Genomic DNA, 576,716 nt, shown 5'->3' with positions numbered 1-576,716 from the left:
CTGGGTGGTGGGTAGGTACAGCGCACCCTTGTAGAAAAGCAGCCCTCTGCGTTCTGCAAAGTCTTTTGCCTGCTCCCTCCCCCCTCTCAGTTCTCTGAAGATGCGGTTGGCAAATTCATCCGCTGCCGTCAGTGCTGTGAGTTCTGCCTCGCTCACCACAGCTGCTCCGCAGGACCATGCCGACGGGGGAAAAATGTGCCGTGGGGCTGGTGGCGCCTCCTCCTCCATGTACTCTGGCTTGCGGGAGAGGGCATCCGCCCTGACATTCTGCTCCCCCGGGATGTAGTGGATGGAGAAGTTGAAGTTCGAGAAGAACTCTGCCCACCGTATCTGCCGCTGGTTGAGCACCCTGGCAGTTCTCCAGAACTCCAGGTTCTTGTGGTCTGTGCACACCTGGATGGGGTGCTTCGCGCCCACCAGGAAGTGTCGCCAGTGCTGGAACGCAGCGTAGATCGCAAGAAGTTCCCTATCAAACACTGTGTAGTTGCGTTCAGGCTGTGTCAGCTTCCTGGAGAAGAAGGCACAGGGTCTCCACTCCCTGTTGGCGTCCAGTTGCAACAAAATTGCGCCCACAGCTTTTTCAGAAGCATCTGTCTCAATGCGTAGGGGCGCGTCCTGCACCACATGGAACAGGTTTTGGTCTGAGGCGAACACTCTCTTGAGGCTTTCGAACGCTGCTTGCGCCTCTGGTGTCCACTTGAACTTCTGCTTGCCTCTCAGGCAGTCCGTGATGGGAGCCGTAACGCGAGAGAAGTTCTTGATGAACTTCCTGTAGAAGTTAGCGAAGCCTAGTAGGCGTTGGGCATCTTTGCGCGTCCTGGGGCTGTGCCAGTCCAGGATGGCCTGCACCTTGTCCTTGTCCATCGCCAGCCCCTTGTCTGACAGCTTGTAGCCCAGGAAGTCCACCTCTTTGGTGTGAAACTTGCACTTCTCCAGCTTCACATACAGGTGGTTCTCCTTCAGGCGTTGCAACACCTCTCTGACATCTTTCACATGCTGCACTGGGTCATTCGAGTAGATAAGGATGTCATCTAGGAAGACCAAGCATTTCCTGAAGAGGAGGGACCCCAGGACGTGGTGCATGAAGGCCTGGAAGCATGCTGAGCCCCCTTGCAAACCGAAGGGCATCACCAGATATTCAAAAGAGCCCAGAGGCGTGAACATCGTGGTCTTCCACTCATCTCCTTCCCGGATCCTGATCAAGTTGTACGCCCCCCTTAGGTCCAGCTTGGTGAAAATCTTGCCCCTGCGTGCCGCTGTCAGGAGATCATCCACTCTGGGCATGGGGAAAGCCACGGGCTCTGTCACCGAATTCAGCCGTCTAAAGTCCACCACAAGACGGCGCTGTTGCGTGTCTTTCTTGTCCACCCAGAAGACCGGGCTGCCCCCTGCTGCCTTGCTTTCCCTTATGAACCCCCGCTTGAGGTTCTTGTCGATGAAAGCGCGCAGATCCTCCAGCTCCTGGTCTGACATGGCGTACAGCTTGGCTGGGGGTATCGTCGCCCCTGGCACCAGGTTGATCTGGCAGTCAAAAGGCCTGTGCGGGGGTAGGTGGTCGGACTCCGCTTCGCTGAAGACCTCCTGCAGGTCCCAGTACTGCTTGGGTATTGCCTCACCCCCTTTGATATGCATGGTGGCCACCGTGGCTATCGGAGGCCCCTCCCCTGGTTGGTGCTGCATGCAATGTTCCAGACAAAAGTCTGACCCAAACGTGATGCACCTCTGGTGCCAACTGATGGAGGGGTCGTGGCGCGCCAGCCAGCTCATGCCCAAGACGATGGGGGGGTCTGAGATGGTGGTGACGTTGAACGCCAGTGTCTCTGAGTGCCTTCCCACCGTCATTCTCATGGGGGGGGTTTGATGTGTGATGGCCCCTCCCAGCAGCTCCCTGCCGTCAATGGTTGCTACGTGCAGAGGAAAATCCAACTGCAAAAGCTGGATTTGGTGCTCTTCTGCAAAGCTTCTCGAGAAGAAGTTGGCGGACGCCCCACTGTCAATTAAGGCGAGGACCGTCAGGGGATAGCCATTTGGGAGCGTTAGCGTCACTTCTAGAACCACTCCTGCTCTGGGAGGGGTGGGCTGGCTCTGCACCTCTCTGTGCGGGTGGGCGGGCTGGGGCTGTTGTCTGCTGACTGTGCCTGGCTGCTGCCCCTTGTCTCCTGCAGCCAGGCTTTCCCGTTTCCCTGCTGTGGTGCTGCGTCAGTGGGGGAGGGCACCACCGTTCCCGCCTTTCCTTGCCACTCCCTGCGATGTGGGCAGTCTCTGACGAGATGCTGGGGTGAGTTGCAGAGAAAGCAATTCCCGCCCCTTCCCTCCTTGCGTCTTGGCGCCGCTGGGGTTTGAAAAGCCCGCGCGCGCGCGCTATCAATCTGCATGGGCTCCTGGTCCTGGCTGGCTCCAGGCGTGGCCTGAAAGGGTTGTTGAGGGAGTGGCTTCTCCTGCGACCGTGGGAACCAAGCCCGCTTTGCGCGCGTCGCTTGCTTGTCGTTCCACCGGGATTCCTGCCTCACCCCCACCGCCAGAGCTGCTTTGCTCAGCTGATCCATAGTACTGGGCTTTGGACCTCTCGAGAGTTCATCCTTCACCTCCTCGCTCAAACCCAAGTAAAACGCAGCTTGCATGGGAGGCGAATCCAAAACCCACCCCAGTCTGTGCACCAGCATGGTGAATTTCGCCCAATATGCGCGAACTGTCATATTTCCTTGGCGTAAATTATGCAGTTCCTCCTTAGTCTGGTCCAAATGACTATCGGACGAATACATCGTCCTCAAACCTTCTAGAAATTGTTGGACATTTTTCATGCAAGGATTCTTGGTTGCGATTAATGGTCTTAGCCACTCCCTGGCTGCTCCGGTGAGATGTTCCACAATAAACGCTACTCTGTGCTCATCATCGGGGAACTCATTCTGGTGCAGCTCAAGAGCATACACGATCTCAGTCTCAAAGCCCTGAAACTCCTTCGGGTCTCCATTGAACTTGCTTACAAGGGTCCCTGCTCTCCTTCCTGGCAGCACTTGGACTTGGGGAGCCCCTCCCGCCTTGTTTTTCTCTGCATCCAGCTTGTTTTGGAGGTCTACCGCCACCGCCCTTAAATGCTGCTCTTTTTCCTGGAGCTCTCTCACCTGTTCCGCAAGTTGTAGCCGGTCGTCCTGGATCTTCTTAGTCTCCTCTTTAGCTGCCTTCAATTCTCCCTGCGCCTGCAGCGACAGCTGTTGCAGTTCTAGCTGGGCTTGCTCAGCGATCTGCCGCCACTTCTCCGCCTCGGACACGCTCATCCCGGCAACTCCGAAGTAGCCCAAAAATGATTAGGAGGTTGCTGTCACAGTGGCCGGAGTGGACTACTTCAGAGTAACGACGCTACGCAGCTCTGCATTTTATTCTTTTATTGGTGCTGCGTATTTACAGTGCTCAAGTCATTGCTATTTACACGGAGCGATGTTGTCAGTCGGTTTCAGAACCTCCTAATGGCTTTTGGCGCGTCTTTCTCCAACACAAAAGCTTTGGCAGACCCATCCTCTTGCCCCTCCTCTTCCTGCGTAATTCTGGAGTTGGAGGGATGGGTCTTCCCCCCTTGCTTGCCCCTTCCTGTCCCACCTGGGACCCTGGCTCCTCTACCTTGCCTGAGCCTCGGACACGACTTCCTGCTTCCCCACTGGAATCGGAACTCTCCCTGCTTTCCCCTTTGCTCGGGGACGGGCTTGAACTCAGGAGGGGAGGGACTTCGCGATATCCCCTGTCCCTCACAGTTGCTTACTCTTGAGTAGTTATGCATGTGAACTCCAGAAATAAGCACCTTTGTAAAATGAGTCAAATTGAAGCAGAACACATTGTTGGAGTGTCAGAATGCATAGATAGAAGGCAAATAAGCGATCCATGGCTTTATTTCGCTTAGTTGCTTACTCTTGAGTAGAACTGCATATTCACTCCAGAAATAAGCACCTTTGTAAAATGAGTCAAATTGAAGCAGAACACATTGTTGGAGTGTCAGAATGCATAGATAGAAGGCAAATAAGCGTTCCATGGCTTTATTTCGCTTGGTTGCTTACTCTTGAGTAGAACTGCATGTTCACTCCAGGAATAAGCACCTTTGTAAAATGAGTCAAATTGAAGCAGAACACATTGTTGGAGTGTCAGAATGCATAGACAGAAGGCAAAAAGGCGTTCCATGGCTTTATTTCGCTTAGTTGCTTACTCTTGAGTAGAACTGCATGTTCACTCCAGGAATAAGCACATTTGTAAAATGAGTCAAATTGAAGCAGAACACATTGTTGGAGTGTCAGAATGCATAGATAGAGGCAAATAAGCGTTCCATGGCTTTATTTCGCTTAGTTGCTTACTCTTGAGTAGAACTGCATGTTCACTCCAGGAATAAGCACCTTTGTAAAATGAGTCCAATTGAAGCAGAACACATTGTTGGAGTGTCAGAATGCATAGATAGAAGGCAAAAAGGCGTTCCATGGCTTTATTTCGCTTAGTTGCTTACTCTTGAGTAGAACTGCATGTTCACACCAGGAATAAGCACCTTTGTAAAATGAGTCAAATTGAAGCAGAAGACATTGTTGGAGTGTCAGAATGCATAGATAGAAGGCAAATAAGCGTTCCATGGCTTTAATTCGCTTAGTTGCTTACTCTTGAGTAGAACTGCATATTCACTCCAGGAATAAGCACCTTTGTAAAATGAGTCAAATTGAAGCAGAACACATTGTTGGAGTGTCAGAATGCATAGATAGAAGGCAAATAAGCGTTCCATGGCTTTATTTCGCTTAGTTGCTTACTCTTGAGTAGAACTGCATATTCACTCCAGGAATAAGCACCTTTGTAAAATGAGTCAAATTGAAGCAGAACACATTGTTGGAGTGTCAGAATGCATAGATAGAAGACAAGGAAGCGTTGTATAGGTTTATCTTGCTTAGTTGCTTACTATTGAGTAGATATGCATGGGAACTCCAGAAATAAGCACGTTTGTAAAATGAGCCAAATTGAAGCAAAACACATTGTTGGAGTGTCAGAATGCATAGATAGAAGACAAAGAAGCGTTCTATAGGTTTATTTCGCTTAGTTGCTTACACTTGATTATAACTGCATCGATAGAAGACAAATAAGCGTTCTATGGGTTTATTTCGCTTATTTGCTTACTCTTGAGTAGAACTGCATGTGCACTCCAGAAATAAGCACCTTTGTAAAATGAGCCAAATTGAAGCAAAACACATTGTTGGAGTGTCAGAATGCATAGATAGAAGACAACTAAGCGTTCTATAGGTTTATTTCCCTTAGTTGCTTACTTTTGAGTAGATATGCATGTGAACTCCAGAAATAAGCACCTTTGTAAAATGAGCCAAATTGAAGCAGAACACATTGTTGGAGTGTCAGAATGCATAGATAGAAGACAAGTATGCGTTGTATAGGTTTATCTCGCTTAGTTGCTTACTATTGAGTAGATATGCATGTGAACTCCAGAAATAAGCACCTTTGTAAAATGAGCCAAATTGAAGCAAAACACATTGTTGGAGTGTCAGAATGCATAGATAGAAGACAAAGAAGCATTCTATGGGTTTATTTCGCTTAGTTGCTTACTCTTGAGTAGAACTGCATCGATAGAAGACAAATAAGTGTTCTATGGGTTTATTTCGCTTATTTGCTTACTCTTGAGTAGAACTGCATGTGCACTCCAGAAATAAGCACCTTTGTAAAATGAGCCAAATTGAAGCAGAACACATTGTTGGAGTGTCAGAATGCATAGATAGAAGACAAGTAAGCGTTGTATAGGTTTATCTCGCTTAGTTGCTTACTCTTGAGTAGTTATGCATGTGAACTCCAGAAATAAGCACCTTTGTAAAATGAGTCAAATTGAAGCAGAACACATTGTTGGAGTGTCAGAATGCATAGATAGAAGGCAAATAAGCGATCCATGGCTTTATTTCGCTTAGTTGCTTACTCTTGAGTAGAACTGCATATTCACTCCAGAAATAAGCACCTTTGTAAAATGAGTCAAATTGAAGCAGAACACATTGTTGGAGTGTCAGAATGCATAGATAGAAGGCAAATAAGCGTTCCATGGCTTTATTTCGCTTGGTTGCTTACTCTTGAGTAGAACTGCATGTTCACTCCAGGAATAAGCACCTTTGTAAAATGAGTCAAATTGAAGCAGAACACATTGTTGGAGTGTCAGAATGCATAGACAGAAGGCAAAAAGGCGTTCCATGGCTTTATTTCGCTTAGTTGCTTACTCTTGAGTAGAACTGCATGTTCACTCCAGGAATAAGCACATTTGTAAAATGAGTCAAATTGAAGCAGAACACATTGTTGGAGTGTCAGAATGCATAGATAGAGGCAAATAAGCGTTCCATGGCTTTATTTCGCTTAGTTGCTTACTCTTGAGTAGAACTGCATGTTCACTCCAGGAATAAGCACCTTTGTAAAATGAGTCCAATTGAAGCAGAACACATTGTTGGAGTGTCAGAATGCATAGATAGAAGGCAAAAAGGCGTTCCATGGCTTTATTTCGCTTAGTTGCTTACTCTTGAGTAGAACTGCATGTTCACACCAGGAATAAGCACCTTTGTAAAATGAGTCAAATTGAAGCAGAAGACATTGTTGGAGTGTCAGAATGCATAGATAGAAGGCAAATAAGCGTTCCATGGCTTTAATTCGCTTACTTGCTTACTCTTGAGTAGAACTGCATATTCACTCCAGGAATAAGCACCTTTGTAAAATGAGTCAAATTGAAGCAGAACACATTGTTGGAGTGTCAGAATGCATAGATAGAAGGCAAATAAGCGTTCCATGGCTTTATTTCGCTTAGTTGCTTACTCTTGAGTAGAACTGCATATTCACTCCAGGAATAAGCACCTTTGTAAAATGAGTCAAATTGAAGCAGAACACATTGTTGGAGTGTCAGAATGCATAGATAGAAGGCAAATAAGCGTTCCATGGCTTTATTTCGCTTAGTTGCTTACTCTTGAGTAGAACTGCATGTTCACTCCAGGAATAAGCACCTTTGTAAAATGAGTCAAATTGAAGCAGAACACATTGTTGGAGTGTCAGAATGCATAGATAGAAGGCAAAAAGGCGTTCCATGGCTTTATTTCGCTTAGTTGCTTACTCTTGAGTAGAACTGCATGTTCACTCCAGGAATAAGCACATTTGTAAAATGAGTCAAATTGAAGCAGAACACATTGTTGGAGTGTCAGAATGCATAGATAGAGGCAAATAAGCGTTCCATGGCTTTATTTCGCTTAGTTGCTTACTCTTGAGTAGAACTGCATGTTCACTCCAGGAATAAGCACCTTTGTAAAATGAGTCAAATTGAAGCAGAACACATTGTTGGAGTGTCAGAATGCATAGATAGAAGACAAGGAAGCGTTGTATAGGTTTATCTTGCTTAGTTGCTTACTATTGAGTAGATATGCATGGGAACTCCAGAAATAAGCACGTTTGTAAAATGAGCCAAATTGAAGCAAAACACATTGTTGGAGTGTCAGAATGCATAGATAGAAGACAAAGAAGCGTTCTATAGGTTTATTTCGCTTAGTTGCTTACACTTGATTATAACTGCATCGATAGAAGACAAATAAGCGTTCTATGGGTTTATTTCGCTTATTTGCTTACTCTTGAGTAGAACTGCATGTGCACTCCAGAAATAAGCACCTTTGTAAAATGAGTCAAATTGAAGCAGAACACATTGTTAGAGTGTCAGAATGCATAGATAGAAGGCAAATAAGCGTTCCATGGCTTTATTTCGCTTAGTTGCTTACTCTTGAGTAGAACTGCATATTCACTCCAGGAATAAGCACCTTTGTAAAATGAGTCAAATTGAAGCAGAACACATTGTTGGAGTGTCAGAATGCATAGATAGAAGGCAAATAAGCGTTCCATGGCTTTATTTCGCTTAGTTGCTTACTCTTGAGTAGAACTGCATGTTCACTCCAGGAATAAGCACCTTTGTAGAATGAGTCAAATTGAAGCAAAACACATTGTTGGAGTGTCAGAATGCATAGATAGAAGGCAAATAAGCGTTCCATGGCTTTATTTCGCTTGGTTGCTTACTCTTTAGTAGAACTGCATGTTCACTCCAGGAATAAGCAACTTTGCAAAATGAGTCAAATTGAAGCAGAACACATTGTTGGAGTGTCAGAATGCATAGATAGAAGGCAAAAAGGCGTTCCATGGCTTTATTTCGCTTAGTTGCTTACTCTTGAGTAGAACTGCATGTTCAGTCCAGGAATAAGCACCTTTGTAAAATGAGTCAAATTGAAGCAGAACACATTGTTGGAGTGTCAGAATGCATAGATAGAAGGCAAATAAGCGTTCCATGGCTTTATTTCGCTTAGTTGCTTACTCTTGAGTAGAACTGCATATTCACTCCAGGAATAAGCACCTTTGTAAAATGAGTCCAATTGAAGCAGAACACATTGTTGGAGTGTCAGAATGCATAGATAGAAGGCAAAAAAGCGTTCCATGGCTTTATTTCGCTTAGTTGCTTACTCTTGAGTAGAACTGCATGTTCACACCAGGAATAAGCACCTTTGTAAAATGAGTCAAATTGAAGCAGAAGACATTGTTGGAGTGTCAGAATGCATAGATAGAAGGCAAATAAGCGTTCCATGGCTTTAATTCGCTTAGTTGCTTACTCTTGAGTAGAACTGCATATTCACTCCAGGAATAAGCACCTTTGTAAAATGAGTCAAATTGAAGCAGAACACATTGTTGGAGTGTCAGAATGCATAGATAGAAGGCAAATAAGCGTTCCATGGCTTTATTTCGCTTAGTTGCTTACTCTTGAGTAGAACTGCATATTCACTCCAGGAATAAGCACCTTTGTAAAATGAGTCAAATTGAAGCAGAACACATTGTTGGAGTGTCAGAATGCATAGATAGAAGGCAAATAAGCGTTCCATGGCTTTATTTCGCTTAGTTGCTTACTCTTGAGTAGAACTGCATGTTCACTCCAGGAATAAGCACCTTTGTAAAATGAGTCAAATTGAAGCAGAACACATTGTTGGAGTGTCAGAATGCATAGATAGAAGGCAAAAAGGCTTTCCATGGCTTTATTTCGCTTAGTTGCTTACTCTTGAGTAGAACTGCATGTTCACTCCAGGAATAAGCACATTTGTAAAATGAGTCAAATTGAAGCAGAACACATTGTTGGAGTGTCAGAATGCATAGATAGAGGCAAATAAGCGTTCCATGGCTTTATTTCGCTTAGTTGCTTACTCTTGAGTAGAACTGCATGTTCACTCCAGGAATAAGCACCTTTGTAAAATGAGTCAAATTGAAGCAGAAGACATTGTTGGAGTGTCAGAATGCATAGATAGAAGGCAAATAAGCGATCCATGGCTTTATTTCGCTTAGTTGCTTACTCTTGAGTAGAACTGCATATTCACTCCAGGAATAAGCACCTTTGTAAAATGAGTCAAATTGAAGCAGAACACATTGTTGGAGTGTCAGAATGCATAGATAGAAGGCAAATAAGCGTTCCATGGCTTTATTTCGCTTAGTTGCTTACTCTTGAGTAGAACTGCATATTCACTCCAGGAATAAGCACCTTTGTAAAATGAGTCAAATTGAAGCAGAACACATTGTTGGAGTGTCAGAATGCATAGATAGAAGGCAAATAAGCGTTCCATGGCTTTATTTCGCTTAGTAGCTTACTCTTGAGTAGAACTGCATGTTCACTCCAGGAATAAGCACCTTTGTAAAATGAGTCAAATTGAAGCAGAACACATTGTTGGAGTGTCAGAATGCATAGATAGAAGACAAGGAAGCGTTGTATAGGTTTATCTTGCTTAGTTGCTTACTATTGAGTAGATATGCATGGGAACTCCAGAAATAAGCACGTTTGTAAAATGAGCCAAATTGAAGCAAAACACATTGTTGGAGTGTCAGAATGCATAGATAGAAGACAAAGAAGCGTTCTATAGGTTTATTTCGCTTAGTTGCTTACACTTGATTATAACTGCATCGATAGAAGACAAATAAGCGTTCTATGGGTTTATTTCGCTTATTTGCTTACTCTTGAGTAGAACTGCATGTGCACTCCAGAAATAAGCACCTTTGTAAAATGAGCCAAATTGAAGCAAAACACATTGTTGGAGTGTCAGAATGCATAGATAGAAGACAACTAAGCGTTCTATAGGTTTATTTCCCTTAGTTGCTTACTTTTGAGTAGATATGCATGTGAACTCCAGAAATAAGCACCTTTGTAAAATGAGCCAAATTGAAGCAGAACACATTGTTGGAGTGTCAGAATGCATAGATAGAAGACAAGTATGCGTTGTATAGGTTTATCTCGCTTAGTTGCTTACTATTGAGTAGATATGCATGTGAACTCCAGAAATAAGCACCTTTGTAAAATGAGCCAAATTGAAGCAAAACACATTGTTGGAGTGTCAGAATGCATAGATAGAAGACAAAGAAGCATTCTATGGGTTTATTTTGCTTAGTTGCTTACTCTTGAGTAGAACTGCATCGATAGAAGACAAATAAGTGTTCTATGGGTTTATTTCGCTTATTTGCTTACTCTTGAGTAGAACTGCATGTGCACTCCAGAAATAAGCACCTTTGTAAAATGAGCCAAATTGAAGCAGAACACATTGTTGGAGTGTCAGAATGCATAGATAGAAGACAAGTAAGCGTTGTATAGGTTTATCTCGCTTAGTTGCTTACTATTGAGTAGTTATGCATGTGAACTCCAGAAATAAGCACCTTTGTAAAATGAGTCAAATTGAAGCAGAAAACATTGTTGGAGTGTCAGAATGCATAGATAGAAGGCAAATAAGCGATCCATGGCTTTATTTCGCTTAGTTGCTTACTCTTGAGTAGAACTGCATATTCACTCCAGGAATAAGCACCTTTGTAAAATGAGTCAAATTGAAGCAGAACACATTGTTGGAGTGTCAGAATGCATAGATAGAAGGCAAATAGGCGTTCTATAGGTTTATTTCCCTTAGTTGCTTACTTTTGAGTAGATATGCATGTGCACTCCAGAAATAAGCACCTTTGTAAAATGAGCCAAATTGAAGCAAAACACATTGTTGGAGTGTCAGAATGCATAGATAGAAGAGAAATAAGCGTTCTATGGCTTTATTTCGCTTAGTTGCTTACTCTTGAGTAGAACTGCATGTGAACTCCAGAAATAAGCAGCTTTGTAAAATGAGCTAAATTGAAGCACAACATATTGGTGGAGTGTCAGAATGCATAGATAGAAGACAAGTAAGCGTTCTATAGGTTTATTTCGCTTAGTTGCTTACTCTTGAGTAAAACTGCATGTTCACTCTAGAAATAAGCACCTTTGTAAAATGAGCCAAATTGAAGCAGAAGACATTGTTGGAGTGTCAGAATGCATAGATAGAAGGCAAATAAGCGATCCATGGCTTTATTTCGCTTAGTTGCTTACTCTTGAGTAGAACTGCATATTCACTCCAGGAATAAGCACCTTTGTAAAATGAGTCAAATTGAAGCAGAACACATTGTTGGAGTGTCAGAATGCATAGATAGAAGGCAAATAAGCGTTCCATGGCTTTATTTCGCTTAGTTGCTTACTCTTGAGTAGAACTGCATATTCACTCCAGGAATAAGCACCTTTGTAAAATGAGTCAAATTGAAGCAGAACACATTGTTGGAGTGTCAGAATGCATAGATAGAAGGCAAATAAGCGTTCCATGGCTTTATTTCGCTTAGTAGCTTACTCTTGAGTAGAACTGCATGTTCACTCCAGGAATAAGCACCTTTGTAAAATGAGTCAAATTGAAGCAGAACACATTGTTGGAGTGTCAGAATGCATAGATAGAAGACAAGGAAGCGTTGTATAGGTTTATCTTGCTTAGTTGCTTACTATTGAGTAGATATGCATGGGAACTCCAGAAATAAGCACGTTTGTAAAATGAGCCAAATTGAAGCAAAACACATTGTTGGAGTGTCAGAATGCATAGATAGAAGACAAAGAAGCGTTCTATAGGTTTATTTCGCTTAGTTGCTTACACTTGATTATAACTGCATCGATAGAAGACAAATAAGCGTTCTATGGGTTTATTTCGCTTATTTGCTTACTCTTGAGTAGAACTGCATGTGCACTCCAGAAATAAGCACCTTTGTAAAATGAGCCAAATTGAAGCAAAACACATTGTTGGAGTGTCAGAATGCATAGATAGAAGACAACTAAGCGTTCTATAGGTTTATTTCCCTTAGTTGCTTACTTTTGAGTAGATATGCATGTGAACTCCAGAAATAAGCACCTTTGTAAAATGAGCCAAATTGAAGCAGAACACATTGTTGGAGTGTCAGAATGCATAGATAGAAGACAAGTATGCGTTGTATAGGTTTATCTCGCTTAGTTGCTTACTATTGAGTAGATATGCATGTGAACTCCAGAAATAAGCACCTTTGTAAAATGAGCCAAATTGAAGCAAAACACATTGTTGGAGTGTCAGAATGCATAGATAGAAGACAAAGAAGCATTCTATGGGTTTATTTCGCTTAGTTGCTTACTCTTGAGTAGAACTGCATCGATAGAAGACAAATAAGTGTTCTATGGGTTTATTTCGCTTATTTGCTTACTCTTGAGTAGAATTGAATGTGCACTCCAGAAATAAGCACCTTTGTAAAATGAGCCAAATTGAAGCAGAACACATTGTTGGAGTGTCAGAATGCATAGATAGAAGACAAGTAAGCGTTGTATAGGTTTATCTCGCTTAGTTGCTTACTCTTGAGTAGTTATGCATGTGAACTCCAGAAATAAGCACCTTTGTAAAATGAGTCAAATTGAAGCAGAACACATTGTTGGAGTGTCAGAATGCATAGATAGAAGGCAAATAAGCGATCCATGGCTTTATTTCGCTTAGTTGCTTACTCTTGAGTAGAACTGCATATTCACTCCAGAAATAAGCACCTTTGTAAAATGAGTCAAATTGAAGCAGAACACATTGTTGGAGTGTCAGAATGCATAGATAGAAGGCAAATAAGCGTTCCATGGCTTTATTTCGCTTGGTTGCTTACTCTTGAGTAGAACTGCATGTTCACTCCAGGAATAAGCACCTTTGTAAAATGAGTCAAATTGAAGCAGAACACATTGTTGGAGTGTCAGAATGCATAGACAGAAGGCAAAAAGGCGTTCCATGGCTTTATTTCGCTTAGTTGCTTACTCTTGAGTAGAACTGCATGTTCACTCCAGGAATAAGCACATTTGTAAAATGAGTCAAATTGAAGCAGAACACATTGTTGGAGTGTCAGAATGCATAGATAGAGGCAAATAAGCGTTCCATGGCTTTATTTCGCTTAGTTGCTTACTCTTGAGTAGAACTGCATGTTCACTCCAGGAATAAGCACCTTTGTAAAATGAGTCAAATTGAAGCAGAAGACATTGTTGGAGTGTCAGAATGCATAGATAGAAGGCAAATAAGCGATCCGTGGCTTTATTTCGCTTAGTTGGTTACTCTTGAGTAGAACTGCATGTTCACTCCAGGAATAAGCAACTTTGTAAAATGAGTCAAATTGAAGCAGAACACATTGTTGGAGTGTCAGAATGCATAGATAGAAGGCAAAAAGGCGTTCCATGGCTTTATTTCGCTTAGTTGCTTACTCTTGAGTAGAACTGCATGTTCAGTCCAGGAATAAGCACCTTTGTAAAATGAGTCAAATTGAAGCAGAACACATTGTTAGAGTGTCAGAATGCATAGATAGAAGGCAAATAAGCGTTCCATGGCTTTATTTCGCTTAGTTGCTTACTCTTGAGTAGAACTGCATATTCACTCCAGGAATAAGCACCTGTGTAAAATGAGTCAAATTGAAGCAGAACACATTGTTGGAGTGTCAGAATGCATAGATAGAAGGCAAATAAGCGTTCCATGGCTTTATTTCGCTTAGTTGCTTACTCTTGAGTAGAACTGCATATTCACTCCAGGAATAAGCACCTTTGTAAAATGAGTCAAATTGAAGCAGAACACATTGTTAGAGTGTCAGAATGCATAGATAGAAGGCAAATAAGCGTTCCATGGCTTTATTTCGCTTAGTTGCTTACTCTTGAGTAGAACTGCATATTCACTCCAGGAATAAGCCCCTTTGTAAAATGAGTCAAATTGAAGCAGAACACATTGTTGGAGTGTCAGAATGCATAGATAGAAGGCAAATAAGCGTTCCATGGCTTTATTTCGCTTAGTTGCTTACTCTTGAGTAGAACTGCATGTTCACTCCAGGAATAAGCACCTTTGTAGAATGAGTCAAATTGAAGCAAAACACATTGTTGGAGTGTCAGAATGCATAGATAGAAGGCAAATAAGCGTTCCATGGCTTTATTTCGCTTGGTTGCTTACTCTTTAGTAGAACTGCATGTTCACTCCAGGAATAAGCAACTTTGTAAAATGAGTCAAATTGAAGCAGAACACATTGTTGGAGTGTCAGAATGCATAGATAGAAGGCAAAAAGGCGTTCCATGGCTTTATTTCGCTTAGTTGCTTACTCTTGAGTAGAACTGCATGTTCAGTCCAGGAATAAGCACCTTTGTAAAATGAGTCAAATTGAAGCAGAACACATTGTTGGAGTGTCAGAATGCATAGATAGAAGGCAAATAAGCGTTCCATGGCTTTATTTCGCTTAGTTGCTTACTCTTGAGTAGAACTGCATATTCACTCCAGGAATAAGCACCTTTGTAAAATGAGTCCAATTGAAGCAGAACACATTGTTGGAGTGTCAGAATGCAAAAGGCGTTCCATGGCTTTATTTCGCTTAGTTGCTTACTCTTGAGTAGAACTGCATGTTCACACCAGGAATAAGCACCTTTGTAAAATGAGTCAAATAATGAGGCAAATATTGCAGAACACATTGTTGGAGTGTCAGAATGCATAGATAGAAGGCAAATAAGCGTTCCATGGCTTTATTTCGCTTAGTTGCTTACTCTTGAGTAGAACTGCATGTTCACTCCAGGAATAAGCACCTTTGTAAAATGAGTCAAATTGAAGCAGAACACATTGTTGGAGTGTCAGAATGCATAGATAGAAGGCAAAAAGGCGTTCCATGGCTTTATTTCGCTTAGTTGCTTACTCTTGAGTAGAACTGCATATTCACTCCAGGAATAAGCACCTTTGTAAAATGAGTCAAATTGAAGCAGAACACATTGTTGGAGTGTCAGAATGCATAGATAGAAGGCAAATAAGCGTTCCATGGCTTTATTTCGCTTAGTTGCTTACTCTTGAGTAGAACTGCATGTTCACTCCAGGAATAAGCACATTTGTAAAATGAGTCAAATTGAAGCAGAACACATTGTTGGAGTGTCAGAATGCATAGATAGAGGCAAATAAGCGTTCCATGGCTTTATTTCGCTTAGTTGCTTACTCTTGAGTAGAACTGCATGTTCACTCCAGGAATAAGCACCTTTGTAAAATGAGTCAAATTGAAGCAGAAGACATTGTTGGAATGTCAGAATGCATAGATAGAAGGCAAATAAGCGATCCATGGCTTTATTTCGCTTAGTTGCTTACTCTTGAGTAGAACTGCATATTCACTCCAGGAATAAGCACCTTTGTAAAATGAGTCAAATTGAAGCAGAACACATTGTTGGAGTGTCAGAATGCATAGATAGAAGGCAAATAAGCGTTCCATGGCTTTATTTCGCTTAGTTGCTTACTCTTGAGTAGAACTGCATATTCACTCCAGGAATAAGCACCTTTGTAAAATGAGTCAAATTGAAGCAGAACACATTGTTGGAGTGTCAGAATGCATAGACAGAAGGCAAAAAGGCGTTCCATGGCTTTATTTCGCTTAGTTGCTTACTCTTGAGTAGAACTGCATGTTCACTCCAGGAATAAGCACATTTGTAAAATGAGTCAAATTGAAGCAGAACACATTGTTGGAGTGTCAGAATGCATAGATAGAGGCAAATAAGCGTTCCATGGCTTTATTTCGCTTAGTTGCTTACTCTTGAGTAGAACTGCATGTTCACTCCAGGAATAAGCACCTTTGTAAAATGAGTCAAATTGAAGCAGAAGACATTGTTGGAGTGTCAGAATGCATAGATAGAAGGCAAATAAGCGATCCATGGCTTTATTTCGCTTAGTTGCTTACTCTTGAGTAGAACTGCATGTTCACTCCAGGAATAAGCAACTTTGTAAAATGAGTCAAATTGAAGCAGAACACATTGTTGGAGTGTCAGAATGCATAGATAGAAGGCAAAAAGGCGTTCCATGGCTTTATTTCGCTTAGTTGCTTACTCTTGAGTAGAACTGCATGTTCAGTCCAGGAATAAGCACCTTTGTAAAATGAGTCAAATTGAAGCAGAACACATTGTTAGAGTGTCAGAATGCATAGATAGAAGGCAAATAAGCGTTCCATGGCTTTATTTCGCTTAGTTGCTTACTCTTGAGTAGAACTGCATATTCACTCCAGGAATAAGCACCTGTGTAAAATGAGTCAAATTGAAGCAGAACACATTGTTGGAGTGTCAGAATGCATAGATAGAAGGCAAATAAGCGATCCATGGCTTTATTTCGCTTAGTTGCTTACTCTTGAGTAGAACTGCATATTCACTCCAGAAATAAGCACCTTTGTAAAATGAGTCAAATTGAAGCAGAACACATTGTTGGAGTGTCAGAATGCATAGATAGAAGGCAAATAAGCGTTCCATGGCTTTATTTCGCTTGGTTGCTTACTCTTGAGTAGAACTGCATGTTCACTCCAGGAATAAGCACCTTTGTAAAATGAGTCAAATTGAAGCAGAACACATTGTTGGAGTGTCAGAATGCATAGACAGAAGGCAAAAAGGCGTTCCATGGCTTTATTTCGCTTAGTTGCTTACTCTTGAGTAGAACTGCATGTTCACTCCAGGAATAAGCACATTTGTAAAATGAGTCAAATTGAAGCAGAACACATTGTTGGAGTGTCAGAATGCATAGATAGAGGCAAATAAGCGTTCCATGGCTTTATTTCGCTTAGTTGCTTACTCTTGAGTAGAACTGCATGTTCACTCCAGGAATAAGCACCTTTGTAAAATGAGTCAAATTGAAGCAGAACACATTGTTGGAGTGTCAGAATGCATAGATAGAAGGCAAATAAGCGATCCATGGCTTTATTTCGCTTAGTTGCTTACTCTTGAGTAGAACTGCATATTCACTCCAGAAATAAGCACCTTTGTAAAATGAGTCAAATTGAAGCAGAACACATTGTTGGAGTGTCAGAATGCATAGATAGAAGGCAAATAAGCGTTCCATGGCTTTATTTCGCTTGGTTGCTTACTCTTGAGTAGAACTGCATGTTCACTCCAGGAATAAGCACCTTTGTAAAATGAGTCAAATTGAAGCAGAACACATTGTTGGAGTGTCAGAATGCATAGACAGAAGGCAAAAAGGCGTTCCATGGCTTTATTTCGCTTAGTTGCTTACTCTTGAGTAGAACTGCATGTTCACTCCAGGAATAAGCACATTTGTAAAATGAGTCAAATTGAAGCAGAACACATTGTTGGAGTGTCAGAATGCATAGATAGAGGCAAATAAGCGTTCCATGGCTTTATTTCGCTTAGTTGCTTACTCTTGAGTAGAACTGCATGTTCACTCCAGGAATAAGCACCTTTGTAAAATGAGTCAAATTGAAGCAGAAGACATTGTTGGAGTGTCAGAATGCATAGATAGAAGGCAAATAAGCGATCCATGGCTTTATTTCGCTTAGTTGCTTACTCTTGAGTAGAACTGCATGTTCACTCCAGGAATAAGCAACTTTGTAAAATGAGTCAAATTGAAGCAGAACACATTGTTGGAGTGTCAGAATGCATAGATAGAAGGCAAAAAGGCGTTCCATGGCTTTATTTCGCTTAGTTGCTTACTCTTGAGTAGAACTGCATGTTCACTCCAGGAATAAGCACATTTGTAAAATGAGTCAAATTGAAGCAGAACACATTGTTAGAGTGTCAGAATGCATAGATAGAAGGCAAATAAGCGTTCCATGGCTTTATTTCGCTTAGTTGCTTACTCTTGAGTAGAACTGCATATTCACTCCAGGAATAAGCACCTGTGTAAAATGAGTCAAATTGAAGCAGAACACATTGTTGGAGTGTCAGAATGCATAGATAGAAGGCAAATAAGCGTTCCATGGCTTTATTTCGCTTAGTTGCTTACTCTTGAGTAGAACTGCATATTCACTCCAGGAATAAGCACCTTTGTAAAATGAGTCAAATTGAAGCAGAACACATTGTTAGAGTGTCAGAATGCATAGATAGAAGGCAAATAAGCGTTCCATGGCTTTATTTCGCTTAGTTGCTTACTCTTGAGTAGAACTGCATGTTCACTCCAGGAATAAGCACCTTTGTAGAATGAGTCAAATTGAAGCAAAACACATTGTTGGAGTGTCAGAATGCATAGATAGAAGGCAAATAAGCGTTCCATGGCTTTATTTCGCTTGGTTGCTTACTCTTTAGTAGAACTGCATGTTCACTCCAGTAATAAGCAACTTTGTAAAATGAGTCAAATTGAAGCAGAACACATTGTTGGAGTGTCAGAATGCATAGATAGAAGGCAAAAAGGCGTTCCATGGCTTTATTTCGCTTAGTTGCTTACTCTTGAGTAGAACTGCATGTTCAGTCCAGGAATAAGCACCTTTGTAAAATGAGTCAAATTGAAGCAGAACACATTGTTGGAGTGTCAGAATGCATAGATAGAAGGCAAATAAGCGTTCCATGGCTTTATTTCGCTTAGTTGCTTACTCTTGAGTAGAACTGCATATTCACTCCAGGAATAAGCACCTTTGTAAAATGAGTCCAATTGAAGCAGAACACATTGTTGGAGTGTCAGAATGCATAGATAGAAGGCAAAAAGGCGTTCCATGGCTTTATTTCGCTTAGTTGCTTACTCTTGAGTAGAACTGCATGTTCACACCAGGAATAAGCACCTTTGTAAAATGAGTCAAATTGAAGCAGAAGACATTGTTGGAGTGTCAGAATGCATAGATAGAAGGCAAATAAGCGTTCCATGGCTTTAATTCGCTTAGTTGCTTACTCTTGAGTAGAACTGCATATTCACTCCAGGAATAAGCACCTTTGTAAAATGAGTCAAATTGAAGCAGAACACATTGTTGGAGTGTCAGAATGCATAGATAGAAGGCAAATAAGCGTTCCATGGCTTTATTTCGCTTAGTTGCTTACTCTTGAGTAGAACTGCATATTCACTCCAGGAATAAGCACCTTTGTAAAATGAGTCAAATTGAAGCAGAACACATTGTTGGAGTGTCAGAATGCATAGATAGAAGGCAAATAAGCGTTCCATGGCTTTATTTCGCTTAGTTGCTTACTCTTGAGTAGAACTGCATGTTCACTCCAGGAATAAGCACCTTTGTAAAATGAGTCAAATTGAAGCAGAACACATTGTTGGAGTGTCAGAATGCATAGATAGAAGGCAAAAAGGCGTTCCATGGCTTTATTTCGCTTAGTTGCTTACTCTTGAGTAGAACTGCATGTTCACTCCAGGAATAAGCACATTTGTAAAATGAGTCAAATTGAAGCAGAACACATTGTTGGAGTGTCAGAATGCATAGATAGAGGCAAATAAGCGTTCCATGGCTTTATTTCGCTTAGTTGCTTACTCTTGAGTAGAACTGCATGTTCACTCCAGGAATAAGCACCTTTGTAAAATGAGTCAAATTGAAGCAGAAGACATTGTTGGAGTGTCAGAATGCATAGATAGAAGGCAAATAAGCGATCCATGGCTTTATTTCGCTTAGTTGCTTACTCTTGAGTAGAACTGCATATTCACTCCAGGAATAAGCACCTTTGTAAAATGAGTCAAATTGAAGCAGAACACATTGTTGGAGTGTCAGAATGCATAGATAGAAGGCAAATAAGCGTTCCATGGCTTTATTTCGCTTAGTTGCTTACTCTTGAGTAGAACTGCATATTCACTCCAGGAATAAGCACCTTTGTAAAATGAGTCAAATTGAAGCAGAACACATTGTTGGAGTGTCAGAATGCATAGATAGAAGGCAAATAAGCGTTCCATGGCTTTATTTCGCTTAGTAGCTTACTCTTGAGTAGAACTGCATGTTCACTCCAGGAATAAGCACCTTTGTAAAATGAGTCAAATTGAAGCAGAACACATTGTTGGAGTGTCAGAATGCATAGATAGAAGACAAGGAAGCGTTGTATAGGTTTATCTTGCTTAGTTGCTTACTATTGAGTAGATATGCATGGGAACTCCAGAAATAAGCACGTTTGTAAAATGAGCCAAATTGAAGCAAAACACATTGTTGGAGTGTCAGAATGCATAGATAGAAGACAAAGAAGCGTTCTATAGGTTTATTTCGCTTAGTTGCTTACACTTGATTATAACTGCATCGATAGAAGACAAATAAGCGTTCTATGGGTTTATTTCGCTTATTTGCTTACTCTTGAGTAGAACTGCATGTGCACTCCAGAAATAAGCACCTTTGTAAAATGAGCCAAATTGAAGCAAAACACATTGTTGGAGTGTCAGAATGCATAGATAGAAGACAACTAAGCGTTCTATAGGTTTATTTCCCTTAGTTGCTTACTTTTGAGTAGATATGCATGTGAACTCCAGAAATAAGCACCTTTGTAAAATGAGCCAAATTGAAGCAGAACACATTGTTGGAGTGTCAGAATGCATAGATAGAAGACAAGTATGCGTTGTATAGGTTTATCTCGCTTAGTTGCTTACTATTGAGTAGATATGCATGTGAACTCCAGAAATAAGCACCTTTGTAAAATGAGCCAAATTGAAGCAAAACACATTGTTGGAGTGTCAGAATGCATAGATAGAAGACAAAGAAGCATTCTATGGGTTTATTTCGCTTAGTTGCTTACTCTTGAGTAGAACTGCATCGATAGAAGACAAATAAGTGTTCTATGGGTTTATTTCGCTTATTTGCTTACTCTTGAGTAGAACTGCATGTGCACTCCAGAAATAAGCACCTTTGTAAAATGAGCCAAATTGAAGCAGAACACATTGTTGGAGTGTCAGAATGCATAGATAGAAGACAAGTAAGCGTTGTATAGGTTTATCTCGCTTAGTTGCTTACTATTGAGTAGTTATGCATGTGAACTCCAGAAATAAGCACCTTTGTAAAATGAGTCAAATTGAAGCAGAACACATTGTTGGAGTGTCAGAATGCATAGATAGAAGGCAAATAAGCGATCCATGGCTTTATTTCGCTTAGTTGCTTACTCTTGAGTAGAACTGCATATTCACTCCAGGAATAAGCACCTTTGTAAAATGAGTCAAATTGAAGCAGAACACATTGTTGGAGTGTCAGAATGCATAGATAGAAGGCAAATAGGCGTTCTATAGGTTTATTTCCCTTAGTTGCTTACTTTTGAGTAGATATGCATGTGCACTCCAGAAATAAGCACCTTTGTAAAATGAGCCAAATTGAAGCAAAACACATTGTTGGAGTGTCAGAATGCATAGATAGAAGAGAAATAAGCGTTCTATAGGTTTATTTCGCTTAGTTGCTTACTCTTGAGTAGAACTGCATGTGAACTCCAGAAATAAGCACCTTTGTAAAATGAGCTAAATTGAAGCACAACATATTGGTGGAGTGTCAGAATGCATAGATAGAAGACAAGTAAGCGTTCTATAGGTTTATTTCGCTTAGTTGCTTACTCTTGAGTAAAACTGCATGTTCACTCTAGAAATAAGCACCTTTGTAAAATGAGCCAAATTGAAACAAAACAAATTGTTGGAGTGTCAGAATGCATAGATAGAAGACAAGTAAGCGTTCTATAGGTTTATTTCGCTTAGTTGCTTACTTTTGAGTAGATATGCATGTGAACTCCAGAAATAAGCACCTTTGTAAAATGAGCCAAATTGAAGCAGAACACATTGTTGGAGTGTCAGAATGTATAGATAGAAGACAAGTAAGCGTTGTATAGGTTTATCTCGCTTAGTTGCTTACTATTGAGTAGTTATGCATGTGAACTCCAGAAATAAGCACCTTTGTAAAATGAGTCAAATTGAAGCAGAACACATTGTTGGAGTGTCAGAATGCATAGATAGAAGGCAAATAAGCGATCCATGGCTTTATTTCGCTTAGTTGCTTACTCTTGAGTAGAACTGCATATTCACTCCAGGAATAAGCACCTTTGTAAAATGAGTCAAATTGAAGCAGAACACATTGTTGGAGTGTCAGAATGCATAGATAGAAGGCAAATAAGCGTTCCATGGCTTTATTTCGCTTAGTTGCTTACTCTTGAGTAGAACTGCATATTCACTCCAGGAATAAGCACCTTTGTAAAATGAGTCAAATTGAAGCAGAACACATTGTTGGAGTGTCAGAATGCATAGATAGAAGGCAAATAAGCGTTCCATGGCTTTATTTCGCTTAGTAGCTTACTCTTGAGTAGAACTGCATGTTCACTCCAGGAATAAGCACCTTTGTAAAATGAGTCAAATTGAAGCAGAACACATTGTTGGAGTGTCAGAATGCATAGATAGAAGACAAGGAAGCGTTGTATAGGTTTATCTTGCTTAGTTGCTTACTATTGAGTAGATATGCATGGGAACTCCAGAAATAAGCACGTTTGTAAAATGAGCCAAATTGAAGCAAAACACATTGTTGGAGTGTCAGAATGCATAGATAGAAGACAAAGAAGCGTTCTATAGGTTTATTTCGCTTAGTTGCTTACACTTGATTATAACTGCATCGATAGAAGACAAATAAGCGTTCTATGGGTTTATTTCGCTTATTTGCTTACTCTTGAGTAGAACTGCATGTGCACTCCAGAAATAAGCACCTTTGTAAAATGAGCCAAATTGAAGCAAAACACATTGTTGGAGTGTCAGAATGCATAGATAGAAGACAACTAAGCGTTCTATAGGTTTATTTCCCTTAGTTGCTTACTTTTGAGTAGATATGCATGTGAACTCCAGAAATAAGCACCTTTGTAAAATGAGCCAAATTGAAGCAGAACACATTGTTGGAGTGTCAGAATGCATAGATAGAAGACAAGTATGCGTTGTATAGGTTTATCTCGCTTAGTTGCTTACTATTGAGTAGATATGCATGTGAACTCCAGAAATAAGCACCTTTGTAAAATGAGCCAAATTGAAGCAAAACACATTGTTGGAGTGTCAGAATGCATAGATAGAAGACAAAGAAGCATTCTATGGGTTTATTTCGCTTAGTTGCTTACTCTTGAGTAGAACTGCATCGATAGAAGACAAATAAGTGTTCTATGGGTTTATTTCGCTTATTTGCTTACTCTTGAGTAGAACTGCATGTGCACTCCAGAAATAAGCACCTTTGTAAAATGAGCCAAATTGAAGCAGAACACATTGTTGGAGTGTCAGAATGCATAGATAGAAGACAAGTAAGCGTTGTATAGGTTTATCTCGCTTAGTTGCTTACTATTGAGTAGTTATGCATGTGAACTCCAGAAATAAGCACCTTTGTAAAATGAGTCAAATTGAAGCAGAACACATTGTTGGAGTGTCAGAATGCATAGATAGAAGGCAAATAAGCGATCCATGGCTTTATTTCGCTTAGTTGCTTACTCTTGAGTAGAACTGCATATTCACTCCAGGAATAAGCACCTTTGTAAAATGAGTCAAATTGAAGCAGAACACATTGTTGGAGTGTCAGAATGCATAGATAGAAGGCAAATAGGCGTTCTATAGGTTTATTTCCCTTAGTTGCTTACTTTTGAGTAGATATGCATGTGCACTCCAGAAATAAGCACCTTTGTAAAATGAGCCAAATTGAAGCAAAACACATTGTTGGAGTGTCAGAATGCATAGATAGAAGAGAAATAAGCGTTCTATAGGTTTATTTCGCTTAGTTGCTTACTCTTGAGTAGAACTGCATGTGAACTCCAGAAATAAGCACCTTTGTAAAATGAGCTAAATTGAAGCACAACATATTGGTGGAGTGTCAGAATGCATAGATAGAAGACAAGTAAGCGTTCTATAGGTTTATTTCGCTTAGTTGCTTACTCTTGAGTAAAACTGCATGTTCACTCTAGAAATAAGCACCTTTGTAAAATGAGCCAAATTGAAACAAAACAAATTGTTGGAGTGTCAGAATGCATAGATAGAAGACAAGTAAGCGTTCTATAGGTTTATTTCGCTTAGTTGCTTACTTTTGAGTAGATATGCATGTGAACTCCAGAAATAAGCACCTTTGTAAAATGAGCCAAATTGAAGCAGAACACATTGTTGGAGTGTCAGAATGTATAGATAGAAGACAAGTAAGCGTTGTATAGGTTTATCTCGCTTAGTTGCTTACTATTGAGTAGTTATGCATGTGAACTCCAGAAATAAGCACCTTTGTAAAATGAGTCAAATTGAAGCAGAACACATTGTTGGAGTGTCAGAATGCATAGATAGAAGGCAAATAAGCGATCCATGGCTTTATTTCGCTTAGTTGCTTACTCTTGAGTAGAACTGCATATTCACTCCAGGAATAAGCACCTTTGTAAAATGAGTCAAATTGAAGCAGAACACATTGTTGGAGTGTCAGAATGCATAGATAGAAGGCAAATAAGCGTTCCATGGCTTTATTTCGCTTAGTTGCTTACTCTTGAGTAGAACTGCATATTCACTCCAGGAATAAGCACCTTTGTAAAATGAGTCAAATTGAAGCAGAGCACATTGTTGGAGTGTCAGAATGCATAGATAGAAGACAAGGAAGCGTTGTATAGGTTTATCTCGCTTAGTTGCTTACTATTGAGTAGATATGCATGTGAACTCCAGAAATAAGCACGTTTGTAAAATGAGCCAAATTGAAGCAAAACACATTGTTGGAGTGTCAGAATGCATAGATAGAAGACAAAGAAGCGTTCTATAGGTTTATTTCGCTTAGTTGCTTACACTTGATTATAACTGCATCGATAGAAGACAAATAAGCGTTCTATGGGTTTATTTCGCTTATTTGCTTACTCTTGAGTAGAACTGCATGTGCACTCCAGAAATAAGCACCTTTGTAAAATGAGCCAAATTGAAGCAAAACACATTGTTGGAGTGTCAGAATGCATAGATAGAAGACAACTAAGCGTTCTATAGGTTTATTTCCCTTAGTTGCTTACTTTTGAGTAGATATGCATGTGAACTCCAGAAATAAGCACCTTTGTAAAATGAGCCAAATTGAAGCAGAACACATTGTTGGAGTGTCAGAATGCATAGATAGAAGACAAGTATGCGTTGTATAGGTTTATCTCGCCTAGTTGCTTACTATTGAGTAGATATGCATGTGAACTCCAGAAATAAGCACCTTTGTAAAATGAGCCAAATTGAAGCAAAACACATTGTTGGAGTGTCAGAATGCATAGATAGAAGACAAAGAAGCATTCTATGGGTTTATTTCGCTTAGTTGCTTACTCTTGAGTAGAACTGCATCGATAGAAGACAAATAAGTGTTCTATGGGTTTATTTCGCTTATTTGCTTACTCTTGAGTAGAACTGCATGTGCACTCCAGAAATAAGCACCTTTGTAAAATGAGCCAAATTGAAGCAGAACACATTGTTGGAGTGTCAGAATGCATAGATAGAAGGCAATTAAGCGTTCCATGGCTTTATTTCGCTTAGTTGCTTACTCTTGAGTAGAACTGCATATTCACTCCAGGAATAAGCACCTTTGTAAAATGAGTCAAATTGAAGCAGAACACATTGTTGGAGTGTCAGAATGCATAGATAGAAGGCAAATAAGCGATCCATGGCTTTATTTCGCTTAGTTGCTTACTCTTGAGTAGAACTGCATATTCACTCCAGGAATAAGCACCTTTGTAAAATGAGTCAAATTGAAGCAGAACACATTGTTGGAGTGTCAGAATGCATAGATAGAAGGCAAATAGGCGTTCTATAGGTTTATTTCCCTTAGTTGCTTACTTTTGAGTAGATATGCATGTGCACTCCAGAAATAAGCACCTTTGTAAAATGAGCCAAATTGAAGCAGAACACATTGTTGGAGTGTCAGAATGCATAGATAGAAGAGAAATAAGCGTTCTATAGGTTTATTTCGCTTAGTTGCTTACTCTTGAGTAGAACTGCATGTGAACTCCAGAAATAAGCAGCTTTGTAAAATGAGCTAAATTGAAGCACAACATATTGGTGGAGTGTCAGAATGCATAGATAGAAGACAAGTAAGCGTTCTATAGGTTTATTTCGCTTAGTTGCTTACTCTTGAGTAAAACTGCATGTTCACTCCAGAAATAAGCACCTTTGTAAAATGAGCCAAATTGAAACAAAACAAATTGTTGGAGTGTCAGAATGCATAGATAGAAGACAAGTAAGCGTTCTATAGGTTTATTTCGCTTAGTTGCTTACTTTTGAGTAGATATGCATGTGAACTCCAGAAATAAGCACCTTTGTAAAATGAGCCAAATTGAAGCAGAACACATTGTTGGAGTGTCAGAATGTATAGATAGAAGACAAGTAAGCGTTGTATAGGTTTATCTCGCTTAGTTGCTTACTATTGAGTAGATATGCATGTGAACTCCACAAATAAGCACCTTTGTAAAATGAGCCAAATTGAAGCAAAACACACTGTTGGAGTGTCAGAATGCATAGATAGAAGACAAGTAAGCGTTGTATAGGTTTTTTTTGCTTAGTTGCTTACTCTTGAGTAGATATGCATGTGAACTCCAGAAATAAGCACCTTTGTAAAATGAGCCAAATTGAAGCAAAACACATTGTTGGAGTGTCAGAATGCATAGAAAGAAGGCAAATAAGCATTCTATGGGTTTATTTCGCTTAGTTGCTGACTCTTGAGTAGAAATGCATGTGCACTCCAGAAATAAGCACCTTTGTAAAATGAGCCAAATTGAAGCAAAACACATTGTTGGAGTGTCAGAATGCATAGATAGAATACAAATAAGCGTTCTATAGGTTTATTTTGCTTAGTTGCTTACTCTTGAGTAGAACTGCATGTGAACTCCAGAAATAAGCACCTTTGTAAAATGAGCCAAATTGAAGCAAAACATATTGGTGGAGTGTCAGAATGCATAGATAGAAGACAAGTAAGCGTTCTATATGTTTATTTCGCTTAGTTGCTTACTCTTGAGTAAAACTGCATGTTCACTCCAGAAATAAGCACTTTTGTAAAATGAGCCAAATTGAAGCAAAACATATTGGTGGAGTGTCAGAATGCATAGATAGAAGACAAATAAGCGTTCTATAGGTTTATTTCGCTAAGTCGCTTACTCTTGAGTAGAACTGCATGTTCACTCCAGAAATAAGCACCTTTGTAAAATGAGCCAAATTGAAGCAAAACACATTGTTGGAGTGACAGAATGCAAAGATAGAAGACAAATAAGCGTTTTATACGTTTATGTCGCTTAGTTGCTTACTCTTGAGTAGATATGGATATGAACTCAAGAAATAAGCACCTTTGTAAAATGAGCCAAATTGAAGCAAAACACATTGTTGGAGTGTCAGAATGCATAGATAGAAGACAAATAAGCGTTCTATAGGTTTATTTCGCTTAGTTGCTTAATCTTGAGTAGAACTGTTGAAGTTTTTGTGATAAACTGCAGCTTTAAAGTAGACAATTAGTGAGTTAGCCAGAAGCTAAGTTAAACAAGGGAGTTTTTGCCTGGAGACAGGGAAGTATGTTGATAGGCTGCTGATTGGTTTAAACTCACCCTATAGGGAGACAGAGAAGCATGGTGACAGGCTACTGATTGGTTTAATGTCCCCCTATAGGCAGCTTGGCACTAGCAGTTCTATGCTGAGGTAAAATGGAGCTGTTTAGAGAAGGAGTTTGTGAGGAGAGTTCTGATAGTCTGTGTATATAGTAACTTGTACAAAGCAGCTTATAATAAAAGCTACTGTTCATCAAGTTCTGTTTCCTGAGTCCTGGATTACACCACCACACTATTGCGCTGCCTGCTAAATTCTCTGCTACACTTCAATAGGTTATGGGCCCAGGCTGTGGTTTCCAGGTTAGTGGTGTGCCAGTCAAGTCGTGGATGCAGGGGTTGTGAAGTCTCCCAGATTCCTAGCAAAGGAGATGGTGAGGACGTGCCTGAGGTGATCAGTTGTAGAGTGTCGTGGTATTGATGCCAAGAGCTGATTGGTGGCAGACCCAAGTCTAGAGGACGACTGGACACAGACAATAGACACAGACATGCAGCATCCAGCTGCATTATCATTTGAGCGTCTGAACAATCATAACTATTTGTTGTGGTCCCAGAGGATTCAAGCTACGCTGCAGAGAGAAGGTCTTTGGAATGCTGTGTCTAAACCTCCTTCAAAGCCTGATGCTGATCATTTGGAGCGGGATGAGAGGGCAAGAGCTACTATTGTGTTGGCCATAGATGATATGCAGCTACCCCATGTGCGTGAGTGCAGTTCTGCAAAAGCTGTGTGGGTTGCTCTCCGGAATCTCCATGTGCGGGAGACGGCAGGTTCAAAGCTGTCTATACGTAAATCTCTATACAAATCGCTGCTTCAGCCGGGAGTGTCAATGCAGGACCATCTCCACGAACTGCAGATGAAGTTTGTGGCTCTTCTGGAGAGGGGTTGTAATTTACCAGAGGAAGGGAAAGTCTGCATTATTTTAAGTTCACTTCCTGACAGTTGGGACAATCTTCTTCTATCGCTGGAGTCAATGCGAGAACGGGATTTGACACTGGACTACGTCACTGGCAGGTTGCTTGAGGAGTGGCAGAAGCGGGTGTGCAGACAGTCGAAAACTTCTAGTGTTTTGACAGGGAGTCGGTCTGTCAAAAACGCCAGCAGTTCTGAAGTGAAGCTGGTGTCTCAGCGTTCTTCAGAAGCTGTCAGCGAGGAGTCTGCATTTGCTGTGCGTCGCTGCTATAGATGTGGATCTTCAAAACATCTGCATAAAGTGTGTCCAGAAGTGGCAGGTTCCGAGGATCAGAGAAGTCGTCAGCAGAAGAAACGCGGCAAGTCAAAGCAGACAGTGCAGTACGTCGCCACAGTGGTCAAGTGTCCAGAAGATGAAAAAAGCATCGAGTGGGTGGTCGATTCTGGCAGTTCAAGGCATCTGGTTACATCAGAGGCTTTGTTTTCCAAGAAGCTGCCTAATCCACGCAAGCAGGTCGTGCTTGCAGATGGGAGAAAGTCTGAAGTGAAGTCTGCTGGATCTGTCTTTGTCCCAAGTCTGCGCACACAGTTGGACAATGTTCTGTGTGTACCTTCATTGCAAAGCAATCTAATGCCTATATCATGTCTAATGCAGTCTGGTTTTTGTGTGCAGTTTAATGACAATTGCTGTGAGATACAGAAAGACGGTAAGAAGGGCTTACCAGAGGGTGGTGTGTTTGTGCTAAAAGACAATGACAGAGTTGAGGATTCTGTCCTAGCTAGTGGTGTTTTACAGCAGAATTGTAAAAACAAGGCGTTACACCAGCATTGTTTACATTTATGGCACCGACGCCTAGGTCATTCTAATTGGCGAAGTGTAATTAAAATGCCAAAGCTGAGTGATGGCTGTGAGCTGCAAAGTTGTGACAAGTTTTTAGACTGCAATGTGTGCAAGCAGGTTAAGTGTCACAGAGGTCCGTATCCTAGCAGCCAAAGAGTAAGTGAAAAGCCATTTCAGCTGGTACATGCCGATGTATGCGGTCCTTTCAAGCCTAGCAGGGGTAATTCTTGCTATGCACTGGCAATTATTGACGATGCTACCAGATTTTGCTGGGTTTATATGTGTCACAGTGGCCGGAGTGGACTACTTCAGAGTAACGACGCTACGCAGCTCTTCATTTTATTCTTTTATTGGTGCTGCGTATTTACAGTGCTCAAGTCATTGCTATTTACACGGAGCGATGTTGTCAGTCGGTTTCAGAACCTCCTAATGGCTTTTGGCGCGTCTTTCTCCAACACAAAAGCTTTGGCAGACCCATCCTCTTGCCCCTCCTCTTCCTGCGTAATTCTGGAGTTGGGGGGATGGGTCTTCCCCCCTTACTTGCCCCTTCCTGTCCCACCTGGGACCCTGGCTCCTCTACCTTGCCTGAGCCTCGGACACGACTTCCTGCTTCCCCACTGGAATCGGAACTCTCCCTGCTTTCCCCTTTGCTCGGGGACGGGCTTGAACTCAGGAGGGGAGGGACTTCGCGATATCCCCTGTCCCTCACATCCACCCCCCTCCCAAGCTCTCCTTCACCCCTCCCCAGGCCCCCCCCATGTGTCGGTGACGACTGGAAGCCTAAAAACTCGGTGCTCTCCGAGCCCGTTGGTGTGAACACCTCCCCCCAGTCCTGCGAGCCCCCCCCTTCCGCCTGGGAGGACGGGAATCCCAAAAAGTCCGTGGCGTCAGAGCTGGTGGGGGTAAAAATGTTTTGCCAATCTGCTCCTTCCTCTGACTGGGTGGATCTTGGCGACACCCATACCTCATCCTCTGGTTCCTCAAACTCCGCTTCCCAGCGCCATGGTGAGCTGTTCTCCCGTGCCTCCTCCTCCTCCCCCTCCCTTTCCATGTGCCAGGGCTTGGGTCTGTGGGGAAAGAGGGCGTGAAATTCTTCCACCAAGAATTCCTCCTGTATCTGAGTGGCGGGAACCCATTCATTCTGGGACGGTGGAGCATCCTCCCATGCCATGAGGTACTCCAGGCCCCCCACCCCCCACCTTGAATCCAGGATGGCCGTGGCCTCATTGAGTTGCTCCCTGCTTTCCCTCTCCCCCCCTCCCTCGGGGGTTTGTTCGCTGTCTCTGAGCCTGCTGCTTTCCCTGTACGGCGACAGCAGCGATCTATGAAACACTGGATGCACCCTCATGTCCTCTGGCAGTGCCAGCCTGTATGCCACCGGGTTGACCTGTTGCGTGACCGTGAAGGGGCCCAGCCATTTGGGTGCCAGCTTTTTGCACCTCCCTCTGGTGGGAAGGCCCTCCGAGGACAACCACACCTTGTCCCCCACCCTGATGACCTCCCCTTGTCGCCTGTGGCGATCTGCCCCCTTTTTGTACGCTTCCTTGGCCCTCTCCAAGTGTTCTCTGAGCTGCTGGTGCACCGTCTCCAGTTCCTCTGCCCAATCCTCAGCCTGTGGGCCCTCCTCCTCCTCCTCCCTCTCCCTCTCTGGGAAAGATCTGAGGTCGCGCCCGTAATTGGCCTTAAAGGGCGACACCCCTGTGGAGACGTGCACTGCATTGTTGTAGGCAAATTCTGCTAGTGGCAAGCGATCCACCCAGTCCGTTTGCCGCTGGCTGACGTAGCATCTCAGGTACTGCTGCAGAATGGCGTTGACCCTCTCCGCTTGTCCGTTGGTCTGCGGGTGTCTAGCCGTCGACAAGCTGACCTCCACCTGCAGGAGGTTCATGAGCCGCCGCCAGAACCTGGAAACAAATTGGCGGCCACGATCCGAAATAACCCTTAAAGGTAATCCATGCAGTCTGAAAATGTGATCAACAAACAGTTTGGCTGTCTCTTCTGCCGAGACTGCCCTGGCACACGGTATAAAGTGACACATTTTGGACATGAGGTCCACCACCACCAACACTGCAGTCTTACCCCTGGACGAAGGCAGATCTGTGATGAAGTCCATGGACACCACTTCCCACGGCCTGTGTGGTGTGGCTAAGGGCTCCAGCAACCCTGGTGGCGCTGCTCTGACCACCTTCGCCCGCTGGCAGGTGGTACAGCCCCTTACATAGTCTCGAACATCTTCCCTCACCCCTGGCCACCAGAAGTGTCTCATGACTAGGTGAGTGGTCTTGTCCCTTCCAAAATGCCCCGCTGTAGGGTTGTCGTGCATCTGCTTGAGGACCGTACGTCGAAGCTGGGTGGTGGGTAGGTACAGCGCACCCTTGTAGAAAAGCAGCCCTCTGCGTTCTGCAAAGTCTTTTGCCTGCTCCCTCCCCCCTCTCAGTTCTCTGAAGATGCGGTTGGCAAATTCATCCGCTGCCGTCAGTGCTGTGAGTTCTGCCTCGCTCACCACTGCTGCTCCGCAGGACCATGCCGACGGGGGGAAAATGTGCCTTGGGGCTGGTGGCGCCTCCTCCTCCATGTACTCTGGCTTGCGGGAGAGGGCATCCGCCCTGACATTCTGCTCTCCTGGGATGTAGTGTATGGAGAAGTTGAAGTTCGAGAAGAACTCCGCCCACCGTATCTGCCGCTGGTTGAGCACCCTGGCAGTTCTCCAGAACTCCAGGTTCTTGTGGTCTGTGCACACCTGGATGGGGGGCTTGGCGCCCACCAGGAAGTGTCTCCAGTGCTGGAACGCCGCGTGGATCGCAAGAAGTTCCCGATCAAAAACTGTGTAGTTTCGCTCGGGCTGGGTCAACTTCCTGGAGAAGAAGGCACAGGGTCTCCACTCTCTGTTGGCGTCCAGTTGCAACAAAATGGCGCCCACAGCCTTATCAGAAGCATCTGTTTCAATGCGTAGGGGCGCGTCCTGAACCACGTGGAACAGGTTCTGGTCTGAGGCGAACACCCTCTTGAGGCTTTCGAACGCTGCTTGCGCCTCTGGTGTCCACCTGAACTTCTGCTTGCCTCTCAGGCAGTCAGTGATGGGAGCCGTAACTCGAGAGAAGTTCTTGATGAACTTCCTGTAGAAGTTGGCAAAGCCTAGTAGGCGTTGGGCATCTTTGCGCGTCCTGGGGCTGTGCCAGTCCAGGATGGTCTGCACCTTGTCCTTGTCCATTGCCAGCCCCTTGTCTGACAGCTTGTAGCCCAGGAAGTCCACCTCCTTGGTGTGAAACTTGCACTTCTCCAGCTTCACATACAGGTGGTTCTCCTTCAGGCGCTGTAACACCTCCCTGACGTCCTTCACGTGCTGCACTGGGTCGTTGGAGTAAATAAGGATGTCATCCAGAAAGACCAAGCATTTCCTGAAGAGTAGGGACCCCAGGACGTGGTGCATGAAGGCCTGGAAGCATGCTGAGCCCCCTTGCAACCCGAAGGGCATCACCAGATATTCAAAAGAGCCCAGAGGCGTGAACATCGTGGTTTTCCACTCATCGCCTTCCCGGATCCTGATCAAGTTGTACGCCCCCCTCAGGTCTAGCTTGGTGAAAATCTTGCCTCTGCGTGCCGCTGTCAGGAGATCATCCACTCTGGGCATGGGGAAAGCCACTGGCTCTGTCACCGAATTCAGCCGTCTAAAATCCACCACAAGACGGCGCTGTTGCGTGTCTTTCTTGTCCACCCAGAAGACCGGGCTGCCCCCTGCTGCCTTGCTTTCTCTGATGAACCCCCGCTTGAGGTTCTTGTCGATAAAAGCGCGCAGATCCTCCAGTTCCTGGTCTGACATGGCGTACAGCTTGGCTGGGGGTATAGTTGCCCCAGGCACCAGGTTGATCTGGCAGTCAAAAGGCCTGTGTGGGGGCAGGTGGTCGGACTCCGCTTCACTGAAGACCTCCTGCAGGTCCCAGTATGGTTTGGGTATCGCCTCACCCCCTTTGACGTGCATGGTGGCCACCGTGGCTATCGGAGGCCCCTCCCCTGGTTGGTGCTGCATGCAATGTTCCAGGCAAAAGTCCGATCCAAAAGTGATGCATCTCTGATGCCAACTTATGGAGGGGTCGTGGCGCGCCAGCCAGCTCATGCCCAAAACGATTGGGGGGTCTGAGATGGTGGTGACGTTGAATGCCAGTGTCTCTGAGTGCCTTCCAACCGTCATTCTCATGGGGGGGGTTTGATGAGTGATGGCCCCTCCCAGCAGCTCTCTGCCGTCAATGGTTGCCACGTGCAGAGGAAAATCCAGCTGCAGAAGCTGGATCTGGTGCTCTTCTGCAAAGTTTCTCGAGAAGAAGTTGGCTGAGGCACCACTGTCAATTAGGGCGAGGACCGTCAATGGATAGCCATTTGGGAGCGTGAGCGTCACTTCTAGAACCACTCCTGCTCTGGGAGGGGTGGGCTGGCTCTGCTCCTCTCTGTGCGGGTGGGTGGGCTGGGGCTGTTGTCTGCTGACTGTGCCTGGCTGCCGCCCCTTGTCTCCTGCAGCCAGGCTTTCCCGTTTCCCTGCTGTGGTGCTGCGTCAGTGGGGGAGGGCACAACCGTTCCCGCCCTTCCTTGCCACTCCCTGCGATGTGGGCAGTCTCTGACGAGATGCTGGGGGGAGTTGCAGAGAAAGCAATTCCCACCCCTTCCCTCCTTGCGTCTTGGCGCCGCTGGGGTTTGAAAAGCCCGCGCGCGCGCGCTATCAATCTGCATGGGTTCCTGGTCCTGACTGGCCCCAGGCGTGGCTTGAAAGGGTTGTTGAGGGAGTGGCTTCTCCTGCGACCGTGGGAACCAAGCCCGCTTTGCGCGCGTTGCTTGCTTGTCGCTCCATCTGGATTCCTGCCTCACCCCCACCGCCAGAGCCGCTTTGCTCAGTTGATCCATATTACTGGGCTTTGGACCTCTCGAGAGCTCATCATCAGGGAACTCATCGTGGTGCAGCTCAAGAGCATACACAATCTCAGTCTCAAAGCCCTGAAACTCCTTCGGGTCTCCATTGAACTTGCTTACTAGGGTCCCGGCTCTCCTTCCTGGCAGCACTTGGACTTGGGGTGCCCCTCCCGCCTTGTTTTTCTCTGCATCCAGCTTGTTTTGGAGGTCTACCGCCACCGCCCTTAAATGCTGCTCTTTTTCCTGGAGCTCTCTCACCTGTTCCGCAAGTTGTAGCCGGTCGTCCTGGACCTTCTTAGTCTCCTCTTTAGCTGCCTTCAATTCTCCCTGCGCCTGCAGCGACAGCTGTTGCAGTTCTAGCTGGGCTTGCTCAGCGATCTGCCGCCACTTCTCCGCCTCTGACACGCTCATCCCGGCAACTCCAAAGTAGCCCAAAAATGATTAGGAGGTTGCTGTCACAGTGGCCGGAGTGGACTACTTCAGAGTAACGACGCTACGCAGCTCTTCATTTTATTCTTTTATTGGTGCTGCGTATTTACAGTGCTCAAGTCATTGCTATTTACACGGAGCGATGTTGTCAGTCGGTTTCAGAACCTCCTAATGGCTTTTGGCGCGTCTTTCTCCAACACAAAAGCTTTGGCAGACCCATCCTCTTGCCCCTCCTCTTCCTGCGTAATTCTGGAGTTGGGGGGATGGGTCTTCCCCCCTTACTTGCCCCTTCCTGTCCCACCTGGGACCCTGGCTCCTCTACCTTGCCTGAGCCTCGGACACGACTTCCTGCTTCCCCACTGGAATCGGAACTCTCCCTGCTTTCCCCTTTGCTCGGGGACGGGCTTGAACTCAGGAGGGGAGGGACTTCGCGATATCCCCTGTCCCTCACAATATGTTAAAGCACAAGGGGGAAGTTTTTTCTAAGTTTAAAAGCTGGGTTGCCTATGTAGAAAGGCAGTTCTCTTGCAAAGTCCAGAAACTTCAGTCTGATCGCGGAGGGGAGTTTTTGTCTAATGCGTTTCAGTCTTGGTTGGCAAGACGTGGAATTGGACATAGAAAAACTAATCCTCATTCTCCGGAAGAGAACGGGATTGCTGAGAGGAAGAATAGAGCGTTGCAAGAAATGATGCAATCTATGCTAGCAGATTCTGGTTTATCTTTTGGTTATTGGGGAGAAGCCATTCTGAATGCGTGTTATATTCAAAATCACTTATTTCATAGTTCAATAAGAACTACACCCTATTTCAAGTTGTTTGGGAAGAAGCCCAAAGTGGATCATTTGCGTGTGTTTGGGGTACAAGCTTGGGTACATGTGCCAAAGGCACAACGCAGAAAAGGGGATGCCAAGGCACAACAACTTATTTTTGTTGGTTATCAAGATCAAGGAAAAGGGTGGCGGTTTGCAGTTGGTAACAACGGGATAATAGTATCACGTAATGCAAATTTTTGTGAGCACTCTGGTTGGGAGAAAATCCATGCAAACACAGAGGTTTGGTTGCAATGTTCCAAGAGATTTCCTGGCAATAAAGAGCAGTCAGAAATTGTCAGCTCTGAGGGGGATGATGAAAAGCATGAAATGTTTCCAAACTCTGAAGCCAGACAGTTTTCGTCTACTTCAAAAGGTGTTTCTTCTGAAAGGGAGCAAGTGTCTGAGGGGGATGACAGTGCAGAGAAAAGTGATTTAACTCCCAGAAGGTCAGAGAGGAGAAACAAAGGAGTTCCATCAGACCGTTATTCACCAGGTGTATCTCATGTTTGCCATGTAGCTGTAGAGCCACAAAGCTATAATGAGGTGTTTAAGTTACCAGAAGAACAGGTTTTGTGCTGGAAAGAAGCAATGCAAGAAGAAATGAATTCTCTGCAAGAGCACGAGGTGTTTACTTCTATGCCTCTACCCAAGGGTGCCAAGGTGGTAGGCAGTAGATGGGTCTATAAACTGAAGCCGAATACGCTGCGTTAAGTGAGTTGTGTAATGAGATTGTGTTTTATAAACAGTTTTTGCTGGATTTGGGTTTTGAAAATGTTTGTCCTGTTAAAGTGTTTGTAGACAATCAAGCATGTCTAACTCTGAGTGGGACTGAACAGTTCAAAAGCAAAAGTAAACATATTCATTTGAAATACCAAAACGTAGGGTTCAATGTACAAAATAATACCATTGTGTGTGAATATGTGCAAAGTTCTGAAAATGTTGCTGACATCATGACAAAGCCGTTATCATTTGTAAATTGGAATATGCTTTGTCAGAGCATGGGTTTGGAGATCAAAGTTGGAGATAATACTTTGTCTATGCTCAAAGACTAATTGCACTTTTGTAAGCTGTGAGGGGGTGTTGAAGTTTTTGTGATAAACTGCAGCTTTAAAGTAGACAATTAGTGAGTTAGCCAGAAGCTAAGTTAAACAAGGGAGTTTTTGCCTGGAGACAGGGAAGTATGTTGACAGGCTGCTGATTGGTTTAAACTCCCCCTATAGGGAGACAGAGAAGCATGGTGACAGGCTGCTGATTGGTTTAATGTCCCCCTATAGGCAGCTTGGCACTAGCAGTTCTATGCTGAGGTAAAATGGAGCTGTTTAGAGGAGTTTGTGAGGAGAGTTCTGAGAGTCTGTGTATGTAGTAACTTGTACAAAGCAGCTTATAATAAAAGCTACTGTTCATCAAGTTCTGTTTCCTGAGTCCTGGATTACACCACCACACTATTGCGCTGCCTGCTAAATTCTCTGCTACACTCCTACCCAAGCACAAGCTCAGGAGATGGAGAATCACCCACCAGCCACTATTGACCTACCTACAGTTGCTGATGAAAGTGCCTCACGATATGATCTGCCCATTGCTCAAGAACACAGCAGTCAGTTCTTGGAGGAGCATAAAGGGGATATAACATCAACAGAATGTGGGGAAAAAGACCAATTGATTGATACACAGAGGAATATAGAGGATCCCTGTGTATTCGAGATTATTGATGAGGGTTGTTCCCAAAGTGGGATGGTCTTTTCTAAGGAGACTATAACCAACCCGGGAAATGCTGTAACGTTAAAGACTATGAAAGAGGTTTTAACACTTTGTGGGCTGAAGAATTTTGAGACGACAACTGAGAGGATGCAAACCAGTTCACTTTTACAACTATTACAGCCTGAATGGAAGGAGGAAGAGAGTGTGGTACATCCTGTGGTTGTATCTAGCATCCTGGAGCTGCAACGCTATAGGCCAGAGACTAAAAGGCAAGCTGGTGGCCTGGTGCAAAGGGCACAGCAAGGTTCGACATCAGGGGTTGTATACCTGATTATGAACGGGAATCCCGAGTGTGGCAAAGGAGCAGCTCGAATATGCAAACATGCTCCTCATTCGTCATCTTGTGGTCCTGCTGAGGCTGACTATGTTCCAGCTAGGATTCGGAAACAGCGAGAGGCCCACAGGAAGATGATTGCCCGAAAGCGAAAGCGGCTTGAGATTTGCTTGCGCTGGACTGTTGTACATAGAGGCAGGTACCAGTACCAGAGTACAAACTGCAACAGTTAAGTGAACATGGCAGTGCAAGCGGATGCTTTTCGAGGGGAACAGGATTGTCCCGCAAGCATCCAAAGACTGTGTCCAGTGTAAATACAAAAAATGGAGAAGGAGAACTTTTTGTAAAATCTCCTATGAAGGAATCATTACCATCTGAAACTGTCTGCAGAGTCGTCAGTGCGAGGCAGGAGAACTACTCATCGCATGGCCAGTGCAGCGCAATGAAGGAAAAGCGACGCAGCAGGAGGAGGAAAAAGGAGCGTAGTGAAGTACAGCAAGGTATTTCCAATGCAGAGTCAGCAAAAGTAAAACAACAGAGTTCAACGAGACTTTTCTCTACTTCACTTGATGTAACTTATTCACTCAATCGTTATTGACATTTGGGAAAAGGATTTTTCTTAGATGTCATAGGAAGTAATGTTGATAGCAAATGTTTGTATTGACTGTTTTTGTATATTGACAATATGTATTGTTGTAATTTTTCAGTGTTATGTAAAACATATTAGAGGGGTGTGTACAAGAAGGAACCCTGATACATTGCACCGGCACTACTGAACAGGAGTAAGTAAGTGCCTATGCAATTTCTCGGAGGTAGGGAGATATGTGGCGAATTTGAAACTGTTATGTTATGTTTTTGTTTCACAACCAACCTATCAAAGGGTTAACCCAGACTCCTGGTTAACTGGCAGCAACATTCCATGGGAGGTGTGGCCTGCATGGGGTTTAATGGAAAGGGGAACAGTTATGTCAGTTGGCGGTTGGGGGTTTTTCTGTGTGGGAGCTTGGGTGGTTGTGGAGAAGGTAGAATTTAGAGTAGATGAAGTAGTGGATAGGTATTCTGTTATTTGATTACCAAGAACGTTATCTGTGAAATTAAGTTTGTACCAATGTTACCAGAAAGCAACCATTAAGATTCAAGCCAATAAATAACCATCTTTAAAGTGTCACATTAGTAATCGTCTATTTTATTTTCCAGCTAAGGTACCCAGGAACCCAGGTGGTGGGGAACTCTTTTAAACTGTCAAAACTGCCTTTTAGAGGAGAAAGGTTAGTTTGTGGCTGAGAGTGCACCAAGAAAGGGGGGGGGCTAAAGGAGGAGACAGGTTCTGAGTGATAATAAAGTTACCTCAGGAAGGAGGTTAGCTTTACAGTAAGGGAGGTTCTAGTGAAGGGAAACCCTTATCTGAGCGCACATAGGAACAGTCTTATTTATAGCCCCAAGTCTATATAGGTACCTGGTCACGTTTAGGCTGGAAGATGACTCTCTTTTATTTTTGAAAACCCACAAGTGCTAGAGGGTTTAAAGAAAGGCTAGAGGGATAAGTGGGAGGTTTTATTTACCTCAGAAAACCTTTGTAAAATGAGCAAAATTGAAGCAAAACAGTTAGTATTGTCCATTTATGAACTACGTAGTTTTAAAAAATCTTTGCCAAGCCAAATACAGCAACCATTTAGAAGACAATCAATCTATTCAAAATGGCTGAAACAATGTGCTTTGTGAGCTCACATTCCCCTTTGGCAGTCAGTGCCTCTCATACCAGAGCTGCAGTAGTAGGAAAAGGGTTCATGGAGCATCTGCTTTGCATGCAGAATGTCCCAGGTTCAGTCCTGGCATCTCCAAGCAGAGCTGGGGAAGAAGAGCTCTGGGCCAGAACCCTGCAGAGCTGCCATCAAGTCAGTGTAGATGATGCTTAGCTAGATGGACTAACAGCCTGGTAGCCCCTTATGGTCCTAATTAAAGATTTTATGGAGGAAAATGATTGACAAAAAGAAAAACAAATACCTGAAATGGTTTGTTAGTTACTAAATCATTTATCACTACATTTTAAGGCAAACGTTCTCTCATGGTTCTGTAAAACAGTGGTAGGAAGTGCTTGAACTGGTTGTTGTTTAGCCGACTCTTCATGACCCCATGGACCAGCGCACGACAGGCACTCCTGTCTTCCACTGCCACCCGCAGTTTGGTCAAACTCATGTTAGTAGTTTCGAGAACACTGTCCAGCCATCTCATGGGCGTAGGCAGGGGGGCAGGAGAGGGCAGCTGCCCCCCCCTAGAAGCAAAAAAATTAATGTATTTTACAGACCATAACCAGCACTTTTCCCCTCCAAAAACTGAAGTGGAAAGGGCTTTGCTTTAGCAAGAGCAGCTAAGTCTCCGCTTGCTGGGGGGGGGGGGACACAGCAGTAACAAAAACACATCAAATAAATAAAGCAAAGTGGCTACCAGTAGTTAAGCAGTTAAGACAATGGAGCATATATCCCCAGGCAAGATTCGATAGCTGACCATTTCACCCTATTGTTCTTAAGTGGCAGTTGTTAATGAGCATTCAGGAGCATTAAGAGTTCTATTGGCGATTTAATGAGGGTGCAGACTCAGAGGATTCAATTTGAATAAGGTGGCTCTGCAAGGCTAAAAAGAAGTGAATAAGAAAGGGGGGGCTGTAGCTTTGACAGACACAGTGATGTTTATAAAAAGCATTGGTGTTCTAGTCTGCCCCTCCTCCTGCATCTGTATACTGTAAATCAGGGGTGGCCACCTCCCAAGAGACTCTGATCTACTCAGAGTTTAAAACTGGGGGTGATCTACCCCCTTTCGGGGGGTTCAGGTCAAAGCTATTGAGTTTTTTTTAAAGGAAGGGAAGCCCTGTTTTTTGGGGTTTAGGTCAAACTTGTTGAGCTTCTTTTAGGAGGGAGGCCCATTTTTGTTTAGGGCTTCAGGTCATAGTTCAACTTGTTTGAGGGAGGAGGAAAATTTTGGGTGAGCTTTTTTTAGGGGTGCCAGTGACCTACCAGTGATCTACCACAGACATCCAGTGATCTACTGGTAGATCACAATCTACCTGTTGGACGTGCCTGCTGTAAATCAAGCAGAGCGAAAGCTGCTTACAAGGCTCCTGTACATGCAGAGTTCCAGCATCACAGCGTCACCCAGAGGCACCCACAAATATGAGTTATCCCTCTCTCTATTTCTTCCTTCCCTCCCTCTTCCATCCTTAATAAAATACGGGGGGGGGCAGATAAGCCCCACATAGAAAGCCCATCAACATGGGGGGATGACTCTTTCAAATACGGTATTTACCAGTAATGGGGGGGGGGAGAGGCACCTAGGCCTCTAGGAGTTGGCTGCTATGCCTAGGAGTAGGACAATTCAAGAAAGCAGAACGATGCATATGGTATGGTAATATATCAATAGAATCATAGAATTGTAGTCGGAAGGGACCACAAGGGTCATCTAGTTCAACCCGCTGCAAGGCAGGATTTTTTTCCTAAGGTGGGGCTTGAACCATGGTTGAAATATTATGCTGATATGCAGCAACGCCTCGGAGCCGTCGTGGCTGCGGCCATGCCTTGCCTCGCCCTCGCCCGCCCTGCCACCCCCTCTCGCCTGCCCGAACCTCCCGTCCTCTTGCTGCAGAGTTCCAGCATCACACCGTCATCCAGAGACACCCACAAATATGAGTTATCTCTCTCTCATTTCTTCCTTCCTTCCCTCCATCTTCCATCCTTAATAAAATAGGGGGGGGCAGATAAGCCCCACATAGAAAGCCCATCAACATGGGGGGGATGACTCTTTCAAATACGGTATTTACCAGTAATTGGGGGGGGGGGCACCTAGGCCTCTAGGAGTTAGATGCTATGCCTAGGAGTAGGACAATTCAAGAAAGCAGATTGATGCATATGCTATGGTAATATATCAATAGAATCATAGAATTGTAGTCGGAAGGGACCACAAGGGTCATCTAGTCCAACCCCCTGCAATGCAGGATTTTTTCCCTAAGGTGGGGCTTGAACCATGGTTGAAATATTATGCTGATATGCAGCAACGCCTCGGAGCCGTCGTGGCTGCGGCCATGTCTTGCCTCGCCCTCGCCCGCCCTGCCACCCCCTCTCGCCTGCCTGACCCTCCCGTCCTCTCCAGCCAAGCAGGGTAGCCGCCAACGCTACCAGCCCCAGAAGCACAAGGTGGCCGCTGCTGCCACCGCCACGATGTCATCAGGCCCGTTGGCCCTTTAGCCCCGCCCACTTTGTGGCCCCTCCCCTTCTGTGCCTTGGCCCCGCCCCTGAACGACCATGGCTTGCCCCCCCCTAGTTTTGATCCTGGCTACGCCCCTGAGCCATCTTGTCCTCTGTCGTCCCCTTCTTCTTGTGCCCTGTCAGGAGTAAGCATGGACAAATGGTACCAAATAGTATGGGAAACAGCCCTACTAGAAAATTAACCAATAAACTGAAACTGACACGGGGACAAATAGAAGATACTTTCCCCCGGTATGGCTCCCCTTTATCACATACACAGCCCAACAAGACAACGACGAGAATCCACCAACAGCATACGAATCAATATGGCTAACCTGATTAAAAAACACCCACCACCCCACTCACACACAAAAACAAAGTTCACCACAGCCTATCACAAACAAGCCACCACACCAGGGCTAACTGGCCAAGTTAGTACTGCTAAGGCCAGCAAGGAGACCAGGGAAGAATTTAAATGTGGGGACCCAGAAGGGTTTCTTCATAGAAAAGGGGAAGGGAAAAAGGAATGGAGGATTACGTAGGCTAAATTGAAGGCCAGGCAGAAAAACTCTAAAAGATTTCTCTGCTTTTCTCCTTTTTTTCCTTGGGTGGTGTTTTAAGCGGTCACCCTAGGGGGAAACAGGTTCCCCCCCCCTTAGAGGAAATGGACTGATCGGAACCAGCCTGTGACATCAGCTCAGAATCCCAACCTCACTTGGCAGTTGAGACCCACTCAGAATCCCAACCTCACTTGGCAGTTGAGACCCAGCCTTGGCTCAACAGCCCTTGGGTGTCTTAGCTGTGAAAGAATAGGAAAAACTGGTGCCTAATTTGATTGAAAAAATCACGACAAATTAGACAGCGAGAAAGCGGGAGTTACAATCAGGAAAGTCTGAAAATTAATGGCTGGGAAAATGGTGAGCGGACCAAGAGGCGGCCCCCCGGAGGAGGAAGACGAAAGGAAGGAGGAAACCCCGAGACCATGTTGTCCTGAATGTCTGCCGGAAAATGAAGAGAAAGAGCAGCCTGGCACCCAAGCGCCACCCCACAATAATTCACCTGGGGAGGGGCTGTGGCCCCCATCTGGCGACAGCAAAGAAGAAAACCAGGAGCCCAGAGGGGATGAGTTCCGGAAAAAGGAAGAGGGGCCTCTACAAGAGGAGGCAGCCATCCCCCCAGAAGAAAGCCAAGGGCTGCCCCACAATAATTCGGATGCTGCGGAGGGGCTGTGGCCCCCATCCGGCGAAAGGAAAGAACAGCACCTGTGGCCCAGAGTGATTGTGGTCCTCCCTGCTGACACCACTAAGCCAGAGCGCCCGGAAAGTTCCGCAACAGATCATGAGGCTTACTACCTGGGCGATGATGAGGAGGAGGAAACGCCCCTGAGTGACTCAGGTGCCTCCACGAGCAACTTCCTCTGCTATGGGACAGACCATGAGCGCCCCCGCTACCAGCCCCCCGAGGACAGAGAGAGTGGGGACCCCCGATCGGGCAGGAAGGTCCCCCCCACAAAGGGGCACAGGCCTCCGTCGCCTCTGCCAGCGACCAATGTGGGCCGAAAGTGTCCCCAAAAGAAGAAGAATCAGGGCGGCCTGGAGAAGGAGAAGGTGGCAGGAGGGGAGCTGAAGTCCCAGCTGCAGGACCTGCGCTCCCTGCCCAGCAGGATGGAGGCTGCTGGAGACTCGAACCTCCTGAAGAGCAGAAGTGCCCTTCTTGACGACCTGGGACCCTGCAGCAGCAGCCCTCCGCCGCCGCCTCTGCTGGCCTGGGATTGTAAAAAAAAGACAAAACATGTCAGATGGTCAGATGAGGAGGGCCAGAGTTCTCTGACCCAATACCCAGAGGAGGCGGCTAAGGAGGAGGAAGAGGGCCGGTCTCCACAAGAGGAGCCTGGCATCCTCCCAGAAGATAACAGCAGCAGCCAAGGGCCGCCGCCCCCCAATAATTCACCTGCTGCGGAGAGGCTGTGGCCCCCGCCTGGCGACAATGCAGAAGAACACCTGGAGCCCGGAGGGAACGAGGCCCGTGTGGAAAAGCACCATCGGAAGACCCCCTCGTGCCTCAGCCTCCGTTCCCTTGTCTCCTGGGTCCGGAAGGCCTTCAAAAGAGCAGCGCCGCCACCACGGGAACCCAGTACCGGCGGCAGCGGGGCGCCAGCCAGGAGGAGGCCGCTCGGCACGCGGGTGAGGCGCTGGATGCGCCAACACAGCGGCTGCCTGCGCCCAGCCCCAGAGGCAGTTTGAGGAGGCGGAGAAGAACGGAGCCTTGAAGATGCTCAAGCGCCGCGCGCACTGGCCCCAATTTCCCGCCTTCGCCCAATCGGAGGAGGCGGCTCCTGGCGGGGGCTAATCAGCACAGAGGAGGTGGAGGAGGAGGAGGAGACGAGCAGGAGAAGGGTGTTGCTTCGGTGCGGAGGCTTCGGAATCGCTCGGTCGTTGAGGTAAAGTCTCTCCCTCCCTCCCTCCCTCCCACCCCCTCTCTCCCCCCTCCCTCCCTCTCTCCCTCCCACCCCCCTCTCCCCCCTCCCTCCCTCCCTCCCCCCTCTCTCCCTCCCTCCCCCTCCCTCCCCCCTCTCTCTTCCCCCCCTCTCTTGCTGGTTCCCGGAGAGGCTCGTGGGCTCCTTGTGTTATGAGTTCCTCGTGTTATGAGGGAGAAAGACTTACGGTAATTTATCCCCTTTCTGCATGCTGTGACATGTCTATCCTGTCGCCTCTTCTTGGCCTTTCCCCCCTAAACTAAAAGGCTCCATATGCTGAAACCTTTCCTCTTGGGAAGTTTCTCCATTCCATCTTTTTGGGGGAAGTTTCCTCTTTTGAACTCAAATGTTCCTATGTTGGATTTTCTCGGCAAGGGGCCACTTACACGTTTATTTAATGTAATAGTACTAGGGTCACTCCTTCCATTCAGTCCAACAACACATCTCATACTTGGTCTTGGGTGCCACTTAAGATTAAGTCCAGGGTTGCCATCCCTCTGGTCGGTCCAAGGTCACAGTCATTTAGGGTTTCTATATGTTACCATTTTGCCAAGGCTGGAATGTGTATGTGTGTGAGGGTAGTTGATATCACCCATTAATGCAGCATTGATGCATGAGCATTTTGATCAGGGGGCAATAGCATGTCCTCAGAACTAGATGATTTTTTGTATGATTGTAAAATACTTTTTATTAAGAAGTATTACTTGGTTCTTATCACCAGGTTGAGGAATACGATCACATGGCAGCTGCATTCTTGTGCCTGGAAACCAGCCCCTTCAATGCAAAGCAAGAGTTGGACAGGATCTTTTGAGCTTTGGGGGTTCTTAAAAGCAGGGTGGTGTCAGACACCCTCCTTTGAGTCCTTTATGGGTGGAGTGAGCAGCTGGGTTGGTGGCAAGAACAAGCAATAGCCCGTCAAACTTTTTGGACCCCCTTTTCTAGCCCACCATATGATTGTTTGTACCATTTATTGAGGGTGCCCCACAGCTGAGAGCAGCCTAGCAAAATAGGGAGCATGTAACTGAAATGCCTTGCAAATTATTTCAGGAGTCTTAGTCATACTCCCTAGCTAGTAAAATTGTACCGATGTTCATTTCTGCTTTCTTGTCCATTTTCAACTCTTTCAGCCTGTAATGAACAACGATAAACACTGCTTTGAATGTTACGGATATGACATCATCATTGATGACAAGCTAAAGCCGTGGCTTATTGAGGTAAGCAGAGTTATCTTGATGATGCGTGCAGGTTTCCTCTCTTTGGCAACTAAAGGATTCCCCTTCTTGGGACTACAGAAAAATGGGTAGCAAAGTAACATTGAATGGGAAAATATTTGCTTTTGAGTAATAATCCTAAAAAGGTGTCTTATAAAGAATCCAGGCCATTGGTCCATCTAGTCTGGCACTGTCTGCTGTAGCTGTTGCTCTCCAAGGCCTTCAGCGTAGATATTTCCCAGCGCTGTTTCTGCAGATCCCTTCTAATCCGAGATCCCAGGAATCTGCCCCTCAGCTCTGCCCCTGGGGCTGACAGAGAAGCCTTGCTGCCTCCCTGTATGGGGCATCGTGGAGGTGGAGCCACTGAGCTAATAAATGATATTTATTAGTTGAATTATCAAGTTTACACTCAGATACTAGTCAAAAGGCAGCCCTAAAGCATCTACTTGCAGAGGTTCAGACAATTGCTTTATCTATGATTAATACTTACAAAATCTCATAATGTCCAAGGGCTTCTTTGGGGGGAGATTTATTCCATTTACAGTCTGGAATTTCCCCGTTAGGGACCGCAATGTTAAGTGTGTCATTAATAAGATTGTATTTGAGGATACGATCATTGGCAGTACTGGAAGTAAGAAATGGAGAAGCGTTGACCTGCGAAGTGTACACAGGAAGGAGAAAAATAGAGAGTTCACATCCACCAATTCTTTCACAAACAGAAATGCGATTAATGAAATTATCAACAGCAGCTCAGGGTCATTCCATATCAAGTTGCCCAATTTCTGATGACTTTTTTTTACCTCATATCGGCCAATTTTCTTAGAATTTTGAACACATGCTGAATGATCAGAACCAAGTTTAAATCTAAAATATTACTTTTTTTATCTCATCGAGTTTTTGAGTTATGGTATGGGGGTTTGAAATTTTAAAAAAATGATATTTATGAGTTGAATTGTCCCATAGGTTATCTAACCTTTAGTTTAAACAACTATAGTCTTATCTTGGGGAAGTTTATCCCTGACTGCTAAGTAATTTTCAATTCTTTTCAGAGCTTATGGCTCCTGTTTAGTTTTGATTCTAAGGAAACCTCAGCCCCTTAACCTTTTCCTTCTGAGGAAACAGCGATTTTCCAGTGAAAGGAATCACTTAGCCGGCACCTGGTCAAGGTTTACTTTATGTAGAGGTTATTTTGAGATATTCAGGGCCGGCCCTACGGCCAGGCTGGGTGGCGCAGGTGGCCATGGCGCCGGGCCACCAGAGGGGGTGGCACGCAGCTGCGCCGGGCCGCTCCGCCGCTCCGCCGCGCCCTCGGCAGCCGCGCTGGGCGCTGAGCCTGCCCACCCATTGCGCAGCAGCGCCTTTGGCAGCCGCGCTGCACTGCGCCCGCCCGCCTTGCTGTGAAACGGGGCGGGGGGGGCGCCGGAGGGATCCGTCGCACCACAGCGCCAGAGGTGCTTAAGACGGCCCTGGAGATATTTATGTCTTTTCTATATCAAAGTTTCTTTTGGGAATTTTAAACCTAAACCTTAAATCAGTTGAGTTTTAGTTTTATTCACCTTATCAATATCTCGTTTCAGGGATTTATCACGGCATAGTTTTGTTTTTGCGCTGACAAAACAAAAAAGAGCAAGGCATTCGCCAGACCAGTCGCCGCCGAGGAGACGTCATGACTCGTTGGACCAATCACTACCCAGGAGGGCCCGTTGTGAGTCACCAGATTAGTCCCCGCCCGGGAGGGGCCGCCGGGGGTCACCAGATCCATCACCTAAAAGGCATCATTCTGACACAGGCAAAAATAATACCAGAAGCTCGCATGGAGGCCAACAGGAACACTACGCTGACAAGCTCTCAACCCATCAGAGTTGGCAAGCTATCTCTGACCTGTCAGCACCCCAGAAGATACCGGCCCGTTGCTGTCTCAGAAACGGCAGTTGTCCACGGGGGGTCTAGGAAAGCAAAGCAACGCCAGAGACTCTGAAGCCAATAAACGGTCCCATTCATCAGTACCTTCACCAAGGAAGCACCAGAGACATGATTCTGAATCCGACTCCGATTCTCCCCCACCCAGGAGGAGTACGAAAACCTCCTCAGATTTGGACCTTTCCCCACCACAGGCCTCTTGCAGTACACACTCACAGCGCGCGAGCGTGTGGCTGGAGGGGGTCAGTCGGTTGAGGGTCTCCTTGAGGGGGTCAGGACTTGGGAGTGGGGAGGAAGGGGTTAATTGGGGAGGGTTCCCCCCAGGGGGCAGCAGGGGTGCTTGGACTTTGGAGGGGGCACCGTGCACTAGGAAGGAAGGGGTTAAGTTGTGGGGGTGTTTCCTTACAGAGGGGGCAATTTGGGGAGAGGAGAGGTCGGGGCTTGGACGGAGTAGCCAGGGTTTAATGGTGGGGGGCGTGGGGATGAAGGGGTTAAGCGGGGGGAGGGAAGCAGGAAGGGGCTAAGTTGGGGTGCCTTGAAGGAGGGCGGAGCATGGAGAGAGGGAGGGTTTGGGAGGATAGGGCGGAGGTAATGGGGGTCCCTTGGGTGGGGTGGGGAGGCAGGGAGGGGTTGGTTGTGGGGGGCCGGCACTTTTCAGGGATGGGGAGTGGAGGGCGCGCGTGAGGTGTGTCTGTGGTGTCCTTGCAGATGCAATGCATTGCCAAGTGGGCGGTTAATTCCGTACAACTTTGGGGGTGCAGTTCTGGGGCAGGGGGTGGGGGGTGGGCGCCATCACTTCCTTCCTGGGCCCCTGACTTTGAGGTCTGCAGCTGCCAGGCTCCTCACGAAGCACAAGGCGGCCGCCGCGAGCCCGCGGGCCCTGTAGCCCCGCCCACATTCCCACTTCATGGCCCCTCCCCTCTTGCTTTGGTCCCGCCCCCAAACGACCTTGTCTTGGTTGCCCCCCCTCCCAGTACGCTCCTGGGTCCACCTATCAAGACTGTTCCAGACTGTGGTTTTGGAAGGGCTTGGAGGCAGCTTGCCGCATCCAGGCAGAAGGCGAGGCTGATGGAATTCCTGCAGTATATATAGACTGGACAAGAAGGAGGAGGGAGAGAGAGAGAGAGCCACTTATGGTGCAGAAGCCCCAAGTCCTTTTTGGATGGAAACCTCAGGAAATCCACTGCTGGAAGGAAGAAACTGGTCTCTTCCATATGAACCTCATGGAGCAGTTGAGGATGCTGCAGCTGATCATAAGCTGTATGTGAAATCTCAGGTGCTTTTTCTGGGTAAGGGGCAGCGAGAGACAAGGATAAGGAGAAGTCCCATCATTGAAGAATGTTCCTTCTGCTCCTTGGAAGGGTTTGTCTGTTTTCTTGTAGCTGCTGGCCATGGTTGAAACCACTGGCTGGTTTGTGGCTCTGAACATCCTGGTGTAAATAAGCACAGCATCTTGGGTTTTATGTCTCGCACGCACTTCTGGACTGTGCAGCTTTTGCCTGGGCAGGGAGAATGCTTTCCCATAGCCTTTTCCTAAAAGGACCAGCTGGAAATCCGCACTGCAGTATTTGAGAATAAACTTGCCTCCAACAGCAGCTAAAGGAGCTACCGGTAGTTGGGAAATCAACCTGCAAGTTCTGAAACCTTTTTGCATTTCCCCTGAAGCATCTGCTGGTGTCACCGAAGGAGTCTCTTCTGTTCCTGCAAAACATAGGGAAAATAAATGCAAAGACTTTTTTGATAGGAGATGGGATTCTTTACAGCTAAAATTTCTACTACCCTTTGTATTTTTGATGTGCAGTTTGTAAATAACAACTTCCTTTTCCTTTTGTAAAGTTCTGTTACCACCATGTTTGTACCAGGGAGGAAGAAAAATACACATTTTTGGAATTTTTAATTCCTAATTATTTTGTATCACTTTTTTAAAAAAATGAGTTATGTAACTTTAAAATTTAAAGTAAATCCATCACGTGCCATATCAAATTAAAGCCTATGAAGTTCTGAAGGGATTGGTATTTTTAGTTTGGAAATATCTCATTTCTGGGCTGACCTTTTAAGATTTTTGTTTTGTCTGGCAAGGCCACAATTGTCAGTTTTTTTAAATTTCAAACTCCCATAACTCAAAAACAGGATGAGATAAAAAAAGTAATATTTTAGATTTAACTTGGTTCTGACCATTCAGCAAGTGTTCAAAATTCTAAGAAAATTGGCCAATATGAGGTAAAAAGGCCATCAGAAATTGGGCAACTTAATATGGAATGACCCTGAGCTGCTGTTGATAATTTCATTAATCGCATTTCTGTTTGTGGAAGAATTGGTGGATGTGAACTCTCTATTTTTCTCCTTCCTGTGTACACTTTGTAGGTCAACGCTTCTCCATCTCTTACTTCCAGTACTGCCAATAATCATATCCTCAAATACAATCTTATTAATGAGATTGAATTGCCAAGTGGGCGGTTAATTCCGTACAACTTTGGGGGTGCAGTTCTGGAGCAGGGGGGGTGGGGGTGGGGGGCCGCCATCACTTCCTTCCTGGGCCCCTGACTTTGAGGTCTGCAAAATGGAAGATGAATTTGGCAGTATTATTAAAAAATCTATGGAATGTAAAAAAGATAGACAAATAAGGGCCCTCATGCTTTCGGCGGGGGGGGGGGGCAAAGCTGGCTTTGTGTCAGCTGAGCTACTGAGGAAGGGGCAGATTGAGGTCAGGAATCAGCAAAGCAGCAGCAAACATTTGGAAGCTGAATCGTGGCATGCTGAAATGGTTTTCCGGGACAAGTCGGGCCGCAAGAGGGACCTGAAGCAGGAATTGCTGGAACAGCACAAGAAAGCAGAGGAGAAATCCAAGCGAGATGAGCAGTATGCCAAATGGGGAAAGCGCCTCACACAGAGCCAGCAGCAGCAGCAGAATGTGGAAGATGCAGCGAAAGAAATGCATTGACGACCAGGACTTGGACAAGATGCTGCGAGAGCAGGAGCATCATGGCCGATTTCCTTAAGAAGAAGAAGAAGGCCAAGGAGAAGAAAGATACAAAAAACCCCCCAAGATGTAGTGGACCAGCACCCCCACTTAATAGGTTCAACATCTGGCCTGGGTATCGCTGGGATGGAGTGGACAGGTCCAACGGCTTTGAGCAGAAGCGCTTTGCTAGGATCTCAAGTAAGAAGGCAGTTCAGGAGCTGGCATACAAGTGGAGTGTTGAGGACATGTGATTTTCCATCCTGAGATGCGATGGAACCTTCTCACAGTGCTGGAGATGGAAGGCTCTCCTCTGCAACAGGGTTAAAGGGGTCCACCTATCAAGACTGTTCCAGGGGTTTTTGGAAGGGCTTGGAGGCAGCTTGCCGCATCCAGGCAGAAGGCGAGGCTGATGGAATTCCTGCAGTATATATAGACTGGACAAGGAGGAGGGAGAGAGAGCCACCTATGGTGCAGAAGCCCCAAGTCCTTTTCGGATGGAAACCTCAGGAAATCCACTGCTGGAAGGAAGAAACTGGTCTCTTCCATATGAACCTCATGGAGCAGTTGAGGATGCTGAAGCTGATCATAAGCTGTATGTGAAATCTCAGGTGCTTTTACTGGGTAAGGGGCAGCGAGAGACAAGGTTAAGGAGAAGTCCCTTCATTGAAGAATGTTCCTTCTGCTCCTTGGAAGGGCTTGTCTCTTTTCTTGTAGCTGCTGGCCATGGTTGAAACCACTGGCTGGTTTGTGGCTCTGAACATCCTGGTGTAAATAAGCACAGCATCTTGGGTTTTCTGTCTTGCACGCACTTCTGGACCGTGCAGCTTTTGCCTGGGCAGGGAGAATGCTTTCCCATAGCCTTTTCCTAAAAGGACCAGCTGGAAATCCACACTGCAGTATTTGAGAATAAACTTGCCTCCAACAGCAGCTCAAGGAGCTACCGGTAGTTGGGAAATCAACCTGCAAGTTCTGAAACCGTTTTGCATTTCCCCTGAAGCATCTGCTGGTGTCACTGAAGGAGTCTCTTCTGTTCCTGCAAAACATAGGGAAAATAAATGCAAAGACTTTTTCATAGGAGATGGGATTCTTTGTAGCTAAAATTTCTACTACCCTTTGTATTTTTGATGTGCAGTTTGTAAATAACAACTTCCTTTTCCTTTTGTAACGTTCTGTTGCCACCATGTTTGTACCAGGGAGGAAGAAATATTTGGTCTTGAAAAAAAGAAATGTGATATAATACACATTTTTGGAATTTTTAATTCCTAATAATTTTGTATCACTTTTAAAAAATTTTTAGTTATGTAACTAATAATTTTGTATCACTTTTAGTTATGTAACTTTAAATTTAAAGTAAATCCATCACGTGCCATATCAAATTGAACCTATGAAGTTCTGAAGAGATTGGTATTTTTAGTTTGCAAATATCTCAATTCTGGGCTGAGCTTTTAAGATTTTTGTTTCGTCTGGCAAGGCCACAATTGTCAGGGTTTTTTTTTAATTTCAAACCCCCATAACTCAAAAACTCGATGAGATAAAAAAGTAATATTTTAGATTTAAACCTGGTTCAAAATTCTAAGAAAATTGGGCAATATGAGGTGAAAAAGTCATCAGAAATTTCTGTTTGTGGAAGTATTGGTGGATGTGAACTCTCTATTTTTCTCCTTCCTGTGTACACTTCGTAGGTCAACACTTCTCCATCTCTTACTTCCAGTACTGCCAATGATCGTATCCTCAAATACAATCTTATTAATGACACACTTAACACTGCGGTCCCTAACGGGGAAATTCCATACTGTAAATGGAATAAATCTCCCCCCAAAGAAACCCTTGGACATTATGAGATTTTGTAAGTATTAATCATAGATAAAGCAATAGATAAAGCAGGGCTGCCTTTTGACTAGTATCTGAGATGTTAACGCAGCAGGAACTCAGATGGCATATTATTACTTATTTCTTTTATGAATGACTTCTTAGAACGCATTTCTGAGCAATTTCAAACCATGACAAATGCATAATGCATAAAAGCATAATGGTTCACAAGGTCTGTAAACTTAGAGATTGGTATTTTTAGTTTGGAAATATCCCAATTCTGGGCTGAGCTTTTAAGATTTTTGTTTCGTCTGGCAAGGCCACAATTGTCAGGTTTTTTTAATTTCAAATTCCCATAACTCAAAAACGGGATGATTTAAACCTGCTTCTGATCATTTAACAAGTGTTCAAAATTCTAAGAAAATTGGCTGATTTGAGGTAAAAATTGGGCAACTTGATATGGAATGACCCTGAGCTGCTGTTGATAATTTCATTAATCGTATTTCTGTTTGTGGAAGAATTGGTGGATGTGAACTCTCTATTTTTCTCCTCCCTATGTACACTTTATAGGTCAACGCTTCTCCATCTCTTACTTCCAGTACTGCTAATGATCATATCCTCAAATACAATCTTATTAATGACACACTTAACATTGCGGTCCCTAACGGGGAAATTCCAGACTGTAAGTGGAATAAATCTCCCCCCAAAGAAGCCTTTGGACATTATGAGATTTTGTAAGTATTAATCATAGATAAAGCAATTGTCTCAACCTCTGCAGGTAGATGCTTTAGGGATGCCTTTTGAAGGTAAACGGCATTTTGTGCGCTGCTCTAGTTCTCCAGAAGCGGCTTAGTCCTGCTGGCCACATGACCCAAAAGCTGCCTGCAGACAAATGCCAGTTCCCTCAGCCTATAGAGCGAGATAAGTGGGCAACCCCAGAGTCTTCTGCAACTGGACCTAACGGTCAGGGGTACCTTTACCTTTATATATAAAATAACTTCCCCACACAGGTTTTCTGCATGCAGAAGAACCTTCACATGCTTTCAAAATGCATGGGTGTGGGCGAAGGGGGTTGTTGGTTGGTTGGTTTTTGGTTCTCATTTTCATCATTTATTTTTGTGTTGTGAACCATCCTGATATTGTGGGCGGCGGAATAATAATAATAATAATAATAGGCGGATAATTGGCAAGCCTTCAATTCCTCCATCTACAGCCTGTAGTAGTAAAGTCTCGGAAGAGCAGTGGCACCACTTTGTTCTGATCATTGTTTAGCCCACCTGTGAATCCCATGGGACAATAATGACTTTCTCTTTGCCTTTAGATATGATGAAGAGATGGCGCAAAGTGAAGTGTCAGATCGTGATATGAGAAGTCGCTCTGGGCAGTCCATTGGATTGAAGGGAACTCGAGCCAGAGACACTGGAAAATCAGGGCCCCTTACATGGAAGTAGCTGCAGAATGAACTGTAGTCTGGCGGTTCCTGAAATTCAGGGATGTGGTTTTTGTCGGAGGTTTGCTTGAAATGGATGCTCAGATTTTGGATGACCTCCTTCCTGTTCGCAAAACGCTCTTATGGGGGAGGTATTGTTGCGCAAAGAGGACAGAATATTGATAAAGAAAAGACAACAATTTAACTTCCTAACGAAAGCATTAAACGCCAAATCCATAATTCCTATTGGAATATCCGGTTGAGCTATCCTTTTACTTTAAAGGCAAACGAAGGAAATTTGAGACATTTGAAGAAGCGGACATTTTTTGGAGAAAATATGGGAAGAGGCTGGGGAAATATTGGAAGGAGATAAGAATGGAATCAGATCGGAAGAAAGGAAAGATCAAGAGTTGTCAGAGTCGGAAAGAGAAGGAGAAGAAGATGAACAACAGGAGACAGAAGGATGAAGGACGGCTGCGTATAGACTGCTGAACTATTAATCTTTTTATTTACAGCTGTCTGAAGAGTAATGTAAAGGTTGAATATTATTGTATTTTATTTAAACAGGGAAATACATATCAAGTTAAAGGAGGTCCCGTAATTAGAAAAAGAAGAAAATGGAAGATGAATTTGGCAGTATGATTTTAAAATCTATGGAATGTAAAAAAGTTAGACAAATAAGGGTGATAATTAGAATGTGTAAGAAGGAAATAATATGCAAAGGAAATTAACAGAGAGAAAAAGATAATACAGATTATGTGATTGGAAGTCTAGTGTGGGTGGTGGTGGGGTATGGTGTTGTTTGTGGATTGTATAATTTGTTTAATGTTTTTTAACTTTATAAATATCCTTTTTGTGAGTATGAATGACTGTATGTAAGATGATGTGTGTAAATTATGTATTTAATTTAAAAAATGCTCTTATGGGGGAGGTAATGTTGCACAAAGGGGACAGAATATTTTTCTGTACGGCAGTGACAAGTACATTGAAGGACTGGACAAAATTGGTTTATTAGCATGTACATAAACAGTTATTAATCAGTTCATTGCCGGTTTACTGCAGGACTGTCATGCTGCATGTTGTATGAAATAGTTGTATTAATATATACTATGCGTTAATATAATTGGAAATGAGGTTTTTAAATAAATTGCTGTGTCTTGCAAACAACTGGTTGCTTTCTCACATGTTGCTACCATAGGGGTCCCCAATACTTTTTGGTTCAGGGGCACTTGTTTTGTTTTGGACTACAAAATCCCCATTTCATAGAACTAAACCTGGTGATGCTCAGAATTGCTAAACAAGGAAAACACCAACAACTAAAATACAGCACTCAAGGCAGGAAACACGTCCTATAAAACAGGTAACACTCCCCCAACAACCCCCCGCCCGCAAAAAAGCCCTCTCAAACTGTCATTTCAATCAATCAGCAGAGGCTGGAAACCTTGGTGGGTGCCAACAGGATGATGTGCCCCCAGGTGCCACATTGGACAAAATATGCATCTTGAAATTCATATTTTGTAGGGAGAAAAACTGTCTTTTTTTCTTAATATTTTATAGAATTGTATGAGTATACTACCGAAAGCACACACTTTTTTTTTTTGTGCAAAATACACTAAAAGACCAAATCAGTCTGGTTTATGTTCGAAATGCCTGTTTTCAAACTACATGTTTGCACTTCTAAATGCTGCTTATAGAATGGATGGGGGAACCTAAAAAGCATTTTGTACCGGGAGTATTGCGACAGGCCTGTTGTCATGACTAAATATAGCAGAGACCGATCTATAAGCTGTGTGCTGATACAGCGATGCATTTCTGCACAATTCTGGGCACCGCAGTTCAAGAAGGATACTGACAAGCTGGAACGTGTCCAGAGGAGGGCAACCAAAATGGTCAAAGGCCTGGAAACAATGCCTCATGAGGAACGGCTTAGGGAGCTGGGTATGTTTAGCCTGGAGAAGAGAAGGTTAAGGGGTGATATGATAGCCATGTTCAAATATATAAAAGGATGTCATATAGAAGAGGGTGAAAGGTTGTTTTCTGCTGCTCCAGAGAAGCAGACATGGAGCAATGGATTCAAGCTACAAGAAAGAAGATTCCACCTAAACATTAGGAAGAACTTCCTGACAGTAAGAGCTGTTCAACAGTGGAATTTGCTGCCAAGGAGTGTGGTGGAGTCTCCTTCTTTGGAGGTCTTTAAGCGGAGGCTTGACAGCCATCTGTCAGGAATGCTTTGATGGTGTTTCCTGCTTGGCAGGGGGTTGGACTGGATGGCCCTTGTGGTCTCTTCCAACTCTATGATTCTATGATGTAACAGCTATTATTGGTAGAAACGACGTCAGTGTTGAGTTTCAAGTATCCTTTGCCAATTAAATAGAATCTGGAAAGCACACTAAGAAACTGGTGCATTGCAGTGGCTTTGTCAGATAACATCACAAATTGGTACATCAACATTTCAATCAATCAGCAGAGGCTGGAAACCTTGGTGGGTGCCGACAGGGTGATGTGCCCCCAGGTGCCACATTGGACAAAGTATGCATCTTGAAATTCATATGCTGCCCCAATTACAGCTGACTTTGTGTCAGCATCTCCAAATCCTCACTCCCCGTGGCGTAGTAAGGTCATGTGGTAGGGAATGCAAAAGAATGGACTGCTGGGGGGGGGGAAGAAGTCCGTGTCGCCAACCTGCACCAAAAGTGCCACCCCTGGGGAGGGGAACGGGTGCCCCCCGGCTCTAGCGCCCCCTTGCTTCGCTGCAATTTGGGGCAGCAGTGCGGAGTGTAGGAGGGTGGGTTGCTGGGGGGGGGAGGGAGGGGGCCCCTGCAGCACTGGGCCGCACCGGGGGTGTTGTTTTGAGGAGGGGGTGGGCAGCTCTTCGGCGCTTGCCTGCGGCCGTGGCTGTGATCCCAGGACCTCCCGGGGACAGGGTGTGCTTCCCACCAGGCGCTTTGTCACCCCCCTCTGTGATGGCACGTGGGGCGGCCCTCTTTGCTCTGCCCCTGCTTACTCCACCTTTGTGCACACTGCCTGTCAAACAATAGCATGAACCAAGGGTCGACAAACAACAATTAACAGGGATTTGCCTCTTCCGATTTACCACTTACCTGTTTTAATCCCTCGTCTGACGTCTCTTGTTTTCATTGTTATGTATGGAATTTAAAAGGTATAAATGTAAGAATTTCCTTTTGTTCTGGGTTCTCCTCCTCTGCCTGTTTGTTACGTGAGTGGGAACCCTGTTGCCAACAGTATTTACAGTATTTTGTAATAAAGGCCTGGCTTATAGCCACTTTGCTTTTCATCAAATAAATAAATGCATAAAATAAATGAATACTGTAAAATGAATGAATGAATGAATAAATGCATTAAATCAGGCATCCCCAAACTTCGGCCCTCCAGATGTTTTGGACTACAATTCCCATCATCCCTGACCACTGGTCCTGTTAGCTAGGGATCATGGGAGTTGTAGGTCAAAACATCTGGAGGGCCGCAGTTTGGGGATGCCTGCATTAAATCCTTTGTTGCTCAAACATACCTGATACTTGCAAAAAGAGGAAGTCTTCACACAGAGAAATAAAGTCCACACATGGAAATGAGGAACTGAGAAAGGGAAGGCTCCAAAATATGATACATATGTACTTTTAAAATTTTGCCTTAGGAAACTTTTCACTTCTTTTAAAGCAAGCAATGTCTATGTCTGGTTTAACATCTTTTTTATACTTAATACACAGCAGCTAAAGGATTATTTTAAAGAATATTTTGACCACGGTACACTATGGTGTGACATTTTCTTGGGAGTAAGTCACAACAAATGCAGCAGGACTTCTGAGTAAGAATGCAAAGGACTGGGCGCTCATTAGAAAACTACATCAGCAACAAGGTGAAAAATAAAGATTTGCATCAGGATCTGCTGCCCCTGTGGACCTTGCCACCTGAAGTAGGCCGGCCCTGTCAGTAATAGTAGGCTCAGGACCGCAATACCTCAAGGACTGCCTCTCCCCCATATGAACCAATCCAGACCCTGCAACCATCATGAGACCCTTCTTCGTGTGCCCTTCTTCGACGTGAGGTCTGGACGGTGGCACCATGAAAATGGGCCTTTTGTGTGGTGGCTCCCCATCTGTGAGATGCTCTCTCCAGGGAGGCTCACCTGGCCCCTTCACTACATAACTAGGAGCCAGATGAAAACATTTCTCTATAACCTGGCCTGGGGCTCATTAACATTCTATGGTCTTTGAAATGTGTTTGTGGGAGGTTCTTGGTTTGTTTATGCATTATGTGTACCCATTTTGTATTTTTATGTTATGAACTGCCAGATCTTTGGATGAAGATACATAATAAGAATAAAAAGAATAATTAATAGTAACTGACACTTGTCACTTACAAAGGGGATGTGATTGCATTTTGCCTCTGATCTCTGAATTCAGCCCATCCAGATGCCTTTCTGTCAAGGCAAGGATTTAAATCCTGAATTATTTTGAGAGTCTGGACTCCGTTTCTGCTGTGGGGTTTTTTTTTTGTGTGTGTGTGTATGGAATTATCGTTTGTTAAACATTTTTAGCGATTCCTATGATGATATAATAATAATAATAATAATAATAATAATAATAATAATAATAATAATGGTTATAACCCGCCCATCTGGCTGGGTTTCCCCAGCCACCATAGCTGCCAAGTTTTCCCTTTTATCGCGAGGAAGCCTATTCAGCATAAGGGAATTTCCCTTAAAAAAAGGGAGAACTTGGCAGCTATGCCAGCCACTCTAGGCGGCTTCCAACAAGGGATTAAAAATACGTTGAAACACCCGTCATTAAAAACTTCGCTAAACAGGGCTGGGCATTGAAAACCTTGGGCGCTTCCCGTAAAAACTGTGCTTTTCCAAGCGGGGAGGGGCAGAAATACAGCTGGCTCTGGGGGCGGGGCAGACGCTGCTAAGTCACGCCCCCAGGCTCGCGGTCTCCCCAGAAGCCCCGCCTTCCCTCCTTGCTGCTGCAATCCGAATTCCCCTCATCCTGCGCGTGGGCGATTCAACGCGGAAGCCAGCGTTGATCGACAGTTCACGGAGAAAATGGTTAAGCGGAGCGGGGCGGGCCAACGGCGAAGCGCCGGACTGGTCGCAATTTTTCGCGTTCGTCCAATCGGAGGCGGCGCCCTGGCGGCGGCCAATCAGCGCTGGCGGGCTGGCGGGCGCCGTCGGAGGAGGCGGGCAGGAGAAGGGAGTTGCTTCGGTGCGGAGGCTCCGGAATTGCTCGGTCTTTGCGGTGCGGAGCGGACGCGGCGCGACGGGCAGGACGGAGGGCTGGGCAGTTGGGCGTCGCCTGCCTCTCTCTCTCTGGTACCCGGAGAGGCTCGTGGGCTCCGCGCAGCGCTCGCCAAGGTGAGGACGGACCGGCCCCCCGCCCGTTTCGCCGGTGCCAACGGTAGGGCCGGCCCGCCCGGGAGGCCAGTTGAGGCGAGCGCCTCAGGCGGCAGAAGGCCTTCGCTCGCCCTTTCTTTCCTGGCGGGGAGAGGGAGACGTCGCGGGGTGGTTCCCTTCAGGTGCCGGAAGACCTGGGGCGAGGCTCCGGGTCCCCCTTCGGTGGGGTGTGGGGACGCGGGAGTCGCTCTGATGAGGAAGACGTGTGTGCGTCTGGGGGACGGGAGGGGCGCCTCCGTGGTGCCTCTTTGCTGGCTGTCATCGCTGCAGCTGTTTCACGTGCGCCGCCGTGGAGTTTGGAGGAGACCAGGAGGGGCCCCATGAATTTATCCCCCGGCATCCGAGGGGTCCTGGGTTTGCCGCGCTCCCCGTTCCTCACCGGCCACACGGAGCCCTGCCTCTGCTGAGCCAGTTTTGTGGGCTGCCGGCGAGGATGACACCGGGTAGCTCTTGCGGTTGGAAAAGGCTCCGAGGCAGCCTGAAGGAGAGAGCCATGGGCTCAAGGTCATCACCTGGAGAGCCCCTTTTGGGAGAGGCTGTGGGGATGAAATGCAGGCCTTCCTGGTCCAGGTCCAGTGCTGCCTACTTAGGTATTCGCTGTGCCCGAATTACTTTATTCCTCCTAACCCCTAGGGATAGCCAGCAGGAGTCCGGGTACCAGAGGCATGTGTGTATTGGGCGCACATCACAACACGCGAGGCTCCATTTGAAAGGATGGGCAAATTGTTATATGGATTGTGGGGATTGAAACTAGGGAGCATATTTTAAAAAAATCTGGCCAGATCAGTCAAAGAATGGTTATAAACAATTGTTCAGTTTGGGCTGATAAAATTTCTTATGTGCCGTGTGATGTGATGGCTTCAGGATGCGATAGTGTGACCTCCATTCAAGTCTCTAGTAGTGGTGAGCTCAGTGTCCTGCCCCACATGGTGGAGATGGTGGCCACCTTCCAGTGAGCTCCATTTTCTCATTGCTGGTGGTATAGCGCCTCTGAACCTGAAGCATCCATCCTCTTTCAGTAGCTTATCTCCCCCGTATATATATTTATTGCATCTTGTTTTTAGTCGGGTACAATGGAGTGATACTCTTTGGTGAGGTTTTTTCTCTCTCTTGGATCTCAGTAGTCTGCTAGGCAAAGCTGCAGGCAAATGACTGGCATTTCTGGCTTTGGGGTAGTATGCTGGTTGTCTTAGAATTAGCAGCTACTGAATCCAACATAAACACCCATCAATGGCAGCCTGGGTTCTAGCAGCAGTAGCTTGCTTATTCCTTTATTTAATGATGGGACTGTTAACAGTCCCTGGGGTGTTCTCGTGTCATGTTTACCTCTGAAACTGGAGTTCTGTGCAACTGAGCTGGCCATAGCTTCTGCTTTGTTAAATAAAACTTACAGTATCTTCTTCCATCCCAATGGACAGAGTTTTGTGGTATCTTAAAGACTAATAATATATCATATGGCCAACAAGACATGATACACAATAACTCCTGATCATAGATCTGTTAGCATGGTACTATCTCCCCACCCCACAATGGAACAAATAGCAGCTGGGCGAAGAGGGAATGATTATTTTAACTGCAGAAATCTTTTGCGGTGTGTGTCTTTTTGCAGCGTTCAGAGGAGGAAGGTAGATTTTAATGTGAATGACTAAGTCATGGAAAGGGAATTGTATGGAATAATCTGAGCTATGGCAAAGGGAACAAGTGGTAAAAAGACAGACATCTGATGAGCAAAGCAGTGGGCAGGAATAGTTGCATGTTATGTTGGTTCTGGCGAACCTGGTGAGTTCTGTGTTTACTATTGAATGTCTTTCTGTAAATCCTGTTCTTATTCAAGTGTAGCTGAGATGAGTGAAATTGAATTCTAGTTGTACTGCAGGACAATTTAGAGGACAAGATTAAAGTCTAAAGGTGATGATAGTAATAAAGTATTCTTGATCCTGGGATAGATTACTTTCTTGTTAATACTTCTGTATCTTTTCCCTCTTCACATAGCTCTGCATTGAGATTTCATATTGAAATAAGCAGTTCCTTCTGAGTAGTAGTGGAAATACAGTGGTATGACTTTTAGACATGTTCTGCCACAGCAACCTCTTGCCAGAAGGAATATGGTCATGTGCTCTGCAGTGGTGCGATGGGTAGTGTTGGACTAGGATCTAGGAGACCAGGATTCAAATCTTGTTTAGTCATGAAGCTCACTGAATGGCCTTGGACCAGTTGCTGTCTCTTGGCCTAAACTATCTCACAGAATGGTTAAGATAAAATGGAGAAAAATAAAGACAGAGATAGAGATCAGCATTGACCTGAGGCTCACAATAGACTGAAAGGTGGGCTATAAATCCAAAAATAAAATAGTTGGCTTTCAAAAACAGTGCTAGTTAGTGTGTTAGGATCTGTGATGTGCTTTCCTCTGCTAGGGTACTGAGTGAGATGCTGTCTTTTCTTTTTCAGATCAGATTCATTTATTCAAATACCCAGTCATATGATATTCAGCTTTTCTGGTGGCCGTTCTGATTGAAATTATAGGCTGGCTAATGTTATTCTAACCTTGGCTATATATTTTGTTTAGTTCTTCCATAATTACCCCCACCCCTAATTGATAAGTGCCTTTCAGGAGCTGCAACAAAACAAGCTTAAGAGTTGAGAAATGTTCCCACCAATCTTATTTCCTTAATGCACTTTCCTTAAGTGCACCAGACAATTCATTTGGGAAACATGTATGTTTGAAACTTGAGACTTGCTCCCATCTTCATGCGGATGTTTGTTGAAATGTTCACTTTTAAATGTATGCCTTACTTTTGGGTCCACTGAAGTCTGCAAATCAGTTCATATAGTAAAACTACATACAATATTATAAAACAGAACATCAACTTCAATTTTAAAAATGAGAACAAGAATGCTGAGAACCATTTTTTAATTTGGATACCTGGTAGAAGAGATCAGTCTCTAGCCTACTAACTTTTCTAAGAGTCTACTTTAATTAGTAGAATGAGCTTGGCATACATTTCTTAGGAATACTATAAAGGCTGCCACTATCAAAAAAGCTTTATTTCAATAAAGAAATGCAAGGTTGAGTTGTAGTCTCAATATTTTCTATTTATAGAAGGCTTTGGGGATCAGAATTGTTCATTAAATATGCTACATTTCTTAGCTCTTGCACTTTAAATTTTCTAGCCTGGAGCTATTTGCTGCAAATTGGCCTGGTGTAGCCTTGAGGCCCTTTTGCGAAGCCAATTTGCTCTCATTAAAATGAAATCTAGTTTCTCAGCATTCTCAAGATCCTGGCCCTTGTAGTTTAAGAGAAGCCTGAGTTGAATAAGTTATACTTGAATAAGTTACTGTACCTGTTACAACCTACAGTAGTTTAGCGTGTTCCTGTAATTAGTAGATTTAAGTCTTATACAGGTGAAACTAGAAAAATTAGAAGATTGTCAAAAAGTCATTTATTTCAGTAATTCAACTTAAAAGGTGAAACCAATATAGGAGATAGACTCATGACATACAAAGTGAGATATGTCAAGCCTTTATTTGTTGTAATTGTGATGATTATGGCGTACAGCTGAAGAAAACCCCAAATTCACAATATCAGAAAATTAGAATCTTAAATGAAATCAATAATACAAGGGTTGCAAATAGAACAAAATTGGACCTCTGAAAAGTAGAAGCATGCAAATGTACTCAATACTTGGTTTGGGCCTCTTTTGCAGCAATTACTGCCTCAATGCGGCGTGGCATGGATGCTATCAGCCTGTGGCATTGCTGAGGTGTTTTGTAAGACCAGGATGCTTCAATAGCGACCTTCAGCTCTTCTGCATTGCTCAGTCTCATGTCTCTCATCTTTCTCTTGGCAATGTCCCATAGATTTTCTATGGGGTTCAGGTCAACTGAGTTCGCTGGCCAATCAAGCACAGTAATCCCATGGGCATTGAACCAGGTTTTGGTACTTTTGGCAGTGTGGGCAGGTGCCAAGTCCTGCTGGAATATGAAGTCAGCATCCCCATAAAGCCTGACTGCGGAAGGAAGCATTAAGTGCTCCAAAATCTCCTGGTAGACGGCTGCGTTGACCCTGGACTTAATGAAGCACAGTGGACCAACACCAGCAGATGACATGGCTCCCCAAATCAACACAGACACTGGGAAATTCGCACTGGACTTCAAGCATCTGGCATTGTGTGCCTCTCCATTTTTCCTCCAGACTCTGGGTCCTGGGTTTCCAAATGAGATGCAAAAGTTGCTCTCATCAGAAAAGAGGACTTGGGACCACTGAGCAACAGACCAGTTCTTTTTTTATTTAGCCCGGGTAAGACACTTCTGACGTTGTTTCTTTTTCAGGAGTGGCTTGACAAGAGGAATACGACATTTGAAGCCCATCTCCAGGATCCGTCTGTGTGTGGTGTTTCTTGATGCACTAACTCCAGCCTCAGTCCACTCCTTGTGAAAGTCCCCAACACCTTTGAATGGTCTGACAATCCTCTGCAGGCTGTGGTCATCCCTGCTGCTTTTCCCTTCCACATAATTTTCCATTAATGTGCTTTGATACAGCATTTTGGGAACATCTTAACTTCTTTTGCAATTACCTTTTGAGGCTTTCCCTCCTTATGGAGGGTCTCAATGATGGCTTTCTGCACAACTGTCTGGTCAGCAGCCTTTCCCATGATTGTGATTCCTACTGAAGCAGACTGAGAGACCATTTAAAGGCTCAGGAACCCTTTGCAGGTGTTACGGATTGAGTAGGTAAGCACTATTCTATTTTTCTGAGATTGTGAATTTGGGGTTTTCTTCAGCTGTACGCCATAATCATCACAATTACAACAAATAAAGGCTTGACATATCTCGCTTTGCATGTCATGAGTCTATCACCTATATTGGTTTCACCTTTTAAGTTGAATTACTGAAATAAATGAACTTTTTGATGATATTCTAATTTTTCTAGTTTCACCTGTATTTTATAGTGGGAATTATCACTCGCAGTAAAAACCTAGGTCATGACATTTTATATTTTTATTTATGTTCTAAGTACTTGCTTCCATTTCAGATCTTGCGAAAAGCGGTAGGATAATTGTGTGGTGGTAGACTTTCTGGATAGAGGCTTTGATCCTAAGATCAGCTAATTTAGAGAGGTTTGTGGAAGGACAGTTTCGACATGTGTGTCCCAAATAGTCTGTCCAGAGGATCAGAAGGGGGCTCCAGAACAATGTGAGATGGTGTGCAGGGGTGGGGGTAGGAAACACTTCTATGGATTTCTTTAACTTACTTTAGGATCCATGATCTGGCTGATCTCTGTCCACCATGATGTCTTAAACTCCTCCTAATATTTTTTTTTCATGAGGACACCCCCATCCAGAGATGATTTTCAGGGGGTGTAGGTGACTTCAGAGGTCAGGAGGGGACAGGAAGCTTTTCTTTCTTCATCATCTTACTGTTCCCTTAGTATTCAACAAGCCATATTAATTACTTTGCAATAATGTATGTTGCAAAAACCCAGTCTTGAACTTTATCCCAACTTTTTAATTTTTATTTCTTCATCCAGAATGAATGAATTATCTTAGAAATCTTAGAAAACTGCATAACATAGCTGAAGTTTTCAGAGCAGTGAATATGGAGGACTGCAATAAATACCTGGATCTTACCAAGAGATAATACTTTGCAATCCTTCTGGCTTTTCTGCTAATCACAAACACTGGCTTATTAATTCAGACAACACATTAAACCAAAACAAGCAGCCTTCTGTAACAGGTGCTTGACCTAATGTCCAAATGGACAGTGTCTGTTGGTATGGCATCTGCAATACAGGCCTGACCCTTGAGACTATGAAAATGTCTATATCATTATCTATATACAGTGGTACCTCGGTTTGCGACCACAATCCGTTCCACAGAGATGGTTGCTCGCCGAAGGCATGCTTCTGCGCGTGCGTGAAGCGCCGATAGAGCGCTTCTGCACATCCGATGCCGCGGAACCCGGATGTAAACACTTCTGGGTCTGTGGTGGTTGCTCGCCGAAGCGGTTGCTCGCCGAGGTAGGCGTAAACCGAGGTTTGACTGTACAGTGTTATGCTGATCTAAATGAGACAGCTTTTAGTCTTAAAGGGAGCTTCCTAGTTCTGAGGAGTTGCCACGAAAGGGGAACAAACTCTTGTCATACAGAAATGTGTATACTTGTTGTGCGTGCAGATTATGTAATATGCCAAATTGTTACTCTTGCAGGGTGTTTCACAAGTGTCAGTTCTTACTGAGTTTAAATTCAGTTTGCCAGTCAGTTTTTTTGTGACTCACTCTACCTATCCAGATATGTAGTTGACATCCATTATGACAGCACTCTTTAATACTATAGCTTGGGAAGGCTTTCTTTTTGCCACTTAGATTGTGATTTAGACTGATTTATTGCATCGTACTCTGCGTGTAATATGAAAATCACTGCTCTTGAGTCCTTTTTTCCGAAAATAGCATATATTTGGGGTAATAGTATGAGTGAATTCATATTGCCTATGCCTCTTGCAAGTTGACTTAAGGCAAACATTTTATGAAAAGTTTTGGTGTACCCCTCAAAAGAAAAAGCAGACAAAGTCTAATGAATTTAAAAGTACTAATAAAGTTTGTATAAAATCTATTATCCCGGTAGTTTGTTTAGGTAGCATTAGACAAGGTACAAGTTTGTCATCTGAAAAATGTCTAGGGAAATATATTAATCCCTGTGGAAGTACTGTATAGTTTGTAGTTCAACTGGAAATACAGGTTAGTTGTTCATAAACTTTGATAATGACACAAAGTCCATGTCTTTAAAGGTTAATCAACCAAGGAACTTAATTTCATCACTATTTCAGAACTGTGACAAGTGTTGTATTCCCATAGAAACCACAATAATCAGCATCAAGAGCTACATCTCATTAGTACGTTCTATTCTGCGATAGCAATGCATAGCATGCTTTTCTTCTGAAAAGGCATACCGTACAACCTGGTAACATGTCAGGAAAGAATTATGGATTGAAACAGTGGAATGATCCCCATGTCTTCTTACTCAAAAGCGGCACAGATTACATTGTGTGTGGTTTAACTGGCATTTACCTGATTTACCACCAAGCTTTAAGGCTATCAGTTATTTATTTGACTTAATGGTTATTGCATAGCTATTATGCAAATTAAGCTTGCGGTAATTTAAACTATCTAGTTTTTGAAACACCTGGAGAAAACATGGATGTTACTAGTGGCCAACATAAAAACTCATTATGCTAAGTAAACTTTCTAAAGTGGAAAGTAAACAGGGAATAAGATGAAGGCAGAAGTATAAAGGTACTGTGTGGTTTTTTTGGCATTAATATGACATTTTTTAAAATCTGGAAAAACAAGTGGTATCTGCAGTGCAGTGTGGTTTGGTTCAATGTTCCAACCATACTGTTCTATCCCCCATCCTCTGTTTTATTTTTCTCCATCAGCATTCTGTGCTTAGTGCACAATGAACAGTTTTGGGTTGGTTGCCCCTTAAGGGCAATATCCATGATTCCACATGTGAGCAGATAAGACAGAATTTCCTCTCCCCCACCCCAGGTTCCCTGAAATTTGCTTTGCAGAGTCTCCAACTCTCAGGGAGGAAAAAAGAAATGGGAAATACTGTTAGGTGAGTGAAAGGCAGGCTGACACTTTTGCAATTTTTAATCCCATTTATATTTCACCTTTCCTCCAAGGAGCTCAAGGTGGCATACGCAGTTTCTCCCACTTTCACATTTTTTTCTTTGCAACTACACTGTGAAGTAGGAACCGCTGAGAGGCAGTAACTGGCCCAAGGTCAATCAGTCAGCTGCATGGCTGTGTGGGGCTATGGACTCTATTCTCCCAGAACTCTAACCACTACACCAATTCTTAAACATGAAACCCACAGTACTGTACTGCAAATAATTCTGGACAGGGCTATATTTAAACTATAATGGTCGATTCTTCTTATATATTCCCGAGAATACAGTTCTTGGTTTAAAATAAAGCACCCATACTCTGACCCAGGAAATAGCAGTAAGATCATGTTACAGGCTGCTTCTAAATAGTTTTGCCCTCAGAATTTCTTCACAAAATAGTGTGGAAAGAATATGTTGGGAAAATTAAGCTCTGTTTCCTGTTAGGCTGCATGCCACATATTCTTATCCCCTTTGGTAGGTTTTAGGGCAGATGAAAAACCTGCTTCCCTTATCTCAGACTTGCAGAACTACCTCATAGAATGAAATAACCAAAGCCCCAAACATTAAGATGAATGCCTGTAAGTGCAGAGATTTCTAGCAAAAGAGAGAGATAAAGAAGAAATGCAATTGGCATGTGAAAGCCAATTGCTATCTAGTGTTCTACTTTGCAGAAGGTGTCGTTCTACTTTTAGGCACCTGGTTGTGGATAGGTAATGGTAGTATCAGTTCAGATGCGAGCTGTGCAGACTCTGGTTTAGGGTATCAGCAGAGGAAGTAGTACTGTGAACAGTTTATATTAAAGAGCCGTGTTCTTATATTGAATACAATGCCACAATATATTGGGATGCCTTTCTAGCTTAGATAAGGTATAGACTGTAGAATTCAAAGTAGCACTAGTGAGATTTGACCTATCAGTGCAGCCTTTCTGCTTGCCAGATGGAACGCTCTTCCTTCTACCCATCTGTGTGCTGTTCTGGCCCCCGAGAGTCATCTAGTCCGACCCCTTGTGATGCAGGAATCTAGATCATACTCTGCAGAGGCCATCCAAACTCTGCTTAAAAAACTACCATGGAAGGAGAGCCCCATTGCGCTAGCAGGACTTATTGGACTGGCTCCTGTTAGTGCAAATATTTAGTAGACTCTGGGCCGGAATCTGTATCTTTCTGTAACTAAGCCAATTGAAATAATCACATATTCTTCCCCTGCCTCCATGTACCTCCATTTCTCCCCTTCCTCTGTTGCCCTGTGGGGCCCTTCCAACTCTACAATTCTATGATTCTGTGATAACCAGCACCAGGTGATTAGGGGAGCTGGGAGAACACAGAAATATTAAACAATAATCCTGAATTGATTGATTATATAATAAACTAATTCAGACAAAGTACAGGGGGAAATACTTTTTGAAAACTAGGTATCTCTTCCTTTCAGACTAAGATGGTTATTAATGTGCCCCGAGGGAGACCACCTTAGCTTGAATATTGGGAGCTAGATGGTTGGCAGCTCCCCAGGATGCGAGTCTCCTCTCTTCTCACCTAGCCCAACCTCATGCAATGTAGGAATCTCAACTAGATCATCCATGGCAGATGGCCATCCAACCTCTGCTTAAAAACCTCCAAGAAATGAGTGTCCACCACCTTGTACATAAAGATGGATGGATTTATTTTTTTAAGAGCAAAAGGTGATAATGGTGAGGGATGCTAACCTCTCTGCAGATTGTCTTCCTGGGACTCAGCTATACATCTGCAAATAAAATGTTTTAAGTGTGTTTTAAGTGTAATATGCAACGTGACACTAGATGGCGAAAATTCAACATTTTTTTTAAAGCATTTTCAGAATTTTTAAAATATGTGTGTATTTTCCACTCTGGACACTTTAAATTTCAGCCAGCTCTGCGGTAAACTCATCTAACAAGAGAAATGTGTTTCTTTGTTTGTTTGTGTGTGTGTATGCAGGGGTGCAAAGAGGATTCAGCTCTCTCTTTGATCAGATTCCTCGCCCACTCAGTCTAATTAAGAGCACTGTCTTACTTGAAAACAAAATTCTGCATCCTCAATGTATTACTAAAACTGAACATATTGTGGCATTCCAGTTAATGTATTTTTAAATAAACCACCATAAGGCATTCTGTGATTGTCTTCCTTTGCTTGTCTAGTATGGTATTGCAGTTTTCACTGGGGCTTTAAAACTTCCCTTTTTGTTGCAAGTGGGGTTGCTGTTTATGAATAACAGATAGACTAACAGTACAGGATATCCCATGTAAATCTGTCCATTCATTAAGACCATCTTCTTAGGCCCTTCGGGGGGGGGTAGGCAGGTGTTCAGGGCTTAGGCTTCTTCGCTGGTACTGTCCCACTAAGGGAATACCCTCCTAAGAAGCACTTCTTTGATGCTGCTGACTCATTCTTCAGGCTACAACAAATCGGTTTTCATTGATTGGTTTTAAACCTTGTATTCATTAATTTATGTTTCTGTTCGTTTTATTATTTGTTGGTTGCTTGGATGTTGGCAAATGAAAAGGAAAGAATAATTTAGCACAATTGTTTCTGGATCTTGGTATTTGAGGGGTGGGCAGGATAGCCTTTTTATGGAATATAGTCTGTATCTAGTGAATATATGTATGGGTTCAGTATTATTTAGTAGCTGCTTGAAATCCTTCAAGCTGCAGGGGAAAAAAATGCCTGCATAATGTTGGTGTAACCTTGAGCTCCTGCAGACTTTTTTTTTAAGGCATTATCTTGTGATCTTCATCAAAGTACTGTATGTAATTATAAAGATGATGACGTAAAAGAAACTCCTTCATTGTTAGTCTTCATGTGTGTGCGTTTGAACAAGAAAAATAGTATCAATTGGTGCTGTTGATCGTAATATATTTTTTAAAGATTAACCATTCTATGTGGAAAAGTAGAATTCATTAATATCTAGGGAATAAGGAGGTATCTCATCACCTTGTCTTATGTTGACTGAAAATTGGATTTATAATTTGTAAGACTAGCTGTTGTTAAACTGTTTGTGAGTTGCCTAGGAGGTAGTGGCTGGGAAATGAAATAAAAATTAGGTACAATTCCTTTCACTATATGTGCACATAATAGGTATAACATAAGATCTGCTGAATAATTCTTTGTCTAACGGATTATATTTTTTGTTTCTTAGTTTCAGTTATTTTCATTGCTTGGGAGAGGCAAGTTAGTGCAGAAACTGCAGTATATAAGCATTGAAAAACAAACAAACAACCTTTTGGCTGGTGGGGGAAGAGATCTGCAGTATGAAAGAATGACCTTATCTTGAGCTACAAGGAGTTTAGCTGCCAACAGGAAATGATGAAATGTGCCGTGAGAATTCTGTTTTCAGAACACTGCAGGTATTACAGTTCTGTTAGGAGAAGACAGGCACAGGGTTCATAGATCTACATGATTATGCAAGCATGTGAAATTGGGAAGAATGTGAAATGTTTAAGGTATTTGTAAGAAGATAGATGGTATTGCAAACTTAGTTTAAAATTATTGGCCTAACAGAAACCTCACATATAGGATAATAGATCAAATGCTAAATATGAATTAGTGTTGGTGTGACTGCAAGCACTTTCGTCTAAAATAGAAGGTCAGGTATTAGTTCTTTGTGGATTTAGTTAATTGCAAGTACATTATATTTGTTTTTAATGGGATACAGTATTGCCTGTCTCTGGTGTTACCGTTTCATTACCTGTGTTTCTTAATTTGTTGTTATCAATATCATGTTTGGCATAAGGGGCATTTTTTTATCCAGCTAAGGTAGCCTAGGCTTTTCCAGAATAGTTATGTCCCCATCAAAGATAGAACTGCTGTATAATGTCAAGTTACTTAAGGCTTCCTAGTTTCTCAAAGCAACATATATAGTGAGTCACAATTATTTCAAAATGTTTTCTTTCCTTCACTTTAGAAATTCAAGTGATATTCTGATTTGCCACTATTAAAAGAAAAACGTAGTAACAGGAATTGAGGGCCAAAGAAGTTTTGTAAACTTTTCAAACTTTAATACCTAGTTATCTGGACCAGCTAAATAGGTGTTTGTTTTTTTGAAATTTATGATGCTGGTATCTTCTGTTTATAGTTTAGTGTTTTTGTGGATTAGGTTTTGTTAAGCTAGTATGGATTTTTGGGGGGTGGGGTGGGGTGGGGAGGCATTGAACAAATTTTAATGAAATTAAAAGTTAACATTTGGAAAGGGCTTCTTAAGGTTACCAAAAGTATATATGAGTTTCAGTATTGCATTAAATTGGGAAGCAAGGGATATTGATGAATAGTAGATGGAAAAGTAGTGTTATTGTTGTTAGGGAAAACTCCGGGTGCAAGACTGCTCTGCCACCCGGCTCATCGGGCACGAGCCCTTGGTCCACTGCGGAATGAAAAGGAAGGAGTCCAGCCACCAAATAGCAAAATAGCAAAGTTTACTACTGCGCAGCAGGTTCAAGCCAAGACTGAACACCAGGAGTTGGGTGACAAGAACTTTTAAAACGTCCCACCTCAATCCCATAATACAGTTCGAAAGCATCATCACCACATCACTGTTACATAGCTAAAACATCAGAAAAGGGGAGGTCAACACAGCATTAACATTTTGGTAATTTCTGCCCTCACTCTTCCCCTCAGGTGGGCAGGGTTTGCGACATCGCGCGAGGCTTACCTGGAACCGATGCCACCCACCTGCTCGGGTTGGCCTATGACCTGCCACCTGGCCAGGTAGGGCAAAGGACGCCTGGCCCGGGGTGTGTGTGTGTGGAGATCAAAGAAAGTAGGCCGTGCAGTGGTCTGTATCACGGCGGTGGCGTGTGTGTGGGGGGCCTGCGGGCGCATCCACGGCCGTCGCTTGGCGGGGGGGGCACTCTGCTTGGCCCATAAGGACCTTAGGCGCCTGGGAGGAGGCCGCACAGCGGCCTGTATTACAGCGGTGGCGAGTGGGGGGGGCTGCGGACCATCCACGGCCGCCGCTTGGTGGGGTGAGTGTGCTCCGCTTAAGCCATTAAGGGCCGTAGGCGCCCTGGATGAGGCTGTGCAGCGGCCTGTATCGCAGCGGCGGTGCGTGGGGGGGGCGGGGCCCATCCTTGTCCACCACTTGTCCGGGGGGGGGGGGGTTGGACGCTCTGCTGGGCCATTAAGGGCTGTGGGCGCCCGGGAGGTAAACAAGATTAATATAAGATAATGACTGAGGGTACCGATAAGCGTTATGGTAATTACCAGGAGGAAATCCTTGAGTACTTACAAGGGAGGAACAATAAGATGCAGGTTTGCATAGTCTATCACCTGGGTGAGTCCGGAGGGATGCAAATGGTTGGTGATATTCTAAATGGGTTTAGGATTTTCCAGGAACATTTCAGCTAGCCATTCCAACACAGAGACTGAAAACAGCCTCTACCAACCTAGTTTATCCCATGATACCTGAAACAAAAAGTTTCCACCCACCCACTTAAGACACCAAGGAAGTTGCTGTTCATATTTCCTGCAGAAGGAAGCTCTATTTGAAGTGCTTATCAGGAAGGCCCTATCTCTTGAACCTACCAGGCTAGCTTCCCTTCCTAGTTAGCAAACAAGAAGCACTGATCTTGATGTTCTAATAGGTTCATATGGGGTGTAGGTGGTCCTTTTAAGTGGCTTGACCCCAAACGTTAATGGCTTTGAAGTTCATTGCAAGTGCTTTGAATTGAGTCTGGAAGCAAATAGGTAACCAGTGCAGCTGAACCGGAATGGTGTAACATAGTCTGAGCCTTTTTCTCTCTCTCAACACCCAAGCAGCTGTATTCTGTACCAGCTGAAACTTTTGGACAATGCAAATTGCATTGAAATTGGATGCCACAAGGGCAGGAGTCACTGTAAGAAAACAGCTTTATCTAGATAGGGTCACAGCTATCTAGATAATTGGAGAATTGACTTGAGCCAGTAAATGGTGCTCCTATTCATTGTCACACCACCTGTGATTTCACCGATCATATCTTATTCAGGAGGACATCAAGCTGTGGACTTGGTCTTCCTGATGTGGTCAACTAGTAATGAACAGTTGGCCAGAAATAAAAAGTTCCAAACTTAAGCTCTGATGACATTGTGTGGAGTTTTGCTTGGCATGCAGTGCTGTGCTTGCGAAGGAACCCTGTTCATACACTGGTTGCACAACAAGACATTGCAGACTGGCCAGGACCCAAAGAGTTTTTAGGTGTGTCCAGCTGAATTTTTTTACTTTGAGCACAGGGCACTGAAAGCAGAGGCTGCTTTTTCAAACTCATTAATTTCACAAGAGACGAATAGTGTGGCAGCTTGGAGGATGGGTTCCTATTTGAGAAAGACATGCTCAAAGCACCTCTGGGCATTTAGAACTAGTTGCATTGCTGTTTGGATCTGGGCCATAATGTGTAATTTTTTGCATATTTTAATGATACTACATCTTAAGGAAACTGGTATTTTTCATGGCAGTTTATGTTGGATGCTAATTCCCTGTGATGCTTTCCAGAATATTGAGTGAGTAATTAAAGAAATGGATTGTAAGACATGGGTGTGGAACCTGTTGTCTTTCCAGATCCAGATGGCGACCGTTTCAGGCACATCCAATTGACGTGCCATCACTGACGCAGGGGAACTTTTGGACCTGGAGGAAGGCGTAACGGGCAGCGCCAATGCTCGTGGGCCGGGAAAGGAACCCCTGTGTGAAATGGTTGCCGCCTGTTCCGGTGTACTACAACTCATATTATCCCAAACCACTGACCATGCTGGCTGGAACTAATGGGGGCTGGGAGTCCCATTGAGAACCGGAGGGTCACAGGTTTCCCACACTTGCTGTCAGATCATGCCTTAAATGGGGTGGTGGTGGTATTTTGTGAAGCAGTTTTTGTACCTAATGCGCTGCATCCTAAATTGTATTCCTGAGCTCCACTACTGTGTTCTGCCCCTGAGAATTTCCACTAGAAATATGCTAGCTTGCCTCCACAAATGTATTTGTATGTCATGAGGAACTTACTGTAAGTATTTTGTTTGGGTCTAAGATGGTGGCGCTGTGGGTTAAACCACAGAGTCTAGGGCTTGCCGATCAGAAGGTTGGCGGTTCGAATCCCTGCGGCGGGGTGAGCTCCCGTTGCTCGGTCCCAGCTCCTGCCAACCTAGCAGTTCGAAAGCATGTCAAAGTGCAAGTAGATAAATAGGAACCGCTACAGCGGGAAGGTAAATGGCGTTTTCGTGTGCTGCTGTGGTTCGCCAGAAGCGGCTTAGTCATGCTGGCCACATGACCCGGAAGCTGTACGCCGGCTTCCTCTGCCAATAAAACGAGATGAGCGCCGCAACCCCAGAGTCATCCATGACTGGACCTAATGGTCAGGGGTCCCTTTACATTTACCTTTAAGATGGTAGGCTTGGGTAGATCTGCTCATGGTTCAGGTAGAAAGATGACTGCCCAGGAGGAGTCATTGAAGGATGCTTCAAGGCTTAAATTGTTCTTAGAAAGTTGCTTCTGATCTGATGGTATTGTCTTAGAAACAGTTTTAGGAGGGGGAAGTGGTGAGGAAGCAGTTTTGGGACAAGGAAGTGGTGCAGATTCTGCCTTTAAATGTAATCAATAGAAAGAAGTCAGTTTTTCAAACTGAATTTTGTCAAAGTGAAAGCATTGTCCTCTAGTGTGAAGTGTCTGTTGTAATCAACTTTGGATGTTACTTAAAACACTTTAGAACATAGATGTGTGTATCAAAGTTCAGTTTAAGTTCAGCTAATCTGCCTGGATCTTAAAACATCACATTAGCATGGGAGACTATTATGTAATAGGGTCATGCAATCAGCCAGGCAGGGAAATGTTTTCCTGTAAAATAATTCTTCATTACTTAATCCTAAAACCCTTGCAGTCAGGTTTTGAGTATTGGAGCATTACAACTATGTTCAAACATGAGCTAAAGCAGGCACAGGCAACCTTGGCTCTCCAGATGTTTTGGAACTACAACTCCCATGATCCCTGACCACTGGCCCTGTTAGCTAGGGATCATGGGAGTTGTAGTTCCAAAACATCTGGAGAGCCAAGGTTGCCTATGCCTGAGCTAAAGCATGTTTGGTCACGGTCATTGTGGTTAAAAATCATGACTTGCAGGCAACTTGCTGGTAAGTTTTTAATAGCCTTAACTGAAGCTAGGCTTCTTGATCCAAGTATCTGATCAGTTTTATTCTATCCAGTTAGTAAAGTGATGCCTTTTTGAAGCTATTGAAATTTTGTTTGTGTGGGTATTGCATTTCCTAGAAACCAATGCTGTCATTATTTATCAAATAATCATTGAAGAGACTGATAATGCACTGGAAATGCCAATTAATTTATTTCCACATCATCAAATCATGGTTTGCAGTGCTTTGACACCACATTTTCTCAGCCAAACTTACACCTGTAGTACTATTTCCAGGTAACGTGTTTGGCATCTTGCTAATACTTTTGAGGTATATTATATTTACAAGCCAATCCTATGTGTGTTTGAGCTGAAGCAGTTCTTTGTAAATATGCATATAATTGCAACATTATTTTCCCAGTCTGATTTCTAGTAACTTCAGTATCTTTTAAACTTATGGAAAATATTATTATTTCACTTTTAACAGTTGTAATGGCGTCACTGTGGTATTGTGGCGTGGCTGTCTTTGGGTGTGTAAGTTGGTAACTAATATAGATTAGGACATTCTGTGTGTAACCCCCTGATCCTATACAGATAATTTCCTAAAGTTCTTAGAAATATCTGGCTGATCATTAGGAGATAGTCATTAAGGCAACCATTATTAGAAGCCCCCTCAGAATGATGCTGTGTCATGATATGGTGGCATTCCAAGGAGAAAAATGTGGCTGTTGAGATTGAGATGAGCACCACCATTGCCAAAGTAAGTCGCCCCCTCTTCAAAAAAACCTCACATGTTTGTCCCTCCTGTTTGTTTCTCCCCCCAATTCTGAGCCAATGTTTCCCTGAGCTTTGCATGTGTTCCATGTGGGGCATTGCCATAGCACAGGGGACTGGCTGCCCTCATAATGTTCTGCCGCTCTCCTGCTCTCTCTTCCCAAAGATGCCCTTGGCTTCCAACCTTGATGGTTTCAGTTTCCAGCGTGAGCTCAACGGTTTCAGTGTTTTGGGTGAGACTTGGAAGGCTAGCAGCTTAAAGGGAGGCTAGGTGATTTAAAAACTTGAATGTTCCTTGAAGCAGTCCAAAAGAATCAATAGCTGTCCATTGTTCAAAATACTTTTCTTCTCCAAAGTTGGCGGTATAGCATATAGATGAAGAAGAAAATGCAACTTTGTGGTGGTTGTTTTTACAGTCATGTGGTTTACAAATTATAAATTACCGGTATGTGACATAAATAAGAATGGTAGGTTTAAATCTGTTGTCAAGCCTTTTGAGCACCTGGTGATGTAAGTTAATTATTTTTAGTATTCTAAGAATGAGTGAGATGTACTTTCCCTTTAAGATACTGAATTCATGTCCACTTGTTTTTTATACAGCTTTGTTTTGTGAAACTGAGTCTAAATGTGCCACAGCTCCCACATTTTAAAAAAGCAGTCTGGACTATTAAGGATGAAACACAATCAAGTTATGCTTCTCTGCTGCTGTAGAGATAAATGCCAGATCAGTTGCTCTTGTGCTGAGTGGGGGAAGGCAAAGTCAATTTCTTTAATCAGATATGTTGAGGTACTGGCTGTTCTTCTAATCATTGTATTGTAGAAGACTGGGGTGAGTCATCGCTAGCGTAATGTTGGTATTTTAGTATCTAGTTTATTTTTTAAAAGTCCTGTGTGAGTAGAGATTTTTTCTGGTGTAGTCGTTGCTATGACTTCATAATATTTCCCCAAATATGCCTGTTCTTACTTTCTCACCATGTAGCATCAATGCTGTGTACAAACCTTAAAATTAATATTAGCATAACTTGATGTGTCATGAGAAAATGCTTTATTCAAAAAATATTGTGACTTGTCTGATTGGAAAGAGTGTGTGTCTTCATTGCTGTATTAACCACTCCCAGTTTCCCTTGCCATGTAAACATTACAAAGTCATAGGCTGAATTCGGAAAGGTAAATATTTCCATAAGGTGGGTCTTCAAAGCCAATTTATTAAAAACCAAAGGGCATTATATAAGTTTGAAAACTTTGGAGGTTTAAATGGTTTCCTCATCACAAATTAAAATTTAGGACAGTAGAAATTTAAATAGAGTCAAGGCTGCTATGGGTAAGCTCTTTGCTGTCTATCTCTCAGCTTTCTAGAGTTGCCTGGCTAAAATTTGAAAATGTTGGTGGTAGCAGTGTAATCCTTAGCTAGAACTCAGCATGGAGGTTTGCCTATGTTTTGGTCTGTATGAATAGCAGTTTTCATGAGATGCACCTTGTTCTGCACTTGATATCTAGGTGTACTTTTGTAATTGAAAACCATAAAAACACTTTCCTGTATGCATTGAACAAATCTTTTAGGCAATTTGGTTCAAGTCTGTTCTGTGTGAACTCAAATTTAAGGGGTTTTGCTAAGCATTTTGCTTCCAAAAATGGCATGCATTGATTATTATCTGGGTGGTGGTGGGATGGTCAACAAAGAATGCTTGGCAGCAAAAAATGATTTCTGCAAGTAGCTGGAATATAGTCAACCTGAGCACATGAGGAAAGGAGGGGACAAGAAATCCTTAATGATGCCATTTAGAATTAGAAAACAACCTTGTCTATTTTCTAGGGAGCCTAAGTTAACTGCTGTAATGTAACCTTACTGGTACTTTGGCAACTGGGTGTTTGTATTCTGACTGTATAAGCTCAAAGACCTGCTTGCCCCTAGACCTGTTGGCTTTGCCTGGAGACTGGATGTAAAACATGTGACTTTGACTTTGTTTACACATAACGCTAAACCAGTGATGGCGAACCTATGACACGCGTGTGAGACGTGACACGCAGAGCCCTCACTGCTGGCACGTGCCCCATCGGCCCATTCGGCTGTTGTTGTTGTCCCCCCCCCCCATTTGTTCTCCCGCTTGTCTCCGTTGTCTCTGCTGTTAAAACCCAGATCCTTTTGTTGTTGTTGCTGCTGCTGCTGCTGCTGCTGGTAGCCAGAGATTGTTTTTTAACCTGGTTTTTTTGGCGCTTTGGCAGACTATGTTAGTTCCAGAAAAGGTATTATTCGTCATTCATTTCTGTTCTCCCCCCCAAAAGCAAAGCAACTTTTGCACCCCCCCAAAAAACCCTCCAAAACTTTGGTCAGCAGCTCCCCCCAAAAGCTCAACAACTCTGGGCACTTTGTGATACATAAGGGGTTTTTGTTTTGTTTTGTTTTGTTTTGGTAAAATAATTCATTTTTGGTTTATTAACAATTATACATTTTTGTTATTTAAACTATAAATATTGTGAAATTATGGTTTTTTTTCTCGAAGTGACACACCACCCGAGTTATGCTTGGTTTTTTTGGCGAATTTTGACACACCAAGCTCAAAAGGTTGCCCATCACTGCGCTAAACCAAACTGTGGCTTAATGTGAACATGCTTGCTTTCTGGGAGGAGATTACACCCACTCTGCTTCACTCTCGTCCTTTTTTGGTCAGTTCAGCATGGCACTAAGCCTGGGTTTGGCTTATCATCCATGGGTGAGCTGTCTGCTCCTTAACCACCTTCTGCAGAGAAGGTTTGTTACTGGGTACAGACTGTGGTTAAGGAGAAAGAGCTTTACCACCAGATGATACGTAAATCCAAACATTGACTTAGCTGCAGAGGAGAAAAGTGGATGAGTGAGCTCCTTTCTTGGAGCCAGCCTCTTTGTACAGTCCTGGTAAAAGTCATAGTTTGACTTACCGTAACATGTGAACCAAGCCATTAACTTGATATTTCTCCTGAGTATTTTACTCTTCTGACAGTTCAATCCTGCCAGATATGTCTCTGTATCTATATAGTATAGTACAGTGGAACCTCGGTTTATGAACACCTCGGTTTATGAATTTTCGGTTTATGAACGCCGCGGACCCATCTGGAACGGATTAATTCACTTTCCATTAGTTTTAATGGGAAAGTTCGCTTCAGTTTATGAACGCTTCAGTTTATGAACAGACTTCCGGAACCAATTACACCCGTATTTCAGTTTATGAACGCTTCAGTTTAAGTACTCTGCGGACCCGCCTGGAACGGATTAATCCACTTTCCATTACTTTCAATGGGAAAGTTCGCTTCAGTTTATGAACGGTTACTCCGCGGACCGTCTGGAACGGATTAATCCACTTTCCATTACTTTCAATGGGAAAGTTCGCTTCAGTTTATGAACGCTTCAGTTTATGAACAGACTTCCGGAACCAATTGTGTTCATAAACCGAGGTACCACTGTATAGTATAGTATAGTATAGTATAGTATAGTATAGTATAGTATAGTATAGTATAGTATAGTATAGTATAGTATCTATATAGCATAGTATCTATATAGTATAGTATCTATATAGTATAGTATAGTATAGTATAGTATAGTATAGTATAGTATAGTATAGTATAATATAGTATAGTATATAAAACATAAAACAGATACAGTATGGCTCTCTCGACATGACAAACTTACAGTCATTCTTTAAAAATGTACAAGTTCAATTATTTGTTCAGCTGATCTTTGTATTTCCTCTCTACAGACTTTGAAGAACTGATATTTACAAGACTCCGGATTGCACTGGGTGTGTAGAGATGTCTGACTCGTATTATGATTCTGTTGGAGAAGAGGTTCCTAGTGACAGCTTCTGGGAGGTAATTAAGAAAAAAAACGAAACAATATGTTTTTTAAAAGTACAGGTTGCACTATAAGAAATCCCAAAATCTGTATTAGAGCAACATTTTTATTAGACCAAGCAAAATACCATAAAAGAGTGTGCTGGCTTTTGGCTTCTCCAGAACTTGTCATCAGGCTGGATGGTAAATGTGTTATGTGCCCTGAGTGCTCGTGTTCGGGAGGTGGGGGAACAGCATTTTCTGGATGGGGTTGCACTCCCTTGAAATGAGCAGCCCACAGGTTGGGCTTTGGTCCTGGATCCAGCATTCTCACTGGAGGCTCTGGTTGCCTCAGTGGCCAAGAGTGTCATTTTCCAGCTCCAGCTGGTTCACCAGCTATGGCCTCCTTTGGACAGAAATGATTCTGTGCTCCCTGCTCTGGTAACTTCCAGGTTGGATTATTCCAGTGCCCTCTATGTGGGGCTGTCACTGAACTCAGAAACTTCAATTGGCCCAAAATGCAACTGCTGATGTTGCATTTAGATTGCATATAAACTCTGTTTTAAAACAGCTGTATTGGTTGTCTCTCTTTTATCAGGGTTTCAATTAATTGGTTTAAGGAATTATTGGATTAAATACTATACAAAATGTGTAAATGGATTAAATCATATACTAGTCTTTTTTCCGCCTGTGTTTTGTCAGTTCAGTATTGACTTTAATTTTATACTTTACATAAAAAATATTATTTATTGCTTATTATTGTCCACTACCCTTCACTCTAAGGTCCTAGGATGGGTTATAACATTAAAACACATTATTAAAAACACATGAGCCTACAATTTTTATCTGCCTTGGTTAAAAAAATACCCCAAACCCCCCACTTGGAGTTGCTGGCAAGCTGTGCTGCTCTCACAAGTTGTGTAAGCCTTGGCCTGTAGAGCCTTCGGTTTCAGAAATCTAAGGTCAGGTCTCTATTCATTCGGAGAAGTTGTTGACTTAATTCAGGGGTCAGCAACCTTTTTCAGCCGTGGGCCGGTGGTGGGCCGGACTATATTTTTTTGGGGGGAAATGAACGAATTCCTATGCCCCACAAATAACCCAGAGATGCATTTTAAATAAAAGGACACATTCTACTCATGTAAAAACACCAGGCAGGACCCACAAATAACCCAGAGAAGCATTTTAAATAAAAGGACACATTCTATTTGTGTAAAAACACGCTGATTCCAGGACCGTCTGTGGGCCGGGTTGAGAAGGCGATTGGGCCGCATCCGTCCCATGGGCCTGCGGTTGCCTACCCCTGACTTAATTCTTTACTGTGAAATATTTGGGAAAGATACCTGTTTCAATTAAGCTGACTAGTGCTGTTCCACTTGTTCATTAATCATCAGAAGTTTGGGTTGAGTGGTAAAGTTGTCAAGTTGTCAGGTTATTCTGGATAATGAAATCTCTCTGAACTGGGTATCTGACCAACAGAATGGCAATTTAGGTTTGATAAGTAACTGAAACGGATTTACATTGGAGGAGAAACCTCTAACTTCCTGCATACACTGGTGGTGACAAATCTGAAAAGAGATATTGGAGTCATTATAGATCGCACAATGAGAACAGTAACTTGCTATGTGACACCTGTGAGGGATAATTAGGAAAGAGAAAAGGGGAAATAAATTGCCAGTATTGTAATGCTGTTATACACTTTGATTATATGACCATTTTTTGAATACTTCTATGACCACATTTGGATTACCACATGGGGTGAGGCAGGGATGAAGTATCCAATGTACTGTTCTCAGAAAGGCTATTGTGAAGCTAGGTAACTTGCAAAAAAGGGCAACCAAAAGTATCAAAACCAAAAGCCTCCACAACATTTAGAATTTAGGTGATGCAGAGGAAATGATGGAGATTTATAGAGTTATACTTCATGTGGAAAATTCAATAGATAAAACTGCATTATTAAGGGAGTGGATGGCGCTGTGATCTAAACCACTGAGCATCTTGGGTTTGCCAATCGGAAGGTCAGCAGTTCAAATCTGCCCGATGGGTTGAGCTCCCATTGCCCTGTCCCAGCTCCTGCCAACCTAACAGTTCGAAAGCACACCAGCACAAGTAGATAAATAGGTACCGCTGCGGTGGGAAGGTAAATGGTGTTTCCATGTGCTCTGGCACTTGTCATGGTGTCCCGCTGCGCCAGAAGTGGTTTAGTCATGCTGAAGCGAGATGAGTGCCACACCCCATAGTTGCCTTTGACTGGACTTAACTGTCCAGGGGTCATTTACCTTACCTTTACCTTTTTTGCCCCGGTGAGCAACCTGGCCTCTGAGTTCTGCACCAGCTGGAGTTTCCAAACTGTCTTCAGAGGCAGCCCCACTTATAACACATTACAGTAATCCAGCTAATGTTGGGGAAGGTAACAAGTAGAGCTTGTGATGTTCTGCACTTGGTCACAATAGCCATTGGCTGGAAGTGAAAAGAGTTCCGCTGCTCATTCCACGTACCAAATGAACTTCAGAATCTATCCTTGGGATTGCTTTTCAGACTGAGATTTCTAGAAATCATTTTGATATGACATAAATTGTCTGCTATTTTAAAGAGAGGGCCTACTGAATGTGTGTAAGCCCTTGGTCCATGTCAAAGTAGCTTTCTGCATGCTGGTTATAACACAAGTAGAGACTGATACCAGATGTAGTCTACAAAATAACTAAATGGGGGAGACCTTTATTTTTTAAGCTTTTGTGGGAAGAAACTTACCTGGTGGAAAGCTGAATTTTTCTCTTTTCTCCATCAGCTGCATTTATAGATATGCTAGCAAAATTTCAAGATTCCGTTTGCTCCTAACTATAAAAAATGCCGCTGTTAAAACTTAATCTCCAGCTTTCATGTTCTGCTACTAGGGATAAAAATGTGAAGGTTTTGAAATATTGCTACATTAGATTTGCACATTTCATTTTCTGCTTAAGTGAACTGTCGCAAAGAGGTATTTGCCTCTGCGTATGCTACGCACGGGAAACCAACTGATAACATCTTCCTGCTTAGTAAAAACAAAGTATGGTTAATTTTTTGGATCTTCTTTGTAAACAGTGCTTTGTTCAAATTTTGCTTGCCGGATTGCAAAGATTTAAAACTATAAAATGCTCTCGGAGGCTATTTTCCACTAGAAGCATTTGACCTGAAAACAAATGACACATTCTTTTATCTTTAGCAGCCAAGCAGAATAAATTTCCCAGTAGGTCCCGTCCCCCCGCAGCCTCAGTTATATTTGCATAGTATCATCATGGCCCATTGTTTCTTTTTTTACACTAGATTCCTGTTTTGCAGATAGAACTCAGACTCTATTCAGTCATCACGACAGATCGTGGTGCTGGCAAAACAGAACCAGAAAGTTCAAAACTATGGTGAATTATGGTTTGCAAACCATTTGTGGTTTGCTGTGATGTCCAAATTGGCAAACCATATTTACACCTGTTGTTCTGCCTCCAGAAAATAATTTGCTATGACCCAAGTGCTGAGAGGATGGAATACAAAAGCAGATGTACTGGTCTGGACCATACATTGCCTGTTATTTGCATTGCAAGCTTATCCTACTGCTTTCTGGCTTGTCTAAATTGAGCCTTAGGTTCTGCTTGTGTGGGCACAACCATTTGTCTTGAGAATTTGTCAATAACTTTGCTATTGTAGGAATTATGCAGCTTTTAAATATCAGAGGCATGTCTTTATATAAAAACTTTTTGAAAGTTACTAAAGTGTGCTCATGATTGCATTTTTATCTCTGACTTGCATTTACCGTACTTTTCCATGTACCGTATAAGATGAGGTTTTTTCTTCTTCTCAAAATTAAAGTTAAAAATTGAGGGGGGGGGTTCGTCTTACACATGTGTAGTGCAGAGGGGGGACGGGTGATTGGTTGCAGCTGTGAGCAGGATCTTGCGATTGGGTGAGTGAATGGTGTCTGCTGCAAGGGCTGCTTTGTCAATTGGGTGGGTTTTTGCGGTTATTTGTGGATGTGTAGAGGGCTGTTTTGGATTGCCTGCCATTGCTTGCGATTGTTAGCATTTCAGTTGGGTGAGTGATTTTCGGCATCATCCCCCTCAATTAGCAACTGGGCATCCCCCCCCCTGGCAAAAAAAGAACTCTTGTCAATCCTCCCCCCCAAAAACCTCAACAACTTTGGGCAATCTCCCCCCAAAAAGCTTGACAACTCTCTGCCATCTCCCCCCCTTTTAAAATCAGGGACAGTGATCTACTCACAGAATGAAAAACTGGCAGTGATCTACCCCTCTTGAAATCGTGCGCGGATAAAGGATTATCTTCTTCCTCCCCTCCCCCCCACACTCCAAGGCCATACAAGTTAATTTCCTGTGAAGTTCCCATGAAACCCTGCCTGCAGTTGAAGTTCAATCCAGTAACCACCTTCACGGTTTATATAGGCAGCTTCCATTGCACTTTCCACTTAAATGTGGCTTACATAAAGATGCCACAGGTCACCAGTGAATCTTAGCAATACAATATAAGATTTAGTAGATACAGAGTAAATAGCATTAGGGATTTGACTGCTGTGTGCGTGAGGATAGTGCTAAAAGCAGATTGTTTACAAAAGGGTTTCCCCTTCTGAAAGCATCAGGTGATACTGTTCCGTATAAGCTGTGCCAGTTGCAAACGTCACTTATGATGTTCTCCATATTAAGTGGAAATACTTGCAGGTGTTTTGCCAGAAGGGAATGCACAACAAGGATATAGTGTCTGTCTTGAGGTTCGCAAGACAACAGCTTCATTTGTAAGTGAGAATATTTGGCAGATGTATTTGTACGCTAAGAGGACTTCAAATTTCACTCCTGTAGGGCGTCTCCTGTGATTCGTGGCTGCTTCTCCTATTCTACGTGGCATTGCGAATGCAGAAACTGCAAGGGCTCAGAATACCTTTTAGTAGCAGTGATAGTCTTAAGCTTCACTTTCCTTCCCCTTTGAGGGTTGCCAACTGTATGAATTTCTTTGCAAGGAACACTATGTCAAACCATGTCTTAGTGCAAACTAGCAAATGTGCACGTTTGCTCCTACAGTCATTTTGCTGCTGTGCTATGTTAAGCCACAAGCCCGGGTTTGGACGACACACTAAGCCGAACCATAGCAGCGTGCCTAAGGGCAGTTTTTACCCTTTTCTGTGGCTTTAGAGGCAGGTCTGCATGGCGGGTGGGTGGGGAAGTAATTGGATGGGGTGAGAGACCCTAAGGGGGTTGTTGCCGTGGCTTTCAAATCTCGCAGAATGAAGCTGTGATCTCCCCAGAGTTTTGTCATTTGGTAGCTACAATGAACTGGTTGACCGGGTGGACTCTGGGGAAGTGGTGCAGCAGGCTGGAGGCTCTCAGGAAGCTGCAATAACCTCCCCCAAAGTAGTCCTGTTTGGCTCCTAGGTGACTGGCAGAGTTAGAAACAAGCAATACTCTCACTCCCCGATCAGTCCTCACAGTTCTGCTGCCCACCCCATATACCCTTGGAGCTGATGCCTGTGCTCTTGCATGAGGAAAGGACAGTGGACCAACCTTTATTCAGGACAGGGTAATAATAAATAAATAAATAAATAAATAAATAAATAAATAAATAAATAAATCATTATTTATACCCCGCCCATCTGGCTGGGTTTCCCCAGCCACTCTGGGCGGCTTCCAACAGAAGTATTAAAATACAATAATTTATTAAAACATTAAAAGCTTCCTTAAACAGGGCTGCCTTCAGATGTCCTCTAAAAGTCTGGTAGTTGTTTTTCTCTTTGACATCTGGTGGGAGGGCGTTCCACAGGGCAGGTGCCACTATCAAGAAGGCCCTCTCCCTGGTTCCCTGTAACTTGGCTTCTCGCAGCGAGGGAACCGCCAGAAGGCCCTCGGCCCTGGACCTCCGTGTCCGGGCAGAACGATGGAGGTGGAGATGCTCCTTCAGGTATACTGGACCGAGGCCGTTTAGGGCTTTAAAGGTCAGCACCAACACTTTGAAATGTGCTCGGAAACGTACTGGGAGCCAATGTAGGTCTTTCAAGACCGGTGTTATGTGGTCTCAGCGGGTGCTCCCAGTCACCAGTCTAGCTGCCGCATTCTGGATTAGTTGTAGTTTCCGGGTCACCTTCAAAGGTAGCCCCACGTAGAGCGCATTGCAGTAGTCCAAGCAAGAGATAACTAGAGCATGCACCACTCTGGCGAGACAGTTCGTGGGCAGGTAGGGTCTCAGCCTGCGTACCAGATGGAGCTGATAAACAGCTGCCCTGTATACAGAATTAACCTGTGCCTCCATGGACAGCTGTGAGTCCAAAATGACTCCCAGGCTGCACACCTGGTCCTTCAGGGGGACAGTTACCCCATTCAGGACCAGGGAGTCCTCCACACCTGCCCATTTCATTTTTGTATTTAACCTAATAATGATTGTCACATTTCTAGGAACAGAAAAACAATTGGTTTCCATTTTAAATAAGAGGTTGAATTTGTTGCAGTAGGTGTGTTTATATAAATGTTTCTGTCTCTCTTTTTAGGTTGGAAACTATAAGCGGACAGTGAAACGCATTGATGATGGTCATAGACTTTGCAGTGATCTTATGAACTGCATTCATGAGCGAGCAAGGATAGAAAAGGGCTATGCACAGCAGCTCACTGAATGGGCGAAAAGGTGGAGACAACTTGTAGAAAAGGGTAAAGGGAACTTTTGTCTATTTTGCATGTTTATGTTTTCTGTATTGATGTCAGTGCAAGTCCACTTTATTACTTAGGAGATCTTAACGTGTTACTAGGAAGCACTGAAAAATGTACAGTAACCCTGGATACCATCCTTTTCCCCAAAATGTCAGTGAGTAGCTGTTTGTCCAGATTTCAAAATCCATCCATCTTTTTTTAAAACACAAGTGATTTGGTACGTAATTTACTTAAGTCTAGCTATCCTTAATTAAATTAGCCCTCTGTTTTAAAAAGGCAAAATAATAGAACCCAACAAGCTATGAAAAACACAAATATAGGTCCTGGAGTTGATTTCTAAGAAGGTTTTAGAGGGGAAAAATAAACTGAATGCAAGTTCAATCATAATGGGTAGCCTACTTAAAAATATACCTGTTATATCAGGCATCCCCAAACTTTGGCCCTCCAGATGTTTTGGACTACAATTCCCATAATCCCTGACCACTGGTTCTCTTAGCTAGGGATCATGGGAGTTGTAGGCCAAAACATCTGGAGGGCCGCAGTTTGGGGATGCCTGTGTTATATCCTTGGATCAAAGGGCCAGCTACTGCCCTCAGACAGATACAGATCACATGGAAATACCGTAAATAACTTGATGTTTGGGGAAACTGTTTTTGGAATGCAGATTTGTATCTATCATCTGTTTATAACTCTAGCCCATTATCTTAGAGGCTATTGTTCTCGAATTTATAGCAAGCTTCTCACAGTGTTATGAGCTTTTATCATCTTGGCTTGCATTTTTTATGCTTATTTTTATTTAGCAGACCATTAGGTATGTGGGAGAAAGGGTTCCCTGATTCTTTTTTTGGGTACGGATCGATAATTAAAGAGTATTGAAGTTTATCTGACCAGTCTTATGGTGTTGCTGCTTAATGCCAGGTTGGTGTTATAGGATTTGTCATATAGGGTTTGATCCTGATTAAAAGAACTGACGTAGCCTACGTTACTGAAATGTTGGTGGGTGATCTAGAAGGCATTGACCACCCTCCTGCATTTCAGTCTCTGCATGGTCTCAGATGGTGTGTTAAGGACCCCCTGGCTTATTCTGGGGAACCACAATATACAGACTAGGTGTTGTCAGGCCTCTGTATGTTCACAGTAAACCATTAATTGCTTTATTGTGAAGTGAATGTAGTCACTATAGTCCAGGCTTCCTCAATCTCGGCCCTCCAGATGTTTTTGGTCTACAACTCCCATGATCCCTAGCTAGCGGGACCAGTGGTCAGGGATGATGGGAATTGTATTCTCAAAACATCTGGAGGGCTGAGGTTGAGGAAGCCTGCTATAGTCCTCCCTTAAAAACTCAGGATAGTGTGAGAAAAATAACTTCGTTTGCTTCTTCTTTTTTCAATCTTTGTGTTCAGGGCCACAGTATGGTACCGTTGAAAAGGCTTGGCATGCATTTATGTCTGAGGCTGAAAAGGTGAGTGAACTACACATAGAAGTAAAAAGTGCCCTAATGAATGAAGACTTCGAAAAGATAAAGAACTGGCAGAAGGAGGCATTTCACAAGCAAATAATGGGTGGATTTAAGGAAACCAAAGAAGCTGAAGATGGATTTAGGAAAGCTCAGAAACCATGGGCCAAAAAGCTAAAAGAGGTAAGTGATTGTTATGTGCAGGATGTTCCTTGCAACTTTGTCCACTATTCCTCCTCTCCGTGCTCTTGTATCCATGCTGCATTGGGTGCTTTCACATAGAATCATAGAATTAAAGTGTTGGAAGGGACCCCAAGGGACATCTAGTCCAACCTCCTGCAATGCAGGAATCTCAGCTAAAGCATCCAGGACAATGACCATTCAACCTGTGCTTAAAAACCTCCAGTGACGGAGTCTGTCACCTGAGGGAGCCCACTCCACTGCTGATCATGTCCCCTCCTTGCTTTCTGGTCTTTGAAGCAGAGAGACACAGTAGGCTGGACTGACCCCAAACTGAAGACTGTTGATCTCTTTCTAGTAAGAACTGAATGTTGCAGAAGGACATCCTTGCATCCAGTTCTCCCTCTTCTTTCACCCCCCCCCCCTGCCCATAGTGTGCTGTTTCTTGATTGGAGAATGCAGCAGGGCCCTTTGCCTTCCTCAAGAATATCTTCTTTCCTCCTGGTGAGAGTGAAAGTCAGTAATGAAGTAATGTTGCAGTTGGCTCCACTGCTATTTTTCTCCCTCTCTAAGAAAATTGCGGCCAATGCTCATTTCCCTCTGGTCTCAAAGCCACAGAGAGCCAAACGCGCTTAAGTCCTTGACTACAAGTTTTCGTTGTATCTGTAGATTGGAAGTAGCCACTGAAGTCTCATTTCCGTCTTGTATGAGCAAACAATTCTGCAGTGTTTATGTGCTTGCAGGGTAGCTGCTCACACATATGCTTCCCCCCTGCAAACATATATACTAACTTTTGGGTGTCCAGGGGCAGAGCCAGTGGCATACCTCATGATGGGGTAGGACCAGTAACAGGGCTGTGTTAACTACACAAGGACCACTTCACATTTGTAATGTGTGAAACGGTATTTATTGGTGCCTCAATTTTGCTCCTTTATTAAACAATCACTGTACTTTTCAGCAATATAATGATCAGGCTATCTAAATATATTTTGATACTTCCTTGAGTCCTACAACAATATTTTCCCTCAAACTTTCTAATCTATGGTGGGTGCTTATAGTGATGCTGTACAAAGATGAAATAATTGTTGAAACATGTCACTTAGGTCGAAGCTGCTAAGAAAGCATATCATGTAGCCTGCAAGGAAGAAAAGTTGGCCGTATCCAGAGAGACTAATAGCAAAGCTGACCCAGCCCTGAATCCAGAACAACTGAAGAAACTGCAGGACAAAGTTGATAAAAGTAAACAGGATGTGCTTAAGGTAAACTGTGTGTTACTCTGAACACAGGACTTTACAAGCATTTCTTCCAGGGTGGAAAAATGGAAATACTACTCTGTAGATTAGTAAATATAAGTGACCCCAGCACAAGGGTAAAAAATTGTCATCTTCTGTCTCATATTATTAGTATCCATATTCTATTCAAATTAGGGTATTTGGAGTGTACATGTGCACATTTTCACTCTCTCTTTGCTGTTCAGTTATATGAAGTGTTCTTCTTTTCCTGTTGCATTCTAGATATGCCAGTAGCATTGTGTGTGTGTGTGTGTGTGTGTGTGAACTATGTATTGCACCTCTGAGAGTGCTCCAACAATTCTTTGGTGAGAGAGCCCCAGCAGAAATTTGAAATCCTAGAAAATGCAACAGAGGAAAGCATGGAAATAGATAGTCTGTTAGACCTTTAAAATTCCCCCTTCTAAGTTACTTCCAAAGTTACCCACTTCCATTAGCATAGAAAAAGACCACATTTGGTAAGTTAAACCTGGCTTACTTAAAAACTCTGCAAAGAAAAGAGCAGCAAGAAAAGACATTGAAGCACAAAGATGGTCGGTTCACATGGTGGAAAGAGAAAGATGATAGAAAGTGGAAGACCGAAGAGTTTGGTAGTCCTTCCTCCAAGGTGAGGGTGTCTTTCCTAGCTAAGCCTGGGACGACTGCTTCCTCTATGGTTTTAACCCCTCCATGCATTAAGTAGAGTTTAGCATGTTGGTTATATGAGGCTAATTTATTCCACAGGATTAAGGGCTATACATATTCAATTTTTTATTAATAATAATAATAATAGGTAAAGGTAAAGGGACCCCTGACCATTAGGTCCAGTCGTGACCGACTCTGGGGTTGCGGCGCTCATCTCGCGTTATTGGCCAAGGGAGCCGGCGTACAGCTTCCAGGTCATGTGGCCAGCATGACAAAGCCACTTCTGGCAAACCAGAGCAGCACACGGAAACGCCGTTTACCTTCCTGCTGTAGCGGTTCCTATCTATCTACTTGCATTTTGACGTGCTTTCGAACTGCTAGGTTGGCAGGAGCTGGGACTAAGCAACGGGAGCTCACCCCGTCACAGGGATTCGAACCGCTGACCTTCTGATCAGCAAGCCCTAGGCTCAGTGGTTTAACCCACAGCGCCACCTGGGTCCCTGGGTCATGTATTAATAATAATACATGACGATAAACTATGCTTTATCACATAGCCGGAGACTGAAGTGAGGCAGTCAACACCCAACTAGAACTGTGCTAATGGGAGACAGTTTGCCAAACTTGAGCCAGGATATCTTAGTGGCATCCACCTGTAGACCTAACCTTAGTTTAGCTCATCTGTGAGCAATCCAGTGCAGCAAGGTTAGTCTTGCCTGTGCCATAGCCAGCTTGTTCAGACCTATTTCCCCAATTAGCTTATCTGATTTGGATTTTTTTGTTTGTTTGTCTTTAAGACGAAAGAAAAGTATGAAAAGGCTCTGAAAGACCTGGACAATGCAACACCTCAGTATATGGAAAATATGGAGCAGGTTTTTGAGCAGTGTCAGCAGTTTGAGGAAAGACGAATCCGTTTCTTCCGAGAAGTGTTGTTGGAAGTTCAGAAACATCTTGACTTGTCTACTGTTCCAGGGTAAATGTGTAAGATGAAAGCCGTTGGATACAAAAGTTGTCTTCATGTGAAATAATTTAACAGTAAATTATGCTAGCATAGCTTACTATTTAAAGAATATAGAATTGGGGTGACATAACCTATATTCAAACATTTTTCTGTTGAATTTACTGACTTCTGAAGAAGATTATGAGAAGACACTAACCTTGTTGTGATTTTCATTTAAAAAGCTACCAGTGATGTTTCTCTGAGTGTTTTGCTTTAAGAGATCTTAGTTGATTTGGTTAAATCTGCATAAATTTGAAGATTCAGTAAGAAAAAAAAGTCTTCTTAGGAAGCATGCAGCGTCATGAGTGTAACCCTCCTTTGTGAAAGAGAAGGAGGTATGCTGCTTCCAAAAAGGGGTCTCCCACCACAGTTTTGTTAGCACTTTTTGAAACTGCTTGTTTGTTTATTAAGTAGAAAGTAACAATAAGAAAACATGATGTTGACAAGCTAGGAACAGAATGGTAAATATTAATAAATGGGATTTAATTTAGTTAACAATACTAACAGGCTTATTAAGGAATAAATAAATAATAAAACATAAATATAATAATTATAAATACTATTAAATGCATATGCTTTATAACATTATGATAATGGTCTACCCCAAACTTTATCCTCATAACATTCCCAAAAGAATGGTTTGTTTGTTTGTTTGTTTATTACCCCACCCTTCACTACAAGGTCCAAGAATGAGTTACAGCAGTTTATTTATAGAATATTAAGATTGGTTTTAAACAAATACAACCCAAAGGTGAGCCCCCTGTGTGGGAGATATAGATAGATAGAGTATTTTATTAAAGTACCTTTAATAAAGTAATTAAAATAATTTTAAAAATTAAGCAGGGCAATGTTATATAGGCTTTAATAGATTAATCAGTTAGAGGGTTGTAAAGATCAACTTGAGTGAGTTTATGATAATGGGAGGGTAGAGCAGGCATAAGCAAACTCGGCCCTCCAGATGTTTTGGGACTACAACTCCCATCATCCCTAGCCAACAGGACCAGTAGTCAGGGATGATGGGAATTGTAGTCCCAAAACATATGGAGAGCTGAGTTTGCCTATGCCTAGGGTAGAGGGTATTTTCTCTAGAAAAACATCCAACTCCTCCTGCTGTCAGCCTCTTTCTGTCTTCACAATTGTTAGTGGTGAAGTACTGGCTGCAAAATGGAATAATTCCATATAGCTTTTAACACACTAATCTTTCCAGTGAGGAAAAACCAATTGTATGATAGTGTTATATACAACCTATCCTATCCCCAGAGACAGGTAGGTAAAGAAATTAAACTCTTAAATACTTCTAAATACAATTGGTCACTGAAAGATGCCCTTGCTCACACCCAGCTTCAAAGTGTTCCCCCCCCCAAATATTATTCATCAACTGCTTATACTCCTCTAGAAAATATGTTTAACAGCTAAAACACATGCACCAGATTTTATTTTATTTTGCTTATTATTACTTGATTAAACTATAAAGTAAACTTCATGTTTTTAGGATTTTTCTCCCCCTCAGTTATCAGGCTAAAATGGATGCAGATATGTTGCTAGACTCAGTTTTATCACTGAAGCGTGCTTGCAGTAGTGCAAGCACTGACCCATTCCCCTTGTTAGTAAAAACAACAACCATCCTGTGTGTTAAACATTTGTCAAATGTTTCTCTCTGCTAGTTCGTATTTAAGTAGTAATACCATATAGTAAGTCTGTTGGTGCTACAGTGAAATGCCTAGTAGATGTGCAGATCTAATAACAGAATTCACCTTGCCCTTGGGAAATACTCTCACAATAAAGTTTGCACTAATTTTACAGTTGATCTGGTTTGTGTTTTCCATCCAGATTGACTAATGTGGGTTGAAGCAACAAAGTTATCTCTCTTTTAGCTGATGATGAATATGTTTAACTGCATATAAGAGGCTAATATTTTTGTTAAAAAAACGGTATGAAAATATTTATCAGCTATTTATAGATCTGATTAAAAAGATCTTACTCCTTTTTCTATCTACTACATGTCTGTATTGTACTGAACTTCATGCAGACGTTATATAAGAATACCTAGGCAAAACATTGTATAGTTGGAACCTTTCTGATTTGCTCATTGCAACTTTAAATCAGCATGTATTCCTTAACAGCTATAAAAATATCTATCGTGAATTGGAGCACAACATCAAAGCAGCAGATACTGTTGAAGATCTGAGGTGGTTTAGAGCTAATCATGGTCCAGGCATGTCAATGAACTGGCCCCAGTTTGAGGTAAGGACTTGATCTTCTATTGCAGCCTTTTCCTGGTTAGACCAGAAAATGGTGCCGGCATGCCCCCCCTTAGTGGGGTAAAAGGCACCTACATCTGCCATGGCTTCCACACTCTCACGGAGGGAAGCTCTTTGTGACTCTCCTCTCTTCTGAATGGATGGAAGGAGGGTGGCTGTCATCCAGAGAAATGTGGGTATGTTGAAGGAGGCATGTTCAGTGTACAAGAGGCTATGCTAGTGCAAAGAGGAACTGAGTAAGAATAGCAGACTAATTTTGAAATAATAATTACTGGACATTTGCCAGGTACCATAGGAGGGACTGGTGGGCCGAAGGCAACCCCTGTGGTAACGTTTCTGTATTCAGAATTAACCAGCAGTTTTATTGTTCTGGTTGTGACTTAGCTAGTTGAGAGATTCTCCCTCGGAATCTTGATCATGTTTGGCTCACGTTCTTATTTGGAAAAATACACTATGAATGAAATAAATTAAATATTATCCTCATGTTGTTGTTTTGTTTTAAAGAGGTGTGAAATCTGTGTCCTTTTTAAATGGCTTCCAATACAAATGCATTACAGCATATGTAATAGTAAGCTAAACCAGATCTTTTTACCGAAGACCCTATGTGAAAACAAGCATGTAAAAGTGCTGCCATGGACTATCAGGCTAATGTTAGCAAATTATTGCTGCCTTGATCATGTTTCTTCATTGTGAGCTAGATACTATGCAAATGACAATTTAACATTGCTTTATACTGTTGTTTTTTTTTTTTTTAAAAAAACCTGTTGTAGGAAGGTTATGTAGTTGCAGATATTTACATTTCTGGCAAGAGAACTATGGGTTTATCTTACCTGGACTCAACCACAATTGCATTTTAGAAATTCCATTTTGAAATTATTATAATTTATTACCCACCCTTTGCCCTAAGGCCCCAGGGCGGGTTACAAAAAATAAACCAATGTTTAAAACATTATTTAAAATCAGCTGGACTGATAAAATACTCTTCAGTATTTCTAGTATTCTTTTTCTTCTTGGTGGAATAAAGCTGGAATATGGATTTAAACTTAAGGCTTCAATCTTTTGCACACTTACCCTGAGTAAACTTCATAGAATTCAATCAGGCCTACTTCTGAGTAAACACTTGGAGAACTGTGTTGTAAATTATACTAATACCGTATATGTTCTGTACATATTCTGTGTTGGGTATGCAATTGTGAAGCACTATCCAAAATGGAAATTACATGTTATAGATGTGATGTTATAGCTTGTTTTCCCATCTGTTCTACTGTTTTAATTTGTTTGCATTTACGGTAAATTTTTTGCTTTAAACTCTTAAGCTGGAAGCTTCTTTTTTAAATGAATGTCAGGCTTTAAAATGCTTAAAATAAATGCTGTCCTAACAAATACTGTTTGTTTATTTTCATGCAACAAGGAGGAAGTAAGTTTTTTTTTCATATTTACTTACAGCTAATTCTATAACTCAGGCTGCCTAAATGGTCATGAAAACATGTCAAATGACATGAGCTATTTGTACAATTTTCAGCTTTTTTGTGAATGGTTACTTGCTGTGTATGGTGTACGTAATTTCCCTTGCTACTTAGAAACAATTTTCAATTAAGGAATTTTAATTTCATCCAAGGATTTAGGAAATAATTTGAATTTGAATTATGATCAAGGTATCTACCCTGCCAGTATTTCAGTTTCAAATTTTGATTTGCTTTTATCAAATCCACTTTCCTGCTGATGCAAAACACCTTTTCTCACTTACATTTTCTAGGACTGGTCAGCTGATCTGAATCGCACTCTTAGTAGAAGAGAGAAGAAGAAAGCTGCAGATGGGGTAACTCTGACTGGTATTAACCAGACAGAACCAGTTCCACAGCAGAACAAAAACAGCAGGTACATGATCATGAGCCCCATTATCTTTTAGCACTAATTGCAAAGTATCAAATGGCTGTATTTTGGATTATACTGGAAATACGTAGTTTTGGAAAATTAGTCTAGGCTCCATTCAGACATATTTCCCCATAAGAAGCGATTGGGAGTGGGCTTGAGTTGACATGCTTATTCCTGGGCCCCCTTACTATGGGAAGAAGTGAATGACTGACTGAACTGGGAGATGTTGCAGTAGTTTGAATATGGGATTTTTCTTGACTCCGGAAGGTTGATATCTTGAAAATATATCTAACTTCTCAGAGCCAGGGAGTCACCACATTCTGGAAAACATGCCTTTTCTGGTTTGTTTGAAATGTGGGTAGGAGAGCCAGAACCCTCGTCTCAGTCTCTTGCCAAAGCTGGGTTGGAAATAATGTCCCATCAGAACTGTAGAGTAGTAGGGATACATTCATTTAAAATCTAAGTAAATAAATAGGACTTGTTTTGGCAGTCAGTTTGTCAACCAACCTAAACAGTGGAGTCTTGAATTTCTTTGTTAGATTCCAGAATAAGGCAAATAAGTAGTAATCTGTGGAAAAGAACAGACTTGCAACAAATAGATTCAACATTTGGCCTTGTTGAAAACAGATGGAGGTAAGTTTTATATTGAGTCAGAGCAGTATCTAGCAGGAAGTTGTATGCCCTGACAAAACACATTCCCAGGCTCAAAAGCTGGGTCCTCCTTCTATGCTTCCTAACTACAGGTCTGTTTAATTGGAGATCCTAGTATCTTAATGCATATGGTTTACAAAGCTGTAATCCAGGGATAGAGAACCTCAGGCCTGGGGCCCCTCTGGCCCTCAGGATGCTCCCCTAGTCACATCCCTTGCTAGCTCTGCTTTGTGCCCAACCTGGATGTTTTTGCCTGGCTGACATGTGTCATTGAAGACCATTGATGCTTCTTGCTTGCCTGGATGGACAAGGTGAATGTGGAAACCTTTACTCTGGTATGGCTGGAATGTAACCTACTGTTCAAAGGTGAGCATTACATGCATTGCCTGTGGGCCCTGGAAGGTAGTCCACGAAGAAACTGAGCACTGGTGTTGAAACAAGTCCCCCACCCCTTCTATAGTCTCTTTAGTGCCTATACAGAAGACTTGCTATGAGAAATTAGGTGTTGGTCATTCACTTATGAAATTGTTTAGAACTAGGTGTATAACACAAGCTTTAAAGAAAGGTAGCATCTGTTTCTGGGATTTGTTGTTCTGGGATTTTTATAGTTAAAGTTTGACCAGCTGAGGTAATAGATAAGGAGTAGTGAATCTTTTCATTAGCTCAAGGGTTGTGTTTCTTCATAAGCAGTCTTTATGGGGTGGGGGTGGGCATGTGGCACTCTAGGCTATGTTGCAGTTACACATTAGGTTTCTGCAAACAAAGCTCTCCACCCAGAGGGTTTAGCACATTTCAAGGGCACATTCCGGCCAGGCAAAAGCTCTCAAGGAGGCACAGAGCTGAGCTGGTGATGAGGGATGTGAAATGGGGAGAGAGCAAGATAAAAGAGCCCAGAATGTCACCTAAGGGCCCTCGGCCTGAGATTCCTCCTCCCCGAAAACGATGGACACTGTCAGTTTTGGTCCCGCTCAAATGCAGACTGTGCTCAGCTGAGCCATAGAGCAGGAGAAGAAACACTTGGCTCAGCAGCAAGCGTGACCAATTCCTAGGGATGATCAGCAACATAGAGTGTTTGAAAGATTCCCCCCACCTTCCATAAAGGAATAATATTTTTCTCTATCCTAAAAAGTAAGCAGTCATTGATTAGGTGTTGTCCTCAGATACATTCGTTTGCCAATAATTAAGGAATGCTTCTACTTCCAGATCCATAATATTGATGAGAACGGTGAACCAATTATTTACCACAAGTTAGAGAAGGGGGCACAGGACTGAAATATTTGAGGGAGCAGATAAAAAATTGTAGGCCAAAGGTTTAGCCACCTCTAGCATGGTCATACTAAGGACCTGTTAAAATAGATGCTTTGCTGTCCTCACCTGACTGCCTGTGTGGGGATACCAGGCAAACATGGATTCTGGATACTATCCGTAAGGGAGGTGCTGCTGCTGCTATTGCTCCAGTAACACCCTAAAGATACCCATGTGGGTGTGTCATAGAGACTGGTTGAGACTGGGCTCCTTTGGAAGGAAGGGTTGCATATTACTTTAATAAATAAATTACGTTGGAGTAAAACATATTGAATGAACTATGATCATTACCAGTTGTTGTTTGCGGCATTATGAGTCAGACACTCGTGCACCCAGTATGTACAGTACAGGAAGTGTTGGCTCTGTTATGAATTATAAGGTACATATTTCTCCAGCAGTTCAAAATGAGAGGGCAGGGCAGGGGGACTGAACTTTATCAATAATGAGGATGAACAGTGGAGGACTTGGACATTCACTCCCAATTCAGCAACTCATTTACAGGCTGCCCTGTGCTGCACCATAAATCAGGGAATGGTCATATATTATAGAAAATCCCATTGTGTGTGAATATCATACTTTAATAAGCATATGACTCTTAACAAGTTTTACTTTGTTTTATTATGTTTTATTCTTAGTTCTGCTGTGAGAAATAAACTCTGGGAACATATTTAACTTCTACATAATTCCCACATCCCTTAACTTTGGTCTATCCATCTCACCCCCAAAATAACATTAGGGTATGTTACAGCCGTCCTGTCTGGCTTGTCTGATTGATAAGTGACTTCAGAATGTAAACATACACTGTAACCTTTAAAACGGCATTAATTGCTGTACTTTTTAGAGTCCTTGCTATCAAGACTGATTTGGAGTGCACGGCCCACTTTGTGCACTCCATACAGTACTTCCCCTGGCTAGCGCTAACTATAATTTGATGTGAATCAATGGATCAATGGATCCATTCTTATTGCTAAGCATTATTTGCTCAGAAACCAGCTTGAAACTGGGATTCTAGGCTGGCTTCTGTAGTGGCAGGTCAGACACTTGTGACACTGAATCTTAAGTGTGTCTGTAGCGAAATAAGTTGGGAATGGCTTTGGCAGAAGGGAAGGTGTGTTTTCGTTTTAAGTAAGTGTTGGAAAGGTAAGTCACCCAAAGAGAAGGATGTGCATGGCTCTGTTAATAATTGCATGTATATTGACTCGTGAAATGGTAGGGTCACCTTCATGATTTTTTTCTCCCAAATAGCAGTGTTAGTGTTCCGGGTGACACAGTGCAGTCAGTTCAGTCAAGTTACAATCCCTTTGAAGATGAAGAGGATACTGGAAGTACTGTCAGTGAAAAGGAGGACAATAAAATCAAAAAGTTGGTGAAAGACGGTTCTCAAACTGTTTTTTATACTTACACTTTTCCTATCCAGGGTTTCCAACTCCGGGTTTCTACAAAAGCATTATGTTGCACAATGCATGAAGTCCTTGTTGAACGGTTATTTTGTTGCAAACCCGACTAACCTCCCAATGCTCTGTCACTCTTTTGTTTTCTGGTTGGTTTTCCTTCACTGGTTCCACAAACGTTAACTGTGGTCATGTGCTTTGAAACTACTGCTGGATCTTTGCTACTGGCTGTGCTCACTAGGTGTTCCCCCCTCCCCTTTCTCACAGTTTAATGTTTCCCCCCCCCCTCAAATGAATATGTTGTCCTTGATGTTTCTCTTGGTGGTAAATAACCTCTATGTTCACTCTTACTGTTATGTGAAAATGGGCAAAGCACGGCATTGCGAAGCAGGTGCCCCTGGTGGCGCAGCGCTGATGATTCTAGATATCCCACCCCCTGCCAAGCTACTTCTGTCAGGGAAGCTAACAGAATTTTTTCCGTGTGTTTAGTGTTAGCAGCTCGGAGAAAAACCAAAGTTACTCTGCAGACTGGTCCGATGAGGAGACCAACAACCCTTTTTCATCGAACGATGCTCCACCAGAAACAAATCCATTTGATGAGGATACTTCCCCTGCAATGGAAGTTAGAGTACGGGCATTGTATGACTATGAGGGTCAAGAGCTTGATGAACTCAGTTTCAAGACTGGTAAATACCCTTTACCTTTTTTTTCTGCCATAAAATGTTGCAAGGCAGGATTGGCCCAAAACATTTTGCTGCCCGAAACAAAATGGCAAATTGCAATGGTACATAGGAGTCAATGCCAGCCACAAGCATCTCTGAGACCGTAAGAACCTGGCTGCAGGATCAGACCAAGGACCCATCCAGTCCAGCATTCTGTTCTCACAGTGGCCAACCAGATGCCTAAGGAAAGCCTGCAAGCAGGACTGGAATGCAGCCTCCCTCTCCACTTAGGATATTGCCTCTGACAGGGAAGGTACAACGTTGGCCTTGGTAACCTTAACCCTCATGAATTGGTCTGATCATCAACTTAAACCCATCCAAGTTGCGGAAAACACTACAATTTGTGGAACCTAATCCCCTAGTTTTTGTGGTGTGAAGAAGTATTCCATTTTGGTCTGTCTTGAATCTCCCACCATTCTGCTGCATGGAATGACCGCAAGTTCTAGTAGTATAAGAAAGAGAAAGAAAACTTTCTCCACCCCATACATAATTTGATATACCTCTATCATGTCCTTCATTACTTGTCCTTTCCCTAATAAAACAAAGCTCCCAAATGTTTTTTCGCTTTCCAGCCCTTTGATCATTTTGGTTGCCCATTTCTGAACTCTTTTCAGTATCCTTTATCAGATTAATGCCAGTAGTCAAAGTGCATTTGCACCATATATTTGTATAACAGCATTATGATATTGCCAATTTTGCTTTCAATCCCTTTCACCTTTTTAACGGCTGTGGCACACAGGGCCAAAATCTTAATAGAACTTCCTGTTCCTGGTCAGTCACTGCCAGTTTGTACCCCATGACTCTATATGTGATACAGTATTAGGAATTTTTGCCCCAATGGACATCACTTTCTACTTGTTTACATTTAATTACATTTGCTATTCTACTGTCCATTCACCCAGTTTGGAGAGCTCCTTTTGGAGCTTGCTTTGAACAATTTGGTATCATCAGTAAACTTGCTCACGCCCAGGTCTAGATCATTTCCGAACAAGGGTCGGGTTCCAATAGCAGTCACTGGGGTTCCTTTTTACCAATCCTGTTCACAAACCAAACTTTGCCTCGGCAAATACACTTAAACAAAAGGTGATTCCTCCACAGACTCCATATCCTCTTAGATGTACTGTGTCCCAGCACCTCCAGTATGCCCTCTGCTGTTCTCCTTGTAGAGTTTTTACCAGAGATAAGTGTTACGACCACTGTATCGATGGTCTACTCAAACGCCAAGCACTCTAGATGGCTGGTCTTGGCTTGGAACAGTCCAGCATTCGTGGGTTTATCTCAAATGTCTTTGGCATGTGCATTTTAGTCTGCAGTGCGTTGGCATCTCTGAATTTCAGTCATGTGCCGCTGAATTCTCAATGCCTAGTTCTACTCCCCACTCATTTGAATGATCATAAACATTTCCCTCTTTTTCCCCCTAGGGGATTTAAATCTGCTCTGCAACCTTCTTATCCCAGGCCTGTCCAGAAACATTTCCCTAAAAATATTTGCCTAAAAAATCAAAACCCTCCGCAACCCCCCAGGACCATTATCTTATACACACATTGACATTACACAGCTGTTGTCTGTCTAGCTGGTCCTGCACTCAGAACTGGTAGCAATCAATTTCCCTGATATCCCTGATTCCCTGAGACCTGCAGGTATAGGGCAGTATATAAATTCAATAAATAATAATAAATGGTATCTAGTGTTTTTTTTTATCCAGTTAACATGATGCTTCAATTGATGCTTTTATTATTTCTGTTTCTGAAGGTATGGGAGGAGCAATGAAATAAAACCCAGATTTCTAATGCTCTGATGCTTATTGGGGGCGAAGAGGCAGTACTGTAACTGCAATGGGAAGACCCATTTCCCTCAAACACTCCCGGGGAGTAGCTATTTTTTGGGTTCTGAAATTACTTTCTCTCCTCACAGGGGAAGAGCTAACTAAAATAGAAGATGAAGATGAGCAAGGTTGGTGCAAAGGCCGCTTGGACAATGGACAAGTTGGACTCTATCCTGCAAACTATGTTGAGGCAATCCAGTGACAAAGAATTGCAGAAGTGCTGCAGTAATTGTCAGTCAGTATGAAGTTGGTGGCCCGCCATGAAGAGAACTGAAATGTGTTGAAATTGTATATATTTCCTTTAATGCAAAAGAATGATGGATTGAAAGATGTGTTCCCAGGGGACAAGATAACAATTCAGACTGAAACTGGGGAAAGGTTGGCAGCTTATGCACAGCACAAAATAACCAGGCCAGAGTGGAGATTTAGTTGGCAAGAAAATTATATTTTTAGAACTTATTGCCAATTTACTGTTTTATCATGCCTTATGTATATTTTCAAATTTGCTACTGCCTCAGTCCCAGTTTTCTGGGTGGTGGGTTGCATTGATTCTTGTTTAAATCACTTCTTTTAAGTGACCTATAATAATTTGCAACTTGTTTTTTTAATTGCAATTTTTTATCTGTTCTTAGCAATATTTGAAAGATGAATTTTTTTAATTTAAAGACTATGTAGCCTGCCATCTTCATGCCTGGTTCATCTACTACTACTTAAATTATGAATTTGATTATTCCTCAGTTTACATTGTACTGTTAACTTTTCCATGTTACTAGCATGCCTTAATGGTGTAAAATGCCAAATTGGGTCTGTTACAGAACATTGTAGCATACTGTCTGCAAATGTTAGTTTGGGTTTCTTGAATGCCATTGATGCATTTTGGCACCAGAAACATGAATTTTCCAAATTACGACTTCAAGTAGATTTCTAGAAGTATAATATTTAAACCTATTTCCATCATATTCTTGCTGAGAAATTTACATTTTGCAAGATGTTAATGATTTTGTGCGATTTGGAAACGTATACGAAGATTATTTTTTCAAGCAAAAGACTGTAAAATAGATTAATGCTTTTTTATTGAGATGCTCTTTAAGTTGTGCATATGTGTATATATAATTTGATATTCAAATGTTTAAAGAGCATGTCCTAATTAGCCAGCCTATTGTCTATGCATTAGATTTAAGGTGGAGTCCAGCACTAGTAAATGTGAGTTTGCTATCCACGTCAGTGGGAAGTTGCAGCTTTAGAGCAAGCCATTTAAATTATAACATATTTAAACTGTGCTTTGACAGTGCATACTCATTTAAACATAAAGTAGATCAGCTGCTCAACCCAGGCCACTGTGGATGTAGTAGTTGGGAGGGATTGTCATAAGGATGTAAGAGCCCAGTTTTGACCCTCTTCCATATGGAGTGGTTTCAGGAGAAAGAGACCTGCATGCACACATAATACGTTCCTGTCCACCCCAACCTCACTTTCCTTGATTGAGGTGGAGGAGGTTGCAAGGTACGCACAAGATCCCCACTCCTTGTAAAGGCCTGGCACACTTGTGGGGGGAAGAGAGAAGACCGGTCTTCCGCTATGCATTCCTGGGATCCTTCTTTGGGCCCTGCATCCACAGCACACTGGAGTGAGGCCTAAGTATTATGTGACTTTGATTCTCAAATAAGATGAACATAGTAGTTACATCCTAATATTAATATCTGTAGGTAGAATCGTGGCTCCAAATATAAACTTGCAGTAGCCCCACTGTGGATTATTGTAGCAGAACACTGTAAAATCTACTTGTTTGCAATTGCAAATCAACTGTAAAAGTGTAAAATTGTATACATTTGTAGGAGATCAAATAGCTGGATTGTGAACATGTTGGAACAAGTTGCTTTATAGAAAATCTAAATCTTATCAGGTAAGTAGAAATGCTATTTTAGGGAACTACACTGTAATTGAAATAACTTTTTGACAATTAAAATGCTGTAAGTGCTCCTGGTATTACATTTGCTTTTGGAGATCAATATATTTATTAACATATGAAGTTCAATTGTATAAGGTTGAGTATTGGATCGCTGCCATCGTAATATTCCAGCATAATTGTTCATGAACAATTATGCCACAAGTGGTGAAAAAATATGTCTGGAGTATTTTTCTGTATAGTACACTATTTTAAAAATAATAAAATCTTAAATATGCTGAACACAAATTTAATGTGAAAGTACTGTTTGGTATATGCATAATGATAAGTAGAAGAACTATTTGTCCCAGGAATGCACACATGACTTCGGCTAACGTGAGACTGGAGAAAGTTACAGTCCTGCCCTCCAGCTATCAAAGTATGCCTACAAAAGGAGTGAAACAGTCAAATATACTTTGGAAGAAATGCTGGCTCAAAATACAGAATAGGCAAAGTGCAGACCCATTACACTAGGCAAGTGTAGAACAAACTGTATTTATGTTCAGGCATGAATATCTTGAGATGAAACAAATGCTGAATAGAGGAATGCTGAACAACCACAAATCAGTTCCTCTTAAAATGTTTGGTTGTGGACAGGGGTGAAAATATGCCAAGGCGCTATTACGTAGAAGGCCCAGTCCCAGTCACCAACCAGGGAGCTTGCCTTAACAGTGGGACCACAGTATCCTGCTGATCTCCTTTACATCCATATATAAACCAGCAAATCAAATACTAGTGTGGCTGTCAGTCTTGTTATTTCCCAGGTGCTTCAGGTGGATTCTGCCGCTTTTCAAAATGAAAGAAAACCAGGCAAGTACATTTCTATGCATATGTTAATCTAGCACTTTATTTTTTCAAAACATGCAAACTCTTTAAAAAAGGTAAAGGGACCCCTGACAGTTAAGTCCAGTCGCAGACGACTCTGGGGTTGTGGCGCTCATCTCGCTTTACTGGCCAAGGGAGCCGGCGTTTGTCCGCAGACAGCTTCCGGGTCATGTGGCCAGCATGACTAAGCCGCTTCTGGCAAACCAGAGCAGCACACAGAAATGCTGTTTACCTTCCCGCCAGAGCAGTACCTATTTATCTACTTGCACTTTGACGTGTTTTCGAACTGCTAGGTTGGCAGGAGCAGGGGCTGAGCAATGGGAGCTCACCCTGTTGCAGGGATTTGAACCAACTGCTTTAGAGATGCAGACTTGGTGCTCCAATGTGCTGCAGGGATAGCTCAAGTGATGCTCTCTAGATGATTTTGGACTCCAATGCCCATCATCCATAACCTTTAGCCATGCTGGATGGGGCTGATATGAGTCCTATATCTGGAGGGCACTATGTTGGCTTATCCCTGTGCTAACCACTTAACTCAGGTCAAGACCTCCCATGTTTAAACTGACCCATGGTAAATAGTCCCAGGAATGGTTTTCAAAGCTCATCCCATTGTTTTCTCCCACTCCAGGGAGTAGAACCCAAACCAATGGCTTCAGCTTACAAGAACGGAGATTCAGACTAAACATCTGGAAGAACTTTCTGATGGTAAGAGCTCTTTGACAGTGGAACGGACTCCCTTGGATGGTGGTGGACTCTCCTTCCATGGATGTTTTTAAGCAGGGGTGGGATGGCCATCTATCATGGACGTTGAGATTCCTGTATTGCAGGCGGTTGGACTAGATGACTGTCAGGGTCCCTTCCAACCCTACAATTCCGGCTTTTATTTAACATGGCCAGCGCACTTACAAACCACATGTAGGACTCGAAATTTTGTGTCCTCATCCTATCTATCCAATTAACTACAAAGAGGGAGGGTAGCGGTTTTGTAACTCCTGCTGATGGCAGAAAATAGCACAGCATGCCAATAGTATCTCAATGCTACTTCAAGCAGCTGCTGTTTAGGAATACCTGTGGAGCTAGTGTTGCAATCGCATTGCACTTTGATACAGACACGCTGATCATCAGCATGTGGACTCCAAAGGTTGACTCCAACTGCAATAGATACAACAAGCATAATATGTTGTGGAGCTGAATTTTTTTTTTTTTACTGGACTAACCCCGAAAGTGGATTTGATCGCTCCTAAAAAAGAACCCATTTCTAAGTGCTTCTTAAATGAACCAATTGTTTAGGCCCAATAGTTTTAATGAACCGATGGCCCATTTGATAAGTAAGAGTCTACCATGGGGAAAAATAAAGTTGACTCTTAATTTTTTCAGGTACATTTTGAGACATTTTCGGTGGGTAGACCGTCACCAGGCAGGCCTCCATCCCTTCCCAGCCAATGCTGGATTACCAAATAGGCAGCAGCCTTTCAGGAGCCCTGCAACTATGAGTCAAAATAGTACTGATCTAGACAGAAAATTACAATTGAGCTTCAAAATCCAAAAATACATTGAGTTAATTTGTGAGGGGCCCCTGAGATTTCGGCTGTCTAGGGGCGTCCACAGAGTTTGGCACAACTTCTTTTTAGTTGTAGGTCATATCACATCCTGCTGCTTGTCTAATTGGCAAGAAGAAACGAAGCTCTACATGTAACCCGTTAGGCTTTCCCCCCCTTCGTCCCAAGCGTGCGCTTGTTTTTCATGTAACATAACAAAAAGCCATCCAGCAACGTCCCTTCCTCTTAATTTCTAAGGACTTGAGGAAGGGCTGAAATCTTGAAAGTTTTAGTGCATGTACCTTGAGGCAAACCTTCAACCAGTTATATCTCCACTCCTCCACCCTCCCAAAAAAGGGCACATTTATTTTCTTGGATCAGGAAACTATTTTTAAAAATACTTTGTATCGGGTATAAACTTTTTGCATCTCCTTTGAGGATCATCAATGAAATGTGAGAAAAGGAAACGGGCATTGGTCCTTTTCCGTCCGCTTGATGAGCGTTCACACGTATATCCGTGTCGCCTTTATTCGCGTGTCGCCTATATAGCCTTCCCCCCCTCCTCGCCCCCGCCCCCGCGCATTAACCCTCTCGGAGCCCTGCCGCCCTGGGCCTTGGCTCGAGGGGCAAGGAACCCCGCCCTCCCGGTCGCCTAGGGAACGCCAAAGCGCCCAACCGAAGGAGGCCCCGCCCCGCTTCCCGGCCTTCCCAATCCGCGCCCAACAAATCAGCCGTTCCTCGCGACGCTCCTCCGCGGAGCTTGCGTGGCGCGACGTGGACCTGCGCGCGCCGCGTGGAGGCCCCGCCCCCTCCCCGGCCCGCCTCGTTGGCGCGAGCGTGTGAGACGCGCGCGAGTTGGCCGTCCTCCTCCCTCCTCCCTTTCCTCCTTCCGTGGCGCTTGAGGCGGCGCTTCTTGAGGCGGCTTCGTCGTCGTCTTCGTCGCCTCCGGGTCTCCGCCGCGCGTCTGCCGAGAGAGAGGATGTGCGAGCCCAGCAAGCAGGACATCGGCGCCGTTTTCCGGAGGCTCCGCTCCGTCCCCACGAACAAGGTAAGCCAGCGGGGCAAGGTCGGCGTCGGGGGCTTCCCTTCTCCCGGCCCGAGGGAGGGAGGCGGACCTCTCTCCGCTGACACGTCGCGCCTCCGCCGCCTCCCGGCCCGGCCCGCGCCTCCCCCTCCCGAGGCGTCTCCGGGAGCTTCGTGGTTCCCGTGGGTTTGCTTACTTTTGCCTGCCGCCCTGGAGAGGCCAGACACGCGCGATGAGAACAAGATCCCACGGAGATCGTGATCCTTGTCGGGATTTCGCACAGACCATTGTCCCTCCCACCTCCTTGAGGATCGCTACATAGCTGCCAAGTTATCCCTTTTTTAAAGGGATTTTCCCTTATGCTGAATAGGCTTCCTCGCGAGAAAAGGGAAAACTTGGCAGCTATGGGATCGCTATGCTTTCCGAACTCCCTCCCCCAAATCGCATTATCCGCCAGGCGCTTTGCGCTTGCGATCCTAACACCCCGAGGTACGTGGGGAGCAAGCCCCGTCCGATTAGGCGGGGCTTGCTTTCGAGTAGACGTGGCCAGATTCGTTTCATCTCTCTCTCTTGCATTTTTACATTATTTTTGCATTTTTGCATTTGTTCATTTATTGCCTTTATCTTCCAAAGAGCTGAGAGTGGTGTGCATGGTTCTCCTCCTCCCCCGTCCCCATTTCGTCCTCACAACAACCCTGTGAGGTAGGTCAGGCTAATAGAGGGGAGACTGGCCCAGGATCAGATCACCCAGTAAGCTTCATGGATGATGTGGGGATTGGAACCCCGGTCTCCCTCTGTTGCAAATGACTTCGTTTCTAGGGACTTGAGGAAGGGGCTGAAACCGTTAAGGGTTTTGCTGCATTTGTTTGCAGACAGACTTTGGGTGCTTTCAGCCAAACGCAAAAGAAAAAAGGGCACGTTGATTTACTTGGATCAAGTATTGGGAAACATAAGGACAGCTATGTAGGTAGATGTGTCCTTCCTGATTTATATCCATCCATGTATTGTGGAGCTGATGTTGCCTTTTGTAGGGTGAAGTACACCTGCTTCCTGCCCAGAACTCTTCACTCCTTTTTCTTTGCTGGAATTCACTGTCAAGGTTCTATCTGCCTTGTCACTGTTGGCAATATTCCTTTAAAGCACAGCATGGAAGGGAGTGAAAACTGATGAGGTGGCTTAGGAATTAGGGCTGTAGTTGATTTTGTCTTTTCCATTTTCTTCTTGGTGAACAGTGAGTCAGTGACCTTTCAGAATAGGAGGAGCACTGTAATGTGGGCATTTCCAACAGGCAATTATTTCTGCAGTGTTAAATGCACTTCCCACATATTTTCTTCATGTAATTTTGTTTGCTCGTTCCTGCGCACTCTGACATGACTGTATAACATGGGTAGGCAAACTAAGGCCCGGGGGCCAGATCTGGCCCAATCGCCTTCTAAATCCGGCTCGCAGATGGTCCGGCAATCTTTGTTTTTACATGAGTAGAATGTGTCCTTTTATTTAAAATGCACCTCTGGGTTATTTGTGGGGCCTGCCTGGCGTTTTAACATGAGTAGAATGTGTGTTTTTGTTTAAAATGCACTCTGGGTTATTTGTGGGCCATAAGAATTCGTTCATTCCCCCCCCCCCTGCAAAAAAATAGTCCGGCCCCCCACATGGTCTGAGGGACAGTGGACTGGCCCCTGCTGAAAAAGTTTGCTGACTCCTGCTGTATAATTTTATAATGATTGGTTATGGTGCCCAAAGTCAAGTTACTTTATCTTCTGTTCTGATGGTTTGTGGAAATATGTGTAAAACAGCATGTTCATTTCAAGCAGTGATTCCGAACTTGTTCTGAGTTATAACAGATTAAGCTACCAGGATGATGAAATCATCTTATAAGATGATGAAATAAAAACGCTGCAGGGCAAACAGGTTCAGGCAAGTTGGTTGCTGGCAAGTGGGCTAGCTGGAAATAATTACTGCTCCGTTATAGCTCTTTAGTCAAGTGGTTTGGAGGTAGCTGTGTGTGGACATGATCATAACAAGGAGGATTTGGAATTCAGAGGCTGCCGAATGAATAAAAGTAAAATGTTCTGCTGGTACCTTGGTAGGTGCTCTGACGCCTTACAGTTTAAAAACTAGCTTGTATATTGTTCTGGGTCATATTAATGTTTGTTAACAGGTCTGTTCACATGCACATGTTAGGAGGTGTCAGATGGTGACAGTTATCCTAGTGAATGTTTTTTGTTAATAAATCAGTGTGGATATCAATTCTATGCATATTAATTTGGAGAAGGCCCACTGTGTTCTAGATGCTTAACTCCCAGTTAAGTGTGCATAGAATTGCAGCCCTAGACATGTTGGGCTTCTTTTGTACAGTGTTCTGATAGGTGACCTGTCACAGTTGGCCGGAGCGGGCTACTTCAGAGTAACGACTCTACACAGCTCTGCATTTTATTCTTTTATTGGTGCTGCGTATTTACAGTGCTGAAGTCATTGCTATTTACACGGAGCTATGTGTTCAGTCGGGTTCAGAACCTCCGAATGGCTTTTGGCGCGTCTTTCTCCAACACAAAAGCCTGGGTAGACCCATCCTCTTTCCCCTCCTCTTTCTGCACAATTCCGGAGTTGGGGGGATGGGTCTCCCCCCCCTTATTTGCCCCTTCCTGTCCCACCTGGGACCCTGGCTCCGCTACCTTGCCTGAGCCTCGGACACGACTTCCTGCTTCCCCACTGGAATCGGAACTCTCTCTGCTTTCCCCTGTGCTCGGGGATGGGCTTGAACTCAGGAGGGGAGGGACTTCGCGATATCCCCTGTCCCTCACATGACCTAATAAAGAGAAAGACTATATAGTCTATATACTGTGAGCTCCCGTTGCTCGGTCCCAACTCCTGCCAACCTAGCAGTTTGAAAGCACGTCAAAGTGCAAGTAGATAAATAGGTACCGCTACAGTGGGAAGGTAAACAGCATTTCCGTGTGCTGCTCTGGTTCACCAGAAGTGACTTACTGTAGTCATGCTGGCCACATGACCTGGAAGCTGTACGCTGGCTCCCTCAGCCAATAACACGAGATGAGCGCCGCAACCCCAGAGTCGGTCACGACTGGACCTAATGGTTAGGGGTCACTTTACCTTTATATAGTCTGAAGCAGCTAGGTGACGGTCTTCCACCTGCAGGTACAGTGTTAGAAACTGAGATATATAAACTAGGTGCCAAGTGGTTCTTTAAACCAAGATAGCAGTCGTCAAAATGGAATGTCTAGTTGCCATTTTTGGGCAAGACGGCTCTAAAGTCTCATTTTTCAAATGATAGACTGACTGTGATTGATTATTAGTTAAGGTAGGTAAAGGTAAAGGATCCCTGGACGGTTAAGTCAAGTCCAATTTGACTATGGTGTGTGGCGCTCAACTCCGCTTTCAGGCCGAGGGAGCTGCAGGCAGCTTTCTGGGTCATGTGGCGAAAATGACTAAACTGTTTCTGGCACACGGAGCACACTGATGAGTGCCAGAGCGCATGGAAACAAGTGCCAGAGTGCACGGAAACACTGTTTAACTTCCTGCTGCAGCGGTACATATTTATCTACATGCACTGGTATGCTTTCAAACTGCTAGGCTGGCAGGAGCTGGGACGAAACAACGGGAGCTCACCCTGTCATGCAGATTCGAACTGCCAACCTTGGTCAGCAAGCCCAAGAGGCTCAGTAGTTTAGACCACAGTGCCACCTGCGTCTCCATCAGTTAAACATCTGGCTAATTCAGATGGCAACCTTGAACTAGGTTAAGAGCATTGAGAACTTGAAGAAAAGTCACTTGATTCAAGGAGAGTCCTCATATATATTGGCCTATTCCTAACTCTTTTTCTTAATGGTGACATAGACCATTCATAACATGAGAATATTCTTCACAACTGTGAGCTGGGCAGTGGGGTGGGATAATTGAAGACAAGCTACAAAAAGTAACTATAATGTTGTTCACTGTTCCCGCTCAGACTGAACAGAAAAAGTATTTTGGTTCCTGAAATTTATTCAGATGGTGCAGAGAGAATTCTACAGGATGGAGGATTAGTGTGTGAAAACAGGCATGCACCTCCAGATGGTGGAGAGGTCAGGTGCCATCCTGGCACCCAGGCATCTTCACTTGGTAGAAGTGGTTGATAGGTGCAAAATGTGTGACACCCAGCTAATTTCAAAGACTGCAGGTACACTAGAAGTTACACCAAGGCAACCAACTTTTTGCCTAACTTCAGCTCATTTGGTGGAGTAATTTAGAGCTATTTATTCTGCAGGTCTCGCACTGCAGTTTAGATGCTTACTTGTCTCTATATGCTATACACTTTTTGTATTGTTTTCTAGATATGCTTCGACTGTGGAGCGAAAAACCCAAGCTGGGCAAGCATAACGTATGGCGTTTTCCTGTGTATTGACTGCTCAGGGACTCATCGATCACTTGGGGTTCACTTGACTTTCATTCGGTAAGGAATTTGCATGCTGTTTTTGGATTGGGGATGCTTTTCCTGTGTTACTGCATTTGGCTGACTTCGTCCCATGTGGTAAGTAAAGATGTTTGTGAGTAAAAGGTTTGTTCATCTTGTGTAAGGATGGTATCCAACACGGCCCTTCTGCTAACAGGGGAGGGAGGCAATTTTCAGATTTTCAGCAATGTCTCTCTCCACCCCCCCCCCCGCCTCTAGCACCTGTTGACAGAGGGAAAGCATTGAATCCCATCCTCAGAATGCTACTTTGGCATCAATAGTAGATACAGGAGAATTTCATTGGTGTGGTTGTAAGGAGAGGCCAAGATCTGATAATTGCTCTTTCAATATCAGACAGTCACCTTTCGGATCAGACCTGAAATTCTGGATATGGTTTAACTTGGCTTTTGTTGTGCTGACTTGTTTTCTTACTGCTTTTATCCCCTCCTAGTGGTGCAACAATGAAACTGCTAGAACAGTTGCAAAGCTAAGCAGGGTCCACTATAGTTTCAAATAGGAAGGGTGACCACTTGCGGGGATCGGACTAGATGACCCTTAGGGGGCCCTTCCAACTCTACAATTGTATGGTGATATTGTGTTAACTGTTCTAAATGGTTTCTTAGGTAGTCTGAAACGGTGGGGTCTAAATATCTGTTGAAATTATTGGATTTATTCCATCTTACCATTGAGAGGGAACATTTATATTTTTATTAAGTTGAAGTGGTTTTAAATATAAACAAAGTTTTGATTGCCTTCAGCTTTACTGTGAATGTTGCTGTCTGAGGGTTGTGCATTAGAAAACTGCAATCGTGTTTCTATTTTAGAACTAAACATTTATGAGTCATATATCGGATACTGAATATCACAGTCTTTATTTACTTTACCAACCAATCACCTGTGTCGTGTTGGTGTTTGAGCTTCATACTTTGAATATTAGAACAGCTTTCCTAAAGATTGATTGGTTCTGTTTACAGGAGCTAGAATGCCAGAAGTATAAATGGAAGTTTCCCTTGTTAGATGGCTGTGCCACATAATTAGCAATTTTCTGTTTTGGCTTTAAAGACTCAATTTTTTAAAAAAGTAATCTGAATCATCTGAATCTCCTCCGAAGCATATACAGCCATGGGAAAAAGAAAGTGCACCCTCTTTGAATTCTGTAGCTTTGTTTATGAACACATAATAACAACCATCTGTTCCTTAGCAGGTCTAAAAATTATGTAAATTATGTAAATGCAACCTCAGGTGAACAACAACACATGACATATTACACTATGTCATGATTTATTTAACAGCAGCAAAAAAGTTTTGCTTCAAGATTTTGTTTGGAAATACAGTAATTGTTAGAAAAGTTCTCATTTTTTTCTTTTTTCTTCTTCTTTTGGTAGGTCTACAGAATTAGATTCTAACTGGTCATGGTTTCAGCTGCGATGTATGCAAGTTGGAGGAAATGCTAATGCTGTAGGTTTATTTGTGAAGTTGAGTTTTTACCCCGGTTTACAGAGATCTGTTTCATATCATTCATATTTTGCAGAAGGTCTCTGTCTGTCTGTCTGTCTGTCTGTCTGTCTGTCTGTCTGTCTGTCTGTCTCTCTCTCTCTCTCTCTCTGTGTGTGTGTGTGTTTTATTTTTGTGAGTGCAAAATTTACACCTGAGTGGTTAACCTGTGGTAAAGCCCTTCAGATGTTACTGGGCTAAATTCCCATCAGTCCCAGCCAGTGGTCCAACAGCACCTGGAGAACCACAGATTAGTCACCCCTGATTTATGTATATAATTCTACCCCATTTATTTAACTACAAAGTGTTCCCAGAACAGCGAGCAATACCTTACTGAACACAAAATTCTGCTTCTGAGAATCCTGTCTTCTTTCTTTGTTTACAAGCAAGTTTTCATTCCTTATGGATGCAAACATATGCTTGAAACTGTATGAACAATGCTTGCTGAAATCTGGGATTGTTTTCTCATTGGTATGGGGTTAGGGCTTCTGTGTTCTAGAAAAACCAGAACACATTATGCAAAATAGCAGCAGAATCAACTGCAAAATCAGAAACTGTAATTTTGCACAATTTATACAGGTTATAGAATTTGGATTGCCTGTGTGCACTTTTTAAAACAATGCATGTAACCCTGCTAATGGCTACTTGATTTTCTCATGCTCCTGATATTTACCCCAAACATGTATGTATTATATATGTTTTATTACTTCTATTTTAGCATGTGTTCTCATTAACTTTGTTTTCTTGCTAAAATCCTTTCTTTCTTTCTTTCTTTCTTTCTTTCTTTCTTTCTTTCTTTCTTTCTTTCTTTCTGCTATAACCTGTATTTGGTTGACCAATGAATTTTGATTTGTTTTGTTGTTTGAATATTTGATATTTGAATTTACACTCAAATGGAAAATATATAAATGCTATAGAAAAACGCTACAACTTTCATCTCATTGCTTACATGCAAGGATTCCTGATAATGTTCGCCCACCATAACATAACATAACATAACATAACATAACATAACATAACATAACCCAAACATAAAATACATTTGCTTTAACTTTAAGGAATAAACCCACTCTCAAATGCTTTTAAAAATACACACATTGTCTTTCTTTAATGTACTCTTTTTTTTTGTAGTCTGCATTTTTCCACCAACATGGTTGCACTACAACGGACACCAATGCTAAGTATAGCAGTCGTGCTGCTCAACTTTACAGGGAAAAAATTAAGTCACTTGCAACTCAGGCAACACGGAAGTATGGTACTGATGTAAGTGATCTTCACTCTACCTCATTCATTGATTCTTTTTTTTTACTTTCTTGTTAGACCAGTGTTGTATTTCCAGGAAATCTAATGTTTATAAAGCTGACATGCAACATACCACATGGTGTTCAGACATTTGCTTAGCTCTTTAAGAATGTTGCAGTAATGAGGAAAGATGGAAGATGCTGTATCAATTAATATCATGGCTTCTGCCATCTCTTTGGTGCATTTTGTCGCCTCCGTAGCATTTAGGCATAGTTCTGGCACCTCTTTTTCTAGAAAAAAACCCCTGAATAATATCAATCACTTAAATTGTATTTCCAGTGTGCTTTGCATTCCTGAACAGATTATTGCAAGAAATTGGGGGGGGGAACCCCACTATCATACTTTCACTGAAATGAAATCTTTTTGGCCCCCAATTATCAGCATGTCATCACTTGGCATGTTGCCTTACTGCACAAAGTACAATCTTGTTCATCATACAGTTTCATCAAAGTTGCAGAAGTGTTTCTGTTGGGGTACAGTACCTGTATAATTAATACATTACCTGTGCAGTCAGAGGAGGTTTAATATGTAGACATCATTCATCAACATAAAGTGTGACCAAGAGGGTCATTGATTTCTTATGAACTGCGATGGTAGCATCTTGCCCTATATAAGTCAAAATTAGTTTTCCAAATGGATATGAGATTTTTTTTAAAAACCGAAACATCTAGCATTATCTTTGTACAAGAAGAATGGATTTCTGTTAGTTCAGTGGGAATTCACCTTCCTCTGCATACCTCCCAATCACTCCCAGAATCTTTTCTGGAGGGTTGGAATGAGAATGAGAGGAAGATGGAAGTCCTGTTGCACAAGTGGAAGCCAATTCAGGCAACATTGAATTGCACCCTAAGCAGCATTCAAAATTCACTAGGCACCAGGCGCATTGCACCTGGCTATTGGCCACTTGTGACCAAGTGAAGATGCCCGGGCACCAGGATGGCACATGATGTCTCCATCATCTGGAGGTACATGCCTGGGGATCCTTGGGTCTGGACTGTTTTCACACACAATCAGAATGAATTTCAGGAACCAAAAAGTCTTGTGGAAAAATACGACTTTGAAGCTATCTGGCCCCAAAATGACTGTCACCTGGTTTGAGGAGCCATTTGGCATCTAGCTTATAGCTCTGAGTTTCTAACACGGACCCTAAGTCTTGCGGCCCTTGAAAAAGTAGATAACTAATCTTTACTGCAGAGGTATGAAATCTTTTTTCCATCCAAGGGCCCACATTCCCTCTTGGTCAAATTTTTGGAGGCTGCGTGCAAAAGTGGGCAATGAATGGAAGTCTGACCTTTTGTACAGTAGGCTGTGTTCCAGCCCTGCAAACCAGAGGTTGACATAAATGCCCCCACCCCAAAATGCCTCCTCCCCCACCTCCACCCAAGGAAATAAAGAGACATGCTCATTATTCAAGGAGACATACGGTAGGTGTGGAGCATGGCTACTAAAGAGTGGGGCCTGGGGGAGCATTCCACAGTTTTGGAGAGACTACAATAAAAACCCTGTTCCTGCCTGTTTGTGTTTGCACTTGCTTAAAAAAAAAGACAATAAAATAATCTGACTGGATATCAACAGGTGAGGAGAACTTATTATGCAATTATAATGTATTTATAGTCCTGATCTAATCACTTTTATGTTAATCTGATGCACTGATCATATTTAAAATCAATGATAACTTATATAGGTTTGAAATATTTTTTCTGTTTTTTTTACCTTAGTTACTTGTATTAGCTGTATTTTTCCTTGAAATGTAGAACCTCACCTGTAAATGCTCAAAACATCAGTCAAACCTGCTACCTTTATACGAGGCCATTAAATGTAATATTTATATTCACATCTGTGTGACTTTATGGAAGTCTACACTTTTGTTCTGCAGATGTCCAGTGCTCATGCAGACATGGGGGTGGGGTCCATGTGCTTTGATTGCATGGAGCTCCCTTCACATGATGAATATATGAAAAGGACTACAGCTGCCCATAGGAAACAGTGGAGAAATTGAGCATTTTAGCTTAGCTATGATTGGGTAGCAGCAGTATGTTTCCCGCCCACCCCCAAGGCATACAAAGCCTGTCTTTGGCTTTGAATATAAACCTGGAAGTTTCCTATCTGGAATTTCTGTGGCTCTTGGAAGTCTAGAGAACTGTGTTTTTACTAGAATTGTTTTCTTTTAATTTATAAAAGTACATTTCTTTATACCTAGGGAAATCCCAAGTGTCTAGCATCTGTGTGACCTTATTTTTTGGGTAGCCTTGTGTCAATTCCAAGCTGATGACCCAAATTTGCTGTCAGAGAGAATGGTGATGTTGAAAGAAATTGAGAACTGCTGAATGTTCAGCATTGCTTAATGTTTCATTGGAGCATATGAATGCCAGTGTCAATTGTCTGGAGCTTAGGAGCCATCAGATTTTGAATGCTTACATTAACTGTATCCGCTGCAACATTTCCAATAGGTCTTGCACTCCTGTATGTTTGCCTTCATTTCAAAGACTAGTCCCGTGTGATGCCCTTTATGAAAATGTCTGTACATGCTGTTGATTATGCCTAAAACGTACATTGTTGAGGGAACATCCTGAGATGACATGCTGTGTTTGTTCTAGTTGTGGATAGATGGCAGTGGAGCCCCCCCTCTATCACCACAAGAAAAAGAGGAAGACTTCTTTGCATCTCACGTTTCTCCTCGGGTATAGAATAAGTTGGATTTTGCTTCTTAAGTCTCTGGTATTTCTCAAGTAGCAAAGTTTCAATATGTGTTCTGGCCCATGCATGGGTGTACAGTAAACGTCCCCTCTATTGTCTTGAGAGGGCCATGGATCCATGCACTTCCTGGCCACCACAACCAAGAGTGGGAGGGTGGGGACCTAGTCACAGAGCAGAGGCAATGCAGTGTTGTCCCTGTGTGGCCATGAGCTGCCTCTGTTCAGCAGCAGAATAGATGATGGCACTAGTTTACGCCAACACAATATTGCACTTCCTGCAGTTGATCATAGTGGTAGGTGGCGGTTTAGTCCTCGCTCTCCCACTCTGCACTGGTGACCGGACGTGCTTCTAGCATCCCTGCTTAGGACTGATTGAATAATATGTGACCTGCAATGTACTGTAATGTTAAATCTGCAAGTATCAGTCTTGTAACAATGATTGCTATCAGTTACTGTTTACACAAAATAGAACACTTTGTAATCAAGTTTACATTGATTTTAAATAATGTTTCTAGGGTTGTTGAATTTACGAAATTGGCAGTCGTCTTATCTAATTCTGTAACTTTATGTAAACTATTAGTGAAGATATTCTAGTGACAAGTTATGGCAGAACTATTTGGGTCCTTTACTTTTGTCCAGTAGATGATTCATAATTTTTCTTATTGAAAAAATGTCGCTGTGAAATTTTAGATTTCTCATACATGTGTCTATAATTTGCATGACGGCATAAACATTGAGATTAACTAGTGTCTTAGCTAGTTCAGTTTTTTTTGGGTTACTTTGGGCTTACTCCGAATAGATAGCAGTAACTAATTTCTCCTTTTCTGCAGGTTATCAACACAGAATGGGAGTTAACACACCAGGAGACAATAACTCTAAAACAGACTTCTCCAGAAAATGATTCAGAAAACAAAGAAGGTACAATTTGAAGAGGAGAGACAGAGTTTTTAGACTAAAGTTGAGCATTCTTGACTACCGCTTATTCTTGTGCCTCCTTTTTATAATATTGCTGCACATGCAATAACAATAGATGCTAAAAAGCAGGCACCTGTGTTTAGCAAACATCTGTAAAAGGGGAATGGCTTATGCTGCTTTATGAATAATAGCTTAGCCAGTTCTGTTGTCACTGCATCTGAAGCACAACTTCAAACATGAGAGAAATGCAGTATAGTTACAAAAATTTGTCGTCACTTTCATGTTGTAATCCATTTGCAGTTCCAACTTCTTAATACTGTGATTAATTTATTTCTCCAGTGAAAAAAAGTTCGCAGAGAGTGGAAGCTTAGGGTGGGGGGTATGAGTGTGTGTGTGTGTGTGTGGGAAATCTCTCTAGTAAGGTATTTTTGAATATTCTAAAATGGACTATTTGTACTTAATGTTTTTATATATCTAGAAGAACCTGAACATGGACCAAGTGTTGATTGCCTTAGTGTCTCACCACAAGCTTCATTAGGTAATCAGTCCAAAACAGTCTTGTGTGTTTTAATGTGTACATGTTTGAAGTGAGTTTGGTTTGGGAAAAAGCAGTGCAAATTTTGCACTGAGCATTTAGTGACTGGCACCAGAGCCAGCACAGTATCTAGGTATGGGCATCTAAATATGCCCTTTTGCTCCATTCATGATGCTTATTTCTCTTCTGAGAAATGTAATGTGGTAACGGCCTCCTGAACCTGTCACAGGTCAGAATGCATGTGGGGGATTGCATGTTTTAATGCTCCTCCATATTGAATGCTTTCATATAGAAAATCAACACATCTGGCAAAAACAGGCTAGCTTGTTATAAGGCTTGGCATCTGTAACATAGGGGAGGTTAGATCTGTAATTTCCCCCAGCTGCAGCTGGAATAGTGCAGTCCCTCGAAGACAGTATCATATGCTTAACTCCCTCCCCGCCCCGCAATAGTGTGGCCCTTAGGGTCCAGCAGTTGCCATATATTGCAAATTCAGATGTTTATTTAAAACATTGACCTTTTTAGTTAGTGACGTGTGTTTGTTTTTTATCTCTTATTTTAGCCAACTCGGAGAATGTAAATGCTTCAAGCACCACACATAGCAAAGGTGACCGTGGATCTTTTTAAATATCCTGTTGGACTGCTTCAGTTTCCACATTTAGGACTTCCGTGGAATAGAGCATTATAACAGTTTTCTTAGCTTCTTATACCAATTTAAGCAAATGTATCTCCCTCTAACAAATTTATTTTTAATTTTTTAATTTTTAATTTTGAGAAAGTAATAATAATAAATAAATAAGAATAAAACTGTGGACCCCACCACCGAGACCATTCCATTGCAACTATCCGGGCCTCCCAAAATTTCAACACCTCTTGCGATGGTTTGAGCCCTTTCCATTTTAACAGTACAGATTCTACAAACACCTTCCAACCTCTAACAATTTAAACAGTCTTAGATGCTTTTAATTTCCCCCAACTATGTTTCTGGATTGCTGATATTCCCCATACATTTTTTAAACATCTTGAATAGCCTCATGACCATTGAATACTTCAGTATTTGAGGTATTAAGTCTGGAGATCAGTCTGGAGATCCTCACATATAGGAGGGGTCTGCATCCTTATTTCTGTGAATGTTGGATCTTCCTTTAGTCAACAAACAGATGATTGACAATTTCAGCTCTGGGAACATAAGAAAAGCTTTGCTGGATGGAACCAAAGGCCCATGCAGTTCTGAATCCTTGTTCTCACAGCGCCAGTCCAATGCCTCTTGGAATCCCCACAAGCAGAATATGAGGGCAGTCTCCTTTTGTTCCCCAGCAACACGCTGTCACTGATTCATGCAACCTTCAGGACTAGTCACCTCCATGATTTTGTCCCATTTCCTTTTAATAAGAGCATAAAAAAACCTATTGGTGTGGGGAAGGGTTTAGTCTTCCTCTTAATGCTGAGTAGATCAGTCTTCCAAAGTATTGCTCTTAAGGTGTATCAACTGGTTTAATGTCTGCTGGTTTAGATTCATGACCCAAAATTCTGTTGTGAAACTTTGATTTGAAGGGTGGAATCTAAATGCATTAGAGAGAGGAAGATTTTGTTCTTTAGGTACCTTGTTCTTTAAAAGCACACTTTCCCTAAGCTATTTTTTGGAGAGGGCATATAAGTTATTAACTGGTTCCCTAATTTGTGCCTAGTGTCTTGATTCTCACCCCATTCTGCCCCGGGGCATAAAGCTTGTTCATACTTCTGTACCCCGTGTGTGTGTGTGTTAAAATTGTGTAAAATTTGACAACTTTGATTAAATATCAAGGAGGTATGCTTGTCTGTTGTTGGACAACTTCTCTGAATTGCTGTATCATTGGCTCATTGGACAACTTCTCTGAATTGCTATATCCTTGGCCCTTTGTGAATTTGGTAGTTCACAGAAATGTATTTGTTTATACTGTAGCTAATATTTTAATGTTTGAAAATAAGACATTCCATACTACACTGTACTGCTAATTTCCTTAATGAAACTGCTGTATTTCAGGTAAGGAAAATAAAGGGGGAACCTTGCTGATAACATCATGCTTTTGTGTAGATTGTTGTTAAGACTATTTGCATGCTCAAAAAATATAGATCATAACAAAATATGTGTTGAACTTTCCAGATGCCAGCTCCATGATAAAGAAGAAGCCAAATCAAGTAAGAAAGGGGGTAAGTGATTCGGTGCCGTGTTTTCTTGTGTTAATGGGGTTGTAAATTAGTTTTCTCCATAGGATCTATGTTGCATTTTTGTAAACTGCCATTTGTCTTTAGGTAAAAGGCATATAACACCAAAATAAATTTTATAATCCATAATAAATATTAGGAATCCAGCCCAAAAGAAGTACTGCAATCATGTAGTCCTCTTCTCAAAAGCAGATTATCCTTTTCATTAGCTATTTGGCATGGAAGAGAGACTGGATTCAGCTCTCTAGTCCCCTTTTAAAGAGCTGACTTAATGGGCTTCCGGGTTTGTTTGTTCACTTAAAGGATATACTTATAGAGACCCAGCTGAGGATTCACACTCAGCCTCAGTTGTTCATGCATGTAGGGATATGTATGCTGAAGCATGGAATAAAGGAGTGATTGATCCATTTGCGGGAGGTATTTCTGCAGTTATATAGCATGCTAGATGACTTTTGTATCTTGGCAACAGAGTACATTTGTTCTAGCTGCACAGTTATGTTTGCGAAAGCGGCAAACCTGGAAGTATTTTTCCGGGTTTTTCCACTCGCGTATGCGCAGAATCGCTCTATCGCACCGTTACGGATTTATCGAGGTGCACATGGACCCCCGGAACGAATTAAATTTGTATCCAGAGGGTCCACTCTATTTTATGTAATTTGACCATGAGCGTACAAGCAGAAGTATTTGCCACAATTGCTAAGCATTGTGCTAACATTTCATAGTGCTGCATATTGCTGAAAAATCATGACCTGGCTATCAGGAGTGTGCTATGGGATGGCATGCTCACCTCTGTTTCCTGGTTCAGAGCAAACTACTTTTTGCCATGGTGGCGTCTGAATTAGGGAGACATATGGCGACTGCTAACAATGGTGTGTTTCCAAATCCCAGAATCTTCTTTCATGTTGTGGTTTGAAGGAAAAATACCTTTAGGTGTCAAAACTTGAGATTACCACAAACCAGAAGTACAGGAGAAATTGGGGTTTGTCTGTGAGGCATAAACTGGGTCTTGATTCCCCTCCTTCTATTCACTGACATTTCAGACTGTAAAATGACTTTATTTCTTTCTCATTAAAGCTTGGAGCCAAGAAAGGTGGTTTGGGGGCCCAGAAAATGAGCAGCAAGAGCTTTAACGAAATTGAAAAGCAAGCCCAAGCTGTAGATAAAATGAAAGAAGATATGCATGCTGGCAAAAGAACTGAGAAGGAAGAGCCGCTGTAAGTGTAGCTCACTTTGCATGTATAATATGTTCGCTTAGCAAATACATAAGCTGGATTTTTGTAGTTGTACTGAATGGTTCTCGATGCGGGGAATGCTTTAGACCAGGGGTCAGCAAACTTAATCAGCAGGGGGCTAATCCACTGTCCCTCAGACCTTGTGGGGGGCGGACGGACTATATTTTTTGGGGGAAATGAACGAATTCCTATGCCCCACAAATAACCCAGAGATACATTTTAAATAAAAGCTACACATTCTACTCATGTAAAAACACGCTGATTCCTGGACTTTCCACCGGCTGGATTTAGAAGGCGATTGGGCCGGATCCGGCCCCTGGGCCTTCGTTTGCCTACCCATGCTTTAGACCAGGCATCCCCAAACTGCGGCCCTCCAGATGTTTTGGCCTACAACTCCCATGATCCCTAATTAACAGGACCAGTGGTCAGGGATGATGGGAATTGTAGTCCAAAACATCTGGAGGGCCGATGTTTGGGGATGCCTGCTTTAGACAGCACCTCTTATGCTTTAAGAAGCACCTGTTTTCCTTTAGTGTGAAGCATAGCTGATGGAGTTGAAAAGCAGTTTGAGCAAGCTATGATAACAGGATGTTCTCAGACTTGTGATGCTCTCCAGATGTCCTTGGACTCAAACTCCCATCAGCCCCAGCCAGCAGGGGATGATGCATGTGGCATTCCAATAATATGTGTAGTGCACAATGTGGACTACCTCCCCCTTAGGCAACCCCTCCTTTTATTTCAAAACATTTTATACTGCCTTCAAAACTGCCTGCAGTCAATTTAAAATACAAAATCTAAATACAAAAAAGCCACAAAAACATTTTAACAAATGGCTAGAGAAATAAAATGCTAAAAAGCAGATGAGATTAAAACGGTAATTAAAAGCACCCAAGAAAATGATTATAACAGCTTCTGACAAATGTGAAATGCTTAACCGAAATCCTTCCTGGAAAGAAAGATCTTTACTATGTAGCCAAATGCCAAGGGAGAGATAGGATGGTGGGCCTCCTTTGGGAGGATAGTCCAAAGCCTGGGCATAGCGACTGAAACGCTACCCCCCCCCTGCCCCATCAGCCCCAACCAGGTGTATTTCAAGGGTTGTTGGGGGGACCCAGGGGCTTCCATTGAAGAGCTTAATGATGAAATTTGCATGCATATTGTCAGTGGGGAAAGCTTGCCAGTTTCCAGGCAAACGCGTCCAGCGTTTTTCATCTTGGCACCTTTAAAGTTGGATTTTATTTATGTATTTATTTATTCCTAAGTAGCAAGCAGACTGAACGGAAATGACTTGCTTGAAGGGAAAGCCTCCTGTTAAAATGCCCAGCTACTTTTCAGTTGGCCACCAGATGGCAGCATAAATGCATTTTTAGGAGTTTCAAGCAATTGTTAGGGCTCTCTCAAAGATATACTGTATACCAGCGATCTAGTTTATATTACAAGATGAGCTTGTGGAAATACCCAAAGCAAATGTAAGGGGCATGCAGGAAGTTGCAAGGAGAAATCCTTATTTAGATGGAACTACATACCGTAGTTTAAGGTAAAGGTAAAGGGACCCCTGACCATTAGGTCCAGTCATGACCGACTTTGGGGTTGCGACGCTCATCTCGCTTTACTGGCCGAGGGAGCTGGCATATAGCTTCCAGGTCATGTGGCCAGCATGACAAAGCCGCTTCTGATGAACCAGAGCAGCACATGGAAACACCGTTTACCTTCCTGCTGGAGTAGTACCTATTTATCTACTTGCACTTTGGCATGCTTTTGAACTGCTAGGTTGGCAGGAGCTGGGACCAAGCAACGGGAGCTCACCCCGTCGCGGGGATTCTAACCGCCAACCTTACTTTAATGCAATATATCCCTGAATACTTTCCTCGCTCCCCCCCCCCTTCAGGGATAGTTTAAGGTGTTTGGGGAGAATAGAACATTCAAATACAATGCGCCCAGCTTGTCCTCTAAAAATATACAGTGGTACCTCGCAAGACGAAGTTTTCTATGGCTGCGCTTCGCAAGACGAATTTTTTTGCGGCGGCAAACCACGCTTTGCAAGACGAAATTATCGCAAGACGAAGCGACTCGTGGAACGAATTAATTTCGTCTTGTGAGGCACCACTGTACCTGCAAACATTTTGGCATTTCAACACATCTTAGTTAAAACTTTTATGAATATCTCTGCTGTCATGTCATGATCCCTTAGGAGGTTATTCACAGGTCACACACACAAAAATTGCACCTTGTTTTGAAGACGCATATTTGTTCTTACCTTCTTGATTTTGTTAATGCTGTCAGAGAGAGATAAAAGTAAGTGTGTTTTTTGTTTTGTAATTGGAAAATCAAGTGCACGTTGGCTGAGTGAAAGCTTTTGCAACTTACTTGCATGGCTTCAGGATCAGAAGCTCTATTGCAAAAACTCCAGTGAATGTAATCCTATTAATATGTATTCATTCATCTAGCTGTTATAATCATTTCAATTTCATTTCCTTATTTTCTCCTCTTAACTTTTATTCCCTTGCAAAGTATTTTTAACTAAGTATCTGACAATCTAAGAGTCTCCCTGGTGGTCATGTTATGTCTTGTAAATTTGCATATGTTTCTGGGTTGTATTATTGCAGGAGATCAATTGAATGTACCAATGTAATTGAAGGGGCGCACAGGGACAACAGAGGGAAAATGTACACTGGAAATCCCCATTCCAGAAGTGGAATGCCTCTTGTACTTCTTAGGGTGGAAATCTAGATGTATAACAGGCAGTTAAACATATATCCATCAATAAGATTTTTGAGTTAATTATCTCCCCCACCCCCTTTTGTGTTGTGATTTGCATTGAATTTGCAGAGTGGTGAAGATTCATTTTGAACTTTAGGTTCCTGGGTACTGCGCATATATACATGAAATTGCGTATAGTGGGAACACCATCTAAAAAGCCTGTAAACACCTTCTAAATATTTGGAAACCCACAAAAATCCGCCAAACTCAGCCACAGTCATTCCCTCCAAACCTCCTTTCTCAAACTCCAACTCTCCTCAGGCCTCAAAGGTCTGTGCAAAGGCTCCTGGGATTGCAAGCCGTTTTCCCGCTCTTTGGGGGCCATTTTTGCTGTTTGAATTGATTTATTTAACCATTTCCTGGCACTTATGCATGAGGCTAACATGCATAAGTGGGGAGAGGCCTGTACTTGACTGTCTCTGGTAGGCAATAACCCATGCTTTTGGATACATTGAAAAGCTTCAGCAAATGCCCGCTCTTCTGAATGATCACGTTGCCCTGTCCTTTTTACTGGAGGATCATTTCCTTAGGTCAGTGGGGGCAAACCTATGGCACGCGGGCCAGAGGGGGCACTCAGAGCCCTCTCTGTGGGCACGCGCACCGCCGCCCTTTCCAACTCCCCACAATTCTATGATTCAATGGCTAGCCCGCCGGGCTGTACTTCTAAAGCCTGCTTGTGCAGGAGGGAGCAAAATGCCACCGGGCTTACTGGCAGTTCTGCACTGAGGCGCTTTAAGGCAGCGGAATAGAATGTCCATGTTTCAGCTGCAGCCCGCGAAGGCAGTAAACCGCTACTCACACATGCTCTGCTCTGCTGCACGCTGCCCCTACAAACTCTATGCTGGGGCGCCTCCCTTCTAGGCTGTGACCGACGGCAGCGGAGCACTGAACCGCTGCTCGTCTCCGGGATTTTCTTTTCGCCTGCTTGGTCAGGCCGGGAAGCAAACGTTTGAGTTGAACTCTCTCCCATCGCCATGGGTAAGTGCAAAGATCCTCCCTGGGGGACACACAGCAGAGGGCACAGGAGACTGTTTTGTTTTTTTCATAGGATTGTGGGGAGTTGGAAGGGAACCCACGGGTCATCTAAGTCCAACCCCCCTGCGATGCAGGGATCACAACTACAGCATCCATGGCAGATGGCCATTCAGCTTCTGCTTTGAAATCTCCCAAAGAAGAGTTTCTTGAAGGGAAATGATCAAAACAGCCATGTTGTCTGGGAGTAATTCCCCTTTTCATGATTTCCCAAGCAAGGATAATGCAAACTTTTACCTTTCAAGAAAAATTTGCTTTCATCATGGAAATCTGTGTTATTGTGTTTTTCTTTTAAGATAAAAGATGTTAAGGTAGGAGTTGTTTTTTTCTAAACTAAAACATCAGTATTCAGGTTAAATTGCCGTGTTGGCACTTTGCGATAAAAAAGTTTGTTTTGGGTTGCAGTTTGGGCATCTTTACTGCATCTATACTGCAGCTCCACAGATCATTTTGGAAGGTCCCCTTCTTAGAGAAGTGCCATACTTCTGACATGTTTGACTGTGTATGTGTTCTTCTGTGAAAAAGCCTTTTCTGTTAGGAAAAGCTAGAGAAAAGGATTTGGCTCAGTGTGTGCTTTTCCCACATGATCCTCATATGACAATTGCATGCAGTCCCAGCACATGCATTTGAAGAGCATCTCACACCTTAGGGGGCACTTTTGGTCACCTGCTATTACTGTTATCTGCATTGATCAGTGGGTGGTGGGTGGAGATTCAGGTTTCCATTCGACCTACGTTGACTCTGCTCTGTTTTTAGGGTGTCGTCATTACGACTGGCCTACAAAGATCTTGAAATTCAGATGAAAGATGAAAAAATAAATATGGCTGGTAAAAAGAAAACTGAGGTAGACAGACTTGGCATGGGATTTAACAGCAATAGAAGGTATGTATTTTTTAAAAAAATTAAATATATATCACTCCTTCATTGCAATCGCAGAGCAATGAAACAAAATAATAACTACATTACTAAATTATTATTGTACTTACTTAAATATGTATAGACAGTTTTATAAAAATACAACAAAGTAGTATAAAGCTAATGATGATGATGATGATAATAATAATAAATACCCCGCCCATCTGGCTGAGTTTCCCCAGCCACTCGGGGTGGCTCCCAAACGAGTGTTAAAAACAATACAGCATTAAATATTAAAAACCTCCCTAAACAGGCCTGCCTTCAGATGTCTTTTAAAAATAGGATAGCTGCTTATTTCCTTGACATCTGGTGGGAGGGCGTTCCACAGGGTGGGCGCCACTACTGAGAAGGCCCTCTGCCTGGTTCTCTGCAACCTCACTTCTCGCAATGAGGGAACTGCCAGAAGGCCCTTGGTACTGGATCTCAGTGTCCGGGCAGAATGATGGGGGGTGGAGACGCTACTTCAGGTATACTTGGCCGAGGCAGTTTAGGGCTTTAAAGGTCAGCACCAACACTTTGAATTGTGCTCGGAAACGTACTGGGAGCATCAACATCATCAAGAAAAACTGCTTGGGAAAAGGAAGTTCATTTTTCAGAGGCCGTCTGACTTCTGTTGTGTGCACTCCTCCAGGTTGACTCCCTGCTCCTCATCCTTTGTTCAGCACTTGGAGGAGTGTGCCACAAGGAGCCATAGTTAATAGTTTACCATGAACACAGAAATTGCTCCCACTTTACTCCTAGGGTGAAAAGGAACAGTGAACTATGATTCCTGGCTTAGCATTAGGCTCACGCTGGGATCATGGTTCCTTTTCCTCAAATCATGATTTGTAAGCCATTTGTTTTGCTAAAAAAAAAACAAACCCCAAAATATTACTGCGATCTTTCATTTGTTCTTTGGTTCCTGATCTCTGTGTTTACAGTTTCCCTTTGTGAGGTTGCCTTTGGGCTTGTGATCCTTATAAGGGCTTTAATGGGAATAATAAAGGGGAAGGGGCAAAAGTTACTTGGAGGCTGAGGAAGCCATGAAGGTTTTCTTTACTAAGATCCTCTCAGTGTACTGAGTTCTATCAGATTTTAGTACCGTATATTCCAGCGTATAAGATGACTGGGCGTATAAGACGACCCCCAACAGTTAAAATACAGAGTTTGGGATATACTCACCGTATAAGAAATACGACCTGGCGTATAAGACGACTTTTGAGAAGATTTTCCTGGGTTAAAAAGTAGTCTTATACGCAGGAATATACAGCATGTGTAGTTTTTATTATTATGCATAATTTTAAATGCCTATATCAAGAGAGCGAGGCTTGTGTAAATATTATGAATTACATAATCTGTACTTCCACTCAGCATTACTACAAGGTTCCTGATGCTATTCCGCCAAGAATTTTCTCGAGGCAAAACATAGTGGGCAATCCTCAAACCTTTCTCTGCCCAGAGTCAAAATGAATGAAAAACGGGTGAATAGGGCGGGGAAAAGACTGCTACGAATTTTTTATTCCGGTGGGGTATCCATATAGTATGCTGCAGAAAAACTCCAGTGCCTTGTAATACCTTGGCTAATGATTTGTTGTGGTATAAACATTGGTACGTATGCTGCTAGTCTGCTTTGTCAGATGCATGAAGGACACCGCCAAATGAAGTTGGCTGTAGTCCATGCTGTGAAGGCCTTTGGGTATGTTTAGCAACACAATACTGTCGTGTTGCCTTTTCTGCAGCATACTAACTGACATGGCTTGCGGAATTAAGCTTGTGAAGTGACAGACATTGACATAAGCAGCAGGATTAATCCATGAAAGCTGATCCCATAATTAATCTCTGCAGCATTTGCTCGATGTTCTAGGCTAGGGGTCAGCAACCTTTTTCAGCAGGGGGCCGGTCCACTGTCCCTCAGACCTTTTTTTTTTAAAAAAATAAAAATATATATTTATTAAATATTTTTTCAAACAACAAAAACATACAAAAATACAAAACACAAAAAAGAAATACAAAACACAAAAAATACAAAATACAAGAAATACAAAAATGCAAAAACAAAAATTCTAATTTATAACCCTTATTTCTAATCTATTGACTTCCTCTTTCCACCTCCTACTGCTGTTCTTTACATTCCATGCTTAGTAAATTCTAAATCTTATATAAACTCTAATCATTACTTCAATATTACCTTATTACTATATCTTTTATATCTTGTCCATATAAACTCGATCTATATCTACTTCTTAATTAATTAATTTATCCTTATCTTCTTTCAATACATATTTCACACCCTTGTATTATCTACAACCTCTTTGTATCTCCCTTACTTCCATTGTTTCAATCTATTATACGCTTATTTTTCAAATAAATTTTGAATTTCTTCCAATCTTCTTCTTCCGCTGCTTCTTCACTCCGATCCCAAAGACCTTGTGGGGGGGCCGGACTTTATTTTGAAATAATAATAATGAACCAATTCCTATGCCCCACAAATAACCCAGGGATGCATTTTAAATAAAAGGACACATTCTACTCATGTAAAAACACGGTCCGCGGGCCGGAATGAGAAGGCGATTGGGATGGATCCGGCCCCCAGACCTTAGTTTGCCTACCCATGTTCTAGGCCCTTCAATACAAAGCTGTCTTTATGTTCTAATAAAATCACTCCTTGGGATAAGTGAAGGAGAAGCTCCAGCATTTCTTGTGACTGTCCTGGCCTCACTAGGGTGTCTGGCATCAGCTTGAGACCCAGTGCTCCAGAGCAGCATGAGTTTGCGGAAATATTTTTTCCCTTCCTTAAAGCTACTTTAAAATCTTCTTGTCATGACTGAGGAGATCTGAAATTTGATTTGTCGTATTAAGCTTGATTATTACATTGGGCCTTGGCCTATTATAATTAGATGTTTACTGAGAATCCGATTCAGCAGATGGGCTTTGTCCTTTTAACTGAATTTCTCTTTCTCTCATTTAATGCTAACGTGTTGTATCTTCTCTCCCACCCCAGTGGCATTTCCCATTCCGTAATTTCGGATATGCAAATGATAGAACAAGAAACGCCTATACTTGCAAAACCAAGGAAAAAGTACAATAATAATGATGACGCCGACTCCTATTTCTCATCTCCTAGTTCAAGGTAACACTTTCCCTTTTTCTTTGGGGAGGGGATGGTAGAAATGCTACTTGGCTGGATTAAGATTAAAACATTTAGGCAGTGGCAAAACGTTTAGTATTTCCAGTTCAAACTCTTGAAAGCAGTTTCAGCAGATGCAATGTACTAATAAGTTGGAAAATCATGAGAGTGAAAGTCATTAACTGAATTGTAGATGGGGATAAGAGGGAAGATTGATTGTTTTCATGTTGACTTTCGTGTAGTTTTGGAGGATTTGAAACCCTGCTTATCTATGAGATATCCATATCCATAAATACCTTCCTTATTATTTTTTTAAGCATTTCTGCAGGTGTTGCTTGTGTTCACATGATCAAATTCTGGTTTTAATAAGTCAAGGTGTTCATGAGCCTGTTACACTTAAATGCAGCACCCTTTTCAAGAATAGGGAGAGAAACCAGGAAAGAAGCAGTTGAACTATGGTTTAAACCAGGCTTTCTCAAACTCTGCCCTCCTGATGTTTTGAGACTACAATTCCCATCATCCCTGACCACTGGTCCTGCCAGCTAGGAATCATGGGAGTTGTAGGCCAAAAACATCTGGAAGGCCGAGTTTGACGAAGCCTGGTTTAAACTTAGCTTCTGAATCCTGGCTAATTTGGTATGGATTAATCTGGCATTCACATTATTTATTTATGGAACTCCTAAACCACCCATCAGAAGAGATCCTAAGGTGGCTTGCAAACATTAACAAAATTATAAAACCTACCACAAACCAAGTAACATTTCTGAAAACTATCACACACAGTAAAACTATGAAGCAGCTGTTCACACAAGCCCCAGGACCTTGGACAGTCCAGTTAAATTTCACCAAAGGCCTGGATAAGTCAATGTGCCTTAACCTGGCCCCAGAAACCTAATAATGTAGCCAGCATACTTGCCTCCTTTGGGGGGAGAATTCCTTTGTCAGGCATGACTACAGAAAATGCCCTATCCTGGAGGGCAACAAGAAGAGCCTCCCAGGGCCCAGGTTGCCTGGTAATGTGAAGCTATGGCTAAACATGAAGCACCTGGCATGAAATGAAGAGCCAAGAAGAAGCAAGGCGGCAGCATGAGAAGGCCTGATGCTCATTCCTATCCTGATTTATTATGGCATTAATTGGTCATGTCAACAGGCTAGTGGCTTGAATCAAAATGACTGCCAGTAGAATTCCACTTTCCCACATTTCCACACTTCCCAGCCCCTTACGTTTCCTGAAGATCTGGTGCTGGAAAAGCACATAATGCCTTCTAAGTAACAAAATGCATTGCCATTGGATTGGAACGAGAGGAAAGCATCACCTTCCCAAGGGCGCTTTTCAGATAAAGACTGCAGCTCTTGCTGCCTGCTGCCTGCAAAGGCCAGGGGGACCCTCCAGAGCAGCAGTCCATTAACATTCTCTTTTATCACCCAGGTACTTTGATTCCTCCGAATTGAGAAGTAGCACTTTTTCTAACTGGGATGACAATTCTGATTCCTTCTGGAAGAAAGAGAGCAGCAGCAGAGACTTAGATACGATTCTGTCTTCGAAAACGTCAAGCTACTTAGAGAGGTACCTAAAGAAAACCTTCATGTGAATAAACCTTCAACTAGGGGTGATCTAATTTTCAATTACAATCCAATAATAGCCTCGTTATAACAATACCAAATTATAATACAATTACTAATACCAATCATTCAAATACCGAATTATATAATTTAGGTGCCCCCCCCAATGCCAGATTTAATGAACCTTGGCAAGTTCGCAGATTCCTTTCACCCCTCTGCTCAGCTGAAGATAAATGAGCAATTATACTTTCAGTTAAATTAAATTCCAAGTCCTTTTAGCATTATTCAGTTTAGTCCGTAGATAATAAAGTCCAAATTAAGCTCTAATTAACAGGAGAATCTCTGCTTCTTAATGGCGGCATAGGAGGGTTACTGGCAGACAAAGTGCTTTTGCATTCAGCGCCTCCCTGCCTCCAGCATCCCATGCCGGAGCGAGAGCCAGGTACGAACTATGAGTGAAGCCTGTTCCTCCGTGTCCTTGCCCTCAGTCATCTTTGTTTTTCCTTCGCGAACGATCTCCCGCTGTCGTGGGCACTGCCTCCATTAAGGCAGACCGGAACCAGAAGCCTCAGCTAGGGATGATCAAATAATAATAATAATAATAATAATAATAATAATAATAATAATAATAATATATTATTTATACCCCGCCCATCTGGCTGTGTTTCCCTAGCCACTCTGGGCGGCTTCCAACAGAACATTAAAATACAATAATCTATTAAACATTAAAAGCTTCCCTAAACAGGACTGCCTTCAGATGTCTTCTCAAAGTCTGGTAGTTGTTTTTTTCTTTGACATCTGGTGGGAGGGCGTTCCACAGGGTGGGTGCCACTACCGAGAAGGCCCTCTGCCTGGTTCCCTGTAACTTGGCTTCTCGCAGTGAGGGAACTGCCAGAAGTCCTTCGGCACTGGACCTCAGTGTACAGGCAGAATGATGGGGGTGGAGACGCTCCTTCAGGTATACTGGATCAAGGCCATTTAGGGCTTTAAAGGTCAGCACCAACACTTTGAATTGTGCTTGGAAACGTACTGGGAGCCAATGTAGTTCTGTGGTCTCGGTGGCCGCTCCCAGTCACCAGTCTAGCTGCTGCATTCTGGATTAGTTGTAGTTTCCGGGTCACCTTCAAAGGTAGCCCCACATAGAGCACACTGCAGTAGTCTCAGCGAGAAATAACTAGAGCATGCACCAGTCTGGTGAGACAGTCTGCGGGCAGGTAGGGTCTCAGCTTGCGTACCAGATGGAGCTGATAAACAGCTGCCCTGGATACAAAATTGATGTGCGCCTCCATGGACAGCTGTGAGTCCAAAATGACTCCCAGGCTGCGCACCTGGTCCTTCAGTTACCCCATTCAGGACCAGGGAGTCCTCCACACCTGCCCGCCTCCTGTCCCCCCAAAACAGTACTGTACTTCTGTTTGTCAGGATTCAACCTCAATCTGCCACCATCCATCCTCCAACCATGTGATCCTTAAATTTTTGATGTTTGTAGATAAAAGTGATACACAAGGAACCAGCAGACTTCTTGTGAAAGCAGAATTTCTTACTAATGTTTGTGTACATAAAATGATTGGGTTGCTAACATAGCTGGGATAATTCATGTCTTTTATGTGCATCCTGTTCCACCTGGATTATAATACATTAAATATTTATAAAAATCAAACCAGTTGAAATAAACTAGGTGACACCGTACAGTCTTTAAAATGAAGTTTTTATTTATTTTCAAATTACGTTAGATATATTTGAGAAAAAACTCCCAACAGTAAACAAAAAACACATTTGTGTCATGCTGGATAATAAAGTTTCATTTGATTACTCTAAAAAGTTTTGCCATATTTTTTAATGGGTGTTGGGTAAGTTTCCTGCCAGGGTCTGAACAATTCATGCATTCAATAAATATTTGCCACGTATTATAAAATGAAAGTGGATGGTGCTCTGACCTGACATGTCAGTTTCTCAGCCAGTGCTGTTGACTACACTCTGGCATGCCAAGAAGCGATGCTAAGACCAGACCCAGTCCTCCAGCATCATAATGTGCAGTTTCTGGAATTACCACCACTGCCATACCAAAATTCTCCAGCAAAACGATATTGCATACTTCCGCTTGACTTCATTATTGCTCTTTATGTATTAAGCTTTTCAAATAACTTTTAGCAATAGGTTTCTGAAAGTTCCGCTTAATCTTACTCTGGTTATAAACTTTCTACTTTATTTACCAGTGTACGTTTGTTTTGAGATCCCCCGCCCCCCAATGTGCAGATGGAGGCCACAGTTGTTAAAATTGCTGCTCTAATGAAATAGCTAAAACTACAATAACTAGAAATCTATTAACACCATCAAGTTGATAAGCAATATATTAAGGGTTCTTTTAGAGAGTTAATGCTGCTTGCTGGATCCTCTCAGATATAACCATGTGGAACAATGTTCTTTTAGGCCTTCGTCTCGTCGTAAAGCCGATTTTGAACCTGCTGCAAGCACAGATGAGGCCCAGAAGAAATTTGGCAACGTAAAAGCTATTTCATCAGATATGTACTTTGGAAAGCAAGACCATGCTGACGTAAGTGCAATATTAATAATAATTTATTATTTGTACCCCACCCATCTGGCTGGGCTTCCCCAGCTACTCTGGGCCATAGCTGCCAAGTTCTCCCTTTTTTAAAGGGAAATTCCCTTATGCTGAATAGGCTTCCTCGCGAGAAAAGGGAAAACTTGGCAGCTATGCTCTGGGCAGCTTCCAACAAAGGTTAAAATACATTAAAATGTCACACATTAAAAACTTCTCTAAACAGGGCTGACTTCCGATGTTTTCTAAATGTCAGGTAGTTCTTTATCTCTTTGATGGAAGGGCGTTCCACAGGGCGGGCCCCACTACTGAGAAGGCCCTCTGGTTCCGGGTAGCTGCATATTAAATTGCACTATTTGCAAAACCTTTATGCAATTAATAATTGTGGGGTATTTCAGGGTTCCTTGGAAACATCACATTGCTAGAAGTAATGGAAATAGTTGTGATTTGAGAAAAATCAGAGATGAGAGAAATGATGTTCTCCTCCCTAAAAAATAAATAAATCTGTTTGGATGTCAACTCGATAGCATATGAGCTATTTTTCTCCTAGTAAACTGTACTTTGAGAGTAGCTTTACATATTTGGAGGAAGAAAATCAATGACCACGAGCATATTTGAGAAAAATGATCCATTTCTTTACAATTCATGATACCATGAAACATGTTTTGGGATGTGATGTTTAATACTTGCAACTAGGAAGTGAATTAAGAACTGGGGTTAATAAAATACTGGCTTTACCAGGATATTGCGCTTCATAGCAACAGCTGAAATAATCTCACCTAGATGTGAAGCATGTGTAAGTTTATTATCACCGTTGAAATCTTCTTAACTCTTTCGTAGTATGAAGCTAGAGTTCGGTTAGAGAGACTTTCAGGAAACTCTGCTATAAGTTCAGCTGATTTGTTTGAAGAACAGAAGAAGCAACCATCAGGTAGGAAAGGAAAACGATGGACATTTTTTTGCTGTTTTGAGTTGTGTACAGTGTCCTGTTGATCAGCATACTGTCAATGTTGTTTTAGTTATAAAACTTAGTGCTATCCTCATACATCCTGGAAATCTTAATATTGGCCTGTTTATATATTTTGAGACCTGTTTTTTGCTCCTGTCCAGACCCTGTGGAGGTGCCCCTGCTTTCTCACCCTGCTACTGTTAACGGCACCTGTTTCTTGAAGTCGATATAGTTCACTACTATCTAAACAAATGGGTTGTGTTGAATACATGAAATTAAAACCAGCAAGTTCTTGGGTGGGATTTACTGCTATGGAGGCCTTCCTTTTCAACTCTGAAGGCCCTGCCTGTAATTCTGCATCCAGTTTCCATGTATTGGGGAGATCCTAGCTGTACTGTGCTTTAGATCTGCTTGCATGGTCAGTCAAAGCAATGCCTTGGTACTGGTTGCTGGGAATTGCAGGTGAGGAGAGGGCTGTCACACGCAGGTCCTACTTGGGGACTCCCCAGGGGTATCTTGTTGTCCACTGTGGGATTGGAACAGCGGACCTTGTTTTAATTCCGCAGGGCTCTTACAGGCTGCATTTGGGGCTGTGTTAATTGGTCCTTAGTAAAATACCGAAATGGATCAAGCTAGCCTCAAAAATAATTGTGTTTGTTTTACTGCTTGTCTTATAAGTGAAGGGAACAGTTCAGATACTGGCTGGAAATAATATATATATGATCATTATGGGGTTGAATTTTAGAACCTCATGTTACTATGGGCTGGAGCCTGATTCCCCCCTCCCCCCAGATCTATATTTCCCCCCCTCCACTCCAGTGCTCTCTGTTTCTCATAGAGTTTGCGTTTTCTATATTGAAAGGTATTCCTATCAAAGCACACCAATAAAGATATTGAAAAGTTAATATTGAATGAAAACCTTCTATCAAATTATCACTGCAGTGGCTCTTACAGCTAAATGACTCTGTTGTGCCTTTCAAAAAAGGGTCTTCTTCGGATTTACAGCTAAAAAAGCTACAAGCAAGACCTTTGTATGCACTGTGTTCTGGTCCATAGTCCTATTTAAATCCTTTTAGATACCAATGATTGTCATGAAACTTGATTATAGTAGGTTGATAGGGCCTAATTCTCTTTGTGCATATCTGCAGCAGGAAGCTTGCAACTGGATAATCTAAAGTGCATGCTATTTAATACTGGAGAGCCATTAGAGACTGGTAACATGACACGCACTACGTGCTGAAACTGAGCAAGGAGGTTAACTGCTGTCTTGTAGCAGTTCACTACAAGAGAAAATGAATAATTTTAAAAACACAATATAATGAAACCTAGACAACTTTACAAACATTGATTGATCCATAGGGTTTTACAATTAGCAGAATTTTCAATTGTACATGTTCCTTACGAAATTTCCCAATACCTTTTACACAAAACTTGATCACGTCTGGTTTATATATTTGAAATCACTGACATCTTTAATGTTTATCAAGTGGAAGCAATTCTGATTTTTTCTGCTATTTAGGATGCAATTTTTTTAAAATCGCCTGCTCTTTCCCCCAGTCTCACTGGAATTTATTTATTTCCTTATAAATCAAAGAGGGGCTTTCCTGCCAAATTATTTTTATGTGCAATGTTCAGGTTCAGAGTTGTACTTCCTCTTAAGTAACTTTTTTAAAATAATACCTTTGTTTCTGAAAACGAAGCTCAGGAATTCCCCCAAAATATTAACATTGCGGTGCAAAACCAGCTTTTTTACCATCTAATGGTAAAACTACAGAAGTCATTGACAGTAAACCCAAACTACTGTTTGGTATTTTGGTACATTTAAAGATAGATAGATGATGAACAACAACAACAAAAAATTCCTTCCAGTAGCACCTTTGAGACCAACTAAGTTTGTCATAGGTATGAGCTTTCGTGTGCATGCACACTTCTTCAGATACACATGCACACGAAAGCTCATACCAATGACAAACTTTGTTGGTCTCTAAGGTGCTACTGGAAGGATTTCTAAAATTTTTTTTGTTTCGACTACGTCAGACCAACACGGCTACCTACCTGATAGATAGATGAGTTCACCAACATACTTACACATTTTTGCTGAGCGTCCTTTCAAGGTTATTGGGCATCTCCAAAATTGTTTAAGAAAAAGGGGTAACAGACAAGCTTAGAACAATGTTTCTGAATTTTGAGTCCTGTTCAGATTGTAAATATTGGAACCACTTTGGAGCATGTTTTGCCATGCAACTCTTAATGTTTGCCACAGCCATAAACCTTCTTTCTAAACAAGTAAACAATTACACACCCTTGTCTTTTGGTTCCATAGATTTTAGATAGTTGTTTTAATCACGTTGAAATGATTTGTCTAATGAAATTAACTGAGGAGACCTGAACTCACCACCTTTCTGCATAACCACAAAAAAATTTTCTCGCTCTATTCTTAGGCAGTTACAATATTTCACATGTCTTGCCCACTGCTCCTGATATGGCTCAGTTTAAACAAGGGGTGAGATCTGTGGCTGGAAGGCTTTCTGTCTTGGCAAATGGAGTCATGACTTCTATACAGGTTAGTAAACTTACACAAAAGGGACATCTTCAAATTGGAAGTGCACCTTTTTAATATAGTTTTCTGTCGGTAGCAGACATACCTGTATGTGAGACGTCGGAGCATGCTTCTTGTTTAAACTCTGATGGTTTAATTCTGTCACTTCCATAACAAGGCTGGATCCCTTTAGGTAAACAATTATAAATAAGTGGACAAAATAAATAAAAATAAAATGTGGGTGCAGATCTTAACAATTCGGATCTGTTAAGGTCCAGAAGATCTCTGCCAGTATGAATGTAAACTGACCCCATAAATGCACAGATTTCCATGTCCACAGGGAGATTTTTTCTACAGCAAGCAATTGGGAAGTCTCATTCTTCTCCTTCTCAAGCTCGCTTCTGTAGCTTATCACCAGTATCAGGAGCTAATGTACTGGAAGACACTATCAACCAGCAATTCTTAAAAAACAAGCTGAATCTTAATTTTCAAAATCCATTACAGTATATGGGCCATTTGTTAAACACTAAATTACAAAATAATTGGGTAGAGATTTCGATTTGTGATGTTTCAGATTATAACAGTGCATGCAACTTGTATTTTTGCTTCCTTGTAAGAGAGCACATGTTCATTTCTTTTCATTGCCTTCTCTTTTAGGATCGTTATGGTTCTTAACCATTTGTATTCAACTGAACTTGGATACGCAGAAGAGCTTTTTAAAAACAAACAAACAAACACCACACCTGCCAGCGATAATAGTGAAAATCCTAAATGAAGGCTGTAGAATATTTTGTTTTAATTGATTTCACACCTGTATGTTTTTACCATGTGTCCTCTCTGGTTCCTAGCCACATTTCATTTAACCTAGTGACTTGTCTTTACTTCTGCCATCTCTTCTGCTGTTTGTGGCTTTTTGGTGCTATGGATAGCTTCCCCATCATCACTGCCAAGAATCTGGTTCTGAAGCCAGACAAGAAAGGCGTTCTGTTATAGACAAGCCATGAGATTATTTTCATAATATAAGCTAGTCACCTTACAGAAGTTCTCTGTGATAGCTCACTGGCTGTAACCTCAAGTTAGCTCTTTTGCTTACCTCCTTCCACACGTGGCGATACTGGAGTGGCCATGAAACTGGTGCCCTTCCTATCCAGTTGGTATCTAGACAGAGTGATTCCTTAGATAATCGAAGGTGGGATTTTCCGTACCAAAATATTTAAGCTACTACATACATTCCAAAGTCTGAAGTAAGGGAGACCTAAGGGATTTGGGGCATTACCTTCCAGAGCTGCAAGGAGGAGTGGATTGACGTACAATCCTAAGGAATGTTTCTGATCTTGCAGCACTTTGAAATAATAAGGGGGTGTTGTGTGCATCATGCAAACAGACCCATAGAAGAGGCCACAATTTAACACAGAGTTAAGAATGGGATGAGTGCCTTAAACTCCGTGTTGGATTGTACCCGGGATGTCTTGATAGTTTAAAACCAGTACTGATGAACGTCTCAAAATGGAAGCTAATTGCTATGTTCTAGTTGGAAAGTGAAGTAGCATTTGAAGCATTATTCCCCCCCCCCAATGTAAACAGGCTTGTCTAGAGCAGAGATTTTGTCACTTGTTAGACTCTCATTTTCCCCGACCAGCATTGCCAATGGCAGGATTGGAGTTGTAGACCAAAACACCTGACGGGCCATGAGGTTCCCTATGCCAACCTGTCCTGTGTTAAAGGACCTCGCTTTTGTGTGTTGACGGTCTATTTATTCATAACAGTTAAGTTTTCTTTTGGATTTCAATGTAGGCTCCTTAAGTGCTTTTCAACAATCAATATGATGTATAAAATTAAGACTAAAGTGTTTCTATCTGTACAAGGAAATACATGCACACAAATAGATATATTATACAGAGAGAGAATCTACATATGAAATTTGCAGGGCCAAACAGTCTCTTCTCAGGCTGTTTAAATTTCTTGGTGCTGTTAACTTCCATAAGAATTTTAACACAATCTTGGGATCTAAGAACAAAATACTGAATACGTGCACAAATTTATAAAGAGTGGCTGTGTTTTAGACAGCCTGGAAGCATAATTCCTAAAAATAAACTGAATTGAAAACTTGGTGGCCTGAAAGATCACCAAAAAAACCTACATTGTATCAGTTCTGTATCCCCTGCCCCGAACAGCTGCTCAATAAATTTAGAAATAAATTGTAATCTTTCATGTGAAGCTTTGTTTTCTCTTGCCTGATTGAATTTCATGTTGTGTGGATTATCATGAATTTTGATTCCTATCTGTCAGGAATGCAGAAAAGTGTGTGTGCATGTGAGATAGGGAGAGGAAGAGAGTCAAGCTCTTCAGGGTTCAGACTTTATGAAAACAAAAACACACCAGCAGATAGATGGACTCTGAAAATAGTGGTGGCTAGTCCAGGAGGACCAAGAGACTTTTTGTTTAAAGCATAATGACAGAAACAGGAAGCCATTGCCAACAGCTCAGCATGATGTAGGCAGCTACACCTGCAGCAATTGCAAGTTGGTTGCCCTACTAGAAGACAAGGTCCAGCAGCTCCAGGCCTGTGTATTGAGAGTATCTGGGTCAAAATTAAGGGAGAGAAAAATAACAGTAATCTCATTGTGGGAGTTTCCTATAGATCCCCAAGCCGAACTGAGGACACAGATGATGCCTTCCTGGAACTGATGGTCTAGCATTCAAAAGGAAGTGAGATAGTAGTAATGGGGGATTTCAACTATCCTGATATTTTTTGGATGTCAAACTCAGCCAAGAGCATAAGGTCGAACAGATTCCTCACTGGTCTTGCAGACAATTCCATTGTCCAGAAAGTGGGGGAAGCAACAAGAGGATCAGCCATTTTAGATCTGGTCCTAACCAATGGTGATGACCTGGTTAGTGGGGTAGAAGTGGCAGGATCATTAGGTGGGAGTGACCATGCTCTTCTGGAGTTTATTATTCAGCGGAAAGGAGTAACCAAGCATACTAAGACTCACATCCTAGACTTTAAGAAAGCCAACTTCAGAAAACTTAGGGAAACGCTGGTTGAGATCCCATGGACAGAAATACTAAAAGGGAAGGGAGTTCATGATGGTTGGGAGTTTTTAAAAGGGAGATATTAAAAGCACAACTTCAGGCAATACCAATGTGACGGAAACATGGAAGGTGCCTAAAGAAGCCAGGGTGGCTATCTAAAGAACTTTTAACTGAGTTAAGATTTAAAAGGGATATGTACAAAAAATGGAAAAGGGGAAATCACCAGAAAGGAATTCAAACATAGCCAGCACGTGTAGAGACAAAGTCAGAAAAGCTAAAGCACAGAATGAACTCAGGCTTGCTAGAAGAGTCCAGAAGAGGGCAACCAAAATGGTCAAAGGCCTGGAAACAATGCCTTATGAGGAACGGCTTAGGGAGCTGGGTATGTTTAACCTGGAGAAGAGAAGGCAAGTGGATCATTCTAATTTTTGTGGTAAATCAGAGGTAAGAGTCTGTGTCTGCAGGTGCACAAACATGCAAACAGATCTGTGTCTGCTCAGCATACATCATGGAAACTTCTAGGAACAGTCTGTACCTTCTCAAGCAGAGAAACCTCATGTCTCCTGGGCATCCTTTTCTTTGGTTCCTTTTTGCTGCAATTACGGCTGCTAGGAACATCACAGCTTCTTTACAATTCCCAAGGCATATCATAATAAAAATGAAAAACGTACTTACATTCTCATTCTTCTTGTCATCACTCTAGTAATTTCTCAAAAGGTTTTCACGGTGCACTCCATGTCTCCTCAGAAGTAAATTCTGAGTTCAATGGGGTGCACGGTCAGACGAAGGGTGTGGCCCCGGGCCTCACTATATCTGTCTGGAAATAAAAACCGCCATAGCAAAATTAAACACACCTGCAAAGTTTGCTTCAAGAAGGAACGGCTATACCAGATACAGCAGAAGAAGAAGAAGAAGAAGAAGAAGAAGAAGAAGAAGAAGAAGAAGAAGAAGAAGAAGAAGAAGAAGAAGAAGAAGAAGAAGAAGAAGAGGAGGAGTTTGGACTTGATATCCCGCCTTTCACTCCCCTTAAGGAGTCTCGAAGAGGCTAACAATCTCCTTTCCACACTACCTGGGGTGTGCGAGACCTCCATATCTTTCTGGTATAATTCCTCTGTGTACTCTTGCCACCTCTTCTTGATGTCTTCTGCTTCTGTTAGGTCCTTACCACTTTTGTCCTGGTAATCTTTGTATGGTAATCTTTGCACAAAATGTTCCTTTCATATCTCCAATTTTCTTGAACAGATCTCTGGTTTCCCCCATTCTATTGTTTTCCTCTATTTCTTTGCATTGCTCGTTTAAGAAGGCCCTCTTGTCTCTCCTTGCTGTTTTTTTTGGAAATCTGCATTCAGTTTCCTGTATCTTTCACTATCTCCCTCACATTTTTCTTGCCTCCTCTCCCCTGCTATCAGAGATGATGACATTCACCCTGTGGATCCTTGGGAAATGGAGTATTTGAGTATGAAGCATCTGTGGAAGGACCCATATCTCAAGGTACAGTTGCTTGAAAGTCTCAAAGATACTGTCTATTGATAGTTTTGCAGGGAGGAGCGGAGTCACTTGAACATCATGCTCATCAACACTACATGTGCTAATCTCCCAACACTTCGGTCTCCTAAGAAAACCAAGGCTGCTTCTGAAATTTAATGCTTGGGGAACTGAGAAGTGGAGAACAATATTGGGTGGGAACATATTGTGTAATTTATGGTGAACCGAAAAGGCAGGCATTGGGAAATATTAGCAATGTGGTTGGTTGTTCTCAAAAGGCTCCCTAGAGGATGTATGAGAAAGTTGAACATAGAAATGGGAAGCTGTGGGGGGTAGAGTCACGTACAATCAGTACTTCCTTGAGGAAAACAATACAAATTTTGTGTTCTGGTTAGAGAGATTAACTGCAGAACATTTCCTTGGCCTTTGATAGATCACCAGAGTAAAACAATAGCCAGACAAGCAGATAAAACTGCTGCCAAAACCATCTCTTGAAGCAAACAAAACAAAAACAACCCTTTGAATCTGGCCAATTCAAGATATTATAACGGTTCCCATTTATACAAAACCTTCAGTGGGGTCTTTAAATGTTAAACCACTTTGTGAATCAGTCTGGGCTTAGAAGCAGGATATAAATGAATGAGAGAAAGGTATATAGCTGCTCCACTTGAATCATCTGGCAAGTGGATCGTTCTAAGTTTTGTGGTAAATCAGAGGTAAAAGTCTGTGTCTGCAGGCGCACAAACAGATATGCAAACAGATCTGTGTCTGCTCAGCATACATCCTGGAAACGTCTAGGAACAGTCTGTACCTTCTCAAGCAGAGAAGCCTCATGCCTCTTGGGCATCCTTTTCTTTGGTTCCTTTTCTTTGGTTCCTTCTAATTGCTGCAATTACGGCTGCTAGGAACATCACAGCTTCTTTACGATTCCCAAGGCAGTCTATTTTTTCTTCCTTGCTCTTGTTCTCTTTGCTGTTTCTCCTTTATTTAAAAATGTATAGCTTTGCAATCTTAGTCTTTTATAGATGCATGGGGCAAAAATTGTCCCTGTCACTAACTACTATTCAGTTTGGAGTTGGATTTACCGGTAATACTAAGGACTAACACCAAGCTGGGCAGGATCTTCATAATAAAAATGAAAAACATACTTACATTCTCATTCTTCTTGCTATCACTCTTTAGTAATTTCTCAAAAGGTTTTCACGGTGCACTCCATGTCTCCTCAGAAGTAAATCCTGAGTTCAATGGGGGGCACGGTCAGATGAAGGGTGTGGCCGCGGGCCTCACTGTATCTGTCTGGAAATAAAAACCGCCATAGCAAAATTAAACACACCTGCAAAGTATGCTTCAAGAAGGTACCAAATACAGAAGAAGAAGAAGAAGAAGAAGAAGAAGAAGAAGAAGAAGAAGAAGAAGAAGAAGAAGAAGAAGAAGAGGAGGAGGAGGAGGAGTTTGGATTTGATATCCTGCCTTTCACTCCCCTTAAGGAGTCTCAAAGCGGCTAACAATCTCCTTTCTCTTCGTCCTCAACAAACACTCTGTGAGGTGAGTGAAGCTGAGAGACTTCAGAAAAGTGACTAGCCCAGGCATAGGCAAACTCAGCCCTCCAGATGTTTTTGGACTACAACTCCCATCATCCCTAGCTAACAGGACCAGTGGTCAGGGATGATGGGAACAGCCCCAAAACATCTGGAGGGCCGAGTTTGCTTATGCCTGGACTAGCCCAAGGTCACCCAGCAGCTGCATGTGGAGGAGTGGAGAAGTGAACCCGGTTCGCCAGATTACGGGTCCACTGCTCTTAACCACTATACCATGCTGCCATTCTAATTGCAGTGAGCAACTTAAACAGATCTACTTCCTAGATCTTTGACTGGATGGGTCCAGACTGCCTGCTTTCAGAATGGCTCAGGTTGAACCAAAATGCTTGAAATTTTTCAAGTAAGGAGGAGCTCTGATAGAGCAGAGGTTTCCAACCTTTTTGAGTCCATGGCTCCCTTGACCATCCACATTATTTGGGTGGCTTCCCAGTGGGAACCATTTCCACTGAGGTTCCGTTACATGACATGCATAAGTGGGGAATAAACCTGTTTCTCCCTGTTCTGCCCCCGCCAGCTGCCCTGAATGTTTCTCAGAGAGGAAGAGAGAGAGAGAGAGAGAGAGAGAAATGCAGAAAGAGATGGGCTGCAAGTTAACAAAAGACCCTCCCGGGCTCCCCCTGAGTGTTTCTCTAGTCTCCCCAGGGTGCCCCAGCACCCTATCACCAGTGTGATAGACAGGGCAAGTAATAGACACATGCTGGGTGTCCTTCAATTGGCCTATGTTTTGTTGTGCCCTCTAGTTAGTTAGTTAGTTAGTTAGTTAGTTAGTTAGTTAGTTAGTTAGTTAGTTAGTTAGTTAGGAAATGATGGCATTAGTTAGGAAAGGATGGCATTAGTTAGGAAAGGATGGCATTAGTTAGGAGTCTTGGTGGACCACTAACTTGACATGAGTCAACAGTGTGATGCAGCAGCTAAAAAAGCCAATGCAGTTCTGGGCTGCATCAATAGGAGTATAGCATCTAGATCAAGGGAAGTAATAGTACCACTGTATTCTGCTCTGGTCAGACCTCACCTGGAGTACTGTGTCTAGTTCTGGGCACCACAGTTCAAGAAGGATACTGACAAGCTGGAACGTGTCCAGAAGAGGGCAACCAAAATGGTCAAAGGCCTGGAAACGATGCCTTATGAGGAACGGCTTAGGGAGCTGGGTATGTTTAGCCTGGAGAAGAGAAGGTTAAGGGGTGATATGATAGCCATGTTCAAATATATGAAAGGATGTCATACAGAGGAGGGAGAAAGATTGTTTTCTGCTGCTCCAGAGAAGCGGACACGGAGCAATGGATTCAAGCTACAAGAAAGAAGATTCCACCTAAACATTAGGAAGAACTTCCTGACAGTAAGAGCTGTTCGGCAGTGGAATTTGCTACCAAGGAGTGTGGTGGAGTCTCCTTCTTTGGAGGTCTTTAAGCCGAGGCTTGACAGGCATATGTCAAGAATGCTTTGATGGTGTTTCCTGCTTGGCGGGGGGTTGGATTGGATGGCCCTTGTGGTCTCTTCCAACTCTATGATTCTATGACATTTTGAAATACAATCTTATAGTTCAGGGCTGGGGAGTCTGTGACCCAATAGATGTTGCTGGACTCCAAACTCTCATCAGCAAAAACCAGCACGACCAATGGTTGGGGATGGTGAGAGTTATAGTCCAGTGAAACCAGAATGGCAAGGTTGCGGGTTCGATTTCCATAGTGGACAGCCGCATATTCCTGCACTGCAGGGGGTTGGATTCTGATTTGCAGGGTCCCTTCCAGCTCTATGATTCTGTAAGTCCTCCAACCCTGCCATAATGAATTATCCAGATTTATTTATCAAATCTCTACCTGTTTTGAGACACAAAAGCACCCAATGTGCAGCTTCATTTATCCCAAAATAGTAAAATCCAAAGTTTTGAACAGCATAAAATGGCTGCTAATTTATCCAACGCTCTTACATCTTTTGAAATTTTGATGAGGCCTAATGTAATGTCCAAAGGCTTATTGGCTTATTGTATATAAATGACTAATGGAAAATGAGAGGCAGGACCCAAGTTTTGAAGAGAAATAAAATAAAGGCTTATACTGAACAATGGTTGTCACAGATATTTAAGCAAAATCAAAGCTGTTCATTAGACATGGGCTATGGAGAAAAATGTCTAAAATATTCTATAGAGATAGAAATATGTGCACATGAAATTGGGACAAAATTGAACTTTATTTTATTTTATAGAAGATGTAAGCTGCAAACGAACTTTGGGGCACATTTGCTGGGAATGTAAGGGCACTAAATTTTTTTAAATTTAGCATAGGTAAAGGAAATAACTGGATATGAAATACAATAAGTCCTCAAACTATCTTACTTGAATACAGTGGTACCTCGGGTTACAAACGCTTCAGATTAGAAACACTTTGGATTACAAACTCCGCTAACCCAGAAGTAGTACCTCGGGTTGAGAACTTTACTTCAGGATGAGAACAGAAATCACGCGGCGGCAGCAGGAGGCCTCATTAACGAAAGCGTGCCTCAGGTTAAGAACAGTTTCAGGTTAAGAACGGACCTCCAGAATGAATTAAGTTTGTAACCCGAGGTACCGGTACCACTATATATAGAATCACATGCTCAGGTAGAACACGGGCAGTTAGGTACTAATTTGTTAATTAGGTGCAGGAGTTCCCTAGCTAATAATTGTGTACAAGCTATTCCACCTAACATAAAAAGCAGACAGCTTTATTGATGCGTACGTTGACATTAACAATATTTATGGGAAGACAAAACACTTTTGCCAACCTGCACCCTTTGTTTATTTGCAGTTAGAACAAAACTACACCAGGCATATTGGCTATGCAATGTATTTCTTTTAAACTATTCTTCTTTATTACACAGTTTATTTCCCTTTTATAATGTTCTCTCTCTCTCTCTCTCTCTCTCTCTCTCTCTCTCTCTCTCTCTCTCTCTCTCTCTCTCTCTCTCTCTCTCTCTCTCTCTCTCATCTATCTTTCCACACCATCGTCTCTCATATGAAGATGCCCAAATGATTAATTTAATCTGGGGAAGTCCCAGGTCCTGTCCCTCACCAGGACAGGACCTTCTTTGTGGTGGTTTAATACAAGCTATTTGCAAACGGATTCTAGTGTTGACAGACAGCCACAACTTCACCTGCCTCCCACCTTTGAGAAACTGCCTTGACATGTGATGCCCCAAATCAATTAACAAGATTGATACACCACTTAATAAGAGCAACATTCTAAGCAGATAACATAAAATGATATAAAATATTAATAAGGGAATACTAATAAAATCAGCAAAACTTCAAAAGCAAGTGCATAAACTAAAATGATCAAAGTTTAAAAAACAATATACGTAGTGAAATTGCATGTCTTGGTAGGCTTGTCTAAACTTTGTTTTGTTTTTTTGTAAAGCAGATGTTAAAAAGGGTGCAATGAGGACCCCTTTTTTGGAATACATATATATATATTTATATGATAAGAATAATATTGGAGAAAACTGGATATTGAAACCTGCTTAACCTAAATCATATATCCCAGTTTTACAGCGGCCCTTTAAAGTACGCTTCACGCAGAGTATACGCAGTCAGAAGTTGACCTGGCTAAGAAAACACCACCAAGAGCGTAGGGAATTATCTCCCTTCTATGAAACCCCTTACTAGCTGCACACTTGTAAAAGCATACAGAAGAAAATACAAACTGTTGGGTTTCTTTAACTGAAAAACAAACTGACTCTAAATAGACTTTAAACTAAAGATAAATGCTTTCTCTCTTAGCAATGTTATCTACCCACATTCAAAACCTCCCACAAACCTCCCATTAAACTACCCGAGAATTAACAGCATTCTAGCATTATAACTAAGCAATCATACTAAGATTCAACTAAGGAATCTCTTAAACTGAGAGAGTGATCTGCTACGAGATGAATCAAACTGAAAGATCTAACTGGCAGAGCCTTATATACAAGGAGCAGAGCCCACGCCTGTGACCAATTAACAGAAACACCGGCACCTGTTTCTCTTAAACAGACAGTATTTACATTAGACCGGCTCTAAAGTAACTTGGCTATTCAAAAAATCCAACACCCTTCTTGCTCTCAATAGTCATCGGGATCCAGAGTGCAGTTGCAGCCACACTAAAACAGCAATTTCTTGCAAGTGCGGAATGAACATAATGTGGGACCTGTAAAAGTGTCAGCTCTGCCGATGGAAATGGTCAGTTGGGTACAGATGTGGTAAGATGATCCTTCAAGTAAACTGTGTTAATTAGTTGTTGTTGGCTATTGTTTGTTATTCTGTGCCACCTGATCATCTGTGCCCTCTGGGTGGTTTACAAATTAAATTCCCCCCCATATAATATTTATTCATTTTATAAGAATGAAAAAATGCAAAATACAATCAATGAAAAACAAAAAAAGAAAATACAAAAACCAAAAAAGAAGAAGAATAACAATCATAGAATCATAGAGTTGGAAGAGACCACAAGGGCCATCCAGTCCAATCCCCTGCCAAGCAGGAAACACCATGCCATAATCCCTAAAAGAACTAGCAGCTATGTTTGGAGTGGTGTCATGCCTATCAAAGTTCATTCTGAGGCTCACAAAAATCACAGTCCCCTTAAAGGAAAAAGGCAGTGAATTACCACTGGGACAAGAGTGTCAAGATGACACTTTCGAACATGAAAGAAGCTATCGCCCAAGAAACAAAACTGAAATATTATGATTAAAATTACACTACAGGTAGATGCCTCACAAGAAGCAGTTGGAATAGCCCTGGGGGGCATATGCTACCGAAGCATCAACATCCTCAGGAGAATCAGGGCCAAATGGAAAATGAACTAATTGCTATTTTTGCTAGGTGTCAGAAGTTTCATCTGTGGGTGTTTTGTAACTGCAGAAACTGACCACAAATCCCGAAAAGCATCCTAAAGTAACCTCTAGCCTCTGCTCCACCAACACTACAGAGCACAAACGTAACTTTTTAATGGTACCATTTAAAAGTAACATGCAAGCCTGGGAAAGCCGTCCCTCCAGACGATCTGCTTTCACACAACTGTGTAGAAAAATGCCAAAGAGGAGGAAGACTTAGAAGAAAAGCTGCGCCTGATGTTACAGCATCTCTTGCACCCACAAACCAACTGGAAGAAACCAGAGAGAGATGAGGCAATGTCTGTATTGAAAGAAACCACAAGTGCAGGATGGCCTGTCCATGGGCATCAAGTTCCTTTGACCATAAGCGATTTCTGGAATGAGAAGATGGAACTAACAGTAGAAAATGCTCTGCCTTCAAAAGAGGAGAGGGCATCCACTACTGCCCTGGCATGAATGCACAAACATAGAAGATGGTTAAAAACTGTGGCACTTGCACAAAGCACCAAAAACCGAACAGCCAAGATCCCATGATAATTTGATGAGGCCTAGCAGACCCTGGCAGCACTTCTGGCTACAGAAGTGGAAAGAAGGCATCACTTCGCCGATGGCTGATTATTAACTGGGAGCGGCTGCCGAGACCACATAACACCAGTCTTGAAAGACCTACATTGGCTCCCAGTACGTTTTCGACGCGGGTGGCGCTGTGGTCTAAACCACTGAGCTTAGGGCTTGCCAATCAGAAGGTCAGCGGTTCAAATCCCTGCAACGGGGTGAGCTCCCATTGCTTGGTCCTTGCTCCTGCCAACCTAGCAGTTCGAAAGCATGTCAAAGTGCAAGTAGATAAATAGGTACCGCTCCAAGAAGGTAAACGGCATTTCCGTGTGCTGCTCTGGTTCGCCAGAAGCAGCTTAGTCATGCTGGCCACATGACCCAGAAGCTGTACGCCGGCTCCCTTGGCCAGTAAAGCGGGATGAGCACCGCAACCCCAGAGTCATCCACGACTGGACCTAATGGTCAGGGATCCCTTTACCTTTTACGTTTCCCAGCACAATTCAAAGTGTTGGTGCTGACCTTTAAAGCCCTAAACGGCCTCGGTCTAGTATACCTGAAGGAGTGTCTCCATCCATCGTTCTCCCCAGACACTGAGGTCTAGCGCCGAGGGCCTTCTGGCGGTTCCCTCGCTGCGAGAAGCCAAGTTACAGGGAACCAGGCAGAGGGCCTTCTCGGTAGTAGCACCCGCCCTGTGGAACGCCCTCCCACCAGATGTCAAAGAGAAAAACAACTACCAGACTTTTAGAAGACATCTGAAGGCAGCCCTGTTTAGGGAAGCTTTTAATGTTTGATGGACTGTTGTATTTTAATATTTTGTTGGAAGTCGCCCAGAGTGGCTGGGGAAACCTCACCAGATGGGCAGGGTATAAATAATAAATTGTTATTGTTATTACAGCCACTACTTTGAAATGACTGATTTTCTTTAAAATTTAATAATCTCATAAACTAGGCAAAGGCAACACTCTGATGGCATGGCTTTTGTGAAGAATTGTTCTCCGAAGAATTCTGCAAATTTACAAAGGAGTGGGGTTTCACTCATACAGAGAAATACATACAAATAGCAAAGCAGATACGTACTAAGGCCAAGGAAAAGATCCATATACTGGGTTGCTGAACTACTGCAACACAGGCATGGAATCGGAAGACTCGCCTGCTGAAAGGCTAATGAGCAGAAGGCTCAACTCCAGGATCCCTGCCAAAGACTCCCTCTGGAAGCCAAGAGCAACAGATCATCACCAGTTGAAAGCAGGCTGGTTTGATGGAAAACAAAACAGAAATTCTGCTATGATAAAAGAGCCAAAATACTAAGACCGCTCCTCAGATCAAATGTAAGGATACAAAGCCTGCCAGACATCTGGTATAATAGGTGAGGAGAATTCAGATGCATCTCCATCCACTGGGTATGTGACCATCAGGAGAAGGTTCATAGAATCATAGAGTTGGAAGAGACCACAAGGGCCATCCAGTCCAACCCCCTGCCGAGCAAGAAACACCATCAAAGCATTCTTGACATATGGCTGTCAAGCCTCTGCTTAAAGACCTCCAAAGAAGGAGACTGCACCACACTCCTTGGTAGCAAATTCCACTGTCGAACAGCTCTTACTGTCAGGAAGTTCTTCCTAATGTTTAGGTGGAATCTTCTTTCTTGTAGTTTGAATCCATTGTTCCGTGTCCGCTTCTCTGGAGCAGCAGAAAACAACCTTTCACCCTCCTCTATATGACATCCTTTCATATATTTGAACATGGCTATCATATCACCCCTTAACCTTCTCTTCTCCAGGCTAAACATACCCAGCTTCCTAATCCGTTCCTCATAAGGCATCGTTTCCAGGCCTTTGACCATTTTGGTTGCCCTCTTGTGGACACGTTCCAGCTTGTCAGTATCCTTCTTAAACTGTGATGCCCAGAACTGGACACGGTATTCTAGGTGAGGTCTGACCAGAGCAGAATACAGTGGTACTATTACTTCCCTTGATCTAGACGCTATGCTCCTATTGATGCAGCCCAGAATTGCATTGGCTTTTTTAGCTGCTGCATCACACTGTTGACTCATGTCAAGTTTGTGGTCTACCAGGACTCCTAGATCCTTTTCACATGTACTGCTCTCAAGCCAGGTGTCTCCCATCCTGTATTTGTGCCTTTCATTTTTTTTGCCCAGGTGTAGTACCTTACATTTCTCCTTGTTAAAATTCATCTTGTTTGCTTTGGCCCAGTTGTCTAATCTGTTAAGGTCAATCTGAAGTGTGATTCTGTCCTCTGGGGTATTAGCCACCCCTCCCAATTTGGTGTCATCTGCAAACTTGCTCAGGATGCCCTCAAGCCCATCATCCAAGTCATTGATAAAGATGTTGAATAAGACTGGGCCCAAGACAGAACTCTGTGGCACCCCACTAGTCACTTCTCTCCGGGATGAAGAGGAGCCATTGATGAGCACCCTTTGGGTTCGGTCAGTCAGCCAGTTACAAATCCACTGAATGGTAGCATTGTCTAGCCTGCATTCTACCAGCTTCTTTACAAGAATATGGTAGGTTGTTCCCCTACCAAATAATCCCTTATTTGTACTCTAATAAATGTGTGTTTGCAGTGGATGTGCTTGCTTATTCCAGACCTTGTTACTCAGAAGCCTGCATTTCATTCCTAACCAGTGTTAACCAGTGTTAGAACATTTGCCCTGGAGCATCTTCCCAGCACTGGAAGGGAGTTCCACAGGGAAGCCTTTAACAGGACCAGCTGGTTTCCTGATGGGTTCCTGATTTCCAGCTGGTTTCCTTTAACAGGACCAGCTGGTTTCCTGTGGTTTTTATGTGTGTGTTTTTGACAAGGAAATGTTCTTTAAAAACAAACAAACCTTTTAACAAAATAAAACAGCTGCTCGATGGGTCCTGGGCATAGCTGCCAAGTTCTCCCTTTTTTAAAGGGAAATTCCCTTATGCTGAATAGGCTTCCTCGCGAGAAAAGGGAAAACTTGGCAGCTATGGTCCTGGGTGTTTTGTGCCTCCTTGAGGAACCATTTCCTCTGCCCTGAGGAGAGAGAAAATAAATAGATGGAGAGAGCTCTGCACATTCTGTACTTAAAGCTACAGGTAGGAAGCCGTGTTGGTCTGCCGTAGTCGAAACAAAATAAAAAAAATCCTTCCAGTAGCACCTTAGAGACCAACTGCCTTAGAGATTGGCCCCAACAACATCCAACATACCATCTCAGGACTATTTAATTGCTCATCTTCTAACATTATGTATGCCATCAAATGCCAACAGTGCCCTTCCGCTCTCTATATTGGACAAACAGGCCAAACCCTACGCCAAAGGATAATTGGACATAAATCTGACATCAGGAATTACAAGACAGAGAAACCAGTAGGAGAACACTTCAATCTCCCAGGACATTCTATACAAGATCTCAAAGTAGCTGTCTTATTGCAGAAAAATTTCAGAAACAGACTGGAAAGAGAAGTTGCTGAATTGCAACTTATTACCAAACTTAAAACCATAGAGAGACCTGGTCTGAATAGAGACATTGGATTCTTATCTCATTATACACGATAAAGCTATTTTTAGCCACCCCCCTGCTTTTTCCTGTAAGACCAATTGCAGTTGTTAACAGTCCTCAGCAGAATAAAAAAATTCCTTCAGTAGCACCTTAAAGACCAACTAAGTTTTTATTTTGGTATGAGCTTTCGTGTGCATGCACACTTCATCAGATACACTGAAACAGAAGTCACCAGACCCTTATGTATACTCAGAGGGTGGGGGGTGGGGGTGATGGGAATGGGTGATGGGCTGATAGGAGTGGTAAACCTGTAGATGACTGTTAACGACTGTTAATGACTGCAATTGGTCTTGCGGGGGGGAAGCAAGGGCTGAGGTGCTAAGGAAAGCTTGATCATGTATAATGAGATAAGAATCCTATGTCTCTGTTCATTCCATGGTTTTAAGCTTGCTAATGAGTTGCAATTCAGCAACTTTTCTTTCCAGTTTGTTTCTGAAATTTTTCTGTAATAAAACAGCTGCTTTGAGATCTTGTATAGAATGTCCTGGAATGAACAGAGACATAGGATTCTTATCTCTGGTGACTTCTGTTTCAGTGTATCTGAAGAAGCAGGCATGTACACGAAAGCTCATGCCAATGACAAACTTAGTTGGTCTCTAATGTGCTACTGGAAGGAATATTTTTTATTTATTTTGTTTGTATTTAAAGCAACATTCAGAATTGGTTTAGAAAGAGCCTTGAAGCGGGTGGGTGGGTAGGGGTTGTTGGACTCTCACTCCCATTAGCCCCAGTTAAGTCCTGGTTTCCTGACCTTGCTGGTAAACAGGGCAGAAGCTTCGCACAGCTGTATTGTTTGCTAGCTCCAACAGCTGACTTCAGGAATGGAGAACACAAAGCCCAGATCCAGTTCGGCTGCCTGGTGCCCAGCCTAGCTCTGACAGGAGATTTGGGATGTTGTTGCAAATGCCGGGCACCCATTTGTCTGGCATCATCTGAGATCTCCCAAGGCCCACAGAGCCCACTCCCTGGCAATTTCTGCCCTCTTTGTTTCCCCATACAGTATAGCACAACTACTTCATTCTTCATTTATTGGCAGTCTCGCCCCCGGGAGCACAGCAGTTTTTATGATGTTTGAGAATTAATGCGTCTCAACTTTATCTCCTCCTCGTGGTCAAAATTGTCTGGCACCACATTAACCCTCTCAAATCTCCATTGGTGAATGTATGCCAATAAAGCTATTATGTGGTTTTTCACAGAGGCTAGGGAAACAAAATTATTTTTGTCTTTGAATTAAACTTTGGCTAAAAAACTGCACAAAGTTGTATCAGTGTATTCTTCTATCTGATTTCTCCAACCATGGATTCTGGAGTACGTGACAGACCTCTCCTTTCTTTCCAGCCCTACAAAAAACAACAGCTGTCAATGGGATGAGCTATAGTGGCCCAGCCTCTCTGTAAGTACGGTAGGAGCAGACCTATGTTAACATAGACCTTGTTGCTCCCAACTCACCAGGCTGGTCCAGCAAGATAACATGCTCTATGATAGCAAAAGCTATGGACAGATTGAGCAAAAGTAAGATGGTAACACATGAGTTCACAGTGTGGTGCAGCAGCAGAAAAAGGCGAGTGCTATTCTAGGCTGCATCAACAGATATATAGTGTCCAGATCAAGGGAAGTAATAGTCACACTGTATTCTGCCTTGGTCAGGCCACACCTGGAATACTATGTCCAATTCTGGACACCACGGTTTATGAAGAATGTTGACAGGCTGGAAGGTGTTGACAGGATGGAAACTAAGCCTTATAAGAAACGGTTGAAGGAGCTGGGTATGTTTAGCCTGGAAAAGAGGAGACAGAGAGAAGATATGATAGCCATCTTCAGCTATCTGAAGGGCTGTCACATGAAAGATGGAACTAGCTTGTTTTCTTCTGCGCTGGAGGATAGGACTTGAACCAATGACTTCAAGTTACAAGAAATAAGATTTTGACTAAGCATCAGGAAGAACTTTCAGACAGTAAGAGCTGTTTGACAGTGGAGCAGACTCCCTCGGGAGGTGGTGGACTTCATTTGAGGTTTAAGCAGAGGTTGAGTGGTCATCTGTCACGGATGCTTTAAGGGAGATTCCTGCAGGGGTTGGAATAGATGACACTCAGGGTCCCTTCCAACTCTATGACACTATGCCTTCCTCTCTCCATCTCCCAATAAATGTAATCCATTAGGATGACCAAGGCCAAAGCCAAAAGGAAATGGATCAGGATTTCTGGTTTCCTGCAAGATTGCTTGAAACCAGCTGCCACCCTCTCAAGCAGGGTGTTAGTTATCAAATACCAGGATAGTTCCCCCCACCCTACTTCATGAGTGGGCACAGCACTGCCTCTTCATGGGCGGAATGTAGAGATGCATTGTAATATAGGGCTACATAACAGCATCCTTGTGCAACTTGGATCTCAACAAGCCAAACCTTGCCCACCAGCCATCACTCATGGCTTGACAGGCTCATGCATGTGGCACAGTGAGGACCGGACACAAGCAGTTTATCAAGTCCTCAATGAGCTGCAATGAGATTAGTGGCCACAAGGTGTACAGCCTTGATCTGTAGAAAAAAATTGATGTAATACAACAGGGGTGGCCAACTCCCAAGAGACTGTGATCTACTTACAGAGTTAAAGACTGGCAGTGATCTACCCCCTTTTTGGGGGTACAGGTCAAAGTTGTTGAGCTTTTTTAGGGATGGGGAAAGCTCCGTTTTTGGGGGGTGCAGGGCAAAAAAATGAGCTTTTTTTAGGGGACCCAAGGTTGTTGAGCTTCTTTGGGGGGAGCCAGTGATCTACCAGTGCTCTACCACAGATGTCCAGTGATCTACTGGTAGATCAGGATCTACCTGTTGGACGTGCCTGTAATACAGTATCTGGAAATTTCTTCCTAGGCAGAACACTGGCAGGAATTTTCAGAAAAGTTAAAAGAATGTTTAGAAGTGCTGAGAGGTTTTCCAGGGGAGTTATGTAAACCACACGTTGGGCTGAAAGAAAATATGCTTCTAGATTCTCTCCAAGACTGTTAAGCACAGAAGACGAGCCCTGCTGGATCAGACCAATGACATACGTATACAGGGCAGGACCCAGTTTTCAACAGGGACCAGCCAAATGTTTCTGGGAAACTTACAAACCTTGCCTAAAGACCATAGTTCATCCAGTTAACTGGTTTACTGCCTCTGTACAAGGATCACTCACTTAGCTATCATGGCTGACTGCCATGTGTAGACCTCTTATCTATGTATTTGCCTAATTCCCCTTTCAAGCCAGCTGACCTAGGGACTCTCATGTGGCAGTAAGATCCGTGAATTCTGCACTGTAGTTTTGTTTTTCTGCTCAGTCAAATAAACTACTGTTGCTGGATTCTACTGGTAGACACTGACATATTCCCAGCTTTGGGAAGACAATTTCACTGTCGTTATTTAATTTTTTTAATGCAATATCAAACAACCCTTTTATGGAATGAAGAAGGAGAGCCATGCCATCGTGGCCAAAAGCTGCACCCTCTGGCCCTAAAATTTTATAGGGCAGGGTATTCATTTTAAGGATGTTAACTGCCCCGCAGAGTCAACAGCAAATTCATCCACCTGTCGAAGTCCACCCTCGCACTGTTATTTATTAAATCCATACAGGATATTTCAATCTAGTGATAACAGTACCATAAATACAGGTGGCAGGCCAACATTGCATGTGTTGGTTAATCAACAACTTTCAAGGGCAGAAACACACCATAAAAAGAGGAGGAAATAATAAGCAAAGCACAAAGTTGTCCTGGTAACCAGAGCAACAAACTGAAAGAAACAAGTGGAGTTAAAGAAGATTATTATTCAGAAAATAATACACTAATTCAAATGTGAGGAAAGCAGCAATTATACAGCATAACTGTCGCAACAGAAAAACCACTGTTCCTTTCATGGCATCCAAGCTTTATGCTAAAATCACCTAATTGATGACAATCTGCTTTCACTGTATAGCAATATTTTATATCCGTTAGCATCCTTGTGAAAATTGCACCTGGATGTGGGGTGTATCTATCTATATATATATATAAATGTAAACTGCGTATGTTCCTTTGTCTCCAATGCTCAACAAAACCGCTTGACCGATAGCGTTGAAATTTGGACACAAAGTCAAATGTGACTACCTGAGTGACCCCATACCGTTTTCAAAAACAGATGTGTCACCTACGTCAGGTAAATAACCCAAACCCCTGTGTTTCAGAACTCACAAATCATATGAAAGTGCATGCTGGGAGCACAGGAGAGATTGCAAAACAGCGCCCTCTAGCGACGGCTACACTGGTACTGCAACTAGGAAAGCTTCCCTCTCCACAGTATCTCAGCTCGGCTTTGCAGACTAGGCTGCTTTCCAGACTAGGCTGAGTGGAGGTGGGGGCTTGCCTGGGTGGGCCCAGTCACAGGGATGCACCTGTGTAAACCTAACACACGTAAAACAGGGGGTGAAGGTGAGGGAAGTCTGAAGGGGGACTCTGAGGCTCCATTTAACAGACTGAGCCACAGCAACGCGTGGCAGGGCCAGCTACCGTGTTTCTCCGAAAATAAGCCATACCCCGAAAATAAGCCATACCCTGAAAATAAGCCGTAGTGATAGGCAGTTTAACCTTGTAGGTTAACCTTGTAGGTTAAACTGTACCATACTTAATTAAAAAAATAAGACATTCCCTGAAAATAAGCCACTGTGTTTTGTTTTTTTGAGGAAAAATAAATATAAGGCGGTGTCTTATTTTTGGAGAAACACGGTAGTTATTTATAAATAAATAGAGGGAACAATGAATTGTGACGTAGCAACATCTAAAGCACAGTATATGGCCATGAGCAATGACACATTTTAGATCTATCAAAATCAGCTCAGAGATAATTGAGTGCATAAAATGCAAATCTAAATCAAGAATCACTAATCCAAGAATTAAATGCATATACAGAATAAATGGGACAGAAAAAGGAAAAGTAGCTCTGAAAACATTGTGTTTGTAAATGTTCTGTTCCACAAGTGGGATAAATAACAGCTGCTTTTGAATTACGAGGTAGTCCATTACTCACAGATATCAGGATTGTACACTGTAGTCAGAGAAGACCAATGCAAGTACAGTAGATCCATGCAATCATTCTTAGGATCCATTATTTTATGCATTGACCTTCCTGGGCACTGAGTCAGGATAACATTGCCATTTAACATGTTGTTCCAGCTTGTCTTTGGGACACAGTTACATCCTTCCCACTCTCCCACAGGGTGATAAGTTCCAGGGGCACTGCTGGGGACATAGGGTGTGTTTGTGCCATCTGCGTTGCATGCAGATATACAGGCAGAGTTGAGCAGTTCAAGAACTCTGCTTTAGACCAAATAGCCCCAAAGGTGCCTCCAGAACGCCCCCCCTCACATTCTGTGTCTCTCTGTTCTCTAAATTGTGGTTCTCTGCCTCCAGACAGAGCTTAGTCCATTCCCCTTAGTTGTCTGTGGGTGTGGAGAGAATGAGTCACCTTCCCATAGCATTTCCATATATTTCATGGACTGGCTGTTTCTCGAAGTCATCTTCTAACACGCAGCGTCCACAAAGAGCCCATCGCTGACCATTAAGAACATTAGTCAGTCACTCTGGCCTGTTATGACTCTTTCTTTCCAACCCTAGATGCATTCAGCAATCAGATAGTACACTCCTAAGACAGCGCCATTTAGCTAAATGAACCTAGCAGTTTATTGCAGACAAGAGACACTGGTCCACGTATGAAACAATCAAGATCACTTAAAAATGATTATTATTCAAGCAGATGAGTAGCTATATAACCTTTAGAAGACATCTGAAGGCAGCCTTGTCTAGGGGAGCTTTTTAAAATGTTAAATGCTTTATTATGTTTTTATATCAGCTGGAAGCCGCTCAGAGTGCCAGTGATAACCCAGTCAGATGGGTGGGGTGCAAATAATAAAACTATTATTATTATTACTTTTATGTGGGAAGTATATTTGGCTTGCCTGGTGCTCTGGTGCTTAAATTCTTCTGTAGAATTTATCTTGCCCACAAAGCAATGTGGGTCAGTGGTTGCAGCACCATGGACAATTCCCAGTGAGCAAAATGCTCCGACAAATGCTAGAGAAGAAGAAGAAGGGTTTGGATTTGATATCCTGCTTTATCACTACCCGAAGGAGTCTCAAAGCGGCTAACATTCTCCTTTCCCTTCCTCCCCCACAACAAACACTCTGAGGTGAGTGAGGCTGAGAGACTTCAGAGAAGTGTGACTAGCCCAAGGTCACCCAGCAGCTGCATGTGGAGGAGCAGAGACGCGAACCCGGCTCCCCAGATTACGAGTCTACCGCTCTTAACCACTACACCACACTGTGAAACGCTAGAGGTGAGCTGAGGACCTTACAAGTCATAGAATCATAGAATCATAGAATCATAGAGTTGGAAGAGACCACAAGGGCCATCCAGTCCAACCCCCTGCCAAGCAGGAAACACCATCAAAGCATTCCTGACAGATGGCTGTCAAGCCTCTGCTTAAAGACCTCCAAAGAAGGAGACTCCACCACACTCCTTGGCAGCAAATTCCACTGCCGAACAGCTCTTACTGTCAGGAAGTTCTTCCTAATGTTTAGGTGGAATTTTCTTTCTTGTAGTTTGAATCCGTTGCTCCGTGTCCGCTTCTCTGGAGCAGCAGAAAACAACCTTTCTCCCTCCTCTATATGACATCCTTTTATATATTTGAACATGGTTATCATATCACCCCTTAACCTTCTCTTCTCCAGGCTAAACATACCCAGCTCCCTAAGCCGTTCCTCATAAGGCATCGTTTCCAGGCCTTTGACCATTTTGGTTGCCCTCTTCTGGACACATTCCAGCTTATCAGTATCCTTCTTGAACTGTGGTGCCCAGAACTGGACACAGTACTCCAGGTGAGGTCTGACCAGAGCAGAATACAGTGGTACTATTACTTCCCTTGATCTAGATGCTATACTCCTATTGATGCAGCCCAGAATTGCATTGGCTTTTTTAGCTGCTGCATCACACTGCTGACTCATGTCAAGTTTGTGGTCTACCAAGACTCCTAGATCCTTTTCACATGTACTGCTCTCAAGCCAGGTGTCTCCCATCCTGTATTTGTGCCTTTCATTTTTTTTGCCCAAGTGTAGTACTTTACATTTCTCCTTGTTAAAATTCATCTTGTTTGCTTTGGCCCAGTTGTCTAATCTGTTAAGGTCATTCTGAAGTGTGATCCTGTCCTCTGGGGTGTTAGCCACCCCTCCCAATTTGGTGTCATCTGCAAACTTGCTCAGGATGCCCTCAAGCCCATCATTCAAGTCATTGATAAAGATGTTGAACAAGACTGGGCCCAAGACAGAACCCTGTGGCACCCCACTAGTCACTACTCTCCAGGATGAGGAGGAGCCATTGATGAGCACCCTTTGGGTTCGGTCAGTAAGCCAGTTACAAATCCACTGAATGGTAGCATTGTCTAGCCCACATTTTACCAGCTTCTTTACAAGAATATCATGGGGCACCTTGTCAAAGGCCTTGCTGAAATCAAGATAGGCTACATCCACAGCGTTCCCTTCATCTACCAGGCTTGTAATTCTGTCAAAAAATGAGATCAGATTAGTCTGACATGACTTATTTTTCAGGAACCCATGCTGACTTTTAGTGATCACAGAGTTTCTTTCTAGGTGCTCACAGACTGTTTGCTTAATGATCTGCTCTAGAATCTTTCCTGGTATTGATGTCAGGCTGACTGGGCGGTAATTGTTTGGGTCCTCTCTTTTCCCCTTTTTGAAAATAGGGACAACATTTGCCCTCCTCCAGTCTGCTGGAACTTCGCCTGTTCTCCAGGAATTTTCAAAGATTATTGCCAGTGGTTCTGAAATCACCTCTGCCAGTTCTTTTAATACTCTTGGATGTAGTTCATCTGGCCCTGGAGACTTGAATAAATCTAAACTAGCCAAGTATTCTTGTACTACCTCCTTACTTATTCTGGGCTGTGTTTCCCCTGCTGAATCATCTGCTCCATATTCTTCAGGTCGGGCGTTGTTTTCTTTCTTGGAGAAGACTGAGGCAAAGAAGGCATTGAGGAGTTCTGCCCTTTCTCTGTCCCCTGTTTGCATTTCACCATCTTCTCCTCTGAGTGACCCCACTGTTTCCTTGTTTTTCCTTTTGCTACGGACATACCCATAAAAGCCCTTTTTGTTGCTTTTAACCTCTCTAGCGAGCCTGAGTTCATTCTGTGCTTTAGCTTTTCTGACTTTGTCTCTACACGTGCTGGCTATATGTTTGAATTCCTCTCTGGAGATTTCCCCCCTTTTCCATTTTTTGTACATATCCCTTTTAAATCTTAACTCAGTCAAAAGTTCTTTAGATAGCCAGCCTGGCTTCTTTAGGCACCTTCCATGTTTCCGTCTCATTGGTATTGCCTGAAGTTGTGCTTTTAATATCTCCCTTTTAACAAACTCCCAACCATCATGAACTCCCTTCCCTTTTAGTATTACTGTCCATGGGATTTCACCCAGTGTTTCCCTAAGTTTTCTGAAGTTGGCTTTCTTAAAGTCTAGAATTTGGACCTTAGTATGCTTGGTTGCTCCTTTCCGCTGGATAATAAACTCCAGAAGAGCATGGTCACTCCCACCTAATGATCCTGCCACTTCTACCCCACTAACCAAGTCATCACTATTGGTTAGGACCAGATCTAAAATGGCTGATCCTCTTGTTGCTTCTCCCACTTTCTGGACAATGAAGTTGTCTGCAAGGCCAGTGAGGAATCTGTTCGACCTTATGCTCTTGGCTGAGTTTGACATCCAACAAATATCAGGATAGTTGAAATCCCCCATTACTACTATCTCACTTCCTTTGGAATGCTTGGCCATCTGTTCCAGGAAGGCATCATCTGTGTCCTCAGTTTGGCTTGGGGATCTATAGTAAACTCCCACAATGAGATCACTGTTGTTTTTCTCTCCCTTAATTTTGACCCAGATACTCTCAATTTGGCTTTGAAGTTTTAAATCCTGGATCTCTTCACAGGTATACATATCCCTAACATATAAAGCTACTCCTCCTCCTTTCCTGTTTGGTCTATTTCTCTTAAATAGATTGTATCCCTCTATTACTACATTCCAGTCATGAGACTCATCCCACCAGGTTTCAGTGATGCCTACCGTGTTTCCCCCTTTTTAAGACGTAGTCATAATATAAGACGTAGCAGGATTTTCAAGCATTTGAGAAATATAAGCCACACCCTGAAAATAAGCCATACCTAAGACGGCCCTGGATAGAGCTCCTGAGGGTGGCCAGCCTCGCTATCGCCACCTCCGCTACTGCTGCCACCCCGCACGCTCTTCGTCCCCCTGTTGTTGTTTTAGTTAGTTTCTCCCCGCTGCAGCGTCTCCCGGGTCCCGCATGCTGAAGCGCGGGCAGATAAAGGTTCGCTCCGCATAGGATCGGCCTGCCGCGGCTGCAGAGCGGAGCACCGAGCCAGCGGCCTAGCCTCTTTCTCTTTTTTTTGCCCAGCTGAGGAGACCTGCAGCCCCGCCGCCGGAATCGGCGGCTGCAGGGCGGAGCGCTCCGCAGCGCCGAGCGCTCGGAGAGCCTTGCAGCGGGCGGAGCGCCGAGCCAACAGCCTGGCCTCTTCCTGCCCCAGCCGAGGAGGTCTGCTGCCCCGCTGTCAGAATCGGCGGCTGCAGAGCGGAGCGCTCCGCAGCGCCGAGTGCGCGGAGCGCCCTGCAGCTGGCGGAGCGCCGAGCCAGCGGCCTGGCCTCTTCCTGGCCCGGCCGAGACCTGCCGCCCCGCCATTGGAATCGGCGGCTGCAGGGCGGAGCGCTCCGCAGCGCCGAGCGCTCGGAGCGTCCTGCAGCGGGCGGAGTGCCGAGCCAGCGGCCTGGCCTCTTCCTGGCCCGGCCGAGACCTGCCGCCCCGCCATTGGAATCGGCGGCTGCAGGGCGGAGCGCTCCGCAGCGCCGAGCGCTCGGAGCGTCCTGCAGCGGGCGGAGTGCCGAGCCAACAGCCTGGCCTCTTCCTGCCCCAGCCGAGGTGGTCTGCCGCCCCGCCGTCAGAATCGGCGGCTGCAGAGCGGAGCGCTCCGCAGCGCCGAGTGCGCGGAGCGCCCTGCAGCTGGCGGAGCGCCGAGCCAGCGGCCTGGCCTCTTCCTGGCCCGGCCGAGGAGACCTGCCGCCCCGCCATTGGAATCGGCGGCTGCAGGGCGGAGCGCTCCGCAGCGCCGAGCGCTCGGAGCGTCCTGCAGCGGGCAGAGCGCCGAGCCAACAGCCTGGCCTCTTCCTGCCCCAGCCGAGGAGGTCTGCCGCCCCGCCGTCAGAATCGGCGGCTGCAGAGCGGAGCGCTCCGCAGCGCCGAGTGCGCGGAGCGCCCTGCAGCTGGCGGAGCGCCGAGCCAGCGGCCTGGCCTCTTCCTGGCCCGGCTGAGGAGACCTGCCGCCCCGCCATTGGAATCGGCGGCTGCAGGGCGGAGCGCTCCGCAGCGCCGAGCGCTCGGAGCGTCCTGCAGCGGGCGGAGCGCCGAGCCAACAGCCTGGCCTCTTCCTGCCCCAGCCGAGGAGGTCTGCCGCCCCGCCGCCGGAATCGGCGGCTGCAGAGCGGAGCGCTCCGCAGCGCCGAGCGCCCGGCAGCGCTGGGCAGAGCAAAGAGCCAGCGACCTGTCACCTCGGTGCCTGGAACCTGCTGCTGCTGCGCAGAGCGCCCAGCAGCACCATGCAGAGCACCCAGCAGCACCCCGAGCCCTCGGCCCGGCCCGGCCAAGGAGGCCTTAAGGTACCATAAAAACATAATTAAAAAATTAAGACATCCCCTGAAAATAAGACACCGTGTGTTTTTTTGAGGAAAAAAAGTTATAAGACGGTGTCTTAAAAAAGGGGAAACACGGTATTATGTCATATTTAGTTTGCTGTACCAAGAGCTCAAGTTCATCTTGTTTATTTCCCATGCTCTGTGCATTAGTATACAGACATTGAAGACCGTTGATCATTCCCCCATGTCTCTTATTTAAGGATATTTTCGTCCCACCACTAGGTCTGCATGCTGTTTGCTCCATTTGGTCCTTGACATTTGGATGATCATCTTCAGCATTTGATAGACTCCTACCTTCAGGACCACTGTCTCCCTCCCCCACATAAGTCACTTTAAAGCCCTCCTGATGAGGTTTTTGAGTTGTGTGGCAAAAACATTCCTCCCAACTTTTGTGAGGTGCAGTCCATCACTTGCCAGAAGTCCATCTTCAAGAAACTGCAGACCGTGATCTAGGAATCCAAACCGTTCCTGTTTGCACCATTTGCGAAGCCAGTTGTTCACTTCCCCTATTTTTCCCTCTCTCCCTGGGCCATGTCGTTCAACTGGGAGGACAGAAGAGATGACAATTTGTGCATCTAATTGCTTCAACTTCCTGCCCAGAGCCTCATAATCATTTTTGATCTTCTGTAAGCTATGGCTTGCAGTGTCATTGGTTCCCACATGCACCAAAAGGAAGGGGTATTTGTCGGTGGGTTTTATGATTCCTTGCAGCCGTTCTGTTACATCTTTGATCTTGGCCCCAGGTAGACAGCACACCTCTCGAGACATCTTGTCAGGCCCACAGATCACTGCTTCTGTACCCCTCAGTAGGGAATCCCCTATCACCACTACATGCCTCTTCATAGGCTTGGTTGGGATTCTTCCATGTGCTGTCCCTTCCAAGGTTACCTGCATATTCCCGGAGGACTGACTTTGCTGCTCGTCTTCATATTCCTCATCAACTGTGATGAGGGAGAGATCCTCAGGTGGAGTCTGTTCCTCGTCTTCCATGAGCACTTCAAAACGGTTGTGTAATTCTAAGCACTCAGAGCGATCCCTGGGCCTTCTACTTCTATGAGTCACGTTCCTCCATCCATCTGGCTGCTGTGTTGGGGAACTGACCTCCTCCTCAGGGAGATCCCCTGTCTCCTCCTTGGTGCAGACAGTGTGCTCTGCTGCATCCAAGAAAAGCTCCAGCTCTTTAATTCTCTGGAGCGTAGATACACGCCCCTGAAGCTGCTGCACCTTCTCTTCCAGAAGGGCAACCTTGTTTTCTAGTAGGGCAACCAACTTGCAATTGTTGCACATGTAGCTACCCACATCCTTTGGCAAGAAAACAAACATTGCACAGGAATTGCAGGTGACAACGGTTGTTCCCTCCACCTCCATCTTGAAAACCTTGAAGTCAAGGGGGAAATAGGAAGAGGCCTAGGTCCCCCCTAACAAACGTGTCAGACTTGCTGCCCTAGATCAAAAAGATGGGTCAAACTGCGCGCGCCGCCAGGCGCGCGCTGCTGCACTCCAAGCTCTGACTAGCTCCGCCCACAGCTAATCACCTGACCCTCCTGACTCACACTTCTAGGTGAAAGGTCACAGCCAGAAACAAACAAGGTCACAGCCAGAAACAAACACCCACACAAGCCTGGACAGTCACCCAAATCCAAGAGGCAGCAGCCCTAGAAAACCAGCACAAGCACACAAACAAGTAAGAAAACAAATAAGCACACAAACTTACTAACACACAGCCCCAAAAGACAAAGCCACAAAACCTACAGAGTGTCTCCCAAGCTCAGCTCACTTTCTGCTCCTTCCTCAGTCGCTGCACTCCAAGCTCTGACTAGCTCCGCCCACAGCTAATCACCTGACCCTCCTGTCTCACACTTCTAGGTGAAAGGTCACAGCCAGAAACAAACAAGGTCACAGCCAGAAACAAACACCCACACAAGCCTGGACAGTCACCCAAATCCAAGAGGCAGCAGCCCTAGAAAACCAGCACAAGCACACAAACAAGTAAGAAAACAAATAAGCACACAAACTTACTAACACACAGCCCCAAAAGACAAAGCCACAAAACCTACAGAGTGTCTCCCAAGCTCAGCTCACTTTCTGCTCCTTCCTCAGTCGCTGCACTCCAAGCTCTTCTTCCACCCCGTCCTCCCCTACTTCATCCCCCTTGCCCAAAGAAAGAAGATCTTAAGAGGCCAACCCTTGGCCTGCAAACGAACTTCTTCATCTTTCCATGGCCTCCTGCTTCGCACAATCCTTGCAGTAGTCCTGGAGGGACTTGTCTCCTCCAGCAAATCAGGGGCATGAGAAGGCATCCGTGAGGGAACTGGCTGGCTGGGGCATCATCCTCAAGTTCTGCAGGCTCCTGACCAGCCTCAGCCTCTGAAGTCTGGTGCTGTTCTCCAGAGGCTGATTCCCTCATCCTAGTTATCCTCCTGTCACTTGGCTGCTAGGGCCATGACAGTATGATGGATAATTGTGTAATCATCCACTTATTCGGCTGACACATGAAGCATGTTGCAGTGATCTTTTATCCGTGCTGATGCTAAAGGTAAAGGGACCCCTGACCATTAGGTCCAGTCATGACCGACTCTGGGTTGCGCGCTCATCTCGCATTATTGGCCGAGGGAGCCGGTCTGGCAAAGCCGCTTCTGGCAAACCAGAGCAGCACATGGAAACACTGTTTACCTTCCCGCTATAGCGGTTCCTATTTATCTACTTGCATTTTGATGTGCTTTCGAACTGCTAGGTTGGCAGGAGCTGGGACCAAGCAACAGGAGCTCACCCCGTCACAGGGATTCGAACCGCCGACCTTCTGATCAGCAAGCCCTAGGCCCAGTGGTTTAACCAACAGCGCCACCTGGGTCCCTAAACAGTGGCAAATCAGCAGAAAGCAGATCAGACATTGTGGTGCATGCAGATTCCACATGCATTTGTAAAGGAAATGCTGTGAATCTTAAGAACTGTGGAAAGATTTAGAGCGGTGACAGATGACTGCTCTGTGTCAAAAAGAACATAAGAACAGCCTGCTGGGTCAGTAGCCATGATGAGAAAGTATAAATATAGGATTGGAGCTGTGAAATGGGGTGCATTAACCAACAAAGGCTGAGGTTGTCTCATTTCCAGTGAAAGGACACTATCACCCAAGGCTTAACGAAGTTAATGATGATAAAAGACAGGCCTAGATGCACAGGAAGATTATGGATGATGAATGAGACAGAGATGCCTTGATGGACAGCACACTCAAAAATTCACAATAGTACCATGTCCCATGCGAAACCTTTTGAAATCTGCAGCCAGACACTTTTCATGACAACCAAGCTGTGGCCATGAGAGATTTGTCTAAAGAAAAGAAAAGAAAAGAACAAGAACTCTGCACCTCTCAGCAACACTGACTATTAGGGGATAGGCAATTACAGGTTTTCTTTGTACAGGCTGATCTTATCCATGTCTACTCAGGAGGAAGCACCAATGAGTTTGGTGGGATTTACTTTTCCTCTGCACAGGCATTTGGGAATTGTCTGGGGAGCCTGTATGTTTAGGATTGCAGCCTTAGGCTGCTAATTGTAGTGCATAGATGGTAACAGTTTAAATTGTTTTTCATAGATGATAACATCATAATTAAGGAAACAAAGCGCATGGCTCCAATTATCTCAGAACAGTGCGTCCCTGTGCTTAATGAACAATGGCCAGATGAAGCGGTGAAAGCCAAAAATGTAATGATCCTCTTTCAGTTGGCCCAGATCCTCAGTATTTCCCCCCCCAACCTATCAACTTTTGTTTCTAAATTATTAACCTTGTCACCCAACTTCCCAAACTGTTCTGTCAATAAGTTGGTAGTTTTTTCTAAGTCTGAGTGCACCTGTTGTGTCAGGCTTTTCATTGACTGGGCCATCTCTCTCCTAAAATCAATATATTGCTTTGTGAGGAAGTCAGTAAAATCTTCTTTCCCCATTTTTTCTGTTGGTGCCTCCTCTTGTACGCTTCCACATCTCCTCCCAATAGAGGCTTTTCTGGTTACAGCTCCCATATTCCGTTTACTTTTTCCATATTTAGCTAAGAGTTTTTTCACACTCAAGGATCTTTGTTATGCTCTATTCAAGGTCACACCTGCGTTTCCCACTGTATTCAAAAGTGAAAGTAATATCCCGTTCCCAAACAACCCATAAAAGTTTGTCTTCACTACTTTTAGGCCCTCTTGCTGCTTGACAGAGAAGAGACAGAAACCAAAAAGAAAGAAAATAAAAAGACAAAAATACCAGTAAAAAAATAAAGGTAGCCAATATTAATTTATCACAATCCCCCTTTCCCCCAAGAGTTGTTTAGCTATTTAATTTGTACCACCAGATCCCCCCTTCCACAGAAAGCACACCTTATTGCTCAAAACAATTCACCAATAAAGTACCACCAAAAAGTGGGCAAAATCCATGCAAATACACCAATCAAAATATACTTCTCTTCTGCAGTTCTTTTCCTTTCTCAAACAGTGGCAGCGAATGAGAATTAATCTGGAACTTCTAATTGTAATCCAATTGTAATCCAGGATTGCCCAGAGCTTGCCGATCAGAAGGTCAGCGGTTCGAATCCCCGTGACGGGTTGAGCTCCCATTGTTCGGTCCCAGCTCCTGCCCACCTAGCAGTTTGAAAGCATGTCAAAGTGCAAGTAGATAAATAGGTACCACTCTGGTGGGAAGGTAAACAACATTTCCGTGCACTGCTCTGGAAGCTGTCTGCGGACAAATGCTGGCTCCCTCGGCCTATAGAGCAAGATGAGTGCTGCAACCCCAGAGTCATCCACGACTGGACCTAACGGTCAGGGGTACCTTTACCTTTAATCCAAATTGGAAATTTCAAGAGATATGCTTCCAAAGACGTCAGAGACTGTTGAAAAGTTGCTTGCTGGCAGATAATATTGCAATAAAATTCCTGGTCTTCAATAGCACTTTTAATCCAACTTCAACTCCAGCTGTTCAGGGTCTCTTCCCTTCCTGGGAGATTCCTCCCCCAATGAAGGTAGAGAATTGTCCTGCAAGCTTTGGTTTGTGCCTCCAAATTCCAGGGTTTAAGGTTTTAATTCCTGTATTTCCAAGCCTGCCAGATATCACTCGGTCTGTCAGATTGTATCTCTGCTCAGCTGTCAACTTGTATTTCAATGTTGCACTATTGAAGAACAACCGCATATAATTTTATCCAATATGTAACCAGAAGAAGCAAAATCTCTTATATTTCAAAATTGTTAAATAGTTTCCATTAGCTGCTACACGGTGCTCTGCTCCCATTCACAAAAAGTTCCCTTGCAGAGCCTGTCTGCAGAAAACGGAAGCTGACTTCCTTTTTTGCTTCCGTTTTGCCAAATCAGTAAACTCAGAACAAAATTCTTTTTTATAGGCTTAATTTGGTCTTTACCTCTAATTGGAAAGTCCACTGCTTACGGTGACAGTATGTGGCTTCAGCTGCAGGGTACGTTGAAGCCGTGAGCGGACTCTAGCCTCTTCCCCTTTCCCCTTCGTAAACAGCGAAGGGTAAATCGGGGTTGGGCGAGTTCTCCGATGCTCCGATGGACCCTTTAGACCCCCCACTTACCCGTGGGTTTTTTTCCAGGGGGCGCCTAGCCCTGGCACACACACCCCCAAATGCCCTTACAGCTTGAACCGTGTCGTCCCTTAAGTGGACAACACGGAGCTCACTGCCATTGCCTCCGCAGTGAACCGGAAGTCTCCCACACTGAAAACTTGAGCTCAGGGTTCATGCATGCAAGTGCTAGACATTAACTGGATATTTCAGCAAGAACTGCCTTTTGACATCAGATCTGATGTAAAAGCTTGGTGTTGTGCTTAGCAGTGGTTTGTGATCAGTGGACTAGAGGGACTAGGCTAGTTCCCTAAAAGGGTCTTGTTTCTCTCATAGTCACAGCTTTGGATTCAAACAGAATCCAAACATGGTTCTCAGATGCTGCTCTCTCTCTCTCTGCAGCTTGCTCCTTTTCTCTCTAGCTCACATCACTTCACTCTCAATTCCAAATTCCAGCTTTGAATAAATTCCAGAAAGTTGCTGGCTTAGAGATAACTCATGAACTCATGTGTATCTACACCCCCCCCCCAAGGAACAAAGCAGACTACAAAAGTTATGCCATCTGAAATTGGCAGTTTGAAATTTTATAGTTTTAAATATCTAGGTGTCGTTATCCCAAAGGAAAGAATGCGTAAGAAAAACCTCAAGTCTTTTATTGCAAACAGTGAGACGAGATTTATCGAGGCGGGATAAATTTCAGCTTACACGGCTTGGGAGGAATGCACTGTTGAAAACAAGACTGCTTCCTACATTTTCACTTCTGTTTCAAACTGTGCCCACTGGATTTTTAAAGCAAGGGTGCAGGCAATGATAGAATACTTTAATGGAGAACTTAAAGGGCCACCAACAAATAAAGCAACTCTTTCCATAGTGGTTAGAACAGCTGGTTTCACTATGAAGAGCCCACAAACTTAAAAGGACTCTGCTGATTGAGAACAAGACAAGTGTCCCAGGGGCGGATATTGAGAATGGCAGGCAAACACCCGCTGTTGCAGCCCCTGAAGAGCCTGGGGGAAAGTGAGGAGCCATTCTGATGAACCATGCTTATGACAGGGAACAAATTGGCCCATTGGTTCACCCCAGAGCCTCCCTTCCTAGGTTCTTTGAGATTTCTGGGTACACAGAGAATGAGGAGCAAGACTGGTTCATCAAAGGGAAGCCTTTGCCACTGCAATCATAGAATCATAGAGTTGGAAGAGACCACAAGGGCCATCCAGTCCAACCCCCTGCCGAGCAGGAAACACCATCAAAGCATTCTTGACAAATGCCTGTCAAGCCTCTGCGTAAAGACCTCCAAAGAAGGAGACTCCACCACACTCCTTGGCAGCAAATTCCACTGCCAAACAGTGGAACAGTGGAATCCTCAGAATTCAGCTGAGGATCTTCTGCAGCAACTCTCCTTAGAACAAGGGCATGCATGCTTACCTTGTTTGGTGGCGGGGAGTGTTTGTGGAGAGCTCTTGGTGAAGTGCCAGCAGTTTACAACACACTTAAAGGTAAAGAGACCCTTGACTGTTAGGTCCAGTTGCGGACGACTCTGGGTAAAGCTCATCTCGCTTTACTGGTCGAGGGAGCCGGCGTACAGCTTCCGGGTCATGTGGCCAGCATGAGTAAGCCGCTTCTGGCGAACCAGAGCAGCGCATGGAAATGCCGTTTACCTTCCCACTGTAGCAGTACCCATTTATCTACTTGCACTTTGACGTGCTTGCGAACTGCTAGGTTGGCAGGAGCTGGGACAGAAATAAATGATAAATTGCAAGAACTCAGGCCAAAAGAAGATGGGTTTCAAATAAATCTTCACTAGGTTTTATTGATGTGATGTGGAGTTTAAATAGGAATCAATCCCAATATTGAAGGCAAATAAAGGTAAATTCCAGTAAAAATCAGGACAAGGCCCTGTTTCAACTATTCTTCGTCAGCAAAGATTGGCAAACAATTTGAGCTAGCAAGGCAAACATACTTGGTACACTGTGAATCTTTGCTGACCGTAGCCACCACTGGAACACCACCACCTCATGTGGGGCTGGGATTAAAGGGTGCATGGCTGCTATGTCCCCACACCACCCTCCCCAAGCGGCCTTGCAAGACTCAGATCCAGGGAGGGTGGCACGAGAAGGGCACAACAGCCCCACAGCCTATCTGTAAGCAACTCCCATGGCCAGTTGCCCTGGAGTGTACAAAGGCAAAGAAAGTTTCTTACCGTCTGCTTTTTCTTCAATACTTACAGAGAGAGGCTTTGGAACACAGCCTCTTGGATAAGGGCGTTGTCCTGAGTGAATCTCTAGCCCACATCTCTCCCAATTCCTCATTCGTCATCATCATCTACAGGTGCTGCTAAGCGCCCTCTGTCTTTGAGCTCTTTGCTCTTCTACTTTTAAGGCTCGCCGGGTTCTGGGAGATGGAGGGTCTGGAATGCTTTCTAGTGACAATGTGTCAGCAGGGGCGTACGAAGTGGGGGCCGGAGGGGGCGGTCCACCCCGGGTGCCACTCTGGGTATGTGTGACAAGATGGCCCCTGCCTCCCCCCAGCTTTAGAGCGGCCGAGGGCACACATAGTCCATATGGGCGCCGCTCGTGCAGCATCTGTACAGGCTGCCGCTCTCATACACTGTCCGTACGGGCTGCCGCACGTGCGCAGTCCATACAAGATGCCACACATGCACACTCTGTACAGGATGCTGCTCACACGCGGCGGCCGTACAGGCTGCCGTGAGCGGCATCCCATATGGACTGCGCATGTGTGGCATCCCGTACAGACTGTGTATGTGCAGCATCCCGTATGGACTGCGCATGTGTGGCATTCCGTTTGGAGTGCGCACGTGTGGGATGCCGCACAAGCACACTCCATGTGGGCTGCCCCAACCTGGGTGCCAGAGAGGGTTCCTCCGCCACTATGTGTCAGCCAGCTGCTGCTCCGGCTCTGCCTGCTCCTCCTCTGCCATTATTTCCCAACTTTCCCCCTCATCTTCCTCTGAGCTGTCACCTCTCTCAAACCGCTGTTGTAATTCTGTCTTCCTCTTCCTCCTCCCTGGAAGGATCAAGCTGGGAAGGCAGTCTCCATCATTCCTCCTCTGCCCAGTCCCTGACACACTCCTTGCCACCAACGGCGAGGCTGGGATTGAAGGGCGCATGGCTGCTGCATCCCCTTCGCCCCCCCTCCCACCAGCCATCTGCGCAGGGGAGAGCCCAGCTAGCTGAGGGGACTTGGCAAGCATGAAGCAGGCACACCCACACCAGTGTGCACACAGAGTGGCCTGGCCTGCTGCTCCATTGGTTCCACTGACACCAGGTGAGGAGCACCGAGCTGGGCCATGTGTGGAGATGCCCCTCGAAAATCCACGCCCGGGGCCATGGCCCTTCTGGCATGCCCTTTGCCTGGTTCTCTGTGGCTTCACTTCTCACAATGAGAGAACCACCAGAAGGCCCCAGTGGAGATATTCCTTCAGGTATACAGGGCTGAAGGGACCCAGGTGGCGCTGTGGGTTAAACCACAGAGTCTAGGGCTTGCTGATCAGAAGGTCGGCGGTTTGAATCCCTGCAACGGGGTGAGCTCCCATTGCTCGGTCCCAGCTCCTGCCAACCTAGCAGTTCGAAAGCACATCAAAGTGCAAGTAGATAAATAAGTACCACTACAGCGGGAAGGTAAACAGCGTTTCCGTGCGCTGCTCTGGTTCGCCAGAAGCAGCTTTGTCATGCTGGCCACATGATCCAGAAGCTGTCTGAGGACAAACACCGGCTCCCTCGGCCTATAGAGCGAGATGAGCGCCGCAACCCCAGAGTCGGACACGACTGGACCTGATGGTCAGGGGCCCCTTTACCTTTACCTTTACCTTTATACAGGGCTGAAGCCATCTAGGGCTTTAAAGGTGGTCATGAGGTGGTCTTAGGCAATTCTCACTTGACCACAACCCCAATTTTCAATATGAGAATACTGCTCTGCCTTTCAGGGCTGTTGTCAGGATTCCTAAGTATGTGAAGCATTTTGAACCCTTGAAATATGCAACATAAACACTAAGAGGTACTATTAATTACTTGGTGATAATTGGACTGCATTATTAGCCATATTGTGAGAGGTGTTGTGCAGAAATTACCTTTCTCTCTCAGCACTAACCTCCCCACTTCAAAGGCAGATAAGACCTTTAAAGTAGCTATCTCTATAAATAGTCCTGATCAGTGCTATTTTCTCTAGAAAGAAGAGGTGCTGGAGCCCACCATGAACTTCTTCCTTGCTCTCTTAGAATGGCAATGGCACACACCTGAGAGGTGCTGGAGCTCCAGCTGGAAAAAAAAGCCCTGCTCCTAATTAACCCGTTTACTGTAAACAGACCCAATTAACATGTTACCTGGCAGGGATTCCTGAGAGCACTGGAGTGTGTCAGGTGAGGAGGGATAACCAAGACTCCAAGCCTTTTCTGATAACTCTGCTTCTAATTTGCAGCCCTTTGATATTTTTCTGCTGAGAGAACAGGCTTAGCTTCCAGGTTCACCATTTCTCATGAAGATTTCTTTGCCTTCAGTGGCCCTCTTAATCTGCAAGGAACTGAGGTAGGAAAGACTGGTGATTTTGTTTGGAATGCCGACAACTGAGTGTCATATTACAATGTTCTAGTAAATGTCTGTAAACATTGCGAGAGGCTTTAAAGCATTTAATTGCAGGGACTCGCTCTCAACAAAACCCACTCATCGGGATTTGCTGATGAATTTATCAACTGCTGGACTGATGAGCTGAAAGCATTGGTGGTGAGTAGTGGAAAACTCTCTGTGCTGCTTTCATAGGCGTACGAGATGCTGGTGCCTCGCCCCCTACAAAGCACATAACAATAACAACTGTGAGCTTAGCGGCCAGCTTGTATTATTTATTTTTTCTGGCAAGCAGGACTTGAGCTGGAAAGAAAAAGAAAGGGAGAGGTGTGGCTAGAAGGGGCTTGGAAATGATGACAGCTCCACTATCTGGGAGTGGAGCCTTTTCCTTTTTGGAGAAATGGCAAAGAGGCTACTTAGAGAAACAGTTGCTGTCTGTTCCGAAAGCCTATGGCACCTGCCAGAAGTGCCCCTCTCAAGAGAACTCATTGCTTTGGAAGGTAAGCCTTTATTTTCTGAAGACGGCTGGCAAAGGGTTGCTTTGGTGAGACTTTACCTGAAGGCTTGAAGCTGGAATAAGCTCACAAAGGAGGAGAGGGGGGAGATGCCTAGCTGCTGTGTAGCCTTTGGGATGCCGTCCCTTCTGGGCAGGAGGGTGGGAGTGGCCTTCAGTGACTTTTCTTGCACTGTGGAAGAGGCACACATCTGCTGGAGAAAGCTCTCTGGAAGGTTAAAAGCTTTGCATGCAAGATCTGAGAACAGTCAGTGAAACTGCGTTTCTTCATCATGATCAGACGGGGAATAATAACACAAGGAGTACAACTTTGCAACTAACTTGAAGAGGGTTACTACTATGAGATGTGGAGATAGCCTCTCTCTCAGATGACTTCCACATAGGCAGACAAATGCATGGTGCAGGATAGTTAAACACAACTCCATGTATGGGGGCAGTAAATCTTTCAGGTTGCTGGGGTTCAGAAACAGAGGGACCCGATTGTGTTGCGTCCTGCTTGTGAGTGACCAGGCACTTTTGACTGGCTAGTATTTGAAAACCAAAAGCTAGACTAGCTGGTCTGAGTAAGCAGGAACATTTTGATGTTCTTATCAGGAGAGGCAAATTGTAGCTGGGTAGGAAACTTGTTATTTACACTAATCTGAGAACAGAAGGTTTATTGCTAGGTCTCCATTTCCTCATTATGGAGGAACATTCAGGCCTGGTCTCTGGCTACAGTTCAAACAGGGAGTGCTTCATCTTCAGTATTATTACAGCCTTTTGACTGTTTTTGATAGAAGAGTACGGAATAAACATAGTAGATAAAGGCACATCTGATGATATACACACAAGGGGTTAGATTGCCAAGTCAACCTCTTTGCTAGTGAATCATGCAACAAAAGAACCAAAATGCTTTCCTTTTGTTTTAAATTTATGAGCATTAAATATACTATATGTTTGATTGAAAAGTGCCCCAGACTCTATATATGTACCTGTAGGTTAGCCATTAATTAGCATGGCTTTGAAAGGTGCTTCAGGATTCTCTTTTGTTTTATTATAACAGATTTACGTGGTTGAGATTCCCCCACTCCTGCTGCTCTGGAACTCATTTGCATAGTTGATCCTGATTAAATATTTAAAGAAAGAAGTTGGAGCATTTAGGACAGAGGTGAGAGGGAAGATAAGAGTAAAAATTGGGATATGAACTGTGTGTGAGAGAGTGTGAAAGAGAGAGAGAGCAAACTGGGCTTCTGGACAAACACTAGATGGGCACGTCAAGGGCCTTTAATAGCAAATGTCTGAGTTCCAAGAAGAAGTTATGCCAGAGTTCTCAAGTAAAGTATGTTGGTGGAATTCTTGCGTTCCAGGTCCATGAAGACATGTTGCGCTTTATTTTTTATTTTTTTGCTGTGAAGCAGGTTCGCTCTCCTAATTCATACCACAGCACCGCAAATGAGATTTCCTCCATCTTGACTAATTGGGAGAGAAGAACAAATTGGTTCCTTAGCTCAATGCAAAGCATCTGAACTTATTCCTGCAACCTTCACATTAGTTTCTTTACAGCCATCTTATGTAATTGAAACTGAGTATGGAAAAAAAGTGTGGAAAACACAGGACTGCCACAGAATATGGGCCTTTCTCCACACTAACTGTTTACAGTTGCCGGGGGGGGGGGATGTTTGGCTTTTTTTTTTTTGCATACTGCCACATGTCATTGTCCATTAGTCAGTTATTCTGGAATAATGTGCTCAAAGAAACCCTCCATTTATCTTCTACTGTCGTTCCCCCCCCCCCCAAAAAAAATCAATTGAAAGATCCAGAATGGATTCTCAATATTTTCCTTTGTACGGCATGTGCACAAGCACCGTCCCAATTTCTGCATGGAGCAGGTGGGGGCTGTTTGGGAGGTGTCTGTTCTGCATCACTTCCATCGACTGGTGCCAGCTGTCTGATTGTGACCACAGTTCGTAGGACAGATATGGGAGCGAAAGGCAATGAGACTGATTAAAAGTCTTGCCCACAGCAGCAGCAATTGCTTTGATAGATGAAATTTGATTACACAACAGCCAGTTTTGCCATGGCTCAGGCAGACAGTTATCTTCCATACACCCAAACGTTTTCAATTAGCAATAATTGTGCCCTGGAGTCACCTCATTGACTACAATACTGTCATTGGGTAGTATAGACACACCCAGTCCAAGATCTGTTGATAAAGTATTGTAATCCATCCATTTTATTTTGGAGAACAATATGCCTGGAATCTCTGTCATGCAATCTCATACTTAGCTTGCTGTTCTTCACTCAGTTGTAACCTGTTAAAGAAATCTAATACCTAGCAATATTTAGAAGAATTTCTACCTTGTCCAGCTCTCTGCTACATTTTTGGAGAGAGTGAGTTGTTCTGGAGTTCTGAGTTGCTTCATCTTTTTATTTATCTCCCTCTCTCCCTGGTCTTTCGTACGTCTTCCACCTTCCTTGTTGCTTAGTGCAGTCAATCCAACTTGCACTCAACCACTTTTGGTACCATTCATGGATTTATAACTTGCAGAATCCAGGATGTCTATAAACATTGTTGCTGTTGATGTCCGTCTGTCTCGAGACAGTCCGTCTGTCTCTTGGGGGGGGGGGGAAACTGTTGTGTTAGCAGCACTGAAGTGACCTCCCCGGGGCGCAAGCATGGCCAGTGTGTCTGGAGGTCCTGGGCTGCCCAGATGACAAGACCCCCCTCTTGTCCTGGCTGATGTCGTCCAAAGGAAAGCAGAGTAAAACATCTGGCACCAGCTTGGCTGCAGGAGTTGCCAGAAGGAGGCATACAAGGCGCAGTCCAGCCATCATGGGGAATTCACTTGGAGGGTTTACTAGTACAGAACACCAGACATTTAAAAGCACAAATTGTTAAGGGTGCTGGGAACTGTAACTCTGCAAGAGTTTCCTGAATTTTTTGCTAGTGGTGGGAGAATGTGCTAAAGTCAGGGCCGGCTCTAGGTAGAGCCCCGGTGGTGCGGTGTGCCAGGGCGCCGGGCTGGCAGGCAGGGCGCTGCGCGGCGAAGCAGGGCGCTGCGTGGCAAAGCAGCGCGGAAACCATGCTGCGCCCTGCGAGGGCGGGGGCGCCGGAGCGATCTCCGCCCCTCAGCGCCAGGGTGCCCGACCTGCTCGAGACTGCCCTGGCCAAAGTACCCCAAACCTGAGAGACTAAGCCTGTGGTTTAGAAATCTCTGCCCCAAGTGAAGCAGCCTGTAATAAATTGCAACTGTGGAGTATAACCTCTGCCATATGTATAGCTAGTTATTCTCCGTTATGTTGAGACATGGAGATTTGTATTAAATGCCAAAGGAATCTCCTTCCTTGGAAGTTTTTAAGCAGAGGTTGGATGGCCACCTGTCATGGATGCTTTAATTGAGATTCTTGCATTGCAGGCGGTTGGACTAGATGACCCTGCCATCCCCCCACCTTCCTTATGATGTTGTCATAGATGATAAAGATGTAATCTATAATGAAAAGGATAATTATAGAATTTTGGTGTAAAATTTAAAAGGTATAAACATGTTTAAGATAGAAAGAAACAATGTTCAGCTGATGATTATGAAATTGCCAAAGAGAGTATAAGATGAACCACAGTAAGGGGGGCTGAGGAGGTCAACCTACAATGTCAGAAAAGATGAATGGTTTTTGAACTATATATATATATATGGTTTTTTTTTAATGTTTAGATATGTTAATGTTTTTGAGTTTTTTGTTTTCTATTTTAGGTAATGCTGGGGTTGGTGTGTGGGTGATGTATGTTTTGTTGTTATATGTCAAAAAATCAATAAAAATTATTTTTTAAAAAAAGATGAAACAGAAATGAAGAAATCCTACAATGCTATGTCCATGGAAAATGTAGTATTCGTATTAATAAAGCTGGAGATTGACAAGGCTTCAGCTGAATTGAGTAGTATTACATAGTTGACTGGAGGTGTTCCACCCTTCCTTTGTATAAAAGGCAGAAGAAAGATCTGAATGGCAGGTGCTGCTTACAACTTAATGTTCATAATTTGGGCAGTATTGTTGAGTGTGTGCTTCCTTTTATGCTTCCTCCCCCTCGTGAGAGTTAAGGTCTAAATATGGTTGATGTCAGCTGGACTTAGCTTATTAAATATTTCTCCCCGGGGGAAAAAATCAAACTATTAATAGCTGTCCTAAGAATGTCGTTTTTTCCTATGTGTAAAGGCACAGCATAAGAAAACATTTTGATTTCGTCTTAAAGCAACATTTCTTCTCTTTGTACTCGCTGAAAGATAGAAGTGTCTGCTGCTGTGTTGAGATTAAGTAATTATGTTAAAACCAAGAGATCTTGGACTGTGTTCCTTGCCAGCATGGGTACTGGGCAGACTTGCTCAGTGTCAAGGAAGCAGCCCACCAGCTGAGAAAGGTGCCCCAGAACGGCTGCAGAGAGGGCTGGCAGATGCTGGCAAAGCCCCTTAGTGCAGTATAGAATTGGCAGGGAAGGTGGGGGATGGGTGGCAGTTTCTCAGCATAGGAAATACCTCCCGCCAAGAGGAACTGTTGTAGGTCAAACCACGCAGGAGAAAGGGCTCCCCCAAAGTCTGCTCCCCTTTTTCGGTGGGCCAGGCGCCCGGGACCCTGCAGTGATCCGGCGCGGGGAGTTGACTACCCCATCTGGCAGGAGGTTAATCTGCGCCGGTAGGGGGCGCGACCGTGGGAAATTTAATTTTGGCGCGGCCGCAGGGCCACGCCGGATCCTTGCCCTTCATCATTGGATCCTGCGCGGTGATCCTCTTTTGCAGCCTTTGGATCGAGCAGCCCGGAGTTCCCTGCCTGCGCAGCCTCTCCCCTCTGCCTCCTGCTTTGAGCATCCACGCGGCGCGAGGAGCAGCGGGCTTCAGGCAGCGGCGTTGAGTCCAGGCTGAAGTTCCTGCGATGGTGAATGACCCTGAGTGACCCGCGAACTTGGTGCGGACTGGCGTTGTGTTGTTGTGTCGGCCGGGTTGGGTTGTGCTTGTGTCGTGTCGTCCTGGGGTTGAAGAGGACGAATTCAGAGGTCCCTTCCTTCGCGGGTCCTCCGCCCCACCCCTGGGGTCCCTGGGGGTCGTGGGTCTTTTGCTGCTTGGCGGTGACTCTCTGCATTGGGTCCTGGAGAACTTGCAATGCTCGGTGCGCGCGAGTGTGCGGGTGCATTGGCTTGCTTTGTGTGCCCACTTCTTCCTCGCATCGCTTCTCCTTGGGCCGGCTTGCTTGCACCTGTGTGCCTGAGCTTAAGGTCCCGGCCTTGTGGTTGTCTGTGCGCGCTTCAGAAGGTCTGGGCAACTTGCTCATCTTGGCCCCCTTGCCTGTGTTTGAAGGCAGTTTGCCCCACCCCCCCGGCACCTCTTTTTGCGCGCGCGCTTGTGTGTGAAGAGGTTGAGCAGCAGGCTAGAGTGCCATTTACGTTTGTTTGTGCTTTGGCCGATGCTTGATCCCGGGTCGAGGGCTCCGAGCCTTCATTCTTCCTCGATCTCCTTCCTCTCCACCATTCTGTTGGACCACTTGGTGGGAGCTAGAGGCCCCCCCATCCCCCACGTGGGCCTGGCCCTCTGGCACACATCAACACCCCCTTTCTGCCCCTCCCTCCCAGAGTCTTGGCTTGGCCCTGATTTTATTGGGGGCCAAAGGATTTTAATTTGTGGCTTAGCTAGGTAGTTAGCAGACAGAGAAGCAGATAACTAATAATATTTTAACACGCTACATAAATAGCTAAAGGCCAGGCAGAGGAGCGAGTGATCCAGCCCATTCATTGTACAGTGGTACCTCGGGTTAAGAACTTAATTCGTTCTGGAGATCCGTTCTTAACCTGAAACTGTTCTTAACCCAAGGTACCACTTTAGCTAATGGGGCCTCCCGCTGCCACCACACCGCTGCCATGCAATTTCTGTTCTCATCCTGAAGCAAAGTTCTTAACCCGAGGTACTATTTCTGGGTTAGCGGAGTCTGTAACCTGAAGCGACGGTCTGTAACCCGAGGTACCACTGTACTGATAGTGGTGGAAAGGTGCTGAGCGTTATTTGTGTCTGGCTGCTGCTGTGGGGACCTTGCGATTCCTTGTTTTTTGGTGTCGGCAGGGCTGGCCCTACGGCCAGACTGGGGGGCGCCGCACTGCTGTGCCCGCCAGACAGCCGCGCTGAGAAACGGGGGCGGGGGGGCGGAGGGATCTTCGCACCATGGCGCCAGGGCGCCAGATGTGCTTAAGACGGCCCTGGGTGTCGGCATATACGGGGGTCAGTTTTTGGTAGAGGAATTGCTTAGAATTGATTCACTTTAGAGCTAGCCCCCCCCATTTAGTCAGGAAAAGAGACAATTACAGGGGTTTCATGTTGAGGTTTACTGTATTTCATTGATAAATCAGAGGATCCTGAGGCTGAACTGTCTCTGTGTCCCCCCCCCCATTTTATAGAGGTTGTTCCCAGTTAGTGTAGTCAATACTGAGCTATTTTCATCTGGTGGTTGCTCCCAGGTGGTTTGGTGGATGCTGCCAGTCAGTGTAGACAATATGGGACTGCACTCATTTGGTGGCTGCTGCCAGTCAGTGTAGGCAATAGGGAACTGCACTCATTTGGGCTGTGTACATTGCCAGTATTGGTACTGGCCAGACTTGTTCAGCCTGGCAAACAACCTGTTGTCTTTAGGGGTGTCAAGGAAGCAGCCCCCCACCATCTGAGAAAGGTGGCCCAGAATGGCTGCAGAGAGGGTTGGTATATGCTGGCAAAACCTAGTATAGAATTGGCAGGGAAAGAGGGGGAGATGGCCCAGTTTCTCAGCATAGGAAATATGTACTGACAAGGGGAACTGTTGTAGGTCAAACCACGCAGGAAAGAGGGGAAACGGACGGCTTCCCCAAACTGCAACAACTTCACTTTCCCCTTCCTTCCCTACACCCCCCTATTTTGTTGGCAACTAACAAAACAACAATAATCTGGGACTTGATCCTGGAAGAAGGAGACCTGATTATAAGAGACAAATTTGGAAGAGTCAGAGAGTCCAGCTCTGGTCCAGCTGGTTTCTCTGTGCAGCGTTCATGCCAGAGGCGGCCTGCCCTATTTCCCTGCCTGAGATGAAACAGGAAGGGGCCCTGCCAAAGCCTTGCTTGCCGGGGTTGTGCGGCAGAAACAGCTTCCAGGTTCTGGCTAAATCTTGTGGTGCTCTCACAGGACCTCATCAGAAGCTAGAAGCCACCACTGCTTCCCCTGCTTCTGCGGTGGCAGTGGCGGCCCCCATGGCAGCCCCCCTTGGATACTGCTGCCTGAGTCCACCTCATGGATGGCCTGGCTCTGAACAATGCATGACTGAAGTGCAGCTGGGAGACGAGGAGAAGTTTTGTTTTTTGGGAAGCTAGGAAGAGAAATGGGCTTTTGGTCACAGTCAACATTTATTGAGTGTCTGATCATAAAGTTGTGCTCCAAGGATATCCTACTGAGATCTCCTCAGTTTGGAGATGACTTCCGTGTCAAGGATGAGGTCTCTCAAATCAACAGCTGGAATGTGGGGTAAATATATGCCGGTTGATCAGCTCTAACATAGATTCCAGTTATCTACGTCATTGTCTTCAGAAAAGGTTTAGAAAATGGCAACCAAAGAGATCAAGGGAATGAAGCAGCTCCTTTATGAAGAGAGGTCACAGCTTTTCAGACTTTTTAATCTATAGAGAATGCAAGTAATATAAGTTATAAAATTATGTATGGCGTGGAGAAAGGAAAGTTTTTCTCCCTCTCATAATACTAAAACTTGTGGATATCCCATGAAATAAAGTAATTCTTCAAGCAGTGTAGTGATGGCCAACTTGGATGGCTTTCAAACAGGATAGGAAAAATTAATGGAAGAGAGAACTATGGACGGAGGTCGAAATGCTTCCAAACACCAGGAGGAGAGAGTGCTTGTGTGCTCGGATCCTGCTTGAGGATTCCTACAGGCAGCTGGTTGTCCTTTGTGAGAACAGCATCCTGCATTGATGCACTCAGGCACGTAGCAAGGGAGGGGCTTAGGGGGTAGGCCGCCCCTAGCTCCAGTCTGGCGGGGGCAGTGCGGGGGCAGCGCCCCTGGCCCGCCCCTCGCTGCCGCCGCCCGAGCAAAACAGCAGCGCCAACCCAGACAGACTGCGCATGTGTGGCTATGCGCAGTCTGTCCTGACTCGTCCTGGCGCGCACACCGTGATGTCACAATGCATGCACGCTGCGGAGCGACACCCCGCCCCCAGGGGGCGCTGCCCCGGGCAGCCAAGCAGCACCGTTTGCCACTGGATGTGCCACCGGCCTGATCTAGCAGGTTCTTATCCTCCTGTGTTAACTGAGGCAGCTCACATTATCTCCCTCATGGCAACACATTGTGCACAAAGACACAGTGATGCACATTGCTACTGACATTAGGATGACATGGATGTCGGTGCCTGTACCCAGAGGGTGGTGGCATCTGCAATGGCATCTGATAAGCCATACGTAAATTTCTGGCTTCCAATATGAGACTTTTCAGAAGTGTGAGAATCTCTCATTTTTTCCTCTCCAGCCAAGCAAAGAGCCTCTCTTCACTGATGTTTAAGAGGAAAGCATTGGTGGTGGTGGTGCGAGTCACATGTTCAGGGGAGCTAGGTGGAAGGACGTGTGGAGGAAGACGTTTGTGGTCAACAGTTTCACTATGTCTTCTGTTAGAGCAACTTCCGTAGTAGAAACTCTTGGCCTGGTTTTACTTCCAGACTTGCGGGCACCCAGTCACACAAGTTCACCAGCAGAGGGAATGATAAATAAAGATGACAGCAATATAAAAAGGGAATTATTGTCTGTATCTCACATTCAGTTAAAGAAAATCTTTATTTCAGCATTCACTTGTTCAACTTAAATGCATTTCTATTAGAGGTTTAGAAACGGTAAGTCGTCAAGGCATTTCCCAAAACACCTGAAGTATTAGGATTCTGCCTCTAGTGAACCATAAAGTAACACTAAGGGTTTTTCTTGGTGGGGTGGTATTTGTACTCTGATGCTGTTTTTCCACTAGGAAAAGCTGAAGAAGAGTGGAAATACTGAGCTCAGTCCCAGATAATTTTTCTTAATATGGTGGTGGTGGTAGGGGGGGGGGTTGAGACTTTGCCTTGTGCGCTTGCCAAGGATTGCCTGACTGAGGTTTTAATCATTACTGAAAACTAGACTCATTTCGTATAGAGATGCCTGATTTGGCCAAAGTGACACATGCCTTAGCTACGTCCTGTTTGGATTACTGTAATGTGCTCTACGTGGGGCTGGTAGAAACTTCAGCTAGCTCAAAGAGCTGCAGCCAGATTGTTGACTCGGGCTGGTTATAGGGAGCAGACGACTCCCTTGTTACAACAGCTTCACTGGCCTATTGGTCTGTTTCCAGGCACAATTCAAAGCGCTGATTATGACCTTTAAAGCCCTAGATGGCTTAGGTCCAAGCTATCTGAAAAAACTGTATTCCCTCCTATTCCTCCCTGCCTTCTGAGATATTTGAGGGAGCTAGACTCCAAAAACAGCATGCCTACAGTAGTTCCCCATGCCCAAGCGACCACATTGAGTCTATTCTTTGGAACATCAGCTCCTGCTCCGAAGCCACATAGGTAAAGGGTAAAGGGGCCCCTGACCATCAGGTCCAGTCGTGTCTGACTCTGGGGTTGCGGCGCTCATCTCGCTCTATAGGCCGAGGGAGCCAGCGTTTGTCTGCAGACAGCTTCCAGGTCATGTGGCCAGCATGACAAAGCTGCTTCTGGCGGACCAGAGCAGCGCACGGAAACGCCGTTTACCTTCCCGCCAGAGCGGTCCCTATTTATCTACTTGCACTTTGATGTGCTTTCGAACTGCTAGGTGGGCAGGAGCTGGGACCGAGCAACAGGAGCTCACCCCGTCGCAGGGATTCGAACCGACGACCTTCTGATCAGCAAGCCCTAGACTCTGTGGTTTAACCCACAGCGCCACCTGGGTCCTACAACTGTGCCACAACTGTGTGATTTGAGCTAAATGCTTTATTGAGGACAAATTCTATGTGATCTGCTCTTAATGACACCTTGTTGAATATTGTTGGCATCCGTATGTCTCGAGAGACAATGGAGTGTGCCTCCAGGAGTGAAGTCAAACTTCTGGAGAATCACAGTGCATCGGGTACAGATTTTTCCTCAGGGCTTACTCCCCAAGCCTTTCTCTTGAATTAGACTTGTTGCAAAGCGGTGGAGGTTGAGGATCAGAGTTTTCCTTCTCCTAGATGGGCTCCCTACCCAGGTGGACGAACCCCATCTGCCCACTTTTGAACAGAGCTGCTTCTTATCTCCCTATGGCTTGACTGGTGATTTTGGTCATTCATAAAAGTACATCATGTGGAAGACAGGAGGGAGAGGGATCATAGTTGCATCCATAGTTTGTGACAGGGGAAAGAGAGTATTACGGGAAGAGTGAGATCACACATGCTTATCCATCTTCTCTGGTACAGTGGCTTAGTGGTTTGAGCGCTTCTCAAACTCTCCTCAGGCCTTAAAGAGAAGACCTTGAAGAAAACTCCACCACCTGACAGAGAGAAGGTGCTCCCTTGCAGACAGGTTGGGGAGGTAAAGAGTTCCCTGCAAAGAGAGAGAGTAAACCACCGACTGAGACAGGCTCCCAGGTGCAGATCTGTGGGCGTTTTTAATAAGCATATCTTCTGCACCCATGTAATGTCTTTGAGTTTGCAACAGGAAACCACTGTATTTGCAGCAACTATGTTTGCTTTATGACGTGCGGTTACCGGGGATGTGCCAACCTGCCAGTTGTTTTTCATTTTCTCCTTCCTTAGTTCAGTTCTCCCCACATTTCCACATCAGTTTAGAATTTTAACACTGTTTTAAGATTACTACAAAAAACAGTTTCCCCCCCTGCAGAGTAGACACCAGATGATCACAAACTAAGGGTTTTGTTTGGCCATTTAGATGAGTTCACAAGTGGATGTTTTTAAAGACCACCTTTTGACAGTAGAAGGCACTTGTTAAGTAATTAAAGTAGGACTGTAATAAGTTAGATTTTAAAATGTACTTGGCTAAAACTCTGCTCCCAATTAGTCAGGCAGCCAACTTAATTATTTTACTTCACATTATCATATCCTTTTTAGCCCATCAGAGATCAGAAATAGGGAGGACTTATGCAGAAGGAGAGCACTGTGTTGTTTTTTAAAGTCTTCACTGGAAGAAGTCATTTACAATGTGAGTCTTCCGTTGAGTATAAAGTTGCTGACAGGTGGAAGAACTTGAGCTGAAACAGGCTAGAATTTTGTGCTTTTGGAAGGCACCAGACACCCATGCAAAGACTGCGTGATGAAGCAGGGCTATCCCTCCATCAGTAAAATATGATTTATATTGACAGAGGCATCCTATAAAACAGGGATGTCCAACTCCCAACAGACTGTGATCTACCCATTGTTGTTGGATCAAAGTTGTTGAGCTTTTTTGGGGAAGCCAAGTTGGTTGAGCTTTTTTTAGGGAGCAAATGAATAAATGGAACTGAATACATGAATGAATGGAACTGAATGAGCATTGCGATATACACAGAACGTAATCAAAAGTTGATTATATAAAACAGTTGAGGGTCCTGAATCCCCAGTCTGGTAGTCGAACTTAATCTGATGGCCCACTTTTTTGCTAGGAAGCAAAAGTTGCTGAGCTTTTTTAGGAAAGCCAAAATTGTAGAGCTTTTTTTTGGGGGGGGAGTACATCACTGAGTGGCCAGAGATCTACCAGGAACACCCCATGATCTACCAGTAGATCACGATCTACTTGTTGGACGTGCCTGCTATAAAACTTATGCATTGTACACTGTGGACTATTTTAGCAGCACATAGACAGCTTCAGTGGTGATGGCTCTAAATACCAGCTTTGTACAAGGAATTGTAAATCATATTCACTTGCTTGCAGTATGGAAAGTACGAGACTTTTATAACCTAATAAATCAGGGCTGCAAAGGTCAAGGGGAAGAATAATTTGAAGAGTGCAGCCTAACTGTTCCTGTTTAGGAAGTGTAATGTAAGTGCACCTTCACTTAAGAGAAAGTACAGTGGAAATAATATCAACCGTGAAATGCGATGTTAGTCTGTTTTTTTAGAATGTATAGTTTGTTTTTTTGCAGGGGAACTAGCTGCACTGCCCCAGATCCGGCGTTGCGGCACATATTGCAGTAATGAAGTCTTGAGGTTACCAATGCATTTTGGTCGGACAATTCCTGTTCAGGAATGACCATAGTTGGTGCACTTGGTGATGAGTCTGGGTGTCCTTGGGTCAAGGTGGATGATTCAGAGATACAGCTCTTATCTGAGCTACCCTCACTACTACTACAAAAATAAGAATGCATGTTGGTGTCATTCCAAGACTATTTTTTATATCTTCAGTGCTCTAGGGTTAATAGTGCACTAGAAAACTCAATTTTTTCTTATGACTGCCTAGTTAATATGAAGGCACAGGGGGGGGGAAAACACCATGGAGGTTAAGCAAATGCTTATTAAAAGGTCAGGATTTAATATCACGAGCCCTAAGGAAGCCAGACTATCCTCCGCCAGGGCCAGGGCTTTTTCAGTGATGGCTCCGACCTGGTGGAATGCTCTGTCCCACAAGACTAGGGCCCTGCAGGACTTGATCTCCTTCCAGGGCCTGTAAGACAGAGCTATTCCACCTGGCCTTCAATCTGAATTAGCCTGATCCTCTATTCCCTTTTCCCTTTCCTCTTCTATGAAGAAACCCTTTCTGGGACCCCACATTTAAATCCTTATTCACACACCTCCTTGATGGCCCTAGTAGGACCAACTTGGCCAGTTAGCCCTGGTTATCATTCAATGTCTACTGACTGGGTTTTTTTCCCCTCTTCCAAAAATGACCCCTGAATTTTAGAATTTTATTGATATTAATGCTGCATTTTATGTTGTATTCTATGCTGTTTTATGCTGGTTTTAAGTCGCATTTCAATCCATGTTTTATATTTGCTGTTAGCCACCCTGAGCCCGGTTTTTAAACCGGGAAGGGCGGGGTATAGATATAAATTTATTAATTTAGTATTATTAAAACTGAGTAGCAAACATATGTATGGTTTTTCTTTTTCAAGCAACTCCAAGAAAGCCTTATGAGTTTATCAGAAAAAAACTCATAATTATTTTCTTACTATTTTAATATAAGAAGCAAAGTGGTTAATGGATGCTCTGGCTAGAAGAAGCTAGCACATTAGAAAGAAACAACACAGCAGATTACATCAATGGTAGCCTAATTGTTGGTATTGTTAAGGATAAGGGAAGATGCAGCATATCTTAGATGGTTGCACTGCTCTAATCTCTCGGCCACCTTGCCCGGTTTCGGCAGGATCGCAGAGGGCGCTTAGGTGTGATCTCATCGATGGCCACCAAGAGCCGGTTATTCCAGTTCTCGACCAGCTCATCTAGTGAGCCGCCAGGGGGAGCAGGGGCCCGCAAGGCCCATCAGGATCCATCAGCCTTTGCGGGCAAGCCCAAATAGGCTCGCCACCCAAGCGGGGTAGGGGCCGGAAGTCAATCCTGGCTTTCAGAGTGTAGTGATCAGACCATGCTACTTCCACAATTGAGGACATGATCACATCTATACACACACCAAAGATCAAATCCAGCGTGGGGCCTAGTTGATGTGTGGGACCCAAAACAAACTGGGAGAGCCCTAATGTCACCATGGAAGGCACCTGATCTGGAACCCGTGAGGAGGGGGTGGCATCCACATGGACGTTTGATTCTGCTGTGAAGGAGCAACTGTGTGGTTTCATTGTATATTAAGTGACGTTTGGGTTATTGAACAAATAACTTTTTTATATAAAAAAGGAAAAAAGGAAAAGGAAAGCAAACCTTTGAAAAGTTTTGTAAGTACTGTAAACCATTTTTTGATTTACCAAATGTTTGGTCTATCTCTGTGCTAGCGAAGTGGGATAGCTTGGAAATGGGACATTTTGGGGCTCACTGAAAGGGCACATTTTAAAGCTCTAACAGCTTATATGTGACTTTAAATCTCTGCTGGGGTTCTCTCACCAAAGAGTACTTGTCCCAACCTTGGCTTCTACGATTCCAACACCCTCTGAACTGGGTAGCTGGGTTAGTCTGCTGCAGCAAAGTCAACAAAAAAACTTGTGGCAGCTTGAAGACTAACCATTGTATTTTTGGCAAAAGCTTTCATACACCATTTCATCATATGCAAAGATAGTCTCGCCCGCTGCACAACCCCTTATATTGGGAGTATGTCAGTTCATGTCCATTCAGAATTTTATTGTTCTGATACAGCTTTCCAAATGTTCCAAGTTCTTTGCAAAACGAACAGACAAAAGCCACATTCCGAGGCATATTGAGGAACTTTATGTCAAAGAAGGACGTTTCTACAAAACCTGACTTTCCTTAGTGTTAACTGTTGCATGCTGTAAACATCGCTTTAGAAATGCTGTCAATGAGAAGAAGGGGGCAGAGAGGAGGGAGGGAGGGAGGTTGGGAGGTTGGGGTGGTAATACTTAGTGTATATGTGGGGCATCACTTGGGCAGGTTCTCTTTCGAGAGACAATATGTCACGGTCCGGTCGGCGGACGTCAGGACCAGAGGCAAGATGGTGGTGTAGAAGCAGGAACAGGTGCAGGGCTGAGGGTCCAGCAGCAGGCAGTCGCAGGGTCAAGGAGCAAGGCAGAGGCGAAGGTCTGGGAGTCAAGGAGCAAGGCGTCGGCAAGGCAAGGGTCCAAGGGTCGAGGATCAAAGTGTCGGCAAGGCGAGGGTCCAAGGAACAAGGCGTCGGCAAGGCAAGGGTCCAAGGAGCAAGAGGCCAGAGGCAACCAGGCAGGGATAGTGTTGCTGTGGCAAAGAGCTGAAGGGAAATGCTGAGCTTTTATCCCTCCCAGCTCCTGCCACCAGGTGCAGTGAGGTATCAAGTGGTCTCACCTGAGTGACCACTCCTTGCCTCTCCAGCACAAGTTGAGGTCTTCACCTGAGTGGCCACTCCTTGCTTCTCCAGCACAAGCTGAGGCAGGCCCCAGTTCTGCAAAGCACTACATGCCCCAGAGCCTGACTCCTGCCCATACTCCTGACACAATGCACATAATTTTGTAAAATGCTGTCAAGGGAAAGCAGTGAGTTTTCAAACTATTTATTTGAAGCTGTTGGGTGCGGTCCTTAGGGAGCAAAGTGTCACCAGGATGCTGATATCACACAGCTCTGGTTCTCTATAATAGCTGAATCAGGAGAGGCTGCAAAAACTTTGGGCAGGTGTCCAGATGCAGTGGTAGACTGGGAAGACAAAGGTTCCCATGTTTGGGAAATTGGCAAGTTGGATGGGGGTTGCACTCCCTCTGAAGGAGCAAGTACTGGATACCTATTTGTCACTAGAGGTCCAGGTGTTCTCTGAGGCTAGGTGTGCCTTTGACCAGCTTAGTCAAAAGCCTCGCTCCCTTCGCTCACATCCGAAGGACCATGAGCCTCAAAAACCGTGGAAGATGTGGAAGTGCCGGGCTGAGCCTTCCAAACTGCTGAGCCAGAGACTCCAGCTCTGTATTAAACCTTGGATCTGATCCAATATTGGCCATAATTGCACCCAAGCGATCCAGCGTATGCTGGGGAACCGCTGGGGGAGGCGCTGAACGCAGTGACTGAGACGGGCCTCTAATCACCCTTTTGGAAGGGAGAGCAGGACTGGGATTCCTCTTAATAGGCATCCCGAAACCACCTTATTAAACGGGGAATTACAGAAAATACAGATGGAATTAAAAAGGTACCTCGCAATCAACATGGCGCTCCCGCCAAAACAAGATGGCGCTCCCGCCAAAATTAGCTGGGCTAACACCTCCCCTACTTGAAAAGAAGGTACAAAATTACGAATGGCGTTAAGATGGGGGGGGAGGGGTATCCCCAGCCCTAGGAAATTCCCCACCAGCCGCCAAGCAGAACAGTGGTGAAACTCAGCAATTCGCTCAGAGAGGGACTTTCTGCGATGCCCCAAAGTGATCGGCTAGACAGAATGCCAATATCGCAACAGACAAAATACCAATAAAATTTCCAAGCCCCGAAGTGCAGCCGGAACGGAGAAGGAAAGCAAAAGGCCACCGGAAAATTAAGCAGGCAGCAGCAACGCAGGCCCATCCTAGCCATAGAGGCTAGTGGCGCGGAGAACCATTGTGCCGGGCGCTGGAGGGCGCTGGAAGGGCGCCAAGTGAGCGCAGGGTTCCGGCAATCTGGCCAGGACTGCGCTCCTTCTCCGAGGACTCCGCACTGCGCCTCCTTCTCGTTTCCCCAGCGCTGGGTTCCGCTCAGTCGAGCTTTGCTACCAGTGTGCGCACAGCGCCCAAGCAGCTCTTGCTGGTCCCGCGGTGCATGTGCTGGTGGCGAAGCTTGACTGAGCGGAACCCAACGCTGGGGAAACGAGAAGGAGGCACAATGCGGAGTCCTCGGAGGTGGCCTCCCGCTGCTGCTGCGGTCCACTTGGCACTCCCAGGCCCTTGGAGAGGCTCTGGAGGGGGGCACTGGAGGGACCTAGCGCCAGGGCGCTGGATGGGCTTAAGACGGCCCTGGCGGCAAGCTCCGCAAACCGCGAGCACTCTAGGAGCCGAAGCCCTGTGGGGCGAAAGCCCCTATGGGGGGGAAGGGAAAGGCAAGGAAATGAAGGGAATTAACCAAGGAGGGAAGAATAACTACTGGGAGAATCTAGGGGGGAAAGGGGGGGGAGGAGAATAAAGGAAAAAGATCACCAGGACGATCCTTCGAAGGTAAATCGCTCTCTCTCTTGGTAGCACAGAGGACACGCTGTTAGCTTGTTCTGAATGGAAGCTCTGGGTCACATTCATGGGTATATATAGGTCCCTCAATCCATTTGGACTGCGCCCCATTGGCCAGATTGAACCCAACATCGAGGGACCTACTGATTGGATGCTGTGGCTGACCAATCTTACCCACCCACAACACAGGGTGTTGGTCTCCAGGTCTCACCGCAACACGTGCCCTCTTTGAGGGAGGACCCGATCTGTCTGAAACAATTGCTTTTTGTCTGTCAAAAGTCTTTCAAGGTCTATTTAGAGTTTTGGTAGTACAGAATGATTGAAGTTTTTCCATAGCTCAGTTACAAAACAAGAAAAATGAAGAACAAATGTCCTAAGTTGTTCTTCTACAGGCTGACATTTGCTACATTCATATGAACTTGACAGGAAACTAATTAAGCATGTAAGGTCATAATAACCATGGTCAGGGCTTAATAATAATAATAATAATAATAATAATAATATAATAATATATAATTTATTATTTATATCCCGCCCATCTGACTGGGTTTCCCCAGCCACTCTGGGCGGCTTCCAACAGAAAAATGAAATAAAATAATCTATTAAACGTTAAAAGCCTCCTTAAACTCAGTTCTGGCACCTCTCAGGCCAGAGAACAAGGGTAAGAGAACAAGGGAGGTGTTCATGGTGAGTCCCAACATCTCTTTTTCCAGAAAAATACCACTGACTATGGCTTCCATTTTTCTGTATGTATGGTCTACACAATTTCTGTTTGTCTACTACTAGACCTTGGCATAGAATTAACAACAAGCCAAAACAAATGGACATGTGAGGTGAGCCAGGATGGCAGAGTTTTCCAAACTGTGTGTCGGCTGCAGTGTGTAGGTGTCTGGCACTAATAATAATAATAATAATAATCAATAATCAATAATAACAATTTATTTCTACCCCGCCCATCCGGCTGGGTTTCCCCAGCCACTCTGGGCGGCTTCCAACAAAATATTAAAATACAATAGTCCTTCAGATATTAAAAGCTTCCCTAAACAGGGCTGCCTTCAGATGTCTCCTAAAAGTCTGCTAGTTGTTTTTTCCTTGACATCTGGTGGGAGGGTGTTCCACAGGCTGGGTGCCACTACCAAGAAGGCCCTCTGCCTGGTTCCCTGTAACCTCGCTAATCACAGTGAGGGAACCACCAGAAGGCCCTCAGAGCTGGACCTCAGTGTCTGGGTTGAACGATGGGGGTGGAGATGCTCCTTCAGGTAAACTGGGCTGAGACCGCTTTAAAGGTCAGCACCAACACTTTGAATTGTGCTCCCCGCTCTCCTCCTAGGGCTGGAAAGTAGAACTGAATTATGCCCTGCGAAATGATGCATGTCTAAAGAGTGTGCCACCAACATAAAAAGTTTGGAAAGCTCTGCAGTGTGGTGTGAGACAAAATCAGCCACCCCTAACCTGTGGGGATTGCCCCTCCCCACATGTTCCAAGCAGACTTTGATATTTTCTCCAGAGGCTTTTTTCTGCCTGGCCTGGGAGGCTGGCTGCTAGTAGTAATGGCAATGGGTTTATGGCATAGCCTCCCCACCAGGGGCGTAGGAAGAGGGGGGCGATGGGAGCGCAGCGCCCCTGGTTGCGTGATCCCGGCAGGCAGCGTGTCCTGCCCCCAGGATGCGTGTCAGCCCCGGTGTCGGAGCATGAAGCTCCGCCACTGCTCCCCGCAGAGTCTTGTCTAGTGCTTGCTTCATACCATGTTGTGTGACTTTAGATCGCTGCACCATGCTAAGTTCTTTTCATTTCCCCAGGTCTTTTGCATCCATTTCAGATTGTTAGATCTGCTTCAATCCACTTTTTCATTCTTGGCTTTTCAAGTTTTATTCTGCAATTGTTACTTGCCATAACAAAGTACAAAGTACTTTGTACTTTGTACTTGCCATAGTTATTTGTACTTTGTACTTTGTACTTGCCATAGTTATTGCATTTTTACCTGTTTGATTTCATGTTGTAAGGTGTGTTATCAGGTAGCAGGAAGCCTATCAGTGCTGTAAATGAGCACAGATAATAGGACAAAGACAATGGAGGTGGGATTTAAACTCAGAGGTTGAAGTCTACCAATATCCACTACACTGTGCTGATTGTCTAGCTGGGAGATTGAGAAGTTTCCGGTCAGGTGTATGAATCAAAAGGTTGCAAAACAAAAAACACAGAAAAAAATGATGAAATGAATGTAACAACTTATATCACTGTCACTACAAAAAATTGAGGGTGGGGGTGGCAACAGCAAAGAAGGTCATTGGATGGATCCATGACAACTTATATCATATGATCTTCATGATACAATAAAGAAGCTTAATTAACCACCTGGTTTTCCCACCAGCTGCAGCAAATAGTACGCAACCAATTTAATTTGAGTCACATAGCAAATCCCAGACTTTGTCAACATCTTTTTGCCATGTCAGTCCAGTAAAAAGTCGAGACACAGTGTGTTATCTACAGCTCTCATTTAATGGGCAGTTGAAAACAAGTGGGCGACACACACACATACCGTGTGAGAGAGAAGGAGAGAGCTTTGTGCACAATTATTGACTGATTCGGGATGCGGGTGGCGCTGTGGGTTAAACCACAGAGCCTAGGGCTTGCCGATCAGAAGGTCGGCAGTTCAAATCCCCGCAACGGCGTGAGCTCCCATTGTTCGGTCCCTGCTCCTGCCAACCTAGCAGTTCAAAAGCACGAAGTGCAAGTAGATAAATAGGTACCTCTGCAGCAGGAAGGTAAACGGCATTTCCGTGCGCTGCTCTGGTTCGCCAGAAGCGGCTTAGTCATGCTGGCCACATGACCCGGAAGCTGTACGCCGGCTCCCTCGGCCAATAACGCGAGATGAGCGCGCAACCCCAGAGTCGTCCGTGACTGGACCTAACGGTCAGGGGTCCCTTTACTGATTCAGACTCCAGAATACCAGCTTCTAAGCAGCTGCAGCCTGAAAATGTACCCTCTTTAAAGATTTTTTATAATAAGGAAACATCTGTTCATGGGTGTAATTCCTTTTGAACACTGTTTCTAGGTGACCGTTTTTGAACATGGTATTATTTTGAAAAACACACACGGTGTCATTTGTATTATTCCCATATGTAAATAAATGCCCTTGCCAAGATCGTTGCTTTATTTCCACGATTTATTATGTTCAACCACAGCCAACTCCCACCCCCAGTTAACTCCACATCTGCCGCACAAAACATCTTGGGACAGAGGGATGGTCATCTGAGAATTTCTGTAATTTTGTAAAAAGAAAACAAAAAGCCACCTCTCATCACTACGATTAGTTTCCCTGAAGTAGGGGCAGTAAAGGTCCTTAAAGCTGGTTATGGATCCCCCCCCCAAGGACTACAAATGGAGGTGCAAAACCTATTTTAGACTGAGGGCTGGATTCGAACCTGAAAAAAACTTCCAGCGGCTCCATTATAATCATGGGTGGAGCTAGAGGCAAAAATGAGTGGGGTGATTGTCTAATGATTTCCCCCCACCCCGGTATTTTACCTGCATATTAGGGGGAATTGTATGTAAAATGTACATAGAATCATAATGTGTAAGATATGTAAAGTCCATTGCTAAGAAATCACAGAAAATGGCAGGGTAGATTGAAATGACTTATAGGTGACATCAGATGATGTCACATGATTGGCAGTTGAGTAGAGTTTACTAGAAATGGTCTCATGGGCCATTTTGAGGGGTGTGGCAGCAGGCCTAAGTAGGTTCCTCACTACTGCTGCAAGGCTTGTTGACCCTGCAATTGCGTTCCCTATGTCATCTTACAAACAGAAATGTTGGCTGTGTGTGTCAATACATTTCTTCATTTTCCGCTTGAGATATCTAAAATTGCTTGGGTGGACCTAGAATTTATGTCCCTGACTATATATGTTTTCATTGTATCAAACCCCCCCAAATATTATTCTCATTTACTAATTTATATACCACTTGTATACCAAAATGGCTTTCCTACATTAATACTTTCCACAAGCCACTGACCTTTCTGTGATTTTTTGGGGGGGGTACCACCGAATGATGGCAAGATTCTAGGGGGTTCTAGAATTCTCCTGTGGAGAATTGAAGACATGGCGGAGACTGTTGTAGCTTTAAGAAATATGGCTTATTCACCTGTTTACAACTTCAGTCCTCATGGCAGGAGTCCAGATCTTACAGCATGGTCATCTCAAGCAGGACTGGTTCCCCATAGCAGTGCAGCCCTGGAGTCCAAGGCATCTCTCCAAGTCAGCCAGCCTTCAGCCAGCCTGCCCAATATGGATCTCTCCCCTTCTTCTCCCCAGCACACCTTGCCAAAGACTCCTTGTTCCTGCCAACTTGGCAACCTCTGTCTGCCCAGACCCAAGATTCCTATCAGATGGGCCATCAACACCTTTTGTCATGTTGATGCCTTTATCCCAGGTGAAGCTCTGGCTTGGAAAGGAACCTTAGCCTATATTTATCCACTGGCCTGCAATCTTCCCTTCAATACTCCAAATAACTGTGTTTAGTCGTTTAGTCATGTCCGACTCTTCATGACCCCATGGACCAGAGCACGCCAGACACTCCTGTCTTCCACTGCCTCCCGCAGTTTGGTCAAACTCATGTTTGTAGATTCAAGAACACTGTCCAGCCATCTCGTCCTCTGTCGTCCCCTTCTCCTTGTGCCCTCCATCTTTCCCAACATCAGGGTCTTTTCCAGGGAGTCTTCTCTTCTCATGAGGTGGCCAAAGTATTGGAGCCTCAGCTTCAGGATCTGTCCTTCCAGTGAGCACTCGGGGCTGATTTGCTTCAGAATGGATAGGTTTGATCTCCTTGCAGTCCATGGGACTCTCAAGAGTCTCCTCCAGCACCAAAATTCAAAAGCATCAATTGCAAATAACTACTATTTATTAATTTCTAGGGTTTGGGGGAGTCGCCCACCCCCCAGACTCACAACAATATAAAGCAAGGCATTTGTCTTAATAGACTTTGGCTTCTGTCGGTGGGTTGAGATACTAAAACTGGGTTAAAAGCCAAACTAATGTGCGTCAAACCAGGGGCACAACCACAATTTTATTTTTTTTGTTTTAATTACATCCTTTTAAGGTGAATGGGAGAAGGTAGAAGTGGAAAGATTGCGGGGTGGAGAGAGCTAAAGGCAAAGGGACAACAAAGTGAGGCACAGACATGTATTAAAACAGCAAAAACAGATCCATGTGACAGGTTGTGGTCATAGGTTGTGGTGGGCATGAACACTGTAGATCCATCCTGCTGTTATCTTTTATTGGAAGCCGGCTAGTTCTTCTCTTATAAGATCCCGTGGTTCAGCTCAGTCTTCCTATTTATCTAATAGAAATTGACTAGAGACTTTAAAATTTGCACGTAGGATGCTGGAGTGGTGGTTGTTTTGCAACCATTTTAAAATATTGGGATTATTATGCTTTGCTTCCACAACTGATCAATATATATGTGAAATAATTTGGCTAAAATGGGAGCCCACCAGGGTAAACTAGATTTGTGCTCTTCTTGCAGAAGCATATCTAAACCTATACATGTCAAGATTATTATTTTTCCAGTTAAGGGAAACGGCTGGCAATTTTCCAAAGCAAAAGGATATTTTAATAAAATATTCTGCCTTGCTGCATATTAAAAATATCATTGAAATTCTGTTCTCATGGGAAGGTTGGGTGGAAAATATTATCTCATGCATAGTATATGCAGCCCCACCCCACAAATCAATTTATTTTCCTCAACGACAAGCCCAAATCAGCACATTTTGAAATAACCTTCTGTTGTCTTAAGGAGGTTCTTATAAATCCCGCCCCATCCCCTGCGCAAGCAGTCGTGAAAAGCTTTTGAAGTTTTGCTGGCTCTCAGTCATCTAACACTGGGGTCCTCAAACGGTTGACCTCTGCATCTCCCTTGAGAGAGCTGGAAATCACGGAGGCCCCCCAGTCACAACATGGCTGCGCAGAGGCAAAGGCAAAATGATAACTGAGGTAGGCAGAGTTTGGTACAATCATTTTATATTGACATCCTATCCCTCTTGGGAAATTTATTTGCCAAAGTGATAAGCTCTGCCTCTCTTTTAAACCAGAACCAGTGAAGGCAGTTGCTGATAAGACAGAAGTACTGTTTTGTGGAGAGAGGGGGTAGGCAGGTGTGGAGGACTCCCTGGTCCTGAATGGGGTAACTGTGCCCCTGAAGGACCAGGTGCACAGCCTGGGAGTCATTTTGGACTCACAGCTGTCCATGCAGACCCAGGTTAATTCTGTGTCCAGGGAGGTTGTCTATCAGCTCCATCTGGTATGCAGGTTGAGACCCTACCTGCCCGCAGACTGTCTCGCCAGAGTGGTGCATGATGCTCTAGTTATCTCCCGCTTGGACTACTGCAATGTGCTCTACGTGGGGCTACCTTTGAAGGTGACTCAGAAACTACAACTAATCCAGAATACGGCAGCTAGACTGGTGACTGGGAGATGCCATTAAGACCATATAACCAGAGGCGGAGCAATGTTGGTGCTGTGGGGACAGCCTGCCCCGGGTGTCATCCTGAGAGGGATAACATTCAGCATGCCGCCCACTGTTGCCCCCGCTCCTGGCTGGAGGAGGCAGGCAGGCAGGCAGGGGAGAGGACGGGTGTCTTCCCTGAAGGGGGGTGACATTCAGCATGCCCACGACTCCCAAGCCTACAGCGAGTGGCGGCCTGACAGCTTGTCTGCATATAACACTGGTCCTGAAAGACTTACATTGGCTCCCGGTATATTTCTGAGCACAATTCAAAGTGTTGGTGCTGACCTTTAAAGCCCTAAATGGCCTCAGCCCAGTATACCTGAAGGAGCATCTCCACCCCCATCGTTCAGCCCGGACACCGAGGTCCAGCGCTGAGGACCTTCTGGCAGTTCCCTCACTGCGAGAAGCCAAGTTACAGGGAACCAGGCAGAGGGCCTTCTCAGGAGTGGCGCCTGCCCTGTGGAACGCCATCCCATCAGATGTCAAGGAAATAAACAACTATCTGACTTTTAAAAGACATCTGAAGGCAGCCCTGTTTAGGGAAGTTGTAAATGTTTGAAGTTTTATTCTGTTCTAATATTCTGTTGGGAGCCGCCCAGAGTGACTGGGGAAACCCAGCCAGATGGGTGGGGTATAAATAATAAAAAATTATGATGATGATGATGATGATGAATCTATGGTTTAGCTTTCTGCACACTGAATACCGACCCTCCATGTTGCTATTTTCCAGGGACATCCTTGATTTAGAGAAGCAGACCCGATTTCTGATTTGATCCTAGAATGTCCCTCTTTTCTTTAGGACGTCCCTAATTTTCATTGGAGAAATGTTGAAGGGTATGGATCTGAACACCGAAATGTCAGAAGGCAATCCTGCAGAACGAAGTCTTTAAACAAAATGTATGATATTTTATTATATTATTATATATGTTGGAAGCTGCCCAGAGTGGTTGGGGCAACCAAGCAAGATGTGGAGGGGACAAATAGTAAAATTATCATTATGGAATGGGCCATCCCTATTTTCATTGGAGAAATGTTGGAGGGTATGTGAATATAGGCAGTTACTCTGGAGGTCCTGGGATTTTCATTCCCTGTTTCAGGCAGAACTTGCTGATTCAGAAAAATTTAATGGAGAAGACTTTTCAGTTCCTCTTCCCCCACCCCACCTCAAAGTCAGCAGTGGAGCTAGCCGCTCAGACACCCAGCACATGCCATGCACCCAGGCGGCAGAGCGATCCGCGTAATTTCGTCTTCCTTTCTTCTACGTAACTTATACCTCACCCTCTCTTTCCCCTGCTCCTTTCACATTTCCTTCTTCCTGTTACAACTTTCCTCTCTCATCCCCTCCTTTGTTTCTCCTCTTTAAATACCCCATTATTAAAAATAACCAACATGAATATGAGATGGTATGTTGGATGTTGTTGGGGCCAGTAATGGTGTTGTCCGGGTGTATGTGGCAGCAAAGTTGGCATCTGGGTTTATTGCAGGCTCTGGTACCAATGTCCATGTTAAGTCAGGTGGTTGTCTTATTGTGGGTGAGGAGTTGTTTAAGATTGGGTGGCTTTCTGTAGGCAATGAAAGGTCTTCCTCCCAGAGCTCTCTTGAGCTGTCATTGTCTAGGAGAGGTTGTCAAAGAAGTGTAACGTCAAAGAAGTGACTCTCATTGACTACAGCCTGACAATAGTGCTATGTAGTGGCATTTGCCCTTATTGTTCATAGATTTTTCAGTGCGTGACAAATATTTATAAATATTGAATGCATGTACACCTGCCAAGCTCTCAAGGATCACTCATTCTGCCGTTGTTAATAATGACATACAAAATTGGGCGCAGAATAATTTATTGTGCTGTCTTCAGTACTAATTAACAACGCAACCAAGTTTCCCTGCATTAATCCTGAATTTGGATGAGAACATAAGAAGAGCCTTCTGGATCAGACCGATGGCTCCTCTAGCCCAGCTGGATCAGCCTCCTGTTCTCAGGGTGGCCAGCTAGAGGTCACAGGAACTAAGCACAAGAGCCCTCTCCCCTGCCCTGTGGTTTTCAGCAGCTGGTATCCAGAAGTGATGTGGTCTAAACCATTGAGCCTCTTGGGCTTGCTGATCAGAAGGTCAGCGGTTCGAATCCCAGCGATGGTGGTGAGCTCCCGTTGCTCGGTCCCAGCTCCTGCCAACCTAGCAGTTCGAAAGCACGTCAGTGCAAGTAGATAAATAGGTACCACTCCAGTGGGAAGGTAAGTGTCATTTCCGTGCTCTCTGGTTTCCGTCACGGTGTCCTGTTGCACCAGAAGCGGTTTAGTCATGCTGGCCACATGACCTGGAAAGCTGTCTGTGGACAAATGCCGGCTCCCTTGGCCTGAAAGCGAGATGAGTGCCGCAACCCCATAGCAGCCTTTGACTGGACTTAATCGTCCAGGGGTCCTTTACCTTTTACTGCCTTGGATTGTGGAGGGAGAACATAGAGAGGAGTATCCCACCAGATCCACTGCCTGTTTTAATTTGGAAAAGGCTGTAGGTCCCTTGGAGTTAAACCATGGCGACACCCTGAGAAGGTAATCCTTTTTGTGCTACCAGATAGGCAATCCGGTATAAAATCTGTGCTGACTTGGTTCTGTTTTTGCTAGCCATGAGTCCCAACCCTGACAAAGAGTAAATGGAAATCTTACTCTGGCTTTGGAGGTTCTGCATGGAATTGCCTACAGAGCTCTGGGGAAGGACCTACTTTTGTGGAAGAGAGTGCACTTTGCATGCATAAGGTCTCAGTTGCACCCAGTGCTTGTTCAGATGTTTGCTTGTCCCATTGCTCTCCCACAGGAATGCCTGATATTTACTGCTGAATGGGAGCAAACGCCAATCAGGTTTAATGTGGTTTGATATTTGTTCTGATGTGGTCTTAAAGAGCGGGCTTTCCAAGGGAAAGGGGGGGGGACAAACTGGAAAGCATGGAACAAGTAGAAATCTGCATGGACTCATGCTTTCTAGGCATGAGCCCCTCTTGGTAGCAATAGATCCCTGTGTAGGAGCTGCTCCTAAGGAGGGAAAATAATACTGGACTAAATGGACCAATTGTCTGATAGAGTAAAATATAATTTAGTGTCTTCAAATATTTCAAAAACTACCTTTGTAGCCCTAAGGGCCTCTTGCTGCTGTAATTGATATCTTGGTCCCTTGCTCCCTGCACTCCCCAGCTGAATTCAGCATCAGTACCAAACCCCGTGCTTGTGTGTTGCCATAGCAACGGTTGTCTTAGAAGATGCTATACAATGCACTGTTGCTGTGAAACAGTATGTTTTGCACACTGCCACACTTATGACTCTGAACCAAAAACAAACCCTTATGTTGCACTAAGAACGAATCACAACAATACAAACACAACACGTAGGCAGAGAATATATAATAGAATAATGATAGCATTACAAGTGTAGGAATGAACCAAACAAAGTTCATATGTACAATATAACAGAGTGGTAGTGAGGATCGTCAAGCCGTGTGTTCAAAACAGATATCTAAGGACAGTCTCACGATAGTCTTTCAAAAGTTTCAACAGAAGGTGTCTCAAAAGCCTCAAAAGGACAGTGTCTCTGAAATGATACTACTGTTTTGTAATAGTCTTCATCAGCTGGAAATAAGATACAAGGCATACAACCAATGAATGATAACAAAACTGAGCTACCTGCATACACATTGTATAATAAAGCAGAATATGCAAAGCAGAATATAAATGGGAGTATATTTTTTAAAAGGTTACATACGGAGGAATAGTATTAAATGTTTCATTTCAATATTGCTGCACGCATGATTTCTTGCATGTTTAAACCATTTAATACTATTCCTCCGTATGTAACCTTTTAAAAATATATTCTGTTTTGTATTGTTGTTGTTTAGTCGTTTAATCGTGTCCAACTCTTCGTGACCCCATGGACCAGAGCACGCCAGGCACTCCTGTTTTCTACTGCCTCCCGCAGTTTGGTCAGACTCATGTTAGTGGCTTTGAGAACACTGTCCAACTATCTCGTCCTCTGTTGTCCCCTTCTCCTTGTGCCCTCCATCTTTCCCAACATCAGGGTCTTTTCCAGGGAGTCTTCTCTTCTCATGAGGTGGCCAAAGTATTGGAGCCTCAGCTTCAGGATCTGTCCTTCCAGTGAGCACTCGGGGCTGATTTCCTTCAGAATGGATAGGTTTGATCTTCTTGCAGTCCATGGGACTCTCAAGAGTCTCCTCCAGCACCATAATTCAAAAGCATCAATCCTTCGGCGATCAGCCTTCTTTATGGTCCAGCTCTCACTTCCATACATCACTACTGGGAAAACCATAGCTTTAACTATACGGACCTTTGTAGGCAAGGTGATGTCTCTGCTTTTTAAGATGCTGTCTAGGTTTGTCATTGCTTTTCTCCCAAGAAGCAGGCGTCTTTTAATTTCGTGACTGCTGTCACCATCTGCAGTGATCATGGAACCCATGTTTTGTATTATTTTGCTTTATTATACAATGTGTCGCTCAGTTTTGTTACAACTCCACTTACGACTCCAGCAACAAGAGATGGAAACTGGAGTAACATGCAGTGGAAGATACCACTAAGGGAAAGCCTTGCTACACACACAGAAAGCAAAACCAAACCCGCTTAATGTGCTTCAGTGTGTCCACACTGGAGTAACATGCCAATTGCTGTTGGTTAATTTCTTCTTCTTCTAGAGCAGGCATGTCAAACATGCGGCCCTCCATATGTTTTGGCCTACAACTCCCATGATCCCTAGCTAGCAGGACCAGTGGTTGGGGAAGATGGGAATTGTAGTCCAAAACATCTGGAGGGCCGCAAGTTTGACATGCCTGTTCTAGAGGATTATCTGCAGATAGGGAAAATCTGATTCAATGTTGGGAGGACACGGGGGCTGCCATTTTGATGAGGACAACATTGTGTGGGTGATATGAAAAGCATGCACACCAGAAGTGCATCTAATCCACTCTAAGCTGCTGTGTGCGACCCATAAGACAGGGTGCTGAATTTCTTTGTTTGAATTCCTTGTGTGTGTGTTTATCTATGGTTTTTATACTGCAGTTTTGGCACTTTCATGCAGTATTTTTGTTCTAATGACATTGTTTGCTCTTTTATGTTGTATGATGCTTACAAATTATTTACATTTTATTAAGACGTTTATAAATGCTTTTAAACAAATAAGTAATTATTAAATTCTGTGGGTGCTTCCAGGGGGAGGTCCCCCCTCCCCACTAATTATTAGAGAATGCTGAGAAGAACTTTCCCTCCGAAAGCACTCACAGAAAGAAGAGTCTGGGGAGGCAGCAGTAAGAGAAAGAGGAACTTAGAGATGCAAATCTTGGTTCCAACGGAACACAAACATTCATGCCTCATCAGAATCTCTTTCTGCTGGATCAGATCTGTACCTACGTCTTTACAGAAAGCAACGGAAAGACACAGAGAACGGCCCTGCCGAGCTTAGGTGACAAACTGTGAGTCCTTCCAGGTGGTTTTTTCTCTCTTATCATACATGCATACATACATTGTTCTTTTGCTCTGCAGCATTCATATGATGTCCTTGGCACTAGAATCAGTCCAACTAGGCATCACTCTTTGGGAATTTAACAAGAGCTGCAAAAATGTTATTAGCTGCTCAATGGAGAACTCTGGAATTGCTTACACTGTAAGAATAGCAAGATAAAGTGGGTATCGAGCTTGCTGAGAAAGTAAGATCAAAAGTCAGAACAGTTTGAAAGTTCATGGTCACCAGTTCTAGGAAAAGTAAATAAAACTTAGTGTTCTTTGAAGGATTTTCATTTTTAAAAAAGATAAATAAGATTTGAAAAAACATTATATGACTAAATATAATTTTGGGGAGAGAGAAACAAGAATAAGAAATATTAGGCTGTACACACACACACACACACACACACACACACACACACACACACACACTATTAGTTTTAATTATTACTTTATTGTTTTCTTGTTTTTGTGTATGCATTTATATTTAGAATAAAATACTTTTTAGAAATCCTGTTGCCAGTAACCCATTTGTAGAAAGGTCCTGCCCATTTTGATTCTCTCCAATCTTAAATTCAGTTCTCCACAGTTCTGCAGCAATTTGTTGTCTTTTTTATTTAAAAAAATCCTCAGTATTTTAGTGTGAAATTTGTCCAACAAAGACATTTTTGAATTCAGTAATGTACACATTTTTTCAGGCAATTTCTCCCAGCACACTGCATTTTTGATATGTTATTGTCATGAATATAAATACAGTTGTGCTTAAGAATACTTCCCCCATATATATGCATTTTTATTTTTTTATTGAAATTCCAGGCCCATACAATAATCAAAATTAACACAATTTGGTCAAAAAATGATCTAACTCATTTTGAGGCAGCTCCCTATATTTCCTAAATTATTTAGAGGGGCACCTGAAGCTTTTCTATCAGGACTTATAGGACAGGAGATTGTGAAAGAAGATCAAGTATTATTTATGTATGCGACAACCGCGGCTAGGACTTTGTTAGCCCAAAAATGGAAAACTCAGGAGTTACCGACGATTGAAGAATGGCAGACAAAAATGATGGACTATGCGGAACTAGCAAGACTGACTAGCAGGATCCGAAACCAGGGAGAGTCAAAGTTCCAAAAGGATTGGAGTAAATTTGTGGACTATATGGAGAAGAACTGTAGAAGTTTGAAGACACTTGCAGGACTGAAATATATCCTACGAATTGACTTTAGATAGAAGGAATAAAGAAACTGCAAACAGGAATGGACAAAAAAAAAAAAAAAACCCGACTGGGGGGGAGGGAGGGAAGTCAAAGCTCGGCAGAGCAAAGAAAATTGTAATAATTGATAAGATGTTTAGAAGAAGAATTTTGTGTTTATTATGTTTATGTGATGTTGTGTTTGTTGTTGTTTGTTTTGTTATTGTTTAAATGTGTTTAATTGGAAAATTTAATAAAATGTCTTTTAAAAAATTATTTAGAGGGGCATTTTCAGGCAGGGTAAATGATGATTGAGCCTCTTCTTTTTACTTGACTCTTAAACACACACACACACACACACACACACACACACACACACACGGTGGTGGGGAGAGAGAGAGGACACTGCTAGTTGGAAGGGGATGTCAATTTCTCCAGGTGTTGCAAGCAGTGCCAGTGAGCCCAGTCAGTCCTCAACTCTGGCAACTATGGGCACAGAGCCCATAGCTTCACCTGTCTTCTTTGCGGCTCCATTGCTTAGGCCCTGCCACACACACACACACAGAGAGAGGAGAAGCTGTTGCCGATTCTATTAATGCTGGAGACAAGTGCCTCCTCCTGCATGGGGCAGTGGGTGCACACTGACAGTATTTTTGTCACTCCCTGGGACTGTGCCCTTGGCGGGGGTCAACCTTACCAATGGCTAGGTATCTAGCTCAGGTGATCACTCCAGCACACGCCTGCCATTGTGCCTCCTCTTTTCTTTTTTTCTTTGCTTGCCAGTAGGTCTAGACCAAAGGTTCTCAAAGGTGTGGCCTGGTGCTCTTTGAGTTTATTACGCATTGATTTCATAAAGCCCAATGCACTGCTTGACTGTAAAACAAATGAATAAAATTCGACACCCTCCCCCCACAAAGCAGCCACAAAGCAGTAAAGAGACCCCTGACCATTAGGTCCAGTCGCGGATGACTCTGGGGTTGTAGTGCTCATCTCGCTTTACTGGCCAAGGAGCCGGTGTTTGTCCACAGACAGCTTCCGGGTGATGTGGCCAGCATGACTAAGTTGCTTCTGATGAACCAGAGCAGCGCACAGAAATGCCGTTTACTTTCCCGCTGGGAAACAATTTGACGTGCTTTCAAACTGCTAGGTAGGCAGGAGCTGGGACCGAGCAACAGGAGCTCACCCCGTCACAGGGATTCGAACCGCCGACCTTCTGACTGGCAAGTGGTTTAACCCACAGCGCACCCATTTCCCTGTAGAATAGTCTACCACTTTTTTTGAAAACATTAGAAGTCATGCATAAAAATTCTCCTCCCATGTGCTCCCACCTGTTTTCTCCCCCCCCCATCATTCAGAAAACTCACATTTTCATACGTACATACATTTGTATGCTGTCTTTCCACAGTTCAAACCATGCTCAAGGTGGCTTGCAACATGAAAAAATGCTGTTACCTGCTACCCCAATCTCTGCTGAACAGAGGCAAGATTCCAGGGGTCTTGTCACTTAACCAGGATTTGTGTTTTGTTTGAATGAGACACTGTGGAGTCTCTGTAGCGTCTTTAAGAAATGTGGATGACACATATTTATACCTGAGGATTGATGGAGGGAGAGCAGAGCATTACACCCCAAGTATGTTTCTTGTTGCTCCCCTCATAGCTTCAGCAAACTTGGGTCGAGAGCAGAAGCTCATCACGCAGCCCATTCTCTTCACGCAGCCTCTCCCACACAGGAATTTCTCCCCGCCTTCCGCCAAAGCTCTATTTTAAAAGGACACATTTATTTTCTGCGGTCGGTCGCAGGGCATTCTTTCCCTGGCAACCTCCCCCCTCTTAGATTACATCATTGAACACTGAAATCTTAAACCTAGTTTTTATCTCAGTACTGGCACCTTTCTTTCCCAAATGTTGAAATGTGGCACTTACTTCCTTAACAACTTCATGGTGAGTACCGGCACCTTTTCCCCCTAAAAAAAGAGCACTGGTTGTAAACAATAAATGAAACATACGGTAGAAAATGCAGAACCCAATCGAGCAATTTCCATATAAATAACAAGATCTAAAATAAAGATACAAAAAACCATCAGCCGCTTTTTTTTTTGCGTTTTGAAATTTTTATTGAAGTTTAGTCCAAAAACAAACATACCAAATTTTTAAGACAAATATTACAATAAATCCAAAAAAGCTTAACTCAACTGATAATTAATCTTCAAACACAAAGATAACAAAATCATTTATACTATTATTGTGATGTTGACTTCCCATCGCCTCCCGTAGTGCTTCTCATCTTTTTTTGCAAAGTACATACTTTCCTCTTCATCTTCTTATAATTTCTTTTGTACCACAATGAATCCAATCATACCCATAACTCTTATAATCTCTAATACAAAGCCGGTCATTCTATGGCTGCCATGGATAATACGTTATAATTATTTTTCTCTTGTATATATCTCTTAAACACATCCCATTTTTGTGCAAATGACTGTTTGGTGGTTCCCCTTAGATTGTCTGTTAGTTGGGCTAAGTTTACCATATCTGACAATTTATTTTGCCACTCATTAATGGTTGGGACAGTGTCCCCTTTCCACCTGCCCGCAATTAGCAGCCGAGCGGCTGCTGAGGCATATAAAAAAATCTCCTTATACTTAACCGGTATATCCTTGTTCAGAATTCCCAACAAAAAAGCTTCTGGCTTTTTTTGAAAGTTTAGCCTAATTTTTTTTTCAATTCTTCATATACTGCATTCCAAAATTCTTTAATCATCCGACATCTCCACCACATATGCATCAGCCGCTTTCGACCAGGATAGTCCCGTATCAAGAATTGCCAGTGTCCCTGTGAATAAGGAACTGGGATATATGTACCCATAAATAAGCTTGGGACAAGTTCACTACCAGGGGGCTGTCTCTGCTTGCTATTGTATTTACCGGTAGCGCCACACTTGGTTTTTTCATGCTCCAAATTGTACAGCCCAGCCACGAGGAGACTTTCTCCTACAAGATGACCTGGTATCATGTCTGGTCCAAAGCTTCATTATTATTATTATTATTTGCATGATGCCCTCATGATTAAGGAACAGGGTCTGCACTCCAAAATAAGCTTTGGATCATCACAGAAAACAATGCTTTGCGGTAGAGCCACTCAAGGGGAATCTGAAAGTATTTTGGGTGACCCAAAAGTTATTCTGGGGGTAAAAAGGTAAAGGTAAAGGGACCCCTGACCATTAGGTCCAGTCGTGACCGACTCTGGGGTTGCGCGCTCATCTCGCATTATTGGCCGAGGGAGCCGGCGTATAGCTTCCAGGTCATGTGGCCAGCATGACAAAGCCGCTTCTGGCAAACCAGAGCAGCACATGGAAACGCCGTTTACCTTCCCGCTGTAGCGGTTCCTATTTATCTACTTGCATTTTGATGTGCTTTCGAACTGCTAGGTTGGCAGGAGCTGGGACCAAGCAACGGGAGCTCACCCCGTCACAGGGATTCGAACCGCTGACCTTCTGATCAGCAAGCCCTAGGCTCAGTGGTTTAACCACAGGGCCACCTGGGTACAGAAATATATAAACTTTATTCAGAGTTCTGATGCAGTGTCAAATAGGGAATTGGATCCAGGAACCCCCTTCAGTCTCCAGTTGTAGCAGTGCACAAATTTAATTAATAAAAAACAATAGAAGTAGCAAATTATCTTTTTCCCGTCACAGAAATAAATGTGATCTTTCTAGTTGTGGTGGTAGTGAGAGTGGTCTGTTTCTTTAAGAGGTACTGTATGTGGTCTGGGTGTGGCTCTTTCTATACCTGTGTGCAAACTAGCCAGAACGTTACTATTGCCTGAGTGATAAGTCCTGGCTGCTATGCCGAGTTGTTGAGCGGTAATTCATGAATCAATATTGTTATTTGAGTTCTCCTGCTTCCTTGTATGACGGCAGACCCGTTGCAAGGTTTCCTCACACAGTGAGTACCCTTCCAAATCCCACCGGATACTGGTTGGTATCAATTGTCTTGGGAGATGATGGGGGACTGTGCCTTGTGGGGATATTACAGTGGGAGATAAAGCTGCTGCTAAAAGCATAGATTCAGGGGTCAATGGAACAGTTGGCAACCCTATGCCCAACTGCATCGAGTCATACTAAAAACTCTTTTAAGAATCCCCCCCCCACAGGAAACAAGTGGGTTGGAAATGGCTTTGAAGCAAAAAATGCAGCCAGTTTGGGTTAGGAAAAATGATTTTAAAAATACTTTATTATTCTGCAAGGGAAACTAATACCATTATTATTCCTGATAAGAATTTTGGCAGCACTCCCTGTACAGCTTTTACCGTACAGTTTTCACTAGCAAGTACATGCTTGCTCACTATTGTTAGCTGCCTCTGCTGATTACCCTTGACCCTAAATCAGATTTCTTCAGAAATGCTTGGAATGTAGTTTAATTTTTATGCTTTCAAATGGTTCTGTTTCCACTAGGTAGCTTTCAGGAGAAGCTGGCAGGATAGGGTGGAGTTGCAGAACTTTGCTACGGTTTTCCTGAATGGGGTTTACCTGAAGTGTGTTGGAGCTGGGCAGGGGGGTGAGGGCTGCACAGGCACATTGGCAGAGGTTCCTGCTGGTGTGTCCACTCAGCCCCAGGTAAAGGTAAAGGGACCCCTGTGTTGGGCAAAATATGCACCAACCGAGTGGCAACAGCGGCAGGGTCGACGAAATAACAAAGTCGTCTTCAGTATCTTTGCTTGCTTTTATTTACAATTATATACAACACACTCCTCTACTCCATTCCTCCCATTTCACAATACATCACCACCACCATGAACCATTTGGGTAGCTTAAATACAGAATTCAAAATAGTCAATTACCCAATCACATTACAGTGAGCAAACTCTATCTTCAATTATTCAAATTAGCAAAAGCTCACAGGTGTGCTATCATTCAGATCAGGGCTACAAACACACATCTTTGTGTAGCACCATTGACCACATTAGTCTTAAAGGAAAAACCTAACACCCTGACCATTAAGTCCAGTTGTGACCAACTCTGGGGTTGCGGTGCTCATCTCGCGTTATTGGCCGAGGGAGCTGGCGTACAGCTTCTGGGTCATGTGGCCAGCATGACAAAGCCACTTCTGGCGAACCAGAGCAGCCCACGGAAACACCGTTTACTTTCCCGCCGGAGTGGTATCTATTTATCTACTTGCACGTTGACGTGCCTTTGAACTGCTAGGTTGGCAGGAGCTGGGGCTGAACAATGGGAGCTCACCCCGTCGCGGGGTTTCGAACCGCCAGCCTTCCGATTGGCAAGCCCAAGGCTCAGTGGTTTGGACCACAGTGCCACCCACGTCCCTATGCAAAAGGAAACATGATTACAAACAGGGCCGTCTTAAGCACATCCAGTGCCGTGGTGCAAAGGTCCCTCCGACGCCCCCTCCCTTTCCCAAAATTTAGCCTGGGGCGGAGGGCGCCGTTGGGGCTGCCTGACTACAGCCTGCTGCTGACTCTCTCGCTGCTGCCCAGTTTCTCAAAAACAAGTCATGCCAGATGAATCTCATTTCTTTTCTTTTTTTATTGAGTTACAAGCTTGGTGGATCAGGGGAATGCTGTGGATATAGTGTATTTAGATTTCAGTAAAGTTTTTGACACAGTCCCCCTTGATATTCTTGTGAGGAAGCTGGTAAAATGTGGGCTCTTTAACTGTTAGGTGGATTTGTAGCTGGTTGACTGATCAAACCCAAAGAGTACTCATGAATGGTTCCTCGTCTTCCTGGGGCAAAGCGTCAAGTGGGGTGCTGCAGGGTTCTGTCCTGGGCCTGTTGTTGTCCAACATCATTATCCAACTTGGATGAAGCAAATGAGGGGATGCTCATCAAATTTGCAGGTGGCACCAAACTGGGAGGGGTAGCTAAGTGTTTTTTTTGGGGGGGGGGAATCACTTCATAATCATGATCAGCAATTTATGTTGCCTTTTCATATTTATTTCACTCCTTATTTATTAATTAATCATGTTATTAATTCATCTGGTTTGTTTGTTTGCTTGCAGCTCATTTTGGTTTTCCTTCAAGTTCAAAACTCTGTAGTGAGTAGACGATGCGGAAAGTGCCTACCTGCATACTGAAATTAATCAAGTTGGCTTCAAAGTACAAACTCTGGGCGGTGTGCATCATCATCTTTAAGTTCATGTCCTTCATCTCTATCATGTTCTACTGGAGAATCGCCCAGGATGCCCAAGACAAGAGACAGCACTACAGTTTGCCTACAGAGGTTAAGTGTCCTCCTCTTCTCACTCCTTCATCCAGATGGCCTCCTTCATCACACAAAGACATATATTTTGTAGAAACTTCGGAACGAACTAATCCAAACTTCCTGTTTATGTGTTCTGTTGAATCAGCAGCCAGGGTTCACCCTGAGTCCAGAATCATTGTTCTTATGAAGGGTTTATCAAGCTACAATAAGACTTTGCCCAAACATGTGGCCTTCTCCTTGCTTAGCTGTTTCCCCAACATTGAATTCAAACATCTGGACTTGATTGACCTTTTCTCTAACACCCCCCTCGCTGACTGGTATTCACTGGCTCAGAAGAGGTGGGAACCTTATTTCTTGCCCATCCTTTCCGATGCATGCCGAATCTCCATCATGTGGAAACTTGGTGGCATCTATTTAGACACAGACTTCATAGTCCTCAAGAACTTAAATAACCTCACCAATGTGCTTGGTATGCAGTCCAAATATGTACTTAATGGTGCCTTTCTCTCGTTTGAACCCAAACACAAGTTTATAGAGCTTTGCATGCGGGACTTTGTGGTGGACTACAACCGCTGGATCTGGGGGCACCAGGGCCCACAGCTCTTTACACGCATTTTTAAGAGGTGGTGCTCTATCCGTAGCCTCCGAAGCAGCAAAAGCTGTAAGGGTGTTACTGTTGTCCCACAAGATGCCTTTTATCCCATTCGCTGGCAGGATTGGAGGAAGTATTTTGAAGCAATTAATGCTTCAGAACTTCCCACACTGTTTAGAAACACTTATGCAGTGCATGTCTGGAATAAGAAAAGTCAAGGGGCACAACTTGCGATCACCTCTAAAACCTTACTAGCTCAGCTGCAATCCCACTTTTGCCCTTCCACATCCAGGCTCATGAAGGTCTCATTCTGAAGGGGCAGGGCCTAGCAGCAGCCTGCTGTTGATACAAACGCAAATCAGCCAAGCTGTTCAGCCCATAGTTGCCAAGTCTCCCGCTGAAAAATGCGGGATCAGCAGTGGCGCGGCACCGGAAGTTGCATAGAAGCAATTTTCGGGGCCGCTCTGGCCATGTGGCCATGCCACCAAGATGGCCGCCTGGGCATGCGTAGAAGCGACTTCCTGTGCATGTCCGGACTTCCGGTGCCGCACTACCCAGGACCCAAAATGGAGCCTCCCTGGCAGATAGGAAATCCGGGGGATTTCCGGGATATTTTTCAATCCGGGCTGCCAGCGGGAAAAGGCTTTAAAAACAGGTTGTTGTTTTTTCTCCTGGAGCCGTCGACTGCTTCCCAGGAATGACTGCTTCAGCCGTGTTCAAGGTAAGGTTACCTCCTACCTGGCCCATCCCCCCGGCAACGCCTCCCCGAGCTGGATTGGACAGGTAACTGCATGGGCGGAGATCACCAGTATCCAGTCTGGGAAGGCAGTGCCGGCCTCCAAACTTCCAGGGCTGCCCCAGGGATCCCAGGGGGCTGCGCGCGACTGCGCAAAATGCACCTCCCCTTTTATGTGGGGAACGGTCATTCTGACCATAAAACAAACATCCATATTTTCTAAAAAGAAGGGCTAGGTGCCGCAGGATATGACCCTGAAACCCAGGGCCGTCTTAAGCATATCCGGTGCTGTGGTGCAAAGATCCCTCTGCCACCCCCCCTTTCCTAGAGTTGTCAACCTTTCTTAAGGGGGGGGGACCCCAAAGTTGTTGACCTTTTTTTAGGAAAGGTTTCCCAGGGTTCTTGACCTATTTTTTTAGGGAGCTGACACCACACTTACACATTATCTCTAACAAGCCCTTAGAACAAATGAAAATAAAATGAAATAAAATGAAAAGGCAGAAGAAGAAAATCTAATGAAGTCCACAATTTCAAAGCAAGACTCATTCAAGACTCAGCAGTTCTTCTAACTCATCCTCATGATTCAGATCACCACATATCAAAAAGTTAAAGCAATCACCAGGTTGTTATTCTTTAAATAAATTAATAAAGACACAGAGAATGAAGTTCCCGGCCAATTTGTGTTTAAGTACAAAGCTGACGTTTTCAAATATTGTGGGGGGTGGGGGTGGGGTGGGTGTAAAGCAGTGACATCCTGAACCTACAAAGGACCCAAAACGTGGGTCACAAAGGCTGCAGCCCTAACTGCACTTACCCGAGAGTAAGCCCTGCTGAATCTTACTTCTGAGTAGACCAGTAGGACTGCATCAAGAAACACAGTTGGGAATTAGGGCTTGCTGTTTTATCGTCTCAGCCAGAGGAAAATGTAATATTGGAGATTAGGGAGAAAGGAATATGAATAGACTGGGGGGAGGGGGCTGACGAGAGACCAAAAACCACAGGTAGGAAGACAAGGCACACTTTCTGGGGAGCAAGTCTCACACACAGTTGCTTGGGGCAAGGACCGCAGAGGGACCATAGTTGGGTTGTGCATGCGTTTTTCTTCTTCAGAAAAACGTAGAATTGGAAGGGACCCTGTGGGTCATCTAGCCCAACCCTCTGCAGTGCTTTTTAGCTTGCATTGATCTCAAAAACCTTCAGTGCCTTTTTTTTTTTAGTTGGATAGGCAATTAACAGGCTTGTTTCACAGATGTGGGAGAAGGAGAGATGCTGGCTTGGTTTGGTTTGCCTTTGTTCTAGTTTTTAAAGGTAAATGTAAAGGGACCCCTGACCATTAGGTCCAGTCGTGACCGACTCTGGGGTTGCGCGCTCATCTCGCATTATTGGCCGAGGGAGCCGGCGTATAGCTTCCAAGTCATGTGGCCAGCATGACAAAGCCGCTTCTGGCAAACCAGAGCAGCACATGGAAACGCCGTTTACCTTCCCGCTGTAGGGGTTCCTATTTATCTACTTGCATTTTGACGTGCTTTCGAACTGCTAGGTTGGCAGGAGCTGGGACTGAGCAACGGGAGCTCACCCCGTCACAGGGATTCGAACCGCCGACCTTCTGATCAGCAAGCCCTAGGCTCAGTGGTTTAACCACAGCGCCACCTGATTACCATAGTTTCAGGCTGTGAGCTGCCCTGATATCTATGGGTGGAGGGTACTACTACTATTACTAGCTACTGACCAGCTGCTGGAATGAATGGGGTTGGTGCTAAATGGTCTGGCTTGCTTTACAACCCCTAGGGACCTTGTTGGTGGGGTGGGGGTGGGGCGGAGAAGGAGCCCACCCCAGAAGAAGAAGAAGAAGAAGAAGAAGAAGAAGAAGAAGAAGAAGAAGAAGAAGAAGAAGAAGAAGAAAGTGAAGGGAGGAGGCTTCCCTTCCCTGGGATAGAGTTGCCCATAACTTTAAACACAGGGCACGATTCTAGGGAGAGAGAGAGGAACCAGGGCAGCAGCTGCTGCTACTCAGGCTCGATGGCAAGAAAGACAGTCACGGGGATAGGAATAAACACAAACCAAATATCAACCGTGAAATTCCCTGAAACGAGAAGTAATAATAGAGCTTAACTGAAAATAATAATAACCACTTAAACAAATGAATATAAAAAACCACTAGGGCAAAACTAAACGGTGCAAAAATAACTTGAGTAATAATCAAACTCAACAGGATGCTGGCTACAAACCTTGTTTCACTGTGATTAACAGTTTCCTCAGAAGGAAACAGAAAGATACTAGACTCTAAATGACCAAAGTTCAAAGATAAAGGATTAAAAAAACCCAGCGAAAGAAAAGCTTATGATAATTTTAATTGGATTTAAAGGAAAGCCAATAACATTCCAGTAATAAAGGGTTAAATACCCAAATGTAAAAGCTCTAATTCTGCATCCTCAAAAAGGTTTGGAAACCTAAAATGCAGAAAGCAAGGATGGATTCAAATTAAGCTATACAGTATTAGCTTTTAAAAGAATTCAAAAACTGGACTGTACAAGCTCCTGTGATCTAATTGTTACTGGTGTTTGGCAAAGTCTACTGGAAGGCTTTCTCAATCGCAGGTTTATATACTAATTGGTAACTAATTCTTAAAGGGACATGCCATAATATTCAACACATGGGTGGGGCCGGAAATTATTTTTGAGGAAGGAAAATTAAATACAAAGATATGGCATATGATTATAGAACAAACTTACAAAAAGGGACTAAAATCAATGCAAGCGTTGAGGCCTGATGGGGCCAAAGAGCCAAATCTAAAGATCCAGTACATTTCTTTCTGTAATAATTTCTTTTGCAAGATCTCCATGTTTGCCTCAGTAGTGTAGAGCCACTTTAACTAAAATGTATTAATTGGAAATTGATTGGCACTTTGATAATTGTATAATTTGGGAATTAATTGTTATTGTTATAATCCGGCTATTATTGGGGGTATATTGGAAAACTAATTTTAAAAGTTGTTTTAAAAAAATAAATAAGGATACCTTTTTTCAAGCTGAGGACCACACACGGGTTTATGATCAACCGTCCCTAGGCCACATGTCAAACTGGGTATGGCTGAGAGGCAAAAGCTTAAAAGTGGCCATGGTGAAAACTGCATTTCTCAAGATGTTTGCTTTTCGAAATATTTTTTATATCATTCAGTCTAATAAAAAAAATTAAGGGCAAATTTTGGGAGGGTCATGGCAAAGAAGGGTTCACACACAAAAAAAGGCATTGCAGAAGAGAACCTATAGGAGAAGCCATTAAAAGATTTAAAAAATAAAAAAATATATACATTCACTTACTTATTTAATTATTTTGGATGACAAGTTTTGGCTGTGGCTGCGGGGGGTAGAGCCCATGGGCGTAGGCAGGGGGGGCAGGAGGGGGCAGCTGCCCCCCCCCTAGAAGCAAAAAATTATTGTATTTTACAGACCATAACCAGCACTTTTCCCCTCCAAAAACTGAAGTGGAAAGGGCTTTGCTTTAGGGAGAGCAGCTCTCCACTTGCTGGGGGGGGGGGGCAGGAACACAGCTGTAACAAAAACACATCAAATAAATAAAGTAAAGTGGCTACCAGTACTTAAGCAGTTAAGACAATGGAGCAGAAAATCCCTTCAGGCAAGGTTTGATAGCTGACCAATTCACCCTATTGTTCTTCAGTGGTAGTTGTTAATGAGCATTCAGGGATCGCATTAAGAGTTCTATTGGCGATTTAATGAGGGTGCATTGACTAAGGTGGCTCTGCAAGGCTAAAAGGAAGTGAATAAGAAAAGGGGGGGGCTGTAGCTTTTGATAGACACAGTGATGTTTATAAAAAGCAGAGGTGTTCCAGTCTGCCCCTCCTCCTGCATCTGTATACTGTAAATCAGGGGTGGCCACCTCCCAAGAGACTCTGATCTATTCACAGTGTTAAAAACTGGGAGTGATCTACCCCCTTTTTGGGGGTTCAGGTCAAAGCTGTTGAGTTTTTTTAAGGAAGGGAAGCCCTGTTTTTTTGAGTTTAGGTCAAACTTGTTGAGCTTCTTTTAGGAGGAAGGGAGGCCCATTTTTGTTTAGGGCTTCAGGTCATAGTTCAGCTTTTTTTAGGGAGGAGGAAAATTTTGGGTGAGCTTTTTTTAGGGGTGCCAGTGATCTAGCAGTGATCTACCACAGATATCCAGTGATCTACTGGTAGATCACAGTCTACCTGTTGGACGTGCCTACTGTAAATCAAGCAGAGAGAAAGCTGCTTGCAAGGCTCCTGTACAGGCGTACCAGTATCTTCCTCTTGCTGCAGAGTTCCAGCATCACAGCGTCACCCAGAGGCACCCACAAATGTGAGTTATCCCTCTCTCTATTTCTTCCTTCCTTCCCGCCCTCTTCCGTCCTTAATAAAATACGGGGGGGGGGGCAGATAAGCCCCACATAGAAAGCCCATCAACATGGGGGGGTGTGACTCTTTAAAATACAGTATTTACCAGTAATTGGGGGGGGGCACCTAGGCCTCTAGGAGTTGGCTGCTATGCCTAGGACAATTCAAGAAAGCAGATTGATGCATATACTATGGTAATATATCAATAGAATCATGGAATTGTAGTTGGAAGGGACCACAAGGGTCATCTAGTCCAACCCCCTGCAATGCAGGATCTTTTTCCCAAGGTGGGGCTTGAACCCACGACATGGTTGAAATATTATGCTGATATGCAGCAACACCTCGGAGCTGTCGTGACTGCAGCCGTGCCTTCCCTCGCCCTCATCCGCCCTGCCACCCCCTCTCGCCTGCCCGACCCTCCCGTCCTCTTACTGCAGAGTTCCAGCATCACAGCATCACCCAGAGGCACCCACAAATATGAGTTATCCCTCTCTCTATTTCTTCCTTCCTTCCCTCTTCCATCCTTAATGAAATACGGGGGGGGGGGGGGCAGAAAAGCCCCACATAGAAAGCCCATCAACATGGGTGTGTGTGTGACTCTTTAAAATACAGTACAGTCGTACCTCGGGTTGCGAACACCTCGGGTTACGAACAACCCGGGTTACGAACTTCGCAAACCCGGAAGTATTTTCACCGTGCACGCGTGCGCAGAAGCGCCGCATGCCTTTGCGCATGCGCAAAGCGCAAAAATAGCGGAAATAGCGCTTTGCGCATGCGCAAAGCGGCGGTTCGGGCCCTTTTCGGGTTACGAACTTTTCGGGTTACGAACTGCGACCCGGAACGGATCGCGTTCGTAACCCGAGGTACCACTGTATTTACCAGTAATTGGGGGGGGGAGATGCGCCTAGGCCTCTAGGAGTTGGCTGCTATGCCTAGGAGTAGGACAATTCAAGAAAGCAGAATGATGCCGCCACAATATCATCAGGCCAGCTGGCCCTGTAGCCCCGCCCACATTCCCACTTCGGGGCCCCGCCCCTGAACGACCATGGCTTGCCCTCCCCCTAGTTTTGATCCTGGCTACGCCCCTGGTAGAGCCATAAAATGCCCGCCCTGGAGTCCAAGAAACATCATACATACATCACAGAAGGGGTGTGGCCCAAGGTGTGGACCATTAGGTCCAGTTGTGACTGACTCTGGGGTTGCGGCGCTCATCTCGCTTTACTGGCTGAGGGAGCCGGCGTACAGTTTCCGGGTCATGTGGCCAGCATGACTAAGCTGCTTCTGGTGAACCAGAGCAGCGCACGGAAATGCCATTTACCTTCCCGCCGGAGCGGTCCCTATTTATCTACTTGCACTTTGATGTTCTTTTGAACTGCTACGTAGGTTGGCAGGAGCTGGGACCGAGCAATGGAAGCTCACCCCATCACGGGGATTCAAACCGCCGACCTTCTGATCGACAAGCCCTAGGCTCTGTGGTTTAACCCATAGCGCCACCCGCATGCATGCACACCCCGTGGTTCAACACCACCCCCTTAATACATCAGAGAAGGGGCGGAAATCTGGGTATGTTGTTTCTTCCTCTCTGCCAGGTTACCTGACTGGATTACCTGGGCATCCTGGCCACTCTTTTGTTATGATAACTACTCAATTCCTGAATCCAGGTCACAGGTCACAGGATCGCACCCTATTCATATATTAAGTGCGCCCTTAAGAAAGGATTTGTGAAAGAGACAATGGGGAGATTTCCCATTTCCTTCGACCTTGCAGAGAAATATTTGAGGTCATTTTGTGAGAGAGACTTTTCTGTGGGTTTCAGACATGTGGTTTACATATTTGTATGTGAAACAAAATTTAAAAAATCCTTCCAGTAGCACCTCAGAGACCAACTAAGTTTGTCCCTGGTATGAGCTTTCGTGTGCATCCACACTTCTTAAGATATTTGTTATGTGTTTGCTTGGTACATTTATGAACATCTGTTTTATATATATAAGACCTTAAAATTCTCACAACAGCAGTGAGCCCTCCCTAGGGAGCAAGGCCCATCCTAAGACGGAGATCAAACGGGACAAGACAATGTTTTGGGGTTTAAAATTAGCCACAGCTTTACCGATTCCAGATGTAGGTAGGATTTGGTTTAGGGCGTGTATCCCTCCCAGCCTCCTGCTGGAGGGCTGAAACTTGGCAGGGCTGATCTTGGGATTTGTGTGTCCATCACAAGACACAGGTCTGCACGGATGGCCCTCCCATTCTGCTGGAGGAAGCTCCATGGCCCACCTGCTGCTCGCCTTGGCTTTTGGACAGGCATTTCCAACTAGACCCCCTCCAATGGGGTACCCTTGTGATCACATTGTTCTGAGGTGGGGGTGAGGTGGTATCCTGCCAGATGTTAGAGTCATAGCTGCCAACCCTCCCTTTTTTTGCGGGAAACTCCCTTATTCCAAGCCACAGCTGTCAACTTTCCCTTTTTTGCTGGAAATTCCCTTATTCCAGTGCCGTTTCCCACTGCTATCCTGGATTGTTAGATATACCGTAGACTGTTCCCGGGACAGGTGAGGCTGCTGATCCCTTATTTTCAAATCTGAAAGTTGACAGCTATGGTTAGAGTGACTAAGGGATTTCACCTAATGCCTTATCCTTTTTATGATTTTCAGTTTCAATAATAATTTCACAATCATTTTAACCTCTCAAAACTCAACTTCTCTCCCCCTCTTTCTGCGACCCCTTATTTTTTTATATTTATTAAATTAAGTTAATCTGGAACTGCAGATTATTACAATAATCCTGCCAATCTTCTTATCTGTTTATAGTTTATTTGTAAATATTCATCAAAACATTTCCATTCTTTTGTAAAAAGTTTGTTGTCTTGATTTCTTATTCTTCGAGTAAGTTTCACCAATTCTGCATATTCCATAAGTTTTTGTATCCATTCTTCTTTCCTTGGGACGACTTCTTCTTCTTTCCATTTTTCACCCAATGCCTTATCCATCAATGTTGTTACTATTGCTATGGGGAAGGCAAGACGTGCAAACGAGGCCAATCTGTTTGGAGGCAAAGTCCTTTCCACACGACCAGTTGGGGGATTTCCCAACTGCTGGCCACCTGGTCAGACATTGCTCCCTTGGGGGCTGAGTTGAAGCCTGACATGGCCGGCCGCAACTCCTGTCTACTCTGGAACTGGGTACGCGGCCATTTCCCTGCGGTTTATAAACCTTGCTCCATGCACATTTAGACTGTGTGCCTCTCTTTCAGTTATACACTCTAACAGGCAGATAAAGCATGTTTAAGCCTGAGTGGCATTGCTGAAATCTGTCTTGGGTAAGCGTTTCCTGCAAGCTGTACTGGGAAGTGTTCTCAGATAAAATGCAGGTGTACTGACCGCACGCACAACAGGGTAGCAGGAGTAAAATGTGGAATGAAGAGCTGGCTTCCTGGAGGTGGGGTTTCCATATCTGATTTGGCAGTGTTCAAGAAGCTGCCTTACAATGCCGCCAGAGTCTTAGAATCTGCGCTCAAACCAATAACAAACTAAGTTGGTCTCTAAGGTGCTACTGGAAGGAATTTTTTTATTTTGTTTTGACTACGGCAGACCAACACGGCTACCTACTTGTAGTGGTTGTTACTGAGAATGAGCAAGGTTTGAATGCATGGTCAGCGGAATGTTAAATCTATGCCTACATAAAATGTTGTGTAACGTTCTGCATGGGAGAAGAATTTCCGGGTGGAAACCATGCTGAATATTCTAAACCTGAAGACAGGCCTGTTTAGCGAAGCTTTTTAAAGGTTTAACATTTTACTATGTTTTTATATACGCTAGAAGCCGCCCAGAGTGGCTGGGGCAACCCAGTCAGTTACTCAGATGGGTGGGGTACAAATAATGTATTATTATTATTATTATTATTATTATTATTATTATTATTATTATTAACCGGGCATCCCCCCCTTCAAATGACACTGCAGCAGAGATGGGAAAATGAACCACAGCAAAACGGTTTTTAAAAGAAGGGGAACATTAAGGGGATTGGGGAAAACATTCCAGCTCTTCTTTTGGTACAAAAATTCAGTGAATCAAGTGTGAGGGTTATTTGCTAAAAACTGTTGCTCTTGTTCTTTCCTTTTGAGTTGATGAGGAAAACAGTTTGGCTGGCTGGCAGCTCCTTTCCAAGCTGTTTGCAATCATTGCGGTCAGGAAACAACTTTGGAAAAAGAGCAGATTCTTTTGCATTTGACTTCCTTTTATCATGCTTACTTTCTTCTATACTTCATAAATACATAAAACTCCTCCAGAAAGTGGTCACTCTTTCCTACACAATTATATAATAATAATAATAATAATAATAATAATAATAATAATAATAATCTAATATTTATACCCCGCCCATCTGGCTGGGTTTCCCCAGCCACTCTGGGCGGCTTCCAACAGAAAAATAAAACACAATAATCTATTAAACATTAAAAGCCTCCCTGAACAGGGCTGCCTTCAGATGTCTTCTAAAAGTCTGGTAGTTGTTTTCCTCTTTGACATCTGTTGGGAGGGCGTTCCACAGGGCAGGCGCCACCACCGAGAAGGCCCTGCAACTTGGCATCTCGCAACGAGGGAACCGCCAGAAGGCCCTCGGTGCTGGACCTCAGTGTCCGGGCAGAACGATGGAGGTGGAGACGCTCCTTCAGGTATTATTATTTACTGTAGTTAAAGTCCTTTCCATGGTTTATGGCAACAGGCAGGTATCGTATATTCCGGCATATAAGACGACTGGGTGTATAAGACGACCCCCAACTTTTCCAGTTAAAATATAGAGTTTGGGATATACTCGCCTTATAAGAAATACGACCCGGTGTATAAGACGACCCCCGACTTTTGAGAAGATCTTCCTGGGTTAAAAAGTAGTCTTATACGCAGGAATATACAGCTCAGGCTGGATATGAAAGCCATGTTGAGGGAATGACTCCAAACATGGGATCCCTCCTTTCAGTGGCATGGAAGGTATTATTACAGCACTGTGGTTTAGGCAGGGGCAGATATTCTCAAAGAAAAGTGAGAAAACCTTTTAATATCAGTGCTGTCATGCCTTCAAATTCTAATGTTTTGGGTGAACAGTCACTATTGCCATTTCCAGACAAATTGCCTTTGACAAATAGTACGTTGAGCCAAGGAAAACACTATCCATTTCCCACTTTCAAATGTTTACGAGAAGGAAAATACTATTGTTTGTGGCCTTATCTTTTCAATGTGCTTTAGAAAGTTTGTTTTCTGCTTTGAATCAAGAGATCTGGAAGCAGCTGGTGCAGATCTGCCTAACTTGTGACCCACTAAGTCAAAAGCAGCCGCGCCTGGTAGCTAAATAAACCTGTTTTGGTTCGTGACAATACATGGCTGGAAAGCTGCGATTATAGCTACTATCAAAAGACAAAAGACATATCAAAACAATGTCTTTATTTTGACTAGTCAATGTTGCATATGAAAGCTTTTTTGTTGTACAGAGCACTTCCTCCGGGTGGATTTTTTTTAAAAAAGAAGTTAAAAGGAAAAAAATAATCTACTCTTGCCAGTAGATTGAGGCTGCACGCACACAGCCATTTGGAGGACAAAAATGTACCCAATATGGAATCGTCTATGCTCATCCCTGACATTCCACACTTTCAATCTAGATTGATTCTAGATCCTGCTGTCCTCAAGGGTGGGAGAAGTTACTTGATACACATTGGAAACCTTTCCCTTTTCCTGTAAGTGGTCTGCCTCCACTGGTTCTAGAAATCGTGTCCTCATCACGGAGGGCACGTGTTGTGGTGAGATCCCCAAGACTGACTTCACTGTCTGTGTGGGTGGGAGCGGTTGGATAGCCACAACTACCCGATTAGGTCCCTCGGTTGCTGGGGTAATTCTGGCCAATGGGGTTGAGAGAATTTGCAGCCGGGGGACCTATTTATGCCATGGCATGTTGCGATGTGCCTTCGGGGAGCGACCGCTTCGGCATGCGGCCGCCTCCGCGGAACGGATTGCGGTCGCAAACCAAGGTACCACTGTAATAATTCGGTAAGAAAAGTATCAATTTTGATGCTTTGTCATTTTTTGTAGAAGATCAACAATTTTGAATTTTAGTTCTTTAAGAAACTGGGGCATATGCCATCTGGACCTTGTGACTTGTTAATTTTAATATATCAATGTGGGATAAACGGGTAACTAAAGCTTAGCAGAAACGACCAAGCCTTGCTGTTGTAACTGCTTGCATTGCAAAGAAAGAGGAAACTTGAGGTAATAAGCCAAGTTAAGAAATTGCTCAGAGTAGCCAAAAGATAATGCCTTATAAGGTACTAGGAAGGTTTGTAGATCACTCGGAACCACGAGGGAAAATAGAGAACAGTTCAAAAACTATTGTGCATGCTTAAATAGGCTATGAATATTAGTCAAATTGCCCCTGGAGGAGCTAGAGCGAATCAGTGTGATCATGGGATCATTTTGAAAATATTTTGAAAAAAAGAACAAATTCCTATGCCCCACAAATAACCCAGAGATCTTTGATGTGAAGTATCTTTGATGTGAACAAGACGGGGCCCTCCCTCTTTACAGCACAAGCTGGGGAGAATAGCACTGTCTTGAGAATAAGCAACCTTTGGTTTTGCCTGATCTCGCTGTCCGACTCTGTCTTCTCAGTGAGCAATTGATTCCCTCTGGGGAAGAACCCTGGGGCAAATTTGTCCAACAACCAATCAGCCTGAGCACTTCATTTGTAATCAGAACATCACTCTCATTATTGAATTCATTTCTCATTAGGCGATTCTCCCAGTGCACACAGAGTACTGTGACCTGTGGGAGACGTTATTGCTACTCTCCATTTCTGCACCTGCCTTGCTTTCTTCAGTCACATGGACACACGTTTGGCTTGCCTGATGCCTCTTAGACACTGTTGATGTTGGGGAGGGACTTTTGAGAGGTGCAGGGGCTGCCACTGGAGTGAGAACTGAACATCTCCCATAAATGAATGGAACATCTCATGCAAGCACTTTGGTTCCTGCCCAGTCCTTATCAACAGAGCTAGCTCACTCATCTACTGCCCATCAATTGTGCAGGAATCAGCAGATGGCCACTCAAATCGTGCATGTGGGAACTGGTCTGCAGGTAAGGTAAAGGTGAAGTCATAGAGCATAGAGCTATAGAGTTGGAAGGGATCCTGCTACCTCCTTGTAGCAGGTAACAGCTAAAATCTATTTAACTACAGTATAAGAATCATATAGCATTCAGGGTTCTCAAACTACCAGGGCTAGGATCTTGAGAATGCTGAGAAACTAGATTTCATTTTAATGAGAGTGAATTAGCTGCATACAGAGCAGCATTTGCTACTGAGTATTGGCTCAGCATAATGCGATGAAAAGTGGCTCTAAAGCTGACATTAACTGTGCCAAGTTCTGTTTATTATTCCCTGCCAAATAGAATCATAGAATCGTAGAGTTGGAAGAGACCACAAGGACCATCCAGTCCAACCCCCTGCCAAGCAGGAAACACCACCAAAGCATTCCTGACAGATGGCCTTCAAGCCTCTGCTTAAAGACCTCCAAAGAAGGAGACTGCACCACACTCCTTGGCAGCAAATTCCACTGTCGAACAGCTCTTACTGTCAGGAAGTTCTTCCTAATGTTTAGGTGGAATCTTCTTTCTTGTAGTTTGAATCCATTACTCCGTGTCCGCTTCTCTGGAGCAGCAGAAAACAACCTTTCTCCCTCCTCTATATGACATCCTTTTATATATTTGAACATGGCTATCATATCACCCCTTAACCTTCTCTTCTCCAGGCTAAACATGCCCAGCTCCCTAAGCCGTTCCTCATAAGGCATTGTTTCCAGGCCTTTGACCATTTTGGTTGCCCTCCTCTGGACACGTTCCAGCTTGTCAGTATCCTTCTTGAACTGTGGTGTCCAGAACTGGACACAGTACTCCAGGTGAGGTCTGACCAGAGCAGAATACAGTGGTACTACATATTACTTCCCTTGATCTAGATGCTATATGTACTCCTATTGATGCAGCCCAGAATTGCATTGGCTTTTTTAGCTGCTGCATCCCACTGTTGACGCATGTCAAGTTTGTGGTCTACCAGGACTCCTAGATCCTTTTCACATGTACTGCTCTCAAGCCAGGTGTCACCCATCCTGTATTTGTTCCTTTCGTTTTTTGTTTTTTTTGCCCAAGTGTAGTACTTTACTTTACATTTCTCCCTGTTAAAATTCAAAATAGGGTCACCTCATCCCAGTTTCCTCTATGGCATTGGTCTTCAGTTGGTGGGACAGAGCCAGAGCCCTCCCTAGTGTCCCTTGGAAAGGAGCTGTATCAGCACCCACTCTGTGCAATCACTTTACCTTGGTGCCACAGTGCCAGGACAGGAAGCTTCTCCTGTGCTGGATGTTGCCACGATAGGAGCATCGCATTGCCATACACATATAAGTCAGACACTCCATAGTCTGATAGGTGATTTTTTTGTGCCCCTCCCCCAGCCTGTGCCCTGAGCAGGGGCCGGTTTCACCAACCCCGAGACTTGCAATCTGGCCTAGGATGAGTTGCACAGCAGCATTACAGGCAAGTAAATGGTTAAGTAAAGGGACGCAGGTGGCACTGTGGTCTAAACCACTGAGCCTAGGGCTTGCCGATCAGAAGGTTGGCAGTTTGAATCCCCGAGACAGGGTGAGCTCCCGTTGTTCGGTCTCAGCTCCTGCCAACCTAGCAGTTCGAAAGCACATCAAAGTGCAAGTAGATAAATAGGTACCGCTCCGGCGGGAAGGTAAATGGCGTTTCCGTGCACTGCTCTGGTTTGCCCAAAGCGGCTTAATCATGCTGGCCACATGACCCGGAATCTGTCTGCAGACAAACACCGGCTCCCTTGGCCTATAGAGCAAGATGAGCGCTGCAACCCCAGAATTGTCCACGACTGGACTTAACGGTCCAGTTAAATGGTCCAGTTAAGTGGACTTTAACCATTTTTAAATGGTTAAAAGTTTGGGTCCCCAAATGCGCACTTCGATTAAAGGTAGCTCCCAGGTCCGAAAAGCCTGAAGACTTTTGTTCTATGGTAAAAGTGGGACCGTGTACTTACACCAACATGTTAAGTTGCTCAGGTGACTTTATGGCTGCAAATTCAGAATGAGCACAGGAGTGGAAAGCAAACCTGTTGAGTGTGTGGAGATAGGGAGGGGAAGGGATATGCCATCTCTTACACCCCCTATCTTGCAGAGAAGGTCTGGCTGCAATTTAAGGGAGTAAATATTAATGCGGAGGGATGGGTTTAAAAGGAAACCCCTAAGCCAGCACAGGTTTACAGTACTGTACTTCAGAGACCATTAAACTGGAAATGGCAAACTGCTGCCCTCTAGTGCCCTCCATGGGAAAGTGACTGATAAAAGTCCTGAGTTTGGCTTTATAGATTTCTTATTCCAGTTTATTGCTGCAATGCTCCTTTTGTTTTGTTTTTCTTCGCATTGCCCCAAACCACTGGTATTTCTTATTCACTGTAGAAGATCTCTTCTCATGTCTCCTTTCCCTTCCTGTTTACACCACCTTCTTGTTGGAAGTTTGGGTGCAAACTCAATTTACTGGCAAGAGCAGGCATCCCCAAACTGCGGCCCTCCAGATGTTTTGGCCTACAGCTCCCATGATCCCTAGCTAACAGGACCAGTGGTCAGGGATGATGGGAATTGAAGTCCAGAACATCTGGAGGGCCGAAGTTTGGGGATGCCTGCTTAAGAGCCTCAGCAAAGCCCCACTGCACCTCTGGCTCACGAGGAGACCCTTTCCAGAGCCCATGGAGGATTTCCCCATTGGGCTCTGGGCCAGGTCTCCTCATGAGCTGGAGGAGTAGCAGGTCTTTGCTGAGGCTGGTCAGGTCTTCCTCCCACTTTCAGAGACCGCCTGGGAGGTGCTGGAATGCTGTTCCTGCTGAGAAAAAATCCCGGGGGCAGCTCAGCTTGCAGAAGAGGGGTTTGCATGAGGTTAAGAAAGATAAGAGTGAGGCACATCCACGTTACCAGACTGTTTAACTTATCAGCTTATTTTTCTATCTCCTTGTTGTTTAGACTGAGACATCTTAGGTTGCATCCTGCTTGTCAGTTCCTCCCCCAACTTCTCTCTTTGACCTCAGATGGAGAGGTCATCTTTCACTATCCTCCAAGAGAACAAAGGAGCAAACCAAAGTTTCTGCATTTCCTACAATAAACAACTTTCTTATTTTCTTGTCTACATCTCTCTCTCTCTCTCTCTCTCTCTCTCTCTCTCTCTCTCTCTCTCTCTCTCTCTCTCTCTCATTCGAACAGGTAAGTCTCCTGTTTAACCAAGACTCACTTGTTAGATACTGCTTATTCTGCAAACAAAAGGGTTTCCATAAGCAACTGATCCTGTTATCCCAATACCCCTCCTGTACTTTGTTCAAGTAAAATGCAGTCACCCTGCCTTTGTTACTTGCCATCTGCTGCTTCTATGTACTTTTCCTCTTTATTTTCACTTCAAAGTCCTCCTAGACCTGGATTCCTCTGATATCAGTTATTTAGTTATGTCGATTTCAGACAGGGGCGTCGATTTGTAAATAGAGACTTTAGATAATAATAATAATAATAATAATAATAATAATATATTATTATTATTATTATTATTATTATTATTATTATTATTATTTATACCCCGCCCATCTGGCCGGGTTCCCCCAGCCACTCTGGGCGGCTTCCAACAAAATATTAAAACACAGAAATCCACCAAACACGAAAAGCTTCCCTAAACATTGGGGATTGCCGATGGGGAGTTAGTTGTAGTATATGTGTGAGTGTGTATATATACACACACACCGATATGTATATAGGTAAAGGTAAAGGGGCCCCTGACCATCAGGGTCCAGTCATGTCCGACTCTGGGGTTGCGGCGCTCATCTCGCTCTATAGGCCAAGGGAGCCGGCGTTTGTCCGCAGATAGCTTCCAGGTCATGTGGCCAGCATGACAAAGCTGCTTCTGGCGAACCAGAGCAGCGCATGGAAACGCCGTTTACCTTCCCCTATTTATCTACTTGCACTTTGATGTGCTTTCGAACTGCTAGGTGGGCAGGAGCTGGGTTCCGAGCAACACACAAAAAACTTATTGGATTTTCCTCAGGGAGCATAAATCTGGACTGAAGGGGGAGAAAGGTGAAGGATTAGCCTATAGATTGTGTGGGTGGTGCAAATAACTTGGGGCCATGAGGAACTTTGCATCCTTAGACCAAAGATTGCACCTACTTGTCTCACACCTGTGTACCTTTTGCTTTACCAGCCCCATGTCTTTGGAACTCACTGACCCCAGGTATTGAAAAGTACCCTGTGCCTTCCACTTTGAAAGAAATGCCTGAAGGCATGCCTGTTTTCACTAGTCTCTTCCAAACTGATTAAATGGGATATTTAAATATTCCCTTATCCTCTTAAATTCTTTCCCTAAAATCTGTTCAGTCAATGTGTAAGTCTATGGGCAGGGCTCTCTCTCTGTGTGTGTTTTAAATTAAAAATATTTATTGTTCTCTTTAATGGTATGCTTTAATATGGTGGGACCCAGGTGGCGCTGTGGTTAAACCACTGAGCCTAGGGCTTGCTGATCAGAAGGTCGGCGGTTCGAATCCCTGTGACGGGGTGAGCTCCGTCGGGAAGGTAAACAGCGTTTCCATGTGCTGCTCTGGTTTGCCAGAAGCGGCTTTGTCATGCTGGCCACATGACCAGGAAGCTATACGCCGGCTCCCTCGGCCAATAATGCGAGATGAACGCCGCAACCCCAGAGTCGGACACGACTGGACCTAATGGTCAGGGGTCCCTTTACCTTTAATATGGTGCCTTGTGTTTTTTTAGCCAGTTATGCAATAACAAATTAAAAAAGCAAACAATTTTCGGGAGAGAACGAATCACCATAGCAGACAAAGGTAAGGCAGACTGCCACTTCTTTTCAGGCATACTTTGTTGTGTCTGGTCTAACCATCTCACATCCAGTTTTCTCCTACATATCGATCTCTTGCAAGCCACTCTGGGAGCCTTGTCAAAAATAATTTAAACAAACAAACAAACATATTCTCCACCAGCTTAAATAGGCACATTAACTGCCTTCCTGCCTTCCTTTATAGCTTCTGCCTTTTTAGGGCAGAGCTTCTCAACCTTTTTGAATGCACAGCTCCCTGGACCAACTTGACCCTTCCCCTGTGGCAAAAGGCGCTCCAAGCCTCAGCCCAGTAATAACAAACAAACATTTTCAAATGAAAAAGTCTAAATTGGAAACGGAATTGTTAGAATCGAAAAGTAAGAATCTGTCAAAAATGTATAATTTGTTGTTGGAATGGCATACGAAAGATGAGCAAACAAAATGTGTAATGATTAAATGGGCAAATGATGTAGGACAGTGATGGCGAACCTATGACACGTGTGTCAGACGTGACACGCAGAGCCCTCACTGCTGGCATGTGCCCCATCGACCCATTCGAGCTTGTTGTTGTTGGTTTCCCCCCCCCCATTTGTTCTCCCGCTCCCCCTACGCTCTCTTGTAGCCAGAGATTGGTTTTTTAACCCTTTCGGTGCTGTTTTTTCTGGCGCTTTGGCAGACTATGATTGGGTGTAACAGCGTTCGTTTTTTAACCCGTTCTGTGCTGGGTTTTTTGGCGTTGTCACAGTGGCCGGAGTGGACTACTTCAGAGTAACGACGCTACGCAGCTCTGCATTTTATTCTTTTATTGGTGCTGCGTATTTACAGTGCTCAAGTCATTGCTATTTACACGGAGCGATGTTGTCAGTCGGTTTCAGAACCTCCTAATGGCTTTTGGCGCGTCTTTCTCCAACACAAAAGCTTTGGCAGACCCATCCTCTTGCCCCTCCTCTTCCTGCGTAATTCTGGAGTTGGAGGGATGGGTCTTCCCCCCTTGCTTGCCCCTTCCTGTCCCACCTGGGACCCTGGCTCCTCTACCTTGCCTGAGCCTCGGACACGACTTCCTGCTTCCCCACTGGAATCGGAACTCTCCCTGCTTTCCCCTTTGCTCGGGGACGGACTTGAACTCAGGAGGGGAGGGACTTCGCGATATCCCCTGTCCCTCACATCCACCCCCCTCCCAAGCTCTCCTTCACCCCTCCCCAGGCCCCCCCCATGTGTCGGTGACGACTGGAAGCCTAAGAACTCAGTGCTCTCCGAGCCCGTTGGTGTGAATACCTCCCCCCAGTCCTGCGAGCCCCCCCCTTCCGCCTGGGAGGATGGGAATCCCAAAAAGTCCGTGGCGTCAGAGCTGGTGGGGGTAAAAACGTTCTGCCAATCTGCTCCTTCCTCTGACTGGGTGGATCTCGGTGACACCCATACCTCATCCTCTGGTTCCTCAAACTCCGCTTCCCAGCGCCATGGTGAGCTGCTCTCCCGTGCCTCCTCCTCCTCCCCCTCCCTTTCCATGTGCCAGGGCTTGGGTCTGTGGGGAAAGAGGGCGTGAAATTCTTCCACCAAGAATTCCTCCTGTATCTGAGTGGCTGGGACCCATTCATTCTGGGACGGTGGAGCGTCCTCCCATGCCATGAGGTACTCCAGTCCCCCCACCCCCCACCTTGAATCCAGGATGGCCGTGGCCTCATTGAGTTGCTCCCTGCCTTCCCTCTCCCCCCCTCCCTCGGGGGTTTGTTCGCTGTCTCGGAGCCTGCTGCTTTCCCTGTACGGCGACAGCAGCGATCTATGAAACACTGGATGCACCCTCATGTCCTCTGGCAGTGCCAGCCTGTATGCCACCGGGTTTACCTGTTGCGTGACCGTGAAGGGGCCCAGCCTTTTGGGTGCCAGCTTTTTGCACCTCCCTCTGGTGGGAAGGCCCTCCGAGGACAACCACACCTTGTCCCCCACCCTGATGATCTCCCCTTGTCGCCTGTGGCGATCTGCCCCCTTTTTGTACGCTTCCTTGGCCCTCTCCAAGTGTTCTCTGAGCTGCTGGTGCACCGTCTCCAGTTCCTCTGCCCAATCCTCAGCCTGTGGGCCCTCCTCCTCCTCCTCCTCCCTCTCCCTCTCTGGGAAAGATCTGAGGTCGCGCCCGTAATTGGCCTTAAAGGGCGACACCCCTGTGGAGACGTGCACTGCATTGTTGTAGGCAAATTCTGCTAGTGGCAAGCGATCCACCCAGTCCGTTTGCCGCTGGCTGACGTAGCATCTCAGGTACTGCTGCAGAATGGCGTTGACCCTCTCCGCTTGTCCGTTGGTCTGCGGGTGTCTAGCCGTCGACAAGCTGACCTCCACCTGCAGGAGGTTCATGAGCCGCCGCCAGAACCTGGAAACAAATTGGCGGCCACGATCCGAAATAACCCTTAAAGGTAATCCATGCAGTCTGAAAATGTGATCAACAAACAGTTTGGCTGTCTCTTCTGCCGAGACTGCCCTGGCACACGGTATAAAGTGACACATTTTGGACATAAGGTCCACCACCACCAACACTGCAGTCTTACCCCTGGACGAAGGCAGATCTGTGATGAAGTCCATGGACACCACTTCCCACGGCCTGTGTGGTGTGGCTAAGGGCTCCAGCAACCCTGGTGGCGCTGCTCTGACCACCTTCGCCCGCTGGCAGGTGGTACAGCCCCTTACATAGTCTCGAACATCTTCCCGCACCCCTGGCCACCAGAAGTGTCTCATGACTAGGTGAGCGGTTTTGTCCCTTCCAAAATGCCCCGCTGTAGGGTTGTCGTGCATCTGCTTGAGGACCGTACGTCGAAGCTGGGTGGTGGGCAGGTACAGCGCACCCTTGTAGAAAAGCAGCCCTCTGCGTTCTGCAAAGTCTTTTGCCTGCTCCCTCCCCCCTCTCAGTTCTCTGAAGATGCGGTTGGCAAATTCATCCGCTGCCGTCAGTGCTGTGAGTTCTGCCTCGCTCACCACAGCTGCTCCGCAGGACCATGCCGACGGGGGGAAAATGTGCCTTGGGGCTGGTGGCGCCTCCTCCTCCATGTACTCTGGCTTGCGGGAGAGGGCATCCGCCCTGACATTCTGCTCCCCCGGGATGTAGTGGATGGAGAAGTTGAAGTTCGAGAAGAACTCTGCCCACCGTATCTGCCGCTGGTTGAGCACCCTGGCAGTTCTCCAGAACTCCAGGTTCTTGTGGTCTGTGCACACCTGGATGGGGTGCTTTGCGCCCACCAGGAAGTGTCGCCAGTGCTGGAACGCAGCGTAGATCGCAAGAAGTTCCCTATCAAACACTGTGTAGTTGCGTTCAGGCTGTGTCAGCTTCCTGGAGAAGAAGGCACAGGGTCTCCACTCCCTGTTGGCGTCCAGTTGCAACAAAATTGCGCCCACAGCTTTTTCAGAAGCATCTGTCTCAATGCGTAGGGGCGCGTCCTGCACCACATGGAACAGGTTTTGGTCTGAGGCGAACACTCTCTTGAGGCTTTCGAACGCTGCTTGCGCCTCTGGTGTCCACTTGAACTTCTGCTTGCCTCTCAGGCAGTCCGTGATGGGAGCCGTAACGCGAGAGAAGTTCTTGATGAACTTCCTGTAGAAGTTAGCGAAGCCTAGTAGGCGTTGGGCATCTTTGCGCGTCCTGGGGCTGTGCCAGTCCAGGATGGCCTGCACCTTGTCCTTGTCCATCGCCAGCCCCTTGTCTGACAGCTTGTAGCCCAGGAAGTCCACCTCTTTGGTGTGAAACTTGCACTTCTCCAGCTTCACATACAGGTGGTTCTCCTTCAGGCGTTGTAACACCTCTCTGACATCTTTCACATGCTGCACCGGGTCATTCGAGTAGATAAGGATGTCATCTAGGAAGACCAAGCATTTCCTGAAGAGGAGGGACCCCAGGACGTGGTGCATGAAGGCCTGGAAGCATGCTGAGCCCCCTTGCAAACCGAAGGGCATTACCAGATATTCAAAAGAGCCCAGAGGCGTGAACATCGTGGTTTTCCATTCATCTCCTTCCCGGATCCTGATCAAGTTGTACGCCCCCCTTAGGTCCAGCTTGGTGAAAATCTTGCCCCTGCGTGCCGCTGTCAGGAGATCATCCACTCTGGGCATGGGGAAAGCCACTGGCTCTGTCACCGAATTCAGCCGTCTAAAGTCCACCACAAGACGGCGCTGTTGCGTGTCTTTCTTGTCCACCCAGAAGACCGGGCTGCCCCCTGCTGCCTTGCTTTCCCTTATGAACCCCCGCTTGAGGTTCTTGTCGATGAAAGCGCGCAGATCCTCCAGCTCCTGGTCTGACATGGCGTACAGCTTGGCCGGGGGTATCGTCGCCCCTGGCACCAGGTTGATCTGGCAGTCAAAAGGCCTGTGCGGGGGTAGGTGGTCGGACTCCGCTTCGCTGAAGACCTCCTGCAGGTCCCAGTACTGCTTGGGTATTGCCTCACCCCCTTTGATATGCATGGTGGCCACCGTGGCTATTGGAGGCCCCTCCCCTGGTTGGTGCTGCATGCAATGTTCCAGACAAAAGTCCGACCCAAACGTGATGCACCTCTGGTGCCAACTGATGGAGGGGTCGTGGCGCGCCAGCCAGCTCATGCCCAAGACGATGGGGGGGTCTGAGATGGTGGTGACGTTGAACGCCAGTGTCTCTGAGTGCCTTCCCACCGTCATTCTCATGGGGGGGGTTTGATGTGTGATGGCCCCTCCCAGCAGCTCCCTGCCGTCAATGGTTGCTACGTGCAGAGGAAAATCCAACTGCAAAAGCTGGATTTGGTGCTCTTCTGCAAAGCTTCTCGAGAAGAAGTTGGCGGACGCCCCACTGTCAATTAAGGCGAGGACCGTCAGGGGATAGCCATTTGGGAGCGTGAGCGTCACTTCTAGAACCACTCCTGCTCTGGGAGGGGTGGGCTGGCTCTGCACCTCTCTGTGCGGGTGGGCGGGCTGGGGCTGTTGTCTGCTGACTGTGCCTGGCTGCTGCCCCTTGTCTCCTGCAGCCAGGCTTTCCCGTTTCCCTGCTGTGGTGCTGCGTCAGTGGGGGAGGGCACCACCGTTCCCGCCTTTCCTTGCCACTCCCTGCGATGTGGGCAGTCTCTGACGAGATGCTGGGGTGAGTTGCAGAGAAAGCAATTCCCGCCCCTTCCCTCCTTGCGTCTTGGCGCCGCTGGGGTTTGAAAAGCCCGCGCGCGCGCGCTATCAATCTGCATGGGCTCCTGGTCCTGGCTGGCTCCAGGCGTGGCCTGAAAGGGTTGTTGAGGGAGTGGCTTCTCCTGCGACCGTGGGAACCAAGCCCGCTTTGCGCGCGTCGCTTGCTTGTCGTTCCACCGGGATTCCTGCCTCACCCCCACCGCCAGAGCTGCTTTGCTCAGCTGATCCATAGTACTGGGCTTTGGACCTCTCGAGAGTTCATCCTTCACCTCCTCGCTCAAACCCAAGTAAAACGCAGCTTGCATGGGAGGCGAATCCAAAACCCACCCCAGTCTGTGCACCAGCATGGTGAATTTCGCCCAATATGCGCGAACTGTCATATTTCCTTGGCGTAAATTATGCAGTTCCTCCTTAGTCTGGTCCAAATGACTATCGGACGAATACATCGTCCTCAAACCTTCTAGAAATTGTTGGACATTTTTCATGCAAGGATTCTTGGTTGCGATTAATGGTCTTAGCCACTCCCTGGCTGCTCCGGTGAGATGTTCCACAATAAACGCTACTCTGTGCTCATCATCGGGGAACTCATTCTGGTGCAGCTCAAGAGCATACACGATCTCAGTCTCAAAGCCCTGAAACTCCTTCGGGTCTCCATTGAACTTGCTTACAAGGGTCCCTGCTCTCCTTCCTGGCAGCACTTGGACTTGGGGAGCCCCTCCCGCCTTGTTTTTCTCTGCATCCAGCTTGTTTTGGAGGTCTACCGTCACCGCCCTTAAATGCTGCTCTTTTTCCTGGAGCTCTCTCACCTGTTCCGCAAGTTGTAGCCGGTCGTCCTGGACCTTCTTAGTCTCCTCTTTAGCTGCCTTCAATTCTCCCTGCGCCTGCAGCGACAGCTGTTGCAGTTCTAGCTGGGCTTGCTCAGCGATCTGCCGCCACTTCTCCGCCTCGGACACGCTCATCCCGGCAACTCCGAAGTAGCCCAAAAAGGATTAGGAGGTTGCTGTCACAGTGGCCGGAGTGGACTACTTCAGAGTAACGACGCTACGCAGCTCTGCATTTTATTCTTTTATTGGTGCTGCGTATTTACAGTGCTCAAGTCATTGCTATTTACACGGAGCGATGTTGTCAGTCGGTTTCAGAACCTCCTAATGGCTTTTGGCGCGTCTTTCTCCAACACAAAAGCTTTGGCAGACCCATCCTCTTGCCCCTCCTCTTCCTGCGTAATTCTGGAGTTGGAGGGATGGGTCTTCCCCCCTTGCTTGCCCCTTCCTGTCCCACCTGGGACCCTGGCTCCTCTACCTTGCCTGAGCCTCGGACACGACTTCCTGCTTCCCCACTGGAATCGGAACTCTCCCTGCTTTCCCCTTTGCTCGGGGACGGACTTGAACTCAGGAGGGGAGGGACTTCGCGATATCCCCTGTCCCTCACAGGCGTTTTGGCAGACTATGTCGGTGCTGCGTGTTAGTTCCAGCGAAGGTATTATTCGTCATTTATTTCTGTTCTCTTTCCCCCAAAAAAAGTGCAGCAGCTTTGGGGCAGACCCTCCCAAAAGAGCAAAGCAACTTTTGCACCCCCCCAAAAAACCCTCCAAAACTTTGGTTAGCATCTCCCCCCAAAAAACACAACAACTCTGGGCACGTTGTGATAAATAAGGGTTTTTTGGTTTGGTTTGGTTAAATAATTAGTTTTTGGTTTATTAAATACAGTTATATATTACAATTATACATTTTTGTTATTTAAACTATAAATATCGTGAAATTATGGGGGGTGGGGTTCTCGAAGTGACACACCACCCAAGTTATGCTCGGTTTTTTGGCGAATTTTGACACACCAAACTCAAAACGTTGCCCATCACTGATGTAGGACATAATATCATGGTGGAAGATTGGGAAAGGTTGTGGAAGTATAATATGAAATTTACCGCGTGTACAGTGTTAAAAGAAAATTTGATGAAAATGATGTATAGATGGTATCTGACTCCGGTAAAGTTAGCTAAGATTTATCATAAACAAGATAATAAATGTTGGAAATGTAAAAATCAAGAAGGAACTTTCTTCCACATGTGGTGGATGTGCCCCCAAGTGAGAGACTTCTGGGAAAAGATTTATAATGAATTGAAAAAAGTGTTGAAAAACACATTTGTCAAGAAACCAGAAGCCTTCTTACTTGGGATAACGGGAGACGAAATACCTAGGAAGGATGTTACTTTCTTTTTGTATGTCACAACAGCTGCAATAATTTTACTTGCAAAGAATTGAAAGAATGAAGAATTACCAACAGTGGATGAATGGCAGAAGAAGCTGATAGAATTTATGGAACTGTCTGAGTTGACCGGGAGACTCCGGGATCGGAGTGAAGCAGCAGTGGAAGAAGATTGGAAGAAATTCAAAATTTATTCAAAGAATAAGCGTATAATAGATTAGAATCAGTGGAAGTGAGGTATACAAAGAGGTTGTAGATAATACTATGGTGTGAAATAAGTATTGTTAGAAGATAATTATAATTTAATCAAGAGGTAAGATATAGATAGAGTGTAAAAGGATAAGATACAAAAGATAGAGAAATAAGGTAATATTAAAGTAATAATTAGAGTTTATTTAAGATTTAGAGTTTACGAAGGATGATGTGTAAAGAAACGCAGAAGGAGGTGGAATGAGGAAGTCAATAGATTAGAAATCAGGGTTATAAATTAGAATTTTTGTTTTTGTATTTTTGTACTTTGTATTTTTTGTATTTTGTATTTTCTTTGTGTGTTTTGTATTTTTGTATGTTTTTGGTTGTTTGTTAAAAAAACCCTTTAATAAATACATTTTTTTTAAAAAATAACAAACAAACAAACAATTTTTTTTATTTATTTATGCAAAGCCGGCAGCCCCTCATCCCTTTTCGAACACCCTCAGCCTCCTCTTTTCTCCCCTCTCCTTGGGAGTCCTCCAGGGAGCCGCTGCCCCTTCCCTGCCCCAAAGAGAGGTGTCTCTTCCTGCCGCCCTGCAGGGGCCTGGGAAGAGGATGCCCCCAGCCTTAGCGACCCAAAGGAGCCTGGCCGAAAGTGAACGTGAGGCCACCATCTTACTCACCTTGGGAGGCAGCAGCAGGTACTGCCTGCCTTGCATGGTGGAAAGGTTCCCCTCCAGTGCCAGACACTCAGCTCCCAGGCAGCCATTGCATACAACAAGCACAAGAAAGGTCAGAATGGGGCCTGCCTGCCCTGTCTCCCACTTGACCAGCAAGGGCTGGCAGACTGGCCGGCTGGGCTCCCTTGCCCACTTGCTTGCTTACTCCAAGGACGCCTCAGCTCCTGGCAACCAGCACCCCCTGGCCAGCCCCAGAGGCACCATTCGCCTGGGGAGCTTACCTTCCAAGTCCCAGACTGCAGAATCTGGGACCGGCAGCCGTGTGACACCGGAAGTTGAGTCGATGTAACTTCCGGTGTCGCTTTGCCCTTCTATGGGCACCAAAAATGGCCGCCGCCGGCTTCGAAAGTCGCTTGTACGCATGTCAGGAAGTGCGTTGATGCAACTTCCAGTGTCGCTCCGCCCATCTATGGGCACAAAAATGGCCGCCGCCGACACCGGAAGCCGCGTCTATGGACTTCCGGACATGTGTAGATGCGACTTTCGAAGCCGGCGGCGGCCATTTTTGGTGCCCATAGAAGGGCAAATCGGAAAGGGAAAAAAATGGCCGCCGGCAGGAGAAAATAACGGAGAAAAACGGGAGATGAAGTGATACGGGGGACCACCGGGAAAAGGTAAGTAAAGACGGGGGTTTCCCGGGGAAAACGGGGTACTTGGCAGCTATGCTGGGGAGCTTATAGCCAGGGCTGCTGCAACAAACAGCAGTGGAAGCCTTGGGGAGGCAGAGATGCAAGAGGGCATCAGGGGAGGGTGGGGAGGAAAGAGGGACAGAAGCCAGTGTTGCCTATGGCACCCCTGACTAGCATTCAAGGCACCCCATTAATTCACACAAGAGAGTTATTAATCATTAAAATCACAGGCAGCTCTGACGTTTTGCTGCACCTGCTAATTGCACCCGCTAACTACAGAACCCAGGACGATAAACCATTTTAAACAGCTCCTGGGATATAGAGGAATTATAGAAGAAAAGGCCCAGAAACAGAAAACATTCTTTTAATTTTAACCTCAGTAAATAAAAGTAGTATTTTGGGATGCAAACCTCATACTTCCGGGGCAGGGGTGTGGGGATAAAACCCCAAATCACCCCATAGTCCATTTTAAAATTATTGTTACTTTAATCTGAATGCATCAATAATACAGTGGTACCTCGGGTTACGAACGCGATCCGTTCTGGATCGCAGTTCGTAACCTGAAAAGTTTGTAACCCGAAAATGGTGTTTTGCGCATGCGCAAAGCGCTATTTTCGCGCTTTGCGCATGCGCAAATGCACGCGGCGCTTCTGTGCACGCGCTGAAAATACTTCCGGGTTTGCACAGTTCGTAACCTGGGTTGTTCGTAACCCGAGGTACGACTGTAATAAGAAATGCTCTGAAGCTCAACATGAGTCATTTTAGCTCCTGTTTATGTGCTTCTGTCCATCTGGTGGGAACCTGGAAGAAAACACCTATTGGCACTGTTTGCCCAACCCTCAGGTTCATTCGGTTAACTTCCTTCTCTTTGCAACGTCGCCCTTTCTACAACTTCCTTACTCTGCCAATCATCTTTAGAGGCAGCTTCCGGTGACCAGGCTGAAGGCAGTACAAAGGTCCAGGGCTTCTCAGAAGGGCTTTGGAAGTGAAACCGGGCATTCAGCTCACTGCGAGTCAGTTTGCCTAGGGGAGAAAAACATATGGTCGACATGGCTCAAAGGTAAGAGAGGTTTGCATGTTTTGTTTAGCATTACGCTGCTGCTGTGTGCACTAGGAACAACTGAAGATCGAAGAATCACAGGTATGGTCACAGGGACACTTGGCAAAGTGTAGACTTATTCTGTAATCAGTTACGAACTATATCCTAGGTAGCAATGTCTCTGATAAGTGCCAGCTAATCATCTTACGCTTAGCAAATGCAAATTGCTTCCATAGCTATAATAATAATAATAATAATAATAATAATAATAATAATAATAATAATAATAATAATAATTTACTATTTGTACCCTGCCCATCTGGCTGGGTTTCCCCAGCCACTCTGGGTGGCTTTCAACAAAGATTAAAATGCATTAAAATGTCGCATATTAAAAACTTCCCTAAACAGGGCTGCCTTCAGATGTTTTCTAAATGTCAGGTAGTTGTTTATCTCTTTGACATCTGATCCGCATATTGATGGACACCCAGCCCAAACCCTCTGATGATCTCTCCCAGCGGCTTCATGTAGATGTTAAAAAGTAAACACACGGTTTACTGTACTTAACCTCTCTGCTGTGTGTGCTGTACAATTAAACTGAAGTTTCACTTTCCCTGGCCAAGTGCAGCTCTGTTTATAGAATAGTACTGTGGGTGGGACGCGGGTGGCGCTGTGGGTTAAAACACAGAGCTTAGGGCTTGCTGATCAGAAGTTTGGCAGTTTGAATCCCTGCGACGGGGTGAGTTCCCAGCTCTGGTTCGCCAGAAGTGGCTTTGTCATGCTGGCCACATGACCCAGAAGCTGTACGCCGGCTCCCTCGGCCAATAACGCGAGATGAGCGCCGCAACTCCAGAGTCGGTCACGACTGGACCTAATGGTCAGAGGTCCCTTTACCTTTTAACCATGCCTGAAACATTGAATGTTAAGGAATCTTACAGGTGTTTAAAAAGAGCTTTAAAGGCAAAATAATATAATGAAGGTGCATAACCGGGCTTTATTAAAAGAAAAGAAAAATCCGCTGTGGCTTTTTGCAAAGTAGATCTTAGGGTTTTAGAACTCTTATGCTGAAATAAGCCTTCTACCTGTCAGCTTCCAGTGTTTATACTCTGGCAGTAATTTTCCAGAAAGAAGACATGCATTTTCTGAGAGGGGGGGGGAGCTTTCCCCCAACTTACTCAACAATTTATAGTTTACCATCTGTTCAGTAGTGCAAGTATGACACCACACCAGTGGCGGAGCTTCATGCTCTGGCACCGGGGGGCGGAGAGCAGGTGGGGGCAGGGCTGGCACACGCCCGTGAGGTGTGGCGCCCAGCGCAGGCATGGAGGGGGGCAGCCGCGATGGCACCCTGCCAGGATCGCGCTGCCGGGGGTGGTGCGCTCCCCCCGCCCTCCTCTTCCTCCGCCAGTGCACCAGACAAGCTGCAATTCTGTTGAAATCACTGAGACTTACCTCTGAGCTAATAGGCATAGGATTGCTGTCCATCAAGCTATTAACGGAGACTTTCATTCTACATAGACAGAGCAGGGTTTTTATTGTGTCATTTGCAGAGTTCAAACAATGGTTTCGAGAGGCGCTCATTGATAGGCTGCAATATTCACAGATAATCAGTTGTTTCCCTTGCAAACAAAATTGTGTCATTCAGCAAATGTTGTCTCTCATCTAGAAGCACAAGAGTCTAGATATTTAATCAAGATTTGGGGACTAAATTTAAAGGTTTCAGGCTGCAACCCAGCAGAGAATTAAGGATACAACTCTTTTGTTCCACTTAAAAGGCAATTACCATTATGATCTCATGGTCACAGAGCAAATCTTAATTAGCCAAAGTGCACCTAGGGACCTCAGCAGATTTCTTTCAAGCTTGCAATAGTCTCAGGAGAGTCTCTCTTCACAACATCCTAGAGACTGGGAACATTTTCACATTAGACACTTAAAAATGCATTTCAGTGCCTCATGTAATATTTACGCCGTGTGTCATTATTGCTGGGGTAACCAACAGTGCCCTTCAGATATTTTTGGATTCCAACTTGCAGGCAACTTGGCCAATGGTCAGGGATGATGGAGGTTGTAGTCCAACAGCACCTGGAAGGCACCTCATTGGCTACCCCTGGATTAGGGTTAGGGTGTCCCTCTTTTTTGTCATCAGTTTTCCTCCCTGCAATTTGCAAGTTGCTTGCTCAAAACTGGGTTCATGCTGTGGCAAATCTGGGCAAGAGCTGATTGTTTCTGTGTGGAAAGTCAATAGGTAAATTATTGTTCTTCCTTATTTAATCAATTAGACCTAGGCAGGTGTACAGTATTTTATTTTGCATTTGTAGAAGATGTACCACTGGAACATCTGGCCACACTCCTTCTTGTGTATCAGATTATCATGACCTTTTGTGACTGTCTCTTGATTGCTTATGCTGCTAAAGTTGCCCTAGAAGGCTCAAATTCTATACATGTACTTGGGAATTTGCCTTTGAGTTGACATGTACAAGATTATACTAGAAATGGAGTCAACATTCCACTGTAGGGAATTAATAGCAAGAAAAGGAAGCAATGATTTGTGTGTGTGTGTGTGTGTGTGTGTGTGTGTGTGTGTGTGTGTGTGTGTATATATATATATATATATATATATATATATATAGTCTTGTCACGATTCTGAATATATCACACCACAAAGAATTCTATATTCTGCTTATGGGAATGCAGCTCAATGAGAATTGTTTTCACATGAGTGAAAAGTCATTATGAGTCAGAGAAAACCATGAGGTTAGTTGGGGGGTGGGACTGCTATACTTGGGTTTGCAAAAGCTGTCCAAAATAGGCACCCACCATTTCTGATTCTGCCTCCCCTCGAAGTTCTCAGTTCTTCCTGTACTTTCAGATGGTGTCACTGGGGGGTGGGGGGGTGGGAGAATGAGTTTTCACACATTTGCCTAAAATACGAATTTCTCACATTCTGAGAGAAAATATTATTGTTTGCACCTTACATCTGACTGATGATGAAAGCTGGCAAAGAGGTTGTGCTAGATTTGAAGGAACATTCACAGTGCCATATATGATGGCCATGAATAGGATGCAGTGGAATTCTCATATGGCAAAAAATACACCCCATGTTTGATGAGCCTCTAGTGAATTTGGAGATTGGAAACAGGTCTGTGGAAGCGAAGAAGAGGCCTGTTCATTGTGTCAGGCTTGTTAGTCTTGTGCAGGGCTGGGCAGACCCCTCTGGTTGTTGGAAGGCCAACTTTTTGCAGGCCACATTGACAAGTGGGCAGAGCTACCCTCCTGTCAACCCCCTGCCATCATATGATGTCAGCAGGTTTAAGCTTCAAGCTGTGGCTTACCTTCCAAGTTCCGGACTGCAGAATCTGGGACCGGCAGCCATTTGACACCGGAGGTTGCGTCAATGTAACTTCCGGTGTCGCTTTGCCCTTCTATGGGCACCCAAAATGGCCACCGCCGGCTTCGAAAGTCACTTGCACGCATGTCAGGAAGTACGCCGACGCAACTTCCGGTGTCGCTCCGCCCATCTATGGGCACCAAAATGGCCGCCGCCAACACCGGAAATCACGTCTATGCACTTCCGGACATGCGTAGATGTGACTTTTGAAGCTGGCGGCGGCCATTTTTGGTGCCCATAGAAGGGCAAATCGGAAAGAAAAAAAATGGCCGCCGGCAGGAGAAAATAACGGAGAAAAACGGGAGACGAAGTGATACGGGGGACCACCGGGAAAAGGTAAGTAAAAAAGGGGTTTTCCCGGGGGAAACGGGAGACTTGGCAGCTGTGAGCTGTGGTGTCAAAGAAAAATTCAATTCCCATTAGTGTTTGAATGATTTTGTAATGCTGCTGGCTTAAATGTCTGGTACAGGAAAGGCGTGGCCTGGCTCACTGAAAGTGGCCTGGCGGGACAACCTCACAAGTGTGGTGGGCCTAATTTGGCCCACAGATGAGAGGTTCCTCACAACTGGTCTCCTGGCACAATTCTTGTCCTAGCTACGAAAAGTCCTCGGGGCTGATGTCCAGACAAGGCTCTACTCCAGGGAAAAGAGGGCCTGCACCTCTGTTGCTCTCATGTTTCTGACACGAAGTCTGAACTGGCATGCTGCTTGGTTGTCAACAAGGCTCTAAGTTCATGCAGGCTGTAAGAAAATACAGTGGTGCCTCGCTAGACGAAATTAATTCGTTCCGCGGGTCTTTTCTTATAGCGAAAAATTCGTCTAGCGATTCCCATAGGAATGCATTGAATTTTTTTCAAAAATTTTTTTGCCCATAGGAACACATTAATTGAACTTCAATGCATTCCTATGGGAAACCACGATTCGCTAGACGAATTTTTCGTAAAACACATTCGTCTAGCGAGGCAAGCTCCGCTCGAAAAATCCTTTCGTTAAGCGGAAATTTAGTTGAGCAGGGCATTCGTTAAGCGAGGCACCACTGTATAAGTGAAATGATGCACAGCCATCATTTGGCAAGGTTGCCAATTGCAAAAAAGAAAAAGAAAGCCATATTGAGGAACCTATTTTGAGCCAAAGGACAGGAGTTAAGAGCAGAGTAAAAGAGTTTAGACTTAGTTGAGCTTATCATTCGTTCTCTGCATTTCAAGGCCTTTGAGATAGCCGTTGGGGCAGGGGAGTCCTCTCTGTGTGCTCCACCAACCACACGCCATTGCTCTCCCCAAGCCAGGAATTGGCTATCTGATCTATGTTTGTGTTGATTTTGAAAAACAAAAACAAAAAACGCTTCTCTGCCTATGTTTATTTGTAGGCAGATTTTGAAAGACGAACTCTCCAAGCTTTTCAATGAGCTCTGGGATGCTGATGTGAACCGCTTTGTGCCTGGAAAAGACTATACCATTTCCTTACAGGTATCAGTTATATGCTTAGCCTTCCTGCGTTCTCCCCAAAAGTAAGCATTGGCCGTGCCAGGAATCTGACTATCCCCACCCTCTGGCGTCTGTGCATACAGGGGCATACCCAGGATCAAAACTGGGGGGGGGGAGCCATGGTCATTGTCGTTGTGACATTTCAGCACGGAAAAGGCGAATGAAACCAAAATTTTAAGAAAATTATATATAATTATAGCAGTGCTTTATTATGGTAGTTATTACAATTATTTGCTTGAAATTTTTTGAAATTTTTTAGTCTAGTTACACTAATATCATTTTCCTTGGGTTTGAAGAAAACTTGTTCAAAACTTTCGTTTCAATCCAGTCCTGATTTTCCTTGAAGAATTTCCGATGGACAAGGAGGTTGTAGATAACAATAAGGTTTGAAAATATGTATTGTTAGAAGATAAGGCTATTTTAATTAGGAATTAAGATATAGACTGAATCTATAAAAGATAAGGAAAATAGATGTAGTAAAATGATAATATCTAAAGGAATCTAAGATTTTATGTAAGAATTAGAATTTACTAAATATGAAATATCAAGAAGTGCAGCAGAAGGTGGGAGAGGAAGTCAATAGATTTGAAATAAGGTTTATAAGTAAGAATTTTTGTTTTTGTATTTTTTGTATCTTTGTATTTTTTCCATTTTGTGTTTTTGTATTTTCTTTTTGTGTTTTGTATTTTTGTATGTTTTTGTTGTCGAAAAAATCTTTAATAAATATATTATATATATAAAAAAAGAATATCCGATGGACGCTTATCAGACACAACCCAGTCAGTCTGTCTTCTCCCATTGTACTTCTGAGCCAGGTCTTTACCCTTTAAAATTTAATTTTCTACAGAAATTACTTAACTTACCTTTTTGGAACCAATTTCTTATACCCATTTAGGCAGCCTCGATGTCTTCTAAATGTAAATAAGAAGGTAAACTAATAGCAGGCGGCTCAGTTTAGTGACGCGGAACTCACTAGACCCCTCTAGAAGATTCCCCCTTCTCTCTGCTAGAGCCCGCTAGAGACCTCTCCCTCCCTTGAATCCCAATGGTTGGCTGACATAGATTCCTCTACCAGTCACTAGGTGGCTCTAGATACTTCTCGGTTTTTACACCATTTCAGTGTGGTAAACAACTGATTATTCGCCATCGTCCTACCTAATTTTGTTTTGTTTCATCACTTTATAACCATTTAATTTTTTTTTTTGCTTCTGGGGGGGCAGCTGCCCCCCTGCCCCTCTCTGTGTACGCCCATGTGTGCATACAGTGTGAACATGCATAGGGAGGGCATTTTGCTGAATCCAAGAGAGCCTGTAGGCTAGGCTGCTCGCCACATAGGAATGTGTGAGTAAAGCATATGAGCAGAGCTTACGTAAAAGATACGGGGAGTTATTATCTGTATTTTACATTCTTTCCCCCTGACCCATGAGGAAAGTTAGTCAGGGGCTGAAGTCAACAAACAAAATAACTTTTCAGATGGCTCACCTAAAACTGCAGCACGCATCCAGCATAGTTCCACATTTTGCTTACAGGGGAAAGCTGGCTATGTACCGCAGGGCAGTAATGCGGCCAGAGACAGCGCTTCTGAACCATTGTTTTGCAGCGTAAATGAACAACGCCTGAAGAACACGGAAACTTATTCAAGTAAGGCTTCTCCCTTGAAGTTTAACTGTATCTTCCATTCAAGGGATATATTTAATGTTGATTTTGATTAGCAGAAACCCAGACTCAGAGAGAGGGGGAGCTATGAGATTGCCCAGACAGCCAAACTACAACTCTCAGGATTCTTTGGAGAAAACCATGCCAATTAAAACGATATAAATAAGCCCATATATCAATATAACCATACCAGTAGGGTTACAAATTAGGAGAGCCGCTGATATGTTCAGTCGGTAGCAAATCACTTCAACATACGTTTTATTAGTGGATGTGTGCAGGAAAATACACATGAGATTTGCCTGTTACGAAACATGGCTGCATACTTCAAGTAGCTGGTTTATTCCAGTCAGAAGATCACATGATTTTATTTTCCCACTTACAAGGCAAAATTAAAGGAGCAGGTTTTCACTGAGAAGGATGAAAGGCAGCGGCGGAGGAACCCTGAAGTCACGGCCACTGTATTAGAGTAGAAATTTTTGGGATCTTTCTCAGAGAGTGTGCTACGAGCTGTACAGCAAGCACCTAGTCCTTCTTATAGCGCTTTAAGTTTGCAACCATAGCCCAAAGGCCCTTTTTCTGATGGCTCTAGTCCCCTGCAACTCAGAGGCAAACTTTTTTACTTTGGGCATGTGGCATAAGACAATGGCTGAGTCCACACTGCACCTTTAAAATACATGACTCCCCCCCCCAAATATTGGGAACCGTAGTTTACCCCTCACAGAGCTATCATTCCCAGCACCCTTAACTAACCACAGGTCCCAGGATTCTCGGGGGGGGGGGGCGGTGGCGGTGGCAGTGTGCTTTAAATGTATTGTGTGGATGCAGCCCGAATGATAAGAGAGTCCACACATAAATTGGCATTTCAACCCAGGCTTAGTCAACAGTGTCCACTGAGTAAGTAACATAAATGAAACCTATCTTTCTTTCCACAAACTGAATTAATCTGAGGGTTATATTTCTTCTTATAGCCTTTATTTCCCTATTGGACAACTATGAGACATCAACTGGTATGGCAGAGCTGGTGACGGCAGAGGAAATAGCTGAAAATAACCACTTTCTCGATGCAGTGTTAGAAACTGAAGTGATGAAAGTGAGTACAGGAGTGGTAGGAACTCCAATAGTTTGCTTTAGTTCAGCAGCACCAGTGCCCATTATCCTGGGATTTTGCAACCTAAATGAACCTAATATATATGAACCTAATATAAATGAAAACACACACACACCCTGGACTTTGTTTCTGAATTAGCACCCAAGAGTTAAACCAGGCATCCCCAAACTTCGGCCCTCCAGATGTTTTGGACTACAATTCCCATCTTTCCTGACTGATCCTGTTAGCTAGGGATCATGGGAATTGTAGGCCAAAACATCTGGAGGGCCGCAGTTTGGGGATGCCTGAGTGTGAGGGACAGGGGATATCGCGAAGTCCCTCCCCTCCTGAGTTCAAGCCCGTCCCCGAGCAAAGGGGAAAGCAGGGAGAGTTCCGATTCCAGTGGGGAAGCAGGAAGTCGTGTCCGAGGCTCAGGCAAGGTAGAGGAGCCAGGGTCCCAGGTGGGACAGGAAGGGGCAAGTAAGGGGGGAAGACCCATCCCCCCAACTCCAGAATTACGCAGGAAGAGGAGGGGCAAGAGGATGGGTCTGCCAAAGCTTTTGTGCTGGAGAAAGACGCGCCAAAAGCCATTAGGAGGTTCTGAAACCGACTGACAACATCGCTCCGTGTAAATAGCAATGACTTGAGCACTGTAAATACGCAGCACCAATAAAAGAATAAAATGCAGAGCTGCGTAGCGTCGTTACTCTGAAGTAGTCCACTCCGGCCACTGTGACAGCAACCTCCTAATCATTTTTGGGCTACTTTGGAGTTGCCGGGATGAGCGTGTCAGAGGCGGAGAAGTGGCGGCAGATCGCTGAGCAAGCCCAGCTAGAACTGCAACAGCTGTCGCTGCAGGCGCAGGGGGAATTGAAGGCAGCTAAAGAGGAGACTAAGAAGGTCCAGGACGACCGGCTACAACTTGCGGAACAGGTGAGAGAGCTCCAGGAAAAAGAGCAGCATTTAAGGGCGGTGGCGGTAGACCTCCAAAACAAGCTGGATGCAGAGAAAAACAAGGCGGGAGGGGCACCCCAAGTCCAAGTGCTGCCAGGAAGGAGAGCCGGGACCCTAGTAAGCAAGTTCAATGGAGACCCGAAGGAGTTTCAGGGCTTTGAGACTGAGATTGTGTATGCTCTTGAGCTGCACCACGATGAGTTCCCTGATGATGAGCACAGAGTAGCGTTTATTGTGGAGCACCTTACAGGGGCGGCCAGGGAGTGGCTAAGACCGTTAATTGCAACAAGGAATCCTTGCATGAAGAATGTCAAACTATTTCTAGAAGGTTTGAAAACGATGTATTCGTCCGATAGTCATATGGACCAGACTAAGGAGGAACTTCATAATTTACGCCAAGGAAATATGACAGTTCGCGCGTATTGGGCGAAATTCACCATGCTGGTGCACAGATTGGGGTGGGATCTGGAGTCTGCCCCAATGCAAGCGGCGTTTTACTTGGGGTTGCATGAGGAGGTGAAGGATGAGCTCTCGAGAGGTCCAAAGCCCAGTAATATGGATCAACTGAGCAAAGCGGCTCTGGCGGTGGGGGTGAGGCAGGAATCCAGATGGAGCGACAAGCAAGCAACGCGCGCAAAGCGGGCTTGGTTCCCACGGTCGCAGGAGAAGCCACTCCCTCAACAACCCTTTCAAGCCACGCCTGGGGCCAGTCAGGACCAGGAACCCATGCAGATTGATAGCGCGCGCGCGGGCTTTTCAAACCCCAGCGGCGCCAAGACGCAAGGAGGGAAGGGGTGGGAATTGCTTTCTCTGCAACTCCCCCCAGCATCTCGTCAGAGACTGCCCACATCGCAGGGAGTGGCAAGGAAAGGCGGGAACGGTTGTGCCCTCCCCCACTGACGCAGCACCACAGCAGGGAAACGGGAAAGCCTGGCTGCAGGAGACAAGGGGCGGCAGCCAGGCACAGTCAGCAGACAACAGCCCCAGCCCACCCACCCGCACAGAGAGGAGCAGAGCCAGCCCACCCCTCCCAGAGCAGGAGTGGTTCTAGAAGTGACGCTCACGCTCCCAAATGGCTATCCATTGACGGTCCTCGCCCTAATTGACAGTGGTGCCTCAGCCAACTTCTTCTCGAGAAACTTTGCAGAAGAGCACCAGATCCAGCTTCTGCAGCTGGATTTTCCTCTGCACGTGGCAACCATTGACGGCAGAGAGCTGCTGGGAGGGGCCATCACTCATCAAACCCCCCCCATGAGAATGACGGTTGGAAGGCACTCAGAGACACTGGCATTCAACGTCACCACCATCTCAGACCCCCCAATCGTTTTGGGCATGAGCTGGCTGGCGCGCCACGACCCCTCCATAAGTTGGCATCAGAGATGCATCACTTTTGGATCGGACTTTTGCCTGGAACATTGCATGCAGCACCAACCAGGGGAGGGGCCTCCGATAGCCACGGTGGCCACCATGCACGTCAAAGGGGGTGAGGCGATACCCAAACCATACTGGGACCTGCAGGAGGTCTTCAGTGAAGCGGAGTCCGACCACCTGCCCCCACACAGGCCTTTTGACTGCCAGATCAACCTGGTGCCTGGGGCAACTATACCCCCAGCCAAGCTGTACGCCATGTCAGACCAGGAACTGGAGGATCTGCGCGCTTTTATCGACAAGAACCTCAAGCGGGGGTTCATCAGAGAAAGCAAGGCAGCAGGGGGCAGCCCGGTCTTCTGGGTGGACAAGAAAGACACGCAACAGCGCCGTCTTGTGGTGGATTTTAGACGGCTGAATTCGGTGACAGAGCCAGTGGCTTTCCCCATGCCCAGAGTGGATGATCTCCTGACAGCGGCACGCAGAGGCAAGATTTTCACCAAGCTAGACCTGAGGGGGGCGTACAACTTGATCAGGATCCGGGAAGGCGATGAGTGGAAAACCACGATGTTCACGCCTCTGGGCTCTTTTGAATATCTGGTGATGCCCTTCGGGTTGCAAGGGGGCTCAGCATGCTTCCAGGCCTTCATGCACCACGTCCTGGGGTCCCTACTCTTCAGGAAATGCTTGGTCTTTCTGGATGACATCCTTATTTACTCCAACGACCCAGTGCAGCACGTGAAGGACGTCAGGGAGGTGTTACAGCGCCTGAAGGAGAACCACCTGTATGTGAAGCTGGAGAAGTGCAAGTTTCACACCAAGGAGGTGGACTTCCTGGGCTACAAGCTGTCAGACAAGGGGCTGGCAATGGACAAGGACAAGGTGCAGACCATCCTGGACTGGCACAGCCCCAGGACGCGCAAAGATGCCCAACGCCTACTAGGCTTTGCCAACTTCTACAGGAAGTTCATCAAGAACTTCTCTCGAGTTACGGCTCCCATCACTGACTGCCTGAGAGGCAAGCAGAAGTTCAGGTGGACACCAGAGGCGCAAGCAGCGTTCGAAAGCCTCAAGAGGGTGTTCGCCTCAGACCAGAACCTGTTCCACGTGGTTCAGGACGCGCCCCTACGCATTGAAACAGATGCTTCTGATAAGGCTGTGGGCGCCATTTTGTTGCAACTGGACGCCAACAGAGAGTGGAGACCCTGTGCCTTCTTCTCCAGGAAGTTGACCCAGCCCGAGCGAAACTACACAGTTTTTGATCGGGAACTTCTTGCGATCCACGCGGCGTTCCAGCACTGGAGACACTTCCTGGTGGGCGCCAAGCACCCCATCCAGGTGTGCACAGACCACAAGAACCTGGAGTTCTGGAGAACTGCCAGGGTGCTCAACCAGCGACAGATACGGTGGGCGGAGTTCTTCTCGAACTTCAACTTCTCCATACACTACATCCCAGGAGAGCAGAATGTCAGGGCGGATGCCCTCTCCCGCAAGCCAGAGTACATGGAGGAGGAGGCGCCACCAGCCCCAAGGCACATTTTCCCCCCGTCGGCATGGTCCTGCGGAGCAGCAGTGGTGAGCGAGGCAGAACTCACAGCACTGACGGCAGCGGATGAATTTGCCAACCGCATCTTCAGAGAACTGAGAGGGGGGAGGGAGCAGGCAAAAGACTTTGCAGAACGCAGAGGGCTGCTTTTCTACAAGGGTGCGCTGTACCTACCCACCACCCAGCTTCGACGTACGGTCCTCAAGCAGATGCACGACAACCCTACAGCGGGGCATTTTGGAAGGGACAAGACCACTCACCTAGTCATGAGACACTTCTGGTGGCCAGGGGTGAGGGAAGATGTTCGAGACTATGTAAGGGGCTGTACCACCTGCCAGCGGGCGAAGGTGGTCAGAGCAGCGCCACCAGGGTTGCTGGAGCCCTTAGCCACACCACACAGGCCGTGGGAAGTGGTGTCCATGGACTTCATCACAGATCTGCCTTCGTCCAGGGGTAAGACTGCAGTGTTGGTGGTGGTGGACCTCATGTCCAAAATGTGTCACTTTATACCGTGTGCCAGGGCAGTCTCGGCAGAAGAGACAGCCAAACTGTTTGTTGATCACATTTTCAGACTGCATGGATTACCTTTAAGGGTTATTTCGGATCGTGGCCGCCAATTTGTTTCCAGGTTCTGGCGGCGGCTCATGAACCTCCTGCAGGTGGAGGTCAGCTTGTCGACGGCTAGACACCCGCAGACCAACGGACAAGCGGAGAGGGTCAACGCCATTCTGCAGCAGTACCTGAGATGCTACGTCAGCCAGCGGCAAACGGACTGGGTGGATCGCTTGCCACTAGCAGAATTTGCCTACAACAATGCAGTGCACGTCTCCACAGGGGTGTCGCCCTTTAAGGCCAATTACGGGCGCGACCTCAGATCTTTCCCAGAGAGGGAGAGGGAGGAGGAGGAGGAGGGCCCACAGGCTGAGGATTGGGCAGAGGAACTGGAGACGGTGCACCAGCAGCTCAGAGAACACTTGGAGAGGGCCAAGGAAGCGTACAAAAAGGGGGCAGATCGCCACAGGCGACAAGGGGAGGTCATCAGGGTGGGGGACAAGGTGTGGTTGTCCTCGGAGGGCCTTCCCACCAGAGGGAGGTGCAAAAAGCTGGCACCCAAATGGCTGGGCCCCTTCACGGTCACGCAACAGGTCAACCCGGTGGCATACAGGCTGGCACTGCCAGAGGACATGAGGGTGCATCCAGTGTTTCATAGATCGCTGCTGTCGCCGTACAGGGAAAGCAGCAGGCTCAGAGACAGCGAACAAACCCCCGAGGGAGGGGGGGAGAGGGAAAGCAGGGAGCAACTCAATGAGGCCACGGCCATCCTGGATTCAAGGTGGGGGGTGGGGGGCCTGGAGTACCTCATGGCATGGGAGGATGCTCCACCGTCCCAGAATGAATGGGTTCCCGCCACTCAGATACAGGAGGAATTCTTGGTGGAAGAATTTCACGCCCTCTTTCCCCACAGACCCAAGCCCTGGCACATGGAAAGGGAGGGGGAGGAGGAGGAGGCACGGGAGAACAGCTCACCATGGCGCTGGGAAGCGGAGTTTGAGGAACCAGAGGATGAGGTATGGGTGTCGCCAAGATCCACCCAGTCAGAGGAAGGAGCAGATTGGCAAAACATTTTTACCCCCACCAGCTCTGACGCCACGGACTTTTTGGGATTCCCGTCCTCCCAGGCGGAAGGGGGGGGCTCGCAGGACTGGGGGGAGGTGTTCACACCAACGGGCTCGGAGAGCACCGAGTTTTTAGGCTTCCAGTCGTCACCGACACATGGGGGGGGCCTGGGGAGGGGTGAAGGAGAGCTTGGGAGGGGGGTGGATGTGAGGGACAGGGGATATCGCGAAGTCCCTCCCCTCCTGAGTTCAAGCCCGTCCCCGAGCAAAGGGGAAAGCAGGGAGAGTTCCGATTCCAGTGGGGAAGCAGGAAGTCGTGTCCGAGGCTCAGGCAAGGTAGAGGAGCCAGGGTCCCAGGTGGGACAGGAAGGGGCAAGTAAGGGGGGAAGACCCATCCCCCCAACTCCAGAATTACGCAGGAAGAGGAGGGGCAAGAGGATGGGTCTGCCAAAGCTTTTGTGCTGGAGAAAGACGCGCCAAAAGCCATTAGGAGGTTCTGAAACCGACTGACAACATCGCTCCGTGTAAATAGCAATGACTTGAGCACTGTAAATACGCAGCACCAATAAAAGAATAAAATGCAGAGCTGCGTAGCGTCGTTACTCTGAAGTAGTCCACTCCGGCCACTGTGACACTGAGTTAAACTCATGTTCAAAATGCTGCATCTAGTTAAAACATTTTTGCTCTTTTGACATGTTAAGAAGATGGAACTAACCTGTAAGTAAATTTTTCATTTGCTATATAGACCATGGATAGGCAAACTAAGGCCTGGGGGGCCGGATACGGCCCAATTGCCTTCTAAATCTGACCCGTGGACGGTCCGGGAATCAGCATGTTTTTACATGAGTAGAATATGTCCTTTTATTTAAAATGCATCTCTGGGTTAGTTGTGGGGCCTGCTTGGTGTTTTTACATGAGTAGAATGTGCGTTTTTATTTAAAATGCATCTCTGGGGCAGAGGAATCCCCGGACAAATTCCATTCCTGGAATGTCCCTGGATTTCATCTAATGTCCCTGGGAAACGCAGCAGCAGCGGCAGTCTCAGCAGCCTGGAGCAGTTGGCTCTGGCTGGCTTCAGGAGCTGCTCAGAAGCTCCTATATCGGGGTGTCAAACTCAAATTCATCGGGGGCCGCATCAGCAGTTTGGTCACCCTCAAAGGGCCGGTTGTATCTGTACAAGCTTCTTAGCGCCCGCTCCGCCATGCGGCACTAATGTGGTGGTCTTTTAAGGTGACCTGCATGCCCAGAAGCACTCTCCTTTTTTCTTTTCCCCTCCTCTGGACACAGTTCAGCAGCAGGATCGGCAGCAGCTGCTGACTAACACTTTATCATAGATTTGTAGAGTTGGGAGGGACCCTGAGGGTCATCCAATCCAACCCCCTGCAATGCAGGAACCTCAACAAAAGCATCCATGACAGATGGTCATGCAACCTCTGCTTAGAAACCTCCAAGGAGACTCCACCACCTCCCAAGGGAGACCACTCCACTGACAAACAGCTCTTTCAACCAGAAGGTTATTCCTGATGTTTAGTTTGGAATCTCCTTTCTTTTAACTTGAAGCCATTCATTTGAGTCCTGCCCTCCAGAGCAGGATAAAACAAACTTGCTCCATCTTCCATATCAAGGTGTGTGTGCGTGCATTTGTTGAATCAAATAAAGGTGTGGTGGTGTTGAACAAACTCAAGTGCTGTGTGTGTGTGTGTGTTGAAGCAAGCCAGAGGGTGTGTATTTGTGTGTGGGCAAGTAAAGAGGTGTTGAAGAGAAGCTTAAGGGCTCTGTGTGTGTATGTTGGGGTTGGAGCAGCCCTCTCTGCCCCTCGCCCCGTTCAACAAAGAGCAGCTGAGGGAAACGACTTTCTTCCTGTCGCCGCGGCTACTAACGCGGGTGGGCTGCTCGTTCCTCCCCCCCCCCACGCAAAAGCGGAGCACGCTGGCAGTGGCTTGGGAGGAAGAAGAGCAGCATCGTTAAGGGCTGCCCCCCTCCTCTTCGTGAAGGCAGCCCCTGTGCCTTCCCTGCTCCCTGTCAAACTTCTCCCCCTCCCCCCGCAGCTTGTAAAAGCAGGCTTTTGCAAGCGGCAGAGATGCTTCACGGAGCAGGGGAGGAGGGGCAGGCTCGCTTTTCCCGGAGCGGAGCTGCTTTGGAGGGAAGGAGGTGGAGCCATCCTCCGTGCTCACCCGAAAACAGCAAAGAGGGAGAAAAGTCTTGGGTGGCGCTTGGATCCTGACCCGGGCTCCTGGAAGGGAGGGGGCGGTGGAGAAAAAAAGCAGAGGCGTTGCTAGCAGCCCTCTCGGCTTGCAATTGCAAGCGCAGCAGGAGCGGCGTCTGCAGCTGCCGCTGAGTTGCCGCACGCAGGGCGCGAGGAGGAGCCTGCGGAGGAAGGGGAGGAAGGAGGGACGAGGAGGCGGCAAGGGAGGGAGGGGCGCGTCTTGGCCAGGAGCAAGGTGAGGAGGCTGGCCGGGAGCCCGGACGGACGGACGCGGAGCCGCCGCCGCCGCTGCAGAGGCCCCAACCTTGTCCACCTTCTCCTGCTCCTCCTCCGGCTGCTGCGCCTCTCAGCTGTTTTTTGCTTCTAGGGGGGCAGCTGCAGTGGCACGCTGGCGGTGGCTTGGGAGGAGGAAGGGCAGCCCCCGTGCCTTCCCTGCTCCCTGTCAAACCTCTCCTCCTCCCCTCCGCAGCTGCCCCCCAGAAGCAAAAAAACAGCTGAGAGGCGCAGCGCCGTGCTCCGCCTTCTAGGAGCAGGGAGGTGAGGGGCGGGCCAGTTAGGAGGGAGGGGCGTCAGCATCACGCCAGCCAGCCAATAACACGGCACCTTGCTAGCCTAGCCCGCCCCTCTCCCCTCCTCCCCAGCCCCAAGCCCGGCAGCTTCAGAAAGAAAACAAAAGCGCGCCGTAAGCTCAGGGGAAAGAAAGCCACCACAGGCGTGCCTAAGTGAACGTTCCGGCCCTGGGCGGGCGGCGGGCCACATCACGAGGTCTGCCGGGCCGGATTAGGCCCCCGGGCCTTGACTCTGACACCCGTGTCCTATATGATGGTGGTGCAGGGGCTCTAAGATGCAGTTTCTGGGCTGCCTTCATCTTCCCTGACCCCAGCAACTAAGCTGTGAAGGGAGGCTTCAAGCTGCCTATTGGAGCAGCCTCCCAACTCCTACTTGCGTGCAAACAGGAAGGGGCAGAGATCTCTCAGTTAGGCAATGGGAAGCCTCCCTTCCCAGCTGAGGGATCCCCACCCCCTCCTGCTTACACACAAGTAGGAATGGGATTGGGGCTGCGCCGATAGGAAGGGTGGCATCGTGCTGCCCGAGCCTCTCTGCCACCGCTCTCGGCCCTCCTTCTCCGTCTTCTATGCCTGACCCACCGCACACCGATGGAGAAAGGAGATAGAAGCCTGGGAGGAAACGTGGTGGTTGAGGTCAAGGGGCGGCCACCCCTCTGCCACTGCCATCGCTGCAGCATCAACGTCTAGAACGTGTAGTAATTAATTAATTAATTAATTAAAGTGTCCCCAGATTCATTGAAAAAAATCTGGTAACCTTACCATAAATATGTGAGACTTCACTCTCAGTCTTGTCTTCCCAGAAACTTTCTGAACCTTTCTTCTGCAGGAAACTCTGAAAACACTCTGAAACCCGAGGTATATGTTCCCCCAAATTCATGTCAATTTCATCTCTTCCAGCTTACTCATCAATATTTAGTTAAAAAAACCTGGACTAAACCAGATCTCAAGGATTTCAAGTCTCAGCTCTATGCTATTTGGTTTCACCTCTACTCCACGGATGTGTGGGATGGAACACTGGGGCAGACAAGTCACAACAGTTCCTAGAGTGTCCACTAACAGGAACTCACCTGGAGGGACACCTGACTACAGGTCAGTTCCTGTTCCCTCAGACATGCAAATGAGTTGGATTAGACAAAAGCCCTAGCCTGCAATCACTCTCTCTCTTAGCTACTTCCTCCCTCGATGAGGACACATCTTCAGAGAATCTCTAGTTAGCATGGTTCTCACTCTAGGCCTGCAGCCAAGAGTGAGACCAAATGGAGTCTTACTTTACTAAGTAGTCTCTAGATGTATATATACTTGTAACTTTTCTAAGCAAGCCTGCCTTTCTGAGATTATGCTGTAACTCAGGATGAAACTGTAAGTAAACTCTATCTTATTTTATAAACACTGTGTTGTGTATTTCTTTTAAGAGGGACAAAGGGGACCTTTGCCAGGAAGTGTAATATTGAACTATAAAGTGTAATATTGTTATAGAGATTCTAGCGAATCTAACACACATGCTTTGCTGCGCACAAAAGGGGAATGTCACTCTGCTGATATTGGAAGCTTGCTAACACAAGCTTGGATAGGATCTATCTAATAATATATCCTAATCCACATCCCTAACATTCCCAAAAAGGGTTATTACGGCCCAGGACTGCGTATTTTTGTGTATTTTTGAAGGATTGCTTTGGATTGTGATTTTGAACTGAGTAGGATTTTTTCAGTTAGAACTTCCTGGTAAGCACATGGTCTATTGTTCTCCAGTGTGCCTAGGGGATTAGCTACCCCTCCCCTCCCTCAGAGTTTACAGCACTGAGAACTCAGAGGCAGTGAAGATTATTTTGCATTTTGAGATATTTTTAGAGATTTTGATTTTGGAATTTTTGGCAAATTTTTGAATTTTGAGAAATTTTTAGAATTTTGAGATTCCAAGATGGCTTTTGCAGATTTTGATAGTGGAGTTAAGCCAGGATTCATGGCTCTAGATGATGACAATTATGTATTTTGGAAACAACGCCTGATAGCATTTTTAGATGCAAGGAATGTTTTGGATGCCATTGAAAATCCTATGCCTACTGGCACAACAGCAGAGGATTTAGCCAAGATAGCAACTTGGAAACGCATGAACAGCGAGGCCAGATACATAATTTTGAGTGGACTTCGCAACAGGCATCTAACGTCAATTAATAGCAGAGATGATGCAGCGCAAATCTTAAAGGATATTGAGCGCAAGTATGGAGCATCTACAAAGAATGAATCCCGCCCCTTTCCACCAAAAGGCGAAAAGAAGGGGGGTCGTGGGCGTGCAATGATATTGCAAGAAAGAAATGTAGCTTTCCAGAGCTGTGAAGGAAAGCGCAATAAGTGGCTTCTGGACAGTGCAGCAAGCAGCCATTTCTGTTATAAAAGGGAATATTTCAATGAAATAGACAATAATAAACAGTCTGAGATTGAAATTGCTGATGGAAATGTTATAAAGTCAATAGGTGCAGGATCTTTGAACTTGAATTTCAAAGTGAACAATGAGTCTTTTGATACTACAGTGAGTAATGTTAAGTATGCACCAAAGCTGAACTGTAACCTAATAAGTGTGTCTAGCTTGGACAAGAAAGGTTTTGAAATTATATTTAAAAATGGACAATGCAATGTGATAAAAGATGGTGAAGTGTTTATTCAAGCCAAACTAATCAATGATGTGTATGAGATTGATATTTCAGAGAATGAGTCTGCAAGGGTTGCACAACCCAGCAGAAAGGATCAACCAGATCTGGAACTCTGGCACAAAAGGCTTGGACACAGGGATACCAACCTTATCCTGAAAATGCAGAAGGAAAATCTGGTAAAAGGTCTACAGGTAAAGAATTGCAGTACACCAATGCCAAACTGTACAACTTGCATAACTGAAAAGGCAGTCAAGCCTTCCTTCCCACGTTGTACAGAGAAGAGAAGCACAAAAGTCATGGACACTGTTCATACTGACCTATGTGGTCCGCTGAATGTACCTTCCCTAGGAAACAATAAGTACATTCTGATATTTATAGATGACTTCTCAAGATATTGTGTTGGATATTTTCTAGAAGAAAAGAGTCAGACACCGGAATTGTTCAAACTGTACTTAAACATGGTGAAGAACAAATTCCAGAGAGCTCCTTCCACCTTAATTTCGGATAATGGTGGAGAGTTTTGCTCACGGCAGATGAAGGCCATCATGGCACAAGAAGGCATAGCACATGTAACTACAGTTGCTTACACGCCTCAACAGAACTCCATTGCTGAGAGAAAGTTTAGGTCTATTATGGAGATGACAAGGTGCATGTTAAAAGAGGCCAACTTGTCACAGAAGCTATGGGGTGAAGCGGCGAATACGGCGATTTATTTGCAAAACAGATTGCCTACAAAGGGTGCAGAACGCACACCATTTGAACTTTGGCACGGGAGAGTCCCAAGTCTGCAGCACATACGTGTGTTTGGAAGTGTCTGTTATTACCACGTGCCCAAAGAGCGCAGACACAAGCTTGACTCCAGAGCAAAAGCAGGTATCCTGGTTGGATATGCTCCTGGAGGAAAGGGATATAGAGTTCTAGATCCAAAGAGTGGCAGAGTAGACCCATACCATGTGGTTCATTTTGATGAACTAGGAAAGTTTGATACAAAGAACACTGTTATTGACTGTTCTAGAGAGTCACCAGATGAAGAGTTTATAAGTTTTCCTTTAGCACAAGGAACTAATATACCTTCTAGTGTCACAACACCCCCTACAGGCGACACCCCAGAAGACGCAGAGGTCCAGACCCCTGGCGGCACCAGAGACGAAGAGGAGGAGCTGTACGTGGACATGCCAGCGTTGGAGGAGGATGAGGATGCTGATGCGGTTGCACAACCAGAGGTCAGATGCTCATCCAGAACCAACAAGGGCGTTCCGCCACTACGACTGTCCTACTTTGCAGGGTCGGCGTCTCCACCAGAACCTTCCACTTGGGAAGAGGTAGAGCAGATGCCAGCCACCGAAGCCAGTCTCTGGAGGAAAGCCGCGCAGGAGGAGATAGACGCACTGCACAAGAACAAGACCTGGACACTCACAGAATTACCTGCTGGTAAGAAAGCAATTGGGAGCAAATGGGTGTTCAAGGTTAAAAGGGGTTCAGAAGGGGAGGTGCAACGTTACAAAGCAAGACTAGTGGCACAAGGTTTTTCACAGCAATATGGCCACGACTATGACCAAGTCTTTGCACCGACAGTAAGATACAGTAGCGTAAGATTACTTTTAAGCATCGCAGCATCTAAAGGGATGGAGGTGAAACACATCGATATAGCTACTGCGTTTTTGCATGGGGAAATTTCTGAAGAAATTTACATGAAGCAGCCTAAAGGTTTTATAAAGCCAAATGAGGCACATTTGGTTTGCAAGCTTCAAAAGGGACTGTATGGTTTAAAACAAGCAGCCAGAGCCTGGAACTTGAAATTGCATGGAATGCTGGTGAAACTTGGGTACAAGCAAGGTGAAGCTGACAAGTGTTTGTACACTAAGCAGAGTAATGGACAATTTTCTTATATTCTTGCCTTCGTTGACGACCTTTTAATCGCAACGTCAAATGACAGGGATTATAAAAATGTAGTCCAGCACCTCAACAAGGAAGTGCAAGTGAAGGAATTAGGACCAGTTGAGTATTACCTCGGGATTCAAGTGGAAAGAGAACAGGATGGTTCATTTCTACTTAATCAGAAGCAAAAGATAATTGAACTGTTGGAGAGTATGCAATTGCAGGACGCAAAACCCGTCGACACCCCGATGGCTACAGACTTCTTAAAGAACCAAGAGGATTCGAAGCTGCTGCCAAACAACACAGAGTATCGTTCAGCAATTGGTAAACTTTTGTATTTAGTTACCACATGCAGACCTGATTTAGCCAATGCAGTAGGGATTCTCAGCAGGAAAGTGAGTAGTCCCACTGAGCATGATTGGGTTGGTGTGAAGAGGGTGGTTCGATATCTTAAGGGTACAATGGATTGTAAATTAAAGTTACCAGCTGTCAGTGACCCTAAGCTCATTGGGTACTGTGAGGGACAGGGGATATCGCGAAGTCCCTCCCCTCCTGAGTTCAAGCCCGTCCCCGAGCAAAGGGGAAAGCAGGGAGAGTTCCGATTCCAGTGGGGAAGCAGGAAGTCGTGTCCGAGGCTCAGGCAAGGTAGAGGAGCCAGGGTCCCAGGTGGGACAGGAAGGGGCAAGCAAGGGGGGAAGACCCATCCCTCCAACTCCAGAATTACGCAGGAAGAGGAGGGGCAAGAGGATGGGTCTGCCAAAGCTTTTGTGTTGGAGAAAGACGCGCCAAAAGCCATTAGGAGGTTCTGAAACCGACTGACAACATCGCTCCGTGTAAATAGCAATGACTTGAGCACTGTAAATACGCAGCACCAATAAAAGAATAAAATGCAGAGCTGCGTAGCGTCGTTACTCTGAAGTAGTCCACTCCGGCCACTGTGACAGCAACCTCCTAATCATTTTTGGGCTACTTCGGAGTTGCCGGGATGAGCGTGTCCGAGGCGGAGAAGTGGCGGCAGATCGCTGAGCAAGCCCAGCTAGAACTGCAACAGCTGTCGCTGCAGGCGCAGGGAGAATTGAAGGCAGCTAAAGAGGAGACTAAGAAGGTCCAGGACGACCGGCTACAACTTGCGGAACAGGTGAGAGAGCTCCAGGAAAAAGAGCAGCATTTAAGGGCGGTGGCGGTAGACCTCCAAAACAAGCTGGATGCAGAGAAAAACAAGGCGGGAGGGGCTCCCCAAGTCCAAGTGCTGCCAGGAAGGAGAGCAGGGACCCTTGTAAGCAAGTTCAATGGAGACCCGAAGGAGTTTCAGGGCTTTGAGACTGAGATCGTGTATGCTCTTGAGCTGCACCAGAATGAGTTCCCCGATGATGAGCACAGAGTAGCGTTTATTGTGGAACATCTCACCGGAGCAGCCAGGGAGTGGCTAAGACCATTAATCGCAACCAAGAATCCTTGCATGAAAAATGTCCAACAATTTCTAGAAGGTTTGAGGACGATGTATTCGTCCGATAGTCATTTGGACCAGACTAAGGAGGAACTGCATAATTTACGCCAAGGAAATATGACAGTTCGCGCATATTGGGCGAAATTCACCATGCTGGTGCACAGACTGGGGTGGGTTTTGGATTCGCCTCCCATGCAAGCTGCGTTTTACTTGGGTTTGAGCGAGGAGGTGAAGGATGAACTCTCGAGAGGTCCAAAGCCCAGTACTATGGATCAGCTGAGCAAAGCAGCTCTGGCGGTGGGGGTGAGGCAGGAATCCCGGTGGAACGACAAGCAAGCGACGCGCGCAAAGCGGGCTTGGTTCCCACGGTCGCAGGAGAAGCCACTCCCTCAACAACCCTTTCAGGCCACGCCTGGAGCCAGCCAGGACCAGGAGCCCATGCAGATTGATAGCGCGCGCGCGCGGGCTTTTCAAACCCCAGCGGCGCCAAGACGCAAGGAGGGAAGGGGCGGGAATTGCTTTCTCTGCAACTCACCCCAGCATCTCGTCAGAGACTGCCCACATCGCAGGGAGTGGCAAGGAAAGGCGGGAACGGTGGTGCCCTCCCCCACTGACGCAGCACCACAGCAGGGAAACGGGAAAGCCTGGCTGCAGGAGACAAGGGGCAGCAGCCAGGCACAGTCAGCAGACAACAGCCCCAGCCCGCCCACCCGCACAGAGAGGTGCAGAGCCAGCCCACCCCTCCCAGAGCAGGAGTGGTTCTAGAAGTGACGCTAACGCTCCCAAATGGCTATCCCCTGACGGTCCTCGCCTTAATTGACAGTGGGGCGTCCGCCAACTTCTTCTCGAGAAGCTTTGCAGAAGAGCACCAAATCCAGCTTTTGCAGTTGGATTTTCCTCTGCACGTAGCAACCATTGACGGCAGGGAGCTGCTGGGAGGGGCCATCACACATCAAACCCCCCCCATGAGAATGACGGTGGGAAGGCACTCAGAGACACTGGCGTTCAACGTCACCACCATCTCAGACCCCCCCATCGTCTTGGGCATGAGCTGGCTGGCGCGCCACGACCCCTCCATCAGTTGGCACCAGAGGTGCATCACGTTTGGGTCAGACTTTTGTCTGGAACATTGCATGCAGCACCAACCAGGGGAGGGGCCTCCGATAGCCACGGTGGCCACCATGCATATCAAAGGGGGTGAGGCAATACCCAAGCAGTACTGGGACCTGCAGGAGGTCTTCAGCGAAGCGGAGTCCGACCACCTACCCCCGCACAGGCCTTTTGACTGCCAGATCAACCTGGTGCCAGGGGCGACGATACCCCCAGCCAAGCTGTACGCCATGTCAGACCAGGAGCTGGAGGATCTGCGCGCTTTCATCGACAAGAACCTCAAGCGGGGGTTCATAAGGGAAAGCAAGGCAGCAGGGGGCAGCCCGGTCTTCTGGGTGGACAAGAAAGACACGCAACAGCGCCGTCTTGTGGTGGACTTTAGACGGCTGAATTCGGTGACAGAGCCCGTGGCTTTCCCCATGCCCAGAGTGGATGATCTCCTGACAGCGGCACGCAGGGGCAAGATTTTCACCAAGCTGGACCTAAGGGGGGCGTACAACTTGATCAGGATCCGGGAAGGAGATGAATGGAAAACCACGATGTTCACGCCTCTGGGCTCTTTTGAATATCTGGTGATGCCCTTCGGTTTGCAAGGGGGCTCAGCATGCTTCCAGGCCTTCATGCACCACGTCCTGGGGTCCCTCCTCTTCAGGAAATGCTTGGTCTTCCTAGATGACATCCTTATCTACTCGAATGACCCAGTGCAGCATGTGAAAGATGTCAGAGAGGTGTTGCAACGCCTGAAGGAGAACCACCTGTATGTGAAGCTGGAGAAGTGCAAGTTTCACACCAAAGAGGTGGACTTCCTGGGCTACAAGCTGTCAGACAAGGGGCTGGCGATGGACAAGGACAAGGTGCAGGCCATCCTGGACTGGCACAGCCCCAGGACGCGCAAAGATGCCCAACGCCTACTAGGCTTCGCTAACTTCTACAGGAAGTTCATCAAGAACTTCTCTCGCGTTACGGCTCCCATCACGGACTGCCTGAGAGGCAAGCAGAAGTTCAAGTGGACACCAGAGGCGCAAGCAGCGTTCGAAAGCCTCAAGAGAGTGTTCGCCTCAGACCAAAACCTGTTCCATGTGGTGCAGGACGCGCCCCTACGCATTGAGACAGATGCTTCTGAAAAAGCTGTGGGCGCAATTTTGTTGCAACTGGACGCCAACAGGGAGTGGAGACCCTGTGCCTTCTTCTCCAGGAAGCTGACACAGCCTGAACGCAACTACACAGTGTTTGATAGGGAACTTCTTGCGATCTACGCTGCGTTCCAGCACTGGCGACACTTCCTGGTGGGCGCGAAGCACCCCATCCAGGTGTGCACAGACCACAAGAACCTGGAGTTCTGGAGAACTGCCAGGGTGCTCAACCAGCGGCAGATACGGTGGGCAGAGTTCTTCTCGAACTTCAACTTCTCCATCCACTACATCCCGGGGGAGCAGAATGTCAGGGCGGATGCCCTCTCCCGCAAGCCAGAGTACATGGAGGAGGAGGCGCCACCAGCCCCAAGGCACATTTTCCCCCCGTCGGCATGGTCCTGCGGAGCAGCTGTGGTGAGCGAGGCAGAACTCACAGCACTGACGGCAGCGGATGAATTTGCCAACCGCATCTTCAGAGAACTGAGAGGGGGGAGGGAGCAGGCAAAAGACTTTGCAGAACGCAGAGGGCTGCTTTTCTACAAGGGTGCGCTGTACCTACCCACCACCCAGCTTCGACGTACGGTCCTCAAGCAGATGCACGACAACCCTACAGCGGGGCATTTTGGAAGGGACAAAACCGCTCACCTAGTCATGAGACACTTCTGGTGGCCAGGGGTGCGGGAAGATGTTCGAGACTATGTAAGGGGCTGTACCACCTGCCAGCGGGCGAAGGTGGTCAGAGCAGCGCCACCAGGGTTGCTGGAGCCCTTAGCCACACCACACAGGCCGTGGGAAGTGGTGTCCATGGACTTCATCACAGATCTGCCTTCGTCCAGGGGTAAGACTGCAGTGTTGGTGGTGGTGGACCTTATGTCCAAAATGTGTCACTTTATACCGTGTGCCAGGGCAGTCTCGGCAGAAGAGACAGCCAAACTGTTTGTTGATCACATTTTCAGACTGCATGGATTACCTTTAAGGGTTATTTCGGATCGTGGCCGCCAATTTGTTTCCAGGTTCTGGCGGCGGCTCATGAACCTCCTGCAGGTGGAGGTCAGCTTGTCGACGGCTAGACACCCGCAGACCAACGGACAAGCGGAGAGGGTCAACGCCATTCTGCAGCAGTACCTGAGATGCTACGTCAGCCAGCGGCAAACGGACTGGGTGGATCGCTTGCCACTAGCAGAATTTGCCTACAACAATGCAGTGCACGTCTCCACAGGGGTGTCGCCCTTTAAGGCCAATTACGGGCGCGACCTCAGATCTTTCCCAGAGAGGGAGAGGGAGGAGGAGGAGGAGGAGGGCCCACAGGCTGAGGATTGGGCAGAGGAACTGGAGACGGTGCACCAGCAGCTCAGAGAACACTTGGAGAGGGCCAAGGAAGCGTACAAAAAGGGGGCAGATCGCCACAGGCGACAAGGGGAGGTCATCAGGGTGGGGGACAAGGTGTGGTTGTCCTCGGAGGGCCTTCCCACCAGAGGGAGGTGCAAAAAGCTGGCACCCAAAAGGCTGGGCCCCTTCACGGTCACGCAACAGGTAAACCCGGTGGCATACAGGCTGGCACTGCCAGAGGACATGAGGGTGCATCCAGTGTTTCATAGATCGCTGCTGTCGCCGTACAGGGAAAGCAGCAGGCTCCGAGACAGAGAACAAACCCCCGAGGGAGGGGGGGAGAGGGAAGGCAGGGAGCAACTCAATGAGGCCACGGCCATCCTGGATTCAAGGTGGGGGGTGGGGGGACTGGAGTACCTCATGGCATGGGAGGATGCTCCACCGTCCCAGAATGAATGGGTCCCAGCCACTCAGATACAGGAGGAATTCTTGGTGGAAGAATTTCACGCCCTCTTTCCCCACAGACCCAAGCCCTGGCACATGGAAAGGGAGGGGGAGGAGGAGGAGGCACGGGAGAGCAGCTCACCATGGCGCTGGGAAGCGGAGTTTGAGGAACCAGAGGATGAGGTATGGGTGTCACCGAGATCCACCCAGTCAGAGGAAGGAGCAGATTGGCAGAACGTTTTTACCCCCACCAGCTCTGACGCCACGGACTTTTTGGGATTCCCGTCCGCACAGGCGGAAGGGGGGGGCTCGCAGGACTGGGGGGAGGTATTCACACCAACGGGCTCGGAGAGCACTGAGTTCTTAGGCTTCCAGTCGTCACCGACACATGGGGGGGGCCTGGGGAGGGGTGAAGGAGAGCTTGGGAGGGGGGTGGATGTGAGGGACAGGGGATATCGCGAAGTCCCTCCCCTCCTGAGTTCAAGCCCGTCCCCGAGCAAAGGGGAAAGCAGGGAGAGTTCCGATTCCAGTGGGGAAGCAGGAAGTCGTGTCCGAGGCTCAGGCAAGGTAGAGGAGCCAGGGTCCCAGGTGGGACAGGAAGGGGCAAGCAAGGGGGGAAGACCCATCCCTCCAACTCCAGAATTACGCAGGAAGAGGAGGGGCAAGAGGATGGGTCTGCCAAAGCTTTTGTGTTGGAGAAAGACGCGCCAAAAGCCATTAGGAGGTTCTGAAACCGACTGACAACATCGCTCCGTGTAAATAGCAATGACTTGAGCACTGTAAATACGCAGCACCAATAAAAGAATAAAATGCAGAGCTGCGTAGCGTCGTTACTCTGAAGTAGTCCACTCCGGCCACTGTGACAGGTACACTGATGCTGACTGGGCGGGTGATAATTCTGATTATAAATCCACAAGCGGGCATGTTTTTATGTATGGGGGCGGAGCTATTACATGGGGCAGTTATAAACAGAAATGTATAGCTTTATCGTCTACAGAATCGGAATATGTTGCGGCTACAGATGCGTGCAGAGAGATTTCCTGGCTGGACCAACTCCTAACAGACTTTGGCGTGGAGAGAAAGGAACCTATAAGCCTGCTGGAGGACAACCAAAGCTGTCTAAAGCTGGCGCAGAATGAGAAGTTCCTAGCACGCTCAAAACACATTGGGGTCAGGTACCACTACGTTCGCCAGATGATACAAGATGGACTTGTCGAACTGTCATACTGCTGCACTTCAGAGATGACAGCAGACATCCTGACAAAACCCCTGCCAAGACAGAGTTTCCAGAACCTGCGTGTCAAGCTGGGACTCTTGGGTGGTTGAATAAAGTTGCTTATGTTTTGTTTTGTATGTAATGAATGTTGTGAATTGCCTGAGAAGGGGTTTGTGGGATGGAACACTGGGGCAGACAAGTCACAACAGTTCCTAGAGTGTCCACTAACAGGAACTCACCTGGAGGGACACCTGACTACAGGTCAGTTCCTGTTCCCTCAGACATGCAAATGAGTTGGATTAGACAAAAGCCCTAGCCTGCAATCACTCTCTCTCTTAGCTACTTCCTCCCTCGATGAGGACACATCTTCAGAGAATCTCTAGTTAGCATGGTTCTCACTCTAGGCCTGCAGCCAAGAGTGAGACCAAATGGAGTCTTACTTTACTAAGTAGTCTCTAGATGTATATATACTTGTAACTTTTCTAAGCAAGCCTGCCTTTCTGAGATTATGCTGTAACTCAGGATGAAACTGTAAGTAAACTCTATCTTATTTTATAAACACTGTGTTGTGTATTTCTTTTAAGAGGGACAAAGGGGACCTTTGCCAGGAAGTGTAATATTGAACTATAAAGTGTAATATTGTTATAGAGATTCTAGCGAATCTAACACACATGCTTTGCTGCGCACAAAAGGGGAATGTCACTCTGCTGATATTGGAAGCTTGCTAACACAAGCTTGGATAGGATCTATCTAATAATATATCCTAATCCACATCCCTAACATTCCCATAGGATGGAGGAAAAGGGTATGGCTGATTTTTTAATAGACTCTACCATAGCTTGAATGATGTAATATCCAAATATTGTACAGACTCAGCTCGGACCTAAAGAGTAAGAAAATACACTCTGTAGGAGGATATCATTCTTCCATGTTTACATGGGAAAGTAGAGATGTCAAGGAAATAAACAACTACGGTATCTGACTTTTAGAAGACATCTGAAGGCAGCCCTGTTTAGGGAAATTTTTAATGTTTGAAGTTTTATTCTGTTTTTAATGTTCTGTTGAAAGCTGCCCAGAGTGAGTGGCTGGAGAAATCCAGCCAGATGGGCGGGGTAGAAATAAATTATTATTATTATTATTATTATTATTATTATTATTATTATTATTATTATTATTATTATCCTTGGTCTGTTCCAACAGGGCTCTTTAGATGTTCTTAGTGCAAGTGCAAGAGCTTTTGCCAATCTGCTCTCTGACTTACTTAGGGACTCTTATAAATCCAAATGGTTCCAACTCATACATAGCAAAATCAGATCTATTGGTATTGACTTGGAACTCTTTTGTAATTCAAGTGAGCAACATATTTATCGCAATATTCAAACCATATTAAGGGACATTGAAAAACAAAACATCGAATAAAATTGGCTCCCCCGAGTTCTATGGTTTAAATGCAACAGATAGCAAAGTCACTTGTATCTCAAAATTAATAATTCCAGTCCAACACATGACATTCATGTTAGCCCACCTGAATATTTCCCCCTTAGCTTTTGTCAAGGGGAGATATTCAAACATCCTCAGAAACGATAGACATTCTGGATGTTCTTTGAATGTGCCAGACACTGTACAACATATCCCTTGTACAACTAACTACGTAAACGTGTAAAAATCACGGCACAGTGAAAATATCAGATTCTATCTGTCTGACATTAACCTGTTAGATGAGTAACATGTAACATGTTACATGTAACAACAGAAGCTAACAAAATCGCTCTTGCTATTATAATATTTCTAAGAACAAAAGGCGCCCATTACATTCCGGTGGCATTAAAGCTTTATGAGGCGAAGGCACAGGCTCCACTACTCTATGGGGCTCAGCTATATGCCCCTTTCCAAGTTTAATCCAATTAGAAACAGTCCAGTCAAAGTTTATTAGTGCGGCTCTCCAAACACCTCCCTGTGTGTCAAATGCCATCTTACAGTTAGAAACAGGAATGATACGGGTGGAGGTAAAAATTTGGATACAAGTGTGCAATCTATGGCTGAAATTACACCACAATCCTCAGGGCCTGGTCCCGTTGATACTGAAAGAAAACTATTGTTCGCCATAGATTAGAGCCATTGAAAATAAGTTACAAATTATAGGCCTTCAATAAACCCACCTCATCTCCTGTAATTACAATATAGCCAAAAATATAGTCAAACAGAGAACAATTGACATTGAGAGGCAGAATGATTTAAATAAAGTTCCATCTTTCCCAATAACAGAAGACCGAAGATATCTGTTGCTTCCAGCTGATTATCTAACCCATTTAGAGATACCATCACACAGAAGAGCGTTTACTCTGGCCAGGTTTCATATACTGCCGTCGGCGGTTCTATATGGGAAGTTTAGACAAGTTCCCCAAGAAGACAGACTCTGTCCGTGCAGTTCTGGAGAAATAGAGACCACCACCCATGTATTTTTCCGTTGCTCCTTTTACAGAGACCTCCGAAATGAATCCACCCTAAAGATATTTGACGAGTTACCTGGACAATCTGAAAATTGCAAATTAAATGGCTCCTTTCAGACTCCAATCCAAAGGTCACCGCTACGGTGGCAAGATTCTGTGCAAACGCTATCAAAATTCGGTGGGCCTACACAGGAAGTACTTAAATTAACTCCTGAATAGAGCCAGACAGATTCCATGCAAATTTATAGCGCAAAGTAAATAATCAATTAAAAAAATCAAAGGTTGATTGATCCCTTTTAGTTAAGTTATTTTAGTTTATTTTAAAAAGTTTTCTTTTAAAAATATTTTAAACATGTAATGATGTAATGTAAATTACTGTGCTGGTCGGTGACCGTAACAAAGATTTATCTATCTATCTTGGTTTGGGACTGGCTATTACAGAGAAGAGGGAGCATGAGTGCAGCAAAACACAGTTTGTGACCAGGGGTCTCGCTCACCCCTCAGTCAGACACTCTGCACTGCTCCTGAAATTCCTACCCACCCTTTACAACCTTATCGAGAGTTTTGTTGGGGTTTTTATTATTTCATTTTTAATCCTTACAAAAGAATGGGGGAAATCCTTCCATTTTGCAATAAATAAATTCTTCGTGGCTTAATGACACTACTTTTCCTTTTCCCGCTCAACCCCAAATGATTCACTTTGCAGACCTGACTCCTGCGGATTCGAACATGTATTTGTTGGGGAAACTAAGCGAGGTAAAGAGATCCTGGGACTGCACAACTGGGTGCAGTTTTACCTTCAAGAAAAACTTCGGCACATTGACTACAAGGGCTATGTAGCCAGGAAGAAAAAAAGCAGGGTAAGAAACCTCTCTCTCTCTCTCTCTCTCTCTCTCTCTCTCTCTCTCTCTCTCTCTCTCTCTCTCTCTCGTGTGTGTGTGTGTGTGTGTGTGTGTGTGTGTATTATACACAACACATTCTGCAACTGTTTATGTGCACAAATCTACACCTGGGTTAGCAAATAAGCAACACGGGTAGGACTTGATATTGGAAGAGTACTTTAAAAACCCCAGAGCGTCTTCAGGTAGAAGCCTGCTAAGCATCTTGCTCAGGGCAGTCTCGAGCAGGTCGGGCACCCTGGCGCTGAGGCACGGAGATCGCTCCAGCGCCCCCGCCCTCGCAGTGCGCAGCATGGCTTCTGTGCAGCTTTGCCGCGCAGCGCCCCGCCTGCCGGCCCGGTGCCCTGGCTCTCCGCACCACCGGGACTATACCTAGAGCCGGCCCTGATCTTGCTTCTGATTTCTCTTGGTTTGTACTTGCATCAGATTCCTCTGTCTTTCATTTAATATCCACCCTGCTCTTCCTCCCAAAGGAGCCCAGGGTGGCAAGCGACAAGAAAGAAAAACATCTGGGGTGGAATTCAATGGAGAACAATTTCCAATCCCCTTGCGTGCCCCCCTAATCCTATTCTGGGATTCCCCAACCCTTCAAAGCAGATTTAGGGGACACATCGGTAGAAGGAGAGGAGGGCGAATTCCCACTGCACAAGCAAACGCAACCACTTAGTTCAACTCCACCCCTTCTCAACAATTCCAGGACAGATGCAGACTGGGAAAGATTCCAGCTTAAAAGCCTTATTGAAAGAAGAGCCTTCTGTGGGTGCAAGTGCCAATTGCCTGGACTCAGGACGGAGCCAGCGACCCACAGCTGCTCCATCTTGCCAGGACTCACGAGTCCATTTATCGGCCCTCATCCAAGCCCAGATCCAGGGCTTGCACCTCCTAAGTGGATTTTAGACATGATGCATTACATTTACATCTGTTTCCCCCCAATTCCACCCCCCCACACAACCAATGGCTTCACTTCATCTGAGCATTTGGGGAGATGGGCTTTGCTGCCATGCTCAGCTGGGAAAGTGCCAGCAACCCCCCCCCCCCACTTTCCACAGTGCAACATCGTCTGCTCCCTTCCCCCACCCCAGCAACTCCATTGGTTTGATTCAGTCATAATTTAAAAGGCGTATCTGTTCTAATGCGTTGTGTGTTTGCCTTCAGCCGGATGAGGACGACCAGGTTTTAAGCCTTCAGTTCAGCTGGAAGGAGCTCGTGAAGCCCGTGGGAAGCAGCTTCATTGGCGTCAGCCCCGAGTTCGAGTTTGCCCTTTATACTGTGGTTTTTCTGCAAGCAAATGAAAGAGTGACGCGCCAGAGGGTGAGAATAGAGGAATACGAACTGGAGATTGTCGTTTACCGACATGGGCAGCACATAGGAACAGCCTATCCCGTCCTCCTCAGCAGCAACAATGAAGATTTGTAGGGATGACCTCAATTTTGAAGAGAAAATGATTTTTAAATTGCCATGTGAGATTTTAAAGGTGTTTTCGCTTCATTGTATGTTATATTTAGAATGGTATGTAAAAAAATACAGCTTTTTTTTTTTACCTCAGGGGTATTTTTATCTGTCTCTTTAGGATTTCAAAACTTTGCCTGTGTGAGGAATTTGCACTGAAACGAGACCTATGGTTCACTATTTCAAAACTACGTGTTTCCTGACCTTCTGTTTTCCTCCTCTAGCCCTTAGGCAAAAGCTCTCTTGCCTAATCTCTCCCTTCTCTGGCTGCACAGCTTCTCATGCCCCCTGGCCTCTGGGGAATTTCCCCATCACTTGCCCCCCCCCAATTATTTACAAAAAGATCTGCTCCCTCAGTTGAGTGTTGCTGAATTGCCTCATGAATCCCAGTCTTCAGAAAAGCTGCTCGGTTCATAGTCCTGTTAACGCCACTTTGTATGACGAGGAAAGCAGTGTTTGAAAACACAAGGCATCTCCCACTGCATTTTATACCATTTTCCTGAAGTTTCCCTAACTGTTATTTTGCACGTTACATGTGAGCTTGCACATGACATAAAAGCCACTTCTGGAATGTAATGGACTATAGTGCGAGTGGCCATTTCCCTATTAGCTTTGCACTGCAATTTTCCCTCCTTTTCCAGGCGTTCACACCACAGGCTGTGAGGCGGCACACTGGGGGTGCACTATTTCAAGCCTCACACCTTTTTTCATAGAAAAGATAAAACCTGCAAGGACAGCGGGATGTAAAGTCAGAGGGACAGCATGAAGGAATGATGTGTGCGAATGGCATTTAGTTCTGTGGCCTTTCCATACCTGCCAAGTTCCGGCCTGAAAAAAAAGGGACTGGCCCGGAAGTAGCAGACCGGAAGTAGCGCTGCCGCCATTTTGGAACTGGGCAAAGCAGCATCAAAAGTCGCTTCTGAGCATGCTCCGCCCTGTTCCAAAATGGCCACCGCGCAAGAATAAACCGGGAAAAAACAAAAAATCTGGTTTTTTGGCTGGGGACAGCCGGAAAAACAGGGGTTTCCCGGGGAATACGGGAGACTTGGCAGCTATGGGCCTTTCTCCAAAACAAGGAAGCATCAAGAAACAAGTCTGATATCAACCAAATACTTCCAGGGCCTGGTTGGTGGGAAAGCAGCGGGAGCTGATGGACTTTTATCTTATAAACTAAAACAAACAAACAAACAAAAACTCAATTCCATCCATGAAACCATCTGAAAAACTCTATTATAAAATGGTTTTGGACATTCTTTTTTTATTCTGAACTAAATGCTACAGCACAATTCTGCACAGTTCTTTGGTTAATTATATCAACCAACCCTAAAGGAAGAGGTAATTGTTATTGGGGAGCAAATAGGGATTAGCAGCTGAGTCAATAAGGCAAAGCTGGTTCTGATGACTTTCCTGCTGAAAGGGGGGGGGGAATTGGTATGCAATATTATTACAATGAAGTGCTTGAGAAAGAGACCTTGGCAGCCTGAAATGAATGCAGCAAGCATTTCAGACATCTTAACATGAGACCAGGACTGCTTAGAAACACCGTTCTTTCTCCAATTAAGATTGGCACAAAACATTATATTCAAGGCCCCGGCTAATGGACTATCTACCTTGTGTTACCTCAAACCAATGGCTTCAAGTTACAAGAAAGGAGATTCCGACTCAACATCAGGAAGAAATTTCTGACAGTGAGAGCTGATTGACAGTTTAGCGGACTCCCTCGGAAGGTTGTGGACCGTGTCATGGAATGCTATCATTGAGATTCCTGCATTGCCTCAATGTCCCTTCCAACTCTACACTTCTGTGATTCTTCCAAGATATTCTATTCCACCACACAGGAGTCAGCTTGCATTCCATAACTGCTGAGCACATTTAGTCTTCATCACACTCCTCCTTTTTTTTTTTTGGAGGGGGGTGTTTCTCCTTAGTCTCTCCCCCCCCCCCCAGTTTTATACTTCTGCCATCATTAAGGCTCCTGCTCATTCCATGCAGGCAGGCACCTCAAACTGAAATTATTTCACCTGTAAACCAATTGTCGCACTTCACAGATGCTTCTCCATTTCTTGTGCTACAGTTACTGACGTATTTGCCAGCTGCTGCAGCAGGAGTATTTAGTAGTGGGAAAGGAATCCGAAACTAGATATTTTAAATATTTATTAGCCAGACTGGATTAAACAGCCTTTATACAACACAATTTGCATAAGTTTTCAAGATACGTCCTGTATACAATCACAAAACTATGACATGGATTTTATACACAGAGTGAAAATCGAGACCGATTTACAAGCATTTCTTCCCCTCTTTATACAGTTTGTTAAGTTAGTTTTGTTCGCTCTGTTTTGTACAACTTTTGGAACAAATTTTTGTATCTTTCTTTTCTTGGAGGATTAGAAGGCGAAAAACAAAGAATAATTAATTATCCATTCAAGTGAAAAAGAAATTGTAATAAACCACCATTGACACATGCAACATTCACCATGGAAATATATTACATCTCCCCAAAGACTACTGATGGTGGCCGTTGCATTTTAAATTTTATGCCCGGGGTAGTTGTTCTTTCCAGTCACCCCCATCGCACCCTCTCAAATGCCAGGGATGCTGTACATTTTGTCTGGTAGGATGATGGCACCCATGCTTGTCAGCGACTGCTGAGAAACTGCACCAGCCACTTGACATCTATACAAGACACAGTTGACGTGGAGGGAGGGAGACATGCTTGGGACGCCAGGGGGAATTTGGAATCCAAACCTGGTTTGCTGCTCAATACAAAAATGCATATTTACAAATTAAGAAAACAGCTTTCTTCAGATCACCTAGTCCAAGTTCATGATATATATATATATATTATATTATATATAGCACATATTTTAAAACCCATTAGTGTGTTCATTATTTTGTCAAAGAATTAATCAGAGAAAACATCAAAATGCAACTGATGATTTAAAGAGAGAGTATCCAGATTTTATTATTTTAGTCTAACAGCATCTTCTAACTGACTCGGACGCGTGAAGAGCCTCCTTTATGTGATGCCAGTAGATCCTTCAGTTTCTTCACCACTGAGAATAATTTGATTATTTGGATTATTTCCCCATCACATATAGATATATGTATGTACATATACAGACACTCAAGGGGGGACTGTGGGCTCTTAGCAAGGGAAATAAAGCACTTGGTATAGTATCAGGCATGATTTAAATAAAAAGATAAAAAATATACTATTAACATCTGTATGAAATCTCCAGGAAACTAAATGCTAATTAAATAATTCTATATTGAGCATGTTAGCTTACATACAATATAAGAAGTGTTTACATTTTACTTCTTCGTCCTGACAGAAAGAAGCAATATCAGCTGGTTACCAGCTACTGTACTAACCCTCCCCATCCGGCTGCCCCAAACACTTATTAGGCATATAGAAAAGGAACTCAGTTTACAACGAGGTTCCTGGAAATGTCTCCCATGTGCACACCGTGAGGTGCACTAATTCTTCTTCTATGCGTTGAAAAGAGTGGTACAAGTTTAAGTGGTGGGGCGGTTAGTGGACACTAACAAATAAAAAGCAACAGCATTTATATTGCTCCTGGATACTATCCCTTTAAAGGATGATCATAACAATGAAACAGCTCAATGTTCATCACAGGAACTCACACACCTTGTTTGGATCCAGGGAAATAAAGCAAGATCGGGCCATCAATCACAAGAACGAAGGAGAGAAATGATCCCTTTCGAGGAACAACCTATCATTTGTTAAATACACACACATCCTGTGCTTTAGCTCATACTTCAGGCTTGTCCCCCCCCCTCTGTACAAGGCTTTTTGTACAACACAACTTATATCTCTAGCTTGGCAGACTTGTGGGCAATATCTAGATCTATATAGTAAATATCTATAGCTCTATAGTAAATAAAGCGCATTGTGCCATGGACAATCTATACCTTTAAAGAAACCCACAAGTGGAGAACATTCATCTATTCCAAGTTAAGAGGCCTGGCCACATTTAAGTGCTTCTGTCTGACAGAAGAAAGAAAGAAAGAAAGAAAGAAAGAAAGAAAGAAAGAAAGAAAGAAAGAATAAGATTCCCTGCCCCCCGCCCCCAACACACACACACACACACACACACACACACACACACACACACAGAGGAAAACAGATATGGTGAAGTATTCATACATTTTCACAAATACCCAAAGTCCCTGTGATTTTTTTCCCTTTAAAAAAATAATTGCCACAAGAAGGGTTTTTGTTGCCTTCGTTCATAAAAAGAAAACTGCATTTAAACGTGATTCATTGTTGCATAGAATGATTCCAGAACAACCCAGACATTTGGTCAAAAGGAACTTGGCACACTCGGCAGATGTCTTCAGTCTCTGGACTGATGCATATGTGGCTCGGGGAACGTCACACCCCCTTCACTAGTTCTTTGTGATATGCAGGATACAATGAAGAGGGATTCCAACCCTAGTGACCTTCAACATGTTGTTGGCTAACAGAACCTGCCTTTCCTCACAAGCACAAATTCCCACAAACATTCGCTGGTGCATTTGACTTGTAGAGAGCTTGGCTCCCAAGGCCTGGAGCACCATCGTCCCCCCTGGGACCTGATGCCTGGCGGCAGAAGAAGTTGCTGAACAAGGGGCACCTGAAGCCACAACAGCAACGCTGTGAATAAATAATGGCAAATAAATATCTGCTATTAACACAAAGCTGTTCCCTTGCTCCTCAATTTGTCATCCAATCCACAGAACAGCAATAGCAGTCTAGCTTTATCAATTAATAGTGATAATTAGAGGTTTACTAGCAAGCCTCCCACTTGGCGCTTGCTACTGCTGGAAATCTCCATGGCAACCGCTATAAGATCCGCCACCTTTGTCATAAATCTTAGCAAGAACACAATTGCCAGCCATTTGTGCAAAATTGCATATATCACTTTTTCTTTTTCTTTTCTAAAGAAAGACTTTGCTTAGCAATTGAAATTCGCTGTTTCAGAAAACACAAACTCAGGTGCCGTGAGATTTTTAAAATAAGGATAAGGGAGATGTGGTATTTAGTAGCAGGCAATTTCCACATGACACAGCACTTGGGGCAGGAGGACAGTGTGATTGCTCCAAAGAATTGGACTGAAATTGATATTTCTAGGAGACAGACGGATGAAATCTGAGTAAGAACACCTAATTATGTTCGTATGCTCTCCTTCCAATCATTACCTATTTTACAGTCGGGATAAAATGTGCGGGTATTTCTGGGATAGCTCCGTCAGTAGAGCATGAGACTCTTAATCTCAGGGTTGTGGGTTCGAGCCCAACTTTGGGCAGAAGTTTCCTGCATTGCAGGGGGTTGGACTCCGGGACCTTTGCGGTTCCTTCCAACGCCACAATTCTATGATTCCTCTGCACATACTTGCTGCTACTACTGTTTAACCATTTCCGCTTCAAGGAATAGTTTGGCATAGTGAAATTACATGCCCATTTTCCATTAAAATACTGTAATATAAAGCAAATCAACACAATAAGGGACTAATTGTGTTTCCATTTTTTTGTTGGAAGCCAACAGGGAAACCACCAACACAGTTTCATGCTCCATGCCTTTAAGAAAGCTTGTAGCCCATGGCAATGGATGCTGCCAAGTTAGAAATGGATATTCATTTTATACGCAGTATTTAACCTTACAAACCAAAGTCTGTCTTTCAATGATCTCTTTTGTGAGCAGAATGTTTGCAACTTCATGCAGATGAGAAGGAGCCTGTAGCACACGATCACATAAACAGCATCACTTGTTCTAACATGTGGACTATTTCATACAGTTGGAAACAGTGACTCCTTGAAGTTCACAAAGGCAAGACAAACAGATAGTGAAGCCACAATATTCACCTCAGTGCTCAAAAGCCCTTAGAACCAACGCCATTTTAGCAAAACTATGGAAAACAGTCATTCACAGTAGGCTGAATCGCATTCTCTTCTACACCACAAAAGCAATTTCTCTTTTCCTGACATGGTTCCAACTGCCCCCTTTACTCTTTTCCAAAATGACAACTATTCTTGTGCTTTCTGTACTTTACAGTCCGAGATGGTAATTCTCCAACATGGGAAAAGACAGAGATTACTATTCTCAATTTAAACGCCAACGCATATAATTAGCAAAGAAGAAGAAAAAATAACATGAAAGAGAAACATTGCCACCATTTAAATTAAAAACTAATTACCCCACCATTTGCCTCCTGGGGCATCATCTCACCACAGCAAATATATTCTTACATTAAGACCATGGATTTTCAGATAAGTCTTCAGATAAGGGAGAACTGGAAAGGCAGTTGCTTCAGGTAGTTTTGCATATCACGATCTCTTCGGCGATTGCACCATGAGCCAGACTGCTCTCGCAGAAAGATCCTGCCTCCAGCTGCAGCCAAATTCTCTGCATTAACACCTGCCTTCAACTGCATGGTGTTATTATTCCTCTTCAGATTCTAACTTCACAGAACCCACACATAAGTCTCCTTTTTCAAGCAGACTCATTTTAATTTCTGGGCTTAGGGTGGTTGGTTTATTAAGCTCTGCTGATTTGTTTTTTTAAAAAAACACAGCAAAACAAGTTGACTAGCCCTCATGAAAGTGTGCCAAACAGCCCAGAACTTTCTCCTCCTACTTCATATTCTGAAAGCCTAGCTAAACACAATATCAAAGTAGAGTCTTGGAATCCTACAAGCAGACTTTCCCAAGGCTTGATGGCCCAGGAAGAAATCTTTCCTCAATGTGTTTGTGTTGAGCTGACCAAAAGTTTGTGCCAGTTTACTATTCTTTTCCTGAGGTCCACTTTGTCAAGCCAGATATATGCCTCACCAATCAAGGTCTTCTTCATAAACTTTCCTCCGTTGGAAACAAGGAGTATCTGGGAAGAGAACAGAGGGTTGGACAGATATTCACCATTCTGGTAAAAAGATCTAAAGCCCTGGAACATGGCCCTGATCATGCTGCAGAAGGCGCTGTCTGTTCACTATGGGAACCAAGATCGTGTCACAAAATGTACCCAACGCTTTTTGTGGGACGATGAATGGCTTTGGACAAGTTGTCTGTGTCCCTGAGATCTCCTGACATGTTTCCATGTATAGGTTGTCCATATACATATAATTTATTGTTATACGTGTCTGTTCCAATGTCTATTATGATCGTATTGTATGTATGGCCACCTCTAGCTGAAATAAGTTGGGGGGGAGTGGAATTTGTTATGTTATATTTATGAGTTTGACATTTCCCCCCTCCTCACAAGAATGCTGTCCATGAGGTTAGGCTACACATTAGGCTAGCTAGGCTAGGCCCTAAGGAAGCCAGACTATCCCCCACCAGGGCCAGGGCTTTTTCAGTGATGGCTCCAACCTGGTGGAATGCTCTGTCCCACGAGACTAGGGCCCTGCAGGACTTGATCTCCTTCCGCAGGGCCTGTAAGACAGAGCTATTCTGCCTGGCCTTCAATCTGAATTAGCCTGATCCTCTATTCCCTTTTCCCTTTCCTTTTCTATGAAGAAACCCTTTCTGGGACCCCACATTTAAATCCTTATTCACACCCCTCATTGCTGGCCCTAGTAGGACCATCTTGGCCAGTTAGCCCTGGTTATCATTCAATGTCTACTGACTGGGTTTTTTTTTCTTTCCAAAAATGACCCCTGAATTTTTGAATTTTATTGATATTGATGCTGCATTTTATGTTGTATTCTATGCTGTTTTAAAGTCGCATTTAATCAATGTTTTATATTTGCTGTTAGCCGCCCTGAGCCCGGTTTTTAAACCAGGAAGGGCGGGGTATAAATATATTATTCTTATTATTATTAGGCTAGGATAGCCAAACCACCCAGAGACTGTCATGGCTGAGTGTGAACCTGAATTGCCAACACCCAAGAAAGAGGCCTCCATTAGGTGGCCACTGACTGAACATTTATGCTTCCTTGTTCCATTTTATGAGGAACATCCTGCCAAAGGCTTCAGTTTTGAAGATCATACAAATTTATTTATTCTCTCTGCAAATTCTGTTTTGATACTTAGAGCAGCCAAGAATCTTCTAAGTTGATGAAGTTCCAAGCTTGAAGAGCAAACACAACGACACTGGGAGACTGTTCATGTAACTCTCGCATTGTAACATTTAATTTGCTTTTCGGCAAATGGCAAATAATTAAGGTTAAGTAATTAAGTAAGTAAGTGAGAGAAGGTAAAGGTAAAGGGACCCCTGACCATTAGGTCCAGTCGTGACCGACTCTGGGGTTGCGCGCTCATCTCGCATTATTGGCTGAGGGAGCCGGCGTATAGCTTCCAGGTCATGTGGCCAGCATGACAAAGCCGCTTCTGGCAAACCAGAGCAGCACACGGAAACGCCGTTTACCTTCCCGCTGTAGCGGTTCCTATTTATCTACTTGCATTTTGACGTGCTTTCGAACTGCTAGGTTGGCAGGAGCTGGGACCAAGCAACGGGAGCTCACCCCGCCACAGGGATTCGAACCGCCGACCTTCTGATCAGCAAGCCCTAGGCTCAGTGGTTTAACCCACAGCGCCACCTGGGTCCCAAGTGAGAGAAAGGGAGCCTCAAATGTCCAATGCAGAAAGCATAACACTCAGTTTGCATTAAGATGGAGGCTTACCTGGAGAGAATGCCCAGTGGGACTCAAACTGAATCGAAATGTTTCGTTGAATGAAGGTTCTCGGTCATGCCTGCATACTCTTGTTTTCTTCTTAATTACTCGCTTTTGAGTTGCAAGGTTGACAACGTACAGCTTCACATACAGATCTGTTCAAATAAGCAGTTCAGAACCCCATTAGGTGTCTTTGCTGCTAACTCACTTAGCATTAAATTAGTTAATGGCTATTTAAGATGAGGGGAACGTCTCGCTGCTGTTTCCCTCAGTATCAAAATGAGGTAATTCCAGGAGAGCTGATGAAGTGCTCTGAATCTCAGAGCCCTGAAAGCAAATTCTTTCTCAAGGAGTACAGAAATTCACTGAATGAAATAGTTTAGGAAATCTTTCATATAAGAGATGAAGCTGAGATAAAGAAAGCTGCTCATTATTTTTTTGGAAAATAAAATAAACCAGAGGTACTTCAACCAGAAACAGGCATTGACATATAATTATCCTATGCTATTTCAGTTCTTTTTAGATAACACTACCTTAGAAAGGAATAGCTTTCCTATCATAAAGAGGTTTGCCACTCTTGACTTGAAGCACTTAGTTTAGAGAGGACTGAGACTATAAATTTTGAATTCTGAGTCCCGTGATCATTACAGTCCAATTGCTTAGCAGATCCAAAAATGTAAAAAGCTAGATGGCTTCAGTAATTACACAGTAACAGGGCCTCTTGTCTGCTGTAGTTATCACCTCCCTCATCCCTTTCAGAAAAGGCTGAAACTCATGAATGACATTGTATACATTGCAGCAGCCTTTGGCTATAAGCAATAAACTTGATACCTACCTACCAACCAGTGTCAGGTAACATGATTTGCATGCAAACGATCTCAATTTCAGTCACCAGCATGCCCAGATTGGGCTGAGAAACATGCTTCTCTTAAATCAGGCATCCCCAAACTTCGGCCCTCCAGATGTTTTGGCCTACAGCTCCCATGATCCCTAGCTAAGAGGACCAGTGGTCAGGGATGATGGGAATTGTAGTCCCAAACACCTGGAGGGCCGAAGTTTGGGGATGCCTGCCTTAAATCCTGGAGAACCAGGCCGCCATTCAGCTCAGACCTGGGATGGGGAACTGCAGCTCTCCAGATGTTTTTGGACCACCCATGTTGGCTGGGACTGATGGGAGTCCAAACATATGGATAGCCACAGGATTCCCATCCCTGGTGCAGACAACACTGAGTCAGACGTACCAATGGCCTGACTTGATATTAGGCAGATTCCTATGGGAATGAAACATACATAGAAGCCACGCGCAATTGGTTGAGTTGTTTCAGAGCCTCTCGACAAAGCAACATCCCACGTTTTATACGTATGAGGCTTCTCAATAGCCGTTAGGGAGGAGGCTGGTGAGTCATTTACCAGTTTGCATTGTGTTGAGCACAAACACGTAGGTAAATGAAGCTCTTGCAAAGCACTCTTGGGAGGGAGCAATTTGTGCTGCGGGAAGAGACCTGCCAGACCTCCTTTCCCCAGGAGCAGCTCTCCTCACCACCGCCACACCTGCAGTGGTCCAGATCCATGTATGTGGCATTAACATGAGTCTCTGGGACTCTTCAAGGGGAAAAGGAATGGGAGGGGGGTTTCGGAGAAGAGCATTATGTACCTGCCTGCACCTTGCATCTTTGTCGCTGCACATCGCTCTCTCCTGAAGATGCCTGGTTAGGCAGAAAGACACCCCCCTTACATTTATTTATTTTTAGGAACACCCCCCCCCAACCATCTGTAGAGAAAACAAGAATGTATGAATGCTATAAGCCAGGCATCCCCAAACTTTGGCCCTCCAGATGTTTTGGACTACAATTCCCATCTTCCCAGACCACTGGTCCTGTTAGCTAGGGATCATGGGAGTTGTAGGCCAAAACATCTGGAGGGCCGCAGTTTGGGGATGCCTGTACTATAAGCAATGGATAAGATACATGTGTGTTGATAACTGAAAACAAAATTGAAATCTTGCCATCCTTATGTGTTTACAACGCATTTCAAAACATATTTTATGTATTAAAATGCTGGTATACAATTGATACCTGGTAAGTGATCTGGAGATTTAAACTTGTAGGTGATATTTCTGCACTGAAGGATCTCAACTATCAGTTGTTCCCCATCAGTCTTCATTTCCTTCTTTAAAGCAATCTTGATTTCACCCATCACCTGGGTTTTACCTGTAAAAGGGGGAGGGGTCAGATCAGCTACAGCAAAAGGTGCATGTAAGTATTCAACAAACCTAATACTTCCAAAACTTTCCAAACAATAATACAAATAATATAAACTCAAGCTAGCACAGGGTCTTTATAGTCGTTGTATAAATGAGCACAAGATGTGGCCATAATTATTTTAGGGCAGACTCGGGAATGACAGCAACTCCCCAGTTGGCTGAAAGGTACATTTCATTTCTTCATGCTTGGTAACTTGCCGAAGTGCATTTAACCTTATATTATTTTTTAGGAGGTGCATCTGCAAGAAACGGTAGTTTATTGTTGTGTTGGCATTTTGAAAACAAAATAGGGAAAAGGATGCTTGCCTGATCTCTAATGGGATGGAGTTCTGCAGAATTGGGCCCATGAAACTGAATGTGTGACACCTCATTAACACGAGTCATGCTTCTGACCCAGGGAGAACCACAAGCCCCTTCAGGTATCCTGGGCCTACCTAGACGTACACGTCTTCCTGTAAAATGACACTTAATTTTCACTTTGGGCGCTAGCGGCACCTTTGTGAACATAATTCAGTTTGGCATTTTAATTCCCTCATGAATTAAGCCTGCCATTGGAATTTCAGCAATGGGAAACTCCGGCAAAAACATTGGCTCAGTTGAGAAGCTTTTGCCGCACAGTAGAGACTATGTGGGAGTTCTGCTGCCAACTATATTATCTGCAATCAGGTGACTCACAAACCACATTTATCACACTGAGTGTAAATGGTAGGTAATCTAATTTCATTTCTTTTCCAGGAACCAATCTGACTTTGCTTCCAGTTCTGTAGAACACGGCATCCTTCTGGAGGCATACTATTTCCGGAATTCTGTTCCTGCCTGAAGCACTTCTATAAAGTTCTGTTATGGCACCATGGCTCATCCCTGTAACACCTGCGCCACAAAGTTCTGTAGGGTGCTATCTGGTCTCCCATGGGAGTTAGGCCACCTGGGGATTTGAAGTCTCATGTCACCATTGGTCACACCGAGCTCTGCTTCTCATGTACACCTGAGGCAAGTGAGACCATGGGGATTTTAAACAGGTATATCGGCGCTCTAGTGCAGGGGTCCCCAAACTACGGCCCCCAGGCCGGATGCGGCCCAATTGGCCTCCCAATCTGGCCTGCGACGACCCCTGCCGCCCGCTGCCGCCGCCCGCTCTTACGGCACGCGGCGCGGCGGCGATCTTCAAAATCGCAAAAAATCGCCGAAAATCCTTTGTGCGCATGCGTATGGGCCTCTCCCGACCCAGAAGAGGTCATTTCCGGTGCACTTCTGGGTCGGGGGAGGCCCATACGCATGCGCACAAGCGATTTTCAGCGATTTTTTTACGACCGCGTGCGTGGGCGCATGCGCATGGGCGCGCACTCCCCCGCCCTCCGGCCCGCTGCGCGCACACTCCCCTGCCCTCCGGCCCGCCGCGCGAAGCCCGGTAAGTCTGGGGACCCCTGCTCTAGTGGATTGGATGAGTACAATCCTGACAGAGGTGCTGTGGGTGGTTGGTTTCTCTGTGCAATGCAGCTAATTTTATTTATTTATTGCATTTAAAGGCAACCCTTTTCTCCAAAGAGCTCAAGGTGGTGTACGTGGTTCTCCTCCTCCTTTAATCCCCACAACAATCCTGCAAGGCAGGTTAGGATGAGAGACCATGGCTGGCTCAAGTTCACCCAGTGAAATTCATGACCACGTGGGGATTTGAAGCCTGGTCTCCCAAGTCAGACACTCTTATCCATTGAACCTACACAATTAGGTTTGGATTCCGGGGATTTAATACTAGAGCCCCAAAGTGCCTCCGGGACAAATCCTTCCTTCGTCTTTGACTTCTGTGGCAGCTGTGCTCCTTTCTTGGACAGTGCTATGCTGTGGTGATCTCCAAGTCATTGCAACACACAGCATGTAGGGCTGCTTCTGGAGTGTTTCAGAAACTGCAATTACTTCAGACCAGGGCTAGGCAACCTAAGGCCTATGGGCCACAAGCGGCCCACGGGGTCGTTTAACCGGCCCCTGAACCGAGCTGCCCACTCAGTGAGTCCCCATACACTGCGCTAAACCGGTGCAGTGTGGCACGGGTACTTGCTTCTGCGGTGCCGGAAGTTGTGTCTGCGCATGCTCAGACACCGGAAATCGCACCTGCGCAGACACAGATGCTGGAAATCGTGACTGCACAGACGCAGATGCCGGAAATTGCAGCTGCGTGCACTCACACACGTGCGCAATCTGGCCCACGGAGGGATCTCCATTGGAGTGAACCAGCCCAGGCAAGTTAAACCTTGCCGTCCCCTGCTTTAGACTATACCTTCCAGGCTGATAACGGGGAATGGGCATTGGCTTTCAACATCGACAGCAACTCCTAGGGACCGAGGCAGTTTTGGACACCACAAATTAATTTTTTTGAGAAGGTTGGTCCCCGTCATGTTGCCCCTCCCAAGAGAATCTGGCGCCTCTGGCTTTCAGTCTGTTTCCAAGCCTAATTCAAAGTGCTGGCATTTATTTTTATTTTCTTAATTGTATTAAATTTATATAAAACACAAGAAAACAATTAAAACAAGAACAACAAAACAATACCCCCCCCCTTCCCACAGACACATTTAAAGGCTGTAGAATATGACTCAGCCAAAGGCCTGGTTGAAGAGGAACATTTTCGCCTGGCACCTAAAGACATATAATGAAGGTGCCAGGTGAACCTTCCTGGGGAGAGCATTCCACCAACGGGGAGCCAAAGATTACGGCAACATATGTATTTAAATAGGTATTTCATCTCAGTGTACACATTTCTAACCAGGGTATATATTTTGCATTTAGAAATGTGAAATTTGAAGGATAACTATGTTTAAAATCTATGCATTTGTCTGGGAATAAAAATTAGGTTGGTTCAATTGAAAAGGCAGACAGAACAAAATTTCCCTCTTTCCTGAGTTGGAGCATATTATTTTCTCATTGTGAGTGCAGATCAGTATCTGCTAACAGTACAGCTGTTTTGGTGTCCTGGCATAAACTATAATTCGTCTCATAAATCTGAATAAACATTTAGCTATGTTGATGTCAACAGGAGTAGACTTTTCATTGAATTGGCAGGTACTTAATTAGTCTTGTTTCAACGCCCCGCCCCCCGATTACCGTCTCAACAGATTCGTCTAGGAAAGATTGCAAAACCTAAATGCAATTTTCATTTTGCCCACAGGGAGGAGAAAACTGACGCCACAAAACAATACTGCATAGTCAGAAATCACAAAAAAATAGCCGGCTCAATGTTCTTCCTGTATTTTGGATCTCTCTCTCCCCCCCCCCGATAAAACCCCATATTTTGAATTTTAATATCTTCTTCTTCTTTGGCGATCACTTGTAGCCGAGTAAGATTGTCTTCCATAAACATGATTTTAACAATGGGTCCGTAAGTGACTGTGGAGGCCAGTTCTCCATTTTGAAGTTGCTGCCTAGTTAAAGTATTGTGTGTGTGTTTAAATACAACCTTACAAAACAAAACAGAGCAGAACCTAGCACTTTATTTATTTAGGGAATGTAGCTCAGTGAGAGAGTCATGTATATGGTACCAGCTTCCTATGTAATAATTTGTCCTTCATTAAGTTCTAAGAAGTATCCCTATTTTTCTTTTTCTTTTAAATCTTGTTCAAAGCAACTTTTATACATTATGCTCCCGGAAACTGTTTTTCAAAGGGATCCGTTTTATTTTTATTTTATTTTATTTTACTTCTAAGAGCTGGTCCTCGACCGTAATAATTAATAAAAAAATAAAAAAATATCCCTATTTTCTCTTTGTGCTGAACATATGCTGTGGATGCGATCTAATTGTTACACTCAAAATGGTCGTGTGAATCGAGCAATACAAAGATACTTTGTGCCACACAACTTTGCTAAAATGTGCTGGATCTTTAAAAAACTGGAAATATTTCAATTTGATGGAGAAAAGGTATGATAAGTAATGCCTAAGGTCTTATCCACAAGTACCTTTCACCCTGCTCTTTCCAGGCAGATGTCTGGACTTTTAACGCTCTGTGTTCAAGCATTATTTTTGTCCTGAGCTTTCATGGCAAAAAGCCTGCTCTGTAAAGCAGAATCAGAGCAAAGGTCTATTCTGGTTTTCCGCAGGTGGACTTTTGCTCCGACTGAGCTGTAAAGAGCAGGTTTTCATGGGGAAAGCTCCAGAGCAACAAAAAAAAGGGTGCTTGATCATGAAACTTTAAATCACGGACTGTGCCTGGAAAGAGTGGAGGAAAGTTAAGTGAGGACAAGTCTTAAATTTTCTCTATCGTTCATTGGCAAATGCACATTTTGAAATTATACTCTGTATACATACTGACTTCAGGTCCCTCCAAAGTTCCCATAATCTGGTCAGTAAAAACCACTATGAAGTTGCTAACTTTTTACCTTTGCTGCCACATACATCCGGACAACATCATTACTGGCCCCAACAACATCCAACATACCATCTCAGGACTATTCAATTGCTCATCTTCTAACATTGTGTATGCCATCAAATGCCAACAGTGCCCTTCAACTCTCTATATTGGACAAACAGGCCAAACCCTACGCCAAAGGATAAATGGACATAAATCTGACATCAGGAACCATGAGACAGAGAAACCAGTAGGAGAACACTTCAATCTCCCAGGACATTCTATACAAGATCTCAAAGCAGCTGTTTTATTACAGAGAAATTTCAGGAACAGACAGGAAAGAGAAGTTGCTGAATTGGAACTCATTACCAAGCTTAAAACCATGGATCCACCTGGGATGAATAGAGACATCGGATTCTTATCTCATTATGCATGATCAAGCTTTCTTTAGCGCCTCAGCCCTTGCTCCCCCCCGGACTAATTGCAGTCATCAGCAGTCGTTAACAGCCATCCACAGGTTTACCACTCCCATCAGCCCATCACCCATTCCCACCCATCCCCCCCAACCCTCTGTATATATATAAGGGACTGACACTTCTGTTTCAAGTGTATCTGAAGAAGTGTGCATGCACACGAAAGCTCATACCAAAATAAAAACTTAGTTGGTCTTTAAGGTGCTACTGAACGAATTTTTTTATTTAACTTTTTACCCAAACTCATAATTCTTCTAAACCATGGGTAGGGAAACTAAGGCCCGGGGGCTGGATCTGGCCCAATTGCCTTCTAGATCCGGGCCACAGATGGTCCGGGAATCAGCGTGATTGTACATGAGTAGAACGTGTGCTTTTATTTAAAATGCATCACTGGGTTATTTGTGAGGCCTGCCTGTTTTTCTCTCTCTTCATGAGTAGAGTGTGTGCGTTTATTTAAAATGCATCTCTGGGTTATTTGTGGTGCATAGGAATTTGTTCATATTTCCCCCCAAAATATAGTCCCGCCCCCCACAAGGTCTGAGGGACAGTGGACAGACCCCCTGCTGAAAAAGTTTGCTGACCCCTGTTTTAAACCCATGCTTTTTTTAAACATCCAGCACAAAATGGCACCACTATTTTATATCTGTTCTGAGTGTTTGCCTTGAAAGAGCTACGATAGTTGCATTTCACGGGTTTTTATTGTGCTAAGGTATTGCTTTAAACCTGTAAAAAGCCAAAAAGAAACAGCTGGAGGACACTTGTAGTTGAATCCTATGATGGTAAATTTCATCCACCCATCCCTGTGTCATCTTCTGGGCACCCCCACCCTTATTTAGTACATCTATGACTGTAATGCATGCAGATACCAAAAATATGTTTGTTTTTAACTATATTGAAATATTGTAATAATTAATAAAATGAATTAATATGGTGGGGACAGGAGGGAATGGCTGGGAAGAAAACACTGGCATTCCCCCTTACTTGCCAGGCAACAGGCCTGGAGGTAGAAGCACCCTAGGCCAGGGGTCAGCAAACTTTTTCAGCAGGGGGCCGGTCCACTGTCCCGCAGACCTTGTGGGTGGGTGGGGGGCGGACTATATTTTGGGGAAAAAATGAACGAATTCCTATGCCCCACAAATAACCCAGAGATGCATTTTAAATAAAAGGACACATTCTACTCATGTAAAAACATGCTGATTCCCTGACCCTCTGCGGGCTGGATTTAGAAGGCGATTGGGCCGCATCCAGCCCCCGGGCCTTAGTTTGGGGACCCCTGCCCTAAGCATACCAGCTTGAAACCAGAGCATTGGTAATTCCATCATTAACAAGGATCTGCTAGTGTTGTGGCTCAAAACGCTCCCCAGTGCCTAAAAAAGCACCGTCCTCTCTATGAAACGTACAAACCCCTTTTCAGGTAGAGGGAAAGCAGGAGAGCAAGCACAGATTTCAAAATACACTGAATCTGTCTACCCGGATGCACAATGTCACACTTCATAATCACATCTGCCTAGAGAACCGCGCAGCAGCTTCAAATTTAGACCAGTCATTTACACCTTGAACAACATGTGAACTTTCTGAATGTATCTGTGTGCATGTGTGCGCGAACACAGAATAAAGTTAGGCTTCTATTTTTAAATAAATCACAGACCTGCAGATAAATCGATATTTTAATCCTTTCTATGCAATTAAATAAGTTTAAAATGTTTAGCCCAAGATACGTTATTGCTATCTGCTGCATCCCTGTGTGCCCAAGAGGGGATTAAAACTGTTCTGCAGTCCCTGCTACTGTTCAGAAATGAAAACAGTGGCAACAAAAAGCTCCTTTCAGAGACCATCCATTTTACTGTCAACTAGAAAGAAAGGAAGCTTGAGGGGAAAAGCTTTAAATATAACAGGAGCTGCATCAACAACTTAGCAAGGCATGAAAGCAGGATCTTGTCAGAAGCTGTTTCCACCGGGAGCAAGGAAGGGGGGGGGGAACATGTGGGGCTGGTTAGCCATGTTTCTTTACCTTTCAGTAAAGTGTCAAGGTGGACTCCAATTCCTAACATGGCTTATGTACACCGGAGGCAAAGGAATAGGGCACACTGTTCATATCAATCAACTTCTACAAAGGGGATGGGGGAGATAAATAGAATCATAGAATCATAGAATCATAGAATCATAGAGTTGGAAGAGACCACAAGGGCCATCCAGTCCAACCCCCTGCCAAGCAGGAAACACCATCAAAGCATTCCTGACAGATGGCTGTCAAGCCTCTGCTTAAAGACCTCCAAAGAAGGAGACTCCACCACACTCCTTGGCAGCAAATTCCACTGCCGAACAGCTCTTACTGTCAGGAAGTTCTTCCTAATGTTTAGGTGGAATTTTCTTTCTTGTAGTTTGAATCCGTTGCTCCGTGTCCGCTTCTCTGGAGCAGCAGAAAACAACCTTTCTCCCTCCTTTATATGACATCCTTTTATATATTTGAACATGGTTATCATATCACCCCTTAACCTTCTCTTCTCCAGGCTAAACATACCCAGCTCCCTAAGCCGTTCCTCATAAGGCATCGTTTCCAGGCCTTTGACCATTTTGGTTGCCCTCTTCTGGACACGTTCCAGCTTATCAGTATCCTTCTTGAACTGTGGTGCCCAGAACTGGACACAATACTCCAGGTGAGGTCTGACCAGAGCAGAATACAGTGGTACTATTACTTCCCTTGATCTAGATGCTATACTCCTATTGATGCAGCCCAGAATTGCATTGGCTTTTTTAGCTGCTGCATCACACTGCTGACTCATGTCAAGTTTGTGGTCAACCAAAACTCCTAGATCCTTTTCACATGTACTGCTCTCAAGCCAGGTGTCTCCCATCCTGTATCTGTGCCTTTCATTTTTTTTGCCCAAGTGTAGCACTTTACATTTCTCCTTGTTAAAATTCATCTTGTTTGCTTTGGCCCAGTTGTCTAATCTGTTAAGGTCATTCTGAAGTGTGATCCTGTCCTCTGGGGTGTTAGCCACCCCTCCCAACTTGGTGTCATCTGCAAACTTGCTCAGGATTCCCTCAAGCCCATCATCCAAGTCATTGATAAAGATGTTGAACAAGACTGGGCCCAAGACAGAACCCTGTGGCACCCCACTAGTCACTACTCTCCAGGATGAGGAGGAGCCATTGATGAGCACCCTTTGGGTTCGGTCAGTAATCCAGCTACAAATCCACTGAATGGTAGCATTGTCTAGCCCACATTTTACCAGCTTCTTTACAAGAATATCATGGGGCACCTTGTCAAAGGCCTTGCTGAAATCAAGATAGGCTACATCCACAGCGTTCCCTTCATCTACCAGGCTTGTAATTCTGTCAAAAAATGAGATCAGATTAGTCTGACATGACTTATTTTTCAGGAACCCATGCTGACTTTTAGTGATCACAGAGTTTCTTTCTAGGTGCTCACAGACTGTTTGCTTAATGATCTGCTCTAGAATCTTTCCTGGTATTGATGTCAGGCTGACTGGGCGGTAATTGTTTGGGTCCTCTCTTTTCCCCTTTTTGAAAATAGGGACAACATTTGCCCTCCTCCAGTCTGCTGGAACTTCGCCTGTTCTCCAGGAATTTTCAAAGATTATTGCCAGTGGTTCTGAAATCACCTCTGCCAGTTCTTTTAATACTCTTGGATGTAGTTCATCTGGCCCTGGAGACTTGAATACATCTAAACTAGCCAAGTATTCTTGTACTACCTCCTTACTTATTCTGGGCTGTGTTTCCCCTGCTGAATCATCTGCTCCATATTCTTCAGGTCGGGCGTTGTTTTCTTTCTTGGAGAAGACTGAGGCAAAGAAGGCATTGAGGAGTTCTGCCCTTTCTCTGTCCCCTGTTTGCATTTCACCATCTTCTCCTCTGAGTGACCCCACTGTTTCCTTGTTTTTCCTTTTGCTACGGACATACCCATAAAAGCCCTTTTTGTTGCTTTTAACCTCTCTGGCGAGCCTGAGTTCATTCTGTGCTTTAGCTTTTCTGACTTTGTCTCTACACGTGCTGGCTATATGTTTGAATTCCTCTCTGGAGATTTCCCCCCTTTTCCATTTTTTGTACATATCCCTTTTAAATCTTAACTCAGTCAAAAGTTCTTTAGATAGCCAGCCTGGCTTCTTTAGGCACCTTCCATGTTTCCGTCTCATTGGTATTGCCTGAAGTTGTGCTTTTAATATCTCCCTTTTAACAAACTCCCAACCATCATGAACTCCCTTCCCTTTTAGTATTACTGTCCATGGGATTTCACCCAGCGTTTCCCTAAGTTTTCTGAAGTCGGCTTTCTTAAAGTCTAGAATTTGGACCTTAGTATGCTTGGTTGCTCCTTTCCGCTGGATAATAAACTCCAGAAGAGCATGGTCACTCCCACCTAATGATCCTGCCACTTCTACCCCACTAACCAAGTCATCACTATTGGTTAGGACCAGATCTAAAATGGCTGATCCTCTTGTTGCTTCTCCCACTTTCTGGACAATGAAGTTGTCTGCAAGGCCAGTGAGGAATCTGTTCGACCTTATGCTCTTGGCATAAATAAATAAATAAATAAATAAATAAATAAAATAATAAAAAAAATAAAAATAATAATAAATAAAATAAAAAAAAAATAAATAAAAAAATAAATAAAGGTTTTCTGGCTATTTTGAATGTAGAATCATAGAACTATAGAGTTGCAAGGGACCAAGAGGATCATCTAGTCCAACCCCCTGCAAAGCAGGAATATTTCCCTCAATGATAGCGGTGCTGGTGAAAACCAGTTGTATTCCAGTACCATTTGCTGGGACAAAGGTCCCTTGCCTCTGTTATCCACATTAGCTGCTCAACTTGCCTTGTAAAGGTAAAGGTACCCCTGACCGTTAGGTCCAGTCGCGGACGACTCTGGGGTTGCGGCGCTTATCTCGCTCTATAGGCTGAGGGAGCCGGCATTTGTCCACAGACAGCATGACTAAGTCGCTTCTGGCGAACCAGAGCAGCACATGGAAACACTGTTTACCTTCCCGCCGGAGCGGTACCTATTTATCTACTTGCACTTTGACGTGCTTTCGAACTGCTTGATTGGCAGGAGCAGGGACCGAAAAAAATGGGAGCTCACCCTGTCGTGGGAATTCGAACTGCCAACCTTCTGATCGGCAAGCCCTAGGCTCTGTGGTTTAGACCACAGCGCCACCCGTGTCCCTCAACTTGCCTTACCTAACTTGTATATGGGCTCTTTACATCCTGAATTTGACATTAGTGTAGCCAGCCGTGATTGTTTTAGAATTGTTGTCCTAGAACTATAATTTCTAAATCTCCATTGGTGGTTTCTTGGAATAATTAAGTAGAATGTAGCTCAGTGAATCAGCTTAGGTGGTTTATTACAACCTGCATCCTTAAAACAGAAACATTAAACACAAACAATATAAAAGGGCCAGTATAAGGGCAGTGAGCTGAGATAACAGAAAGCATAAAGGTAAAGGGACCCCTGACCATTAGGTCCAGTCGTGACCGACTCTGGGGTTGCGGCGCTCATCTTGCATTATTGGCCGAGGGTGCCGGCGTATAGCTTCCAGGTCATGTGGCCAGCATGACAAAGGCGCTTCTGGCAAACCAGAGCAGCACATGGAAACGCCGTTTACCTTCCCGCTGTAGCGGTTCCTATTTATCTACTTGCATTTTGATGTGCTTTCGAACTGCTAGGTTGGCAGGAGCTGGGACCAAGCAACGGGAGCTCACCCCGTCACAGGGATTCGAACCGCCGACCTTCTGATCAGCAAGCCCTAGGCTCAGTGGTTTAACCACAGTGCCACCTGGGTCCAGCCCAACAGAAAGCATAAGGAACCATAAAAGGTACAGAGGACTGAGAAGCCTGGGGAAATTTAAGAAGTGTTTCCTTCACACCACCAGGGTGTCATGGTGGGCCACGTAAGTGAGTTCATGACTGAGGTGAGATATGATTTGTTACTTGGGTCTCTTACAGGGCAATCCTAACCATGTTTACTCAGAAGCATGTCCCACTGAATTCAATAGAGGTTACTCCCAGGTAAGAGCATCCTGTCTTGGAAGAACTGGATGTCACTCCCTTCCTTGATGAGCTGAAGAATGTCATCAACTCTCAGGCATGTGGTAAAGGCCCAGGACAGGACGGAATCCCAACAGAAGTGCTGGAAACTTCCATTCTTCTCCCATGACACACCTCCACAGCCTCCTCTTGCAGTGTTGGGAACAAAGATCTGTGCCACAAGACATGTGTGACTCCAGCATTGCGACCCTCTACAACAGGGGTGGCCAACTCCCAAGAGGCTGCGATCTACTCACAGAGCAAAAAACTGGCAGTGATCTACCCTCTTTTTTGGGGGTTCAGGTCAAAATTGTTGAGATTTTTTAAGAGAGCCAAAGTTGTTGAACTTCTTTGGGGGGGAGCAACTGGTCTACCAGTGATCTACCACAGAAGTCCAGTGATCTACCAGTAGATCATGATCTACCTGTTGGACGTGCCTGCTCTACAAGAACAAAGGTGACTGCCAAGACTGCAACAACTACCATGGGATCTCCCTGCTGAGTCCTGTGGGGAAAGCCTTTGCTCATGCAGTTCTCAACAGAGTACAGTGGCTCACTGACAGGGTCTCTCCTGAGTCACTTTAGAGCTCAGGATTGCAGCCGTAGCCTGTTCTCCCTGCATGTTAACAACTGCAAACCATATATAGCACTTAGAACACCAGCTATAAATGGATGCCTTGGTGTGAATCGAATCTGAAGACCTTAAACAGTTGAAAGATTGTGTGATTCAGCTTGACAAGTAAGTGAATCAAGGGCTAGTACTACATCAGATCTAGATGTAGGAGGTTAAAAAGATAAAAAATACATTTTCAGTGGTTGGTTTCATATTGTGGTGAATGGCACAGTTTAGCAGGAAGACACTCCAATGAAAATTTCTGTTACCATATATCTTATATGGCTGTTTCTTTGTATATATTTAAAAAAATGTACATGGATGTTTTAAGATGGTCTGCATTTGTAATGTCTAATAAAAGTTTGGTGAAAGAAAGAAAGAAAGAAAGAAAGAAAGGTTTCATATCAGCAGCTCATGCCACACACAGCACACTCACAAATGGCAGGATGAAATTGTTAATAAAATCCATTGTCTGATTCCTCTTTCACTGAAATGCTAAGAGAAGGCAAAGTGGATATGAATGAAGCTAGGTGTGCAAAAGGTGAAGCCGGAAGCAACTTAACAGCATGCATAGAACGACCTGGAGAAATCTCAAGAGGCAAGATGGACCATCAGAGAAGCAATGACAGAGCAACGCAAAAGCTTCCTTTTATTTGTAGAAACAGTTGTCAAGAACCAAGGTATACTGTTCATCTTATGGAAAGCCCTGATCTTAAAACCATGTTCCACTGACAGTTCTGAGAGGAGGTCACAAAGGGGAAATCAGAACATTCAGATGCAGGAGAAAATACACAAGTAACAGGCTACTCAAATGCTAAATATTGTTTCATATTACCCTGTTTCTTGACTGGCAGAAAGTTTCAGAGCTACTGTTTACAGGGTCACTTTCCTCGCCCAGGGGGGTGGGGCAAAGGTATATTCTTGCTACATTTTATCCCTGTTTAGGGATGTTTTTAATAACTGATGTTCAAATGTACTTTTAATCTTTTGTTGTCATTGAAGCCTGATCCTATCTTTGTTTACCCAGAAGTAATCCCACTATAGGCACTTCAGCGTATACCGTATTGTTGTTGTTTTTCCAAATAATTTTTATTCAGTTTTCAATATTAATATCTAAGAAACAGTATTTCAATTACATCTTGTATATATTACATTTTCATTCACTTTGTTCATACTTCAAAAAGAAAAAAAGGAAAGAAAAAAAAGAAAAGAAAAAAAGGAAAAGGAAAAGGGAGAAAACAAACATCGGGAATCACTACACAAAAATCAGGGGGGAAAAATTCGCATCATTCATCTTTACACTATTTGTTTTTAAAATTTGACTTCCACCCTACCTTCACCCGTCTTTTTGAGTTCTAATTTTATACTTATACAGTTTATCTTTCTTTACGCTTAAAGCCATAAGTCTACTATTGTCAGTCTCTTCAACCTTATTTCAGATTTCTGTATTCAAGTTTCTGCCATTTCTCTTTCAGTATTGGTTTATTTTTACTCAGGCCACTTGCCGGAGATACAATGGGGCTCCACAAGAGTTGTTCCCTGCTGTTGCAAAGAACACGATTTATTGATTTATAAGGACTTTCAGTGGTTTTTGCAACCGCCAGCCTCCTGCACTTTTGGACATGACTTTGAAAACTAAAACTAAAAATAGATATTCAATTAGCATTACAGCGTCTGCTGTTAGGGAATTCAAGGTGGCCAGTTTTCTCTGCAAAATCCTGGCTCAATATCCATTTCCCTCAGATCAGTGCTCATACGGTCAGTAACTATGTTATATTGATTAAAATGATACTCGCAGAGCAGGCGATTATTTAAAGAGAAATTGGATCTTTTGTTATACAGTATATCTAGTTAATTGCAAAGACAGCAGATAGCATAGATGCTGATGTGGATTGCCAACCAGTGGTCTAAAGGGGGGGGGGGTAGAGCCAGAGTTTGAGTAGCATGCAGGATTATTTGCATGTCTGGGGATAAGGTCAAGCAACAATAATCGGCATAGAGAAGAAGAACACAATGGAACTTTTCCAGCATGAAAACCAGGTAAGAGCATATCCGTGTTCTCAACATTAGGAAAAGATCTATGACAATTTCTCTAACATAATGGACTCTGACCTACAGGAGCACCAGGGCGGCGGCAGCGGGGGGAAGATGAGCGGTGCAAAAAGGGTTGGCTCCGGAGAGGGCCTGTTTAAAATGGTGCTCAGCCAGCTCAGCCCAGCCCCCTTCCTCCTCTAGGGAGGGCAGGGAGAAGCCAGGAGGAGGGAGGGAGGAAACACTGCCATGGTGTGTGTGAGGGAAAGGGTGCCCTGGCACCGTGGTGCGACGGATCCCTCTGGCGCCCCCGCTCCGCCCCGTTTCCCAGCACAGCGGGTGGGCGGGCACAGCGCGGCTGCCGCCTGGAGGGGCGGACCCCCGCGCAACCCAGCCTGGCCGTAGGGCTGGCCCTGGGCCAGGGGGCGCTGCCCGCCCGCTGCTGCGACGCCCCTGCACACGGTGGAGGCGGCCCCAGGCCCACACACCTCCGGAAAGCGGCCTGAAGCCGCTGAACAGCTGAGAGGCGCGCCTGGGGCGGCCTCCGCCGTGCCTCTCAGCGGGTGCAGCGGTGCCCCGCGCCAACCGGACCCGGGCCTATAGACGGCCCTGTATGGAATGGCGCCGGAACAAAAAAATGGAGCAGCCCGAATGAACAGAATCCCCACGCTGATCCATGGTCAGTCTGTGGGCCGGATCCTGAAGGCAATTAGGCCTGATCTGGCCCCTGGGACTTAGTCTCCCGACCCATGCTCTAAAGCTTAGTTTAAGGGATGTTGTGTTAACATTTACATAACAACATGGTTGGGGCTTACCAGGCGGATGCTATAGGGACAACTCAGGTAACAATAACAACCATGTAGCAAAAACCATGTATTGGGGCCATCGCAGTGTGTGTAGTAAGCGATTGCACATTCAGAGTATCCAATGATCTCAGTGATGGTTGCACACAAAACCAACGAGGGTGGAAGGAAAGTACAACTCAGGTGGCATGTCACTTATATTTCAAATTATATCCGTGTGGTGCCAGAAAACAATCAAATAAATTGATCTAAACTGTGAAAAGGTGCCAAAAGGGCAAAAACGGCCCCAAAAGAGTAGGAAAATTGCAAAAATCACCACCGCCAGCACCATGTGAATCTGACCCACAGCCAAGCACTTGGGGGGTACCAGTCTACCTCTGAATCAGAAGCCAGGCACTTCAGGGTACCAGTCTACCCTCCTTGTTGTCGTTTCCACATTGTCCTCCAGCGAAGAGGAAGACTGAGAGCCACCATTGAGGCCAGTCTTGTGGAAATCAGTGAAGGTTTGGGTAGGGTCTGTGAGAATCTTCATTCCATCTTAGGCTGCCCAAAGCTTTCTAGCCACCTTGCCACCAGCATGAGGCAAACTGTAGTGTGTGCAACGAGGAATGGCCCGTCCCTCATGCATTCATGTCTGCTCCGTATGGTAATATGGACTGATAAGGTGTTAAGTTTTCTTTAAGAGAGAATAAACAAATCTGGGAGAGACTTCTGCACTAACTGCTGACTTTCATTCCAAACCCTATTTAGTCCTTGGAGCAACTAAGATCTTGCTTGTGCTTAGAAAGGTGAGAACGAACCAGCTTGATGCACATTATTTCCCCACGTTCACTGATTGCTTTCCTCTATGTCTCCCTGGTTCGCTGAACCAATGGTCTTAAGCATCATTAGCTCTGCAGGGTTAAAATAAATCAAATATGCCTACAGGAATAATAATTCAAAAGCCGACACCGTGTTATTTACTACCCACGTCTCACCACAGAACCTTGGCTTCATCTTTGTAGCCATGTTACAAACTGCTGCATATATTTTTTATACATATATGAGATGATTGCAAGTGGAAGCATACACCTTAAATAATTGTCTCTGCATTATAATCTCTGCATAATTATATTTGCAAAGAAGCCAGTTGTCAACATTTCATCGCACTTTCTAATATTGCCCCCAACTTGTCCTGTGCAAAACGTGGTTGATTCGGTTTTTGGTGATGCTGGGTGTAAAATTCTCACAACAGGAAGCACCTTTTTAATAAACTACAGTCTTTTTCGGAGATTTGTAACTCTCACTAGGGTCACTCTTCACAGCAACATCTGGAAACTATCTTAATGTGTACCGTGTTTTTTTTTAGGTGCTTCAGGGTGGAAAATAAAAACCAACAGATAATTTCTATGAACTTTTAAAATGTATCGTTCTAATGTTGACAATATTCATTTTACCTTCAGCCTCCATTAATCCCATTCCTGTTTGCTTCACTGGTTCTTGCCCATTCTGGCTCATCTTTCCTCTGTTGAAAAATACAGTTGATCAGCTATTTAAAAAGCTATTTAAAATGATGCAACATACCACCCTGAGATCTACGGGGATAGGGCGGTATACAAATTTAATAAATAATTTTTTTTTTTTGAAACATAGTGATGAATAAAAATGTTTACAGGTTGACTCAATATGAAATATTCGTTTATTGGAATTCACAACCCATAATGGTTTTAAAATTTGAAAAAAAGGCAGTGGCTCTCAGCAGAAGCAACCCCTCCTCCCCACCTGCTTGTTCATTTCCAAATGCAGATGTGCAAGCTGTTGCACAATTTGCCACATGAAGCACACTTTCACACTGGGAAGAGATCCTCTGGTTGCAGCCGGATTCTTTTAACGCTAGGAAAACAGATGCCAGGTGAAAGGGGTACAGTATCTGACCCCCTGCATTCTGTTGGGAGGTGTGGGCCTGGAGTGATGTCTGCTCAAGTGCTGGCCACAGGTAGCTTATGGACTGTTTAAGACGTGCAGGAATGTAGCTTACGTGGGGCAGAGCGGGGCAAGGCCTTCCCATGCAGGGACGGCACGTCTTGTTTTCCCATGTGAGGTGAAACAGGAACTGCTGCCCCTTCCCGCCATGCCTCCTCTGGTTTCTGGTGAGATTTCAGCAAGATCTCACCAGAAATCAGCACTGATCCTGGCACCACTTCTCCAGCAGAAGCAGCAGCAGAAGAAGCTGCTTCATTCCCCCCTTATCACAGGGCACTACCGTGTTTCCCCTTTTTTAAGACACCGTCTTATAACTTTTTTTCCTCAAAAAAACACACGGTGTCTTATTTTCAGGGGATGTCTTTTATTTTTATTATTATTATTACTGTTTTTATTACAATACCTTACAGCTGTTCTGGGCTTTGTATATCTACAAAAGAACTTGAACTTAGCTTGGTAATATATGGGAAGCCAGAGCAGGTGGAGAGCATGCAACACTGTCCAGAACAGGGGTCAGCAAACTTTTAATGTGGGGGGCCGGTTCACTGTCCCGCAGAACTTTTGGCAGGCTAGACCGTGCACGCGCGCACACACACATACACATACGCCCATGCCTTCCTTCCCTCCCCACGTTCAGATGGAGCAGGCTGGGCTGGGGAGGGAGCACCCCGTCGGCCCTGGGTCTCGGCTTGTGCTGAGGGGCCGCAGCCACCCTGCCAGGAAGGGCCCCTACCCCGGGGTGTCCATGACCATGCTGCTAAAGTGCCACCGCCAAGCAGCACAGAGGAGTCCTCCTCCTCCCTCCTCGCAGGCTCTCTGCTTCCGTGGCTCTGCTGGGCTCTCCGAGCACTCTGTGCTGCAGCAGCCGCCAGTTCTGGGCTGCGGGGTGGCAGGCCTCCTCAGCCGGGCCAGGCAGAGGCCCGGCCGCTGGCTCGGGTGCTCCGCCCGGTGCTGCTGCACACTCCGCGCTGCAGCAGCTGCCAGTTCTGGGCTGCGGGGAGAGCATGCTGGGCGTGCACGCGCAACCTGCAGGAATCAATGCGCTCCCATCTGCGGCACATGCAAATGGCCCGGGAGGGCTGCCTCCGCTGCCAGGTCAGGTCCCCGCTGTAGCTGCAGGCTTCCCGCGGGGGCTGCCTGCGAAGCGCCACACCGAGGCTCCCCGGGAGAAGGCGCGCGGGGAGCGCATTCTGGCCCCGGTGATGTCAGGCGCGCGGCAGTCCCCTGAACCAAAGCGCAGCTCGGGGGACTGGCGGCAGCAGCGGGGCTTCCTCGGGGAAAGCAGGCAGGCGACAACAGCCCTGGAGCCGAAGCTCAGCGGGCGCTGCTTGCCGCCTGCCAGCCTGCCTTCCCCGCCACTCCCCCGAGCCGAAGCGCAGCTTTGGGACTGGTGGCGGCAGCGGGGCTTCCTCGGATCGGCAGCTGGGGGTGGGGCGGCAGGAGGCTGGCGGCGGCGGGGAGGGCCCGATGCGGCCCTCTGGCCGGGTCGGCAGGTCGGCGGGGGGGGGGGGGCGGAACTCGCTCGGCTTCGTCGCTCTTCCGGACAGCAGCAGCAGCGGGAGGAGTGCGCGCTCAGCCCTGGCACCATGGCACAGCTACTGCAAAAGTGCCGGGCGGAGTGACAAGCCTTGGAGGAGAAATTCCAGAAGCTCACATTTCTGGGCTGTGGGGTGGCAGGCCTCCTCGGCAGGGTTGGCAGGCATGTCTTATTTTCGGGGTATGTCTTATACTTCGCAAATGCTTAAAATTGCTGCCCTGGCTTACTTTTTGACTACGTATTAAAAAGGGGGAAACACGGTATGTGAATGTCTTCGTGTACAAGCTGTGCCTTTGTCTGTGTTCACACATGAACAATTGGCCTTCTCACTTATGATGCCATAGCTACAGCCTTTCACCTTGCAGCGAGTCATCTGGAGAGACCGGGGAATTATGTCAGAATGTTGTTTATTGATTATAGCTCGGCTTTTAATCCTGGACATTCTTATTTAAAAGCTGACGGATCTGGACCTTTCTTCTACCATCTGTGACTGGATTAAAGACTTTCTGAGGGATCGGACACAAACAGTGGGGACTGGGCCTGTTACATCTACCTCCCCGAAGCTCAGCACTGGCACCCCACAGGGATGTGTGCTGAGTCCCTACCTGTACTCATTGTAGACATATGACTGTATTTCATCTGATCCATCCACAGTAATTATTAAGTTTGCAGATGATACTACCATAATGGGTCTAATTGCAGGCGGAGATGAAACAGTGCACAGGGGGGGAGGTTCAAAAAGTATCTACATGGTGCTTAGAGAATAAAAAGGTAAAGGTAAAGGGACCCCTGACCATTAGGTCCAGTCGTGACTGACTCTGGGGTTGCGGCGTATAGCTTCCAGGTCATGTGGCCAGCATGACAAAGCCGCTTCTGGCAAACCAGAGCAGCACATGGAAACACCCTTTACCTTCCCGCTGTAGCGGTTCCTATTTATCTACTTGCATTTTGACGTGCTTTCGAACTGCTAGGTTGGCAGGAGCTGGGACCAAGCAACGGGAGCTCACCCCGTCACAGGGAATTCGAACCGCCAACCTTCTCGTCAGCAAGCCCTAGGCTCAGTGGTTTAACCACAGCGCCACCAACTTGACCTAAATATTAAAAAGACAAAGGAGATGGTGTTGGACTTCCGGAGGAAGAGAGGGGAACCTGCCCTGTTGTATATCGGTGGGGGGGGGGCTGTGTGGAGAGAATCTCCTTTAAATTCCTGGGAGTTTACCTTAGTGAGGATCCCTCTTGGAAAATCAACACAACTCAGGTGGTCAGAAAGGCCCAACAGAGACTCCATTTCCTCAGGGTCTTGCAAAAGAACAATGTTAAACAACAATTGATGAACTCCTTCTACCGATCCACAATAGAAAGTGTCCTTTCATATTGTATCACAGTGTGGTATGCTGGCTTGACAGCCACGGACAGAAAGTCTCTACAGAAGGGTGGTGAACACAGCACATGATATCATGGGCTGTCCTAGATGACATCGCAAGGGATCGTTGCCTTAGGAGAGCGAGAAAAATTCTCAGGGATGACTCACACCCCGGCCAACACCTCTTTAATCTTCTACCCTCGGGCAGGAGATATAGAAGTATAATCAGTCGTACCAACAGGCTAAAAAATAGCTTCTATCTGTGGGCTGTTAGGCTGCTGAATGGAAAATAACATAGCACAACTGGCTTGTGAGGTGGCGTGTTGTGTGATAAGCACACAGAGTGCAATGAGATTGAGTGTTTGGGTGGGTGGGGGAGGCATAGCTGCCAAGTCTCCCGTATTCCCCGGGAAACCCCTGTTTTTCCAGCTGTTCCCAGCTGAAAAAAATTGATTCCCCCCCCCAGTTTATTCTGGCGTGACGGCCATTTTGGAACTGGGCGGAGCATGCTCAGAAGCGACTTTTGATGTAGCTCTGCCCAGTTCCAAAATGGCTGCAGTGCGACTTCTGGCGCGGTGGCCATTTTGGAACTGGGCAAAGCAGCATCAAAAGTCGCTTCTGAGCATGCTCCGCCCAGTTTCAAAATGGCGGCAGCGCTACTTCCGGTCTGCTACTTTCGGTCCGGTCCCTTATTTCTCAGACATGAACTTGTCAGGTATGGGGGGAGGGAGCCTTGGTTAATTTCATTGTACACAGGTTGTACATTGACAATAAAGGTATCATCATCATCATCATCATCATCATCATCATCATCATCAGTAAATTGAAAGATAATTGATATTGGGCAAACATCTGAAGCTATTGGAGTAGTTCTGGGTAGAGCAGTGTCACCCTACTTGTTAATTATTATTTTTATTTTATTTATTAAATTTGTTAGTGGCTTTATCTTGCCCAGGGCAACCCAAAGTGACTTACAACCCAACAAACAGACAGGTGACTCCATTCCACATAGATTCATAAAAACCAAGAGGAAAAAGAAATAGATTAAAAACATCTCACCTACTTCTAAAAGGCCAAATGCCTGGTTATAGAGGAAAGTTTTTGCCTGGTGCCTAAAGATATATAATGGTGGCACCAGGCGAGCCACTCTGTGAAGAGCATTCCATAAACAGAGACCCAGGACAGAAAAGGCCCGTTCTTGTGTAGCCAGCCTCCGGACCTCTCGTGGTGGAGGAACACAAAGAAGGGCTTCAGATGATGATAACACAGTCTGGCTCCATTCATATGGGAAGAGACTGTTTCACTAGTTCTGTACAAACATTTGCTGTCTTGGATTTTACTAATAACCAGGATGTTTTGGTCAACCTTATTTCACCATTCCTCTGTTGAGGAATTACCTGATCAATTTTCAGCTCCAATCAGTGTGTGAGCTCAGGCATGTTTCTACAGGCATCTTTCCTAGAGGAACTTACTTTCAATATTTTAAAACATTCATCCTCAAACACTTCCCAAAGCTGTATTATATTAGTAGGGATTAGTATAAAATAATTACAGGCCTAAAGTTGAAAAATATGATTAAAACTTTTTTATTTGACTTCAGGGAATAATTTGTATTTATCTACAGGCAGAAAGGTTAAATATAAATTCTTAATCATATGGAAATTTGCAGCATGAATTGACTTTTCTACTAGAACTACTGAAGAGGAAACTTAAAAGAATAAGATGGATGATTTCTTTTTATCTTCTACTGACTTAGCTTAGAAACGCACTACTCTCCTATAGCAAATCAAGGAAGACTTAATGCATATAAGTGCTTCTGAAATACAATCTCCTGGGGCCAAGTTCTGACTTTATTCCTTTTATGGACTTTAGAACATAAGGTTACGAGCCAGTTCTTTATAACCAAATGGAATCACTAGAGCAGGAAGTTTGCTATTCTTCACTGGTACCTAAAACAGATGCATAGACCTTGTTGGTTTGTCATATTGGGCAGTAGTTAATGGTCTGTCACGACCACACCTTTCTAGTCTGTTCTACTCATCCCTTATTAGCACATGGAGGAAACAGACCACAATATCTAAACCAGGGATTATAGTTTGTTGTGCTCCAAATAACCAAGGTTTGTTTGAATGAAACAAACAACAATGCATGGTTTGGACGTAATGCTAACCCAGGGATCCTGGTTTGTTCATAGCAAACCATTAACTACGATTTTACTTAATGGGCCATAGAAGAGAAAGACTTTGCAAGATTATCCAAACTGGGAGAGCAGGGAGGAGAGCAACTGCAACCTATTCTACCCTTGTCTCACAAGCAGTCAATACTCCTTTCAGTGCCCATAGTTTACTCCACAGTCCTGCTTATGAGCCCTCAAACATGTTGCCTTGGGAACAAAATAAAGCGTTGCCACTTATTGTGGTCCCCAAATACTGATTAGTCAGTTGATTAATCACTTGGCATTTCCTATGGTCAATAATGATTAGTCAGTTGAGAAGGAAATTTGAATTAGCAGAATATTAGTCAGGTACTGGCTTATTCATACATTTAATCGGCATAATAAATTCAGCTGATAGCTAGTTTTTCAGTGGAAAATGGGGAGGGTGGCTAGCCCTCTTCTTTATCTTTCTTCTCCTTCACCCTGGCAGAGACCCTCCCATCTTTGGCATACCCAAGAATTTGTCTACCTCCTTGCTGCCCTTCCTGCCCCACCCTGAAAGGGGGAAAGAAAAATTTAGGTCATTTTCAAAAGTGGCGGGCTGGTTTGTTGTTTGTAAAACCTACACATATTTTACTTAAAAATGTACAATTTCCCCCACTCTACTCTGCATTAATACCTTGGGTTCAGTATTAACTTAGGGGAATGGCAGCTCTCCTCATAGGTCCCCCCCCCCCGAGTCCCCTGCTCAGGGTTCATTCTAAAAACAAACAACAAAGAAATCAAACCTTAAAATGTGCCAAGGACAAAAAAAGCTCTGGACCTATTTGTAAAAGGTAAAGGTAAAGGGACCCCTGACCATTAGGTCCAGTTGTGACCGACTCTGGGGTTGCACGCTCATCTCGCATTATTGGCCGAGGAAGCCGGCGTACAGCTTCCAGGTCATGTGGCCAGCATGACAAAGCTGCTTCTGAGAGAACCAGAGTAGCACATGGAAACGCCGTTTACCTTCCTGCTGTAGCGGTTCCTATTTATCTACTTGCATTTTGACGTGCTTTCGAACTGCTAGGTTGGCAGGAGCTGGGACCAAGCAACGGGAGCTCACCCCATCACAGGGATTCGAACCGGTGACCTTCTGATCAGGAAGCCCTAGGCTCAGTGGTTTAACCACAGCGCCACCTGGGTCCCTGAACCTATTTGCATTTGCATGCAATTTTTCAGGCTTAGTCCACTCGGGGTAGACTATTATGCCTGAAAACTTCAAGCATTTATTTCTATGAAATGGGGGAAAAGTTGTAGCCATTTCAAAAATTCCCAATAGTGAATTTGGGAAGGGAACGAAGCTTCACCTCCCCCCCCCCAAAGCCAAACTAGGCAACCTCCCAAGTGCTTTAGGAGTCTGAACTGAATCTCGTGGTTGTTGCATGCTTCTGTTTCACCAAACTTTTGTCAGAATTCTAGATTGGCATGTGCCTAGATAATATTTGCTATGACATCTGCTATGTTGGCTAATTTTTTCTTTAAAAAGATATTATTATCACTGCTCTAGTTTTCATTGGTTTGATGACTATATTCTGGGGGAATATACAAAAGTTTAAAATACTGTGTTCAGTGGAAATACAGCTTTAATCCCACCAGTGTACTTTTTAGCACACACATGCGTGCGATGACCATAGCTGCCAAGTTCCGGCCTGAGAAATAAGGGACTGGACCAGAAGTAGCAGACCGGAAGTAGCGCTGCTGCCATTTTGGAACCGGGCGGAGCATGCTCAGAAGCTACTTTTGATGCTGCTCTGCCCTGTTCCAAAATGGCCGTCGCACCAGAAGTTGCGCTGCAGCCATTTTGGAACTGGGCAAAGCAGCATCAAAAGTTGCTTCTAAGCGTGCTCTGCCCAGTTCCAAAATGGCCGCCGCGCCAGAATAAACTGGGGAAAAACAAAAAAATCTGTTTTTTCAGCTGGGAACAGCTGGAAAAACGGGGTTTCCCCGGGGAATACGGGAGACTTGGCAGCTATGGCGATGACGTTGCACATAAGTATGTGTTGGGAGCAGGGGAGGACATATAGCAGTTCCTTGAGGGTTAAAGTAGGAACCTCTCATTTGTCTTTCCATGGCTAGTAAAAACAACAACTTATTACATTTTTCAAAAGAAATTCTTACATTCTTGGAATGGGAAACAGATTGGTGTCCGCAGTGGTGTTGCTGCTGCTGCTTCCTTCACTGTCCATGCTGTATCCGCTGCCAAAGGTACTGGCTGATGAACCAGTGGAGGAGACTGAACTTTCTCCTGGTCGGTGGTTCGTAGGTCTTGCTGTACAGGGTAGGAATGAAGGGTTACCAAACAGCCTAGAGAGACATCAGAGTCAGCAATACAAGTAGCACCTAGCGATCGTGTGAAGTAAGAACAGAAAATTCTCACAAAACGTTGCTCTAAATAGGTTCTGGGAAACCTATTCAACAATACACATCCAGCCTAATTTAATAACTGGAATATACAATTTTAATTTCCTCACAATGGTTTGAAAATTGAAACAATATTCATCTAGCAATAGCAACGACATTGTAGAATTAATCCTTACTAATTCTGGTCAACAGCTCAAATGTCACACTACTGAAGGCCTTTTGAGAAAGTTTACGCAGTAAAAAGGAGGGCGGGAAACAAAACACTGAATCAGGAGCACAGATACTAGACAGGCAACATCTTCTTCAGACACCACACAACTACTCGGATATATTTCTCAACTGCAAGTTAAAAGCTTAGAACATGTTACAGTCTCTGTTTTATTCCAAATATTGACCAAAGGAAACAATACCAGTCCAGCCATGCTGAGTTCACAAATCTCCCACAAAAATATTGGAAAATTTCCCTCACCCACCTACAAATTTATATTCATTCCTTATTTTGATGTCTCCATGCTTGTTACCTTTCTCATTTGGGGCAAATTGAGAAATATGCAAAGCTACAATGTCATACAAAATAATTCTTGTCAACGATTAACGGCAGCAGCGTACATTTGAGCAACACTATTGCTCAGGACAATGCAACGCCACTAAAAAGTAAAACAGATATTGCGCTATCTAGAAAATATACATTGATTAATATATGTACAGTGGTGCCTCGCTAGACGAATTTAATTCGTTCCACGGGTCTTTTCTTATAACGAAAAATTCGTCTAGCGAATCCCATAGGAATGCATTGAATTTTTTGAATTTCTTTTTCCCCATAGGAACGCATTAATTGAATTTCAATGCATTCCTATGGGAAACCGCGATTCGTTAGACGAATTTTTCGTAAAATGGATTCGTCTAGCGAGGCAACCTCGAAAAATCCTTTCATTACGCGGAAATTTCGTTAAGCAGGGCATTTGTTAAACGAGGCACCACTGTATATATGTTTGGGTTGTTGTTGTTTCCTAAAAAATGTGCTCCAGCCATGGCTTATAAATTTATGATAGTGTATCACAGGTTAGGGCCATGATGCTCCAAAGCTTTGCAAACAACTCGTTTCCATGTCCTCCAAAGGTTCAGGTCACAGCCCAATACATTTGCCAAATGGGAGTTTTCAGATAAAGCATCTGAGCAATTTCATGAAATTGCATGTCACCTTAGAAAGGCGGGAGAGAGTACCTAGCAAATGCAAGCGCACTGAAATGTGACAGCACTCAAACAGAAAAAAGCAGAGCCCAGCGCCAGTGACAGATTATTGATGTCCATAGACTGAATAATGGCTTGGCTCTCTGAAAATTGTTTCTTTTGGGGCGTTGACAAAGCCCATTTATTTTTTCTGGGAATTAGGTACTGAGAAGCCCATTACAAAGAAGGTTTATTGAGCAGCAAATTTATTTACAGTATGAAGGATTCTTGCAAAGCAATGGCTGAATATGCCAGAGAGGCCCTGGTTTTTGAAACAGCTCTGAACAGAAAAAGGATCAAATTGATAGGAGCTCCCCTCTCCCTGCACAGTCATAATGGTTGCCCTAAAAGCAATTTAGTACCAAAAAACAAAAAAAACACAAACAACAATCTATATGCAGGGCTAAAGCACCAAAACTCCAAAAATGCAAGGAAGTACAAAAATGGATTCTTTTTGTGCTCCATTGCCAGTGAGGTAACCTTGAGAGTTGATTTAGTGGATATAATAATAATAATAATAATAATAATAATAACAACAACAACAATATATTATTTGTACCCCACCTATCCGGCTGGGTTTCCCCAGCCACTCTGGGCGGCTTCCAACAAAGATTAAAATACATTAAAATGTCACACATTAAAAACTTCCCTAAAGAGGGCTGCCTTCAGGATAGAGAAGACCTGTGTTCAAATTCCCACGCTGCCATGAAGTTGACTGGAAAGTCTTTGAGAGATCAGTTTCAGGGCCTATTCAGGCTTTACTTGCACGGAGGGACAATGTTAAGGGGCAAATGGACTGCCGGGCAACCCCTTCAGCCACTGTACCCGCCTTGGTCTTCACGTGGCGCGTGCTGGTTTCTTATGTGTTCAGATGCAACTTCTGCAGTGAAACAACTTCCCTAGCTGTGTCGGTTTCTCATGCAATTTAGAGAAGTCATATTTCCAACTTTAAGCATGAGCTCAATAACCTGCTTATCTGCAGTCATGTTGCCTACAAAATCACTTTCTTATGCCTGATTCTCATATCACCTTTGGACTCTTCCTCTGTAATTTTAACGCACCAGTTTCACGTTGTGAATTTTTAGTTTAAAAGAACCTCATGGTGAGAGCTAGTATTTATGATATCAGGTCACATGATGGTTTTGGTTGGGTTCCTGCCATGGAAAATGTAGGGTCAGGAACAGAATGTTCGCCACATGAAACTGATGTGGTAAGTTCGCCTTGTGAGAAGTAGCTTGGGGACCAGACTTTAGTTGACAATGATACCCCCTCCCCCAAAAGGGTCCTGACCTAAAGTAAAAAGACAAGGCAGGCTTCATTTGTTAAAATCAATAAATCAATGCATTAGAGGCTAATGAAGCTCTTCCACAGCTGGATAAGGACAACACTGTAAGATCTATTCAAAAGAAATGATTTTCTGTAACTTCAAAACTGCTTTTGTATCCAGAGCCTGTGTTTGTTGAGTTTGGTAGTCCAATAAAAGATGAAGATGAGGACTGTGATGATTTAACACAAAATGAAGCCCACCACGAAAAAAATGATGACTTTACTCTACAAAAAGTTGGATGGAGTGCCTTTCCTTTGAGGGGGGCACGATTGGTATTACTGGAATTTCAGAATGCCCACAGGGAAGAGGGAAAAAATATGCAGAGAAGAGAAGAAACTCAGGGGTCTTGTATGGAGGCCTGGATGGCAAAAGATTGTAAACAGGGGGTGGGGTGAAGGGAAAGTGAAGTTGTGATTATAAGGATGGATTAACAGGTTTATAACTGGTCTGCTGATTATGGAATTTGCTGGATTGGGGGGGTGGAGCCGGTAATCGAGGATGTAAGGTTAAATTGGGAATAGTTATAGTTTTAAAAGTGAATTGATTTTGGAAAAATGTGAAAATATGGAGGCTTATAGAGGGGGTAAAAATTAGGCACGGGAAGATAAAATGGGAGTTTGATTTTTCAGTGATTTGGACATTAGGTGAAAATGATAATAATCAATTTATAAGTAGTATAAGGTATAAAGGTGTATTTTTATAAAATAAGAAACTGTTGAAGATGATAAAAAAGGGATGAAAACCGGGGAAGGGGGGAGGGCGGGGAAGCCCACAAAATATGGTTTAATAATTATGAATGAAAGAAAGATTTTTCTGTTTTGTATTGTCTTTTTCTCTTTTTTGATATTTTTTTCTTCTCTTTTTTCTCTTTTTTTCTATTTTTACTTTTTTTTTTTGGTATGATAATAGATGGTTGGATGGATGACCTCCTGCGTACTGCCCTGGTTTACTGGAGCTCCCTGGTGGCAGGGGGGGCTTTGGGGACAGGGGAGGGGGAGGAGGACAGAAATCCAAGCATAAAATGGACCATCTCTGACTGTTCACTTACATGGGATACTTCTGTGGCAGGGGAGGACCCATGGAGGGGGGTGGGAAGGAGGTGGAAAAGGTGTTTATGTATGTACCGTTTTTTTGTAATTTGTAAAATTAATAAAAATTATGTTTAAAAAAAAAGAGTTTGGTAGTCCAAAGAGTGTTTGCCTAGAGAAAGCCACCCAGTTGATGCCACATGTGCTCATTCTCTGCAATTCAGAATCCTTTGCAGAGTCAGCCTCTCTCCATCTTCTAAGCAGAAGTCACTTTGGTTGCTTAAATGGGTGGTTGGGAAGTCCTGGCCTTCTTTTCTTAATGATCACCAAGGAGATGCTATCTTTGAATGCACTGACTCCCAGAACCATTCCAGCCCCGCAAGGTGACTGCAGTCACACCATAGGAGCCACCAGTGGGAGAAAGATTGAATGTGGATCAGTGGATCACCACAACCTTTTTCATGTGTTCAGAAGACTGGGGAGGGGGAGTAGGCACATACACAATGCCCCTACCCAAAATGTCCCCACACAAGCTGGGCACACACATTGCACCCCTGAACTTCTCATGTTGAGTAGAAAGGTCTGAAGAGGCCTTGTAAACACATTGGGCTGGGCGCACAAGCTTCCTGACCTCCAGGAGCCATGATAATGCAGGGTTTCGGGCCACAGGGGTGCTTGCAAGCATGATCACTCGACTACACTGACAAGTCTCCTTCAGCCCCTCCTGATCAGCACAAGAAGGCTGATGCGGGGGCATCTACGGTTGGCATGCCTATGGGGAAGGGGAAGAAATGGAGGCAGTGAGAGATTTTACTTTCTTGGGCTCCTTGATCACTGCAGATGGTGACAGCGGTCACGAAATTAAAAGACGCCTGCTTCTTGGGAGAAAAGCAATGACAAACCAAGACAGCATCTTAAAAAGCAGAGACATCACCTTGCCTACAAAGGTCCATATAGTTAAAGCTATGGTTTTCCCAGTAGTGATGTATGGAAGTGAGAGCTGGACCATGAAGAAGGCTGATCGCCGAAGAATTGATGCTTTTGAATTATGGTGCTGGAGGAGACTCTTGAGGGTCCCATGGACTGCAAGAAGATCAAACCTATCCATTCTGAAGGAAATCAGCCCTGAGTGCTCACTGGAAGGACAGATCATGAAGCTGAGGCTCCAATACTTTGGCCACCTCATGAGAAGAGAAGAATCCTTGGAAAAGACCCTGATGTTGGGAAAGATTGAGAGCACAAGGAGAAGGGGACGACAGAGAACGAGATGGTTGGACAGTGTTCTTGAAGCTACGTACATGAGTTTGACCAAACTGCGGGAGGCAGTGCAAGACAGGAGTGCCTGGCGTGCTATGGTCCATGGGGTCACGAAGAGTCGGACATGACTAAATGACTAAACAACAACTTGCCCACTCACTAGTTTAAACTCTGGCTATGTTTTCATCACCCAAATTTCTCCTGTCATGTCCAACGGGGAATTGTGCATCTCCTATTTCAGAGAGATCATTCCATTCCTGGGGTAAGGAGATGTAAAACCTCCCCTTCAGACATGATTGAGAAGAGCTAAGGGAGCATGTAACACTTGTAACAGGGCTTCTTCTCCTTCCTATGCCTGAAATGGTTCTCAGAGAAATGAACGTGAGAGATATGGAAATTCTTACTGTGAATTTCTTTTTCTGGGGTTCCTAGAGGGCAGTCCTGGTAAGGGATGGCTCCCACAACTTGTAGATTGCTCTTCTTCATGCCAGGACTGCCGGCCAGGAACCTCCAGGGAATGAACACTATTGTATTCGCAGTTTACATCCACTGAGCAGCAGTCTCTATCCTTGGCGCCCAAGGAGCAGTTTTGTCCTAAACATACTCCAAAATCTACGGAAAGGACCATGACTCCTTCTGAGACAAACTAGAAGACTTTTGAATGTAGATATAGCTTAATGTGTCATGTCAATAGGAGCATCATTTCTTCTTCTTCTTCTTCTTCTTCTTCTTCTTCTTCTTCTTCTTCTTCTTCTTCTTCTTCTTCTTCTTCTTCTTCTTCTTCCTCCTTGCTGTGAACCTTCACAGGTGAAAACACACTAGCTGTACAAATGATAACAACAACCAATGCTGTGTCCAAGTTGAAATCCCAGTGTGCTACGCTAGTCTTTTCTCAAATAAAAAAGAATGGTTTAATCATGCTTAAGCAGTTCATGTTAAACACATGCCATTTAGTGGGCAGTGTGAGCCCAGTTAGCCCCATTTTTGTGTGCTACTGGAGCTTCCCTGTCTCAGAACGCTCTATCATTTGGACTCAGCACAGCCTTTCAAAACGGGATTTGCACATTAGCCGTAAGATGGGCATAGGGTTTTTTCAACCCAACCTGAATACCACAGAGAGGGCTGGAGAGATAAGTTCAATGTGTAAGGATGAATTAGCAGGCATGGCAAGAAGGCATTTGGTTAATAAGGCTGACTTCTTGGCCATGTCTCTGGGCTCACCTCCTTCAGGCTTGGCCGGTCCATCGGACATCACTTTCCTGAGGGCTAGTTGGCTTTGGTCTTTGTTGTCACTGGCTGGTGAAGGCAGATTGTCAGACTGAGTTCTTTGAATGGGGAGGACTCCTGCTATGCTGTGTCTGTGCTGCTTCCTTGCATGATTAGACTGACCGCTTTTATGTGCTGCTGTGGCAGTGTAGGTGGAATGGAAACCCAGAGTATGTATCCTCAGATGGAACCAGCTTAAATGTTAGTCATGCAAACACAAGTGGGGTTTTTTTCCTCTTCTGGATTTAAATAGGCAAAGTGTCACGAAGACACCAAAGAGACACCACATGCACAGCATTAAAGGGTAATTAAACTGGCTGTTTCTTTCTCATTAATAACAATGAAGAAGATGGAGGGAAATTTACTTTCTGCTTTCCGCAATACGCAATGCTGATTATATGGCACACCAAATAATCATGGAGACAAACAAACACAATGATGCCACAGTTGGATTATATTAATTTGCAGGTGACTAAAGCCTCAACCTGTAATTCTGTGAAGGGAGGGGGGTATGTAAAAGTTGTAATTGCACAACCTCACTGCAGACTAAGAACAAAAAAATAATAATGAAACCCACCCCTATATAATGTCACTTTAGCAGAGCTAATGATATTGGCTGTTAGGGTTACCAATATTTCCTCAGTAATTATCTATGTGTTAATTTTTGTGCTCCACAATAATGCTATTGACCTAAGAAAACTTCTGTTGCCTCAAATAATCCTGTCAAAAGATTAAAATGGTCAACATTTACCAGCAATGAATGACCTTTTTTTCCAGGAAAGGCTTATGGCGTTCTTAAGGTCTTTGAGCCGCAAAGGGTGACATTGCCCAATATGTCTCTTTCTCATTTGCTTCCTAATGTTAGCAATCTGTGTTTCTTGCTAAACTGCAGGGTCTTACTTGGGAGGCTGGAAACCAACTCTTTGAAGTCTGAATTATGGTTGAGGCATTTAGTGGCACCAAAGCAACAACACACAACAGAATTTTACCACAAGATGTGGACAGTGGACAAATGGAGACACCAGTAGAGAAACAGCCAGTTCCACTGCATTCTATGCAAATAAAAGAGGACTTCTAAATAGGAGGAATATATTATATTTATATGGATCTACACAAAGACACACACGGAGAGAACACGGAACAGGTGGAACACACATTGTGCTAAGAGCAGAAAGAAAAGCCCAGCAGGGAAAGAATTTGGGGGGTGGGAAGCGAAGGAGGGGGGGAGGGAGGAAGGCAACAGTTGAACATTAAGCTGCCATGCTGAGGAATTTTATTTGCGTCTTTTACTTGGTTGAAGGCGGAGCTGTTGGACAGCTGCTTCAGCAGCGGCGATGGCTGCCCCAGCATCTTCAAGGTGCGTTTGAGTGACGCTGGTTTTGCTTTGGCTGCGCGATGGCCCATGGGAGCGCAGGTGTCCTTCAGAGGAAGACTTGGAGCTTCCTGGACTGCTGTGGGACTTCTCAATGGTGGGCACCTGCATATCTGGTAGGCAGGGGAAATATATCAAAGAGATGCGGGAACTTTGCGGTGCTTGCAGCAGAAACAAAGACAAACTTCAACCTCTATTTATTCTAAGCAATAAGAAGCGATGTACAATGCATAGCTGCCAAGTACCCCGTTTTCCCCGGGAAACCCCCCATTTTTACTTACCTTTTCCCGGTGGTCTCCCGTATCACTTCGTCTCCCGTTTTTCTCCGTTATTTTCTCCTGCCGGCGGCCATTTTTTCTTTCCGATTTGCCCTTCTATGGGCACAAAAAATGGCCGCCGGCGGCTTCAAAAGTTGCATCTACGCATGTCCGGAAGTGCATAGACGCGACTTCCGGTGTCGGCCATTTTTGGTGCCCATAGATGGGCGGAGCGACACCGGAAGTTGCGTCGACGCACTTCCTGACATGCGTAGAAGCGACTTTCGAAGCTGGCGGCGGCCATTTTTGGTGCCCATAGAAGGGCAAAGCGACACCGGAAGTTACGTCGACGCAACTTCCGGTGTAAAATGGCTGCCGGTCCCGGATTCTGCAGTCCAGGACTTGGAAGGTAAGGTACAACATACAAAATATTATACAAATATTAGAATAACTGCAAGTTCTGTTTTTCCTGTATTATAATACATGTTGTGCATATCACATTATACAGTTACATATACAAAAATTGACTTATCGATTTTGGGGTGAATTCTCCCCCCCCCAAAAAAAGATTTGGAAATGACAGTTCATTTCTTTGTTTTTAGGCAAAGGTTCATCTAACTAAGCTACTTAGGAACACGAAGTTGTAAAAAAGTTTTGACCCATACAGTTATAGCACACACAGATAAAATATTTCCTACCCTTTGATGGGTCAGGGAAAATCCCGTGACTTCTGCTTTTGATGACAGACGGTTTGGGGGACTGCTGGCTGTTCTGTCCAGACTGGGATTTCCCATGGTCAATGCTTTCACTCTGCTCCTTCAGGGTGTACCACCGAGGAGTATTGTCCAACTGAGAGGCACTAGAAAGCTCAATTAATACCTATGTGAGGATACAGACAGCAAATTATTTTGTTACTGAACACCTTACAATGTCTGATTCTGATCTGGCTAATGTGTGTGTGTTAGCTCAAGAGTTTCTACAGTTGAAACAGTGGAGAATGCTAAACAGACTCCCAGAATTATATACGGCATGCTATATAATAACAGAGACATTTAAAAACAAAAGCAAAAAAGGCTGAGGGCTAAAATAATTTCAATCGTTCCTTTCTTTCTAAATTTTCCATATCTGTCATTGTCATCATCAATATTATTGTACATGGCGTTTTACAGAATACCGTAAGTAAAAAAGACATGTTCCTATTTTGAGGCAACTACAAAACATGCACCCACACCACAAACTTAAACCTTGGAGATTGTAAGTCCTCTAGTCCTCAATAAACTCCCGATGCCCAAGGTTCTCCTGTGAATGCTAAAATAGCAAAAAAAAAAAACGTGCTTTATGAGTGATTTATATTTGTGGGGTGGATGCACCCCAAGAGCTTTTCTGTTTCTGTTTCCCATCCTGCCAGCACTCAGCTTATATGAATTTCACTCCCACATTCATGGTCCAGCAGCCTCCGGAAAAGGAATGGTAGTTGCAACCATAGTTTGCCAATTCAACCAGGGTTAGCGCAAACCATGATTTGCAAAACCACATGAAACCATAGTTCCTTTACCAGCCAGTCACAGACCATAGTTTGTTAATTCAGACACCACACCACCATACCATAGGTAAACTTCCTTAACTATGTGTGAGGGACAGGGGATATCGCGAAGTCCCTCCCCTCCTGAGTTCAAGCCCGTCCCCGAGCAAAGGGGAAAGCAGGGAGAGTTCCGATTCCAGTGGGGAAGCAGGAAGTCGTGTCCGAGGCTCAGGCAAGGTAGAGGAGCCAGGGTCCCAGGTGGGACAGGAAGGGGCAAGTAAGGGGGGAAGACCCATCCCCCCAACTCCAGAATTACGCAGGAAGAGGAGGGGCAAGAGGATGGGTCTGCCAAAGCTTTTGTGTTGGAGAAAGACGCGCCAAAAGCCATTAGGAGGTTCTGAAACCGACTGACAACATCGATCCGTGTAAATAGCAATGACTTGAGCACTGTAAATACGCAGCACCAATAAAAGAATAAAATGCAGAGCTGCGTAGCGTCGTTACTCTGAAGTAGTCCACTCCGGCCACTGTGACAGCAACCTCCTAATCATTTTTGGGCTACTTTGGAGTTGCCGGGATGAGCGTGTCAGAGGCGGAGAAGTGGCGGCAGATCGCTGAGCAAGCCCAGCTAGAACTGCAACAGCTGTCGCTGCAGGCGCAGGGGGAATTGAAGGCAGCTAAAGAGGAGACTAAGAAGGTCCAGGACGACCGGCTACAACTTGCGGAACAGGTGAGAGAGCTCCAGGAAAAAGAGCAGCATTTAAGGGCGGTGGCGGTAGACCTCCAAAACAAGCTGGATGCAGAGAAAAACAAGGCGGGAGGGGCACCCCAAGTCCAAGTGCTGCCAGGAAGGAGAGCCGGGACCCTAGTAAGCAAGTTCAATGGAGACCCGAAGGAGTTTCAGGGCTTTGAGACTGAGATTGTGTATGCTCTTGAGCTGCACCACGATGAGTTCCCTGATGATGAGCACAGAGTAGCGTTTATTGTGGAGCACCTTACAGGGGCGGCCAGGGAGTGGCTAAGACCGTTAATTGCAACAAGGAATCCTTGCATGAAGAATGTCAAACTATTTCTAGAAGGTTTGAAAACGATGTATTCGTCCGATAGTCATATGGACCAGACTAAGGAGGAACTTCATAATTTACGCCAAGGAAATATGACAGTTCGCGCGTATTGGGCGAAATTCACCATGCTGGTGCACAGATTGGGGTGGGATCTGGAGTCTGCCCCAATGCAAGCGGCGTTTTACTTGGGGTTGCATGAGGAGGTGAAGGATGAGCTCTCGAGAGGTCCAAAGCCCAGTAATATGGATCAACTGAGCAAAGCGGCTCTGGCGGTGGGGGTGAGGCAGGAATCCAGATGGAGCGACAAGCAAGCAACGCGCGCAAAGCGGGCTTGGTTCCCACGGTCGCAGGAGAAGCCACTCCCTCAACAACCCTTTCAAGCCACGCCTGGGGCCAGTCAGGACCAGGAACCCATGCAGATTGATAGCGCGCGCGCGCGGGCTTTTCAAACCCCAGCGGCGCCAAGACGCAAGGAGGGAAGGGGTGGGAATTGCTTTCTCTGCAACTCCCCCCAGCATCTCGTCAGAGACTGCCCACATCGCAGGGAGTGGCAAGGAAAGGCGGGAACGGTTGTGCCCTCCCCCACTGACGCAGCACCACAGCAGGGAAACGGGAAAGCCTGGCTGCAGGAGACAAGGGGCGGCAGCCAGGCACAGTCAGCAGACAACAGCCCCAGCCCACCCACCCGCACAGAGAGGAGCAGAGCCAGCCCACCCCTCCCAGAGCAGGAGTGGTTCTAGAAGTGACGCTCACGCTCCCAAATGGCTATCCATTGACGGTCCTCGCCCTAATTGACAGTGGTGCCTCAGCCAACTTCTTCTCGAGAAACTTTGCAGAAGAGCACCAGATCCAGCTTCTGCAGCTGGATTTTCCTCTGCACGTGGCAACCATTGACGGCAGAGAGCTGCTGGGAGGGGCCATCACTCATCAAACCCCCCCCATGAGAATGACGGTTGGAAGGCACTCAGAGACACTGGCATTCAACGTCACCACCATCTCAGACCCCCCAATCGTTTTGGGCATGAGCTGGCTGGCGCGCCACGACCCCTCCATAAGTTGGCATCAGAGATGCATCACTTTTGGATCGGACTTTTGCCTGGAACATTGCATGCAGCACCAACCAGGGGAGGGGCCTCCGATAGCCACGGTGGCCACCATGCACGTCAAAGGGGGTGAGGCGATACCCAAACCATACTGGGACCTGCAGGAGGTCTTCAGTGAAGCGGAGTCCGACCACCTGCCCCCACACAGGCCTTTTGACTGCCAGATCAACCTGGTGCCTGGGGCAACTATACCCCCAGCCAAGCTGTACGCCATGTCAGACCAGGAACTGGAGGATCTGCGCGCTTTTATCGACAAGAACCTCAAGCGGGGGTTCATCAGAGAAAGCAAGGCAGCAGGGGGCAGCCCGGTCTTCTGGGTGGACAAGAAAGACACGCAACAGCGCCGTCTTGTGGTGGATTTTAGACGGCTGAATTCGGTGACAGAGCCAGTGGCTTTCCCCATGCCCAGAGTGGATGATCTCCTGACAGCGGCACGCAGAGGCAAGATTTTCACCAAGCTAGACCTGAGGGGGGCGTACAACTTGATCAGGATCCGGGAAGGCGATGAGTGGAAAACCACGATGTTCACGCCTCTGGGCTCTTTTGAATATCTGGTGATGCCCTTCGGGTTGCAAGGGGGCTCAGCATGCTTCCAGGCCTTCATGCACCACGTCCTGGGGTCCCTACTCTTCAGGAAATGCTTGGTCTTTCTGGATGACATCCTTATTTACTCCAACGACCCAGTGCAGCACGTGAAGGACGTCAGGGAGGTGTTACAGCGCCTGAAGGAGAACCACCTGTATGTGAAGCTGGAGAAGTGCAAGTTTCACACCAAGGAGGTGGACTTCCTGGGCTACAAGCTGTCAGACAAGGGGCTGGCAATGGACAAGGACAAGGTGCAGACCATCCTGGACTGGCACAGCCCCAGGACGCGCAAAGATGCCCAACGCCTACTAGGCTTTGCCAACTTCTACAGGAAGTTCATCAAGAACTTCTCTCGAGTTACGGCTCCCATCACTGACTGCCTGAGAGGCAAGCAGAAGTTCAGGTGGACACCAGAGGCGCAAGCAGCGTTCGAAAGCCTCAAGAGGGTGTTCGCCTCAGACCAGAACCTGTTCCACGTGGTTCAGGACGCGCCCCTACGCATTGAAACAGATGCTTCTGATAAGGCTGTGGGCGCCATTTTGTTGCAACTGGACGCCAACAGAGAGTGGAGACCCTGTGCCTTCTTCTCCAGGAAGTTGACCCAGCCCGAGCGAAACTACACAGTTTTTGATCGGGAACTTCTTGCGATCCACGCGGCGTTCCAGCACTGGAGACACTTCCTGGTGGGCGCCAAGCACCCCATCCAGGTGTGCACAGACCACAAGAACCTGGAGTTCTGGAGAACTGCCAGGGTGCTCAACCAGCGGCAGATACGGTGGGCGGAGTTCTTCTCGAACTTCAACTTCTCCATACACTACATCCCAGGAGAGCAGAATGTCAGGGCGGATGCCCTCTCCCGCAAGCCAGAGTACATGGAGGAGGAGGCGCCACCAGCCCCAAGGCACATTTTCCCCCCGTCGGCATGGTCCTGCGGAGCAGCAGTGGTGAGCGAGGCAGAACTCACAGCACTGACGGCAGCGGATGAATTTGCCAACCGCATCTTCAGAGAACTGAGAGGGGGGAGGGAGCAGGCAAAAGACTTTGCAGAACGCAGAGGGCTGCTTTTCTACAAGGGTGCGCTGTACCTACCCACCACCCAGCTTCGACGTACGGTCCTCAAGCAGATGCACGACAACCCTACAGCGGGGCATTTTGGAAGGGACAAGACCACTCACCTAGTCATGAGACACTTCTGGTGGCCAGGGGTGAGGGAAGATGTTCGAGACTATGTAAGGGGCTGTACCACCTGCCAGCGGGCGAAGGTGGTCAGAGCAGCGCCACCAGGGTTGCTGGAGCCCTTAGCCACACCACACAGGCCGTGGGAAGTGGTGTCCATGGACTTCATCACAGATCTGCCTTCGTCCAGGGGTAAGACTGCAGTGTTGGTGGTGGTGGACCTCATGTCCAAAATGTGTCACTTTATACCGTGTGCCAGGGCAGTCTCGGCAGAAGAGACAGCCAAACTGTTTGTTGATCACATTTTCAGACTGCATGGATTACCTTTAAGGGTTATTTCGGATCGTGGCCGCCAATTTGTTTCCAGGTTCTGGCGGCGGCTCATGAACCTCCTGCAGGTGGAGGTCAGCTTGTCGACGGCTAGACACCCGCAGACCAACGGACAAGCGGAGAGGGTCAACGCCATTCTGCAGCAGTACCTGAGATGCTACGTCAGCCAGCGGCAAACGGACTGGGTGGATCGCTTGCCACTAGCAGAATTTGCCTACAACAATGCAGTGCACGTCTCCACAGGGGTGTCGCCCTTTAAGGCCAATTACGGGCGCGACCTCAGATCTTTCCCAGAGAGGGAGAGGGAGGAGGAGGAGGAGGGCCCACAGGCTGAGGATTGGGCAGAGGAACTGGAGACGGTGCACCAGCAGCTCAGAGAACACTTGGAGAGGGCCAAGGAAGCGTACAAAAAGGGGGCAGATCGCCACAGGCGACAAGGGGAGGTCATCAGGGTGGGGGACAAGGTGTGGTTGTCCTCGGAGGGCCTTCCCACCAGAGGGAGGTGCAAAAAGCTGGCACCCAAATGGCTGGGCCCCTTCACGGTCACGCAACAGGTCAACCCGGTGGCATACAGGCTGGCACTGCCAGAGGACATGAGGGTGCATCCAGTGTTTCATAGATCGCTGCTGTCGCCGTACAGGGAAAGCAGCAGGCTCAGAGACAGCGAACAAACCCCCGAGGGAGGGGGGGAGAGGGAAAGCAGGGAGCAACTCAATGAGGCCACGGCCATCCTGGATTCAAGGTGGGGGGTGGGGGGCCTGGAGTACCTCATGGCATGGGAGGATGCTCCACCGTCCCAGAATGAATGGGTTCCCGCCACTCAGATACAGGAGGAATTCTTGGTGGAAGAATTTCACGCCCTCTTTCCCCACAGACCCAAGCCCTGGCACATGGAAAGGGAGGGGGAGGAGGAGGAGGCACGGGAGAACAGCTCACCATGGCGCTGGGAAGCGGAGTTTGAGGAACCAGAGGATGAGGTATGGGTGTCGCCAAGATCCACCCAGTCAGAGGAAGGAGCAGATTGGCAAAACATTTTTACCCCCACCAGCTCTGACGCCACGGACTTTTTGGGATTCCCGTCCTCCCAGGCGGAAGGGGGGGGCTCGCAGGACTGGGGGGAGGTGTTCACACCAACGGGCTCGGAGAGCACCGAGTTTTTAGGCTTCCAGTCGTCACCGACACATGGGGGGGGCCTGGGGAGGGGTGAAGGAGAGCTTGGGAGGGGGGTGGATGTGAGGGACAGGGGATATCGCGAAGTCCCTCCCCTCCTGAGTTCAAGCCCGTCCCCGAGCAAAGGGGAAAGCAGGGAGAGTTCCGATTCCAGTGGGGAAGCAGGAAGTCGTGTCCGAGGCTCAGGCAAGGTAGAGGAGCCAGGGTCCCAGGTGGGACAGGAAGGGGCAAGTAAGGGGGGAAGACCCATCCCCCCAACTCCAGAATTACGCAGGAAGAGGAGGGGCAAGAGGATGGGTCTGCCAAAGCTTTTGTGTTGGAGAAAGACGCGCCAAAAGCCATTAGGAGGTTCTGAAACCGACTGACAACATCGATCCGTGTAAATAGCAATGACTTGAGCACTGTAAATACGCAGCACCAATAAAAGAATAAAATGCAGAGCTGCGTAGCGTCGTTACTCTGAAGTAGTCCACTCCGGCCACTGTGACACTATGGTTTATCATGATGTCTGAACTGAGTCGAGTCGGCATCAATTCCCACAATGGCAGCACCTGGAGAAATGCCATAGCGATGGCTGCTGGTTATACCTGTGATTTCCCACCTTTCTCCACAGAAACATGCATCCAAGGAACATCAAAATTACTCATCTGGATGAAAAATGCATTATATGAGTCTACTCTTAGTTGACTACTATGTCAGGCGAGGGAAGGCAGTGAAGCAGAAATAAGGGATACTCACCTCGCCCAGGAAGTCGTTGGAGGAGAATCTATCATAGTCCCAGACAGTAACTTCCAGGGTCTTCTTCTTTAGCTGCAGTTAATATCAAAAGATAATTAATTTCAATCCCCTTCATGAATCTGGCACCCAGTCCATAAAGCATGCTTTGCTTGTTGCCATCTGCCGGCACCCCCTGTTCTTTTTCAATATGACAGCCAGGCAATTATTGTCCTCCTATCAACCTTGAACTCAGGAAATTCATTTCAGGTAAAGCTGAAAGTTGATATCAAGACAGATGAGCTCGGCCGAGGTTCTATGCAAGCTTGGAGGAGTTATTTTGCCCAGCTTGGCTGCTCTCCCAATACAAAGCCCACAGTGTGACTTTTAAAATGTTGATAGCATCTATATGTCTTCCCTCAGTGCTCAGCACCAGTGAGTAGATTTTACTGAGTTCTGGGCAAAGTCAAAATGCATTGGTATTCACAGTGAGACATGGCTGAATAATTTCAAAGAGCGCTTCTCAGATCTTCTCCCTCCTCCTTTATCTTAGGTTTGAGGACAAGCATATCTAGAGCTATTAGGCTGCAGAGTTTCCTTAGAAGGCTGTGCACTTTCTAAGCGAACCTGCATAATATAGATTATGCCAAAAGGGTAGCAATTGGGATTCAGTCTGAACAAACACGGCTTCAACAAATGTCTCAGATTTTCCAAACCATATACACAACTATTCAACAGACTAAAGATGAGACATCTTGGATGCCCCTAGTACCTCAAGCTATACCAGTTCAAACAAAATGATGGGTCCATGTAGCCAATGGTTTGCCAAGAGGTAACTTGCACATAATATTTGGTGAACCAGCCATCTCTATTGTCCTGTGAAATGGAGAGGAAAATTGTACCACCCTTTTGCATCTGCCTAGAAATCCGCAGAAACAGGGAAGTCTTGTAACATGGGCTTTTCTGGCTGGGGCTAATAGAAATCAGAGTCCAGCAATCTCTGGAGGGCCACAGATTCCCCACCTCTGACCTATACCAAAGGTCCAAGGCACAAGAAGGGTCTGTAGCTGCCCCACCTCCAGGTTGTCCCTCGACTCGTTCTGCCTGCTGGAGCAAGTCATGTCCTAGTTTTATCCGGCAGTAGGGGGGCACAGAGGGTGGGGAAAGAAACCAGTAGTTCAGGGGTGGTGAGCCTCAAGTCTGGGAGCCGAATGTGACTCCTCAGACTTCTCTATTTGGCCCTTGGAAGTTTCTCCAGGCCACCCCCATCATTGACCTGGCTCTGTTGCACTCCATGTGTTTCTGCCTGAGTCAGATGTGTCCTTCAGCTCTGATAAGGTGAGGACCTTGGACTGGAAGGAGATGTAGAAAGCTTACTGTGGAAGAGAAACAGCACTTGTTGCAATGAACACAGGATGGGGCAGAAATCGCTGCTTCCTTACATCCCTCATTCAGACCACAGATAGCAGCTCACATGACTTGATTATCCGCCACATCAAAATATAGAGGAGGCTAAATTTGAACCCTTCTCCTTTAGTTTCCTATGTACAAGGTTTGTTTGTTTGATTTGCTGTTGTGGGTAAGGAGAAGCATCCAGTCCTGTGAGGTGACACCTGCAGTCTGAAGTGGCAGGTACAGGCCACCTGTAAGTTTATCACCTCAACAGAAATTAGATTGGCTTCAAATCCCAACTTTTGACAGCTTCCTCCAACTAAAACCACATCATACACCAGGGGTCTCCGAACTAAGGCCCGGGGGCCAGATGCGGCCCAATCGCCTTCTAATTCTGGCCCGCAGACGGTCCAGGAATCAGCATGTTTTTACATGAGTAGAATGTGTTCTTTTATTTAAAATGCCTCTCTGGGTTATTTGTGGGGCATAGGAATTCATTCATATTTTTTTCCAAAATATAGTCCGGCCCCCCACAAGGTCTGAGGGACAGTAGACCGGCCCACTGCTGAAAAAGTTTGCTGACCCCTGCCATACACCCTTTAATCAAGAACTGTGGGTAAATTTCAGGGCTCTAAAGCAATTTAGAAAGTTTAAATTGTTTCTCTTTCTACTCATTAAGCCTCCATATTTAAATAAATTTGTATATTACCAAACCTTCAGCACAGATGGCTTCATGAAATATGGAAAGTATCATGAGATCATTTACAAATTGGAACATGACCACTCATTAGAAGGCCATCTCAGTATTTTCTTTTTCATTAACTCTTGCAGGTAACATAGCAGAACGAGAGCAGATGGCTCCAAAATAAAAAGCATGCTTGCTTTGTTTCACTAATTAGAATTTGCCCCCACTGATTAATCAGTAGAACCTTTTGTTGACTAATCTAACCCTTAAATTAATTAAAAATTTGGACCCGTAATACACTGAAGTGTCCCTCAGACTTTTTCCTCCACACATTAAGCTATGATAGAACTAATTATTAGGCACATTCACATTGTACTGGGTAGAACTGAAATCCAAGAAAGCAGCCTTTTACTTCTGTCATTGAACCATAACCACTGTTGGGTGCAAACCACTTTTACATGGCCTAGGGAGGGAGCTAAGGACATGGGTTGCCTAGGGCTTGCCGATCAGAAGGTTGGCAGTTCGAATCCCTGTGTCAGGGTGAACTCCCGTTGCTCGGTCCCGGCTCCTGCCAACCTAGCAGTTCGAAAGCACATCAAAGTGCAAGTAGATAAATAGGTACCGCTCCGGCGCTAAGGTAAACGGCATTTCTGTGCACGGCTCTGGTTCGCCAGAAGCGGCTTAGTCATGCTGGCCACATGACCCGGAAGCTGTATGCTGGCTCCCTTGGCCAGTAAAGTGAGATGAGCACCGCAACCCCAGAGTTGTTCGCGACTGTACCTAATGGTCAGGGGTCCCTTTACCTTTACCTTTTTAGGAAGGGAGCTAAAACACCGGCATTGAAAGAAAGTGCATTTAAAAATCGGAAATTGCAGGCCAATTGGCTTAACGTCTATTCCGGGAAAACTGGTGGGGGAAAATGTTAGAGATAAAATTAACAAGCACATAAGAACAAGTCTTGCTGAAGCAGAACCAGCATGGCTTCTGGAAGGCTAAAAGTAAAGGGACCCCTGACCATTAGTCCAGTCACGGACAACTCTGGGGTTGCTTTTTCCTGTAAGACCAATTGCAGCCATTAACAGTCGTCAACAGGTTTACCACAGCTATCAACCAATCACCCATTCCCACCACCCTTCTGAGTAATACCCCTCCCCACCCTCCCACTATATATAAGGGTCTGGTGACTTCTGTTTCAGGGTATCTGAAGAAGTGTGCATGCACACGAAAGCTCATACCAATAACAAACTTAGTTGGTCTCTAAGGTGCTACTGGAAGGATTTTTTTTATATTTAGCTCAGAAATAGGAAGCAGAGATTACAGTGAGTGGAGACTTCCGCCAATGGTGAGATGTAGAAAGCAGAATTTCCCAAGGTACCTGTGTTTTTTTAACTTGTTCATAAATGATTTAGCATTATGGGTGACCGGTGAAGTAACAAAGTTTGCTGAGAGCATCTAATTGTTCAAAGAGCTTAAAACAAAATGGGATTGTGAAGAGTTCCAAATAAATCTCTTCAAAGGGAGTGAATGGGCAGTAAAATGACAAATGCAACTCAGTGTTAGTAAGTGTAAAGTGATGCATCTTGGGAAAAAGAATCTAAATTTCACTTGCACACTCATAGGGCCTGAACTGCCAGTGGCTAGCAGAGATCTTTTCCCTTTATAGAGAGGCATGTTAGTGGCTAGCTATGCAAATAGATCTGAGTTGAGGATGGAGGATAGCAGCAAAGGCTGGGATGCTTCTTTTAAGCAACGGAAACCAGCAAAGTTCATATGGTCAGGGGAGTCTGGCAGGCAACGTTGAAATAGTTCAGTACAGACAGACTCTTAGAAATGTAGGGCATCATTAGAGAACAGTCAGGATCAGAATTAGACCACACCTGCAATGCAATATCTCTTACAGTCACCTACCTGCTCCATGGATATATTTTTATAAATGACTGTCTGGTTCCATTCAGGATTCAAGCTTTTCTGCACATATTTAGTCCTCCTCTTGTTCTCGACACTGAAGTAGAACAAAGGAACAAAACATGCCATTACTTATACTTGTCTCCACCTGCTCCGAGGCAGAAACAATTTCAGTGCAACTGATAAAAATAAATAAACCAATCATTCAGGCTGGCACAGAATAATGCCAGTTCATCTGCTGTAAATGATAATCTTCTGCTGAACAATCTCCCAATTCAGTCTCTAAAATGAAACTTTTGAATTTGCAGCCTGTCTACTAAGAAACCTCCCAGCCACTGTTGCCTGTGACTGACAACAACACAAATCTCTTGGTTGCATTTACAAATTGCTCCTGTTTGTTTACAACAGCCATTCTCATTGTAAGAGTAAACAGTGATGTATTGGTTTTCTTGAACAACTTCCTTGCGGCTATCAAGCTGAGATGTTTTTAATTCTCTGTATTATTTTCTCGTCTTTAATCATAGGAGAGCCATCCCTAAAAAACATGAAAGGGAAGCTCAGATGCAAGCTCCATCCTGTTAATGAAATAAACACTAATTTAATATTGATCCTTCAAAGCAGGCTTCAAAGCTCCTTTTTCAATAGGGCATTTCAGAGGTTTTGCTGAATTATTTGATTTACAATGTATTTTATTGTGTTGTGTTTTCTGAAGGCTGAGACTACAAAATCGATGGCATCCTTTACCATCCACAAGATGATGGTTCTAGACCAGTGGTCCTCAGTGTTCTAGAGCGCATGCTGCATTTCACGATCACATAATTGAATCAGATATCATTTTGAGGAAAGCTCAATGGTTACAGATCCACCCCTTCACTGCCCCAGAATCGCTACAGTCAGATTTTAAGATTTTGCAGAACTTCATTGTTTTCACACGATTGCCCCTTAAGGTTAGCATTGGAAATATTTCATAGTTCTAAAGCTGACCTGTCTTCCTTCATTTGCCAAAAACAGTGAGTTCTGATAAAACAGCTCTGCTCCAGAAATAGCATTCTCTTTAAGAGCATGCCATTACTGCACGGAGAGGAGAAAAAAAGAAACATTTGCAGTGGTTTGCTGCTGGCACCTCACCGGATTTATACGGTTGGCAATTACAGCCAAATAGTGTCCCCAATGCGACCAGTGTCTGTTCAAATGTAGCATATAGCATTACAACCACTATCGGCCTTAAAGAAGCATAATTTAATTAGCGGTGAGATGAATATATTAAAAGCAGGAACAAGAAAATATCAAGCAAATCCCAGAGAGAATTAAAAGCTATGTTTAAGGCACGGTACAATTTTAAAGTGAGAACTCCCCGCAAGGCAGACTTTTTACATCTGGTAACAAGTATATAATGGATTGCAGTGACTGATAATTAAAGAGATCTGTATGCATTGAGCAATATTCATATCAGGAAAAAGTGGGTTTAAGAGGTGCTGCTATCATTCCACCAAAAGCAAATGTCCATGAAAGAAGGGTCACCATCTCCAGTCCTTAAAGCAACAATTAAACTACTGGTTCCACTCCCCACCCACCGAACCATGAAGTTACTGGAACAATTCTATAACAATTGTGTGTTATAGAGATTTAACCTGCACTAGACACGAGCAGCAAATGTCAGCCACTTCATAGGCCCCTGAAATTCTAGGAAACTATAGTTGCATGCCCAGGATATTAGGTATTTCATGCTTAGAATAATCAGAGAATCAGTGAACAATAATGTACTCTACCTTGCATTCTGGACCACCATGACTTGGCTGCAAGGCCCCAGGGCAACGATGTGTTGAAGAATGATGGGAACAAACAGGAAGCAGAAGAAGAGAGAACCAGGGAAGAGAAGATAATTAGAGCATTGTATGCAAACAAGAAATGATGGGTGTATATATTATGAGAAATAGAAACATTAACCACTCTAGGCAGTTTAACATGGAAAAGTAATCAGAGATAGTTATTATCAGACTAGATGGTTCAGACATAAGGCTAAAGCATCATTGTAACATTAAATGGACAAGCAGGTACAATCCTTGGCTCCCACTGTCCCTTTCCTCTTTTTTCTCTTTACTCAAGAGTGGAGGAAGTTTAAAGCTTTAATTCCTGGTACAAATGGTAGATTCCAGTCATGTCTAAATATGGAGAACTGTAGGTTTTTCAAACCATGAAGAGTTTACAAAGCATAATTTTAAATCATGGTTTGATCCTAGTTTGGATTAACTAACTATGGCTTGGACAAGCCACAATCCACCACATTCAGACGTAATGGGAAGCTGTGGTTTTTTGAAAACCACAGACAGAAGATCTAAACTTCCTTCCCTCAGAAGGAAGGGAGGGTACTGCTTAAGCCCAAGGTTTATTCTTGCTCATCCTCATACGCTAAATCACAGTTTAACTTTATGTTTGAATGGGGCTGGTGAGTTTATTCAAATCATCTGGTAACACATTTGAACATTTCTTCAGCTAGGGTATATGACAACTAAATACGGAAGATACATCTAACATAAAATTTCTGAAATGTTTGTTATGTCTTTTCCTTCACAGTCCTGACTATATTTAAATGTTTTTTTTTCCAGTTTTCCAGCCATGTTCCCATGGGCTTCTCTAGGATAAAATGAACGGCTGTAGCTCAGTGGCAGAGCCATGCTTACACGTAAAAGGCCCAGGTTCAATTTCTTGCAACTCCAGGTAGTGTTCATTTAATTATTTGACAAGATTTATATACTGTGGGTGAATAAGCTTTCCTAAAATACATGAAATGAGTGTCCAGATTAGTTGATAAGAAATGGATCTCTTGAAGGTCAACAATGGGAAACCTGTTGTGTTAACAGCTGTTAGTACCGGTAGTTGAAATCACCCCTCCGCTTACCCTCTTCCTGGTAGAAGATAAACTTTGACAAACGGATCCGAATAGCCGTTGTTGTCACGGGGAACAAGGTTTCTTGCTTGAAGAATGTGAATTATCAAATTGCCAAGGTGCTTGTCATAGTTGATTTGAAGCTAAGCATAACATTGGTTGCAATTAATCATTTCCCAAATAATGTCATTTCAAAGTAATAGTTATTACTACAGTTTTACTTTTTAATGTTCTCCAACACTAAAATTCAGTAATTTTCTAAATGAATCTCATAAGAGGCTTGTTTCAAGCAGACGATTTAATCTTCCTCTAAAGAGAAAGAGAATAGAAGCATATTTCCCTGAAAAGTTTCTAAAGTAGACAGTAATGTGTTTCTATGTGCAACATTTTTTTAAAAAAAGATCCTCCTAAAATCTAAGAATTTTCTGTTAAATGTAAGCAATTAAGGGCACTATGCCATGTTAATCTATATTGTTTGTTTGTTTGTTTTTCTGTACTGAGAGTTTACCATGCAGCTCTTTGCCTCTCTAGAACTCCTAATCTTCTCTTCCTATATTTATTCTGCTTTCAAGAAGCTGACAGTGGGGCAGAGATTTATTGGCGCTTAAGATACTGTAGTATATACAAATTGAAGTGTTTTTTTTAAAGCACTCCTGAATCAGTTAATTATATTTATATACCTCTTTGCACAGCTAAACGCAGGTCCATAGTGATTTATAGGGCAATAAAATACAGAAATGCAATGTGCATGTCTTGTGGGATTTCTGACTTTGGTTCTTTTGACCAGCAAAATCCCCCTGCCATATCACAAACTGCTTTGGGACATCCCCTCTGTGCTCAAGGTGGTTTGCAGTCTGGCATGGGGGTGGGGGTGGTCTATAGCAGGAAGTAGTTGTGCAGTTATTTGGATTCTCCCCCCCCCCCCTAAAAACAATTGACCTGGTCCCATTGCAAATGCTTATAGCAAAATAACTATTGATTTGAACAAAAGAAGAAGAATGCAACTATATGACTGGAAACAAGAAGAACAGGAGTTGTTTCCAGAGCGTCTCTTCTGTGAAGGAAGGCTCCTTCTGATTGTGGAAGGGGCTGAGATCCAGTGGGCACCCTTCGATTCCCCTGTACTTTCCCACCACCTCCCATGTTGTCCTGGAGCAACTTAGCTGAAAGCACTGGGAGCTGCAGGAATAAGGAAGAAATGACAAAAATCGCCTCCTCCATGTTCTTCCGGCAGGAAAGTCCCATGAGCGGAATTCTGCTCACAGAACTCTGGATCAAAACCAGCAGATACCTATTCTTTTTCCATAACCCGACTATGGGTTATATACAAGAGTGTTGGAATGGAAAGTATAAAGAAGTTTGTATATGGTATAGAATTTAAATGATTAGGAAAAGCCTAGTAAAATTGTACATGAGAGAGAACCGAATGTAAATGTTCGGAAGTTATTTTTTAATTTCTAATTTTCTTTTTTCCTTTTTCTTTTTTTTTATATTGCTCTTAATTTTCTCTAATTTCGTCTCTAGTTCTTTTTTGCCTATTTTTCTTTTCTTTTTGAATTTTTTTGAAAATCTTGGAAATTATGTTTGGTTATATTGGATTATATTTGCTTATGTTCAGTTAGACTTGATTATGTTATGTTTATGTTTATGTTATATTATGTTACGTTTATGTTGTGTTACGTTATGTTATGGTTTGTAGATTTTAACTTGAAATAAAATAAAGCTTTAAAAATTAAAAAAAGAGTGTTGCAGGTGATGTAAAGGAATCAGGAAGGAAGGAATTTTGGGGTGATTTGCCCTTTCCCCACAGCAGAGCTGCACAGAGCTGGAAGAGGGGATATCCCTGAACATCGATTCCCTCCCCCTTTTGTGGGTAGAAGTCTTACTGTCAGCGGAGCAATGCCATTGTATACAACCAGTGGTTTTTTCTTTAAAAAATGTTTAGGGGTGCTCTCATTTTCACTCAAGAAAACCACCATTTTATAGTACAAATCGGGAGAAATAAATACAGTAAATGGACAAAAGTACAAAGATTCACAAAATGTTTCTGCGTACCCCCAGAAAAAAGCACTGTATACAACAATATACTTTTAGTTTTGTATCATGGCACAGGAATAATGGAATTCCTGTCTGGAACATCCATATAGGAATTTGCATAAATGTGCACTGTGCAATTCCTCAAATGTAAATTGAATTCATAGCTCTTCCTGAGAATTGAGAGTATACCACCCAGTGGTGGAGAAGGGAATATACATACTCAGGAGTTGGGACAAAGTATAGTGCCATCTGGGGGTAAATTGGGTATTGCAGGAATTTGGGATTTTGAGCAGTACCCTCTAGTGGTGAGAAGGGGGGTTTTCTTTGTCTTTTTTGTTTGTTTGTTTTTGTTTCCCTCCTGAATAAAAATGGCAGGTAAAGAGGAAAAGAAGCCGGCAAGCACACCGAAAGACAGAAGAGGCTCTAAACAAGAAGAAGTTAAAGATCTAGAAGCTTTATGGCAAAAAATTAAAGATGAATTTAAACATAGTGAACAGCGAATGGATAAGAAATTGGGAGAGATTGACAAGAAGATTGAAGGAGCGGTGGGAGAGCTTTCGACTCAGATAAAAGATCTGTCAGTGAGATCCAAAACAATGGAAGATTCAATTAAGAAGACACAAAAAGAAGTAAAAGAGGTTAAAAAGGAAACGGATAAAGTGAAAGACAAAGTGAAAAAACTGGATAAGGCACATGAACAAATGCTTGACAATTTAGCATTGATAGAAATGAAACAAAGACAGTTGAATCTGAAATTGAGGGGTATTCCTGAAGAAACGGGAGAAGATATCAAATCGAGAATAATTGCTGAATTGGCAAAATGGATGGGAAAAACAGATGAAGAAGTGAGTCAGACAATTGTAAATGTGTTTAGAATTAAGGTGAAATCAGCAAAGGCCAAAGCAAGGAAAGCACCTGGTGATTGTGTGGTGATATTCAATACAATGGAGATGAAAAATGAGATTTTAAGACTGAGTTTCACCAACAAGCTAATCATCAGTGGTAAGCCTATAATTGTGTTTAAAGAGATACCAGGAAGATTTTTGAAAAAACGCGATAATTATAAAGCAATGGTGGCCTTGCTTAAGAAAAATGGAATTCAACATAGATGGGAATACCCCGAAGGAATGATGTTTCATTATAAGGAGAAGAGACATGTGCTGACAAGTATACAGGATATCGGAAAATTCTTGAGGAAGTACGAAAATTTTTTGGGAGAGTTGGACCCAGAACTGGCTGTTCTAGCAGAAGTAACAGCGGAAGAGGAAGAAGACCCAAGACCACAAAGAAGGAGGAGAAAGAGAAGAGAGGAAGAAGAAGAAAAGGCAGAGGAAGAAGACCAAGATCAAGAGAAAGAAGAGGAATCAGAGAGAGAGGAAGAAGAAGAAGAAGAAGATAAGGATTTAAATAAAGAACCCGACCAAGTTTAGCAAAATAATTTTTTGCTCTTCCTGATAGTAGGAAGTAAAATGGCATTGAAGATACATTCCTGGAACGTGAATGGCTTGAATAATAAGATTAAAAGGAATAAAATTGATCATGTTTTGAAGAAGAAGAATTTGGATATAATTTGTCTTCAGGAAACACATGTGGCAAAAAAACATAGTTATATTCTTAAAAATAAAAGGTTGGGTAAAGAGTTTATAAGTTCGATGGAAAAGAAAAAGAGAGGAGTGGTCTTGTATATAAAGGAGAAATTAGATCCGAAATTGATTTTTAAAGATGAAGAAGGAAGAATAATCGCGGCTCAAATATCGATTGAGGGAGAAAAAATGTTAGTGGTGGGAATCTATGCACCGAATGAAAATAAAGCTGAATTCTACAAGAATCTGGAGGAAAGGCTGACTGAATATATGGATCAAAAGACAATGCTTATGGGCGATTTTAATGGAGTGACAGTGCCAGAATTGGATAGGACCAAGAAAAGGAAGAATGAAGGTAAATTACCAAAATCCTTTTTTGAACTAGTAGAAAACCTGGGTCTAGTGGATATTTGGAGACTGAGGCACCCTACAACTAAACAATTTACATTCTTCTCAGAACCAAATCAGAGTTCGGGAAGGATAGATAACATGTGGATCTCCAAGGAACTAGTGCCCAGGGTGAGTAAAACAGAGATAATACCACGTACACTGTCAGACCATAATTCTATATTCATGGAATTGAAAAGCAAAGACCAAAAGTCCTTCAGGTGGAGAATGAACAAAGATCTATTTGATGATAAAGAGGTGGTCTCGAAAGCTAAGAAGACCCTGAAAGACTACTTTCATTGGAATTTACACAAAGATACCGGACTGGATATGGTATGGGATGCAAGTAAAGCAGTGATGAGAGGCTTTCTAATACAGCAAAACAGTTTTCTGAAACGAAAGAAAGAAAGGAAGAAAGAAGAAATTTTGAAATGTCTCATGGAAAATGAGAAGAACCTGATTGATAAACCCGAGAATCAGCAAATAAAGAATAATATAAAGATGTTACAGACACAATTCTCCATGTTGATCAATCAGGAGATTGAGTGGAAAATAAAACAAATGAGACAAAGAAATTTCGAATCGGCGAATAAAACAGGAAAACTGTTGGCTTGGCAGTTAAGGAAACGTCAAAATCAGAACATAATAATTAAGATTAAAACAGAGGGAGGAGTGACGGAAGATCCAAAGGAGATTAAGAAAACCTTTCAAAAATTCTATAAGGATTTGTATTGCAAAAAGAAAGAAGATGAGAAGAAGATCAGTGAGTATCTAGGAAAATATGGCTTGAAACCAATTCCAGAAGAAGAGAGGAAGAAGCTAAATAACAGGATAACGACACAAGAATTACAACAAGCAATAGGGAGAATGAAACAAGGTAAAGCCCCAGGACCAGATGGTTTAACGGCGAAATATTATAAAGTACTGAATGAACTGTTGGTTCCAGTTTTAGAGGAAATGATGAATGATATTCTGTTGGGGGGAAAGATCCCAAATACATGGAAAGAGGCATACATAACATTGATCCCAAAGCCGGATACGGATGGCTTAGAAGTCAAAAATTATAGACCAATCTCATTATTGAATAATGATTACAAACTTTTTGCAGATATAATGTCCAAGAGATTGAAAGAAGTTTTAAATCAAATAATACATAAGGATCAGGCTGGTTTTCTTCCTGGTAGACAGTTAAAGGATAATGTAAGACACATAATAGATGTAATAGAATATCTGGAGACCAAGATAGATAAACCAGCTGTCTTGATGTTTGTAGATGCTGAGAAAGCTTTTGACAATATATCTTGGCAATTCATGAAGAGGAATTTGGAATCAATGGTTGGGAAGAATACATTCGTGAATGGGATCGAGGCGATTTATTCAGAGCAAAAGGCAAGATTGATAATTAATAACACCCTAACAGAATATTTTGAAATCACAAAAGGAACTAGACAGGGCTGCCCTTTATCACCGTTATTGTTCATCATGGTCCTGGAAATATTATTGATCAGATTAAGAGACCTATCTACAATTAGAGGTATTAAGGTAGGTGCAAAGCAATTTAAAGTGAAAGCCTTCGCAGATGATTTAGTTTTAACATTGGAAAATCCAAAGGAAAGTGTTGCAGAAGCTATAGAAGTAATGGAGAAATTTGGCCAATTGGCAGGATTCAAATTAAATAGACAAAAAACCAAGGTTATGGCAATGAATATGACGAAAGAAGAAAAACAGGAATTACAGTTAAAACATGGACTCGACGTGGCTAAAAAGGTAAAATATCTGGGAATATGGATGACAGCAAAGAATATTAATCTTTATAGTGATAATTACGAACAAGTATGGAAGGAAATAAAGAAAGACCTGGAAAGATGGACTAATATGAAAATGTCATTCTTAGGAAGAATCGCAACAATAAAGATGAATGTATTACCTAAGATGTTATTCCTATTTCAAACTATACCTGTGGTTAAAGGTACGAGGCAATGCCAAGAGTGGCAAAAGATTTTATCAAGATTTGTCTGGCAGGGGAAAAAACCTAGAATAAAACATAAAATTTTGGTAGATAAGAAAGAAAGAGGTGGATTCGCCCTGCCAGACTTGAGACTTTATTATGAAGCGTCCTGTATCTGTTGGATAAAAGAATGGATAACTCTAGAGAATACGGACTTGTTAGATTTGGAAGGTTTTAACAATAGATTTGGATGGCATGCATATTTATGTTATGACAAAAAGAAATCACATACCGGGTTTACGAATCATGTGATAAGAAGATCTCTGTACGAGGTGTGGGAAAGAAATAAAAGGCTGTTAGAGACTAAAACACCCTGGTGGGTCTCACCAGCAGAGGTATTAACAGTTAAGAAAATAAATATGGAGAAGAGGCGGGCCACGTATGAGGAAATCTTGACGAAAACTGAAAAAGGATGGAGTTTAAAACCTTTTGAGGACATTAAAGGAGTGTTAACAGGATGGATAGAATACCATCAAATAAATGATGTGCTTAAAGAAGATAGAAAAATAGGTTTTGAGGATAAAAGATCCAAATTTCAAATAGAAGTGCTAGAAGGCAAAACAAAGCTTTTGGCAAAGATGTATGATTTGTTGTTGGAGTGGTATACAAAAGATGAGTTGACAAAAGAAGTGATGATTAAATGGGCAAAAGATTTGGGGCATAATATTGAATATGATGCGTGGTTGAAATTATGGAATCAAACTTTAAGATTTACAGCATGTATTGCCTTGAAAGAAAATGTATATAAGATGATGTACAGATGGTATTTAACTCCAGTTAAATTAGCTAAAATGTATAGAATGAGTGATAAAAGTTGCTGGAAATGTAAAGAGAAAGATGGTGAATTTTATCATATGTGGTGGACATGCGAAAAAGTTAAAAGATTTTGGGAAAGTTTATATAACGAATTGAAAAAGATGTTTAGATATACCTTTCCAAAAAAACCAGAAGCATTTTTGTTAGGAATAATAGGAGGAGAGATTAGAAAAGAAGATCAAACACTGTTTATGTATGCAACAACCGCGGCTAGGACTTTGTTAGCCCAAAAATGGAAATTACAGGAATTACCTACAATTGTGGAGTGGCAGATAAAAATGATGGACTATGCTGAACTTGCTAGATTGACATGCAAGATTCGTGACCAGGGGGAGACAAGGTTTCAAAAGGACTGGAGTAAATATGTGGACTATATGGAGAAAAACTGTAGATCATTAAAAACTCTCGCAGGATTAAAATAAACCTTACGAATTGACCAACATGTTAAAAAAGGAACTGCAAAAAAGGGAATTAACAAGAAACCCGCATGAAGGGAGGGGGGGAAGTCATAGCTCGGCGGAGCAAGGTAAAAGATGTAAATATAAGATTTTGTATAAAAGATTGGTTTTGTTAATTTGTTGAATTTGGAAAATTGGAATAAAATGTATTTTAAAAAAAAAGAATTCATAGCTCTTCCCTTCCTCAGGAAGCAGCAACTGGATTAATATTAGTCATCAGCATTTGCATTTCACACAACTGATTTTTAAAAAATCTATTTTTAGCATTGATTTACAATTTGTGCAATGTTGGCAGTCTAAGAATCAAACAATGATAATTCTGTTCTATTATCCGTTTATAGAAAATTAAATGCTAATATTAGATTGTTACCTGAATTTCCCCAGTAATTGGATGGGAGCCAGACTTTGTACCTTCCGTGGGCTGCCATATTCAAAGAAAAAAAAGCACAGAAACACAGTTGTAAATCATTTCATTTTTAAATAGTTTCTCTTGCTATGAATATGTCTAGCATTACAATCATTATTCCTACCATTCTTACACCTACATGATTAAGACTATGACATCGGTGGTACAAAAATTATAACTGAAATGAAATTGACCACACAAGTTTTGAATGTGACACTTTACATGAGAATTTGACTTCTGTGGTGGGCAAATGACATCACTAAAATGACACATGTCAAGATCAAAACAAACCCTAAATGTTAATACTGCTTAATCTCATATCTAAAATAACCAGGCAAGAATTTCCTTTGCATACACTGAAGAGCTTGAGGAGGCTAAACAGGATTTTTTTTTTACTTTCCTCCTCATGTAATATCACAAAACACTTTTGAACAGTCCTTCAGATTCAATGCAAAGAAATGAGTGTATGATTCTTTGAACCAAACTGTAGCAATGAGTTGTTTCCAGACAACACTTAGCGGCATCATTGACTACAAAGTTTAAAGAGTTTTCACAGCAGGGCATAAAAAGGTAGGAGGGTTTATGTACAGGCCTTTTATGTTAACATAACTTTACCCATTCCAAACAGATTCTCAGTTGGCAATCCCCTTTGCTCAAACTGTCCAAGAAGAGTTTCTGTCATAAAGGCACCTGTGGTCTCCTCTGGCTCAGACATCTCATTAGCAGATCATTTGATTTCATCAACATAACATGCAAACATTGTCATTTGTTCAACAAGACTAACACTAGGTGTGCAATTCAGAATAACCGAGTAGTATTTGGCTAAGTTTGCCTGAGCTAAAAGTTTCTTCTTTATAGCACCTACTCCAGCTAAAAGAATAGTAACCTGTAAACTAGAGGAGATGGACTTGCAGCAGAAAATGGTGTTGGGCAATGGTACCTGCTCACCTCTAAACCTTGGTTTATTACCCCCTTTAAAGCTCCCAAATTACTTGAATTCCTTAACTTCTTCAGCTCATAGATATGCCTTTATAAAGGCAAGATTCAACACCTTCCCATCGAACATGCTGAGAAATAGATTTTCCAATGGACAGATATCGCTCTTATGTGATTGTAATTGTGGGGCACCGGAATCGTTGCATCACATAATCCTTGATTGTGCTCTTCACTCATCGGCCAGGAGCAAGTTTCTTGCTCCATATCTAAAGGAAATTGCTGATGATTCAAATGAAGCCAAACTGAGATATCTACTAAATGATGAAGACCCCTTAAGATCACTCACGGTTGCCAGATTCTTGATCAGCATCCTATCCCTAAAGAAGAAAAACGGACTCCTGTGCGGCTCGGATAACCCTTTTAAACCATGATTTATGTTTTAGGATGTAATTAGGTGAAATCATCATTGATGTCTTTTATTGATTTATGAGCAGAGGGCGATGTTTATGTTGCAAATTTATTGTATTGTATGTTGTTGGGGGTTTTTTTGTTTGTTTTTTGTAAGTTTTCGGCTGTTTTAAATTTGGAGGTTTAAGTACATATATGTTGGTATGGGAATTGTTGTGTGATGGGACAATGGCCGTAATAAATATCAATCAAATTATAGCACCCACTAGAAGCTGTATCAGCTAATTTTGGATATCCTTTCCTAGGTAGTGAACCATTTTTTTTCTTGATCTTTAGCTCTACACCAATGATCATTCATGATAGGATCAAAAAGGGCTAGATGTTCTACAAACTTCAGAAAAGAAGAAGTCACAGGTTTTTAGTTATACCATGGAAACCCAAGTTTTGCATGCCAAGAACTTTGACCTGAGCAATCAAGCGTTCCAATATTTGTCACCAATATTGTTACTCTTGCCTAATTTCTGCTGGTAAATATCATCAAATGTTTTTCCTTTAGATAAGCAAAACTCAAGTTCTTTTGCAAGTGGAAAAGAGCAACTAATTACTCTCAAAGGACATTTAAAATTAGACAACATGATTATCCATCAAATGACCAAAGAATAAGCAGGCTAGCACGGGGTGTGGTCAGTATTTTGCACCCAGCAGTATTGTGCTGTGTAATTTGCTTTCTTTTGTTCAGTTCTTTAGACATTGAAGCGTTGTCAAAGTAATCTTACAGGACTTGCCAGAGGTGGCTGTCATTACCACGATGGCAAGCTTCTCTGCTAAGCACTGCTTTGTTGTTGTTGTTGTTGTTGTTGTTGTTGTTGTTGTTGTTGTTGTTGTTGTTGTTGTTGTTGTAGAACAGGCACCCCCAAACTTGGCCCTCCAGATGTTTTGGGACTACAACTCCCATCATCCTTAGCTAACAGGACAAGTGGTCAGGGATGATGGGAACTGTAGTCCCAAAACATCTGGAGGGCCGAGTTTGGGGATGCCTGTTGTAGAACTAAGGTAAAGGGAACTTAAGCTGGATGGTGAAGTTCAGTCAAAGGTGACTATGGGGTGCAGCGCTCATCTTGCTTCAGGCCAAGGGAGCCAGTGTTTGTCCACAGACAGCTTTCCGGGTCACGTGGCCAGCGTGACTAAACCACTTCTGGCACAAGGAAGAGCATGACGATTGCCAAAGCGCATGGGAACATCGTTTACTTTCTCGCCGCAGTGGTAAAGCGTGTTCTCCTTCATGGAGAGCATGTGTTGAGGTGGAGGCAAAAAAGACATCCCTCTGTTGCTGGGCAGGTTAGTTTGGATGGCCACAAATCTTATTGGGCACCTCTTGGTCGTTGGGGAGAATTTGATGTTGCAATTTATGATTGACGACCAAGGGGCTATTTATTCCCTGTGTGCAGTGTTGAGCTGCCTCTTTTTGCTGCACACATAGGATCACCCACCCTCCCTCCCTATATTTAGGGCTATGACCTTGCTATGCCTGTCATGGGGTCGTCTGCTTTGGGGCAGGGGCCTGGTATGAATTTTTCCATTTGGCTGATTGGTTGGTGCCATTTGGTTTTTTGCCTACTGCAGGCATCCCCAAACTTTGGTCCTCCAGATATTTTGGACTACAATTCCCATCATCCTGCTGCTCATTCTGCTGCTCCAGAGCATCATTCTGCTGCTCCAGAGAAGCGGACACGGAGCAATGGATTCAAACTTCAAGAAAGAAGATTCCACCTAAACATTAGGAAGAACTTCCTGACAGTAAGAGCTGTTCAGCAGTGGAATTTGCTACCAAGGAGTGTGGTGGAGTCTCCTTCTTTGGAGGTCTTTAAGCAGAGGCTTGACAGGCATATGTCAAGAATGCTTTGATGGTGTTTCCTGCTTGGCAGGGGGTTGGACTGGATGGCCCTTGTGGTCTCTTCCAACTCTATGATTCTATGATCCCTGACCACTGGTCCTGTTAGCTAGGGATCATGGGAGTTCTAGGCCAAAACATCTGCAGGGCTGCAGTTTGGGGATGCCTGGCCTACTGCGTAGCAAAATTGTCACAACTTGTAAGGTTGCGATTATGCATTGGTTAAATCTGGTTGGTGGAGGGGGTATGGCTGGCTGTGCCTGCCCCTCCAATGCTGCTGCTGCAAGGGTAGTCCATTAAAGGAATCCAGGGGCTCGCCATGCTCTTGTCCGAACCCCTGTCAAGGGGCTAGGGCCACGCAAGAGCCCCTGGGAGCATTTGGGGAGAGGTGAGGCCCTGGCACCCAGCTCTATTCTCTCCCCAAAACGTTTCCCCTTATTGACTTTCGCAGCCTTGCAGGTGTCAGTTCTGTTCCTACCTCTAGGTGGGAACAGATAGTCACAAACCAATGCCTAAGCAACCACTCACATTCTGTAATCAATAAAGTTGTGGCCAAAAAATTATGCCAAAAACCTTAAACAAGAATTCTGTGTGAATTGTGTTTTATTTGAGGGTGGTTTGGGACCTCATCATGCAACTATTTATCTACTTGCACTGGTGTGCTTTGAACTGCTAGGTTGTATAACTATGGTAAGAGAACAGAATTTTAAAGCAAGAGGAACTCTAAACCACACCCAAGAGTTTTCTGCAGCAGACACAGGCATACATCAAATGCTGCACATATAGTCCTTTGAATTCCACTGAAGGCCCTCTTCATCTGTTGTTGTTTAGTCATTTAGACGTGTCCGACTCTTTGTGACCCCATGGACCATAGCACGCCAGGCACTCCTGTCTTCCACTGCCTCCTGCAGTTTGGTCAAACTCATGTTCGTAGCTTCGAGAACACTATCCAACCATCTCGTTCTCTGTCATCCCCTTCTCCTTGTGCCCTCCATCTTTCCCAACATCAGGGTCTTTTCCAGGGAGTCTTCTCTTCTCATGAGGTGGCCAAAGTATTGTAGCCTCAGCTTCAGGATTTGTCCTTCCAGTGAGCACTCGGGGCTGATTTCCTTCAGAATGGATAGGTTTGATCTTCTTGCAGTCCATGGGACTCTCAAGAGTCTCCTCCAGCACCAAAATTCAAAAGCATCAATTCTTTGGCGATCAGCCTTCTTTATGGTCCACTTGTACTTGAAGTACAATCAATAGAAAACACAACCCTCAGAAAGTTTTTGAGTACTTCAACGCCATCGTGAACTCTGAATAAATTTGGCGGGTCTAAGTGACAGCCATGTTGTGAGACTCAAAATCAAAATCACACGGAAACCCCAAACAGGCCCTATTAGTGATGACTCATTATCAGTGAGAAGAGATGCTAGCTCAGTCAAAGCATCACATGGGTCCTAAGTGAACATGTTGAAATGCCTCCCTTGCCATTCCAGACTGCCAGTTCTCCTGAGTAGCTCAGAATGCAGCCAGAGTGAAGCAGCCCTAGTACCCCTGCTGCTAACATGGGAACACAGGAAGCTCTTTTTAAAGCTTCTAATGGTCTCTATAGGAATATGCATATATTCACCTCTGCATCCATACACAAAAAAGCCCAAACAAATGAATTCATACCTTGCTACTGTGCCGTTTCTTGCTGACTGAAGGAGAACCAGGCTGACCAGGGCTAGGAACAGAACTCGAGTTGGCGGACGTAGTCCCAGAATGAGCATGGGAGCTCTTCTCCATTGCTGAGGAGGCCATCAAGGGAGCCTGTTGTAAGGAAACCTTTTGCAGCTCTGCAGCCAGTTGCTTTGGGTCCACCCCGGGCGACTTTGTTTTATCCACTGCAAGCAAATGTTTTTGTATTCATTTCTGCAATTCTCCCAGCTTGGGATGGAAGAATGGCAATTCATACTAGTAACTTCCCCCATTATTAGAGCACCAAGGGGAAGAAAACAGCCAACAAAGATGAACAGCAACAAAACCATGAACCAGGCACCCCCAAACTCGGCCCTCCAGCTGGTTTGGGACTACAACCCCCATCATCCCTAGCTAACAGGACCAGTGGTCAGAGATGATGGGATAAGTGTCCCCGGATTCATTGAAAAAAATCTGGTAACCTTACCCTTACTCCTCCGCCCCCCAATTCTCTATATTAAGCTCAAATACTTGAATTGAAGACCATCAGTTCTGATGTCTGCTCTAAAACCATTTGTTTGCCCATGTATCAAATGTTTAATAAAATGAAATGGAAAAATATCAACACAGCCAATTTCAATTATCCAAAGAGCAATTTGTCATATCACTGACTTTTAAAAGTCAGTGCTGGTTGTCCCATCTTCGTATCAGCACCAGCAAACAAATAGTGCATTCTCTGCATATTTGACCAAAGTTGTCATCCACTGAGAAGAAATGGGACATTTGCTTCCATTTTTTGTTGCATATTCAAAGGTACTAGACCGTGTGTTCTAAATGTACTGGAGTCACAATTTGTGGCCTGTGTCACTGAAAAGCAAATTGTTTTTACCTACCAGTCTTTCCTGGCTCAAGCAAATCCAGATGTTGTGGATTTTCGGCATCTGACATCATGTTGAGATCCCTAAAGGAAGCCATAAGAAGCCTGAGACAAAAGGAACCCTTGGCCCACCCTCATTGAGGTATTAGAGTAGATAAAGGAGACATGGATTATGGCAGAAAGCAGCTCCCAAGCATGACCCCCTTTTTGGCTGATACGTGTTTGTGACGCTATTAAAGTCGAAGAGCTGAGAAAAATGGCAGTTCTGTGGTGGATTTTTAAATGGAATAAATGCAGGTTTACATCGAAATACAACCACTTTCCACGATGTTCAGATGAGCTAGATGTATCATTTCTTTACCTAACATCGTCACAACACTTTCACTCACAATGAGCTTTGAAACCAGCTATGTTTCATCTCCACTGCGGTCCTGTGTTATTCCTCCTTTCTTGCAACTCATTAGGCCTGAATCATAGCAACTTACTATGACGGTACTGAAATTTGAATACAGAACCCCCTTGTTCTAATGCAGCACAAGCTCCAACTGCGCTCTCAGCAAAGGATTATTTGTTTTTACCCTTACGTTTAATCACTCTCCCAAACTCATTTTGATTGACCTTTTCCAATCACAGAGAGAAATTCAACACACAGCCCACCAGAAGACATCGAAGGGATTAACATCCATGGGATTAACATCCATGGGAACTTGGCCATAAATTTCAATAGGCTGTGGATGGTACCTGAAAGTCTATATTTACTATTCAGTTTATAGCAGGGTCCCCAAACTAAGGCCCGGGGGCCGGATGCGGCCCAATCGCCTTCTAAATCCGGCCCACGGACGGACCGGGAATCAGCATGTTTTTCCATGAGTAGAATGTGTGCTTTTATTTAAAATGCATCTCTGGGTTATTTGTGGGGCCTGCCTGGTGTTTTTCCATGAGTAGAATGTGTGCTTTTATTTAAAATGCATCTCTGGGTTATTTGTGGGGCATAGGAATTTGTTCATATTTTTTTTCAAAATATAGTCCGCCCCCCCACAAGGTCTGAGGGACAGTGGACCGGCCCCCGGCTGAAAAAGTTTGCTGACCCCTGGTTTATAGTAAGGAACAAAGAAATTCTCCTCTAATATGTGCACCAAGCTTCCTTCCTTTTTAGATAAAAATGGTGCACAAAGTGTTTCACAGGTTCCACCTTAACCATTGTGGATAAAGAAGCCATGAAAAGCCAAAAATAATGGAAACAGAAAGATGAGGAAAAACTCACAGTCTTACACATATTTCTGCTTCCCCACTCAGCTGACTGATGATACTCTGGACTTCTTCGTATGTTTTGGCCGTCAAGGGAATGCCATTCCATTCCAGGACCTGCATCCCTAGGGTGGCAGGGCAGAACAGGGTGAAACACAGTTATGCCACGGTCTGGATTAGAGCCAGTATCTTGAACATATATAAAGCGAAAGGCCCAAATAGCAGTTCAGTGTAAGTCAGTTTCAATGGGCCTTTGAAACTTAACAAAACGTCAGAGCCTTTCCACTGCACACTGATAAAAGAAGAAAAAGCAAAACCCAAGACCAACATGTCAAATTACCTGTGTAGGTTAACATAGAACGATCCAACGGTAAAACCGTGGAGCATTTGTACTTGAACAAACCAAACTGAACGGGAACGGGAAACGCGAGAGGAAACTGGGAGATGGAAGCTGGCATTCTTTAAGCTGCAATCATTCTTGACATGCCCTCCTTGGGAAGAACTCATTGAATGTAGAAAATTAGAATGTCATGGATAAAAAGAACAATCAGCTTAGCCTTCTCCCCAGTATTTTTTAAGGATTACAGCTAGATAATAAATGCGACAGACCCTCCAAGTGCCCCTGTATCAGGACATCCATGATTTAGAGAAGCTGTCCTGGTTTCTGATTTGATCCCGGAATGTCCCGCTTTTCCTTAGGATGTCCCTATTTTCATTGGAGAAATGTTGGGGTGTATGGAGTTATCTGACTCCCAAGCTGTCTGAAGGCAAAATTATAGTTTTTTAATTATGTTTTTATATATGTTGGAAGCTGCCCATAGTGGCTGCGGCAACCCAGGAAGATGTGCGGGGCTTAAACAGTAAAATTATTATTATGGAATGGGACGTCCCTATTTTCATCAGGGAAATGTTGGAGGGCATGATGTGAAGTGCTTTGAATTCTTGAAAGTGCTATACAGTGGAACCTCGGTTTATGGTTTACGAATTTTCGGTTTACAAACACCACGGACCGATCTGGAACGGATTAATTCACTTTCCATTACTTTCAATGGGAAAGTTCGCTTCAGTTTATGAACAGACTTCCGGAACCAATTACACCCATGCTTCGGTTTAAGTACGCTTCAGGTTGAGTACTCCGCGGACCCATCTGGAACGGATTAATCCACTTTCCATTACTTTCAATGGGAAAGTTCGCTTCAGTTTATGAACGCTTCAGTTTATGAACAGACTTCCGGAACCAATTGTGTTCATAAACCGAGGTACCACTGTACACATTTATATCATTATTCTTTGAAAAACTGCACTAAGGAATTGGGCTGCCTTATCTTATGCTTTGGACTTACCAAAACGATTGGCCACCTCTGCCCAATTTGTGTATTACAGAGTTGGCAGTATCAGGCCATTTCGTTTTGGAAGGCATTTTCAGTACCAAACCTCACCAAGACTATTTTTTTATAACTAAATAAGACAATTTGCTTGGCTTTAGAAACACATCAGAAACTATGGTTTTAATGCAGAACTATCCCTGCTTGAACTGTTATTTACCAGCACGAGTCAAAGCATAGAAGCCCTGAGGCTTACAAATGTAAACTGTCCCTTACAGGCCAACTTATACAGGAATAATAATGCCACAGTTCCAGTTTATCTCATGGGGCTTGTGCAGGAGAACTTTCCTGGCAAACTGCTCCTTAACTAGCTAATCAAAGTCAACATGCAAAACAACACTCCACTGCATTTACACAGCACAAAAGTGACATTTCCTTGATCTGGTTCCACTTACATGGACAAAACAGAATCACTTAATTGATCCCATGTTTATTTTGAGACCTGTGCACGTGATAAATGAGAGAACAAAAAATAAAATTATGTGATAAATTCTGAATAAGAAAATAAATGGAAAAAGCAGAATATTGTTTGAGGAAGACACAGGGAAAGCAAAATTGTGTACAAAATAAATTTAAAAGGGAACTCATGAAAATGTTTGCCTGATATTCCCATGTCTCCAACATACCAAGTTTTTAGGGTAATAAATGAAGTCAAATATTTAACACCACTCACACAGCAATGAACTTACAAAAAAAAACAAAAAACAGAGGCTATGTGAGGAATTAGTAAAGTACGTGGAGATACTGTACAGAGGTGTCTTTTATAACTTAGTCTGTGCTTTCCTAAAATAAATTCTCGTAAAAGTCTTACTCAAATTTATAATATTTCTGAAGGCTGGAGACAATCACTGCCATGTTTATATACTGCTTATATCAACTGAGTTGATATACTAGGGGTATGCAGGAGAAATCCAGAAGAGCAATTTTAGCCAGATAGAATGGCCCCTCTCCACGTCTCTCATCGCTACTGAAATATACGGTACTTGGAGTCGAGAGTGAATTTCATGCTCTTTATTCAGCTCGTAGTCATCAAGGAGAAGAAGAGAAGAAGAATGCCCTTTCCCCAAAACCATCTGCTTATATATATTATTTAAACAATGGGCTTTGCGTGATTGGCTACTTCAGGGGCAGGGCTACACCTGTGGGCCAATCAGTTTGTGGATTGACTTCTGCCAGCAGCCTGATTGGCTGCTCCTGCAGGCCAATCAGGTTGCGGATTGACTTCTACCAGCCGCCTGATTGGCTGCTCCTGCAGGCCAATCAGGTTGCAGATTCACTTCCACCTGGAGTTGGATTGGGTGGCTCCTGCGGACCAATCAGACTGCTGATTCTGGATCCTATTGTTCTATGATTCAGCTCAGTACATAGCAGCTACCATCTGAAATGGTGTCATTAGGAATTTAAGATAGCAAGTCAGGGCGTGGACCTGTGAAACACATGGTGTCCCACTGAAATCAATGGACTTAAAAGGGTTTAACTTTGTTAGGCGTGTGCCTCATGTGTGTTTCTTTGCCCCAGGTTTTCTTTAGCTCTGGAGCTTTTTGATAGTCAACGTGTTAATGTTATTTTTTGCTACTTCTTGAGCATGAATCACGCAGGAGCTCATTATTGCTGCAGACACCTTAACTTCCTCCCCAATTCATCATTTGTGTCCGCGGTGAACATTTCCCATTATTGCAACAATTAATGTACTTGTTAAGATGGACAATCTGTTCCCTGTAATAAAAATTGCCTGCTTGGATCAGACACTGCCGCATGGACATTTTGTGCTGCATCAGGCTGAAAGAATTGGAAAATTACATAGCTGGGAGGAAGGATCCAAAGGTAACCCCCCCATTAGGACCGCATACCCCCAAAGGTTCCTAATAGAAGGCCACAGTGGGCCCTGACACTGGGAACATGAGCAAACGAGACCCAGAAGGAGAGCTGTTACCCAATTAAAGAAATCTTGGGCTAGTCATTGTTGTGTGTTTTAATCAACTGGTTCATTAAATCTGCATGCATTAGCATTGCAATAAAACAGTAGGACTGTAGGAAGCTGCCAAACACTCGGTCTAGTATTAGTATCATTCATCCAGCCCAGCATTGTCTCTATGGACTGGCAGTGGTTTTCCAGGTCCTTGGGTCAAAATCTTCTTCACCACCTGCTCCCTCCTCCTTTCAACTGGAAGTGTCATGGGGACATGGGGCTTTTTATACACCACAAAAGCTCCCTGAGATGCACAAGGACAGAAATGGAGCCCAAGAAATGAGAAGGAGATGCTAGTGTGAATCTTCAGGTTTGCAGAAGTACAATGTAAGTCACAGAATACTGAATGGCAGTTAGGAGAATAATTCAACCCTTGGAAGGAGTCCAATGCAAGCTCCTTATACCTTGCAGAAAGTGGGGGAAACTGCTTCCACAAACTGCTTCTCTATCCACACCTCACACTATGCATATGTTTGTATGCATTAAGTTACCTAGAGGTGCTAGAAATGATTTGTAGATTCTGATGCATATGCCACAAATCCCCTTTAGTGAAAATCCAGGCTATCAATGCTTTTTTGTGGGTGGTTTTTTATATACCAGAAATCAACACTTTAGCATTGGATATGCAAGCTCATATTTGGGGCAGGTCTTTCCTATGTCCTCCTGACCCTAGTTTCAGATCATAATATGCAAACATATTACCCAATAGAGATTCAATGCCCTTTGCAATCTTCAACTTTAAGCCAAGTTCAGATCATAATTCTCACCTGTGCCCCCCAATGGAGCATTTACGTCTTACATATTTGTTCATCAAAACTTTCAGTGTTTTTAAATTGAGCGATACTTACGTACGTGCTCAGATTGCACATCTAGTTACTTATAAAACAGCAACACGCACATATGCAATAATATTGTAGAGCTGCACAGAAATACAAGCCAACGGGTGAAGAACCGCAACAAACATGGGGTAACTATTGGAAATCAAGGGACAGATCACAATCATCTCTAATTCCATGGACGTGTTATTGATGCATGAAGGGGTTAATGCCATAGAGTAAGCTGTCCTGCCAGGCTTAGCTAGGTCACTACCCCTCACCTTGAGAGGAAGGTAACCAAGCCTTTTGTTCATTCTCTGTCTACCTGAGAAGCTCAGTGTGTAAAGAGGTCTGAGCTGGTTGCTCCAAGCTCTGACCACATGACTTTAACAAGCCTCTTTTGAGTTTCTATTCCAACAGCTTGGGAGAATTCATCACTGTAGCTAAGCCAAGTTTTAGTACCTGTGCAACTTTTTCTGAATGCTGTATCAAAAAGCACACGAACCCAGGGCTGTCTCAAGCATGTCGGGCACCCTGGCGCCGTGGTGCGGAGATCGCTCCGGTGCCCCCCGCTCCGCCCCGTTTCTTGCCGCGGCTGGTGGGCGGGTACAGCGTGGCTCTGCCCTGTGCCGCCCCCTGCTGGCCAGGCGCCCTGGTGCCCTGCGCCACCCAGCCTACCCCTAGAGCTGGCCCTGCATGAACCTGACCTTTGGAGAGAGTTAGGTAAACCATTTTTAACATACCAAATGTGTGGTTTTTTCTATTCTAAGGGAAGAGGGAAATTTTGGAACTGAAAATGAAGTCGGTTTTAGATAATAACACACATCTCAATCATCCGGTAAGTTGTTATACTTAGAAAATATGATGCAGCTTTCCCACAAACGCCTTGATTTATTTCCTCCATCGGCTTCAGATATACTTTATCTAATTCTGTGGAACCAATTTTCCTTACCAAAACCGCAGCAGAGATAACAATAGGATCCACAATAGGGAACAGCTGAAGGCATTAAATAAAAATTCACTTTTAATCTGGAATTTAACATATTTGTTAATACATTGATTTACATAAGCTGCTAATTTCATAGTATTCTTTAATGGCTTTTTATAACAGAAAAGTTCCCATTTTCTAGTTCCATCTGTCGAGTACTAGCCTTCTAGAAAGAAAAGAATTATCGTAGCAGCACAGGCATGACTCTCCATCTTCTAAAGGAAACTTTCATATGCTCCCAAGAAGAATGCAAGGAGATCTCAAGTCCCATTAATATCCATACACTAAAGTGGCTTTAAATAACCTTTGAGATTTAAAATATGGATAAAATGGATTGAGAAAGACTTCAGAAATAATGAAGAATAACTCTTTCACAAGTTCCAATCCATCAGAGGACAGAAGCATACCACCCAACAGTCCCGCTTTGAGTGGGACATCCGGGATTCACAAAAATCACCCTGCCTTCTGTCTGAAATCCCAGATGCCCCACTTCTGCCACCTCACCTCCTTCTCTTCCTCTGCCATGAAACGGGTGCAGCATGTTGGGAAATTCCATTCCACCTTAAGGAGCAGACGTGTGAGATTGTTACATGTCACATGTCTGTTTACGTTACAGCACAGTCTGCTGGGAACTTCAGTTGTGTACAATTTTTGTGACTCTCTCTGAGGAGACGAAGGAGAGACGGCATGTTTTCTTTGTCCTGATTTATGCTTAATAAATCTGCTTCTAATTATGCTTTCCAGCCTGTTTCTGAAATTTTTCTGTAATAAGACAGCTACTTTGAGATCTTGTATAGAATGTCCTGGGAGACATTGCTCTGGAGCAATAAATAAATAAGTAAATACAGTGGTACCTCTACATACAAATTTAATGCGTTCTGAACGCACATCCGTAAATCGAAAAAAATTGTAAGTCGAATCCCATAGGAATGCATTGGGAGAAAAAATTCGTAAGTCGAAGCAAGCCTATCTAAAAAATTTTAAGTAGAAAAAAATCCTATCTAAACCGCATCCAAGATGGCGGACGGAGCTCCATTCGTAAGTAGAAACATTCGTAAGTTGAGTCATTCGTAAGTAGAGGTACCACTGTAAAGCAAAAACCTGCTTGCACACAAGCTTTTAAGTGTGGACCTGAGCCTCGAAAGAGTAGGGCAAAAGGTAAGTGTAAATGAGCCCAGACTCGATATGAAAAGTTGCTCCTCTCCCCTCTTGGAAACTCTGGAGAGAATAGGCCAGGTCCAAGTGTGCCCAGTTTAACACAACTACTCCTGTTTTCTGGACAGCTGTTAGAGAGGAAGAAAGGGTTATCAAAGAACCAAAGAATTGTAGAGTTGGAAGGGACCCCAAGGGTTGTCTAGTCTAACCCCCTGCAATGCAGGATTTCTAAATCTAAATATAGGCATCATATTGCCTTTCTAATAATAATAATAATAATAATAATAATAATAATAATAATAATAATATATTATTTATACCCCGCCCATCTGGCCGGGTTTCCCCAGCCACTCTGGGCGGCTTCCAACAGAAACATTAAAATACACTAATTTGTTAAACATTAAAAGCCTCCCTAAACAGGGCTGCCTTCAGATGTCTTCTAAAAATCTGGTAGCTGTTTTCCTTTTTGACATCTGATGGGAGGGCCACCACCGAGAAGGCCCTCTGCCTAAGTATTTATTCTTAAAATGAGAATAAATACTACTATACTAGAATGTTAATACTGTACCCCTTAACAGCTGTATCAATTAATTAAAACTTACAGCTGAATGCAAGAGCAGTTTTCAGACTCCTTCTGGGGGGATTTTAGAGCGAGAGAATGTTTTTCCTGTGACTATAATGCAATCTGCTTTGGGGCTGGATAACCACCAGATTCTCCTGGGAGTCATATTCATGCCTGCACTTCAGAGATATTTCGACGGGTGGCTCTTCCCTGGTTGTACACAGAGGAGAGCAGGGAAAGTGAGCAAAGGCAGCTCTATAAATCACTAAGACAAACACTGGGAGATTAGAGCTGTTCTAGTACAGTCATAAATTAAGCCAGCCAAAAGACAAAATGAAAACTGAGGGTGATAGAAAGGATATGGTGCAAATAATAAACCGGCTAAAATTTTGCCTGATACTCATCAGAAGAATATGCGACCCACCAAGCCAAATGCAACCAGCCAGTTGCGTATTGTGGCTTGCCAAGCTGACCCTCCCATAGAGGCTGCCCTATGTGGCTGATGGGGCTGTGGCAGAGATCAGGGGCTACCAAACACACGGCTGAATATTATTCCTGCTATATGAAACTCCATCATTTTTCAGTCTTGCTGGGGAAACCAAACAACTACCCAGCTCATTTTGTGACTGTTAACCAGTAATTGCTGGGAGATTACCAAGGCGTAACATTACAAAACCGCACACACAGCTAGATTTCCCAACTAGTAATATCTTTTGATGCATGTGGCCGCCAGCCAGTGATCAAGTAGAACAAGGGCTCATTTTTTATTAAAGATTTATTGGTTTACAAAAGTATGTGCAATGTCTCTTTTTTCAAGTTACATTTTCTGCAGATCAGTTTCATTTGTTGAGACATTAGTGTTACTTTAGGAAGAAAAGAGGGAAAGAGGTGGAGGGGGGGAATGGTGAGTGGGGTGGGGTCAGGTAGCGAGGTTTCTATTTTACTTGATATATGTGTGGGGTTTTGTGTCAGCGTCGCCTGTGCAGGTTCTCTTGGCTATTCACTTGTGTTCCTTTAGTGGTGAGAGAGGTTGGGGTTGGCCTAGGGTGTGGTTGTTCATTTGTGATTGGCTGTGGTGAACTTTGCTTTCATGTGTGAGTGGGGTTGGTGGATGTTTTGGATCAGGTTAGCCATCTTGATTCGTATGCTGTTGGTGGATTCTTGTCATTGTCTTATTGGGCTGTGTATGTGATAAAGAGGAGCCATACCAGGGAGAAGGTGTCTTCTTCTATTTGTCCCTGTGTCAGTTTCAGTTTATTGGTTAATTTTTCTAGTAAGGCTGTTTCCCATACTATTTGGTACCATTGGTCCATGCTTACTCCTGACAGGTCTCTCCAGTGTCTGGCTATGATGTTTCTGGTTGCTGAGAGTAGGTGGGTTATGAGTTCTTTGTGAAGGCGTGGCTTCCGATTGGCTGCAGGGAGCTCCTGCAGGCAATCAGAAGCCGCAGAAGCTGTGGCAGATGTTCGGGTTCCAAAAGAACGTTCGCAAACCAGAACACTCACAACTGGGTTTGCGGCATTTGGGAGCCAAAACATTTGAGTGCCAAGGCATTTGGCTTCCAAGGTATGACTGTACCAGCTATTATTAGTAATAAACCCCTAAAATTGCTTGGGGCCAGGCTCTCTGAAGTACTGTGTATGCAGGGCCGTCTTAAGCACATCCAGCGCCGTGGCTCAAAGATCCCTCCAGTGCCCCCCCTTCCCAAAATTTAGAGTTCGGGGGGCAGCACCACCAGCCCCCCCACCGGAACCCCGGTTTGGGGGCTGCAGAGTTGAGCCCCGGCCTCACAGGCTCCTGCCGGCAGCTTCGGGTATCGCGGCGGCAGCCAGGAGCATCTCTGGAGCTTGAAGGGGCAGGGCGGTTGCCTGCTCGGAGTAGCGGGGCTTTTGGGGGACGCCTGTCAGTGGGCTGGCCGGCACAGCCCTAGAGGAGTGGGGCCAAGGCGGCTCCTGCCCTTGGGGTGCCATGCGCGACAGCCGCCAGGGGGCATCCCGAGGGAAGTTTGCCGGGAGGGCAAAGGCTCCGCGAGGGGCAGTGGAAAGGGCGCTGTCATGGTGCACCGGGATTGCGGTGCGCCCCTGGTGGCCTGGCGCATTGCGCCACCCAGCCTTGCCTTAGGGCCGGCCCTGTGTGTATGCCCTTATCAGCCTGCACACCCAGTACGTCTATCATGGAGGCCTTGCTTTGTGTCCCTCTTCTTTCAGAGGCTTGTTTGGCTGGGATGACAAGGGCCAGGCAGAGGGCCACATTTCCTCTCCTGGCCTGATGATCCCCACTCCTGTAAAACAGTGATTGTGAGTGGGCATTATTGTCTTGGAATATGTTTAGCAGGGCCAGTTCTGGGGTGATTTCTAATACTTGCTTAGTTATTTTGCATATTTCTTTCATGGCTGTTGTCCAGAATAGTTGGATTTTTGGGCATTCACACCACAAGTGGAAGTATGTACCTGTGGAGGTGCACCCTCTCCAGTATTTTGGTGAGGTTCCTGAGCATATTAGTGCTAGCTTCCTTGGTGTTTGGTACCACCTGTAGGTGAGTTTTAGAGTGAGTTCTTTCCTTTTCGTTGATATGGATTTAAAGGGGAGTTTAGAAGCCAGGGCTCTAAACCCGTTAAAAAGTGTGAAGGCTCCGTCCTGAGATATGCAGCAATAGGCAATATAAGGCTTCTAAGGGCTCATCCACACTTTTGTTTGTTCCGTGATTTCTAGGCACGGGTCCAACAGGTTGTACTTTTTGTCCTGCCACGTTCTGTGGAAAAACCCATGGCTCTACTGCTGAATCGGAACAAACATCAATCGGATTGACCAGCTGACGCCTGTGGATTGATGTTTGTTTCAATTTAGCAGTAAAACTCTGGGTTTTCCTGGGGAAAGTGGCAGGATAAAGGAAAAAAGCTCTCAGACCCGCGGCCTAGAAATCACAGGGCAAACAGAGAAAACTGTGGGACAAAGTAAAGTGTGGAGGAGCCCTAAGTACGTGCACGAAAGCCTTTCTTTAGCCAGAGAATGGGGCAAAACAATGTTTGGCTGGTACAAAAAAAACTATAATTTTATACTGACCAACAAGCCATTACTGTCTGTTCATCATTAGCAACAGCCTCCCAAAATGTTGCTGAAAATAACAATCCTATATAATAAAGTCCGTGTGTCTCTGCGTCCAGTCCCTGTGTCCCTGTGTCCGCGCTACTGCGCATGTGCCCCACGGACACAGGGATTGGACGCAGAGACTGGACGCATACACACGCACATGCTCTCCCCCCACCCCTCTGCCTACCGTTTCCCTCGCGGTCCTCAGAAGAATCACAGCCTTCTCCTGGGCGCCCGCTGCCCAGCTGGGCTCAGCAGAGTGCCCCGACGAAGCGGTGGCCGTGAGAGGGGCCAGCCGCCCCCCCACGCGCTGCCACCACAGAAAGAGGCCGAATTGCGGCCTTCTCCTGGGCGCCCGCTGCCCAGTTGGGCTCAGCGGAGCGCCCCACGAAGCAGCGGCCGTGGGAGGGGCCAATCGGGCCCCCCACGTGTCGCCACTGCTGAAACAGGCCGAATGTTCTAGCGCCCGTTTATTAAACGGGCTGAATGACACTAGTGAAACATAAAGCAACGAACTGTACTGATTTCTGAATACTTTTTTTCCTCCTTCTGCAATATTTTCATTTCCTTCTGACTTCACTGTTTATACAACACACACATACACACACCATGTAAATTCTTATCTATAATTCTGGATGACCTCATGCACCTTGTGAAGTTTATGCACAGTGCATTTGTCTTTAAGGCGCCACAAAAATCCTTGTTGCTTTAGATGCAAGAGACCTATCCTCTTGAAATAGTTCTACTGGCAAATATCAAGATGTTCTGATCTTTTAAAGCCACATGCCTCATAAAACAGGTTGTATTAATCTACTGCAAGATGTCTCTGCCAGACCAATTCTTAAAATATAGAAGAAAAGAGTATAGATATTTCACTCTTAAGACTAGACTCTGTCACAGTAGCTTGCAATGTATTATATTTTCCACCAAGACCAGCACACTATTAATAGAATACAATGCTCTAAGAACTTTGAAAGAAACAGTCTCTTTGTTAAAAAGAAGATTTTTTGGAACCATGAAGAACTAAAAGTATGCAATGACCCTCTGAGAATTTTTTTTTAAAAAATCTTTAAAGATACCCTGAGCTAGAAGCTCCAGATTTTGCTACCACATTGGATTCAATGGCAACTTTTTTTTTAAAAAAGTGCAATTCCCCCTTAATAGACCAAGAGGCCAAAAGCCCCACACAGCTCAGTGGTAATAGATAGTTACAATATCACTTTTAGCAGGGACAATTAGCTGCTAAGGGGAGATGAGCCAAACACAGAAAAATAATGGAAGGAGACAAGCAGAAAGTGGCAAAACAAAATCTGCTTGTCTCCCGAGAAGCCTTCTAAACCTGGCAGCACATGTCTACTTTTCACATGGTGCATGTAATCCATGGCCACCCTATAGTCCCTTTCATTGCTTACAACCAGAGCAAGTTCTCAGCTGTCAACCTTCGCCATGACACCTATTCCTTTATTTTCATACCCAGCTTTTTGAGCAACTTCCTCTACAAAGCAGCTTGCAATCAACAAAGAACAGCTCTACTAATAAAATAGGAAAAAACAACTAAACAATATACCAGCATGAAAATGTGCACTACAGAAATAGAATATAAAGCAGAATAAAGCAGAATACAGGTCATAAAAGGTATAAAATCCAGCAAGAACTAAACATCAGTTATATACCAATAATAAAACCTTGATTCTAGTTTGGGAGAAAGTTGGCACCTTTCATCAGAAGTGTCACATGTTGCCCATAGCTTGCCCCAGAAAGCAACTGTGCAGCAGCATTTTGCGTTAGCTTTAGCTTACAGATCAAATTCAAGGGCAATCCCCTGTGAAGTTCATTACAGTAATCAAGTCTAGAGGTTTCAATGCATGGACCACTGTTGCCAAGCTATCCCTGTCCACGCATGGTTGCAGCTGAAGTCACAGCAAAAGCTGGTAAAAGACAGCCCTAGACACTCAAAACAACTCAACATCCCGCAACAAGGCTGGATCAAGGAATAGCCCCAAGCTATATACCTGTTCTTTCAGAGGGAGTGCAGCCCACCCAGAACCAGGAACCCACAAAACATCTGTCTTGGGATTCCGGTCCAGCTTGTTGACTCTTATCTTGCCCATTAACGAGTCCAGGAATTGCACAGCAGCTCGTGATTCAGATGTTGCAGAGGAATGGAGGTGTGTGCTAAATCTCCCTCCCCGTAACCAATCTGCATGGCTTCATAGATAGATGATGAACAGCTCTGGGGACAAAATAGTGCCCCATGGCACCCCACAGAACAACGCCCAAGGGGCTGAAAGGAAGTCACCCAATGCTACTTTCTGGAATCACTCTGTAGGTAAGAGCAGAAATGACTGCAACACAGGGCCTCCCATGCCTAACTCACAAAGCCGATCCTATAGAGTAGTGTGACCAATGATATCAAAGGCCACGGAGAGATAAAGGAGAATCAATAGGGGTGCTGAGAGCTGCGGGTATAGGGTGGTATAGAAAAGTTAATAATAATAATAATAATAATAATAATAATAATAATAATAATAATAATGTCAGGGATGTGGTGACTACTCTTGAGTAACGACCTTCCACATGCTTGTCTTTCAGACATTTTTATTGGTGCACATTATTTACAGTGTAACGAACTACTGATTCCATGTCTACCCACTCGAGTCAGATTCCTGCACTGCCTCCTCCCCCCCCCCCGTGTTCTGGACCAACATAAAAGCCTCCAAACTGAGAAGCGCCTCCCTTTCCTCCTCCTCCTCAATTCCGGCGTCGGGGGGGGGGGACGGGTCTTCTGTCTGACCAATTCCTGTCCTCTCTGTCCGCCTCCCTTTCCTCCTGCCTATAGAGCAGGGGCTCTTGGATGCTGCCAGAGCCCTGGCCCCCCCTCGCCGTTCCCTGACTCCCTCCATCAGACCCTTCGCTCTCATGACTGCTGGGAGATGGACTGCTTCGGATGAAAGGGGGGGTTCTCTATAAGCCCTCCCCCTTACAAATAATAATGATGTTAGCAACTGGATGCAGCTGTCAATAACGATTGGATCTAGGGTGGCCTTCCTTAGAAAGGACAACCCCATCACATAAAGAGGTTTTAGTCATGTCCTGGACCCACCCAGCGGAACCCCCACCCAGTTAGGGAGGGACTGGTTTCCCATGATTCACTTATCTCCTTAGCTCTTTGTGTTTTGGACTTCACTGTGGTGATCTTGCTGTTTTAACCATTTAATATTTATGTATTATTCTACAACCTCACATCAAATCTCCCGCCCTTCTCTCCCATACAATAAAATCCAATTAAAAGCGTAATCTGGTCACACACCAGTTCCCAACAACTGAAACCCCTCTTCTGCAACTCCAGCAATATGATCGCCACCAAAATGGTGAACTAACAAGCTGCAGGAGAAAAAACTGAGCACTCAAATGCCTCTTGCTGGCTGCCAAAAATTAGTACCCTTGACACCAGGCAGGCCTCTCTGGGGAGAGCCTTCCATCCCATAGTTGAGGAACGACTAGGTCCCCTGTCTTGTATTTCCCAGGACTCCCTCTGTTTCGCCTCAAGGATAAGTGATCTCTGCAAACATTTCCTGAATAACTTTGAACAGGACAGGATAAGTACTTTACCTTCTACAAGTTTTCCGGTTTGCTCAGCACTTCCACCAGGCAGGATCTTAGCAATGTAAGCACCAATTTCTCCATTGATTCCAGGAACTTCTTTCCCTCCTACAACTCGGATCCCAAGTCCATTGCCTGCATTCAGGAGGGGGGAAAAGCACACATGGATTAAAAATGTATAGAAAGAAGGCAGCAGTAGCTATCAATATTTCTCTATTTTCACACTTACATGCTGGTTTTCTACTAAAGTATTCAAGTATATGAAAAACACAAACGCAGTAAAATAGTAAGTACCATTAAATAACTAGTTTTTCCCTATTTTGTACAAGAACTAATACACACACTACACTTGACCTAAGCCAAAAGACTGAGAAGTGATGCAAGAATTAATATTATCTGTCAGCTCACTGATGTAAGAAAACCAAAGTTTGTTTTGCTGTGTAATCCCGTGTCTATTCAGGAGATATCATTATTAGTTATTGCCCATGATCATACAAACTGAACTACAGACAAGCAAGCGGTTGATGTCAAGAAGGTGAGATGCCAAACCAAGACAAGCTTTTAATTTGCTCGCAAGCCATGGCTAATTTTTTTTTAAAAAAAAGCCTCATAAAAGTTGAGCAAAAGAACATCAGAACCATGAATAGTCCCAGGAAGCAGAATAAAACTTCACAGATCTCTCATCTGAGCAAAATTTGTAATGGTAGTTTTATTCCACTAACAATATTAAGAAATCTAAGTACTAATATGATAGCAATTTAGGCATGCTTAATGTACCCCCCCCAATCTCTATAATTTATATGTTCCCAATATTTGTGGGGTGGGGTGGGGAATACCTGAGATAAAAGCCAGAATCACAAATGTGATTAGTCTCGAGTCATAAAAGGGTAATTGCTCAGCGCTGTCTTCCAGCATTAACTGCACATGCTTGCAGTAGTTTAAGTGCTCTTCCGTTTTTATCTGAGTACAATGTCTCTCTCTCTCTCTCTCTCTCTCTCTCTCTCTCTCTCTCTCTCTCTCTCTCTCACACACACACACACACACACACACACACACACACTGTTTGAGGCAGGGCAACTGCTGGAAACCCCAGGAGGAGAGAATGCTCTTGTGCTCAGGGGTCTGGCTTCTGGGCTTCCCATAAGTGACTGGATAGCAACCGTGAGAAAAGGCGAGTGGAACAGATGGGCCTTTGGCCTGATCTAGCAGAGCTTTTCTTAAATTAGACCTGCGTGTAAATGGGCCTTTTGGTGACGAGCTCGTTTTACATGGTAAGCAAAGTGTGAACACATCCACATAGTTGTTGCACACACTGGCTGCATCCACTAGAGCTCAACACACTTGCAAACCTCCTCAAGACCCTCCTGCCCTCGCACGTTCTTTTGAACACAAGGCACACATGGACCCAAAACGCTTCTTCTCCTCTACCGTCTCCCCCTGTTCTGTCATGAATCAGGATATTTTGCTGACAAATGTGTTCAAGTGACATTCATGGTAGTAACCAAATATGATATGTCTTGTGTGATTAAACGTTCTGTGAAGTTGTTGGCCGCTGTCTGTCTCGGGGGACAATGGAGGAGTGCACCTTCGGGGGTGAAGTTAAACCAGGGGTCCCCAGACTTTCTGCGCGGCGGGCCGGTGGCCGCCGCGCCGACCGCACGGTGGGCCGGAGGGCAGGGGAGTGCGCGCGCAGCGGGCCGGAGGGCGGGGGAGTGCGCGCCCGTGCGCATGCGCACACGCACACGGGTGGGAAAAAATCGCCAAAAAACGCTTGTGCGCATGCGTATGGGCCTCCCCCGACCCGGAAGTGCACCAGAAATGACCTCTTCCGGGTCGGGAGAGGCCCATACGCATGCGCACAAAGGATTTTCGGCGATTTTTTGCCGATTTTTTAGATCGTCGCTGCGCCGCGCGCCGTGAGAGCGGGCGGCGGCAGCGGGCGGCGGGGGTCGTCGCGGGCCGGATTGGAAGGCCGATTGGGCCGCATCCGGCCCGGGGGCCGTAGTTTGGGGACCCCTGAGTTAAACCATTGGGAGAGTTGTGGCTCCTGCTGTGGTTGTAGAGGCTGATAGGGGAGAGACATGTTTTGTTGCAGCTGGGGCAGAAGAAGGTTTCCAGTGGTTTTGGGAAAAGGAAATTCCCATGAAAAACTGCCTTCAGGTATATATACTGGGAGGGTAATCCTTAGTGTGAGAAGTATCAAAAAATGTCTGAATTTGAATTTCGGTACCTAAGTACAGATTTCTTATTTCTATTATTTCCTCCCTTTCTTCAGAGAGTTTATCGCTATGCTAGAAAACTAGTCAGCAATAAGCAAGAGGCTCAATGAATTCCACAGGAAATCTTCTTAGACTCTGACCTTCTGATTATCATGAAAATTCTTGTTGGAGAAACAACATTTCAAAGGGAATTTTATACGTTTACTGTAGATAAAATCCTTTCAAGTTGCTTCAAAGCTTGAGGAATGGCAATTAATTGAGCATGTCTTTAACTGAGCTCCCAAGGCTATGAATCAGGCATATTTGCAATCTGATCTCCAGCCCTTGCTACCATAGGCAAATAATTTCATAGAAAACAAAAAAATAACTAGCATTTAAACTTAAATCACATATGTTTCAATACACAAAGAATATAATTGGTTGTTCTATCCTACTCCTTAGTGTAGAAGCATTATCATTATCATTTTATTATTATTTAGTTTTACAGTGCACTTCAGTAACATTAATATTTTTCTCCAAGAAACCCTAATATATGCAAATCATATAAATCATCTGAAGTTTCATTTGAACATGTTTGGCTTGAGCTCTTTTCTTTCAGAAGAAGCAGAACTGCGCCCCATCAGCTTATGTAAAAACAACAATATTCTGTTGATGGGCTTGGTTCAGAGGCATCAACTCTTGAGGTGTTAGTTTATTCACTTTGCATTTTTGTTGTTTATACATACAAAAAGTATGCAGAAATGACAAACCTCCATGAAATAAGGGGGGGGGGAGAGGGTGTGTGTGCAGCAGAAGGGGCTCTCCCAGTTGAGGTGGGAGCTGGAGCAATATTCTTTCAGATGTGGCACCCAGAGGGAGGGGGCAGCCCGATGCCTTTGCCTTGGAAGGCTAAGCTGGCCAGGGGGCTCTGCCTTGACCATTGTTGTTGTTGTTTAGTCGTTTAGTTGTGTCCGACTCTTCGTGACCCCATGGACCAGAGCACACCAGGCACTCCTGTCTTCTACTGCCTCCCGCAGTTTGGTCAGACTCATGTTCGTAGCTTCGAGAACACTGTCCAACCATCTCATCCTCTGTCGTCCCCTTCTCCTTGTGCCCTCCATCTTTCCCAACATCAGGGTCTTTTCCAGGGAGTCTTCTCTTCTTCTCATGAGGTGGCCAAAGTATTGGAGCCTCAGCTTCAGGATCTGTCCTTCCAGTGAACACTCAGGGCTGATTTCCTTCAGAATGGATAGGTTTGATCTTCTTGCAGTCCATGGGACTCTCAAGAGTCTCCTCCAGCACCATAATTCAAAAGCATCAATTCTTCGGCGATCAGCCTTCTTTATGGTCCAGCTCTCACTTCCATACATCACTACTGGGAAAACCATAGCTTTAACTATACGGACGTTTGTCGGCAAGGTGATGTCTCTGCTTTTTAAGATGCTGTCTAGGTTTGTCATTGCTTTTCTCCCAAGAAGCAGGCATCTTTTAATTTCGTGACCATAGGGAGGCTTAAAACATCCAATCAACAGAAAAGAGGGAATGGAGACGAATTGATATATATGCACAGACAAACAACCATTTGCATGCCCTTCAGAAGCATGGTTCTTAAAGTGTTTATCTATTTATTTACATAGTGTTTAAGTTATTTTTTAATAAAGCATTGTTGCAGCTAACCAATGTCAGAAACTCCCCTTGTTCTAGGCGCATTTTGCGACAGGGAATTTCATTAGGGCAAGCAGTTCCTGAGCTCTGGGCACAGTACTGCGCCTAAGATTTCAGATGAAAAAACTGCAGAGTGGAAGGAAAGGAAGACACCTAGACACTCTGTTGTTGCACCTATAACCTTTAGCTCCTAGCTTTCATATCTCAGTTTCTAACACTGCATCTAACAATCTAACATGGATCATATTCTGTTCTCATTGAGTGTTGCCACTTATCCAAGATGAACAACTGCTTACTAGATGATGGACACCATCTCATACTTCATTTGCATGCCATATAATCCATATTCCTGTGAAGCCAGATGCTCTTGCTTGCTTTACCTGAAACAGAGTGGTCCTTTGGGTCCCTCGGCAATTTCAGCCTTGCATGGGGAAAGATGTATTGAATAGGCTTCCCAATAATCTATGGAATAGAAAGTGTGCAGGCTGATTAAAGACAGAACATGCTTCTTTCACAATGACTTATCAGAAAAACAATAATCTAGTAAACACGTTATCTTTGGAATCTCTCCCTCTCTCTCTCTCACCCCACAGCAAGATATCCTGATTTTATATCAGGCTAGAGATTGGTTCCTTCATGATGTGGAACCAGGGCACTCCCATGAGGATAAGGCCAGCAAGAGAGATGCCATGCCCCGCTGCCCCAGTGATGCACCGAGCACCACAAGCCAGTGTGATATGATGATTTTTTGTAATCACCCCAAACTGAGATCCTTCCAAACTTGCTTCTGTGAAGGGCTCTGTTCATGTCAGTATCACTGCTTCCCTGTTTGCTTTGGGACTTGACTCAAAATTCTGATGTTGACCTTTAAATCCCTAAGGGGTTAGGGCCATGGTGTGACGGATTGGGCTGGCTTGAGTAGAACTCCAGGGTGTTAAGTGTTAAACCCAGCCTCTTAGTTGATTGACGGCATTCCATTCCATGAGGGGCGGGACAGCCACGGGTTTAAGGAGGATGGGTAGCCGTTAATTCGAGGAGAGAGGGTTTTGGGAGCGTGAGCGTGTGGGAAGTTGTGGGGAGTAGAGTGTTAGAGAGGGATGCAGGAGGTGTATTAACAAGTTTGTGTTATATGAAAAGAAGATGATGAACTAAGAGTTTAAACAAATGAAACCATAAAGAAATATACAAGTTCTCCAGTTAAATAAAGCTTTCATCTATGTTTGTGTCAAATTGGATGTTCCTCCTTATTCCAGCAACGTATCTAAACTCAAAAGGGTGGTGACTGAAGAGGGGAGATAAAACTAAGCCTGAGGAGCAGGTGGATAGTTTGCATCTCACAGTCACGCACAGAGGAGGCAAGTGGAGGGAAAAGAGTGCCTTGCAGAGGCTAAAGTGCTGAGGCAACCGCTGCTGAGGTGAACCTGAGTTGAGAGGGAAACCTTACTGAGGGCACAAGATTGTTCCTGTAACATTTGCCTGGAGTTTTTAAAGATACAGAGCCACGTTATTTGGAAAGCTGGAACTGTACTCTATGTACTAGCAAACCAATATAAAAACAGGGAGTTTATTTGGGAGAAAGAAGGAATAGTGGGTTGTTTGAACAATAACCGAATTCCTTCTGCACACTGCTAGTAATAGAGAAAGGGAGGTACGTCGCATATATGGTGGCAGCGGTGGGATCGTCACACCGAAGGATCGGTGACGAAGGATCGTCACAATCTGAAGGATTGCTTCGTCCCATATGACTCCACCCACCCTTAGATACACCTTGCCCTTAGTGAATAAGCAGGTGGGTATGTGGGTCGGGAGATTTTTTTTTTTTTTTTGCTGCTACATTCAAGCTTTGGGGTATAAATTGCCCACACAAGGTTCATTTCGTCCAATGCCCCAGTATCTCTGCTATTTGTGTTTACACATCTGGAGTGATTTAATAATGAAGCACATGAAAAATCACAATAGAAATAAAACTCAAGATACGTTTAAGGTTTGGACTAGACATAAAGATGTATGAGAAAGGAAGACCCCCCAGTTGGATCTCTCCAGTAGAAGCAGGTGCAGTAAAAAGATTAAATATGGACAGAGCTTGGGAAAAGTATAAATATCTTCTTGTTTACTAAGAGGGCAACATAAAACTAAGAGACAGGTAGGAGATTTCTAATTGGCTACCTGATTGGTTTCAATATTTTCAGACAAATGAGAAGTTCAAAAAAGATAAGGAAAAAGGATTTATTCAAGAAGGCTCAGAATTTGAGAACAGATTTTGGGGTCCAATAAAAAATAATCTCTAAGATACTGTTAGAATGGGAAACTAAAGATGAATTTATAAAGGAAGCAAGGATTAAGTGGACCATTGACACTGGGTATAATATTGAAATTGACGAGTGGGAAAAACTATGGAACCAAACAATGAAGTTCTCCGCTTGCTGTCAAATAAGAGAAAATATACTAAAAATGCAATACTGATGGTATAGAAAAGACTCAAAAATCTTTTGGAAATGTCTAGAAGCTAAGGGTACATTAACAACTTATGGTGGAAATGTAATCAGGCAAAGGAATTTTGGGAAATGGTGGACAATGTGTTAAAAAAAAAAACTCTTTAAATTTACATTCTTTCTTGGCATAATTGGAAATGAGTTACCAAAAAAGCCCATAATTTATTCTTATATGCAACAACAGTTGCAAGGATAGTATACACGAGGTACTGGAAACAAGGTGGATCCTCTTAACAGAGGGGCCATGTTGGGCTCGGCCCCTGGAACATTCTCCCCAACCCGCTTTCCCCACCCTCAGCCGGTGGAGCCATGGCATTAGCCAATAGGCAACGTGGCAAAGTTGTGGGGTTGGAAGTTTATATACGTGGCAGTGCGACGTGGGGAATTTATCTTGCTTTGCGCTGCCGACAAGATGGGGACAAGATGGCACAAACCACAACGTTCCTAAACTGTTTTATAGATTTTAAAGTATAACAGAAATGGTGAAAGCGAGGTTGTGTAATTCACTACTTCACATGAGTCCATCCTAACACAAATCTTCTCCTCTGCTGCTGTTTGTTTGTTTGTTGTGTATATTAGTACAAGCATTTGCTTGCAATGTTTACTTAGACACTTAAATGCCTCTCAGAAACCATAGCACAAGGGCTGTTAAATAGCAGATAGCAACTTTTAGTATATGCTTCATATAGATGGTTTTCAACCATTAAGATGCTAGCTATCAAGTTTAGCAATGGTCTCTTGTAACCATAGCTGCCAAGTTATCCCTTTTTTAAAGGGATTTCCCCTTATGCTGAATAGGCTTCCTCGCGAGAAAAGGGAAAACTTGGCAGCTATGCTTGTAACATACATCAAATTTTAAAACAGTGCAGGGTAGTCTTCATACTGTTTACAGTGATGTTTAATGTGAACTACCCTGAGGCCTTCGGTTATAGGGCGGTATAGAAAATAATAATAATAATAATAATAATAATAATAATAATAATAATAATAATAATAATGTAGTAACTTGATTTAAATTAAGGTTACCTGATTTTTTTCAATGAATCCAGGGACACTTTCAACTTCAATGGATTTTGTCAGGGGACTGATTTGTAAATCCAGGGACTGTCCCCAGGAAATGGGGAAGTCTGGTAACCTTAATTTAAATATGATTCGCATCACTTTGGGAAATATGTTTGCCATTTGCAATTTTGTCTGTCAGCGCAGGTTGATGATGAAAGAGGACACAGTACTGAACTTCTTCTCTATGGCTCCTATTACAGGCACAGCAGCCATCTTTCAATTTAGGACTTAACAGTCCTTTCAATGTAACTGCTTAAAGCTTTTATTCCTCTACTAAGGAAGAACAGGGTTACTTTGTCTAAGCTTAACAATTGAGCCTATTAGATAAGGTCACCATCCATCTCTGCTGCTGGTTTGCCTTGTGCCTTTGAGGTTTTTTTTCCTTTTCTTTAATTTTATTTATAAGTTTTCAGTTTGCACCCATATCATTTCCCATTCTTATACAGGAGTTCTTTTGGACTTCCCACCCAGCATTGCATGACAGTTCTTTGCACGTCTTAATTAGCTGCAAATACAGTGGACGCTCGGGTTGCCAACGTGATCCGTGCGGGAGGCATGTTCGCAACCCGCAGAGTTCGCAACCCGCAGCGCCGCGTCTGCGCACGCACGGGTTGCGATTCAGCGCTTCTGCACATGTGCAAAAGCACGATTTAGCGCTTCTGTGCATGCAGGAGGGCCGAAACCCGGAAGTAACCCGTTCGGGTACTTCTGGGTTCGCGTGGTGCACAATCTGAAAAGACGCAACCTGAAGCATCTGTAACCTGAGGTATGACTGTACAATAATACCTTCACCTTCTTTTCCACCTTCCCATAACCTTTGTAATGTCAACTGCTGGCCAAAAGGCAACCCCTACCTGGGATTTATATTCAAGATCAACCTTTTTGTAAATATTCCCCTAAATACTCCCACTCGCTCCTCATCTGTCGTCTACATTTCCTACCTTAGATGTCATACCTGCAAGCTCAGCATATTTGATTTGTTTATTTCGGAGTGGCCACTCCCCTGCGATCTACTCACAGAGTTAAAAACTGGCAGTGATCTACCCCCTCTTTTGGAGCTCAGGTCAAAGTTGTTGAGCTTTTTTTAGAGAGGAGGAAAGCCCCATTTTGGGGGGTGCAGGGTAAAAATGTTGAACGTTTTTAGGGGACCCAAACTTGTTGAGCTTTGTTGGGGGGAGCCAGTGATCTTCGAGTGATCTACTGCAGACGTTTAGTGATCTGCCTGTTGGACATGCCTGCCCTAGCTTAACGAATCCACTTTGGGGAGTTTTGAAAGTGAGGGGGAAATGCACAGAAGATTATGTGAAGTAGTGAGTAACCGGAAGAGTTATAAACACCCCACAAGCAAATTAGGATCACTGCTCATTGTTGTATAGCTGCTTCAGAAAAAAAAAATCATAGCCTAAACTCCACATAAGCACCGTGCAATCAAACCTCAAGGAATGCTCAATAAACAGATTTCCTGGAGGAGCCATAAGAAAATATTCCAATTCAGTCGGGTAATAATGCTCTTGGAATACATAAGGCACCAGGCTCAAAGCAATGCACAGATTTTGGCTATTCGTTGCATTGCTCTGAGCCTGGTTTACATTTCGAGGGCATGGAAAATAGATAGAACACCTTCCATACAGGGGTGGAAAGAGGAACATTTGGGACTTATTGGTACATGGATATAAACAATTATGAGATGAGAGAATTAACTTTAGAAATATGTCAGAAAAATTGGGCACTTTTTATTCTTTGCTGGTCTTCGCATCATACAAGGGAATCAATGTTGAGGGGTCTTTTAAGCATGATGTAACATATGAATGGAACTGGATGCGGTTTTGTTATATATATATATATATATATATATATATATATATATATATATATATATATGACCTATAAATTGTAATTTATAGCCTCATTTATTTTGACACGTTCATCCCATTTTAAAAGAAATCCCTAGAACATATATACTTGTGCACTGACGTGCCTTTTTTGGAGAATGCACAGCCAAAGAAACAAAAAGCACTTGCCTTACAGTGCAATCATATGTACGTCTACTCAGAAGTAAGCTCCCTGGGTCTTTCTCCCAAGTAAGGATTGCTGCCTCGGCCTATTATATTTTTATTACTTCCACCTGCAGTGTGTTACAATCAGTATAAATCCTTGTGATAAACAGCCTTATAAACATAGACTTTAGAGTTTACTGGTACCCAGAGACCAGTAATATCCTTTTTTTAATTGCTTGTAGGAAACTGCTTAAACTGTGGTTGACATTACGGTATGAAGTCAACCTATACAGCAGTAGGCTTCTAAGTACTGTAGAGGGGTGAGACTGGAGGTGGAGAAGAGATGCTGGCTTTCTGTGTTACATTACAAACACCAAAACTTATTCCTCTGCCCAAAAACAGTACATAGGAAAACGTAACACAAAAATATGTAGCACTGCAAAAAACAAAACAAAGAGAGACTATGCAATCCCTAGTTTCCCTCTGAGTATGGCATGTGCATTAACCTGGTTTAGGGGTTGCCCCCCGCCCATGTTTTAAGGTATACAAAAGTCTTGCTGGAGCACTCTTATGTCTCCACAAAGAAAATGAGGCTACAAAATATGAGCTAAGCTCAATACGCTGTTGGTCTCCAATCTCCATCCACCTCAAACAGCATGGCCAGTGGTCAGGAATGGTGAGAGTTGTAGTCCAGCAAAATCTGGCAGGCCACCCCTGCTATAAAAAGGAGGCGGGACTGGATGGTTTTATGACAGCTGGGTTGCCAATTTTTACAACAGGGCTCCTGCTTTGCATCTGCCTGTGAAAGCAGCGCAGGCTGAATTTCCTTCTGTCACGCAGCTCTGTTTTTCTCTGCCCATGGAGAGTGCAGACTGAGAGGACAATATATGGCTCAGAGAACTGCGAATGGTCATATCTGGGCTGAGGCTCTTGTCCCTGTAAAATGGGAAGCATCCCATCAGGAGCACATGCTAGAGGTTGGCCTGGACAAACATGTGTGGAGTAATTGCTGTGATTCTCTCCTTTGTACAGTAGGCTCCACCTCCAGCTGTTTCCACAGGACGAACTGTGAGGGGAGTGAGACTTTGCGCTGGAGAAGAGCCTACAGCAGGCAGACCCCTTTAAAGTCCTTTAAAACTACAACGAAAGGCTCGGAGCTACAATCACCAAAACTTTTATTATTGTTATTTATTAAATCTGTATACTGCCCTATGTCGGGACGTGGGTGGCGCTGTGGTCTAAACCACAGAGCCTAGGGCTTGCTGATCAGAAGGTTGGCGGTTTGAATCCCCACCAGGGCAGTCTCGAGCAGGTTGGGCGCCCTGGCGTTGAGGGGTGGAGATCGCTCTGGCGCCCCCGCCCTCGCAGGGTGCAGCATGGCTTCCGTGTGGCTTTGCCGCGCAGTGCCCCGCCTGCCGGCCCGGTCCCCTGGCGCCCCGCGCCACCGGGACTCTACCCAGAGCCGGCCCTGATCCCCATGACCCCAAACAGGTGAGCTCCTGTTGCTTGGTCCCTGCTCCTCCCAACCTAGCAGGTCGAAAGCACATCAAAGTGCAAGTAGATAAAAAGTAATGCTCCAAGCAGGAAGGTAAACGCCAGAAGCGGCTTAGTTATGCTGGCCACATGACCTGGAAGCTGTACGCCGGCTCCCTCAGCCAATAAAGCAAGATGAGCGCCGCAACCCCAGAGTCAGTCACGACTGGACCTAATGGTGAGGGGTTTTCCCTTCATACTTTTCCCTTTATACTGCCCTATACCCGAAGGTCTCAGGGCGGTCCACAGGATAAAATCAGAATATAAAACTTATGTTTTGATCAGGGAAGCTCCATCAACACAGCAAACCTATGGGAGATCCTGATGAAGAAGCTTCTCCACCTTCCACCTCCTTCTCTGGCTGGCTGATTTTAGAATTAAAATACCCTGTCTGCCTTGGTTCTTTTAGAAGGCCAGAGATGGATTGTCAGGAGTTTGGGGGAGAGGTTGGGCTGCATGCCTGCCCCTGCTTCTAATTCTTGGAATAGCCAGGCTAGCTTCCTGGTGAGGTGACAGCCTAGGTCAAGGGTAGGCAAATTAAGGCCCAGGGGCTGGATCCAGCCCAATCGCCTTCTAAATCTGACCCGCGGACGGTCCAGGAATCAGCATGTTTTTACATGAGTAGAATGTGTCCTTTTATTTAAAACTAGTCTCATTCAGCCCGTTAAGGAAACGGGCGCTAGAGGTGCGACGGGGCCGTGGCTTTCCCTCCCTTTCTGCGCTAGGCCGCGGGGCGCACCAGGAACGCAATTAAACAAAGTGCTCTCCCGTCGTGTCCCGCGGCCGAGCGCAGAGAGGGAGGGAAGGCTGCGGCCCCGCTGCTCCTCCCACGGGCCAGGTAGGGTTGTCAGGAGGAGGAGGCCGCGGACCAAGATGCCGCCATCTTGCTCAGCCGCCACAGGGGAACGGGAAGCAGAGGGTTGAGGGGGGGAGAGCGTGTGTGTGTGTGTACGTCCTGCCTCTTCGTCCAGTCCCTGTGTCCGTGGGGCACATGCTCATTAGCGCGGACACAGGGACTGGACGCAGAGACACAGGGACTTTATTATATAGGATGTATCTTTGGGTTATTTATGGGGCATAGGAATTTGTTCATATTTCCCCCCCAAAAATATAGTCCGCCCCCCCCCCCCATATTGCTGAAAGCAACCTTGCTGAAAGATGCTACACTAGGGGTGCTGGCAATTCCTCTCGGTACTGCCTGACCCTTAGAGGAGGTGTACCAGGCTGTGTGCATGGAGCTGCTGCCATCTTCCCTAGCCAAGAATGCTTCTGGGCACCCAAGGCATTCTGGCTGGTAAGATGGGAGCAGATCTGGCGACTCAGTCCAGCCCTCCACTCAAGACTGATCCTTTTTTTAAAAAAAAAAAAAATAGACAGGTACAAACATCTGATGCAATGGCCTCTGTTCTTGCCGACAGGATGAAGCCTGTCACGAAGCAATGTTGCTGAGTAAGGCTAGAGCAGGGGTCAGCAACCTTTTCCAGCCATGGGCCGGTCCACCATCCCTCAGACCATGTGGTGGGCCGGACTATATTTTGTGGGGGAAAATGAATGAATTCCTATGCCCCACAAATAACCCAGAGATGGATTTTAAATAAAAGCACACATTCTACTCATGTAAAAACACCAGGCAGGCCCCACAAATAATCCAGAGATGCATTTTAAATAAAAGAACGCTTTCTGCTCATGTGAAAACACGCTGAATCCCAGATTCCCAGACTATCCGCGGGCCGGATTGAGAAGGCGATTGGGCTGCATCCGGCCTATGGGCCTTAGGTTGCCTACCCCTGGGCTAGAGGGCTGATGCAGAAATCGTTGCTTGCTCCTTCATGCTTCAGCCACTGGTCTCCTGCACAACCACCCCACTCTATGCTGTGTGAGTGTGTTGGTATGCTTCTCCATATTTTGTTAACTCATTTTTAAGGGAGCATCTACAAGAAGTTGCCATCCAATTGTTACGTATCTTCCCTGTGCTTCTTCTGTACCGAAAGCTCGCAAAAGTAAATGAATGAAGCAGCTTTCTACTATGCGCAGGTGTAGATGTGGTTTTGATGTGAACAATGATGTTTCAGGCAGCTGAGCCTCCTCCTTTGGACACATCTTCACAGTTTTCTTTCTGATTGCTTACATTTAGCAGTGTTTTGTAGGGTGGTGGTGTTAAGAGTGATTTTTCATTCACACTGAAATGCCTACATTATAAAACAACAACCAGGAACTCTACAATAGGCTTAATGAAAAAAGCATAAACAAGATGCTAAAATAGCACGCTTCAGCGCTTCATTACTCCATTGTTCATTTGGTTTTGTTATGCATTCCCATTAGTGTGGACAAAACACAGTGGAATGTGTGTGTGTGCGTGTGTGTGCATGCATGCATGCATCTATGCACACATCCAGCTATTTCTGGAGAAGTATGAAAAATAAGCTATCATTTTCCCAGAGAAAGCAGTAAAACCATGACCGGCTTAATGCTAAAACCCTGCAGACCGGAGCACCCAAGATGTGTGTGAGCATAAGAGGCCCTGGGTCTGTTCTGAAACGACTGTTGTTCCAGCCGGAACACGATTAAAGCCCATATTTTGGTCTGGCAGAACCCTGCTCTATCTGTACTGTGTAGGGAATTAGAGCATAGGAAATGGTTATATTCAAGTGAGCAGGAAGTTTGAGGCAACTTCAGTTTTGGTTCACCTGCCCCATTTCTTCAGCTCCTAACGTTAAGTTGCACTATATTGTCCCCTTGTCCCTCATATGATCAGACGTCCCACTTCAGGAAATGCTGGGAATTAAAGTTAGATGAATTACAGGTCACCTCTGAATTTGCTGCAGATTACGTTGAAACAGAAGTTGGATCTGTTAGATTAAACGGCTTCTGGGGAGAATATGTGAGAAAGCTTTGCTGCTTCTTGGCTAGAACGCTCCTGCTTGTCATTTTGGTGGCTCTGATTTCTGCTGAACTGCATATTTATTGTGACCTCCAAGCAAATCCCGGCTGGTGAATGCTGTTGGCCAAATGGTTTTGAGCAAATTTGTTTCTTTATAATGTGCTTGCACAGCCTGAAAGAAATGGGGCCATGTACTGGATTTGAGATTTAAATGCTTAGTACATTAAAGAACTAAAGGAGGGGGGGGGGAATCATTATTTTAAGGCTCAGACGGGAGTCATGAATACAAATTAAGCCAAATAATAGTCTTGTAAAGAACAGGAATGTCATGGATTGATCTACATTTTCTAGGAAAGCAAACAATATGATTTGCCTAGGGCTTCACCACTTTAAACTGTAGGTGATGAATTGCTTTTTTGAATGCTCTCCTGTGTTTCTAACGGAGCAAACAAAATCCTGCACCTGGATAGCACATCAGGAAGAAAGCTAGTCTGAAAACTTTCTCCTTGACAAGCTACTCTCCAATGTATGCAGGGTATGTGTTTTTGAAAAATATGCAGCCTATTACCTGTGGCGGGCTGAAGGATTATTATGTGGGTTTTTTCTGCAGGTTTGAATTGGGTCTGTGTTTTAATTTAATTTATGGCAGTCTGAGAACTGTATTTACACCCTCCTATGGTGGTAGACAGTGGCGGGTGGCGCTGTGGATTAAACCACAGAGCCTACGGCTTGCTGATCGGAAGGTTGGCGGTTCGAATCCCCAAGATGGGGTGAGCTCCTGTTGTTCGGTCCCAGCTCCTGCCAACTTAGCAGTTCGAAACCACGTCAATGTGCAAGTAGTAAGCAGCGTTTCCGTGTGCTGCTCTGGTTTCGCCAGAAGTGGTTTAGTCATGCTGGCCACATGACCCGGAAGCTGTCTGCAGACAAACGCTGGCTCGCTTGGCCTATAGAGCGAGGTGAGCGCCGCAACCCCAGAGTTGTCCGTGACTGGACCTACTACCTATGGTAGTAGAGGATAGTAGAGAATTGGGGCCAGAATGACCAAAAAAGAAAGAAAAAAGCATATGTTTGGGGAGCTAACGTGAACAAAGGCGTGAAAGCTTGGATGAAATGGGAAGCAATTCTTAAGTGAACAATCTTATATTGCTGGAAAAAAGCATAATACCATGTTCTCAACTACCTAGAATCATAGAATAGAATCATAGAATCGTAGAGTTGGAAGAGACCACGAGGGCCATCCAGTCCAACCCCCTGCCGAGCAGGAAACACCACCAAAGCATTCCTGACATATGCCTGTCAAGCCTCTGCTTAAAGACCTCCAAAGAAGGAGACTCCACCACACTCCTTGGTAGCAAATTCCACTGCCGAACAGCTCTTACTGTCAGGAAGTTCATTCTAATGTTTAGGTGGAATCTTCTTTCTTGTAGTTTGAATCCATTCCCTCTGCAAAGCTCATGGGTGAGTTCCGATACAGGCATAGGCCCTCGGCATCCTGTTTTGCTGCTTGGGGTGAAACAGGAAGTGCTGCTCTGCTCTACTGCTTCTGTTGGTGGCAGAGAAGTGGCACTAGCACCAACCTCTGGCAAGATCCCACAGATTTCCAGTGAAACCTCACAAGATCTCACTGAAAATTGATGCCGCCTGGACTTCCTGTTTCCTCCGCTGACCGGGAAGGAGCGCGGGTGAGCTCTGCGGAGAAACCCCGAGCTTTGCAAAGGCAAAAAAGAGGTTTTTGCTAGGGCTGTGCAAACCTCCAAACCTCCAAGTATTAGCTTAATACTTGCCTTTGTGAAGCAGTTTCCCATAATATAATGCATTCTTAATGCTGTTTTATTAACTTATGCATTTCTATGCACACTTTGTCTCAGTATATGTGTTTTTGTTCGCATTACTTAGCTGGATAACTGCATTACAAAATTCTGGGAAGTAGGAAGCTCAAAGGATGGTGGTGTAGTAATAATGATGATGATGATGATGAAATATTTCTTATACCCTTCCAATCTGACAAGGCTCCCCCAGTCACTCTGGGAGGCTTCCAACCAAACCCCTCACAGAGCTACAACTTTGGAAAGTTTGGATTATGTATAGGTTCACTTTTATATGCGAACTGATTTTAATTTTTCCACCAATGTTAGCTGAGATGAATCAAAAAGCATAGAGGAGGTAAGGAGGAGACTGGAAAGTGGGCAGTTACACTTCAGTGTCTCATTCCCTATTTTTTTCTCCCAGATGGAAATGGAGAAAGAGGCAAACAGATATAAACTGTCTGCTTTATGAAAAAATTCCAAAGAAAATGCAATTCATTGTTCTTATACTACATTGTCATCTGAAGGGGGTTTGGCCAGAAGAGGCTTGCTTATAGGTTTAAAAAAATTAAAAAAAGGCAAAGGACCCTTGTACAGTTATGTCCAGTCAAAGGTGACTATGGGGTTATGGCACTCAACTCACTTTCAGGCAGAGGAAGCTGGCGTTTGTCCACAGACAGCTTTCCGGGTCATGTGGCCAGCATGACCAAACCGCTTCTGGTGCAACAGAACACCATAACAGAAACCAGAGCACATGGAAACGCCATTTACCTTCCCACCACAGTGGTGTGCTTTCAAACTGCTAGGTTGGCAGGAGCTGGAACAGAGCAATGGAAGCTCACCCTGTTGCGGGGATTCAAACTGCTGATCTTCTGATCAGCAATTCCTGCTCACCCCTTCCCAACAGGTGGGCGGAGTTTGTGGCTCCGAGTGGAGCCACCTGGCCGGGTTCCACCCACCAGGTAACTGCGGGCTTGGCCCACCCCTGCCTGGTGGGCCAATGGGCTGCCGGTGGGGGTGTGGCCTGGTAGTATGTTTAGGGACCGGTCCCTAGGAGAAAAAAGGAGTCTCAAAGAGACTCAGTGGTTTAGACGACAGTGCCACCCACTTGTAACAGAACTTAAAACAGAACTTCAGCACTGATTACTGAAGTCAAGCTCTTAGTGGGTTACAATTATGTTCTGAAGTGTCAAGAGAAACCCTTATTATAGGTTTGGGATTGGTTTGGCCTGAAGCTGACAGAATAGTACACAAGACGCCTGCAGTGTGATACACTATTATTCCCTGTTGCTGACAGGGAGCTCTGCTTAGTAAGAGTAGTTGATGAGCCCTGAGGTGCAGTCCACAGTGAATATTGTAGGTGAGACAAGGGATTTGGATTCCCAGTCAAACAAAATCCATCTGCACCTCAGGTGACAGCAAAAGTCAATCTACTTGTCTCCTAAGATCACCTTTGGGCCCAATCAGTTGCATACAGAAGCTTCTTGCTTCACTGGGTTGCATGCCGTCTAAGTTAATACAACACTACAAGTTAGAACTGAGATTTGTTTCTTTGACAGTGCATTTTCCCAGCTCCTATGAGTCTTTGTCGCTTGCTCTCTCTCACACAGTGTCTATTGTGGGTACTCTTCTGTACTCATATAACAAATATTTGTCCAGGACAGAATTCTATCCTATTTATTCTATCCTCACTGTACAAACAGTCATTCTTAAAATGATGAAAAGTAGGTTCCCATCTATGTTTACTCAAATGTATATTATATTAAATTTGAAATGTGTATAGGGTTGCAGGCCACTTTCCTGTCTGTTGAATCAATTTGATATGAGGTTGCTATGGCAAATACTGACTCTTTACTCCCTTTCATGGGAGATAATTGCCTGGCTGACTCTAGACCAGCTGGTTTATTTCATTGGCTCCCGTCTGAAGGCTACAGACTGCAAGTGCACAATACAATTTACCTGGAATTGTGAGTCACACCTTTCCACTACACAGTAGCTGTAGCTACAGGTCATGACATTCACTGCCTCAAAAACAGATGGTTTTTTAAAAATTCCCAGCCATTGTTTTTCCATTCCAGCCAAATGTAATGTGCAAATGTATTTCATATGCTTCCCGATTATAAACCTGCGTAATGGATAGTGGTCCTATATTGCAAGACATACAAACCACATGCATTTATGTAATGTGTTATTTAGATATGAGAAAAGCCCACAGGAGTTGGTCCATGGCTGCAAAGCAGACAGGATCCCTAATGAGTCTGTGAACTCTTGAACCCCCAAGAGATGCAATGTGGAATCGCAGCTGATCTAAGACACACAATTCTATCAACATAATCCCTTGCAGTGCTGCAGGATGCTGGAAACAATTCTCAGATCCCATATGAGTATTGAAAAGGCTGTCCTAACACATGCTTCTAAGGTCACATTGCTGCTTCATTGGTACCCCTGAAAATACTTCCATCCCAGGTAGCACTGAACGAAAAGGTGTGTGGGTGAGGTTTCATGAATATTTTCACCGGACAACGGAATGTGGTGACAAAGCACAGAGCTTTGGGACATACCTTAGAACAAATCTATACGACCAGGTGCCATAGAAAAGCACTAGACATATCAAGAGATCCAACGCACCCTGGTCACCATTTGTTTCAGCTCCTGCCATCGGGACGGAGATATAGAACAATGCAGGCAAGAATGAGCCATCTCAGGAACAGTTTCTTCTCTGGAGCGATTTTGGCCTTAAATGGAAAGCCTGGACTTTGAAGTCATCTTATTTTATTTGTTATTTGTATTATATTTACTGTTTTTAATTAGGTTTTGTAATTTTGGATTATGCAGAATGCTTTATCTGAGTGGATGTAGCAACCGAGTATTTTCGTTGTTCCCGCAAGGGGACAATGACAATAAAGATATCTTATCTTATCTTATCTTATCTTACCTTGCACTTAAACTGTATCTCCCCATGTATGGGGAACATGAACCCAAGTACATGCTGTACCCCGGAGTTCTCCATTTTCAAAGAATTGGGGGTGCACATAACAATATTTGCCTTTGCCTTTATAATGAACACTGGTATTCTAGGGGTGGAATTTTCTTAAACCCCATTTTGACAAATTGAGTGGCCTGTCTATTGTAAGCTATGAGAGATGGCATGACTCATGAATCTCCTTAAAAACATCAATGCTTAAAAACATAGCCTCCTTACTTGGTCTTGATGCTGACTTGGTGGCCTCGAGTGAGCTAGCTTGTCTGGTAGCCTTCTGTCGAAACCGTGTCCGTTCTCCAAACGAGACTCCCGGGGTTTGTCGAACCAATCAGTTTCTTCCCGGCGCAGGTGGTAGGCTTTGAAAACCAAGGACACGTCATAGGTTCTGAGCCCGAGATGTGAGAAGAGCAATAGTCTGGTGTGCGCAGTCAACATGCATATAGCAGTTAAGAATTGGCCATGCATTTTAAAGCAAAAGTAGCAGGCAAGAGTGGAAGCAGACAAAATTAAGGTTAGTAGAAAGTGACAGAGAAGACCCAGCCTTGTTGACTGCGGACCCTTTGCAGATATGTCAGAATGCCATAACAATTTATTTGGGCTTGTTTGGTTCCTGAAATACACCATTTGAATATGTTTCTGAGGTGTTTCCTCTTAGCAGGTGGTTTCATAAAACCCTTTGCACCACTCCTTATGGACTCTAAGCTCCATCACTGTCTCGCCTTATATATTTTATTTGTTTATTTTTAACGTGTTTATAAACCACCAACTCATTAAAAATAACATGGTAATATACAATAAAACATGTAAAATACAGAACAAGTGACCAACACTGAATCAAATTAATTCTGTCAATCAAGTGTTTGGCTGTATGAGAAATAAGGGTGCATGTAGAATCATTCTTGTTAGACTTTTCCCAGTTCTGAATTGCTCTCCATCTTCACGTCCACAAAAATCTGAGTCTGTATATTTGCTAGAAGAGATGCATGACTCTTTAAAGCAGGTTAGTAGCAGGTAGGTTCGTATCTCAGCAGACATTTTAAGTCACTTCAGATATTATATTTAGTTTTGAACTGATTTGGTCTATATTGCACTTGTTAATAATTGTATACCAATTAGATACACTTGTAATTAAGGAGTATAAAGGTAAAGGTAAAGGGACCCCTGACCATTAGGTCCAGTCGTGACCGACTCTGGGGTTGCGGCGCTCATCTCGCGTTATTGGCCGAGGGAGCTGGCGTACAGCTTCCAGGTCATGTGGCCAGCATGACAAAGCCGCTTCTGGCGAACCAGAGCAGCGCACAGAAATGCCGTTTACCTTCCCGCTGTAGCGGTCCCTATTTATCTACTTGCACTTTGACGTTTACCTTCCCGCTGTAGCGGTCCCTATTTATCTACTTGCACTTTGACATGCTTTCGAACTGCTAGGTTGGCAGGAGCTGGGACCGAGCAATGGGAGCTCACCCAGTTGCGGGGATTCGAACTGCCGACCTTCTGATCAGGAAGCCCTAGGCTCTGTGGTTTAACCGACAGCGCCACCCGTGTCCCTAAGCAGTATATAAATGGTCAAAATAAAATAAATGTGTATTTTTAATGTTTTTTTTAACATCTTGAGCCTATGGCACGATTGTGTAAATTTAAATCAATCAATAACACAGGAGCACATGAAGCTACCTTATTCTTAATCAGACCCACAGTCCCTATAGGTTCCAAACAGGGTGTCTTTCCTTGCCCGACCTGGAGATGCCAGATGTTTAGTCCCTGGGACCTTCTGCATGCAAATTAGATGATCGGTTAAACCTTATAAGATCCTTTCATCATAGGCTTGCCAAATTTTCACTCAGATGAAGATCCACTGTCTTTAAGAGCTGAATGCTTCGGAGATGCCCAGAAGATCTAACCAATCACCAGCTTCCCCTATCTCCTGCAATGGCCAGCCCACCCTCCATTGGTTGCTGCATTTGAACATTTAGAGCAAGTTAGGAGTACAGTGGAACCTCGGTTTACGAATTTTCAGTTTACGAACACCGCGGACCCATCTGGAACGGATTAATCCACTTTCCATTACTTTCAATGGGAAAGTTCGCTTCAGTTTATGAACGCTTCAGTTTATGAACAGACTTCCGGAACCAATTACACCCATGCTTCGGGTTAAGTACGCTTCAGGTTGAGTACTCCGCGGACCCGTCTGGAACGGATTAATCCACTTTCCATTACTTTCAATGGGAAAGTTCACTTCAATTTATGAACGCTTCAGTTTATGAACAGACTTCCGGAACCAATTGTGTTCATAAACCGAGGTACCGCTGTACGGATTGACTGTGGCACACACCAAGCTCTTCCCTGGTGTGGAACTCTCGTGTGAAAAAAGAGAGCGATATCTCCTGTGTGACAATTATACTAATTGCTATAAACACCTCAAATTGGTAGACGAAATCTCTTGAACTTCATCGTTTCATACTTAGTAAGAACAAAAATTTATCATAGACGGCAGCTGTAGAAGGCAGACTTAGCATTCAATTTGTCGTCATATCCCCTAAACCAGGATGAACTTAAAACGGTAATTTAAAGTACATTCATGCATATAAAGAAACTTTTTTTTGGTGCTTGATCATAGTGAACAGTATGATCCGTATAGCATTACTTGAACTGAAAGAATTTATGGGCTACTTTTTGCTAATAACGCTTTCACATAATGCGTTTGACATTACCATTTCATGATTCCTGGAGTTCTGGTGCTGCTCCTGATATAGCATGGATACAGTTTCCACTTCCTGCTATGGAGTTAACCCATAAACCCCAGCCATAGAAATAAAGCAGAGTTGCAGGTTTCATACAAAACAAGCAATGATGTCAATGATGTGGATGCAAATGTTTGCGGTTTCATGGAAAGGACTGCTGGAGCAAAGATGCCTTAAAATTCCAGTGGGCTCTACACGCTGGCATATTTGACGACTGTGAAACAAGAACAATGGTCAAAGGGCCATGTTTCATTTCAGAAAAAAGTGTTGTGTGTGTGTCATGTAGGTGTTATGCTTCTTTATGACCTTATATAGAGAGAGCACAGAATATGAAAACCTAGGATATTTTGGTGAGAGTGGCTAGAGTATTTTGGGGGCTTTTTTTTTTTTTACAAAGAGAGATTCAATTCCTCTTTTACTTCAGTCAGTCTGTTATCTCATTCCTTTGTTTTCTCTGGACCGCCAGCAGTTATTACTCCATTTATGAAGAAAACATGATCTAAAGGCTTGAAGAACTCAGGAATGAAAAGAAAAGTGGAATGTTCAATGGAGCAAACTGAGACCTTAGACAAACTTTGGATCTAAAGACGAATAGGCATGGTTCCAGCAGGGCATGTAAAATGATACATAACCTCCCTCCACTCCCTGAATGTAAGTTTTGGACAACTTTTAAAATAAGAACTCATAAGCTTTAAGTAACAAAAAAAAAGTAGAAACCAAAACAAAATGTAAATCTGAAGAACATGTATCGGATCCAGAGCAAATTAAAATATGCTCCAAAAAGTTCTACTCAAAAGTAAGTTCCATTGAATATAATGGGACTTACTCAAAGGTCAGTGAATATAGGACTGCAGTGTAAACCAAATTTAGGTACCCTTGAAATTGGTGTAAAAGCATACACCATGGCTAACTTAAGTAGTGTTGATCTCAATGGGATTTAAATGCAACTAACTTTCCCTGGATCCAACCTCCTGTTTTATACTTCGGTGAGATGGGGCAAATTCCAGGTCATTCGGAGGGGGAAAGCTTTATATCACATATTCACATTTATTTTTATTCTATTTTCAGAGTGAACTGAAGGAAGGAAGTAATGGCACTGAAGTAGATAAGAAAGTGTGAGGGGAGTAACTTCAGCAAGTATTTCTTCCACAGTAATCATGGCTATTAGCAAACACAATAGTGCATGCAGTGTATTTTTATTGGACAATATGCACAAAAACTCAACAGAGCACATACAAAGAAAACGTGTAAAATTCATTAACTTTCAAAATGGCTTTTTGAAATGGCTTCTGAAACAGTATTAAAACATGCTATGAACTTTACTCAATTCCAACAATGCTGATACACAACTTACAGCTTAATATTTAACATCAGCATAACATTTTTCTTTGCTTTATAAAAAGTAACATTTAGTATTTGTTTTTCTTTTTTCTTTTTATAGAAAAAACACACCTTTGTGTGCATCTGTGTGAGATAAGCTTGTGCAGTTGCCTATAGAATTCCCAACCCACCGTGTACTTGAACATTTACTTGGGACTGTTATTATTTTCTTTTCAAAAGCTGTTTCCCTACTTAGGTTTCAATGTCCCATCTTACCTGCTTCCTCCTCTCAGACTCATCCCAATACTTGGAACAGCTTTTGCAATAACCACACATAAATAGAATCACTTTGAAAACATGCTTATATGCCTGAGGTACAGGTTATGGTTTACGGTATATGGGGTCATTTATACATAAGGGTAGCATTGAAGTTATCTGTGTAAAGTTTACTGGAGAAGCTAATTGACCCTGACATCTGAACAATATCATATCATCATACTTTTAATTTACAAAAATCCATACATAACAGCATACACTTTACGAAGATGCAATTATCATGGCGCAGTAACGATCTCTCTAAAAATACAATACCTTATCATAACAATATTGCCTCTACCCACGATTCCACCAGGGTTTAAAACAATGATTCGAAATATATAAGGGGATTACTTTCATAAAGGATTTTGTTTGTAAACTGTGCTCTATGGCTCTTGGAAATTTTTGGATTGCTGACGATTTGCAGCAAGCTTATTGCACAGAAGATAATTTCACATTAACAAAAGGATGGGTCAGTTTTATGAAGACTATATTTATTTTGGGTGGTATTTCTGCCTCTCTTGATTTTAGCGGAGGCTTATTCCACTAAACACAATGGAAGGAGACAAACCAATCCTGAATTATTGCTTCTGAAAATTCCAGCCAAAATACATATAACAAAAGTGGAGTGCAAAAAAATGCACACGCAAACTAAAAGAAAAAATAAATACAACTGGAACATGCAAGTCTACCCATGTACCCATCCAGAATCCGAGCACAGAGTTAAATCAGCCGACTAAATGAAAAGAGTATCTATCTATATACACATACATATGTACATATATATATATATATATATATATATATATATATATATATATACACACACACACACACACACAGAAAAAGAATGCAAAAAAGAAAAGAAGAAGAATTAGTCTCGGAAAGATTATGAAATCAGACACATGCATAGAAATGAGGATTTGTGTTGTGGGAGCGATAAAGCAGTCTGAAGTCTAGTTTACCTTCACTGTCTGACATGGCGTGCTGGAAGTCGTCCATGATGAAGGCTATATCCCGGTCGTAGCCTCGAGCTCGTGATTCTTCCCTCATGTGCTGCTGGACTTCAGGCAATGAATGGCTTGATCCAAACTGGTCCCTAGTGTCTGCGGATATAGGTGGCAATGGCCCAGCTGCTGCTCTTGCCATTCCCATTGGCTGACCCACAGGACTTAAGGGACTCTCTTCTTCTGAATTCTGTGCTACTATTGGGATTCGGCCCCTGCTCTGACTTATGGGTAGACTAGTGGGTTTAGTTCTTCCAGAGGGGGCTGCGTGACTGAAGGAAACGTCTAGGGGTTCAGCCTCTTGGGCCTTCAGTCTTAAAGATGAGCTTGAAGAATCTCTTTTTAGTGATAAATCAAGCCCATAGACGGATGACGGTCGGGAAGAAGGTCTGGATCTACTGCCACTGCTGTAAGATTTGTCAGAATCATCATGTAATGTGGATCTCATTGATGTACTCAGTGCAGCCCCAAGGCTTGTGCCAAGAGAATGTGAGAGAGTTGGCCCCATATACTTCTGCTGGTCTGTGATATTTTTCCGAAGGCCAAACGTTATATCATCTTGGAGGAGCCTTGCTCTGGAAGTAATGCCCCCAAGGGATGACGTGCTTGAAGTCAAGTAGGTTGAATAATCAAGCTCAAGGTCCCTGCTTTCCTGAATGGGTGAAAATTTAGATAATTTGGGATCAATCAAGGCCTTCTTATGCTTCGACTGCTTCTGGTAAAGAAGGGCCGCTGGGAGCTGCTTGGCAGCTTGCTTCTCTAAGGTAAGCCTGCTTATGCTATATTTCTCAGATTTGGGGAAATGTCTGTAGCTAGTATCTGCATGGTAATACTGCGAAAGGCCTGCCAGGTGATCCAGGCTTTCAGCCCCCCTCCGGAACTCCTGCTTAATCTGATGCTTCAGCAGCTTTAGCTCGTAAGGGTCTTCCATGGGATCATCATCAGTTTTCATGTAGCTGTGCAACCGAGAAGAAGTCTGCAGCGGTGCGAGGAAATCTGAGACTTCCTGCACCCTTCGCGCCTCAGTAGTCCGAAGCAGCCGATCGGTTTTGGTCAGATCCTTTTCATGCAGACCATAAGCAGAGCTCAGAGATGATGTCCCTTTAGTGAGGTCTCCAATATCATCAATCAGCACATAATTACGTGGCGCATGGTGGTCGATATCTGCGTAGAAGGAGTCCCCAGATATGCTCGAGATGGGACTGCTGGCCATGCTGCTCCTCTCATCGAGCCCCATCCTTAAGTCCAAGGTACTGTATTTACTACCCAAATGGGACACAACATACGTGTTGTCCGAAGACGCAGGGGCTATCATGAGAGGCTGGTTGCGAATCACGTCATAGTTCGTTGTTATCTTAGGCTCCAGATACAACGAAGCCTGCCTTGTTTTCTGTGGGATCACCATTAGCTGCGACGAAAGCTGGTAGGAAGGCTGCGGGGTTGGTGGAGGCTGAGCCTGCGGCGCGTAAGACATGGTTGCCACAGTTTGGAAGGCTGACTGGGTCTGGTAAGGAGAAACCTGCTGTTGATATAAAGGTTGCTGCTGCTGGTAATGAGACGGCTGGGAGTACTGAGTTGGTGCTTGAGTGGGAAGGGCAGGGGAAGAGTACTGATACTGAGTATAAGGACTCGTAGGAGTTGCAAACTGCGTTTCTGGTTGGGTTTGTGGGGGGACAAATTGGTCAAATTCTGTTTGGGGCGCAGTCCTTGGTCTTTCCAAGCCATGCTGAGATTCTATTCTCGTGGGCCTGGTGCTGCTAATCTCACTGTCAGACATATAGTCGCGTTCCTCTGCTACACCTTGAAGATAGGCACGCTCCCTCTTTTCTCGTTCTTTTAGCAATGCCTCTTTCCGCCGATTGATGCCCATCTCTAGATACCGAAGTTTCGCATCTATTTCTTTCTCTTCCTCATCTAACTCCGCTTGCTTTTTCCGGAGCTTGGCTGACTCTCTTTCTACCAGATCCAGTTCTCTGTCTATATCCTGGAGGATTTTAGCTCTGGCCATGGTATTGCTTCTACAGATCCTCCGGCGTGAAACTGATCCCACAGTGGTGAAGGTGGATTGTGTCCCTACTGCAACATCTTCTGGAGGTGGGTTGGGTAGAGTCCTCTTGACCTTCTTTTGCATTCCTGATGCTGATACACTTGAAGATCCTTTAGTCTGCAGCATAGGGGGGGAAAACACAGGATAATAATTTTAGAGAAATGGACACATATGGGCCAGCACAACTTGTGATCCCCCAAGCCAAAAACCCAAATGTACTGCTAGATGCTTGACTATCCTCATGTTTTGTGGTCCCAAAGAGGCTGCAAAGCAGGACTGTGTACGGTTCTAGCTAGGCATCTCAAAAAGAAAAGCACAGAGCTGGACAGTAGAAAAGTACAAAGAAACTGTTCAAAAGGCTGGAGGGAGCACCTTCCCTACAAGGAAAGCCTAAAGCACTTGGGGCTTCATAGTTTAGAAAATATGATTAAAAGGACACAGAACACAAATTTACTAAATGATGCCATTTGCAAAAAGTGAATGGAGATAATTTTTTCTCACTGTTGTAACAACAGAAATCAGGGTCATCCAGTGAAAATGACTGCCATTAGATTCAGGACAGATAAAACTTGGTAGGGGATGTTTTATCCCATGTTGATGGCCTTTCAGCTGATTCCCTGGTGGCCTGCTGGAATGCGGAGTTAACCAGGGCTATTGGCTGTCTGGCTCCGAAGTGCCCTCACCAATTGCATGGAGCCCAGACAGCCCCGTGGTTTCCCCTGGAGCTCAGGGTGATGAAACAATTGTTGAGACGGCTAGAGTGCTGGTGGTGGAAAACTCCTTCTGAATCAGACCGAACACGGGCTAGAGCTCAACGTCAAGCCTACCAAGTGGCAATGGTGATAGTGAAGAGGACCTTCTTCACTGCCTCTATCGCATCTGCAGAAAATAGCAACAGGAGACTCTTCCAGGTGGTTCACAATCTATTGGAACCACCTTTGTCACTGGGGCCTGGTAGGGTCCCCAAGATCTCCTGCAATGCTTTTGCAAGGTTTTTTGCAAAAGCATTTGCTAAAGATAAAGTCACTCAGATTCGGAAGAAGGTAGACTCCATCGTGGGAGTATCACCGGGCAGGGGAGTGCTAGAGTCCTGTCTAGTCATGTTACATGGGATCAATTCCAATCTGTTACCTCCGAGGATGTGGACAGGACGAGTGAAACCAACCACCTGTCTCCTTGATCCTTGCCCATCCTGGCTAATAAAAGCGAGCTGGCATATGTGGTGGATGTGCCCCAAAGTAAAAGACTTATGGGAAAATATTTATAATGAATTGAAAAAGGTGTTGATAAACACATTTATTAAGAAACCAGAAGCCTTTTTACTTGGTATAGTCGGGGAACAAATTCCCAAAAAAGATGTTACTTTTTTCTGTATGCCATGACAGCAGCAGTAATAATAATAATAATAATAATAATAATAATAATAATAATAATAATTTTTAATACCCCGCCCATCTGGCTGGGTTTCCCCAGCCACTCTGGGCAGCTTACAACAGAAAAATGAAATAAAATAATCTATTAAACATTAAAAGCCTCCCTTCAGCCTGCCTTCAGATGTCTTCTAAAAATCTGGTAGCTGTTTTTGTCTTTGACATCTGATGGGAGGGCGTTCCACAGGGTGGGCGCCACCACCGAGAAGGCCCTCTGCCTGGTTCTCTACAACTTGGCTTCTCGCAACAAGGGAACCGCCAGAAGGCCCTCGGTGCTGGACCTGTGTCCGGGCAGAATGATGGGGTGGAGGCGCTCCTTCAGGTATACTGGACCGAGGCCATTTAGGGCTTTAAAGGTCAGCACCAACACTCTGAACTGTGCTCGGAAACTTACTGGCAGCCAATGTAGATTTTTCAAGACCGGTGTTATGTGGTCTTGAAGAATTGGAAGACACAAGAATTACCAACATTGGAAGATTGGCAAATGAAGATGATTGAATTTATGGAACTTGCTGAATTGACGGGGAGACTGCACGACCAGAGAGAAGAGTTGGTGGAAGAAGATTGGAAGAATATATATATAGAGTAATATTTGAATTTTGGAATATATTTGGAAGTTGTTATGGGTTGTAGGTGTAGAAGTATAGATTTGTATGTATGGAAATCAATGGTAATGGAATCAATAAATTAATGAGAAAAATTTAAGGTTAGGATTAAATATAAATTATGGTTAAAGATAAGAGTTTTTGAAAACTGCTCAAGATGATGTATAATGAAATTCAGTTAGGGGGGATTTGAGGAAGTCACCATAAAATGTTTAGGAAATTAGATTTGAAAATGAGAATTTATGTTTTGGTTTGACTGTTTTTGTTATTGCTATGTTGTGTTTGTATGTGTTTGTTTGTGTTATTTTAAAACGAATAAACTTTTAAATAAATAAATAAATAAATAAATAAAAGTGAGCCGGGAAGGGCTGGGCGATGGGCTCTGCGGGGTGGTGAATGCTTCCCTCTGTGAGGGAGCCTTACCAGACCCACCGAAAGAGGTGGTCATTAAACTGCTTCTTAAAAAAAACATCTTTGGAACCGGCCAATATGGGCAACTATCACCCAGTCTCAAATCTTCCATTCTTGGGCAAGGCTCACCTGGCTCATTACCAGGTTAGGCTCTAGGTAGACTCCCAGTGGCGCGGCGCACTAGGGCGCCGGGCCGGTAGGCAGAGCGCTGCGCAGCGAAGCTGCGCGGAAACCATGCTGCGCCCTGTGAGGGCGGGGGCGCCGGAGCGATCTCCGCCCCTCAGCGCCAGGGCGCCCGACATGCTCGAGACTGCCCTGCTCATTATGTACCTTTAGGTACCAGGCAAAAACTTCCCTCGATAATCAGGTCTTTGGCCTTTTAGAAGTGGGTGGGATGTTTTTAATGTATTTCTCTTTCCTCTTGGCTTTAATGTATCTATGTGGGGTTTACTGTCAACCTGTTAGGTTGTAAGTCGCTTTGGGTTGCCCTGGGCAAGATACAGCAACTGATAAATCTAATAAATAAAGCAATAAAATAAAATAAAATAGCTCAGGGCTGGTTCTGGGCTGGAGGGATATGCAGAGGTTTGTGTCCGTGTGTCCCCAGGTGATGGGAGCTCTAACCTCCTGGCATGTACAGATACAGAGAAAGAGCCCAATGCTCCTGTCTATTTGTCTTTCCTGTTGGTGAGCCTTTAGGAAGTCGTGCCCAACAGCCTGTGCCTCCCTCCTACGTATGCGAAGCATTTAAATGGTGATGAGCTCTCTTTTCTGGGTTAACCAAACTCTAACCCAATTAACTCAGCTGGCTTTGCATATTTTAAACAGTATATTTAGTCCAATTAAATATTATTTCGAGTTTTCCATGCTTTGAGTTGGCATCAGCATGGATAATATACTTGCTTAATGATTCAGTAATGATTTAACAATCTTCTGAAATTGGAGGGTGATTTTGTGCTACTTAAAACCAACCTTTGGAACTGCTTTGAATTCACCAGTCCAAATCAACATGTATTATTAATTGAAATACATACATTTAGAACCCCTTAATGTATATTATTTGCAGTCCAGTTCTGTTAGAGAGCCAGAATGTTGGTTATTTATACCCTGCCAGATGTGGGCGGGGTATAAATGATAAATAATAATAATAATAATAATAATAATAATAATAATAATAATAATAATGTCTTTTCCAGTTTGACAGAACTGTTGATGAAGTCAGGCATCTACCGAATTATAGGAACCAGCCATGTGATAGGAAATGCTAACATATCCAACTGCTTCTTTTTTGTGTAACAGCAAAGCTTTAATATGGAACACAGAATAACCCCTAATGCATTTTGGGATCTTTAAAATTGAGTTACTGATTTGATTTTAGCCCATAGCTGCCAAGTTATCCCTTTTTTAAGGGAAATTCCCTTATGCTGAATAGGCTTCCTCGTGAGAAAAGGGAAAACTTGGCAGCTATGTTTTAGCCACCTTTCCAGTCACTTCCTATTGGTGGCTCTTTTATTGTTGATGTAGATTTCCATCTAGGGGCCCCTAACGTGATTCTATTTATATCTTCCCTTTTTTCAGAATAGTAATAAAAGAAGCAGGTAAAATAGGGACGCCTGCCATAAAAAAGGGAACTGACTACAGATGGGGAACTAAGTGAAAAAAATTCAGCAGGACCAGAAATAACTATGTCACCTTGGTGAAGAAACACCTCACACAGTTGGAAACTTTCAAACCCCAGCAGCTATGGCCAGGGTCTTCTACCTGCTAGCCAGATTACACAAAGTGAGCAATTGAGGACACCCTATTTTATCCAGTACCACCTATATGGATTCCATCCTCGTTTCCTATAAAACTGGCACCCCACGTTATATGACAAAATAGGCTTCTTTTGAAAACTAAGGGTTGGTTCACATGTGTAATCCTTTTCAGTGGAGGCAGTTCACCTATTCAGCTTCCAGGGACCTAGTTTTGAGAAATGAAGTAATGCACATATTGCAAGTATATGTGCCTAAGTTTCATCAGGAACCTCCTGGAAAATGCCATTCTCTAACTCCCATGAATGTAACAGCAGCACTATGTCCTACAATTCCACAGGAAGATGGATAATACAAGCTGGATCAAGTAGTAGTAGTAGTAGTAGTAGTAATAATAATAATGTGATACAATCAGGGCCGGTGCTACCATTAAGGCGAGCTAGGCCATCGCCTAGAGCGTCAATATGGAGGGGGCACTGGCCAGCCTGCCCCCCACTGTCTGCCGCCTGCCCGCCGTGCCCAGAAGGGAGAGCGAGGGCTCCGGCAGTGCCCTCCCTCTCTGCCAGCACAGCGAGCCGCCGGGGCTGCAGGCAGGCAGGAGAGTGCCTGTTGCGGTGCCCGGAAGCTCTGAGCTGCAACAGGCGCTTGCAGGGCCACGGCGGGAGAGCGAGCGGGGGATGAGGGGCGCGGTGCTGGAGCAGCCGCCCTGGGGAGGGTCATGCCTTCCGCTTCCGGGCCTCCTGAGCTCACTGCCTTGGCAGCCGGCTCCTCCTCCGCGCTCCACCTCCTTGAATGGGGCTGGGGGGCTCTGCGAGGCCCTGGCTGCACTGCACGCCCAGAGTATGGCGCCGCCCACCATGTTGGGGAGGAAGGCATGCCCTGAGCAGGAGGTGTGCCACTGGGGGCCCGCTGGGTGCATCTGCAGCACCGCCGACATCTGCCTGCACCCGGACGGCGCCGTCTCCGCCTGCGGTGAGTTGGGCATGGCCGGTGAGTGGGGCACGAGCCAGGTGGCATTAAGGAGCCGGGCCGAACGACCCACAAGGGCGGCTGCGGGGTTGGAGCGAGGGGAGCTCCCTCCCCCCCCAGGACTCAGGCAAAGCAACCTTCTCGAGTGCTTGAGGGAGGGAGAAGAAGCAAAGAGGGCTTCTGTGTCCTGCAGTCCCTTAGGAGGAGGCCGCTGGTGGGGCCGTGCAGCTCCACAGCTCGCTGCACTCGCTGGGGCACCCCTGGGGGGGGCAGCACCCTGTGTTTGATATATGATTGGCCGGTGTGTGTGTGTGTGTGTGTGTGTGTGTGTGTGTGTGCCAGAAGGTGATCTCGCCTAGGGCGCAAAAACCCCTAGCACCGGCCCTGGATGCAATATTACAATAGATGGCTACAAACATTTGCTTTTTAAAACTTATGACCTTCCACATGTTGCTGAACTGCAATTCCCATAACCACTGACCCCTGGTCATGTTGGCTGGGGGCTGGTGGGAGCCGGCAGTCTTTACAGCAATTAGAGGGCCACAGGTTAGTTACTGCTGATTTAAAAATTCATCATTTAGGAGAAATATTTATTCAAAGCATTCCTTCCTCAGTCCCTTTCCCCAGATGGAAATCTACAGTACACCTGAACAATTTTCATTTTCTTTTTTTACTAGATCCACTACATGCTTATCAAAATATTGTTCAGTAGTTGTTCATTGTTTAGCCTTCTTGTGTCACTGTAGATATTGTACATTTCAGTAGAAACTTGCCAAGGAATGACTGAATTTTCACAAAACAATCAAGACTTGCTCTTGATTTTTTTCCATGTACAAGCACAAATTACCAACTGTCTATCAACCTATCCCAGAAAATGTTTTATTTCATGATATTATCACTGTGAACAACAGACCCTTCTGGTGTCACCCTGACTCACAATTTATTGTTCATTTCAGGCAGTGAATACTGCAATAAATTAATAGGAATAAAGGGAAGATTCAAATAAATTTGCAGGCTTAAAAACTTCATGGTCATTAGTATCTTCTGGCCATTCAGTAAACTGTGTGTTATTACACTCCTGTAGCGTTTCCGTGCACTGTTCTGGTTTCACCAGAAGCGGCTTAGTCATGCTGGCCACATGACCCGGAAAAACTGTTTGTGGACAAATGCCAGCTCCCTCGGCCAGTAAAGCGAGATGAGCGCTGCAACCCCAGAGTCGTCCGTGATTGGACTTAACTGTCAGGGGTCCTTTACCTTTAGGGTTGTGGAAATATGAGCAATTTCATGAGTCACAGGCAGCCACATAAAAGCATACAATTTCACCTCTGCCCTGATCTTACCAGGAGGGCAAAGGAGAACCTTTCTTTCAGTCTTGGTCTTCTGCCCCATGTCCTGCCAATGCTAGATTCCTCCTCCAATGATCTGGAGCCCCCAGATACTGGTGGAACTCAGGAAAAGTGCAGTACAACAGCTGCAGAAGACCAGGGACCCTCAGGGGAGGCTGGCAAGTGTCCTGCCCTACAGAAAGGGAGCCCAGGCAGAACCACCCCTGAGCCCCCAGGTGAAAGCGTCCCTGACTGGTGCTGGACAGGTTCTAAGGTACACTACAATGTTTAGAAATTAATGGCATGCATTATTATTACTATTAATCACCTTCTAAACCACCATCTGATGGCAATCTACACATAAAATAATTAAAGTTAAAGGTAAAGGGGCCCCTGACCATCAGGTCCAGTCATGTCCGACTCTGGGGTTGCGGCGCTCATCTCGCTCTATAGGCTGAGGGAGCCGGTGTTTGTCCGCAGACAGCTTCTGGGTCATGTGGTCAGCATGACAAAGCTGCTTCTGGCGAACCAGAGCAGCGCACGGAAACGCCGTTTACCTTCCCGCTGTAGCGGTTCCTATTTATCTACTTGCACTTTGATGTGCTTTCGAACTGCTAGGTGGGCAGGAGCTGGGACCGAGCAACAGGAGCTCACCCTGTCGCAGGGATTTGAAACGCCGACCTTCTGATCAGCAAGCCCTAGACTTTGTGATTTAACTCACAGCGCCACCTGCTTTTTAATTACAAGCAGTTAAAAATGCAAAAACAATGGATACATTTAAAACAAGACTAAAACCCCAACAAGGTGATAAAACTACACCATAACTGCACATGGAAGCTCACTTGACTGGATGCAACCCCATGTCAACATCTCCCCCCATCTGGAATGCTTAACTTGGGACATCTTCCCTGTTGTGAAAAGCTGTCTGCATGCAAAGGTATTTTGAGATGGATATAGATATAGATATATAGATATAGATATCTGGTGTGTGTATTTCACTTCTCATGCATTCTGAGCAGGTAGAGACGTGTGAAGGCTCTTGAATGTTTTAATACAGGGACAAATTAAATGTGATTGTGTAGAACGCATGTCCTCCCTACTCCCCAATGTAAACAGTCATTGCAAAGGGTGAGGTGTGCAGCAGGATCAAGACCACAGGAAATGGAGAGGTTCCTGCTAGGCTATGATCAGGATGAAAATCCCCCCTCCCCATCTGCTATCGGGATCAATGGAGGCTTGCCTCCTGGAACTAGTAGCAGTGAAAGGGGTAGGGCGGGCATTTCATTGAGATCATAGAATGAGGATTAAAAAAACTCTCCCTAGCTGCTGAGGTCCTGATTCTTCATGCACATGTTAACTGCTTTCAAAGTTGTGTACACACCTTACATTTAAAGCATCCCTCACAGACTCCTGGGGACTGTAGTCTGTCCATTGCACAGAGTGACAATTCACAGTACTCTTAACAAACTAAGGTTCCCATGATTCTTTGGGGGGGGAGAAAATCATATTTTAAATGTATGGTGCATACACAGCCACTGCTTTTAGTTTGGTCCTTGTTCTGGATTAGTCAAGAAGAGATGTATTTAAATGTTTTATTGAAGGGAAATAATAGTACCAATCTATTGTGCCTTGAATAAAATATTGGGGGGGGGCAAGTAAACCCTGCACTGTATAATTGATTACATGACGTGGTGCATAGACACCATTTGAATGGCAGCCCCTAGGTGTTGGTTCCTTTGTTATATTGTTTAGTCTGTATTCATGGGTTTGGCTTTACAAACTGCGTAAAGTTTTCAGGATGGTTAGGGAAACAAATCTAAATAGGGCAATATCCAGCAGCAGTGAAGCACACTGAATTCCTGTTTAGTTCTTCATTTCAGTGGAAAGGCTCAACTCTTCTACATGGAAATAGAGGAGTCCTAAAAATGCTTAACTTTGGTTTAGATTGAGCTTCTAACCTTTGAAAACATTTGCAAAACTAGGGGATGCACGAGGATTTCTGCCCTCTGGTCTGCTACTCCTTGTTCATGCAAAGACTGTTAAAAACTCCCTTTGGGGTATATATGTGCATCTGTTTGTGTGTGGGGCAGGAACACTTGGCATGAATCTAAACAGAGACAAACTGATAAAATGTTTGCCATGCTTCCAAACTGGACGTTTCCCAAACAACTATTCCCTCAGAGGATGTTAAGGGCAAAAGTTTGCCCTGTTTCCAAATGGAACAGATGTGCCAACAGATTTTGGAACTTTTCCTAGATACCTTCCCTTGAGACTTGGGTTCCCCAGAAGAGGATTTGCACACTACCAACTGAATAAAGATTATTAATTATATGGAGCTAGATTCATAGAGGCACAATAGATTCTATACTCATTTTTCCTTGTTCTAAGTAAAATGCTGTAATTAGAAAGAATTTTCACTTTTAACATTCACTACAAAGCACTCAATACAGATAACACTACAAAGAAGAAATATGCTCCTATCTTATCTTAAAGGGACCCAGGTGGCGCTGTGGTTAAACCACTGAGCCTAGGGCTTGCTGATCAGAACGTCGGCGGTTCGAATCCCTGTGACGGGGTGAACTACCGTTGCTTGGTCCCAGCTCCTGCCAACCTAGCAGTTCGAAAGCACGTCAAAATGCAAGTAGATAAATAGGAACCGCTACAGCGGGAAGGTAAACGTTGTTTCCATGTGCTGCTCTGGTTTGCCAGAAGCGGCTTTGTCATGCTGGCCACATGACCTGGAAGCTATACGCCGGCTCCCTCGGCCAATAATGCGAGATGAGCGCGTAACCCCAGAGTCGGTCACGACTGGACCTAATGGTCAGGGGTCCCTTTACCTTTACAAAGCACTCAATACAGATAACACTACAAAGAAGCAATATGCTCCTATCTTTATTATATTATTGGAACTTGAATTGGCTGATTTCTAGTCATCGCTCAATAAAGTTAACATCTCTGCAAGGGTGAATCAACCCCCAAATATTTGCACTCATTTACTGATGTTTGAAGGATACATAAAGGCATGCAAAGTGCCAAATGAATGCTTGACTTGACATAGGAGCCAATTCCAGGGGCCGTGGGTACCTGGGCATCCACAATAATATAATTCTAGGGGCCGGGCACCCACAAAGTCAATGAGAAAAGCTGTCAGGCAGCAGCAGCGCTGCCTCCAAGAAAGAAGCGGTTCAGCTTCGCCCTCTGCAGCTAGTGAGTGAGGCACCCTTTTCCAGGCGCGCCTGAGTCCCAGCCCCTCCCCATGGAGGAAGAGGAAGAGGAGCCGCTGCCGCAATGCAGACATGTGATGTCACACGTAATCTGCACGTAGTGCATGTGACGTCCACATTGCGGTGGGCACCCACAATCCTGAGGGCAAGTTGGCACCCCTATACCATATCAAGGTATGTAAGCCATGTAAAATCAGGGAAAGGCTGGCCACAGCCTTAATTAGCCTCCCTTTCCCAGTACAGTGGTGCCTCGCTAGACGAATTTAATTCGTTCCACGGGTCTTTTCTTATAGCGAAAAATTCGTCTAGCGAATCCCATAGGAATGCATTGAATTTTTTTGAATTTTTTTGCCCATAGGAACGCATTAATTGAATTTCAATGCATTCCTATGGGAAACCGTGATTCGCTAGACAAATGTTTCGTAAAACTCATTCGTCTAGCGAGGCAAGCTCCGCTCGAAAAATCATTTCGTTAAGCGGAAATTTAGTTAAGCAGGGCATTCGTTAAGTGAGGCACCACTGTATTCCTGCTCCTATTGCTTTAGAACAGGCTTCCTCAACCTCGGACCTCCAGATGTTTTGAGACTACAATTCCCATCGTCCCTAACCACTGGTCTTGCTAGCTAGGGACCATGGGAGTTGTAGGCCAAAAACATCTAGGGGGGCTGAAGCTGAGGAAGCCTGCTTTAGAACAACAGAATGTCACTTAGTACCAGATGAGCGAGTACCATGTTTTTGGAACTGGTGAAGTGGGTTCAAATCCAGTATCAGCCCATGTTCTTACCTGATGGGCAAGCTTGGGCAAACCAATTTTAGTTATACAACTGTAATATATGTAATATACTGTAATATCTAGACAATATGAATCTATTCTCTGACTCACAAGTAGGCTTAGGATGTTTGCTTAAAACTTTAAGTTGTTCAGCTACGGGTGATGGTTTTTATTGACTAATGGTAGAAATCATATTTAAACTAAGAACAATCATTCCCCATGTAATATCCCAAGCTCTATAGTGTGAAGAGAAAGCGGGGTTCCGAAAACTAAAACAGCTGCTTTTGTATTTTGGGATTAAAGTTATGCAAGGAATTGATAACCTTGGGAGGATTTGCTTGATGCAACCAGTTCAGAAATAGTCTCATTGTTTAAAATCCTGTGGCTGAAGCAAATCTATAAGTTACTTCTCAACACTAAAGTTTATCTCAGTTCAAACTGTCAGCATAAAATGTTTCTAAAGTACTTCTTTCTCTGACAGCTGAAGACATAGCAATACAAGGAGACTTACGAACAACTACTTTACAAAAAAATATTTGAAACACAATTTACTTAGGAACACTACTTGGCTGAACTGACAGATCCTGAAATCAGGAAAAAAATGTTTTGTTTTACTGTGGAATATACAGCTATGGAAGGAAGAATATTAGGCATTTCATGGGATCCTACAATGTTCAGACAACATGTGGTGGCCATGCTAGGGGATTAGGTCCCATTTGAAATAAGGTAAGGGACCATAGCTGCCAAGTTTTCCCTTTTCTCGCGAGGAATCCTATTCAGCATAAGGGAAAATCCCTTAAAAAAAGGGATAACTTGGCAGCTATGTAAGGGACAACGGCAATAGCAGCTGCTGTCGCTGGGCAGAGCTGTGGAGTCTGTCTGCTACAGCTTACCTGAACTGGGCTGAGCCAGAGTAGGGTGGCAATGAGGTTGGGGCAGGGCAGATGCACCAGCGGAGCTAATCCAGCTCTCCTCTTGGTGTGTCTGCAGAGTTTACCTGGAGAGTGCTAGGGCGGGGCAGCAGTGAGGCTGGGTCTATGCACAGCTGGAAGAGTCAGACTGTTTTCTACCAGTATGCCCATGCAATCCCAAGCTTACTGCCACCCTACTCTGGCCTGCCCCGGTGCTCTTCAGGTAAGTTGTGGCGGTGCCTATGTTGGGAAGGTGGACTTGTGGGTTTCTTGCCACACCAGCTGCTACTGGGCAACAGTAATGTCATTTGGCACTTGTGAAAACTAACTGTGCAATGCAGCAGCAAAAAAGTGAATGCTATTCCATACTGCATCAACAGAAGTATGGTGTCCAGATCAAGGGAAATAATAGTACCAATCTATTGTGCCTTGGTCAGACCACACTTGGAATACCGTGTTCAATTCTGGGCACCACAATTTAAGAAGGATGTTGACAAGCTGGAATGGGTGCAGAGAAGGGCGACCAAGATGATCAAGGGTCTGGAAAGCCTTATGAGGAATGGTTGAAGAAGCTGGGTATTAGCCTGGAGAATAGGAGATATGATAGCCATCTTCAAATCTCAAGGGCTGTCACATGGAAGATGGAGCTTTTCTGCTGCTCTGGAGGCTAGGACCTGAACTAATGTCTTTAAATTTCAAGAAAGGAAATTCCTCAACACCAGGAAGAACTTTCTGACAGTAAGAACCATTCTACAGTGAAATGGACTCCCTTGGTCAGTGGCGGACTCTCCTTCCTTGGAGATTTTTAATCAGAGGTTGGATGGCCATCTGTCATGGATGCTTTAGCTGAGATTCCTGCATCGCAGGGGGTTGGACTAGACGATTCTTGGGGTCCCTTCCAACTACAATTCTATGGTTCCATTTTCTTAGCAAATTACCACACTTCCTTGATGGAAGTCATGGATATATGTGCATTCCAAGCTATTAAACTAGATTTCTGAAAGGAAATATATGAAAACAATTTAAATATGGAGGAAACTAGTAAATTCCCTTTTAACATTGATTCCTATAAACATCGGGATTAACTCTCATTTAAGTATTTCCCATTTTATTTTGAAGCAGCACCATGTTCCACTTCCCTTGCAGTTCCATGTCTAATTAAAAATAAAATAAGCACCTCCTATCAGGTTTCGAAAGTACCAGAGCTTCATTGCCAGTATTGCCCAATTACCATTCACATACATAGATCAAGTTAAGGAAGCAGTGCTTATTAAAATACTTAGGATGCCACTCAAAATGAACTTGTGCTTTGAAGAAAGAAGGGGTCTTACCAAGAAACCATCCGTGTATTGGAAATGTGCTCTGGAAGGGTCTTCGGCTGTTGGGCTCAGCGGTTTGGGGTCAGACAAAGAGCGCTGCATCACCTTGGCGGACTTGGGGCTCAGCTGCGGAATCTTGGGGACCTCAGAATGCAGAATCTTCTGAGGACTAAGGTCTTCAGGGACAGGCTTCTCATAGGGTACAAAGGCCGACTCTAGAACAGCAGCCTGAGATACAGGCGAAATGGGAGAATAAAGTACTTTGGGAGATTTGGGAGGGGAAGGGGCTACCTGAAGTGTGGGTTCTGGCCGGAGGTGTGAAGAGTAACCTATTTCTAATGGTGTTGGGCGCTTTTTATCTTTCTGAGGGGAGGTAGCTGTGAGGTATTGGGGGCTTTGGGTGTCTGAATCCGTTTCTGTCTGACAACCCAAACTTCCTCCTTTGTATGTCTTTTCCGGAGCTGAAATGTGTTTTATGATTTCTATCTTTGCATCTAGCTGGGCCCTTACTGAAGGGGTCCGTATTGTTCCTACTGGCTCTGTTTGTACAGATATCTCCGCCACTGTTTGCACTGCAATACTGGCGACTTGGGGAAACGGCTTCGGCTTTTCCGCCTCAGTGGTACCTTCGTATTTCCCCACACGGGTTTTCCTCCTTGATCTGTTGCTCAGATCCCATTCATCTTGGTCCTCATCGTCTGTCTGAACGCTTGTATCCACACTCTTTTTGGTTCTCCTCCTCCTGTCTGCATAGCCCATGTCTGCACCATCCTCATCGTCAGTTTGAACTCCACTCTCCACTATCCTTTTAAGACACCTAGGCTCTTCTTCCAGAGCTCCGTCAAGCTCCTCGTATGGGCCACGCAGCTTTGGCATGGAGCTCCTCTTTTTCAACTGCTTCTCCTCTCTCACATCCACATCTTTAAGAGACATCTCTGAGGCAGAGCTTAGCAGGCCAGGCCTGGGAATGTACTGAGTCACACCATCTGACTGGACTGTGTACCAGGCTTGGCTTTGCGGAATTTCGATTCCCAGCACAGCAGAAGCAGTGGTAGTGGCTTCCTCACCAGCCCAAAACTGCCCATTGGAGGCAGCAGCGTACTGGCCTTCAAGAATGACTTGATCCGTGGTCGTCTGTGGAGACCCAGTTCCAGAAGGTTCGTAATTGTACTGATAGATCTGGTGGATCTTCTGGTCTTCCAAGTGCTGGTGAAGCTGTTGCTGCAGCTGCTGGATTTGTTCAATGTGCAGTTGCTGCTGTGCCAACGATTCCTGCCTCATCATGAACTGTGCCTGCCTCTCTTCTTCTTGCTGATATAAGAGGTGGTGCTTCATCGAATGCAATTCCTCAAGCTTCTTCTGAACCATGAATTGCTCTTGTTCTCTGAACCGCTGAATTTCTTGACGCTCCCACTCCAGCTCCTCCGCAAAACGTTGCTGCTGCAGTTTTTCGAGCTCTAGAAGCTCGCGCTCCAAGTCAAGGTGCTGCTGTTTGCCTTCTTCGGGGGCAATGAGGTGTGTAGCTTCCTCCTCAATTATATCTACAAAAGCTTCCGAAGCTGTAGTGAAAACAGGCATCAAGTTGGTTGGCTCACTAGTAATGGCTTCCATAGGAAGAGGTTGCAACCCTGGGTCAATGTCAGTGTCAGTAATTGCACCCTCTTTCTCAGAGGCTACAGTTGTCAAGAAATCATACGATCTTGGAAGTGCCTGGCTATGTTGTAAGTTTGATAATGAGGGCATTGTGTCAACTGTCTGAAGAGCAGATAGGTCTCTAACGGAAGTACTGAAAATAGAACCAGGTTGTGTGGTGATAGCAAATGTGGATGGCACCGGAGTCGCAACGGATGAATAAACAACTCCATTAGATGATCTCAAAACACTTCCAATGCCATAAGGGGATCCTATGGATGGTACTATTCGTGCTTGGGAATACTGAGGGGCACTGATCCCAATGCCAGAAATTACTTGCCGAGTCTCTGGGTAAGGACCCATAATCTTGCTTGAGTAATCCATAACTTCACCTGAAATTACAGGGCAGAGTTATAGTCCAGTCTTTCAAAACAAAGCCCTTTTTTGCGAGTTCTGCAAGCCATCCCATCAAGATGAGTTAAATGAGCGGAAGAGCAGGGGGCAGCTGCATGCAAATCTTCACTTTAATGCTCTACATTAGCTGTGCAGGAAGGCAGGGAGGGGGAAGCATTTCCTGAACATGCAGCGACATGCAGGTACCTCTTTGTGCAAAACGATTTATATAACGAAGAAGCAAAAAATAAAAATAAAAATGCACGTATAAATCCCAGCACAGTTTGCCACACTGTCCAACATAAATTTTAATAAAAAAGGGGAAGAAAAAAATAGAAAATAAAAACAATTCATCCTGAAATGAGATGAGCAACACCACTACTATATTTCAAAGTAAGATCTGAGGCCTTGTCATACTGACCTGTTGTCACTCTGCCAGAAGTTAAGTCTACTGCTACATCTGTTGCCCCAACTTGGTAATCAAAGGTATTCTTGCTTTTGTACATAAAAAGTCCAGCCTCTGATAAATTGGTATCTGACATAGAAGGTTTCATACCCCCTATTCCTTTCAAACCATAGGGCCCCGAGCGGTCATACTGATAGTGATCATCTCTATAACCAAAACGATCTTCAGGTAGTGTTGTGGCAGGTGCCTGCGCTGTACAGCTCCTGCCAAAGGGCAGCTTGTAAATAACATCACAACAAACAGCCCTTCTCCCTGCAGTCAAGTCCACAGGCTTTTCATCATCTTCTATTATGGTGGTAACAATCCCCGAACTTGTTTCATCCACTGTCACCATGGTTCTGTGGGATTTTGTGGTGCTGAGGTCAACTACTTCACTCTCGGTTGGTTCTTGAGTAGTGGAAACGTCCGTCCAACCATTGGCTACACCCACAGGAGGTGCCATAGCAGGCTTCGTAGTGCCCCATGTAGCTGCATGCGCTGGAGTACCTAGGGACAAATTTATTGGCACCTCATCTCTGTCCGCAGAGAGTCCCTGGACACCCGTTGCTCTAGGTCCAGGCTCAAAATGTTTGGATGTTGTTAGCTGCAGTGGAGTTGTCATGGCATGTCCCAGATCGACAAGACTTTCTGTGCTTGTACTATAGCTTACAGTAGCTGTGCAGGTCACTATTGTAAATGTTTCAGTGACCGGTGCTAAAGAGATACCAGCTGCCGATGCAGCGCTGAGATTTATGATCGCTGGCTGAACAGTGCTTACTGGCCGACCCGAAGTGTCGCTTGCCATAACTTGCCTTCTCACATCCGTGGGAGCAGCAGATAGGTCCATGCAGCTACCTGCCCTTTCCACATCCATTTTGGTCAAGGTGCGAAGATCAATGACGTCACCAAAGACATGGAATCTCCCGTTCTCTCTATATCTGGGTGGTTGAATGATATGTGCTGGCTCCGGGGGTATCGTTATGGAAACACTATCTAATCCAGCATTTTTGAGCAAAGACACTGTAGTCCTGGCAACCTCTGTTGATATTAATTCTGTTGCTGAACTAGGAGCTATCTCAAAAACTGACCGTGCACTGACAGGAACAGGAGAAATGGATTGCAAAGCTCCTGGACCATATTTGCTTCGATCACTTATGCTTTGCATTTGTAGAGCAGTCATAGTTGGAGTGAATAATGATTGTACAATATGTGGACCCTGTTCTTTAGGGAGAGATCCTGAAGGCCAACTGGTAATTGCCTGACTGGTAATAGACTCTGTGGGAGTGCCAGGCTCAGAGGGCAATGTGATAACAACATAGGTCTCCCCTGAGGATTTGGACATTCTTGGGGAAGATTTATTAGAATGTGGAGACAGTGGGGAAGTAGGGGATGGCAACTTATACTCTGCAGGGGACAAGTTCAAAGTCATACTGCTGGTGAAAGACAAACCCACTGGTTTTGGCTGTGTTTCTGCTGGTTTGTGAACAGTTGTCGGCAGCTGAGGAATTGCTGGTTTGGGAGCAATAGGGGGTTTTATTATTTCAGCAGGTCTGTGAGTGAAAACAAGTCCTGCTGGAATTGAAGCTGGCTTGGGAGGAACAGGAGGGGGTGCCGATGTGTACATTTTTGTGACGGGTGGACCAGTCGTGTTTATAGCAGATGTTGCTTCCACTGTTTTGATGTCACTGACAGATGGTACTAGGGTGGGAGTTGTGGTCACTGGAGCCTTAGCCAGGGGTTTCCTTTTAGGATAAATAGCTGGCTTGGGCAGAATAGGCGGAGGAGGTGGGGGTGGAGGAGGAGGAGGAGGAGGTGGTGGGGGTGGCTGAGCTGGAGACTCAAAAGAAGAGCTTTTGTAAAATGAAAATGTTTGGGGTGTAACAGGGGGAACCGGAGAAATGGCGGATGGCAACACAGATACAGTAGGCATGACAGAGGAGGATACTGGAGCTGTACATGTAAATTTCTGGTCAGATGTAGCATCTGTTAAAGCTTTTCCTGTTATGGTCACAGGAGGTCTTGCCTGTTTGTCTTCATAAAGTCCCTTCATAACATCAAACTTGGCTGCATCTTTTATAGCTTTCTCATCTTGGGGTGGGAACGTTTCTATGGCATCAGAGACAGAAACAAAGGGCCTGGGCTTTGTTTCTACAGAGGGTGATACAAAGGAGGAGTCAGTTTCAGAAAGGGAAACCACAACCTGATCTACAAGGGTCTCCTTAGCAGCTTCAGAGTACTCTTTCGTGGAACTTATAGGAACTTGGGTCACTGAGCTGGTCCCTTCAGAATCTGGAAACTTGCTAATAGCATCCAATGTTTCTATGTAACCTGAAATCACACCATCTGGTGAAGAACTACCAGTGGTGTAAACTGAAGATGTGGATGATGTTAGGGAAGACGTATCCGATGGTATAATGGACGTGGCACTTTCTGAGGCCTCTGAGTACATCAATATGGATGTTTCGTGGGAAATTATTTCTTCAATCTCTCGGGTGTAATCTGTGAGATATTCATCCTCTATTTCTTCAGTTGTGAAGTGCTGAGTAATTTTGACATCCGGAATAGGAAGCACCGAAGAGCTTACTGAAAGTATGTCTGAACTGGATGAAATAGTGCTTGACGTCAGGGAGGTGCTTTCTGTTACCTCTCCAGAAATGCTTGTTTTTCTATCTGAAACCGTAATTAATTCAGGAGATGGCTGGGTAGGACTGGAGCCTGGAGTCAACTGCATTTGCTGTCGCTTGACAAGTTCCTCATAAGCAGCATCTGCATCCAAGAGCTGTTTTTCGTCACCTGAAGATGGCGCCACACTGTCCAGTACGATTATCTCATGACTTTCTGGCATGATGTAGGAGCTAGACACAATGTCTTCTTGAGGCATACCTGAATGCAAAGACTCTATCCTGTAATAGTCCTTTTGTAAGGTGGTAGGCTTTTGCATAGGTTCTCCATATATCTGATCTGGGGGCGCTGATGTTTTTTCTTTCAGTTGGCTAAATTCATCACCCTCTTCTTGCCTTGTCATGAGGCTAGCCTCCATAGCCCCACTATAAGCATCTTCTACTAAAGATTCATAGATATAGTCCTCTATTAGCATGCCACCATATAAAGGCTCTTTCTCAAACACTTCGTCTTTTTCATTTACATCTGGAAGTGGCTTGGCTTTGTGGGATGTACGCAGGATTTCTTCATATACCTCTTCAGCACTTCTTAAAGTCTTTTGACCGCTCTCCTCTTTGACAAACCCAACAGGCTGCTCTTCTGTTGGAGAATATAAAGAGACTGCTGTAGGTAATTTGTAAACCTTCTGCACTTCTATTATTTTTTCTGGGCTGATTTCAAAAGCTTCAGGATCTGACTCAATACTTGGTGAATATTCAGAGCAGGAAGACCGATGTAGTTCCTCCATTTCTGCTGCCTGACGCAATTCTTCTGTCGGAGAAGCATCCTCAATGGGAGATAGGTTACTTGGTGGTGTCTTTGGCCGTTCTCTTCTTCTCTGGGCTCTGAGCTCATCCTTGTCTTTCTTAGATTTTTTGCTAGAGCTCTTCCTTTGCTGCTGCTGCTGTTGTTGCTGCTGCTCTAATTCACGTTGCTTCTCCTGCTCTTTTAGCAGCTCTTCCTCCTCCCGAAGCTCCTCTTCTTCAGAAGAATCTTCAATAGTTGGAAGAAGAGGACCATGCGTACGATGCCTGGCTTTACGATGCTGCTTACTTTCTCCACCCATTTTTTTGTGGCTGGGACTGCTGTCACTATCTTCATCAAGGGATGACACAGATGTAGGAGATGTACCTGGAGTGAAACTGGAGGCATGCAGACTTGAAGATCCTTCTCCCCTTGACCTGTCCTCTGGTGAATCTGTAAGACTCTCCATCTCTAACTCTGGTTCTTCATCAAAATATAGACTTCTCTTTGGTTCTTCAGATTCCTCAGAATATTTATTTGCTATTGTGCTATTAAGTTCTATTGTTTTGAAACGCCGAAGACCTCCTCCCGTTACAGTGATTTCTTCACTGTCTTGACTTTTTGTTTCCCTGTATTTTGGTTCTGGACTTTCATCAAAGGTCTCATCGTCATCATCATGCCAGGAATGGCGTCTGCTGGCGTCCTCTTCATAGCCTGTGCTACTTTTGCGCGTCATCCTCTTATGTTTTCCAGCTATTGCTTTTTTACTTTTCCCTTCTTCCTTCTTCTGACTTTCACTTGTACAGATTTCTTTCAGCTGGTTTCTCATGAATTCATCATCTTCAGAACCTGACGCATCTTCATCAGCACTCATCTCCATGATCTGTTTTCGAATGAAGTCTTCATCGTCACCTGACCCTGGACTGTCTTCTGGTTTGTATTCATCACTGCTGGAAGACCCAACGCTGGTCCGTCTTTTTCTCCGAGGGACAGGTGAATTCTCACTCTCACTGCTATCTTCTACAGAGTCATAGCGCTGCCTTCTTGTTGATGTATCTTCTGTTGCTTCTGTCTTCTGCTTGTACCCCTTCCGAGAAGGTACACCTTTGCTACTAACTTCTGCAGAATCTCTTCCACTTTTTGCCAAGTCCTCATCAGAACTGTAAGATTCCTGTGTGCTAGGTGTGGATTTTGCTCTATGTGGCTCTCTTGACTGCTCACTGTAGACACAATAAAGGTCTTTGGTCTTTCCAGGCTTCTCTTCAATGAGGGAACTTGCTTGAGCTTCCAAAATGGATAACACAGTGCTTTCTAGCTTAGCAAGATCGGAGGGACTAGTTGGGCTGCTTTCATGTGAAAGGCTTTCTTTTATACAAGTTTCTTTCAAAACATCCTTTTCATCACTTGGAATAAGACTGGGAATTTCACCAAGTGAACTTGAGATCCCATCAGATGAGTATCCGGTGTCACTTAGACCTTGTGGACTTCTTTGCTGCTGTGAGCTTGATGTGTCTGATTTGTCATCTTCTTTTTCCTGAAATATATATGCGCGCACACACATATTAAGATTCAGATTCAACTAATTAAATAATACGGTAGCATCACTCACCCCAAATAATGTTAATATCTATTATGATCATGATAAAAATGGTCAATTAACAGAAACAGTTTAACAGTTAGGTTAAAGTGCTAAACCAGAAGTGGAGAAATATACTAATTCTCTTATCCAACAATTTTAATCACAGAAATGTCACTTGAAATAAGACTTTTTCAATTAAATGTAATTATGCTTTGTTCAATAATTCAACTGAAATTAATTCTGACAAGCTTTTATGCAGTGCAAATAGGGGGGGAATTATTATCAAGAAAATTTGGTGATGAACACAAATTTGGATAGTTTTAAAACAGGGTTGGACAAATTCATGAAATGATCATCTATTTTTGACAAGCTTGGTGGGAGAATGAAAATTAAATATGGAAGATTTGCTATGATTATAGGGATCTTTTCCCCCAAACCTATTTTACTTATTGTGCTGTTGTTTTTTATAGGCTAGGTTTTTGACCCTCATGATTGCAGGAGGAAACAGATATCCATTTCCCTTGGAGCATTAAAATGATATTTCTCAGCATCTGGGAGGGCGAAGGGTTTCTTGGCTTTTTAGCTCTTCTTACAACTTTGTGGAAAATAGAAATGTATGGATTCTAATTGAAGCTGATTCATAGGTTGTGGTACCTATGTAGCCAAAACCCTGTTCACCAAACCCTGAAACCTTTTAGAATGCCATGAAGGTCTCCTGTGCTATATCAAAGATCAACCAAATGAATCTACAGCATCTCAATGACCAGTTACAGATAATTTAAAGGAAGTCTTTAATCACACTTGACAGTGTTATTAACATCACAGAGACTCTTCTCATTGCTTTATCTTAATATTTGATACGCCCACTACGAAGTTGGGCAAGTTTTGTTCATTTCAATATACATGAACCTACCAAAACCAAATCAGCATGGACCTACCACCAATTTATGACTTTTTTTGGGTCATTCTATGTCAATAAAAACCGTGGTGTGAATTAAAGTTAGTCATTCAAAACAAATTGGGTGCACTGCAGGAAAAGTGAACGCACTTTAAATTTCTATTTATTTCGGTTGGAGAGTGAAGCATAAATGCTTGACATTTCTCTCACTGAGATAAATGGAAATTAAAATGCTGAAACTTGCATGGGTTGTGATAATTGTTTCCAGGATCTGGCCCCATGTCATTCAATGAAGGAAGAGATAGGAAGGAAAGTTAAACACTCACTGCTTTCTCCCTCAGTGCTTCCACATGGTCAGGCTTTGGCAAAGGTACTACTGGCTGAGCAGAGATTTCTTCTTTTTGAGATTTCTGAGCTTTAGATGTGGTTTCTGGAATACTCGTCACTGAATCCTCTTTTTTAACCTCCTCCTGTTTTATCCCTTCTTTTTGTACCTTGGCTTCTAGTTTTGCTTCAGAAAACTGCTCTTCTACCACAGCCATGACTGGTTTATGTTTGGGCTCAGGAAAAGGGGGCGTCTCCTGTGAGGGTAGAGACCTGGGGTCACCTTCCAGGGTTTCTGTCAATTGTGTTTGATCGCTACTTGACTTGGAAGAAGCCGGATCCGTCTGAGGTGTTTCTATCAGTTTTCTCTGCTGAGGTTCCACACCATCCCTTTGAATCTGCTCAGCAGAGGCTGTCTTCACTATTCCCCCCTGAGATAAAGCTGAGTTTTCCTGCCGAATTTGATCAGTGGGTGGAACTTTGGCCAGTTTCGCTTGCTGAAGTTTTGGGTCAGCTTTTTTAATTGTATCATCTGAGGGTACTTTTGTCAACTTTTCTTGCTCAAGCTTTGCACCTTCCTTTTGGACTTCCTTCCGGATCTGATCAGCAGAGGGTGTTTTTGCCAACTTCGCATGCTGGATCTTTGGGTCCTCCTTCCGAATCTGATCAGCAGATGGTGTTTTTGTCAATTTCACTCGGTGGATCTTTGGGTCCTCCTTCCGAATCTGATCAGCAGATGGTGTTTTTGCCAACTTCGCATGCTGGATCTTTGGGTCCTCCTTCCGAATCTGATCAGCAGATGGTGTTTTTGTCAATTTCACTCGGTGGATCTTTGGGTCCTCCTTCCGAATCTGATCAGCAGATGGTGTTTTTGCCAACTTCGCATGCTGGATCTTTGGGTCCTCCTTCCGAATCTGATCAGCAGATGGTGTTTTTGTCAATTTCACTTGCTGGATCTTTGGGTCTTCCTTTTGAATCTGATCAGCTGATAGAGTCTTGCCCAATTTTACCTGCTGAAGCTCTAGGTCTTCCTTCTGAATTTTATCATATATTTTTCCCAGCTCCTTTGGCTCTTCCTTTTGAATGCCTTCTGAGATCTTATTGGCAGATGGTTTTGTGGTTAGTTTTGGCTCTTCTTTGGGAATTTGATCAGCCAATTTTTCCTCCTGAATTTTTGAATCTTCATTTGAAGTGCTTTGAATAATTTTATCAGTTGATGCCAATTTTTCTTGTTGCACTTTTGAATCTTCCCTTTGTGTACCCTCCTGGATTTTATCAGATGAAATTGTCTTTGACAATTTGGCCTGTTGAAGTTTTGAATCTTCCTTCTGAATTCCCATTCCTCCTCTTGGCTTTTCCAGCATTTGAGCTGAAGTCTTCTGTTCAACAAGTTTAGCCTGGCTTTGAGGAGCAGTTGATGGCTTGGGTGATGATTTTGAAAGTACAGGAGGTGTTATTTTGTCCATACCGCCAAGCTGTCCTGATAATGCTCTTTGTGTCTGGCAGTTTAAGCACAGCCATTCTTGTACCTATAATATAAAGATAACATTACATTAATAAAGGATACATGCTATGTTAAAATATCAATATTAAAGCAATATTAAACATCACCCTGACTTTACAAACTTCTGGCTGCGACACTAAATATACAATGGCTTGTATCAAACTAAGTCATACTCGGTGTATCATTGATTTAAATTAGTCATGTTTAACTTAAGTTGAACTGATTTAAATGGGCCTAATCCAAGTATGAGTTAAACTGCAATCCTAACCCCATTTACCTGGGAGTAAGCACCACTGACATGGTTAGGATTGTATCAGTTGGCTAAAACCAATAAATATTGTAAATCATTGGAGATATTGTCCACAGAACCATGGCTACCATTTTAGTAGCATAAATTAGGAGTGTCCAGAGATTAAAGAGTTGTAGTTGATTAACTACCTGTATTGAAATGGACTATATAACTGTAAATATATTCACAAAAAGGCAAAATCTTATACAGAGATCTTTTCAAAGATATTGAAAGAGTGAAATAATTTAGGATTTAATAAATTAAAGTACCACTCCTTGTTAGGGCAGGCAAAGATTATTGTTTTCATTCTCCTTACTTGGTTAAAAATGGCTTTAAAGATAAACGAGGGTACCATTCAATCTCTGTTCTGCTGATTAAAATTTGCTCCCACTGATTAATCAACTACCAGTTCAACATACAGACTTAAGAGAATTATTTGCTTAACAGACATGGCAAAGAATGCATGGCATGTGTCACCTGAAAACACCAATGACTGAGCTGTAAAAGAGAGTATAGTTCTAAGCAGAAATCTTGTAATAAGCTTTTAAAAAATTAATTTAATACCTAGAATAAAATCCAACTGCTAATAGATATTCACAAGGCTGACTCTGGCTAAAATAATTAGGGATAAAAGCTCTTTTAAAGAGCACCGGAAAATATAACTCACTGCATGTTGTGTGTTGTTGTACTATAGATTGAACTCTTACACATAAAGCACCAAAGGCTGCAATTTCAAAACTATAATTTTTGTGGAAGATAACATTTTTTACTTTCCATTTTTGGACAAAGTTAAAGAGAACAGTAATGATTACTTTCCTAAAAGTTTTCAATGTTTTTGGGATACATTAAGTGCGAGAGTCTGAGGAATGACCAAGCCAATTTTTACCTTGTTAGATGTGCCACTTATTTCAAAGCAAGAATGATGCACATCTGTTGCTGAAACTCTAAGAGGACGTTCAAAAGTCAACAGACGCACATACTTAATTCTCTCCACTGAACTAAGTGGGAGCTAAAAATGCTTAGCTTTGGCTTGACTATGCCCTGACTTCTGTGGTAAGTCTCTACCATGTTATAGTGGGAAGCAAGGAAACCTTTCATAGAATCATAGAATTGTAGAGCTGGGAGGAATTCTGGTGGTCATCTAGCCCGATGCCCAGTGCCATGCAACACCGCCCCAAAAATCCCTTCTCATAGTTTGCAGTCCTGCTAAGCCAAAAATCTGCAGGACATGGAACAACTTCATGCTGTCCTCCTAGGTGATTTCCAGTATGGACCAGAGAAGGGAATTCCACCAGTTCCTATAGAATATGCATGCCATAAATATTACAGTCCTCAGAAACGAGCAGTACTCCGAAGGGATACGGAATAATACTGCCTTTTTAATAGAACCATACAATTATAGTGTTACAAGTGGCCACTATGGTCATCTGGTCTAACCTTCCTGCAATGCAGGAATCTTTCACCCAACATGGGACTCAAACCCACAATCCTGAGATTAAGGCTGGATCTATATATAAAACCACTAGGGGGGGGGAGCTCCCAAGGCAATCTGTCATTGACTTTGGATTCTGCTCTACAGCACCACCTGTGTTGCATTTTTATAACACATTTTAACGTTATAAATTGACCTGTGTAGCTGAGTCTAAAGAGGCTCATGCTCTACCAACATAGCAAAACTAGAGCTTACATACAATAATTAAGTTGTCTCTCTCTTACTGAGAGCTAGTTTTGTGAAGCTACGAAAGGAATGAGAGGAACCACAAACAGACTCCCTCTTCAAAGATCGACAGAAACAGTCCCTCCCCCATTGTTTCCATCTCTTCCTTTGTTATAACACCCCGGTGGCAGTGAAACCTCCTGCAGTCAACTGATCAAGTGGCACAGTTGTTGTTTAGTCATTTAGTTGTGTCCGACTCTTCGTGACCCCATGGACCACAGCATGCCAGGCACTCCTGTCTTCCACTACCTCTCACAGTTTGATCAAGATCATGTTAGTGTGGCACAGAATGAGGGTCAAATTAGACATGCTATGCAATGTTGCCTGGGGTCTACAGATGATTTTTGCTATAAAAACAGTGGATGGGGGTGATATTGGGTCTGTGGAGTTGAGGGAGGGGGATTTAATCACAGCTGAATCACTGCCCACCCTATGGCTGCTATTTGAAATTATTGCCATTAAAAACCTTATTGAAGAACCATGCTCCAGCCCCTTATATGCTGCTTCCCACCTGCAGATTTGAACAAAGGCATTTTTGTAAAGAATTTATAATCTACTTGGGGTGGGATGGGGACATGAAGCAAAGCCCAGCAGTTATAATCCCAAGCAACACTCCAAATCAGCTCAAAATCCACTTTCCTGAGGCAAAATTAACTTGCCCAATAACATGGCGCCTACTCACAACTGTCTCTAAATGAAATCGTACTAGATTTCTTGCACTTGCCCAAACTGCAATTCCAGAAAGCATCAGCTACAAATATAAATGTGTTCTCCCCACCTTTCCAATCAAATCTGCAAAAGGATCCCAACTCCACCACTGGTGTAATTTGGGGCTGGAAAATAATATTACCTTTCCTCAGTTGACAGGCTATATATCCCTACAGATAGGCAATGTTTTGCAGGTTAGTCAAGTATAGATAAGAAGTCCTAGCTCTGAAGTAATCCCAATAAGTGGAACTCCATTTTATAGCTCTTATTTTTAAACACTACTTTTCAGTAAGTAGTGGCGCTGTGGGTTAAACCACAGAGCTTAGGGCTTGCCGATCAGAAGGTCGGCGGTTTGAATCGCCACGACGGGGTGAGCTCCTGTTGTTTGGTCCCAGCTCCTGCCAACCTAGCAGTTCGAAAGCATGTCAAAGTGCAAGTAGATAAATAGGTATCGCTCCAGTGGGAAGGTAAACGGTGTTTCCGTGTGCTGCTCTGGTTCGCCAGAAGCGGCTTTGTCCTGCTGGCCACATGACCTGGAAGCTGTACGCCGGCTCCCTCAGCCAGTAAAGTGAGATGAGTGCCGCAACCCCAGAGTCAGTCATGACTGGACCTAATGGTCAGGGGTCCCTTTACCTTACTTTTCAGTAAAGTGCATATGTAAGGTCTGTGCTTATACATCTCCGCTTAGTCTCTGTTGTACAGTTTTCTACAGCAGGTTTTCCAGTGAAGAAACAAATGTAAAATCCCTTTTTCCCAACGTGCACAGGTTTTTAAAAAGTGCCTTGTCAGTGCATGTTAGATTTTGAGAACTGCGTGCTCATTTGAAGCCTGTAAAGTAAAAGAAAGTTTCTATGAACCTTATTATGTCATCAGCCTCTAGGCTGTTGGTTCCCTGTCAGAATGGTTTTCTGTAAAATTGAATTTTGTACCGTGAAGTCATATGCCTCAGTTTTAGCCTTGTCTTCTCCTCAGTTAACCTCATGCCCTGAATACAAGCTTCTTCCCGGGGCCATCTTTTCAGTTTGCCTGCAACCCATATTTATTAGGGACCTAGAAATGGACATTCCGCCCCATTCCAGTCTAACACTAATGCTCTCTGCAATAGTATTGTAAGAAATCCAGTAGCCAATTTGATTATTTCAAATCAATATGCCATATTCAGCCCCTCTCACCTTTGCCTCCCTGCCCTCTAGCCTCCCTGATTTCTTGATTTTTTTTGGGGGGGGGGGTTTGCTCTATTTCACACTACTTGTCCTTGGTAAATCTCTGATCCTCTTGCTAAAACTGCCATTCTTCCAAATTTCACAACCACATCTCTGCAAGCCTGATTTGCATTTTCAAAACAATACGAGAACTGAAGCACAGCCATCTTTCAGAATTCTCTGAATTTTCAAACGCAGTTCTCTTGCCAAGTGTACAAAACATGAATAAAAATGCAAATATTGGTGAAAAAAACATACAAAAATGCATTCTTTTAGAAGAAATATTGTTGCAAAAAACTGTATAATAGGAGAAATTTGCATTATATTGCTGATGAATTTTCATGAGGACTTTTTTTAAACAAAATAAAGAAATCACAAATTGATGTGGAGATATGGAAAACTGAATTTAAGATTGGAATAATGAGAAACTGAGAGAAACCCAAGCAACAGATTTGACAGTCTCTAAGCACAGACCCAACACCCACAAAATACAAAGGTTAATTTTCAATATTAATGTTGCCATTTTTCTTTTCTTGCTGTTCAAACTTTATATTTCCTCATTGCAGCTCTTTCCAGGAGGGAAGTTTTACATGCTTAGTAAACAGAGCTGTTCTGTTTACTAAGTACCTGGAGTACTGTGTCCAGTTCTGGGCACCACAGTTCAAGAAGGATACTGACAAGCTGGAACGTGTCCACAGGAGGGCAACCAAAATGGTCAAAGGCCTGGAAACGATGCCTTATGAGGAACGGCTTAGGAAGCTGGGTATGTTTAGCCTGGAGAAGAGAAGGTTAAGGGGTGATATGATAGCCATGTTCAAATAGTATATAAAAGGATGTCATATAGAGGAGGGTGAAAGGTTGTTTTCTGCTGCTCCAGAGAAGCGGACAAGGAGCAATGGATTCAAACTACAAGAAAGAAGATTCCACCTAAACATTAGGAAGAACTTCCTGACAATAAGAGCTGTTCGACAGTGGAATTTGCTGCCAAGAAGTGTGGTGGAGTCTCCTTCTTTGGAGGTCTTTAAGCAGAGGCTTGACAGCCATATGTCAAGAATGCTTTGATTTCTTCACGTGATTCCTGCTTGGCAAGGGGTTGGACTGGATGGCCCTTGTGGCCTCTTCCAACTCTATGATTCTAATTTATATCTACGTTTGTAAAGGAATAGCTTTGACATTTTGAATAAATCTTTTTCTTAGATCTTTATAAAGGGCAGCAATACATGAAGCAGAGCTGGCTCTGCCATTAGGCAGATTGAGGCAGAAGCCCCCAAAACAGCAGCTTGAGGCTGCCTTGACCAGCCCTGCTCTGCCTCCACTGCCGGTTCAGAAGTGGTGCTGGTATCAGTGCCGATTTCGGCTGAAATTGCATGAGATTTTGTGTAATTTCAGTGAGATCTCCTCCAAAATGGGTGCCAATGCCAGCGTCACTTCTCCCCCAGTGGCGGAGGCAGCACGGGGAGCAGAGAAGTGGTGCCAGTGGCATACATGACCTGAGATCCTCTATTTCACTTCATTTTGTGGAGTGTCCCCGTAATTCCCATCTAAGAATGCTCAAGGCAGAGTTTCAAAGTGTTGGATGGCGAAACCTTTTAAAAACACGATTAGGTAGGTAAGTGTTTAAAAAATACACTTGCAGGACATGATCTCTTTTGCATTATTATTATTGTTGTTGTTGCAATTATTAATAATATTAATTGTGGACTATGGAAACTTACACTGGTCCTATCACCTCCTGGCAAATAGAAGGGGAAGAAATGGAGGCAGTGAGAGATTTTACTTTCTTGGGCTCCTTGATCACTGCAGATGGTGACAGCAGTCACGAAATTAAAAGACGCCTGCTTCTTGGGAGAAAAGCGATGACAAACCTAGACAGCATCTTAAAAAGCAGAGACATCACCTTGCCGACAAAGGTCCGTATAGTCAAAGCTATGGTTTTCCCGTAGTGATGTATGGAAGTGAGAGCTGGACCATAAAGAAGGCTGATCGCCGAAGAATGGATGCTTTTGAATTAAGGTGCTGGGGGAGACTCTTGAGAGTCCCATGGACTGCAAGAAGATCAAACCTATCCATTCTTAAGGAAATCAGCCCTGAGTGCTCACTGGAAGGACAGATCGTGAAGTTGAGGCTCCAATACTTTGGCCACCTCATGAGAAGAGAAGAATCCTTGGAAAAGACCCTGATGTTGGGAAAGATTGAGGGCACAAGGAGAAGGGGACAACAGAGGACGAGATGGTTGGACAGTGTTCTCGAAGCTACGAACATGAGTTTGACCAAACTGCGGGAGGCAGTGCAAGACAGGAGTGCCTGGCATGCTATGGTCCATGGGGTCACAAAGAGTCGGACACGACTAAACGACTAAACAACAATGGAAACTTAAAAATATAATATTAAAATCAGTATTAAAATATAATCAAAATTATATGTAACTAGGAGTACTTTTTGCAATGAACCCAGTGGCCTGGTTTCACACAGCACAAAATACCAAAGGTTGGTTTGCCATGGCTGTGCAAAGGTGTGGATTTCTCTGTGTGTTTCTCTCGTATTTGCTTCTCTCCTCCCTGGTCCTGTTTATTGCTGCCTGTGTTGAGCTAAGCAAAGGTTGGCCTTAGACTCATGGCTAAGCATCATCCTTATTAACCATGAGTGGTAGCCAAAGTTGGTTAATGACCATGGTTAGCAAGGAGGTAGCTTAACCATGAATGAGTCCCAGTTTGGATGGCACACTAAGCCAAACCTTGTGCTTAGCAGAACAGTTGTAAAGAGCCCAGACATTTGCACAGCCTCAGAAAGCCACAGTTTGGCTTACTGTGTCACGTGAAGCAGGCTGGTGATTTTTTAAAGTCAAAGTTGTGATTCGCATGATTAAGCAAAAGATCAAGATTTTAAGCGCCAAATATTGTGAGAGATACAGCTGAAGGTGTTCTCTGCTACTGGCTAATGTTGGAAATAGGTCAAGGATCTGACCTAGTGTTAGCAACAGATCTTTGTGATAGTAGCATCCATCGTGAAAACCAGGCGTTCGCATTTCAGATACCCCATGCTTCACATTCTCTAAATTAAAGATCTGCATTTTGTATTCACAGTCTTAACATGTCTTTTCTATGAAAATAATTGATTATAAGTAGTAAAAAGGACGCTTGGCAAATCCACACTGTGATCAACTCCTGCCCAGAAACCAATGTCCCCACTGTGGAAGGACGTGCGGATCCAGAATTGGCCTCCACAGTCACTTACGGACTCAGTGTTAAAACCATGTTTATGGAAGACAATCTTACTCGGCTACGAGTGATCGCCAAAGAGCATGTTACCAGAGCAGAAAGAAAATAATCTCAGTAATCATATTTGGTGTGCAGCTGATAGCAACATGGTCACATGGCCTGTTGTTGCTATGGCACTATACCTTTCCCAGGTTCTTTTAAGCAGGCTCCCAATTAGCTGACTGAAAGAATCTGCATTTACTTACAGTACATTCATAACAAATGAACATGCCAGGCAAGCTTAATTAAATGGCAGTATATGACCTCCCATTCATATTATTATTGTCTTGAATTGATAGGCACCATTGTGTATAACCGTCTCATTTTAACCATACAGCAATGAAGAAACACTGGGTTGCATTCATTTGGGAAATAATCAAATGATTTTTAATTACCATTTATACCAACTTTGAACAATCATGCATTATTCTAATCTAAATCTTTCAACTAGCCTTTTGGTCTCTTGTACACGTCATCATATGGCTTGCATCAGTACTGCAAATGCTCTCCACTCTCATTTAACCCACCTCTGATCTTCCACAATCCTTCGAAATACTCTTGTCTCATTACTATTGTACCTTTTCCAGGAGGCACATTAAAACAAATTCACAGAGGTGAGGGGCTGCAGAAGGTGGATTAAAGCTGCTGGAGAATACAGGAAGCATTAGGGGGACCTGATCCTTGAATACTTAAGCTCCAGCCTCTGGAAATGGCCTGGAGTGGACAATGCAGCAGATATACAGTGGTACCTCGGGTTACAGATGCTTCAGGTTACAGACTCTGCTAACCCAGAAATAGTACCTCAGGTTAAGAACTTTGCTTCAGGATGAGAACAGAAATCGCGTGGCGGTGGCGCAGCAGCAGCAGCAGGCCCCATTAGCTAAAGTGGCACCTTGGGTTAAGAACAATTTCAGGTTAAGAACGGACCTCCAGAACGAATTAAGTTCTTAACCCAAGGTACCACTGTAAAATGATTCTGTTCCTGCAGGCCATGTCCGGAAGGGATATCATTCATTAGTTCTACCAGCCCCTTGTATACCTCACCTCTAAGAAGTCATGGAGCTGGAATGCAGAGTAGGCAGCGGGTCCACAGTAGATACAAGGAGTGCTTCCAGACAGGTGTTTATTGTGGGATCGGTGCTCCTCATGCATGTAAATTTTTCACAATGTCTACACAATGTCATTGGGCACAAAATGTTTAAGTCTTTGTTACATTGGGTTAAGCCAGGGGTCAGCAAACTTTTTCAGCAGGGGGCCGGTCCACTGTCCCTCAGACCTTGTGGGGGGCTGGACTATATTTTGGAAAAAAATATAAACGAATTCCTTTGCCCCACAAATAACCCAGAGATGAATTTTAAATAAAAGCACACATTCTACTCATGTAAAAACACCAGGCAGGCCCCACAAATAACCAAGAGATGCATTTTAAATAAGAGGAAGCATTCTACTCATGTAAAAACATGCTGATTCCTGGACCGCCCACGGGCCGGATTGAGAAGGCGATTGGGCCGCATCCGGCCCCCGGGCCTTAGTTTGGGGACCCCTGGGTTAAGCGCTGCGCAGCCAGCAGATGCCGAAAGACATGTCCCATAGGTTCCCCACTCCTGCTCTGGGATCATCACCAAACTTAATATCACCTTGTCGAGTTTCACCAAAATATTTTGCATGAAACTGGTATCTAATGCAGCAGAATTCAGAAAAAATGTGGACTTTTCACATTATTAATGCAAAACTCAAAGTGAGCCAATTACTCTAATGACTTGCTGGGGTGAGGCAATTCCATATAACCAAAGAATAAAATAACAAGTATAAAAGAGAAGCTAGATTTGACCTTGGGTTTTGTTTTTTTCATCCATCACTAAAATGGTGTTATTAGCTCCTCAGTTTCGACAAAATGCACAGCATTTAAAATCAATGGGTAATGAGTTTGCTGAAAGAAATTAGAATTAAAAGGGAAAGGAAAGGAAAGGAAAGGAAAGGAAAGGAAAGGAAAGGAAAGGAAAGACTCCTATACCTTTGTGCTGCAATAAGCAATTTGTTTTATATAACTTGTCAGCAGTAACTATAGTAACAAAATAATTTAAGAAAGTACACATCTGCAACATTACCTAATGTGCTATTAAAGCTTTCTCTTGGAAAGATGAAACCCCTCTTAAGTTTCATTGGTTTTTTTTTGGGGGGGGGGATATAGCCACACAATTTCAAAAAGCAACCAGTTAATCCTACCGGTGGCATTTATGTGATACCCTAGAAGCCTGCAGGGCTGTATCTGAGCTTCTGGATGGGAGCTACATGGACAGAGATGTCATTTGCATGAACTACTGCCTCCATGTGTAGCCTGTGCAGGCAACAGCATCAATTTCAACAATCATGGCAGCTCGGAAAAAAATACACTGTTGAGGGGAGAATGGGCTACCCCAATTTGCAAGATTCATGAGCCCTGTTTAGACATGTGGCGATGCTGCTTGATACAAATGTGAGCTCTTCAGAACTTCCATTTGCGTACATGGGGCTTCCAGGAAGTGGGGACCAGTTCTAAGCAATCTTGATTGAGTAAGAATGCGCATCTCTGACCACAGAGCCAGGGAAACCATATGTTGTAAGAGAAATTTAACAGTCTCCTCCACAAGATGTCACTTAAAATTACCTGAGATGATTTCAAAGTGTTCTAGCTCTGCTCCAGCACTCTGGTGTGCTCTCTCTCTCTCTCTCTCTCTCTCTCACACACACACACACACACAGCATTTTTCACACGTGCAGGACTGCTGTGTCTTGGAAAGCTCGTCACTGAATATAGGACCTCTACTTTTTCTGGCCTGGAAATGAATGGGCTGGACTTGCTCGCACAAAGCTTTCTGCACATTATGATTACGAATCAATTTCTGTACCACTTAATGCCAAAACAGGCTTCTAAGTGACACCATAATTATAGAATGACACCATAATTATAGAACACAATAAAGCAATTCCATTAAAATATTAAATATAAACATCCAATTAAAATATGCAACAAAACAACCCCATTAAAACACAGCCGTTAAAACAGGAAACTCAGGTGAAGATACGCGCATAAATATTTACAGGAGTCTCCAAAGAGTTTCCCCCACTTTGGGATGACAACTGCCCTGTGGCCAGGATTAGGTGGGGTTTTTTGTCAGTCTTCTGCAGCCTCTTCAGACTGGTTGGCAGAGCAAGGAGAGTCTGCTCAACCCCAACGAAGAGTTCGGCTTCTGTCCACAACCCCCCTGACAGCTATTATGACCAGAGAAGTACCCCTGGTCTGACGCCTGCTCCCTTCTAGATGGGACATACCTCTCTGCAAAAATATGAAAATGATTACATTTGTGAAATGCCTTTTTAAAAAATAAAATATTGCCACATGCTGGTGTTGATGTTGGGCTTTAGGGCAGTCTGCCATAAATAAAACGAGACAAATAATACATCTTTCATTTACTGCAAACTACCCTGAATGTTTTTTGTAAAGAATGTCACAATACAAAGGAGTAAGTTAACCTTACTAAACTAAATCTGAATACTATTGATCATTTATTGTCACCAGATGGTGGAAATGGATATGAAAATGGTACTTAAGGATGAGTGAGTCATTGCATAAGCACTTCACTCCCCCCCTCCTGGAAAATGTGTCTCCTTCCTTACTTTCCACTCCATCACATAATTATGTATCCAGGCAGTAGCTTTCTTCATCTGTATGCTTGCAGTTGTTTCTGACCCTTTGTTTCCACCTCTGGTATACTCAGAAAACACTTTCTGTAGCCCACGGCTTCTCCATGCAAAGAAGTTTGTGGTTTTTAAGCTTTCCCCCAACCACTCAGCATCCTGATTATTATTCACTGCCTCCCACATGAGGCCTGTGTATCTATCCCAAGGTTGCCGAGGTGGAAAATACCGTGTGATATGAAGGAAGCTAATAACCTCTGTTTAGTCCTCTTAGTAATCCTCCCAAATGTTTGTTCCTGAAGCTGATGGCCTACTGATCAGCACCCAAACTTAAGATTCAGCTGAACGAAGTGCGAGTGAATTGTGTCGGTTACTACCAGGGCATATAGAATTGTTAGACGTCACCCCAATCTCTGAACAGTGCAGGATTCAGGGGTTCCAGGCACAGGGTTTGTGTTTCCTTTTGGGAAAATGAGACACAGTGGAGATTGCTGTGTCTTTATGGTATATGGTTTATTTACACATATATACAAACTGAGCCTACGCTGGAGGGGTTCACAGCATTAGCAACCCAAGAGGTTCCAGCTTCTTCCTTGCTCTGCAGTTTGCCTTCCTAGGCCGTATAACACCCAGCTTACTCTCACCACACTAATATAAGTGCTGGCTTTTTCTAACACAGGGAGAGACCCCATTCCTTTCATCCTCTGTTGTGTAAATCAGTGGTCCTCAACCCCCGGGCCACGGACCGGGATCGGTCCGTGGATCGATTGGTACCGGGCCGCCCAAGGAACATTAAATACAATTAAATTAAAATTATTAAATCAAAAAATATAAATAAAATATAAATAATCAATGCCCCCCCTCGGCGGGCCACGAAACAATCAACGCCCCCCCCCCCAGCGGGCCGCAGTAAAATTATCAAACGTTGACTGGTCCGCGGCGATAAAAAGGTTGGGGAGCACTGGTGTAAATGACCCATTACGCCAGGTTTAACACCTCAATGGAAATTATTTAACACTTATCTCATGTTGATTCCCTAGGAATTGTCTAATACGGGCTAAGTTACACACTTGTTAATTCCAAGGAATTAAAAGCATCTAACACACAGCTCAAATACACACATGGGTCTAGCTATCGCCTCACGTCGCGATGCCCCAAGCCATAATTAAATTCTAGAACCTACAAACCTGTAACAGTATAATGAAAAAGAAATGAGTCAATCTATTGCTTTCCCCTTCCTCTGAGCTTCTCCATGGCATCTCTTTCACCTGGTCTGACAAATATGTTTAGGAGAAGGTAGAGAGAGGAGCAAAGCATCTGAAACAAGATTACCACTAAGTTGCATCAAATCAGTAGCTATTGATCTGTTTTCTGTATATGTGTGTGCGTGTGTGTATGTATGCGTGTAAGATTTTTAGGAACATTGTTTTAAATGTAACACTGAAAAATTGGGAGACATTATGGTAACCTTCAGTATAGAAATTGCTTCTGCATAGTGGCTAGAGTTATTTACAAACACAAACTCTCCCTTTAAGAAAATACAGTGATACCTTAGTTTGCGAACAGCCTGGTTTGCATACGTTTGGATTACAACCCATTGATGACAATTTTTTTTGGAGGCCTCATTGGCGAAAGCGCGCCTTGGGTTACAACTTGTTTTGGTTTACAAACGGACCTCTGGAACGGATTATGGTTGTAAACCAAGGTACCACTGTACACACTTCTCCTTAGTCTATGCCAGGCATCCCCAAACTTCGGCCCTCCAGATGTTTTAGACTACAATTCCCATCTTCCCCGACCACTGGTCCTGTTAGCTAGGGATCATGGGAGTTGTAGGCCAAAACATCTGGAGGGGATGCCTGGTTTATGCGCTCAATAGCTGTTTGCTGTCTTGTCCTATTATATTATTCTTGCCTAAAATGCATTATATAAATTACATTTTCAGATACGCTTTCCTGGGAAAGATGAATTATCAAATTACATTATATAAAGGCAGGCATGGCCATGATGAAACATGAGAGCTTGGATGATTGAAGCTGCAGGAAGTTCAGCGGACCATATATTAAATGATGCAGACCTAGAGAATCTAGAAGATGGAATTTGAGAACAATGGTAACATTTTGGAGCTCAGAAAAATAGTTCAACACACCCTTTTTACCTAGAGCTGAAGCTTCCTAGATGCGCAAGGTCACAGAACTTCCATGAGTTCAAAGAATGGTCTACTCTAAAGGCTTCAATTTTTTTAAAAAAATAGGGTTTCATGAGGTTTTTGTTGTTGTTGTGAGTGTGTGTCTTAATTACAGTGCTGATATACAGTGCCTTTGCCTTCCCTCATTGTCTTCATGTACCACACCATGCAGTTTTTGCAATTTCACAAGAAATTGCCATCTTTGACCTGGTTTGCACAAATGAACTTGATTAAGCCTCAGGCTCCAATGCTCTCCTGCCCCCTCAGATCCTTCTTCACCATATCCTAAGTAATAGACAGATTCAGGATCTAGAAGGGGAACAGGAAGTGTTAGGACAGGAAGTCTGAACACTCTCCCCCACGGCAGCTTCGTAAGAGCATATTTTGTGGGCATGTCAAGAATAGAATTTGGACCTTATCTCTGAGCAGACTGGTGGGAGAACCCCTAGAACTGAACCTAGACTAACTTACCTCTAGCCTAAATTCTACAAGTAAAGGTAAAGGTAAAGGTACCCCTGACCATTAGGTCCAGTCGTGACCGACTCTGGGGTTGCGCGCTCATCTCGCATTATTGGCCAAGGGAGCCGGCGTATAGCTTCCAGGTCATGTGGCCAGCATGACAAAGCCGCTTCTGGCAAACCAGAGCAGCACATGGAAACGGTGTTTACCTTCCCGCTGTAGCAGTTCCTATTTATCTACTTGCACTTTGACGTGCTTTCGAACTGCTAGGTTGGCAGGAGCTGGGACCAAGCAACGGGAGCTCACCCCGTCACAGGGATTCGAACTGCCGACCTTCTGATCAGCAAGCCCTAGGCTCAGTGGTTTAACCACAGCGCCACCTGGGTCCCCCAATTCTACAAGTACTTTATGCTAATAAAATGTCCATTGTTTGCCTGAGATCGGAAGCCAGAGTAGAACCTCCAGGTTTGACCCTGGCTTGTTTCAACGGAACATAATTTACACTGCCCACAGTTCCTGGTTCGGATGTATCAACTATCTGTGATGAATTTAAACTAGAACATGGATGCTTCTAGTGTCCTCTTCTGATCCATACTGGGAATGGGAGGCAGAAGCAGAACGCCAAACCATCGCTTGGCATTACACCCAAACTGGGCCCATTATCACTTAATCATGTAATTAGGGTTGCCAGACTCAATAGTGGACAGGACTTCTGTGCCTTTAATTGCCCTGCTCTCTTTTGAGTCTGGAAACCTTAAAGACAAACCAGCAGACCCTTTGTTTAATTTCCAAGCAAAGGTTCTGCTGGTTTCTCTTTAAGGTTTCCAGACTCAAAAGAGAGCAGGGCAATTAAAGGCACAGAAGTCCTGTCCACTATTGAGTCTGGCAACCCTACATGTAATACAAAAATTCACATGGAAGGTACAACTTTTGAACTAGGCTCTGTCAACTGACTTGCCATTTATGCTGCTGCAATATTAATATTAAAGTGGGTTATTTGGACAAATAAATCTTATCAAAGTACTATATCTCTAAGTTCTAGAATAAAGCAGCACTTGCAAATCAGCATTTAGCAGCAACTCATTTCCCTCCCTGTTTAGGAAGCTTTAGTTGGCAGTGTAACACTAATGAATTTCATCCAATAATGCAGCACATGGCACCAGTGTGGCTCTAACTTTCGAGGAGAGAGACTTTGCAGTATTTGTCTTCTATAGCTGTCCGCTGCAGCCCACTCTGCCTTTGTGATTCAGTGAGATGGTCTGATAAACTTGCTAGCAGGAATAATGCCATCAGAACAGATGGGCCTTAGTGGAGGAAGCAAAAGGCCACGTGTACTAGCATCTAGGGGGTTTGCTCAGAATTCAGGAACGTAGCCAGGAATGATCTACATTGTGCAGGCCATCCAGAAATAAATGTGCCCCTGTGGCCAAGAGGAGATGTCACAGTTAATTTTAGTTTTTGCTGTGATTAACACTTGAAGTCACAAAGATAAACTCCATTTTGACTGCAGGTGTGACCAATCTGTGAGGTGTTCTTTTTGAACATTCAGTTACTAAAAAGGTAAAGGTAAAGGACCCTGAAAGTTAAGTCCAGTTGTGAACGACTCGGGGGTTGCGCGCTCATCTTGCTCTATAGGCTGAGGGAGCCGGCGTTACTCTGCAGACAGTTTTCCCGGGTCATGTGGCCAGCATGACTAAGCTGCTTCTGGCAAAACCAGAACAGCACACGGAAATGCCGTTTACCTTCCCACTGTAGTGGTACCTATTTATCTACTTGCACTTTGACGTGCTTTTGAACTGCTAGGTGGGCAGGAGCTGGGACCGAACAACGGGAGCTCACCCCGTCACAGGGATTTGAACCGCCGACCTTCCAATCGGCAAGCCCTAGGCTCTGTGGTTTAACCCACAGCGCCACCTGTGTTACTATAACCCCCAAAATATTTCTATGACATGAGAGGTTTGATCTATGTTGCATTTAATTCTACATGGATCTTCAGAAACACACCTCAGTACTCCTTAAAGCTTAGTTTTTCCTCTTCACTTCTCTCATGACTAGGGATGGAGGATAAATTCAAATAAGTTTGCATTGAAAAGCAGACTTAGCTGATTCAAACTCTTTGAAGCAATAAGTGAACAGAAACACAGCCAATCCTTTGAAATTTGCGTTTCTCTGAATTTTAAAATGCAATTCTCCAGCGAAGTAATTTGTACAAAAAGTGCATAAACTATGGTAAAGTCCATATAATTGCATATAATAATAAATGTAACATTAAAAATGCATCACATTAGAGAAATATGCATACAAAAAGGCAGTGCTTTTTTTCCCTTAAAAAATGTTTAGGGGTAATCTCATTTTCCTACTGAAATTGAAATACTGCCCCTCAATGAGGCCACATACAAATAGTGGTGAGGCAAGAACTCAGGCCGCAATAATAATGTATTCCTGTTAATGGTTCAAATGATACAATAGTTTCAAATAGTCTCTTCTGTTTCGGCCGTGTTTCGGAGATTCTTCATCAGCAAGTCTTATAGTCAGACGTGTACACGTGTAATTAAGTTCTTAACCAGAGGTACCACTGTACTGGGTCTAGGAACTCACCTTCAGGACCAATTTTGAATATCACTTTGAAATTATTGATGCTATGTGGCCTCAATTATATATTTGAAGCATAGTAGAGTTTATTTGTAAATAGGGAACTGATATGGAAACGCTGGGAAGTTTATTGTGTTTTTATGTTTGTTTGTGTTTTTTAGGGTTTCTTTTTTCTTTCTTGTTCTTTTTAGATTTTTTTCTCTTTTTCTTTTCTTTCTGTTTGTATTATAAGTTTGTTTAATTTTGTATAATTTGGATTTGGGGTGTATTTGTGTTGTGTGGATTCATGTTGATTTATGTTGATTTATATTGATTTTATGTTCAGTACTAAATAAAGATATTTTCAAAAAAAATATTTAAAAATATATATTTGAAATTTTAATTTACACTGGCTGTGTAACAGTGGCGGGGTGTGTGTGCGCCCAGCACAATACAGTGGTACCTCGGGTTAAGAACTTAATTCGTTCCAGAGGTCTGTTCTCATCCTGAAGCAAAGTTCTTAACCTGAGGTACTATTTCTGGGTTAGCGGAGTCTGTAACCTGAAGCGTTTATAACCCGAGGTACCACGATGGCACTCAAGATGGCCTACAGATAAAAACAAGAACTGCTAAAAACATTTTTAAAACCATTAAACATTAAGAGAATTATAACTACCGTATATACATATATAAAATCTGTTTAAAACATACCAATAATTAAAAACAAAACAAAAACAAAACCCAACCCCAACCTTTGGCATGGCACCAGCCCTTTCATGAAAAGCAATCAATTCCCCAAAGCCTGTTGGAACAAGGTCTTCATCTGCAAGCAGAAGATAACAAAGGAGCCGCTCTGGTTCCAGAATCTGGGAGCAGCCACCAAGAAGGCCTTCCCATGAAAATCTCAAAACCAAGGTAGGTACCTATGAGGGAATACAGTCTTTCAGAAAGCTTGGACCTAAGCTGTGCAGGGCTTTACAGGTCATTGTTGTTGTTTAGTCGTTTAGTCGTGTCCGACTCTTTGTGACCCCATGGACCACAGCACGCCAGGCACTCCTGTCTTCCACTGCCTCCCGCAGTTTGGTCAAACTCATGTTCGTAGCTTCAAGAACACTGTCCATAACCAGCACTTTTAATTGTGCTTGTAAATAGATACGCTCTCTCTGCTGGCAGGACCCACCTGTGGGCGATTGCTGACAGCCGAGTCCCTTTAACTCTCCCCAATTCTCCCCTCGCTACTTTGCTTTCCCACACATTTGTTTCCCCAACCCTATACTTCCTTATGTGCTTCTTCTTCCTTTGAAAAAAATGTTTTCATTTTCTAATGTTTTTGTTGTTGGTTTCCCCCAAATAGCTTCCCTCCATATTTTAAAGAAAATGTGCTGATTTAAACATTATCTGTACTATAAATTAACAGCTGCAACAATATAGTAAAGGTAAAAAAAAATGTCACTTTTAAACCTGTTGTGACGTGGGGTTTGTGATTTCAGCTCTCTTGACAAAACATGCTGGAGACAGTTCTCTAGTAACAGCTCTTTATTAAAGTGAACAAGACTGAAGACTGAGGAGAGGAAAGCTACATTTATAGGGACAGGGGACTAGCTAGGAAGGGATACATTTTGGAGGGAACAATATCAAGCAATCACAGTGCTGCCTTTTGGAGGAAACCAATAAGACAGAGGATCCAAATACAGCAGCTTAAATGAACCAATAGTAGCTGTACCCTCTGGAACCAAAAGGCAGTTACTTTATCCTAATGCAAATACAGACAATAATAATACAGATATAAAATCCTTTGACTCAATACACAACACCCCTCCCCCCCCTAGTGAGCACAGCAGACGTAATCCCTCAGGTACTGTGGGGTCCTACAACTTCTACCTGATCTCCTGACAACAGGTGTTGCAGGTTCTGGATTGGGTGTTACCTGTGGTGGAGGGGCTGCTATAGGGGTTTCATCAGGAACAGATGGAGTCCCAGACATCTCAGGGTCCCCGACCTGTACCTCATCATCATGAGGACTAGCAGACCCTGGTTCATTTGCTGAAACCCCTGGTGACTGTACCTCTGGACCATTTTCACTCTGGTCTTGCAGCTGTGCGTCATTAGCCAGGGATGAATTATCTGACTCCTCCCTGCTGAGCGCCCGGCGCCTCAGCTGATCTATATGTCTCTTCCAAACTTGCCCATTTTCCAAGGTCACATAATAGGACACAGGTCCACTTGCCCGGGTGATCACACCGGCCACCCACCGCGGACCTCGTGAATAGTTCCTCACCCAGACCAGATCTTCAGGGGCGAGATACCTTGTTGTGTCAGTCTCAGCCTGGGGGGTTGCTCTTGAATTACGGTTTGGCATTTTATCTGGGTGGACATAATCCAGCACCGTTACCAGTCTTCTACCTAAGAGCAGCTCGGCTGGCGACTTGCCCGTCGCAGTACACGGCGTCGCATGCTGCAAAAATAACATTCGCGCAATGCGAGCCGACCAGTTACCCTCCATTAAGCGCGCAATGGATTCTTTGGCTGTTCTTACCATGCGCTCAGCCTGCCCATTGGAGGATGGGTGAAAGGGCGCGGATGTGACCCCTCTTATAAAGTTATCAGCCAAGAATGCCCTGAATTCTTGGGATACAAAAGCTGCCCCATTATCTGATACAATGGTCTCAGGTAACCCGTGGGTAGCAAACAGCTGCCTCAACACCTTGATTACGGCAGCTGATGCCATGCTAGGGACCATCGCCACTTCTAACCATTTGGAATATGCATCAACGATAACCAAAAAGACCTTCCCTTGGAATGGCCCAGCAAAATCTATGTGCAGCCGGCTCCAGGGAGTCCTGGACTGCTCCCACCAGTGGATTGGTGCTCTGGCCACTTCTGGCCGCACCTCTTGGCATGCCTTGCATGTTCGTACCCATTGTTCTATGTTCTGGTCCATTCCAGGCCACCACACATAACATCGGGCTAGCGACTTCATCCTGACCATTCCCGGGTGTCCCATGTGAAGCGTCTCAAGAACCCTGTTTCTCAGTGGTGCTGGGATGATCAGCCTATCTCCCCATAGGAGACAACCCTTATGCATGGACAATTCGTGCTGCCTTGTCGCATAAGGCCTGAATTTTTCTTCATGCGGACCACCTGGCCACCCCCTCCCCACCCAAGTGAGCACACGGGAGAGAACAGCATCTTTCCTAGTTTTCTCAGCTATATCCGTAGCTGTTACAGGAGCCCCCGGAAGTGTTTCTAGCATCATAATGTGCTCCGCCGGAGCAGGATCCTCATTGCTCCCGCCAGGAAGGGGCAATCGACTCAGCGCATCAGCATGGCACAACTGTTTCCCCGGCACATGGGTCAATGTGTACTGGAACCCATTCAGGAATATTGACCAACGCAACATTCTGGGGGAGAGAATTTGTGGCGTTTGTTTGTTTGGGTTGAACAACCCTAACAGTGGTTTGTGGTCCGTTTCAATGGAGAAATGGCGACCGTACAAATAATCATAGAACCTTTTGATTACGGACACAATAGCCAGTGCCTCTTTATCAATTTGAGCATAGTTGCGCTCTGTGGGCGACAACGTACGGGAATAGAAAGAGATGGGCTTTTCCGACCCCAGACCGTATTGAGAGGCATCACATGCCAGGACCAGCGGCTTTGACTCATCATAATGAGCAAGGACGCTCCTGCTACTCAGCATTCCTCGCAAGGAGTCAAAAGCCTTCTGCTGCTCCCGCCCCCATCGCCACACATTCTTTTTCTGCAATAGTCTATGTAATGGTTCAGCTACCGAAGCTTTCTGGGGTAAGAACGAATGATAAAAGTTAATAAGTCCCAGGAATGACTGCAACTCAGTCTTGTTCTGTGGTCGTGGTGCCTCGATGATGGCCTTAATCTTAGCATCTGTGGGGTGGATGCCTGATGCATCAATTTTAAACCCCAAGAAATCCACAGTTGGCACCCCAAAACTGCATTTTTCTTTTTTCAGTTGCAACCCCACCTCCTTGAACTTGAGCAACACTGCACGGACACGCGCAACCAGTTCCTGTGGGTCTTTTCCAGCAATCAAAACATCATCAAAAAATGGCAAGACCCCCGGCAGACCTCTTAACAGGCGTTCCATGAGCCCTTGAAAAATCCCTGGGGCCACACAAACTCCGAACTGTAATCTGTTAACTCTGAACGCCCCTTTATGTGTGACAATAGTCTGTGCTTCCGCTGATTGTGGGGTTACTGGCAGCTGTTGGTAAGCTTGTGCCAGGTCAATTTTGGCGAACACCTTGCCCCCAGCCAGTTTAGCCAACAGATGTGATACGACTGGAATGGGGTATGAGTTTCCCCTGAGTGCCTTATTGATAGTACATTTGTAATCTGCACATATCCTGACTTCCCCATTTGCTTTAAGGGGTGTGACGATTGGAGTCTCCCACTTAGCAGAGTCCACGGGTGAGAGAACTCCCTGCTTGACCAATTTATCCAGCTCTGCCTCGATCTTGGGTTGCAGTGCAAATGGCACTCGCCTTGGTTTGAGTCGGATTGGAGCCACCCCGGGGTCCAACTCGAAGTCAACTGGGGGCCCTTTATAACAACCCAGTTTTCCATTAAAGAGACCAGCAAATTCCTTGCATAATACCTCACTCATCTCAGGGCAGGTTTGGATTGAATTAAGCCCTGAGATACTCAGTCCCAGGGCAGGGAACCAGTCAGTGCCCAGGAGACTGGGGCGACTGCCCTTCGCAATCACCAGTTTGAGTACAGCCTGTTTGTCCCGGAACTGTACTCTCACGGCACACATTCCCATAACATGGATGCGGCCTGCTGAGTACGACTGCAAGGTTGCCGGAAAGGGCTCCAGAGGGGGCAACTTACCCCTGGGGAAGAATGTCTTCGCGGTCTGGTCCGACACGATGGTGAATGCGGATCCGGAGTCCACCTCCATGTCGCACTGCTGACCCTCAATCTTCACCTTGACGTGTGCCTTGCCTTGCGCTGGAAACTGCACGGCCCTCCCGTTGATCTCCGTTACGTAGTGGCAGTCCTTTAGAAAACGAGTTGCTGTGGGCGGTCTGCGATGCTCCAGTCTAGGTGCTCCTGTTGCTCCCGACGCCGCCGATCTACAGACCCTGGCGATGTGACCCGTCTTTCCGCACGTCCGGCAGATAGCATCCCTGAAACGACAACTCTTCCTTTCATGGTTTCCGCCACAACCTGGGCAACTGCCTCGGCGATCTCTGTGCACTGTGCAGGCCTGACGCACCGACTCGACCCCACGGACTGGGCTCTGGCTCGGAGTAGCCTCTAGCTCGTCCATGGCATGCGCAACTTCTATCTGTGGCTTAGTGGCCTTGCGACTGGCATCAAGCTCCTCTCTTTCATAATTCTCCGTGGCGGTGGCCTCTTTCAAGGCTGAAGCAAGGGTAACCTCTTCTTTAGCCACGATGCGTCTTCTGGCTTTCTTGCTGCTCAGACCACCAATAAACCGATCCAGGAGAGTCTCTTCCAGATTTTGGAAGCCGCAGTGCTGAGCGAGCTTCCGGAGTTCAGCCAGAAATGTGGATACAGACTCCCCAGCATGCTGCTGCCTCTTATGGAACTCCATCCGCCGGGCCATCTTGGTCTCAGTAGGCGCCAAGTGGCTTGTTAGGCAGGCAAGAATATCTTTGAGAGATGTCTCACTCAGCTTCGCTGGAGCAAGTAATGCCTTGGCCAGCTTGAAGGTCTCGGGCCCACAGTAGCTCAGGAATGTGGCCCTTCTTTTGCTGGCATCGGTGATCCCTTGAGCCACTGCAAAGAACTCGAAGCGTTCGACGTAGTCTTCCCAGGTGTGGGGCTCTGATGGCTGGAAGGGCTCCAATACCCTTGGACTCTCCATTGTCCTAGCGGGCAGGGTCGTCTTCTCAGCTGGCCAGTGAGTCTTGTTCTCAGCTGCAATCCGGACTCTGAGGCAGGGTTGTGTTTAACCGCTCCTCAGCATTCCGGATCCCATCCTCGTCGCCAGTTGTTGTGACGTGGGGTTTGTGATTTCAGCTCTCTTGACAAAACATGCTGGAGACAGTTCTCTAGTAACAGCTCTTTATTAAAGTGAACAAGACTGAAGACTGAGGAGAGGAAAGCTACATTTATAGGGACAGGGGACTAGCTAGGAAGGGATACATTTTGGAGGGAACAATATCAAGCAATCACAGTGCTGCCTTTTGGAGGAAACCAATAAGACAGAGGATCCAAATACAGCAGCTTAAATGAACCAATAGTAGCTGTACCCTCTGGAACCAAAAGGCAGTTACTTTATCCTAATGCAAATACAGACAATAATAATACAGATATAAAATCCTTTGACTCAATACACAACAAAACCCCTAAGCTGTTAGGACATTGCCATTTTCACCTCTACATAGTTCCATCCTTATTTCGGATATCACCAGACATTACCCAGCCCCAGTGTCTATGCATGTTGATTAAAAAGTAGCAAATTAAAAGCACATACACATCTTTGGAAAGATCATATACATCTCCCTTGTCTGGAAGCAATTCCCATCGAACCCACTCTGAATCTGATGAAATAGAGAAAGAGATTTTGGTATCATCAACTCACTGGCAACCATTCATTCCAAATCCCTGGATGTCCTCACTCAGCCATTTTCTAATAGGCTTTTATGAACCTCTGTTAGGCATTACAGTGTGAGGCTGTCTAAGAATGCCACCTGCGGAGTTTTGGAGAACTTTGGGTTTCACAGAATCGTAGAATTGAAGAGTTGGATGGGACCTCGAGAGTCATCCAGTTCAATTACCTGCAATGGAGGAATCCTGCCCACAGCTGGGGGTGGGGGGTGGGTGGGACTTGAACCACCAACCTTCTGGTTAACAGTCAGATGCACTAACCCATTGCAGGTGGTTTTGTTGGGTTTCTTTTAATGTAAATGAAGCTGTTAACTTTTAAAAGAAGAAATCATCCACTGCTATGCTTCAAATAAAAATAAACCAGATTTCGTCAATGTTCCACAGGAAACATTTGGGGGCAGGCTCAGTTCTTGCTGATTGCACATTCACATTCAATCCCTGTATGGGACAGTTGCATATTCCTGCACTGCAGGAGGCTGGACTAGATGATCCTCAGGGTCCCTTCCAACTTTACAATTCTATGACTCTATGGAGACATTAGAGAAAAAAAGCACAGGGGTGGAGGGACAGAGTGACACAACACTCTGTGGGACCTGACCCAACTTTGGGGTGTGTGTGCTACTTACATCACATTTAAATTCAGAAGAGAGAGACCCACAAACCACTCCAACCCACCTCATCATTTGGCCCCCACACAAAGGCAATGCACATTTAGGGTTGCCAGATTCAATAGAGGACAGGACTTCCGTGCCTTTAATTACCCTGCTCTCTTTTGAGTCTGGAAACCTTAAAGAGAAACCAGCAGACCCTTTGTTTAATTTCCAAGCAAAGGGTCTGCTGGTTTCTCTTTAAGGTTTCCAGACTCAAAAGAGAGCAGGGCAATTAAAGGTACACAAGTCCTGTCCTCTATTGAGTCTGGCAACCCTATGCAAATTCTAATTTTTAACACAGATTTGAAAGGGGTGTGGATGATTTGAGGAGCTCCTGAAATGTAACACAACCCCTCTGTCAAATTTTTTTTGCGCCTCTTTCTTTACTCATCTCCTTAATAAGCATTAGTCCCACCCCCCTTTTGCAATTATCATATAATCAGGTTTCCACTGATTTTCAGCAGCAGGGAAGCAGCAGTTCTTTTGCAGATAGCTGCAGGGCCATTTTAATGATCAAAACCCAGAGAGATTGAGGTCAAGCTTTGAAAATCACATCAAAATGGTGCTTAACGGTTTATTTGTGAAAAGGGGCGCTTCACTGGCACAGAGCTCTCACGACAGTTGCATGTATTTAAAAGGTAGCAAGGCCTTTAAAGCATAGCTGCCAAGTTATCCCTTTTTTAAAGGGATTTTCCCTTATGCTGAATAGGCTTCCTCGCGAGAAAAGGGAAAACTTGGCAGCTATGCTTTAAAGGGCAGCCTTCGAGACGCGTTTTTGCATCATTTTCCCCAGCAGGCTTCTATAAAAGCAGCTTGTGCCTCTGGACAGTCATTTCAACCTTGCTCACAATGTTACCATGGCACAAATTCCGCAGAATCAAAGCACACCGCAAGTTCAAAAATGTAAATTAGATTAAAGAAGCATGGGGCACTTCTGCTCATAATATTCCCTTATATTGCCTCTGTAATCATTATGCCACTGGAATGTGGGTCAGTATTGCGGTTCCCTGCTGCAGGTGGGAAGCTGTGGTGGAAAGCATAGTGGCTTGCTCAAGGCAATAACTTATCAGTTGACGATTTGTGCCCTACTGTCAGCTTGTTTGCTCCATCATAATCCTCCTCATCAACATCTCATGACCTAGCAGCTCCCCACTGGCTGAGAGCCACAAGACAAGTGCCTTGGTACTTTCACCATTCAGCTCACACCCTTGTAAGGCACAATTCTAAAGTTGTACTTGGGGAGGTGGGAGAACAAAGCAGTCAGGTGCCTGAGATGAGCCTCCTTCCACCCAATACACCAGCTCAGGCCCGTCCTAGCCATAGAGGCTAGTGGCGCAGAGAACCACGGCGCTGGGCGCTGGAGGGCGCTGGAAGGGTGCCAAGTGAGCGCAGGGTTCCAGCGATCTGGCCAGGACTGTGCTCCTTCTCCGAGGACTCCACACTGCGCCTCCTTCTTGTTTCCCCAGCGCTGGGTTCTGCTCAGTCGAGCTTTGCCACCAGCGTGCACACAGTGCCCAAGTAGCTCTTGCTGGTCCCGCGGTGCACGCGCTGGAGGCGAAGCTTGACTAAGCGGAACCCAGCGCTGGGAAAATGAGAAGGAGGCGCAGCGCGGAGTCCTCGGAGGTGGCCTCCCGCTGCTGCCATGGTCCGCTTGGCACTCCTGGGCCCTTGGAAGGACCTAGCGCCAGGGCGCTGGATGGGCTTAAGACGGCCCTGCACCACTCCACCCTCTAGCAGAGGCATAGGCAAACTTGGCTTGCCAGATGTTTTGGGACTACAACTCCCATCATCCCCAGCTAACAGGACCAGTGGTCAGGGATGATGGGAGTTGTAGTCCCAAAACATCTGGCAAGCCAAGTTTGCCTATGCCTACTCTAGCAGCTCTTGAGAGTGACTAGGCTGAAATAGCAGAGCGGGGGGTGGGGTGGGGTGGGGAAGAGTAATAACACAGGAGTCCCAGGTGAATCTCCTCCACCAAGCACAGTAGTCCCACACCTCCTGAGGTACAGTAATTCCCTTAACAGCAAGCAGTTCGTCAGTCATGTCCATCCTTTAATTATTTCCTCTCCTATCTGATCAGGAGGAAATGCAGCAAGTCAAGTCACAAATATCTCAAGTTCTCTCTGTTAGAGGAAGGTTGGCACTTCCAAGAGTCCATATACCCACTGCTGACCTGCTTGCACTCATCAGACAGAGATCTGGTGAAGAGGTACAGAGGCTTGGCTGGGGGAAGCCCCCTTCCCTTTAGATACTCTTGACCAACATCACTTTTAACATTGTTTTTAATGCTGCAAACCACACAGGGTGAAGGGTCGGTAATAAATAAGTTAAATTAATTAATTAATATTAATAATAAAACTTTGGGCTGGCATCCGTTCCTGGCGCCATCCATGGGTGAGGCAAAGGTCATCAAGAATGACGGCATGAGATTCAGCCTTGGGAAGGAAGGAAGGAGAAGAGTGGCATCAGCCGGCAGAGGAGGCGAGTGGGGAGGGAGCAGGCCAGGAGTACAAGAGGGGATGGCCGTGATTTGGGTGGAGGTAGGAAAGAGAAGGGAAGGAAGGAAACCGGAAAAGGGGAGAATATGAGTGGGAGTCAGAGCAAGTTGAAGACGGACTTAAGAACAGAAGATAGAAGGCTCCTGAATCAGACCAACGTCTGATGCCATCCATCCATCTGGTTTCACAGTGGTCAGCCAGATGCAACAGCACTCTCCTGCCCACGATCCTCAGCAGCTGCCATTCAAAGGTGTATTAACTCTTACGCTAGTCAAAATGTGTAGCTATGGATAGTTTTATTCTTGTGCAATTGAAGCATTCCAAGTTAGTGGCCATCGTAGCATTTTGTGGCAATACATTCCAGAGTTTACTTATCACCGGGCGAAGAAAGACTTCCTTCCTGCTACTTCATCAGACATTATAAGACTCTAAATGCCCATAATAAAGAGTCAGAAAACCAAATTAAAAGAAGAGAAATCCTATGAGTCTCTGATGATTTGAACTGACAACTTCTTTTAATGCAAGTACACAGCCTAGCAGACATACACACAAAACACAACTCTCCACATTTACTCAAGCGTGGTTCAAAACTCAGCTTGCTCCTCCACCAAAATCACTTTGCTCCTCCATTTGAGTCAAAAAGAGTGGTGCTGTTATGAGAGCAGAATTCTTTTTCTTTTTTCAACTAGTTTTGTAAATTAAACCCATTAAGTGAAAATAGGTTATATGTACAATGAATGAACACTGTGGCATCTTGAAGACAAACAGATTTATTGTTGACATAAGCTCACTGGATCTGACAAAGTGGGTTATAGCCCCAGGATAATTTAAGGTGTCACAAGGTACTGTTTTTTTGTTTCCTGCAGCAGGCAGAATAGTGATCTTTCTGGAATTTGTAGTTAATATATAGGAAACTTGGTGGGGGAGGGGGACTGAGAATAAATTTTCCCCAATGTATGGTCAAGGTGCAACTGATGGTGCTTTTCAAATGGCACTACAAATTAGGAAGGTTTTTTGTTTGTTTTTAAACATTTTCAATATAAAATGAATGTTGTAGTCCCACAGTGCTGAGATAAGAGATAAGCTGCCTGCTCTTTGACAGTTGCTGTCAAAGAGCAGGCAGATGCTAATCACCAGTCTTAGCACTGTGGTGATCAGGACCCAGGTTGGTGATAAGAGACCCTTTATTTTCAATTGTAGCACTTAGATGTTAGATTAGAGATAACAGGTGTCATATGATGTCGGGTGACTGAAAGGTGGGCATGCTTTGTCCAAAAAGGACTTGAAGGCCAAATCCCACCTTATGGGCTGAGGGTTCCCCACTGTTGCTTTTGAGGATTAGTGACCACTTCGTCAGAAAAAAAACCAAATCAAACTCTAATGTACAGCTTGTATGTAATACATCATCCTAACACAAGATAATACGATAATACCCTTCAGTACTTTAGTTTGCCAAATAACAAAGTTTGCAGCAGAGTTAATCAAAGGCTGTAGAAGGCGGAAAACATAGAAAATAACTCCCAATAATCAAATACCTTATAACTAGGGTTGCCAGACTCAACAGTGGACAGGACGTCTGTGCCTTTAATTGCCCTGCTCTCTTTTGAGTCTGGAAACCTTAAAGAGAAACCAGCAGACCCTTTGTTTAATTTCCAAGCAAAGGGTCTGCTGGTTTCTCTTCAAGGTTTCCAGACTCAAAAGAGAGCAGGGCAATTAAAGGCACAGAAGTCCTGTCCACTATTCAGTTTGGCAACCCTTAACGTCCTGTTAGGTTGAGTGTCTAGGCACCATTTTGTGCCTCAGTACAAAGTTGTAATACAGCCCCAGCTCCCCTGCTTGCCCCCCCCCATATACATCCTACAATCCCATTCAAAGGAATCCTATTGGTCATGAAATTGATTTAATTATGAAATTACATTTTCTACCTGACTCATCTTAGGAAAGCACCAGATTGGAGTAGAACAATGCAATGCAGTTGCCGTATATTTTAATATTCTGTAGGTCCTGAAAGCCAAGACCATAGGTCCTTGTCACACTGCATTTTTAATAGTTTGCTTTTTAAAAATTTATGTAGACTTACTTTGAAAAAGATCGTAAGTCAGGGCCAGCAATGTCAGCCTTCATGTGTGTCCTGGTGCCCATGGAAAAGGGGGTGGGGACCCCAGGAATAACAAATTCACCGCAACACAAAAATGTTTTTAATTTCTGCTCATTTCTGCTTAACCTTTTACAGAAGGCTACTCATAAAGAAAACTAGAACACCCATGAGTTGTGTGCTTTAAGCCATTTGCATTTTATGAGTACAAGCAATTGGCTCTGGACTCAGTTCAATTGGGACACCACCAATATCCCATTACTGTTAGAGCTGGAAAATGAATTATCTATTGTTTTTTTCAGGGAATGTAATTTAAAGTGATGGGTGGCTTTCAAGGCTAAACTGCCTTCCCAACTGCTGTAACACAAAAGAGGTGCCAAGAGTGAGAAATGTACTACAGAAAGCTGTAAATCCAGAGTAAACTACTCTCTTTAGTATATATTTTAGAACAGGGGTGGCCAACTCCCAAGAGACTGTGATCTACTCGCAGAGTTAAAAACTGGTAGTGGTCTATCCTGGTAGTGCCTTCCCCCTTCATGGATCAATGCCTTGTCGTGGCGAAGGGGCTTGAATAACTCAGAGAAGCTATGAGCTATGCCATGCAGGGCCACCCAAGATGGACAGGTCATAGTGGAGAGTTTTGACTAAACGTGATCCACCTGGAGAAGGAACTGGCAAGCCACTCCAGTATCCCTGCCAAGAAAACTCCATGGACAAAGACAACAGGCATATAAAAGTTATGACGCTGGAAGATGAGCCCCTCAGGTCGGAAGGCGTCCAACATGCTACTGAGGAAGAGCGGAGGACAAGTACAAGTAGATTCAGAGCTGATGAAGCGGCTGGGCCAAAGCCGAAAGGACGCTCAGTTGCGGATATGCCTGGAAGCGAAAGGAAAGTCCGATGCTGTAAAGAAAAATATTGCATAGGAACCTGGAATGTAAGAACCATGAGTGGAGGTAAGCTGGATGTGGTCAAAAATGAGATGACAAGAATAAACATCGACATCCTGGGCATCAGTGAACTAAAATGGAAGGGAATGGGCGAATTCAGTTCGGGTGACTATCATATCTACTACTGTGGGCAAGAATCCTGTAGCAGAAATGGAGTGGCCCTCATAGTCAACAAAAGAGTGGCAAAAGCTGTAATGGGATGCAATCTCAAAAATGACAGAATGATCTCGATACGAATCCAAGGCAGACCTTTTAACATCACAGTAATCCAAGTTTATGCACCAACTACCGGTGCTGAAGAAAGTGAAATTGACCAATTCTATGAAGACCTACAACAACTTATAGAAATGACACCAAAGAAGGATGTTCTTCTCATTACAGGGGATTGGAATGCTAAAGTAGGGAATCAAGAGATAAAAGGAACAACTGGCAAGTTTGGCCTTGGAGTTCAAAATGAAGCAGGGCAAAGGCTAATAGAGTTCTGTCAAGAGAACAAGCTGGTCATCACAAACACTCTCTTCCAACAACACAAGAGACGACTCTACACATGGATATCACCAAATGGGCAGCATCGAAATCAGATTGATTATATTCTCTGCAGCCAAAGATGGAGAAGCTCTATACAGTCAGCAAAAACAAGACCTGGAGCTGACTGTAACTCAGATCATCAGCTTCTTATAGCAAAATTCCAGCTTAAACTGAAGAAAGTAGGAAAAACCACTGGGCCAGTAAGATACAATCTGAATCAAATCCCTTATGAATACACAGTGGAAGTGAGGAACAGGTTTAAGGATTTAGATTTGGTGGACAGAGTGCCTGAAGAACTATGGATGGAGGCTCGTAACATTATACAGGAGGCAGCAACGAAAACCATCCCAAGGAAAAGGAAATGCAAGAAAGCAAAATGGCTATCCAACGAGGCCTTACAAATAGCGGAGGAGAGGAGGCAAGCAAAATGCAAGGGAGATAGGGAAAGATACAGGAAACTGAATGCAGATTTCCAAAAAACAGCAAGGAGAGACAAGAGGGTCTTCTTAAATGAGCAATGCAAAGAAATAGAGGAAAACAATAGAATGGGGAAAACCAGAGATCTGTTCAAGAAAATTGGAGATATGAAAGGAACATTTCGTACAAAGATTACCATAATCAAGGACAAAAGTGGTAAGGACCTAACAGAAGCAGAAGACATCAAGAAGAGGTGGCAAGAATACACAGAGGAATTATACCAGAAAGATATGGAGGTCTCATACACCCCAGGTAGTGTGGTTGCTGACCTTGAGCCAGACATCTTGGAGAGTGAAGTCAAATGGGCCTTAGAAAGCATTGCTAATAACAAGGCCAGTGGAAGTGATGATATTCCAGCTGAACTATTTAAAATTTTAAAAGATGATGCTGTTAAGGTGCTACACCCAATATGCCAGCAAGTTTGGAAAACTCAGCAATGGCCAGAGGATTGGAGAAGATCAGTCTACATCCCAATTCCAAAGAAGGGGAGTGCCAAAGAATGCTCCAACTACCGCACAATTGCGCTCATTTCACACGCTAGCAAGGTTATGCTTAAAATTCTACAAGGCAGGCTTAGGCAGTATGTGGACCGAGAACTCCCAGAAGTGCAAGCTGGATTTCGAAAGGGCAGAGGAACCAGAGACCAAATAGCAAACATGCGCTGGATTATGGAGAAAGCTAGAGAGTTCCAGAAAAACGTCTACTTCTGCTTCATTGACTATGCAAAAGCCTTTGACTGTGTCGACCACAGCAAACTATGGCAAGTTCTTAAAGAAATGGGAGTGCCTGATCACCTCATCTGTCTCCTGAGAAATCTCTATGTGGGACAAGAAGCTACAGTTAGAACTGGATATGGAACAACTAATTGGTTCAAAATTGGGAAAGGAGTACGACAAGGTTGTATATTGTCTCCCTGCTTATTTAACTTATATGCAGAATTCATCATGCGAAAGGCTGGACTAGATGAATCCCAAGCCGGAATTAAGATTGCCGGAAGAAATATCAACAACCTCAGATATGCAGATGACACAACCTTGATGGCAGAAAGCGAGGAGGAATTAAAGAACCTTTTAATGAGGGTGAAAGAGGAGAGCGCAAAATATGGTCTGAAGCTCAACATCAAAAAAACCAAGATCATGGCCACTGGTCCCATCACCTCCTGGCAAATAGAAGGGGAAGAAATGGAGGCAGTGAGAGATTTTACTTTCTTGGGCTCCTTGATCACTGCAGATGGTGACAGCAGTCACGAAATTAAAAGACGCCTGCTTCTTGGGAGAAAAGCAATGACAAACCTAGACAGCATCTTAAAAAGCAGAGACATCACTTTGCCGACAAAGGTCCGTATAGTTAAAGCTATGGTTTTCCCAGTAGTGATGTATGGAAGTGAGAGCTGGACCATAAAGAAGGCTGATCACCGAAGAATTGATGCTTTTGAATTATGGTGCTGGAGGAGACTCTTGAGAGTCCCATGGACTGCTAGAAGATCAAACCTATCCATTCTTAAGGAAATCAGCCCTGAGTGCTCCCTGGAAGGACAGATCGTGAAGCTGAGGCTCCAATACTTTGGCCACCTCATGAGAAGAGAAGAATCCTTGGAAAAGACCCTGATGTTGGGAAAGATTGAGGGCACTAGGAGAAGGGGACGACAGAGGACGAGATGGTTGGACAGTGTTCTCGAAGCTACGAACATGAGTTTGACCAAACTGCGGGAGGCAGTGCAAGACAGGAGTGCCTGGCGTGCTATGGTCCATGGGGTCACGAAGAGTCGGACACGACTAAACGACTAAACAACAACAGTGGTCTATCCCCTTTTGGGGGGTTCAGGTCAAAGTTGTTGAGCTTCCTTTTATGGGATGCAGGGCTAAAATGTTTAGCTTTTTTCGGGGAGCCAAAGTTCTTGGGCTTCTTTGGGGGGAGCCAGTGATGTACCAGTGATCTACTACAGACATCCAGTGATCTACTGGTAGATCACAATCTACCTGTTGGACGTGCCTGTTTTAGAACATAAAGGGCCTTGTTGGATCAGACCAAAGTTCCATTTAGTTCTGCATCCTGTTTCTGCCCAGTAGCAAGCCAGGTGCTTCCAAGAAGCCTGCAAGCAGCTGAGAAGGCAGCAATCGCCCCCTGCTGTTGCCTCTGTTGTGTACTAAAGTAATAGCACAGCCAAGTATGTATTGTAATATAGAGTTTATTGTATTGTATTACAGAGTTTTTTTGAATGTATAAGTTCCAGAGGGAACGTCTATCATTTGCTGGTTCAGAGTGCAGGATTTGGATCCGCTGCTGGATTGGTTTCCGCTGGAGGGAATCCTTGCCATTGGTTCCCGCCAAAATGTATCTTTTCCCTGCTAGTTCTCTGTTACTATATAAGCCCCAGTTTTCCCCATTCCCTGCGTTCTGGCTCTTCAGAAGTATCTGAAGAAGTGTGCATGCACACGAAAGCTCATACCAAAAGAAAAACTTAGTTGGTCTTTAAGGTGCTACTGAAGGAATTTTTTTAATTATGTGCTGTGTGCAAAATGTTTATTTATTCTGTCATGACTCTACTGTCTCTCATTTTTACAATTTACTCTGTCATGGCTCTACTGTCACTCAAGTTGTAGAACAGGCACATCCAACTCCCTAGGGACCACAATCTACTCCCAGTATAAAACAACTGGCAGCAATCTACCCATTGTCATTGGAGGGAGGAGGGAAGCCAAAGTTGTTCACCTTTTTAAGGGGAGTTGGTAGGATTTTTTGGGGGGGGGGTGACAAAGTTGTCTAGCTTTTTTTTGGGGGGGGAGAGGTCATAAGACGTGCAAAACCAACACAGAAGATAACAGGCGAATGCAGCAATACTGGAAAATAAACTAGCAACAACAACCACCCATTTCACCTAACAGATGGGCAGAGCTTGCTTAGCTCAGGGGTTGGCAAACTAAGGTCCGCGGGCCGAATCCGGCCCAATTGCCTTTAGGATCCGGCCTGCAGATGATCTGTGGATTAGCATGGGGACTCTGTTCATTCAGGCTGCGCCGTTTTATCCTGCGTCATTCCCCCCCCCCCAACACACACACACCACAGCGGCGCCTCCTCCCTCCTTCCTCTTGGCTTCTCCCCGCCCTGCCTAGAGGAGGAAGGGAGCTGGGCTGAGCTGGCTGAGCGCCATTTTAAGCTGCTACTCTCCGGAGCCAGCCTTTTGTGCCACTCATCGTCCCTCCACCGCTGCCGCCAGACCTTGCCACTCACAAGGCACAAGTAACCTGTGTCCTTTTATTTAAAATGCATCTGTGGGATCTTTGTTGGGCCTGGCATGCTGTGTCCTTTTATTTTTATTTAAAATACATCTGTTGGGATCTTTATGGGGCACTACACATACAATATATGCAGTGTGCATAGGAATTCGTTCATTTCCCCCCTCCCCAAAAAATATAGTCTGGCTCCCCACAAGGTCTGAGAGACAGTAGACCGGCCCACTGCTGAAAAAGTTTGCTGACCCCTGCTTTAGCTCCTTGCAAACAGCATGCCTGGGCTGAATTTTTTTTAAAAAAAACAAAACACCTTCTTATGGGCTGCAGTCGTTTGTGCAGAGCTGAAGTCTTCCTCATTTCCATAAAAGCAAAAAAATCTGACATGAAAGTCCTTTGTGAAAGACGTTGCAAAAGATCCATGTGAAAGTCTTGAATGGAATCTGATCTGACAAGGACTGGAGGTGTTGGAACAAGACAAAAGTAACTCTGAGCAGAATTTGATACTTTAAGATTAAATGTTCTCAATGTATTATTTACATACATTCTGTTCTCCTTTGGCAGGTTTAAACAAATTTTTTTACACACATACATGTCTTCTGACCGAACTTCCTGACAGTAAGAGCTGTTCGGCAGTGGAATTTGCTACCAAGGAGTGTGGTGGAGTCTCCTTCTTTGGAGGTCTTTAAACAGAGGCTTGACAGGCATATGTCAGGAATGCTTTGATGGTGTTTCCTGCTCGGCAGGGGGTTGGACTGGATGGCCCTGGTGGTCTCTTCCAACTCTATGATTCTATGATTCTGTAAATAAAACTATTCACATAAAACTATAGAGATAAGTGATATCTATTTTTGTTTCAGGAATTAATATACTACTGAACTTTGGTTAATTCTGTATAATTGTATATATAGTGATTCTTAGATAGCATCTTCATTTTAAAACAGTGTTACTAATGATGTTCGGAGTTTGAAAAGATGGTGGATGACATATTGCTGCAAACAAAACTGAATAAGATCATGGGAGAGAAGAGGATTCTCCTACGTAGTTGCTAGCAAGTAGTGGTTAACCCCTACAACATCCAAGTTTTTCAACTTTCCAGTGTGTTTCAGCATATTCAGCAATACACTAATATACAAAAGGTTGAAGGTAAGGAAACAAAAGTTCAGAGAGAAAAAAGAGATGGTTGCAAAATTCGGACATCGGGATGTTACGTGTTTTGGAATCACAACTCCAGTTTGGATGACAGCACTCCATTATCAGATGAGCCCAAACCCTCCCAAAGTTCAGATTTAGTTTGGCTTGGAAAACTATCCTGCCACCGGTGCATGCCAGTTCCTGGTCAATGGACACACCACTGCCTAGAGGAGGAAGGGAGCTGGCTGAGCGCCATTTTAAGCAGCGACTCTCCGGAGCCAGCCTTTTGCGCCACTCATTGTCCCTCCACCGCTGCCGCCAGACCCTGCCACTCACAAGGCACACGTAATCTGTGTCCTTTTATTTAAAATGCATCTGTGGGATCTTTGTTGGGCCTGGCATGCTGTGTCCTTTTATTTTTATTTAAAATACATCTGTTGGGATCTTTATGGGGCACTACACATACAATATTGCAGGAGGTTGGACTAGATGACCCTTGGGGTCCCTCCTAACTCTACAATTTTATGATTCTAATATAACATGCTACCTAACTTGGTTGTGCTGTGCTACTACAACTATTTAACACATCCCATCAATACTGGGCAATATTTCCTAATGCAAATGAGTGACAGATGTTTATGCAATGAAAATAAGGATACATATATTTTTACTGTTTTCCACAATGATGTAGTGAACCAATGGCACATTCTATATACTTCTGATGGGTTCAAAAACTAACATATTCCATTCAATAATGCCCTATCCTCTAGAAGACACTTGTATTCATCTGCTTGACAAAAATCTATATATTCAGTATCTTACATATAGGTGTTGATTTTGTATAGCATTCTCAATGATTATGCTAATTTCCTTTTTGATAAAATAAAATTGACTATTGATCTTTCTTTATCATCCTTTTTAGCTCCTGGAGTGCCGAACTCTGGAGTGCATCAAGGTCTCAACATCAAACTACCCCTGAGATACTTTTGACTCACAGTATGTCAAAATTACGATTCTAAACAAAACATTTCAAGATACAGAATCGGATGTGGTAGTTGACAATGTTTCTTAAAGTAGCCAAAACCTGAATATAACTATGAGCTAAATCTGTCATTGCACCTAGCGTTTTGAAATGACACAAACAAAGGATGATTATAAGAGCATTGTCAGAATAATGTTCCCTGTGCGTTTCAGAGGCAGAAAGCTGTCAACTATATTTCAGTCTGAACTGCAGGGAATTCAGTTCGAACTATGTTGTATTCATTTCAGAATTAATAAAACAGTTAATTTTTAAAAAATTATTGCCTTGATTCTCTAAGATGGCAAAAGTGAAGAGGCTCTAATATAAATTACTTCAGTATAAAAGTACAGTACTTATTCATAATTATATATCCTCCTTTGGATTAAAGACTTGAAACTTACTAGATAAGCTCATAAAGTGTGAATTTTGCTGTTTCAAACTGCTTGCATGCATATAAAAGCCTCTCATTTCATAGGTTAGAACTCTACATAGTTGTACGTACATGGAGAAGTTTTGTTTTTTGTTTTCAGTGTGGAGAAAGATCCAGACATTGAAACTTAATGTAGTACAGTCTAGCATCAGAAATATTCCACATGAGATTGGGTGTTTCAGCTCACAATCGAACTAGTGAATGTTTCCGAGCACAATTCAAAGTGTTAGTCCTGGCCTTTAAAGCCCTAAATGGCCTCGGTCCTGTATACCTGAAGGAGCATCTCCACCCCCATCGTTCTGCCCGAACACTGAGGTCCAGCACCGAGGGCCTTCTGGCGGTTCCCTCACTGCAAGAAGTGAAGTTACTGGGAACCAGGAAGAGGGCCTTCTTGGTAGTGGCACCTGCCCTGTGGAAAGACCTCCCATCAGATGTCAAAGAAGTAAACAACCATCTGACATTTAAAAGGCATCTGAAGGAGGCCCTGTTTAGGGAAGTTTTTAATGTTTAATGCTGTATTGTGTTTTTAATATTCGGTTGGGAGCTGCCCAGAGTAGGCGGGGTATAAATAACCTCCTCCTCCTCCTCCTCCTCCATGTCAACTGATGATATAGATATATAGTGAAGCAGCTTCCTGCTTGTAACAGGCAGGTGAAACATGCCACACCAAGCTGGAAGTAGGAAATTGCTAAATTAGTATATTAAAGCAACCACTGTATCCTATATATCAGTATTTAATGAAACTATGGATCAGCTGTAGCTAAGGCAGAAGTTTTCTTTCTAGTGAGGCAGCGCAGCACTAAATACCACTAAAAGGTAAAGGGACCCCTGTCCATTAGGTCCAGCCGTGACCGACTCTGGGGTTGCGGCGCTCATCTCGCATTATTGGCCAAGGGAGCCGGCGTACAGCTTCCAGGTCATGTGGCCAGCCTGACGAACCAGAGCAGCACACGGAAACACTGTTTACCTTCCCTCTGTAGTGGTACCTATTTATCTACTTGCACTTTGACGTGCTTTCGAACTTCTAGCTGGGACCGAGCAACAGGAGCTCACCCCGTCACAGGGATTCACCGCTGACCTTCTGATCGGCAAGCCCTAGGCTCCGTGGTTTAACCCACAGCGCCACCCGTTTTTACCGCTACTAGGTGTAAAAAAAAGGACAGAAGTTGCCTTCATCCCAGAAGCATCCAGCTGGCCACTACTGGAAACATAATGTTGAACTTGATTAGTCCTTATCACCATCACCAGGGCCCTTTTTATGTCGTTTATATTCCCCCTCTGGAAGTCTGTGCAGATTACAAGGAAGAACTGGGACAGGTAATAATACTACAGTACACTGTGTCTCCCAAATGTGAATTGGGGTTTTATTGCTGCAAGTGAAAGATAAGCAGTAAGTGACATATCTGCCCGTATTTGGAAACAGAATGCAAACAAGTGTCATTCCTGCTGCAAGTAATCCCAAAGTCACATCTTCTAGTCAGGCCACATCCTTAAAAGGTGCTGCAAAAGCAAAACCATTAAGACCTTATTTTGCCATATGCCAAGCGACTGAATACATTTTAGTTTGTACTGCTGATGTGTGAGCTCCCAACTGCACCAAAATCAGTCAAGCGCTAGAAGAAGAACTGCATTGGCTTATTATCGTACTTGCAGCCATTTCCATTGTTCTTTTATTTCCATTGCTAGCAAGTTGCCCATCATAATTAGAGCCAGTATCCCTTTTCAGGATCCAACCTGAGAGTCAGTGAGGGTCAGTTGTGTTCAGTTATAACAATAAATGTGCTGTTGTTGTTAGAAGAATAAGCCCAGGCAAGCATTAGGATCACACATTTTCTTCAGCGCAGCTAGAGGAAGAATTCAGACGCTTCTGCTTCTACTTTGGTGTAACCATAGCTTATTATTATGTCTGAACCCAGACAAACTATGGTTAGTTGAAACAAGCCTACTTTAAATCTTGGTTTAAGAAGCTGGCTTCCATCAACTAACCATAGCTAATAGGAGCCACAATTTAGGGCTCAGACACAAAGCTAAATGATGATTAATGTAAATAGAAAGTGAACATTTAGAATCTCCTTTTCATGGCATATCAGGCCAGAGTTGGAATGGAAGAAAGTATAAATGCAGGGAGAAATCAAAGGGATAAACCATGAGTGTGGAGGCTAAACCTGTCCATTGCCTCTACAGTATATGCATGGTTACATGTTTCTTATATACATAGATATTTGATACAGTATACATAGAGGTAGATAACACATGTGTATGTTAACTATTACACACACACACTGTGCCAAAGCAGCTCTGCTTGCAAGTCCCAGAGAACCTGAGGCTAGCAGTACATGGGCTGGTCTTTCTCTCCCTAAGAGAGCTTGCTTATTCGATGCACATAGAGGGTATAAAGAGCCATCAGGATGCTGCTGCTGAAAGGGATGGTTGGCTGTAATTAAAACTAAAATGGACTGTCAGTTTATAAGGATCAGAAACATCTTTCTAATAGAGAATGTGACGAAGCAAAGCTAGGAATGAAGGAAAGGGAGCAGGTGAGAGAGAGACGCACAAAGAACAACAGCTGATTGCCCATTTGCTCAAAAAACAAGCGGCAGACAGTTTCTGTTCACATAGACATACAGGCTGGAAAAAGGCGAATGGTTAGAGACAAGAAATGGCTATGCCTTTAATTAATTAACTAACTTGCTGGCATCCGTCTGTCCCGGGAGACAATGGAGCAGTGTGCCTTTGGGGGTGAAGTCAAACTTTTGGAAGGTGGCTGCAGAAACTGATACAGAAGACACGTGTTTTGTTGCAGCTGGAGCAAAAACATTTATCTACTACTCAATTGTAATAAAACCTTAGCGGTTTATAAGAAATATTAAATCTATTAAACCGTGACAAGCTATTAAAAGCATTCAGATTTAATTACAAATAACAGTAAAAGAAATGTAAACACATGAACATCCACGTTTCTGGATAGGCTTGCCTAAGCAAATATCTTTTAAGCAGGCACTGAAAAAGAGTTCAGCAAAGGCATGAAACTTCCAGTGTCAATAGACAGGGAGTTTCAAACTGTAGGTCTTGCCGCACTGAAATATGTATCTCTTATAACTGTGGAATAAGCATTATGTGGCACCTTTCTCAAGATGGGGACTCCACCCAAAGACTAACCGTTCCACCTCCCCATTCCTTCCCCCTACCCCAGCAAGGCCGCCATTAGAACCAGAAGAGGGCCATTTCCCTCCTTTGGGTCAATTACTTCACGCCTCCAATTTTTTCTACTTCCACCTCCTTTCCTGCTGAGTGGGATGGAACCTGGGGAGATGGAGAAAGTATTTGAATCAAGGACTCATAACTCCTTGTGTTCATCCACCATTTCCTATTGGCAAATAAATGCCAAGGAGCGTTAATTAACTTAGAACGTATGCTTCTCATACAAATAAATCCCCCTCACACACATACACAGTGTGTCAGGGAGAAGGTGGGCCAGAGGCATTATCCCTGTCATGCTCACTTTCTATGTTCAAGCAATGTCTTTGTAAGGAGGAGCATTCAGTCACGTGAGCCTCCATCTGAAAGCTTACCACCCAGTGACAAATGGACCTGAGGGACACCTTGCAGGGCCCATTATGAAGAAACTACAAAATTCAAAATTAACTGAGCTGAGCTTATCTTTGATAAACAGCATTTCAGGTCCTGATGCTTGAGAAATACAGAAATAGCTACCATTTTCCCTCTTAGCTGTAATTACAGCCAAGAATTCATTACTGTGAGGAAGGGGAAAGAATTTTAATTCAATCACTCTATCATCTGGATTTCACTGGTGCTGAAACACGCTCTCCTTTACTGCAAATAAATGGGACTTATCAGCACTAATCGATAACAGCTGCGATATTATTTTAAAAAACGGTTCGCCCATAAAAGGCAGAGGTAATTCAAAACGTCTCATTAAGCAAACACATTAGGGCAGTTGACATTTAAAGACATTCTGCAATGCCAACTGAAAGAAGCAGAGTACATAACACACATCAAATTAGTTCATTATGTCTTGTTAATGCTTTCCAACCATTTGAGTGTATGGTGGCTGGGTAGGGTTGTTTCTTGAATCTGGAAATATTGACCCTGAGAAGCAGATGTTGGGTAAGCCCCATTTAAGATTGTAGCTTTAAAGTCCTCATGACTGAATTGAAGTGAAAGGGACATCGATATGCCTTCATTAAAGCTAGGTTCAATGTTTTTCCAACAAACGTGCTGAGACATAGATTTACTAAGGGCCAATGTGTGCTTGTGAAATTAAAACATCTGAATCTCTACATCATGTTATGTTTATCTGCCCTATGTACAGTTCGGCTCGTGCTAGTATACTAAACTCCATAATCCAGCCTATGGCTGACAAACCAGTTGACCTACAGCTTGCCTGGGTTCTTCAAGATGTGGATCCTTATATTACTCTACAGGTTGCTAAATTCCTAACAGCCGTCCTCTCGTACAAGAGACGGAATGGAATGTTAGCTGATTATTTATAGTTATAAGAATTTTCTATAATGACATCAGATATTGATTTTAGCGTAGTGCCTAAATTTTTAATCATAATCTTAAACTTTTCTTTTTGAATTGTTAATATTTGTCCTTGTGAGCTGTGAATTGTGTTATATTATCTGTGGCTTGAACGAGTCCGCTGTTTTATTTGATTTATTTTGTTGTGTTGTGTTTTATGATGGGCGTAAAGCCGAATAAACATCTTTTTAAAAAAAAGAAAGAAAGAAAAAGGGGACACCAAATCTGGTTATCTCTAGGCCCATGCATCCTATAACAGCATCAGGCGCATTCAGGAAGTGATAGGCTTCCTTTCTGCCAGTTGTGGTTTCTATAGTCAGGGCAGCAATGTGGCTTGACAGTCCTTAGGGAGTTTCACACTTCCATCTAAACCGATTGAGCCATCATCGAGCCAACCAAGTGGCAGTGAAGGCGCCAAAGAAGGCATATTTGCTGCCTCCATTTTATCCCCGTTGTGCCATCTGGAGGATGGCAACACGAGAATGGCCCTTTTCTGAGCCCCTTCCCCGATTGTAGAATGCTCTCCCTAGGGAGGCTTGCCAGGCACCAGGCAAAAACACTTCTCTATAACCAGATACTATGGCCTTTGAAATTTGCTTGTGGGAGGGAAGTTATTCGTTTGTTTTTGTTTTTATTATGTATTTTGTGTTTTCATTGTGTGTTTTTATGTTGTGAACAGTCCTGTGGTCTTCAAATTAAGGGTGGTCTACAAATTTTAACAACAACAACAACAACAACAACAACAACAACAACAACAACAACAACAACAACAAGACTCAGTATCCAAAACGGTCCTCCAAAGTGCTAAGTATCCTTGCCAATTTCCAGAGTCTCTAGGCCTACGGAGTCAAAACAGGCAAACCAAACCAAAACACACTGGTGGTGGCAAGGAAAGGATGTCACCTATTGATCTGAATTGACCAGCCAATTTTTGGCTGCAGGGTTTCAGCCAATGTAACAGTAGCAGAATACTCCCCCCACAAGGTGGTGATGGGCCAGTGAGTAAGTCAGCACTAAAGCAAGGGGTAATTTTCTCATTAACTGAATAACTGAACATCCAGGCATAATTAATAGAATAATTACAGGCAGATGTCTTGCTTCTCTTTCCGTTAAATCCTCCTTCAGCACAGCGAGGGACTTGGGAGATGCAGGTCCATTTTGATGCTAAAGCAAGAGGACTATACACCAGAATATTTTTTGGTATTATCTCTCCCAAATAAACTTTCCCTCGCACAATCTACTTTTCCGTCTTTTTGCATTTGGAACACCTTTAAAATATACCGGTAATAGATAAGGCTGCAAAGCTAGATGTTTTGCTTCGGAGAAAGACCCATTAAACTCTCTGGGATTTATATAGATTTCCCACTCATTAGAACCTAGTGATGTAGATTTCCTGATAGGCTATCAGGTTTTTAGCAACCATCGACCCTTGCCACATTTAACTCATTTTTGTTACATGAAAAGCACTGTGTGAACCTATCCCTAAGAGCGCAAAGCAAATGGTTGACAACTGCATTTGCAGACTATGATACTTTAACCACAGTTTTTTCATGATTATCTGGCTATCAGTTGTGTAAACAAATAACTTTCCCCTTTAATAAGAGCAAACAGTTGACTTGAAAGAAATAGTGTCAAGTTAAAGAGAAAACACGACAAGAATATTATAAGCAATATAGAGGCTCTGAAACTAGGAAGCTATCTTATGCTTAATCGTGTCCTCCCTCAAAGAGGGCACATGTTGCGGTGAGACCTAGCAACCAAACCCTTGTGTTGTGGGTGGGTACGATTGGATAACCACAATACCCTATTGGTAGGTCCCTTGATGCTGGGTTCAGTCTGACCAATGGGATGCTAGCCAAAATGGATCAAGGGACCTATATATGCCAATGCCCGTGACCCTGAGCTTTCTCTCTTGGTCAGTGCATCGGAACACCTGCCCACCTCTCCCTATATTTAGGGCTTGTGCGCTTGACCTTGCTATGTCATCGTGTGTCGTCTGTCGTTGGGACAGGGGCACGGCAGGAATTTCCCCCTTCTTGGCTGATTGTCTGGTGCCATTTGGGTTTCACCTGCCACGTAGCAAATCGTCACAACTTGTAAGGTTGCGGATAGGCTCTGGTTCAGGTGATAGGGATGGGGGAACACTCTTGCCATCCCTATGTGAAGGGTATTCCGTTAAAGGAATTCAGGGACTCAATGGTTTGGTCAACCCTGCGAGGGGTTGTGCCCATGCCTGAGTTCAGGGGGACATCTGGGTGGTGGACATAGCATGTCCCTGGCTTTCCGCCATTCCAGGTGTTCACCCTAGGCTGACCTAGGCTAGTGCCTTGGGTCAGCGCTACCTGCAAGGGTGCAGGGAGCTAGTCAAACCAGAGGCTATGCAACCACTCACTTGCTGTAATCAATAAAGTTGTGGCCTAAATTCTGCCAAAAACCAAACCGAAATTTGAGTCTTGTCTGAATTTATTTAAGGGGGAGGTTTAAAGGTCTAAACATGCAATGTTCAACCAAAGGGAAAAAAATTACTAGGAAAAAACCCACCAGGTTGGTGGTAGGGGTGGAGAACTGGGGAACTTTGATCATAGCTACAATAAAGGAAGACAGGAAACTGTTCTGGTATATCATTACAGGAGCCGTAGAAAAAACTGATACAGTGTGAATAATTGCTGTATCTCTGGAATTACTTGTGAACAAGATCTCTTCCCCGCCCCCTAGATTTCCAGTGATGCAGCTCAGGATCTGCAGAATACCTGTGTGAGGTGCCTCAGCAAAGACTGGGGCCCTGTTTAAGTCTTATAGCACCGTTTAAACATGGAGAAGCTCCAGTTTTAGATTTTTATCCCATCTGAATTGCTCAAATTCAGTGCTTATTGGTGTGTGACACCTCTTGCCTCATGATTTAAACACAGTGATATATCTGGACATACCTTCTCAGCTGAAAACAGTGGTGCCAGTAATGTATTTAAAAGGTTCCAAATTAGATACAATGAACTGCAGACCTTCAAGCCTATTCTCAGGAACTAGAAAACTGCATGCATTTACATGGTAAATTATTGAAGCATTGATTACAGCGAAATGGCAGTTTGCATACTGAACATCAGTGGGTGGGTTAATTTGTAAAAATAGAGCAACCAAGGAATATATTTTGATACTTTAATCTTCTTACTCTGAACTCGGGGTTTACTCAGCAGTAGTAATTATGAATGTCACTGAAATCCAAATTTATCCAGATTATTTGGCTAGTAGTGTTAGGAACCTGCCCTTCCCAAAGGTCCCAATCAGGATCTAGACAGGCACTTGCAGTGGTGGACTTGCCCATTAATGAAAGATTTCTGGGGGGAAAATTATAATGAATTAAAGAGAGTGTTGAAAAACACATTTACCAAGAAACCAGAATCTTTTCTATTGGGTATAGTCGGGAGAGAGATTCCTAAGAAAAATGTCAATTTTTTTTATGTATGCCACAATGGCGGCAAGAGTTCTGCTAGCTAAGAACTGGAAATCCCATGAATTACCAACAGTGGACGATTGGCAAATGAAGATGATGGAGTACATGGAAATGGCTGAGATGACCGGAAGAATCCACGACCGGGGAGAAGAAGCGACAGAAGAAGAGTGGAAAGACTTTAAAATCTATTTGAAAAAACATGCAAAAATTGTATACCAAGAATAGATTTAAAATTGGATAGAAGCTGAGGATTTAAAATCTAAGTGAAGTATACAGAAAGGATAGATTTGAAATTTTAAGATATGTATATAAAAATGCATTAGAAATTGCTAAAAGATAAAAATGAAATGAAGAGCAGATGGAGGGAACTCGAGGAGGTCCCTATATACAATGTTAAAGAAATTTGGATTTGTATTTAGATGTTTGTTTTCTTTCTTTCTTATTGTTATGTTATTGTTCTTTAATGTGTTTTACTGCCTTTTAGGTTGTTGATTTTTTGTTTTTCTCTTTTGTGTCTATAAAATCAATAAAAATCATTATTAAAAAAAAATAGACAGGCACTTGCAGAGGCTGTGCCTGCACATAGCAGAGACGGATAATCGGGGGATTGTGAAGGAAGCCTAATCCCTCCTGTGCAGTACTCAGCATTTTCATAAGAGCAGCAGCATTGTGGGAAATGTATACGTACCCCAAAGTATCTGGAATTCTGCAGGTGGGATCAGACCACCCCTGCTTCCTTAAATGACTCTGTTTGGTCAGTGGTAGTGGATGCCCAATTCCCTCAGAGAAGGCCGCACCATGTTCAGGTGTCTCCAAGACCAGGTACACAACAACAACATCTGCATATAATGTGTATCATGGCCTCAGTTTTTGTTTCAAAATTCACTGTGAGCCTGGAAACAGTGACAGATGTGTACTCTGCCCCTCTCTTCTAGTGACATGCCCTACATAATTACGGTGTGCCATTGCTGGAATTGGTTGGGTTAGTCCTCCTTTTATAGCAATGTTAATTCATAACAGTGGTGCGAACTCTTAAATCCTGTCACCAAATCCAGCCAAGCCAGACATCCAGAAGGAGATCAACAGCTGTGAAGACGTTGGGGCAGTGCAGTGCATAAATCAGAACCTTTGGCCCTCCTAATGTTGTTGGATTCCAGCTCTCATCAGGGGGTTGGACTAGATGACCCTTGGTACACCTTCCAACTCTACAATTCTATGATTCTATGAGCTCTATAGTGAACTTATTTTAAAAGGCCAATGGGAGTCCAAAGGAAAATTCTGCTCGAGATAAACACAATTAACTTCTCAAACACTAGAGGATATTATCTCTACAGCAGCCTTTGTATGTTCCAATTTTCAAGCCAAGGCAATAAAAGCACGTTATATCAATGTGTTGTGAAAATAAAGAAAAGGTCTTTCATGAGATAAAGTACTCTACTGCTACCTTTGAATTCTAAAAAGTGATCTACAATCTTTCAAGAACGGTTCCCAAGGTTACTGTGACCCTGATATATCAATATCAACATACATTTAATTTTTCATCCCACACCTCCATCCCTAACAATAATCCATCCACTGCTGTTACCACTATTGTGGTAAGTGCTGAAAAGCTATGGGGCTGGTTTATATGTTGGGATTGCCACACAGAGAGTGCTTGAAGTCATTACCTATGTATGGCTGCTCTATGGGTACATATCTTTAATTTCTAGAAATAGACTATGATTGTGTTTTGTTGATTTATTTCCCTTAGAGACAATGAAGAAGTCAGATGAGTCTGGGATTTATTTGGAAATCAAAACATGATAAAGAAAAGCACAAGTTTTCTTCTATGAGGATAACATATTTCAAAGGTCTCATGACTTGCAGCACTTAACTTTTATATTCCAGCAAGGAACCTTTACTGGAATAAGATTTCACAGAATTAGCCTAGCCTGAAATCCCTACTTGCTTATTTCCTTGCGTATTCAGTAACATTGCAGTGCTCCAAGCCAAATGTCTAGAGGAGACAGAAAATTAAAATAAAATTGGCTGAAGATTAGCACTCCCTTGGTAGCCAAAACACAGGGCACTGATTGGTACAGTAACTTTTTCACAGGAAAATATCAGTACACTGTGAGAATTCCCTAAAGATTTTCATAGTATACCACTCTTCCTGTCCAGAAGTTCCATATTAATTCACCATTTCTTTCCTACTTTAAATCTGCCTCACCTTTCAGCCCAGAAAGACATGCAAACACAGAGAAGTATTTCAGTTTAAACAATGCCACAATCAGCGCTACATCACAATCAATACAAAAAAAGTCAAGAGCATAAAATTATTTTTTAAAGAAAAGCAGCAAGAACACAAGAATGTGCCAATCTGAAATAATAGAGAACCATAGGAGCGAGCTAAAAACTCGGGGCAGATTAAAAGCAATATTAAACAAAAGAAGTCTCAATTTTCCTTCTAAAATTCACATGTGATAGACTTTGGAACAAATCAAGTAAGTACAGCAGGGAATAAACATTCAAAATATAACTAAGGCAGAACTAGAAACTCAGATATATAAGCTTGGTGACAAATGGCTCCTTGACCCAGGGTTACAGACGCCAAAATGGAATGCCTAGTTGCCACTTTGGAGCCAGACGGTTCCAAAGTTATAGTATTTATCAATACGACTTTTTGGTTTCTGAAATTCATTCTGATTGTGCAGATAAAATATAATGGATAGAATTCTACAGGATGTGGTATGTGTGTGTGTAAACAGTCAAGATCCAAGGATCCCCAGGCATGTACCTCCAAATGGTGGAGATGCCTTGCACCATCCTGGGGTCCGGGCATCTTCACTTGGTCGCAAGTGGCCAATAGCTAGGTACAAAATGCTCCTGGATCTTGGCGCATTTCAAACACTAAACTAAGGGAGCAACCCTGTGCTCCTTGGGGCAGTGGCTAAGGGGCCATGGTAAGCTGTAGACCTCTTTCTACAGTGGCAGAAAGGGGTAGGCTATCGATGGACTTCCCAATGCAGAGCAGCAGAAATCAACCCCACCTTTCAGCCTTGAGTGATACTCAAGGTGACTTCCAGAAACACATGTACTGCTGTTGCTGTTTCAAAGACAATTATACAGCAGCACTGGAAAGTGGTCTGAAATGGTTTTGTACCACCCCACTCCAACAGTATATCTAGGTACATTGGTATTATTTCATGCCTTTAAGCTTTTTGATTTATCCTATGTCACTGGAATGCTGAAACTATCAAAGGCAGAAAGCACCAGTCACCGTTGCAGTGCACCTTATACTTTTGTATATATTTCACAAAGCTCAGCATGAAGTCACATTAGGATGCTTGCCAACTTTGATGTCTCTGTTTTATACTTTTCTAGACTTTTGTTATGTTCAGTAAGTTGTTTATATGAATGCAATAAGACAGGTTTAGTTTCTTCTGCCATTACCTTAATGTCCAGGACCGTCTTAAGCGCCCCTGGCGCCGCGGTGCGCCGGATCTCTCCAGCGCCCTCCCGCCCCATTTCCCAGCGCGGTGGGTGGGTGGGCAGGCACAGCGCGATCTCTCCGGCGCCCTCCCGCCCCATTTCCCAGCGCGGTGGGTGGGTGGGCAGGCACAGCGCGATCTCTCCGGCGCCCTCCCGCCCCATTTCCCAGCGCGGTGGGCGGGTAGGCGCAGCTGCACGGCGGACCGGCCGGCCAGCGGGCGGGCGCAGCTCGCGGCACCCTCCTGGCGGGCCGGCGCCGTAGTGCCCTGCGCCACCCAGCCTGCACGTAGGGCCGGCCCTGTTAATGTCAGCTCCGAATTTTCAGTAGATGGGGTCGACTACAGCAGAATAAAACAGACTGACAATCTCATAGTCACGCCCCTATACAGTAAAGTGGAAACAGAGTCCTAGAAGAACCACCAAAACATTTATGTGGCAGAATTTAATACTTTACGTGGCTGAGCAGTTATAACAAACACAGTTGTAAATAACTTAATTCGTTCTGTAACCTAAAACTGTTTTTAACCTGAGGTACCACTTTAGCTAATGGGGCCTCCCGCTGCCGCTGCCCCTCAATTTCTGTTCTCATCCTGAAGCAAAGTTCTTAACCCGAGGTACTACTTCCGGGTTAGTGGAGTCCGTAACCTGAAGCATTTGTAACCTGAACCATTTGTAACCCGAGGTACCACTGTAACAACAATTTCTCACTTTCTGGCAACACTTCCTATTGAAGACATGTTTAGAGAGAGAGAAAACACCTGGTAGTAATTTCTTTCCTCAAAGACCTTAAAATTTGCCTCACCGACCTGTGTCTAGCTGACCCTAGTATCAACATGTGTACCCATCTAATTTCCCTCCCCAACCCCCTCTGTCTCTCACACACCCCAGCACAAGCAATATTGTAACACATCTGAAACACATGGTCCATATTTGCCTTTTTGTAGTTTCTTTGACCTCCAACGTCAGGGAGGAAGTTGTAGCAGAGGGACAAATGCAAAAGCTTGAAAGGATCAGTGTGGGCGGGCATTGCAAAACCTCTGACACTGGGATTTTGACAGGTGGGTGTGGTGCCCCATGGTTGACAGGTGGTTTGCTCCACCTACCTGTCAAAATACCAGCTATCAGAGCTTTTGCTAAGCCTGCCCACACGGATGCTTCCAACCTTTTGCCATTGTCCTCCTGCTTCTCCTTCCCCCTAATGTTGGAGGTCAAAGGAGAAGTTGGGGGAAGAAGTCTTCGGCTGCCTCTTTTCCATCTCCAAGCAGTGGAGGTGGGTCTGGCAGGAGAAGTAGTGGAGGTGGGTGGCCACCCAATCTACTACAGTCACAGTGTAGGGTTAGACACATGATTTTCAGCGTCTTTAAATAAATATACCAATATGTAGTGTATGTATGTGTTCAAGTGCACATATAGAGGCACTGCTCAAACAAATGACTAGGTAAAATATGAACTTAGTGCAAAGCTATACAGTGGAAGTCGGTTCCAATGCACTTAATGGAGCTTATGTCCTGACAAATGTGTTTAGGAGTGCATATATATGTGTATATGTATATATTGTATACACACACACACACACACACACACACATACATAACATACATATATACATACATGCATATATATATATATACAATACTCATCACCTTTTAAAATATATCACTTTTATCACAGAATTAAAACATAGCTCCTTCCACTCTTTGCGAATATTTTTCTATATTATCTGGAGTAAAGTGTCAATTCAGAGCTCAAGGTAGACTCTCTTTCTCTCGCTGTTTTGCTACTGACAGAAAGATACCTCAGTTGTATTCTATAGGGAGGTAGCTTTTTAAAAAGGACAGCTGTTTGGTTATTTAAAACCCAACAAAGTATTGTTTACAGCATTTGAAATATTTAGGGAGGTGTGCAGTCTATTTTATTTTTAACACTTTTAACACAACACTGTATAATTTATGTCTCCGAGCAGATACCTGTTAGAAAATTAACAGGTGGGCGTCAAAGCACATGGCTTGCACAAGGAAGGTGCCATAGTAGCCCAGATTCAATATACCGGCTACGTCACACTAGCTCATGAAATTTAACTGACTTTAGAAATGCAGGCAAGACTGAAGGATTCTGCAGTCGTATCCAACCAATTAAATCACTGCTGCTTTCTTACACAATAGCCTAAATTTAATTGGCTGGTGCTAGAGCACATTGCATCCTACCTAAAACTTATTTCTTATGTGAAGCTGGGACACACCTTTGTGCAGCCATTTACGGAGATAAGTGCTTGATTTGTCTTCCCATCTCTTGCCATAATTTCTAATGCAGAGGTTTGGGTTATGACTTAAGGAAAGTCACTTCCACCTACAAGTCAATTTTGCATTATTTGTAGAGCCAGGGGATTTTTATTTTTTTGCTTTTGCAAAAGCACTTGGAACAGATGGAATAGACATGGTTGACTGTTCTTCCTAATGAAAAAAAATGTGGTTACTTGTATTACTGTCAAAATCTACTTAGCCGGCTGCCAACTGGTGCCCATATCTTAGGTTTTTTTTTATAGAACCATCAAGTTCATGTTCCCAAGAAATAATCAAAAAAAGAAATTGTATAAGTTTTAGAAAAAAATTTTTATTGAAAACAGGAAAAGGATGGAAATGAAAGATGACTAGAATGATCTATTCATCATTTTTAAATAAGTTTCACTGGTTAGATAACAATATAGTGCAAAGTTGTCATATTGAATTATTAGCATATCATAAGACCAAATTCAATGATATTTTGCTCAGATAAAACACTGAGTGAATAGGTTGGCTCTCTAGAGCATAATGTGGTTATTTAAACTAAATAATTGATTTTTCCCAGTGAAAATTCAAACTGAAGTTTGTGTTATCTTTGCAGGTACATGGAAACCACACTAAAATATCAGGGGTGGAGACATACACAACAAGCCTCTCACATTCCATGGAGTATATAGCTTGCTGCTCAAACTATAGGGATAAATTTCAATGGAATCTTGCAGCTCTGAATAATTTGTTTCCCACAATGAAACTGTACACTCCGTAAACAAACTACACATAAAGAGTTAATGTTCAAAAACAGCACCTTGTCCGAGGAACAAAGCTATTGAATGAAAAGAGATGGTGTCTAATTTGTATTGGAGTTTTCCATACTCCAATGGGTTGCAAAATAGTGGCACAATGTATCTGCTATGTTCACACCTAACAATGATTGCAATGATTCCAAAGTGGAAATGCAAAGCTGCTTTGGGAGTCCACCTTTTCTTTTGGAATAAAGTTCCCATTGCTAAAGGCAATCCAAATACGTACACTAAAGTTTTTATTTTGAACATTGGCTGGATTCTACACCAGTGTGGTGTAGTGCGTTAAGAGCCGTAGACTCGTAATCTGGTGAACCGGGTTCGCTTCCTTGCTCCTCCACATGCAGCTGCTGGGTGACCTTGGGCTAGTCACACTTCGCTGAAGTCTCTCAGCCCCACTCACCTCATGGAGTGTTTGTTGTGGGGGAGGAAGGGAAAAGGAGATTGTTAGCCGCTTTGAGACTCCTCAGGGTAGTGATAAAGCAGGATATCAAATCCAAACTCTTCTTCTTCTTCTTCCTGACTGCCAGCACAAGGACTGTTGTGCTATAGCGTGAGGGCGAGAATAATGGTTGTGCAATGTGAAATCTAGCACAACTGTTGCAATAGCAAAAGTCTGTTGTGCAATAGGAAGTACGGTACTGGGGCAATCCGCATCAAGCAGCTTCCTGTGGCTTCTCTTGCACAGGCCATTCTGCTAAGGCAGGGGTCCCCAGACTACGGCCCGCGGACCAGATGTGGCCCAATTGGCCTCCCAATCCGGCCCGCGACGACCCCTACCGCCCGTTGCCACCGCCTGCTCTTACGGCGCGCAGCGCGGCGGCGCAATTCCAGATTGGAAAAAATCGCCGAAAATCGTTTGTGCGCATGCGTATAGGCCTCTCCCGACCCAGAAGGTCATTTCCAGTGCACTTCCGGGTCAGGGGAGGCCCATACGCATGCACACAAACGATTTTTGGTGATTTTTCCGACCTGGAAACGCACCACCGCACCAGTAAGTGTGTGTGCGCATGCGCACGGGCGCGCACTCCCCCGCCCTCCGGCCCGCCGCACACCGGCCCAAAGCCAAGTAAGTCTGGGGACCCTGTGCTAAGGGGCTTTTAACTTAGCACTACATTGAATTTCTCCCAATATATGGAATCAAAATTCTCAGAGACATTAATTGTCATGTCATGTACTTTTTTTTTATTTAAACAAGCAAGGATCCTGTTAAAATAATCTGTTTCTCTAATAGACTTGCCAGTACACGGTGTTTGGGGAATGGAAAATGCCCCTCCCCATCTCCTCTGGTGGGAAAAGTAGCACTGGCAGCGGCAGCAGATTCCTGAGAGATCTTGCAGTGCACAAGATCTCACTGGAAGCAGCTGTCATTGCAGCTGCAGCGTGGAGGAAAAGGAGAGTGGGTTAAATAAATTTGTGGTGCATAGATTAATCAATGCTTATTGGCTATGAGTGATAGCAAAATTGACCCTCCGTGTTGAGTAGCAGTGCACCCCTGAATACCAGTTTCTAGAGGGATAAACTGAACTGATTCCTATATTTCTGTGGGCTTCCCAGAAACTGTGTCAAAATTATAGCAAATTCAATTATTAAGTATTGCAGCACTTTATATTGTTATTTCCTATTGCAAAAAAGCTATTCTGTAACATAATTTTGGACTCTTACGTTTTATTAACAACCACTGTAATTGGCTTGGCACAGTCTGTCTCCTGCAGGGCCTAGTTACCTGATTCTCCCTGAATAACCAGGCCTTGCATTGCTTGATAGTTTCTGACTTGTTTGACTATTAACTGAAGGGGAAATCAATTGCATGCAGGGGATAATTTGTGGGGGAAATAAATTTGAGGAGTTAATAAATTAAAGGAAAACTTGTTACAGACAACGGCAGGCTGGAAAACAAATTACTTTTTTTTGCTTTGTAGCAATTAAATATTGGTTTGGTAGATTCATTTAGCATTTGGGGGCTCAGGTCTGATTTTTGCCTTTTATCCATTTGTGGCCTTGGAAAGCCACTTACATCCATCTAGTCTAGCACTCTGTTTGGAAGAGAAGGAAGCCACAGTCCTCCAGGAAGCTTAGAAGCAGGGCACAAGGGCAAGAATACCTCCCTGTTGTTTATCCCCAGAAACAGGTAGTCAGAAAAAAAAAGCCTGAGGGAAATACTCCACATTTGTGAGTGACAGGGTCTAGCAACGATCCAGAACATGACATGATACAAGACCCTTCTCTTGGCCTCACTTGTGTAATACAAAGGAAAGCAGACCAGTATGTTTGGCACCAGCCTGGCTGCAGGAGTTGCTGGAAGGAGGCATACAAGGCGACTAGATATTAAGCGCAGGCGGAGCCCATTTTAGGCCCGTTGAAATGTTGCACGATCACCAGTGCACAGGTCCTTTTGGACCCAGAAGAGGGAAGAACAGGGATGGAACAAAATCAGGGCAGAACGGGGTGGGACACAATTATGCATACTGCACCCAGGGCCGGTGCATCCATAGAGGCGAGCTAGGCAACTGCCTAGAGCGGCATCATCCGAGGGGCGCTGCCAGCCTCCCGCCCGCCCACTCGCCTGCTGCTTGCCGCCTTCCCTCCTCCCGCTGCTTGCTGCTGGCTGCAGAGGCGCTTCCCTGCAATGCCCTGCAGGGGGCGCAGGGCCGTGCAGGCGGGGAGGTGGTGGAACCTGAGTGCGCGCCCAGCTCCTTCCCCTTCCTCCGGCCGCGCTCACTTCCTCCGTGTCCGAGGCGACAAGCAGCAGCTGCAGTAGCGACGGCGCCGCCAGGCCGGCCGAGCGCCATGAGCCCAGGTGGTCTAGGTGCCCGGCTCCCTGACGGGGCAAACCCCACACGCGGCGCAACGCTCCCTTTCCGCAAAGTGCGCCCACTTAGGCGCTAAAATGCCCAGGGCAGGATGCCCAGGGCAGAGTGCACGCTGCTTCTGGGCATGTTAAAAACCAGTTACCGGTACCAAATAAGCAGAAAGCGAAACAAAGTTCAGATTATCAACAAGAAAAAAGAAAACCCAGCCCATTTTTTATTTTTTATTTTATTAATGGGGGGGGGCGCCAGAAGGTGATCTCGCCTAGGGCGCAAAAAACCCTAGCACCGGCCCAGACAGCACCAACACACACAGGGGCCAGGGATGGAAACACCCCCCCCCCCCGTGCAAACTGGTCATTACCTGTACCAGAGAATAACCTTTTTAAGAAGCCAAGGTGAATCTTCAATATATGTCTATGTTCAGAGCCTTTAACAGACTGGTTGTCAGTTCAGTCATTTATTACTGCCAAGTGTACCTGGGCTATTCTGGGTTTGGTGGAGATAAACTGGACAGGCAACCAGCATTTTCCCAGGACAGCCCCAAGTACACTGTGCAAAATCAGTTGCAATGGTGGCACAGACTGCGCTAGCTCTGCAAGTGCGCCCTGTCAGGATCTGAATGGCATGTCAGCTCTCTTTCTATCTCTGCTTTCATATTAGAAAAAAAAGCAGTGTTGGGGCCTTATGGCTCCAAAGGTACACAACAATCTAAAAAATCTGAGGAGTAGAATTTCAGTGATCAGGAATTTCTCAGTGCCCTTCATAGTACTCTGTCCCTTCCCATGACTGGCAAAGGAGGAAAAAAATATTTAAAATAAGAAAATACAAATCTATAAAGATGATAGAATTCAGATTCTCTTCTTGGCACAGTATCTTCCCTGGTACTGAATTTTATTATTTATTTATTTTAGCACAAGTACACATAGTTCCAGCATAGGTTAGATGGCCTAAATGTGCATTCAATCTCCCTCCAGTTTTCTGTTGTAAGATTCATTCTGTTCCACTCACTAATGGATGAAAAACTGGATTTAATTATACTCTTATTATATATGTTCCAAAGGAGAAAATGTCCCTTCTGTATTCCTGCAAAATGAGCCATATATATTTTCCCATTGGTTCCCTGCACCCTGTATGTGTGTGGTCACGCATGTGTGTGCATAGATATGGTTTTCTGCAGCTCAATAAGTGGTTTGGGCTAGTCAGGCAAATAAGAGCAGAGTCATCAGCCAAGTGGCTCAAATTCTCAACATCAGCTCAAGGCAATCACCATCTGTGAAAGCCGCAGTCATCTGTGTTCAAGGCTGTTTGTACATTTCCTTTATGAAGAGGGATCACAGCAAATATCTGAGAAGAATTTAGATCAGGACATTTGTTTTCTAGCTTGAGATCTTAGGGGGAAATCCCCTGGCCATCTTGCAAAACGTAAAAACCAAAGTCCAACAGTTCCCACAGAAAAGGGAAAAAACCAAGATCAATAGCAGTATGCTAAAAAGAGAGAGTAAATTTCCTTTTGTAGCTGAATAATAATAAACTGTTTAAGGGTTTTTAAAGTGTTTTATTGGTTGTTTTTGCACTTGGTTGTAGTGTGCTTCTAAGTCACTCTGGGTCACTTTTGTAATAAAAGTGACTAATAAATCTCAAGTTAGAGAGCTCCATTACTGCAATTTTAAAATTCTGCCTCCAGGTACATAGCGTCTGAGAGAGAAAAGTGGGGGGAACAAGAAATGATACCCCACGCACCCTGAAACTGACTGGTGAACCAGTTCAAGTATCTAGCATTATGTACTATATTTCTCATATTTCTCGTCTCCTCTCAAACCGTTTAAATAAAAAGAAAACAGCAACAGTACCAATGGGAGCTGTGAGGTCATGACCCATCAGTTGAAAACCACTGATAATTCTAGCCCAACATCTTGTTATTATATCTGTTGCCTTGTGCCAGCAAGGATGACCCAATGGCCTCCCAACATTAAAAAGGTTTCTAAAAAGGTTTCTAACGTGCGTGTGTGTGTGTGTTTTACAACCTGGGCGTATCAATTTATGATTTGCATTTTAGGCTTTCCTCTGCCAGAAACAACATTTTGTGTTGCTTTAAAATGACACAGTGTTTATTCTTTTAACATTGTGAGCCACCTAGGAAACATGTATCAGGGCGGGGTAATACAAATATAGTAAAAATAAAGGTTTTTTTATATACAGGATGTTAAAATTAGAAAACCAAATTAAAGAGACAAAAGGCAAGAATGAACTCTCCCCCCCCCCATCAAGACTTGGACCTCCATCCTGTCATGCGCTCATGTTACTCACAGTGAATTTAGTCTTCCACAATCAGAACTATTAGCATTGCTCACAGCAGAGAAATAAATCTGTTCTTTCTGCCTCAACACAAATTTGCAAATGCTTAGTGTGTGATCCCACACATACTAGTCAAGTGATGCAGGCTGAATCAAGGGTGATTAGTAAAATATATCTGCCTTCCAAGATCCAAAGCACAATGGGTGGGTTTGTTGCACACACTGAGATAGCCCATAACATATTGATCACTGATGAAAAAGAGTATTCTGACATTTTTATTTTTCACCAGATCTCTGCAAATGGAGATAAACTGAAACCAAAAAATATTTGGCATGTAATTCTTTCCTCAAATGCAAAATTAGGCTAGATCTGTGTCATGTTCTTCATATTCAAGCTTTACATCGTCCCTGCTACCTCTTCCCTCTGTTATAACAAAACAACAATGTATTATGGCACCCTGTTAAAGACTAACACATCCTTTCCCAATTACAACTCCCATCATTTCCAATCAGCAAATGCTCAGTTAAGATGGGAGCTGTAGTCAAAAACATCTGGAAGGCAGCTGATCGGGAAAGGCTGGTTAAATCTAAAAATGGTAATACAGTAAAATATCCATGGCACAATCCTATACATGAATCCTATAAATGTTTACTCTTAAATCCTTTCCATTGAGGTTGATGAAGTTTAGTCACTGGTAAGTGTGTTCAGGATTACAGTTCTTTCCACACACCCTTTGCTTTCCTTTGGCTTGAAGAACCGGTGAAACAAGACACACACACACCCTTTGCAGAGCAGCAGCATCTCTACTCTAAGAGTAGCCAATATTGTGCCTTCCAGCTGTTTGGGACTACAACTCACATTGTTCCCTACCAGCATAGCAAATGATGGAAGTTGTAGCCCAACAACAGGGGGGTGGCACCAATTTGACTATTCTTTTTGAACACTGCCTTGTTCTGGGCACGGTTCATAACTGCAGTTACAATATTCTGAGCAACAGAACCATGTTGATGAATTTGTTGTTGTTTCCCTCTTTGCCTTTGTTGCTAGATGTTATTTGTTCACTATTATTCCTATTATAAACACTCCATACATTTCATATAAAAGATCCATCTTGCTCCTTCTCTGTCAGTTACGGTATTACTGGAAATATTATTTCTCTCGGATCATTCAGATCAAGCCGCATGCTGCAAGTTATTGTATAAGATTCATGAGCCATGTACCAAGAAAGGTCATGAAATATTATGAAATTTTAATAAGATTGCATACCTGCTGAGCAGTAAACACCTGGAAAACCCTTTGGGACATTTCCTCATATGCTGCACTGTAACTATGAGATTTGTGCCCCATCAAAATATTTTGCCAATTAACATTTTCTGTAGTAATTGCCTTCAAAGATACCACTAACATATACTCTGTGCTCAGGGCCGATGGCAAGAAAGAAATGGAGCTAGAAATATTGTCATATTTTATCCGTTGTAATAACTCTTTTAGACAGTTAATTCCATACATTCCAGAAATGGAGGAGGAAGGTACCAAGAAGGTTAAAATGGTTGGATCATCACTAAAGGAGATTGCAAACCTTTTGAGTTACACAGAACTCTTCCCCAGCAATTTGTTTCTAACGTCACACGTCACAAGAAAAGCTCCAAAACGCAATTAATTGGTATCTACTAATTAAAACCTGGCAAAATGTAACAGCTGTTAAATACAACCAGAATTTGAAGCACTGGTTTCAGTTTTACCCCCAAATTATCTTCGCCCAGGAAGAAGACTAAACTCTTGAAGGGGGTACACAATTACTGTATTTAAAGTTTGGGAAAGATTGTTCTAGCCTTCCAATAAGCCCAATTGGTTCCTTCTCCCCTGTAGCAGTTTTGCATCTTCTTTAAATCGATTTTCCATTTTTTAAAAAAAGGGAGACTAAAGAATGTTTAATTGGTTACATTCATCTATGGAGTGTGTGTGTGTGTGTGTGTGTGTGTGTGTGTGTGTGTGTGTGTGTTATCTGTACATATTTATGGCAGACAGGCTGCCAGAGGCATAGGGTTGGGGCAAGGCTGTGTTGGAATTGCTGGTAAACACACCTGCCAATTCGACTGCCAAGATGGGAGCAATCCACTCTCACCACGAAGAACAAAAGAGTGATAGCAACTGCTATTTCAGTGTATATTTTATTTAGCCTATGTTTTGCAATGCAGTTATCACAGAAATTAGCTGCATTCCAGCTACAGCAGAAAAATAATAATAATACAAGGGTCTGGGGGGGTAGGTGGTAGCTCTGAAAAGAACAGGTTTGTAGGAGGAACAGGCTGTTGTCAGTGTGTGGGAAGAAGCTCTGGAACAATTGCACTGGGGAGGGGAGAAAGCTGTTGACAGTAATGGTAAGATTTCTGTATAGAAAAATGTGCAAGCTTCTCTAGAGAGTAATAGATTAGGGTTAAGGGTATCAGAGCATCATCATTTCTTACGTTTTTAGCTCCTAACTATTACCAGAATTACCATCCTTGATAGGGGATGTCAACTTGATACTTTGCAAAAACAAAAACAAAAAATTTTTGTACATGGTTGAGCTGAAAAGAAGTATTAAAACAAACCTTTGCCTATATATTTAGTACCAAAATTCAAGTGCTATGTTTTTAAAAGTTGCTATTCTTCAACAACTGACTTCTAAAAGAAAAGTCGAGTGAAAAGCTGCAGAATGCGTACTTCTCAGGAAGTTTGATACTTTTGGTTTAGGCCTGAATCAAGAAATGGTTTCTTCTCCAAGTACAGGAATTAATTAACAAAGCAAACCTAAGATGATTGTGTGGTCACCAGTTACTGATGATGTGAATGGCCGATGTGCAGATCTTACATGATATAATTTTAAGCTACCACAAGACTCTTGTTTTTGCTGTAACAAGATAAGAGAGCAACTCCTTTAGAAGGTAAAACACCTGATGCTGTTAACTGAGATTCAGCAGGAGAGTATACATTCCTTATAAATTCTGGCTGAAATATATATAAACCTCTAACCAAAAGTAGTGGTTTATGGGTTGACCACCAGAATGGATTTCTATATCCATGGCCTAAAACAACATCCTAGCTTACATGTAAGGGGAAAAGAGTATAGAGAACCTCCCCCTATCATCAGAAGCAGTTCCTCCCCAAGCAGCAATGGCAGCGAGGACGCTGAGGAAATCAGTCAGGAAGTGGGGAGAGAGGGCCATGGCTCTGGCAGCATAGGAGAGCCCCTGCGACACAGGAGGGAGGAAGAGAGAGGGGGGAAAGGGGGGAGAAGGAAAACATGGAGCGTAGACCCTTTCCTCCGGTTCCGGAATTACGCAGGAGAAGGAGGGGAAGGAGGTTAGCTGTCCCAGGACTCTTATGCTGGAAGAAGTCAAGGGGCGGTTCAGTGCCAGATTCTGCATTGGACTGAGCAGACATGTTGTACAGACCCAGCTCACTGTAAATAAAACTGTAAATAAAACTAATAAAAACTGCTGAAAGACAAGCATGCGGAGCGTCGTTACTCTAGAGTAGTCACAAGAACCTCTGACATTACATATTTCACCTTGGTGCAAATGCAACATTACAAACTTTGGTCTTGTTGAACCAAATCATTACGTCTGAAGTAAGCCTTTAAAAGAATAGTCAATGTAAAGTGTAAGTTAAAGTGCAATCATGTCTACTCAGAAGTAAGGGGGCAGTTGACATTTTAAGGATGCTCAGTCATTACTCCTGTTTGAAATTGTACCTTTGTTTATCTTGCCTGATTTGGGGACCTCCTCACAACCTATGTCATTCAAAGTTGAAACCCTGAAACTTGCCTTTGCCTCTATCCCTGTAACCTTGGAAATATCACTCTTCTGGACCAGCAGGGTGCCTTCTGTCATTGTGATGGTTCTCATTGATGGACCAAGTACTCTATTTTATTCCTTAACACCTTGCACCCAGATGGCCCTGCTAAGCTAGTCTGATTCATTTGCATAAGCTAACTCCATAAATTTGCATGTTTGGCATAGTTTTACCAAACCTTGCTTAATTCTAACTTTTACTAAATCAAAAAATTATGGGGAGGACCTGGCACAAGCCCACAACACATTTAGGGAGATCAACCATGTGGTGCAGTGGTCTAAACTGCAGAGCCTGAGATGGGCTGAGCTCCCATTGCTCAGTCCCTGCTCCTGCCCACCTAGCAGTTCAAAAGTACATCAAAGTGCAAGTTGATAAATAGGTACTGCACTGGCGGGAAGGTAAGCGGCATTTCTGTGCACTGCTCTGGTTTGCCAGAAGTGGCTTAGTCCTGCTGGCCACATGACCCAAAAGCTGTCTGCAGACAAACGCCGGCTCCCTCGACCTATAGAGCGAGATGAGTGCTGTAACCCGAGTTGTCTGTGACTGGACCTAACGGTCAGGGGTCCCTTTACCTTTTAACCCCCCCCCCAAAAAAACCCCTCATAAAATCACCAATAGCTGTGTGAGAACTGTTGGGAAGAGTAATTGTTGGACATCCAGCCCATAGGTCTATACAAGGATGTCACCACTTTTGTTGCTACTGTTTGTGGGGGCAAATGGTACAATTCTTCAGGGAGAGCGTGTCTAGTTTAATCTCTCAGCAAAAGCTTGAAAAGGCGGCTGCTACCCAGGAACACACATCTAGCCACATGACTGGTGTGTGAGAGACTGGGTGCTTGTTATAGTACAGTTCTGTTAGTATATTTAATGGATCAGGGTCTTCCTGTATGCTGGCTGTGGATTTTGAAGGATTCTGCAGAGAGAATGATAACTGAGCTACGGGGAAGAATGGAAGAATGTTCTGCCTCCTTTTGAAATTCTGCTTTTGTTCGTATGATCAATTGTAGTAATGTATAATGGTTTTATTGATGACATGCTAAATGTATTATGTAAATTGTGATGTAGCTATGCTGCTGTTGCTGTTGTTTAGAGTTTGTAAGCAGCTCTGGGACTCATCTGAATGGAAAGCGACAATGAAATACAATCAGTCGAATCAATATTTAAACGAATACCTGACATTACAAACAACTAACAAGACGGTGCAAAACAAAACATAAGCAATCAGAAAACAATACTGTCTTTTCTTCTTTTCAATTTCATTATTTAAAAAATCACTATTTCATGTTAATTTGTTATTCCAAAAGTCTCTGAAAGGTCACTATTCCTTTTCAAAGCTCCTTGGGGGGTTTATTTTCCTTCTTTAACCTTCAAAGTCCATGTAATTTACCCAGAACTGTGCCCGCTGACAGAAAATGTAACATAGGGTGGCACACTTTTATCAGTTATGAGTCCTAGAACTTCAAAAGTTGACTCACTTACTTTTTGTTTTCAAGAAAGAAAAGCATTTGATTCCAACACTAGTTCTGATGGGGTGTAGCAAATATTAGAAAATCTCACAAGATCAGGATTCAAGACACCTCAGAGAGAGAGAGAGAGAGAGAGAGAGAGAGAGAGAGAGAGAGAGAGAGAGAGAGAGGGAGAGGGAGAGGGAGAGGGAGAGGGAGAGGGAGGGAGGGAGGGAAAAGTTTGTATATATGTACTCAAGCTTAACTTACAATTCATCCAGAGTCCATCTGAAAAGTCCAGTGAGCAATGGTTGAAGCCACGTATTACCATCCAGCTCTCCTACATCTCTACAGCAACTAATTTTCTCAATTTACTTTCCCCCACTAAAGAGGATAATACATCTCAGCTCTAATGTGTGGTTTCCCGCGAATAGTGTGTTTTAGTAACTGCTTTTCTTTCAGTTTTAACACAGGCCTTTATTAGCCCATTAGTAATAATGTCCTAAGGGACTCAGGTGGCGCTGTCGGTTAAACCACAGAGTCTAGGGCTTGCTGATCAGAAGGTCAGCGGTTCGAATCCCTGCAACTGGGTGAGCTCCCGTTACTCGGTCCCAGCTCCTGCCCACCTAGCAGTTCGAAAGCATATCAAAGTGCAAGTAGATAAATAGGTACCTTCCGGTGGGAAGGTAAATGGCGTTTCCGTGCACTGCTCTGGTTCGCCAGAAGCAGCTTTGTCATGCTGGCCACATGACCCGGAAGCTGTCTGCGGACAAACGCCGGCTCCCTTCGCCTATAGAGCGAGATGAGCGCCGCAACCCCAGAGTCGGACACAACTGGACCTGATGGTCAGGGGCCCCTTTACCCTTACCTTTAATAATGTCCTGGGAGAGGCCTCATTTGCAGTTTCATTCTGATTACTGACCTTTCAAGCCACAATGTGTGAAAACATCTTATGATACTCACTTGCATTATAGTCAGCAACTTACATTTCACATACAAATTTGGTGGTTACATTTTCCTTCTAACTCAGCTTGGCAGGCTTCAAATTCTTTGATGTGACAAGAATTGGTCATTCAATGCATAATTTTGTAATTGTTCATTAGTCCATTGTATAATATAGATAAACAGCCAGAACAAATTGGGACAGAGTTCATCTTGGGTGATTTCAGCTCTCAAAACACCAACACCAACACCTTTCTGCTAGCTACAAATTTTAGAGATAGTTCTTAATTTCTGATGGAAACATGTTACAGATGAAGCCAGCCTAGAAGACACAAGCTTTACCCCAGTTATCCCTTTCTGTGGGTGGGAGGTTATAAGTTTGGTTTGGTTTACTGTTCTTTTTATTTTAGTATGTATTTTATGTTTTCAATTTTTTTAATGTTGTGAACCACCCTGTGATCTTTGGATATACAAATTAAGTAAATAATAACAATAATTTACTAATTACACGTAGGCCAATCTTTCTGCAAAACCTCAAACCAAAAAACACCAGGTGGCAGGCAAAGTACTGTACTGGGGCAAAATGTAAAGAGTCAAATTGCAAAAGCAACAGTCAAACGTACTGCCCCTCCCATTGGCTGAACATTCTCTGCACTATATTAGCCAGCAAAGAGAACGAAAATGTTCTCAATATTTAACTGAATCCCACATTAAAAGGAGTGCAGATGAAGCCCCTACCCAATACAGTGGTACCTGTTCGTAACCCGAAAACGCCGTTTTTGTGCATGCGCAAAGCGCTATTTTCGCGCTTTTGCACACGCGCCTAAAATACTTCCGGGTTTGCGCAGTTCATAACCCGGGTTGTTCGTAACCCGAGGTGTTCGCAACATAGCTGCCAAGTTTTCCCTTTTCTCGCGAGGAAGCCTATTCAGCATAAGGGAAAATCCCTTTAAAAAAGGGATAACTTGGCAGCTATGGTTCGCAACCCAAGGTATGACTGTAGCACAACACACACACACACACACACAGAGAGAGAGAGAGAGAGAGAGAGAGAGAGAGAGAGAGAGAGAGAGAGAGAGAGAGAGAGAGAGAGGGAATTCAGCTGCACTATGGGAGGCACTCAAGTGAAAGAAACTGAATGAAAAATTTGGGCACTAGTATTGATGGTCCCTACACAGCAGACATAAGGGACGTGGGTGGTGGTGTGGGTTAAATCACAGAGCCTAGGGCTTGCCGATCAGAAGGTTGGCGGTTTGAATCCCCGCGACGGGGTGAGCTCCCTTTGTTTGGTCCTAGCTCCTGCCCACCTAGCAGTTCAAAAGCACATCAAAGCGCAAGTAGATAAATAGGTACCGCTCCAGCGGGAAGGTATGTGGCGTTTCCGTGCACTGCTCTGGTTCGCCAGAAGCGGCTTAGTCATGCTGGCCACATGACCTGGAAGCTCCCTCTGCCAATAAAGCGAGATGAGCGCCGCAACCCCAGAGTCGGTCACGACTGGACCTAATGGTCAGGGGTCCCTTTACCTTTACACAGCAGACATGGGTAGCAGGACTTAAAATGTATTAAAAGATCTTCCTCGTTTACAAAAACGCATGCACTGTCTCTTCCTTCAGGTTGTGTTTTCTACAAATCAGTTACATTTCTTGCGAGACATTAGTGTTATACGCAGTACAGTGGAACCTCGGTTTTCCAATGTAATCCGTTCGACTTCCAAAACAATCAAAAACTGGGGATCAAAGGGCTGGCTGCAAAGTCAGGGGGGGGGCAATCATATGCCAAATGCATTGTATTGTTTAATATCAACAACAGCCAGCAATTATAATATGCAAAATATATATAAGAAAATTGGGGGTGGGAAGCAACTGACCAAAAGTGAACAGGACAAACTGTGCAGCCGAAAAAAGGGGTTGAATGTAGAGCAGGGGTCAGCAAACTTTTCCAGCAGGGGGCCGGTCCACTGTCCCTCAGACCTTGTGCGGGGCCGGACTATATTTTGGGGGAAAAAGAACAAATTCCTATCCCCACAAATAACCCAGAGATGCATTTTAAATAAAAGGACACATTCTACTCATGTAAAAACATGCTGATTCCTAGACTGTCCGCGGGCCGGATTTAGAAGGGGATTGGGCCGCATCCGGCCCCCAGGCCTTAGTTTGGAAACCCCTGTTTTCAGTTATCATATGGCTAGAGGATATAGTCTAGAAATGTCTATTCTACTAGCAACTGGCCTCCAGGTTCTCTGCCAAAAGTCTTTCATGTCACTTGTTCATCTCCATCACTGGTTTTGAACCCAGAACCTCCTTTGCGCAAAGCAAGTGTTCTGCTGTCGAGTTCTCTTCCACGATTTCTGATTTCTCAATCACCTCAGAAGGCATCAGGTTAATGGGAAGTCCCCAGTGGCTGAAGCAGACTCCGGAGTGGCCCTTTCAAGATGCTCAAACTATAAACAAGGATGCTAATGTTTTCTGGCAGGTTGTCTATTCCTTCAAAAGCTAGGTGCCAAGCAATTCAGCAGGTGGAAATCTCCCAGAAAAGGTTCACCTGTTGAAAATCAGTTTCTGGTGCAGTTGTTAAAGACAAAGGGAGCTTTGCAGGCAGAAGGAGGTAAACTAACTGTAAATGCTAGCAAAGCTGCCTGCATTTATTTCACAAGCACATCTGTGGTTGTCCCTGGGTACATCAGCAAACTAAATAGAATATTCTAAGACTTCAATAGCTATACAAGTACATCAACTCTGATAAAAGAACCTGATTGAATCATTTCAAATTTTGCTGAGGCATGCTTGCTCAGATTGCATTTTTCTGTTCCAAATCATATCAGGTTCATTGTAGACTATGGCGGCGGCGGCAGCTCTTTGCTGTATGTTTGAAAAGTAGAGGAAAAATGAATAAATATTTATTCATTTCATTCCCATACCGGTATGTATTCTCATCTTTCCCTTCAAATAGCTTCAAGGTAAAAACAGTAAAGTAATGGCTTTAAGAATAATATGTGTGTGAATCGGAATCTAAAAAGATAACAGTAGCACAATGCATTTCAAATGTCTTTGACTTGGTTCCTAAAAACCAGAAGGGAATTAGGCCTGTTGACTTGATGAGGCAGCAGATAACAGATATAAAAGTCCATTCCAGAAAAGACCTAACAGAGAAGATGGACTGTTAGAATTGCTTCTGAGAAGGAGGATACATGAAACAACTTTGCTCCAACTCTCAATATAGGAGGTTTAAATCTTCCCCATTGTTTCCATTTTCCTTCTCTGACTCCAGAGAAATGCACACATATTGTTAACCTCACAGCTATCAATTATAGCACCCTTGCCTTTAAGCAGATCACTCCACTGTAATTTTACAACATCTTCTATTGAATTGGAGTTTGGTAAATATAGGTTTTTCCTGTACAGATTTAATCATGTGATCTTTCTTTCTTTCTTTCTTTCTTTTTTAAAAATAGTGGTTGCTATGTCAAAGAGGAAGCCCTCTCCTGCAACATTAAATTGCAAGGGGGTAGAATTATGAATCCATTTTTTAATAATGATGATGAAGTAAACCTGCCAAGAGCCAATGATAAGACAGAGAAAAATAGAATGGAAGGAGGTCAACCACTCTCCTCATGATTCAGCAGCATCCATTAGTTTAACAAGTCTATAAATAATTGTGTGTTGACAGGCGGAAATCCTCACCACAAGTTCTGCAAATCACTAGATCAAGAAGTTCAAAGCAGGACTGAGCATCCACATTATCTCCATAGCATCTTTTGAGTGTTAATAGTGCTTCACATATATTATCTTTGAAAATCTGTACATTTGTAAGGTAATTCAGAATTATCTAATTACTGAAACTGCAAGACCGAGCAGCTGAAAGACAGAGAGTCTTGCCACAAGTTCAAAAGCACGTCAAGTGCAAGTAGATAAATACCAGCGGGAAGGTAAACAGTGTTTTCGTGCACTGCTCTGGTTCGCCAGAAGTGGCTTAGTCATGCTGGTCACATGACCCGGAAGCTGTCTGTGGACAAACGTCAGCTCCCTCAGCCTATAGAGCGAGATGAGTGCCGCAACCCCAGAGTCGTCCACGACTGGACCTAACGGTCAGGGGTACCTTGACCTTTTAATGCGGAGCTGGTGCGTTGAGGGGACAGGCAGGAATTGCATGCGCTTGCTCCCCCGCATGAGATAGGCCACACAGGGTGAAGCATCTGGTCTGGTCCTTAGTTTGACCCTAAGCAGGGACACAACAGCACTCAGTCTTCTGCTTAAACATTAGTATAACACTGGTTTTCTGGTTTTTTGACACCGTTGTTCTGTCTAATTCAATAAACATGCAGATCCCTTTGGCTTCATTAGACATAGGAATTGTCAGATTCAGCTTTATCTTCATGTCAGATTGTGTTATCATTTATCTAAAGGTGTATTTGTTTTCCATACATAGAAGATGGTCCTTCAGGCAGTCTGCATTTTAGTCAATTTGCCTGTCATTATTCATGACAATGCATATTACAGTGTTAATGAGCATGTGATTGAGATGTCTGTCAGATATACTGCAGCCTCTGCAAGTATCCGATGTTGCATTTTCCATCTTTTAATGACTATTTGTTTTTAAACAGTCCTTTCATTACCTCCCTCAGAAGTTGACAGCTTATCATGGCAAGTATTTTAGGTTGAAGCAGAACTGGCAAAGAGAATGAAGGCTGCATCTACATTAGAAACCTAAATTGATTTAGCTGCCATAGCTTCCTTGTAAAAAAAACAAAAAAAACCCTTAACTTTGGGGAAACAAAATAAAACAATTCCTTCCAGCAGCACCTTAGAGACCAACTAAGTTTGTCATTGGTATGAACTTTCATGTGCATGCACACTTCTTCAGATACCTGATACTTCTGGTGCTGCTGGAATGATTTTTTTAAAAATTTTGTTTCAACTACGTCAGACCAACACGGCTACCTACCTATAACCTTAACTTAGGGGATATACATTCCTGTATGGAGGCTGGAGCTCTTTCAAAGAGAATTCTCTAAAAACATTTTCTAAAAACTTCCGATTTCCCATGTGAAAATCACTTGGATAGCATTCCTATACAGTGGTGCGTCGCTAGACGAATTTAATTCATTCCAGGACTCAATTTGTCCTACGAAAAATTCGTCTAGCGAGTCCCGGTTTCCTATAGGAATGCATTGAAACTTAATCAATGCGTTCCTATAGGCTCCAGGGGACTGGCGGCGGGGAAGGCAGGCAGGCAGGCGCTTGCTCTCTTGCCTGCCTTCCCCACTGCCTGTCACACGAAGATCGGCGGGTGCTGCTTGCTGGGGCTTGTCAACCCCGGCAAGCAGCACCCACCGATCTTCGGCTCTGTCCCCCGGCTGTGTGACAGGTGGGGTGGGGGAAAGGCGGAGGAACAATCCGTTCCTCCGCCTTTCCCCCACCCCGCCCGACAGAGCCGGGATCAGACGAGGGTCTTCCCACGCTAGTGTTCCGCTTGTCTCTGCCGGTTGCCCCTCACTGCTCACGGCAACCGGCAGAGACCAGCAGAACACAAAGGGGAACCAGCTGCAGCGCGGAAGGAAGGCAAAGGAAGATCAGCTGAGAGGCGCTGACAGCTCATCTTCCTTTGCCTTCTTCCCACACTATAGCTTGTTCCCCTTTCGCTAGAGGAATGCCCTGTAGGTTTTGTGATCGGAGCAGTGGCCATAGAAAACCTCATCGTCTAGTGAGGCAACCTCCGATCGCAAAATCTCTTCGTTAAGCGAAAAATTCGTCAAACAGGGCATTCGTCTAGCGAGGCACCACTGTATATATAAAAGGATATCAACTACTTAGTGTTTACCTATTCACACTGAACTGTGCGCATGTAGGTAGCATACAGCCATTCTGTTCCTTCATGATATCAGAAGTGGCTCTCCCAGTTGCCAACAGAGCAGTGCTGGCTTGCCAGATGTGGTGTCAATACCACTTAGCAGATGCGGGAAGACTGGGGCAGCACAGGTGAGCCACTGGGTTAGTGGAGGCAGGGCCAGCGCACTGGGAGAAGATGCAAGAAATTGTGCCCTTCCACAAAACAGACCAGACTGGTGGGCTGGGAGATGTATAGTGTGATTTAGCCTATGTGTTATGCGTGAGAACTGTGATTGCATCTCCAATATATATTTTTCTTCTTCTAAAACCAACTGGGGAGAACAGTGGGGATTGGGCCATGATGCAGAGGGAGGGTTAAGTCCTCCCCACTATGCCAAATCTCCAATACGAAATACATCCACACAAACACTCTGCTAGTTGGAGAAGGAAAAGCATAAAGTCTTCCCTTCTGTGACCAGTAACATTGGTGGCATTTTAAGATGATTCGCACTGTAGAATCAACATAGGGAAAAGGTAGAAGTCACGATCCCAATACATTCCCCTCTACGGGTCAGGTCTTAAGGACAAGGAGAATATGCTTGGAATTCAAGTCCCAGATCTCACAAATTATGTGCAGTTTGGCTCTTAGCTGTGTGTTTGCAAGGGCTCTGATGAAAATGGAGGGCTTCTTACTGAACAGAGATTCTCCTCCTTTTGATATTGGGGCCAGCAGCAAAAAAATAATTTTCATGGTATAACAGTGCATGCAGCTTTGAGATCAGGTTTCAATTTAACTATTTTCACTGATTCCAAAGAGGAATTTGAACCAGGAAATCTTTCAAATTCTGTAATCCTTCCTCCCGATTTATTTCTTTAAACACGCCTAATACATTCAGTTTATCCTTTCCTTTGGCACAATAACTAGATTAATTCCAAACAAATAGCCGCCTTAAAAAGACACACACAGTGCCAGGAACTAAACAAAAATAAAACAGAAGACCAACATATGGTGCACTGAGTCCTGACCTAAAAAGACTAGAGAATACAACAGCCACATCCCAACTCAACCTTTAAAATGTGATTAATGATTACCATAACCATTTTTTAAACTAGAAAGCAATGGTACTATATTTGAGGGTTGTTTACGTTTTTAAAAAGAAAAACCCTGTGAATTGATCAATAGTAATAAATAATACTTTAAACCCGTAACAACTGGGTGTCTTTAGGAAATCCTTACCCCACCCCACAACAATAAGAACAGTGTTCCCCAGATAGAAGGGGGAGCTACACAGACAATTCCAAAGGTTATATTTCTTATGTAACAGTGCCAGAATAATAATACAATAATTATAATTTATTATTTATACCCCACCCATCTGGCTGGGTTTCCCCCAGCCACTCTGGGCGGCTTCCAACAAGACATTAAAACACAATGATCTATTAAACATAGAACAAAATTATGTTAATAATATTATTTTTCTTCCAAGTCAAAAGTCCAAGATTCCCTTCTTTCAAATACACTCATTATTTGCCGATCTGAGATCTCAAAGCAGATCTCAGATGGGCAAATAATCCCTACGCACAATGAGACAAGTCTGCCCGTACCAAGTCAGCTGGCTCTCCCTTCAAAATTCCAGGAGGTGATGAGTTGCCCAAAGCAACCGAGCCAGCTTCACAGCTGAGCACCGAGTCTCGATATCCCTTTTCCAAATCCACTATCACCACTATAATGATTTCACAAGGCAAACAAGGCAGCCCACTGTGACTTTGACATCCGCTTGCCCAAGTCAGAACAAAGACAACTTCCTTTCATTTGGCTTGATTGTAATCCAAGCAGCCCCGTGACACAGGTAACTGTAATTCACATTAGTTTTGGACTAAATTGTGTTTTCACTCTGAGGAAAGCACGTTTTCTCATTTGAAAGTTAAATTTCTGAAAGTGAACAGCCAGTTCCTAATTACTAAACAAGTATCACGCTTGCACAAGAGTGCACCTCTCAAAACAGTTTGTATAATATCATAGAATCAGAGAATTGTAGAGTTGGGAGGAACCCTCTGCAATGCAGGAATCTCAACTAAAACATCCATGGCAGATTGGATACAGGCAGCCCCCTGTTAACACGGGGGTTATGTTCTGAGGCACTGTGTGAGTCAGAGAAATCACATAGAATTGAAACCCATTGAAAAAGCCTGCAAACACCCTGCCTCGCCCCATTCTGCCCTTTTAGTGACGTTTCAGGAAAATCTTTATGACGTTTCCAGGTCACTTCTGGGCTTGGCGCGATGCACAGATACTCAGTCTCGCAAAAACTGGATGCGTGTAAATGCGGAGCTGCCAGCAAATAAAAATCAGATTGTTGTTAATAGATCATAGATAAGGAGATGCACAATTGTACTGATTTCTTGTTTTTAAATTATTAGTTTCCCCCCTATGTTTGTGCTGTTCTCATTTTACCTGAATAAGGCAGGGTTTAAATAAATATGTAATCTTAAATATGTGATCATGCCAGCCTCACCACCTCCACTCCAGCTTCTTCTGTGGCCTAAAGGCAGCAGGATGAACCCAATGGTGGAGGAACCCTCTCCAGCACCCGGGGAGGGACGCCGAGCAGCAGGGCGAACCACCCAGTGGCGCAGGCACGATGTCCGTACGGACTGCGCACGTGCGGCAGCCCCTACGGACACCTGCATGAGCGGCAGCCCATACGGACGCCACACGAGCGGCGCCCCTACCTTGGCCGCTCTACAGCTGGGGGGAGGCAGTGGGCCCCTCCAGAGTGGTACCCAGGGCGGCCCGCCCTCCATTCCCCTTCGTACGCCCCTGCAAGGAACCCAGCAGCTAACAGCAGTGCCAGCTCAACTCACGTCAATTCTGACTTGGATTCTTTACTTACAGGTGCACTGGAAGGCTGAGGATGGCTCATCAGGCAGGGTCCTTTGCTACCTTGTCACAAGCAGGGGAAGTGGTGTCTGAACAATTTCACAAAAACCTGCCTTTTTTTAAAAAAATTAACGAAACCCAAAACAGATTTCAAATTTGGTTCTTTAGATTGCATCCTTTAAAACTGATCCTCGGCACCCATGCTCTGTGAGGCATTTTGTTAGCTAGGTTTTGTTTTAAGGAATAAAACATCTCCTCATCAACCCATCACAGGCAAGTTAGATTTTTTCCTATCCCTGTAATCCACTGACAGTTAGATTTCCCCTTTAGTTTTTATTATGCAATTTCCCCCGAAGGTAGCCAAATTCTGTGCTAGAGTCATAAAAATCCGGTCTAATCTAATTAGCAGTGTCCAAATATCTTCATAACATCTTCAGGACTAGCTAAAGAGGACCCAGTGTTATTAATTGCTGTAGTCTACCTCCCTAAGTAGTAACACTCCTTTTAATCAGTTTTCTTTTAAACAATTGTTAAAACCTATATTTATTGCCTATTTTTAGATTATTACTGTTTTTCTTTTATTGTTTTATGTATTGCATATTTATGTGTGCTGGTCAAGAACCGTAATAAATCAATCAATGCAATTTCCCCTTAATATGATTATCATCACCATGGTCATCAGCAACAACAGCTGCAACTAGTATGCATGTTCAAGCACCTTCCCAGCAGGGAACCCAACCCTGCAAACCCCAAACTGTAATTAATCCACTGTAATTAATCAACCACACAAAGTCAATATTGTTTAGGTTTCCATTGGCATCACTGCACAAAATGGTCACTGCCGCGGTGTTTCATTTGTGAGCATCTGCAGCTGCTGTGTTTCCTCCTTCCACGTGTGCTAAAAATAGAACTACCTTCACTGCAAGTCCACAGGACGGCTAATTAAGGAGTTAGTAAACAGTGTTCCTCCCTGCTGGGCGAATCATTGGGTAAGAACATTGGTTACGATTCATGATAATCCATCCGAGTTCATATGGGCCTTTGAAATCTATAAATTCTCATTTATTAAATCATCAGCTGTTTGCTTTTTAGACAACCTGGCATTAAGGTAAATATAAATCAGATGGTTGGTTTAATCAGAAACCAAAACCTCTTATTTTATATGGAAGCCATTAAACAATAGGCTCGGAGTTGACATGTAAATCAACATTTGTGTTTTAAACATCAGCTCATAATCTTTTTCTGTTTCTCTTCATAGAGGTTGTTTCAAGTTGAAAAGATTCCTGGCCTGCTACGAATGGACAATGACATTTCACTGGCGAGAATAATACATCTGTGTTCTCTCTCATGTGCCAGCCTTAGGCTTACGGAAGGATGTGCCGAAAAGTCAGCTGATGTTCCTGTTTCTTTGCTTCCAGGTAATGGGTACAGTGGCCCTAAACTAGCCAATGAGAGAAAGGGTATATGCTCTACTGTTTAAGGCATAGTACCTTCTAACTCAGAGCTCACAAACCAAAGTCTTTGGGTGTTTCACAAACCATCCCAAACCATATGTAATCAAAGATCAACCAACGTTCTGCAAAACAAGTCCCACAAGACTTAAATTAAACATATCCAGCTACTCAATGGTCAACTCAAACCAGGACAATTTCAAAGCCAAAGAGATCAAACAAGAATCAGCAGAAATAAAACAGGATAATGTTAAGGGGCTGCAAGAACAAAAGGGGACTTTCAAATTGGCTTCTGCCAAAATAGCTGCAAAGCTGCCAGTCATTTTTAGCTTCAAAATCTAGGAAAGATATATCAAATTTAATTTTTTTTTAAAAAAACTGCCTCAGTTGGAAGCAGGAAGTTCATTTTACAAGACCATATTTTGCTTACCATCTACAACATTTCCCAAACACAAAAAGTAAGGTGCAAAATGCAAGAAGGGGAAAAACACAGGAAGCTGTTCTACATGTCACTTTTTCAAGCACTATGCTGAAATTGGAAAGACATCAGACAAGTAAGTAAATAAACTGCAGGCATCCGTCACCCAGTTTTGCAGTAAGTGAATCTAAAGCAAGCACTCTTGCCATCCTAGCCTGGCAGATTACAGAAGATAAAATAGTCCCTAAGCGTAGCCTTTTTCTCTTCTGCATTTACACATTTGAAGCTGTTGAAACTTCATAGTAAAACTGCATACAGATACCGTGTTTCTCCAAAAATAAGACACCGTCTTATATTTATGGGTATTAAAAACTTTTCAAAAAGAGCAAAACACAAAAAGAATGGCTAGCAGACCCATATACTTACAGTGCAATTGTATGCATGCCTACATGGAAACATTCTACACTGAACTGAATGGGGCTTACTCCCAAGAAGACTGATCAAATGTTCTTCTGTATTCAAGGCTTACGAAACAGTGGTTCACAAAAATATTAATGCGAAATAAAATACTGGTGTTGCCTACCTCGGTCATGTGCGGCATTGGGTTAAATCCACAGAGATTGCACACGGTGTTCTGGCATTCCGTACACGTATTATAGTTGGGAGGATCCTTAGAACCAACATTTAGCTCAGTTTTACAGAGAGGACAAGAAGACGCTGGCTGCGAAGGATGCTTCGTTTTTGGTGCCTCCGCACTTTGCTTAGCTTCAATAGCTGGAGGCTTGGTGTCTTTGGCAGGCAAAGCCTTCTTCCCCGTGTCTGTTTCCTTAACCGTGGAGCCACCATCAGCTTTGGGTGGCTCTGGTTTTTCTGCCACAGGAGGCCTCGTTTCTTTCTTCACAGGTGTTGCTTTGGGAGATGGCTGGGATTGGCGGGTATCCTTTTGTGGGGCAGGAGGCTGTGCTCCAGGAGGGGGTTGCTTCGAGGGGGACCCAGATGGAGGACCCTGTGGTTGAGCTCCTGGCTGGCCTGCTGTGGAGATTAAATTGGAAGCCTGGCTGAAAATGGAAGCACCAAATCCAAACAGCTTCCCGGTGACTCTTTCTTGAGGGGTTGTTGGCTGTGGTTTGGGAGCATCCATGATTCCTCCAACGTTCAGGCTGAATAATCTAGATTGTTCTGGGGCTTTGGGAGGTGGCTGAGCTTGCGGCTGAGCCTGGGTGGGTTTGGGCCCCGTGGTGCCTTGTTGCCCTTTGGGAGCCTGCTTGGCGTCTGGCTTAGGAGCCGCCTGGGGTTGCCTTTTCTTGGGGTCTTCTTTCACCTCACCTGGTTCACCTACCTTCTGAGCCTTAGAATCCAACCCAGGTTGAGGCTGAGGAACAAGTTTGGGATCCGACTTCTGATGAGACACTTGAGACGAAGTTTTGGAATCTGGAGGAGCAGCTTTATCTACAGGTGGAGGTGTGTCTTGAGATGACTTAGCAGGCTCCGACCTCTGAGTTTGTGCCACTTTCTGTTGAGCGAGTGCAGCTTTCGGGCCAGGTGAATCTTGTTTGGTATCTGATGGCGGTGTAGGCACAGCATCGCTTGTGGGTTTCTGAGTACTGCCTTGCTTCTGTTTGTCTTCAACCAATGGCGGCTTGGCCTGCTCAGATTTGGGGGCCGGTTCTGTTGGCTGAGTTTCAGCAGAGGGAAGTTTGGGTTTTGCAGGAGGAGAACTGGGCACGGTTGGCTGTTTTATTTGTGTTGGTGGTTTTTTGTGTTCAGGTGACTGGGTAGCATCAGGTTTTAGAGGAACGTCTTTATTCTGTGTAGATTGTTGTGCCTTGGAAACAGGTTTGCTTGCTGCAGTTGGAGCAGGCATCTTTTGTTTGGGTGGTCCAGGGCCAGGACCTGGAGCCAAATCACCGCCTAAAGCTCTCTGCATCTGGCAGTTTAAACAAAGCCATTCTCTAATCTGTAAGGGAATGGAAAAAGATTAAATAGCCAGATAGAATCACATCATGAATAGTGAAAACATCCTGTTTTAAAGGGGAGAGTAGCCCAGCTGATCACATCCACATTCTGCTTTTAAAGTTTTCAAATTACTTAAGTAGTGTGATTACTGCATTCCCCCCATACATGTCCGGTACCCATTAACTGCTTCATGTCAGCTGATCAATTTCTCACCTGCTCAATAATCACAATTTTATAATTTGTTTGGCTTTGTCCCAAACAGTGCAGATAAAGAATTCCTTCAGTAGCACCTTAAAGACCAACTAAGTTTATATTTTGGTATGAGCTTTCGTGTGCATGCACACTTCTTCAGATACACTTGAAACAGAAGGGTCTGACTCTTCTGTTTCAAGTGTATCTGAAGAAGTGTGCATGCACACGAAAGCTCATACCAAAATAAAAACTTAGTTGGTCTTTAAGGTGCTACTGAAGGAATTTTTAAATTTTGCTTCGACTCAGACCAACATGGCTACCTACCTGTAACTAGTGCAGATAAAGATTTAGATAAATAAAATAAACAACTTGGGCAAACTTAACCCACTCCTGATTATGTGTTTTGCACATTCGTGTGATTTACATTTCCCCTCATGTTATTTGTCATCTAATGAAAAACTCCATGAAGCTCTAAATCCAGCTCTAAAACTGATACCTCTGATTTTAAGGGACAGTCTTCAATGAAAAGAAAATGCAACTCCTGTAACTAAACACTCAAAGACCGTATTAAATAAACCTTTTGCTTCTTCAAAATTTTAGATATAGTGTGACATTCTTTCTGTCTTAATTAATCCCATTGAAACTTCTGCTTTCGGCACAAAATATTTCAGTGGTAGTATTTGAATACTGAAATGTTCAAGAAGACAACTACTGCACAAGTAAGATGTGGCACCTTAACACCTGTAATACAAAATGAAAAACACCTGTGGTAGCTTTAAGTTAACACATATTGCAAACCAATCTGCTCTTGCTTTTGTTTGGAACTAGCATGTTCTTTCAGTTGACTGTATATCTGCATATATGATGTTCAATCACATGTATTCACAGGAAAAGTCATGTTTGCTTTGTGGGAGGCAAGAGGCCATGTACCCTCCTGTCACAAAGGCCTAAGGCCACTGACGAAAAGGAACTGGAAATCTGCCATAGAATTTGTGTTTGATAAGCACTGCCCAGAGAGACAAACCTTTTCCACCCTCATCTTCATCCATAATATGAGAGTAACATTCATCTCCAATGTCTATGGGACACATGAGATGCATTGAGTACCCTCAAGTCATAAAAAAGAAAGAAGTCCTGCCAGGGCAAGCCTCTCCCACCTCCGCCAGCCAGGGAAGAAGGGATAAATGAAGGTCTAAATCAGGACCAAGGGTGGAAGGGTACCAGCAGAACCTCCTATTTGCCAAGAGGTGGCCGGAGAGGCGGCCGGAGAGGTGGCAGAGCCAGCCTGGTGGTGCATTCCTTGGAGGCCAGATCTACTGCCCCTGTGGATCCTGCCACCTGAAGCAGTTGCCTCATCTTGCCTCATGGGTAGGCCAGTCCTAAATCTGGCACATCTCCCAGCTACACGTTTCCAAAGGCAATATAGCGGGGAGGGAATTGTAAAACAATACAGTGAACGTAAGGGTTAAAAAGATATGTGTCATATGTGCTTCAGCCAGCAAGAGGATTAATACTGGGATTTGAGAGATTAACCTGTCTGACCTAAAATGGAATCTACTACACTTCCTGCCGGCGATTAAATTCCAGATCACATGATCTCACTGTGGTAGTAAGTTGCTGTTGCTAAGCAACAGTCACACTGGTGCGCATGAATGACTGCAGTTGATAGCTGTAGCGATGTGGATTTAATGCATTATTACTATGTATTAAAAGTATACATCCTAATATCACAGGGTAGTTGTAATCCTTTGCTTCTCGCAGTGGGAGAACCGCCAGAAGGCCCTCCATTAAATACATGGCGATGTGGGCTGGCCTGGTGCATGCATAGGTCCTCGGCTGGCTTCCTGACAATACGCCAAGGAGTCCTCTACAGGCCCTATGCAATATATGTTCAGTTAGAAACAAATCTCTGAGGGGACAAATTCAAGTGATTGCTTTGCATCAGATGAAGGAGGTCAAGTGGGGTGAAGGATAGCATGGAAAAGCTAGCCGTAGCACAACATTTCAGAAGCATTTTGGTGCACAAAGAGAGGAATAAACAAACCGGGAAGGGGGGGGGAATCCAGGTGGGGTTTTACATGAAAATTAGCCTGTCTTTGCTTTTAAAAATAGTCCAATGAAAGTGTTTTGTATTCATCTCTTGTCATGAGCAACTATCCACTTGAGACAACCGTTAACTCTGGGCTGGGATGTGCAACCACATCAAGATGAAAGATGCAGCCAGCTGGTTCAAAGGGGCATAAATGAGCATTATGGTGTAGGTATCAGACCCACATCTGTACTGTATACACAGCTGAAAGCCTGGTATATATCTCCTTTGCAGGAACAGGAGTCAGACAATTGTATGTACTACAGATAGTAGTTTAAAAAGGTAAAGGGACCCCTGACCATTAGGTCCAGTCGTGACCGACTCTGGGGTTGCGTGCTCATCTCGCATTATTGGCCAAGGGAGCCGGCGTATAGCTTCCAGGTCATGTGGCCAGCATGACAAAGCTGCTTCTGGCGAACCAGAGCAGCACATGGAAACGCCGTTTACCTTCCCGCTGTAGCGGTTCCTATTTATCTACTTGCATTTTGACATGCTTTCGAACTGCTAGGTTGGCAGGAGCTGGGACCAAGCAACGGGAGCTCACCCCGTCACAGGGATTCAAACCGCTGACCTTCTGATCAGCAAGCCCTAGGCTCAGTGGTTTAACCACAGCGCCACCTGGGTCCCTTAGATAGTAGTTTAGGCTTCATCTAAACTACCCGTAAGCTGGCCAAACACCAAGACCCCAGTCCTGGAACTTCTTTTCCATGTCAGGGCTTTAAAGTTCCCATAGCATGCATTAGGTGGTACTCTTGTTTTCCTGTACCTGCAGGCTTCACCAATTAATAACCCTATCCATTGACTATAGGATTGGAAAGTCAGTTTGTAGCTGAGATTATGGCCTCTGTTAGGACTGAGCTGTGTCATTTCTAGTTTTACGAATTGCAACAGAAATTAGCAATAGTATAGCTGTTGTGATGAAGAGTGGCAGGCAAAAGCTAGTGGTGTGTTCATTTCTCTGTTTCCTTTTCTTGCCTGGGTTTTATATGTTAATATTTTTGTTATAGGCAAGTGAGACATTGTGGGCAGAGAGGCTCCCTATAAAGATACTTCCACTGGTTTTTCAAACCATACATAACAAGAGTTCCCAAGTGGTTTGGTGGAGTTCATATCCTTCACCCCACTTGCAAAAGCTTATGGCTGGATTTCCAGAGAAAGAATTTTGACCAGTTTGGTTTCATACTTCAGGATACAAACTGACTTAAATGATGGTAAAGCAACAGTTTACCCGGTGCACGCTAGAACCACCATAATATATGTACCGTGTTTCTCATATTATAAGACACGTCTTATATTTATTTTTTCCTCAAAAAAACACACTATGGCTTATTTTCAAGGGATGTCTTATTTTTTTCCTCCTCCTCCTGCCGTGGCCGGCATTGCTGCTGCGCTTATCACTATGTCTTATTTTCGGGGTATGGCTTATATTCCTTGAATGCTTAAAAATCCTGCTATGGCTTATTTTATGGGTATGTCTTAAAATATGAGAAACAGGGTATTATGAAAATATACTGAGAGGGGCTAACAAAGAATCTTCCACAACATCCTGTAATCAGAAGGCAACCTGATTGGTGGAAGTATCTAATTCCTCTATGCCTTTTCCTAAATAACAGGCTCAGCACACTTCAATTGATAAGCGATCAGATGAAGCCACAGTGGCCCCTCTTGTCAAATGAATTACTGTTTTGCCTGTGACTGACACTGCTACAATGAAAAAAATTGACACATTTTAGGCATTGTTTTAATGTACTTGTTATATATTTTGCTCACCAACAGCATGTTTTTAGGAAGAAGCTATCTATAAACATTCCTATAAATAAAAAGATAAATGATTTATTCATCCATCCCAAAGATGGCTAAGTCTGCCAAATTGTCTTCTGGAATCCTACCTGGGAACTACAACTAGAATCATCATAAACATTCCACTATAGGGAGTCACTTATCCATGCTTCTCCCCAATCATGATTTTCAAGGAAACATCAGAGTTCTAATCTGGGGGCAAGAAAACAGGTACTGCATGTCTGCGTGAGGTTACCTTGCATGGTCAAGAAATGGATATCTCTGTGTAAAAATCAATTCATCAATTCATCTACTTGACAGCACATATATGCAGTGCTATATTTATGCACGGATTAATATGAAATTCAGATGGCCTCTTCCATATGTATGTAATCAAGCAATCTAAAAACTGCAGTTTTAGTTCTGGTTTTAATGTGATCCGTTCCCTTGCGAAATAGTATGTCTGCCTAGAGACAGGAAGATGGTGTCCAAAATGGAATAACCTGATAGATGACATATTCCTCACAGACTGAAATAATATTTTGCACAATGGTTTATATAGTTGCTGTTTCATTTCCATTCTCTAGATGCTTTCTAATTAACATGAACTAGAAATTGAAGTGCCATTTAGAAATATGCAACTGCGGTTCCTAAGCCCATAACAATTATATATTTGTTGTAACTAGAGATGGACCAGGGATCCGAATTCTGTGCCATTTCAGGCTTGCTCATGCAAGCACATGTCCTTTTCATCCATTTTGTGTGGAGTTTTATTAAAGGAAGCACAAAAGTCCACACTTAAATCGTTCAGATTTTGTGTTCATTTTTTCCTTTTGCATAAAATATACCCATTTCAATGCATTCATCCTAAAATATGCATCTTGTACAAAACGTTGATAGAAAATACCATTTTTGTGCACAGAAACGGCACTGCAAAATCTGGAGATGTGTGCAGTCAACTGGGAGTTGCAAGATAGTTAATTGTTCCTCATTCCTAGCTGTAAACAATATGGTAGATAAATTAGTGTTGCCATATTTCAAAAGGAGAAAATCCTGACAGAAATTGGATGTTTTTTAAACTATCTCTGAGAAAAATCAGCAAAAATGACACTGCCGACATGGGCTGGCGTATGTCTGGATTTCCCCAGACATTTCACCAATTTCCGCCCAGACACTGCTTGCGGCTGCAGCATTCCGGATATGTCTAGGAAATTCTGGACGTAATAAATGGACAACTAATAGAAAGGTGGGTATTTTTTTAAAAAAAATAATAACAAAAATAATAACAACCAGATATTTAAAAAACAAGCTCCTGATTTAAATTGTTAGTTTTGCATACTATAGTAACGTTTTATTTTCAACAACAGCCTAATTTAAAAGGCTGAACTTAGTCCAAACATTTTAAAAGCAATGCCTTCACTTTTAATCTTTTAGCACTGAGTGCATAACCCAGTATGAAACATGAGTTAACGACTGCTTTCCAAGGTAAAGAACAAATCATGGGTAAAAACGAGGATTGGAATAAAAATAATATATGCTTTCCCCAGGGAGTTTCGTCGGGCATCTTCGTTATATATCTTTAGGAGCCAAGCAAAAACATTCCTCTTCTCCCAGGCCTTTGTCTAATTAAACAATCAATGGCCTTTTAAACTGTGAGGGGGGGGGTATTGTTTTTGTTTCTTACTATGTCGTTTTGTTATAGCAAGCTGCTCTGTGATCCTTGGATGAAGAAATTTAATAAATATAGAAATTTAATGAATTTAAATATGGTTTTCCCAGTAGTGATGTATGGAAGTGAGAGCTGGACCGTAAAGAAGGCTGATCGTCGAAGAACTGATGCTTTTGAATTATGGTGCTGGAGGAGACTCTTGAGAGTCCCATGGACTGCAAGAAGATCAAACCTATCCATTCTTAAGGAAATCAGCCCTGAGTGCTCACTGAAAGGACAGACCCTGAAGCTGAGGTTCCAATACTTTGGCCACCTCATGAGAAGAGAAGACTCCTTGGAAAAGACCCAGATGTTCGGAAAGATTGAGGGCATAAGAAGAAGGGAACGACAGAGGATAAGATGGTTGGACAGTGTTCTCGAAGCTACCAACATGAGTTTGACCAAATTGCGGGAGGCAGTGCAAGACAGGAGTGCCTGGCATGCTCTGGTCCATGGGGTCACGAAGAGTCGGACACGACTAAATGACTAAACAACAACAACAACAACAAATTCAGTTTTGTGCTATGACAAACACACCATCTTTGCAAGAAATTCAGCTTGCCAGATGGAATGATTCCTCCTCTCCTGTTCTGGGGATTCTCCCAATACCTCCCTTCCCAGCGCTAATTTCAGGGGGTAAAAGGGCATACAGGATGGGGGAGGGGGAGGGAAAGCCCCATTCCACAAGTGGTTGTCCTTGCTCAAGAGCTTCTGGTGACAGGGTTCATTAGCTGATTCCTGCCCTGTGTCTCCTGATGCTTGTTTAATTGTTTAAATAAGCTTTTAGGCTTTTAAAACCAGGTTTACAACTATATACAAATACATTATATACAAAAAATTAGACATTAATATGCCTTTTTAGATCATGTACTACATTTAGCATTGTGCACTTAGTAATATCTACAAGGAATTTGCATGTCAACAAAGGCATCAGGTTCTAGGTCCTGCTCTATTCTGTGTAACCCCTGTATAATCTGCCACCCAATGAAATCTACGCTCTATCCCTATAAACAAAGCCAGTGATCTCTCCAGTAATTACAAGACTTTCTCAGCCAGCGAAGTTGCTTGAATTTGGGGGGTTGGGAACAAAGCTAGTGGTAGGTATCAAAAATGTTTCTCTCTTTATTTTATTTAATAAAAAATTATGTACCTGTCAGAGGTTCTTGTAACTAGAGTAACGACGCTCCGCATGCTTGTCTTTAAACAGTTTTTATTAGTGCAGTCTATTTACAGTGAGCCGTGTGTGTAAAACATGTCTGCTCAGTCCAATGCAGAATCCGGCACTGCCCCCCCCCACGTGATCTTCTCCAACATAGTAGTCTCGGGACAGTGAATCTCCTCCCTCTCTTTCTCCTGCGTAATTCTGGAACCGGAGGAAAGGATCTACGCTCCAGGCTTTCATTTTCTCCCTTCTCCCCCTCCCTTTCCTCACTCCTGTGTGGCCGGGGCTCTCTCATGTTGCTGGAGCCCCCTGGCCCTCTCTCTCCACTTCCTGACTAGCCTCCTCAGAGCCCTCGCTTCCATCGCTGCTCGGGGAGGAGCTACTTCTGATGCAAGGGGGCGGTTCTCTGTACTTTCTCCCCCTTAAGAACAGCAACCCTCAAAGCAGTTTCTTTCCTATGATGCTACATGAGGATGTAGTGAACTGACAATGGAACATTGCAGTAAAGAAACCGGCCCCAGAAGCAGTGCCACCACAGCTGTAAAACAGGCAACACAGAAAGCAGGTGCCTGGTGAGGACAATTCAGGGGAAATCTCACACACATCCCATAACCACCAAATTTAACTTGTTTATTTATTTTCTTGGTGATTTAAAAATCAGTCTTCTCTGATGGCTTCCTATTTTCTCTACTGACCTTTCTCTCAGTTCTGGCGGAGATTCGCTGCATTACAGAACAACAGGGACGAGGAAGAATGTTATGCTGTCCACACTTCTAGGCGAACAGACTTGATTTGGACTAATGCAAAAATAGGAACCCAGGTTTCTTTTGGACTGCACACCTCTGCAGATTTGGTGATGAAGTTTTTGGCTCAGGAATGTACACAAAAATGTGTGTGTTAGGGAAAGAGATGTACAGTTTAGAAAGAAATGCACATGATTTAAATGCAAGTTTGGGTGCACGTTTTTCTAGCAATTGCCTCACAACTGCCAAACTTGATTGTACCAGGAGGGCTTCTTCACTGTTTGCAATTCAAACATGCACTCTCTGTACAACAGTGGGCAATGTTACTGTTATGAGCCAATTGATGCAAGACTTTTTATTCTCCAAATGTAATTCTTAGCTATGCATTGAAGTGGACAAAGCAACACATGAACCAGTCATTTGTGGATGCAGCCGGCAAAAATCCTTTGCAATCAGAGTGTGTGGAGAAAGGGCTACCATGATCATAGAAATTGCTGCCAGCTGCAGCCACCGTCAAAAGCTTGTTCGCATGCTACATTTATCAGCATGAACAAATGTCTAAGATTGCACAGCAATCTTGTCTAAGTGTAGAGCAGCATGTCTTGTGCAAAGCAACCCTGTGTAATGTAGCAATCTATTTTAGATTTGGGATTAAAGAGGAAGCTAAATAATTGTCATTCAAGATGCCAGATGCAGAATAAACCGCCTTTTGTTATCAAGTTCGATCTAGAAAGATCATGCAATACAGCTATGATGACAACCACTGTTGTAATGTTATGTTCTTGAATTCAAGAAATGGTTTGCTTGGCCATGCCATAGGTAGGTCTGCACTCCTACCTGCCCCCCTGCTCCAGAAGACTATAGATGCAATCACAGCAATACTGTAGGCCTCATTTACAGTGGCTTACTCTCCTACATTCTGGAATGCTGGTGTTATATATATGTTTGTTAGGATTGTACCGTAAATTGTGGGCCGAACTGTTGGCTATGGTGCACATTCAATGGGCCTCATCGAGAACGTGAATACAATCGGTCCGTGAAGAAGGAATGGTGCACATTTCCCAGTCAATATACATAATCCCCAACTGGCCTTGGGGAATGTGCATATTTTTACTGCATTCAGTACATTCTCTGGGCAATACATTCATTCTCTGGTCAGTGTGCATAGTCTCCAAGAAACATGCACTTATTTTCCAACTCTAGTTTAGAGGTTTTTGATCTGCACCCTCTAAGCTGCTCCTGGCTCATTGCCCAATCTTACGAGGTCCCACAACACACCCTCCCGCTGATCAGCAGAGTAATGGGAAGAAGGAGTGGAGCTCCAGTTATATATTACTGGTAACTTCATCAAGAGGGAACTATGGCATGTTGCAGTTTCTTGTTGCAGTATTTTGCCCAGGAAATAGGGAAACTGCTAGTTCTGAATAGGGTTTGCTCCCCTGGAAGGAGCAGGTGTTTAGCTTGGAGGTATCCCTTGGTTCATGTGTGACACTTGAGGCCAAGGTGGTCTCAGTGGCCAGGAATGTCTATTTCAGTCCCCCCCTGGACAGAGCTAGCATAGCCACAGTAATCCATGTTCTGGTAACTCCCAACATTATCCCATAGTTAAGTGATGGCCTTCTCCATGGTGGCACCTCACTTGGGAAAATTGCTTCCCTTTTTATCTTACTTTTCAGTGTCAGATAAAGACACAGCTTTTCACCCAGGCTTCCGAAGGCACTGGAACAGATGGGGCCAATTGCACAATGACCTTCTGCTGCACTGATGTACAGTGATAACTGTATTACTAATGTTTTGATGCTTCAATTCTATTGCTTTGTTTTAATAATATCAATGTTTTACGTTGTAAGCTGTTCTGTGAGAATGAATTGATAGGCAGGCTAGAAACTGAAATAGGAGCACAGGAAGCTGTTTTGTACTGAGTCAGGCCACTGGTCCATCTAGCTCACTAATGTCTACACTGGCTGGCAGCAGCTCTCCAGAGTTTCAGGCAGAAGTCTCTCCCAACCCTGTCTGGAAGTGTCATTGGGGATTGAACCTGGGACCCTCTGAATTATCACTGGGACAAGTAAGTAACATGAAAGATAAAGAAGTGAAGCTCTATAATGGTGGGATTTTGTTGTTACTGTTCTAGAGAAAAGTATTATATATTCCTCAGCTGATTTGGTAAGAAGTGTCATGCTATCTCCTAGCGGAAGGCACAATGATAAAATCAAATTGTGCATCCAGGTTTACAGGCAGAGATCTGTTGCAACTGCTTCTTGGCTACAGAGCTTCTTGGCACCCTTCTTGGCCAGCCTCCTGGATGCACTGCAGATGGAGTCAATAGTTGGCAGTTCAAAGCACATCACAATACTACGCAAGGATAACCTTTAATCATTATCTGACAAACTGGGGGGGGGTTGGGATTTATAGCTGCCACAGAGTAGAGAGAGAAAGCAAGAACAAATCTCACCATAGAGTTTTACCGAAAGTTTTACATCAACTTCTTTAAGGCAAGCGGAGGTCTAGATATATGTGGATCTATCCAGTCTCATATAACCAACATGTTTAACTCTAATTAATGCCAGAATGGGTTAAAACCATAGAGTAAGCTGTCCTGAATAGGCTTAGCTAGGTCACACAAACACCCCCTCACCTTGCAAAGAAGGGTTACCAAACTCTTGGTTCTCATTCTTCCACCATGTGAACCCTAACAGTAAGCTGGATGCTCCATACTGCGTGGCTTAAGCAAGGCATCTTTGAGTTTCTATAGAGGTAATTTATAAACATTTACCATTTTGGAACATAGGTTATACTGTCTGTCTTTTCTTGGTACTGCATGGAAAAGCATATGGATCTGACCTTTGAAGGGTTTGTAAGTAAACCTTTTCTAACTTACCGAACATGTTGTCTCTTTCTATGGCAAGGGAAGTAAGGGACTTTGGAAGCAGCTTAGAATGGGATATTTTAAAGGTCTAACAGCCTATATATCCACACCTTTTTTTTGCAGCATGTTTTGTGATTTGAAATCTCTGCTGGGGTTCTCTCTCACCAAAAAGTACTGGCCCCCAAACCTAGATCTAGGCAGCCAGGGAATTCTCCTTTTTATTCTTTGACCAAATTACCAAAAAACAACACACCCCCACCCACCCACACCCCACACCCTATATTTCTAATTGCAGTGCACTTCTATCTAGTGGGGGAGGGGTTATTGGTTTGTTCTGTTCTTATTATGTATTTTGTGTTTTTTATCTTGACTTCCTATGCTGTGAACCACCCTGAAATCTACAGATGAAGGGCGGTATACAAATTATTTATTATTATTAGTAGTAGTAGTATCAAAAAGTAAAAACTGACAATACTTTCTGCTTCACGGCCCATACTGTCTAGATGCAGAATTTTCAAACTTTCTAGCCTCACACTGATTTGTCTGCAGAGGAACTCGAGCATCTGTTGCACATCCCCATGGAGAATTCTGAGGCATGTTCAAGAAAACACTCTCAGTTCCCATGAGTACCAGCCCAGTGTGTCAAGCCAAACTATCACTCTGTGCAACCCAACAGTACATCCAGCATTGTCCACTGTATTGCAGGGGAAGACTAGTAACACCAGATGTGCCCTTTTTAGGCAGTTTATCTGTCATTGCCAGTGTTCTCAGTGGCTAAAATTCCAAGATATCCCAGAAACTCAATGATCTAGATGCCAATACACATAAAGGTCATGTGCAAGTAAACTCCTCAACTCATTCAAACTCAATTTGTTCAAAATGAAATTAAATCTTCTTTTCAATTTTATGGCAATGGCTGGTAGTTTAAATATTCACTTACCTCTGTGATATGCGGATTAGGATTGAACCCACACAGACTGCAAACTACAGTTTGACACTGAGTACATGTATTGTAATTGGCCTTCTCAGGAGTGTGCAGCAGCAATTCAGTGGTAGTGCAAAGTGGGCAAAAGGTTTTCTTTGGAGCCGATCCACCAGGCTGAGATGAAGCAGCATGTTGCGGCTGGGGCGGTTTCTCAGGTCCCGGCTGTTGGCTGGTAGGTTTTGTAGGTCCTGCCTGCTGCTGTGGTGGCTTTGCAGGCCCAGTTGGCTGAACTGGTGCCTTCGAAGGTTCCTTTGTGGGGCCTGTTGCCTGCGGGGCAGTCTTTGCCGGCCCTCCTGGCTGCTGAGACGGCTGCTTGCTGGGTGGTGTTCCTTGCTGGGCAGCTGGCTTGGCGGGAGAAGGCGCCTGGGAAGATGTTTTAGCACCATCAGGTGGCTGCGAGGATGCTTTCGCTGCTCCTGGTTGTTGCGGTGAAGGTTTTACAGAGCTCTGCTGCTGAACAGGCTTGGTAGGCTCTGGCTGCTGTGACTGAGCTTTTGGTGGCCCTGGCTGCTGTTTCGGTGCTTCTGCCTGTGGGCCTTTTGCTTGGCCAGGCCCTGGTTTCTGAGCCTGCTTAGGCACCCCGGGTGGTTGCGGTGGCTGCTGCTGCTGCAGCTGGGGTGCCTGTTTGGAAGGTCCTGTTTTCTGTGGGGCTGGTTTGTCAGCCCCCTGCTGTGGAATTGTTGCCTTTGGAGATGACTGTTGTGCTGGTTGCTTGGTGGATCCCTTTTGCGGCTCAGGCTTATCCTGCTCCTTTTGTGTAGGCTTCGGTTTCTTTGAGGCCTCCTCCTGAGCTGTGTCCGAGTCAGAAATCAAATCAAAGGGGTTGAATTTGTTTACGACTGAAGTGACTGCGCCAAATGGGTTGGCATCCGAGAGGAAGCTGGGCATCATACTTGGCTTCTGGTCGTCTTTAAAATCAGTTCTTGATTTAGACTGTCTCAAACTTGTAGAGGACGGGCTCTTCCCAGGCAAGCGCTGCTCTGTTTTCAAAGTATCTACTGTTCTGCTTTTGCTAAGAGTAGGGGGCCCAGCACCTGGAGGCTTGCCTAGTTGCCTTGGATGTTGGCTGCTGTCAAGCTGAGCATGTCTGCAAAAGGAAAGAGATTATTGTTTAAATACCGTATCACATACACACAAATACACACACCTTTTAGTAAGCATTTAAAATGTGGCAAATTCTTACATTTTTAAGAGACCTAAAAGGAACTCTTAAAAAATTCTGTCACCTAATAATAAAATCTAAATGGAAGCAGAATGCCTTCAGTAGATGTCCACCTCATTTCCCATCATTCACAGGAAAAAGGAAATTTCCAAAGCAGGCACGTTACACAATGATTTCTGGCATTTCCCACTGACCCTATTACATTTTAAAAATTAGCAACAAGTGTGAGAATCCACAAAATTCATGATGTTTGCTACAATCCCTTGTGGCTTCTCAAGTGGCAGCCAAATCTCCTAGTTTTGCATTGCCAATTGCAACTGCTCACAGTCTATGGACTGCAACTGGCTTGGTGGGTCATAATTTGTATAAGGTTGTGAAATTCAGAAGTGTTTGAGAACCTCAACTCTGCACCAGGGAAAGTACTTAAAAACCACAATCTATAGTTCCAGCTCCTAATTGCAATAATATGTTTTAAGGAAGGTGTTGATAAAATACTCATCCTTTAATTGCTAATGAAATAAATTGCATCATATAGCAAAAGGTACCCATAAAAGGGCTTCTAGGTAAAGCAGAAATACAGAATTCTGCATGTTGCTACATCTTTGGAAGAATGCCAGCAGGAAATTCTGCTATGTTCAATAAGGAATCACTGTGCTGCTGCTTCAATGTTAAGATGCAATGTATTTCTCTCTCTCCGGAGGGTACCACATTCCTCAGCCCCTCCATGTGCTACGAGTTATGTTGTTGGGTTTTCCAGCATCTAAATACAACCACACATGCCCAAAGACATTATTCCCCACTGCACATTAATTTTTTAAAATGGCACTCATTACATTTAACCTATTAAAAATTCCCCGCTCTGAGAACAATAAAGTGACTCCGCAATAATTTTTAATTAAGAGTTTCATCAGAAACGAACTGCTACAGTTGAATAAATAGTAGATAGAGCATGCTATATTTGAATTCTCCAAATGCAAAATATGTTATTTTAATTGGTTAATATTTTCAGCTGGCGTGTTTCATATAACGGTGGATTCTTACTGGAGGTCTTCCAAGTTATTTGTGTATTCCTAAATTCCTCCAAAGCATGTCCTCTACACATATCATAAAGGTTTCATCCAGAAGCTGTTATTGAGGAGCAAATACATCATTGTTCAAGATGGCAGTTTATACCGTCTGCTTAAAATATAGCCAACAACTCAAATTAGACAGACAAAAGCATTTTCCTATAAACGTCTGGACAGGAAATGATCCACAGCCTTGGAGGGGGTAAGGAAAAGCACATTACACCTTACTTTACTCCCTGGGGCTCTGATTCACCCAAGAGTGGCCTGGAAAGCCAAGAGGAAGGTTCTCTAATGGCACGAAAATCAGCTCATTCCTCAAAGGAAGATAGGGAGTCATTGCGTAAGGAATAATTGAAGGGCTTGAATTAGTCAAATACTAGAAGGAAACTTAAAGTTGTTTTTTCTGTTGAGCTACAATATAGGATAGCAGATGCAGTATTAGGGAGAAGGTGGTTGAAATGCACTGTACCTAAATTCCCTATCCATCATTACCTCTCTTGAGGAAATGGGCAGACTCTGGATTTATATTGAGTGTAGGAAGAGAGTAAAATTGGGGTGTGTGTGCATGTTCCATGTGCATTTTTGTTATGTGCTATCATTTGTATATTTGAAATGTCTCTGGAATTTAGTGTCAAACAATTCCTGATTTCTCCCAGCAGCTCATACCAAAAACCACTCTTGAGGGCTACAACCCAACCAGTTTTAGCAAATAAGGGTGTCTCTCAGTATCTGATGATAGAATGTAAGTAAAGGACCCCTGGATGGTTAAGACCAGTCAAATTTGACTATGGGGTGCAGTACTCATCCCGCTTTCAGGCCAAGGGAGCTGTCCAAAGGAGCGGGCCAAGAGAGCTGTCCAATGACAGCTTTCCGGGTCATGTGGCCAGCATGACTAAACTGCTTCTGGTGCAATGGAACATCGTGACGGAAACCCAGAGTGCATGGAAATGCTGTTTATCTTCCCGCTGCAGTGGTACCTATTTCTTTACTCACACTGGTAGGCTTTTGAACTGCTAGGTTGAACAGAGCAATGGGAGCTCACCCCATCGCACGGATTCAAACTGTTGACCAGGGCCGTCTTAAGCGCCCCTGGCCCCGTTTCCCAGCGTGGTGGGTGGGTGGGCGCAGCGCAGCTGCCACAGGCGCTGCTGCGCGGCGGGCGGGCGGGCAGGCACAGCGCAATCTCTCCGGCGCCCTCCCGCCCCGTTTCCCAGCGCGGTGGGTGGGTGGGCGCTGCGCGTAGCGCGGCTGCCACAAACGCAGCTGCGCGGCGGACCGGCGGGCCAGCGGGCCAGCGGGCGGGCGCAGCTCGTGGCACCCTCCTGGCAGGCCGGCGCCGTGGTGCCCTGCGCCACCAGGGGTCTACCTAGAGCCGGCCCTGCTGTTGACCTTCTGATTGGCAAGCCCAAGATGCTCAGTGTGGTTTAGACCACAGCGCCACCGGGATCCCTTACCTGATGACACCAAACCTTTGGCTTAATTATAAGTATTCTGTATTTCTGATTAGTGGAAAGAACTCCGGTATTAATATTATGGGGGCTAAAAGTCTGCACATGGGAAGTGAATGGTCTAGGTAACAAGGTGAAGAGGAAAATGAGTATGGTCAGTATTTAAAAAATGAAGCCCCAGAAAGGAACTACATAATAATAATAATATCCAAATATGTAAAACAGCTGATTTCTTGTACGTAGGGTGAATGGCATATGGTTCCAGGCAAGTCCACAGAAAAAGAGATAGCAATCTGGACTGTCAATAAGCCTAGGTTTCATGGTTCAAGATACACTACTTGACTCTAAGGATTAATGCAAAATCTTGAAATTACTGTAGGCTCAATGTTTATCCCTAATAATGGTCAAATAAATATTTTACAGCAAACTCTTCAATGACTTACACAATTTGCAAAAAGAACTGCAATTCTGGGTGGCTATTTAGATTGGATCAATGAAACAAAAATGGATATGAGAGGGAAATCAAGGAAAAGATTTGCGCCAAATCTGGTTTAAAGATATTCTTGATGCTGCTGATCTGATGAGAATCCCCCCCTTCCCCAAACTGGATTAAACATTCACTGGATGTTCACTGCAAGGCATTTGACAGGTTAAGTTTCAAATATGCTTTACCTTCACCCCCCCCCAAAAAAAATCATTTCCAGAGGCTATTCATTGCAGCTTTAAAAGCAGTTATATAAAGGTAACTTAGCCTCTACGCAACTAAATGCCTGGGACACACCCAAATTCAACGTTTGCACCTTGTCACCCCTCATTTTTGGCCCTTGTATGGAGCCTACGACAAATAAAATCTATCGAAATCAATTGGTACAAGGAATAAAATACACAGATTTGAGACATAAAATAAATCTTTTTGCAGGTGGCATAGGTGCCAACTCCCTGGGGCCCTGAGTGCCCAAGCACCCACAAAAGCCCCCATGAAGGGGCCAGGCACCCTGCATTGTACCCACGGCCCCGAGTACACACAGTCGCAGGGCCAAGCTGGCACTCCGGGCAGATGGTGTTACTTTAATATTAGCAAACTAAATATTTTCTTCACCAACATCATTCAAAGAAATCACATACTATGGTAATGTGCCAGGAATGGAAAGTATTTATTAAAAAAATTAAAAATGTTGAATATGTCTCACCTCCTACACAATTTCACTTGCATGAACAATCTAGAATTAAATTGTATTCTAAGCACAAAAATACATTGGTGGAACTATCATAAAATGGAAGATGATGGGGGGGGATAAAGAATTTTGATGCTTTGATAAAATCTGTTATTTAAATGTGTGTGTTTTTAATTAAAGGAACAATGTGTAGCTTTCTTTCTTAAGCAGGCTAGTTGCTGTATCTTTTCCCAGTTAACTAAATGAGCCAAGAGCTAAGATTTAATTTTTTTTTACAGTTTTAAAAGGATATTAGATTTTGAGCAAATCTTTCCCAAAAGGATTACTACAACATACTTACCACTGCTGACAAATGTGGACATTCCTGATTACAATTTAGTTTCAGGCAAGTTCCTTTACATGTTTCTAGATGAGAGCAAGGAAACTACAGTGGAACCTCGGTTTATAAACACCTCGGTTTACGAATTTTCGGTTTACGAACGCCGCGGACCCATCTGGAATGGATTAATTCACTTTCCATTACTTTCAATGGGAAAGTTCGCTTTAGTTTATGAACACTTCAGTTTATGAGCAGACTTCTGGAACCAATTACACCCATGCTTCGGGTTAAGTACGCTTCAGGTTGAGTACTCCGTGGACCCGTCTGGAACGGATTAATCCACTTTCCATTACTTTCAATGGGAAAGTTCGCTTCAGTTATGAACAGACTTCCGGAACCAATTGTGCTCATAAACCGAGGTACCACTGTAAGTGCACTGATATAAGTCATGTTTGAGGATTCCCACCCCCCACTTCTGTAATACCAGAACTCAGAGACACTTTCTTCACACAACAAATCAGCAACATTAACACAACACCCTCCTAAACTACTGTGGAAACAATGACAGCAAAAATCAGCCACGATAGACCAAAATGGATGACAAGTTCAATTCTGTGCCAATATTCTGCAAAAGTGCTTGGAACTGACTTTGCTGACTCTCAGTGACAGTAGAGTGAAAACTTGACATCTTGGATAAGATAAAAGATAACATCAGCAGAGTGAGATCCAAAAGGGGGGGGGGGGAACCACGTCACAACGATGTGGAATTACAAGCATTGTTGAAATGTTCAGTAGAAAATGGAATATGCTAGAAAGCACCCTGAGTAAAGAAATGCTGGATAAGCAAAGGTCACAGTCATTGCTTCCCAGGTTATGGTAATCCACAATGCATAGGTTACTCGGGTTCACCTATGTAGGTAATGAAATTGATGTAAAATTCCGTATTCCTGGTCTGCTTCCTTATCATTCTAAGAGGTATTTCTGTCCTTTTGCTTACTGTTGCATCTCTACCTCTACCTCTTCTTTGTTACTTGCTGCCTGTCTAACCTTTTCACAGGTCCTCATCCACAGGATACTGGCTGAGTAACTCTGAACTATATTCCAAAATGCTATCTTCGTAAACTTACAAATCAGGATGTGCCAAGGAGCTTAGAAATTCTACTTCAGCACTAAATGGGCTAGAGGAAGTCAAGAGGCCAAAACGTCAATTAGAATCACATAATGATTGGTTGCTTTGCCAATGCTATTCTTGTGCCATTTTTAATTCGTTTATATTTTTAAATATTTTCTAAAGGTACTATGCTGCTATATTACATTGTGTTAAGTTTCTTTATTTGCTTCAGATTTCATAGTACCATTATCTGCTATATGAAGATAATAATGTCTGAAATGAAGCATTGTACAACAATAAATCCATTGCTTCATTTCAGTTACAAATTTGAATCTATGGCCTTTATAACTGGTTTACTTCCGGTCTCACTGAGCAAACCCTGTTTAGAGGACCCAGCATTGGTGCATTGTCTGGGAAATAGCCAAATAAGCACTAACACTGATTGGACCCCTCAAATTAATAGCCACAATATGTTCTGATGGGTACTAGCAAACAAATAACAAACAAACAAACAAAAACAGACAAGTTCATAAAATATAGCCCTATTAGCCATGATAGAGAAAAGCAACCTTCATGTAAAGAGACAGAATATCTCTGGATTTGAGATGATAGGATTAAAGAACAGAAGAAGACCATCACTATCACGCTCTCCATGTGAGAAGAGAAGACTCCCTGGAAAAGACCCTGATGTTGGGAAAGATTGAGGGCACAAGGAGAAGGGGACGACAGAGGATGAGATGGTTGGACAGTGTTCTCGAAGCTACCAACATGAGTTTGACCAAACTGCGGGAGGCAGTGGAAGACAGGAGTGCCTGGCGTGCTATAGTCCATGGGGTCACGAAGAGTCGGACATGACTAAACGACTAAACAACAACAATGCTTCAATATTTATCTTTCCAACTAGCAGAAAACTCAGTTTCGGGAAAGAAAGGGAAAATACCATCAAAGAAGCATATTTGGTCCGGATCTATCAGCTTTAGAAAAACACCCAGTTTCATATTTGCCATACTTGAGCAAAGTCTTAGACACAGTGGTTTTGCCAGCTACAGGCAGTCTTGGAGGATGCCAAATATTTAGATCCATTCTGGCTTTGAGCCTCGGTTCAAGTCCAGCATGGGAACCATTTTGGTTGCTCTGGCTTAAACCACAAATGGGCACGACATAAAAGTGAAATTTTAAAAATAGGAACTTCTTTACTGAACGACTTAATGCTAAAAAGCAATTCCTAATTCATGCACTGGTAAGAATGTCGTGTTTCTATTGCTTATGAAGATAAGAGATTAATAACATTGATACTTCTCAGGATATATACAACCACAATCTAAAAACCTGTCCCATCTGTTGTTGTTTGGGAATCTCTGAATTTCTTAGGTTAGGTGTTTTTCATTTTGTTTTGTTTTTGTAATTGGCACAGCCCAACGAAATCATCTTTGGAATTTCATAGCACACCATTTATACCACAGAAGCTTTTTATAAGTTATTGCTTCCAAGAAGGCAAAAATTGGATCATTTAGCAGACATGGCAATGGTTAACCACCCTTATAACCGATTGTCAACCCATAATGTCAGTGGACTGAACTCTTAAACTCTTATCAGAGGGAAAAAACTATAATTGTAGAGTTGGAAGGAACCAGTGCTTTTTTCTTCTAAAAAATATTTAAGGGCACTCTCATTTTCCTACGCATATTGAAATACTGCCCCTCAATGAGGCCAAATTTAGATTCACAAAATGTTTAGGGGTATGCATACCCCTGCGTTCCCCCAGAAAAAAAAAACCACTAGAAGGAACCATGAGGGTCATCTTGTCCAACCCCGTTACTCACGAATCTTTTTCCCAATGTGGGGCTCAAAGCACAACTTTAAGAATAGGAGTCTCATGTTCTACTGATGACATGTAAACAAAGATACTTGCACAAAGCAGTTTCTTACACTCTGAGTTTAACATAGGGACTCCTAGTCAAAAGAATGTGCGTCTGAATATACTAGGATTTTCCCTTCCTCTGGGATATTCACTGTACTCTTTTCAGTACCTGTTGAGAAAAGCGTACCCAGATGCTTACCCAAATGCTTACAAAATTGAGATTAATTTTAATCTGTTTTGGTGTTTTGTATGTTTTATAAGTAGTATTATTATTTTTTCTTGATTTTACTGTTTTATCTTTTGTAAACCACTTTTATTTTTTATGATCCAGGGTGCATAAATTTTATGAAATAAATGAAAAATATTTCCCAACTCATAGCTCTAAAACAGCTTTACAACCACCCAGCCCAAACCATACTTTGTTAACTCTTTGAAACAGCAGGCACTGAATTCCCCTATAAAACTACAGCTGCTTCAGCATAATCAATCTCCCATAAATTAGTGCTATGGGACATACCTTATGAACAACATCTTGCTGGAACCCAGATGCCAACTTTGCTGCCACATACACCCGGACAACACCATTACTGGCCCCAACAACATCCAACATACCATCTCAGGACTATTTAATTGCTCATCTTCTAACATTGTGTATGCCATCAAATGCCAACAGTGCCAGTCAGCTCTCTATATTGGACAAACAGGCCAAACCCTACGCCAAAGGATAAATGGACATAAATCTGACATCAGAAATCACAAGACAGAGAAACCAGTAGGAGAACACTTCAATCTCCCAGGACATTCTATACAAGATCTCAAAGCAGCTGTTTTATTACAGAAAAATTTCAGAAACAGACTGGAAAGAGAAGTTGCTGAATTGCAACTCGTTAGCAAGCTTAAAACCATGGAGCCACCTGGAATGAACAGAGGCACAGGATTCTTATCTCATTATACATGATCAAGCTTTCCTTAGCACCTCAGCCCTTGCTTCCCGCCCCCCCCCCGCAAGACCAATTGCAGTCATTAACAGTCGTTAACAGTCTTCAACAGGTTTACCACTCCTATCAGCCCATCACCCATTCCCATCACCCCCACCCTCTGAATATACATAAGGGTCTGGTGACTTCTGTTTCAGTGTATCTGATGAAGTGTGCATGCACACGAAAGCTCATAACAAAATAAAAACTTAGTTGGTCTTTAAGGTGCTACTGAAGGAATTCTTTTATTTTGTTTCAACTCAGACCAACACGACTACCTACCTGTATCTTGCTGGAAGCTAGGTTTTCCCCCTCTTCAGAAAAATATGTGCAGCATTGGGTCTCTCACAAATGAATAACATCCACTAGTCTCTGCCTGTGGCATTTGATATGCCATGTGTCATTACACACATGCAAGTCATCACTTGATGAACATGCATCTCATGAATAGCCCCACCAAGGCGCACAAATAAAAGTCATGTCAACAAAGGCAGTATCTATGAACCACCTGAGAAATGAAATACTGATTTAAGAATATTGTAACAACTAGAGGGCATCCGACTTTTCCTGCCTACGAAACTACCCCCACTTCTAAATGTTAGCAATTTCACTCCTCTGATGCTGCAAATGAGGTTGTTGTAAATCACATGCCTGTCTGGGACAAGTCTGGGAAAGGAAGGCAGTCTTATCTCTTCCGCTGCGGGTACACTGTACTTTCGCTTTTCTTTCTTTCTGTTTGTTCTCTCGGAGCTGGAGAGAACGGATGCCATTATGCTTTTGTCTGCACATAGTGTGTAAATAAATAGAAGATTAGCTGTACGATGTCTCACTCTTCTTGATGTGTTTTGCCAGAAGATTAGTGTGCATATATCATTCTGATGTATGCCGCTAGAAGTGCACTGGAAGAGAAGGGAGGTGCCTTTTCCAGAGCTGCCTGTACTGGAGGACGCTCAGAGTTTTGGGGGCTTACAGGTACCCCCAGGGCGCTTTTCCAACACTAAAGACTCCATTAATTTCAGTAAACTGAATAGAGGCCAGCCTCTGAGAATAGTCTACTATTCTTCACTGAAAATGACCAAGCAGCATTTAGTTTGGTATTCTACTGACAGGTCTTTTGAGTGGTGTCATGCTTTGAGTGGTAAGCTTTAAATACAATTATAGGTTTTCCTAATGTCAGCCTACTTAGAGGTCTTGCTAACAAAAACATGTGTCACAATATGACCGTCAGTCATTTTTAATTTTGCTCTTTTGCATTAGGAGGCTAGCTGTTCCTCTTCTGAAGCTAGTGCAACACAATCCTAAACATACTTACACAGAAGTAAGTACCAATGAGGTCAATGAGATTTGGACTCTAGTAAGTATGCTTTGAACTACAACCTCGACCAGCTGTTCTTAAAACTCTTTTAGGCTTCCTTGTTCTAGGTTTAAAATGAAAACATGTTATGTCCACAATATGCAAGGCCTTGGAAGGCTTTTGAATTAAAACTCAAATGCATCACAGTGGGTGGTTAGGTCTGTGCATGCGCTAGATCACTTTTTATGGCTGATGTGGAGCACTTGCAAGCTTAGAAGTGTCTACCTGCTGCCTGGCAACAATATTCCATTCCCTTAATCCCAAGTGTGCAGCAAAAAACATGAATTTTAGAAAGCATCCACTATGATTTGCTGGTCAAAAATACTCCTGTTTTCATCTTGCCTTGGGTACTACAACAAAGTGTTCTGAGGGCTGTGCTGATCCGCAGAGTGGAGTTTAAGAATAATTTTCATAAAATTACTTTTAAGAATCATTTCCTTAAAATTGTTCGAACAGACATGAGGCAAAATTAACTGCTTATATTTTGTCCCTAGCCTGAAGATAGTAGATCAACAGAGAAATGAAGAAAGCAGGAACCCACCAGCCCTCTTTTTTTTTTTTTACAACAAAAGGTACATTGCTTACTTCTGTCAAGTTGTAAAGAGATGCTCCCCCCTTTCTTATATAAATGACCCTTGGATATTTTACTGAAGGGTGGTATAAAGATATCAGAAATAAATGAATATACACAAATCTTTACTAGAATAGAGGCCCATAACAACCTTGTTGTTTCTAAGCCAAAGTCAAATGAGAACTTTATTCCCTGCTGCTGCTCACCACTTGTCTAAGATGTGGAGGCAAGGACAATGCAATGCCCATGTAATGTAAGCAAATAAAAAATTGATTATATCTCATTACATATGGATTCTTGCTGACTACATAATAAAAGTTCATCATTTACTATTAAGGCCTATCAAACAATCTTCATGGCATATTAAATACTTCGGTGACTGTTTTAGGTTTAGAGAATATGACATCTCAAGATACATTTAGATTGCATTTAAGATAACTCTTTTAGAAGTTACAGGTAGGTAGCCGTGTTGGTCTGAGTCGAAACAAAATGAAAAAATTCCTTCAGTAGCACCTTAAAGACCAACTAAGTTTTTATTTTGGTATGAGCTTTCGTGTGCATGCACCTGATGAAGTGTGCATGCACACGAAAGCTCATACCAAAATAAAAACTTAGTTGGTCTTTAAGGTGCTACTGAAGGAATTTTTTTATTTTGTTTTAGAAGTGACCATTAGAGGTGACCAGGCATAGGCAAACTCACCCCTCCAGATGTTTTGAGACTACAATTCCCATCACCCCTGACCACTGGTCCTGTTAGCTAGGGGTGATGGGAGTTGTAGTCCCAAAACATCTGGAGGGCCAAGTTTGCCTATGTATACAAACCAAACCCTAAAGGAATGTTGATATACTTGAGAGAGTACTCAGCTACCTTAGGCAGAGCTGGCCCAAGATATTTTGGCACTTGAGAAGCACCCCAAAATGGTACCCTTTTCCTCAAGGAAAGAAGGGGTGAGTGAAGATCTACATCAGAAACAATGGGGGGGGAGTGAAAGATCAACATTGGGATCTGCTGCCTGAGGCAGCTGCCTCAACTTGATTCATGGGTCGGCTAGCCCTGATCTTAAGGAACACCTTTGCATGCTTCCCCACCATCTCTGTGTTCCCATGTGTCCCTAGGTATTTTCACAATGCTATAAATTAGAAGAACGTCTGAGTTATTCTCTATTTCAGAGTTAAATAATATTACAGTATCAGCCACTATGGTCATTTTTAAATTACATTAAGGAGGGAAACATGTTTATGGGGCACACTAGCGGATGAATTAAGATATGCCTTGGAAGCCTTATTCCAGGTGTCCCTGCCATCTCTAGCATGAGGCTGGAGGTGATAGAAGAGAGGCCATTCTTGGTTCTGATTCACCATTTCTAGAATTCACTCTTGTTAGAGACCTGCCAGCTGCCTGTGCTGCTATACTTTATACACTAATAATAATAATAATAATAATAATAATAATAATAATAATAATAATTTATTATTTATACCCCGCCCATCTGGCTGGGTTTCCCCAGCCGCTCTGGGCAGCTTCCAACAGAAAAATAAAACACAGTAATCTATTAAACATTAAAAGCCTCCCTGAACAGGGCTGCCTTCAGATGTCTTCTAAAAGTCAGGTAGTTGTTTTCCTCTTTGACATCTGTTGGGAGGGCGTTCCACAGGGCAGGAGCCACCACCGAGAAGGCCCTCTGCCTAGTTCCCTGCAACTTGGCTTCTCGCAACGAGGGAACTGCCAGAAGGCCCTCGGTGCTGGACCTCAGTGTCCGGGCAGAATGTAATAGCTTTAAAAAATTTTTCCAAGGCTACTCATAGTGATTTTAATCTCATCTTTGCTGGATGGATTTTAACCTCAGCTATAAACAGCAATTGTGGCAATGGTGTTATTGTTTTATATTTCATTGACAATTGTTCTGAAAACTATTTAATTGAAGGACAGAAATAAAATAATTGCATACATAAATCACAAAGCAGGTGAAATGACAGTTTTTTCCACTTGTGTCATTTGTTAATTCACATTGAATGGAAGGTTTACTTCCAAAAGGTGTGTGGAACCACCCTGGGAACATCGGATGAAGGGTGATATACAAATTTAATACATTATTATTATTATTTTAAAAACTGTTAATAAAAAGCTTTTGCTTTCTTAGTTTACTGCTGAAGTAAAAACTGTTACAAGATGGATTGAGTGCCAATCTATCATGGAAATTTAAACCAAATTAAAATCCTGTGATTTTAGAGATGAAACTGAATCTATATTGGCAACACAAATACATTGAATTTTCTTCTCAGATAGTGCACTTCCCTTGCAAACTGTTGAACTAAAAGGATAACTTGCATGCCACTACTTGGAACTGGAAGGAGTGTCTCCTCCCCCATCGTTCTGCCCGGACACTGAGGTCCAGCACCGAGGGCCTTCTGGCGGTTCCTTCAGTGCAAGAAGGCAAGTTACAGGGAACCAGGCAGAGGACCTTCTCGGTAGTGGCACCCACCCTGTGGAACGCCCTCCCATCAGATGTCAAAGAGATGAATAACTACCTGACATTCAGAAGACATCTGAAGGCAGCCCTGTTCAGGGAAGTTTTTAATCTGTGACATTTTAATGTATTTTATTTTATTGTTGGAAGCCGCCCAGAGTGGCTGGGGAAACCCAGCCAGATGGGCAGGGTACAAATAATAGATTATTATTATTATTATTATTACTACTACTTGAGGTTGGTGGAAAGATATTGATGTGAACAGTTTAGCAATGATTCAAGGTTTAATCTAAAATAATAAACCATTTTAAATTAGCATGCCAAAGTTATTTAATATGCAAGATGGAAATGGACCTTGAGGTAACCTCAGTACAGGACTCATTATTCCCTGTGCTGTCAGAAAAAGCCCCTCTCTGTGCCACAAATCCAGTATATTTTTCCACACTTGGGTATAGAGGTAATCTGTAGATAGCACATTAATGTTATTTCAATAAAATAAGCACCAGCACCAAATATGATTTAGGGATTCTTTTATACTCTTTGTTGCAGTGTGAATTAAGGATTACTTTTTTATCGCAGCTGGTAGCTGAAAGTTTTTACAAATGCAATTGGTATATTATGAAATCGTTTCATAATAATTTATTCATAAATGAAATATTTTGAGGCTCTTAAAATTATATTTCTGATGTTTTTATTATTAATATGATAGCATCTGTAAACAGATGGTTACTACTGTGGTGCAAATTCAGTCTAATCCTGATCGAAAATCTGTAGCTTGATAGCTGTGCAAACAGGTAGGGAGGCTGATATTGAGGTCGTCAACTAGCTTTTCTAATTTCTAACTTCTGCTGCATTTCATTAAGGGTGTGGGAAATTGACTGAACCACAAGACAAGTAGCTTCAGATCTAGTCAATTTCACTAGGGGACTTACTTCTACTCTAAGGCAAACTTTGCATTTGCTTTTCTTTTAAAGCAGTGTGCATGTGTGAGAGAAAATGTGCCTGTCTATCTACATTTTAAACATAGTTTTTTAAAGAGATCCAGGAAAGGAGTGGAGAAAAAGGGAGATGAGAAATCAAAGCGCACTGTATAACTTATCAACAGCAATGAGCATTCTTAATAGTCACATCACAAAGGTACAAGGGCCTGGACACACTAGGAAAATTTCCAAAACTCCTGTGAACAGAGAACATGGAGGGTCACAAAAATGACCATGTGTATCTTTTGTGGCCATCCTACCCATTCTCTTATAAATTTTGGAATGCCTAAAATTAGTAAAAAAAAAACAAAAAAAAACAGAAATTTAAAAGAAGAAATAGTTCCAAACAGAATGGGGGGGGGGGGAGATGTCAAACCAGATGTATTGCTTTAAATTAATTTAATTTCAATTTATCAATCAGTTCATCTAGTGCTGATGTGCTTTACAGAATAACAATTTATTTGGCAATTACCATATTTTTCCGTGTATAAGACTAGGTTTTTTAACCAAAATATTCGGTTTAAAATTGGGGCTCGTCTTATACACAGGTAGTGCTGAGGGGTATTTCCTTAATTTGGAGTCCCCCAAAATAAGGGGTATCTTATACATGGGGGTGTCATATACATGGGAAAGTACCGTATCTAGGATGAGATAGGAACATACCGTAACTGGTAACTGTTAATAGAATAGGAGGAATATGTCAATATGGTGTGAGGTAGCTCCTTTAGGAAAATAAACAATTCAGAAGGATAGGATTTGAACCTGGAGAGGGGGAGGGGAAAATAAGATATTTTGCACTACAGCTCTATCTCCTGGCGCAATAGAAAGGGATGAGAAATCTCAAAAATAAATAAGACTAAAAAGCCTTCCATGGAAAAGCGAGCGTTTTCAGCACCACGGACAGCGGAAATTGAAATTACGTGCCTCGTAATGGCCAGGCGAGGTAGCAGTGGACGCCGCTCCGCCGTGAACGCGATTATCTGGCAGCATAAATGGGAGGACCCCCCCGACCCCCCAAAAAAGGTGTAGGCAGCAAAGAACCCCCCCCCCCCGGATCTGGAGGTTCGTAGTGCCTCAGCACACGCCACATCTCCTTCGCCCCGTTCGCTTTCCTAGACCCTCGGGGGGAGAGTCGCCAAGGCGCGCGGGTCCGAGGCGGCCTCGGGGCAGCATTGGCGACGCCAAGCGCCTTCTTTCCAGCTCCAGAGACAGAGGGAGAGATAGCCGGGCGTTCAACTTGAGAATCTCTCCCTCTCATTCTGTGGGGAGCAGCAGCGCTCGGCGAGGCTCCCCCCGCGCTTCCATTTTAGCTGCCGAGCAGGGGCGACGCCGGCAGAGCCCGCTCCCCGGTGGGTCTGGCACGGGACGCGCCCCATTCGCTCTGCGGAAGTGAGCGGGCCCGAAGAAGGGCGAGAGCAGCCGGGCAGCCCCCTCAGCGGGGAGGAGGAGGAGGAGGAGGACCTCGCCTCGGCTATGGCGGCCCCGCCGGCAGGGCAAGCGGAGCCAAGGCGCCCCGGCGCCCCCCACCCCCGACACGCCTCGCCCAGCCCGCCCCCCGGCCTTGGCGTGCCTTTGCTGAGGAAGCCTCCCGGCCTCCGCGTCGCCCTCGGGAAGCCCCTGCTGCGCCCTTGACACGACGGCGGCGATCTGCCTCCTCTCGTCCTCGCTCAGCCGGCTCAGCTCCGCCGCCACGCCGCCCGGCCCCGCGGCCCCGGAAGGGGGGCCCTGCTGCCGCGGAGAGCCGCCGTCCGCCGCGCCGGCCACGCCTTCGGGCAGCCCGGCCAAGCCCTCGCCGCCCTCCAGGCTGGCCTCGTTGCCCATGGCGAGCTCGACTCTCCGTCCAATGAGGGGAAGCCCGCTGCTGCCGCTGCTGCTGCTGGAGAGGCAAAGGCAGGCTAGGGCTCGGCGGCGGACGCCTGCATGGCTCCCGAGCCGGGTGTCCCCCCACTGTCACTGCTGCTCTACAGACAGGAGGGCGAGAAGGAGCCGAGAGCGCTCTTCCGCCCCCTCCCTCCTCGCCGCGCACAGCGCATGCTCGTTGCACGAGGCCGGCTGCTTCCCCTCCTCCCCTTTACACACACACGCGCGCGCGCACACACACACACACACGGGAGCAGCATCCTCCGCCCGGCTCAGCAGCGCTTAAAGGAACCGCACGGCGCGCGCCCACGGTTGGGGCAGGATGGATCTCCGTCTGGTCACAGAATGGTAAGGATGGAAGGGATCCCCGAGGGTCATCGAGTCCAACCCGCTGCAATGCACAGAAAGCAAGCGGCGCACAAAGGATTAAAAAGAAGAAGCACGAGACAAAATGCAATTAAACGTCAGTAGAATCTCACTGAATTGTAGAGCTGGAAGGGGCCCTGAGAGGGTCATCGAGTCCAACCCGCTGCAATGCAGGAATCAAAGGGGCACTGGAAAGAAAAGCATCCCATGGCTGTTGCAGATATATGCAGTTCGGGGGGGGGGGGGAGAGGTAGAGGTTCATGAGTTGAAAGGGGGTTGCTGTAATGGGGCTTGTGCTCTATGTGGTGCATCGCTTGAGCTTGGTCCAGAAGCTGCAGTCGGTGCAGAAGCTGCAGCACAACTGCAGACAGGAGTGAGGCTTTGTCAGCACCTAACACCTGTACTCAGAGACCTGCATTTGTTGTGGATTTACTACTGGGCCAGGTTCAAGGTGTTACTGTTAGTATATAAAGCCCTTAACAACTTGGGAACAGTTACAGGTAGGTAGCCGTGTTGGTCTGAGTCGAAACAAAATAAAAAAATTCCTTCAGTAGCACCTTAAAGACCAACTAAGTTTTTATTTTGGTATGAGCTTTCGTGTGCATGCACACTTCATCAGAGAAACAGTGTGCATGCATGAAGTGTGCATGCACTCGAAAGCTCATACCAAAATAAAAACTTAGTTGGTCTTTAAGGTGCTACTGAAGGAATTTTTTTAACTTGGGAACAGTATGTCTGCATATGAAAAGTCATCTGAAAAAGAATCCATAGCAGTGGATATGCTATGCTATGGCCACAGAATATGCTCACATGACCTCAGAGGGAGGCCAGGATAAAGCCGAAAGGGAAAGGACCAGGTGACATAATCAGACACGGCACATCTGCTCAAAGCTTCCCTCAGGGATTCTGTGTACATGACTCCCTCAGTTCACACATCTGCGGCTTTCCAGTCCATCTGGTTCTGAAGTGAGTCCAGTGCACTCTCCGTTGTCCTCACACTGCAAAATGATACAGTGCAGCGTTATTTCATGGCACATGGCACTAGCATCCAACAACAAGGTCCGTTGAAACATGGGAGGGGGATTTAGGTCGAACCCAAAGGCATAAGCGGGGGGTCTTTTTCATCCCAATGGCACATAGGGTAAGCGGTCCCAAGCCTTCTGTACCAACAGTTGCACCTTCAACTTGCCCCACTTGCAAGGCCTCACTCCTGTCAGCAGCTCTGCTGCTTTCTTCACTAACTGTCGTTTCCAGTTACAGGTAGGTAGCCGTGTTGGTCTGACGTAGCCGAAACAAAATTAAAAAAAAATTCCTTCCAGTAGCACCTTAGAGACCAACTAAGTTTGTCATTGGTATGAGCTTTCATGGTATCTGAAGAAGTGTGCATGCACACGAAAGCTCATACCAATGACAAACTTAGTTGGTCTCTAAGGTGCTACTGGAAGGAATTTTTTTTATTTTGTGTCATTTCCAGGTCAAGCGCAAGGGAGGCCCCACATAGCACATTGCACTTGGAGTCACAAATGACTGGACTATTGTGATCAAGCTCTTTCAGTCCAGGAATAGTTGAAGCTGTTATACCAAGCACATATGGTGAAAGGCGCTTCTAGCCCCTGGAGCTGCTTGGGTCTCCAGTGACAAAAGATGGACCCAGGAGCACCCCCAGACTTGTGAACCAGTTGCCCATTTCTTGGACACAAGAATCACTTGCCCACAGGTTCTCCACCTTGCCAGGATTCAAGCTGAGCTTGCTTTCCCCTCACCCATCTTCACCACTGCATCCAGGCACCCATTCAGGGCCAACACAGCCTCTCCTGAATTAGATGTTTCAGGGGGGGGGAAGAGCTGAGTGTCGTCAGCAAACTGATGCCACCTTGTCCCCAAACTCCCAATGACCGCTCCCAGCAGCTTCTCATAGATATTGCTATGGGTTCCAGGGTGCCAGACTCCCCCAAATACCTGGATCCAGTAAGTGTTAGAATTTAATCAAGGCTTCCGAACCCCTGGATTGAGCAAGGGTTAAAATACGCTAGCTTCCTCATGCGGTGGTTGCCTTGCCTGGTGGGCCATTAAGAGAAGGAAGGAAAGGTGATGAATCATTAAGAAAGCAATGGAGAGGGGGCTCTGGGACAGGTGACAAATGGGTAGGGCCACTCTTATGGTTCTTAGTTGGTTAGAAGGACAAAAGCCAGAGTTTAGAGTTGAAAAGTGTGTGTAATGTCAGCTGAAGGCTGGAAAAGTCAAAGAGGCAGAGCACAATGTTTGATTTCTGTCTGAATCCAAGCTGTAAGTGTGGGAGATAGAAGACCCTTCTGGAGTCCATAGACTCAGGTGGTATATATGTGTAAATAAACTAGATATCATAAAGACAAGAGTCTCTGCTGTGCCTCATTTTTCCAAAAGGCGTAAGTCCCGGGAACCCTCACAATGCTCAGAGTGGGGTGGCGTGCAACAATATTAAATAGCACTGGGAATAAAATACTGGCCAGCATACTTGCCAGTGGCCCCAAAGGCAGACTTCCAGGGCTTCTCTCTGGAGTTGGTCCTGTACAGAAGATTGGAACCACTGCCGTTCCACAGAGTAAGTCCAGAAGGAATTCAGGTTCCCCATCATGGCTTGCATGGGGAAATATGCAGGGAGTGTTCCACCAAATTATGTCATAAGATGTGATCACACCTCCCGCCTTCTAGAGACCACAAATACAAAAGCATTGCTATGACTGGCAAACTGTTAAGCATCTGACACTTGAAATGTTTATTAAAAATAGCACTACAATAATTTCTTTATGCCTAAGAAGACTTTGGGCTTGCATTTTACAGCAGAAGCGTGTGCGTGCAAAAGAAACCATTTTGGAAACAGAGTGGGCCTTCCAAAAGCACAATGTGATATGCTAGTAGTAGTCCACTGTTCAAAGTACAGTAAAACATCTGAAGAGGTCTGCTCAAGTCCTTGGGGTGCGGGTGCATCTTAAAACAAGAGGGAACTATACAGTAAATAGAGGAAGTATAAAATGTTTCTTGTCAGAAGGTCGGCGGTTCGAATCTAAGATAAATTACAACTCACGTTAGAAAGAAGTATCTTTTCCATCTTTTGCTTCATCTATTAAAGGTAAAAGGGACCCCTGACCATTAGGTCCAGTCGCAGGCGACTCTGGGGTTGCGGTGCTCATCTCGCTTTGCTGGCCGAGGGAGCCGGTGTACAGCTTCCAGGTCATGTGGCCAGCATGACTAAGCCGCTTCTGGTGAACCAGAGCAGCACACGGAAATGCCGTTTACCTTCCCACCAGAGCAGTACCTATTTATCTACTTGCACTTTGACGTGCTTTCTGACTGCTAGGTTGGCACAGCAAAAGCTAAAAAGCCTATTAAATGAATGGGTTTGTGTGTGTGTGTCCTTCTTCACCCTCACACCGGAGCCAGGAGCCGTTATATGGTGGGAAAATGTGTGGGGTTCCACGGTGTGTGTGGGTTTTCTTATTTGTACTCTGCAGTGAAGCCTTTGCCCTAGCACCACAGTCACTGTCAGCTTGTGCAGCGCAGCGCTCGGATCAGGATCCTGGGTCTGGTGTGAGTGTGAAGAAGGACTTTGTGTCCATAGCACAAGGCATCTGAAGCAACTGGTGCTGGAGGGTGGGGCCTTCCATAATATAGACCCAATAGCAGAAAATGTCTGTAGAGTACAATGTCACAAGCTCCGGCGGGAAGGTAAATGACATTTCCGTGTGCTGCTCTGGTTCGCCAGAAGTGGCTTAGTCATGCTGGCCACATGACCCGGAAGCAATAATGCGAGATGAGCGCGACAACCCCAGAGTCGTTCGCAACTGGACCTAACGGTCAGGGGTACCTTTACCTTTACTCTAACCAGATTACAGAAATTATTAAATTAAAAATACAATAAACTACAAGTAAATATCAGATTACAATAAATTTACTTTAATTCCAGCAGTTAAAAGAGCAGGTCTGGATAAACAACTGGGTTTTTGAGAAATGACTGAAGTATTCATCAGATGCCACTTTCCAAAACTCTTTCAGGAAAGTATTCCGGATGCCCCATGCTACTGCTCCAATCTAACCCACAGATTCCGCCCCCACCCATCTGCTTTTAAAGGCCATTTGACTCATTGCACACTGGTTTTATAGGTGCTGCTGCTTCTAACACAGCCGTTGCTGCATTCGATAGTTGCCACTTGCCATCAGCACAGGAAAGCAGTTGCCAGGAAAGAAAGGGTTGTACAAATAAAGATAAGAAACCTAGGAGTTATGATAAAGTGCACTGTAATTCCTTCACCAGCACTGAGAGCAGCAATCCATTCCTTACTAACAAGAACAAGAGATGTGTTGTTGTTCATTTGCCTAGGTTCAGAGTTCAAGCACCTGCGGCTGTACTGTAGGAAAACCATGAACTTCTTGATCAGTATCCCATTGCTTAGTTTCCAGGCATTTATGCAGAAACATTGTTACCCGGGGTATAAATATTATAATGCAGATCTCTTATCAATGACAGTCACGAAATTAAAAGACGCCTGCTTCTTGGGAGAAAAGCAATGACAAACCTAGACAGCATCTTAAAAAGCAGAGACATCACCTTGCCTACAAAGGTCCTTATAGTTAAAGCTATGGTTTTCCCAGTAGTGATGTATGGAAGTGAGAGCTGGACCATAAAGAAGGCTGATCACCGAAGAATTGATGCTTTTGAATTATGGTGCTGGAGGAGACTCTTGAGAGTCCCATGGACTGCAAGAAGATCAAACCTATCCATTCTGAAGGAAATCAGCCCTGAGTGCTCACTGGAAGGACAGATCCTGAAGCTGAGGCTCCAATACTTTGGCCACCTCATGAGAAGAGAAGAATCCTTGGAAAAGACCCTGATGTTGGGAAAGATTGAGGGCACTAGGAGAAGGGGACGACAAAGGACGAGATGGTTGGACAGTGTTCTAAAAGCTACGAACATGAGTTTGACCAAACTGCGGGAGGCAGTGCAAGACAGGAGTGCCTGGCGTGCTATGGTCCATGGGGTCACGAAGAGTCGGACACGACTAAATGACTAAACAACAACAACTTATCAATAACAAACAGGCTCCAGCATTATAAAAGAACTTGTTGCCCTTTACAATGCAGTAAAGTCAGTTAAAAGGAATTTTAACTTTATTATTCCAGGAGTTTTCTTTGTTCTCTATACTTTTTGGCTCAGAAATACTTTTTGTAATTATAGCTTTTAAAATCAGCTGAAGAGAGGTTATATAAACAAAAGATGTTCTAGCTATGCTATTTAATATTTTTTTTAGTATATTGTGATTTTACTGACTATGCAATATTTTTGTTATAATTTTTAATAAACCACCTTGTAAGGAGTTGTCGAAATGGACAGGATATAAATATAGCTTTACACTTTTACTTTTTAAACAACCACACTGAGCTTGGGGTGGGAAAAGGGTTGACTCAGTCCACTTTTTGCAGTGGACTGACCCACAATCAGGGACTACTAGCCATGACGGCTATGCTCTGCCTTCTGGATTGGAAACTGGAAACTGCCAGAGGAAAAAGTTCTGCCTTGGTAAGGTCCATCTTGCAGGCTTCCCACAGGCATCTGGTTGGCCACTGTGAGAACAGGATGCTGGACTTGAGGGGCTATTGGTCTGATTCATAGAATCATAGAGTTGGAAGAGACCACAAGGGCCATCCAGTCCAACCCCCTGCCAAGCACGAAACACCATCAAAGCATTCTTGACATATGCCTGTCAAGCCTCTGCTTAAAGACCTCCAAAGAAGGAGACTCCACCACACTCCTTGGTAGCATGCCCAGCTCCCTAAGCCGTTCCTCATAAGGCATCGTTTCCAGGCCTTTGACCATTTTGGTTGCCCTCCTCTGGACACGTTCCAACTTGTCAGTATCCTTCTTGAACCGTGGTGCCCAGAACTGGACACAGTACTCCAGGTGAAATCTGACCAGAGCGGAATACAGTGGTACTATTACTTCCCTTGATCTAGATGCTATACTCCTATTGATGCATCCCAGAATTGCATTGGCTTTTTAAGCTGCAGCATCACACTGGGCACCATAGTTCAAGAAGGATACTGACAAGCTGGAACGTGTCCAGAAGAGGGCAACCAAAATGGTCAAAGGCCTGGAAACGATGCCTTATGAGGAATGGCTGGGTATGTTTAGCCTGGTTCAGGTTTAGCCTGGAGAAGAGAAGATTAAGGGGTGATATGATAGCCATGTTCAAATAAATAAAAGGATGTCATAGGAGGGAGAAAGGTTGTTTTCTGCTGCTCCAGAGAAGCGGACATGGAGCAATGGATTCAAACTACAAGAAAGAAAATTCCACCTAAACATTAGGAAGAACTTCCTGACAGTAAGAGCTGTTTGGCAGTGGAATTTGCTACCAATGAGTGTGGTGGAGTCTCCTTCTTTGGAGGTCTTTAAGCAGAGGCTTGACAGGCATATGTCAAGAATGCTTTGATAGTGTTTCCTGCTTGGCAGGGGGTTGGACTGGATGGCCCTTGTGGTCTCTTCCAACTCTGTGATTCTATGATTCTATGATTCCCCCATGTCTCTTATTTAAGGATTTTTTTCCCTCCCACCACTAGGTCTGCATGCTTTTTGCTCCATTTGGTCCTTGACATTTGGATGATCATCTTCAGCACTTGATAGACTCCTACCTTCAGGACCACAAGCTCTTCTGCAGGAGGTGGTCCCTTAGCTAACCTGGTCTCAAGCTGTTAAGGGCTTCAAATGAGAAAAGCAGAACCCTGAACTGCACGCAATAGCATGTTGGCAGCCAGTGCAGCTTCCAGCAGATGTTGTCATATGGTGTTGTAAACTGCCTTGTGATCTTTGGATGAAAGGCAGTAGATAAAGTTAATTAACAACAGCATCAGCATCAGCATCAGCAACAACAACAACAACAACAACAACATCCCAGTCAACAATCTAGAGGCCGCATTCTACACTAGCTGCTGCATTTTTGTCACACCCAAGGGAAACCTCACACTGTGGACACTGAAGTAATCCAGTCTTGATATTTATGTTTGTCACAGAGGCTTGCCATGCAGCTGCTAAAAGCACGGAACTAAGAATACAAGAGCTTTGCAGAATGAGATCATTGGACCCCAAATCCAGCACCCGGCTTGCGACAGCACTGGTGATCCAGATGGCCCCGAGAAGTTCAAAACTGTGGCACAAAAGCGACGTCTCTCTTCCGCTGCCGGTCTCTAACTATTAGCAGAGTTGTAGGAGTGTAGCAAAAACTCCTTCCTTAGCACGCTTGTCAGGCATCTATTTGCCTGCATCCAAGTCCAAGCTGCGTAGCAGATAACTGTCCAGTGCGCTCCCGTTGCGCAGTTTCTGCTTCTATCACGAAAGTCAAACCTCGTTTCTAAACGTCTCGGAATTCTTTCTTCTGAAGTTTAGATAACAGTTCAAACTGCAGCTTGTAGCAGCGGAAACTTTCCAGCTTTCAGTGCTCGTGAAATAAATCACTTTCACTCCCTTGTTCATTAAAACAAGTAAGATTTATTGACATTTTAAGATAGCTTCACCCAGGAGTATTTAGCTCCATGATGCTGCAGCTCCGACGAACAGCATAGCAACAGACAGATTGCTTACAGACAGTGTCATATATTTCAGATACACAATAGCAACAGGTACTACTTCCTGTTTCCTGTCTATACGACACGTCACAAGCCCCTTGTGATACAGGACGACTGCTGAGCTCACCCTCAGCTCACACCCCCTCTCGTCCTGCATCGCAGGTGTAGCGTAAAGACTTCCTTACGGAAGACACAAACCTTTGCAGAATCCTTTACGTCTCCAGAAACTCAAAGATTTGGTGAACCCAACTGCCAGGTTCCCCTGGCTCGGGCAATCCCTCAGTTTTGCCAATCCTGCGTGGACGCCTCGACAAACGTTCCGAAAACGAATGTCAGCGCGTTTGGCACTGGTTATAACGCAACCAGTCTCAGTAAGCATCAAACAGAGCCGGTTGTCCTCCCAAACCGTGATGGGTTGGCAACACTCCCCGTTGACCTTCTGGACCAAACATTGGCAAACCTGAATCGCTCCACAGACTCCTGAAAGAGCGTCATACTCAGTCTCCGCAGAGAAAAGAGTAATAAAGCTTTGACGCTTGGAATAGCATTCCATCAGAGCATCATCATACTTCACACCTATCTCAGTTGCTGACTCCCTGTCCTGCAACTTGGCCCAGTTGCTGCCAGACCAGCACGTGTCCTGTGCTGTACTCATACCTGGCTGCCTAAAACACAACTCCTTAGTATCTCCCAGATACCTAAGAACTTTCTTTATGCCATTCCGGGGATGCACACTGGGCTGTGCATCCTCCTGGCTAAGCATCTTCACAGCAAACATACCAACTGGTTTACTCTCCTGAGAAAAACTTAACAAACTCCTTAGTATCTGGTATTTGCGTGAAGTATGCCTAAGTGGCCTCTTTATTTTTGAAGGGTGTTTGGAATGGACTTCGGCTATACAAAACCTCCCTTTATTCTAATGCTAGGCAAGACACCTTCTTAAACGCTTTGTATCTCAATAGGAATGCAATGTATATGCCTTAGCACGCCTTGGCAGAAGACTTTAAAAGGATTGCCTGGCATCCTCGCCTGCCCTCGACACCGGTGTTACGAAACTGTGGTGCTCTCACTGTGTGGGTGAAGAGATTTATTAATCCATGTGCACAGTGTGTCACATGGCTGGTTTTCATTGCAATACCAGAACTGCATGAAGAGTTTTCACAATGAATGTAGGGGTTTTTTGATGTTTCAGGATGAAACAGAAAACACATTAGTTTTCAATGATACCCAGGAACCAGCCAAGTAGACAAATGCTGTTATTGTATTCTTGGGCTGTATCTCTTTATTTATTGAAGTAGATGCGTAGTGGCCATGATCCAAAGACCTAAATGGCTTCAGAGCCAAATACTTGAAGGAACATCTCTTTCCCATGCCAGTCTGTCCATATCTTAACATCTTCTGGACAGGTCCTGCTCCAAGAGTCCTCTTCAGTAGAGGTTGAATAGACTTCCTCAAAGGACAGGGCCTTTTCTGCATTGGCCACCAAATTCTGGAATGTCCTCCAGAAGGAGGGTTGTCTGGTGCTGACCTTGCAAGCTTTTTAGTGCCAGATGAAGACCTTCCTATTTGCCCAGGCATTTTAGATTTTAGACTATTTTAGTTCAGATTATTTTTTCCTCCAATCTCTCTCTTCTTTAAAACTGCATTTGTATGTTGCACAACTTCATTTTATTTACACAGCTCACATGATAGAATGTTTCCCCATGCAACAAACAGATAAACAAAAAACCCAAAGAAAACTATTGTAGCTATCTTGGGATTGTGTTTATATGCCACCCACCTTCCAGAGGAGCCTAGAACTCTTCACAAAAGGACAATATGCAAAGCTGTCAAGTTTTCCCTTTTCTTGCAAGGAAGCCTGTTCAGCATAAGGGAGAACTTGACAGCTATGAATATAGCATATCTCCAAACAGTAGTAAATATATTGAAAACTATGTATCAAAAATGCAAAATTGCATAGAGTAATGTGGTTGATGTGTTTCAATTTAACATGGAAAATTGAAACTCCTTCCTTAACTTCTGTGCCACGTAAGCAACAAACATATTACATAATATCACAAATTGTTCTGGCATACAGCTTAATCTCCATGCAGTCATACATTCTCATAGTCTTTCAGTCCCAAACTAATGAAATCTGAATTTGGTCACTGCTAACACATGAAACCATTGTTTACTAATATAACCTTATTGAATTCTAATTTGACTAAGAGGACATCCATCTCTAAAAGAAGAGGTCATTCAACTCTGTACTTGCATCCTTACATGACTCACATAGTATTGTGGAAGAGAAATTCCAACCATTATCCAGAATTTATAATTCTCATTTTTTTTGCCTTGGTTCCATTTAGTTGAATACACATTGGATACTAATATTGGATAATAATATTATGCATGCATATTTATTTGCATAATTTTAGGCCCCAAACAACAATCTTTTAAAGATTATTTGTAAATTATTTGTAAATTATTTCCTCTATCTTTAAGGTGTGAGGTGTTAAAACATAAGAGTCCTGTGACACCTTAAAGACTAACAAATGCAGTTATTAAAGCATAAACATTCATGAAATGAAGTCTACTTTGTGAAATTGAGAGGTGAGACTCTGTATCCTCAACAGATTATTCAGAACACTTGTAAACAAATAGGAAATTACTTTACAAAGGGAGAAGTCAGCTGAATAGCTATGATTTTATATAACAGAACCTCATACCTTAAAGTCCTGCAGTCCTAGGAGTGTAAAGATTCCTGCTCTTTACTGATCCTGGCTGTCCTACAGAGTGGGAATTGCCCGTCTTCCTCTGAATGTGCAGAGCAAAGAGGTTAGTCTGTGATATATTGGTCTCGCTAATCCCTTCATCTCCTCCCTCAAACAAGTGAGTGCTTTGTCTAGCTCTTAATGCTGAGCATATCTGTGGCATCAGTGATCCCTAATCAACAGGCACAGAGAGAAAAAGATGCAATCCAACAATGATTAAAAAGATATCATGTTATGTAAGACGTCCTGTGATTTAAGCAAAATTGTATTGTTTGCTATTTTAAAGCAGCAATCTTAAGCATCCATACTCCAAAGCATGAAAACAACAGGCCCAGGGAAGCAAAACAAGAACAAATGTACTCTTGTGGTCAAAGTGTACATAGAAAAAATGTTTTCAATGTGGTGGTTACATCGTTTAGGCTGCAATCATTTGCATATTTTCTCAGGAGCAAACCTTATTGCAGTGTTTCCCAACCAGTGTGCCTCCAGATGTTTTGGGACTACAACTCCCATCATCCCTAGCTAGCAAGACCAGTGGTCAGGAATGATGGGAGTTGTAGTCCCAAAACATCTGGAGGCACACTGGTTGGGAAACACTGCCTTATTGGACACTGTGGGACTTACAAAGTCCCATTGAGTAAGCATGCCCAGGATCACACTGTTAGACATATTGTAATAGTTCTTTACTGTACTAGAGTGAGGATGGGTTCAGATTATTTAAGCCTTGCTTGTTCAAAAGATATATTTAGGTAATCACTATAGGGGCTGCTATCCAATGCACATTTACCCGAGTGGATAGGAAAAGGTAGGGAAAAATGTACACCTCACTTGGAAAGACAGGTGAACTAATGTCAGTGTACTGAAAGAAGCAAAGATCACCAGTGTCGAAGCAATGATTCTTCAACATCAACTTTGTTGGAACGGTCATGTTGTTCGGATGCCTGATTATCGTCTTCCAAAGCAACTACTCTGTTCCCAACTTAAGAAAGGAAAGCGAAATACTGGTGGACAACAAAAGAGGTTTAAAGACGCTCTCAAGGCAAATCTGGGAAACACTGGGAAACACTGGCCTGCGAGTGCTCCAATTGGAGAACAGCTTTACCAAAGATGTTGTGGATTTTGAAGAAGCCCAAACTCAGGGCGAAAAAGAGGAATGAGCTAAGGTGAAGGCACATTTGGCAAACCCTCACTGTGATCAACTCCCGCCCGGAAACCTATGTCCCCACTGTGGAAGGATGTGTGGATCCAAATTGGCCTCCACAGTCACTGTTAAGACTGCTTTCATGGAAGACAATCTTACTCAGATATGAGTAATCACCAAAGAAGAAGACCCGAGAGGAATCCCCAGTGGGTATAGTGGGGTTCATCTCTAAATAGGCATGCATAAGTTTGTGCTTCGAATTTATTTTTCCAACCTATACTTTCTAGAAAATAATAAAATATGGACCCATGAAAACATTACTACAGTGGTACCTCTACTTACGAATTTAATGCGTTCTGAACGCACATTTGTAAGTAGAAAAAATTTGCAAGTCGAATCCCATAGGAATGCATTGGGAGAAAAAATTCGTAACCCTATATAAAAAATCCTATCTAAACCGCATCCAAGATGGCGGACAGAGCTCCGTTCGTAAGTAGAAACATTCGTAAGTAGTTATTTGTAAGTAGAGGTACCACTGTACTTAAATTAAGACTTCAAACATGCATTTTCATATTAATCAACTAAAGCTGTAGCTTATTAATTCGTTTATCACGAGCAATATATCTAAGAGGAGAGGTTCAGGGCCTAAAAAGGGAAGGGGCCCAATCCTGCTCTCCTTGCAGCTTGCCCAAAGCAGACTAGTGGGTGAGCTCACACAGAGCTTACTAAAAACATGCTCTCTTATCTAAAGCCTGCAAGTGCTTTGACCACATTCAGAGCACTGTGATACCAACTTTAAACTGCCATGGCTTCCCCCAAATAATTATGGGAGTTGAAGTTTGTTAAGCTACAGCTCCCTGGGAAGAGGGATTCATTGTTAAACCACTTGGGGAACTGTAGTTCTAGGAGGGTAATGTGGAATATATGAGTATCACCCTGAGCTCAGGTGCTCCAGCAGATGTCATCAACTGTCCTGCTCTGGAAAAAGTCCCAGAGGGGCTTTCCCTCACCTCCCCCCTCCAATTCACCACTGATAGACCTACATGCTGACTCAGCCTCTCCGTACTTCCAAAGCTACCCCATTGCTCTTGATAAGGATGCGGATGATTGTCGCTCTGGGTGGTTAATGCTGGCATGTTCTGTTCCTTTTCGGCTGGTCTTCCCAATCGGCCTGACACACAAGTTGTTACACCGATGTTTTCAAAGCCAAATTTTAGCTCCCTCTATGAGTGGACCTATTTAGTGAGCCGGAGAAAGATCTAGGGGCCTTTTATTGCACAATTTTCAAAGCAGTTTCTGTGCATTCCAGAATTTGCTCCCCCTAAACATCATTCACCTGTATTCAGTCCTTGGCATTCTGCTTTCACATAATGCTTGACGGTACATTTCATACAGATGGGGGGAAATGACTAAAAAGAGGAAACAATAGTTCAAGTAATTTCAGAATGTAATAATATCTCCTGAAAGGCAAGCCATACAAAAACAAAAAACAAAAAACCAAATAGCGCATACTACATTTGTGAAACTTAGAAAGCCAGTGATATTTTCCAATAATTATTTGTACTTTTTTTAAAAAAAGGGACACGGGTGGCACTGTGGTCTAAACCACAGAGCCTACAGCTTGCCGATCAGAAGATTGGTGGTTCGAATCCCCGCGACGGGGTGAGCTCCCGTTGCTCAGTCCCTGCTCCTGCCAACCTAGCAGTTTGAAAGCACGTCAAAGTGCAAATAGATAAATAGGTACCACTCCGGCAGGAAGGTAAACGGCATTTCTGTGTGCTGCTCTGGTTCGCCAGAAGCGGCTTTGTCATGCTGGCCACATGACCCAGAAGCTGTACGCCAGCTCCCTCGGCCAATAAAGCAAGATGAGCGCCGCAACCCCAGAGTCGTCTGCAACTGGACCTAATGGTCAGGGGTCCCTTTACCTTTTACTTTTTTTAAGCCCATGTAGAGCTATTGGAATCATTGTTACTTTGGGCAGGCTATACATCCCCTCAGAGCTCACACACATATTCTCAAAAGTAATATACACACCCCCTCTCCCCGCTTCACTTTTAAACGGGCTTCTTATGAAGAGTGAATGCCTCAAATTGCTTTTGTTTGCCTAAATAAGTCAGAAAACCTAAAATATATAATCCACCAAAACCAAGGAAGATCAAGGTATAACTAGTCATAAATTCTCCTTCACATAAAATTGTTTTACAGGCAGGAGAATGCCTTTAAAATTATATCTGAAGAAAATGGTATCTGAAGAAGTGTGCATGCACACGAAAGCTTACACCCAGAACAAACTTAGTTGGTCTCTAAGGTGCTACTGGACATTTTTTATTTTTTTAAAATTTATTTCAACTGCGTCAGGCCAACATGGCTACCTACCTGAATTTAAAATTGTCGAATTTAAAAGTGTGGAGCTTTCTTTAGAACAACAACCAAGTAAAATGAAACAAAACTGGACAAATCTTTCCATCAGAACTGGATTTGTCCCATCTTGGTAACATATGGAAATTCTGACCACCCAAATTACACTAGTATCATCCCGTTCAGAAACATAGAAGATGCCACAGCTTGTTCAGGGCAAAATCACAGGAATATAGCTGCCAAGTATCCCGTATTCCCCGGGAAACCCCCATTTTTCCATCTGTCTCCAGCCGAAAAAATGGATTTTTTTGTTTTCCCCCGGTTTATTCTGGTGTGGCGGCCATTTTGGAACTGGGCGGAGCATGCTCAGAAGCGACTTTTGATGCTGCTTTGCCCAGTTCCAAAATGGCTGCAGCGCGACTTCTGGTGCGGAGGCCATTTTGGAACAGGGCAGAGCAGCATCAAAAGTCGCTTCTGAGCATGCTCCGCCCAGTTCCAAAATGGCGGCAGCGCTACTTCCGGTCTGCTACTTCTGGTCCAGTCTCTTATTTCTCAGGCCGGAACTTGGCAGGTATGCACAGGAAGCACAGAACCCAACAGCAGGATAATGGCTTATCAGCGGCTGCCTCAGTCGTCACCAGCATAGCATTTCCTATAACACTGATATGTCCCAAAGCCATTTCAGTCTTCCTCTGTGGCTGACTTTCCTTCTGCAGCACATTTGCTCAAAACGAGTCACATCATTAGGGTTACAACAGATTGATTTGATTGAGGGTTGATTTGAAACATTGGGATGAGTCACCTGTATGACTGGACCAGGACTGATATGACTGCTGGAAAGTTCATGTTGCTTCGCAGCACCGGAAAACTATTTTTAATTTATTTACTTTTATTCCCTTATTCATTTGGAAACTCTTCAATTATCACATTCTAAAATTTATTAAACTATTATTTGCTGTTTTCTTGAAATGCAGAGTGTATTCACACATTCAACTGCCAGTCATGAAGGGTCATGAAGAAGTTATGAAACATAACTTCCAAACTGCCAGCATTTTATGTGCCTCTCTCACCTGCTCAGCTAGATTCTGGTATTTGTCCTTTGCACAACAGAGTGCATGTTTATATCCAATTCCCAAGAAAGTGGGTGCATTGTGATAAATAGCAATAGCACTACAGCACTTTTCCATTTTTTAAAAAATTAATGTGATTAGAAAAATGATGGCAGAAAGCACTGGAAAATTTGGAATAAATACCACTTGATAGTGAAATCATATAACTTGCATGTAAATTTTGTGTGTGTGTGGAACCCAAGATGAATGCTCAATGAACAGGTTGTCTAGAAGCAAGCTAAGTGATGAGGAAATATAGGTGAATGAAGCCAAGTTGTTGCTGCATTGATAGAATTTGCTGATAGTTTCAGAATACAACTTGCAAAATTACCACATAGACAGAAGGTGGATGAAAGAAGTTCACTTCTGAATGGCAACCTGTGATTGTATGCATGTAACCATTTAGTTTGATCTTCTCTAAAGCCTTTGCAAATAGTGAGGATCTTTGTTGTTCTTATCGCTCTTGTGCTTCCTTGGATTTCTGATCAGGTGCTGAAGTGTGTTAACATTTGGTAGGACAATACAGGTGTCCAGCTTACCAACTGGTCATGTGAACCACCAGCAAATGACCACCGGATAGATGGCAATCCGAATTCAGCCAAAGTCTATACAGTGGTACCTCTACTTATGAATTTAATGCGTTCCGAATACACATTTGTAAGTCGAAAAAAATTGTAAGTCAAATCCCATAGGAATGCATTGGGAGAAAAAAATCGTAAGTAGAAGCAACCCTATCTAAAAATGCCAAGATGGCAGATGGAGCTCCATTCGTAAGTAGAAACATTCATAAGTAGAGTTATTCGTGAGTAGAGGTACCACTATACATTGTTGTTGTTGTTGTTTAGTCCTGTCCGACTCTTCATGACCCCATGGACCTGAGCACGCCAGGCTCTCCTGTCTTCCACTGCCTCCCGCAGTTTGGTCAGACTCATATTGGTAGCTTCGAGAACACTGTCCAACCATCTCGTCCTCTGTCGTCCCCTTCTCCTTGTGCCCTCAATCTTTATGAATCTCCTTCATGGATCACTGCCTTGTCATGGTGAAGGGGCTTGAATAACTCAGAGAAGCTATGAGCTATGTCGTGCAGGGCCACCCAAGATGGACAGGTCATAGTAGAGAGTTTTGACTAAACATGATCCACCTGGAGCAGGAACCGGCAAGCCACTCCAGTATCCCTGCCAAGAAAACTCCACGGACAAAAACAAAAGGCATGTAAAAGTCTGTACATATGTTACTAAACACGGACACAGGAAGATCAGCGGTCTAATGCAAGTTAATATAACTCTTTTGATATCATGTTACATTTTGCCTGTTCTGGACTGGAGAATATGTGCTATGTGAACTTAGGGAAAGCAGGTCTAATAGGTGATTATATAGTCATTACATAGATCACCAGATAGTACAATAAACTGATATCAATCTGCTGTAAATGTGCCTGTATGCTTTCCTCTCTTCAGTATCCAAAGTTTTTGAGTAGTCTCCCCCCCCCCCCAAATTAAGGCCATTTGCCACTGTTTAATATACAGCTCACCTGAGTTTCTCTTCTACATGAAACTGGAGATGTGAAAGGTTTCTTCTACATGCAAACTGGCTTTCACCACAGAGCAGGACCCCTCTCTCTTGCTTCTGAGGCAATATGGAATGTGCAAAAATACTAGGCAGTAGAGAGAGACATTATTCTAAATTGGGATTTAGCCTTTGTATGCCGAGTTACATTTTTTTTAAAGGTCATACTCATTTTGCAGAATTAATCCCACTGTGGTCTTTAAAAGGTACAGATAAAAGGAATAAGAGAAGCAGCAACACAACAACAGTAGAAATATTATATGGAAAGTATTTGCTGAACCTCAATGTGTTATTTACCTGGATCAGCAAGGAAGGATGTTGAGCTCATTTGGGTTGACATTAGCCAGACAAAATAATAGCTATTTGCTCTTTATTTAAAATTACAGCTGCACACTTTCATTGCCACTCTAGTCCCCTTTATTCCAAAGAAATGAATAGGGAAATATTTAAGTTGTGCATCCATAGCCGTGACCAAACACCAAGCAGTGAGGGAACACCGAGTAATAATTTCTCTTGGAGATCTCAAGCAAATCAGTTGCCTTTTGCCTAACCCTAACTATTCCTCATACAATTGCTCTTTTTATGAGGATTAAAATAATAGCAATTTCGAACTCCTTGGAGGAAAGGCAGGTACAAATCCATAGTTGTTACGTTTAAAACTCAGCTACATTAGTGCCTGCTTCTTAAAACTGTAAATCAGGTTTTTGACTAGCTGAACAAGAAAAAGATAACACCTTGTTTGTACATTTTCTCCTGTTAAGTTTTCCTTGTGCTTACTCCAGGAAGGCATTGGCCGTTATTCTACAAGGAGGAATGTCAGGGTTGGCAAAAGGCATTATAACCCAAGGGGATACCTCTTTAGTCCTATACTGTAACTTAACTACTGTACTTCAGCTTGAAATAAGCCGTATGGGAATGAGAGTTCAGTAGATATTCTGCTGCTTTGCCACTGCAGTCAGAGCATCTTCAGAGCATGTTATAAGAGCCCTCAAGTGCTAGGATCTATCTTTAGTTCTCTCTTGTGAGTAGCTGGCACAGTGGAAGATTTAATAAAGTGTGTCAGCCTTCTTTTCAGGGAGAGGTGTCTTCCTTTTATATTTTGTAGGTCAGCATATGAAATTAATAGCACTCAATAAGACTCCTTAAATCCTGACATCTCAGAATTAATGCTCTGCTTAATTCACACTACGTGACAACTTCTTTACTAGTTATTATATCTGTTACAAGAAGTATTATTAGCCCTCTGTACAATACACCCTGAAAGCATGAGCCCAGAACCTATATTAATTTTGAACTTGGTCACATTTTCCAGCCACATACTATATACTCCAAGGAGGTAAGAATATCATGTATCCTAGGTTTATTAGCCTATGTAGGTTAGGCTGAAAAATGAATGACTTGCACATCAGCTTAAATTGGCGAGCAGAACTCAGGTCTTCTCATCCCAAGTCCTACATTCTTATTCATTCCACCATTTGGGCTTTTCACTAATTGCAAAGGACAAACCCTTGATTGCGACTGAGCAATCACAACAGGGAGTTGCAACAAACCTCCTTTCCCTGATGAGTGAACCTGTGTGGCATGTTGCAAACACAATTTTGGCATGTTCCTATTTTTTACCATTTTATCTGTAGAAGAAGAAGAAGAGTTTGGATTTGATATCCCACTTTATCACTACCCGAAGGAGTCGCAAAGCGGCTAACATTCTCCTTTCCCTTCCTCACCCACAACAAACACTCTGTGAGGTGAGTGGGGCTGAGAGACTTCAGAGAAGTGTGACTAGACCAAGGTCACCCAGCAGCTGCATGTGGAGGAGAGGAGACACGAACCCGGTTCCCCAGATTAGGAGTCTAGCGCTCTTAACCACTACACCGCACTGGCTCTCTGTACATTAAACACGCAGAAATAGATCTAAAGGTCAGCGGAAGAGCACAGGTGCTGAGCTGGTATCTTCAGTTAAAGGCTCGTAAGCAGAAAGGTCAGGAAATTCTTAGACCCTGGGATGTCACTGATGCTCAAAGAATATGATAGCCCTGGGCGAGATGGGTCAATTGTGCAAGGCAGCTGCATTATTTTAAAACATTTGGGGACCATCCTGAAGTAATAGAACAAATGCTTTGCATCAGGGCCGTCTTGAGGCTTTCCAATGCCGTGGTGCAAAAATCTATCCGGTTCCCCCCCCCCCCAATATTAAAACGGATTGGGCAGAGTGCGCAAAGGATTCGTCTATTTCTAGCAATCCCCTGTGCTCAGAAATAAAACGGTGCACAAGCTTCAGTTCCATTCATGAATTCGTCTTCTCCTGGTGCCTCAAGGAGAAAAACGAATCTCCTGCGGGTGGGGGGGGGGGAGTGCAGGGGCCCTTAGCTTTCTCTCCTTCAAGCATCTAGACTCTCTGCTGCTCTGCTGCTGCCCACTATCACATTGCTCAGGAGCTTCACGTCCCGTCGGGCTTCGTGCCTGCTCCGTGCCCGGAGCCGCCGAGGGAAACTTTGCCGAGCCGGCAGGACAGGGGCGGCACGGAAGAGGAAGGGCAGCACGGAATAAGAAGGGTGCTTGGCAGGGGCTTCACTGGCCACGCCATTCCGCCGGGACTGGGCGTTCCTCTTCAGGCAGCCTCACGGAGTGTCGGTGTGCCCCGTGCTTTTGCCCGGACGCGGCTTCAGGCTCTTCTCCCGCCGCTTCGCCCAGCCAAAGCTCCGGCGGCGGAGTCGGGGGGCTCCAGGCGGCGCTGTGCTCACTCTGCTTCATGCACCCTTGAGAGGCCTGGCACCACGCGCCAGTAAGCCCAAAGGGAAAGACTCCTCTGTTGGCGGGCGCAGCGCGGTGCCCCCTGGCGGCTCGGCGCCCTGGCGCATTGCGCCACCCAGCCTTGCCTTAGGGCCAGCCCTGCTTTGCATGCAGAAAATCCTAGGAAAATGAGAATGTGAGAATGCATGTGGCCACTGAGAGGACGTGGAAAACTGGGTGGGTGGGGGGGAGATAATGGATGGAAATGGAAGGGGTAAGCAAGGATGAATTTCAAATATCCCCTTGAAAATAACCAACCAGATCTTGGGTTTCAGGCCTCTAATGTGTCTTAAAGTTCAGTGCTTGTGAAAATCAAAGCACTGAAGTTATATATATATCTGAGAAAAGACTGCATTTCTGCCACTGCAATTAAATAAGACATTCACATTTGAAAAACAGCACATCTTTAGATAGTTATAATTAACTGATAACACTGTACAAAGGTTGATTGTCTTTTAGAAAAGAGTTAAATGGATGCCAGAGTGCACCAGTGGCTGTGGAATTTGAAAGATTAATTATGGAAGTTGAGTTCAGTTATGTAAATGCAATGTGATAACTCAACACCAATAGTCCCTTCCCCCCTTTGTGATATATTCCTGTATGTAGAGGTCCCGTTGCTTTCCAGAATCCATCTTACAGAAGACAATACCGTATAACCACAGCTGAAAAGTAAAAAAAGACTCTCTGAAATAACCTGATTTACTTTTTATGCAGTGGTCATATAAAGCTCAGCAGCAGCTGGTGGGGGGCAAACAAAAGGGGATGGCCATCACTACACTGTTCTCATTTGCAAGAGCAAACGCTTCCTTTGTGATGTCACTCACCAATAGCGGGTACCTGCTAGGCCTGAGCGATATATCGATATATAATCCAAAACCGGTTTGAAGACCATATTGTGATATCGGTTTCATAAATTTTGACCTGGCAATATATCACAAATCATTGTGTGTGTGTGTGTGTGTGTGTGTGTGTGTGTGTGTGTGTGTGTGTGCGCTTTGCAAAAATCATAATGCAGGAAAAACTGTGAAGCAAGTCAGTGCCTCTGCATAGTTCCATCCTTATTTCAGATATATTGGTATATCATGAGGTTTAGCTGGTGATATATGCCATTGTCGAAAACCAGATATCGCTCAGCCCTAGTACCAACCCCTCTTTTTGGCTGCTATTTTGTGTTCATACCCACAGAACTTTTATGAGTACTCCCCATCCACCTTTTCCCCATCTACCTCTTTTCCCCCTTTCCCTCCCAAAGTCTCAATAAATGAAACTGATCTGTAAAAATGTTACGAGAGACATTGCACATATTTCTGTAAACCAATAAAATCCTTAATAAACATAAGATATGACTACTATATTTACCAAAAAAAAGAGAGAAAAAAAAGGCACTGGCTAGAATCACCTGCTGGCTACTGTTGGAAACAAAATGCTGGGCTTAAGGGACCCAGGTGGCGCTAAGGGACCCAGGTGGCGCTGTGGGTTAAACCACAGAGTCTAGGGCTTGCTGATCAGAAGGTCGGCGGTTCGAATCCCTGCGACGGGGTGAGCTCCCGTTGCTCGGTCCCAGCTCCTGCCCACCTAGCAGTTTGAAAGCACATCAAAGTGCAAGTAGATAAATAGGGACCGCTCCAGCGGGAAGGTAAACGGCATTTCCGTGCGCTGCTCTGGTTCGCCAGAAGCAGCTTTGTCATGCTGGCCACATGACCCGGAAGCTGTCTGCAGACAAACGCCGGCTCCCTCGGCCTATAGAGCGAGATGAGCGCCACAACCCCAGAGTCAGACACGACTGGACCTGATGGTCAGGGGCCCCTTTACCTTTACTATATTTACCCCCCCCCCCAAAAAAAAGGCACTAGCTAGAATCATCTGCTGGCTACTGTTGGAAACAAAATGCTGGGCTAGATAGAAATTGGAGGGATATCACAGGGCAACTATTGCAGTCGTTCTATTTAGATGTCCAAAATTCTTCATGCTCATGAGCCAGCAGACAGCCAGAGGCACTTGAAAGCCAGATGGTGAGGCAGGCACTTAAGATTAGACCTCCCAACTTTCATAAAAGAGGAACTAATATTTGCGCGTGGAGACCTTTTAACCAACCCCTGAAATAAATTCAGACAAGACTCAAATTTTGGTTTGGTTTTTGGCAGAATTTAGGCCACAACTTTATTGATTACAATCAAGTGAGTGGTCGCATAGGCTCTGGTTCGACTAGCTCCTTGCACCCTTGCAGGCAGCGCTGACCCTGGGCACCAACCATAGGTCAGCCTCGGGTGAACCCCTGGGACAGACAGCAAGCAGGGGGGTCTGCTAGGCCTCCACCCAGATGTCCCCTAGACTCAGGCTCAGGGCACAATCCCTCACAGGGAAGACCAACCATGAGTCCGTGGATTCCGTTTAGAGGAATACCCAACACATAGGGATGGCTAGGCATCTTTCCACCCTTATCCACCTGAACCAGAACCTATCCGCAACCTTACAAGTTGTGACGATTTGCTACGCGGCAGGTGAAACACAAATGGCACCAGCCAATCAGCTAAGTGGGGGAAATTCCTGCCATGCCCCTATCTTAACAACAGGCGACACATGGTGGCATAGCAAGGTCAAGCGCAAACCCTAAATATTGGAAGAGGTGGGCGGGTGTTCCGATGCACTGAGTCCCAAAGAGGAAGCTCAGGGACACGTGCATCGGCTTAGAGGTCCCTCGATCTCATTGACTGGCATCCCTCTTGCCCAATTGTTCCCAAGATCGAGGGACCACCAATAGGGTGTTGTGGCCGCTCCAATGTTCCCACCCACAACACAGGGTCTGCTTGCCAGGTCCCACCACAACACGTGCCCTCTTGTTAGGGAGGACCCGGTTTATGAGGCCTTCGAGGTACAGCAGACACACTGTGAACTATTGCTGGATGATCAGAGAGGCAAACGCCATGGCCTCCCTGTTCCCCACTCACATTTCATTTTGAAATATTGAAGAAAGGATACAGACTGTGCATGCAGTTCTAGGAACTATTTGTCAAAGAATTTCTCTAAACCAAATTTCAGGACAGATTTAGAGATTCCTGCTCAAAACATCTTTCTTTCTTTCTTTCTTTCTTTCTTTCTTTCTTTCTTTCTTTCTTTCTTTCTTTCTTTCTTTCTTTCTTTTTCTTTCTTTCTTTCTTTCTTTCTTTCTTTCTTTCTTTCTTTCTTTCTTTCTTTCCTTCTTTAAAAATAGAGTGTGCCATCATGTGAACCACTGCCAACAGTCTGAAGTGGTGCAGCCCAGACACAGGAAGAACTGGGCCCAGATCTCCATTCTGGACATCAATGTTTTCTTCCCCTTCCCATTGAGGATCTACTCCTTCCTGCCCTGAGTATCAGAAGCAGCTCAGTGAAACGAAAAAACTCCAGTAAATCCAAAGAGTTATATTGCCGAGAGGTTCTGAGCAAAACTGGTTAGCATGACACTTTTTTTTTTTTTGCTCCTGGTTTATCCATGAGCTCTTCTATTTATCTCCAAATGATGAATGAGGCAGAAATCCTTAATCGACTTGATATTTCAAAGAAAAAGAAAGGATAAATGCTTTGCACAGTGTTGGAGTCGGCTTAAGCAATTCCGTGGCTCAGGAGGTCACAGAGTTAAATACTGGAAAATGCTTTTTAAAGAAGTAGTGGATAATTAAATGCAGTATTATAAACAGGCGGAGTAAGAAAAAGTAGAAAGAGCAGAAACTTCCCCAGAGACTCTCTAGCAGTTCTTTTGAAGGGAGGCCTCCTTCTGGCGCAAGTTTCATGCTTGTAATGCTTCAATGCTGTATGGCTGGGCAGTGGCGAACGGTGCCGCTTGGCTGCCTGGGGCGGCACCCCCTGGGGGCGGGGTGTCGCTCCGCAGAGTGCATGCATCCTGACGCATGCGTCATGACATCACAACACACAACGTGCATGCCAGGACAGACTGCGCATGTCCACACATGCGCAGTCCATCCGGGTTGGCGCTGCTGCTCTGCTCGGCCGGCCACAACCCGCCTGGCAACCCACTCCTTAGCGTGCGCTGCTTCTTCCTGCTTGAGCGGAGGAGGCGAGGGGTGGGCCAGGGGCCGGGGGCGCTGCCCCCACGCGCTGCCCCCATGCTGCCCCTGCCAGAGTGGAGCTGGGGGCGGCCCACCCCCTTCGCCCCTCCCTTGCTACGCGCCTGCTGGGCGGTTGAATTTAAACATAATGAAACTCAGAAGTTGTCTGACTGACCATCCTCTGTTGTCTACACCTGATATTTGAAAATGGGCTCCTGATAGCAATAAAACAAGTAACATAGCACACTGTTCACCCTGCTTTCCCCTTTTGAAATTTTAAAGCAGAGAAGAACTCAGTGGAAAAGTCTGGCCAGCATTTTCTCCTTCCCTGTGTTAAGTGTGACTTGGGATTGTCTCTTGCCAGGTTGCACAGGGAAAGCCATGGAGTGTGGAGTGCTTCACACTTTCAACTGGTAGAGCCAGGCTTCTTTCCACATGGTCAGTGTAATGTGTTTGCCATTATGATACACCCATTCTCCCGTGGAGGAGATACATGCATTTAAAGGCTCATGCCACATAAATCTGTGGCACTAGAATTGTCTTTAATGAACCAAAGGACTGTTTGTTGTCTTTCTTCCTATCTCTTTGCCAGCGCAAGCGAACAGAGCTATTCTTCCAGAAATTCTCCAAAACAGTATTTTTGCAGCAGAGATGAGTCAATTTACACATTACTCCAACACCGTACATCTGTGGCCTATGCAAACTGGGCTTGGTGCTATTTATATCAAAGCAGCGTAAGACAAAGAATGAATCACGGGTGCAAATGCTCCTGCTTTCTCTGGCAAAGGCTGAGCACAGTTACTGAACTGAAGCATCATTGCAAAAATTGTAACTACTGTACAATGACCAGAAGATTTCTTAATGTAGTTCAGTGTTTCTGAAACTTTTTAGCTTGGGTCCCCACTAAGCTTATTCTCTCATCTATTCTCCTCCCCCCAAATTAGCAGCAACCTTCTGTTCCACATCAGAGTGTGCACCAACAATCGACTGCCATGTGCAAATATTTTTGGATTGGGGCACTAGTTCCAACCTCAGCATTGGAAGAAGAATAAGGCAGGGCACCACAGACCCTCTGGCCTAGGAGTAGACAACATTGTGCTCTTCACACCATTTGTCATGCTGGCTTGGGCTGATGAAGATTATAACCCAAAATATATGGATGGTTACCCCTATTCTACCCTGAATCCATATGCAAGGATATATCAAAAGAATAAAGCAGCAGCTCTTCTTGGGCTTGCTTCTTCTCAAACCATGTGGGAATGTTGGGAAAGTAAGGAGGCAATTACACCCCAAAATCTATTGTCAACCAATGAAACTCCTCAGCCTGCGACATTCAACTCACTCATTGAGTGAGTGGAGTGCGTGGAGGAAGACTATGCCTGCCGCATATCCACTCCTGGAACTTTGGGCACAATATTTCCAGGCAATCTGCAGTGAATCCCAGACACATTCAGCTTGCCTCCACCCCATGAATCTGCTTTGATCCCCCAGACTACCCCCACCTGCACATTCAGGTGCAGGGAACAGAAATCCCTGTGTTGTACACAGCCCAACAAGACAACGACAAAAACCCACCAACAGCATACGAATCAATATGGTTAACCTGACCCACAACACTCACCCCCCTGCTTACAAACAAAACAAAGACCACCACAGCTAACCACAAAGAAACAACCATATCCTAGGCCAACCCCAGCATCTCTCACCATCAAAGGAAAACAAGCGAACAACAGAGAACTTATGCAAGCGTCGCTGACAAGAAAAAACCCCACCCCATCCCACCCACCCTCCCTCCACCTACTATCCTTCCCTTCCCCTCACCAATGTCTCAACAAACGAAACTGAGTTGTAAAAATGTTAAGAGAGACATTGCTCCTATCTTTGTAAACCAAGAAAACCCTTAATAAAAACAATTTTTAAAAAAGAGAAAAGAAATCCCTGTGTTGGCAGAGTGATGCTGGAATGAACTCCGTGGCAGAGGCTGGCGAGATTTGTTCAACTTGTAGAAGTCAGTTGGCCGATAGCCTGTTAGTCTTGGGCCTACCATCTGTTGTTGATCCTACCCCACGCTTTGAACAGTGTGATCAGCCGCGGATGCACAGCTCCAGGAGAGTCTTCCAGCAGAGCACCAGAGTTTTCCTGCTTCCCAGAAGTCAGCATTCTCCAGAGTTTCTACTCAGTTCCTTTCAGATAGGGCCTATTGTCTCAGGGCACAAGGCAAGCAGAAACACTCCAGGTACGTTAACTTTAGGAGATGCTAAAGTCTCTTTCTCTGTGAATACCTCCCACCCCTGCCCATGCTGCTGAAGGGAGCCTTGGCTTTATACCCACCTCTGCATGGACACACATTCCTTAGAGAAAGGGAGAGGGGGCGAGTCATGCATGCTCCAGGCACAGAGCCTTGGGCTGTGTCTCCGCCACCCAGTGACTCTGAACAGAATCCAGGCGTGGGAGATGGCTGCTCAAGGCAGCGCCCAAGCAAGTAGGGCCATTTCACCCATTCCGCCAATTACATCACAAGGGTTGAGTGTGTCAGACAGCTCCATTTTATTCCGTTGCACACACACACCCAAACCTGGCTGAAAGAGGGTGATGGCTGGATTGCAGCTTTAGCTGGGGGGGGGGGGAGGAGCATTCATGGTATGTTGGGGCACAGTCCAAGCTGAAATCTGAGGTGAAAATGAGGATGCCTTTTATTAGGACACACCATGGGAACTCATGCACTAAGTTTTGCTCCCACAATGATTTTGCAATCACCTTTCTACTAGCAAAGGAGATTTAGCCCAAAGTGAAATTATCACATAGTTAAATTGTCCTAAGAGTATTGATCGATATTTCCATCTGAAATCCTGGCAAGCTTTTGAATCTGCTTTTCATAGCTGAGTCCCTGAGTTGACAGACAAAAAAAAGAGAGTCAAATGCTGCCTTTAAGTCAATGAGCTTTTTTTTTAAAAAAAAAACCCCACCTATGCCCCTTTCTTTTACCATAAAACATCAGTCAACTGAGACAGAGAAAATGGATGTATCAAGTTAAAGAACATCTGATTATAGTATTTCATAGAATCATAGAGTTGGAATTGACCCCAAGGGTCATCTAGTCCAACCCCCTGCAATGTAGGAATCGCAACTAGATCATACTTGACAGGTCAACCTCTGCTTAAAAAGCTCCAGTAGTTCCTAGGTACTCCAACCTAATATCACTCAATGAAAAATATGACAGTCTATATAACAGTAACAGGGCCCTTTATATAATACTTTAGAGAAGGGCTGGAGAACCTGTGGCCTTCCGGATGTTGCGGGACTACAGCTCCCATCGCCCTTGATGATTGGTGATGCTGGTTAGAGTCCAAAAACATGTGGGCAGCCAGAATACCCTAACCTCTGATTTAGAGGGTTCAAAGAGCTTCACTCTCATTGTCTCAACAACTGCACAACAGCCGTGTAAACTACGTCAGTATTCTTACCTGCAGATTTCAGATGGAGGGTTGAAAGACTGGCTTGCGAAGGGTCCCCTAGTGCTGAGGAAACATCTGTAGTGGGGAATTCATAGAAATATTTTATACTACAACATAAGCACACACTTCAAAAGTATAAGGAAAATGACATTTCATACACTGATGTAGAAAATGGATGGTTTCTTACTAGTTACTTTTTGCAAGTTAACTCTTGCATTTTTCAACATGTAACTATTTTATTGACAATTATAATCGCCAGAACAAAGGGGCACATTTTCAGATCTCACTGGTCAGTGGATATATTTAAGTTTTCAAATGGCAAAACCCCGGTGTATTTTAAGGACAAGTAAATCCAAACAGAGTTCAATGGGGCTTCCTCCCAAGGAAAACGTGTACGGATTGGGAACCGCTCTCTCTGTGTGATTGTTAAGGCTAGCATGAGTGAGGGGGGGTTCCCCACTCACTACTCCACTGTTTCTGCCTGCGGGGAGGAATCCCAGGTTTCCTTTGACCTATCCCCCCTTGAATTATTCTCTTTGTTGTTGTTGTTGTTTAGTCATTTAGTCATGTCCGACTCTTCGTGACCCCATGGACCAAAGCACGCCAGGCACTCCTGTCTTCCACTGCCTCCTGCAGTTCCACAATGGGAAATACAAATGAACCAATGTTATGGCGCTGGCCAGAAGAGAAGAAAGAGAAACTGTCTTCATTTAGACTTGCTCTGGGGAAACTGGGAAAGTTCCTAGCAGCCAGAAGCAGTTTCTAAGATACGAAGGTGCTGGAGTGATGTTACCTGACACTAGCAAGGGCTGTGCACCTTTGGGCTCCTTTGGGAGGAAGTGTGGGGTATAAATATAATCCACAACAACACCCATCTACTCTCTGATACATTTGAAAACTAACACTTCATTATAAAATAAAGAGGGAAGCCTCCCCCCCCCACCAAAAAACCCCTACCCTGCAAAGCCTTTCCTATAATAAATTCATTTTAATTATTTTTCAATGTTTTAAATCATTCTCACTGTTTTTTATTGAATTTTATTTTTATATTTTACCACTTAGAGGTTTTGCCACAGTCAAGCAGTATATAGATTTGTTAAATAAATAATTTCAGCTGCAGTCGTAACATTCACCAGACTCAAACTCTGTGTTTGTTTGCTGCTTGCCTGAGACTGATGGTCTATTACTATTAATAATTCTTCATTAAATTTACATAGCACCTTTCATCCAAAAATCACAGGGTAGTTTACAGTATAGAAACTATAAATCATGTGCTTGTTTAAAACAACTTCTGCTTTAATTGGAACAGGGAGAAAATTTGAAGAAGTCTAAATTTTGAAGATTAACCAACTACGGTATACTTTAATAAAATAGAAGTGACTGAATAATTTGGTCTGAGTAGACTTTGGGGATTTTGAAAACTTGGCTTTCTGTAGCATACTACAGACAGAGTCGGAGAAACACTTATGTTGAAGTGATTAATCTTTTTGAGAAATCCTACCATCTGTTTGCCCTAAGTTCATGCTGCTTAGCTGGGTGGCAGAATGGAAAATGCCTTGGAATGAAATTATGTTTTCCTAAGCTTGTTTTACAGTTGAACGCAAAGGGCAAAAATCAAGATGTTAGCTATGCATCTCCATTAGGCAGCACGTACAAAAATGAAAATGGAAAAATCCACCAGTGCAAGTGCATTAAAAAGTTTCTGATGCCGGAGGATTTTTTTTATTTTTTATTTTAGCCTTGCTTGTTTTAAGAAAACAATATGTCCAGTATATAACCCAGCCCTGCCAACTGCAGGTATCATACCTGCTTGTTGTCAGTTCTTCTTAAGAGGTTTTCCCCTCGTGGGGATCCACAGTCACAGACACTCAGTTTCATTTCCCATACTGCTGGGTTAAGTTGTCTGGATATTCTTCTATTGATCCCAGTGAATCAGTGGATTCTGATTCAACACCCAATGGCCGGATGTTGAATGGCTGATTCAAAACCCAATGGCCTTCTATCACTGTGCCATACACATACGGTTTATGTGTGTGGTACGGAAGCTGTACTTCCCAGGACAGAGCAGGGCTGTGTAGAATTATTAAAACAGCAGAGAGCATTATTGGCTGCTCACTCTCCACCTTAGAACAAGTCTACACCACCAGGTGCCATAGAAAAGCACTAGATATATCAAGAGATCCAACGCACCCTGGTCACCATTTCTTTCAGCTCCTGCCATCGGGACGGAGATATAGAACTATGCAGGCAAGAACGAGCCGTCTCAGGAACAGTTTCTTCTCTAGGGCGATTTTGGCCTTAATTGGAAAGCCTGGACTTTGAAGTCATCTTATTTTATTTGTTATTTGTATTATATTTACTGTTTTTAATTAGGTTTTGTAATTTTGGATTATGCGGAATGCTTTATCTGAGTGGATGTAGCAACCGAGTAATTTCATTGTTCCCGCAAGGGGACAATGACAATAAAGATATGTTATCTTATCTTATATGGGCATCCATCTGTCTTGAGAGACAACAGAGTGTGCCTTTGGGGGTGAAGTCCAACCACTCTGTTAGAAGCACCAAAGGGACCTCCCTGGGGCCAAGCCTGAGCAGTGTGTCTGGGGGTCCTGGGCTGCCCAGACGACAAGAAACCCTCCTTGGCTTGGCTGATGTGGTCCAGAGGAAAGCAGAACAATATGTTTGATACCAGCTTGGCTGCAGGAATTGCCAGAAGGAGGCATACACGGCACTGTCCAACCATCTTAGGGATTTTACTTCAGATCTGTGTAGGGTTTACTTCTGAGACTTGTCTTCTCCTCCAAGGCAGTGGAGGTTTAAGATGGGCTACCTTCCCAGGTTGACAAGCCCCACCTGCCCCTCACTTCCCTCCACAGCACATACAGAAACCGCCTTCTTGAACATTGGACCCACGATTGGTCTCAACTGCTCAATCCACAGGACCCTGTCTCAGCATGCAGGGAAAGCCCTTAACTCACTGACAGGTTGAGACCCATTGACTATGCTCACCTGGTTTAGCCCGTCAGTCGGAGCTAAAGCTCATCCCGCCTAAGGGAAAGTTTTAAATGGCAGATAGGATGAGCCACCATGAGGCAGGTGTGTTGCCTGTTCTAGATGGGTCCGCATCCAGAGCCGCCCAGAGTGGCTGGGGAAACCCAGCCAGATGGGCGGGGTATAAATAATAAATTATTATTATTATTATTATTATTATCCTCCTTTAGGGCCAAGGTGTGGATTTTGCACACTTCCTAGGTAGTCATGAAGCAGCTGTCACCTGAGTTGCCTATTCAGATTTGGTTGGTGTACCCAATCATGGAAAAGAGGGCCCTTGATAACTTGATGACTATTGTAATGGATTTGATGTGAGGCTGTGCGTGAAAATATTTCAGAAACTTCAGGTGTGACTGCCTTGAGATGTTCATGTGGTACTATGTGCCACAACTGACCCCAACTGACCCCTTTAGTGGTAGTACTCAGATAATGAAATGCCTAACCCTAACCCTAACCCCAACCCCAACCGTAACCCCTAACACAACCCTAACCCTGAACCCAACCCTCACCCTAACCTAAACCCTCACCTCATGCTCACCCTAACCGCAACTCTAACCCTAATCCTAACCATAACCCTAAACCCAACCCAAAACCAAACATCCTTCTAGTTCAGGCATCCCCAAACTTCGGCCCTCCAGATGTTTTGGACTGCAATTCCCATCTTCCCTGACCACTGATCCTGTTAGCTAGGGATCATGGGAATTGTAGGCCAAAACACCTGGAGGGCCACAGTTTAGGGATGCCTGTTCTAGTTTGACTATTTTAATAGGAAAAGTGGCCTCTAAATGCTTTAATTAAACATAATTCATTTTTCTTTTCCTATCCATTTTTGCTGGTTCCTAGTGGAAGAATTCCCTAGAATTCTGAGAGAGGGAGAGAGAAAGAGAGAGAGAATCACTGTAATGTGGACATCTTATGTCTGGGAGAAATATTTTTGGCCATGGCATCAAGGAAGCTAATAGCTAGAGCTAGAAAAGGACACACACACACGTAAGATCTGCATGCAGAGTATCACTCCACATATAAATCTTCCAAACGCCAGTCTTGCTTTTATATTCAGTACATTGTTCTGCTAGTTTATAGATTGCCCATAATTTGTTGCTTGCAAGTGTTCATTTTATGGCCATGCAGTCTGTCTACATTGTGTTTTCATGATAAGGCTGTATTTCTAAAGATTAATGCATACTGCAATTTAAGTTGCACAGAAAGGGAAGCTGTTGGTAGCTCTTCTTAAAACTGTAGAAGGAATCAAAGTGGTGCCATTTCTGACCAGCCTTTGGATGGATGTTCTTTCCTCTCAGAGGGGGGTGGGGAGAGAGAATTAGACCTGTGCGCAGCACCATCTAGTGAGTTGGGAAGGAAAACTCTTCAGCAGAGCAAATCATTGGGCAAGTATTCATGTAGGAAAAAGGTACACAAGCCAAATATAATGTACGTACCAACCATGTATGCCTGTTGTCTTTGTCCATGGAGTTTTCTTGGCAGGGATACTGGAGTGGCTTGCCAGTTCCTTCTCCAGGTAGATCATGTTTAGTCTAAACTCTCCACTATGACCTGTCCATCTTGGGTGGCCCTGCATGGCATAGCTCATAGCTTCTCTGAGTTATTCAAGCCCCTTTGCCATGACAAGGCATTGATCCATGAAGGGGTATTATGGTGTTGGAGGAGACTCTTGAAAGTCCCATGGACTGCAAGAAGATCAAACCTATCCATTCTGAAGGAAATCAGCCCTGAGCGCTCACTGGAAGGACAGATCGTGAAGCTGAGGCTCCAATACTTTGGCCACCTCATGAGAAGAGAAGACTCCCTGGAAAAGACCCTGATGTTGGGAAAGATTGAGGGCACTAGGAGAAGGGGACGACAGAGGACGAGATGGTTGGACAGTGTTCTCGAAGCTACAAACATGAATTTGACCAAACTGCGGGAGGCAGTGGAAGACAGGAGTGCCTGGCGTGCTCTGGTCCATGGGGTCACAAAGAGTCGGACACGAATAAACGACTAAACAACAACAACAACAACCAACCATGTAAAGGCAGCTCACAAAGGAAGGAACTCAACAATCATCCTGTTGCTTTTGCTTCCTGCCATGGCCAAAAAAATATGGTGGGTGGGCTACAATTCAGCTGTTGGGCCACAATTAGTGCAGGCATGCCTGAAGGGTGTGGTATCGGATGTCAATTTACATATCTTCTTGAGAAAACACTGTTGTGAATAGATCCCATTTTAAACCAACACTTGCTAAATTGTCTCACAGGGCAACTTTACAACTTTTTTTTCAGCCAAGTGGCACGACGAAATTCCCATCAGGTATCAGACGAACTCATAGTTCTTCCAATATGGCAAGATGTTCTACTTTTCCTGAAAAAGTGAGTGCCAATTATGAGCAATTGGAAAGTCCTGGAAGTTCCTTCTCACCTGTGGGAGATACTATTGCATGAGGTCTGGGAACGTAACTTCATCAACAGCTAGATGCCGCAGAAGTAAGGTAAGAAACTAAAATGGACTTCTAATCTGAGGGGGTTTCTTTGCAAGATACAACAGAGGTGCAGAAAAGAAAGAAAGGAATGAAGAAAGGTAAACATATAAAGAAAGATTGGATCCACACAGGGAAGTATCTTCCGCCCAAAGAAATTTATTTACTAGCGTATGCACAAGAAAAGAAAAGAAAGTAGTAGTTATGATTATACAAAGGGCATTGCGATAACTGCTACTGGACTTCTCTAATACAGCACCATAGAAAGTCTCTTGCTAGGAATTGCTGAAGAGTTTTAGCAAACTGTTTTCATTCCATTTCTGCATCTTTAGATTCAGTCCATTATATTTGTAGACAGAACAGCAAAACCACCATTTATTTAGAGAGCTTTGAACAGTGCTGAACTAAAAATGTTGAAGGAGCCCTCCCCCATTTCTCAATGGTTTTAAAACCATGTTTTCAAAAGTATTCTTGAAGCTGTGGGGCAAGAATGCTCCACATTTCAAAAAGATAGTTGCCAAAAGCCATTAGCTCAAAACAGGCCTAATTAGTAAACTAGGGCTTGGCATTTTATATCCCCCCCCCAACGTTTCCATAGACACCTGGGACCAAAGAAAGATGCAAGAGACATAGTAAATCAACTCTGTAGGAAGGGAGGAAGCGGGAGGTTGGGGAAAATGTTCTGAATTTTCTTGCGACTTAAAAACAATCCAGCTTGAATTCAATTAAGGCTGCATTTTGTGGTAAATAATAGGGTTTTAAAAAAATAAGATAGGCTTACTATTTGCATACTATCAGGTGGGATGAGATGTTTTATTTACTGTTCACAAGAAAGCTCCTCTGTGTTCAACAGCTCAGTTGGTAGAGCATAGAAGCATAGATCTTAAGGTCATGAATCCGAGCTGCACGTTGGGCAAAATATTCTTGCATTGCAGAAGGTTGGACTAGATGACCCTCATGGACCATTTCAACTCTATAATTCCAGCTCTATAGCAAGGGTAGCGGGACATGGGTGGCGCTGTGGTCTAAACCCCAGGGCCTAGGGCTTGCCGATCAGAAGGTCAGCAGTCTGAATCCCTGCGAAGGGGTGAGCTCCCGTTGCTTGGTCCCAGCTCCTGCCAACCTAGCAGTTCGAAAGCACGCCAAATTGCAAGTAGATACCGTAAATAGGTACCGCTCTGGCAGGAAGGTAAAAAAACCACACCGTTTCCATGTGCTGCTCTGGTTTGCCAGAAGCGGCTTAGTCATGCTGGCCACATGACCCAGAAGCTGTCTGCAGACAAACACCAACTCTCTTGGCCTATACAGCGAGATGAGCTCCACAACCCCAGACTCATCCGTGACTGGACCTAACAGTCAGGGGTACCTTTACCTTTATAGCAAGGGTAACCATGAACATGACTGACAGGTGTTGCGGGACTCTAACACCTATCAGCCTCAGTCATAGGGTTGCCAGACTCAATAGAGGACAGGACTTCTGTGCCTTTAATTGCCCTGCTATCTTTTGAGTCTGAAAACCTTAAAGAGAAACCAGCAGATCCTTTGTTTAATTCCCAAGCAAAGGGTCTGCTGGTTTCTATTTAAGGTTTCCAGACTCAAAAGGGAGCAGGGCAATTAAAGGCACAGAGGTCCTGTCCTCTATTGAGTCTGGCAACCCTACTCAGTCAGCATGGACTCAGTCAGTGGAGATGGGATTTGGAGTCCAGCAACATGGACAGTCATGTTATTGGCGATCCCTGTTGGCCTTGGACTGGATCACAGCGGTACCTTGGTTCTCAAACTTAATCCGTTCTGAAAGTCCTTTCCAAAAGCAAAGCGTTCCAAAACCAAGGTGTGCTTTCCAATAGAAAGTAATGCAGAATGGATTAATCCATTCCAGACATTTAAAAACAACCCCTAAAACAGCAATTTGACATGACCTTTACTATCTAACGAGACCATTGATCCATAAAATGAAAGCAAGAAACAATGTACTGCAGTCACACAATCAATCAATCAATCAATAGCTGAACTGGGTTCCACACAGTCCCAGAAACAAAAACCCCAAAGCTGCAAAACAAAAATGCAAAATAAATAGGAAAAACAGACAGACCTCAGCATAACACTCAAAACGGAGGTGTGGCACTCAAAACGGAGCACGTTTAGCTTCTGAAAAAAGTTCGCAAACCAGAACACAAAAACTGCTCCTTTTCTCTCATGGGGTATCCAAGAGCCCATATAGAGTCCTTAAGTGGGTTCCCTATCAGTAGGAGAAAATAACAGAGGCCAACCAGAGAATATTGAGAAGCAAAGCAGCTAGTAAGCCTGATCTTTATTCAACTGTTGCAACAGGGTCCTCACTCACCACATGCAGGAGGCAGGAGAGAGGAGGGAGCCAGAAGAATAGTGTGCAAGCCCTTCTATAGACTTTTGAAATTGCCCACCTTGTAGCTCAAGACCACCCCCCAAAAACATCACAATCACAGAAGGAGGCAGTCTACAACAGAAATCCTGTTTGCCAGGATATCTGTTAATGGTCACTGATTGCTCTGGTCAGACCTCACCTGGAGTACTGTGTCCAGTTCTGGGCACCACAGTTCAAGAAGGATACTGACAAGCTGGAACGTGTCCAGAGGAGGGCATCCAAAATGGTCAAAGGCCTGGAAACGATGCCTTATGAGAAACAGCTTAGGGAGCTGGGTATGTTTAGCCTGGAGAAGAGAAGGTTAAGGGGTGATCTGATAGCCATGTTCAAATATATAAAAGGATGTCATATAGAGGAAGGTGAAAGGTTGTTTTCTGCTGCTCCAGATAAGCGGACATGGAGCAATGGATTCAAACTACAAGAAAGAAGATTCCACCTAAACATTAGGAAGAACTTCCTGACAGTAAGAGCTGTTTGACAGTGGAATTTGCTGCCAAGGAGTGTGGTGGAGTCTCCTTCTTTGGAGGTCTTTAAGCAGAGGCTTGACAAGCATATGTCAAGAATGCTTTGATGGTGTTTCCTGCTTGGCAGGGGGTTGGACTGGATGGCCCTTGTGGTCTCTTCCAACTCTATGATTCTATGCTTGATCTGGGCAGGCTGGTCATTCTTTTGTGATGGTAAATGCTTTAATTCCTGGATTCAGGTCACAGGCCCACCCTATTCATACACAAATACACCCTTAAGACAGGTGAGCAAAAGACAATGGTGAGGCTTCCTTATTTCCTTCCTCCTAGCAGAGAAATATTTGAGGTCAATTTGGGAGCGTCAAAATGGCTTCAGGATTGCTCCCCTGTGCTTATGTATGTGTTTGCCGTGTACATTTATGAATGTTAATTTTATATTTGGGACCTTAGAATTCTTGTAACAGAACCTTCTGGATTAATAACATTTTAGGAATCTTCCAGTACAGCTGATTCTATTGCTGGGAAGGGTTCAGGGACCTCGGTCTGTTTTTGGAGAGAGGGTGGTATGTTATGGGGTTGAGGGCAGATGAGATGGAGCTGCTTGGCACTGGGTGGGTTGTACGCAAAAGCCTCTCCATCAATTCTCCTTACCCACCTAGTTCAGTTACTAGTTTCTTGGGGTTGGGGCTAAATCCATGATGGGTCAGTGAAAAATGAGCGGAGACAGGAACCAGTCAAAGCAAGGCAGATCTTCACTTGACAGTTGTATGGAGCTGAGGACCCAGGACAAGTGTGTGTAACAACTTTTAAAGACTTTAGAAATTGCCCATAATAATAACAATTTATTTTTTTATACCCCGCCCATCTGGCTGCGTTTCCCTTAGCCCAGAGATTTTTGAATTTTTTGAGCAGCATCTTGTCCTTTTTCAAACACCTTCCCTCATACCTGCCAAGTTGCTGTCAGAGAAATAAGGGACCGGGCCGGAAATAGCAGACCGGAAGTAGCGCTGCTGCCATTTTGGAACCGGCCGGAGCATGCTCAGAAGTGACTTTTGATGCTGCTTTGCCCAGTTCCAAAATGGCCGCCGCTCCAGAAGTCGCACTGCAGCCATTTTGGAACTGGGCAGAGCAGCATCAAAAGTTGCTTCTGAGCATGCTCCGCCCAGTTTCAAAATGGCCGTCGCGCCAGAATAAACCGGGGAAAAACAAAAAAATCCATTTTTCCAGCTAGGAACAGCTGGAAAAATGGGGATTTCCTGGGGAAAATGGGAGACTTTGCAGCTATGCCTTCCCTTGTGGAGTGTTCCCTCTTCTCCACTCCCCTCTCCTTAGGAGTCCTCTGGGCAGCCACCACCACCCCGCCCCAAAGAGAGGTGCCTCCTCACACTGACCCACAAAGGCCTGAGAAGCACCCCCTGGCCAGCTCCAGAGGCACCATTCGCCTGGGGAGCTTATAGCCAGGGCTGCTGCAACAAACAGCTATGCAAGCCTTTGGGAGGCAGAGAGGCAAGAGGGCATCAGGGGAGGGAAAGAAAGAGGGACAGAGGCCAGTGTTGCTTGCGGCACTCTTGACCATCATTCAAAGCACCAAAGGGTGCCACAGCACCCTGGTTAAAAACCACTGCCCACCCAAGAAGCATCACACATACATCACAGAAAGAGGCAGTCTTGTCTCCTGGTTGTCTCTTGTCATGATACCTGACAATGCTTGCTGGTTGCCCTTTCCTGGCCAGTCTGTGCTGTTCCCTTGAAATGGTAAATACCTCAGTTCTTGAATCGATTGTCACAGATCTACCCTTATTTATGTGAGAGGTTTATAGGTTTTGAAGAATTTGTAAGTGAAAAGAACTATTGGGAAAGGTTTTCCCTTCAACTGCAGCGTAAATATCTGGGGTTATTAAGAGGGTCAAGATGGCTTCGGGATTGCCCTGTGAACTCAGTGTCTCATTTTTCAGGGAATATTTTATCATTTTTGAATGGTGAAGGATTGGTTTTTCTCTAGGGTGCGTGTTTGCTATGTGTGCACCTTAAGATTTGTGTAACACTCATGCTAACTTCTGTTGCCCAGCGCCTGTAAGCCCCCTATTGTGACATCATAGAATGTTTGCTGTTTTATTTTTTAAAAAACCCACCAACATCTGCTCATCAGGAACAGAACTGAGCAGCTTCTGTGAAGTGAAGGGCAGAAGGGGAAACCCTGGGAGAGACTAGGGTTCAAATACCTCCTTACTCAGCTATGAAGCTCACTGGGTGACCTGGGGCCAGGTTGTGGGGATTAAATGAGAAGGCGAGAACTATGTATGGCAACTTGAGCTCTTTGGAGAAAAAGATGGGATATCAATTCAGACGCCCTCCGAATGTGGTGGACTCTCTCCTTCTTTGGAGGTTTTTTATACACAGAGGTTGGGTGGCCATTTGCAAGGGATTCTTGAATTGGATTCCTGTTTTGCAAGAGATTGGACTAGATGCCATTTGGGGTTCTTTCCAAATCAACAATTCTAGGATTTTGTTTTATTGATTAGATTGGAAACCGCTTTGGGACTACTTTGAGATGCTAAGTTGGATATAAGCACCGTAAATATGAAAAGAGAGAGAGATGGCAGCCTGTGAATGACCCCAGGCAGCTGGCAGAAGGCACACATCTCCAATGAACCAGACTGTCTTAGGTGAGGATATCCACCCCAGCCTCCCTACATCTCTGCAAGGAGAAGCCTTTTGCAGGGCGGCTGATTTTTCAGTCAGAGAGGGAATGGAATGCAGGCTCCGTGGAAGCAGATAATATCAAGGAGGGAGCTAGTGGGCCCGGCTAGCAGAACAGGGGTTTGCAATCAATTTTCTGACCTGAGAAGTCAGGGGTCTGTCCCTTATATATTGAGCTGAATACACATGCATTCTGCCTCTAAGAAGTCTGACTCCCTTTCCGTGTTGGTGGTGGCGGGGAACTGGAACGCCTATCCAATTAAAGAACAGCCTAGATTTCTGCAACAAATTGGTGCGTTGGCCAGGAATTCCCTTTGGACCACCCCAGCAATCATCCGACAAGATAGCTAGCCCTCTGTGGTCCGGACTGACTTGGCCTTGATGTTGCTGCTCCACAGGTCAAGGGCATGAGCCTGTGATATCTGGGAGGTTTCACAACACATATTCCAGAGGACTCAGAGATGGACCCTGGAGGATTCAGGATGAAGTTGCTGTTAAGCACGGGATGCAGTGCCAACTGGAAAGGTGAGTGGCCGTCAGAAATTCCCAATTCTCTTTGAAGAGAATGCCTGGTTTCTGCAATTGCATCCGATTCTGTTCTGTGGTCTGCTTCTGTGGTCTGGTGGTCTCCAAGTTGGAATCTGGAGTGTTGGTAGAACAGAACCGGAACCTTTTAAATTGACAGTTATAGTCTGTGGGATGGCTTAAAGAAGGATCCTCGTCCTCTAATTCTCCCAATTTAGAGGTGTTGAAAGCAAGTAAAAAAAGAGAAGCTATAAAGTCTCGAGGGAGAAGGCACCAGTTTACCAGAAGCAAGAGGCATTTTAGGGCATATTCTGAAGCAGGGAACTTGTCTGCCACCTTTGACATGCCCAACCTGAGTTCTCAAATGTCCTGAGAGCTTTCTTAGGACTTTGCTGGATTTGGCAATAATTGGATATCAGAAATGAGGGGAGAAGCAACACATTACAACAGCTTAACCAAAAAGGGTTCCTGGATTGAATATGGACTATAGAAATGAGAAAAGCCTTTGAAGGCATCCCTAGCTGAATCCACCAGCGCCGGCATTGCCCAGTCCCTTTAAATCCTACAAACTGTATGTGAATAAAGTGAAGGCTGTGGGGTGGGGAGTGTTGATACAGAGAGGAGAACCCCACTGGAGGACAGGGGATGTCACGGTGGCCGGAGTGGACTACTTCAGAGTAACGACGCCACGCAGCTCTGCATTTTATTCTTTTATTGGTGCTGCGTATTTACAGTGCTCAAGTCATTGCTATTTACACGGAGTGATGTGGTCAGTCGGTTTCAGAACCTCCTAATGGCTTTTGGCGCGTCTTTCTCCAACACAAAAGCTTTGGCAGACCCATCCTCTTGCCCCTCCTCTTCCTGCGTAATTCTGGAGTTGGGGGGATGGGTCTTCCCCCCTTGCTTGCCCCTTCCTGTCCCACCTGGGACCCTGGCTCCTCTACCTTGCCTGAGCCTCGGACACGACTTCCCGCTTCCCCACTGGAATCGGAACTCTCCCTGCTTTCCCCTTTGCTCGGGGACGGGCTTGAACTCAGGAGGGGAGGGACTTCGCGATATCCCCTGTCCCTCACATCCACCCCCCTCCCAAGCTCTCCTTCACCCCTCCCCAGGCCCCCCCCATGTGTCGGTGACGACTGGAAGCCTAAGAACTCAGTGCTCTCCGAGCCCGTTGGTGTGAATACCTCCCCCCAGTCCTGCGAGCCCCCCCCTTCCGCCTGGGCGGACGGGAATCCCAAAAAGTCCGTGGCGTCAGAGCTGGTGGGGGTAAAAACGTTCTGCCAATCTGCTCCTTCCTCTGACTGGGTGGATCTCGGTGACACCCATACCTCATCCTCTGGTTCCTCAAACTCCGCTTCCCAGCGCCATGGTGAGCTGCTCTCCCGTGCCTCCTCCTCCTCCCCCTCCCTTTCCATGTGCCAGGGCTTGGGTCTGTGGGGAAAGAGGGCGTGAAATTCTTCCACCAAGAATTCCTCCTGTATCTGAGTGGCTGGGACCCATTCATTCTGGGACGGTGGAGCATCCTCCCATGCCATGAGGTACTCCAGTCCCCCCACCCCCCACCTTGAATCCAGGATGGCCGTGGCCTCATTGAGTTGCTCCCTGCCTTCCCTCTCCCCCCCTCCCTCGGGGGTTTGTTCGCTGTCTCGGAGCCTGCTGCTTTCCCTGTACGGCGACAGCAGCGATCTATGAAACACTGGATGCACCCTCATGTCCTCTGGCAGTGCCAGCCTGTATGCCACCGGGTTGACCTGTTGCGTGACCGTGAAGGGGCCCAGCCTTTTGGGTGCCAGCTTTTTGCACCTCCCTCTGGTGGGAAGGCCCTCCGAGGACAACCACACCTTGTCCCCCACCCTGATGACCTCCCCTAGTCGCCTGTGGCGATCTGCCCCCTTTTTGTACGCTTCCTTGGCCCTCTCCAAGTGTTCTCTGAGCTGCTGGTGCACCGTCTCCAGTTCCTCTGCCCAATCCTCAGCCTGTGGGCCCTCCTCCTCCTCCTCCCCCTCCCTCTCTGGGAAAGATCTGAGGTCGCGCCCGTAATTGGCCTTAAAGGGCGACACCCCTGTGGAGACGTGCACTGCATTGTTGTAGGCAAATTCTGCTAGTGGCAGGCGATCCACCCAGTCCGTTTGCCTCTGGCTGACGTAGCATCTCAGGTACTGCTGCAGAATGGCGTTGACCCTCTCCGCTTGTCCGTTGGTCTGCGGGTGTCTAGCCGTCGACAAGCTGACCTCCACCTGCAGGAGGTTCATGAGCCGCCGCCAGAACCTGGAAACAAATTGGCGGCCACGATCCGAAATAACCCTTAAAGGTAATCCATGCAGTCTGAAAACGTGATCAACAAACAGTTTGGCTGTCTCTTCTGCAGAGACTGCCCTGGCACACGGTATAAAGTGGCACATTTTGGACATGAGGTCCACCACCACCAACACTGCGGTCTTACCCCGGGAAGAAGGCAGATCTGTGATGAAGTCCATGGACAGCACTTCCCACGGCCTGTGTGGCGTGGCTAAGGGCTCCAGCAACCCTGGTGGCGCTGCTCTGACCACCTTTGCCCGCTGGCAGGTGTCACAGCCCCGTACATAGTCTCGAACATCTTCCCTCACCCCTGGCCACCAGAAGTGTCTCATGACTAGGTGAGTGGTCTTGTCCCTTCCAAAATGCCCCGCCGTTGGGTTGTCGTGCATCTGCTTGAGGACCGTACGTCTAAGCTGGGTGGTGGGCAGGTACAGTGCCCCCTTGTAGAAAAGCAGCCCTCTGCGTTCTGCAAAGTCTTTTGCCTGCTCCCTCCCCCCTCTCAGTTCTCTGAAGATGCGGTTGGCAAAGTCATCCGCTGCCGTCAGTGCTGTGAGTTCTGCCTCGCTCACCACTGCTGCTCCGCAGGACCATGCCGACGGGGGGAAAATGTGCCTTGGGGCTGGTGGCTCCTCCTCCTCCATGTACTCTGGCTTGCGGGAGAGGGCATCCGCCCTGACGTTCTGCTCTCCCGGGATGTAGTGTATGGAGAAGTTGAAGTTCGAGAAGAACTCTGCCCACCGTATCTGCCGCTGGTTGAGCACCCTGGCAGTTCTCCAGAACTCCAGGTTCTTGTGGTCTGTGCACACCTGGATGGGGTGCTTGGCGCCCACCAGGAAGTGTCTCCAATGTTTGAACGCAGCGTGGATCGCAAGAAGTTCTTTGTCAAACACGGTGTAGTTGCGCTCGGGCTGTGTCAACTTCCTGGAGAAGAAGGCACAGGGTCTCCACTCCCTGTTGGTGTCCAGTTGCAACAAAATGGCGCCCACAGCTTTCTCAGAAGCATCTGTCTCAATGCGTAGGGGCGCGTCCTGGACCACGTGGAACAGGTTCTGGTCCGAGGCGAACACCCTCTTGAGGCTTTCGAACGCTGCTTGCGCCTCTGGTGTCCACCTGAACTTCTGCTTGCCTCTCAGGCAGTCAGTGATGGGAGCCGTAACGCGAGAGAAGTTCTTGATGAACTTCCTGTAGAAGTTGGCGAAGCCTAGTAGGCGTTGGGCATCTTTGCGCGTCCTGGGGCTGTGCCAGTCCAGGATGGCCTGCACCTTGTCCTTGTCCATCGCCAGCCCCTTGTCTGACAGCTTGTAGCCCAGGAAGTCCACCTCCTTGGTGTGAAACTTGCACTTCTCCAGCTTCACATACAGGTGGTTCTCCTTCAGGCGCTGCAACACTTCCCTGACATCTTTCACATGCTGCACTGGGTCATTGGAATAGATAAGGATGTCATCCAGAAAGACCAGGCAGTTCTTGAAGAGGAGGGACCCCAGGACGTGGTGCATGAAGGCCTGGAAGCATGCTGAGCCCCCTTGCAAACCGAAGGGCATCACCAGATATTCAAAAGAGCCGAGAGGCGTGAACATCGTGGTCTTCCACTCATCGCCTTCCCGGATCCTGATCAAGTTGTACGCCCCCCTCAGGTCTAGCTTGGTGAAAATCTTGCCCCTGCGTGCTGCTGTCAGGAGATCATCCACTCTGGGCATGGGGAAAGCCACTGGCTCTGTCACCGAATTCAGCCGTCTAAAATCCACCACCAGGCGGCGCTGTTGCGTGTCTTTCTTGTCCACCCAGAAGACCGGGCTGCCCCCTGCTGCCTTGCTTTCTCTGATGAACCCCCGCTTGAGGTTCTTGTCGATGAAAGCGCGCAGATCCTCCAGTTCCTGGTCTGACATGGCGTACAGCTTGGCTGGGGGTATAGTTGCCCCTGGCACCAGGTTGATCTGGCAGTCAAAAGGCCTGTGTGGGGGTAGGTGGTCGGACTCCGCTTCGCTGAAGACCTCCTGCAGGTCCCAGTACGGCTTGGGTATCGCCTCACCCCCTTTGACGTGCATGGTGGCCACCGTGGCTATCGGAGGCCCCTCCCCTGGTTGGTGCGGCATGCAATGTTCCAGGCAAAAGTCCGATCCAAAAGTGATGCATCTCTGGTGCCAACTGATGGAGGGGTCGTGGCGCGCCAGCCAGCTCATGCCCAAGACGATGGGGGGGTCTGAGATGGTGGTGACGTTGAATGCCAGTGTCTCTGAGTGCCTTCCCACCGTCATTCTCATGGGGGGGGTTTGATGAGTGATGGCCCCCCCCAGCAGCTCTCTGCCGTCAATGGTTGCCACGTGAAGGGGAAAATCCAGCTGCAGAAGCTGGATCTGGTGCTCTTCTGCAAAGTTTCTCGAGAAGAAGTTCGCTGAGGCACCACTGTCAATTAAGGCAAGGACTGTCAGGGGATAGCCATTTGGGAGCGTTAGCGTGACTTCTAGAACCACTCCTGCTCTGGGAGGGGTGGGCTGGCTCTGCTCCTCTCTGTGCGGGTGGGTGGGCTGGGGCTGTTGTCTGCTGACTGTGCCTGGCTGCTGCCCCTTGTCTCCTGCAGCCAGGCTTTCCCGTTTCCCTGCTGTGGTGCTGCGTCAGTGGGGGAGGGCACCACCTTTCCCGCCCTTCCTTGCCACTCCCTGCGATGTGGGCAGTCTCTGACGAGATGCTGGGGGGAGTTGCAGAGAAAGCAATTCCCGCCCTTTCCCTCCTTGCGTCTTGGCGCCGCTGGGGTTTGAAAAGCCCGCGCGCGCGCGCTATCAATCTGCATGGGTTCCTGGTCCTGGCTGGCCCCAGGCGTGGCTTGAAAGGGTTGTTGGGGGAGTGGTTTCTCCTGCGACCGTGGGAACCAAGCCCGCTTTGCGCGCGTTGCTTGTTTGTCGCTCCACCGGGATTCCTGTCTCACCCCCACCGCCAGAGCCGCTTTGCTCAGCTGATCCATATCACTGGGCTTTGGACCTCTCGAGAGCTCATCCTTCACCTCCTCATGCAACCCCAAGTAGAACGCCGCTTGCATTGGGGGGGACCCCAGTTCCCACCCCAATCTGTGCACCAGCATGGTGAATTTCGCCCAATACGCGCGAACTGTCATATTTCCTTGGCGTAAATTATGAAGTTCCTCCTTAGTCTGGTCCATATGACTATCGGACGAATACATCGTTTTCAAACCTTCTAGAAATAGTTTGACATTCTTCATGCAAGGATTCCTTGTTGCAATTAACGGTCTTAGCCACTCCCGGGCTGCCCCGGTAAGGTGCTCCACAATAAACGCTACTCTGTGCTCATCATCAGGGAACTCATCGTGGTGCAGCTCAAGAGCATACACAATCTCAGTCTCAAAGCCTTGAAATTCCTTCGGGTCTCCATTGAACTTGCTAACTAGGGTCCCAGCTCTCCTTCCTGGCAGCACTTGGACTTGGGGTGCCCCTCCCGCCTTGTTTTTCTCTGCATCCAGCTTGTTTTGGAGGTCTACCGCCACCGCCCTTAATTGCTGCTCTTTTTCCTGAAGCTCTCTCACCTGTTCCGCAAGTTGTAGCCGGTCGTCCTGGACCTTCTTAGTCTCCTCTTTAGCTGCCTTCAATTCTCCCTGCGCCTGCAGCGACAGCTGCTGCAGTTCTAGCTGGGCTTGCTCCGCGATCTGCCGCCACTTCTCCGCCTCTGACACGCTCATCCCGGCAACTCCAAAGTAGCCCAAAAAAGATTAGGAGGTTGCTGTCACGGTGGCCGGAGTGGACTACTTCAGAGTAACGACGCCACGCAGCTCTGCATTTTATTCTTTTATTGGTGCTGCGTATTTACAGTGCTCAAGTCATTGCTATTTACACGGAGTGATGTGGTCAGTCGGTTTCAGAACCTCCTAATGGCTTTTGGCGCGTCTTTCTCCAACACAAAAGCTTTGGCAGACCCATCCTCTTGCCCCTCCTCTTCCTGCGTAATTCTGGAGTTGGGGGGATGGGTCTTCCCCCCTTGCTTGCCCCTTCCTGTCCCACCTGGGACCCTGGCTCCTCTACCTTGCCTGAGCCTCGGACACGACTTCCCGCTTCCCCACTGGAATCGGAACTCTCCCTGCTTTCCCCTTTGCTCGGGGACGGGCTTGAACTCAGGAGGGGAGGGACTTCGCGATATCCCCTGTCCCTCACAGGGGAGAATCTTGATTCTGTGGCCCAATGATGGCCAACATGCCTTGGAGCAGCAGCAGAAGCATTATTTGCCCTCCCTGTGCAGGGGGCTCAGAGCATGACTTTGGGACCTGATGTGGGAGATTTTATTTTGCATGGAGTGCCTCCGATTCCGAGCACCAAAGGAAAAAGCTTCTTCATCCTGCTTGCCAGTTCAAGTATGAGGTTTCCCTACTGACTAACCCAAATCTGACTTTGAAAGGGTTAACTCCTTGAACCCGGCTGCCTTGTATCAGTTCCTGTTTCAGATCCAGGAGAACCCCATGATGGTCTCTTTCCTATGAATCAGAAAGTGATTATCACCTTTTTGAGATGCAGATGAGGACATGTTTGTGGATGAACCCAGCTTCATGGCGGAAGGAAGGAGATATTCAAGATTGGCTGTGGTTACAGCAAAGACAATCCTTACCCAAGAAGGACTGCTCTCTCATTTTTCAGCACAAGAGGTTGAACTGATGGAATTGACTAGGGCTCTCCAGATCTACAAAGATTCTACTTATGCTTTTGGAACAGTGCAAACCCACGGCCTTTTCTGAAAGGAGAGAGGATTCATTACTGCAGATGGACAGCAAGTAGCCAACAGATCTCAACTACTCGCTCTCCTAGACGCCCTCTTGTTCCCTGTGATGCGTGTGGGATCCACGGAAGAGCAACAGACCCAAGCTAGGAGAAGAAATACAAAGGACGACAAACCTCTACGGAAGTGGCAAGAATGCTATCTTGTGGGCAATGGGCAATATTTTTTACCAAGAACTGACCCCAACCACAGCATACTGAAGAAAACATGATTTGAATTTGAGAATAAGGAACCTTGAAGCCAAATCTGGATGATGGACTTTTTGTGGTACATCTTGAAGGAATTGCATCAACAACGACACATAAATGGAGTGATTATGGAACGATTGTTTTCTAGAACAAAAGTAACAAAGGATCAACAAAATGCTAAAAGGACGTTTAACAAAAATCAGCATTGAAACCGACGTGGTTTGCCATAGCAGATGAAGTACAAGTCACATATGGGAATTAAAGTGTCACAAATTGAATAAATAACAGGGCTTCCTTTGAGTTTTGCCAAATAGGTATAGGAAAATGTAATTTAGACAATAGGAAATGATTACCGGTAATTACATGAACATGTAATTGTTTTGCCCTTTTCTCCTATCTTTATAGGTATCAGTTCCAGCCTGGGGTGACGTAAGAAGTGGAAAAGAAGCCATACGATCCGAAACCTGTGGTGGACATTGAACCTTCAAACTCTCTGGGGCTGGCTGCACCGGAAGCCACCGGTCCCACAGAGGAAGAAGTTGGACCGTGGACCTTATAATTTTTCGGTGGAAACAACCAGTGGGAAGGAAATCCTCCTCCCAGGCCTCGGAAGAAACACGTTCTGCTCAAGGGGCAAGTGACTGTTTCAGGACAAATAAAGTGAATGTTGCAGGTGAAGCAGGAAATTGAGAAGTGGTATGCAAAATTAAATATGCAGGAGGGTGTAGATAGTCTTGAAGAAAGGAAGCTCTTAAAAGGCTGGGGGGTGGGGGTGGGAGGATGTAACAAAAATCAGAAGTATGGAAGGCCCTTTTTCTGACCTGAGAAGTCCATTGTCCTTACTTAATCAGCTGAATAAATGTGAATAAACCATGCCTGACCCCCTTTCCTTGGGCTGGGAGTGAACCTGGAACATGTATCCCAGGGAAGAACAGCATAGATTTAGGCAACAGTTTGTAGGCTCCATTGCTCTTCCCCCAGAGAAGCAGCATTCTTCCTTTCCCAAGGGGATTCCCCCCTCTTCTTCCCAGGAGCCTCCTCCCTGCACACCCTCCAAATCTGCCTTCCCATAGGCAGCCTTGGATTCAAACCTTGGTTTCCAGCAGGAGCCGTGAAGTGCTGAAGGGACAGCAAGACCAGCTTTTCAAACCCCCCCACCACCTCCCCTAGGAAACAGCCTGTTCAGTGCTGGAGACTTTGGCAGAAACTTATCTCTTTATTTCTTCTTCTTAACATTTTCTCATGAGTTCCCCTAGCCTGGATCTTGTCTCAGCCGCTGGAGGTTGCAGGTGAGATGCAGTTGGAGAGAACTGATGAGGAAGTGGGGCAGGATGGTGAAAAGGGACGGTTGTGAACATCCCCATCTCTGAGTGGCAGATGACTCCAGGGGTGCCTGCACTTAGCCTGGGTTCCTTTTCCTTGGAATGACGGGGCATCCCTCCAGGGAAGTGTGTAGAAATTTCCCTTACTAGCTTACTTTTCACAAACCAAGAGACCCTTTTCTCTTTTTAACAAAAATATTATTTATTCATTTTTTACAAAATGTTTTTTTTTACATTTCAACATAAACCATAAGACCCGTATTTACCCTTTTTAAAAAATTATATTTTTATTAAAAGAATTACAACTATAAAGACAAAAATAATATACAAAATGCTATCTAGTATAGTGTTATCTACCCTCGAATGCTCCCTATTTTGCCTATCCTATTCTATACATCCATTTTAACCTCTCTAACTAATAAAAGTCCCGCTTGCTGTTTAGAGTGCTGAAAGAGTCAATAGAAAGTGTCCAATCCTCAAATTCACTATCTTGCCGATGTCGTCTTCAGGGCGGCTCCTTTCCCGGCTGATGACATTCTTGCAGGGGTCTTCTTTTCTCCGGACGTCTTCTCCCAGGTTCCAGCCGATAGGCCGCCGTTCATGCAAGAAAGAGAGAAAAGAGATTCTGTTAGAAAGGGTACTAAATCTCATGAATGTTAGACCCTCTTGTTGCCCACCCCCCAAACAATCCCTGCTGTTGGCGAATGAACAAAGAAATGGAAGAAAGTTGCTGCTGGGGGGTTGCCACTCAAGAGGATGGCAGAGAGCAAGGAACCGATCCTGGGCATACAGCAGCGACTGGGGGAGCTCCATAAAGCCTGCCTGTCCTGGGGGCGGAAACAACAAAGGTAAGGTCATCCCTTTGTGGGGGCAGCACTTAGGGGGTGGGACCAGAACATGACTGTTTTAACAGGATGGGGTTTTATCTTGGGTGGGTGCTGTTTGATTTGCAGGGTGGGGTTGTTTTAAATGGTTGTTAAATGCGATATTTTGTACTTGTGGGCTGGAGTGTTGTTTCGGGGCTTTTGTATTGTTTATTCGTGTGCATGTGTTTTTTATGATTTTAATTTTTATTATGTTCTGATATGTTTATTATGAATTTTGTGCAGTGGTTATTTTTATCATGTATTTTGTGCTTCGTCTAGTGGAGCCACCCTGAGATTCAAGATCAATCCATAAAAGCAACAATCAAAAACAACATCAACAAGAAACACAACAACAACAAAAGGTTTCTTACCACTATGTATGGAGGGTTGTGAGGGCAGCACCACTCCTCTTGGTCGATCCTGATGGCCTTGATGTTCCTGGCGCTGGTCCAGAGTGGATCTCACGGAGAGCAGAAGATGGTATCTCTGCAGCGCAACTCTGATGTTCACGTTGCCTTGGCCTGGCGCTACTGCGGGTGTTCTGTCAGGAGGAGAAAGGGGCTCCTTGAGAAATGTCACCTCCAAACAGCCCACCAGACGTCCAAATAGCCCACCAGATGCCTCACTCACCTGGCATGCAGCTCAGGAAGTCCTGCGGGTAAGGTTCCCTGTGAACACAGCGGAGCAGCCTCCTCACAAAGCGCTGGACCCTGCCTTTCTGCCGATGTTTAAAGGCCCGCTGCATGATGTTCAGGCAGCTCCTCCCTGTTCGCCTGAGCCCTTCTTCCTCGTGCTGCTGCATCTCTTCCAGCCCTGAGTGGCAAGGGAGAAAGGTTGAGCAAGGCGGAGATGCACAGGAAAAGAGCCATGCATCAAAACTATTAAGACAGCCGTAAGGTGGCCCCAGCAATTGGGACAGGGGAGGTGTGCTGGTTGTAGGGGTGGATGCAGGAGTCCACAGGGTATCCACCCCAACCAGGACACAAGCAGCGGTGGTTCCCTTTGGGGAGGAGGAATCAGCTTTTCACGAGGCAAAAACTTGCAAAGCACCCCCACCAGAGCTCCTCCCAAGACCAGGGTGTGGGGTAGGGGAATATTTGTGTGTGAGAGAGGGCAGTGAAGTCACATTCCAATCCTCTTTGCATGTTCATCTTGTGGCACCTCTGTCTGCACATACACCTGGGAATTTGCCTTCCCCTAAAGCCCTTTCTCAGCAGAAGTATCCCTCCTCCCTGCCCTCCGTATGTCTCACTTACATGTGCCATAGGATGCCATGTCTTGGCTCTGGATGAAACCGGCATCCCGGAAAGCCAGATGACCTAGAGAGACAGGGCAAGAAAAGGGATGTCATCTCGGTGCAAAGCAAGCGAGACAGAGGCAGCTCGGCAGGAGGACAGGTAGGCTCTGATGCGTCTAGAGGCCTCCACCCTTGCGGAGGACTCAGAGCAAGATCTGGGCGCAGATGGACCCCTGGGGACATGCCCATCCTCACTGCCATCATTACCAAGATGTTTCTGTCCATCCCTAGCAGGGAAGGACATTGCTTGACTTACCCAGAAGCAGAGCTGCCACCCTGGAGACTGCTGGCAGCCTGTTGGCAGACGGCTTCGTACACGTCAAGGCAGCACTCCGAAGGATGTTCTTGCTGAAGGTCTTGCTCTGTCGGCAAAGACAAAGGAGAAGTGGCATCAGAGCAGCTTGAGAGTGCGGCAGAAGAGCCTGTCACCCCCAAAGACATCCCTGGGCAAAGCTGCCAACGAAGCAGAGGGACCTTACCAGATGCTTGGCAGCCTGGTGGAGAGCAAAGTGGAGGCTAAATTTGTCAGGATGCGCCCACCACTTGACTTGTGGGGCTAGATGGGAAAGAGCCCTCCTTGCGGCCTGCAACACAAGAAGAGAAGAGGGTTACAAATTGCCATAAAATAAGTCTTGGAAGCTCCTGAGAACATTCCCTCCCTCTTAATGCGCAAGTCCACCTCCTTGGCCCTCACCTTGGCCACCTCATCCTCGTCTTCGAGGTGAATGAGGACGACAACCAGTTCATTAATGGCTGCTTCTTCTGATGTTATGAGAAGCCTTTGGTCTCTTGCCCAGCCCCGAAGCAGCCCCAGATGTTGGATGGCTAATGCCCGGACCGAGTCTTCCTCCTGTAGGCAGAAAACATCAGAGGTTGTGTTTCTCATCGGAGCAGTATCCTTTTGCCTGCCCACCGAGGTGTTTTGAGGCTGCTGAGCCCCCTATCCTCCTCCTGGGGGAGACTGGGGGCAGGGGTGACTCTCCCCCTGTGTTTTCCAGGCAGGCTTCCAAGAGAAGGTGCTCCAGAGGAACACCCTCCTGAAGCCAGAAGATCTCCGCTGCATGCCAGTCTAAACACCACCCTTCCTCTTCCAAAGCATTCCTCCTCCACCCTGTGTGATGTCATGTGTTCCCTAATACTCACATGGGCAGCCAGACCGCAGTAGGTGGCCGCCAACATCGCGATCTCTTCCTCTCCCGGCTCCCTGGAGAGGTAGGCTTGCTCTACCAGGTGCATCAAGTCTGGGAGGACATTGGCTTCTGCACAAGGGAGGGAATCCACCAGCAACAGCCGCAGAAGCGAAGGGTCCTACACAAGAGAATCTTTTCAAAGGTCTGAAAGGCCCCACGCTTTTTCGTTTAGTACAGGCCTTTCAGCATTCTGCCAGCAAAAGAGTGCTGGGCCATGATTAGAAACGGGATCTGTATCCCCCTCCCCCTCCCTCTGAGCATCACTTGCCATGTCAGAGTCCAGAAGCAGGGATATCCCTCTGGCGCTGAGCTTCCGGACTTGCAGGTGGTCATGTTTCAGCCAGGTGAGGAGCTGCTCCAGTGTATCCTCACAGGGATAGACCTGCAGACGGCAGCTGAGCAGCTAAAGAGGCCCAAAGAGAAAGAAACTATTCAGTGATGAGAGGTTGAGGCAGGTTCTCCTTTTATCCACCATCTGTAGTTCTGCACAGAGCAAAGCCACTGAAGTGAATGGAGCAAAGTTCGTCATGTACATCAAATCAAATGGGTCTACTCTGAGGAGCACTAAAACAGGCCCTAACAGGTCCTTAGGCTCAAAGTAGCCTTGACAAAAGCCACAGAGTATGGAAGGTAAAGACAGCTGCAAGGAGGCTGGTTGGGGAACCAAGGCTGATGGAGGCTGGTTGGGGAACCAAGGACACAAAGGGAGCCGAAGAACACAAAGCCCAACACTCGGCAGAAACCAAGCCAGGGCCTCCTTGCTGCACCCATTTCCTCCTGCATCAGTCCCCCCTCACCTCGATGTAGACAGCTGCCGCTACTTGTGGCACTCCGGCAAACTCCTGGTCCTCGAGAGCAGCAGTGATGTTTTCTACCATGGGACGGATCCACCAGCGTCGCTTTCCAACAGCTCTGAAATGGAGAACCAAGTCTGGGTAAGGAAGGTAAAGACACCGCAGGAAGCAAACGGGCACAGTCTGATCCCGTGCCTTGAGCTCCGTTTGCCAGACCATTGGAAGGTCACCCTGTTCTTACCTCACCATGGCAGACAACCCCTGGCTGAAATTCTCTGGGCAGAAAAGTTGGTCAACAATGGCCGCCTCTACTTGTTCTCCGGTGGTGCTGAGAAGGAGATGCAGAACTTCCTTAGCCCCTCTGTAAGCAAAGCAAGGCCAGTTTTACCAGGAGGGTCATTGCCACACACTCAAATTCCTTCCCCATTCTTCCTCCCTAGCAGCCGCCTGAAGGAGAGCCTCCCTGGGAAACCAAGCTGGACTGGAACCCCCCCAAGGTTGAAGGGAAAAGGACTCCATTGGCCCCTTTGCAACACACTACTCACCCGAGGAATTCCTGGTCGTAGTGGAAGTTGACAACCATCCCCAGGAGAGCGATCAGCAGCTGTGGAAAGTTCCGGCGCACAGCTGCCTTGTATTCTTCCATCCTGAGGATGGCGTGCAACAGGCTGCTGAGATGTTGCTGGAAGAGAGAGAGGTGCAAGTCACTTTCCCTGCTTTTCTGCAGAATACAGAAACCCCTCAATATTACCCTGGGAAGAAGGAAGCCAGAAAGCAGGTGGTTCGTCCTTACCACTTGGGTGACAGATTCTGCCAAGGGGCTTTGGTAAAGCTGCTCGGCCATGAGATGGAGCAGTTGTTCTTGGTCGGCCGATTCCAAAACCTCCTTCCATACTCTCTCGCAGTCTCTGTGAATGCAAAAACAATAGCAATGGTCAGATTCAAGTCTTCTGGTTGCTTCCATGCCCCAGAGAGTGGAAATGGCAGCAAGGGCTTTCTGGGCAAGCCCTGCACCTTGCCAACCTTTCCCTTAGCCCAGTAGAACCTGGATGGCTCCATACCCGAAGGGAAACTGGAGGAGGTATTCAACTACTTTCTCCAGGTGCTGGTGTGTCAAGATGGAGAAAGTGAAGACAGCCATGTTTCTGCCCTCCACTGTAGGCCCCTGGGTGATCTTACAGAAGGCCTCCAGCAGCACCTCCACCTGTCAGAGAAAAGGAGAGGGTTGCTTGGAGAGTACAAGGAAGTGTGGCTGTCTGCAGGTGGATCCCTCCATCCCTCATAGAAAGAGGGACCCTTGACCTGTGCCACCACAGCCATCTTCCTTGAAAGGTACCACTCAGGGTCCTTGGGAGTTTTGGACCCAGGCAGCTCCAGGGCACCAGTTCCCCCATCCATTGTTGGCCAAGAGAAGAAGCTTGCCAGTCTGCTCCCAGGAGGAGGAGGATTCCCCATTACTGGACCCATGTTTCTCAGGACCCTTGGCTGAGGTTCTTGTCCTGACATTGCCAGGCCCCTCTAAACAAACGTGTGTCCTGGCCATTCAGAGGCATGAGGTTCCCTCCCCTACACCAAAGTGGAGATTCTTCTTCTCTCCTACCTTTCCAGACACCTTACCTCCACTGCTTTGCCGCTAAACTGCTTGATGAACTCTTGCAGTAGGTGAGAGATGTCCAAGGGGTTGAAGCTGCTCTCAAGAACCAGGTTGCTGGCCAGGAAGCACATGGCCTCCAAGAGCTGCTCCGCAGGGAGAAAGGCACCAAAGACCTGAAGCAAGAAAGGAAGGTCAGAGATGCCCACAGGGCAGGGCTGGGGACCAGAAAGCCCAGGTGCTTTCTCTGTGGAACATGTGGCTTGAGAGACCGCTGTGCCTTGTGTGACAGCGACTTACCCTGGCAAGAGAGTAGCAGTCATTGATGAATAATTCAGGAACCGGTCCTCCGGTGGAATTGAGGACCTTCTGAGCTCTGAAGATGAGTGTTTGGTTCCTTGAAGTTTGTGCCAGCATCTCTGCAAAGGAAAGCCAAAGGGTTATGTCAAGGGATTGTTGCGGCTACTCTCGAGTAAAGGCGCTCCAGTCCGCTCTGTCTTTAAGAGCTTTATTGTGCATATTATTTACAGTGCAGAGATATCAGAAAACATGACTGCCTAGTCTGATTCAGAACCCGGCAATGGCTTCCGTCGCGTCTTGGACCAGCATAAAAGCCTCGGCACCCCAAAGCGCTGCCCCCTAGCCCTGCGTGTGGGCACGCGCCTTAATTCGGGCGCTGGAAGGGGCTGTGTTCCTTCTCCCATCCTTTGGCTGGAGCGTTGCAGAGGCTCCAACAACACTTCGCTGCGCTGTCCTTCCCCCTCTGGGTTGGTGCCGAGGCTCTGACACGTCTTGGAGCCCCCTCTCCACCCCGCTGCTAGTGCTGTCGCTGGGTGAAGTGCTGGTCAGGATGACTGGGGGAGGGTCCCTGTAGGGAGTCCCCCTGACAGGTTAGTTCAGGTCTTGCTCACCCCACCCCATTCTGGGATGCTTTCTTCCAATCTTACCTTCATTGCGCCACAGGATGGGCAGAAGATGGCAGAGGGCCTCTGCTGCCCGCTGCCTGCACTCCGGGTCTGGATCCAATGCGCACAGACAGGAAATAGCCACCAGTTGGCCAAGGGAGGATGCAGGAAGCGCTACCGATGGCTGAGAAGAAACCCAGAGAAGGGACTGATAAGAGAAGCAACCCATCACCATTTTTTCCTATAACATTTTTTATTAAATCTTCAAAACATTCCAAAACATTTAGCATCCTATACAGAAAAAATCAATTTTTGATTCCCACCCCTCTTTTCCTGATGTTTGCTTTTATCAGCTGTTTTACTCACTAGGATTCATTCTGCTATGGCCCAGCTCTGTTCTCAAAATTGGGTATGTGCTGGGATGCCTGATTGTCCCTTGGGCATCTTGCAGGGTGGGTCTAGAAGCGGCAGCCTGAAGGCCTTGACAGCCCTGCATGGTTGCAATGCTTTGCTTCAGTAACTCACATATTCCTGGATCTTCTGCAGGAGGGCGGAAAGATCTCGGAGCGCCTTCCTTCGGATCTTCCCACTCTTCATTGTGGTGATGGCATCCATAAGTGTGGCCTTCAGCTGGTCCTTGCTGAAGCCTTCGGGAGGAACATCAGCCGCATCCGGAGAACCTGTGGTTGGGATGCTAAGGGGAGAGAGGGTAGCACTCGAGTAAAAAGGTTTTATTGCCTCCCATCCTTCAAATAAGCACCACCACCATAGAAATGGACATGGGGGGGGGAGCTTTTGAAAGCAATTGATGATGGGGGAAGGGGATTAGCACAGCATTACCTTGGAGGTAGATCCTCCCCTTCTTCCAGGCTGATTTCCGAGATTTGATCCTCATCGAAATCAATTCCCTGTCCATGAGAGAAGACAAACAGGAACGTCTGAATGTGAGGAGTGGATCAGACCCATTCATGTTTTTGTGTAGATCAGGAAAGTGCAGACGAGGTAGGTTGGGAAACAAACTGAAAATCTCTGTCCTCCATTTCCTTTGTTTAGTCGTTTAGTCGTGTCCGACTCTTCGTGACCCCATGGACCAGAGCACGCCAGGCACTCCTGTCTTGCACTGCCTCCCGCAGTTTGGTCAAACTCATGTTCGTAGCTTCGAGAACACTGTCCAACCATCTTGTCCTCTGTCGTCCCCTTCTCCTAGTGCCCTCAATCTTTCCCAACATCAGGGTCTTTTCCAAGGATTCTTCTCTTCTCATGAGGTGGCCAAAGTATTGGAGCCTCAGCTTCACGATCTGTCCTTCCAGGGAGCACTCAGGGCTGATTTCCTTAAGAATGGATAGGTTTGATCTTCTTGCAGTCCATGGGACTCTCAAGAGTCTCCTCCAGCACCATAATTCAAAAGCATCAATTCTTCGGCGATCAGCCTTCTTTATGGTCCAACTCTCACTTCCATACATCACTACTGGGAAAACCATAGCTTTAACTATACGGACCTTTGTCGGCAAGGTGATGTCTCTGCTTTTTAAGATGCTGTCTAGGTTTGTCATTGCTTTTCTCCCAAGAAGCAGGCGTCTTTTAATTTCGTGACTGCTGTCACCATCTGCAGTGATCAAGGAGCCCAAGAAAGTAAAATCTCTCACTGCCTCCATTTCTTCCCCTTCTATTTGCCAGGAGGTGATGGGACCAGTGGCCATGATCTTGGTTTTTTTGATGTTGAGCTTCAGACCATATTTTGCGCTCTCCTCTTTCACCCTCATTAAAAGGTTCTTTAATTCCTCCTCGCTTTCTGCCATCAAGGTTGTGTCATCTGCATATCTGAGGTTGTTGATATTTCTTCCAGCAATCTTAATTCCGGCTTGGGATTCATCTAGTCCAGCCTTTCGCATGATGAATTCTGCATATAAGTTAAATAAGCAGGGAGACAATATACAACCTTGTCGTACTCCTTTCCCAATTTTGAACCAATCAGTTGTTCCATATCCAGTTCTAACTGTAGCTTCTTGTCCCACATAGAGATTTCTCAGGAGACAGATGAGGTGATCAGGCACTCCCATTTCTTTAAGAACTTGCCATAGTTTGCTGTGGTCGACACAGTCAAAGGCTTTTGCATAGTCAATGAAGCAGAAGTAGACGTTTTTCAGGAACTCTCTAGCTTTCTCCATAATCCAGCGCATGTTTGCTATTTGGTCTCTGGTTCCTCTGCCCTTTCGAAATCCAGCTTGCACTTCTGGGAGTTCTCGGTCCACATACTGCCTAAGCCTGCCTTGTAGAATTTTAAGCATAACCTTGCTAGCGTGTGAAATGAGCGCAATTGTGCGGTAGTTGCAGCATTCTTTGGCACTGCCCTTCTTTGGAATTGGGATGTAGACTGATCTTCTCCAATCCTCTGGCCATTGCTGAGTTTTCCAAACTTGCTGGCATATTGGGTGTAGCACCTTAACAGCATCATCTTTTAAAATTTTAAACAGTTCAGCTGGAATATCATCACTTCCACTGGCCTTGTTATTAGCAATGCTTTCTAAGGCCCATTTGACTTCACTCTCCAAGATGTCTGGCTCAAGGTCAGCAACCACACTACCTGAGGTGTACGAGACCTTCATATCTTTCTGGTATAATTCCTCTGTGTATTCTTGCCACCTCTTCTTGATGTCTTCTGCTTCTGTTAAGTCCTTACCACTTTTGTCCTTGATTATGGTAATCTTTGTACGAAATGTTCCTTTCATATCTCCAATTTTCTTGAACAGATCTCTGGTTTTCCCCATTCTATTGTTTTCCTCTATTTCTTTGCATTGCTCATTTAAGAAGACCCTCTTGTCTCTCCTTGCTGTTTTTTGGAAATCTGCATTCAGTTTCCTGTATCTTTCCCTATCTCCCTTGCATTTTGCTTGCCTCCTCTCCTCCGCTATTTGTAAGGCCTCGTTGGACAGCCATTTTGCTTTCTTGCATTTCCTTTTCCTTGGGATGGTTTTCATTGCTGCCTCCTGTATAATGTTACGAGCCTCCATCCATAGTTCTTCAGGCACTCTGTCCACCAAATCTAAATCCTTAAACCTGTTCCTCACTTCCACTGTGTATTCATAAGGGATTTGATTCAGATTGTATCTTACTGGCCCAGTGGTTTTTCCTACTTTCTTCAGTTTAAGCTGGAATTTTGCTATAAGAAGCTGATGATCTGAGTTACAGTCAGCTCCAGGTCTTGTTTTTGCTGAGCTCCATTTCCTTAGAGACCTTATTCATCCATCCATCCATCCATCCATCCATCCATCATTTAGAGCATTTGTACCCCTCTCTTAAGCCAAAAAGGCTCCAAGAGAGCCTTCCATGAAATCAAATGCAACTCCCTAATGGCAGACTTCTCTTGTAATTAACAGTATGACAAACAGAAATACAAGCCACAAGGAAAGGGGGCAAGGAGGGCAGAAGAAAAGACAACTCCCAAGCTCAGGCCCCAGTGTCTAGAATGCTGTTGTCATCTCTCCCATTGAGGCAGCCTGATCAAATGGCTGCCTCCAGATGACAGTTGGGGGAGAGGAGGCCTGAGGGAGCTGGCCTGTCTCAGCAGAGGCCATGGCGCTGTTTCCCATCCGCCAGGCCTCCTGTCTCTCCCTCGCCTGCACCTGGGAGCAGCCCTTCCCTGCGATGGACTCTGTGGACAGGTGGGCAGCAGGGCTCCCTGCCTCAGCTCTGCAGAAAAACCGGCTCCATCTGGCAGCCCCTTCCCCTCCACTGGGCCAGCCGCTCACTCTCTCTTTTCTTCTTCCTCCTCCTCTGTTTTTCCCTTTCCCTCCAAACTCTAGTACAAAGAGAACACCCAGCATGTAGAAATAGAAAGGAAGCCTCTCCTACATTCACATGTACATAAATCAGAAGGAATCCTCTGTTCAAAATAAGATTCAATCGACTGCAATATAGGACACTGAATTTCCCTTTTTGGCATTCCTTCTCCCCTTCCAAAGCTCAACCCTTTCTTTGACTTGGTATAGCTCTTTGCCAAACTTGGTGATACCATTAATCTAGGTTCCAGAGTTAAGTCCCCTGGCCATGGCAACCTCCACTTACCTCCAGGAGTCTTTGGGACGCCATCTTCTGATGTAGCGACTGAGCGAAGGTCACTACAGGCCACCTCTGCAAACCTCGAGATGCTGAGGATGCAGGAACCTCAGTTCAAACGGTCACAAGTTCCGCTGCTAGGCAACGGCAGTTGAGAACGTGGAATTCCCGGCCTCAGTGCCAGTGTTCTAGGAGAGTCCATGTGGCCTAGTGGTTAGAACAATGTTAATGCCTTGCAACTCAATGGTGATATATATATATTCTTTTGAATGTACAGTTTAATACTTTTTCTATTACAGTGGTACCTCTACTTACGAATTTAATGCGTTCCGAATGCACATTCGTAAGTAAAAAAAATTGTAAGTCGAATCCCATAGGAAGGCATTGGGAGAAAAAATCCGTAAGTGGAAGCAACCCTATCTAAAAATTCGTAAGTTGAAAAAATCCTATCTAAACTGCATCCAAGATGGCGGACGGAGCTCTGTTCGTAAGTAGAAACATTCATAAGTCGAGTCATTCGTAAGTAGAGGTACCACTGTATTTTTATCCTGCTTTTCAGATTTTTGTTGTCACCTAAAGCAGCTGATACCAATTTAAAAGAAGGTGAGACAAGTCCTGTCCTCAGGTTTGGAAAGTCCAAAGACAAGACACCCAATGGAAGGGATGTGGAGGAAGAAGGCAGAGGAAGAGCCCCTTTCCCAAGGCCCAAGGAGAGGCCTGAGATGTCCCCAGGCAAGTCCTGTCCTGCTGGGGCCAAACGGCCTTTCCCCACCCACAGCTCTTCTTGGACAGAATCGCAGCAACTGACCCTGTAGGCCTTCATGCCCAACTTCAAGGAGGCTGTGGGGCTCAAGCCCCTCTCAGATTCCCCCACAGGCCCCACAGGCAGTCAGCAGGCAGTGCCTGGCAAATGCACAGGCTCACTTGAGGGGCTCAGTTGCAACGGCCTTATCCTACACTAGGTTCCAGGATGGGCTGGGTGGGTGTTTATGGAGAATTGGTAGCCTGGCTCCAAGGGCCCCTTGTCCTCACAAAAGGGCCTCTCCCTGAGACCTGTGGGAAGAGAGGTGGGTTTCAGCAAGACCCAAGGCAGCCATTCAGCCTCCAGGCTTCCCTGAGGCCTCCGGAGCAGATGGGCGAAACATGGCTTATATACACTTCTGCCTTAGGTTGCCTACCCCTGATCCAGGCAGAGGTGTCAGGCACGCTAACCATGTCTCAGTTTTATATATTTCAACTGCTTCAGACCAACACAGCTTCCTACCTCAATCTAATCCTAGTGCAATTGCTAATTCATTCACTGAATTCATTGTGGAATAGGTTTCTGGCTTGGAAGCCTTGCCTCCAAGCTGATAAACCAGTCTTGCTGTGGATTGAGTCCTGCAGAACATCTCTAGGGTATAAAGTCATTGGCAAGCCAGTAGATCATAAGTCAATAGGGCTCTGAAAATGCCTGCAGTCTTTTTGAACTCTTCAGTCCCATTTTGAATAAGGTCAGTTTTCAACTAAGTGCTCATAAGAGAGTGAAATTTTTGGAAGTTCCTGATCCCACGCCTCAGTCCAATATTCTTGCAGTTCAACAGCAACTCTGTTTCAAGGGGAAAAATGGGATGCAATACTCAACATGCTCAGATCTGCTTTAAAAAATATTAATACCGTATGCTAACTTCTTACATGTTGGGTGAAATCTTAAAATGATACAAAGATTTTGGAAAGGTGTATTAGAATTGTTAAATATCTCTCTTCTTCACCCTCCTCATGACGTAGGCAATATAATTGGGTAAAAGAAAAGCAGATGATATTGGTCAGTAATTAATTAGCAAGTGCAAGCACAGTAATGATTTCACAAAATGACAAAAGACCATCTGGAGAGAAGCAGAGCAAAAAGAGATGGAGCTTGATGATAATGGCTATTGTTAATTACAGCTTGGTAATGACGGAACATTGAGGAAGTTTGTGAATGAATTGCTCTAGCACTCTTCCTTAAATTCGTAGTATCTTAAGAACAAGCATCAGCATCAGCTACTGAAAAAGTCTGTCCCATCAACACAGTTCAAGTACAAGTTTAATGTAAGAAGCACAAGTTCTGGGTAAGGTTGGATGGGAGCTAGGTGTTAAGTGCTTTGCTGGATTTCTGCCAGAGCCTTTTGCATCCTGCCAAATCATTTCCCAGTGAACGGAAACTGAAGATTGAAGTTGATACTACAGCCTCTGAACCAACTCCTTGAAGTACCGTAGCAGGAAGTCTATCGTGCTCTGTATCAGTAGAACCACTTGAAATACCAAACTCATAAAAAGCTTCCCATTTCAGCGAAGACAGAGTGAAAACAGGTCACTTTGCAGCATTAGCAAAACACCAGGGATCCAGAGCCAAAGACTGGACCAGCCATTTGTTTTGTTTTGTTTATTTACCGTATTTATTTATTTCATAATATTGGGTTTTCTAAAAAGGTAACAAAGATCACAACAAAATAAAAAAGCAAACACCAGCAAATACTACAACAGCAAACTAAAAAATGAAGAGAGAGAAAAAGTTGGCATCAAAACAATAACATATCCATAAAATGGGATTATTATAAATCTCTTGACTTCCCTCTTCCTCCCCTGGTTCCTTAAAATTCTTTTTTAACTACATATCATTTCTACTCCAAATTTCTATTTTAGCCCCAAGTTTCCTTTACCACAAGTGTTTTTAAAATCCTGCCAGTGTATTAAGACGTTTGCGATACTTTTGTAACTATATAATAAACATTTCCCATTCTTTTTAAAATTTATATTCATCTTGGTTTCTGAGCTTTCCAGTTAGTTTCACCATTTCAGCATAGTCCATTAACTTGGTTTGCCAATCTTCTTTGGTCGGGACTGCTTCCTCTTTCCATCTTTGGGCTAACAGTATCTGGGTACTGTTTTATCGTATTTATGATTACGTTTGCACAGTGACGAAATGGGTGGGGGGAGATGTAAAAAGGTAAAGGTAAAGGGACCCCTGACCATTAGGTCCAGTTGTGACCAACTCTACTTGCATTTTGACGTGCTTCCGAACTGCTAGATTGGCAGGAGCTGGGACCGAGCAACGGGAGCTCACCCATTGCGGGGATTCAAACCGCCGACCTTCTGATCGGCAAGCCCTAGGCTCAGTGGTTTAACCCACAGTGCCACATGCTGTGGTCAGATGCAGCCAGTACTTTTGTCCTGGGTGAAGCCTCCAGACGGCGCCACCAAGGTGCCTAGCCTGCCAGCCATTTTACTGTCTGGGCTTCAGATGGACCAGCAAGATGAATTTTAACAAGGAGAAATGTAAAGTACTACACTTGGGCAAAAAAAAATGAAAGGCACAAATACAGGATGGGTGACACCTGGCTTGAGAGCAGTACATGTGAAAAGGATCTAGGAGTCTTGGTAGACCACAAACTTGACATGAGTCAGCAGAGTGATGCAGCAGCTAAAAAAGCCAATGCAATTCTGGGCTGCATCAATAGGAGTATAGCATCTAGATTAAGGGAAGTAATAGTACCACTGTATTCTGCTCTGGTCAGACCTCACCTGGAGTACTGTGTCCAGTTCTGGGCACCACAGTTCAAGAAGGATACTGACAAGCTGGAACGTGTCCAGAAGAGGGCAACCAAAATGGTCAAAGGCCTGGAAACGATGCCTTATGAGGAACGGCTTAGGGAGCTGGGTATGTTTAGCCTGGAGAAGAGAAGGTTAAGGGGTGATATGATAGCCATGTTCAAATATATAAAAGGATGTCCTATAGAGGAGGGAGAAAGGTTGTTTTCTGCTGCTCCAGAGAAGCGGACACGGAGCAACGGATTCAAACTACAAGAAAGAAGATTCCACCTAAACATTAGGAAGAACTTCCTGACAGTAAGAGCTGTTCGGCAGTGGAATTTGCTACCAAGGAGTGTGGTGGAGTCTCCTTCTTTGGAGGTCTTTAAGCAGAGGCTTGACAGGCATATGTCAAGAATGCTTTGATGGTGTTTCCTGCTTGGCAGGGGGGTTGGACTGGATTGTGGTCTCTTCCAACTCTACGATTCTATGATTCTAGCACGTCCAGCGCCTTGTGTGTGGCTGTGAGTGGGAAGAGCTTCATTGACATGTAATCCCAAAATTTTGGATCCCCACCAACTGATGCTGAAGATTAGTGCCAGTTTTGTTCCATTTTGTGCTGTGAACCCCATGTTTCATGTTGCCCCCCAAACTGAGTAATTGACACAGCACATCGGAGTCACAGGTTAATGCCCCAAAATCCAGCCTTGCCTGATTGACCCCAAACAGGTGCCAAAGTTTTTTGACAGTTTTGTGTCGCAAACCAAATGTTTTGTGCCTCCCTGCAAACAGAGCCATTGACACTCAGACTGGGGTCACAAGTACGGTATATGGCCCAAATCCCAACCTTGTCCGATTGACTCCAAACTGGTGCTAAAGCAGTGTGCTGCTTTAGTGCTGTTTTGTGCCACAATCCCCACATTCTGAGCTGCCCCCCCCAAACAGGCCATTGGCAGACCAACCCTGCCATGTGGGAATCCCTTGCAGACAGTGGCGGAGCTTCATGCTCCAGCACCGGGGGCAGAGAGCAGGTGGGGGTGTGGCTGGGGCACACCTCCTGGGGGGGCGTGGTGTGCATCCTGGGGGTGTGGTGCGATGCCTACAGGGGTGTGGCGCATGGACATACCCAGGATCAAAGCTAGGGGGGCACACCAGCCACACACCCCAGCCACCCAATTGGCTAGCTGGCAATGATGTGGCCAGGATCCCCCCAGGAGGCATGGTCAACGTGCACACACCCCAGAGAAAAGGGGGCCATTTGCAAGGCAGCACACGGAGCCACCCACGTTTGCACTCCTGCCTCGCCCGCTCCTTTAATGGCAGCAGTGACTAAAACGAGACAGCAGCAGCGAAGCTGCCTCCATTGAAGGAAACCTGGACCTGGACCTGGACCTGGGCTAACTTCAGCCCACATTCTTTCAAGTCACAGCGAGCACAGCACAGAAAGTGCTGCCCCACAATGCTCCACGGCACTTCATTTGCATGGAGCTCAGAGGGAAGAAACGTGATGGTGCATCTGCAGCAGCACAACCAGTTGCCTTCCTCTGCCCCAGCTGCAACAAAACATGTCTCTCCCGTATTGGTTTCTACAGCCACAGCAGGCGCTGCAACCTTCCAGCAGTTTGACTTGACCCCAAAGGTGCACTCCTCCATTGCCTCCCGAAACAGATGGGTGCTACCATATCCTTGCAAATGGCTAACAGCAGGGAGCTTCAATTAAAACGAGTATTGCAACTGCCTTTACTGTGGGCAGAAGCAGCCATATAAGGAAAGCAGATCTCTTTTTTAACTCAGGGAAGTTCACTGAGGCTTTCAATTGAACAAGAGGAAGCTTGAAACCCAGCCAGCCCAGAGGCAACCCAGTTACAAAGTATGTGATTAATTGTGCCTCTGTTAGCACATTCCATCACCTCGGAAAACTGGGACATATCTCACAACAGCATCTGCAGTGGGAAAAGCTACAGTGCAGCAGCCTTACACTGTATGTGTAAAAAGTAGACCATCTTGACTTGGGAAATGTGGCATGATTGTCTTTTTAAAAATCCCTTGTGACACTTCAACTTTGTTAATCAAAATGGAAATAAATTTTGCTTTGCTTCTGTACAAGAAAAATGCTAATGCAGATAAAAATCTAACCCTCTGTCATTCAGCAATTTATTTTCAAAGGTAACAAAAATGGATGTAGCTGTCTGTAAAGAAGCAGGGCTTTCTTTTTAAAGGGAAGCTAACTTCCTTTTTGAAACTTGCAGTACCCAGAGGGAAATGTTGCTTCTCTCAAATTGATCTGCAGCCTTTATTTCTCAGAACGGCAAGTGCTGGATTATATTGTCTGGAACTTTGCTGACGGTATTGGGTACGGAAGGAAAACGGCAACTCGGTTGGTGAAGGCTGAAGAGGGCAAAGAGAAAAGTTTTCAGCAGAAAAGCACAGAATGGGAGGGACTGCCTTTCTAACTGCAAAGAGGACATCGCTCCATGATGCTGGGGCAACTACAAGACTGCAGGCCCTGTTGGGGAAGATGAGCGGCAAGGCGGCTTCTAAGGTTTCCTGGCCCTGAGTAGTTTACCAGGGTCTTGAGAACCAGCACCATCATGGCACTTCTATATGGGTGCGAACATGGGAGTTGGTCTTAACTGCTAACGTAAGTGCCAACAAGGATGCCAACTTGAAAATAATAATAATAATATGATTTATACCCCACCCATGGACTGCAAGAAGATCAAACCTATCCATTCTGAAGGAAATCAGCCCCGAGTGCTCACTGGAAGGAGAGATCCTGAAGCTGAGGCTCCAATACTTTGGCCACCTCATGAGAAGAGAAGACTCCCTGGATGTTGGGAAAGATGGAGGGCATAAGGAGAAGGGGACAACAGAGGACGAGATGGTTAGACAGTGTTCTCGAAGCCAGGGCCGGCCCTATGGCAAGGCTGGGTGGCACAGGGCACTAGGCCGCCGGGCCGCCAGGGAGTGCCGCGCTGTGCACAGCGCCCGCCAGACAGCCACGCTGGGAAACAGGGGGGGGGGGCGCCGGTGGGATCTTCGCACCACAGCGCCAGGGTGCCAGATATACTTAAGACGGCCCTGCTCAAAGCCACCAACATGAGTTTGACCAAGCTGTGGGAGTCTTGATGGAAGACAGGAGTGCCTGGTGTGCTCTGGTCCATGGGGTTATGAAGAGTCGGACATGACCAAACAACTAAATAACAACAATAACAATCACACCCATCTGTCTGGACTTCCCCAGCCACTCTGGGCGGCTTACAGCATATATAAAAACAACAACTAAACACCAAACATTAAAAAACAGAATATCCCATACAAGTGACAAACAAACCAGTAAATCAATAGAAACCAATAATAACTAAAAGTTTACAAATTAAAATAATCACCAACCCCAACTAAACATTTAACCAATATTGGAGGGAGTCATGTAAGCCCCACCCCACATAATTGATTACAAGAAGAGTTTGGATTTGATACCCCGCTTTATCACTACCCGAAGGAGTCTCAAAGCGGCTAACATTCTCCTTTCCCTTCCTCTCCCACAACAAACACTCTGTGAGGTGAGTGGGGCTGAGAGACTTCAGAGAAGTGTGACTAGCCCAAGGTCACCCAGCAGCTGCATGTGGAGGAGCGGAGACGTGAACCCAGCTCTCCAGATTACGAGTCTGCTGCTCTTAACCACTACACCACACTGGCTCTCACAAGATGCAGAGCACACACACCATTTGAATGGCAATGCCCATCTCCTGGGGCCAAATAATTTATTGGGGGGGGAGGGACCTCACCCACTAGAAGCTGGCTCCTTTGTCCTGCAGCCCCTCTCCCAGCTTATATCACATTGTGACTGACGGATCACAATGCATGAGGGCTTTTCAGATTTGGAGGAGAGGCAACCCAGGGGGAAACCCAGCCAGATGGGTGGGGTATAAATAATAAATTATTATTATAACCCCAATCCAAGTTTGGCTACAGTAATGTGCATCCTTTAACCAGAGAGTCCACTGACTGAATGTGGCATCATCCAATCATCAAGGGTCATCTAGTCCAACCCCCTGCAATGCAGGAATCTTTTGCCCAGCGTGGGGCTTGAACTCACTATTCTGAGACTAAGGTACTGAGCCATCCTAGCAGTTGCAAAGGCAAGGACACAAAAACACACACACATTTTGTAACAGTGATCACAACAAATAGAGAGACCAAAATATATCCAGACAGTATCTAACTATATTATACTAATTATACAAACTCAAGTTTACAACCACATGCAAAATTCAAAATATTTTTAGGGGGGGATGATAGTACTTATTTATTTATTTATTTATTTATCAAGTTTGTATACTGCCTTTCATCTGTAGATCTTAGGGCAGTTTATAACGTAAAATGCAAGATGGAAAAACAAAATACACAATAAGAACAAGAATAGAACAAATCAAGAACTCCTGCTCCCCCCACAAGCACATTTAAAAACATTTGTTGTTGTTGTTTAGTCGTGTCGGACTCTTCGTGACCCCAGGGACTAGAGCACGCCAGGCACTCCTGTCTTCTACTGCCTCGCACAGTTTGGTCAGACTCATGTTTGTAGCTTCGAGAACACTGTCCAACCATCTCGTCCTCTGTCCCCTTCTCCTTGTGCCCTCAATCTTTCCCAACATCAGGGTCTTTTCCAGGGAGTCTTCTCTTCTCATGAGGTGGCCAAAGTATTGGAGCCTCAGCTTCAGGATTTGTCCTTCCAGTGAGCACTCGGGGCTGATTTCCTTCAGAATGGATAGGTTTGATCTTCTTGCAGTCCATGGGACTCTCAAGAGTCTCCTCCAGCACCATAATTCAAAAGCATCAATTCTTCGACGATCAGCCTTCTTTATGGTCCAGCTCTCACTTCCATACATCACTACTGGGAAAACCATAGCTTTAACCATATGGGATATCAATTAGCCAAAGGCCTGGTTGAAGAGGAACATTTTTGCCTAGTGCCTAAATGTGTATAATGAAAGTGCCAGGCGAACCTCCCTGGGGAGAGCATTCTACAAATGGGGAGCCACCACTGAAAAGGCCCCGCTCTTGGGTCGCCACCCTCCGGACCTTATGTGGAGGAGGCACATGAAGAAGGGCCTCAGAAGATCTCAGGGTCCGGGTAGGATCATATGGAGAGTGGTAGTCCTTGAGGTATTGCGGTCTTGAGCTGCTTACTCGTTGGGATTTTAGAATTTTGTATGTGATTGTATAATGTGTATTGTATATAGTTATGCTCAACAATGAGCTTTGGCTTCTGTAAGCCCTTTGCTCTTCTGTTCTATGTAACTACATGGGGAGAAAGGATGTCCTTATGTCACCTGCATAGCTTCTCTGGAGAGGAAGAGCAGATGGCCGGCACCCTCCCTCTCTTTCTGAGTTTACATTAGCACTGCGGTGCAATTTGCACTCCATTTCTCATGATTACTTTTAAGCATTTTGCAATGGAAGAACGAGTTTTGATCTACTTTCTGGATAGTTGCATCTTTTTGTAGAAGCCTATTCTACCGTGATAAGTGCACAAAAATAGAAGACTTCAAAATGAAACAAAGTGTGGAGGCTCTTTGACCTTGGCTATGTCACTTCTCTCCAGCTCCCAACCTCTTTCAGAAATTAGCAAGCAGGTGTAATTACCCTAATGGATACAAGGGTTTTGCCTCTGAGCTTTAAAAGTAATTGTCGGATGAAGCCAGTTATTGCTGCTTTTGGGGTGTGTGTGTGTGTGTGTGTTTTAATGTTTAGTTTTGATAGATACCTTTCCCAACAAAAACTGTCCAAGGATATCAACAGCAAGCGGCTGAGAGCCTTTTCAGTTATTTATCATTGTAATCAATATATACAATAAAATAAAGGGAGCTTTCTTTTATCCAAACCTTCAGAAGCAAAGATTTAAAAAAAAACTCAGAGCATTGGATGTGCTGATTTCCCCCTCTCCGAAAGGCTTCATTTCTAAGTGATCATTACCTACTAAGACAATAGTAATTGTAGTGATTAACTTACCCAAACTACTAATTAGCAAGAAGAGTAGAAGACAAGGAAAGGGTTCATAGGCAGCCAGAAGGTCTCATTGCTTCACCTAATTTCTTCTGATTGCAAATATTTATTCCTATTCACAGATGGAGAGATCCACAATAAAATGTTTCACCTTCCAAACTGTAAGGATGGGCATGATCCAGCCAAAGTTAAGCCTTTCCGCAATTTAATCCTATATATGACGTAAAGGGGACCCAGGTGGCGCTGTGGTTAAACCACTGAGCCTAGGGCTTGCTGATCAGAAGGTTGGCGGTTCGAATCCCTGTGACGGGATGAGCTCCCGTTGCTCGGTCCCAGCTCCTGTCAACCTAGCAGTTCGAAAGCACGTCAAAATGCAAGTAGATAAATAGGAACCGCTACAGCGGGAAGGTAAACGCGGTTTCCATGTGCTGCTCTGGTTTGCCAGAAGCGGCTTTGTCATGCTGGCCACATGACCTGGAAGCTATACGCCGGCTCCCTCGGCCAATAATGCGAGATGAGCGCGCAACCCCAGAGCCGGTCACGACTGGACCTAATGGCCAGGGGTCCCTTTACCTTTACCTATGACGTAAAGCAGCTGGATTTCCTCCCAGGTCAGCGTACCTGGGGAGGCTGGTCTACTAGGCAGACTTCAGCATAGCCTCCCCAAGGAGCAGGCCAGGCCTTTTTTTAACAATCCCCCCCCCAAAAAAATCTCAAAGCCACACACCCTTTACTGTCCTCCACACATTTTATATTCCTGTCTGAACTTTGAGAAGCTCTCCGTCTCCTATCCTCTGGCCAGGATGGGAAGGAAACCAGAACATGGTGTCACACTGCTGTGATTTCTCATTGGCTCTGCGCCCAGGACCTCTTAGTAGCAGTGGGCACCAGCCACCATTTATTGCAGGTTGGCATCCTGTTGTCTTGGGAGCAGGGGGGGCAGGGGGCTGTGGCCCCAGGCACAGGTTTCTGAGGGGGCGCAAGGTGGCAAAACCACCACCACAGGCTCCCTCATCAAGGCTGGAGCTGCGGGGAGGCAAGCCAAGTCGTGCCTGGGCTGGGCCTTCAGGGCTGGGGCAGAGGAGGCACATCCTTCTCCTTGTGGCCTGTGTGCACCCCACCCCATGGCTGCCACCACCACTCACCAAGGGGGGGGCACAGAGAGAGGCAGGTGAGAAAATGGCAGCCGAGTTCTCCCGTCAGACTGCCATAGCTCGGTCCAGGGCCGTCTTAAGCATGTCGGGCGCCCGGGCGCCGTGGTGCGGAGATCGTTCCAGTGCCCCCGCCCCGCCCCGTTTCTTGCCGCGGCCCTGGCTCGGTCGCTCTGGCATCGGCGGTGAGAGCTGGGCTGGCATGGTGCACTCCATTCACCCTCCACGCCCCGCTGCCCACTGCGCCCTTCCCCCTGGTGCACGCACATGCACCCCAACGCACACATGCCTCCCCCAGGAGCCGGCAACCCGTGCTGCATCACTGTTCAGTAAACAATGGCTGCATTGTGCCTTTGAGGGGTGCTGTCAAACTGTCAAAGAGTTACCACGCCTGCTGTGGCTATGGAGGCTGATATGGGAGAGACATCAGTGGTGAAGCTGCATGCTCCACTATTGGGGGCGGAGAGCAGGCGGGAGATGTGCGCCCCAGGGAGCTGCCCGTGAGGGTGTGGCATGCGTTCTGGGGGTGTGGTGCACTGCCTGTGGGGGGCGTGGTACCCGGCATGCAGGGTGGTGCATGGCGCATGTCCAGGGGGGGGGGCGCCGTAATGGCACCCTACTAGAATAGTGGTGCCAGGGGCAGTCCGCTACCTCCACACTCCCGTTCCTCTGCCAGTGAGAGACATGTTTTATTTGTTTTTTAACTTTTATTTATTTCTTGATAAATGATACAGAAAATAAAAGTAAAATAAACAAACAAATACTGAGACAAAATCGACACCCCCAAACCCCACATATACACCCTACACTACAAACATAAACCCTACACACCCCGTGACTTCCCTCCACCACGACTTGACTTCCATTTGTTCAAATTTGAATATTGTCATTGCATTCTTTGGATAATACATCTTATATCCATTTCTAATTAATATGCTCACTTATACTTTACATACTAATCCATGCATATCAACATATTCTTCTTTGATCAGTGTTTTTCCATACACGCCTCGAAACATTGCCATTCTAATCTTAATTTTTTATTTGTCTGGAGCCTTATGGCTGCTGTTAACTTTGCCATTTCTATAAATTCCCTTAATTTATATATCCAATCTTCTTTTGTGGGTATTGCCTCACCTTTCCATTTACAGTACTGGCGAAGACTATTCTGGCGGCTGCCGTGGCATATAGAAAGATTGTTTTCTTTTCCTGTGGGATATCCTTCCCTAATAAGCCTAATAGATACTCCTCTGCTTTCTTTTCTACGGGGATTTTAAGCACCTTTTCCAACTCTTTGTGTATCATACCCCAGAAATTCTCGATATTCTCGCAGCTCCACCAAACATGAATCATTGTCCCTTCAGCTTTATCGTATTTCCAGCACAGATTGGACTTTAATTTATAAATCTTTGCAAGTTTTGATGGTGTCAAATACCACCTAAAGAACATTTTCATAAAGTTCTCTTTAATGTTATAGCAGGTGGTAAATCTGATATCCACTTGCCAAAACCTCTCCCACTGTTCTAGGTAGATCGTATGGCCGATATTCTGTGCCCATTTGACCATTACCTCTTTTACTACTCCATCTTTCAAGTCTCACTCTAGTAATAAGTCATAAATTTTAGATAGCAATTTCTTATTTTTTTTAAACAGTGCAGTTTGTAATTTCAATTCCTCTTTACCAAAGCCTCTTTGGTAGAGACATGTTGGGAGAGACATGTTTTGTTGCAGCTGGGGCAGAAGGCGTTGAATTGTGCTGCTGCAGATGCACCAGGACGCTTCTTCTCTCTGCGTTCCTCCCAGCGGCAATTTCTCCTCCAGGAAGAACTTTCAGACCGTAAGAGCAGTTTGAGAGTGGAATGGTCTCCCTCTGGAGGTTATGGGCGCTCCTTCCTTGGAGGTTTTTTAAGCAGAGGTTGGATGGTCATCTGTCATGGATGCTTTAACTGAAATTCCTGCATTGCAGGGGGTTGGACTGGATGACCTTTGGGGTTCCCTTCCAACTTTACAATTCTGTGATTCTATGAAAACCTCAGAAATAGCCATGCTACTGCTCCATAGTACACTTGAACTTCTGATTCTGTATGCCCTGGTAACATGAGGCGTGGAGCATTGATTTTTGTTTGCTGTTATCTACACAGAGATGGTAATCGTTTGAGATTTCAGTCCCTGTGCTGCTGCTGAGTCATTGCTTCTGTAGTACTTGCCTACATGTTTCATGAGTCATAGAAGTGCCACAAAAGATCAACACTAGCAAGGAAGGAGAGGGGAAAAAGCAGTACTGTGTGGGGAGAAACACCATAGCTCTAGGCAGGAACTTGGACTAAAAACAAATATACATTTCCACATGCTTTCTCATGGCAGAACTCCTCTGCCAAGCAATCACTCATCATCATGTTAGAGTTAGGCATGCCCTAGAATGATTGTGTGCAACAGAGGCTTTTGTCGACTTTTTTTCCTGGAGTTTGAAATGTGTATGGGTATGGATGTAGATTAAAGTTGTGGGGGAATTAGGAAATCAACAAGGCAAAATGTAACCAGGATCCCCCGATATACAAGACCAGTGTTTTTTTTTTCTGGGGCGATGCAGGGGTATGCATACCCCTAAACATTTTGTGAATCTTTGTACTTTGGTCCATTTACTGTACAGTGGAACCTCGGTTTACGAACACCTCGGTTTACGAACTTTCGGTTTACGAACTATCCTAACCCAGAAGTTAGTAAACCGAGGTGCTCGAGGCCTACTGAGCGTCCGATGCCTTTGGGGAGGCCGGGCCTTCACTCCGATGCCTCCTGGAGGCCCGCAGCGAAGGCCCGACCTCCCCGAAGGCATCGGAGCAAAGGCCAAACCTCCCCGAAGGCATCGGAGCGTCCGATACCTTCGGGGAGGTTTGGCCTTCATTCCGATGCCTCCCAGAGGCCGGGGAGCGTTTCTGTGACTGGGCTGCAGCCGCGAAAGTGCTCCCCGGCCTCCGCAAAGGCATCGGAGTGAAGCCCCAGCCTCCGGAAGGCATCGGAGCCGGGACTTCGCTCCGATGCCTTTGCGGAGGCCGGGGACCGCTTTCGCGACTGGGCTGCAACCAATCCTGTGGTTCCTGGCATCCTTCTGTTTCAGGAGACAATGGAAGAGTGTGCCTTCAGCAGTTAAATCAAACCATTGGAGAGTCACAGCGCCTGCTGTGGCTGTGGAGACCGATGCAGGAGAGACATGTTTTGTTGCAGCCGGGGCAGATGAAGGTGTCCAGTTGGGTTGTAGCAGATACACCATGGCCTTTCTTCCCTCTGCACTCCTCTCAGTGTTCAATTCTTCTCTGGTTACTGCTGTGGTTGTCTGTCTCCAGGCACTGCAGTCATCTGCAAAGGATTCCCACCTTGGCAGGGTTAATGTTGCTAGGCTTCATGCCATGTTTGCAGAAATCTTTGTAACGCAGAGTTGGTCTGCCAATGGGCCTGGCGCCGGAAACCAGCTCCCTGTAGAGCACATAAATCAGACCCTCTCTCTCAATCTATTCATCATTCCTTACTCAGCACAAATTTCTAAACAAAAAAACAGCACCAACTTCATCAAAAGTTTGGGAAATATCGCCAGGGGAAAATATCACAAGGTTGGGCTGATTTTCTTTCTCTAATATGTGGTGACTCTGCATAAAAGCTCTTTCTGCGAAATGGTAATCAAAGTTACATATTAATCAATTTTGAAGAAATATTAATTCTACAATTACCATTAGATCCACTTAACATGTCTGTTAAGTTTTGTACAT

At 44.6% G+C, this 576,716-nt stretch overlaps 8 protein-coding genes and 2 long non-coding RNA genes across 32 annotated transcripts; 7 read left to right on the top strand and 3 right to left on the bottom strand.

The window, feature by feature from the left end:
- Positions 1-42,874: 42,874 nt before the first annotated feature.
- On the bottom strand, positions 42,875-44,402 carry LOC132592191 (uncharacterized). The gene is made up of 3 exons (XM_060275210.1): positions 44,380-44,402; positions 43,667-43,980; positions 42,875-43,481 (listed from the first exon to the last, which is right to left on the bottom strand). The coding sequence occupies exons 1-3, from the start codon at positions 44,400-44,402 to the stop codon at positions 43,108-43,110; spliced, it is 711 nt and encodes a 236-aa protein (XP_060131193.1). The 3' UTR covers positions 42,875-43,107.
- A 5,481-nt stretch (positions 44,403-49,883) lies between these two features.
- On the top strand, positions 49,884-51,521 carry LOC118096532 (BUD13 homolog). The gene is given in 3 exon segments (XM_035138479.2): positions 49,884-50,257; positions 50,259-50,303; positions 50,305-51,521. Coding segments are annotated over 3 exon segments (651 nt in total). The 3' UTR covers positions 50,537-51,521.
- Position 51,522: 1 nt separating this feature from the next.
- Positions 51,523-54,237, top strand: LOC132592188 (uncharacterized). Its single transcript, XR_009557654.1, has 2 exons — positions 51,523-52,828; positions 53,416-54,237. It is a non-coding gene; the product is annotated as an uncharacterized LOC132592188 (long non-coding RNA).
- A 4,478-nt stretch (positions 54,238-58,715) lies between these two features.
- PACSIN2 (protein kinase C and casein kinase substrate in neurons 2) lies at positions 58,716-104,836 on the top strand. Of its 7 annotated transcripts, XM_035137707.2 has the most exons (12): positions 58,716-58,894; positions 63,263-63,664; positions 79,197-79,308; positions 85,781-85,937; positions 87,341-87,576; positions 88,677-88,832; positions 90,281-90,456; positions 92,607-92,727; positions 94,501-94,622; positions 97,821-97,937; positions 98,456-98,652; positions 100,603-104,835. In XM_035137707.2, exons 3-12 carry the CDS (start codon positions 79,249-79,251, stop codon positions 100,713-100,715), a joined length of 1,455 nt encoding a protein of 484 aa, XP_034993598.1. In that variant the 5' UTR covers positions 58,716-58,894; positions 63,263-63,664; positions 79,197-79,248; the 3' UTR covers positions 100,716-104,835. The 7 variants fall into 7 exon arrangements, with proteins under 7 accessions (XP_034993598.1, XP_034993603.1, XP_034993597.1 ...); XM_035137712.2 differs by lacking the exon at positions 63,263-63,664 and having other exon boundaries at positions 97,824-97,937; positions 100,603-104,836; XM_035137706.2 differs by lacking the exon at positions 63,263-63,664.
- An 819-nt stretch (positions 104,837-105,655) lies between these two features.
- Positions 105,656-138,302, top strand: ARFGAP3 (ADP ribosylation factor GTPase activating protein 3). Of its 3 annotated transcripts, XM_035137639.2 has the most exons (17): positions 105,656-105,869; positions 110,177-110,295; positions 111,681-111,753; positions 112,921-113,052; positions 115,689-115,772; positions 116,618-116,705; positions 117,181-117,240; positions 117,800-117,844; positions 119,381-119,427; positions 120,517-120,656; positions 125,223-125,348; positions 128,362-128,490; positions 129,917-130,054; positions 132,481-132,604; positions 133,451-133,541; positions 136,001-136,122; positions 136,756-138,302. In XM_035137639.2, exons 1-17 carry the CDS (start codon positions 105,801-105,803, stop codon positions 136,771-136,773), a joined length of 1,605 nt encoding a protein of 534 aa, XP_034993530.1. In that variant the 5' UTR covers positions 105,656-105,800; the 3' UTR covers positions 136,774-138,302. The 3 variants fall into 3 exon arrangements, with proteins under 3 accessions (XP_034993530.1, XP_034993534.1, XP_034993532.1); XM_035137643.2 differs by lacking the exon at positions 115,689-115,772; XM_035137641.2 differs by lacking the exon at positions 117,800-117,844.
- On the bottom strand, positions 137,668-141,911 carry LOC132592186 (uncharacterized). Its single transcript, XR_009557652.1, has 2 exons — positions 140,204-141,911; positions 137,668-139,951 (listed from the first exon to the last, which is right to left on the bottom strand). It is a non-coding gene; the product is annotated as an uncharacterized LOC132592186 (long non-coding RNA).
- Positions 141,912-171,664: 29,753 nt separating this feature from the next.
- A4GALT (alpha 1,4-galactosyltransferase (P blood group)) lies at positions 171,665-213,392 on the top strand. 15 transcript variants are annotated; one of them, XM_035137887.2, is made up of 6 exons: positions 171,666-172,030; positions 172,142-172,225; positions 172,362-172,566; positions 173,623-173,727; positions 196,605-196,702; positions 208,507-213,392. In XM_035137887.2, exon 6 carries the CDS (start codon positions 208,554-208,556, stop codon positions 209,613-209,615), a length of 1,062 nt encoding a protein of 353 aa, XP_034993778.1. In that variant the 5' UTR covers positions 171,666-172,030; positions 172,142-172,225; positions 172,362-172,566; positions 173,623-173,727; positions 196,605-196,702; positions 208,507-208,553; the 3' UTR covers positions 209,616-213,392. The 15 variants fall into 15 exon arrangements, with proteins under 15 accessions (XP_034993790.1, XP_060131126.1, XP_034993778.1 ...); XM_035137893.2 differs by lacking the exon at positions 172,362-172,566; XM_035137892.2 differs by lacking the exon at positions 173,623-173,727 and having other exon boundaries at positions 171,666-172,225.
- A 22,001-nt stretch (positions 213,393-235,393) lies between these two features.
- LOC118096513 (poly(U)-specific endoribonuclease-A) lies at positions 235,394-244,412 on the top strand. The gene is made up of 4 exons (XM_035138444.2): positions 235,394-236,249; positions 240,979-241,078; positions 242,626-242,737; positions 243,721-244,412. Exons 1-4 carry the CDS (start codon positions 236,230-236,232, stop codon positions 243,996-243,998), a joined length of 510 nt encoding a protein of 169 aa, XP_034994335.2. The 5' UTR covers positions 235,394-236,229; the 3' UTR covers positions 243,999-244,412.
- A 19,069-nt stretch (positions 244,413-263,481) lies between these two features.
- On the top strand, positions 263,482-268,197 carry LOC132592185 (poly(U)-specific endoribonuclease-A-like). Its single transcript, XM_060275142.1, has 3 exons — positions 263,482-263,564; positions 266,460-266,613; positions 267,808-268,197. Exons 1-3 carry the CDS (start codon positions 263,482-263,484, stop codon positions 268,066-268,068), a joined length of 498 nt encoding a protein of 165 aa, XP_060131125.1. The 3' UTR covers positions 268,069-268,197.
- A 5,309-nt stretch (positions 268,198-273,506) lies between these two features.
- On the bottom strand, positions 273,507-504,136 carry PCLO (piccolo presynaptic cytomatrix protein). Its single transcript, XM_060275141.1, has 25 exons — positions 503,882-504,136; positions 487,778-488,899; positions 474,923-476,296; positions 400,688-402,214; positions 394,456-399,418; positions 392,022-394,033; positions 377,201-379,406; positions 372,082-372,218; positions 357,490-357,571; positions 353,256-353,381; positions 339,696-339,804; positions 338,448-338,515; positions 337,549-337,760; positions 332,619-332,669; positions 324,972-325,102; positions 323,842-323,868; positions 322,076-322,169; positions 318,115-318,186; positions 311,125-311,305; positions 310,088-310,282; positions 302,447-302,597; positions 294,706-294,773; positions 278,789-278,923; positions 276,723-276,868; positions 273,507-274,984 (listed from the first exon to the last, which is right to left on the bottom strand). The coding sequence occupies exons 1-25, from the start codon at positions 504,134-504,136 to the stop codon at positions 274,844-274,846; spliced, it is 15,585 nt and encodes a 5,194-aa protein (XP_060131124.1). The 3' UTR covers positions 273,507-274,843.
- Positions 504,137-576,716: the final 72,580 nt, after the last annotated feature.

This window comes from Zootoca vivipara, chromosome 5 (genome assembly GCF_963506605.1).
Source record: "Zootoca vivipara chromosome 5, rZooViv1.1, whole genome shotgun sequence".
Lineage (NCBI taxonomy): Eukaryota > Metazoa > Chordata > Lepidosauria > Squamata > Lacertidae > Zootoca > Zootoca vivipara.
This window is presented reverse-complemented; position numbering and strand designations above follow the sequence as displayed.

What these genes read in the sequence shown, in the direction of transcription:
- LOC132592191 (XM_060275210.1), bottom strand. Translation starts at nt 44,402, where the DNA reads ATGCAGAAAGGGGATAAATTACC. An exon ending in CAGAAAGGGGATAAATTACC is followed by an intron (nt 43,981 to 44,379) that starts GTAAGTCTTTCT and finishes AGCATCTTCAAG; the next exon opens with GCTCCGTTCTTCTCCGCCTC. An exon ending in CCACAGCCTCTCCGCAGCAG is followed by an intron (nt 43,482 to 43,666) that starts GTGAATTATTGG and finishes TTACAATCCCAG; the next exon opens with GCCAGCAGAGGCGGCGGCGG.
- PACSIN2 (XM_035137706.2), top strand. Translation starts at nt 79,249, where the DNA reads ATGTCTGACTCGTATTATGATTCTGTTGGAGAAGAGGTTCCTAGTGAC. An exon ending in CTAGTGACAGCTTCTGGGAG is followed by an intron (nt 79,309 to 85,780) that starts GTAATTAAGAAA and finishes CTCTCTTTTTAG; the next exon opens with GTTGGAAACTATAAGCGGAC. An exon ending in TGAACTCAGTTTCAAGACTG is followed by an intron (nt 98,653 to 100,602) that starts GTAAATACCCTT and finishes CTCTCCTCACAG; the next exon opens with GGGAAGAGCTAACTAAAATA.
- LOC118096513 (XM_035138444.2), top strand. Translation starts at nt 236,230, where the DNA reads ATGGTCGACATGGCTCAAAG. An exon ending in ATGGTCGACATGGCTCAAAG is followed by an intron (nt 236,250 to 240,978) that starts GTAAGAGAGGTT and finishes GTTTATTTGTAG; the next exon opens with GCAGATTTTGAAAGACGAAC. An exon ending in GAACACGGAAACTTATTCAA is followed by an intron (nt 242,738 to 243,720) that starts GTAAGGCTTCTC and finishes TTCTTCTTATAG; the next exon opens with CCTTTATTTCCCTATTGGAC.
- A4GALT (XM_060275143.1), top strand. Translation starts at nt 208,554, where the DNA reads ATGCGGAAAGTGCCTACCTGCATACTGAAATTAATCAAGTTGGCTTCA.
- LOC132592185 (XM_060275142.1), top strand. Translation starts at nt 263,482, where the DNA reads ATGGAACACTGGGGCAGACAAGTCACAACAGTTCCTAGAGTGTCCACT. An exon ending in GGAGGGACACCTGACTACAG is followed by an intron (nt 263,565 to 266,459) that starts GTCAGTTCCTGT and finishes TTCACTTTGCAG; the next exon opens with ACCTGACTCCTGCGGATTCG. An exon ending in CCAGGAAGAAAAAAAGCAGG is followed by an intron (nt 266,614 to 267,807) that starts GTAAGAAACCTC and finishes GTTTGCCTTCAG; the next exon opens with CCGGATGAGGACGACCAGGT.
- ARFGAP3 (XM_035137639.2), top strand. Translation starts at nt 105,801, where the DNA reads ATGTGCGAGCCCAGCAAGCAGGACATCGGCGCCGTTTTCCGGAGGCTC. An exon ending in ACTGAGAAGGAAGAGCCGCT is followed by an intron (nt 120,657 to 125,222) that starts GTAAGTGTAGCT and finishes CTCTGTTTTTAG; the next exon opens with GGTGTCGTCATTACGACTGG. An exon ending in GGATTTAACAGCAATAGAAG is followed by an intron (nt 125,349 to 128,361) that starts GTATGTATTTTT and finishes CTCCCACCCCAG; the next exon opens with TGGCATTTCCCATTCCGTAA.
- PCLO (XM_060275141.1), bottom strand. Translation starts at nt 504,136, where the DNA reads ATGGGCAACGAGGCCAGCCTGGAGGGCGGCGAGGGCTTGGCCGGGCTG. An exon ending in CGCCATGTCAGACAGTGAAG is followed by an intron (nt 372,219 to 377,200) that starts GTAAACTAGACT and finishes TGGTTTTCAAAG; the next exon opens with CCTACCACCTGCGCCGGGAA. An exon ending in TATCTTCTACCAGGAAGAGG is followed by an intron (nt 323,869 to 324,971) that starts GTAAGCGGAGGG and finishes GGGGCCTTGCAG; the next exon opens with CCAAGTCATGGTGGTCCAGA.